The 452,755-nt window shown below is 41.3% G+C and overlaps 2 protein-coding genes across 2 annotated transcripts in view; one reads left to right on the top strand and one right to left on the bottom strand.

The window, feature by feature from the left end:
* Positions 1 to 8,029, top strand: part of mlycd (malonyl-CoA decarboxylase) — an 11,244-nt gene extending 3,215 nt beyond the window's left edge. The window contains exons 2-5 of the mRNA XM_070830666.1: positions 1,300 to 1,412; positions 1,759 to 1,915; positions 2,330 to 2,482; positions 7,057 to 8,029. Of these exons, the coding sequence (XP_070686767.1) occupies positions 1,300 to 1,412; positions 1,759 to 1,915; positions 2,330 to 2,482; positions 7,057 to 7,602 (969 nt within the window). The 3' untranslated portion in view covers positions 7,603 to 8,029. The remainder of the gene's footprint in view (positions 1 to 1,299; positions 1,413 to 1,758; positions 1,916 to 2,329; positions 2,483 to 7,056) is intronic.
* A 65,606-nt stretch (positions 8,030 to 73,635) lies between these two features.
* cdh13 (cadherin 13, H-cadherin (heart)) lies at positions 73,636 to 362,614 on the bottom strand. The gene is made up of 15 exons (XM_070830937.1): positions 362,539 to 362,614; positions 284,896 to 285,016; positions 256,615 to 256,826; positions 242,506 to 242,619; positions 230,464 to 230,469; positions 229,686 to 229,838; positions 209,163 to 209,307; positions 171,399 to 171,577; positions 133,796 to 133,936; positions 120,507 to 120,689; positions 120,166 to 120,419; positions 103,370 to 103,512; positions 86,537 to 86,770; positions 84,170 to 84,388; positions 73,636 to 73,997 (listed from the first exon to the last, which is right to left on the bottom strand). The coding sequence occupies exons 1-15, from the start codon at positions 362,581 to 362,583 to the stop codon at positions 73,990 to 73,992; spliced, it is 2,157 nt and encodes a 718-aa protein (XP_070687038.1). The 5' UTR covers positions 362,584 to 362,614; the 3' UTR covers positions 73,636 to 73,989.
* Between the last annotated feature and the right edge of the window lie 90,141 nt (positions 362,615 to 452,755).

The raw sequence follows: 452,755 nt of genomic DNA on the forward strand, positions 1-452,755 counted from the left end.
GCTTCATTTTCCTTCTAATGGAGTTTAGCGTGTACTTCTTTTCCCTTCCCTCCTTTCCTGACCCCAGGCATCCAAAGCCAGACCTCTCCATTTCAGAAGAGGTCAAAGGAATACACACATTTCTGTTTGGCCTTCCTTTTGTGTGGCTGAGAATTACCTTACCTGAGGCAGTGCCTGCACTCTCATGGGTTTTTGATGTGCTGCATTTTTGCACAGAAATGCCTGGACGGGATTATCGGCCAGCGTAGATTATTGCGCCTCACAAATACACACACACACACACACACACACACACACATAAGTAGTAAAGCTTTGCTGAACTGTCTTTTTTGCGTGAGAGTTACTTTTGATTTGCTCCTCACTTAACAGAATTTCCCAGTGTGGCACCTCTCTACCGCAGCTGAATAACGCAAGGCCCCATTGCACATGTGTGGGGAACAATTTCAAATTTAGTTAATTTTGGTTTTGATAGCTGCCCAGAGAGAGTTTCAGCCAGTATCTTCTGTACCACGACTGTATTTGAGCTTGTTTGTATTAGCTATTATTATGACTGACAAGCGGGCATTAAAGTAAGCCTGAAGTGAAGTCATCCTATGGAGCAGCCAATATAAGCTGTATTTATGTGTTTGCGTGTGTGCACGGCGCGCGCTTGTTTGTGTGTTTGCAAGAGATTTGCTTTAAATGAAGTCTGACCTTTGCAGGAGGACAGGCCTGCTTTGAAATGGCAAGTTGTTTATTGAAGTGCCTCCTCTACACCCGTACACCCATTGCGAGCTCAAACAAATCACTCCTCATAATGTGAAAACATTCAAACAGCGCACAGACACCCAGGTGACCATATACCCTGACCAGATACCGCTATGGAATCATTTATAGCCTCCAGACAAACCTAAGCAGTCAGTCAATGAGGTAGAGTTTGTGAGTTCTCTCAATAAAAGAGGCCATGAGGTTGTAAAGACTGTGTGTTTATCCAGTTCTTTTAATAGTCATATAAAAGCAGCAACTCCTAGATAATACTTTTATGGCGTTTCTTGTTTATAAGATATAAAAGAGTGGGACGAAGATCTTCCCTACCTAAAGTCAAAGGACATTCCTTAATATGGTGCACACATTGACCTTCTTTTTCTTCATCGTGTGCATTTAAGATTTACCTCCATACCAGTGCTATTTATTCTGTATGCTATATCTGCTCCACAGTATTATGAAATCCAAATGCAAGAATAAAGCATGTGGTGGATTCTCTATTAGTAGCTGGGTGTGGATGTTAAATTCTAAACTCTCACCCTTTTTCTCCCGCAGGACCTTAACGGCACACTGAAGAGCTTGCTCTCCGAGTGGTTCTCTGTGGGTCTGCTCCAGCTGGAGAGAATCACCTGGCAGTCCCCCTGTGAGATCCTGCAGAAGATCAGCCAGTAAGGGCATTCATGCTCCCTCGTGCTGTGTTTCTCATCCTCCTTTCCCTCCTGCTTTCATTTCATCATAATCTCTTTCTAAACAGCGCAGTAGAAAAATTGACCATTCGCTGATCCACTCCCCTCAACATGATTGCCCAGTCTTCGCTTAGCAGCATATTACTTTGAAAGCATATCTCTAGCCTCTGTCTGGCTTGTCCAGCTTTCTACATTAAGCATCCAAACAGGTTTATGTTGGATTTAAATATGAGAACCACCAGGAATGGAGGACTTGACAGGCATAGCAACAGTAACTAAGTGGAGGAGTGCTGAGTGAATGGTTAACTAACTATCAGCTCTCTGCCAGGTACGAGGCTGTGCACCCTGTAAGGAACTGGACTGACCTGAAGCGCAGAGTGGGGCCGCACCGCCGTTGCTATGCCTTCACCCATGCCGCCATGCCAGGAGAACCCCTGGTTGTACTACACGTGGCCCTCACCGAAGACATCTCTGATAACATACAGGTTAGAAGCAGTAGCTGCAGGCCGTTGTAATGGTTTGTCTCACTTTACCGCACCTCAGAGGATAGTTAAACATGTGGGATTTACTATTTTGTTCCCCCCTCAGCTGACAAATGGATTATTGCTGTGTGAAAAACAATAGCGAGACCTTTAAACTGCATATTCCTCTGGGAGCAACCTCTACTGTGCTGACATTCTTTTCTTGCCATTACCGGTGAGGAAAAGGTGATGTTGACAAACTGAAATTTGAAAATATTCCACAGTGTGAAATAGTACACTGATATCCACAGTTTTGCTCCAGCAGCTCTGAAATAGTTGTTAGGCACTCCTGGCGGGGCTGCAGCTATGTAACTAAGAACACTGAGAATGGTCTCGCGTCTGGATGAGTAATCCAGAAAATGTGTGTTTTTCTCTCAGAGTATCGTCCGTGAGTTTGCCACGCTTGACTCCGAAGAGGATGTGAATAAGATAAATGCTGCTGTCTTCTACTCCATCTCGTCCACCCAGGCTGGCCTGCAGGGAGTGGAGCTGGGCAACTACCTCATAAAGAGGGTGGTGCGAGAACTACAGGTGAGTGTGGGTGGTTCGCAGGATCGAGTGTGGTGCGTTTGTCGGCATTTCCCCTCTTTGCTATTCATATAGTTTCTGGGGAAACTACCACTGCATTTTAAAATGGAACGCTGATGAAAATTCAGTGAGAAATTCACCGGTAATAATGTTGTGATGTTCTGATAAACGTTCTGCTGTGTGTGTTACCTAATTTTACACTAATCGAACTCATTTTTTTTTTTATATGTGAGATGAGACCAAAATTAGGAGTATAGCAATTAGTGTTAATAGTTTTGCTAATTAAAACACTGTGGAATTGGAGCTAAAGACGTTGTAAAATACTGTAAGAATGAAATTACTTGACTCCTCTAAAGACTTGGCTTGGTAAAGCTGAGGTTGTCAGACTTTATCATGATATGGCACAAGGCACATGCACAGATACGTACTAGAGGTGGACAGATAGTGTATTTTCAAAGGCAGATATAATAACGATAGTTTGGAGAAGGAAAAAGTTAACAGCTATGTAGCTGTCAGCTATGACAGCAATGTAATTGATTGATGTCACCAAAGATACTGGAGGGAAAAACTACAAATGAATGACTTTGGCTCATTGTCAGGGGCTGGCAAGCTAACGGCTATCACACTTTGGACAGACTGTGCCTCTTCCACTCTCCATGCAAAACAGTGATGTCCTTCCCCTCTGGTGGAGGCTGTGCAGGCATTTGGCAAAATTGGAGCCGAGTTCTAGTGATAGTTTGTAAAACTTTAAATCAACACGCATTAATTGGCCAAACCTCTCATACATGCAGCTGTTAACTCACGCAGAGTGCCCCAGCTCCTCCCCTATGGTGTGGAAGCAAAAAGTGTTTGTGTTTCCTCCCCAGGAGCAACACCTTTCACTCTGTAGGACTCACATGCTGAATTCAATTAAAAGCCTACTATATATGTTGGCCTTCAGGTGTGGCCCAGCTGGCACAGCGTTACTCCAGCGAGAAACATTGCTATTGACAGACACGGTTTTTGTTTGATTGCTTTCAGAAGTTTTTATCCTAGTCGCAGTGCTGAATCATAAATCTCCCACTTGTTTTAGCACTTGCTGAATGCATACACACATAAACAGAGCAGTAGCCACTAGACAGGCCGTAATGAAATCCCATTCATCCTTCTCAATAAGCGCAGAAGAGCCCTTCATGTCAGGCCACTCCACTTGTTAAATGATTGGAGCATTGAATGGAACATCAAAAGCCACTTTACCCAACAGATGGGAAATGGCTCTTTATAGTGTATCCTCATAAAAAATCAGGTTTCAGAGCTTTAAGCTGCCTCCACTTTAGTTATTTATACAACAGAACTGTTGTGATTGCTGCAAGCTTTTCAATTATTGGCATTTTTATTAATGGCGACATACGGTTCAGTGAGCTCAGCACATATTGTTTTGTGTTTTCTGCTTTAGCGTTAAAGCTATTTGTGTTGGAGGCTGGAAAATAGGTTATATTGCACTGCGCTGCTGTAAAAGCCTTACAGATGGTGAATGCTGTGTTCTTCACTAGGTCTGCTAGCTTTGCACGTCAGCATCCTTTCCTGTCATCCTCTCCTTTGTTGTCTTTCTAATGCAAAAATCATCTAAAAAAGAAAGAAAGAGATGTGCTACTCTGTAGCTTCTCCATACTTCACTTCCTAAAACAGTAACCACAAATTGGTGTTGAGTGATGATTATTTTACCTAAATAAGCCATTGCAATGTAATCTACATAACACCTAAAGAATACAGATGCTAATATTACTAATCTTCCTTGAAAAATAATGCTAATCTTTCTTATTTTAATTGATTGATTATTTTAATCGATCCAACCAATATTTTAGTTGACAGGGACTAAATGTATGGATCTGTTTTGCTGTGTCTGTCTGTCTATTATTCATATTTTAATTCAAATGAATAAATGAGTTCAGTGTAATGCATTCTAATGTGTGACTCTTTTGTTCAAAGCCTGAGACGGCAGTCACAGGAGCAGGAGTTTACCTCAAATGTTTTGTTTTTCCTAGTTATGTTGAATGACAAAATATATCACCAAGATTAATTCGTTTTTTCCCTTATACATCTCTATGGAATACAGCAAAACAGATGCCAAAAATACAATTGCTGGTTTTAACTCAACTGGTTTCAACTCTTTGACAGAATATGTAGCTACTGCATTTTGCAAAAGTAGGACAATGTAAAATACTGTTTGAAAACTGAACTCTTCTATGTGACTTTAGTACTTTTTTTCACTGGATGCTTTTATCCAAAGCACCCCACGAGTGCAATTATTTTTTATGACCCTGGTAGGAGTCGAACCCCTGACCCCAACAGTGTGCATGCAATCCACCCTCGAGGCTATACAAAACCACAACACGGCTGTATTCCGCAGAGGCCTCGGCTTTGTGACAGGGCTTTACCTAATGTAAAGGTGAAGAGAGGAGCAGCGTAGCCACAGAGGGACCGCTGCGATGATGGATAGATGATAGAGTGGAAAAGAAAAGGTCACAGTCGTGATATAAGGTGAAGGGAGGAGGTCTTGCTTGTCTTTCTAGATTGGACCCTGGAGCACTGTTCTGGCACTGCTCCTCCTTTTTTCACCGCATCCTTTCCTCCCTCTTCTTTTTTCACCTTTGCTGTTGCCTCTGTCCTTATTGCCACCCTGCCCACTCTCAACACAGGGAGCAGAACAGTAGTTCAAAGTAGAGGTTGGAGCGAGGAAGGTGAGATCATGATACGCTAGAGTGAAAAGAAACACAAGGGGGGAGCCAGAAGGATATGGAGAGTGAGAAGGCTGGATTTTGAAGTGTAGGGAGTGCGAAATCATGGAGGAAGAAAGGAAAACACTGTTGCAGAGCGAGGCAGACAGGCAGCAGCGCGTCCCTCCAGGGGCTGTCTGACACTTCCACTTTCATCTGTAGCCTTTCACTCCTCATGTCTGCCACATCGCTCCGTCACTTATCAACCCAGACGCCGAAGATGGGCGGAGAAGAGGGGGAGGATTTTGGCGAGAGGAGAGGGTAGTGGGGTGGAAGAGAACTCATAAAATGGCTGGGTGGGTGTCATATATGTGTGTGTGTGGTCGGGATGAAACAGAAACATGGGAGTGAGCGGGAGAAAAGGACGGGTATTAAAGGTGAGAGTGCAAGGGACTGAGGAGGAGGAGGATAGAATGAGAGGGAGGGAAGGAGAGTGCGGATCATCCGTCTCCATCAGTGGGAAGTAAAGGAGTTGATTTGTAATGCCGTCCCTGTCTGAGGAACTAAAGGCCTGAGCACAAACAAGAAAATGATGTTTTGTGTTTTGAAACTGAGGCTGAGTGTTTCTGTTTCCGTTTAGAAGCTGGTGCCCTTTGCATTCTGCTGGGGATCAAATCTCCGCTGCCACTCGTCTGTTTGCTTCATACCTTTTACCTTGTTTTCTCATCCCCATCCCTCACCTAGTTTTTTTTTTGTTTTCCTCCCTTCAAGCTGGTTAAAGCAGGTTGAGGTAATTCTGCATGGAGCTGCTTTTGCGTGCATGCAAATGTTCCGCCAACTTTTTTTAGTTTCATAATAGGGGATTAAGGATAAACTTTTTAAACTCCTAAATGCATGGATTCTTATCCAAACATCTCTGCATATCTTAAGTCTTTAGTTCCATATTTGACACAGATTGGGCTACAAATTAAAACAACATTGCTTCTAAACTTTTTAGAACATGTGTATAAATGAGAGTAAACTCTCCAATAGATGCAAATCTTTTCAAAAACTTATTCCTATATTTAAACATAGTTTTTTATATATTATTTTTATGCAAATTGTACTGTGCTACACATACGCTTCTGTAACTGATTAGTGACTGGCGCTTTCCAAACATTAGTCGGCGCAGTAAGCACAAATCAGTTACTGTCTTGTGGCTTTTGCAACGCAGTTGTGCACAATGCACGCACTGAACAGCAAATTTGCTGTGAAGCTCATGACCACTGAGCTCGCATTGTCACACTGACGCTCCAGCTCTGCCTCTGAGTAATCTGACAGATCACTTTACATAAAAATATAATCCTCACCTTCAGTTGCCTCAGACACGTCTTCATTTTCAGACTTGTCATAAAAACCCTCCAGTATCCAAGAAAAGTGCTGCTCTGCAGTGGGCCTGACACACCGATGCTGCACTGTCATGTCAGTGTGGCATAAGCAAACTTTTTAGTTTTAAACTTTTGGTATCAGTGACAGTGATTGAGGTCAAACAGGAAAATATATTACGTGCTGTCATCTGCTATCTGCAGACCTAAGACCCATAAAACCCCCCAAAAACATGCTAGAAAAAACATTAGAAAAACAAAAGGTTTTCAACAGTTTTGACATCCTGAGTTTCTAGATAAGCAGATTAGTAGTTGGATAGAAGGGAGTTGAGGGTGTAAAATTGCCCCCGTAGAGTGAGAAGAAACACAAAGGGAGAGCCAGCAGGATTTGGAGAGCGAGGAGACTTGATTTTGAAGTGAAGGGAGGGCGAAATCATGGAGGAAGAAAGGACACTGTCGCAGAAGGAGATGTACATTTAAGGGGTAACTCTACTTCCTCTCTCCTCATGTCTTGCAGAGTGAGTTCCCTCACATGGCCCAGTTCTCCAGCCTGTCTCCAATCCCAGGCTTCTCCTCCTGGCTCCAAGGCCTGCTCAGCCAGTACAGGAAGGAGGGCCGGGGCTCGGACCTCCTGTCTGAGCACGAGTGGAAAGAGGTGGAACAGGCCACCGACTCGACCCCAGGGACGGCGGCCATTGAGGCCCTCCGTAAGCTGATCGGCACCAGTGAGTGGATGCACTCTGAGCGGCTGTCCCGCGTCCTGGAGCCCGCCCTGATGCGCCTCTGCGCCTGGTACCTCTATGGGGAGAAGAGGCGGGGCTACGCTCTCAACCCGGTGGCCAACTTCCACCTGCAAAACGGCGCCATTATGTGGCGGCTCAACTGGCGCGCTGACAGCAGCCCAAGGGGTGTGGCAAACTCCTGCGGCATCATGGCAAACTATCGTTACTTCCTGAACGAGACGTCTAAAAACAGCGCTCTTTATCTGCAGAATAAGGTCATCATGGCATCAGAGCAAGTGCTGGGGCTGGTGTCCCAGTTTCAGAAGAACAGCAAACTGTAAGACAGAGACAAGGACACACCCAGAAACAAACCCCTGCTCTTTGAGATTGCTCTTGATATCATTAATACGACGACCGACGTATTTTGCTTTATTTATTTTCAATTGACATGTTTCATCAAACATCCAAAAAGAAAATAGGGCTGCAGAGGCACCGCTGAGTGGACTTCAGCCAATCTTATTTTTCAGATAACATTAGAACAACATCCCATCCTCTGCATGTCGTGCATAGGTTAGGCTTTTTGCCTCATTGGCTTTCTGGTTGGAGCTGTTTGATATTGTGTAAGTGCTTCCCAGGCTGAGAGACTGGAGCTAATGAAGCACGAGTCATCTATCAATGCTTTACCGTGTTCCTGGATAACAGTGTGTGTAATGGTGAAGCAGGAGCAATGAGGGAGTGCAGCTACTGGAATAAATGATGTTTAGATTCTTTCATTTGGCTGAACTGTCTCACTGCAAACATGTTGAAGAAAAGGAGAGTATTGGATTTTACCTCTTTTTTTTCTTTTTTTTTTTTTTTCTTTGGATAGGGTTTATATACACCTGCTCCACCAGTTTATTCCCACTAACACTCGACACACAAATGAATAAAATCACAGACTGGAAATATTATTTCATATTAAACAACTCTAAACAAAACTGGATTTCTTTCTGCGGTGTATCATAACTACTCATTTTACCGTCGACTGTGCTCACTCTGATCCACTGGGCTGGATCCTCCTGGTACCTCCATTTAGGTAGATTATTTTTTTCTGGTAATTTTGCCTTCAAACACACACCCACTCCCCTCCCACACACACACACCACCAACCTCTCCAGAGAGCCATCGCTGATGTTCTAACTGCTCTGTACAGGTGCCAAGCAGAGCTCATATCAGCCCACACCCCATTGTTGTGAAATAATATATCACAGCAAGTTGACTGTGAAATTACATTTTATCTCTCCAAGGAGCCAAACTTTCTTTTTGTTTTTTCACATCCTCTATCTCTCTCTCCCCCCTCCCTCCCCCATTTTCTCCCCCCCGTGCTGCTCTGTGTCCTAGAAACTAATGGAGTGAGAAATAAAGTTAAAGTAAATGGCTAGATTGATGGTGTTCAGTCATGAAGACGGGGGGGAAGGGAGAGAATAAAGCAGCATAAAAAGGACAGTTGTTTAAAGGATGCCCTTGACAGACAGTGTGAGTGTCTCTGGAGATATCGGAGGCAATAAGAGACCCACACCTCTCCGTGCACACGTGTCTGTGGGGGACACGGAGGAGAACGTCACACCATCTCACGATGGAGGCCGATGCACACCGTGGATGTGGGTTGCCATGGAAACAACAATGACATACTCCACACCTGCTGCTGGCAGCTAGAGCTTGTTTTGAGTCACCTTTGGCCCAGGAGTGAACCAGTGGTAATGACCACAAAAAAGTCCAGCAGCTTTTAATTATGAACTTTTTAAAAACATATTATGTTGTACGGTGAAAGTAACGACTTTCTTAAAGGAGTCAGACAGGTATTTCCCACAGGACTGAGGAGACAAATTACTCACACAGCGAGCAGTTATAGCCCTGAAATCTGATTTATGGACACATTGGGTCCCCTTAAATGAAAAGATACATCCCTCCTCAATGGAGGCTTAAGAAGACAAGTCTATCTCTGCTGCACGCCTATCTGATGGGAAGGCTTTTAATTGTTTTAAAAAGTGCTAATCATGAAGCGCTAATCAAGTCCTCGTTTCATGTGTTCAGTGGAGCTACTTTGAAAATGGCTGTTCAAATGAATATAAATCTGAACATGTAATTACTAAAGACCTCATTGTAACAAAGGCAGCGTTTGATACTATTAAAAATGTCTGATCAAATGGTGGTGAAATTGGATGGCTATGTCAAAGCTTTTTGTGGACAAATGTAGCAGCAAGTATTCTGATCACTGACAATTTCCACATTGGCGCAGTGTGTACTTAGACCGGTGCCCATTTGTTTGGGATCAGATTGCAGTTTTGTCACATTTTCAGCCATGCACATGTTGATAATGGATTCACAGTCAAGGCCAATATCGTACCGCTCCGCTGTCTGACACGTTTCATAGCCAATACTTTCCAAAAAGCAGCAAAAGACCTGATTAAAATTGATTAGAAACTGTCTGCTGTGGAAATTCATGCCTCATCTAAAAATAATTCGGTAATTCAGACAACCCACCCCCCCCTCCTTTTTTTTTTAAGCTGGGGAGTGCATGTGTGCGTGGCGGTGGTGTATTTCATTTCTTGTCCCTCGTTTGGAGGAAATTGCCTTACAAATGAAGCTAATCCATTTTTTACAGTTCACAGTGGCCAGAAAAGTCAGAGAGTGATGGCAGAGCGGTGGCCGTGGCATTTTCATGTACTAATTCATTCTGATAAGGTCTGAGATACAAAAGCCTTCTGTCTTCATCTGTACAGCCAGTTTAAAGGGGGAAACTATTGAAATAAGTGCTGGGCTATATCACTGACGACTCTAATGTGTTTTTATTTTTTCTAATACATCAGAATGTTGTCAATACACCAAAAACAAACGTGAGGGTGCTGCAAAAATCTCGTAAAATTAATTGAAAAAGATTCATAATGTTAGCATTAGCCATCGATCAAAAAGCTCCAAAGAAAATCATGCAGACACTGGTGCTGTTTTTCTCCCAAATGAAGCACCTCAATATTTTCATTTCATTGAAGTGCTTGTTTATACTAAATGGTACAGAGTATTAAAATAGGCACAGCACACAAGCAAACCCATTCCAACTCAGCTCAGTCCAATATTTCTTGTGATCACTGTGCCACAGAGGAAAACACGGAGAGTGCAAGTGTGCCAAGTCAGAGTCGATCAAGTGGCAAATACAGCAGAAAAAATGTCATGGAGAGGAACAAAATAGAAAAATGATGGAAAAACTTTCTATGTGAGCTGCATCTTCTTTGAAACCTCAAATTATTGTCCCAGTTACCATGAACTCCGACCTCTGCCAAGTACTGAGAAACAGCTAAGTTGCTTTTTAATATGCTGAATCTACTGAACCTTGGCCAAGCTGTAGGCGCCTGAAAACTTGGTTTTAAGTATTATGTAGTTCACTGTAATGTTAAATATTTATGACTAAGTAAACAGTTAGTTTGGGAAAAAAAACACCCTTGGGTATCATTTATTAAACAGGTCCTGCACGCTTAAACATGCATTTGAGCTGTAAACCAAATGATATGACTCTTACTCATCAAATTCACACAAAATTGCATTTTATGGGCTGAAAAAACAAGAAATGTACAGTTTTAATTCAGCAACGAACCAAGCGCTGACACAGAGTCTACTGGTTGGGGCTTTTCTACGTACTGAAATTTATATAATACAAAAAACTGCGTTCGTCTAGGAACTAATTGCTTACAGAAAGTTGTTTATTAAAAAAAATATCTGAGGGCCTTTAATGTGCCACTACAGCCTACTTCTCAGCAAAGTCGGTAGAATGTCTCGGGTTTGGTGTTAATATGTAAGAGTCACTTACTTGCCTAAAAAAGTCAATGAACCTTTCCGCTGTGTTTTTCTCGGGCATCAGCTGAGGATGAAGGATATATCTTCTGGAATTATATAGACTGGATCATTTCATTGTAATGCTTAGTCCTGACATTTGAGGGAGATCAATGCATCCTGCCTTTTTTCAGTAATTGTTTTTGATGAGGACTTTTGCACATATTTTAAATGTCATTGTTCGGTCTATTCAAGATTTGCAGGTAAGTAATGATGCGAGGAAAGTGTGATTTTCAGTTAAAACTGAGAGGGAGAAAAAAATACAACCATCCTAAAGGCTGGCTTTACCTGCAGGCCATTGACTTTCTTATGTGTGTGTGTGTGTGTGTGTGTGTCTGAGGGGAGGGTTCATCCAAGTGTGTTAATCCATTCTTCCTGGTTGCTGTCGCTGGCCCTCCTTCATGCTTCTCACCTCACATCATCACCATTCTCCTCCTTCTCCACCCCCTGGTAACCTGACCCTGCACCCACAGCTCATCCAATCCTTTGGTCTGTCTTCAAAGGGCTTCACGGTTTTACGAGCAATCAGGACACACACACACACACACACACACACACACACACACACAGCACACACATACACATGTTCGACATGTACATAGCCGCACACGCTCACAGAGGCACACATTGCTTTTCAAATGTGCCCATATTTTGCGAGCTGTGTCCTTTAGAGGGCAGCAGAGTTTCACTCAGAGTGAAGCGTTCACGCAGTTTGAACAATGCTTCTCTGATGCGTTGGCCGGCCAATCACCTTGTTTTTCTAATTTGCCATAACCTCTCTGTCTGCCTTCATACCCTCTTCTTGCATACCTTCCTTCCCCATCCATGCTGTTATTTCTTTCAGCTCACCCCACTCATCCCCCCTCAGTCCCTGTTGTGGAGTGAGTTGGAGATTGACAGATCTGCTATATCTGGTTATAGGCCTTAATTAAAACTAATTCAGCTTGCTGATGGCACTTTCCTTCCCCTTTCATCTATTGCAATTAGTCAGTATTAGTTGACCTGACGTCTTGTATCAGATTGGGTTATTGAATGAAAAACTGGTAAACAGGCAGAGGTAGCTGTGGCAACACCCTAGGGTGACAGCCGCTCTAGGCCCCATACAGTCACCAGACGGGTTGAAATGAGACTTTCTAACCTCTCTCTCTCTCTCTCTCTCTCTCTCTCTCTCTCTCTCTCTCTCTCTCTCTCTCACACACACACGCGCGCACCAAGACTCTGTCCACCAATTGCTTCTTTGGGTCACTGAGACACGTTTTTAGAAAAAGTTGCACAGAGGTTTAACACATTTGATAAACAGTACTGATATGCACACAAGACACACATACTCAGTTGGTTACTGAGTTCATTGATCAGGTAAACAGTCTGAGTCCTAGAGGTGATAATCACTCTCAAATCGCTCTTCATTTGTGCCTTCATTATGCCCTCAATATCTGGACCACCCGGGAGAATATCTGGAAACACCTCTCTGTCCCTCTTGCTGCTAATATAAAAAAATGCCTCCTACTGTGCATGAGTCAAATTTCCCAAACTTCTGACAGTTGGGACACAAAGCAGATGTTAAGAAATTCAGCAAAACAGCTGTTCTAACACACAGTTTGTGACTGCTCTTATTTATCCCTCAGCAAAGTTAATTGGTGACAAAGCTAAATCTTTCTTCCTTTGAGCAGAAAAACTTCCGGAAGAGGATAAAGATACAGTACAGTACATAATATTTGTAGCTCGTGACACAATGGTGCCTGGTCAGTTCATTGTTTCTAGTTTCGTGAAGTCATTGCCATTGCAGTTCTGATTTGGTGATGACCCCTGGTGTCATCTGGGGTTTTGATTTGTAGCTGACCTGTGTCTCTCCTCGCCCTGCGGGGGGCTGATTGGAGAAGCCCAGAACACCTGGGCTCAGTGTTCATATGCTCCTTTAGCCGTGACTGCAGCTCATTCACACACACACACACACACACACACACACACACACACACACATGCACACACTCACACACACACACACACACAAACACCTCAAGTAGCTCATACTACTGATTTTACTGACGTTCACACTACATACTATATTCATCATCACGTCATTTAATTTAGTTCAATTGGCACTTCATCCTCATTTAATTCACCTTCATTTGGTTTAATTGATAACATCGGGCTAAACTTGGGTATGTTGGGTAAATGTTGTCTTTTATTTAAGCGTTTGTCATGGTGTAATGTCACCAAAGCACCAGCTACTTCATGTAGATGCATACTACAATATACTGAACTATGTGGTTCACATTAAAGTTACTCAAGAGATTTTTACAATGCAATATGTTTGGACTCAAACTCCAAACATGGTGGATCCCCACACTTCCTGTGTTGCAACCAACTGACCTTCCCTGCCTGGTTATTTCCCACATCTTTCAGACTATATACTCCTATGTTTGTGACATAGGCTTTGTGTTCTATACGGTATATGTAGTCCCAAGCTCGGACAACCCTGATGAGACTGTCACATGATGAGCGCTACTCCCCAAGACCTTCATATCTAAAATCAGTGGAGTTCCCCTTTAAATAGTATGAAGAAATCTCTTGAAAGCCAAAAAAAAAGATCAGAATCTTTTTTTCCCTCTTATTCGTGTTTATAATAGATTATTTTAGGATAATTTATGAAGTCGTGCTACTAATTAATATTTCACTGAAAGCTCACAGGTGTGTAATTCATATTCCATCTGAAGTCAGAACCCTAATATCACTAAAGATGAGCATTTCTAAAGAATTTCAGCTTGCCTCTAAAGATTCATTTATCTGATGAAACATAACACATGCAGAGAGAGAGAGAGAGAGACTTTCTTTTGTTCTCCTCCACACACAAACTGAGTAATGAGTCAAAGGCTTTTCCTGTCAACACGGTGTGTCTTTCACAGTCACTGCGTGCATCCCAGCGACCCATTAAAGCTACAGAACTCCTCCACACTTTCAATCTCGCCAGTGCATCCGCAGAGTTCTCTTCAAAAATCGGTTTACTCTGTTTCTCTCCCTCAGATCAGCTCACACTGCACCCTCTCAGTCTCTCGGGCTCCCTTCATCCAGACATGCGCAGCGATTGCAGAGCTGCATATTGAAAAGATGCGCGGTCTCACTTCATGAAGCTCTGAGTCTCATTTAAATAGATGCAGCAGCTGGGCTGACACGCAAGCCTCGCCTCGTGAATCCATGCTCTTCTTGCAACAGGAGAGAGAAGGGAGCGGAAACTGACAATGGTGTGACAAATTGCGTTTTCTTATTTTTCATTCTGCTGATTTATTCCTTCCCTCTGCTGTACTGGCGCCCATCAACACCCCACCACCCGCACCCGCACCCGCACGCCTCAGCCACTCCCCCATCCTGTTTCCCATCTCGCTCTATCCTTTGGAGCGGAAGGCCTGTAGCCGTGGTAATGAGGGAGGTTAATTGGCCTTGCTGTGTCTTTAGGAGGCTGGGTAGTGACGATGGCAGTGGTAGGATAGGGGGTGACAATTTTCTCAATTTTCTCTGGATGCCCACCTGCCTACCCTCCGCTGTTTTCATATAATCTGAAATCTTCCCCACTGAGAGTTCTCTTTATCTAGGCAGCATGCAGATAAAAGGGAGATTTTCCACATGGAAACTTTCACACAGACAATGACACCTTTCACGCTATTCAATTACTCAGGGATCACACTGATAAGTGCATGCCAGCAGAACTTTAAATATCGGGTTGCACACATAATGGCTTTCCACACCACAGAAGAGCATGTGATATATAAATAGTGTGAATGTAATGTATACAATTAATAGCGATTGCAAAAGGTGTCTTTTCAAAGCACCTTGCTGGTGAGAGCACTTTCATTAGCCCTTGGCCCTTCGAAGATCTGTTGTTTATGTATGCTATAGAAAATGATGCTGCAGGCTGTGTTTTGCATGGAACGTGGCTTTGTTAACTCTTCATTTGCACAATTCATGCATTTAACCCCATTTTAACTCAGAAAAAGGGAAATGACCATTGAAGCTATTTTGTAATAACAGTACTTTGCATGTTATTCCCCAGAGCACATAGCACCCAGTGTCCACTCCACTGTAGAAAGGGGTTGGGAGGTCAGTGAGATCCATTATTCCTCATCTGTCTCTTCCTTTCTGTTTCCCTCCACTCACCCTCACTTTCATCAGCACAAACACCTCCTTCCTCTCAATTTCTACTCCATCTCAGCCGCTCCCTTCTTTCTCCATTCTGGTCCCTTCATCCATCTCGATGCTGCGGTCAGCTAGGCCACTCCAGGTGACCGATGAGCCGAGCCATTGATCACTATAAAGCCAGCCTTTTACACTTAATGAAATCCCTGTTCAGTCACTCCACACATGCAAAGCGTCTACAGAAGCCCCCACCTCCTCCCCCGCACACACACACACACACACACACACACACACACACACACTCACACACATATGGAAGTCGAGCGTTGGTGGGAATTTGATTAAATCAAATCGCAAGTAGAGAGAGACGGAGAAGCAAGCAGATGGATGGATTCAGCAGAGTGTCTAAATGTGTTGAACTCAACACTGCAGCTTATTTACCATCAAGCATCTGTTACTTTTTCCTCTTGACTTTTTGCCCCCGTCTCACCCTGCTTCTCTGTATGTTTGTGCACATGGTGTTTATGGATTATATGAAGGACTATTTTGTCACGACGTGCATGTTGACACGTGTGTTGAAAACTCTTTTATAGGATCACCAGCTCTTTCCTGAGCAAATAAAGAGAACAAGGCAAATCCTCACAGAAAGGACAGTTAAAATGACTGGGGTAAGAGGCTGCGACACACATACACACACACACACACACACACACACACAATTTTCTAGTAGTTTAACATGCCACATTGAACCCTTGATGAATGAGAGAAGCAGTGGTTGAAACTATTGCACAGATTTCATGGCTATTGCAACATAGAACAACAAAAAAAGCTACAAGCATATATCTTACACATTACTTGTAAATGTTGTTAATTTACATTCTATGTCAACAAAGAGTTCAGTTCTCTATTCCGACTTGCTAAATGCTTTGTTTCACATTGTTGGTGGCCATTATTGAGCACTTTGCAAAGAATAACGACTGATTCAATTTCAACCTCACTTTTCCATGTGTAGAAAAAAGAAAATTGCAACACACTTTGCTACAAACAAATCCTAAATTCTAAAATAATTTCCAGAATCTTAAAAACTATGTCACCGTGGGTATTTTCATTAAACCACTCTTGCTCAAGACGGATCTGCAGAAGAGCCCATCTTCCTCCATGACCACTCCATCTGTAGCTAGCATCCATCCACATGTAAATTGGCTGCATATGAACAAATTTAAGGAAAATGTTTACACTAATGAAGTGGGCATCAAGTGTGGTGCTAATGAGGATGGGGCTAAGGCTTTAACTTCCATCCAGCAGCTGTCCCCTGCTGCGTGCTAATGGGCAACTCAGGCAGCGAAGAGTAGCGCCACATTCATGCTCATCCAGACTTGTTTGTGCAGGAAAGGGAGGGATGTTACAACACTCTATAGGAGGGTGGCTGAGCCTTGAGTCATCATCTAGTGGCAGCTGGAGCTAGGTCAGAGACACAGACTGTAACGTCACCGTGATGTCAGTGGTTTGTGGATGGCTGTTTGGAAGCCTCGAGTCACGCTTTGTGGACGTCGCCATCTTGGTTTCATGGCCATAGCCATCTTGGTTTTGTTGGAGCCACAAAGACCGCCTCTGATTGGTTAGTCACAACATACCCTGCTTTCAGGTCTATTTTCCTCTAAATGGGACCATACTTCACTAAAGGAACATCATGGTGTGTGGAAGAAGGCTTGAAACTAGCGTCTGAGACCATAAACTCAGGAAAATGTTCACTGAGGTAGTAAATCAAGCGAGAATCATTTTCTCATAGACTTCCATTCATTCTGACTTCTTTTTTCATTAGAAAGAATGCAGGTTTAAGGCACTTCTTATATACCGTCTCTGGTCATAGATGAAGACATCATTGGATGGATCGTAAAAAGTGGGCAGCAGGAAGGAGGAGGAGAAGCTGGGGTTGATAGAGTGCATCCTCTAAACTTCCAAATCTATTATGCGTGGATTCATTAATTTCCTTTCATATTTCTGCTGTTTTTTGGACAGGTTAAACAACAGTAATGAAACCATATTAAATGTGAAAGAGGAGTGGAGCAGGAGAGCTCCTCTTTGTGGCTCTGACTCATTGTTGACAGGGACACGTCATCCACTGTGGCAGATGCCGAGGTGTAGGAATGGTGCTTTGTATTGCGGTAGATTAGTGATTAGTGTTCACACAGATGGCCTGCTTGGTTTGGAATGGAGGGACGAGGGTAACATCGCATCAACGCTAAATGGTGACAGCAGTGGTGCTACTGTTGTTTCTGTCTCACGCCGAAGCACCTCACAGAATGGCTGCATTACCAACATCTTGTTCTGTTGTGGCAAAAGATTGCAAAGAGAGTTTTTGGAGTGTCCCTTACATCAGAACAGTTTACTGGAATAAGAACAAGCTCGTTTGTGCCACAGAGGTGCAGAAGAAGGTGAAGTTCCCCAAGCATATGGATAAAATTTTGCAGGAGTTTTATTGATTTTGAATCAACTGCCAAACACCTGATGCAATGGATATTATGGCACTTCTTTTTTTCTCAGAAATAGACAGGAAAGATTACCTGCACACCACAACATCTCCATGACCTACATAACACCTCAGCTTTCATAAACTAAACATGTGAATCCTGTGTGTCGTAAGCAAGTTCCTGCTATCCAGACTGTGGTGCAGAGGGTGTAGTGGAGTGGTGAACATGTATCCTACTTCTGTATATCCATGCCACACGTGCTTAGGAAGTTGTTTTCACTTTGATGTGGCATAAAAGATCTGTGACCGAATCCATAGATAATTTGAAATAGCTATAAATCAGTATGTTTAGATTGGATCACAATGCCAAATGCGCGCGCACACACACACAAACACACACTATCAGAGTTTTAATGCAGCCTTGAAGTAGAAGACCAAAGAAACATTAATGGATCTATCAAGCCTCTCGCTGTCCTCCCTCCAAACCATAGAGACATCACAAACAACCTTGTTGCTTCTCTGCAACGGGCAGCTTAACCAATCGAAGGCAAAGAAGAGGAATAAACAAGTCTGCAGAGGAGACAAGGAGAGAGCAGTGGGGAGAGAAATACAGGGTAGTGAAGAAAAAGAAAGAAATAACGTACATAAATACAGAGAGGTTTTTAGGCTACTTTGCTCCACATATACGATATTGATAGTTTTTTTTGTTCAACCCAACAGACTGACCAGGAGTACTTCCTTTCAGGTGAGCTCTTCTCTCACATAATGCGTTTCATTGAGAATCTGCTGAACAACTCCCCCCAAACAACAGCCGTCCTCATTGCAGTGTAGAAACCATAACTATAGCTGCCAAGGTTTGGACAAGGTTTTGTTTGACCAGGACTGTCCCCGAGTCACAACAAAAACATAAAAATTTCAGCATTTGCTACCAAATCATCATGATATCAGTATTCAGATGCTTAACAGCCCTTAACAACCAATGCTTTGGCACAAAAACACATTACAAACTCTAATCACACTCCGACCTTAACAGAAAAAAACCTCACTCTCTCCATGCCTGTGTCAGAGCTAATCTCCAGAGAACCGTTTCCTTCCACTGATAAAGCTGTTTGTGTGCAAGGTGTCTGCGGAAGGCGCGCTGAACCAGCTGCGCCGTATGTGCATGCAATGGACTGATTATGTTCAGTGACAATATTTGTCAATACTGAGAATGAATTTTCTCACATCGCAGTGGACACACCCAAGTGTTAATCCAAGTCTCACTGCAGTAATTATACCCGGCATGGCTTCCAGTGATTTGTGGTACTTTGAGAGGGGGTTTTGTGTGGCCTATATCTCATTAATCTTGTCAATCTGAGATGCATTATGGCCTCTATATACATTTCAGCAAAATATATTCTCTATTCATTAGGATGCATCCATCAATATTGAAAAAAACGCAGTTCTTGGAAACTTCATAACTTCATCTTCAGAACTGTGTCTTGGGACCAAAAAAGTTTGACAACAACTCCAGGCTTGCTCAAGGGCAACCTCTAAAGTTAACCCAATAGCCAATAATGGAAGAGGAGGAATCAAGAAAGGTCAGAGAGAGACAAACAGGGAGATGGAAACAGAGACCAGTCCTCGAACAAAAGGTTGCACATCCATTTCCAAATGCGGGGAGGCAGAGAGATGATTGTGCCACTCAGGCCCCTGCCTCGGCTTCCCTCAGTCAGACAGCCATGACAGTAGGCAATGAGCTCAGCTGTGATCAGGAAAAGTGGCTCCTCTTTGCAGTGTGTAGATGTTTTGAATGTTAACTCACCTTCTGTGTCTCCAGGCCTCGTCTTCCCTTCTATCCAATCCCTTTTATTCATCTGTCTCACCGTGTTTCACCTACTTTACATCACACAGCCTTCCCTTTCCCCCTACGCCTATCTCCTTTTCTCTTTATCTCCTCTCCTCATGCCCAGTGTGCCTCGGCTTTGCATCTGATTGAGACTCCCGTTCTATTAGATCTAGATTACACCGGCATTAGATAAATGCTGCTTGCAAAACCCACAGGGCACAGTCCGCTTTTTAATACTTTTTAATCAAGGAATCCCCTACATCGCTTTCTCTGTGTCTTTATCTCTTTCACATCAAACATGCGTACGGAGGACTGGCAACACGACTGCAAACATCAGCTATATTACACCAAGGAACGGTGTTCGCATGTTAATGGAACAGACGGGCACATGATATTTGTGATTGTTGTCAGTGGCATACGTTACTGCCAATCTTCCTCCTAACTCTCAATATGTTTAGGAGTCATTCTCTTTTCTAATCATTTCGTCATTAGACTGCATTTTAACGCCGAATATGCCACCACAGCTGTATTGTCATATGCATCTAGGAATGTACCGGTGTTAACCGTGACGCCTTTGATTCACGTACCTGCTCAGAGGGCAGCTGCAGGCGACAGAGTTTATTTGAAACCATGGGTTTATAATGAGTGAATATTAACATACGCTGGCTACAAGTAATTAATAAAGCTGCTGCATTAACCAAGAAGACTTTTGCAGGGGCTGGTGTAAAGAAATTCACAATGCCACTTTCACCGGGTTCATTTTTCAGTGCTTGTGCCCAGTTTCTGAATAGAGCCATATGTATTATTATGTTTGATTACAGTAACATCGTGCTATACATTATTTCTTCCTGACATAGAGCAGTTATATATTACAGGTCCAGCATTTATCCATATATTCAATATGAATAATGTCCCCTGTCACATTGTAGTTCGGTGATGTATCTGATAATAAATTAAGTTGGACATCACAAACCTTTAGCATGCATTACTGTTTCACCATACCGTATATGGTAATCCATGCGACCACAGAGATGCAGCAGTTTCACTTAGTAATAATTGTTTGTAATAGACTTTGTAGTAGACAAAATAAGCCACATTTCTTATTCAAACACAGTACATATCATAAACTTGTTTGCGGTGGATATGTATAAGCCAAAGAAGACCCCCCGATCTCTATTTCAGCACTTACACCACCATAATTTCTTACTGACATAAGTACCTGAACCGACTACACCTTTTCATTGAGTCAACAGCAAAGCAGTGAGCAAGCAGCCACGCTCCAGCCCAGGCTGACAGCTTCTGACCTATTGATTTATGAAGGTAAAGCGGGACTCTTACATTGCAGCTTGATGTGAGCTGAGGACCGTTGATTCATAATTAATTCTGACGACTCCATTGAACTCTGTGACGCATTTGACTGCTTCTGCCCCTGCTTTGAATCGAGGTGTGGGTTTGAGGCACTTGGGCACGACAAGCAGACTTTTAGAGTAACCAGAGGCAAGGGTGCCAGGTCGCCCTAAATTGTCCTCATCAAAGTCAGCATATAACCAGTCTGACAAAAGCTAAGAACTGTTCATTTCCAAGCTTGAGCCTTTGCTCGAGCAGCTGTCAGTTCAAAATAATTGTACTATTCTATGTCTTATGGTTAAAGGTATGTAGGCACTGACACACTGTGCCGTATCTCGCAATGCGTTAAAGCATTCAATTGTATTTCTTAGATTTAGACATTCTACCTTACAGGTATTTCAATTGTTCCCTCTTCTCTTAATTGAATACAATAGCCTATAATCATCAAACATTTCATCTTGATTTTCCCTTCTCCCTGTTCGCCGAATACTTCTCATTTGTGTCCTTTTCTCGGCCTCTATAGGAGCAATATATTCAAAAATGATTTACCTTGTGTGAAAAACACATGAGTCAGATGTCCACATGTGGTGCATTCAGATCGACAGTTTGTTCAGATAAATGAGACCATCTAACAATCTTTCTCCTGCTGAAAATTGCCCATCTTCAACAGGGAAAAAGTTCAAATGGTATTCATAGTGTACACTACTCCCATAAAGCTTTAGACGGATTCAGTTAGTCAATGGTGAATCCATATATGACGAGTTAAGGGAGACAGGAAAAATCCTTGTCCTCTGGATGTACCGGTAGTGTCAATAGAAATGGAAGAAGTCAGGCGCTAAATGACTCATTATGATGTCCACGCATGACATCCAGCATTAGCATATCGAATCATGGTGCTGCTGAGCTGCCCTTGAGTTGAGGGCGAGGGGGAGGTATGTGTATGTTTGCATGTCAGAATTAGAGGAGGAAAGCAGAATACACACACACGTGTGGGTGACGCGCCTCAATCATTCGCTCTTCGCTCTCTAACACAACCAAAGCCATTAACTGTTGAGTTGTAGCAGTATGGCAAAATCATAATGGTATCAAATCAAGCTCCGGAAACAACGTTTGTGCTCGTACTGATTCTTTCCATCTGTTTTCATTAAAATGAAAATGAGACAGTTCATCCATCTTTCTGCCAAAGTGGTATGCCTGCATCTAGGGAACAAGGCACGTGAAAGCATTCAATATCCAATATCCATTCAAATCACAATGCAACTGGTATGTACATTTATGTATTTCAGTGGCTATGAAACCTCATTCTTCTCACATAGGTTGGAAAAGAATTCGAAACATTTGTGGCCTTGAGAGAGAAGCTGTAACAGTAACTGTGGAAGTCTCAGACACAGTCTACTTAAGGTATAATTTACCTCTTATGCCATAATGGCAACATCAAATCAACGTGGAGAAAGGTCAGTGAAAATGAAAACACAGTCATTACAAACCAGGAGTGTCCACAAATTATTCTGAAGTGGTTACATGCATTGCAAAACCAGTAGTCTATATATATATATATATATATATATATATATATATATATATATATATATATTTAGAGCAAACAACTGAAAATTTCTCAGCACATTTGAAGCCATTTGTTAATAAAGTCAATCAAGCATAACTAGAATGAACTGAAGTGATTATATGAAAGTTCATATTAGATTTTATTTACATTAGAACACCAGTAAAGCTATTTTATCGCCTGTTTGTTGACCCTTTGACGCAATTCTTTCCACTGAATGGAAAATGATTTATACCTCCTCCATGTAATCACAGCTATTATAGAGACATGAACAGTTTTTCCCATTTAGCTGCTATGTCTGTACAATACGACCTGAGACATGTCATAACCCACAAATAAACCCAGTTAGTTACAACAGCCAAACTATGATTGGACAATCCCTGCTTGGGGGAGAGTTTTAATGAACACTATTACATCCAATAATAATTCTGAAGGAGAGTGACCCTCACACGACTCACACGCCCCGACTTGTTCTGAGAGTGTTTTGGTTGTGTTTGGGTCCTGAGTCTGGAGATGTTCCTGTTGTGAGTCTCCCTTTTAAAGTGACCCTGCTGCAGAGGCTCTCCTCATCTCTTCCTGCTTGTTGATCCTCTGCTGTCATTTTTGCTCCATCTCTTTGAATTTAGTGGCTGCTAGCCTCTCTGCATGAACTCCAGTTCTCCATAATGACTGCTGTTAAGTCTTTTTCAGAGGCAGCTCTGAGCCTGTCGAGGAAGAAGATCTCCCTTTCTCCTGCTCTTGTTTTATGTCAAAGTGGTCTTGTTTGCATTACTTACTTCTCCATGTTTTTGGCAGCTGTTTCAGGTGCTGTCTTCCTAATGTTGACTCATCATTCATCACTGTTATTCTTTTATCATCCTGGTTCAAATACCACTCTCCATCCTCAGGGTTTTCTTTTTGAGAGCCTCCTATAGCCGAACAAAGACCAAACCGGGAGCCTGTAATTATGTATGTATTCTTTATTGTATTAATAAATATTTATGAAGATTTATATGATCATTGAGATCATTTTGGGAGCAGCATCACACTTCTGTGCTCACAGTTGTTGTCCCCAAACAATTTCTTATGCAAACTAAAGCCAGCTTTAGCTGTTCATCATCAGCGTCGCGATCGTCACCACAATAGTCACCATCACAACTTTCATTACATTCATTATCATCATAATTGAAATAGATATAAAGGCATTTTGAGGAGGGTGTAAAACTACATTAACATTCGTGTTATAGCTAATTTTTTTAAAAATCAGTTCACTTCAGTTCAGTAAATCTGCAAGCAGAAATGCTTGTAGCAGCAATGCAGCTTAAAATCCATAGCTGGGTGAAATCCAGTTATCCACAGCTGGGCATGTCAGTAGTGTAAGGATGTGGTGTTGAGGGGAGCTTTGGTTGGGAAACGTGGGGGTGTGATGGTGGTGCCCATTGTTACTCACTGTGTGTGGAGAGAGAGAAAATAAATTCTTCTATTTAATGTCCATGTGCTTGTGATTTCCATGTTGCCCTGAGAGTTTAACAACTAGTAGTCATGAGTCACACTGTCATGCAATGCTGTCTTTCACAGAGGCAGCTGAATGGTCCGTTTCCACAGCTTGAGCGTTTGTTCTGTCTTTTTCAGTGTTCTTGTTATGAGGACGACAGTGCTGCCGGATGGTTGCAAGGCTGCAAGGAAGCTTGTTCAAAAAGGCCTTCAAGAGTGATGTTGCTGCTTTTTAGATTTAGATACAAGACAAGTTTTCAAACAACGTCATCAAGAAGATGGAAGATGATTGAGGGCTTATGAGCAGATCACCATCAAGTGGTTTGTGTCTTAAACTGCACAAAAGACAAAAATAATGGGCGCTTGAGAAAAGAGCAATATTGATATAATTAATAAAAGAATGAGGGAGCTTGGGTAAAACACAAAATACAATATTGGTGGAAAAAAAAATGTTATTTTTCAGATGCTTTTTGCTGAAGTTACAGCTGTGACTCTCAAAAACAGGCCTTTTCAGTAGTCTACAGTATTGAGAGTGTTAGCAACAGCCTGCCTCACAGTATGTCTCACTGCAGCACAATATTGTATTCTTGAAATGTTTTCATGCAATGTCCCCAGTTTTTCCCACATGCTATAATACACTAAACAAAACCACTTTTCATTCTCAGCTTTGTCTTCCTGTATATGCAGTATGTGGGAGTGTGTGTTGTAGAGCAAGAGAGAAAGGATGTATGGTGCATTACACTGGCATGCAGAGAAGACATGACTCTGTTTCTGTCTGCCTAGAGGCCATTTCTGTTAACTGTGATAACAATGCTCTGCATTTACAGGTGAACTGTCTGACTGAGTGCCTCGCATGATGTATAATGTAAATAAGCAATTCACTTTTCTCAACAACCATTCATCCAATCAGCTGCACACTTGGCAAGGGGTATGGCTGGGGAGCCAAGTGTGATGTAGTTTGGCTGTGAAATGTTAAAGATATCAGTGAAAGACAACGCTGACGCCCATGCGCATCAAACAGGCACGCCACCCAACAAGTAGCAATACCAGGAGCCAAGCAATCAACGCTACATTAGTTAATTTATCTCTTCATCATAGTGGCTGTGTTAACCTCCCTTTTTCTATGAGGGTAAGAGGATCATTTAGATCACCACAATTCAACTTCAGTCTACAGTGCAGATCCGCATGCCTGTAATAACCGTAGAAGATAGAGCACATGGGCATAAAATATACAAATCACGCGTTATCCTTAATAGTCACATGGTTATGTAGCCATGATTCATTTTTTTCCCATTTGTTAAGTATATATTTGGATTTTTTGTCAGTGAACAGTGAAGGTTCATAGCCAAACTGGGAGAGAAGGGGAAAGTGGGATAACATGCTGTAGGGATGCTTTTCTGTGGTTTGTCGTAATGAAGAGAGGATACCAAGATTCATTCAAGAAGTTTATGTAGGTTCACGAGCTCGGAGTCTAACATCACAGGCATAGATGAGACTAAGGAATACAGGGTAAAGTGACCACATATATAGGATTCTACAAGCAATATCTGGTTTCAGGTATATGAGGGGATGCCCCAAGATGGACCTGATCTTTCCTTAGACCAACCAGTTGTCCAGACAAAGCGGAGTCAGGAGAGTAGGATGCTGACTTGAGAGTAACATATATACCATTTATGACACAAGTTCCTGCAGCATCATATTACATGAGAAAAACCTTCTAACACATGCCCTCCTATTCAGACGCAGGACACACGCTTAGATGGAACGAGCTCTAAGGTGAGTTCAGACTGGGCACAAAGCGAATTCTAGAGGCAGTGTGTAAACAGTCAGAGGAGTGGATGTGGTTTGACTGATTGACATTTTACTGATAATTGAGTTTGAATTTATGTTTGACCAGGACTTCTACTGGAAGAATGTTCTAATCCATTTCATGGTCACAGCAAGAATGAAATCATATTCTGACTGAAATATTGTTGATACTGTGTAACAACTGAGGACAGGGCTTTGTTATATGCCCGCAACAAAAATCCTGATGTAGTTATCAAAGTAAAATCACAATAGGGTGCTTCTGAAAGTGCTGTATCTTTACTAGTATCAATTGCTTATTAGTGCATATTGGTGCAGACACAGTAATGGCAGAATATGGCACTCATAAATATCATCTGTCGATGTGGTGCCAGGTTTGTAAGAGGTCTGGTGGGCAAAGGGCTCAAAGGCAGACTAGAGAGTAGACAGTGCAGTGTTGAATCTGTTGTTATACTTGGTCCCCTTGGGCTCAGGGAAATTGTGATGGACATGTTTCTCTTTTTCCAGACATTCTTATCAATAAAAGGTCAAATTAATATTTCTACGTAAACGTTGCCTGTTGTTCCTAGTGAGAGAGAAAATCACTAGACTCTGCAGATTCCCTCAGCTAAACGGAGAGTTTTAGTGTCTTTCGGCTCATTGTTTTGTATTTATGACCCAAAACTAGCTGAGGAACATAGCATAGTATTTTCAGGTATCAGTGGAGAGCAAAACTGAGCTAAAAGGAGACTGAAGACAATCACCAGATGGCCAAAATGCAACTCCAACTGACTGCTGATGCTCTGAATCTACTGGACAAGTAAATAAGCGACTGCTAACAACTGCTATGTAACTTAAAAGGCAATAAAATGTCATGTTGTGTTTACCACAGTAAAAGCAAGGTCAACAAGCTTTAAGTCAGTAATGGGCTGCCAGGAAGAATGGACAGTTTCTATCTTTTAGAGAGCAGCTACACACCAGAGACCAGTGTGAGTGGCAAGTAACAAGGCAGACAACAGAGTACTTACAAAGGTAACACGTTGCCAGTACTTATAAGGAGGGAAGCAGGAAGGGCTGTAGCTAAAGGTGAATGCTGGGTACAATACAGTTTATGCTGTGTGCTAATAAGCAAATGGGCAACAGGTGAGACGGGCATCCAGGAAGATCAGGTGACTACCAGGACAGGGCTGCCATGGTGGCCATTTTGATATGTCATAGTAGAAAAAGCAAAGGTGTAAGTACAGTAAAACACATTAATAACATCACACTGCATTGTGTATATACGTTCCAGGTGTTGTGCAGGCTGTATTATGTTTATTTATAACTGAGCCACCTTTAATTAGTTACTTAAATTAGTAAATCCGTTACAGTGGTGTTTCCAGCTATGACAAGCCACAATTAAAATGTTGAAACACTGTGCACCACTTAGTAGAGAGGTTTTCCTAAGCAGTCGAGTAGAACTGATTATTTTATTTCATAATGATACCCAAGAGTGATTTTTAACCAAATAATGGTAGAAGAACCAGTAGAAATACAGAAAAACAGTAATATTACAGTATTATTATTATTGGTTGTAGAAGTAGTATTAGTACACCAGTAGTATTTACACCCCCCAAGTTTCTGAGTACAGCAGCACTGTTGCCTCACAGCAGGAAAGGTTTCAGTTTTAAACCCGGGTCCTTCCTGTATGGAGTTGCATGTTCTCCCTGCATGGGGTCTGTCCGGGTACTCCGGCTTCCTCCCACAGACCAAAGGCATGCAGTGGTGACTCCAAATTGCCCGTAGGTGTGAGTGTGAGCATGAATGGTTGTTTTTCTCTATGTGTCAGCCCTGTGATTGCCTGGGAACCACTCCAGGGTGTCCCCCACTCCTTGCCTGAAGTCAGATGGGATTGGCTCCAGCAAACCCCCAACATCCGACCCTTATGGGTAATGAATGAATGAAAGTTCCTCAGCAGTGTTATATTTATATCATATTCACAGGGAGGAAAGTTACGGTAGCTATAAAGCATATACTAAACGAGATATTTCAGTATGAATTCATAGATATTGTCTTGGCATTTAGCACATACTTCCTATAGGGCTGAGATAGCATTAGGGAGGTGCGAGCAGGCATTAACTTTTTGTCTTTGTCATTAACATTTCTTTTTCTTAAAATTACTTACATCACTATACGAAAACAAGCATGGATTCACTGTTGTCTTATTTGCATATATATAGCCTCACCGTGAGAATCTCCTTTTGCGTGAGTACACATGTAGACGTCTGTATTTCTACATGTAAATACAGCTTTCACTCTTTAGCCCACAAGTTTACAATGCCAACCGTTTGGCGTTCAAAATGCAATTCTGCATCTAAATTCAGTGTCAGGTTTCTCATAAGAATTACTGTTTAGTAATGGCAAACAATGGAAGTTAAATTGTTTAGTTTTATGCTCTGTCTCTGCAAATCATGGTGGTCACGGTATTAAAAACAGGTCTCACAGTAAGAGCTGGCCATTACACAATTACACACAAACTGATGAACAAATAAACAACATGATCAATCAATAAATCCATTAAGTGGACCAGTCTCTTGGGGCTCATCACGTATATTACATTACCAAGTGAATGGCTCCTCCAAAAGAAGTAGACAGTTGGTAACAAAGCTAATTGGTTCAGCTGACATCTTGAATTAATATATGAGTTGGAAATCAATTTAACAGATAGCTTCTTCACATCAAATTACCCTTTTACATCTCCTCCCCTTCAAAGATTCAAGCCACTTGACACACAATGCACGTTGTGATACTCAAACTGAAAAGCTGATTCACATTCAGTTCTTCAGCTATTTAAATCATCTTTAAAATGATGGACATGAACTGCACTCACAGCCAAACTCCAGCAGCGAGTTAACTCTTAGCTCTCCTCGCCACGCTGGCCTGGTCTCACAGTTTGATCAATCAGCTCAAACAGATTGGAAATATTAATTGCTGGGCTCAGCAGCATAGATGGACTGATTGTGCTAATTATTCCAGGCAGAGTGAGGGCGGAGTGCATTATTCTGTGGTCAGAACAAGTCTTTGCTTTGCACGTTTTACTCAGACATTTTGAACTTTGATTTAGTGGCAGTAATGTATATATACACATAGCTGGTTTCATGTCGGCCTACCTTTTTCACAGAATTGTTCAGTCAGGTGTGCAGAAATCCACTGAACATGTAGCCTGGGAGTAATTAATGGACATGTGCGACAAATTATTACTGTTTTATTTACTAAACATAGAACAATAACTAGCGACTGGAAATGATAATAGGTACAAACTGTTTATGTTTCACAAAATTCCACCAATGTATGACAACATGCTACTTTTGGTAGATCTTTGGAGCATCAGCAGTGTGTTCAGCCACATTTTGGCAACATGATGACTCTGCGTTTGCTCATTTGCTGTCCATGGCAAGTGTTGGGCCCCAAGCAGCCCAGGAATGCTTTGTGATCTCGCTGTGTACCCACACCTGTCTAAGATAACGCTTTTCATAATCCAGGGTCCCTTGCGGTCTGATTCAGGAGATACACGGTCATTTATAAAAGTCTTATTGTTGTGAATATGCTGGCAGATCTGCCTTTTTTGCAGAGAGAGTGATCGGTCAATTCAATCAGCAAAAAGAGTTACTCTACCTACTGAAAAGGCACACAACAGTACTATAAGCAGCAATGCCAACAATGTGGCTAGATAATAGAAAGTCAAGGGAAGCTGAGCCCTGGTAACTTTAGTGCCTTAACATAATAGAAAGAAGAAAAAAAAACCTCACTTTTATTAGCACCACAGTCACAGACAGAAATCCTGTCCTTGAAAAATCCTGGGGACTTCATAGCAAATCATCACCTTTTACTGTGATGCTGCTACATGAATAAATAGATATCCCCTGTGTAGACATTTTGATATTTGCATCCCTGAAATTGAATTCATTTCAAATGAAATGTCTATTACCAGAGGACATAAGGTTATTTTTACTTAACCTACATACAGGTAGGCATCAGAATAGCCTGGGTGTTCTTCTCTTCCATCACGTTCTCCAGCTCTTCTGCATTAGCCCAAGGCTTTCCCAGGCCAGGTGGGATATGTAATACCTCCAGCGTGTTAGGCCTGCCTTGAGGTCTCCTCTTATACATGCCCAGAATACCTCCACAGGGAGGTAACCAGGAGGCATCCTGATCAGAAAACTATGCCAACTCAACTGCATTTTCGAAGTCCTTCCTGATATCAGAACTCCTCAGCCTGTGCCTGGAAGGTGAACCCAGACTGCGAAGAAAACTGATTTTGGTTGTTTATCTGCAATCTCCTTCTGTTGGTCAGTTGACAGAACTCATGACTGGAGCATGTGCCTGGAGTAAATTATGATCCTTGCCTTCAGGATCAGCTCCTTCTTCACTGTGATGCTGCACAAATCCTCCTGGTGATCTCTCATTCTATTTTATTGTTGTTTCTGAATAAGACCCGGACACTATAATACTTAAAACTCTCATGCGCCCAACAGACATGGAACCGTCCTGGCAGCAGTCTTGGCAATGCTGACCTTCATCCCAACTGTAAGAACTGCAGGGTGCTCGTGATACACATTGTGTACAGTTTCTTAAACTATGTCTATAGCTGTCAGATAAATGTAGTGAAGTAAAAAGGTACAATACAATAAAAATGCCACAAAAATGTAATCCACTTCAAAAGTGCATTCATTGATTTTTTTTTTTTACCATAGGTGGCAGAGGAAACAAGCTAAACACAACAATGTCATAAGTTAATGTAATGTGTTAGCAAACAGTTGCTAATTTATGCATCCAGCAGACACAGCATACATTTAGAACCATTTAAGTCCAATATTAACTTTATTTTGCTCAACTTCTTCTGAGTAATATCTGTCTCTGTAGCTGCTAAATGCCCCCCTACATCACCCCCAGCTTGTCACTAACCTTGTCTTCTGTCTGCTGAAAGATGCTACACCTGACTGACTGTAAATGACTGAATGACTGTGGAACATTACCATAGTGATCAGTGATTTCTCATGACATGTTCATGCAGCAGGTGGACATGGACAGGAATGTGTCCTGGCATGGTACCTTGTCCCTTGAAACGTGCTTGGTGAAAACACTACTCAGACATATAGAAGACCATCTTCTTCAATGTTATTTGGAGGTGGAGAAGATGTCATTTGCAACTCAGTTACTGACATGCGCTCCTCCCACTTGTGTGCACACTTGCTGAAATAGCTGTAAATGCCTACCATCAAGCAAGTCATCATCTCTCTCTTTATTATCTGATACTGGACAATGTCTAACTGAGCAAGTTGCCACTAATTGCATGCTCTGAGAAGAGCCTAATATAGTCATCTGTTAGCAAATAACATCTCCATAATGCTAGGATGGGCACAGCTGTGATTATCACTCAAGTTTCAGGTCCATCAAGACAAACACCCCCTTCTTCCAGGACACTGACGTCCTGGACTGGCTCTTAATGCTCCTCATCAAGTAAATGATCACCTCCTCTGTTATTATCTAGTTGTGGACGACCTCTCGCTGAGCAAAATGGAAAGTTGCAGTAAACTGCTGAATTTGAGGGGAGCATCATTATGTCCATAGCCAGGTGGCTAAAATGACCACAACAGACATTAAGTACATTAAAGAAAGGCTCAGTTTTCTGCAGTTTTAAGTAACATATATCTAGTGAAGCCTCCTCCAAAGAACCATTTGCTAGCCACAATTGCAGTGGGGTTATCAGCAATTGTCAGTCTAGTGATCAGAAAGTAATACATCCTGTGTACTGTAAAAAAAAATGAATAACTGAGAGGAGACACATAACAAAAGACTTACTGAGAGTATGAAAATCATTTTGATGAGTATGAAAATGATGGAATTTGTTGACGGAAATACGGCACATCACATAGTAAATTTTAAAAAATCAAGTTGTTAACAAAAAACTGTGTAATTGAAAACGCAGTATGCAATGCAGCATAAAACACTGATTTTCTCATCATTCATTTATCACTACTAATAGCCTAGAGAGCAGGAAAATGTTGCATCAATCTTAGAATTCCTCAAGCTGCTGGTATGGTACATGAAATGGCTGTTGTCATCTTCTCTGTGCCTTTGTTGCTTTTGGCAGCAGGAATTTCTATCTCTTTCATCCACTGGCGTTTTGACTCACACTAAATCTGTGATTTCACACTGTTCCCATCACTTTCAAGCGGGTAGCTCAGCTTCCATCGAAATAAAACAAATGAAAAGCATGTTGCGGAGTGACAATTTTCCCCGCAAACTTATACGGTGACAACAAGACGGCAGGAGCATAATAGCCTCAGTATAGTGGTCACTGTGATCAGCCATTCATCTCCCTGCATGCTCCTCAAAAAATGGAACAGCCTCTGTGTTTTCAGTGTAGTGTGGGAGATTGCAAATGGCAGGGGAGGCTATGCTGCACTCACAGGACACGTAGCACAAGTGTGAGTGTGTGTGTGTGTGTGTGTGTGTGTGTGTGTGTGTGTGTGGACCAGCTGGTAGGACATCGGTCTGGTGTGGTTAATTTGTTAGAGGGGGGTTTGATACCAACCAGCATCTCCTGTTTTACTGCTTCCTTAGACACACTTAAACACACACATGCACACACACTGATGGTGCCCCTCAGTCCGACGTCATGCATAGCCATTCTGGTCATTTGCAGGGGGCAGATTAGCATGTTTAATTCACTTGTTGAGGAGGAACTAGGGCGAACAACATTGCAGCCATATTAACCAGCGGCATTACACAGAATGCTTCCTAATGTACACTGCTTGGAAATTGTCTCATTTCAGCATGTCACAATCATCTCTGGGCAGCTCTGCCATCCCCTGTGGTGCTCATTTAGTTGGCTTTTTGTGTCTTTGTTTTAGCCAGTCTACGTTGTTACCATCTTTCTTCCTCTCTCCCTCTCTCTCTCTCTCTTTCTCTCTCAGGCAAAGTACACAAAGTTGTTCAGAGCAGCGATGTCTCTTGATGAAAACCCAGGGGAAATGTGCTGGGAATTGCTTTCATTTTGTTAAAGATGGGGCCATCCTTTTCTTTTGTGTTCAGCTCGACCAGGCGCAGCTGTTTGCACAATTCAATACCAACTCCCTTACAAATGGGTTTTCCTCTTTTTTTTCCCTCTTCTTCTCATACAGCTTTTTTTGGGACTATGTGCGCAGCTGTAATTTATTTGTTCTGGCTTATCAGAGGAAATGGAACAGAAATGTTAAATCAGGTAGCTGTTAATACCACTAATGGTTATTCTATTTAGGACAAATGTAGCGTGAATTAACCACTACTAGAAATAATAACATTAAATCAATCAGATGTCAAAACCATACCTGAGCAAAGGCCTAGGGTAAACTACATGGAACAAGCTGTTGCTAGCAAGCTGGTGGTTAGTAACTACACTCTCTGTCCTGTGGATATCTCTAAAGCCTGAATGAAATATTCATCAAAAGCAGTGTCCTGGCTAAACATGGCAGCATGGAGACTGTTCTGTGATGGAGAGCACATGGGATTCAGGTTGGAGAGGACTCATTCCATCAGTCAGTGAGCTGTTTATGTGGATAAATGTTTCTGCCAACTTTAACAACTGCTGATCAAAATCACAATCGCTAATGCAGCGCCGCTTATTGTTTTCCCTTTCTGATTCGTTCTGCCTCCCACTGTTATGCTATACATATTTCACATTGTTATTCTCCGTTAGATTTTTTTACACTGAGAGCTCTTTTACTTACACATTTTTCACAGTTGGTGGGCATTCAGACCTAAAAACAGCCCTGCATTAAAACGACCCAGGGGGCCGTGTTGCTGCAGGTACCGCTGAGACAAAAAAACAATTCCTGAAGTCCAGTTTGAGTGACAGAGCCACGAGAATTAAGGCTTTCAGATGCCAAAACACCACTATCATTGCAGCATTTATTCTATGTTTCCTTGAGACGATTGTGACGTGAACAGTAGAAAGACGAGGATCGTGTTACACAGTAATCTATCAAGCGTGTCCGCGTGCATGTATATGATTGGTTTACACATTGTGTTGACAAATGATGTTCCGCTGCCGTCCATGTCCGTCCGAGTTGAGGCAGCACTTTTGCCTTCAGACATGGTCAGATGACACGCTGTACGAACTAGTTTGTCTCCTGCTAACTTCTCACTACAGAGAGATTATGCTGTTAATGCATAATACACAGACAGAGGGTATGTATCCTGTAAATTATTTTTAATATATATTTCCTCTCCTAAGGTCAGACAGCAGTCTCATCCATTGATCTGTACCTGCAGTACTCTACAGTATCTCTTCATTGGAAGGAATTATGCTTTTTTCATTAATGTCCAGCACTGTCTGCTCAGTGATATGCATCAGCCACAAAGCAGGGCTCATGCCTCGGGGCTGCCTGTTGCATTGACCTGTCAGACGGATCTGCTGTACACTCCCTTCCTCTGCTTAGGCTTCTAATTGGCTGCCCTGCCAGTGCTGGTTTCCTCAAGTAAGAAGCAGTCACACCTTGATCATTTCTGGAATGACAGGCTGCTTGATTCTTCATTCTCTCTCAGACCATCAGCTCATCGTCCTCTTCAGTAATCACAAGCTTCAGTTTGGTTGCTGCTGATCAGGTCATTCTTGCATTGTAGCTCTATAGTGGAGTTTATCTGGCCTGACTGGAGCCACCTACCTACCATCTGCCTCGCTGCAATCAGCATGACTTCAAAGGCTGTTACCAACAGCACTGGGGAGATGAGATATCCCATTGCTCTTTCCACTTACATCTGTTTCCACGCAGTTAGGAATCTTTTGAAGCTACAGGTTGCTGAAGTACCTTGTGATCAGCGTCTTTATATGTATGTAAAAGTATGTATTTTTTCTGTCAGTCAGACTTCGGCAGGACCTGGCAGCACAGAGGCTGTATCATTATGTCTAATTTTATATTAGATTTTTAATTAAAACCGCTACATTACTCAACATTTAACCACAAGTTTTTATCCTTGTGACTATTTCACGGACTTCTGTGAGACTGGGTTGCTACATCCCGTAGCAATTGGCCACCTCTAACAGCCAATGAACAGCCAATGGGAATGCTCTCTCTCTCTGTCTGGCTAAAGTCCCCTGTACCGGACTAGATGTTCTAAAGCTTGAAAACACAGGAAAGGTGCACAGTTTTAGTTTTCTCTCAGACCACTTGAATTACAAAAAGGTTGTTGTTGAATTGTTGCCCAGTGGTGCCAAAAATCAGCTGCTTGTCATAGCTTTAAGGCCTGGACATGCCGGGATTTAAAACAGTGAAATTTCATGACAAAATTAGTTAATTCCAATGAAATTGCACCAATCAGAGGATCCGCTCACAGCGACACAAAGCCTCCGAGCCCATGTGTTTTGTGTGGAAGAGCTGATGCCACTTTTTTGCGTGACCACCATCTCCATCTGTAAGATTTATTGAGCTGAGACAACAAAGATACACAAAACATGCAGGATTCAAGGAGAGAGGTCAGGGAGGCAGCTTTTGAGTAGCAACTATCAACCCTTTTACCTTTAGATGTAATTGAATGGCACATCGTACAAACTACACTGTGTTCCAAATTATTATGCAAGTAGGATTTCAGTTAAATAAACTTGCTTTTTTGTTTTTTATTGAACCGTTTTGCTTGTGTTGTTTCTCCTGTCTGTTTAAAACACTGACATCAATTTCAGACAGGTTTGATAATTTATTTGGCAGGTGAGCCTAATTAAAGGGAAACTACTTAAGGAGGTTGTTCCACATTATTAAGCAAGTCACAGGTTTCATGCAATATGGGGAGAAAGAAAGATCTTTCTGCAGATGAAAAGAGTGAAATATTGCAATGCCTTGCAAAAGGTATGAAAACACTGGAAATTTTCACAAACGCTTAAGAGAGATCATCGTACTGTGAGAAGATATGTGTGTGATTCAGAGCGCAGACGGGTTCGTTCAGATAAAGGTGCATTGAAGAAGATTTCTGTCAAGCAAATACATCGTATTAAGACAGCAGCTGTTAAAAAGCCACTGCTGACCAGCAAACAGGTATTTGAAGCTGCTGGTGCCTCTGGAGTCCCAAGAACCTCTCGACGTAGGATCCTTCAGAGGCTTGCAGTTGTGCATAAAGCTGTATTTCGGCCACCCCTAACCAATGCTCACAAGGAGAAACGTTTGCAATGGGCTTGGAAATGCATGAAGACCGATTTTCAAACAGTTTTATTCACTGATGAATGCCGTGCTGCACTGGATGGTCCAGATGGATGGAGTTCTGGGTGGCTGGTGGATGGCCACCATGTCCCAACAAGGCTGCGACGTCAGCAAGGAGGTGGTGGAGTAATGTTTTGGGCTGGAATAATGGGGAGTGAGCTGGTAGGCCCCTTCAGGGTGTCTGAAGGTGTCAAAATGACCTCTGCAAAATATGTGGAGTTCTTAACGGATCATTTCCTGCCATGGCATAAAAAGAAGAACTGTGCCTTCTGGAGTAAAATCATTTTCATGCAAGACAATGCACCATCCCATGCTGCAAAAAATACCACTGAGTCCTTGGCTACTATGGGCATAAAGGGAGAGAAAATCATGGTGTGGCCATCATCATCCCCTGACCTCAACCCTATTGAGCACCTGTGGAGCACCCTTAAAAGGAAGATCTATGAGGGTGGATGGCAAGATACCTCAAAGCAGCAGCTCTGGGAGGCAATTCTGGCATAATTAAATGAAATCCTGATTATAATATAATTGTTGAGGACTTAAAAATTCGTACCGACTGTCATTTGTATTGACTATTTAGGAAAAACGAACAAAAACAGCATATGCGTAATAATCTGGAACACAGCGTAGAAGCAGACTGAACCCCTTATGAAACGCACCACCACAGTTGATGTACCCCAAAAATGAGGTGCATTAGCATCTTCTTTTCTGCTACTGTACATATTAACTGCATGTTGACTTTCTCCCTATCACAAGGTGAATGTGAAAGTATAAACATGATTGCTTTGAGTAAATAATGAATGCACAGCATACATATACACCACAGTGATAACTTATTGTTTAATTTACATACTGAACTATAACCTGATCTTCATTGCATCTAAAGGGTGAAGACTGTAACGCCTGCAGAGATGGGTGTAACTCTGCTGTCACACCTTGAGCTTCGACAGTTCTGTATGGGGGGTAATTGTTTATTTGGCATGGAATCAGTTAAATACGTGATTCAAATACACTGTGGTAACTGTGACTGAAGTCAGCAAGCAATCGTGAAACACACAAAGATGCTGTTAGTTATTCATAGCCTTGGTCAGATGACTCCGTGGCAACACATCAAACACACATGCACAGACAGACAGATGTTAATCACATCGCTCCTTGTATTTGAGCGTACAAGAAATCATAGGTGAGGTCTTTCATTTCCATTATAAAACACTGTCATTTTCCTGAGAAGCAGCCAGTGATTCGTAAACATTTTAATTATTGTGATGTTTTGCTGTGCATACAGACGGCCATTGTAATTTCTGACTGAGAAAGACATATGGCTTTTCTTATCATAAAAATACAGCCCTGAAAGAAAGACTCATTCCACTGCATTAATGCTACAATTTCTTCTCTAGCCATTATAAACACCATATGTTTCCGTGATGCATGCAAATGCTGTACTATAAGAAGTAAAAATCTACAAGAGGCCATTACAAACACTGTGGCATTCAGTATATGATTGGATAGTAACAAACAAAATCAACTGTGGTAAATACTTCTCTGGGACTATGTCATGTGTTTACTGTACCCGGCAGCCCTCAGACTTTTGGATATGTTTACTACAGGAGACCAGCTCAGCAGTCCGACCAAGGACAACAAGAGGTTATTAAGTAAATCTACTCTCAGCAATTGTTGCCTTCCACTTGGCTTCCCCTCAGTCTCTGCCAGGGCCCCCCCTGTGTGATATGGATTGTTTTCAAGTAACAGGCGGTGAAAATGGCCATCTCATTATTTTTAATGGGTGTTTGAGAGGGGCTCCATTGCGGTGTTGCGCTGTCATTTAGATGCCTGGGCAGAGTGGGGATGAAAAGGAAAAATGGATGAGGTGCAAGGAGGAAGAGACCTCTCCATTGTGGTAGAGGTGTGCTCTAACTGTTGTTGCAGCCACGAGAATGTCTTAATGTGTGTTTACTTTGATCAGAGTCGCACGGACAGAGAGGGAGAGGAGGAGCGGGAGGCACGAGAGAGAGGAGCAAAAAACAGAAAGGAAATCTGTTCTTTGTCCACTGAAGCATAACCGTGTTTGCGCCTGGCTGTAACCCAGGCGGCCACAGAAAACGCTAATTGTGATCATTTTTCAATCTCCATTAGTCAGGTGGCTAGTGAGCTCATCTTATAAGCCCCCACCCTACCAACGCTGTGATTAGGTACACATCTTCTATAACCCTGGAGCTGCCAGCAGCCCAAACAAAATGGCATTTTTTTCACTGCGGTTTCCATCTAGATGAGTTTTAATTAAGTCTCCTCGCTGTGCTCCCCTGTGGCTGCTCTAATCAGACCACGGGAGCGTTGCCTCTTTCTCGCTTGTTTTGTAAGGGATCCCACGGCATCTGTCGGGCCCCCCGTCACACTGCAACACCCCCTCTCAGTCAGTCCGCATGCACACTGGGAGGGACACAAAAACACAGGCACTGGGGTGAGCATTTCGATACAGCAAAAGACAATCAGTGGGCGGTTGTCGTGTCATTGATTAAGATTGGTGAGGTTATTACACTGCATGGATATGCACAGATGCTCCCTGATGAAGGCCAGGCTGAAACATGCTGGACTACTCATTTATAGAAGTAGACACGTGGAAAACCTTTGAAAAGAAGAAACCTGCTTTAATCCCAGTTTATAGTAAAAGTGTCAGAGTTTGGAGGGTGGCTTCTTTTTTTGGATTTAAGGAAGTTTACAAACCAGCAACCCCAGGCAAACTAATCATCAGAAACAAAGTTACATTTGCCAGAAGCATTCTTCAGTCTTCATTCCAAAGGCTTTTTTTTATTCTAATGCTGAAAGTAACATTTACATATTGAAAATAAGGGCAGAGGCAGACTAAATCTAACTGTCTGCTGTTATCTAAACAACCAAACAATGTCTGAACCAAACTCTGGTCTGACTATAATACCTGCACTTAAAAAAACAAGACTTAATCGCTCTATACAGCACATTACATGCATACAACTACGTGTAAGCGGTAAACATTAAAGCTTATGTTAACTCACAGAGCTAATGTCAAATTAAATATCCAGTATATGTCGTTATTATATTGCATATTTGGTATAACTCTCTTCAGAGTCGCAGTTCTTTCTCTCTCTGTTCCTGTATCTGGGGTGAAACTGGTAATGCTTTCAAAAAATAGATTCATGTCCCAAACTGTGAGGGGCCTCATAGTTAACTATAATTAACATAATTAATTAGAAGTGTGAGATGTGTCATACATAGCTCCCTATGTTACTTTGAGAATGTCAAAGCTTAAATTTAGGAAAAGAATGTGCTTTTTGCAAGTTTAATTGCTTAACACTCTGACACAATAACAGCGCCAGTAAAGGCAGAATTGTGCAAGAAATGAGTCTATAATTATCGAACAGTTATTGAAGTTTTGCATTTTTCATTGGTTTTCAGTGCACTTTAGTCTCAGTTATTTTCCAGAGAGGGTTCGCTCATTTCAGTCTAGTTTCTCATTGTTTTCAATGTTTAGTTTTAGTTTAGTTCTTCTTCGTTGCAGTATTAGTTTTGGTTTGCTTTATCATAGCATGAGGGGTATTTGTCGGGGTCAGATTTAATAAGAATTGGTATTACAATACAAAAACAGCACTGTGTGAAGGCAGTTGACTGCCAGTCACGAACACATCCAGCCTCAATAAACAGATGCACCAATGCCTCCTCATTACTTGTTGTGTTGACAAATTGGACCAAACTGACAAAGACTAAAACTAAACATGCTTCCTGTGTATTTTTAGTTTGTCATGCTATTTTGTTCGGTTTAGTTTTGCAGAGACACAATATCATTTCAGTTTTCTAAAAATGTTTTTTCACACCTAGTTTTGGTTTTTAGTTCAGTTTTGGTGAACTATAATAATCCTGGTTACTAAATCAGTGTTTGATCTCACAGTAATTGATAAATGAGCACTGCTCTTTTATCACGACCCAACCCCTCCACATGGTAATCATCCATGCCATCCACTTATGCTAATTCCCAGATGTGTAACCATTGTGTGTATTTTTGAATTTATCTGTATTTGGCTGTGTTTGTCCAAGGATTTAGGAGCTGTGTAATAATCATGCAGTGTCAAAACGATGAGATGCTTTACTCGTACAATTACATGGCTGTTTTGTTTGGAATTTCCACTGTGAAAAACTGAAAGTTGGAGTTGTGATGTGTTCAGTTTCTCGAAGAAAAGACATTGTCTTCTCATTATTGTGTTCTTTCTTCCTATTGAAAAGGATTAGACAAAAAAAATCCAATTGGAGACGGTTGGTAGGTTTGACGCCTTATCGCTCATTTTGCCATGCATCAAATTTGCTGCTTGATATCCACATTGTTCTCCATTTATTTATGGGTCGGATCTAAATGAATTAATCCTTGATTTTCTCACCACCCATCTCTCTGTCTTTCTATGTGGAACAATGTGCAGTGTCGTAAATTAGAGTGTGATTAAAATTTCTCAAAGTTGAACATTGCTGTGTCTCACCCCATGAGGTATGGTGAGGGTTAACACTTAAGGGTAACGGTACAAGCTAAACGGATGTACATGCATCACCGTGTACGCGCCTCTCTGTGTTTGTATACTCCACGTTAAAAGATCGCTCTTTCTAAAATATCTGACTGCAGCTTGCTTTCATTCAGCGTTAAAGTCTGAGCTGTTTCCACCTTCATTATTGAAAGCAATAAGCCTTTGTTTATATGTGTACGTCTTCACCCTGTGTGATGTATATCATTAGCAGCAGAACGAGATGATGAGATGAGATGACAAGCCCTGACTTTAAATCACATCTGTTTAAGAGAAATTCCACAGAGATCGTCAACAAAGTGTTTTAGATTTCACCTGCCGTACTAAGCAATATAAGCCAAAACACCCACGCACACGCACTCACAAAGGCATTGCATTAAGGCATTTTCGCTACCAGGTTTCATAGCAGTTAGGATTAGAATATCTTGGAGGGATGTGGATGCACAGGTGGATCAGGGGCAAACAAACTCATCTAGACCTGCAGAGCTGGGACGTTCTCTGGCTGGGTCATACACGCAGCATGCTCTACTGGAAGGCCTGACAGACAAGCACATGTCCTTGGCACTGCACTTGTGACAAACCTTTGTCTTTGTGCTTCACACTACTGTTATGTGACTCAGATTTTAAGTATAACTACTACACCTCTGTAATCAAAACACACACGGAGCTATTAACTATTTAAACATTTGGAGGCATGCAGAGGCAGCCATGTAGGACAGCCTTTGTGGCACTACACTCTCCACTGGCAGAGCACCCTGGGGGGCACTTCATCACGTTGTCTTGTACACTGAGCAGAAGCAGAAGGCGTTTTATCATGTTTTATCTACCATAGAGTCACCCAAGAGGGCATTCCCGAGTGTCCTTGTGGTCCTCCTAGTGATGCCCTGATACATTAGGAAACACTGTATGAGACCTGTTACCAAAATTGTAATCTCCAACAAACCCCCTTAAATTTAAGAGGTGTTTCCAAAAGCGTCTCTTAAAGGATAACTCTGGTATTTTTAAACCTGGGCCCTATTTTTACATGACTTGGGTTTGAAATGACTAGTAGGTATAGAAACGTATAGAATAGGTCAAGTAGATCACGTAGCTGAGACCAGATGGCAATGGGCTTTAACGGCTGTCATATAATCCTTTGGGGAAAAGTATGCAAAGTACAAAGTGTTTGTTTGTGCCACTGGCAGAGAGAAGAGTCTGACAGTATTAAAGAAAGAAACCCTACAGAGACAGATCTATAAGATCCTTTTTGTTTAACCAGAAACTATTGTTGTGTTGCACTGTTAAAACCCACCAGACTCCATTGACAAAAACAGTCATTTTACTGTTGGTCGGTGGTTACACAGACATTGTGTTGGATCCTAACTAATCCTTTAAAATGCCAAATTCAAACAACAACACAAACTGATCAAAACAGTTGGTGGTAGACCAGCAACTGCCGTGTAAAATTACTTTTTTGTCAGTGGAGTCTGGCGGCTTTGAACCGAGTGATATAACTGCTACTTGTGGTAAAACAAAAATAAATCTTACAGGTCTGTCTCTGTTGAAATCCTTACTGTAATGTGTCAGACGTTTAGGATAACAATCTGCGGCTGGACATACTTTGATCTGCTGCATTTGCCCTGAAGGATTACATTACAGGCATTGTAGCTCATAATGCTTGTAGCATTATGAGCTTGTAGTTTGTTGCGTGTTCACAGCTGCCAGCTGAGGCAATCTACTGGACAGATTTCAAAAGTTTTTGTACCTACAAGTCATTGAAATATATAAGAATTGGGTCCAGGTTTGAACTTATTATTTAAAGGTGCAATGTGTAAAATCTGGCCATAATTTTTGTGTAAAACATCAAAGAAATCAATTACCAAAATCACCAGAATGTCTAGAAATTACATATACATGCATACAGAACACAACTTTAATTTCTTTATGAAACCCTGAGTTGTGAAATGATGAATAAATGAACCCTGAATAAGATAAGGCAACGGCTTTATATTTTTTAGGTTTATTCAGACACACAACAAAGTGAGGTGAACTTTCGATTTGCTCCAGTGATCTTCAATTTCTGACTTAATCATCCTCCTCTCATCTAACATATTAATCTCTTCGGGTTGATTTCCTGATGTCATATTTTAATTATTTATATCTTCTACTCTCTTTTTATTCATGATCCGCGTGTTGTTTCCCATGTGCTTATATTACAAAAGGTCTAATACAGACATGATCACAGACTTGTATTCAATTCAATATTTCTAATGTCCAGCATGGCTTACAGACCATCATGTGCGACGTGTTAACGTTAATTCACATCTTCACAGACAGCCAGTGCTCTGAGGCTCTTAATGGTGTGCATTTGCAGACGCTCTTACTGTTTTGGGAACACACATACACTGACACAACACACAATCAATAACTTAGACCATAGGCCATTACAAAATTTCTATTTTAATTTCACAACCCAATTGCCAACGTTACACCGACACTGAGGTGATTGTTGGATTGGTCGACCCTCCTGCTATAAATCTTTCTGTGAAGCTACAGAATAGAGCTGCTCCTACAGTATATTCATTGATCATTTCTTTTCTTTTGCCATCTACAGTGTAGATTGCTCTCTGTCTACACTGTAAAAGGCAAAAAAACTCTTCTCAGATGCTTCGGTACTGACGGTAAGAACACTGTCTGCTGGACCACGAGGCATTTTTATAAATATAAGCATAAATCATACACATTTCATGACACTGATTGTCATTGCATGTGTATGTTCCAATACATGGATCTCTATCTCTTTGCTCGTAACCTGTTTTTGTTTGTTTGCACATGGTATGTAATAATCTGTATGCCGACAAATCTGAGTTTGTTGAGAAGAGATCCAGGAGTCCTACCCAGTGAGATGAAACTTGGAAACCCAAAGAACAAATAAGAACGAAGCTTTTATCTAATTTAACTTTGGCAATCAGATAATAGAAAAAAATGATGATAACAGCAGGTTAGCAGAGGTCAGTGGTTGTATCAATGGACAGGGAAATGCTCTAAGCATAAAAAAGAAGGAAATCAGAGAAAAAGTTGTCTTCCTGATTGAACTTTGGCTAAACTTGGGTCTTTTCTCTCCCAGCCTGAACAATTAGGGGATTACAGGGTCGTGCTTGTCAACAGTGAAAGGAACCACACTGCTCGCAAATGATGTTGGGGATTCCTAACTCTCTAATCACCTTAGAAACAGGAGCTGTGCCAATTTTGCATATGCCCGTGTGTGTGAACCAAAGAGCACAGACATACCGCTCAAATCTTTTTTATTATTTGTGCCAGAGATAGGGAGCAATTCAGGAAAGAGAGCAATGTGCCTTTTTTACACACACACACACACACACACACACACACACACACACACACACACACACACACACACACACTCAGAGCACTTTCCTGATCTGTATTATCAACATGGTTATGATGTCCTGCTTTCCATTAAAATTCAAAACAACAGAAAAATGCCTCTCAGGGATAAACTCATTTGGGAAAGAATTGGCAATTTCTTTCAGCAGTGGGATAACAGCATACGGTATACATCTTTTCAGGTGCACCTATTGGCAATTTTTGAGGATTTCTCATTTTTTTGTGGCATTAATATTTAGTAATTGCAGTTAAATTGGAAGAAGCGAGAGGTAGAAAGACTGAGATAGCGTAGAGGCTAAAACAGAACAAAAAGGAGTGGAGGGCAGCAAGGGATGAATAAGGATGATGAAGGACAAGGGCCCGGGCAAAGTTTATCCCCAGGGCTTGTACTGTGGCTCCCACTCCTCCAGTCTGAAGGCCCCTTTAGGAGGTTAGGGTCAGGCAGCAGCCCAAATCGATGGGCCGAGAAGGGACTAAGAGGCTCCATGCTAATACCTGCGCCATGATAATACCGCCTGCTCAATCCCTGCTGGGTAATGTCATCCATCACGCCGATGCTGCCACCAGCACAGATAGAGGAGGAGGAAGAGAGAGACACAGCACTGTACAGACAGATAGATGGCCGAGGATTCCTCCTGTGTCTTTGCTGTATATCCCTGAGCTGATTTTAATAAATGTGGTAATAGGGCAGCAGGAAGTCACCGCACTGGGTCTCAGGCCCTTCAGACAGAGAGATAAATGCTAGGTCTTGCAGGTCTAGTGGGACAGAAAGATGTTAATCCATACATTACACATTTCTCGCCCCAGCCTCAGCGTCACAGCGCTAATTCATCATAGTAGCTATTGATTGGCCCCTGTTCTGACAAGGGCTTCTAAATGAGATATTTCATCCTTGTGGATGAAGCATACTGTATTCATTTTCTAACCACAGGCCCACTGCCTGGCCAGTGTTGTTTTGCTTCAAGTTTGATTTAGTTTCATAAAAGGGGTTATTTATTTATTTTTTCGTGGGAACAATGTCTGAAATCATACTCCATCTCCAGAGCAGACTCAATTCTTTGTTAGAGGTGGAAACACTCCATATGGCCTCATATATCTGAAAGACATTAAGGCCAATTTCAGTTGTTTTTACAACAGAAGAAAAAAAACTTCTGAAGCAAAAAGTGTGATAGAAAACGGGATTTTTCTACTACAGAAGAAAAATCACACATTATACTTCTTCAACCCCTTCCTTGGTGTAATTTGGAGTTCATATTGATGCTTACTGTTTTACATGCCCTTATTTACAAGCTTACAAAAGAGCTTTAACAATGAATAAGAGAAAAGGCATTCAAAAAAACACAGTGAAGACTTAAGAGGAGACTGGAGAGTTGCTGCCTCACGTGACCTGCGAGTTCTCACTTCACCAACAACCCTCTATCATCACTTACTTCACAAGGACATGCAAATGAAGTTTGCAGTGCCACTTTCTGGTGTGATCAGCCAATAATTAAATCATGGCAACGCTTAGTTTATCTCAGGCCAACAGTAAATTTATGTTGAAAACGCTACACTCTGCCTCCGTGCAGCTTTGCAGGCTTTCAGAACGAAAATAGTTCTGCTTTTAACAGACAACACAGGGGCCTGAGTTGGTGTGTGGGCTGTGGTGCAAGTAATAAATCAATTAATTTGAAGGCTTAATAGACGCCAAAAATCTGTCACAGCTGGAAAAGGTCAGGTGTAAATAATAAAAATAATGACGGTTGATTTCCATTTAGCTGCTTCAGTTTCAGGGTCCTCCCGGTATTGCACATTACACCTCCCTGTCATAGCAGCGAACACCTATGCTTTTACTGCTACGACAGGTCAGTATGTTTGCTGTGAAAAAGGGCAATTACAAGCCTGTTACAGCTGTTAGCTGAATGTTTTTCCACAACTTTAGGAGCAGGGAAGCACTTTGTATTTTTCAACCCCTTCATAATGACTAGATTCAGATTTATGCGTGCTTATTTACAGGAGTAGTTCTGTTTTTTTTTTTTTCTTTTTTAATAATGAAGCAGCGTAAGAGAATGCTCGAAAACAACACCTGCTTCATCTTTCACCTTGATCTACTGTTTTTGACTCTTTCTCCGTCTGCTTCTTTTTATGACTCCCCTCTTACTCCTCTCGGTGTGTTTGTGTGTACTCACGTAATGCTCATTACTGTCATGCTTCACCTCGACACACCTTTGTAGTGTTTCCTCGCCTGTGAGAATAACCTGACTCAATCACCTGCAGCCCTCTCAGGGGTTTCACGCTTCGCCGTGGCTGCATGCACTGAAAGGTCTTTTACTTTCATTTATTCAACTGTCACTAGTAGAATAAATCCTGCTAAAATACATAGAAATGTTGCCTGGACACGCACAAAGCTGAGGTTTGGAGTTGACGACTTGTAATGGGTTTATTTAAATGAAACATATTAGTTTTTCAAGTATCTTTGAAACCTTTGGGTCAGTGTCCTTGTTTTGTTCCACCAGAGATAAGAGCATGCTGTGGGTGTCAGTATATTTACAGTCACTATCTCTCCCTAGAGAACTTCTTTAACTGTTGCCCCTCTTATCAGTAATGTCCTCCCTCGCAACATTTAAATTGACCCAACGCGCCGATCTAATCGCTCTCTCCGCTTTCCTCTTTCCCGCCTTTCTGCTGCTGATATGTTTTGTGCGCAAAAATGTAGGGCATTTCAGGTGAGAGCTACACTCCTCGATGTTTGGTCCTGATGACAGAGTGTTTCCCCTTTTTATTCTATGCTCTGTGTAACATTGTGTTAAAGGTTGTCAGTGTGAGAAGATAAATGTAGTGTGGGCTATCTGCGGTGGCCAGCGGGAAGACTGAGGAAAGGAGGCTATAAAGGCAAACATTCATTCTCATTAGCTCTCCGCTGAATTACTTAGCCAGTTGACTTCCTGTATCTCCCAAATGCACTGCGTTTTCACTGAGCTGCCCTTCAGCACGCTTTAAGGCCAGTGAAGACTTTCTGTCTTGCTTTTCTCTTTTCCTCAGACATACTCCTAAATGGGTTCTCATTTACTGTTTTGTTTTCCCATGACAAGTGTAGCAATGCCATACCCTCTTCATCTAAGATTCATTATGGTTCTTCCTCTAGTGACAAATGTGATTATGGAAATGCTGAATGAGAGGGGGGGATTAGAAAGAGGAATGCTGCAGCCCTAACTATGATGCTGCATGCACTATATGGTACCATAGGCGCTTCAGTTCCAGTTCTTAGGAAATCTTAGGTCACTGGCTGCTTTCACACCTCTAGTTTGATTCATTTGATCCAAACTAAGAAAAAAGAAAACCAATTGTTACCTTGTAGTTCTTGTGTAGCTCATGCTCACATTGGCTTTTTTCTTTTTACAAACAAAGCAAGAGGAGTAAACGTGAACTTATACAGCCTGACAAGTCGCTCACTGATTGGAGAGTTCTGGTGATGTCATCCTGCATCATCCTTGCTGATGGACCTGCATCAGTAAATCAAATACCGCAGCACTTTACACCTTTTTGCACCTGATGTGTATATTTATACACTGTGGAGCACAAAGAGACCAGACAAAGAAATAGCTGAACTAGTCATTATCAGTCAAGACTCCACTTCAGTCTGATTTTGTGAACAATAATGACGACCAGTTAGAAAAAGAACGAAAAACTGAAAAATAAGGCTGGCCATGCTCCACATGACGGAATCAGTAAGAATAATGTTTCATTTCCAGACTAGTAGGCGTCGGGCTGGTGGATTGATTATTCATTTTACAGAGCAACCCACTGGTTCCTGCACCGCCTAAACATCCCTCACATGTCCAACCACTGAGGCCTCATTTGGGCCTAATGAAGGATGCCAATGGCGTTCTGTGTCCTACATAGATTGTTTTGGCTTAGCAACAGGTTTGTGTGGTTATCAGGAGTTTGTAATGTCAGTAATGGGCTGAAGAGGCCAAACACCAGAGATAATCCAATGGCAATTAAATGTATCACTGCCGGCAAGAATAAATAGTGAGAGTGAGGAGAGAATAAGAGTGCAACAGTGATCAGCTGTTGATTTTTCTGTCTGTGTTGTTAGACAGCGATCCGTCTCCCACCAGCAAGATCAATATACATCAGGGACACAACAGTTAATCATAAGACATGTGAACATTTGTATGGGGAGCACACACACCCATGTGATTAGAACAAGCCGTAAAATAACACACGCAATTATGCAGATCGAAAGCATTGTTTGAGGTGACATCAGAGCTTATCGCTCACCAGAGCTGGGCAGGAATGAATGAAAATGTTTTTTTTTAAATTCACTTACATTAACATGCCAGAAACTTGGAAGTGTTAACACCCCTCAGAGCTGCTAATACTCAGGACGACGTGCTGTCATTTCAAAACCTTTGTGTCTAAGGTATATGTTTGATCCCCAGTCTCAGCCAGTGTGTCGTGATTAGCTGTTCCTGTACATGACAGGGTAAAAATACCTGTCGATCATAGCGCCTGTTAAACAATGTCAGTAATGTCTGTGTTACTTTATGCTAATCATGGCAGGTTGACAACCAAAAGGCCCGGTGGCGTACAGTAGTTTCGATATTCCTCTGCATTGAACGTGTGACACTGAGCTTGTTCAGTCTATGCTTAAATCTATATTTGAACGTTAATTCTACCTTTTCATTTTGTTCTACCTGGTAGGATGAGAGGGTTACACTTTAATAATTATTATTGGTTCATTCTGGTGAGCTCATGTAATTGCAGAGGGCTCACAGGCGGCCCGAACAATATGTAGAAAAACATTTATTCAAACACGGTCAGTGGTGCGTTGAACACCCTGTTGTGCATGCAAGTGCACTGTCTTTAGTATGGTGGGGTTTATACAAGTCATCGCTAATTGGGAACACCTCTGACACACCCACCAAATGAGGGAAATCATACCTCAAACACTATTTTGAGGAAATATGTCACCACAGAAACCATAGCAAAAAACAGTACACACTGTTCTCAGAATGAACATGCCCAAGGTCTTTAATAATTACAAAGGCACCTTTAAAGGGACGTTAATTCACTCATACTATCACTCACGCTTGACACATAACGATAAAGGTGACATTCTTTATGTGTTAAGCTATTACGTAATTTCACATCAAGCAGACATAGACCAACACAAGCATCCATTTTGATTCATGTTTCTGGCCACCTTACAAATTTAAGTTCAATGCTGATGTTTATTTTAGCTCTATTTTTGTAACGGGGTGTTCGCAGGACCCAAGAGCAGCACAGTTGATGAAAGAGCAGATGACTATCTGCTGGCCGGGTAGATGGGAGGCAACAGAACCAGAGAGGGACAGGCTAGGCTCGTGGTCAAATCCAGAACCTGGGTCGGCAACGGGCAGGCAGACAGTGAAGCCAGGAAGGACACAGGCGAAGCTCGTGGTCAGGAACAGAAGGCTGAGGTAGTTACCAGGGCAGAGACAAGGAGCAGCAGTCAGGGGCAAACAGAGTCAGAACCAGGAAATCAGTCCAAACAGGAGTGCTGGAAGGTCAGGCATGAAGCTAAGACCATCTGGCAATGAGGGAGGCTACTGCTGAACCTTAAATAGGCAGGTGATTGCAAGTGAGTGCAGCTGGGGAACCAGGTGAGGTGATTGCCACTGATTGGAAGGCGTGGCCAGGTAAGTAGGTCAGAGAGTGGAAGATTACCAGCAGCAGCAGCAGAGCGGCACAGAAGATTGTGACAATTTTGGTCTCTACCCAATAAATATATTTGGCTGCTTAGCTGCTGAAATGCTCCACTATGTTCACCTATCTCCACTATGTTTGGTGTCTAGCTACAGCTAGATTTGAAGTTAACATGAGATGGTGAATGAACCAAGTCACGGGGCATAAAACCAAAACAATGGGGTGAAAGACCGTAAAAAAAAAAAATGCACCATATTGCTGAGGTGGGCTGCAGAGGTTGGTGTTAACTCTCAGTAACCCCTTGAATTTCAGTGCTGTCAATGTGGATTTTTTATGACAAAAGTTACACAGATACTTAGAGCTTGCCAGCTAGGACACTAGGCCTCATAAGATCCCACAGATTTAATCAAAAAGCAACTACAAAAGGATTTGGAGGCAGAGGACGAGACTGAGGAGCTGCTGTCAGACTGGCAGGTGTTTTTGTTGTAACCAATCAGCAGCAGACACTCCCGAGACTGAACCCACAAATCCAGCCAGTCAGAAAGATGCACTGACACTCAAAGATCCCTGAAGAATTAAATGTCCCTGGGCTTCAACCAAGACTCTTCAGTGACAAATAGCAAACAGATACTCCTGCTGTTGGGGGACAACATGGCCTGGATAAGGATCTCTACTTCGTAGGCACTGTAAAACTCTATTCTACACTAGCTATTTTACAAGCCATCATTTTCCTTTTATACAAGCTCACACTGCTACATTATCAGCCCCCATAACCAACTTGAATTCTTAAATATGCAATGCACTGCGAGTTATCAAGACCAGTCTAAGGGCAGACATGTTGTTCCTCTATGTAGTGGGTGTCGTGACCTTGCACAATCTGAAGGAAAAGCTGGGCTGCTAATACAGTGTTTTATTCATCTTTTCAGAGCCTTTAAGAATCCTCTAGCTTTCACATGCACTGCTGTTTCCAAGTTGCCAGACCCCGACAAACTCTGTATCATAAGAACATTAATGCACAGAGCATTTCTCAAGACTACATCGTCGGCCCGTATCTGTGTTGGGGTTCACGGTCTTCATGCTATCGCTCATTCACCTCATGAATCATCCTTTGACAGGATGTCTGTAAGTACACAGGAATGTCATAAACTAGAGAGAACAGGGAACCCCTGGAAATGGCCTCTTGATTCACGTTTAACACGTGTATAAAAACCAGACATGCAGTCGGTTTGCGTGATTGAACGACAGAACTGTGGAGCAGCCTTTCTGTATTACTGATGCACCAACTGATGTCCAAACAAAAGTTTTCCATTATGTCTGTCAACATCTGGCGAACAAAATACTGGCCAGTGGATGCTCCATTCTGCACTAATGTAAGAGGAGTTTCCTGAATGATGTTGTTAACAACCTTCAAAGTAAAGGAGCACTGCCTTGGGGATGCAATATCTTGGGATGTAGCAATTTGCACAGAAAACATCCCAGCTGAAGTAAAAACCTGCCCCCAGCCTGTGATAGCTGCGTTTTTTTTCCTTTATTAATTATTTTCTTTGCACTCAAAGAGAAGTTCCCCCATACAGAGTCCGTATTTATCAAGAAAAAAGAGGAACTCTGAAAAGTTTTCATGATCTGTGTTGTAATTCTCCAGAGTGTATGCTGCCTCAGACTGCATTCCTCTGTAGCTGTAATTTCTCTCTTGCCAGTGAACTTCAATACATGAACAACATGTTCCACCACCTGCTGTATCCTCTGTACTCAATCTCTGCGGGCTGATATATTTGAGAACCACGCAGCAGGTTGACTATCTCTGCTTTAGTGCCCCAATACAAACTTCATGTCTCTACCATGCGAGCAAACGGCATTTAGACATTTAATTAAGCAAATGATGACTAAACGAATGAATTGAGTTGCTGTTTAATCTAAAATGTAGAACCAAAATGCAGATATTTAGGCTGCAGCTCGAAACCGTTCATTTGAAATGCATATGAGCATATCATTCCTACTGGATTTTCAGCCCATCCAATATCAACATAATCCTCCCTCTGAAAACAAGTGAAAAACATTTAAAATCATGCTTAAAGAGGAATCTGGGCAAAGCCAACTGTTTTAAAGGTGACACATCGCTGCCAATTAGGTTATGTTGGCACCAAAAATTTGATTTCCAATTAATGAAAAATCTTCTCCGCAGCTGAATCTCTTCTACTGTGGCATCAGCGACGTGAGGAGGAGCAGAAATGAGCCGGCTGTCATCCTGACAGAAAGCTAATACACCAGAACACTCAGTGACACCTGAAGGACAAGTGGTTACAGTAACTCACATTTTTTTTACAGGTCTAGCTCAACATGAGCAAATGTACATGCATAGGAGCAAGACGTCTGAACACAAGGAGGCACAAAACGACGACAAACAACACAGCCTCATTGTTTGCAGCCGTTTGGCGTCTTTTTGTGGTATCTTGTGCTTTTGTGGTCGTCTTTTTATAGCTGTGTTGTGTCCTTTTGCAGCTGTTTGTAGTCATTTCATTGACTCTCCAACAAGAACTTTTCAGCTCTTCAAACAGTTCTAACTCTATTATGTTGATCTAAATTATTACTGTGACCAGATGGACAGCAGAGAAGTGCCCTGGTACTTTCTTGCGGTTAAAAACTTGTCAGTATTGGTACCCGTTGTACTAATTGTTCAACAGGAAATATATTAAATGTGTGAGGCTCTTAGCTGCATGTTTAACCTGTAAGCAGTGACTATAACGGGCACACCATTCATTACATATCTAACTTTATCTTTAACATTACTAAGAAAAACCCTCAGACTCTTACTTGTACTTGACACAGACTGAAAAGTAGAAGTGTGGTTTGGGTCAATAATGTAAACAGAGTGTGAAGAATGTCTAATTACTTACTTGTAGACAGCAATTAAAATGGAAAGCGACATATAAAACTCTGTCAATGTGACCTTGATGAACACTGGGTTGGTGCATTTGCTGCGCTGGTTTTTAACTTTCATTCCACAGTCTGTTAAAAAGAAGAAAAGCTTAATCTTTTCTCTGAGCTTTTTTGCAATTTGCGTTCACCACATTGCCAAGGAATCAAGGAATTATCTCTTTTTGTTCTCTTGTTTTTGTGTTTCTTTTCTTATTTATCTGTCATATTCCTTCAGGGAAGACAGCAAAGTGCTTGCAATGAAGGCTTCTCAGACAGAACTAAGCAAAATATGACAATAACTCTGTATAATACGATAAGTAGCTTAGCCAACCACTTTGCTGACACACAACCTCTAAACTGGTCTCCCAAATCCTCAGCTTCAACTTCAGGGCTTCTTGTGTCAAATCAAATTCTGGCATTAACAGGCAGAGGTTGCAATTAAAGCCCCTAGGGGATGGAAGATTGGATTTGAAAAAGTGTTGCAATTAGTGTGGGCAAAGTATATTTTCCAATTGGTAGTCAGTGTTTGTCTTGTAATTCAGTACAGTGCCTAATTTAATACACTGATGCCGCCTTCAGTATCAAGTGAACTTTGACTTTACCTACACTTCAGCACCAGGGCTATTCGACACGAGGCTCTGTGCAAGTGTGGTGTGCTGCTACGGGGGGAAGTTACAACATAAAATATGAACCGTGAAGTCTACTTAGGTTTATCGAATGTGAAGATGCGAATCAGTGGTTCTGAAACAGTTCATCAGTTCTTAAACATTGTTGTTTTGAAATGTCTTATGTCTTTTTTTTAACTGTTGCAATTTGAGATTTGTATTCCAAATTGCATTATAAATAAAATGTATTATTATTTTTTTTGGCAAAGCCTGCTACACAATGTACAGGTCTCATTGAAAAGAATGGGGATCCTGTGCTTTGTGCGGCCTGAGCAATCCAACAAATGCTGAAAGGTTAGTGACGGAAGCACTCACGTAACCATGCACATTCACTCACTTCTGCACAGATGAAACTGAGCTTGAGCACTAACAACGAGGAAACAGTTCCACCTAATTTTGAAAATGAGGTCATCATGAAAATAACACCTGGGATTCAGTAACCATACAGTAGTCGTCATTATGATAATGAAATACAAAATTCTATTATTCTCAACCCTGCTGTTTTTGAATTTGCTGATTTGATTGAGGCACCACGGCTGATTTCTAAATGACTGCTGGGATTCATTTCCTCCAAGGGAAGCTGGTCCAGTGGTCCATGAAGTCAATAGGAACTGATTAGACTGGAGCAAAGTGCAAGGCAGAGGATAAAATGTATGTGAGGCATTGGCCCCCGTCACCAAGGAGTTCAGTGGCTCCTGAAAAGGTAAATTACCTGAATCAGACCCTGTCCACACTATGCGGATAATTCATTTAAGAACAATTGTGATGTGGATGGGGACTATTGAGTGTGTCATGATCCTCTTCTGTTCCCCTCCTCATTCTTTGTGTTTTGATAAAGACTCTGAAGACATTTAAATGACATTTCTGAAAGTTCGTAGTCTGGTCTGCTTGTTTCTGTTACTTCCTGCCTTGGTGTTTTTCCCGCCCTTGTGATTGCCAGCACCTGTTCCTTGTTTGCTTCACCTGTGTTCACTTCCCTCATCTGCCTTCCCCTCATATACTAGCCCTGATTCTTTGCTCCTTGTCAGTTTGTCTTCAGTGTCTGGTTGGGTTCTGTCTTTGTATTAAGCTCATGCTCTGTACTTGCCTGCCATGTTTATTTGATGGGAATTTTTTCACTAAATGTCTGGAAATCTGCAGGCATCTGTGTTTTGGTCCTTTCCCTCTGCTCCTGGCTACCAAAACCCTTATGACAGAGTGTTATGAAAATGCTGGCATGTACTTCTAAACCTTCAGAGATGCTTCTACCCTGGTGCATTTTTCATTTGACACTTTTCAGCATTCATCTATGATCACCATTACTAGTTTCTCTGCAAAATATGGCTTAACATGCAAAATGTACAACGCATTGTAGTAGTTAAAATACATATTGCAAGATAAAGTGTGGGCAAAATGAAGACATCTAGTAATAGTGAGTGCTTGATATTTCACTTTAAATGTTCTTCTATTTTTTTTATTCTTGTATTGATGAGTGCCGCTGTGTGCGATCTATGTTCAAAAGCCAACAGCTGTCTCCTCAGCCCACCTCTGTCATTTCTTATTTAGTGTGCCAATATAGAGTCAATACGATCACACAGTGCATTGTTGTCACTGGCATATCTTTATTATTTCGTTTCTGCTGTCAGACAACTGCACTCATAAAATAGTGAATTGATTGAGTGTTGCACTGAGGAAGCAAGGCAGGAATTACATCCTTGGTTACTAGTTAGCATTTAAATAGAAGATTCCTATTTTATACTCTGGTACCGAAAGTGACAGAGTTTGTTTTCTACAAATCACGTCCATTAGCAGTTACTCACCAAAAATGAATCTCTGTAATGTCATCGCAGGACATGATAAGACGTTCATGTCGAGCAATAAAAAGGAAGGTCGAGGTTTCTGTTATTCATCAGTGACATGATTTAACAGTGATATTGTCCTTATCCTTAACCCTGTCATAAGTGCCACACATGGCAGTGAAGGTTTCAGGATTCACACAGCATGATCCTGCAATGTGGGCTCCATTACATTTCATACAAAGCATATCTTGGCAACACAAAATAGTTGCATATATATGATTAGAAATATAACCCAATAAAAATAACTTTGTTGTGTCATATAGTGAAAGACAACATAAGCATTCGCAGTTCACCTTTAACCCAGACCACAATCCTATACTTTATGTTCCATGCCAACGTTCAGAGACAACAGATGGAGTAGTGTGCCCTCTGAGTAGCGAGATTAGGAAGTAGCTCATCAGACTTTCATAACGGAAGCCAGAGTTTGGCTCCCATCACAGGCATGTGATTAATGTTGCAATACTGCAATTGTATCAGCAAGAGCCCCAAAATGACATGTGTTAAAGTAACAAAGCCCTCTAGCGATAATTATGACAGGAAGAAAGGAGGATGTCACGTGACTTTGCAATAGAAAGACAGAGTGCATGTAGGGAGGAGGTCAAGGAAACATCAGACTTTAAGACAGAAGTTTTGTTCTTATTACCATAACCATGACAACAAAGGTCCCTTAAACCTTAATGGTGCAGTCATTTTAACCCAAACCATGAAGTTCCCTTAACCTTAAAGGTCTCATATTGTGCAAAATGCACTTCTTAATGTCTTTTTTTAACTAGAGATCCTCAAAATATGAGAATTTTTTTAAAAATATTTTTGCTAAATCTTTAAATAAATGTCAGCAAAAAGCTGTAAGTTTTATGCCGTTTTACTTTTTATTTTGTAGGTTGATCTATTGAACTTGTTGAGCATGTTGCATGGCTAATTTGGCAAGCATGTGTTGCACCGGCTCAATGCAATATCAGACTTATAGGTTAATGTTGTAATATTGAGACAGTCAAGAGAAACTGTGTGAATGCAAGTGTGTGTGTGTGTGTGAGTGAGTGTGTGTTACTGCTGTAACATTATGCAAATGTACTGCTGCAACTAGCAGTTAAACTCATCAGCCCATAAAGCCGTACTTTCAGTGGACCGTTGGACGGTGAGTCTAAAATCAAGCCGATGTTAAACAACATGCTGATCCACAAATAGCACACTTACACATAACTGCAGCTACAGTTGGCTCCATGGCTTCAGAAACATGGTGGGGCTGATCTGGAAATACGGTGGGCGATACCTGCTCAGGCGTGTGGGAACTGGCCAATGAGAGCAGACTGGGCCATGTAAACCTATTCTTTTAAGGCCCCTAAATATGAGTATGACCCTGAAAATAAGCAAAATATGCCAAACCATGATCTTTCCATGAACGTAACCAAGTCATTCCTAAATCTAAACAAACCATAGCGTTGGCACATCAAACTTATTTTTCTACATTGATTTGAGTTTAGAAAGTCACTGACAACGGATGTCATGCTGGTGTCAGATCAGAAAACGCTTCTATGTGTTGTTCTAAAGGGCAGTTTCAAACCTCTGCAGGACCTCTGCAGGTGCTCAGTCCATGTCAGCACACTTTCCTGAGTGGCAGTACTTCGACATTTTGCTCTCTGCCAATCGCCATTCAATCACCAGCAAGTCGGAAAGTCATCCTGCTATGCTCAACTCTTCTTTCTATTTTCAGACATATACACGTTGGTGAACAAAAACACCCTCAGGTTGACTTTGGGCTTAGATAGCCAGTTTATCTAAATTAGAGAAACCAAAGTGATTGGGGGACTAGAAAGGCCAGAGTTCTTTTAATTTACTTTGTCTCCACAGTTAATAAGGTAAGAGGAAGGGATAGACAGCAACAGCTATTAGTGACACTGCTGGCCACAATTACACTTACATACAGATTTCTTCTTGGCTCAATAAAGAAGTCAGGTATCTGAGTTATCTCTGTTTCACAGGAGGTCCGATGGGCAAATGCAACCGTGTGCAGCAAAAATGGCTTTTCAGAAACTGTGAAGGTGAGATCTACTCTCTCAATTTATTTCTGTCACAGCTAATAATGTAGTAGTGTAATGCAAGGAATTTATTTTGTAATTTCCCATCATAGTGATTTTACAGCTAATAAGAGAGGAAATTCATCCCTGGGTGTCATTAATCTTCAAGCAAATTCCTTTAATTGTAATGCAAATTGACTTTATTTGCACAACATTACTGTAAATCCTCCGTAAATGGCGGTAATTCTGTTAGATCTACATACAAGCGCAGATTATCGTAGCAAAGAGTTACTCATGTCTAGAATTAAAGTCCTGCAATCATGTCAGAATACACACACACACACACACAATGGACACTTCACTGACCACTTTTCAGCTTCATATTTATTGTAATTTTGCTTCCACAATACGAAAATGCACTTTATGGTGCAGTGTATTGTCAGGACTACGCTGTATTTACAATACTAAGAGACACAGGTAGAGGGTCACATCCTTCTGCAAGTCTTTTAATTAATGTGGAACATGTTTCTAGTTTCCTCCCTCTTACTGGTGAATTATTCCTCTTACACCACTACTCATCAAAGACTATTATCCATAAATCTGCACATAAATATGCCCCGTATGTGTTCCTGTGACCACCTGAGCACCCATGCAGTTGCATCAGTGTAAATCTAGACTGGGAGTGAATGTGCTTGGTCTTTCTGGTGCTCCCCATAGTTATCAGGAGGAAAATCACAGGCATCCGACCGCAAAGATACACAATGAGCCCAACAGTGAAAACAAATTGGCACTCTGGGGAGCTGTGATACCTCCCTTTTGCTACCTGGTTTGGTGGGGACAACATAATGAAATACCTCAGCTGCTGTGTGTGTGTGTGTTTGTTGGAAGTTCAACATGCATCACTAAGCATGTTGAGAAGCTCAGCATGTTATCTCGACACATGCTTATGGCTGATATTGTGTGGTTAGAAACATGCAAAGGTCAGGCTGATATGCATCATACATTCTTGTGCTGACACTGTTTACAACATGAGTAAAGCATCTTGGTTATAGAGTGGGGCAAAAAAGTATTTAGTCAACCACCAATTGTGCAAGTTCTCCCACTTAAAAAGATGAGAGGCCTGTAATTTTCATCATAGGTACACTTCAACTATGAGAGACAAAATGAGAAAAAGAAATCCAGAAAATCACATTGTCTGATTTTTAAAGAATTTATTTTCAAATTATGGTGGAAAATAAGTATTTGGTCAATAACAAAAGTTCATCTCAATACTTTGTTATGTACCTTTGTTGGCAATGACAGAGGTCAAACGTTTTCTGTAAGTCTTCACAAGGTTTTCACACACTGTTGCTGGTATTTTGGCCCATTCCTCCATGCAGATCTCCTCTAGAGCAGTGATGTTTTGGGGCTGTCGCTGGGCAACGCGGACTTTCAACTCCCTCCAAAGATTTTCTATGGGGTTGAGATCTGGAGACTGGCTAGGCCACTCCAGGACCTTGAAATGCTTCTTACGAAGCCACTACTTCGTTGCCCAGGCGGTGTGTTTGGGTTCATTGTCATGCTGAAAGACCCAGCCACGTTTCATCTTCAATGCCCTTGCTGATGGAAGGAGGTTTTCACTCAAAATCTCACGATACATGGCCCCATTCATTCTTTCCTTTACACGGATCAGTCGTCCTGGTCCCTTTGCAGAAACACAGCCCCAAAGCATGATGTTTCCACCCCCATGCTTCACAGTAGGTATGGTGTTCTTTGGATGCAACTCAGCATTCTTTCTCCTCCAAACACGACAAGTTGAGTTTTTACCAAAAAGTTCTATTTTGGTTTCATCTGACCATATGACATTCTCCCAATCCTCTTCTGGATCATCCAAATGCTCTCTAGCAAACTTCAGACATGTACTGGCTTAAGCAGGGGGACACGTCTGGCACTGCAGGATTTGAGTCCCTGGCGGCGTAGTGTGTTACTGATGGTAGCCTTTGTTACTTTGGTCCCAGCTCTCTGCAGGTCATTCACTAGGTCCCCTCGTGTGGTTCTGGGATTTTTGCTCACCGTTCTTGTGATCATTTTGACCCCACGGGGTGAGATCTTGCATGGAGCCCCAGATCGAGGGAGATTATCAGTGGTCTTGTATGTCTTCCATTTTCTAATAATTGCTCCCACAGTTGATTTCTTCACACCAAACTGCTTACCTATTGCAGATTCAGTCTTCCCAGCCTGGTGCAGGTCTACAATTTTGTTTCTGGTGTCCTTTGACAGCTCTTTGGTCTTGGCCATAGTGTAGTTTGGAGTGTGACTGTTTGAGGTTGTGGACAGGTGTCTTTTATACTGATAACGAGTTCAAACAGGTGCCATTAATACAGGTAACGAGTGGAGGACAGAGGAGCCCCTTAAAGAAGAAGTTACAGGTCTGTGAGAGCCAGAAATCTTGCTTGTTTGTAGGTGACCAAATACTTATTTTACCGAAGAATTTACCAATTAATTCATTAAAAATCCTACAATGTGATTTCCTGGATTCGTTCCCCCCATTCTGTCTCTCATAGTTGAAGTGTACCATGATGAAAATTACATCTTTTTAAGTGGGAGAACTTGCACAATTGGTGGCTGACTAAATACTTTTTTGCCCCACTGTATTCCCAGTTGATTTCATGGGTTGTTTCTTTACTCGTATTCATTATCCCCTTGGGACACTGAATGGCACCATTACACTGTGTGGTGCGTTAAAGCACACCATACAGTGTGCTGTACTCATAAGACCCTCCCATTTCAAACAATTATCTATATCTAATTTATTTCTATTGCAAAGCCTCCGACTGTTTTTGGGGAATTTAACCCCGCCTGCATATGGGCCATCTCAAGATAAAGCACAATATTAATTTGACAGATACTTTAATCAATATGTGATTTTTAAAAGACCACAGGGCCTTAAAGGGGTCCTAGGGGAAGCAGCATTAAAATTGTTTTGTCAGGTTGCCGATGTCTCATCCCAACAATGTAAAGTAGCTCAATGATAAATCCTGTTTGGTACCATATTATGAGCTTACAAGGCAAACTATCTGAATGACTAAAAGACCTGCAAACATACAATAGCAAAATTAACTTCCACTCCTTTATAAACACGTTACCTGAGAAGCACACACAATTTGAACACTCACTCTCACTCCCTGTGAACTTATTTTCCTTGTCACACATCATACAAACTAGAAATCAGTATACAATATATTTTCCTATACAAAAGGTGTGAGGTTTGTTGATAAATGTGCATCCATTGGGATTCTGTTTATTTTAGCCAGTAATATGACAGGTTATCACATGAAGGCAGATGCTGTGTTGTTGCCGATATACACTGACATCCACAACCCCCATCTATCTTTTATTGCCTCATTTGCATATCAAGGCCTTCTCTTTAACACCTTTTTGTGCATAAGTCAACACAGAAAATGAGAAAGCGGCGTGTTAGCAACCTTGAAATATATCAATGACAAACTAAGAAGAGTAAAAAATTGTTATAAAAGAGACTTTGTGTGATGTTTTTTTTTTTTATACTTGCATGTTGATTTGGCAAAATGGATATTTGACTTTGAAGACATTAAGTGTAATATTTACAGCACATTAGCTGTGCACCTTTGATGTAATGAAGGAGGCTGGTCTTTCTTAGTGGTCTTTGTAGCTTCACTCTCTGACTCTTAAGATGTCCTGCTAATGAGGATGGGAATGCCTAATGAGGTAAAAAGCTACATTTTCCATGTGCCGGTGTTTAGCACAAAATAACACAATTAAAGTTGCACACAGAGTAAAAACCTCTAAAGATAAACCATGGACTGATACCACTTTTATGTTTGTGTGCTTAGCTTTAGCTCGCATGTTTGTTAGCTTAGCTTAGTTAGAAGACAAAGCTAAGACCACAGACTGTATAAAAGAAGTGGACGTGGCCATCATGACGTCACCCACTGGTTTATGGACTGCCGTTTTGAAGCCTCGACTTCAGCTTTACAGGCCTCGCCATCTTGGTTGTTTTTTTTGTTTGTGCCACGAAGACCACCTCTGATTGGTTAGTCACAACGTAGTCCCGCCCTAAAGCATTCCCTGCTTTATTGTCTGTTTTCCTCTAAATGGGACCATCATTTACTGAATGAACATCACGCTGTATTGAAGACTGTAAACTAGTGCCTTAGACCATAAAATCATTAGGAAAGTGTTTACTGAGGTAATAAATCAAGTGAGAAGTAGACTCATTTTGCCATAGACTTCTATTCAATCGGAAGTGTTTTTGTAACCAACTCAGTTGCCCCCTGCTGGCCAGAATGCAGGTTTCAGGCACTTTCGCTTGCTTTACTTTACAGACCCAAAAGTTACATCAGCTTCTTTATAGTCGATGACTAAGACTAAGCCAAGCTACCAAATCCTTTTTACAAAGTTTAGCTTAGTAAAAAGACTATAAGTAGGGTGAAACAGCAAGCACGAGAAATTGTCACGGCACATAACTCCTCCTAAAACCACAAATTGTCAATTTATTATATTTTCACGTGGCAAATATGACTTTCTGTTTGCTTTTTCACTTTGGCTCTTGGACAGGGCCTGGCCAGATGTCTCTCCCTGCTTCCAAACTTTGTGCTCAACTAAACTAATTGTCTCCTGGCTCTAGCTGTATATTGCACAGAAAAATATGAGAGTGGGATTAATATTCTCATGTACCTCTCAGCAAGAAACGGCATATGTTTATTTTCTAAAATGACGATCTACTCAGCAAAGAGAAGGGTTGCCAAAAGAATGCCTGGGCAAAAACACCTGAAGTCATTTTTGACAGATAAAATTTGCAACAACTGAAGGTACTCTGTGGTCAAGGCTCTCTGATGTAGTCAACGGGGAGCATTTTCTTTGCATTCGCCTCTTTTTATTGGTGAAATAGTACGATTGTGTTGTATGAAAAACTGCAATAAGTCCCACAATGTAAATGTTAGAAAAGCTGACCACATAAAAGGCTATGGACAGCAGGTAGGGGAGATAACAAAGAGGCGTCTGATAGCCTGGGCTGCAGCCTTGAGACACAAAATTGTCACATTTGCCAAGATGTCTCTGTTTGTTCGCTTTCGATATTTTCACAAAGGCAAGTAAGAGTTTTTGTTGACGAGGTAACTGTCTAGACAAGAAAAAATAAACTTTTCATATCATTACAGGTCAACTTGCACACAAAATAATAGAGACAGACCCAGACTGGGTACCATCCTTACATCTGGGCTACACAGTCACTGCACGCGCTCAAGGCTGAGGGAAGCCGGAGCAGGTCAGGAAAAAACACACTGCAAACTGCTGACACGATGGCCCGGGGGCCTGAAAAAAGTGGTTAGCTACACACTCAGGAGTCTGCCTAACCTGGAAACCTCCATGGCCTGATTGCATTTTTGGTGTCAGACCAAAGGTAAAGCCCAACATCTAGACCACCTAGCCCACCCCTTTCATGTTTCCCCAAAGACAGTGTACAGAACATTCAATGAAATGGTGTCATTTGTATATGCAAACCTGAGGTATTGGTTGTATGGCCAGATAGACCATAGACCAGTTTGCTGTGGCTTTTGGACACAATGTAGCAGTGATTGATTGTTTTGAGATTTTCACAGAGAAACCATCAAATCTGACAGTGTTTCCGGCTACAAACACAACCACACTATGAAGTATCTGAGAGGTATTACACCCACGGGACCTGTTTGTTTCCTATCAAAAGGAGAGGTGGAGAGACAAGTGACAAACATATAGAACCTGCTAGTGGTTTTCTTGACAATTTGTTGCCAGGGGACATTGTCTTGGCTGATAGAGGTTTTGACATACAGGAAACTGTTGATGTGTTGTGTGCAGAGGTCAAACTCCCAGCCTTTTATAAAATACTGCAGTCAGCTAGCTGCAAGAGATGTAGGCCAGACTAGAAAAATAGCACAGCCAAGAATCCACACTGACAGGGTCATCGGAAATGATTGTCAGAGGTATAAAATCTTAACGGGGACCAAATCCATCAACACGAAACCAATGTCTAGCTAGACTTTAGAAATACATTGTGTGCTGATTCTTTATCTTGCTCGCAACTTTTTCTTTCATTCATAATAGGACTGCTTTTTGGAAACTTATCAAAAGTATGAAATCTTGAAGTACTTACATCTGAAGATGAAGACGCAGTGTGGGGTCAGTACTCCACCTTCTTGATGTCAGGTCGTATGGATCAGTGTTGACCATTCAATGGGTTGGACAGCTTGTGCCTGTATCAATGTACCTATACTTTTAAAATAGCACCTCAATGACATCACAGATAAAACACACAAATAACTAAGAAAGGCTGATAGCCAAAGCTGCAGCAGATGCACTCTGTCTGCCTTTAAACTGTTAACTTGAGAGTATCAAAAACTCTGTATCCATCAAAGCTCTCTCATGAACCAAATATTGTCACAAAAATTAGAAAAAGTGTTTAAGTATAAAAACACAAGAATAACAAAAGCAACAAAAGGCTGTAGCAATTCCACCTTTTCTGACATTTTCAGCCCTACAATGTTTACATCAAGTCCACAATACGGCTAATATTTAAATGCCTTGCTGCATTTCGCAAAAGAGACTGCAGTTTGTTATTATTTAGAGAAATAAAAGACAGATCATCAATGAAGTCAATACGAGTGTTTAACTCAAGAGGGTCCATGGTCATTGACTGTTCATCAGCTGGCAGGTGAAGTTCAGTTTAGGTTGATAAATAACAGAGGGGGACCATGTGTCCGCAGTTCCGTAGAGGAGAAGACCTTGAGAAGGAAAAAAAATCTGCTTCTTATTGCAGACGGTTAATCAAAGCATATTACAGATACAGGCTGGAGGAAGGTACCCTCATCTCAGAGCAGATCAAGGTCAACGTTGGCTAGTTCTCTCTTTTCGTCTCTTTCATCTGGAACATGTAGTACAGCTTGACATGAATATCCATGCCCTTGAGGAGGGCATCCCTGCCGATGACACAGTTGGGATTATATTTTAAGAACACATTTGGCAAAGCTAATTAGACTTAGAGTTGACTGTAGAGAGTTTTTTTTTTTTATTTGATTTCATATTACCCAAGTAGGGGTGGTGAAAAAATGGCAAATGGCAAAAAAATTCCAAAAACCTGAAGTGGCTGGTGTCAGGGATCAGGGAGACATGTCTGAGGCAGATGATGCAACATGATGAGAGCGATGAGTGAGGGAAACTAACAGTTGATAGATGAAGGAGAGAATAAAGAGACCCTTTAGGCCTGGTTGAATATATTGCCATTGTAATTACCACCAATATCTGCCAATGGCCCATTCAACGTTTGTCACAGGTTCAGGGCGTTACTTAACCTTGCTAAGCCTAAGTAGAATGAGAGCGAAAATGATAATTGAGTGGTCATTACAGATGAGGATCTTGTGTTAATAGGTGCTAAATGATCATCTAGGAGGGACTAAATGAGTCTGAACGGCTGAGTGGGAGATGGCGGAAGGAGGTTATTAGTATCATAATTATTGGATAGTATGGTTGCTATTGGCATTTTCAGAATTAAAGTTATAGAGAGCCGTGGAGAGGAAATCCTCCATGCTGGTAAAAGCTATAAAGCAGACACTTCTAATTAGGAAGTGTAAAAAATGCTCAACCAATGGATGGTTTTGTTTTGAAGCCACAAAAAGTCACCCTGCCTTTCCTTCAGAACACTTTTTTTTCTGCCATTTAGAAACTCAGAAAGTTTGTTTTCAACTTTGCAGCCACTTTGTAACCATTAAAGGTTCCACTTGTCCTTGCTTTCAGTACTCACCTTGTCCTACTTTGTCATCTCTTGCGTCTCTGAGAATCTCTCTCTTAGCTTTTTACCCATCAGTGTCTGATGTGAAAAACAAGCCTGAAACATGACACTAGAATCAGTTGAGCCCAAACTGACGAGCATATGGAAAGATGTGCCAAGGCATCACAAAGTATTCTATATGGGAAGTGGGTGTTAAAGGTTAGGCATGAACCAGAAACAGCTGCTATGTTGTGCATCATTAACGTAAGCTGCACCCATCATTTCATCATGACAATCCAGCACAGGTTAATAAGCAGTCACGTAGGAATGATGTGCAGGTGGGTAAAAAACAGCATGCATCTGTCTATTTCATTTGTCTGCAGCAGCACCAGAATAAACAGTGTTGACTCTGTTGAGTCAACTCTACCTTACTGTCAATAGAAGGCTCCATTTTGATCTAAAATTTCATGTTTTAACACCTCCATCAGGTTTTACGATGAACCTGATTCAACTACATCCAGTTCAATGTAGTGCAGTTCTCTCTAGTAGAATAATCACAGATCAGCTGAGACAGCTTGGCTGTGAAGTGTTCACATCTATGCATGTCAAAGTCAGAGATTGTAGACTTTGGAATAATTGAGAGTAATAACAGAATTTCAACAGCTATAAATTAATCTCAGTTGCCAAGTGATGTGCAAGTAACAAAGGAAGACAACCGGGGTGTTAGGACTCACTGCTCGTTAAAATGGATTTGAAAAGTGTGAGGAGTTTTTGATGAAAGCTGATTGCATTCATTAAAGTTGACAGCTACCTGTGTAGCGAGCTGACATCAAAATGCAATCCAGAGTTCACATACAATGTTATATATCCTTGTTGCTGAAGAGTCTAGGAGTATTAAAAAGAGGGTTTGTCATGAATAAATGAAACTGACTTTTCTTTTAGTTGAGATTTTCACATCCATCTGAAATTGGATTTTATTGTGGTACTAAGGAGACGCTGCATGAATCACAATTAAAATGCCCATCATTGTAACTGCTATATCTATTATCTATAACTATTAGCCCAGCTGGAGTCAGCATATGTTGATGAACATGCACTCTTTTCTTTATCCATCCATCCATCCATAATTTTCTTATCCTTATATGGGGCCAACACATGGTGGAAGCATTCATAGCAATGTATTCCAGACATCCTTCCCCACAGCAACTCTCTTCAGCTCTTCCTGGGGGATCCCGAGGCGTTCCCAGGTCAGATGAGATATATAAAATCCCTCCAGTGAGTTCTCGGTCTACCTTGGAGTCTCCTCTCCTCATTGGCTGTACCTGGAATACCTCCAAGGGGAGGTGCCCAGGAGGCATCCAACTGAGATTCCTGAACTTTAAACGTGACTGGATGAAAATCATGTTGTTGCCTCTATGTTCACGTACTGTCAGCAACATAAAAAAACTTTGACTGTGTTATTCCCCGAATCATTCTCATTCATAGTTCACACTCATTCACATATGCCAATATAAAAGATATATTATTTTACACTGGCAGCACCCTTTAATTAATGCTATCATACATGCAACATGAGATACCTACTATTGCTGGCAGCGGATATGATACAGTAAATTACTATTTAGAGATACTAGCGATGATAATTGCACTGGACCAGATTCAGATGATACCAGACTCACACAAGAGGTAGAAAAGACTGCTTGCAGTATTTAATGACCACACCAGAGACAACAAACTGCCGACTGATATTTTGTATTTTAGAAAGTTAATAAGCCAAATAGAAATTAATGGCCACATGCTCAGCTGTACAATATCAAAAGTTCTAGTCAAACCTAATTTGCAAAGATATACTCATTTTCCAACAAAGATTAATTTCTACTTTTCAACATTCTTTAAAGTACTTTTCAGTCTGGCTGGCACTTAATTATTATTATTATTATTATTATGTAGAATCTCAACCCTCAATTATGGATCCAAGGCCAGTTAGATTTAAAAATTAAAAAATGTAAGTAAAACATCTTGTTGTATACTCATTTTACTATTTGGTAAACATCTAACATTTAATGAGGAAACACGAGAGCAGGGATAATAGTATGAGAGCATGTATTTAGTTTCAAACTCAGGACTGAGAATTACAATAACATATGCATGTAATAAGAGAGGGTTAGGGTTAGGGACAAACTAAGGCTGTCAATACATAACACATCTACTTCAGTAGTTACTTTAGCCCTTTTTAAGAGACAACTATCATGGATAAATCCAACCTTACAATAGTTCACAAAGTATCTGCAATACTTAGATCACTGTGTGTAAAGCACTATAGTGCAGCACACTCAGTATTATAAATAGTCCATCCACTGTGTCTGACGAAGAATACTGGTAAACAGTCTTTTCTAAATCACATCCAATGACACTGACAGTCAGAGTTTAGGATTTGGGATGCATGCCAGGGGGCTGGAGCTGAGGGTACATTTGATGCTAGCCTTGATTTTATCCCACTGCTGTGGCAACAAGAGGGCTTGGGTAAAGTTTGCAATGCTTGGTTCTAGGTTTTTAAAATCAGGAATCCATTAATCTACAGATCTCCTGCCCTTAATGCTTCACCAGATGACAGAATGGACATCAGGATCACTGACCTTCCATGGGAGACATACACCACGCTGCCGCTTGTTTCCCTGCCCTGGCCTGACCACACTACTGTATAAGAGGCTCTACATAATAGCTTTGGCTGGGACACTGAAGTTCTGCAACTTAGATTAATGTGTTGAAACAGACTGCCATATTCTTTCAGTGGAAAAGGGCTCGTTTGTGCCTGCACAGAGTTTGCCAGGCTACACTCGACTCTTGGGGCTCTTCCCAGTCGGCATTTATCCCCTGTGTGATTGCTTAACAAAGCACTACCTACGTGTAAATACTGTCTCAGCTGCTCCCTCTTAAAGGTGAGAGAGCACAACGGTCAACTTCTTATACAGTACCTCATTCCAGTAGGGAAACAGCCAGATCATCCATACCATTGCTGTGGTTGGGTTACTCAGAGCAATAAAGAATTAGAATCCCTGAGTAGTCTTCAGGCAGCGATTACGCTGGACGTGTTAACAGCCCTGTTGTAATTGATTCCAAAGGGCTTGAACCTTTTTTGGGCTGTTTGTACAATCTGGGCATTTCACTATTGATCAGCTTGGCAGCTCTGGCATTTTTGAGGAGTGCTCTGGGCACCTTTTGTCAACACATTTTCACTTGTGAGTGTGTTTCCACTTACCGGTCTTTATGCACATTGTCAATTTGTGCTTATTTCTGATAAGTGGAAATATCCTAAATGATTTCTTATGCTTGTCTGAGGTGGAAAAGTTGGTGCATCTCTAAAAAACAAAATGTGACAAAGTGCAAATTGAAACAGACTTAGATAATTAATCATAATGAACATAGGGGAGACTGTCACATTTGTCAAATTAGTACATGAAACAAACATAAATGCCATATTTCCATCTTATTTCCTACACGATTTTCCACTGTTTGATGTCTGACTCCTACTATTTTAACTGCACCATTTCTTTGCATCCTGTTATTCTGCAGTAATTTAATTATTTGCCACCAGCTGTTTATTTTGATGTGCTGCCCTCCTAAGATTCCAGTCACGGTAGTAAATGTACACCGCTTTTGGATGGAAACCTGACTCATTAGCAGATGCATGCTGTACATCACTGCTGTTATTCTATGCCATACGAACAGTGGGATGGACATCAGTATTGCTGAAGGGCCTACTGATCTTTCATCAAAATGGAGAAATGGCTACTTTCATCAAAAACAGAAATGACCAGAACATAAACAAAGATCAACAAGCCTGGAGAAACATTAGTGGAGAAGTGGGAGCTTAGTTTTTTTGATGGTATTTATAAAACCACCAAAAATGCATAATTGTGATCATGATCACCCCTGCTTTGCACGGTTTGAGTTTAAGGCATTCAGTGAGAATGATTTTACAGATACCAAGTAGGCTAAACTCCACCAGGCAGGCCCCAGCTAATCCACCATCATGCTCTCACTGAGGGAGATGTCCCAAGACAGATTCCAGCTCATTGATCTAAATCCCGTGGACCCCAGATCCTGTTGTCACTGATATCCTACTACATCAGCGGGAGAAGTAGCAGCCTCCATCCTCAGATAATCATCATGTCCTGAGCCAACAATAATCCACTGAGGTGTTCCAATGGCCTAGTGGTCAAAATGCTGCATACTGTTATTACAATGGGCCTGGTTTGCTTCCAGATGTGAATCTTAAGTTTAGGCTGATGTCGCTGATGTAGCTAGAGTAGAAAAAACACTCCTTGACTGACTAGCTAGAAAAGATTAGCTCATACAAGAAGCACAACATTTGATCCCGTTGTCCAGCGAATAAAAGACACAAACCACCTCTGATGCATTACCTTTATGGGTTCTTTCAGAATAGGGACAAAACTCACCATGGGTCACATCTGTGCTACGCAGGTAAACAGTGGTGAAGACTGCATCGTTCTATTCAGCTGTCTCCTCTGTTCCCAGGCCTACACGCCCTCCACCCTTCAATGCTGCAAAGGGTGTTTCTGATGGTTCTTAATTCTCTGTTGAAGGAACATTTTTAAAACTCTAAACCATATCTGCGTTGCAATGCTGCAAATCACACCCGAGACTCCACTAGCTTTGTTAGCTATGAGAATAAAAACATTTTGCGCCTCTCGAAGCCATCAACATTCCTTATTTGTTGCAACCTCTGTGGCACCTCAAACAGAAGTTATTCTTCATGCCAAACAACATCAATTTCTTTTTGCTTATGTGTTACAGACGGTTTCCCATTAGTCTGCGGACCCAGGCAAAGCCCTCCAACCTTGACACCCTGTCACTCCATGGTCACTGAAGATTTATAGAAGCAGCGGTGAATTTTGACAGCCTACTTTAAATCAAAAAAGGTTTTTGAGGGAACTCACACTGACTTTCATATGTTCATTTCAGGGTGTAGCACATTCATGTTTTTATCCCATGTGGATAATGTGTCAGCTGTCCTGGCAGTCTGTCCGCATAAGTACCTTTAAGACACACACAAAAAAGGAAATGATAAAGAATAAAAGAGTCAGTATACTTACAGTTCCAACTTCAAACCTATCAAGATTGCATGTCTGTGCTTTCTGCAGCTCAAATATTTTGTAATTTCAAACATTAATATCACAGCCTTCATCTGATTCATGTACTTATTTTCTGTCACTCAAAGTTTCCCATCACCATTACTGCTATTCAAAATGCTGCCAAAGAGGTTCAGCATCCAACAGCTCTCATCATATCTGCCCAATTTTAGCGTCTCTGCACGAGTTTCACAAGGCTAAAAGTGCCTTTTAGAATCAGTGTTGAGATTTTATTGATTCCTTAAAAAACACACTTAAAAATACTTTACGTGACTGACCTTTTAAATCCCTGAGCAATTATGGCACCCTAATAAGCATGGGCAGAAAATTGCTTTTAGTCCACATTCAAGAGCGTTCACTGTTGGAGTCCCTGTAATATTAAAACATGCGTATGAATTTCAGAGTGATCATTATTTGATTATTTACATAATAACCCTGTAGCTGATGTCACGTAATGAATCTCTCTTTACTGAATCTATCACACATTTTTGCTTTTCTAAACCTCTATTAAACATCTAGGAACCGGCTTAACCAGCAACAACTCATCTATTACAAAGATGTGAGTTGCAAACAACAAACACAAGTTTGTTTGGAAGAGAGAACAGGAAAAAAATGTATCTGAACAAGTTGAACCTACAATTACTGATTTTCTTGGCCAGCAAAAACTATCATTATAATGTTGATATGACTATTGGATATTGCCTTTTTACACATCCAGCAGACATGGGGCAACGTTAACATTCATTTGGGGTCCATTCATTTGTGTTTCTGGCCACTCAATTCATTTAAGTCTACTATTTACTCTGTTTTCTCTTGTCTTTTCAATATTTTTCTCAGGTGCTGGTGGAGACAAACACCTGAGAAAAATATGTGGCTCTTTAGCTGCGAAATGCTCCACTATGTTCAACAGCTAGCTGCTAACTTTGTCTGTCTGCTGTTTAGTGATACGCAGCTAAATTACAGTGTGCTTTTAGAGCTTTGTTGCTAAAAGCCGCTTTTGAGTCTAACGCTGATTAGAGCAGTGAAAGTGAACCAAAACAGTACATTTGCAGTAAAACTGAAATAATGGGCTTTAAGATGCTGAACACTCCCTGGAATCTGCCTAGAAATGATTCTTTTCTGTGGGCCTGTACACATTTCACATTATGCATGGTAATGTCCAACATTTTTAATATAAAATCATGATTAAAGAAGCTTGAAGAAAAGAAAATACAATGTCATCAACTGTAAATCCAAGTGAAATCACAGATGGCATTGTTTAATTGCTAAATGGTCATAGGCAATCCAGTACAAGAACATTCCAACCAATGGAGTTAAACATATGATAAAACGTATGATACATCTAATCATTAGCTGATCAATCACAACACATGATTTGGTAACCAGCCTCCAGATGTTGTTGTGTCTTTGAATGCAAGTTAAATATTTATGTCTCTGACTGCTTTAAGGAATAGTTCACCATTTAGGAAAATACACTTATTTCCGTTTGGTCCAAGTTAGATGGGCGGGTCGATGTCTGTCTCATATGCCTTATGTCCTTCTAGTATGGAGCTGCAGCCAGGAGACAGTTAGCAGGGTGTAGCACTAAGACTGGAAACAGAGAGGCTCTGTCTCAGGATTGAAAAGCATGTGCTGACCAGCACCTTTAAAGCTCACTAATTGACTCTTTACATCTATTTTTTTTTAAGAAAAATAATCTGTATTAATACTGTGGATTAAAAACTATAAATGGTTTTACAGGGGTTTATGTCCTGGACTATTTCTTGGCTGGTTCCTGAAGTTATGTCATTATTGTGACTTAAGAGCTTTAAGCATGAAAGTGTCAAAGTCTGCGTATCTGGTCTTGGACACTAACCAATTTAGGAAGTCCATCCATCCATCCATTGTCTATTCCGCTTCTCCTTTAGGGCTGTGGGGGGGCTGGAGCCAATCCCAGCTGACATTGGGCGAGAGGCGGTGTGCACCCTGGACAGGTCGCCAGTCAATCACAGGGCTGACATACAGACAGACAACCATTCATACTCACACCAATTTAGTGTGACCAATTAACCCAACCTGCGTGTCTTCGGACTGTGGGAGGAAGGAACCCATGCAAGCGTGGGGGAGAACATGCAATCTCCACACAGAAAGACCTGGATTGAAAGCCTTCTTGCTGCGAGGCAACAGTGCTCACCAGCGCACCACCAATCTAGGATGTAAGGTGGCAAACTTATTTCACAGTCAAATACTACCTAACTTGTGGAAAGAAAGTGAATAAAAGCATATTTTCCAAAATGCCGGACTATTCCTTTAAGTGAGACTGACTAAGGTTCAAAGCTGTAAATGACATTTACACATGCTAACACTTGTAATAACACATGTGTGCACAACTCCACCAGAGATTAAGTGGCCTGTCAGTAAACACACACGGTGCAGAACAGCATTGTGGGAATTTTCAGTAACGGCTTTATTAAATTAGTGCAAAAGACAGACGTAACTCATTCAAAATGTCATCTTTTTCTTTAAGGTGGTCCTCCACACAAACCCACACACGCTACGTTCTTTTGATGAGCGCAAGAGAAAAAAGCGAAACTATCCACCAAAACCACAGTCTTTGTTTTCTTCTTACACATCTTCTTGTGGCTCGTAATGACACATGGAGAGAGAACAGGAGAGGCCGGAGTAGACTGGAGACAAAATCGAACCTAAACACATGGCAGTCATCAAAGCAAAGACTCCTGATTCTGCAATTAAGTACAGATTTAAAAAAGAAAAGAAAAAAAATCCCAAAAAAACAAAAAAAAAGATGTTACAATAAAATAGTCAACACATCAATAGCATTAGAAATAGTGCCTAAAATTCACAGGAATCCTTTTTTATTTACTCACTGTGTGGGTGACCAAATAACTTGCAATCAAAGTACATAAGTTAATCAATACTGTATATTTATACAATGGTAAAAAATAAAATATTTATATAATAGTACTTTTTTTTTTTAAGGTTTACACCGTTACTATAAAGATATACTGTTTTCCACTCCATGACAACTAATGCAATAAAAACAGAAGCAAATCGAAGAAAGGACTCCAGAGAGTTTCTGACTTTGAAGGCTTATGGCTACCACCCTGTCCTAAAAGACCACAACCACTGCAGACAAAGAAACAGGCTTTGTTCTCTCCGCTTAAAGAGGGAAACAAGATAAAACACAGTCTGTGACGAGAAAAGAAAGGAACACATCAAAAAGTCAATGCTCTTCCCCGACCAGGACAGTAGCTCAGCCTTCGCAGCGTTCCCTGGTCCACCGAGAGACAGAGAGAGGTCGATAGATAGCAGGAGAGACGGGGGAGGAGAGGCAGATAGATAGTGGGACAATGTCTATGCTTGTGGGGGGTGAGGAAAGAAGGGATGGAGCAGAGGGAAAACAAAAACAGAGGAGTAGAGGTAGCTATGAGAGGATAAAGGGGGAAGGAGGAGAAAAAGAAAGCTGGGGATGGAGGGAGAAGGTTCAGAGGAACTAAAGAAAAACACCAGAGGATTAAGATGAGGTCCAATATGGAATTGATTTATAGCTGTTGTTTTGTTACAATATCAATATACATGTTGTTTCAAGTATCTTCTACGGATGTGGCATGTTGCCATGAATGCTGCTAACACCCAGTGTTTGTCTGCCAGTGTAATGGAGCGGTGCCAGAATGGAATACGATGAAAACTGTAAAAAAAAAGAAATAGAATAATCAATGGTGGAATAATCGTAGAGGGGAGAGGAAAAATGGAAAAAGACAAAGACAAATAGTCAAATAAAGTCAGATGAATATGAGCAGTGAGAAGTGAAGTGGGGGAAGGACAAATGGAGGAAGGAAAGTGAAGATGAAGAGGGAGACGAGAGTGGCAAGAGGATAAGTGAGAAATAGAAGAAAAAAAAAAAAAACGGCAAGTGGTGTTATACAGCAGTTGTGCCGATGGGGATTGTGTGCATTTTCTTGTTTGATTTATTGTGGTGAGAAGACATCTTCTCCGTTCTTCATCTTCTTTTTTTCGTCTTCTTCTTCTTCTCTCCTAAGCCTGGGTTGCGTGGGGGGAAGATAAGTCGTTGCTTTTCAGTGTTGCAAAAGAACTACGGGAGGCTTCAGCAGAATCTACAGGCCTGATGGGAAAGCAGATGAAAAGGGAGGTGGAGACAGAGGAGGAAGGGGAAGGAATGTGTGGGGAAGAAGGGGGGGAAAAAAAAAAGGATAGGAGATACTGTAAAGTCAAGGTCATCACTGAACCAGATCGATTGCAATCAATTACGCGGGACAGCTGATGGCGTCGAATCATTAAAGATTCAGGGAGGATGGAACAGAGCGGTCATAATTGTTCACTCTTAGTCCACCTTTAAGCAGTAGCAACTAACTAATTGGCTTTAATGTGAAAGACCGCCCTGAGACTGTGTCAGCGTGTACGCTCGTCAACATCCTGGACAGTTCAATCAATATGACGGCACACAAGCAACTCTCTCCAAACTTAAGCACACAGTGCGCCCTGCCTTTGATTTATCATGCCATCAGGAGACATTTTCTGGAGTGGCTACAGTGAAGATTAATGGGCTACTGACGCGTACTTGTAGAATACTTAAATTTTTACTTCAGAATGAGTTCAGTTTATGGTACAGAGGACGGCTCTGAAGCAGAAAATATGGCCATGTGCTGGGCAAATTAGCTTGGGCAGAACTCCCCACACACTTCTCAGAGGAGAATCTGTTTCAATTCACACAACATAATCTTTACGAGAACCTGCGAAGTTCAAAGCATCACGGAGCATATGTTGATTTGGAGGGATGCTGCGTTTTCCCCGGTGATACAGAGGTTCGAATAAACGTGGTAGGGTTGGGTTTGTTCTCTGGTAATGTGACGGTTTGTCTCATCAGTCTGGAAAAATTGCTTTCAACGAGCTGGTTGGAAATTTGACGCACACACACACACACACAGTCACATAAATGCGCACAGCAGAAACATGCAGACTCACAAATGCACGCGTGCACACACTGCAGTATGAAATGTGAGAGTTTATTGATTGCCTCTCTGCCAGCCTTCTCCTCCAAGTCTGCTCTCTATTTCTGACATGTTTGGAGATGGCTGAACATTTGACAGAATCACCGACCCCCCCCCCGCCGCTCCTGCTCACCATTTTCATTCAATCTCGCTCATTCTCTAACCTATTTTTTTTCTCCCTGTCTCCTTTTTTATGTGTTTTCTGATGGACAGGGCACCCTGTGCTTCAGCAATATCCTTAAACTCTCCTTTAAGACAACGTAGGAGTCAAGCAGTCAAACCAAATTGAAAAAAATATTTAAATGGCTGGTATCCGAGTGTGTGTGTGTGTGTGTTTGTCTTTTTACAGGTACGTCCAGTTGCTACCGCGCTGTTCACTCCAAGTTCAGGAAAAGGTCACTTTGCCTCTACAAAATTCAAATTGCACTGTGGATATGAGCTCTTCACTTTTCATTTACTGCACACTTCACAAGGGGCATCCTGGAGAGCAAGAGGCAAATGCAGGTCATTCATACTGTTGAGACCTTTTGTTCCTCTGTGGAACACAGTGCACAGATTCCCTATAAATGTATATATTTCCACTGGGCATTACATGAACCTAAAGAACTGTAATTTGCAATTATTGAACGGTTGGAGGGCAACGAACTGGACTGTTGTTTGTTGGTTGTTATGTAGCAGATTTAATAAATAGCTCTCCAACTCTTTGCATATTCAACATGAGCCTACAATGAAAAGGCTTGTTGGTACTAAATACACATCTGACCCAACACTTGATGAACAATGTAAAGTGTTTTTAAGATTTTGAGTCACATTTCCAAAAAATAATTCATAAGTATAGCTCAAATTGCAAAAAGCTAACAGTGTTTAGCATCTTTCCTAGTTATTTTAAACTGCATGTATAGTGCCAACTCTGATCCATATAGAAACAATACATACATTTACAAGTGATTTTAAGTTAAGTTTAAGATATTGTATTTTACATTACTTTCAGGTTATTTGATTATTGATTGATTTGATTATTAGTTATTTGACAGTGTGCAGTGACTTCCTGCTTAGACAGTTGATTGCTTTTGATTGGACAGTGCCACAGATGTTTACTAGCAACCTATTGAGACATCATCAGCTAAGATATGAAGACATGGATAGATAGATAGATAGAGCAGATGAATCTGTTCATATTTCAGCTGCTAACTATTTAGGACTATCCCGCTATCTCCGTTGGATATTGTATGAAATATGTAAGTGACGACAGGTTAGTTCTCTACAAATTCCTGTGGCCTTTAGAGGATAAAAGCTGTAACAGAAGGGTAGTAAGAGCAATATCCGGTAAATCTGTTAACAAAGAAAGTGAGACCTTCCACTGCTGCACTACTGCTTATACGCTTTTGATGACTGTGACTGGGTTTAGATGCGCTCTAAGTTCAACTCCTCAGTACACAGATGCGGTGGGAACTGTAAGGAGCAGATCAGGTGTACCATAAGCATTCTGCCTTACTTAAAAGGCTTACCTTTAAGCCGTGCCTTTTACTGCTAATCTAGCAAAATGTATGCAGCAAAATATGGTGTAAAACAACCAATTTGGAGGTGGCAATTTGTCATAGCTTGTGTTTGTTTCTAAAAAGGGTTTACACTTGTATTATGCTTTCTGCGTTTCCATTGTGAGAGCATGAGTGGGCTTCACTGTTGCTCTCCCTGTTGTGGTCCCAGCTCTTTTGTGCTTTGTTCAACAAGCTGGCAGTCAGTATCAGTCAGACAAACCCATCATGCGTTTTGGGTGTTGACATGCCAATATGTAGTTTTTCTGTCTTCATCCTCCTCCATGTCTGCCTCTCCCCAACTCTCGGCATCTTCCCCCTTCTCCCTCTCGGAGATTAGGGAGTGGCCTTGAAGAATGTGAACTATAATTTTAGCAGACATCCTGAAATGAAGTGGACTGTACACTTTGAAACGTGCCTGAATGGGTGACTAAATAATAGGGTGGAGGGTATGGAACAGGCGGGGATGGGGCCCATTGATTTTTCTTTCTGTATTGTTTTTCTTCCAATGCCCCCCATTCATAACGCTCAGGCCTAAGTGTTCCCCTCAAAAGGAAATAAAAGTCGAGAAACACTCGAAGGCACTCAAGACTCAGATATTGGTTTTTGCAAATCTAATGAGACTCTGGCAGCCCTGTTTCACCCCACATGAAGAACTGGATATAAAAGAGGCTATTCTCCCCCTCCGGCTAAAAAGTCAAGGCCCTGACATGAAAACACATTGCCGAATCAATTCACCTCAGCTCCACACAGTCATGGGCTGTGAACTCATAGGTCAGGAACAGATGAAAGAGAGAATTAGGGAGGAAGAAAAGGAGGCGAGAAAGAGAGGGTTGAATGGGATGCTGTCACTACACCTGAGGTTGGTTTGGTTAAAAACGAGTCACTTTATCGTACAGCTGGCAGAATCAGCTACAATACCACGCAGCTCTCCACAAGAGACTCACAGAGGGAAGTTTCTAAAATGGTTTCCACTGCATTCTATTTCCTCTTGATGTAGGCGTGTTGCTGCATGTAAAACGTCTCACACACACACACACACACACAATTTTGATTGCGTGACATTTATCACATCCAGCATAATGTTCTCATCTATCTTGGAAAAGGTCCCATATATATATAAATATATATATATATATACAGTATAAACAACTTATAGCTCCTGTGTACATAAACATATATATAAAAACAACCCTCTCCGTCACTCACCCTTTCCAGCACCACATAAAAAACAGCTACTGGTGCCAGAAATGAACCTATTTTACATTTCACAACATCAAACAGGAAAGAATACAGTCTGGCTCAAACTTTCCTACTTGTATATGAATGACCTAATGGAGTATCGCAGCGATTCACTGATGTTGACTTATCTTACCGCCTCCACTTATTGTAAGCCTCTCTGGCTAAAAGCGCCAGCTTAATGCGTAAAATGTAAATTTAACAAGCTGCAGGAGGTGGGGAAGAATCAAACACAACACTGGAGGGAGCAGTAACCGTTACTCAGCTGTTCTAATTGCTGAGAGGAGAGGAGGGTGTCCGTTGATTAGCCCAGGTGTCACGGCTGCCAGACAAAAGCAGCAGCATTGCAGCATGAAGAAGAAACATTACAGAGGAAGACAGAGAATCTGTCAGGGTAACACTGGCTATAATCAAAGTTAATAAGCCTACACCGAAGCAGAATTCAATGACGAATGAGTTAACTATGTAAAAAAAAATTCTAAAAGGGACAAGACTTTGTAAGTGAATGGGCAACTATAATGTATGAGATTATTATGTAAAGAATCTAATTGTATTGGATCAGTACAGATACATACATTATTTGATATTGTTTATTTCAGTTTTTGTGAATTATGTAATTGATAACACAGAAATAAAGCTTGAAAGCTTCCCGAACTACAAACCAATGTTAGACGCCACATCAGTAATCTTGATTGCATAGATTACAGGTCACACATGCGGTACAGTAATTAATATCTGTCACATCTCTGTTCCCCCTCCTGTTTAGCTGCGCACTGAAAGACTCTAAAGGACATTCTCAAGGACAAACACCAGTTAATATCTTGGTTCTCACTTGAGGGACATTCGCTGCCTTCAGAATTTTGGGAATTGTAGTACTGAACTGCAGGCGCTGTTATCACCACCAGTGACCAAGGCCGTCACCAAATCAACCAGGATGGAAGTCAATTTTTTTTAGCAATTATCGCCATTGTATCATTTCAATGGGCTGAACTGGAGGCCAAAGGTTTATTTGATGCGACTTTTACATAGTGGACATTTCGACATGTGATGGCCCAAACAGCACATTAATAACGGCTACATTTCAGTGTTGAAAGATGATAATGACACACAATACACAAGGCCGAGGTCCTGGAACTGCTAACCACCATAATGCTACTCGTGCTACTAAGGCTAATACTTATACATTGCCAGAGTGTAGAAATCAAGACACTTGGAATTGTTGTTCGCTTTCATCCTCATCTCATCCTGTTGGCAACAAACAGTTTATACATTTTTCTAGACTTTTATTATCAGTAACTTCAGATTTAGGGCTGAAAAGTCCCTGTATGTCCCTTTGCAACTGTTAAACAGATGTACCAACAAATAATTCACAAAACGAGTGCAGTCTGGTACTACAACTTTATCCTTAGAGGTAATATGACAACATTTTGGGTCGTTAAAAAGCTAATATGTTCAGTGTGCATATTACTGTGTGGTGAACCAGACCAAAGCCATTTGTCAGTGCTGTAGAATAAAAAAGTTTTAATATTTGACAGAGCCCCTATTTTCATCATAGCACATTGATAGCGTAGTTAGTAATAGGCTTTTGTCTTAAGAAACAGTATGTCCCTTTAGACCAGAGTTCATATCTCCCTTCAAAGATCAAAAGCCCTTCACAGTTCGTTCTGAAGGCAGAAACAGCCCTCGCACCATACACATCACTCTGGCACGAGGTCTCTTCAAAGAAAGCTCTGAAAAAGCCATATTTTTACAAGAGTAAATAAGCCCCTAAACATCCTGTCTCTATAGCTGGGAGGGGATTAGTGTAGAGCTGGAGAAGGAAGAGGAAAAGTGGCTGTCAGAGCGAAGCGAGGGATCAGAGAGGAGGAATAGTGTGGACTAAAACCCCGGGAGGATGGAGGTAAATTAGTGGCATCTGGGCTGGGAGTTGTTTGTTGTGTTTAATGGTAAATGCTTTGTTTTCACTCCGCCCTTTCACTCTCTCTCTCTCTCTCTCTCTCCCTCCTTTACTCTTTGCATTACATTATTACTCTTGCTGAAATTACAGAGAAACACAGAGGGAAGCAGTTCTCTGCAGTGCATTACAACTACAGACAAATCTGCAGCTGAAGCCCGTAATCCTGCATGGAGGAGAATTTAGCATTGCAGTTTGAGCTTGTAGACCTTCCTTAATGCAGCACAAGCGCGAATTGGCACAGTGTAGGGTAAAGTGTGTGTGTGTGTGTGTGTGTGTGTACACACGTGAGAGAAGGAGCGGAAATATCGGTAAGAGCGTCAGCATCCGCTCCCCGAGAGATTTTCATTTATCACCTTATTTCACGTCCCTCATGAGCCAAATTCACACACAGGGCAACAACATATTAATCTCCAAGGTCCAGCAATGTCCACACCACCTATATGTGTAAAATACACATTATTTACATACTGTCCAACCTGTCCCGCTTATTGACTCCAGCCACACATCATCAACTTTAAGAATTTCATTTTGAGTGACAGTGTGGCTGCTGCAGAGAGATAATGAATGTGCTGAACAGAGCACATCAGTACACATGTGCACTGATAGGGGGCAGTGTGGCCATCTGTGTTGGTTTACCACCTGTGAGCTGCATTACCAGCTAAAGCGGAGCGTTCCTCCTTGTAATTACTTCTAAAATTAGGAATCATTTTCTTACATGTAGCTGAGCTTTTTGTGCGCACCCGCAGCTTATGGGAGCGTGCATTGACTGCACTTAGTTTGCCCAATTAGCAAGTCTTATTACAGGTGAACAATGGACGCTTTCACATGGACATTTAACATCCCGGATCTGAGTGTGCATGTGTGTTTGTCTCTTTATATATCTGCAAGCACTTCGCTCTACAGGGCTGTATGATAATACTGTGATTGTTCCCTGCGTTATGGTAATCTGTGTGTGTTTATTTGTGTGTAATGGATGTCCATGAGAGTCTATGGCACACTGATCACAAAAGAAAGGCTTACAATGGAGGGGAGTGAAAGTAGGCCCCTGCAAAGCCCTGGGATTTAGTTGCCAATCCTGCAACAGCAACAAAGGTCTCGTAAGCATTAGAAGACACAGTATATGTTGGCACTCTGCACACACAGGCACATGCTCGCCCTCCCTCTCTGTCTTACAGTATTACATACATTATTTAAGGGTTTGAAAAGTAACCCCAGTGCCGTGTTTTATGGCTGAGAGCTAGGACAGAAAGCCAGTGAGGACGTGGCTCTACATTTGGCAGTGTTGCTAAGCTGCGCGCTGCTGAAAGAGTTAGCAGAACAAGTGTGGAGGTTTGAGGTGGGGGTGGAAAGGTGTGATCCAACTGAGGCCGGTGACAGCAACAGCACGCTTCCCCACCGTATTAGCAAGCGGGCTTCGTAACCCGCACTTCATTTAAATCGGTTTGGCGATTGATCTCCTCAACAAAAATCAACTCTTGATTCCAGTGTCATTTCATTGAGCCTCACAGACTCATCTGCCTCTTTCTGTCTTGTTTGTGCTTGCAGGAAACATAAAAATGTGATCCACTTCAGTTCTTTTAAAGAAAATAAGATGGAATATGGAACTGACGTGCTTGTTTAGATTTTCTGTTTCTAATAATTTTCACTCTTCTCTGGAGCCTCTCTCTGAAACACATCAACACTCAGATACACAGAAACACATTATCCACAGTACAAACACACACACACACAAACATACTAACTGCTGCAGAATGGTAGATTAGATGAACTCTAGAGGGTTTCCAACAGAGGAAGCAAAGAACAACCAAGTTCTTGTCTTGTGTTACATAACTAAACACTTCAGACACAGAAGAAAATTTCTGCTTGAATTAAATTCGCGGGCAATTTCTTGCTTTTTCCATCCAGGAAGTGTGACATCCTTATTCTGCACAGAATTCATTCTGAAGCAGGTTTCCAGGTAGATAGCTCTGAGCAGGTTGCTGTCACTGGGAAGGGAAAGAAACACGTTGGAAGTAAACAGTTTGCAGACACGTTTAATGTCCTTTTCCTTATTGTGTTAATTAAATGTCATTACATAGGCTTTAGTTTACCTAGTAAAACTATTTGTTTATACTATTTGCATATGAACTTAATTTCTGGTAGACACGGCTGGGGGACTAAGGGAGAAAGAGAACTACAATGGAGGGAGGGAATGGTGAGAAATGCAAGTACAAATGCAAGGAGCCAGAGAATAAAAAAAAAAAACTGAACTGCTGCGTGGCCGTGCATACTCCTGTAGCCCAGTGGGCAAAAACAGAACAAAACAGAAGAGTTTAATCTCCACACCTTTATTCTCGTCTCCCTTTTCCCATCCTTCCCCTCTGGCTCTTTCCATTTTTCTTCCCCTCATCTCTCTCCTGCAGGGTCAGAGTTCAGCGTGGAGATAAGGGAATTGAAACAGGATCCTCTCTGCCTCTCTGTCAGACTATCTGACTATACACTGCAGTGATCAGTCCCCTCTATCTGTCCCCCAGCACAGGTCCCTGTGATGAGCTTGAGCAGAGTCATCTCTCTCGGCGCCTGAGTGTGTGCATTTGTGTGTGTGTGCGCGTCTGTGTGTGTGTGTGTACGTGAGTAGAGATGCTCTGTATTTGAACCTCTGTTGCCCAGTTGTAATACTATCAGAGATTCCCAATAGAGACGCACACATGCATGTACGCCATCCTTGTTTCCTCTCTTTCTCTGTAATCTCCGGTCTCCAGCTCCAGGAGAACGGGGCTCACTGTTAGCGTCTGTTCTTCGCAAACATGCCTCACTCCAAATGAATGGACATGTACGCAGGCACGGGGCCAGGCAGCCCAAGAATCTGTCACCTGGAGCAGCTATTTGGCTAATGAATGCCACTGTCTGTCACTGCACTATTTACAGTAGAGTAATGAATGCTGCTCTCTCTCAGAGTGAAAGGACATCTGTGGCGAAGACTCTCTTAATGTCATCTTGGCATGTCAACCAATTATCATGCTTTCTAGTTCAGACACTGTGGCTGCTACCATGGCAACCACGGATAACAAAATATCTCTAAAAAGAAGAGCGTGAAAAGCTAACGGGCTGCTCCAGCCGGGATACTCTCAGGATCGTTGCCGTGAAACTTTTTTTCCGAGAGGCGGCTGCTCGCCCGCGAACGCTGACACAGCATCAGCTTACACTTGTGATTAGTGTGTTGCAGCTATACCGCGACTAATAGTCAACGCTGGAGTATGGCGTGCTTAGGCTGTTGCTTGCTACGCGCTGTCAGTTTAATTTAATACTTTGTGTCCTGTAAATCATGAGTTTCTAACAGAAGTTGTAGGTGACTTAACGCTCTAACTGCGTCATGAGAGACCGAGATGACGAGTTCTTCAAGGCGCGGCTTCAGACGAGGCCTTTTCATGCACACCGCAGTCATCAGCTATGAGCGCGTGGAGAAAAGATATGCAGCAATAGACAGATTGATCCGCACCCAGAGGAAGATCGATGGGTCATGCCAGATGCTGTGATTCACAGACACCGAGAGAAAATGAGAAGATGAGACGCAGAGATTCTGCCTGTAAGCAAAGGATTATGGGGAGAGTGCGGCTGATTGCTAAATAGAGAGAAAGGGAAAAAAGCAGGAGAGGTGGTACAGGGGAGGAAGAACAGTGGCAGAAAGGGCCGAGGGATGAGAGCCAGGAAACAGACAGAATACACAAGCGGGAGCGATCAACGGTACATGTGAAAGCCTGAGAAAAAAAGATAGGTTAAGATCAATAGAACAAAACAAAGTAAAGAGGGGAAAGAGAGCTGGAGGGAGGAAAGGAGATGTGATTTTTCTGATGATCTTCAATGAAGCATTTCACAGTCAATCACCAATCAGCAGGAAAAAAAAACAGGATGTAATTACAACTACACTGTTTTTTAGGCCCAAAACTGTATTTTCTTGCCTTTTCCTTCTCTCAATCATTTCTTCTTTTTTTTATTTTACCCCTCTCATACCTCATCCTCTTCTTCTTCTCCTCCCTCCCCACTCTCATCATCCCTCCCGCTGTATCCTGCCTCCAGCGTACAGCGAGCCCGACTATAAACTACAGAGAACAAGCCCGGAATGGAGAACAGGATCTGGGGGCCTTAAAAGTTGCAAATGATTTTTCTTCTTACCAAAGTAGCTGTTGGACGTCTTCCATTATGTTTGTGTTGTGAATGGAGGCTGAATTATTCATGTTATCGCTAATGGCTTAAATGAGACATTCAGAGTAAATTCAAGTTTGACTTCCCGGGGAGTGCCCTCGGCATGAAGACAAAAAAAAAAAGACAGAAATGTGAAACGAACAAGATATACTTTTGCAAAATGAATGCAAAGAAGCACAATTGCCAAATGTATGAAAGCTAGGGATGCAAACAGCGCATCAGAACATGCCACACAAAAACACTTGTGTAGCCATATGACAATACACTATTACTATTACTTTACTGTCAATCCACCTTTAGACGAGGACACCAGCAAATAAAGCGTCACCTCAGTGTAGAAGTTGCTGTGTGTTGTGGTTGCGCTCATACTTACAGAGTAGGGCGAGCAGGAGTGTCGCGAGCAGCACGAGAAGGCTGGCGCGTTGGGAGTGGGCGGAGCTGCAGTGCATCCTGTTCTTCTTACAGACGCACACCTGAACTTTGACCTCTGTGTTGTTGGACAAAGGGGGCACCCCTGAATCAGTGATGAGCAACGGGAGCTGGTAGTTGGCTTTCTTCAGACTCTGCAAAAGCATGATTTGGTAGTGCGTCGCTGTGGGGGGGGAACAGAGGAGGAGGGAGGTTTAACAAAGCAGATGCACAATAATCCCCCATCCTGCATGCGTTGTCCGTCTTTTCTGTGTTCGCAGCTGCCCCATGCTGCAAAGCAGAACTAAATATGTGTATTATGCCACAAAACTTATATGCCTCAAGTAGCAACTGAAGCGACAAAAATTGGCACTTAAGTTGCATAAGATTATTGCATTTCGTTGCATCACACTTTAAAATTCCTTAAGAGGCACAAGAGAAAATACTGGTGCCAGTTCACTTCATGCTGAAATGTGCCATTTTATGCAAAGCGGCACATTTCACTTGTCTTGCCATGGCTGTTAACTCCAGGTAAGGTGACTTCTAACTTTGTATTTAATTTGAAATTTTACATTGTCAAACTGTGTGCTGAAAACAATGTCACCAGGCAACAGTAAACAACAGTAAACATTCAATAACTGCAGAGGCCCTAAATGTGTCCCCACCTCTGTGGATCATCAGTGTATTTTGATCTGTCAGACTGAAGTGTGAGATGTTTCTACAAACCCTGATTAGTGTCTGACAAATCAGCCAACAGCTAACTGCCATCACCATCGGATCTCCCCCAGGACAAAAACAGTTCATTGTAAACACACATTCTGTCTTGATCATGGAATTGTGTTCATCCGTCTCGTTGCACTTTCAAATGCAAAGTGATTACACGTACAGATGGGTAACAAATTCATGGATAAACCTACATTAAGTGTTAAGTGTTTAAGTCTCCAGAACAGCTTCAGACTTGGTGGAGATGGTTTTTATATCTCTGGAAATCTACTGGAGGAAGCACTCGCTCCCATAGGTGTGCAGTTGAGATGAGATCTGATGACTGTGAATAATTTTCATCATTTATTATATTTCTTCACTTATTTATTTGGGTTTACCTTTTTAAAGGAATAGTTTGGCATTTCACAGATCACGCTTAATCGCTCTCTTGTTTTGAATTCAATGAGAGGATCCCTTAATGTTTTTACCATTTGGTTTTTGTGTGTTGTTTAATACAAACCGGATACAACATGTTCATTTGGGGGATTCATTTCAGGACAGAGCCAGGCTAGCTGTTAGCTTCTCTGCTGAAAAAGTGCATTTCCCAAAATGTCAAACTATTTTTGTTATTTTTTATCTTTCCGCATGATAAAACTGACTAACTTTACCACTTTTAAGATTTGAAAAAGTCTAGGTTCCAAATCTAATTGACTTAAGGGGTTACATTTTTTATCTGAAAGTAACAAAGAACACATGCTTGTAAATGTATCTGTCAGTGTTCACAAACCAGTGCACAAATGGCTGCGGGAGGAAAAGATTAGAACTAGTTGTTGTATTTCAAGACACAAAAAATTACTTTCATAGGGAGACATACTGTTGAGGTATAACCACCAGCTCTGCTACCTGTGGTGCTACGCACATCCACAGAGACACACACACACACACACACACACACATGCAGACACAAACGAGACAAGCACAGTGCCAGTCCATTTCACTGGGAACGGGCTCTTTCTCTGCTGGCCCTATCTGTCTCTTCCAGCAGTGGTGATTGAGGAGTGTCTGTACCTCCCTCTCCTGCTGTCAGTCACAGCTAATACCTCTGGGCAGGTTTTAGCTCTGCTCTGTCACTCAAACACACATAGACAGCGCTGTCGGTCATGCAACCCTGAATCAATGTCTTGGTTGTCTGTCTATCCTCCTCTTCCCTCCCTCCCTCCTTGTATCATTTGACTCTTCATCCTTATCATGTGATCCATACCAGCACCTGCAGTCAAGGCTTCTGTGCTCTGTATTCAGCATGGACTCATATTAACACAGCGTGAAAGGATAAAAACTGTACTCAGGTAAATTGACCCTTGAATATCCTTGGAGTGAAATTTACTTTTGTGCTTTGGCAGCTCTCTCTCTCACTTTTTCATACTTTCTCTTCATTGCCTTTTATTCCCCAGGGTGTCTTTTTGCCACCCTGTGAGAATAGACTCAAAGCTCATTCCTCAAAGCGAAGGCATGGTAACATGAAACAAAAAAAGTAACTCATACTTCCCATTATGACGCTCCAATTATTCAAATGAAGCTACTCAGTTCAGTTCAAGAGCATACAATCATCATTTCAAAATAAAATACTCACAGTTGACCCTGGTAACCTTCCATGTTTTATCTAGGCCGGGCTGTTTTCCCAGTTCTATCTTAAAGGGTGCAGCGTTGGGCGGGAGGTCCTTGTCCCGCCCTCCAACTATTGCCACATTCATATCATGGGCGTCTTCGCACACGCGTGCTACCGATGGTACCACATAGGGGGCATTGTCATTGTAGTCTTCCAGGTGAATGACCAGTGTGCCGGTACCTGTGGCTGGTGGGCTTCCTAGAATCACACAAAATATACACATTAGGAAAGAGAAACATGCTTATTTGTCCACTCTACAAAATGATTAGCTCTTCTGTGGGCCTGGATGCTCATCACCATGCGGGCATGGAAGCAGCAGTGAGCTGGGCAGGCGTGAATGCAGCTATAACGTAATGTGGCTTAAAAAACACAAACATGACATAATCATGAATTATCTAAAAATGGAAACTCGGCGAGGTCCTTCCTGCTCCTCTCTACTGTGCAGACCTGATTTAAGTCAAACAAAACAAGAATGCGTGTTATTTATCATGTCAGAGGAGCATGAATCACAGTGGCTCGTGTTTCTCAACACCCCATTTTGACTTGGCACGCGACCGGCTTTCTGTGCTCGAAAGGAGATTACACCTTATTGAAGGATGCTGGGTTAAAAAGCAGCCGGGCTCTTCTCTATTACCTCTCTCTGTTTCAACGCGATTAGAGGTTATTAAAAAATCCACACGGCATCCACGACAGCTCCAGAGGTCAGTCGGCAATTAACACCTAAAGACAAGATCTGTAATTGGAAAATGGGTCTCCTCCAACTCTTCAAGGTAAAAAAAAAAATATATATTTGCAGACAATTTAGGGCAGAAAGGGGGAGGGAACAAGTCATGATGTATGTGCAATAAATGTCAAGTGATGCTAGAATGAAACTCTGAGCTTTTATGGTGCCGTTAGAGAAAGCTGCACACACTGAGCAGGAAATGTTCCCGCTGTGAAATGCTGATTAGGTGAAAGTCAACTTTTTAGGACAAACATAAAAAAACAACTAATGAGACAAAATGACAGGGACGCTTTGAAGTTAAAATGTTACACATGATTTAGATGAGGTAAATCTTTCCCATTTACATAATAAGCAGGTTTGTGCAGAGCCTTATTATTTTCTAAAGATCATTTTAAGCAGATATGAATAACATGAAGCTTTCCGATCCATCGCTAAATGTATCCAGTTTGCATTGATAACAGTGGCTGATTTGCCACTCAAAATTCTCCCCAAAAGATTTTCCAGCAAGCAGTTGTTGGTGTTTGAGGTTGAAATGACAGTTATCACTAGTAGACTGTAGACATTTGGGTCTTAAATATTGCCACATACATGATACTGTGGTAAAAGGTTTAGACGAAAGCTGCATATTTCAGGCAAAATGTCAGTGTCAGCACCAGCTGATGATCCATGTAGAAAACACGAAAAATTAAGAAGTATTGTTCTTGTATTCCGCCGCTTGTCAGCTGGGATTGGCTCCAGCCCCCCCACAACCCCATCACATGGATGGATGGATGGATGTTCTTGTATTGCAGTGTCCTGGTATACGATGAGGAAAAACATGAGACTGTTTGTTCTAACGTAACTTTGTTTGACTGCTTAGTTTACATACTTGTTTGGATATTCAGTGTTTTCCCCTTTAACACTGCAAGAAAAAGGATGAGAACCACTTCATGTGTTTGATAAACATAACACCACCTCGACTAATGTTACTCAAGTGTAAACTTCTCGCAATCTGACAAAGAGCAGGACAGAGCTGCTTATTTCAGCCTAAACTCTGATTCTCCCAGGATTAACTTCTACACAGTGGCGTAATAATAGTTGCTAAGGTATGACTGGACGATTGCCATTCAGGGCAAGGCTTTAGGTAACTGTCCACCGGATACCACAATGACTTAGAGTATCTTTGAATAGGTACTTTTTGACAAAAAAAGTTTGTTTAACACTGACTAAAATGAAGACCCAAGCACTGTTGTAAGATGATCATAAAGCCTTTAATGCCTTATAATGCCGTATAGACATCGTATGGGACTTATCCTCTGCTGATAGCCCTCTCCATGTACATGTACAAGAACTGCTTACCTTGAAATAAACCTGGCTTTATAATAGAAATGTCAAATACACCTGGAAATAATTCAGATGGAAAATTTCTCATCTCCATGCTGAAGCCTTTTATTCACATGGAACCTCTTCCAGACAGAAGCAACATAAAGTGTGGCCCTGGCTGTTACATCCTTTTCGCAGGCATCCAAGTGCTAAATATTTACTATTTGTGTAAATGTATGTGTGGAGTATATATGTCAAGTGTAGTGGAAACCTTTAAGGCTGGTGTCGGTGCTGATTCTCTGCGATAATGGCAGTAATCCAGCTTCGTGTACACCCATGCAGACACCTACCCACACGGCACAAGTGACTAGTCTTCCTCCCTGTGTTTCCACCAGCCCACATACACTCTTACACAGTTACTGTGCAGTAAATACTCTCACTGTGTCAGAGCAAAGTCACATACACTTCCATCAGATGTTTTAGCTCCCTCTAAAAGTGGCTCTAGCACCTCCAGTCGGCAAAGAAGACACAAAAGAAATGAATGATGGGTGACAGAAACAGACTGTCTTCTATTCACCTGTAACTAAAATATTTTCTGCTGTAGAACAGTCTGGGGAGAAATCAGACACCTGAGTGTTTATCAGATAATCACCATAATCTGTTTGTTTGCCAAGCTCCAAACTTTAATTTCATTCTCAGCTGTGAAGCCATCATCAGATTGTGATTGTGAGAGTGAGGGATAAATCAAATGTAATGGTAGCGACTTTGGCATTTCTACTGTATCATAATCGTGAAATGACTGCTATCTCCGCGCTCGGCTGCTTTTCTGTATGCATTCAAGGAACGAAACAAAACAACAAACAGCACTTATATACTGTAGATAAGTGTGGCTGTGACAATATCAGCAGCAGATCAAGAGCAGAGAGGAATTACTTTAGCAAAAGTAGACAGAAACGTGCTCAAAAACAAATCGAAGACAGTGGCTCTTCAGGCGGGACCTTAGATAATCTGTTATCACTCGACAGGTGAGACCAAAATTGTGTGAGGTTGGGGCTTGGAAACCCTGTCGGTGAAAAGATGCAAATTTCAACCCATTTGTAGTGGGAGAGGCTTTCTCTGTGCTTGGCTAGCTTTAAATGAAGCTGTTTGTCTTCCTAAATGAATACTCCCCAGGCCTAATCACTCCATTTCTCTGCTCCTCTCTTCTCCTACTCCTCTTTACCTCCATTGCATCATGCCTGTGTCATCATCAGCCTGCCTCGGCATCAATGGAGCTTGTCTGCTGGCCTCTACTTCACACCGCTTTGTCACAAAAGTCCTGATTAAACACACTGCAAGCTTCTAACGGAGACAGGTAATTTATGGATCTTTGCCACTACAACGTGTCCTCTCATCTCTGTGTTTCAGGCACTAAAAAGAACATCAAGAGTAAAGTAGGCAATATTTAAGAAAGAAGGGACATGAAAGGATTTGTTGTGATGCCAAAAGAGGAGGAGAATTTTCAGAGTAATGAAGCCTGTGTAAACGACTGTCCTCTCATTGTCTTGTTGGAGTTGTTCAGCGTCGAAAAAATGAATTCATCTCCACATCAAGGTGTCGCCCTGTTATGGCTGGCGGCAGAGGGATCCTGTCTGATTAAAAGAGGTTCCAGTCGCCGTGTGCATTTCTTGCAAAATAATATAACAGTTTGGAGCCCAGACAAGCACAGGGCACAGATTGTGAGAGATTTAAATGAGGACAGAGGTCTTTGCTCGTTGCCTCTCAGAAGGCGTGATCCTGTAGTGCTGCGTTTATGCGCCTCTAGTAACTCAAATAAGAACTGTGCTCAGAGTGACTTACTCAGTTATTTTGTTGTTTTGGAAATCTCTACTTTCCAATCTTAAACCTTAATGACCATGTTAGTGGGCATATAGTAACGAGAAACAGAAAATAGCTAGTGTTTATGGCACTTTAGAGTCAGTAGGAGTCTACATGCACGGTAAATATTGTGTACTGAGACACAGTGGTGCTTTGAGTTAAATGCAAACGTCAGCATTCTACCAATGACATTGCAAACAGATGTTTACCAGGTGTACTATTCACTGTTGTTATCCACCATTGGATTTTCTGGTATTTTGACATAATAATAATAAAAAAAAAAAAGATTTCAACCATTTAGATTTTGACAAAATGACGCTCAGTGAAGTTAAGGGGTCGCCAATATTGTTGCAACTCATCTGACAGAAGACATGAATGTATGTACTACATTACATTGCATTTCATCCAAAGCTTGTAGAGACATTTCACTAAAAAACAAAAATGTTGACCTCGTGGTAGTGCAAGAGGAAAAGTCGGGATCACTAAAGTCAGGAGGCATCATCATCATCTGGGGACCATGAATCTCTGTACAAAGTTTATTGGCCATCCGTGACAATAGTCACTGAGATACCGACAGGCCGACATCGCCGTCCCTGAAGCCATGCTAGCAGCATGGCTAAAGATTTGCATGAGCCTTTTGTAGTGCAGTATTTGCATATATTAGGAGGCACATCTTTTCTGTTCAATCCTTCCCTCCTTGTCTTTATTACAGCCCATCTCCCCTCAGAAGTGGTTGACCAAGGGCATTGCAATGTATTATAAATCTTAATCCCAAGGTGCCTGCAAGTGAATTAGCTTTTGTCAAATCTAAAGTAATCCAAGTACCTTTGGGACTCTGACATTTTGCATCTTGCTAACAGGTTAAAATAAAATAGAAAGAGCTGGAAATCCTGCAGTGTTGTGCTCAGCATCCATCCTTTCTTTCAAAGACTGCCCTCCGTTATTTGGGGTTTAATTAGGTTGCTGGGATAAAGTCGGAAAATTGTGAAACTTGCATAGGCTAAGTGACTCCTGTATTCACGTGAGGAGCGTTTTTTTTTGTACAAATGAGATAATAAATGATGTATTATTTTCACTGGAAAATGTAGCGGTCCAAAGCTAAAATTAACTTTACACAAGTGGGGATTGATTCTGATAAATTGGTTTCAGAGTAGGATTTACAATAATTAATGTGTAAGATTAGGTTTAATTGTCTCCATAAAAGTCCCTCTTCAGGATTAAAAGGAGAAAAGCCTACTGGAGTTTTCTCCAGTAGGCCAGAGTGTCCATTCACGATGAATTGGCTGATGAATAAGTGGAGATGTAATATATAATTCGTCAAACCTGCAGTAACTGTTTTTTTGGGTATCTGGGGGCAGCAGAAACAGTCCGTGAACACAACGCTGACACACGGTCACCTGCCTAAGTCGATATTACCAACCTGTTAGCAAACAATTGCTTATTCACTCATCCATCAGGTACGGAGCAACATTATCATTCATTTGGAGTCGACTTTCTGGCCACTTGATGAATGTAAATCCAATAGTCTCTCCTCTTAGCTTTGTTTTTCGTCTTTTTCGTCATTTATCTGCTCATTTATCATTTACTAAAAAGCCATGCAAATCTCTCTCAAGTCTTACTACTGAAAGATATTCAAACATTTAAAACTCAAGGAAACCGTTCAATGGGATCCCATGACGTCAGCAAATGTACATAATGTCTACAGACAAACACACACACACACACACAAATACAAATAAAACGATAAACATTCCATGCAGTGTTAGTTAGTTCACTCTGCATAATCATCGGGGTAAGTGGATATAATTAAGAATTTTTTTTTGTGTTTATACTGTTGTAATATTTAGACCGCTGTTACAGTATTTTCAGAATGTAGGGTTGCAGTGTCCATGTACTGCAGAATACTATGTTCGTGGGATGGATGCAGCAAAGATTGAAGTCAAAGAAATTCTGGCCAACTTCATCACCTCCAACCTCCTCCTTGAGGCTTTGCCCTCCTGCTCTCCATCTTTTAGCACTACTCCCGACAACTCCACCTGCCCCCAGCTGGTGGTTAGACAGCCCTGTTTTTCTCCCGTCTGCCCAGAGATGAGTGGAGCAAGCAGACTGATTGACTCCTGGGGCCGTCAGGTCTAATCCACCGCTACAGGCTACAAACTGAGCTTTCTTTCTCTCTCTTCCCTGTTTTCTCTTTCTATCTCTCTATCTACCCCCCAAACACTCTTTTGCTCGCAACACTTTGGCTTTAGGCTAATGCTCTCTTTCTGTCTGGCTGTCACTTTCTGTTGTTATCGCTTTATTTTTTTTTTTTTCTTTCTGTTGTCTGACTTTTTCTCCACGCTGTTGTAGAAGAGGAAGGAAAGACCAGCAGTGGTTTGAAATGTACCAAAACCTCTTGGGGAAAAATGTGTTGTAGCAGTAGAAGTTAGTAGAAGTAGTAGAAGTATGAGAAGAAGTGAGGGCAGAGGGCACAACAAATTTGAAGGGGGGAAAAAGTACAACCACTAAAATTTTCATTTTTGGCAAAGTCATACATTTGACCGTCTTTTCTGACTGTGAAATAAGTCTGGCAAGTGCTCCGGCCACCAGTGAATTCACAGGATTAAAAAACATACAGAGTTTGTCACCAAGGACGAGCTGAAACAAGACTATTGTTATCTGCCTGCATTTCCTTTTCTCATTAGAATAACCATTAAATACCAGGACAGCTTAGGTACAAACAACCAGTGGATGATGCCCTCGGCTAAAAATATTCAGCATTGTTATTACTATGATTATTTTCCTGAGCCACATAAAAGTAGATGATGAAGGAAATGAAATAACAACAAGCAGGGACTAGAGGAAGCCAGGAGCAGGGCCCGCACATGAGGAATGGCTCATTGGAAAATGTCACAATACATCATGCTGCAGCTAAACAGTCAGGAAGACTAATTCACAGGTGGACTACAGCAAGGTAATAGAGGAGAATGAGAAAAGATAAATGAAGGCAAAATCTAAAATGAGAAAGGGAGGAGATGAGAGCGGGACAAAGAGGTGCTTTGAAGGGGAGTGATATTAGAAATTATACGGTCATATGAAGAGCCTGCCATGACAGGAAACTTTACTGAAATCTAGTTAAATCTCGACCCCAGGATTTTATAGTGTCTTCCAGCAAAACAGGAAAAAAGTTTCTCTTCATCACCGCATTGCAAACGCAGTAACAGCACAGTACTGAGCCGTAACACAGAGGACAGAGCATGCACTGCTGAATTTTCCCAATTTCTCTTCATCTCCCGTAACAGATTCCGAGAGTCCATTCTTGTTTAAACTGTTGCATGACTCCATTCATACACGTCCAGCCGCAGTACGGGCCACAGCGAGTGCACATTATGCTGAGGTCTGTATACTATCACACTGGGATACTTCTTTTTCCTTTTGTGTGGGACAAAACTGTGCTGTATTGTCTCCAGTTGAGAAATGTGTTCCCACAGCCAGAGCTGAGCAGCATTATGCAGCCAAAAGAGGAATCACAGCACAGGAAACACTACTACACACAATCAGATAGAAAACAAGCCGGGAAACAGAACAAAACGTATGTGCCACTTATGGAACATATAGAGTTATAAATGATTTATAACAGGAAAAAAGAAATGAGACCTCTTATACAGAGGAAGGCCTTACAAAGCCCCTGTGGATCGTGACGTTTGTGACAGATGTACTTGTTGGCTTTGCTGTTTAGTTTTCTTGCTCAAATATCGATTCAACTTTATAAGATCGTATTATAAGATTGTAAGAGTGTCTTATGTGAAAGTTCTTGGGTTTTCTTGGTATTCCAAAGGAAGTTGAACCTTTCTCAATTTGAATCCAATCAACAACAAAAAAAAAAGCACAAAATATTAAAGGATTAAGACTCTGGTATAGAAAAACACAAAGTTACTCTGCCTCAAGATAAAACATTCTTGTACTTAATGGAGTGGGAATGGATTCAAATGGTGAAGTCGGTTAATGACATCGAAAAAGAGTCATATGTCCCTTCGCTGTCCTTTGGTCAGTGCATTTCTTGGAAAGAGCAGCTACTTCTGCCGTTCTGAGCACTCACTGTAATGCTGAAAGATAGGGTTTCCAATCTGGTTTTGTATTTTCCTGTTCCTCTCTATCTGTCTTGCCACTGTATAAGTCCCAGACCTTGTTAAAACTCCCCTCAGATATCCCACTTCATTCTGTCCCATCACTCATCCCTCTCCTCGGGGCTTCGGAAAGCACTATCACATGACACTCTGCTAATCTGATTGGCTGATCAGAACTGTAAATGAAACCAGCCAGAGCCAATTACAATAGGCACAAGTCATTAAGAGAGATGACTTCGGGGAGAGAAGCGGTGCTGGGGACAGGTGCATCGCTGCTAGTCTGGCAAATTACTTTCAGAATAGAGTTTGGGTTATCAGTTGCTGGCTATTATATCAAGTGAAGGGAGAAGGAGGGTATTGATACAGCTTAAAGTAGACGTACGCTGCAAGCTCTTTTTATACTAATTACATACCAAAATTGCCTTCCTTTCTTGTTTTGGCCTGCTCCCAGAAGAACTCTGCTACAGGATTTTAACTGTGATAAGGTGTTGGATCAAAATGGAAAAAAGGGTCTACACATCCGAGTGAAACAACTTTAATTAGTAAGTTTGTTAAACTCGCACTATTCACGGCACTTAAGCAGATCTAATGGCCTACTGGGCCACTCTGAAATAATAAAAAGCTCATTTTCCAATTGCAGTTTGCTTTCTAGCTACAACAAACATTAGTTGGACATTCAAAAAAAAAAAAGGCCCTATAAAGGCACATGTTCTCTCTCTGCCTACGTACCTGCTCCTCAGTCCCAGTCTGTCTGTAGGCCTTTTCCACAGAACACTTTGTGCCATGTCAGCCACAGGAGTAAATAAGAAAAATTAATGATTTTGTTTCAGGGTGCTGGTCTTGCACGTACTAGCCCACTGCTGCACTTTCATGGTTTACTGGGACACTTGAACTGAACAGAGCCATCGTTACTCCCCTTAATTGCCCTTTTCTTGCCTTTTCCTTACATCTTCGTCCCTCCCGCTGCAGATGCAAGGAGAGATGCAAGGAAAAGACTTGAGGAGAAAGGAACCAAGGACATTTTTAGAGAAATATTTCCTGTGAGCCATCATGTCAGTTTCTCACAGCCTGGTCAGCTGTAAGACTTTAACAGATACATGGTAACTTTTGATGGTTTGGAATTTGCAATTGGTCATGTTACGCTGACCAAATAATTTTATTGTTATTTTGGCAATAACATTAATCAAAAAGCTGTATTTTGTATCTAGACTGTGTACAGATTAGTCGAACGAGTGTGTAATGAGACCTCAATGCTCAGACACTGAATGCTAATGAGCCACACAGGTTTGAAAATTCATTATCTAATAATGCAGGTTATGAAGAATTTGAATAAATTATTTACTAGCCCAGTTTTTCAGGGAAAGTTACTTATGTAAATATTTCACATCAAACTGTAGTTTCTACCCGACACAATGAGATTTCCAGAAATGTGTTTCATGCTGAAAAATATCAGACTCTCCTCTTCTCCTAGAATGTAATACATAGTTTAAAGGAGAAAATAACAGTTCATGAAGCAAAAAACTCTTTCTAAGGGGTAAAGAAAGTTCTTTAAGGTTATCTCTGGTTTATGGCACACAAAGGCTGGCCCGGTTTATCCTCGCTAATGTTCCCCCCTCATTCATCAGAGCAGAAATAAGAGCACAGGAGCAGCCTTCATGATGGCGTACAGGAACAAGTTGTGGGTCAAGCATGGAGCAAATTAGAGAGATGATGTACTCTAAAAAAATCCTGACCTGCCTGCCTTTTTGACTCCATATTAATAACGTAATAATATAATTTTCCTCGGTTTAGCATGTCAGCATGCCAATATTTCCTAATTAGCTCTGAACACAAAGTACATCCAAGGCTGAAGGCAGTCGTCTTGATTTTGCAGGTATTTGGTGAAAAACCAAATCATTGGACAAATCAATATTTGGACACGATGGCACAAGAGGAAAAGTCAAGGGATCACAAAATGTAGTCTGGGGATCAAGTATGCTATTTTTCATCATGAATGTAACAAGATGAAATACTCGATTAAAAATTCAGACAATTTTTATACAACACTGGTCAACCAGACCTCTAAGACTCCAAAAACACACCATCAAATCAAGAATTGTCCGCTTCAATAAATCAAAGTTACTATGATAGTTATAAACTATCTATGCGTGTATATATGGAGTGCTTTCTTGACTTTACGCATACACAGGAGGAACGGACCATCACAGATATAAATCAGCAGTTCTGTGATGATTCTCACACGAAAGGTGTTAATTGAGGTGGCCTTTACAGCAATTTAGAAACTGTGAGGCCGTGTAATTAAAACACCCTGCACATCTCACTCCCGCCGCAGCTCCCATACAACCCAGAGAGATAAACACACATATACCGATGGGCTTCAACACTTCATCGGGAACTAAACCTCTGACAGATTTCCTATGTTGGTCTAACGACATAATTTCTAGATAAACTGAGAGAAATCCTCCAGCAGCCGTGTTTGCCTGATTCCATCATCTGACTTCATCTTTCATATCTGTCCCCCTCCATCTCCACTACACACTCATCTCATTTCATTTGGATCCCTGTCATTAAAACTACACCCAAAGCTGTTCATATCTGCACAGAGGAAGCCCTCGTGGAAGATTCTGATAGAGCGTGCTGGGCGAGGGGGTCGGGGGCGCTTTTTAAATTTTAATCATATTGAATATACTCACTTTCCACACGCCCAGTAGTTTCATCTTTTTTTTTTTAACCAAATAAGTATCCTGGTATCACTGCACTCAGACAAAGGCTCTCGTGCTGAGTGGGCAGAGGCGTGTTTGTTTTAACGTGCCAGGCACAGCGATAACTTCTGATCTGTGGATGAATCAGTATTCCAAGGACACAAGAGAGGCAAGGCCTGAGCCAGCAACAGACAGAGAGAGAGAGAGAGAGAGAGAGAGAGAGAGAGATGTCTTCCATGGCAAAGCAGAACAAAGGTATTCTTTAATCACAGACATAACGTTTGCCTGTTTACAAGGTGGCAACTTCCCCGAGAGGTTCCGCAAAGAGTCGAAAAATGAAAGATGGAGGCAGTCAGAGAAGGACACGAGCAGAGAGACGGAGGTTGGGGATGTGGTTCTAAAGTGTTAAAGTGAGAAAGACACAGTGTGTGTTTGGGGTTAATGAGGCAGTGCAGCAAGACAGGGGAGGCAACAGAAGGCAAGACAGCATCGAGCTGTGATCTTCCGCGCTTTCCAGACCATATCCCATTACACTGCCATTATCCTGGGTCAAGATGCCTCGATTCCCTCCCTGCACCCTCCCCTCACGCTGGCGTCACCCCTGCCTACTGCTACACAGGGTCATAATTGATTGGCTGGGCAAGAACACATTTCAGCAAGAAAGTTAACCTGCTTGTCGCTGTGGCTGTTCCCATAAAGGGACTGACAAGAGAGACATATATATATATATATATATATATATATAAGGGATGAGAGTGACCTTAAGACAAGAATACTTCCACAGCCAGACACATCTGATCTTCTTACTTCATTTTTTGTGTCCCCTATCATTTTTTTTTTTTTTTGTTTAATTTTCACACTTTACTTTTCTCCCTACTTGGTCACTTGTGCTCGTCTCATCTTCTTTCATGTTCCTCTTTTTGTCTCCTTCACTCTGAGCCTCCCGTTACTATATTTACCATCTATTAGACACAGTCTGCTCTTCAGTGCTTGCTCTCTTGGCTCCAGTATAATGGATTCTTTGGGAAGTTTTACAAGGCAGTCATGGTTGATTTTTGGCATTCACTATGCCTTTATCTGCTAACAGCTCAGTCCCAAATCCCCTATTAATCAAACATTGATTCATCAATAACTAAATCAGGGTTTAATGTAGTTTCATTATGCATTTAAAAGCCGAAGCTGAAGAACTAAAGGACTCAGCCATCCGTGAACACTGACAATCATCTCCACAAATGCAGGAGACTACCATTTTCTATTCTATTCTATTCTATTCTACTCTATTCTGTTCTAGGCCTGGGGATTTTGGCGTACTGGGCTGACACACAGGCTCATCATGCTTTATTATTTCTCTACTGTAGTTTGAGGCAGGCTGATCACACTTGGCTAAAGACATAACACGAGTCTATCTATCTGCATTTAGCACTCACTGTGTGCCGCTGACATGACAGACACTTAGCAGTGAAACCATTGTATCTGGGCCGGCCTGAAACAGGGAAATTACTCAGCCCATTACAGCAATGAGCGGCACACTGGATCCCAGCACTTAGTATGGCAATGAGGCAGCACAGCGGCAGACACCGCACACGAAAGATGGACACATGTAGAGACACACAAAGGTGTGCCTGCACGCGCGCACACACACACACACACACACACACACACACGCAGAGAGTATCTCTGCTACTGACAGCCGGCGACCACTGTCAGTCTTTTTCTCTCTTTTGAGAGAAGAGATGATGAACCTATTATGCAGACCTGTCACAGGGAGATGGACAGATACACACATACTGCACACACACACACACACAGACACACACACACACACAGTCCTATTTAATTTTACATCCATCTGGACACCAAAGAGTTTTGTTCTGTGACCCATTAGAATTCAGCATCCCTTCCCTCCCTTTGCCTCCTGCTTTTGATTTAAACCAGAGAGGATGTGATCTGACTGTGATGAATACTGAGACTTATCACACTGCTCAGTCTGGCTGCGTGTATGTGTATGTAATACTTAATATTCCTGTAATTAACAAAGCTCACTTTGACTGTGTAGAGGTTCTCTCAGGTCTGTGTTACACACACACACACACACACCAACCACAGTTCTGCGTCTAAATGGAGGTCTCTCCTCTGTACGTCCACATGTTCAAAGCAAACACTGCGCTTCTCTTTCGTGCATAACTTAACAGGTTTTAATAGGAGGTTCGGTGGCAGCAGACACTGAAGATTGCGTGTGTGTGTGTGAGTATGTGTGTGTGGGCACCACCGTGTTTCAGACGACTGGGGTTTTGATAATGTATTCATGCCTCCCAATGACAAATGACTCCCACCAGGAGGCAGTTTAACATTTAAATGAGGAGCAGGAGAAAACACTGAACCACAACACACAACAGCCAGTGGGTAAGCAGGGGCAGGCTGGAGAGGCACTGCCTGTACCAGGACCAAGACATTAAAAATCAGGATGAACACACAACTTCAATTCATCCACCTACAAACACACATCCGCCAATACCGAATACAAATACTAATGTGAAGGAAGGAGAAAGGGGGTAAGATGTGGGAACAGCTGGCGTCCCGGTGGGGAATCAGAGAGCAGAAGAGAATTTGTTGGCGTGCAAAATCAGCAGCTACTGCTGAGAGTTTATATAAACAGCCCATCAAGCCCTCTGCTCAGGTTGGAACAATATCTCCTCAAACAATATCGCGCCGCTCTGCCGGCCTGCCAGGTGCCGCTGCCCAGGCAAAACTGAGTTGTGGCTCTTCTGTCGTTAACTCAGAACAGAAAGACATCATGGGAGCAGAGAGACAATGTGCACAAATACAGACGCAGAGATGAATGTGTGCGCCGGTGCATGTAAATAAAGCAGATAGATTTACACTTGCCCACGCACATGCATGTGTGTGCACACGCGGTGACACACACTCATTCAAGTCTACAACTTCACACATCATGGAGTGACAAATGGCTCTGTCTGCCTCTACTGCAAGTGCAGTTGGTTGCTATGGCAACAGAGTGTAACCTCCACACTATAGACTCACTGCTGCAAATTCTCCAACTGAGATGACCCCTGACCTTAACATCATCAACATTATCATTACTTCACTACCTGGTTAAACCCCCAGATCCTCTGTTCTTCTCTTCTCCTCTTTTCTCCTCTTGTCTTTGCTTTTGTTTGCCCTATTTCTGTCTACCCTCTTAGCCTCTCTTCCTCAATCCGGACTTCCCTCCTTCCCCGTAGTATGTTCGCTCCATCGTTCACCATCTGTTGCTGCCTGGAGGGCTGCTTCAGCTGACCTGCCCTCACGCTGTTAACCAGGAGCTACAGTCAATCTGTTGCTAACCACGGAAAACGTCCACCAAGAGTATACTTCTCATTTCAAGCAAGCGCTCAAGGTCAAATGGGCTCAAACTGGCCATGGGATGGCCCATGACAAGGGAGAAAACTCTAATTCAACAAACACTTAAACCCGTTCAGGTACGCAGAACAAGACTTGATGTTACTGGAAACATACTTCCCTGCTGAGAAATAGTCAGTGAGTAAAAATAAGTCAGTAAAAGTAATCCCACGGTTGATAGAGAGTAGATTTTTAGCAACATGTCCATTGATATAAACATTGAGAATTTGTAGATAAATATATTCTGGTTTAGGAGACAAATTGATTGTAAGTGAGGTTAGAGACATCGTAAACATCTTTATACTGTATTTTTTCCCCAATTGCATTTTGTGTACAGGTGCTTTTCATATATGCCTCTTCTTTAACATCCTCTCTTTCAGTTTATTTCTCCTCTCACTCTCACCCCTCTCCTATTAAGGGTAGGCACGTATTCATCTGGGGTCTCCACGGAAAGATAAAGATGAAGATGTAAGGGTCAATCGAAATCCTGTTGGTAGTCTACATAAGTGGGTTGTCATACAATCATTGCACAGATCGCTCGTGGGAAAGAGCAAATTTGTCCTGTCAATGAGGCGGGGGTCGAGCATATATCAGTATTCTGCTCATATTTCAACCACGTACTCACACATGCAAGTATCAATACTGTAAGTTGTTAAATGCCGGATTTTTATATTTCCTCTTGCTTCTATCTGTGGAGGTAGAATAGTGGCCTTGGAGCATCTAATTAGTACAGTCTGAATTCTACGGGTTTGGCTGCGCTCAGTCCTCCTTTGGTCCAGTCTGAAATATCTTAACAATTACTGGTTGGAAGTTATACATGATATTCATGGTCCCCTGACAATGAATCCTACTGACTTTAGTGATGCTTTGACTTTGTTACAGCACCGCCTTTGCTTTTAGTAATATGTCATAACAGGCATTGGATGCATTATCATGAAAATTCGTTCAGAAACTCATGGTCCCAAGAGGATGGTTGTTAAGAACTTTGTCAATTCCCTGACTATTCAACTACCAGAAGAAATGTTTTACTTATCCAGAGAAAAAGCTAAATATCTACTGGATGGATTGGTACAAACTTTTGTTGAGACATTCTTGCCAAACAATGTTTCCCTCTAACCTGGATAATCCTCTGATTTTTTCCTATAGAGCCACCATGAGGTTTACATTTATGGTGTTGAGTGAAATGTCTCGTCAACTAATGAATGGATTGCCATGAAATCAAATACAGACGTTCATGTTCCCCCTGGGGTTGAAATAACTTTGATGGGCCCCTCATTTTTAACCTAGCACCATCATTATCATGTCAACTTTTTAATTTGTCCAATACTTGTTGAGATACTGATACATTTGAGACAGTCAAAGATATTGAATTTCAACACCTAACCCATCGATATACATTGGTATGTCGCTCTCTGGCTGAGAATTACGTGCGGAGATTGACACCACTTTCATGTCTGTACTGAAGATACATACAGTAAATATTGCAATCGGTATCTTGGAGGCTTTACAAAAATATCAAGCTGTGCGGCGTCTTCTTACCCCATCTCCTCCTCTGGCTCCAACACTAATCTTACACCCTGCCCTGTCCACTCATAATCTTCTCCATTTGTCATCTTCTCCTCCGATTCCTTACCTACTTCCCGGGCTCTATATCTTTTTCCAGTTATCTCCTTTTATGTCCCTTCCTTTCTCTTCTTCGCCTGACCCTTTCACTTCCTCCACCTTCTCCTCCTGCCCCATCGTTACTCCTTTTTCAATGCTCATCTTTCTAAGGCTGCCCAACACAACAGTGCTATTCTGCTGCCTACTAATAGAATGTCTCAGTTTCTCTAATGGATCTGTCACAATCTCCCTGAGCACAGGAGAGCAGATAGATTGATAGGGATACGGAGAGAGACAGAAGGAGAAGGGGGACAAAGGGACAAAGAGACAGCGAGATACAGGAAGAGGGAAGCAAAGAGGAAAAGGAGTGACGCACCGGGGCTCTTGACACTTTCATCTGTGCCTTGCAAAGTCTCAGAGCAGCAGCTCCGCTGACACTGCCAGCCAGTGACCATATGGTCCAACAGAAGCAGTGCCACTTAAGGCAATCCCACTGTCACCACGGGATAATGTCAGTGAAACTAACAGACAGGGTGAGTCCTTTCCATGAGTGTGCTATATTTATATGCAGAGGCAGGCTTTGTTTTTACTTTATTAACATTTGCTACAATGATTCTGCACCAACCCTCATTATCCAGAAAGAGTTCTTTGTATAATGAAATTGGGAATAACCCTATGGTAAGAAGTCGTGTTGGATCACTGCCATTGCATACAATAAAATCTTTATCACCCCAATACCCTTCAAACACTTTCAACATGTTAAATAGTTTCTAAAAATGGTTTGAGATGTAGTCAAAGTTTGCATGTTTCATTGTCATTTCTCTTGCTGTTTACAATTTTGAACTAAAAGGTGTGACTTTGACATTGTCGTTCTTTGATTTCATGTTGAAGCTTCCGTTCAACCTTTGCCTCTTTTCTCTACATTAAATGAAAAATATCTACTAGACACAAGTTTAGGACAGGAATTTCATAGCCTTTCATCAGTTACTGTTGCATAGATTAATTGAAAGTATTAAGGTTTTCCAGGTTATTTAAAATATTAAATTTACTGTTTATGTCTGATTTTCTTCTATTATTTTCATACAGTGGGGTATCTGGCACTCACCGTTATCTGTGGCGATGAAGACGGCTGTGTATTTATTGTCATGGACATAAGGAGACTCACGGTCCAGCGAGGCCGAAGTGTTGACAGTTCCTCTGACTGGGTTCACACTCAGCCAGCCTGCTGGGTCTCGCAGAACAGCGTACCTGGGAGAGAGTAAATAGCATAAGTAAGGAGCTGTGCTCATATAAGAATCAGAACATGAAGAACCAGATACTACAGCGCAGAAAAGTTGTCTTTACAGTTTATTTTGGTCCTACATTTTTAGGTTCCAGGCATCTAACAGACAGATGGCTTCATAGACACAACAACAGACAACACAGGCATTTGAATACTCCATATTTATCCTATACATGTGTATAACCCCACAGACTTCCCAACTTCAGCTTGAAAAACATTCCCACTTAAAGGAATACTACAGCAGGATTTTAATGATTTTCATGATAAATAATTTATGTGCATGTATGTAAATTATAACTAGTATTTATCCCTCATAAATAATCATGTTTTGGTTGTAAGAGGAAAAAAAAAGGAGAAAAAATGTGAAAACAAGGCCAAATGTTTAGTTAAAGGGCATCGCTGAGAATGCATAAAATTCACTTTTTTCCATTTCCCCCTACAGAGAGCAGAGAACAGCTCCTCCAGTTGCACATTCTTACACATCCACTACTGCAAATGATTAGGTGAGACCTTTTCATGTAATAAGTGAAACCCTTTCACGTACAATAAATCTAAGATGTCTCAGTGTTTCTTAGTGAGATAAAGACGACGCTACAATGCAACAGTTATAGTCCAGCTGCAGATTGAGGAGGTTTTACCGTCTGAAAAGACTGTACAGGCAACTGCGTATATATGTATACAAGTTCAAAGACATACTTATGCGTTTCTAACATGCATAACCATAATAAATCATTTATAATCACATACCTGTACAGGTATGTGTGAGGGTGGTGGGTGCCTCAAGCTAAGCTGAGAGGTTGTGCTTTAAGTTTCAGAACTAAAATGTCTCAAAAATCGCTATCTTGGAGACTGCAGGTAACCGCATCCTTCCTGTGCATGTGCCCAGTGTTACTCCCAGTCCATAGGCTCTGCCCCTGTATGTATGCATGCGTAGGTGACTGCAGCAGCAGCTCCTGCAGAGCTGAGGTTTGAAGATGATGGAGGACCACTCCAAAAATCTTGTGGGCGAACGGCCAAACCGGCATCGCCTTGAAAATGAGCCGAATAGCAGATCACGACCCCGCTAATGTGGCCACTCAGCCGGCCGCCAACGGCTAGTGGATGGTGATTGGAAAGGGCTTGCATCTGTGTTAATGTCACAAGTGATTGATTTAGGAGCTCTGGTGCACTACTTTTCTATGTACATACACAAATGAGCACACACACACACGCGTATATACTGTAAGCCTGTACTTACTAGCAACCTTATACCTGAATAAGCTCTTGCTCTGTGAAACATCACTCATACATGCACAAAAGACACACGCAGTCAGCTAAAAGTTTCTCAGATACTCACACACACGCGCAGACACACAAGACGACACACTTTCTTCACCACAAGGCCGCTCTTTGCCAAAGTGCTCAGCAGTAGACAAATTGTCTTTGAAATGGAACTCTTCAGCTAACAGAGCGCGACAAAGCCTTGGGAAATGGCTTAGCAATCAACCTCTGCTCACACCTTTCCCCTCTCTCTCTCTCACTCTCTCACACACGCTTTCCCTGCCAGTGATTACTACTGTTAAGCAACACATATGTTTTACTGTAAAAAAAAGAGGCACTGCTGCAAGGTTAAATGCACTAATAATAATGATGCATGTATTGTTGTACATGTCCTCTTTCTTACACACACACACACACACACACACACTAATGAAACATACAGAGCACCCATATGATTCATGAGGCCAGCTCCTCCAATAAAACTCAGGCTCACAGGTTATTAACCTCCATATGTCTCACTCCTCCCATCACTGACTATACTATCAGACACACACTGAATTCTACGTTACATCACTGTTTTGTTTTCGGTGTTTAATTTTGTGGCACATGACATGCACTCACATTAATGCAACTGATGTATGTAATGTATGCAATAAATGCCAGTGTTTATGTTGGCCCCAAAAATCCAGTTTGTGTGTTACAGTAAATCCAGACAGCAACAACTACAATCGACACGTACATTTTTATGCCCCTCTACAGTTTTCAGAGCGAAGCAAAAATCCCTCTGTGTTAACCCGGGATTGAAGCCTGGAAATCAGCAGAGCAGCCAACCAGTCTGTATTCACCCCTGAAATCTTCCCATAAATGTTCATGTCATTCCACATAAACTCAAAGCTTCACTCTAAAGCCCACACCCTCAGAATCTCTTTCAGACATGTGGGATACTCCATAGCTGACAGCCAAATACAATGGAGCTACACAGGGAGCAAAATATCAGGCTATTATGTTTCTTCCAACACTAGAAGTTCTGAAGGAAAGTGCAATGCCTCTGTGTGCTTTAGTGCAGGCTCAAAGGTAACCGCTAAATGAGTCAGATCCACTGTTCCTCCTCTCTGTGCAAACATGGGGACAGTCCATTAGAGCCCTTTAAAGGGCAAATTAGAAAGGCATTAAAAAGCCATTAGGAATATTCATATCTGGTTATACATGGTTATCTCCAAACCCAGAGAAGGCCCACAACAAATCAGTCAACAAATGAGACAGCTCACAAACACAGTGATCACACATGTCCTCCTTTAGCTGCAAGTACCCACATCTACTAAGAACGCACACACAAAAGCAAACAAAAAACTAAAACACACAAGTTAAAGCGAAATTGGCCAGAATGCTCTGCTTGCACTGTGAAATAATTCTCAAGACAGCGAGTGATTTGTCCAGATTTTTGCTTGAGTGGCAGAAAGTGCCACATCGTGAGGCACACTGCGTGACCCCAATGTTACAGAGCGCGGGCTGTTATATTGCTCTTTCCACCGCAGAGCTGCACCCTTAGGGGCTCCTCTGAGCTGCTATAGCTGGCGTCAGAGCCTGGTCAGGGATTGTGTGTGCACGTGCACGTGTGTGAGCATAAGTGTGTATGTTTTTGTATGGCCCTTCGCTGTAAGAGGACACAGAGGAGCCTGGTTGGATCTGGTAGGAATCTAAGTGCATCTGTCAGTGTGTCATTGGAAGTGATTCCCGGCCAGAGATACACACAATAATAACCTCAAAGGGTTTTTTTTATTATTATTATTATTCTTTTATATAAGCCTGAGGGTCCACCCTTTCAGTGTTTATTTAAAACAGAGGGTAAATTTAAATTATGAGCCAAAATTGAAATTATCTGCTTTTAAGATATAAACACTATAATTTAAGAAAATTACAGCCATTTGCCCATGTTTGTTGTACCAGTTGAAAGCATGTAATTCTGCAGAAGGACTGCTATTTTGCCAACGTTTAATAAAAAACTGTGCAGAAAACCAATAAAACAATGAACTCAAAGAAAACCTCGCACAAAATGATACTTGATAAAACTAAAAAGAGAGACTTTACCAATACATATTGAGGATGGAAATAATTTATTTTGACAGCTAATTCTGAAGTTCTTACCCGAGAGCAGAGCTTCACTGTCGCTCTCGTGCATGTGCCGAGACAGATGAGCTCTTTCTAACTCTGATCTGAGCCTTGTTCCTCAGTTTTCTCAGACAACTCAAAGGGATCTGAGAGCAGGAGGGAGAAAGAGGCTTGCCGCCCACTTGTAATGCAGTTACATCAGGAGCAAAATGCTGGCATACATTGTGTGCATCTGTGTGTGTTTTTGTGTCAATAGCAGGTGTGGGTGGGATGCACAGAATAAGAGAGAGACAATTTTCGGTAAGAGCTAATTTAGAGAGAAGATAAAAGCTAAGTAGTGAGTGCCGTAAAGGCGAGCTCTTTACATAAATGCTGATTATTACTCTTGGGTGTTTTCTCTTAAGTGAGATATGTTGCTGGTGCCTCTTCTAAGGAGTCGTTATATAGTGTGATGGTTTGTGCAGTTTCCGCTTTTAAATGCACATAGGTTTGCTTGATGAATGCTGTAAACTAACACTTGAAGAAGTATCTCTAATGTTAGAGATCTTCACACATTAGTGAACTGTCCTCACACAGATTAACAGTATCAATGTAATTACTCACATGATGAATGAATGAATTTTAACTAGTTATGGCGGAAACAATGTGATGCTGCAAGCGCACTTCACTAGCACAGTATTGCACTTGCAAAACATGGCGGCACTCACAAGAGACAGATTTAAATCCAAGCAGCAAAGGCTGTGACTTTTGTAGGTCCCCAGTGTAGGTCAAGTTTCAAAAACATACAGTTGGTTGAGTTCAGTTACCTGCTTCTGCTGGTGATGACACTGATAAAAGCCGGACGGAACAAAATCAATGTGCGAAGTTCTCTGTGGGTTTGTCACAATGATCACTAGTCACTGGACCCATTGTTCAGGTGTGAAATATTGAGTAGTGCAGCTTTAACCAGACCTTAAACGTAGAGGTGATATATCAGAAAACATTTATATGAGACATTTTTGGAACAGCCGCATGGATTGGACGACAATGTCATTGAGATATGAGCACTTTCTCTGAACACTATCGCAGACCTTTCAGCGCTTCGGTGTATTTGATGATGTTGATGGCACCTGTTGCTATGTGACAAGAAAACACCTCTTAAAACATCTGTTAAAGTAACACAATAGATTCTGGGCATATTAGGCACATCGGTGAGTGACTTTTCAAAATAATTACAGTCTGCCTTTGTTTATAGCCGACATGTTTGACTTTCAAATATTCCTGTTTCCCTTTTTCTTCTGTTCAAGTCTAAATTGTACAGTGGGAGTCACACTAACACACGTGCACTCACATGCATGCACCCATTGTTCGACGCTCAGCCAGACTTTCAGTGCTACAGATCATGTTAGGGTCTACATGAAATTACCAAACTACCATATTGTGAATTCATCCGTACAGATGAGCCTGTTTTTCCGCCCGGCCTGTCTGCATTTCCAGTGGGGTGATGTATATTCATGCCCTCACCTCTCTCTCCAAATGTGCATCATTAAGTTTCCCAAAACAGCCATAACACTATAGGGCGACTGGTCAGGTCATGCACATGCTGATTTAAGGAGATAAATTGTTTGGGGTGGTGTAGCAGTGGTTCTCAACCTCTGGGCTTGGACCTCCTCCAGACAGCTGTAAGATGATTTTGGGAGCCAAAGGGAGATTTATGTAAAATAAAAATATATGCTAGTGTGCTACTTTTAGTGTTTTACTTTTAATCCTTCTATAATCATGTTTACTTTGCTTTTAGGCTTACTCCAATAATCAAATGAAATGAAAAACATCCTTTCCTCATTATCCGCACGCCCACTGTATATCAGGGGGTTGTGAGATATTCAAAGCTGTGCTGTTTAATGAAAATAGGTAGGTGCACCTGAGAGGCTGGAAGCTAGACTACTGTTTGGCTGATTAAAATGCCCAGCAGTAAGGAGGAGATAGTGATGCACAATGAAACAAAGATCAGTGTCAAACAACACCGACGCAACATGTGATTCCCAGGTGTTTCTATGACACTTTAAAGCATACTGATTCAAACTGTCTGAGCTGAAGGGAAATGCATCCAATTTGAATTTCTAAATGACTGTAACTACATGTATATTAAGAGAGGAGAAGGTCACAGACCTCTGCTCTGCTGGGTCACTTGATAAGCTGACTGTTTTGTACTCCTATGAAACTCTATTATAAAGCTGAATTCAATTTACGCAACACTTACTTTAATGCAAACTCCATTTTCTCTCACTTAAACCCCCCATTTACAGGTACTCACAAACAGCACCAGCACCGCACAAGAGCACCAGCGCCATACAAGAGCTTAGTCTTGCTATTTTAAGTGCGAGCGTTCCCCATTTTCAGTTTTCTGCAGTGCACTGCAACTTCGACAAGTGTACATTCACACACTTGGATGGCAATGACAGCATATTACAGGAAAAGCTATTATACATTTCTCCGGGCCCCTCCTCTCTTTCCCCCTGTTCCTCTGACTTTCTCCCTTCTTCATTCTGTCCTCACTCTCCGTTGGCTCTTACATTATCTTACCGTCTTTATCTGTCTCTCTATCACTTTCTTCTCTCTCTCCTGCCAGCCAGATCTTCCAATGATTGGAGTCTAACTTACTGAGAGAGAGGAGACGGCACAGAGCCAATGCTAATAGTGTGTTTCTATCTGAGAGCTGCTGAGTGTGTCTGAGCAATAGATATGAGAACATCAATCAGGACGCGCGCAGTAAAAGTACAGGGGTTGTGCCGACTTGTTGGCCGTAAGAACTGTACACTTCATCCGAATTCGCGGCAAGTAAAGCAAGGGGAAGAGCAAAGAAGAAGGGAGGGGGCAGAGCAGGGAGAGCGAGATAAGGAGGCGGATCGTGAATGGAGATAAGACAGGGACGCATGTGACTGTAACTGTGAATAAGTGTGTAATGAAAATGAATTCTCTCCCCTCTCCATCAGCGACTCCTCCCCACCTCTTCTCGGCTCCACTTCTTCTCTGGGGGTGTCTTCTGAGGTGCCAGTCAGAGTCCTGCATGGGTCCAGTTTTGCAAACCTGTTCACACCCCACACCAGCACAGCTCAGCGCCAGAAATAAGCCATTACCTGCCCTAGGGCATTATGGGTACTTGCTTTTAAAGTGGCTATGATTGATATTTTTATCTCAACAATGGGTCACATAACTAAAAAAAGCTCTATAATCCACTGAGCATTAACTGCTCAGCACCCAAAAACAGACAAAACATAATTAGCGACTAGCTGGTGAACATACTGTAGTGGTTGGTTTGCAGCTTAAGAGCCTGATTTTACCCTCAAAGACCAAAAGCCAAATTAAAAAGAGTGTGAATATTCGACTTAGATTCTAACGTGGCCGTGCACACGGCTCCAAATGAATGCTGATGTCGCTCTGTATCTACTGGATGTAAGAATAAGCAACTGTTTACGAACAAGTATGCCACTGCAGCTTAAGAGGTGATGGTATGTCAGTGTTGTGTTGACAACTTGTTTCTGCTAATCTCAAGTGGCCAAAATAATCAGCTATTGACGGTTTAAGTCTCATGACATGTTGATCTAACTAAACTTCTTTGCTTTTCTACAGATAGTTTCAAAAGATTCCAAGTTTACACATCTAGATGATTTGGAGTAAAGCAGCCAGAGCAAGTCTTCAAAACCCATATGGAGATTTAAGTGGCCAACTGCTGACTGTTAGGATTAATAAAATCATGCTAGTACTGCCTGTATCTAATTCATCTTGTTCAGTCGAAACAGAAGCAACCACTGTGCTTCACTTTGAAAGCATGTCACTGAGCTAAAACTGGCCATTTACTGCAAATCAGAGGTCAAAAACATTAGAATTTCTTTTGATCTGCATTAATAAACTTTGGGGAATATTGGAAATTCTGTCTCTTTTCTTTTTGTTCATTTTTTTCCCACACACACAGAGAGACAGAGAGAGAAAAAGACAGAAATTTCAGCTTTTAAGTCATTGCTTGCTTGAAAAATACCTTGTGACTCCATTGGGGTTGCCTACAAAGACTTTGGTCAGCCACTCTGGGCTGGATTTCAACTTTAAACTTAGCTGAGCCGCCCAGATTTTGGCCAACTGCTGCTCCAGGCCATGTGGACAAATTACCCACGTCACACCTGTTCATATTTCTGCTCTGTATCAGCACAGTGCAGCAGGTCTATACAGGGGAAATAAATGTGACAGCGCTGAGAAAGGGGAAAGCAAACGCTGGCGCATGTCGCATCAATCATCTGTCACAGACATTCAGTCGAGGTTTGTCTTTGTGTACGTGCCAGTCAGCGGAGTATGCGAACTTCCGAAGAGGTGTAAAAGAAGACGAGAGTGGGAGTGTGTCAAAGCGTTGTCAGCAAAGGTATGAACAGTGCTGTATGTGCATACTGTATGTATGATTAGGAAAAGGAATAGGAGTTTAATTTGCAATCATGGAAAAGTGTCACAGCAAGTCTCCACGAGAAAAAGCGTTTCATTAACACCTCCTCATCCTCAACATACGTATAGAATTTCTTAGAAGTACATCCCTTGTAAAAGTCTGACCTGAACGTAGGCAGAAAATAGCTTGTAGACACACGTAAAAACAGCTAACAGGGAACACTGCTATCCAACAGTCTTAGCCATTGATGAATTATGTAAAAAACAACAAGCCTCAGGTGTGTGAATTAAAGTAGTAAAAGAGAAAAGTGACTCCGTGGAGAGATAAAGACCGGTGGTTACAGGCAGAAACCCACTTTGCATTTCTTTTTCTATAATTATATTCTTTTGACTTTGATTACCTCCTCGCATGTCTCGATGGGGGGGCAGCACCAGAGAGGACAGTCTCTTCGCTCTGCCTGTTTTCTCTCTACAGTTACTGGTCCCGTGTCCAGTTCCAGCTTGAATCAGACCTGGGCAAGAGTGATGCTGAACTTGGACTCAACTTATGCTTGACTTACCTTTTACACAACCTCAAAAAGCCTCAAAGGCTCTCTTTGCTCTATTCAGCCCATTGACTATTGTTTGCTGCAAGCCAGGTAAAGTCTAGAGGAGGTTCTCTGCCAAATCCACTCAACAACTGCAGACGCTCCACTGAGTACGCTGAACAAAGACCCACTGTGTCGACTTAACAGCAACAGCGGAGCGAGCACAGAGAGGCGGCAGGCTGGAAATCAAAGATGAAAATGGAAGGTTTGCATTGTCAATATTTGGCGGGATCAGAGAGGAGTCGGCAAGGACACTCCTTTGACACATGAATGCACCGTGAGCGTACCTTCACAGACACAGAGTGACACCACTGTGTCGTCCTCATTTAGTGTAACATCATTTTCAGAAATTGGCAAGCCTGAGTAACACAACACAGAACCAAAAAGTTATTATCATAATAAGGTGTAAAATAGTACCTCTTTGCATCACTTGAAACCTATAACCCTGTAATTAACAGGAAGAAAAGCAATTTACTCCTGCTCCACGGCACAGCATCTCCTCTCTCCCTGCTCCTCTTGGCATCTTTTAGGATTGTTTTAATTATTTTCTGGCACACTGACTGTATGACTAAAGCCTCTCCCTGCCCCCACTCTCTGTCTCCGTCTCTCTCTTTCTCCCACACACTCACTCACTCTTCCCTCCTGTACCTCGCATTTGGCATGCCTTTACTCAGCTGCTAGAGATGAGAAACAAATCTAAACATCTGATTAGCCTTTAATCAGCCCCTTCACATCCCAGAAGGACAGAGGAAAGAGAGAGAAGAAGATGGGGGAGACAGTGTGACTCAGCCTGCTCCGGTCTGGAGAGTGACACAAAAATGAAAAACTCATCTCACCCTTGAAACTCTCTCCGAGACAGCGACGCTTCTGCTTTTTTTGGTGATGCAATGCTGCTTAAAACAGTAGTGTCCCATAGTGTCCCATAGTGGGGGGGCAGATTGGGGGAGGTTTAGAGAAATATGGAGAGTGGGAGGAACAGCTGACCACTCAGGCCCCCAAAGTTAATTCAAGTTCAAGTTCAAGTTTGTTCTTTTCCATCTCCCCCTTCACTGAAAAATTCGATTTTATCTGAGCAAGTCAGCATCCTGCATATCTAAAGTATTTGTACATAAAATACTTACTAAATAAGAAAAAGTACAGATGGGCTCAGCAACATTTAAGAAGTGGCTTCCTATTCTGTTGAATGCTTAATACAAGCGGTAGAACTGACTGATTATGTGGGATACTGACTACCTGTTACTGCAGAGAGAGAGAGAGAGATGGCAAAATCCATTTAGTTATATGCCACTTTTGGAATCAGTTAGCAAAAGTTCAGCAGGACTACTGTTGATTTCCTCTTTACCAGAATATTTAACTGGCCTGGCATCTTCTTCATTCATGAAAATCTACTTGTATTAGTAAAAGCTTGTGACAGTCAGAAGGTGAATTACTCCTCGCTGACTCTTTCCCAACATTCTCCCCAGTGTGCTCTCTTGGTCTGTCTTGCTGTCATCTTTCCCTCATGTCGTCTACGTCCACTTCTGTTAGTTATCCTGCACAGATGTGAAGGTGATCCTACAGTCTGACCCCTCGCGGGTCAGCCTTTGTGGGCAGTCGACGCCTCTCTCCACACCTCTCTCCTTCACATGCTGTCAGTCTGTCTGACTATCTGTCTGACTATCTGTCTTGCTCTCTCTCTCCTCATCTCTTCCTTTACCTCAAAGTTACCTGCCAGTTTTCATGGCTGACATTCCAGCTCCCCATCCCTCTTCTTTTAAGTCCCATTCCTTTTAACTCGAATATGACCAGAGTGAGAAGTGAAACTAGACAGGTAGCTGCTGAATAATGCATGATCCAGCAGTTTGAGATTCGCTCTATTTTCAAAAGCAAGGCGAAGAAAATAGCGTAAATGTATTTCGGAGGAGATGGAGGAGTCATAGTCGAGAGGTGGCTCAGTCTGAAGACCCTGAGTGGTGGCTAAACTGGGATGTAGAGTGCAATTTATACTTTCGGAAACAAGATGGAAATGTTTTTATTTTCATTGCTATTGCCAGTTTTTTTTTCCTCCTCCAGACTTTCTATCCAACTGCAGCTCAAAGCACTCCGTTTCATCTATCTACATCTTGTCCATGTGGTGGAAAAACTTATATCTCGCTTATTTTGACCTGTTATCTGGTTTCAGTGGAGGAAAGGAGCGAATATTTACTCTGATCACTTGAAAGTGAAATTGAACACACTGGCCGAGAAAAATATCAATAAGAAAACAAATACAAGAAAAACATGATTTTCTTGTCTCCCCCCAATTTTAGTATCAACTCTGCACAGATGTTATCCTCCATGATTCACTGATCTGTTCAAACTATGGCCATGAGTGCAGCTAAGACCTTGTACTTTCTGTAAGAAACACACTCTCCTTTTCCCATCAAGCACCACTTACTTCAGTGTAAATAGTTATTCAACAACTGATGAGAGCCCTGTCACCAGAAATGAGACCTGATTAAATTTGCCAAACTTTCTTAATGACACTTTAGATTATTTGCTTCCCTCTTCACAGCCTACTGGATTGGCACAGGAGCAGCATGAAGAGTCAAGTTTGAGATAGGATTTGAGAAATGTCGAAGTAAACTTTGTGTTGAAATTTACTTTCAAATTTCAGGGTATGAAACTGTCAAGCGCTACATACAGTGTCTCCTCAGTGTAGGGTGCCCATGCATCGGCCAAAATAGATGTAGTCAGGGGTTTACCAGCGATAAACTTTTGTCAAAAGCAAGTCCAGCTCTCTCTGTCTCCTGTCCATGCTGTCATTCTCTCCGTCTGATGTGGCTTTCTTCTTCGGCCCTCGTAAAACTACTCTCCTGCACCAGTCAAGAGGACGAGAACACTTCTTCGGCTGAAACATGAGACAAATCCCCCCAGAGCCTAATAGTTTGGCCTAAATACTGAGCAGGATTAAAATGACTGTAATTATGTAACTTGTCTGTTTATGAAGGAGAATGAGGGTATGGACTATCTAAGGTCAGTCTAATTGAAAGTGCTGCATCTAGTGATGCAGGAGGAAAAGGAAAATTGCTCTGTTGTTGTTAATCATTTTTTCATCACTGTGCCAAATAAGGTGAATGAAAAACAGAACTCTTTTTGCCCAGAGTGCTGTTTGAATTAATGCTATTTAACATTAAAAAACCTATTAATAGTAGCGTCATGTGATTCGTGTGAACAGTAGATGTTGTTTCTTTTATCATTATGATTTACTTACATCTCCTCCAGGGAAATATTTTGCTTTACGTTGTCAACATTATGAAATGAAAGAAGGCCAGCGATGACATCACTGGTGACCACAAGACTGTTTGGGCTCATCAGAGTCTGGGCGACTTCAAAGTGTTTGTGGGCAAAGTGTAACACATAATTTATTTATTGCTGAAATGTTGCACCCTTGCAGACTAACCTGTTTCTCAACAACATTAACATAATAAAGGTGAAGGAAAGCTGTCTAATAACCTGGAAAATGAGATAGCCCCAATTAACTCGGCTTGCTTCTGCTTGACTGTGGGCTAGAGACCAAGCTAATGAGAAGCTTCACAGCACAGCCTGTTCCTTTACCTGCTGCAGCTTTTGAAGCATATTCCTGCAGTCTCCAACTTAAAGGAGAATCAATAATTGTCGTAATTTGAGTGATTAAACCTCCAGTCATCCTGTGTAAAACAGTAATGGCGGCTCTGCTCCATGTACAGTAGGAGTATTAGGTGAGAATAAAGGGTGAACAGTGTCCTGTTGAATTTAGCTGCTAAATAAGATGATAAACCTTTGTGAATATCAGGGCTGAGTATTGGTATCGATACCTTTCAGATTTCAACCTCAAAAACCCAATACTAAGAAGTACTGACACTTCAGTACCTGCATTCAATCTTTGCACCCTGATCTTGGAATAAAATGTGTATTTGTATGGTTTTTCTTGGGGCTGATCACAGCAAGCGTTTTTTGATTTAACGTGACATGTGACTGGTCCACCACTGTGGCAGCTACAACCCCATACAGTCTGTGGTGGTGAAGTCGAGCGCAGTGTAAGTGATGGAGTTGGCAGTTCACTGTGCCGGGTGCCACCAAAACAATCAAAAGCTTGGCTGTGACACACGCCTGTGGCATCTCACGAAAGTACATGAATAAAATGCAGAGAGATTATTTCAGGGAGTACTAGGAATGCAAGTAACATGATAAAGCACTGTATCAAATAATGAGAAATTGGATGAAGTATTCTATTGGTATCAGTATCATTGTAAGGGTACTGGTATTTGTACACATACTGCAATTTTCTAAATGACAGCCTTAGTGAATGTACAATATGTGGCTCACTTACCAAATGTTCTAAGCTAAGCTAATTTCATCCTTCCTGTCATCCCTACACATAAAGCCAGGAATAAGGTATATACACTCTCATATCTGTTTAAGTATACAGCTATTCCTCTATTAGACTAGACTTGTGGCTAGAAAGTTGTAGCAGAAGCAGAGTCAAATCAACGAGAAGGTGTGTGTTTGAATTTGAATGTGCAAAAACCTCTTTTAAATGTCAAAACAACACATTTTATTAATTTCTTCTTCATCTTCCGTGTCCTGATCAAACTGTGGGTGACAGCAAGCCATTCTCCTCGGCAGTTCTGTATCACACCACCATATTCAGTAAGCTGTGCCCTTTGAGCAATCCAATGAACTCTTAAAGATTTGATTTAAATCAGTCTTGTAACTATGCCCTGCTTCCATGCGCTGTGCTTCACTCAGAAACACGCCACATTACGGAGAATTTAAAAAAAAGCTCTAACTCGTGTTCCACTTTCCTGCCTTAACAGACACCTTGTATTGTAATGCACCTGCAAGTCTATCTCAGAGGTTTTGTGCATTTAATCAGCTTAGCTGGTGATTAGCGTCACATGATTTTTTTGTGAGATATATGATGAACCACCTCCTGCAATTTGCATTGGCTAAAATGCCACCTGCAATGATGGATTTAATTAAATCAGCATAGAAAATATTGTATTACCCATCTCCTACTGGAATTTTAGTCCTGTCTAATTGGGGCCTGAGGCTTCTTTTGGTTTGAGACGCTGTCCAGAAATGTCACACATGGCAGATTATTACAGGCCGGACAACATGGATGACCGCTGCACTTATTATACATCACAGAATATCCCCAGTAACAACAGCCCTGTGCAAACAGGGCTTAGCTGCTCAGTGTAATGAAAATGTTTCATAAATTGAGTTGATTAAACAGGTTTAGCAGCTAGCTACTTTGTGCCCCCCTTGTTTCTTGTTAAAAAAGTGCACAGACAAGAGTGTCATGTGGACATGTAGAGGAAGGGTAGAGGTTTGTGTGGATTATTCCTCCCAGTGTTAACGGTGCCCTTGTTAAGTTAATGGTTAAAGAATTAATATAGTACTCTCAAATATACACAAATGTGCTAGTGTGTGTGCTGGGAGCTGTGTGCTACTGACTCTGACCAACGAGTCACACTGATTGTGTTCCATGTCAAATGCATTTGACCTACACATCCCAGGGGGCAGACACACACACACACGCACGCACACACACACACACAGAGTTATGCAGACACAGGCAGAGAAGGAGAGACGAAGGTAAACAGATATCCTCTTCTTTTTTTGCCACTTCATTCTGTGCACGCACTCTCCCCGTTTCTACCTCTCCCACTATCTGTCTTTCATAATGTCCTCAACCTGTCTGCAGGTCACAGTTATGACACTTCAAAGTCACTGTTACTGGCAAAATGTCAGAGGATGAAATGACAACAAACACAGACTCCATGAAATAAATACAGAAATGTATGCTGAAGATGAGAGGAGCAGAGCAGGAAGGATAAAGATAGAAAGATGCAGAAATACGACTTGGAAGATCAGTGGATGCAAAGAAGACGTCAAAAACACAGAGCCCTCCGCGGTTATAGATAGATGAAGCATCACCAAAATCTTTGGAGAGGGCTTTCATGTGATAAATGTAGCATCAAAATGCAAGAGTGTGTGTGTGTGAGTGAGTGAGTGAGTGAGTGAGTGAGTGAGTGAGTGAGTGAGTGAGAGAAAATGACGGCAAACTATTTAACCTCCTCTAACCTGAGTGAGTAATATAGAAATTAATTCTTTAGTGCTGTTGCTCAATAATAACATAGCACTGACTGAGTTTTGCATCAGTGGGTAATTTTTTTGTTTATGGAGGATTACAGGATGCCATAAAGAAAGACTGAAGGACAAGCAGATAAGAGGCAGGACAGAATGAGTGTAGAATGAAGAAAAAAAAATTTTTTTTTTTTTTTGGTTTTGATTAAAACCGTCCCTTCACTTCTGGATAGTCTGATGCGTGAAACCAATGTTTACACAAAAGGAGGCAGTTTGGCTTTTACATCCCTTATCCTACATTTGTAACCACAATCAGAAGAATGATGAAAATATCAGACTTGTTTTTAGTGCTTACATAGACATCAATTATGTTCTCAATTCATCGATTAGTTGTGTGGTCTACAACATGTCGGAGAATGGTAAAAAACTGTCCGTCTGTGTTTCCCAAAGCCCAAGATGACGTGTTCAAATGTCTTGTTTTGTCCACAACTCAAAGATATTCACTTTACTGTCAAAGAGGACTGAGAAACCAGAACATCTTCACATTTAAGAAACTGGAATCACAGAATTTTGACTAGTTTTTGTTGTTTTCATATTGTTAAAAATTATTCAAACCGATGAATCGACTATCAAAATAGTTGGCAGCTCTAATCATTTTTACCGTTCCCAATACAAAAACACAAGTACTGTACGCAGGATGGCTTACTCCTTCTTACGTACAGCATCAGTCCATGCTATTAAAAAGTGATCTCAGTGGGTGTGCAAAACACTGAAATAATTGTCGCCCATCCTGATAAAAATATCAATAGTGCATGCATGAGAACATCCATGTGCTCGTGCATGAACATATGGTACTCTTAGGCAGCCTGGTTTGGGTTTGGGGGTTTGAAATTATGGTCACCCCAGCAACAGAAGTGGATTGGTTGGCTTTAATTTATGCTTTTATTGACCTTCCTTAAAAAACTCATAGCAAACAAACACTGCCCTATTATTCATGCATTCAAGCAGCACGCCTGTACTACTGAGCAAAATTTGTATTCAGAGACCTGTTTGTGCTCTCGGACATTTTGAAATTTATACAGTCATGTGACCTGACCTGCCGTTCTCCGACCACCACTTATCAAAGCTTTATGGGCCCAGCTCCTGACCCCGCAACGCTCAGTGCAACAATTCCACGTTATGTAGCATTTGATACTGACACTGCGACTGCGTTTTACAGCACATAAAGCAGCGTCAATAATTTGAGCAGTAAAGTCACGATCTGGTGGGTTTTATTTCCCTGGGTCATTATTATCCCCATGTGTTTACTTAACACCATTTTTACATGATATATAACTCCAAGGGTGCAGAAAAAGAGCAATCTAAATTGAGTATAAATTAGGCCTGAAAGCCAATAAATGCAATGATGACTTTTCCATCTTGTAAAAGGAAGTGCAGCACACGCTATGGGGCTCCCTCTGGCAGCAAGAGGAATAATTTTTATTGTAGCACATAGTGAAACTAATAGCCTTCCTGTTATGATGATGGTAATATTTGAGCGAGGGCTTTTTCTGTAACAGAGTTAAAGTTAATGAGCTGCCCCACTCTGTGACTTCTCAGTTGACTGGGGTGAGTGGCTTGACCTGTGGCAGTAAATTGCAGATTGTCTCCGCAATATCTTTCATTTGTTTACACAAGCTAGACATTTAAGCAGCCTAATAGGCAAAGAGGACACAGGACGGGGAATGGAGGACCAGAGGGGGTGTGAACCAGAGGCATAAAAAGACACGGGGCTCAAAACCACATGAGAGAAGTGAAATATTATCACAGCCGGAAGATGAAGACCTGGTGGCTAAACTTGTGAATCACTGATACTTTTTAACCATCCAGATCGCCTTGCTAGCTTCACCTGGAAGCTAAGATTCCCTTTAGCAAACAGTACTTGATTATGTTTATCATCTGAAAAGAGTGACACTGAATGAATTACATAGCAGACACCTCATTACTAAGAATACTGAGCTGCGAGCTACAGCAGATAAGATCCAATCACACAAACAATCCCTCTGTAACTCTATATTCTAATTTTCTTATACACAAGACAAGCACAGTTTAGCAGCTCGATTTCAATTACCCCGACTTCGACTATGTATCTTTTCCCAAGTGATTTCACCAAACGCTCCTCACCTGATGCTCTGTATCTGCAATATATCTGGATCTGTAGCATTGAGTGAGGCCACAAAGCTGCCCACGGGAATGTTTTCCATCCTGGTCACTGTCAGGGGGTCGGGGAAGAAGACAGGGCCCTCGTTGTTGTCCTCCACTGTGACATGGACAGTGGCTGTGGAGCTGGGGCCGTAGCCAACATCGGGAACGAGGGGATCCTCATTTTCTACTTTAATGAGTAGTGTGTGGAACGCTGTGGCCTCGTAGTCCAGAGGCTGAAAGGGGAAAAACATGGTAAGAGAAAGGTGATCCTGTTGCCTGCCACAATATGCCAATGCATGAGCAAGTTCTATATACTTTACCTTGACAACAGACAGCATTCCCTCATTATTGTCTGGATTGGTTTGGATCTCAAAGCTCTGTGTGGGGTCTCCATTAATTATAGAGTAGGTGGCTCTCCACGCCCCAGTGTCTGGGTCGTCTCTGTCGTCTACTGTCAGGTTGACAACCACACCTGTCGAGCCCTCATGCACATTGGCCTCAAACTGTTAGAGGAGACAGACAAATCACCATTAGCGAGCAAGGAAAAGTGAGTATATCTGAATCTATAACAGGGCAAATCAGACTGGACTTCAGACAGAGAAGCTAGAACGATGTTTTCACAAGTGGGTCCCCGTTTGCACTGTGCAAGTGCATGAGCATGTGGGCGATGGGATACACGTTCTTCCCGGTGGTTTGTTGCTATTATGCTGGTGGCAGTAAGGTACAATGAAAAGTAAAAGTGTACCAACGAAGACGAGGAAGAAAAGGACTGCCAACAAGTAAAAATGGATGTGAACAATGCCTGAATTAAATAATCCAAAATATTGGCTTTACACAAAGGAAGACAGTGTATTCGATATGTTTGTTAGCCTTCAAGGATATACACAATGCATCTTGTGAGAAACACTGAACGTAAACTTAAGTTTGTCTAACTCAAAAGGGCACTGTTTAGGGTCTTCTTCCTAATTATACATCTCTACACGTTGTAGTTTTATTGCTGTACAAAGCAACATTATCATTTTCATCCCTAATGTAATTTTAGTGAGAAAACTGTAAAGCTTCATATTATTATTTTTCTGTCCTCATGTTTGTCCTTTCCTTAATTTTCTGCTCACAGTCACATAGTTGTAAAAGTGCTAAAGCTATTTGTATACTTGTATAGCCGAAAATAGGGGATGAAGGAGATAAAAAGAAAGAAATGAAGAAAGAAAAATATAAACAAATAAGTATGCAAAAAAATGTAATAGCTGATGGACTATCGAGTTAGATATTATGCAGTGGGATTCAAGAAAAAAGCATTTTTTCTTAACATTAATCCAGAGAGAGATAAATAAACATATGAATGCAGAGACAAACTGCACACATAATGGAATAAACGCTATTCCTCCATCATTGATTCTTCATAGTACATTTCATTTATATTTCAGTGTCAATCACTCCCCACCTCTCTGCTCATTGTTGGCAGCAGGCCTCAATCAGATTCCTATCGATGGATTCTGCCAGCGAGGTTCCTACTAAAGACTACATTGTGAACAGAGGTACCCGTGCAGTAGCTCCAGGCAGGCAGAAGCAATTCTGTGTGTGTGTGTGTGTGTGTGTGTGTGTGTGTGTGTGTGTGTGTGTGTGTGTCAGGACCATTATGGTGTCAAAGCTTATAGTGTAATCTTTCAGACACAGAACACTCTTTAAGGATAGCGCTGGTCCAGCCTAGATTACTGCGTCTCCTGTCAGCCCACGGTATTGTTGTTTCACAGATTACGCTCTTACTTCCTTACACTGCCTGGCTCCATGCATTTATCTGAAGAGAGACAAACATTGATTTCTTCTCTTTTCTTTCTTTTCTCCCTTTTTTTATTCATCCGAAGCTTGTTTTAGAAAAAAAAACAACACATTGAACCATTCACAGTCATTTAGGGCACAGAGGATAGAAACACAATGTTCTTCAGAGAAGGTTATGTTTGTACCCACATGGGCATTGTCGGTCCTTTTGTCTTGCAAGCCTGAGGCAGTCAGGTACAAAAGCATCATGTGAAAATTAGGAGGCTGTTGGAAGCCTGGTACTCATTTCTTAAACAAGTAGGATGCACTGGAATTTGAATTTAAACAGCAAGTGGTTTAGCTTTAGCGAAGCCGTAAAAGCCATTTTAAAAACATTACCTACATGCCCCCACTACAGAGACTCAAAGACAAGTGCTGTGATCAGTAATTATGTCGTCATTGGCAATCCCGTACTTATCTTCTTGCTGTGGACTTCAAACTGCAGATAAAACTCAAATGCAACATTTGCAAACGCTCTCTCTCTTTCTCTCTCTCTCTCTCTCTGTCACACACACACACACACACACACACAAAAATAGCACAAACACACAGACAACAGCCGGTCAGATTGGGTTTAATCATGTGGGGCAGTCATGCGGTTGGAGGGAACGCTGTATTCTGTGTGATGTGGCCAGTGGGCTCCTGCCCTGCCGCTGATAAGGCCCCAATTCCACCTGGAGCACAAAGCAACCAGTCACCTGAAAGACTAGAAGAAAATGACTAACTATGAGGCAGAGCGTCTGGCCTGAAATGACTTAAACACATTAAGAGACAGAGTGGAGGGATGGTGAAAGATGAAAAAGAAGGGTCTGCCTTCAAGTTTGCTTTTATCCATGTGTGTGTGTGTGTGTTAGCTGTTTTCTATCAGAGACTCCCAGACAAAGAGCCAATTACAGTGGCCCCTGCTTGCTCCACATTCAGGAAAAAGATGACCGCATGACCAGGGCAGCGCAGGCCAACAGCCAAATACAGTCACAACACACACACTCTGTAGACGGTGACCTTAAACAATGAATACAAAACAGTGCACACACATTGATGCATGCACGACAGACAGACAGACAGACAGACAGACGGATAGATAGACAGATAGATAGACGGACGGACAGATAGAGTTGGCAGTGGCCATAAATCACACAGCCCTCGCTTCAGGCATTTAAAGTTTCCAAGGAGTAAAAACTACAGTGTGGCATTGATTTTCTGTTTCCGCTGTCCTTTTATGCCAGACTTTTTCCATGATCTGTCCCATGAATCTTCAAGGTTATGTCATGCTGTCAAAAGATAACTGGTCGCCATTTGAGGCAAAAAAATTAATAAAAATCTTAGAAGAAAAGATAAATAAAGGGATATTGTCGAGTTTCAGCTGACAGTTTCAGCCCCGTAATATTCTATTTATACCTATGATTGTGATGTTGGCTTTTTGTTTGTCATTACAGTGTGCAACATATAATATGTGTACTCGAGTGGCCATACTCCATTTTCCAAGTGAACCTGTTGTTGGAACATGATGCTACAGCTTTCACCCAATAAATGCTCTATTCTGACAAATCAATGGATTATTAAGGCATCAAGGATTATTCTTGCTTATAATACAATAGCTTTAGTCTTTAAAAATCCTGTACATCACAGTTAACAATTTTACCATGCATACAGCTAAGATTTAGACATTAATATGTAATTTTAGTCCTGTTTTTGCATTCCTTGAATTTGCATCAATTCCTGTGCAATATAAGCATCTTTTAGTAGTACTTGTCTATCAGTAATGGATGATACAGTATAATGTGTCAAAAGTTTAACAATTGATTTTCATACGATACAGAACTGAATGGAAACCACTACCTGTCTGAAGTAGTAGGAATAACACATCCAAAATGCTTAAAACATGTCATATTATGCATTCAAACATAGTCAGCAAATATGTCACATATGTAATCTTTAGCTAAAGAGCTAAAGCTTGAAATAACTTATTATGTTCCAAGTGTACAATTGACCCTTGTAACACTCCCCTGCTTTTGTTCTGCCTCATATACAGAAAACATACAGTACAGTACAGTACATTTCCTTCATATTAAATCAGACCTGTAGCCTCACTGGTCAGATTGTTGACCTTTCATAGGAAATCGCCAATCAACTAATATGACTGATTATGCCCACCCACGTCCTCACCTCGTTGAAAATTAATAACTCCCAGGTGCTGACTGCTGAAGGTGTGGACAAATCCTAATGAGGACAGTAAGCTTCCATTGCTACAAGATGAGAAGTAATGAGAAACAAAAGCAAACACAACAGTACAATCTGGCCACAGAAGCACTTGGTTAAACAGTGCTGCAATTGCCAAGTGTAAGTACTGGGAATTTGACCTGTGATTATTGTACCAATTATTGTACTCATTATAACACCATAGAATAACATAATATTAGCACAGCAACTAAATTATATTGTATCTACAGCTTCTTGTCATCACTGGGCAAAAAGAATATTAACTGTAGTTAGTGTCATTACACGTCAGTCAAGATCAGTATGCACAGTGGTGGTACAAGTTCCACCTGTTCGCTAATAAAACCCAGTAGGTTTAACGTTTACAAGTCAGAGATACATTTTAGCCATGCTAACAGCATGTCTCCAAGGATGGCAGAATCCATCTGCAGGCCAGTCAGTCTACCAGTACAGTTCAGACTGAAACATCTCAGCAACTATTGGATTTGGAATTTGAATTTGATAGAGACATTCATGGTGCCCTGAGGATGAATCCATCCCAAGTGAAATGTCTTGACAACTATTGGATGGATCACCACGAAATTTGGTGAGCACAGAAATCCACAATGAATTGTAATAACAATTCCATTTTCAATTCAACATGCTTCATTGGCAAGCAATAATGACATCATTGTAAAAACACATACATATAACTTTGGTGATCCCTTCACTGTTCATCTAGTGACCAAAACACCTGCAAAACCAATGACATTCCAATAATTCCAATATCCTCAGCTGCACTTTGTTTTCAGTGCTAATTAGCAAATGTTACCATGCTAACAGGCTAAACTAAGATGATTAACATGGTAAATGTACCTGCTATTTTAACATGCTAATCTCGGCACTTTGCTCAAAGCACAAACTACAGTGAAATAGTGCAAAAATAAGTGAATAGCAAGTACCACCATTGCTGATCAATCAACTGAAACTTCACAATAACAGTGCTACAGGACCAATAAGAAACCATTTGGTGCTCCAGAAAACAATAAGACAACTAAAGACAGGATTTTTCAGAAACGGTGAGAGCACAGCCCGTCACCATGACTGCACATTTGCCAACTGTGGTCACCTACTCACATTGTCGACACTGTCTGATGCTGCCCAAACTAAAAGTGGTTTTCTATCAACTGCTGTAAGGTAGTAAACATCTGCAAACCAAAGCAAAGCATATGGTTGATTTCTGAAAACACAACATAATTCTGCAAAACCTTCATCTCGACACTGTCAACAACATTCGGGGTAACTCTTCTCCAACAGATGGAGGTGCAAAGGAAGCCTGAAATTTTGGCAAAGGGCCCGAGAAAGAGATGTGAAGCCTTGGAAAAGTATACGCATCTGTCAGCTTTACCGAGTAACACTAAATGCTCCCTGCCTCATTAACACTACTATGGAAATTGCCTCCTATTTCTTATACAGGCTTTTAATTTGTCTTTCATTGCCAGCTGGCATTGTTTGCTTGTTACAATCCAGTGACCAAGACCTTTTTTCTTCTAGTCTGACTGCTGTGTGCAGATCTATGGCCCTAATATACAAGACAGAAAAACAGCACAGAGACGGAGACAAAAATGACACGGGTTTAAGCAAAAAAAAAAAAGAAAGGCGGGGGGGTTGTTCTGGGTTCTCTAACTGAGATACACAGATAAACACAGACGCATACATGTAATTACAAACAAGAAAACACACATGCTCACCATATTCTTTGAGATAGTACACAGCACCCACTTTCACAGACATACATAAACAGAGACAAGCGGACAGAGTTGGAATAAACTTATTTTATTTCTGGGCGTCTGGCATAATGTCTTATGAATACAGATAGCAGTTGTGGTTGCACTGACAGGCAGCCAGACACGCAGCATAACTTTTGGAACATCTTTGTCACCTTCTCGAATTGTCTCTAAGTCCAACTTTTATTTCTTGACGTTTTTGATCCTCCCAACACAGTTCTTAGAGAGCAGAGAGCAAACTGTACACTGGAGGTGGATAAATCCTAACACGCTCGGCGACAAGACATTCGCAAACTAAAAATGATGTGCCACCTCGGACATAACATCCCATTGTGTTTTCAAGTCTTAAAACTAAATAAAGCCACGCACTAATATTCTAGGCCCCTTTGTAATAACAAAATACTGAGGTAAACGTCACAGAGTCACAAAGTCAAATTTAGAAGGAAATCCCTGAGTTAAACAGGAATCGTGTACATTTTTAAGCAGCCACTTGTCTCTCCTTTATCTGCTTTCAAAAGCAGCTTAACTCTCGGCAGAACGAGGTGTAGACAGACCATAAATCTGTAAAAAGGCACCAGTTTTATTGTACCAGCATGAAGCTGAGATGAAACCAAGTGCACATGCTCACTCGACTTCCCACTCAATCCTATACACAGACACTGTGTGTAGGATTGGCAACTTACCTCTCTGTCTAACCCCCCATTCACTTTTTACCCTTCCCCCTGGCTTTAATCCTGCATACAGTAAGTGTGCCTGGAGAGTTAATGAGCTTACCTGTGTCTTTATTAAATTTGAACAGCTTCTGCTCAGGCTTTTTCCAAAGATAGCTTTTCGATGAATCTGACACTCAGCAAAGCAGCTTTTCTACCTTTGCAGAACATGGCAGGCCTCATATTTGTCAATGCAGCTGAGTTAAAAGACAAAGAAGGAAAAAGTCCTAAAGAAATAATATATATATTATATAATATATATAGGCACACGGTGTACAGCCATTTAAGTGTTACAGCTGATGCATTACACTGGACAGCATTGGGCAGTCACACTTCAAGGGTCAGACAGGAGAGTTTTGTGACTTTCCAAAAAAACCAACCATCTGACAGTCCATGTCTACTTTCTGTTGTGTGTAAGAGTTTCTGTTTGTTTCAGCACTGTACATCTGTCACCATCTTTACTGCTAAGCTGCTAACCATGACCAGCTCTGAGGAAAAAGTCCTGGTATATATCTTATATCTCTTGTCTAGTATTTTTGGCAGCTTGATAAACAATAAAATGGCACACTACTACAAACACCGAACCTTGTGTACCAGACTACCTTTCCTTCCTTTCTCTTCAATGTTGAATGTCCAATTCTGCCAGCAATACTGTACAAGACATATGTAACACCCATGATGTATGCAGCCACAACCACCGAGTAGGACTCGCTGCTGCAGGGTCAAGGACATGATCCCTAGCTGGCTTCCCACACACACCAACATGGCCTTTTGTGTTTGTTGCAACTAACCAAGCAGGAGGTACAACTACAGAAACATTAGCCCGAGGTCTCTGTGGTGGTGTATGAGAATTTTGCCCCCATCTGCCTCTGACATGGTTGCATGGTGCGTCATACAAACTTGTTCATTTGAAGCTTGCAGTTATTATAGCAAATAGTTATTACAGTGTTCATTGAAGTGTTTCAGTACAGTCATGGTTGATTTAAAAAATAAAAATTAAACTGTCATGACAATGTAAACATTCACTTATTGCACCAGTGAATAAGTGAATAAATAAATAATTAAGGATAAAATGTAAGGACAAAAATGTATTATTATCTTTTGTTTGGGAACATGAGATGTAAATCTGTAAATATTACAGTAGGCAATAAACATGGGCATTAAGCATTATTAGGTAAAGTTTGATTCTGCAACACAACTCTGACAAGTGGAGGAATAAATCGGGGATATAAAATCATTGATAAGAAGACCACAATGAAACCTAGTATTAAATCTAATATAGCCATATGTACACTGTACATGTTACACCTAGCATCAGTGGCCAGTTCCTTTGAAAAAAAAACTGAAAAGCTTGCAGCAGCCTTCTCAAATACATTGATATTCGTCTTAAAGCAAACTGGTGAAGTTTGATTTTGAATGACAACATGCCTGTTGCTATTTCAAGTGTTCTTTCATACTTCTTTTTAGTGCTTTTTCACTATTCATCTGAGAGACTGGGGGTGTCAGGAGGCTTCACACTATTCAACACATCTGAATAACATTACCTGGTAAAACCTTCCAGCTTTATGTATCACGCTCGCTTGAGATAAAGAAATAAAAATGACCTCATACAGTAAACACACACCTCAAATCAAAGAACGAAAGATAATTGCAAATATTACTTACATATGGATCAAACATGCTTCAGCAAGACACCTTTATTGTATTCCTTATCTAGAGGAAATACTCTAGCTCAAAAAATCTTCCTTGAACCTGATCCATAAATTCATTTAAGTGTCTATGTCAACTAACAAACAATACCCACACATGCTCACACATTTAAACACACGTGTACCTTCACCCTTCGTGTCTAACCTTGCATACCCCACACAAATACCTTCCCATCCTATTTGTGCCAGAGATTTCTGGCCAGCTACACCACAGAATCACCCAGGGTAAGCGCCATGTGTATCTCAGAGCTACTGAAGCAATCATGCAAAGCCCGGACTAATCCGTGACACCCGTTAGCCATCCCCTGAGACAGACCGCCACTGACAGGGCCCTGCTGCCCTGTGCCTGGTGCTACACCCATCACCGCTAATGTCTTTATCAGCAGGACAGATGGATTGCAGGTGAGCATATTCTCCTGGTCATCACAGAGGAGAGGGGGGAGAAAAAAAGGAGAGAGGGATGGGGGAAGCAGACAGAAAGACAGACAGGCACAGAGGAAGAGTGCAAAATTGAGTGAGAAAAAAAAAAAAACACAGAGACCGGCTGTCAGGGAGTTTGAGTGACAAGAGTGATAAGGTCCATCATGGTCTTGTTATGAGTAGCAGGAGGGAAATAGACCCAGCCAGACATGGCGTGGAATTAGCAGAGCCAAAGAGGAGAGGAGGCGAGACGAGGAGTGCAAGCACGGAGGGAGAGAATGAAGAGAGGGTCAGGGTGTTGTTGGACAAGGAAGAATGAAATAACAGGGAAGGAGATAGACGTGAAGGGCAAAAGGTGCTTGGTGTGGAAGAATACAATATGTCAGTGTTTGCTCTAATAGCAGCATCAACTGGTACAAAAGTTTAACAATATCCACAAAAGTTCCCTGGCAGTGTAATATCGAATTCAGCAAATCATAAAATCCCAGAGACAGTCTGCCTAAGACTTAGAGTAAACACATGGAGATAATATAACCCCACTTGTGATTGGCAGATAAAAATTCATCAGCAGGAATATCCAGCCTCGAAACAGGAGCATATCTGGCCTTTCAGACGGCAGAGCAACCCAGGGATTCCATATCATTTTTTCTTGTTTCCCCTCCTCATAAAAACAGGATTAGACCCTCGCTATAAAAATTAATCAGGTCAGAGCCCAATCCCCGACAGAAGCAAAATGTAATAAATTTCCTAGTACTCTAAGAAAGGATACCTCAGCTTATGATTTTTAAAATGGAAGATAGATTACATTGAATCATCCATCCTTAAAAAGAACTTACTAAGGGGGAAAGAAATGGCATTTTGACATGCTGCTCAGTTAATTCTTTCCCCTTTTATGCAAGGTTTTAAACATTCTCTACATATTCTCATTTCAGTTTTGCATCAGCGAATATCAGTGCAGACGGTACTGCAACATTTACCATCACCTTGCTCTTCATTTAAAGCAGCTTTTCACTTCTGAAGAACGATTTTTAAGTCTAAGTGAAATGAAAATGTGGAATCAGTATATATATATATCTTATATATCTATATATTATATATCTATATATTTCTCTCTCTCTCTCTCTCTCTCTCTCTCTCTCTCTCTCTATATATATATATATATATATATATATATATATATATATATATAAGATAGATATATCTTATATATGTATATATATATATAGTGTTTGTTTAGCTTGTGTAGCCAAAGTCGAAGTTACCACAACAAAGAAATTAAAATCAAAGGTCTTCGTTTTGGTGATAATGACTTTGGCTTTGTTTGTTCTGTGCTCCCTACATTGGTGTTCTCCATACATTTTGGTTTCTGACCGCTAATGACGACACTGTAATTTGATTGGTCCAACATCAGTGGTATACTATCTCCTATTAAAACAAACATTGGTGTTGCCAGTTTAGTTATTTTCTCACCAGTCCTGGTGCCATTTACAACCAATTCAGCAGCAAATACAAAAATACAAGGACCTTTTGGGCGGACCTTAACTCCTGTCTGTAAAGAATCCCCAGTGTTTCTCAGTGATTGTGCTCTGTGACTGCCTATACGGACTGTGTCCAGTAAGTGGGGGAGAGGAGCGCAGCGCACATTAAGGCGATTAAGGCCAATAAGCAGCCAGACTGACTAGTTACTGATCCCCATTGTTTGCCTGAGGAATTCTTTTGAAATCAGTGCTAACTAAACGAGCTAGGGTAACTAGCTTCCATGTGGTCTTTCTTTTGAAAGACATAAAATAAAAATAATAATGCAGAATAGCTGCACTATCATTGTAGCTAATATTTCCTTAGACATGATACCCATAATTCAAATTTCAGTTCTAATTTATGTTGCAAATGATGAAGCATGCATGTCAACTTACTGAGAGCTGAGAGCATATGTACGGTGAACCAAATTCAAGAGCTGGTCATTATTCCTTTTCAAAGCACCAAACTGATGCTAACTTATTTTCTAATTCTTTTACATGAAATATAACTTTTACAACTTCAATGCAAAAATATGGATTAGAGTGGAAAAGGAGAACAGATTCCCTGCTGGCTGATCTGAGGATCTATGCCAGAGTGGAGTGGTGGTCTGAAGCAAAGACTTCACAGGCTATGAATAGCTGTCTCTAGAGCTGTGGTAGGTAGGTCTGAAGAAAAACAGAGGCACCCTGTGTGGGGATTATGTTGACTGAATTCAAACAAAATGTCAACTCATAAAACCCAGCAACACTGGATTTAATGAATAATAACGGGAAGGAGCATATCTCCTGAACATTTATTTGCTTACTTTTTTTCTTTTGCTCTCTCTCTCTCTCTCTGCATCCTTCTGTTTGACTCTTTCCACTCATCTTTTCATCCTTCCCTCTATCTTTCTCTGCTTGAGTTCTGCTCACAAGTTGGAAGACAAGCTTTAAAAGCTTACATCTGGTCTGCAGGAGGTGGTGTTTTCACAAAAAGATAACTTGAAATTACTCTGAAAGAAGGGATTTCGGAAAGTTCTATGAAAAGACTTGAATACTTAGTTGAATAATTTAGATGGCGAAAGCTTGAGAGCCGCTGACACAGACCCAGCACAGATACATACTCACAAACACACTCACAATATGATGACGGTCATCTGAGAGGTCATAGATGATTCATGGGCAGGTTGGAAGTGGCCGGGGAGAGAGGAGGGTAGAGGATTTATACTGGAGCTTACTGCCTTCAAACACTTGTTTTTTAAAAGCTCCATTTCTCCACGCCGTTAAACGGATCTCTTCCCAGTGAGAAATGAGAACATTAACTGGGACACGGACATGGTGCACTCTGCGCGGCCCTGCCGAGCCCTCTGAGCTGTAACATTTCACATCTGAGCTGCGCTCCTTACAAGCTCCCCTGACACCCCAATGCATCATGGGAGGGCTGTAGGGGAGGTTTAGTTGGGGCAAAGTGTGATGTGTCTCAAAACCTGACAACAGCTGCGAGCGTTTCCATTAAGAACAACACAACTCAATGTTACAACTGCACCTAAAGGTGCAGGTATGGTTTTTTTCTCAAGGACCTCATTCTTTTTTCTGTTGGAATGAAGAAGGAGAGGAAAACAGTCACGGTAGCAGCTTTCAACAAATTCATCATGAGGTGGCACAACTTGTGATTTATTGAGGGCTGTTTTCTATTTTTTTATACATGTGTATTTTATTTTACAGCGTGACTGGCAGGAACCAGTTTAGTCTGTTAGCTTTTCACTAATGCCTCAAGGCATTGCTGACTAAACAAACCATCACTGAACCACAACATGTCTACTCCCACATCCTGCTCACAGATTTTCTTATCTCGCCTCTGCACTCATATCACCCAGTTACACTGATGTGCAATTACATGTCACATATGTTCTTTGCACACACATACTCACCCTGCGATCTGTGCTGGGTAATTTCTGAGCTTTACCTTTAGCAAACAGGGACGGATATATTTTTTAAATGAGAAAGCTAAAGGCTACACTGAGTTGGATTAGTCCTCGAGTGGGTGAAAACACACGTGTGCATGAAATATTATAGGCGGGGGTACGTGTGGGGCAGCTGAGTGTGATGCTGGTGATTTGACTCCATAAAAGGTTAGTTGTGTGACTGCGCGGTGACGTTTGCCGAGGAGCTGAACAGTAAGTCCATCTGAAAAGCTTTGCACAAGCCATGATTACAGTACAAAGGCTAGAGTCTGATTAATATATTAATGCTGCAGCTGGTAAGATTAAGAAGAGAGTGGACTTTGAGAATTTGAAAGAGTACAACTTTCATGTCCCCCACCTTCCTCTCCGCCACAGATCGGCCTCCAACATGGTGCACACATGGTGGTATGAACAAAACACAAACAATACTCCTTATAGATATATATCTACTTTGTTGGTAGCATAGGTTTGGTTATAATCCTGTTTCATTGTGAATTCTCAAACACCTAGATTTAAAGCACAGGCTTGGCCTTTATCTAAATGGAATGTCGATTTGCACCCAGATGCCAATAACCAGACCAGATAACCATGCAAATAGTATTGTTGACATCTGACACCAAGGTGCAAATAGCATCTGCCTTATTCAAAATACGTTCATTTAGAGACAGCCCTTTATATCAGATTTGTTTAGTTTTTGGGTTGGTTTGGATTTATTGGCACATTTGATCATATCTTAGTTGTACCCTAGTTTTATGATCTGCATGCAATAGAATTTATGTATATCCTTTGACCAGTGTTTCACATTACAAGCATTCTGGCATAATCCTTTTAGTTTCTGCTAAGATTTAAATGCGAAACATTTGCAGCAAATAGCTTATTGCTAGCAGAAAGAATGACAAAGAAGAAGCAATTGACATTAACTGTGTTGTTGTACTGGTAGAATTAGCACGGTGAAATTGTACATTATTCTAACACATGAGCAATTACCAAGCAAGCTGCCTCACAATACCTTTTACCCAACTCTTACCACAGGTTCTGTCACACTGCTTTTATTTGAGAATCTGCTGTAATTATCATCATATTTTGTTGTGCTTGGGCTCAGAGAAATAATACTCACTTTAATGGCATGTTGTCTACCAAGTCATTTATAAGACAAATTAAAATCTAAAATGAAATAAAAGTAGACCTGATTGTGCGTTTTTGACTTAAAAAAAAAAGCTTCACAATAATCCTCAATAATCCATCTAATTTGTTAGACAGCCATTCATCAACCAGGAGACCTTGGTTCAAGTTTGCTATTGGGAAGTACTGTATGTTTGTATGTCCCCAGCCCTTAAAGGAATGCAGTGTATGCCTCAGCTGTAACTGACCCTGACCTCCCTGGACACGTATACAAACACAATTGTCCCACAGTAATATTGGTAGAAGCTACATGTGAGCGAAAAGGTGGTCAAAAGGAAAATAAACCGTCCAATAGAAGCAGAGGGGAAAAGAAGAGACGCTTCTCACCAGCGGATGTGTGAACTCAGGGGCATGGTCGTTCTTGTCTGTGATGGTAATGGTAGCCGTGGCTGTTCCTGTTAGGCCCACCTCACTTCCTGCCATGTCCTTGGCCACAATCTCCAATTCATATGTTGTGGTTGGCAGGGTCTAGAAAATAAATAAACAGTGATGCAGAGTTAAAAAAGCGAGTTACAGACATCCACATAAAAGTTAATAAAGAACGGTTTTGTAATATCTGGAAAGAAAAAAACAAGGAGAATGAGGCCATGAGGGACAAAGGGGTAGATTAACAGTTAGAAGCACAAAGGCAGCGCAGGTTAAATCACTTGAAATAAAGACAAACTTAAGTTCATACAGTATTAGCTTTTGTATAAGTGAGGACTAATACATACACATACACACACACAGAAAGGAATTCAGAAGGTTACAATGAAATATCCTCAGTGATTAGTAAAGTCTGTGAAACTATTTGAGAGACAAATCATGGAAAATCATCATTGGATGAACAATTAGCCATGTGAGAGATTATATTAATCCACCTAAAGCAAAAGCTAACACTCATCACCATGTTTCACATTACTGTAAGACCCTATAACAAAGCTGGAAAGCTCTTATAATAGTCCACTAGAGGCTTGAACCCACCATCAAATTGACTGCATAATGGCTGGAAAAAAATCATCATAATGTAGATATGCTCCATCACGCTCACAGACCAGTGTTAAAAGCTCCAGTAAACATTCGCAACACCTCTGGGGAAGGGTCAGGAATCCATCCATTTTCTATACCGCTTATCTGTCAGGGTCGCAGGGGGGAGCTGGAGCCTATCCCAGCTGACTTCGGGCGAGAGGCGGGGTACACCCTGGACTGGTCGCCAGCCAATCACAGGGCCACATACAGACAGACAGACAGACAACCACTCACTCTCACACTCACACCTACGGGCAATTTAGAGTTAGGGTCAGGAATCCACATTTTGAAATTCATACATGTAAGAACAGATAGGGCAGTGAGAGAGAGAGAAAAATGGGATTCCTAAAGCTGTGCAGGAGAGGATCAAAGCATGCGCATACTACGTAAGGTTTAAGCTCATCCATTTTAGCAATCCCTGAGGGCTCAGATCTGGTTTTTACACACATCTTCCACAATGCTTTGGGGCATCAAAGATCAAGGTCTCTATGCCCCGCTTGAATAGGCAAACTATTTTTCTCAACACGATCCGTAAAATCATAGCAATCATTCAGGGACTTTGAGATTTTGTGGCCATTGCTGTGCTTTAAGAGTCTTCGCACCTTTTTTTTTTTGGTTGTGTTATTTTTTGATTCAGTGTTGGCGATTAATAAAACTCAAACTGAATCCATGTCACTCATGCTTACAGCACAAATTAAGTCTTACGAGTCTGTATTTGTATACAAGCCAAGGAGAGGGATCTGTCCTTGATTACAAAGAAGTAGCTTCCCTGAAGCGTAAACCTCCAAATTAGATATGTAATTCATTTACTGGCCTGCCAGTGTCTATAATCTATGTTACAATTGGAGAAATATAGCTCGATATACAGTGAGAGGATGGCATTCATAATGATCATTGCGGCAATAATCATTTGTTGGCATAATTCATGCGTAATAGAAATGTTGACTCTGGCGTATAAATAACAGGAGGTAGGGGCTGGTAAAGCCAACATTTATTTATCCGCTGCAGTGTTTTCTCCCTACTGGGGGTGTTAACTGTCACATGCTTAATAAACTTCATCCATCTGTCTCACTGAAAATGCTGCTGGAGTGCTCTCCTGTAATGTAGATACACCTCTCTCTCTCTCTCCGTCTCTCTCTCTCACACACACACACACACACACACACAAACACACACTCAAATGGCTGCCATTTGCTGTTTTGATTAAAAAACACCAAACCAAAAAAAACCAAACCATCCAAATAACTTATTTCACATAACAGGTACTTTCCCTCACTTTTCCTTGTTTTTCATTAGGCTCTTGTCTAACACACTAACTAAAATGTCTAACGGAGGGCATTTATTGCCCCACTGATCTCCACTAAGGTAGCACTCCAGCTGAGCCTTTTTTTACAGTTCCATCAAATAGATGTTCACGCTCTTTATACTGTACTTTGTTAGCTAGTGCAAGATTCGTTTTAATTTCAAGTAATTTCATAGCATTATAGCAGTACTAGGCTTTATATATGTCATATAATATATGGTATAATAGAATCTCTTCCCCATCATGTCCCTGATCTTTCTTCCTGTGGACAGCTGAACTGAATATTGTTGATGATATTGGTCACTGTCAAAGAGCTGTGACCCAATATCCCGTCATGCTGTACACAAATCCTCTGCTCTGCTCAGTGTCAGACTGAGCTACAGTGGCAGTTGTCAGTGTGGGCGCTCTACTTTTGCTTGTTGTCATCACAGATAGTGCTCTAATAAATTTCACATGAGCCTGGCAGGGGGAGAACAAATGATCAATGCCTAGACACCTTGAGGCTCATATTAATTATCACATCAGCAAGAACTTGGACACGGTAAAAGACTATTTACTGAAATGACACATTGAGGTCAGGAGCAATGTAATGTATGGAAGAATTAGGGTCAAAATCTTGAGTGTACTGAGCAAATTTTAATTTTAAAAACACTCACGAGTGGACCTTTAAACTGGGTGAGATCCTTCCATCGTTTACATAGAGATCAGCGTGCCAAGCTGCATATATCAACACATAAAATCCCCATGACCTAAACACAGGAAACGAGGTAAATGATTTTAACGGTATCTTTTTATTTACAAGCCATTTTGTGTACAAAACAACACAGAGGCTAGTGCCACTCCTGTCGTTAACTCCATCCATCCAAGCAGCTGCTCCACGGGAGATTGTGGGAAGAGCAAGAAATAAACAGGTGTTTCTATCAATAGTCTGTCACACATAGTGGGTGACAGGGGTGTCCCTCACAACCGGCTCCTGCTCGATCAAACATTGTGCAGGCAGATGGTGCTCCCCAGACCTGTGAGTTTATTAAACCCATGCGCACAATCACACGTGAATACACACGCATGTTGACTCTAAAACACACACGCACACCTGCACACAGACGTCCACTTTTGCCCTCCAGCTGGAGAAGAGAGGGGCTCTGGGATACCTGCAGTCTCAGTGGTGTCTAAACACATTGAGCGTGGCCGCCTCTGGCGACTGACAACGTCTTAATGAGTATTTCCTGAGTCTCAACTCAATTATAAACTCCCTGGCAGTACCTGGCCAAGAAAAGATGTTCAAATTCACTCTGGGCAGGAGTTACAGCAACGGGGAATTTTCCCTCCAGTTGTAAGAAAACTTCTACTGGCATAGTGTTGATTGAGACACTCCTCTCAGGCAGCCTCTTCATTTTTCACTTAATTTGTCTGTCGAGTTCAACTTTTTGATTTAACTTTGGTGAGTAGCAATAGTGTTATAGTCAATGAGAAAAGTAGCTTTTTGGCCATTTCTCCTGTTGGCGTTGGTAGAAAAAAATCTAATGCAAGGCAGCACATCCATGAGCATATGAGGCACAGATGGTCAGCCTACAGTAATGCTCTGTCTTACTGTATCTATTCTGTTTCTTTCTTTATTGAAATTAAGATCGCATTGTGTTATCCTTAGAAAATACATGTATGACAGTGGAACACAGTTAAATGCATTGAACATCGTTTGTGACTATTGTGTTTTGCATTTGTTTTCCATGCTTAATTATTTAAATATCAATACAATTCAATTCAATTCAATTCAATTCAATTCAATTCAATTCAATTCAATTCAATTTTATTTGTATAGCCCAATATCACAACAGAGTGTCTCATAGTGCTTTACAAAGTTCACTGAAATAAACAAGTGTAAGCGAACAAACAATCTAATAAAGAGTCCAGCAGTCGATGAGGCCAGTGGATCAGTCCGATGGATCAGTCCGAGGCATCACCTGCCCTTTATGACCCTCCTTCTTCGGGAAGGAAAAACTCAAAAAACCCAGTGGGAAAAGAGAAACCTCCGGGAGCACCACAGTGAAGGAGAGATCCAGCTCCCAAGGACGGACAGGCTGTAGCCTTGGACAGACGCACATCCATTGGCTGGTGGAGAACCACATCATACAGAAACAGGGCTATGGATCTGAGAACCTCTGTGAGGGCTGCACTTTGGCACCGAAGTGCTTTGTACTCAACACTGTCAGCATGCTAACATGCTTACAATGATAATGTTAACATGCTCATGTTTAGGGGCAGCTGTGGCTCAAAGGACTAGTGGGTAGTGGTTTGGTCCCCGGCTCCTATGAGTCAGCATGTGGAAGAGTCCTTGGGCAAGACACTGAACCCCAACTAGCTCCTGAAGCATAGCTTCAGTGTGTGAATGTGTGTGAAAGATGAGTGAATGAGGATGTGATGTAAAAGTGCTTTGAGTAGTCGAAATGACTAGAAAGACGCCGTGCAAATACAGACCATTTAGCATGGTAGTGTGCTAACATTTGCTAATCAACACTAAACAAGCACAACTGAGGCTGATGGAGAGTGTCATTAGCTCTGCTGGCATTTGGTCACACTAATGGGAACATTGATGTCTAAACCAAATTTCAGAGAGGTAAAGTCAGGGGCTCACCAAAGTCACTGTAAGTTTTACTCTACGGACCGAGCGACTTTTTCAAATTTTCACGACAATCCATGTAAAAGTTGTCGAGGTACTTGTGTCTGGGCCAAAGCACTGGACCAAACGACATTGGCATTATTAGAGCCATGGCTGAAAACTTTATTTATATTTCAATACAGGCACTTCCATTGAACCCAGTCCTACAGCAGAGTTTACTGCTGCATTTAGTATGTGCAGCAGAAAGAATTCAAAAATGTTTGCACGGGTACTACTGTTCCTGGCTGACCAAAGTCAGTATAGCCTCTGTCCAATCAATGTGAGTTTGCTTCATTGAGCCATTGGGTGAACTGTTGGACTATCAGAGGAATTCGGAGGACTAGCAGGGTGAAAGAAATCACCGTATCCACCCGAAAAACAGCACGGCTTTCTTTCCAATGTATAATATAATATATTTTCTTTGTAAAACATAAGTGGGAGAAAAACTAGAAAGCCACAAATGATTTCATTGAGTGATTGGGTTTATGAAAGCTGATGTGAAACTGAACAAAGAGCTAATGAAGTTGAGCATACTAAATGATATGACAGGGCTTGTTTCAGAGACATCTGATCCAAGAAAGACATTTCAGACTGTCCCATTCTGCCTTGAAAGAATTTCATCAAAGCCTCTTGAGTATGGGCTGATCCCCGGCACAAAGCAAGGAGAAAGAGGGGGATGGGAGTAAAAGAGAGAGAGGGTGAATGGAGAGGTATAAGTGAGGAAAGGAACAGAACCGAATCAGGGAGAAAGAGAGCAGCCTGACATCTGAGACACCACATTAACTCTCTGAATAGGTGTGATATTATAATCAAATTGGCAGTGGGTTCTTTGTTCTCCTCTGGCCCTTCACTCGTGCTCATTCTATGCACCAAACCACTGGCTATTCTTCAGGTCTCTTTTCAAATGCTTAGAGAAACAATGACAGACATAAAAAGGCTAAAACAAAAAAATCCCACCTGAGTTAAATGAAAGTCCACTGATGACAGCATTTCTATAAGAGCAAAATGATTCCCCCTCATCTTTATGCCTTCACCTGCTTCATCTTTCTATCCTTACTGCTTCTTGCTAAAATTCATTTTGTCCTTGGAATTGAAATATATCATTAAGTGATCTCCAAAATATTCTCTGCTTTTCATCTTTGGTAAACTCGTGTTTTAGGATAATAAAACAATACATATAAAAGTAAATGTCTTCGGCCACAAGGTTCACTTTGCCTTTACGAATCTCTAGAGAATGTTTGTTCTGGTGCTTCCATCCATCACTGTCAAAGCCCATTCACACTCTTATCCTCTATATCCCTGCCAGGTGTAGGGACTGTTACAACAATATTTATGAGGCTTTTAGACTTAAAGCTTTAACTGGCCTGATAGCATCGCTTACAGAAATGGGAACATTTGCTAATAAGCACTAAATAAAAACTATAGATGAGGCTAATGGGAATGTAATTGGCTTTGCAGGTATTTGATCTTAAAACAGTAAAAAAAAAAAAAAGTATTGGACAACTAAAAATGTTGCTTTAAGGATGGCACTAAATGAAAAGTCAAGGGGATTAGCAATCGACCTTTATTGGAATATGAATATCTTTATGGTAATACATTTAATAGTTGTCAATATATTTTACTCAGAACTACAAATGTCAATCTCATTGTGGTATTGTGACCAAATACAGCAGGGTTACATTACATTTAATGTCTAAATCAAATTTTGTGCCAGTGAACGCGACAATTAACAGGACAATTTGAATCTTTGGCTTACTGGTGACACTACAGTATAAGTCACAATATCATAAAGTTGTTAGGCTGCAGGAAATGTCTATCCAAAATGTTAATCCATCCATCTTGACCAAAGTGGTTGACTGACAAACAGAATGACATTACTGTACCTAGGGCCATTCCGCTAGCATGCTAAAAACACATCCTGACTGATATCTCTCATGAAATGAATATTACACCAAACAGCTATATTGCTTTTTTATTTCACCCCTCTAGTCTTAAATATGTCCTTTTTCCAAACGCATAGAACTTTTAGCGGGGGTTAGGATTAGGACAGTAGGTTAGACAGCTCATTAGGTAATGGCATGCTGTCTGCAGCTGGCTACGTTGCTGTGCTCAATGGGGTGCAGGTCAGATTGTAAGAGAAAGTCAGCAAGCAGCAGACCACAGACCAACTGGAGTAACACCAGTTTAATGTAACAAACTTCAAGCGGTGATCGCTAGCGTGCTGTTCCTTTCAAGTACTGTACCTTGACAGGGGCTCGAGTGTGGTACACAGCAGATGTGTGTGAATGTGTGTGTTGGTGGTGGCTGAGCTTTATTAAATCAGATACTTAAGTCACAGTGTGTGTGTGTGTGTTTTACAGACTTTTTTCAAATGCTGGTGCCGCTGTCACGTCAATGTAATGTACACTTTCATGTTTAATTCAGTAATGCATGGGTATTATTGCACTGGTTTTCACCAATACTGTAATTACATTCCAAACTCTCTCTCTCTCAAACATTTTAGCTGCTCTTCACCTCACAGGTCACTGGCATCCTCCTGCTCTCCACCTCTATAGACATATGATTAATCACTTTGACAACAGTTAATTACAGTAGGATGGCAGCCACGTGAGGCCCTTATCTGGGCCACTGCAACCAGAGAAAGTGATCTATTTCTTTCATCAGGCTCTTGAGCAGGGTTAGCATTCACCCAGAGGAGAGAGTAAGAGACATATGAGGGTGGTAGTGGGAGGGTGACACATTGATAACAGTGTTTAATTTTAAGTTTTTTTCCATCTCTTTTCTTCTATACAGTTTAAAACAGGAATATTGATAGCTACTGCATTGTGCTAAATCAAAACACCTCAGTGGGCTGGTTCATCTAACATGGAGAGAAAGAATCTCTGTAATAATTCAACTTTGACATTTAGCAGAATTCATATAGAAAGATAACATTAAAGTCTGAGGCCTAAACCCGAATGTAATAAACTGCAAGTGCATGCAAGTCTTCAAACTTAACTCAAAGAAAAAAACGTTAAATGGAAAATAAATCATATGGCATTAATTGTTCTTAAGTGTTACATATGCAGAACAGGAGGTGGATGATGTAAAAGGTTGTCGACTGTGAAATGCCCAAAGGTCCCTGTCCACACCTAACAAAAGCCAAAAATCTGTGACTAATATATTTTTATGCACATCTTTTATAGGGCTCCAACAATTTCAGATGGTTGACATATATTTTCACAGGTCGTTATCTTTTGGAAATGGATTTTAAGCTTTTATTGATGTTTTTTTTAATCATTTGCATTTCAATCCTTTTTTACATCTAGCTTGCATGTAGCCTTAGGCATGTTCCTCCACACTCACCGTGTCTCTACTCAATGTGATACAGCATCTTGCTTTGAAAAGTTCAATATTTTAGGTAAATTATTATGTTACGTATTGACATCTTCTGTAATTATACATTAGAGAGCCTACGCCTGTTGTTTAATTCAGTTTAACGAGCACGTGGAGGAACATATTTAACATACAGATTTTACAACTAGACCATTTACTGCACAGGGTTCACTTGACATCTCATAGGTAGAATTCACAGGCTATTATCTCGACTTCTGCCTCCATCAATTATCACTAACCTCACTGCATACAAATGAGGGGCCAGTTAATCGACCTTGAAGGAAATGTGCGCCACTTTTTATGTGGATGTCAAATCAGTTTTGATGGTAAATGTAGTCAAATGAAGAAATAAATACCTGCGGGCTTTATTGACTGTGAAGGCAGAGTCCCCCGGATGCAAAATCTCTTATTCTTCCGTCCACCAACGCTTTCATTTGACATAGTTGGTGGCCCTAAAGGACTACAGGCTATGCAGATGTCTATGTCTTTAGACATTCGGTTCTTTTGCAACGAATTTCATTGTGGGCAGTTTTTGTTGAGACTTCTGTCGTTTTTTGAGCTGTCTGTCACGGATGCTAAATGCTAAACCTAACAGAGCAGAGAGAGCGGAGCAGAAAGGATATGAGGGTTGGGTGTCAGGAGCCTGCGAGCAATACATCCCGGTACATGTAGGCATTGCTGGCATGGTTCCAGGAGGAGGAGGACTCTGCTTTCTCTGCATTTAGGTATTTACTGCTTCAATGGACCACATGTGCCATCAACAGTGAGTGGACAGCCACATAAGATTTTGTCTAACTAACACTATTATATATTATCATATAAACACTAGCGTCAACACAGGAGACATAACATAAGCAATACATTAGCAGAGCAACAGCAGAAACTTCACTCCTCCACTGTGTGTCTACACTGGATTCATTCAGGTGCAGTGTGTTTTGGCAGCACTCAGAGCCCAACACACATGGCATGAATGCATTTATGGTTGTAGCATGGAAACAAATACGCATTTACACACCTATAGTATATCTGTTCAGTGAGACACTTGACAAACAACTGAAAAATGCAGTTGAACACCTTCTAAGCAAACATGACATAAACGCTACTGAGCTCACCAGATGAAAGATTTTTAACCAAAAATTACAAACATGTATTGCAAGAAATAAACATTATGCAGGTTTGCTTCAGCATTATTATTGATGTAGAATGCTCCAGCAAGCAGATCAGAAACAGCATCATTATGTGCAATGAGTATTCAGAACAGATGATTGTGTAAACATTGTATAAAGCGCAGAGCAGATGCAGTGTCATTAATATTACCTGGAGGACATGGAGGGGACTTTCAAATAGCAAATTAATTATTTAATATACAGTTCTGATTTAATTCTAAAACTCTCTCAGGGATACTAATAGCATAACTATATGACCGCAACAGCTTTTTTGATTACACACAAATGCTGCATGTTCAATAGATAAACATAACTACATCTAAATTAACAAGAACCTTTGTCACAAAGCAACTGGTGATGGAACAGAAATGTTTATTCCAAAAGCCTTGGTAGATTATAAATGTAATGGGGAGGGACTGGATGGATAGCATTGCTTTCATTAGTCGGAAAAGTATCAGCGACACTATTTTTCATCATATAAGTTTACTTCAGACGACAAAACACAGAGGTCTCTGGAGAGTTTTAACCCTTAAAAAATGCCTGTTGGGAAGTTGGCTAATATGCTAATCTTATATTCCTGCATTGATCCCTGTCTCGGTGTACAATTTCTGGTTTTTATTTCATTCAATTTCTGAAACATGTTTTTCTTTTAGATACCTGTGAATTATACAGATTTTGCATGATACATTTTTAGATAATTTCCTTTGCTTTAACATGGTTACAGGGACACAGGTATCCAGTACCAGTTTCATCTCACTCAGTGGCTAGAAAGTAATACAGTAATAGTTTCTGAGCATAAAAAGTAACCGTGGAAGATTAAATATGTAAATGGGCCGAGATCCAAAATGACTTAAACATAATTTCATGGTTTTGACAGAAGTGCTGTTTCCAATATTCGAGCCGAAGGCTTAAAGACACAAGTTAATCATCTTAAATGCCTTTAAAATTTTGTTGAGCACTGCTGTAAAACTACCAAAATCTACAAATCCTCCTGCATCTTGTCTCCTGCAGCTCCGGATACTCAGTTAGATTTATCTGACTGAGGCGCTGTCCACTAATCAATGCAATGACGCCAACAGGCTGGTTTGCGGACTGTTGCCAATTATGTCATGTTAATTATGCAGTAATTACAGCGTATTGTTTGAAAAACGCAATGATTTAAAAGCATGTACTTGTGTGAGGTTTGTCCTCTTGCTCCAATGGCAACACACTCTTCTATCTAGATGACTTCAGGTGTCCTGCAGTATGTCTCCAGCACACCTGAGCCTATGTAGTTTACAGCCTTGGTCCTTTGCAACAAGTGGCCTTGGTCCTTTAGCCATCTCTTTTAATAAAAATCCAACTCAGAAAAAAAATCATTGCGGCCAGGGGACTCTCTCCACAGACATATGAGACCTCTGCTGCAGATACTGACAGTCCCTCTTAGCCTGTTGTTAGCACTCCCTCCTCCACAGATTGTTGGTGATATAGATGACTGTCTTGCTGCCCACTTCTGGTAGTGCTCTTTGACATGGCTCTCCAGCCACAGGCTGAAATATAATATAGCTGTATTTGGAGTGTCTGCCATACACTCCAAAAACAATGTGGCTACCCATTATCCTTTTCTATGGAGATATGAGAGGAAACAGTCACTGTTTGTGTTTATCAAGTTTTACTCTTCACTGGAAGCAGTGAAGCCCACTTTATAAAATGACCTCCATGAGCACTTGTGGGTGGGAGGCTTGGAAACACAAAATGTACTCAACTTTCTGCTTGTAGTTTGAAAAAAAAGAAAAAAAAAAAAAGACCTCAGGTAATTTTGTGGCAATTGGCACAACAGATTCCTCACTTGGCACTCACAGGATGTATTGAGATCGTTCTTTTTCATGCCCTAAGCTCTCCTGTGTAATGAGAGGATTTAAGTGTTAAATTGGTGAAGCATCTTTTTAATATACGGGGCCAATTAAGAGAAATGCTAGAGGTGGCTGCAGTACGGAAAAACAGAAAGTGTCCATGGTTTGAATTTAAGTGTCTATTAATGTGATGCATAGCTGATACTGTAGCTTCTCCTCTGCCGACAGAAAACCTGAAAATCACTTTGAATCTTAAGTGTGTTTTTCTTTGAAAAGCTACACTGGGTACTGTGATTATGAAAAAGCCCCGGTTATGGCAAACTATTTTTTGTGAGTTGTTTCCACTTCAGAGCTGGATGGAAATAGACATCGCATCCGAAAAGGAATTGTTGCAAATATAATCTCAACACTTTGACATGTTTGAAATTTAAAGCTAAAGTTGGTCACTAAAAATAAAAGTCATACTTTGACCTCGTGCCTTTAGTGTATAGTGCATGTATAACATGTCTAATTTTTGTTGATTTAATCAGTTCGGTTGCTTTTTAAACACAGATTAGTAGCCCAGGGCTGTTGTTGTTTTTGGAGGAATCAATGCCGCTGAAAGAATTTAAATCTAATTGTATCACTGTTTGATTAAATCAAAGCCTAGTTTGCAGTATTTTCCTTCAGTGGGTTATACTGTAGCCGATCTAGTTTGCTCACAGCTACTACACACGCAAAATAAAAAAGAAATTTAATGAGCCATTGTGACAGGATTACAGTGTGTTACTTATACAACAGAAGATTTACGCACACAGTGAATACTACTTTGGAAGTATGGCCTTGACAAGTACAAGTGTCAGGCTACCATGATTCCAGTTCTCTACAGAGAGCAAAATGAATAGTTCAAATGATTCAGCTAGAGAGAAACTCTACAAAACAGAGAGCAATTCAACACGCATTCAAGTGAAACAAGTCCCAATTTTCCTCCACGGCTGATGCTCAAAGGACTGTCAAGTGGGCACTGTAGTTCTATATTTCTCTCTTTCTTCTCCTTTCTGCTATCCCCTTGATTTCTTCTCTTCTCCTCCTCTGTACACACTCTTCTAACCAAAGCTGTCGTGACAACATTTGCAAGGATTTTATTCTACTTTTTCTTTTCGGTCAGATTATGTCTTTTTATTCTGTTTCTTGTCTTTGTTTTTCTTTTATTCCGTAGACATGTAGGGTTGGATTTTTGTTACCTCGAGGACGGCATGAATTCTCCGAGGCATGAATTGAACAGGATGCTGAAAATGCTCACAAGGATTATGACCCATGCTGATTCAGTTATACCAATGACACCAGCTCCTTGTGTATTTTGTAACTGCACACGAAATGTTACAAGCGTCCAGGCCTTTATAATGCCTGCCGTGCTGATGGCACAGTAAAGTATCAATCTCCTTACAACCAATTCCTAAACATTGGCATCTCTAGAAACACCGACATATTAATCCCACATACCGGGCACATCTCTGGTCTGGCTTAAATTTGATCTCATTAGTATCCTGCAGCATACAATAAAGGCCCTGTGATACACTGGCAACCTGGCTGGAGTATTATCCTGCCTGAGGCCAAATGTATGCTGGGATGGTGTCCAGTCCCTTGAGACCCTGACAAGGACAAAGCGGGTATAGAGACTAGATGGATTGATGAATGGATGGATAGTTTCAGGAATTTAAACAGCGCAGGAGAAACCATCCAGAAACATATGGCATACAGCCATTTTTTTTTTTCCCTTAAGCTGAGATAAAAAACCTGTGTGGACTGAATAGCTAAATGGATGATGCCCATTTTACTAGCATGTTGCTGATCAGCTTTGCTTTAGGAATGTAACACTATCTGTGTCTGTATCTGAATATGTCTAACAGATGTCTCTATTTGTATCCGTAGTTGGATTAAACCTGGCCGTGGGTTGCACCAATACCAGAAGTTCTTAATAACTGTCTATACTGCTACGTTTTCCTTTTTAATCCTATTTATATTGCTATGTTTTTGTTTAGCTGCAAACAAAATGTACAACATGTTTAAATCAGGCTTTTACTGGCTCTCTTGGCCACTTTGCATACAGTTTTGAAATGGTCTCTAATTTCAACTTGTCATATGCCCTGTGCTGTCAAATTGTGCAAAGAGCCAGGCTTCAGTATGGACTGTGAGGTAAAAAAAAAAATACCACGGGTGCAACATCAGTCAAGCTTTATTCTGCACTGCACAACAAAAATGTGGTGAAGACTGATAAGGTTACTCGTTGAATTAAAACGCCCTATAGCGTATTTCTTTACATTTAGGCAAATCTGCCATGGAAAGTCTTGCTGGCTTGACTACCAGGTCCTGTTTGCACTATACAGGCAACAAAGTCCTGGATTTCTCCGATTTCTGGAGACAAAAATCTGGATCTGATCACTGTGAATTCAGATCTGACGTCATATTCAGTAGCTTTTTAGTATGATTCCTAAGCCAGTTTATGTACGGTCACCCTCTGGACGCTGGAGATAGTGAACAGGTCGATCTATTGTTCACAGGGTGCGTTTTAATGTTTCTGCATATGACTTTGCACTCATTCTTACTGTATGCAGTCACAACTTTGAGAATCATGACTGTAAAAGAATTGATGTGTGTCTAAAACTAGGATGAGAAAGGAAAACCCTCCTAAAACAAAATCATCTTAGGTCCTGTGTCCACTGGCTTTTCTAGCAGAAAAGCACTGGCAGGACGCTCTGACAGGGAACGCTTGTGCCGTTAGAGAAAAAATGCTGCCTGTGGGTTTTGTTTCTATAACATCATAACACCACTCTGACCACTGCCATTAAGTGATAGACAAGTGTTGCCTTTTTTCTTTTTATTAACTATTTATGTCTATTTGTTTCACATCGTTTCTTACTATGAGCACCAATCAGAGGATACCTGCCCTGATACTTTGTGAGGATGAGCTTAATACCCCCGCTGTCGCCGGTCAGTCTGACAGCTGTAAACCGACGTGCACGACACAATCTATCAGAAACAACAATGCTGTGAATATCATCGCCTCATCAGTTCAGTGTTCCAACAAATGTGCTTTTCTGTGTCTGTTTCTGTTTCATATGTCATAAAGTTCAGACAGACATGGCAGACACAGCCAGAACGAGCTTTTCCGCCATTTCCTTGGTTACCAGGGTCACGAGTCCTCCTATCTAAGATGATCGGTTGCCTGGAGAGGCACTGGTGATGACACCTGTGCCCTACTCAAAAGATTTTCAACTAGAAGTGTTCGGAGCAGCTGCACAAAGGGCTCTTTTCTCCATGCTCGTACGCGCTCTCGTCATTGGGAACACCTGAAAAAAAACGTGGACGTGAACCCTTACACGTTGGTAGAAAAACAGTCTGCACACAATTACATTTTCAAAAGCAGCAACTTTCTCGTCAGAGATTCTGAGTCAATAGATTTGTCCATTTTCCAAACAATTAAGTCAAACTTGTTATGACTAAAACAAGAATCCAACCTTATACATTTTTCACACAGAAATCTGTTAATGTTCTGCTTTATCATTTTGCTCTTTTTGATAGGAATCAATATTTCATCCGCTTTAGGCCATCTGCTTCACCACTTGGATGGATTTTGTTGTCTAAGACACTGTTTCTAGTGTTGTTTAGAATGAATTTTGTCATTCTCCTTCTCTCAGCAATTTTGTTCTCAGGACTGCAGCTGACTCGATGTGCAGTGTTTATTTCATAAATCTTGGTAAACAGTACAAGCTGTAACTCAGCTGTTTGTGAGAAGTCTTGCACTAACAAACAAGTAACTTTAGCGGCACTTAAATCACATATTTTATATTTAGTGGAACGCCTGAACCTGAACCTCCAAACCTCATCTGAATGCTTTATACAAATCCTTTATTCAGAACTCACTCTGTCTACTGCAGAGAGTTGCTTGTACAAAGGGAGATATACGCCACATAAATAAGTTAAGAAAATACAGCCGCTGCTGTATCTTCTTATAACCTTTGCAAGTTCATTTCTGGTTGTCTCGGTTCAAAGTGACACAAGTCTGCACAGTGGTTCCAAATATTTCACAGCTAAACCAAAGAATAATGCAGAATTACATGATATTATTATGAAATAAAATTTGCTTCACTTTTAATTCTCTCTGCATGCTCTCCTCCAAATGAGTTGGGGAGTTGCAGTAACGTTAAATTCAATTCCCATCTTTAAAGGAATAGCACATTATTACACTTTGCTGTTTTATTGAGATTAGGTTGAGCGAATCTCACTCTCAACCTTTCATGAAACTCTCGGCAAGAAGGCAGACCAGCATATTTCCCAAAATGTTTAACCCTTCCTTTAACACAGCCTCAGATATGAGGCCATTTGGCTGACGGGTCAAATAGACCACCAACCCAAATTTAACCCGTGCCTCTGTATTGATCTGATTGGGAGCAATATTCAGTTCACCTTTATTGAGTTAAATAAATCATGTCATGCTAAATAATAATAACTGATCATTGTTTGGTGTGACTGTGATGCTTAAAAACAAAATGGCAATAAATAAAAAACACATATCTGTCCTTTTCTCGGCACCTCTGCTCCTTTCTCTGCTTTTTTTTGTTAACATTTACAGTGTGCATAGTGATCGGAGGGGCTTGCATTGCAACGTTGACCATATTTATCCCGCCTCATCAGGCCAATTAGTAGCAGGATGATAAGCTGCTGCAGCACCGGTGTCCCCAAGCTCGCTCTGATGAATGTGGGGCTAATTGGGGTCAAGGTTGGGTTTAAGGCTGCGGTGAGTTGGAGCAGAAAGCACAAGCTGGGGCTAATCTAATCAGGTGCACCATCAGACCACCGTCTAATCGTGTCATTTAGTGAGCAGTTAGATGTATATTGGGAACTGAAATAGTCTCCTATTACCGCATACCCCCACACTAAAAGCAGAACATACATTTTGTGCGTGCGTGTGTGTGTGTGTGTGTGTGTGCAGCAGCGTTAGAGTGTTGTTGCGCGTGTCTGCGTGTGAGGGAGAGTGTGTTGAGTTAAGTGCAATCATCATCCTGCGCCTGCCACCATCAGAGCTATCAAAGGCCCATCTGGGAAGCATGCGTGCGCTTATGCGCTTATGCGTGTGTGCGAGTGCGCACGACGACAGCCACAGATCCTTCAGTGAAGAGCCCAGGTGTTCCTGTTAAAGTGTTAATTAGATTAGTGCAGATCAAACGGGGGTGGCATTCGCTGGGGAGTAGAGGTGGCGGGGCCATCCCACTGGGGCGCCGGTTCCAAATACTGCTCCTCATCCACCAATTAGGATTAATTAATCAGTCACTGGACTCACTTGATTGGTTCCCCTGAAATGCATGGTGACCCAATAAGGAGACTACACAGATTTCTGTGGAGGAATTGGGCAGCTGTGATGCAGTGAAAGAACAGGAGACTTCAGGTTGCAGGTTTGAACTTAGACCTATATAAAATGATGGTGTTTCTACAGTGCACACCCATCCGGTCTAACAAATAAACAACACTGTTAATGCTACAATCATATAAAGACGAAACAAACAGCCGCCAAACAGCAAAATGCAGTAAAAAGCACACATCTGTCCTTTCTCACCACCAGTTACCGCTCACATGGCCCAGATGACGCTTCGTGCTGTTAGCTCACTAAATAACAGTCTGTAGCGATACACAAATTGAGAACTGTGGCTCTCTACCATTCTTCATCTCAGCGGGTGCGCTTCATGCTGTGAAGTCATGACAGTGTATGGCTGAGCTGTAATTTTTGGCCCTTCTGGTGCAACTACCTTGCTAGCTTGAGCCTTGTGGAAGACTCCAGTCATGCGAATTGGGTGCTCCTTCAGCATTCGTGCAAGTAGGCAGGTATGTAGGTAGACAGGAAGGCATTTTCATCATCATTGTTTTTTTTGGAAACTACTATATTGTTGGCAGTTAGGCTGTAATGAGAATTTCAACCAATATAACAAAAGTGTTTCTAAAATTACTTGCACACCCTGTTTTTAACATTGTTCACAGAACAATGTAATGCCTCAAAAGCTTTCTTGCAATCTAAAGAAAAAATGTCCTATTTGTTGTTATAGTTCAATCGGGATGATTTTCAACTGTCTCACTCTGCTTTTTCCTTAATCCTTAATTTTGAATTCCTGAATCGTTGGGTCTCTCTCTAATTAAAGTGTGTGGTCTAGACCTGCTCTTTATGTAAAGCTTCTTGAGATAACACTGTTGTGAATTGGCGCTATATAAATAAAGATTGATTGATGATTGATTTTTGTCCCCTTAGTCTTATTTTTCTGGTTCCAACAGCACTTACCTGCCATATGTAACTGTTACGACAGCTTTGCATTTTTTCATAATTGGTGCAGTGAATTATTGATAAGATCTGAAAGTTCAGAAGAAACCCAACAAAGTCATTCATCTCAGATTCAATCTTGTACTTTAATAAGAAAATGAAAAACATAACTAATTGCTCCCCTTATCCACTTCAACATGTTTTAATTTCAAAAAGCATTATAAAAAATCTAGTTCTGTATTAGCTGGCATGCAGAGCCTAATGCACAGACATAATTTAAGTGAGCCCATTATAAGTGCTTCAGGCAAAGTCAGTGTCTAAGATCTAGACACAGACAGACACACCTGCACACACCGACACGCGCACACACACACACACACACACACACACACACACACACGGCACCAGCTAATCTCGATGGGTTGCCTTTGCCTTTATCCAGGTCCAGAAACATTTCACAAACAAGCCTAGCTGTGTGAGTGTGGCTGTGTTCCCACAGAGCCAAAGGGACTGAGGACCAGGAGCAGGAAGACATATCAGTGGTAGCACACATCAATTCCACATCAAGTAGCAGCTAGTGATGTGGATTTGTCTGTAGTGCACAACAGGGAATGCCAACAGATGTTTGCTCAAACCCTTGAAATGTTTGCATGTTCTTCCTTCCACCGATGACTAACATGATGACATTACCCTATGGAGAGACACTCAGTGGTGTGCAGGCTTTGCTGCTGGAACACTGCGGGTATGTGACTGCCAGAGAGAAACCTCTGCCCCCACACAACAATGAATATCGTCCTGGCAAAGAGGGAACCTCTTACTATAAAGATGGCAGCTTTGGAAAATACTAACTTTTTTACGACATCCTATTAGTTGGAAGTGCATTAACTACGTTCATGATTTCTGATTATGGCCGCACTTTCACAATGAGCATCCTGGTTTCAATATGGTTGTTTAGTGCCATGTTGCACGATGAATATATAATGAAGGAGTCAATACATGAAACACATGAATCCGCTCAAACAAATCAATTGGACAATTACAATTCAATTTATGAATCTATATAGGGTTACATGTGATGCAGCCTTATCTTTGTCCTTGTCAGACAACAATGCTTTTGTTGAATTCTGTAACTTTCTTGCAGTGTGTGTGAAGTACAGGTCTGCCTTCTGCCTCGTGGCCTTGGCAGAGCTGCAGCAGTGTTACTTCCCATGTGACATCACTGTCAACTCAATATGGCTCTTTGATGCTCTTTGAGCTGTGAAATATGCTTAAGCAGACACACCGCAAAATATACAGTATTTCAGCTAAAATATCCCCCTAATTCAACAACGATTTTCATAATTAACACCAAGACACGCGTTAGAGATCCTAACTCGGACATCTCCAGTTGACAAAAGGATTTCAGTAAGACTTGACTGATGCCATGCTGACACGATGAGCTTAGTGACAATTTGTACCAAAAGGAAATCTTCCCATCACAATTGTCAGAGCCCCACATTTTGATTTAGCCTCCGAGCTAATTCACTTAGCACATGGTCTGTTTGATTCATAGGTTCATAGTGACAGACTGACACTTAATCAAACAGATTAATTGTAACCGAGCGCCAAGCTGCATTTGAAGTAGGTACTCTAGGGAATGCCTGCACATCTCTGCCATCCTACAATTGTGACCAGTGTGGGGGACTTACTGCATGCTATATATGCTTCTTGAGGAGGTGAAATTGGAAGATTGATTGAATGATTGCCATAACTTAAATATTGAGTTTCAGCCTTTAGAGGAACAGCGGTTGCCTTTCTCATTTAGTGGCTGTTGCCACTTGGTACACAACTGTGCGCATGCTTTTGCATACAAACACACCCCAGTCTCAGCGCACGGTGCAGGTGGTCATAACTTTCATCATAACACGATGCTGCTGGTTTTTATCCAGCCAAGATCATAGCCACAAGCAATTGCTCTGTCAATAACTGCCCCATTAACTCAGGGTTCGTGACCATATGCCAGAGGCTGCTGGAATTATCTCTGCTATGACCTTAAAAACATAAATGACTGTTGTGACAAATGACCAATATGACAAATACTCGAAAAATGTAACCTGTAGATAAGAAAACAGCTTATTGTTCAGTGTATTGTTCCTGATGTGGCTATGTGACCCAGAAAATTATTCTCAAGCTCTGATTAGACCCGATATTTCTTTAAGAATATACACACCAATTTTGTCCGAGATCTGACAGACACAACCCAGTCCATGTCTGAGAGGAGAGAGACCCGTAGGGGAGAGCTGTAACTGCCAGAAATCTCAGCGCATGGCCAGCTGTAGTTATTAACAAACCTGATCCTGTATTATTCTGTGCTAAGGGACAACTTTATCCACATAACACTGTTTTGTATAAGACATAGCTGTACTATGCTTTCCTCTAAATGTCACCCAATACACCATGGAAATAATACATATAACATTGGAGCTAATTATATTGTACTTGCATCACAAAAGAGAAGAGTTTTTAATGTGTAGCTAAGTATCCAGGGAGCCTGCTATTTGTTTTTTGTCTTCTCCTCACTACTGAAGCACTCTTTCATTATGGGAGAAGGCATACAGTGGCGGGACCACATGCTGAGACCATAAGTCTGCCTGTTGACTGAAGTCTGTTTCAACACATTTCTCCAAGGAGGCTGTTTTCAATGGGAAAAAGGCAAAATAAAAGAGTGTATAAATACACACCAACACACACACACACCACATATGCACATACAAGGCAGTATATTCAGATCAGTCGTACAGACAGAAATACAGTACAGCATAGATACAATACACACATATTGAACAAACTTGAATGAGCACACACACCAATCAAAGATAGTAGTATTTGTTCCATAAAGTGAGGGAACACTTTTAAGCGTTTGATTAATCAGCACTGGACTGGCTCCTTAACTCTTTATATTCTCCTATTCTCTATATTCTTCCTCTCCTCCCTCTACTCCTCCTCCTCTGTGTATTGAATCAGCCTCTTTAAGGTAGGACCTCCTTTTAAGGGCTGAAATGCACGAATTCAATTTCATGGAAACTACCTAATCCATAAATTTCATCAAATGATGTAGTAATTTACGGAAAGTTGACACCTTCCTTGATACTAAGCACTAATAAAGTGTTTATTTTCAGCAGGTCCACTTAATAGGAAAACTGAGTTGAAGTTATACAGTAAATACAAAAAAATCTAAATACCAAAAATAAGTTTTATTTATTTACGAGTGAGTAATTACTTTGGTTACTGCATTGACCTGTTCCCCTACTTTTCCAATAAACTGATTTTTGCAGTTCTTTTTGTCTCAGGAACCACTTGAAATCTATTCATCAATTTTAGTAACAAAAACACAAAGTCATGGTTTCTTCAAGGACATGAAATTAGCAGAGACATGCCAACGCTTTTCTGACAAAGTCTTTGGAAATAATGAACTATTCCACATTGTAAACATTATTTGTCCCATCTTTTCTCATATGACAGGTCCTCATCTCTCATGGGAGTGATATGTTGTCACAGAGGCACTTGGGAGCAAATGGAGTGATCCGTCTCCAGTTCCCACTGAAATGGGGACAGCTTGCTTATAATTGCTGGAAAATGTCACCACAGTTGATTACCAGTGATTTGTACTACTGCAAAGGGAATTCAAATAAAAAGTAGAGTTGATGAGTGCATATTTAATGAGGCTCACGCATACTAAAGCAGGCATCTCATTCCGCTCTATTTCCTCATACAAACACATGCAAATTCATGGTACAGTACAGTCTGTGAAAACATAGGAAGTCGCCCTAATGAATGAAATACAGACATATAAACTGTCATTATTTCAGCTAAGTGGTCAGTGTGGAATTGTGTTTAGTACATCCAGCTGTCAGAAAATGACGTGCATACCTCAAAAACTGGACTCAGGCAAAAAAAGGACAGATTTATGCAGTTATTGAATTTTAGATTTTGAATGTGTTACTTGGAAATCTTTTACTTGACATGCAGATGTAGAGTTACACTGGGCGTATGCCTGGCAGAAGATTCAAATGTGAATAGAAATAAGTAAAGAATAAAAAAGTTACTGTATGCTCTGTGCGAACTAGGAGAGGCAACTTAATCACTTTATGTTTACCACTGAAACGTGTATGGAAATGATCATTTCATGGGAGAGAATAGGTGTTTTTGGTTGTAGTGATCAATACGTACTAAACTGAAAAGTCCAGTTTATTCCACTAAATTTTGTTTGACGCAAAAAAATGAATTATACTGTTGTAATTCCTTGTACTAAGATTTTTAATTCTGGGGAGACATTGCCAAATAGAAGACCACTCGACTCTTGCAGAGCAGTCATTAAGCTTCCTGGTAATTATACAAATAAATGATGAGTACATTAGTGGTTTCAAATCTTGGTAGTGAGGATAAAAATGGAGCTCAATTTGTATGCTAGTGTTTGCACTGAGTCTTTGCTGGCCCAGCTGTATGGGACCAGGACCCCTTCTGAGAGTCTAATGAAACAGCTACTCTCTTTGTGACACACACAAACACACAAACACACAAACACGTCAAGTTAGGACAAATCCAGCTTGGTCTGCATACTGAAGGACACACACAAAGTCAGCTGCTAGAGGCACATATTAATACAAATCATTGTAGTCATGGTGAACATATGGGCTTATGATTCTGCTCGTACAGTAGCTCATACTGTGTTGCACTTGATTAACAGACATGCGCGGACACATTGGCGTCGCCAAGCAGGACAGTAATCAGTGTTGTGGTGCTTATATTGGTTTCAGGCTTATAACAATGTTGGACACAAACACTTGACGTTATAATTTGACGTAGAGAGCCCGTCGGTAACGTCGGTAGCCCATTTCATTGATAGTTGTCCCTCTACGCACAATGTAGTCTACAACAAGCTGTTGACCCGCCATGCTTTATTTCACATGCACCTGTTTAGATTCACCAATATGTAAATCTGAGGGTCCATCAGCATGTGCTGGGTGCCAGGCAGGGAATACAGATGCAGACAGATAGGTATTTAGGAAGGCTCCTCACGTCTGCCTACTGAGAAGTAGCACAACGACTTGGCCACAGCCACAGCAGCTCAGACACTCCCATTCTTCAACTGGATTGATTCTCACCAACCACTGGCAATCTGACTCATCAATATTCAGAATCACACGGCCCTAAAATAGCTTCAACCTCGAGATTTTAACCCTTTAAGTGGAGTGCTGTGATTATGCTCAAGAATAAGGAAGAGGGAGCCGGATCTATTGGCTGTTCTGTGGAAAGAGGACAATCAAAGGCGTTCTTTTAAAGTTTCTAGATTTCGCTGTCATCTCGATCACATTGCAATCACACTAGAATCTGCATGTATGTAAGATTGCAGTGTTATGCAGTCCTTTTTTTTAAACTTTGAACAAAGGGATGCTGAGCAACTTGCAGCTGTGGGGGTTCCACAGAGTGAAGTAGTGGGATGAGGCAGGCTGAAACTAATGGGCTGAACTAGAGATATGGAAAACAATGATTGTATTCCCTAAAAACCGAATTGTTTAGGCAGTTGGCACTTGGGGTGGAGTTATTTCTCTTTGTATCATTGATCACTTGGGCTTTGGATTCTTTTTGTTTTATTTGGAGTTTTATTCTAGCTAGTTTTATGGAGGTTTAACTGCATTGCTATTTGTCAATTGGCCAATATTCTTTTGGCTGTCTTGTAACAGTAAATTGCTATCTTGTAAAATAATGTTGTAAGACTGCTCGTTAACTTCTAGCTTCCAACTTATGTAATACATGTTTTTGTTATTTCTACTTCATAACAGGATGAGCACTTACAGTATGTGTCTACATAAATCAGTGCATTATACAAAACAAGTGCAGGGGGCTCATTTCTTTTGTTGCTTCATAAATAGAGTCATAAGGAAGGAAGCAACTGTAGGAATAATAAGAATTTTTTCTTTGTCTTGAATCTTGCCAAGAATGAACTCCTGAGCTTCTGGACTCAAATGTTAGGAATTTGAATCAATGGTGCACTTCAAGTCATCCAATGTCCCCTAACAGTTTCTTGGTGTTCTTGGTCCATGAAGCAACTGTTTTATAGATGGAAAGAGGATCAGATTTAGTCATGATAACAGATACATAACAATAGTTTTCCTTTAGAAAGAGCGGATGCTCCAAAAGATGCACCAAGTGAATGTACTGCACCTGTAAATGCATTTGCTTCCCATGTTGATCCAAAACACTGAGGTCCTGCGGCAAAATCACCAAAATCCACAATAACACTTTGGATGCTGCTTTGTTTTCTCTTTGATCAGTTTGTATTGGGGACACAATGGCATCCTGCATCCTCAACCTCTACTCAATTTTGGTTCCATTTAAATAATGAACAATAATTCCCCCCTACAGTGCAGAGGAAATGAAAAACAAGAACTTCCTTATGCATTCAGGTTCACTGAACACAATGAGGCTTTCTACTTCTTAATTAGAGCGATTGCAGCCAACAACACATCCTGCTGCAGGCTTAATTTGACCATTAAGTGTCTAAGACAGTAGCCAAATTGTTTGGCATAGTCACACTTGTATAAGAATCAATGACAATCTTGTGTGCAATGACTCCAATTGATTCTATTCGTTTTAATTAGTAACTTTACAATGAGTATTCTGTATATCCAGATTTTACAGAGACAATGATTCCTTAATTCTGTTCTAGCTGCTGATATTCAAGCATCTAGTGCCACATATTCTATTTGTGCACTTTACTGAACGACATGTCTCTGGAAATGAAAATTTTCTTTTCAACATAACCAGGCATTGTGTCTGTCTGCATTACACAATTACTGCCTGGCCTCAGTAGGAGAACTGTTTAAGTAGCGTAATTTTCAGTGTTAGCTTGGTTTCGGGAGTTTAGCATCTACCTGTCACAGTTCTCGCACCACATCATAGTTCACACTGTACTGACAACACAATATTGGTTGACAAGCAGCTACATGTGAATAGTATAGTTCCAAAGAGAAATGTTGTAAGTTTCTTTTTTCTCTGTGAGGGATTTATATCAAAGTCAGATTGGGCAATGCATCATCCACAAAGAGTATGTAAGCTTTTGAATAGGATCTGTTCAAATCTCCATAATCCTTGACACCAAAATTAAACAGCACTGTTTGATCGTTGAAGACACACTCCCCTCGAGCCTCTCCTCCCACTTCAGTGAAACAGACAGGCACCACAAGGGAAAAACAGACAAAAATGCCCCTATGCCAGAGTAAAACCCTGCCAGTTTTATTGTCACAGACATGATATTTTCGAGAGATGTACAATATTTCAAGCTAGCTATGTGTCGTCTCTCATTTTTCAGTTTTTGTCATACAGCATCTTTCCTATGTACAGCAAGCAGCACGTAGGCCAATACAAGTCATGGTTGTTGGGAGTCATTGTAAAGATCAATTGTTGAAGAAGAAATCAAGGCTTCTTTGGACTAGATTTCACAGAGACATGGGTCGTCACTACCTCATCCTTTACACCCAATATCATATATTATCAGCTATTTCTAATAAAAAAACAACATATACTTTTTCTTGCTAAATGGAACTCTTTCCATATTGTACAACACCTGCATGAAGGTGAAGCTGGTAGATAAGAAATTTTCACAGCTACAATAAATGTATGTCACTTCCCGGTCAGGTGGATACGTTATTCCCAGAGAGAAATTCTTTTTCCCTGTGACCTAGTTTTCATAAAGACATGCAAATTAGAGACAGTTAAACAACCTGGTCCTTCTTAAAGGTGGTCACTAGATACAGAATGCAGCGATTAATACATAATTTATTTTCCTAACATTAGAGAGTGAGAGGACGCGCAGTATGATCAGTTAGTGTGGTTAGGATCTCCGATCATCATACTTTTATGTGGTAGATGTTCATAACAACATGAAAAGCCCTGTACTATGAGCACTTATTTTGACCAGGCAGCATGACAGTGCTCATGTACTTGATGACTACATGTTTATGAATGATATATCTATAATGTAACTGATGGAAATGTCATCTTGTTGTATAAGATATCTTTTTCCACTTTCCACACAACCAATAGTGATCCATCTTAACCGCGCTGACCCTTCACAAAAGGTGAGTCCAAAATGGACGAAGGGATTGTTGCTTACTAGGGGCATTGCACCATCCACTCATCTGTTGCAGTATGAACTACTCCACAAAAGAGAAATTGTGTGCAAACAGACAAAAGTTGATGGTACAAATACACTTTTGAATAAACTGTGAGCTCAATGTCCCATGTATATATGTATGTTTTTATTGTTTATCTGTTTTTTTTTTTCATTTTATCTTTCACATTCACCCCACTAACATATTTTTCTTGTACAATTTCAGTACCATGGTCAGTGAAGACACAAAGATTGTCATCTATCTCTCCCACAAGCTCAGTGGTAAAAAGGTGGCTGCAGGTGTTCACAGTGATTCTATGATGTGGATGTATGTTTTGGTAGACCATACATTTGTACATAGTGAGACTGTAAGTGACTTGCGTTCTTTTCTTCTCTGTCAGGATGCTGCTCTTATCTTTGTGGCCCAGAGGCCACAGGACTTATCAGGCACACATTCATCCATGCAGGTCACTGCCAGAACCCAGAGCCGCTCCCTGACAGCTGGGCTACGGCCTCCATACAAACCTCCATCCCCAGGTTTATTCGTAGGGGGAAAAAAAAAGTCAAATATTGACTCCATTCCACTGAACAAACTTCAGAGGAAGGTTCTGTGGTGACTGTCTCACAGTGCGGCTGCTGTGTAGCTCCACAAGCTTGCCGAGCCACGGGATACTGTATCTCCCACTTTCACAGTGACAGGGAAGTCTTTCTTGCTCTGTGCCTCTGGCCTAACTCGCCCTTTCAACAGATGCCATTATATTCATAGTATTCAGAATTACATGGTTAGCCTGGTTTTGTCCAAAAGTAAAACATTCTGCCCACCAGCACCGCTGAAGCTCACTAATTAACACACTGTATCTTATTTGTTTAATCTGTGAAAAAAAAGTCTAAAACTACCAGTTCCCTGCTTTGCATGTGTGTCCAACTATTTCTTGGCCAGGAGCCCCAGGCCAAGAAGCCAGCAAGCCAAAATGCTGCCAAGAAGTAGTTTTTTGTATGGATATATATACATATATATATATATATATATATATATATATATATATGTGTGTGTGTGTATGTGTGTGTGTGTGTGTGTGTGTGTGTACAATTGAATTGAATTGAATACAGTGACCCCAAAAATAAAAACATCAACATAGCTGACAGTCAATATTGATCTTTTGTAATCTATTTATGTTGCTCACTGTTATTGCAGTCTTATTCCCCAGTCATCCTCAGCTTCCAGCGGGATGCTGCTGAGAACACTGCAAGCACAGATTTAAGAAGAAAGAAAAAAAACCCAATGATTTCTTTGTTTTTATGTCCAGGGAGAATAGTCCTTCTGAAACTGGAGAGACTGCCACAGCAAACAGTAGGAGGAAGATGCTAGTTTGAATGCATTCAATACAGCTCTGACTGGCTACAGATAGATTAAACTAGATTAAATGGAAAGTAGCAAGACAGAACCTTTAACTCCCTATTTGACAGTCAGTCTGCAGTGGGCTTAACAAAATAAAAGCCAGTTTACAAAATCCCACTGCTGGGCTCAATGAGGGGACTTACTGTACGACCTCCGCACATATGCCGCAATTTGTTTAATTGCCAACTTCCTCTTCTCATTTTCTTTTTTTACAGCAAAATACAGCTATGGCGACAAGTCTTAGCTGCAGACGGCTGATCTACTGTATAATTCTACCAAAGGAGGAAGGGAAGATGGCTATTTGGAGGGATCTATACACAGAGGCTGTTAAAGATGGCCACCTAAAGAGAGATAGGCCTTGATAGCATTGTGTCTGCTTTAGCGGAGGCAATGAACCAAGCTGAATTTCATCAGCAAAGAGAAAGTGGCATGGGAAAGGGAACCATAAAAAAAAAGTACTGAGCACACAACAACAAACTTTTCCAATCAATGCACTTTCTCATGGAGACAGGGTGAAATTAATTCTCGCCTGAAGGGCTATTGTAGGGGGGAGGTTCACTGGAGAGTAAGAGCTGTTGACAAATACTCTTTATCCTCAGGTCAATGAGGATGTGAAAAAATAGGGGATGTAAGAGAAAGAGTGAGGGGAGACAGCAGGAGGGAGGGAGAGGACAGACAGAGAGAGTCAGAAGTCAGGAAAAGAGCCATCAAGAGGGAGGTAAGAGTGTTGAAGCTCCCTCTAAGCCTAATGACACTGTAGCATCGCCAGGACCTCCCTGACATTACTGAAGCCCTCACTTCCACTTAGCATAGACGATTTCCTCCTGGCAGCCAGCAGTTGTGTCTCACCCTGATTATTCTGCCCTCCACCTGAACGCCTCACTGTGCTTGTCAGTCTCCTCAGTCTCTGTTCTCAGGTCTCTCCTCCTGTCCTTTTCCTCCCTCCTTCTCCCCGCTGCCCTTTCAACACCTCCTTGGGACACAGGAAAAGTCAGAACTCTCCACTCTCGTAGATTACTTCTGAATTTTAAAAAGGTCTTGTGCTTTGCTTTTTTTTCTTCCTGCGTGGTAATTTGAATGAGCCAATATTTGCGCTCCCCTAATACTTTGCATCTATTGCCACTTTAGCTGTTTGTTTAAAAAAATACTTGTGCATTTTAAAAGCTCTTGAGGAAAGGTTAACACTATTTTTCAGATGATTAGTGGGGCTTAACATGCAAAAGATCATTATTATGGATTATTATTATGGTCTCTTCCATCTTATTTTTAACCTATAATTGTAATTAACTTTTTTTTTTTTTTAGCATTAATCATACCAGACTCCCAGCGCCTGTGAACTGACAGAAAAGGGTTGGGGCTAAAATAACATGGTCTTCACTTTCAGTGAGAATCATCAACATTCAGCCTGTCCCCAGGTGAAACTGACTGGCCTCGTGATATTAGCCAATCCTTTCGTTAGCAGAACTAAAAGGTTGTGAACTCAAGCAAGAAATCTGGAAAATACTAAAGGGAGGGGAAATAAGGCATGGCAGTGGAGCAGTTTAAAGGAGTACTCCACCAATTTAGTATTACACATCCATGAAATTGAGGGTTTCACAAGAAACAGATTTTAAGAATTGTCAGAACTGAAGCAACAGGTATCCCGACTCTTAGTCACCAGTCTGGACTAAGCTCCCAAAACACTACATTTCCTATAACGCAACCAATCATTTTGTTAGACGTCCCTTCCTAGTAAACCCCTACATCTTCTGCATCTTTTAAAACTGTTCACAGACTTTATACTTCATACCCTTCATGATGAATAAATTGACTTTATGTGTAAAATTGGTGGAGTGCACCTTTAAAGAGACAAGCACCTTAAAAGTTTCATCTTCTGAGACCTAATTTTTTAATTACAGCTCGATGAGAGGCAATTCGGTTGACACACAGTCAAAACTTTCTCATCATCCGTCAGCGTCTCAAGTTTTTAGACTTTGAACAGATTGTGTTGCTGCAGTGTCTCTACCCCTGTGCCACATGGACATAAATAATGGATGTTGGAAAAGTCATTACAGCACTCTGGGATGCCAAGCAGGTTACTGAATGTACACAGCGCAAAACTCATTGCACTCTTGCAAACCACGAGGGAAGAGCTGACTTAGCTGTCATTTTATTTGCTTGTATCAAAAATAAACAAAAACAGAAAACCTTATTTTGCCATTTTCTGTAACAATGAAAATTCATCTCGGAAGAAAAAAAAGACAGATTTGGGGAAAATTGGGATTGTTCAGAGAAATTATTCAGATGAACTAAGTGACAGACAGGGAATTAAAAATGATCTCGACTTTTGACTTGAATCAGTCGATCAAGCCCCTCAAGCATTTTTACTTAATTACTCTCTAGCAAGAATTAAATTGTGCATCAAGACTTTTTGTAAAGTCATAATCACAGGGTGAAAAAAGAATAGTTTCAAATAGTAATCACATTATTTCAATATGGAATAATTTGTCTCTGACTGACTCCCACTTCTCTCTTTGTTTTTACCACTATTATCAAATTTGTCCTGTCTTTTTTCTCTCCGTTGTTCCATCCTCTTAATGTCTTAATGATCACATTTTTCACCTTCATCCTTTTCATTTCCATTTTCCCTCGTCTCCTCCAACCGAGCATCTCTTGTCTGCTCTTCTCGTGAATATAATTCCCCACCTTGTTGTTCTCTCTGGTCCCAGGCTTTCATTGACTACTGTCGGTGAGACTCAATTAAAGCAACGGGGGAAAAAAACAAGATTAACAACACACACTTTTACCCACAATGCCCAGGGGGCTCAATTTATCTCGAGGAATGCTCAGCCTAAAAAAAATTGTGATTGACACCTCTAACCTTCATTGGGATGTAATCTTCATCTTTAGCACTCAGAGATCTAATTAATTAGGGGGAATCTCATTTCCTCACTAATGCAACTGGACAGAGGCATGATAGAGGAGGGAGAGAAGGGACGAGGAGGAGGAGAGGAAGGATTGAGATGGAGGGGGAAAGGAGGGGTGAGGTATTCCATCAATGCCTGTGAACGGTGTCCACCTTGTTCATTTCGGAAGAAGAACAAGAGAGCGTGAGGTGGTTGGGTTCACACCAACTACACTGTATTGATTACAGCTGCCAGAACTTTGGCTACTGGCCACCAGATGAGGAGACGCTGCAGTAACACTCTTTATAATGGGATCTCTTGGTAATGTACTCTAGTGGTTCACTTCTTTTCTGCATTAAAGCCATCATCTGCAGTATGTGCGAGTTATCGGATTCTAATTGCTCTTGGCTCCTTGCTGCGCTACATACTGTAAATTTAACTCCTTTACATGTCATTCACACTCACCTCAGGTGGCTAAAACAGCCAAGCACAACGAAAAGAACAGTTGCGGGTGCAGGTTTTTGTGTTTAACTCTCATGAGCTGACAGAAAACATGAGGAAAAACCTATTTTACTTTACTGCAGCAAATATCACTGTGACAGCAGCCGCAAGTGTCTGAACAGCAACAGAAGACAGTGTCAGTCAAACGGCTGTTTTTCAGACAGATGAAAAGGAAAAGAACATTTTGGGTGGTGGACAGGCCTAATGTAAAGGTTTGAGGCTTGAATCAGCCACCATAAAGCAGAGGCTATAATTACACACACATTGCAGGAAGAGCAGACTGAATGAAAGCAAATCCATCTGATGAGGGAGAGAAAGTGTGTGTGCTTATAGTTTAAATGTCAGTTAAACACTTTTAATGGATTTTTTGTCTTATCATGTATCTGCAGGTAGAGCTTGAAGGTGTAACGTCTTATATGTCCATGACAGTTTTTAACAGAAACCTTATATGTAAACGTGCAATATAATCTACATGCCGCTGTCATTTCATACTGTAATCATCTATAAGTAATGTGTTGTGATTTCACAATAAAAGTCACCTTCTCTTTCCATAATTTATTATTCTGAACCTTTCAGTCTTCTACATGATCTCCATTACTAATATAGTCCCCTCCTGAATTAATTTGAGTAGCCAGTGAGAAATATTTCAGATATTGAGGGCACTGGAGATCAACAACACACACCCACGCACGAGGGCCGACATACACAAGCTAAATTAAAACAGAAACACAAATCCATTTCAAAAGACCATAGTGTTAATCATCGGCAAAACTATGAATTTCGGGAGGGGAAGAGCAGCTAACACCCTCCCCTCTCTACCTGCACAAACGAAACTTCACAACAACTTGACAATGGCCACTTCACACAGGATTTGACGCCATGGTATAGAGGGAATATTCTGTATCGACTATTTTTTGAAGGGTAAAAGATCCATGAATATATTTCACACTAGTTGTAGTCCGAAGTGGCTGTAGTTCATTTATATACACTTGCTGTAGTTCATTTATATACTGTAGGTCCTGATTCTCTCACTTCTTGCAGATATACACTTCTGTATCTTTAAATTACTTCCACACAACTCTTGGAGCTCGTGGCTACAGATATGGTTGAAAAAACATCTCGCTGGGCGGTGAATACAAAGTGCCATGGCTTCTTTGTTGTTGCTATGAGTAAAATCGCTAGGCTGTTGCTAAAAATTGTTCTCCGCTCTGCCGCTGAATCCATGAACCTTTCCCAGTCTCACTTCTGTATTAAGCTGCCGACTGGAGGCTGCATCTCTTAGCAGATATCGAACAGGCACTTCAGTCTCTCTCTGATCATTCGTCCATCTTGTCGGCCACCTCACACTGACACGGGGGCCTTGGTTTCCATGCCTCTTTTCTCCTTACCCACCCTGAGGGACACCTTTGTCCACACTTGCCTGCATCTCTCTCCACCCACCTCATTCCAATCTCCAGATCATAATAAGGGAATGAAAGGGCGTTTATAAACTGAAGTGCACATCAGATCTGCTGTAATGAAATCTTATCAATGTGTTCCCTGTGCTGTATTATTTGCATATAAATGACATAATATAATAACTCTCTCCTGCCTCTACCTGGGAGGAGTAAATATTTCTCTGTCTGCTTTGTCTCGTTGCTGTGACACGAGGAAACGAGACGCTAATTGAAGAGAGGAAAGCATCTTTATGTGACGACTGACATTCAATTATGTTTGGGCGATCAGATTAGGTGGTGGCCCCAGAAATGTTTGAAAACAACATTTTGCAGAGCGGCAACTCTGAAGGCAGCCGAGGATGTAATTTGAATGGCTGTTTGAGGCCCGCGCTGAATGGCGCTGCTCTGAATGGAATCACTATGCTATGACCTGCGAGTAATTGGATGTCCACAGTGAAGTGTTGGCAGAGAAGGCGAGGCAAGGCTGACGGAAACAAAAAAAAGAGATAGACAGGGAGGCAGATAGACAAAGAGAGAAAATAACACATAATGAAAATAAGCAAGAAAACAATGCAATGGACGGACAAGACGAGGGGGAAAAAGAGCAACGGGGGGGGGGGGAATCACAGCAGTGAAAGTGGAGAAAATCAAGGCAGTTTTCCTGAAGAGGGGAACCTGCTGAAGCTTCAGTTGTCATTCATCACAGCGCACAAGCATGTAGCGATGCTGGCCACCGAGCCAAATAAGCCATTAGACAGGATAAGCTTCCTCATCAGCCAAGCGCTGTCAGGAAGCACACTGCCAAGGTCGCACCAAACAAACACTGGGTCACTTTACCTACAGCCACCATTACATACTATACTGTTGATTGAAGATAATTGTGTACATTCATCCATCTACCTGTCTCTCTGGATTTATACTAGTTAAGCACAACGGGGCCGATAATGTAAAGTAAACACATTTATGATGCAGGCAGCTGGAAAGTAAGTAACATGCCACCAAAGATCATTTGCTGACAGGTGATGCGTGTGCCTCAACAAACAATATAACACATCCTGTCAACAGAGATTATTTGTAATGTGTACAGTACTACACACTATGCAACCGGCTCAGGGAGACAAATAATGCTTTTGTTGGACTGTCGTTTTCAGGTGTAAATCTTTATCCAATGTGATTGTTAAGCATAACTTTTCTATCTGAAAGTCACCTTCAGGTAAAAAAAAAAAAAAAAGAACACATTTTGTTGTACTGTATTGTTTAAGATGTGCTTTCTGTCTGACAGGGGATAAAAAAAACAGATTTAACAAGCACTCTCCCAGGATGGGGGGGATAAAATATAACAAAACTCAAAATGAAAGAGTCATGCAGTTTTATCTATCTGATTACAATCATTACAATTTGACCACACACACACACACATACACACACTCATGCACGCACGCACACATGCACACGCACACACACACAGACACAGACTTCCATTTTATCTCCATGTAATTCACCTTTGTAGAACATGGAAGGGAATGGAGGGGTCGGCCGACTCCATCGATTGGCTATCCTTAGCAGTGACAGCTCCCAGATTGGCCAGAGAGCATTAGAGAGTCAGAAAGTCACACTGCCATTAGCAGTCTGTCCTCTCTGGTTACAGCCTGCCTGTACACAGACACTCTATAGACTAAAATAGATCATAATGATTGCTGTGTGTGTGTGTGTGTGTGTGTGTGTGTGTGTGTGGCCCCTACTGATGTATGTGTGCCTGTCTGGGAAATGTGATCACTCTATCACTGTACAGCAACTTGAAAATATATTCTGCATGAAGTTCAAGCCAATAACCTTAACTCTCCCCTTTCTTATTTATTAATGTAGTGTGTGTTATTACCTCTCAGAACAGATTCTTCCTCCTCTGTGCTTTATGGAAAACTTTCCAAATCTTGCTCTGTGTGTGTGTGTGTGTGTGTGTGTCTGCGTGCTGTTAAATCTGTATTCATCATGTCTCAAAGGACTGTATAAATCAGAATATATGAAAGAAAATTCCATAGAAAATGTATAGACAATGCTTGTTACAGGTAACTGTATAAACCTTGTTGCAAATGAATCACACGAGTAGACCTGAGCACAGTCAGAAGAGCCTTGTTATTTTGTAGATTAGAGGGAAAATTACTATGCCCCCTGCCTGCCAACCTCCATCTTCCCAGCTCTACTCACTTCTTTTTCTGATTCACATCTCCGCTCCTCCAGTTCACAAGCTCCTGAAAAGGATGTACTGTGCTGCAGTCAGGCTGTGACAATGGGAGGCGGTGCATGAAAGCACAGTTGACTGAGGAACTATGGCTTGACTGATAAATCAGCCATCTGAGATATTGGGATTAAGCTTTCTGCCTTATGCAGGATGATGTCATCAGCCCTGTATGATGGCATTTCCTCTCCGGCTCACATCTGTGATGATATTTTCCTTTTCTCTAAAACATTTATTCATTTAAGCTTAGATAAATTATTCTCACCAAATCACACTCACTGAAATGCACATTTCAATCACACAAGGGGAAAAAAAAAAAAAAGCATAATTCCTTTCTATCTTTCAGAGAGATAACATAACACCTCACACCTGCTTTTGTCAAGCTGCCATACGCTTGCCTTCACACAGCCCAAAGAGGGTGGAAGGCGCTTCTTAATATTGATGGGAGCCTTCAACCCTTTACTTTCTCATTACCAGTCACATGTGTTCCCTGTTAGACCTAATCAGACGGAAATTAGTAAGTTAAAGACTAGAAACCCATTGCTCCCTACAGTAGATTGACTTTTCTGATCCAATTTAACATTATTCTACATGTGCAAAAACAAAAATTATTAGGTTAAATATTTTAAATTGCATTAATGAGCATTATGAGAAAGTGTTTGCGTATGGAAGCTGCACAGCCTCAGTTCCTAACTTGAAATTTAAACATAAACCCAAAGAAAACAGGTGAAGACAGTTTCGTGAAGCCGGTTGGTTTCTTCTAAGATCATTCTGATGATTAAGAGAGATTTCCATGTATATCCAGTGAAAGATATGAACACTCCTCCGTCTTTTCAGACTTATGAAAATGGCCTCATTGCCCCAGCAATATTAACTGTCAAAAATTACAGCCTGCCATTGATCCAATGGCGGCGCATGTCAGACCTGTCTAAAGTAAAGTGAGAAGAAAAACACAGACTGGTGGAATAAATGTGCATATCAAGACGGGATTTTACGCCTCAGAGAATCCACTAGAGGGAAAATCAAACAGATTTCAATGTCACAAAATTGATTGTCCAATTTTATCTGGATTGCTTTCTGCTTCCCTGGGGTAGGTGAGGTGTCTATCCAAATACACTTAGAGCTCCACCTGAATTATGCCTGAGGAATTTGGAAAACGGAGGGGCAAGTTTGCCCATCTTTTGCTTATTCTTTCCTTTGGTGTGTAAACCTCTGTATTTTTCTCTCTGTCACACATATTCTGCACACATAAGGTGGACATGCTGTCTTCAAAAGCTATAGTTTGGACGGCAGATGGAATCGATGGGTGTCATGCCGGAGCCATATTTATAGGAATGTGCTGAAGTGGCTGAGTTTAAATCTCTCCAGACCGAGAGGAGGACAGTTTAAAACTTGTGCCTTCTGCACCTCCATCTGGCTCTGCTGACTGACTCTGCTTTTCAGGAAGTCACACTTCCACTGGTAAAACCCCTGAGGATGTTTCCTGGAAAATCCAATACACTAATAAATTATGTGGCTGTAGGGATGAGGTGGGATAGATTCTTGTAGATACAACATACAGACATGGTGCTCCAGGATTATACAACTTTTAGGTGGTCACATCTGCAATCATATTAATACCAGGACAGGATCACAAACATGGATTAGTCATGGTTGTTTGAAAGAAATAAATCGCCAAATTGGATTTTGCTTTTTTGGCTTTGATGGCACTTGAAAAGAAAAATTTCATGGGCTGTGGTACCACTTCATTGCATGTAATCTTTCACACACGTGTATCACTGATGCGTTACTAGAAATATTTTGAATACATTTAAATGCCATCATGCCCTGTTCGTTTCTTTATTTGAGTTAAAGGGTGTTGAAAGCTAAAAGAGGGCAACACTATTACTTTGAAAAAGACATTCTGGCAGAAAGATTTGTGTGTATTGAGTTGCTGTAGAACACAAATGAGCTGGCACAGCAGAGGAAAAATGAGGAGAAAAAAAGTAATACCAGGAAGGCCTTTGTCAAAACAAGACAAGATTAAGAAAATAGACAGGAAAATCCAGCCGTCACATTTTTTCTGATGCTTTTATAATCATTTTGTATGGGAGGATACACTGCATTAAATCCACTAATTTAGCACTGCACATCTATCATGTCAGCAAGTCAGACTCATGATGGACAATTAAAAACAAAAATGATCACAACTGATGTAGAAAAAACAGAGATATTTTCTTTTTTAAACCACAAATTCTTCCTTAACAAAACATAGTGCCTACATTATCCATAATGCCACCAATAATTTGGTCGGAGATTTGTTAGTAGCTGCTAATGTGGCCTTGTGGATTAGACTTTGCACAGTTCCCTCTGGCAACTCACTTGGGCCATCGTGCCCTTATAGTGCCCAGTGCCCAACTTTTACTACTCCCTAACACCTGGAAACAAACTTTGACGTGTAAAATCAGTGGAGTTAGTTACCGCCTGCCTCCATGCAAGGTTAAATAGATAATAATCATCTTTGTGTATCGCATCAGATGTAAATCTGACAGGAACAGGTGTGTAATCAGCCCGGTCCAGACATCTTACCATGAAAAGTGACTGAAAATAATGTGTCCGGACAAACCCAGGGCGGCCGCCACCTAAGGTGCTCATTGAATCAACACTGTCAGTGAAATAATCAAACATGACCCCAATGTGATTCTGATGACATATAAAGACAACCGGCTTGGGTCTCAGGTCTTGGTGACTTTGAAGAACTTGCTAATAATTTTAAGAGTTTATCGCCTATGGAGAATAAAGTGATAGGAGGAATCTGCTGTATTTCAGAGATTTATTAGACCCACAAAGAGGCTGACAATTTGGCTATGCGCCCTCTTCAAAGGCATTCAACTGCATATTCGAACACCAGCCTGTTAGTGGTAGTAATAAATCTTGGCTGCAGACGGGTGCTGTTTTTTTCTTCCTCTTCATGGGGCGTTATCTTTTGAAATATCCTGGAAGTGACTTGCTTCAAAAGTCCTTCTTTCCCATGACAGAAGACAGACCATGAGGACCTACATACATTTCTCGAATCATTCAGTTTCTCCATCACCTCACAAAACCAGCATCGACAGTGCTCAATGCTGATCGCATGTCATTTCACTGTAGTTTTAATCAATTACGCCTCTATTAAACAGTTTACTGTAGCTCAGGGAGCGGCTCATCAGGGCGGTTAGCCGCCATGGTTCCAACAGTTCCGGATGGGAGGTTTTCAGCCGGGCTTGTTGGACACCACCAGAGTCGGTGGATGAGTGTATATCACCTCAATTAAACTATGCGCTAAGTGTCTGACAACAGCTAATATTCCTCTTCCACCAGCGAACCCAATCGATGTTCTGGCATTCGTCACCCTGCTGGAAAAGCAATCATCCCGTTGTCTCGCTCCAGTTAGATGGGGAAATGGAGAGACACTCATCTGGCTTCTGCGCCTGCTCACTGGAATGCACCAGCGCTCATTCTCGCAAAGACACACACAAACACATACTAGTGGCATACGAAACAGCCACATACTTTATATACACGCTGACACACAAACAGCGTTTGGGACGTGTAAATGACACACGGTGTAAGGCTTGTGACAGGAACGTGTACGGCAACAACTTGCACTTGGAAAAGGACCATCAGTTAGTGCAGAGTGGGACACCGCACAGATACACGCACAAGAGTTCACCCACCTCTCTGTCAAGTAACATAGGGGGGATGGCGGTGACGATGTCGCCTCTTTCTGGGTCGATGTGGAACATGTTCAAGGAGGGCTTGTCGGGCGACTGTCTGACGATGTGGTAGCGCAATGCGGCGTTGTCTGTGGCGGGGTCGTCTGCGTCGAATGCAGTCATCGTCATCACTGTGGTTCCTGGAGAAGACAATAAAAGACGGGATTGAATCTGAACTTAAAAATACTACATGGAAATGATGTTGTCAGAAATAAACATTTTTACAGGAATAAGAGGCAATTTTCCCAAATACAGCTTTTAAAATCTGGAGATCAATGAGCTAAGAGCAAAACATATTGGGTTCAACTTAATGTCCTTATGGTTGCATTTTTCACTGTGTAACCAAATGAGGGGAGTAAATCTCAGAAATGGAACTAATGAAACATATGGAACAAGCAAACCTTTCAGACTCTAAAAAATTATGCACATTTTGACATTTTCATCAAATGTTTCAAAAGCTTTAAAGGTTGCAAGAAATTAAAATAATTACTAATTAATACAAGTTCATGGTGACAGAGTTTAGCCAGCCGATCAAAGTGAGACATGTTGTCTACATGACATTTTTTTTGTAATACAACACATACTGTTGTATTACAGTATACTCTACCATATATTCTAAAATTAGAACAATCATTGCAGCAGGTGTATGAAAAGCACAATTTCAAAGTGCTGCTGCCCAGATAGCCACCTAAAAAGTTATCCTTTCCTATTAATGTGTTTCCTCCCTCATGTCAGCTCTAGCAGCATGGTGCTTTTTATTTGGTAATGGGAAGAAAAATGGAAATCCTGCTGGCTGCAGCTGAGGCAATCCTTGACACCCTCAACCCTCAATCTCTGTCTCTTGTCAGTGATGAGATACACTTGCATAGATCTAAACACTCAATCCACATGGAAATGGACACACGCAAATGTATGAATATGTGATTCCATGCATGCATACACACATACACACACTATAAACTCCATCCAGTGCCCGATGTTCTCGCTGTCATTAGCTTGCAGTCAGATATATCTGCTTAAAATATCATCAGCTGAATACCTAGCTCTGAGTTTGACTCATTCTGACTGTGTTCTGATGAGACAGTGTGTTTGGGACACAGATGGATACTGCTGATAAGGGGCAAGTCTGGCACACCATAAAATGTAATGATTATGATGATTATGTGTGCCTGTGTGAAATTTGAAGTGATTTATTTACATGGTGCTGTGTCAGTTTTTACAACAGACAGCAGAGAACTTTAATCAGTCGATTTTGGTAGCAATTATACAATGTAATTCTAAAATGACACAACAAATCAGCATGGACGATGGTGCGATTCTGCTCCTGCTTTTAGTGTTTCAACAATACGGTAGCAGGCAAAAGAATGTATTTTATGAGATTCCTGCCTGGCTTACCTTACACAAGAAGTTTTTTTTTCTGTTTCTGAAATGATTAAAGTCACTGAAGTTTTATGCGTTGTCTGGCAAGAAACCCCCTGTGATTCTTATTCGACCCACATACTTTAAAAACATTCTCCTAAGCATCGAATAGCAGCACTGCGTAGCATGGCTCATAAACATCCATCTCTTTTCATGCCTCTCCCTAATACCCGACAGTACTTTGCCACAGTGCATTAGTCAAACTATTCAAATCAGACACAAAAAGGCTACTGGAAAATATGCAAAGTCTACATTAAATAACTGTGGCTTAGTACCAAACGTCTGTAGTCCAGTCGAAGGTAATGAGGGGCAGAGCGGTGTAGGTTTTATCCCCTTGGCATTTGCACTTCAAGGTGAAACATTAATGGTTAAGTAAACCAGTAATCCTTCCTTTGCAGAATAATTACACAGTCCCATCTCCTTCATTACCTATACTCTGTTCCACTTCACACCTCGAAAGCCACACCGTTAGAAATGACTCAATGAGCGTGCATACCAACGCACATGGACGCGCACGCAGCTTTGCGCACTAACTGGCAGCAAATTAGAGTGTTAAAAACGATGACTAAATTGGTTATCTTGAACAGATCTCAGTGAATTATGTTCTCATTCCTCTGGCGAGCTGAGGTCTCTTGAACGCAACACAATCATATTACATGTTTTATGCGATATCCGAGTCGAGCTGACCCTCTCAATCCTCACTGTCTTCATCAGATACCATAATTCCTCTCACAAATGAGCGTCATGTAACCAATAAGCATTCGTCAGTCCCGAATACAACACAGCATCAGCATCAATCAACTTACACGATAAGCATCCAGCATTCTGTAATGGGACAATGGGGCTGCATATAACTCTAACGCTGGTGTCTGTTGTGTTTAATCATAACGTGATATCATGTGGGTGGCCTCGGTGAAGACTCATTGCCTTCTCTTATCAGCTCCATCCTCTGGCGGGGGCCAGGGCTCAATCAATCTTAACTGCATTGGATGGTTATATGGTGGGTTGGATGCGAATGCAGAGGTCTGCCATTACCCCGCTATCACTTGGACCCATCTGCTATGTTGCTGGATGACACCAGCTCAGGCTGGATGAAGAGACAAGTGATACGAGAAAGATGGAGACGGCAGTGAGAGTCCGTTAACACCGTGCGTTACATGCTGGCTGTATAATGTACATACGTGTGGTGCTCTGTTAAAAAGAAAAGACTATGAGGTAAAACATCACCAATTCACACATGAAAAGGCACAAAGATTGACACAGAAAAAGAAAGCACACACAGATACACATGTTGTGGATTGATTTCATCAAACAGGCTGGTGGGACACGGTTCTGTTGCCTACAGCTAACTCCTATATCTTTCTCAAACACCGAGGGAAATCAGTGGGGGCCGGCAGATCTGTGGGTGCACAAGGGAACTGACACAGTGTGAAAAGCCAAGATGAAGCAAGAGAAGATAGACTAGACAGAAAAATGGGTGAATGTGAAGCTGGTACGTGTTTGAGGCTGCGGTGTGTGGTGTCTGTGTATGGTGTCTACGCAAGTGTGAGTGATTGAAATTTCATTTTAAATTATTCAGCATGTACAATGGATATTCTGAAACCTGAAATGGGATTTATATTAATCAGACTCAAGTGACTGAAAAAGACTGAGAGCTGATCCATTCTATTTGCTGAATGACATCAAACGGAGTTCAAAGATGAATAATCTAACCAATACCAGTACTGTTAAGATACAGTACATGATCACAAGCACATATTCATGAGGAGCAGAATGCAGTGAAGAGGTGGCAGAGATAAAGGGAGGCCTACATGGAAATGTGAAATCCACAAGGTGAGCGAGTGAAAGGGAGGTAAAGAGAGGGAAACTAAAAGTACAGTAGAAGGAAAAGAACAGAGCGGGAGGGCCGACACCGAACATTAGGTGAACTTGCAGAGGAATTTTACACACAGTGTTTGCTCATATTCATGCTGTGGGTTTTGGAAAATGCAATTTGTATTTTAGGTTGTTTATGTTCAGCGATACAAAATATGGGAGGAAGAGGTGTTAATTTTTTAGAAGCACTTCTAATGACCAATGCTCTACGGGGGACACTGTGTCCTCAGTGATACCTCCGCAGTCACATCAGTGATGCATATTGCAGCGCAGTAAAGGCTCTGAAAACCTATTTTCTCTGTTAGTTTTTTATATGAACGATGGGTTCCTACTTGATCACAATATTTTCAGCCAAAGATTAGTTCTAACAACAGATGTTTGTATTTGTGTTTTATCATGACTTACTGGGACTGCTTTTGCTACTCTCACAAGTCAAAACATCTCCTGTGGAAAATTATGAATCAAAGAAACATCACTTTGACTGAAACGCTCACATCTAGAAGATATACTCAACAGCCATGAGTAGGCTTTGTGCCGAAGAAGTACAACTGGTCTAATGGCTTATATACACTTAAATCTACTTGAATGTTTTTTTCGGAAATCTTTCTTACAGACAGACAAAAAACAACAGAAGGGGGGCCGACATTTAATTGAAATAATGACAAAATACGGTTTGCTTAGACGACAAAAGAATCACAAACACACTTTTTATCACACTGCATTATTGATGTAACAACTAGAGGACAGTAACGGTGGCTTTCATTCATCGCACAGCCATTTATTCCCACTCGCGTCGAAAATATGTCTCCTATTCAGCTGCAAATGCCTGCAGTCAAGTCTATTAAGTGTTAAAGTAGTAGTTGTGAAAGTGGTGCAGGTATATTGGTGAAGCAGCTTTCAGCAGCAGGGCTATCTATTTGACTGAATCTTGCATTGTACTGTACCTGTCTGCGCCCATTGTCTGCTAGTTGTTACTACACTCCGCTTCAGAGCTTGGATGCGATCCTGTCTGTGTGTATCTGTGTTTTTTGTTGAATTTTTCATCGCAAAGAGATGATTCTACAGTAACGATCAGATTTTCTTTAGATCAAACCACTTCATCCCCACACATGAGAATGGCTATTAGTGTGCTCTATAGTAGTACTCATCAAAATTTGTATTTTTCAGAATACACGATGCAGCAGGGTCACGTCAAACTACATAATGCTAAAGTCACCATACGGGGGGTGGGCACATCACTCTGGTATATCTGGATGTGCTGTAGCTCTGTACTGTACTGTGTGCTGTAGGCCCATTCAGCTGATTTGTATAATGTCATCTGTTATGGCACTATCGGCACATGCACCAGCATTTGCCAGGTTATTTATTTCTTTGGACTTTGCTTGTTTTTCTGCTTACTTTATCTGTGTGGACGACTGCCAACTGCACTACCCCACATAACTCTACCAAAAACATCTCCGGAGGATCTCTAGTGGCTCATTCTCAAGGGCCAAACAGCAGATTTGGCATTATGAGGACTGGAAAAAAGAAAATACAAACCAACATTTTGTTTAGCTGCGGTATAAACAAAAATTAACCACCTGTCTGGCTACATTGCCTCAGGTTAAAGATATTGGGAATGATGCTTTATTGATTGAGTATACTAACTGCACATACAAAACTAGGCTTGTGTTTTGAAAGGAAAATCAAGTGTAGGAACCAGAGAGGAGAGAGTCTTAAAGCACACAGTAGATACCCAGAACTGCTATATCTGTAGGTAAAACATAGGTCAGTATTAAGTAATGTTTATTTTTGATTTCCCATCACCAAAACACATTTTGACATCCAGAAGCACCTTATAGAAACCTGAGTGTGTGAGTAATAAATATATTGTTGAATGTTTCAGCTAGCAAATACGTTCCATACGTCATTTTTATAGGGGTATTTAAGTGTCTTCACTAGAAATAGTTCACTTTGTATGGTATAAAAATAAGCACAACACTGCTTGTCCATTTTTCAAACAGACTTGAACGATATATACATTGGCATCATTATACTGTTTGACTTCATTTGAAAGGAAGTTTGTATATACATTGGCTCATGAAACAGTGCATGCATTTTTCTGCAACCGCCAATCAAGATATAACACAGATTATGATGGAGGAAGGAATTAATATACTAAGTGATTAATATCCTTCAAGAAATCCATTCCACATACATGACATGAGAGTCAATGAGAAATGTTGACAGACTAATGGCGTAATGTTATGTGCATTTTGAAAAATTGCTTGTTTCTGGCTCATTTATTATACCATTGAACAATAATTAGTGCAATTAGTGCACATCTTTCCACTTTGTGTCCAGATTTATCTGCAACTTGATTCCAATTTTGATATTTTTCATGTGCAACATAAATCTTGATGGGAATCTTACTTTTCAGTTAGTAAGTGAAACAACTGTTGCTTTGTCAAAAAAAAAAAAAGAAAAGAGTTTGATCATTCAGCAAGTTGTAGAACTTCTCTAAATAAATTAATTTAGATGCAATAACAGTAGCGGCCGAAGCGGGAGATGTAGAAAGCTGTTGTGGAGCTCCGCTGCGCTGAAACTAAATATGAGATAATGAGACACGAGCTGACAGTCAAGTGAGTGGAACGAAATACAGTCCAGCTGCCCTTTCCTGCCTCCTCGACAATGCAGTTTCTCCATTCTATCTTCTTCAGGCCACAGCTAGATAATAAACAATTTATGCTGGATACAGGCCAATGTAATCCGCAAAGTAAGAAGAGTAAAATACAAACATTCGGAATCTTATGGGAGAAAAGAAATCACTGTGACGCACAAAATGACTGCATGGATTGAAGAGTCAAATATCTGTTAAAATTCTGATGATGATAAATAGATAAAAACATACATTTGTGCAAGTAGTTTATGCACAGCTTACAGACACTGATTGACAGATAGGACAGAGGGAAAGTTGCTGCTTTCGTCACAGCAGACCGGTGACAAATTTCCTAATGAGAATATAAATAACTGGCTAATTAGAATATAAAGAACACACAAGCTAATGAGCAAAAGGAAGTGGCAAACAACTCCGGTCTAAACAATGACAATCAAAGCTGGGTAATGAAATCACATCTTAACTTGATAATTGAAAAAAAAAAAAATGAATGAATTGTAATGAGTGATTTGGAAGGAAAAAAACTGTTTAGCAAAGGGGTTTGCATAAGATAGGAATCTAAATAAATGCCATGAGCACCTGAAATGTATATTCTAGGTATGTATTCATGTAATTTAAGATGCTTATAATGTTCATATGTATGAGAGAGGGGCCGAAGACTGCATGGCCCAATGAATTCATGTGAATTAAAAGACAAAAAGCACTTCCTCTGACAATAGCTCAACCCAGTCAAACTAACACCAGACTTCTCCGCGTGTTCGTTTTTTATCAGAATGGAATATAATTGACCACAGTGCACCCACTTCAAATGGTTCAAAGGAATGCTTGACACAGCCAAGTCAAAATTACTTCCCAACACTGGCTCCAACTCTTTCTAATCTGCCTGTAGTTTTTCAACCTTCAGTGGTCCATACTCTACAGTAGAGGAAAAGATATAACATAATAATATGACATACAAATGATACATTTTTACTATACTTTTCATGGTTTCTTCATCAATCGTTGTGATTTGATTGATCTCAATTCAATTCAATTCAATTAAATTTTTCAATTCAATTTATTTGTATAGCCCAATATCACAACAGAGTGTCTCACAGTGCTTTACAAAGTTCACTGAAATAAACAAGTGTAAGTGAACAAACAATCTAATAAAGAGTCCAGCAGTCAGTGAGGCCAATGGATCAGTCCGGTGGATCAGTCCGAGGCATCACCTGCCCTTTATGACCCTCCTTCTTCGGGAAGGAAAAACTCAAAAAACCCAGTGGGAAAAGAGAAACCTCCGGGAGCACCACAGTGAAGGAGAGATCCAGCTCCCAAGGACGGACAGGCTGTAGCCTTAGACAGACGCACATCCATTGGCTGATGGAGAACTACATCAGCAGAACCAGGACCAGGACCCATAGGAACCAGAGAACCACATCAGCAGAACCAGGACCAGGATCCACAGGAACCAGAGAACCACATCAGCGGGACCGGGACCAGGACCCACAGGAACCAGAGAACCACATCAGCAGGGCCAGGACCAGGATCCACAGGATCCACAGGATCAACAGGATCCACAGGATCAACAGGAACATTCTCATTCTTCTATTCAAACCCCCAAAAAATCTTTATTGATGATTACAGATGGTTATTAACCTTGAACTGGTGTAAATAATTGATTAGAACCATGCAGTGCACACACACCACTGGTAACATCTGTGAACTGAAAATTGAACTTGTCACCTCAGCCAGTATTTCAGAAATTGCACTGACAACACCAGTGGGCAGCTCTGTAGACATTGTTCATTTAACACATTATTTAGCTTCTTATGCAAAACAGCTCATGCTCTCACACATATTCTTTGTCCGGGGACAGTTCACAATGTCCATAAAGTTGGTTTTTACCAGCGATAAATGATGCAAACTGTCCAGAAATGGCTGAAAAGATTTTAAAAACACAATAAAACTGTGTTGGAACTTGTTTTTTACTTATTCGTAAGTGTTGAATGAACTGCCAAAGGCCATACAAATACTATTAGCATTTTCTGGTTAGTGCTGAATTTTTACCTTGCCTCTGGTAACGCCTCTAGTAATTCCGTTTCTACCCCTTTAAGCTTAACAATCATTCATTACTCCATTTATTCTTTTATTCCACCTCACAATCATAACGGACTGGAGGTGAGTACTGTCTACACAGACAGAGGTGGTATGATTGCTTTTGGGCACAGTGACACAGGAGAGCGTGCCAATAACAGAACCACTGTGCTGCTTTAAAATCATCATTCAGAACTAAAACTCGTCTGTGTTGCTGTATTACCGTTATCTTTATAAAGTTGATGGTTTAGTCTATGTTTTTCCAATTCCATGTGTGTGCACGCTCACATACTGCACAACTGTTTCATGTAGGACTTTAATCAGGGTATTTTCACCATTGTAGCTAACTTCACTCTCTCCTGTATTTGCATATCACTGCATGTCCCCTCCTCTCCCGCTGGCATAATGAATGCTAAAAGTCCCACTGTGGAGCCAAATGTCAGGCCCTGAGGCTGGCACACAGTCCACAGAGCATGATGGCTGGCTCTTCCACCTCCTCTCGTGACCCCGAGGAGAGCAGAGAGGAGGGGAGGGAGAGTCAGAAGGGGAGGATAAGGTAAGGTATTAAGACCAAGAATAGAACACAGAAATGGTGAGGCAGAACAGGAGGAGAGTTGGTAAACCTAATTAGTTATTATTATACTATTTCATAGCAGCATGGATAAAAAGAAAGACAAAAAGGATGGGGGGGGGTAAGCAAAGCGAAGCGGTGACAGTTGAAGGACCTGGGAGTGTGTTGGGAACAGCAGAGGAAGCAAAAACAGTGGTGAAGGAAAAAAAAGAGATGGAGAGAGGAAGTGGGTGTTTGAGGGTTTGTGTAATGTGATATTTTCAGAAAGCATCAAAGCTGTTGACTCAGCTGTGCATAGTACACAGTTGCCACAGTAATCAGTGAACTCAATAATAACCTAGGGTGTATTGATTAAGGGAAAACTTTAGCAGCAGCACCACATGATCCCATCATCATTAAAGAAAATCTAATTACCCTGTGGCTGTGATGCCACCAGACATGTCCAAATGTTTCATGCTTTTTATGTTTTGCCAAAGCGACCCCCCCCCCCCCCCCCATCCGCCTTCCTCCTAATATCATTTCAAAGAACAACTCATTAATCTGAGGAGGCACAGAAGTGACAGAATATTGCGTTCGTTTTCTTAAGCTTAATTAATCATCTGGGTGTGTGCACAATTAGACAGCAGATCATGTCTGATGGCGCTCAGTGTGCTTATCCAGCTGAAGCTACCATGGTGAAAACGTTGGATGGATCCACTGAGGTGACACTCTGGAGGTACAGAGGATATTTTCACTGTGACTGGTGGAAAAAAAAAAGACAGATACCGTCTTTATTGTCAGGTGGTGGGTGGATAGAAATGGAACTGGAAATTGAGTGGGCAGTGGCATGAAAGGTGCAACTTATAAACATTAATTTGCAGTCGTTTTCTTACCCATTTGAACAGTTTCTATACCAGTGTATCTAACATACACATAGAAGCAGCGTGCGCATTCATTACTTCATAGTGCCTGAAAAAGCACCCCTCTCTGCCTCTCTCACTGTTCTCGCACTTGGCTTTAAGGGTGAGATTCAGAGCCAAGGTTGTATCGTAAGGTGAGACTTTCATCTTAACTAGTCTTTGGAATATGGACTGTAGGCTCAAGGCAACTCATTAAAATGCAAGACCCCGGGGAGCTGTTTGAATGAAAGATCACAACCTCTCACACAGGATTTTATGCAGGAAGTATGCCAACTATTAAGAGACAGATTACACAAAAGAGCCAGACAAAGGTAGATGAGCAGAAAGTGAGGCATGATTTCATGGAGCTTAGGAAAATTCAATAAAGTAGATTATTTCCAACTTTCACCCCGACTCCCTCTGAACCACGCCTCTTGGCTGTTATCTATTATATTTTCTTCTACTTCCTACTTCCCCCGGCAATTTATCAGCCCGAAATCTAAATAGCCACTTGGTCCTGGTTCGTACCATGCAATTAAGTGGACCAATCATCATTCAGGAGGCTTTCTATTGAACCCGATTAGTATACGTGAAGATGAGTGGTAAATTAAAAGGAAAACCTGAATAAATGAATGAAGAAACAAAGCTGCTTCAGTACAGGGTAATAGTGGCCACTTAATGGTTTGATGAGTTAAACATAATGTAAATCATGTGCTCTGACTTCCTCAGCTAAATGAGCTGAATGACTTGGAGAAAACGTCAGTATGTCAAGGAGCACTGAAGCGCCTCTGGAGGCTGAGATGCTTCATTCTTTATACCAGAAAGGTTTTTGGTTTTGTTTTTTCTTACAGTTTCTAATTAATTTGTAGCATAGCCTGGAGAATGTTTATCAAAGATGTTGTCAACACTGGAACTTCATTTAGCTTGCCTGTCAGACTTGCCAACGAGCTGTTGATTAGTTAATGACATAATACTGAGTTGTCTTACTTAAAGTGTTTCCTATAAAAGTTACCTGACCATAAAGCAGTTCAACTAAATTGAATGATCAAAGCATTCCATCTGTTAAAGTACGTGGAGAAAAAAAAAAAAAAAGACAAAGAAGTAATTGAGATGATGAAGTCTACTCACTTGAAAGGGCTTTTGATACTAGTGCAACCTGAGGAGACACATGCGGTTTAAGTTTTCCTTTGAAGATTTTAATTTGAAGGCTTGACTCAATAAACAAACTGCATGCTGCGTATTTCTTTGTTTATATCCAGCATGGCAATGTCTGGAACAAACTGTTTTGAAGCACAGCGTACATTAAAAATAGTCTAGAATGAAAACCGTGTGTTTGTCGATATGTGTGTGTCTTCTCATATTTTAATATTTAAATGGGTCGCCTTTACAGACATAAGGTATGCCAGATCCAAATTTGACATTTGTGGTGAGCTTTAGGTGAAATAAAATGACCCTGCTCTTTAGTTATTGTTGTACTGGGCTTTAGATGAGGAAGGTTAGGTGTTGACAGACGGACCAGACAGACGGCGAAGGGGAGGGGCGTGTAAGGACAGGTGTCAGTCCGATTGAGCAGATCGAGCAGTGAGCTGTGAGCGCAGCAGCCACTGGTCTGTGGCGATGAGAGGACGCTGCTGGCTCCCAGCTTGCAAGACTAACTGAGCAGGGATTGTGACTGCAAGGAGAAAGAACACCTGCAGTACAACTGAGCCTTCCCTCGGCGACACCTCTGCGCCAGAGCCGCATTCCAAAACATGCGCGTGTCTGGATACGTGCACACAGTTGTGAAGAAAACAATATATATTTGCATGTCTATAGGTCACACAAAAGCTTAACATGTGACAACCGTGTCACTGCCAACTTTCTCTTTTCATTCGCACCTTTGTGTACAGCTGCTAAACATCAAACAGATATGATGCTGTTGAGTTATAATGTTGAATGGGAATATAATGCTGTTGAGTATTTATATAGTCAGTGCACGTCTCCTCTGGATATGTAAGATTAACAATAATGTTCCATGCAGTTGTTTGACACCAGGTATGATAGCCCCCTATACAATTCTCAAAATGGCCCCAGTAGCTCAGTGGGGAATGTGTGAGTCACCAATCCATAATCTCTCTGCTCCTCCACCACTGAGGTTTCAACTAATGACTCCACTCACTAAATCAAGACAAAGGATACTTCCCCTTTAAAAGGACACTTCAATTAATTACCCCCGGAAAATCCCTCTAATTCTGTACCAGGGGCTCAGTGAATAAAACTGAAAACCTATTAGTGGGCATTCATCTGATCTCACCCAGGAAAAGGAGGCAATCAGTGCGACGTAGCTATAGCTACTGTACGGCAGAGTGGAGGGATGGGAAGGAGAGGATGCAGGGTTTGGCATGAGTCACAGCATCAGAGCTACTCTTGTAGAGGTACACGGGGCTTTTTGTTTCTGAAATTATAGGCTACTCCATTCGCATAACCTCATTCTGATGTGTATTGACCATTAGTCATTATTAAGAGAAAAGACATGGAAGAAAATAAAAATATGCAAATTCTCCACTGCAGCAATACAGCAAATATTTCTGGGCCTGTCTAAAGATTTGCTATTAATACTGAGTATATTTGGGTCTGTGCCTCCAAATAAGTGCTAAGATACTGTTTCTTCAATTCTCTCGCAGGTTTGGGAGGGAACTGAATGCTACGTTATGTAACCAAGTCGTATAACACCAGTGGAGGAAGAACTATTCTGATCCTTTACTTAGGCCAAGTAAATGTACCAATACAGTGTTGAACATGACGTCCTGTAAATTCACCCCCTATTGTTGTTGTTATGTAAGAGATGATGTACAGCGGGCTGAACCCCTTCAGGATGATTCAGGACCTGCATCACCTTGTCTGGGTTCATTCTGAAATAATGTCCACTGCTCACTATACATTATCCTCCATATTACGTGGCTTTGTACTGAAGAAATCAACAGTTTGAGACGGAGTAGTGATGGATGATTTTTTTTTGGGATTCTGCTATCAGCGTCCATAGCAACGGTCTGTCATACATGACAACCGTCTGCTGTACAGAAATAACAGACCATAGAAGGACGAGATTGATCAGATTGGAGTATTCAACAAAGCCGTAGGACACAAACATAGTTGCTGTGTTGACTCCCCCATCCTCTTGAGTTTGAACCGTTTTCAAAAAGACGTTACAGTTATCTTTCTTGGTGTGGAAGGCCCTTTATACTGCAACATTACAATGACCAAAGTAAAGAAACTAATAGTGATTTCAAATCATTTCTAGCTAGACAGCAAAGCCAGGTTACTAACATTATTGGTGTGAGTTAATCAGCGATTACGGTATATTCACTTGTCACAAGGTGAAGAGGTGCTACTGGAGCTTTTATTGCAGTTAAGGATCACTATCACAATGATGGTCGGTTTTACAGTTTCCCAATGGCAGTCAGCAGAAAAACCAATAAACTTCTAAACTTCCTTCATTACTTTATAAAGCAGCCTAGGTCAGCTGAGTTATCAAAGCTTATGTTTCAGGTTGACAATTGATTTGTGCGCATGCAGTCAGCGACAGCTGAATCCTTTATATCGAAATCTCTGTCTGAAACTCTGCGCTGCTGTAATTGGTTGATTCATTGTGAGACAACTGGTGAGGCAACAACCAATCACAGCAGAACACCCCCCCACCCCACCCCACCCCCCTTCTGGCCTATCCACTCTAACATTCACTGTTGCCAACACGGTGGTTTTTCCACAGAATTGGGTCACTTTTGAAGAGCTGCCCCGGGTCCTCTTGTTGGGAAGACCTATTTTGCATGCAAATAAAATGTATAATATCTGTTTTAAAAAGAGCACATCTAATATAAATAATTAATAAATAATTTATATATATGTACCCGAATCCTAACAAACTGAATGTAGATCATTCAACCACATACAGACATGGGGGCACACACACACACACACACACACACACACACACACACACACACACAAATGAGAGGTGCCTGCCCCCCTCTCGATCAAACTCTGCAAGTTGGCAAAGCAAACACATTAACAACAACATAGCTAGCTAGCAGAGCTAGATCAAGAGGTGGGCTGGTGGCGGGTGGAGAGCATGAGCTTATTTACACATGCATAGGCGCCTGAGCAATGGAGCAGGCAGAGCATCTGCACCCCCACTGTTAGACTTGTTTTTGCATTCCCACGTTTTGATCAGACAACTTTGCTATTTTTAAATATATTAGCACTTTTGGATCATACTTAGTTTTATCTGGCTTTTGTATATGTCATATGTGATCTAAAAATTACATTTCTCTTTTGCGTCCTTACCTAAGCCCTGTTCTTATATAAACTACTTTTTAGAGTTTAGAGTTACTTCTTGTAGGGCTTAGGGTTACTTTCCAATTTCATTGTGGATTAGAAACTGAAACGCAAACAATGTTGAATCAGGTCACAAACACAACAAAAAGGTATTTGCTCATTGCTGAAACTAGAACAGAATACATAAACACTAATGCTTTGTGGTGCAACATAAACTGAGCTTCATACTGAAAGAGCAGCTTTATTAGCAGCTTTATTGGTTAGGATAGAAGGCTCTGTATTGTGGGCATTTTCAAGTGCATTTTCAAATTAATGAAAACTACCATACCTCCCCTTGCCTGTCACTAATCATGCACTCCCGCTTTAAAACTATAACTAGGTGGCCATGCAAACATGCACTTATTAAAGTAGTTTATATGATTAACACATAGTGAAGCAACAAGATGAGGTGTTCCAGTTGAAATATGGTTTTGCATTGAGTACAATGAATGCATATGAAGTAAAAAAACAGTCCATTAATGGTGTCCAGGCAGCAGGGAGACGGAAAAAGGGAGAGAAGGTGAAAAGACAAAGCAACAGGCTAGTTTGTGTGCATGGGCGCCACAACTATTATATGTAGGTGGGACTCTCTTGAAAACCACGAAGCTATTATTGACCTAACTTATTAATGGCTTTGCTCACACACATTCCTCAAACTTATGTCACCTATGAATTCAAGACTGCTGTTTTTCTTGAAAAGGTGGCAGATTTTTTTTTTCTTTTTTTAATATAGATACCATTTATCATGAAATGTGTTTATGCATGGGGGCATTTTGACTACAGTTGTCCTCTCCTCTTTACTTGGTGATTTAATTAACAGAAATTTCAAATACAGCATAAAGAGATCCCCAAGTTTAAATAAGCAATGAGTTATTAGTTATTATTAGTGGCAAGATGCCTCTGAATTAGTCATCAAATCACTTTCTATACTTTGAGCTTTTTAATATCTTCAGTAATGTGGACATATCATGCCAGTATGGCCAGATAAAAGTATCTACCTACCAGAGTACAGAAAATAACATCTATTCTGTTAAAGGGGACTGGGAGGGTTCCCAGACCCCCATTAGATTGTCCCACCCACATTTTAATGCTTCCTCAGCCTATGTTTGTGCGTCATTGAATTGGTCCATACATTTACAGAGCTATAGCTTATTTATGATAATATACTGTATCTAATTACACAAACCATTTTAGGACCCAGGGGAATATGCCAATATAACATTTATGGTGTTACTGTGTAGATATTACAATACATTTGGCAATGAGAGCAATGCTGTTGGACTTTAAAAGCAATGTATTTGGTTTGACAGGGGCAAATTTTGAGTTGTGGTACTGGGCTGGATGTTGAGCTGCTTTGCTTCAGCAGAAGGGAGGAGCAAGAGAGAAGGAATAAGAATTAAGAAGGATGCACATTTTGTTAAAATTATTTACACTCAATATTTGCTTTGGTAAGCATCTGTATTTGACTTGCCATGTACCCTGTAAAGGAAGCGTATAATCATTTTGGAAACTTTTTAGAGGCCAACAGCAAATAAAAGATTTGGAAAAATCAGTCAGTATTCTCTGAAGTGTATTCTTTACTTTCATAGAGGCAATTCTTTATTAGAGCTCTTGGTGTTAGTTCTCTTTTCAATGCATCTCCTACAGGCGTCAACAGAACTGGCACCAAAGTCTGCAACCAAGCAGAAAATTAGAACATCGGTATTATTACCCTTCCGTCTTTTACAGTTTCCTTGGTTTAACACACATACCATGTCTCACGTTGGCATGCTTACATTTGCTAATCAGCACTTAAGGCAAAGTACAGATTATCATTTGCTCTGCAGGTATTTGGTCATACACCAAAGTATTGGACAGATTAAAAATGTCACATGATGATGGTTCAAGACTGTGGATTCTTCCCCTAAAGACAATTCTTTTTTTTTTTACTAAATTTCCCTGCAATCCGTCTAAGAGGAGAGAGACAGAGAGCAGATAATGCATAGAGAACAGCATGTTCTTAGCTGAGCCACCACATTTGAGAGGGTTACAGCTCTACAGGGAATGATAAGGTAAAGGGGCAAAGAAAACTAACAGTGCCACCAGCAGGTCCAGTGGATGAAATATACTGAAGAGAGTGGGAAAAACAAGTAGGAGAAGCACAGATTTTATTTTAGTGTTTTTCATCCGAGATGCACTTCTTGCTTGGGGTAAAAATGCCCGACGTGATCATAAAGTTGTACTGACACGGTCATAATACACAGCAAGTGATGTGTGTCTCAATGAAAACGTTAGATGAATCTAATCCCTGGCCTCAGAGATCAGTTCGATTAGTTCGAACCAAGTAGGATAATAACTTTCATAGAGTTATGCACAGCCAGGAAGGACTCGTGAAAGGAGAACAAATGTTCAAAAGCAGAAATGCACAAACAAAATTGAGCTGCAAAAGAACAAAACTTTTATCGTGCATAGACAAAACACAAGTACTCTCCTAAAGGATCAGCCCGTTTTAATTACCAGGACGGAAAGGGCACAATTAGTGACTTAGTGCCAAGAGGTCAAAGTCAAAAATTAAGTGGCTGTTAGAAGAATATTCTGTTCTCCCATTGTTCTTGATTTATTCTGTTGATTGTGTTACCCTAGCAACACAATAATGAATGACATCAAAACTTGATGCTGCCTTTAATATGTAGTACATTCCTCAAAACCACACTCTCTTCCGTGGTCTTGCTTGTCCTTGGATCTATTATTCGCCTCCATTCTTTCGAGTACTTACACAAGCAGTTACAGGCTAAAAGTAACAGATAGCTAGTGCCCCACAGCCATTTGTTTTGTCCTTGACTTTGAGGGTTATGATCATGACCGTTCACAGTATTCTCTGAGCTTGTTACAGTATAGGATGTTGGGGGACAGCACTCTGACAGTGACTAGAGGATGATATAGCAGGCTATTACAAAGAAAATGCATTTTATTCTCTTGTGTGAAGAACAGTGAACGTGTTGTAGAAACTAATACAAAAGCTATTTTGCATTTAAAACTTTACTATACAGTACTATGCATTCATACACAGTATATTCATTTATGTATTTATTTACAGCCTTCTTTTACTACTTCTACTTACTACTTCTTTTAGTACTTGTTCACAATAAAAGGAGAAAAAAAGAAATATGCAAGACAGGCACAGCAATATGTTAAAACAAATGTCTGTAAGACATGCCTTTTCTGCATCTGTATGAAATGCTAAATGTAATGTTTAACAACATGAAAGTCTGCATATGGATGTGAATGGGTGGCTGGATGGCTCAAACACCCAGCGTTTGTGTTCTGTGTCAAACTGAAAGTGAAACTTATGAGGGTGAGTTGGATGCTACCCAAACCGTCCTGTCTTCCTTAACCCAACTGAGTAGTTTTAATGCCTAAACCTAAACAAATTAGACAGTTTCAAGTGTTTTTTATCGTTGTATTGATGACCATGGTCTGGTATGCCTGCAGCATGGTCAAGGGCGCTGTTATTTGTTGAACTGGGAATGAGAACTGTTTGGGCTGTATGTTTCTTGTCTGTGTGTGTAGGAAGTTGAGTGAATTTGGAGGCTGCATATGGTGGAAGTCATAGGCAAATATCTCTCTATTACATGCACTGTAAAAGCAAAAAGTTAATCAGCTGCACATGCAGCACATTGATATAAACTTTGCTTTTGAGGAAAACAGTACAAAAACACACAGACTGGAAAAGGCAGAAGAAATTCAAAGAGCAGTAAGAAAATGTGACAGAGGAAAAACAATTACATTGAACCAAAGAAATTACATGGTTGAATAAAATGTCTATAATAATTTCATTAAAAAAAACTTTGGGATATTACTGTAAAAATGAGCTATGAAACAATAACAGATGCTCATAAAGACGACTAGAGGACACGAGTCAGGGCAGAAATCTTTCAGTCTGACCTTTAACTTGTCAGGGATGTACAATGGATGCTATGATTTCTTCAAATTGAGGTACTGCTCATGGCTACAGAGTGGTGTATGATACACAATGCTTTATTTATCCCTATGCGCCACAGAAGAACAATGCAGTGAAAAAGGAGCCTTTGAAGTGAGTGGGACGTGGTTGAATCTATTTCCATTTAAAACTATTTATTTAGAGCAGGGCTCTCATACAACTTGCATTCCATCAATGATCAAAGAAGACAAATAGAGCTGTATTATCATCCAAATACTGACTAACAATATGCTGTACTCATCTTGAGCAAAATAGTTCACATCTGCTTGAAAGTGGAATACATATTTTACATGATCAGATATTGTTTCAAGGAGCTAAGGATATACCTTACATATTGTTCAGGGAGAAAGATATACTTTTGATCTAAACAGGAAAAATAATTCAGTTTTAATAGATAGTTTGATGTCGTTTTAAATACAAATCACCAAATCCACACTGTTCTGTGCTCTTATTAGCTGCTCCAACAAAAGAACTGCAGGCTGAATTGCACAAACAACTACAACTTGCTAACGGGGTGAGACACTCTTTACATGTTTCTTGGCTAAAAGTCCACTTTTACAATTTCAAGTGTTTCATCTTTTTCATTCCATGGAATGCAAGGAGTCACTGATGGAAAGTTTGTTGAATTATAATCCAGTAAATAGTGCTAGTGAGTACACAGCAGTTAATAATCAATTTTGCCAAGGTTGGGAAAAACAGTTTCTCGCCAATGTTTGAAGGATATATAACGCCAACAATACATTGCTGACCATGGTCAACCCAAGCATCTCAGTTTGATTCTGCCCCCATAGTAATGCAGTACTGCTACAGTATCACAGACCTGCAATTAATGTCTGCATTCTGTTAGCTGCAACAATCAATTTTGCTGAACTCTAAAACAGTATTTTTGTGTCTGATTACAATTACAAGCATTGCCAAGAAAAGGTGCATTTATCTCTTGCTGTCTTCGCTTTCAAAAAATGTCATCATTCCCAAGGTTTAAAACTAAAATTGGTTCCCACAAAGATAACTATACCAGTACACACACACACACACACACACACACACAGCTTTGACTGCAATGCTGCTTGGGCAAAAAAAAAAAAAAAAGTCAACATTATGTAAAGCAGGACAACACAATGTGCAAAAAGTGGTAATATGGAACATCCTTGTCTTTACCTTGCCTGAGGATTAATGCAGAGTTAGATGAAAGTGAAACAACAAAACAACACAGACCTAGTTTTATAGGTAGGAAGTAGGTAATGTGAATGTTTTTCATAAGAAATTTCAACATTTATGCATTTATCTATGTCTTTTCCTAAATATAAATGCCAAATTTTGATCTTAAGAACTAGCAGAGTGATTTAGCAAACTCAATGTAAGCAGGATGGCTGGTTCTTTTTGTTGTTGCAAATCACAGGCTAGCAGCCAAGCATATTACTCGGTTACTGTAGATGCTGATATTAGATAACTCCAAAAAGAGGAGACACTCTGTTGGCAGGGTAAAGTGGAGAATTACATTTTCACAGTCTGCACTTGAGCCATGTGCACAGATTTTGCAGTGAAGGCAAGAAACAACTGCTGCCTGGAGTTAAATAGCAGCACTGTGGGAAAATCACAGGGATGGACAGGCCGGCTGGAGAGGCTCAGGCTGACAGTGATGGGTGATGGATGCTGCACAGCCACAGAGCCCACAGAGATTGGGGGGGTATTTGTTGCAACAAATGGGATTGTGCACATTTTTCTACTGTAATCCATGACTGAATTCGAGGAACAGGGGTCATTGTGTATTACTGGACATCAAAGTTTTGATGTGCACATGGACAGTGGGGTTTCAGACATTGTCGTCCAAACAACAAAAGGATGAACTAGTAAAAGAAAGACAGCAGCTTAACTGAGAGGCTGAATGGGAGGCAGAAATGTCTTCACATATACGATGCTGAATCAAAAACACATAAAATATACATTGGTATTATAAGTGGTACTGCATATTCTACAGTATTCTGGGACTATGATATTCCTTCTATTTTGCTTTTCTCTTCATCTGAAACACATTACTCCGAGCCACATATAGCCTTTTTTGGTTCCTTTGTCTATTTCTATGTATTGTACCTACGTCTCTTTAAAACTACTGCTAGTATAAGTTAGGCAAAAAAAAATTTCTCTGCTCTCATGCCTTAGTTTGACTTATCACTGGTAAGTAGGAGTCTGGTGTGCAGTGTAGTGCAAAAGATACCCCAAATCTGGCTGCTTTGTTTCTCTTAGCTTCCTCCCATGTCATTTCTATCAGTAGTGATCCACAACATTGACTTTTTATGGAGAATAAGGGATGATTAACCTACTTACTTCCATTATCCTCCTGTATCATTAAAAAATGTGGCAACTTAAAATTCTATCACTAATTGCTCGCTATTCAGTCTATGACATATTCACAAATTACTGCAGCACTTCTTCTCTGGAAAATAAAATAGATATTTTTGCTTTAGAAGAAGGCTGCGGATCCCTGTTGTGTTCATCCAACTGAAAATCTAAACAGCCTTGGTAGGAAACGGAGGTTTTAAGATCTTCAGAGGCAGAGATAAGGACCCATTTTTGATAATCCAGATCTTTAAAAAAAATAATAATAATAATAAATTCATCACAGAATACCTGCTGTATAAAAGCAAATGTTCCATCAAAGCCAAATAACTTGAAAAACACAATAACCCGTTATGTGAAATGTGAAGATCCAGGCTCCTCTGCTGCACTCCCTTTTTTTTTTTTCGCTTTTACTTCTGATGCAACTAGAGGCAAGAGCAAAGTGCATGTTTAATATAGTGGCCAGAACTCTCTCACATTTATTTGGTCTCTAGCTGTGTTTAAGATATAAACTAGGCATTAACATGTGGTTCATCAGGTTCACGAGGGCATACACAGTGCGTCTACTAAATGCCTACTAAATACCAGCGGGGCATCACATTACTGTTCACTCCTCTAATCCTTCTGCACTGTCTTTTGATCTTTTTATCCTGAGGATCTCTTGATTATACTCTTGCACTTTTCAATTATATATTTTTTTTTTACCTTAACTGTTTCTTAATTGTGTAAAGCACTTTGAATTGCCTCATGTAATGTGATGTGTTGTACAAGTAAAGTTGCCTCGCCTTACAACCACATCAAAAGATGGGAACTCACGTCTATAAAAGGATTGTTTTGCATTTGATTTCTGGCATGCAATGTGGATGAAAAGGAGAACCGAAGTCTCAAAAGTCTATAAGTACTCCATTAATGATCATATTACTAGGATCTTACCATGAGCTCTAAAAACTTGTTTTTCACCTTCCTGACTTGAGTAATCGACCTGAAGGAGGTATTAGTGAGACAATCTTGCAAGTGTCATAAGCCTCCTTAGTCCAGTCAGCAGTCCAAGGTCAGCAGAGGTCCCGCCTTGTCTGGGCTGTAAGCCTTCACTGTCAGAAACAAATTGTTTGATAGGGGCTCTTTTTCCACTTAATCGCAGCCACCGTAGAGACGCACATACACTGATGTGCACACACACACCAATGAAGGACAGAAATCTCATTAAGATCAACGAGATTGCCGAGATAAAATGTCACTCAAAAATATATCAGCCATGGCGGACTGAATCTCCGGGTCCATCAAAAATACAGCACAACCTTCTCAACCCATAAAGCCTTTAGACATTTTCGATTGTTTACATCCATGTCAACAAAAAAGAAAAAAAAATGTATATATGAATATATTGCTGGATTGCTCTCCTTGCATGTGTGCATAGGCACAAAGTGCAGCAGTAACCCAAAGTCCATTTAGATAAATACGGGAGACAGGATGGTGGATCGTGCAGCACCCTCATAATACACCTACAGTATGAATAGGAGAGAAGCTAAACAACATAAACAACAGAGTGCAATAAGCAAGACGCATGCCTAAATTATAAGCTACGTCATCAACTCCACATAGCTACTACGCATCTGTAAGATAATGTTTCAAGTGTACAGTATAGCAGCTACCGGATACTTCAAAGCTTCTCTCATTAATGATATACAGAATATGATCATAATCAATAAGGACAATAAATAACTGACATATTAATATAATGTAGATACTTCTTACAGGGTATTTTATGATTCAGGTACAGTAGTAGTAGATTTCCTGGACAGTATAAGCCTATAGGACAGAAATAGCCCAATCCGAAATGCCATCATCATACTGTAACCTCATTACAGGTTTACAAGTCATTGTTCCTCTGGGTGGACATGAAAGTGAATGAGGCAACTGGGTGTAATCTACTTCTCTGAGGAGGACAGAGATGTCGCACGAGGAGAGACGAAGAGGCTTCTTGACATCACAGGACAGAAAGAGACATACATGCACTCACAACACATACTCAGTCTCTTTCATACAGCTTGTTAACTGTGGTCTACTGTAGCATGGCACAAGCATGGCGCCACTGTGATTTTACTGTCTGCTAAAGTGGCATACTGTGGTTGTATTCATCAAACAAAGTGGGAGAGTCCAAAAATTATCATTCAGCTTCAAATAGCCACCTGCTTTGAAGCTTCTTTTGATTCAGTACTTTTCCCAGTGATCTAATGGACATACTTATATATGCAAAATAAAAACTCAATGTCGGTGAAGTTGGTACTTTTCTATGTGTGTGTAAAGAATTCTAATGAAGCTGGATTACCCAAGCTTCAAAAGATACATGGACTACAAGAAACAAGTTTAGTTGTTTAGCCCGTCAAGTCATGGAAGTGATGAAAAGCTATGCAAAACTGCACTGCATCAGAGTTTAAAGGTAGAAGATAAATACCGCCAGTTGGCTTTCTCTGTAGCAGCTTCTGTAATTTTAAGTTAATTCACAGTGCTAGTCGTTTCTCAAGTGTGCTGTTCCTTCTCCTGTATGTGTGTGTGTGTTTACGTGTCTGTGCTGTAGCTACCTGTGTATGTGCTTCCAACTCTTCAACTTTCCTCTGGCAAATTTTGTTAAGGGTCTCTTGAAGTCACTTCTGTGTCAGCATTATAAATACTTAGGCACTATGTTGGATGTCAAGTCTGAAGTTGCTGACATTTTTTTTTCTTCCTCTGCACTATTCAGTTTCTGTCACGAGGCCTTGAGTAGAAAGTAAAGAGTACAGAGTTCAGCAGGAAGACACGTCCTTGAGGACACAATTATGGTGTGCTAACCAGGAAAAAAGCAAAACAGGTCAGATGAGTCAGTGAGCAGACCTCTTTAGAACATGGGCATTATTGCATTAGCATTTCCACATTAATAAATGCAGGCTGTTAGTTTACATTATTTCTATTACTTTTTTTTAAATGAAGGGGGGAGATATGTACAGTACTAGATAACCTTTAAACTACAAAGACTGGCTTTATGAGCAAGCTATGTGATCAAATAAACCAGGAACAGATTATGTCCCTGGTCAGCCTCCATATCCTGGGCATTTACAAATGTGACACTAAAATCAGTCACAGGAAGACCATATAGTATAAAAAAACAGGCAGTAGGAGTTGCACTGACCAAAGGATAAAAACATCCAGCCTGAGTCACTTAAATCAGTGAACTGCTCTTTGTTTCCCCAAACAAGATACAAGTAGGAATATTTCCTCACTGAGAATCACAGATTTATTTATACAGTTTCCCCGATATGAACAAGACTGGCACATGTTTAGACACAGTAGTGCTTTGAGCTAAATGTTAATGTCAGGTTGCTCATGATGAAACTACCAACATGCTGATGAGAACTAGGGATAATGTTAACCATCTTAGTTTAGCATGGTCGTATGCTAACACTTGCCAATTAGCATGAAATACAGTATAGCTGAGGAAGGTGGGAATGTCAGTTTTGCAAGACTGTAGCCATAAACCAAGGGATGGAACAAACTGAAACTTTAACCTGATTCTCTTTAGAATAAAATTGATCAACATAGATGAAAATAGTTGAAAAGCTAAGGGAACACCAAAGAAAATAGTGGACGGACTGCCAACCAACAGATGACCTTTCCATCCTTTCCATCCCTACAGCCTTAATTCTAGCATGGCTGCAACCTACCCCGAGTGTGGCAAATTTTCTTATCAATGGTTGTTAATGTCCATATTTGTAGCTCCCTGGTTGCTGCAAATGTTGTAACAGCAACCAAAATAATCATATCTGATATATGAATAAATATTAATAATAAAATAATCATTTTTTTCTGCATCAAGTGCGAGTATGTTACGAGATGTGAGAATAAATTGAATTTCCAGTTGTTCCCAGCAGCATTAATGGTATCATTTTTATTTGATTACGCTTATCAAAATGCAGATCTAATTTTGTTATGACAGCTTTGTTATTTGAAAACAGAGACAGTACAACTTTTGCCAGGATGAGATGAAATGGGTTGTGCGTTTCATAAAATCCATTGTTAAAGCTAGAAACATACCAACTATGATCTTTACCTGTCAATAATCATGAATAAAACGTGCAGGGTTCACTGGAATTACTGTTTCACCCAATTACTGTCGAAGTCTTCCGGGAATCGATTCAGATGCTGAAATTACCTCTCGTGCTCAAAACCATAAAAGCATTCATGGAGGCAATTAGAGGGTTCTCTGTAGTGTGTCTAGAACATAAATACTGCATAGTCTTTCCTCATGGGACTAAACAAACCAGTGCATTTCTTGATAAATGAATGCAGAAAAAGCAATTTTTATAAAGCTTCGGGGAAATATGACTCTGACATCATTCTATTTTTATCAAGGGCTATATGTTTTATTTTCATCGCTAAACCATTTTTCAAGCTGTCAGGGAGAAAATAAAAATAAATGAAGAGAAGAAAAGAAACACACCCAAATCCATCTCGCCATCACTCCACATGGCTACACCCATCTCAAACCTCTTATCAATACAGCCATCCCTCAATAACGGGTAGTTACTGCTGTATGAGCTTCTCTCAAACACTTGCCTTTCGCATCATCCCATTCCTATTGATTTCTCTCCATGTTTTCATTACACTGTGGTAAAATGACACGAAACACAAAGTCCTTTGCTTAAAGGTGATGTACAGCATGTACTATGATACTGACGATTTGACAATTCCATTACTGTTGCTAGCGAACCGCATGTGTTTTGACAAGATTGGTGACCACATGATCAGAGCACGCTGTAGCGATGACAAGGCCATGCAATTCCTGAATGATGGATACATCTCTTTGCACTGCAGAGTTGATTACAGCCGAACATGCACAGCAGGCCGCTGGCTTGCTCTCATGTGTGAACTTGTGTCATCTCTGGTTGTCTGACAATCCCAGATCAATACTCAATCAAAGAGTTTTTTGCCTTCAGCTGATCTGTTGCTTCTCGGAACGGTGTTGTTAAAGAGAAAAAAAAAAAAAAGAAAAAAAGACAGGACTGTGGCAGAAGGTGGGAGAGGAAGGGAGAGCAGTAGTGACCATGTACAGTACAACTTCACTCAGACACAGTGGGATGCAGCAGTAATTTGGAATTAGTAGAAGACGGTGCTAGAGGAGAGTGACAGGCTGGCTAGATGGAGGAGGCTGTCTCTTGCAATCATGGTTCCATCAGTACGCTGTGCCCAGATCAGTGTCTTAAGGAAAGAATGGAAGTGCTATACTGTGTAGAAAAAATGAGAATAAAGCTCTTTGAGAGGATTTCTTAGAGACAGCTTCTACTTTAGTTCAAACACTACAGTATCATTGTTGGCTCATTGAGGGTGAAGTCAGGGCGATGAATCTATATAATAATGAGCTTAATTAAAATCTTTTTGACATTTCTACATTCAATGAAAACACTTCAGAATCTTCAATCTGCATTTCATTCTCCCTTGAGCATGTCCTTAGAGTAGCCTAAACAAGCTATAAATACTCTGTTCTTTCATATTCCATTTGCTCCGGCTTCAGTCTTCGGCAGTAATTATCGACAATACAGTGAAAGATGAGAGTGAAAAGAGGATATCAAATGGAGATATGCAGTAACGATATAGAGTAAGACCCCAATTGTATGACCAAGGCTGTTGGGATATTCTATTAGAGAAACTGGAGGCCTTACCTAGGATCAGTTTCAGTTTTGCTGTTACGTTAAATTAAATTATGGAGGAAATATCTACTCGCGGATATACTCTGCTCTTTGAGGGTTCAAGACAAAATATCTGAATACAGTGATGCTAGATCAAAGCTCTGGTCTACATTCAGTACGTATATCTTTTTGAGGTGAGGCAAAAGCATTGTTTGGCCTAAATGCTAACAACAGCATGCTAATATGCTCACAATGACAATGCTAACATGCTGATCTTTAGCAAGGATGTTGTCTGGCATGATCAACACCTTAGTTTAGCGTGTCAGCATGCTTACATTTGCTAATTTGCACTAAACACAAAGTATACCAAGGCTAATGGGTAGGCCAGTTTTGCAGGTATTTGGTTATATACCAAAATATTAGACACATTGACATTTGACCTGATGGTGGTGGTGGATGAAACATCAGAGTGATTTTAATTCACCCTGAGGGGAACATGAATGTGCGTGTACCAAAGCGCATGGCAATCCGGTCCGCATCCAATAGATCTTGAGACGATTCACTCCAAACCATAAATGTGAACCTTGTGGTAGTCCTTGAGGAAAAATCATTAGGATGGATCATCTGTAAAACTATGAATATCCCAAATTTTCTGAGATGTTTTAGTCTGCACTGGCTGAGCAACCAACTGGAAAAAACACAAGATGATAAGTATTGACAAGATGGAAACTTTAGTGAACACACTGATAAAATTCAGCTGAATTTTAGAATGTATTTTTACAAACGATGAGGATTGTGGCATTTGTCTCTTATATCTTCAATTGGAATTACACCCAAAAGGGATCTGTTATGGGTCAATTACAGTGATCAAGAATTGTTTATACATATATGTTCATGCCAGTATTATTTCAAGACAGATTTGAAGACATGTTAACCTTGTGTGGAATAAACTGCTACACCAAAACCAGCGAACTGTACATCCCATTATTCACTATCTGCTCAGAAACTCTCTCATTGGAAACAGTTTTCTATTTAGAAATGGCTTTTAAAGAGCTGACTTTTGAGGAGCTGGTTTCCGGTACAGAAGGGCTACGATGGCTGGGATCAGTCTTGTGAAACAAAGAGGGGAGATAATCTAAATTGGAGAACCTGGAGTGCAATGGGGGTTTTGAAAGGGGCAACTGCTGTCTTTTCTTGTCAGGAAGGGGGAGAGGAAATGGGCGATGGGGAGAGATTGGTTTGTCTGGTTGGACTCTGAGGGTTTTGAGAGTGTGTGTGAGTGAGAGGAATGGGTCCCTGCCGAACCAGAGACAGGGACAGATAATCAAGCCGGAGTTGATGTGGGACTTTTGTAGGGGCAAAGGAGAATAGAAACTCTTTAATAGATTAGCTACACTCAAGTACTGGAACGGCCACCGGGGAAGCCGAGAGTTGAGCCATTGTTACACCTTGAATTCCCAATCCTCCATACACCTTCATACAACTATCGTTTTGGGGCTTCACATTCGGCTTTTGGGCTTTTTGGCTTCTCTCTCTGAAATTTGGAATAAATTTTCCCCTATGCATGCATAACAAAGAGAGGAGAGAGATAGGGGGTGGGAGAAAAAGAGTGACAGAAGGTGCTCAGACAGACAGACAGACAGAGAGAGAGAGAGACAGAGAGACAGAGAGACAGAGAGAGAGAGAGAGAGAGAGAGAGAGAGATGCTGATGCTATTTAGCTTTGGAATGACGCAGGGAACACCCGCAAGGGAGCAAAATAATTTACTCCAAACCACAGAAATGTATTCAAATAAAGTCCTATTCACATATATTCAGATCAAATCACTGTTGAAAATAAAGCCCATTTAGAATGCAATTTTTTCCCCTCAGTGGTGTAATGCATATCGCTCCCTATGGTAATTCAAGAGAAGATAGCTCAGTTAAGAAGGCTCAGGAAAATCAATGATGCCTTACTGGTGAAAAGAGAACAGATGCATATAAATGAGTGAGTTTCTCACTGGATTGGAGTTTGAATTTCTATCCACTGGCCATAAGGACTTAGATCACGCAGCACTGATATGTTTACAATGCAAATTTTTACACTTTCAATCACGCCAGCACACAAGCTTTAATTTGAAAATGTCACTGGCTTCTGATCTAATAATTTTCAGCTAAGACACTGCAAGTCACTGAGACTAAACATGAGTCACAAAGTAATCAGAGGAAAATAAAAGTTGACCAGGTGGGCTTATTACCTTTACTGAACCAAATTGCATTGTGTACATACACATCCATAAGGATGAAGGGGGGGGGGGGGGGAACTAATTTATCCAAACACAACAATGCCCCTGAGTTAATCGGGCAGCAGCCTCAGTAGATACCTTGGACATTAATTTGCCAGGCTTTCTCAGTCTGACAAGCTGATAATGAGGCATTGTGGGACAGCAGGTCATTTGGTAGAGTATTGGACAGACTGTTCTCCAGCTAACAAAGGGATAGAGTGAGAGAGAGAGAGAGAGAGAGAAAAGTCCCATAATAGGACAAACGGGCACCATCATGCTACAAATTACCTGCCAGTTTTGGTGTAATCTCTCAGGTGAATCATTATCTATCTCTTGAATCAATCTATTTCTTGCTCTCCCTCTGCACCTGCTGACTATGTTTGGCACCCTACCAACCCTCTGCCACAACTTCCTCTACTAGTCATCCCCAAACTTACCAAAGGCACCTGCACCAGCAATTACCTATTGATGTTCACCTTTTTTTGCTCCTGGCAGAGCGAGGGTCCTTGTCATTGGGTCCTTGGCATTGTGTTTGTCAGTTGTGATGCTGCAGCAGCAGAGTAAGTATGTGCTTTGAGATCGAGGGACCGCAGGAGGGGAGCAGGGATGAACAACATGGCAGGGGCACAGGACAGAGGACATATTAATGAGTGCAGTTCAGACAGTGTAATAAGTATATGCAGGATATAGGCGTCAACGAGAGTGACGAATGGTTCTAGACAACTGGTCAGGATAAAATATATGGGTTTGTGGTGGAGGAGCATTTTTCCATGCCTATACCGTTTTTTTCTTCTTTTTGTGAACGTGACTGTGCCAGCGTGGCCAGATCACTAGAGGCTGTGTCAGTAGCAATCCATTGCAATTGTTATGTCTAGAACGACTGAGGTTTATTTTTGTGCCTCTGGCCTGTTTGGACCAGGTGGCAGATGGTGAAATCCTGTTTTGTTCAGGTGTAACTAATACACAATAATGATGGCTCTATTAAATTTAAGTGTTTTAGTAAGCCGCAGCAGTGAGCCAGTGTGCACAATACCAGGCATGATATCTTATCTCAAGATATATACGGACATTTGACATGATAAGTGTTGCTCTTTTGCTCAACCCTAAGCTGTATTTTTTCAGTCTGTGTGTGTGTGTGTGTGTGCATATTTGTGTGTAAAAGCAGAAGAGCAGAGCAGAACAGCGGACCAGATTCATCCCTGTCTCCTTTCACAGCAGGAACTTGGGCCTTAATTACCTCTGATATAAACACAAAATAGTCTGGAACACAGACTACACAGAGACTCGGCTATGAGTAATATCTTCATTTATACACCATCATGTCCAATTAAGCAAGATATATCACCTAGATTCTAGGTTTAACTTGTCTGCACGTGTTGGCAGAGGAAAGACAAGCATGCGTTTCCAAAAACGTGACGGTCTTAGCACAGTAATGTTCCAGCAGCACACCGATCCATCCCTAAAATTTAGATCAAACAATTTTCTCTCTGCAACTCCATCAACAATATGCATGTTTTTCAGCGATGTTCATGTTTTGCTGTTGATGTTTTCACAATGACTCCCAAGTGACTCTTCAAACAAATGGAGGAGTGAAACACGCCGCCATCTGAAAAAGAGATACACGCTATGTTGGAAATAGTTTAGAAATTCAAAGATAATGGGACCGTCAATATTGTGTGGGTGTTTGAATCCAACCAATGTGTCGCACAATTGCAGTGGGCGACACATTCCTTTATTACAATGAACACATACAGTCCTGCTGATGTTAATACTAGTAACTAGAGCGCAATATATGTATTAATCCGCCGCTAAAAATAGTCCTCAACGACTACTAGTTTGATAAAATGAACAGGGCCCAGCTGTGAATTCAGGAATTGTTGAAAATAATAAGAAAAATACAGAATAACACCTTCTATTAAAAAATATAGTTGTGGTCATTTGGGATTTTTACTTGTTTATGATTGTAGTTGAAGGGAGTTAGGAAAACTGACAACTGATATCACCAATACTTTTGTTGTCCAAGCTTGCTTTAAAAAAAGTTATGATGCAGTCAAAATCCCACAAGTCCTGGTGAAGTGAGGCAAATGCCAGAGCATCAGTGTCTGTAGTTATAAAAAAAAAAGTTGGTAAACTGGGCGAAGATGGAGAGAATATTGAAACGGCAAATACAAGGGAGTAGGGAGAAGAAGGGAGTAGGATGGCATGTACACAAAGCCCAAGGGGATGCAGGGCATGAAGGGAAAAAGAATGGAGGAGATAAAGAGGGCTTGAGAAAAAAAATGAAGAGTGGAGGGGTATACAGAGAGGAAGGAGAGGGGCTTGCCAGGAGACTCAGGCTTTGGCTGCCTTTGTTATCAGTTTGCACAGAAATGTCAGAGCACTGTGACATCCTCCCCTACAGCTTCCCCTGCTGTCCAGCCACAACTGTGTAACACCCATGCCACACCATTACGGATCACACACACACACAAACACACACAAATTGTGGAGAAGCACATGAACACAACATATGCACTGCACAAATAACTTCATTTACAGTCACACGTTTTACACCGGCTGTATAGAGCTTTTTCTCTGAGTTGCATTGGTGCAAGGGGGTTTAAGGTTTTGCAGCAACAACATCGATACAAATTTGCAGCGCTGAGACAAAACAAAACAAAAAATTGCATGAAAGTAAAAATACTGTCAAAAAACATGTATTCCCACAATGGGCAAGTCGTGATTCTAATTGTCTTGCTTATTTTATCCCATCTGTGAAGCACTTTATAACTGTGTTGTAAAAAAGTGCTACACAATTTAATTCTTACTATTATTAAGTATTATATACTGTGGGAGTAGAAAACAAGGTCACCCAGATATAGTTTCTTTATAGGTAGCTTTCACATCCTGATGGAAAAAAAAAATTGTACAATCAATATTGTTTAACAATGGATAACATGACTGTGTTTTGGTGACGAGGGCTGCTCTCAATGATGAACACACACGGAATTCTGGAAATTTATGGAGCAAGTTCTGAGCTCATTGTTTAGTTGTCTGGCTCGCCATGTTACCCTGTTGGTCCTGATTGTCACTCTGTGCACTACCTGTTCAGCACCAAAGAGCACACAGGCCCAGTTAGAGACTGGCTGGTGATTAACAGAATTTAGCAGCTAAAAAGCCAGATATTCCTCTCAGGGGTTGGAGAGCAAAACAGAGCTAAAAGAGAGCAAATATTGGACTTAGATTCACCAGGTAGAAACAAATGTGACTCCAAATGAATGATAATGTTGCTCCACATCTGCTGTATAAATAGGTAACTGTTTGCTGACAAATCTTTTTCTGTTTTTTTTCTTTTAAATGATGCTTCTTGAGGCATCTACTGCTTGGTATTACTCTCATTTAATCACTTGGTGGACTACATCAAATATCCTGACTGTATATCCTAACCTGACTTCAGTAGCTCTAGCTGAAAAGGCAAGTAAGATTTGTTTCATGTTGTCATGAAAACTAAGAGAGGTTTACTGATGTCTCTCTCTATGACTGTAAGAACCATTAACATTGTTGACGACAACAACAATGGAGAGATGTCTCACCATCTGTGGCATCTATCTAAAATCTACTACCACTGACCTGGAAACATACGGAGAGCTGACAGGTTGTTAAATACAATTTGAATGATTGATTTATTACTAGACAGATCATTCAGACAGAACTGACATGTTGGCTAAGTAGACTATTTAGTGCACAGATTTTGAGGCATATGCAAGAAACACAGTCTTCAGAGCTTCATCCCTCATCTTATCTCTGAGTTCAATGAGATCTGGCATCCATAGCAACTAAAGTACCAAGGAGCTGTCAGATCACACCATACGGACAATAAAATCAAACTTGAGTTCATTTTGTTTTGCTCACTTTGGTTTATTCAACCAGGCTATGATCCACTCAGGAAATAGCAGCTTACAGGAAGCTTAGGGTTCTAAAAGCCTTTACTGAGTGTGACATATATATTTATATATAAAACAAAGAACACCGTATCAAATAATTGCATAAAAAACCAATTTCAATTCTATCACGTCTAGCAAGAGGGTCTCTGGTGGATGATATCAGATCTAACCCAGTGATGTAAAATGAGTTTTTTTTAAAAATGTATTGGTGCTGAGCCCACAGAAGTCAGAGTCTTCTAAACAGAGTCGGGGCTGTGATGATTCAGGTGTTTTGTGAGGTTTGGTCATTACTGGGCCAGAATAAGGCATGTTCCTGCTGGGGATTTGTCATTTCTCTGAAGCACTCTCAGTGGGCTCATTTTCTCACTCACACTGCTAAACACAGACAGCATGTACAGTAAGCATGTAAGGCTGCATGAGCAGTGTGATTGGGAGTGTGCAGACAAGCCAAAATACAGACATCATTACAGTAAAAACACTTCCATGTTCTCTACAATAGGTCAGGAATCTACATGATTAAAACCATAGCATGGACTAAACAGGCAACTGCTGCTTTTTTGTGACAATTGGATTCAATCATTTCAGCTCTGTTACTGCGGGATGTAAGCATTAAAATGTAGTTTTAGTTTGACTGTCATTCTGCGGGATTCGACTGTGCAAATTTGTCAGCCCATTATCTTGTTCTGTATAGCCAGTAATGACATGCGGTTGCTTATCTAATGTATACCATCGCATATGCAACGTCTGTATTAGCAATTCATAACACAAGTTCAGCATGAAGTTGACAACTGCTCAAAAACGTCTCTATGGGAAGCAGTCAGTGTGTGAGAGTGTGTGTGTGTGTGTGTGTGTGTGTGTGTGTGTGTCTTCCCTCTGCCTGCATGTTGACTGATCCCTCTTATCTGTGAAACTCTGTTGGTGATTAAGGTTTTTGTCTGTTGGCTCTTTGTGCTATTGATGTGAGAACAAACATGCTGAGCACCATCATGGAATCTGCAGTGCATATGTTTTTTATTTCACCCCTTTGTTTTGCTCTCTGCCCTTTTTCTACTGCTCACCATCTGACTGGGACCTACATTCGACATGTGAATTTCTCCAAACAATCTGTGCGCTGCAACATATTTGCCCTTAAGACAGTTGACAGGTAGACCTGAGGGGCTTTTTTTCCCAGTAAATCAGAGGAACATGGTTCAGAGGTGAACAGCAGGAGCACACAGGGTGAAGCAACGGATTTTTGCTAATTTCATCATCAGCGCCATGTGGTGCAGCTGTGACAGCTGGAAACATTGTTGGACTAAGGAGAATACATTTCAGTAGGTGTGGTAAGAACTGGCAATAATGAAGGCAAATTAAATCACCTCTTCCTTCCTTCTAGAAACAGTACAGTCTTGAATGTACCACAAACCATCACTATTAGAGAAACCAGTGCTTTATCTGTTGTAAGTGCAGAATCTATTGGCCAGGATAAGAAACCATTCAACAATAAGAGTCAAAAAGAAACCTGGCAGTGAACAGTTTGTGCAGCATGTGACTGCCTCCACGATTCTCACCCAAGCACCATGTCATGTATAGCCATTGTATGGGGGATGACAGTCTTTCACACCACAGCTGTTGTCAGAATAAAAAAAAAAAAAAAAAAAAATTTAATATATATCTTTACTTAAAGACTGCATTGGACACACACATAGACACACACTCAGCTAGCACAAATGTGGCAGTAGGTTAGTAAAGTAGAACTTTCCTGAAATAGAAACACTGTACATTCAAACAGCTTATTTCAGCCCAGTGAGGGCACAACTGTCACCTTAAGAAAAGAAAAGAACAGCAATAGCAGCGACAAAAGCTGAACCAAGAAAAAAGCTACAGTGACAAAGTGACAAGAGCATCTAAGACAACATTACGATTTATAGTAGAAGTCAGAGTTGGAGAGTCTCCTCAAAAGCTTTGCCAGTTGTGCTTCAAAATTATTCATTTTGAAACACTTGACCATGAGGTGGGATGTGAAGGAAAAGTAGCGCATAGTCTCCAAGTCCGTTAAGTGACAATCTGTACATATCAGTCATTAGAAACAGTTAACTGCTGAAAAACTCTCTACAATTGATACCATAAGTGGCATTTTGCTTTCCAATTTTTCCAAATCTCACATAAAAACTCTTATAGCTTTTCCAGACACAGGGGAGAGCAGGATTTTTTTTAAAGGCAATATTTGGATTGAAGTCTGAAAGAGTGCCAGAAACAAGTCTGTCTTGGCAACCATTTGCAAAATAAAAGTGTTTTAAAGTTTCTCATTGAGTTCTGGGTGTCTGACTAGGTTCCAAACGAATAGTGAATAACAATCATGATGGGAGAAAACTGTGACCAAGTCAGCAATCAGTGACAGCAAAAACTGGAACCGGAAGAAATGATCAAAACACTGACGAAGGAGAACGATGAACTGAAGGAGAGAACCCGAAAGCTTGAAATACACTAAAGGAGATGGAACCTATGAATCAGTGGACTCAAGGAGAGTGAGGGAGAAAGCATGTCATCCACCTCTTCTGCCAGATTGTACCACATACAGTATGATGCCAAAAGTGGAAGAAGTTGTGGACAGTGTTCATAGACTCAGTCGGAAAATAGAGAACAAATCGTTGTGCAATTTACCAAACACGCATTGTAACACAATCTGGAAAGCATCATTCAAACACAACTTGTGTGAAGGGCTGAGGATCTTTTTTGTGGAAAATTTTACCAACAAGACAAACCTGTCCAAATATACTGTGGCCCTGACTGAGAAGGCAAGAAAAGCTGGGAGGGAGGCTGGCTTAAGGGGTCTATTTGCAAAGGGCAACCGTTTCCACACAACAACCAAAGAAAGATGAAGGGGTAAATGACTGTAAATGGCTGTAAAAGCTCATATCATTTATCACATCATATTTTATTAAAGAAACATTCAACAACTACTGATGAAAAGTTCTAGATTAACCAGTGGGGTGACAAAATTTATTATTCTCAAGGTACTTTCTTTTTTTAAGAGAAATAAAGGATATTGGAAATTTAATACTGTCCTTTTATTACAAGAAGAATATTGTCATACAGTAAGATCTATAATAAATCAAAAAGACAATAATCTCCCTTTATATCCCTCCAAATGGAATTTTTTCAAATATTAAAAAAGACAATATTCAATTACATTTCGCAAACATTTAGCCAATGAAAAGAAGACGGAAGAAAAAAAACAAATTAAAGATGTGAATTTGCACTGCAACATAACTAATCCATCAAATGAAGAAAAGCAAAAAAAATCATAGAGCTAATAAATAATATTAGACGGCCAATTCCAATCTAATCTTTATTAGATCAGAAGCATTTTGGGAATGAGTTAAGAGAACTTTTGTTGCAGTTGCCTTTAGAAACTGTCGAGAGTCATAACCACCCACCAACCATGAAGCAAGGAGTTATTGTGCTTATTCCAAAACAAGGAAAATCCAAGATTAATTGCTAACCTCTTAATATCAACTATAAACTCATGGCTCGTGTGTTTGCTATGCAACTGAAGACAAATCGACCGAGTTATCAAATCAATTCAAGAAAAAATATGTCTTACTTTTTATATTCAAGATTAGATTATGAGAATTTTAGATAGTTGTTACATTTTAATTTTAGATTTCCAGAAAACATTAAATATGACGGAACATCCATTTTGGTTAAGGAAAAATTATAGATATAATATATATATTTTTGTAGTGATAGAAATAGTTAGGTTGCCTTGCCTTTTGCAAGTCGTTTTATTGTAAACAAAAGTGTATTTCAAGGCTGTCCAATTAGTCCAAGTCTGTTTGTTTTGGCAGCAGAAATGTTAGCTATTTTAAAAGTTTTTGGAAATAAGGTGGTTATTAGCCAGTATGCAGATGACAGTCTATTTAAATAAATAATCAAATTCCTACTGCTAAACAGTTGATATTTTCTCCAAAGCCTCAGGATTGTTTCTTATTTTGAATAAATGTGAGTTGTGATCATTAAAAACTTTAAAACTGTATCTAGTAAACAACCTATGACATACCTGTGAAAACAAAGGTGATGCATCTAAGCAAAAATGCAGAGAAACAAATTCACTAAATCTGACAGAAAAACTGAACTGAAATAGAACTGAATTTTTACATAATTCATTTTGCAATACAAACAGTGAAACCACAAAGGATATTTTCTTTTCCTGTGATCACTATCAACTGTTATTATAGAATAATTAATCTGTTTAATTGATCACATGGTGGTGTAATGTATGGACTGGTAGAGAAGGAGACTATTACTAGTATAGCTGCTGATTAAGAGAATAATTATAATGGCAAAATATTACATATGCAAAGCCAAATTTATGAAAACCCCACCCATTGTTTATGCTTTTGTAATGAATTTCCATTACATTGTAAATCTTCAAAAGAACTGCTGAAAAGTGTAAACTCAAATACATACAAATTTTAGGAACATGAATGTATTACTTTGGATTTTAATCAAAGACCAATTCTTCTTCGTTTCTTAATTTTTATTTATCATTGACTTATTAACTATATTGATTATGTTTGCCATTTACAATTTATTGCTATATCTTGTTCAAAGTAAATATTTAGTGTTTTTTTTACTACTCAGACACAAGGATTTGTAATACTGTTCAACTTGTATTGTCGTTTGTAAATCTATTCAATAAAGAGAGGAAAACAAAAGTAGTGACAACATACACTTTCAAGGCATGTTGAGGGTGCCCTGTTGAATGCCGAAATGACATTGCAGGGAATCGCAATCACACCACCAACTGGCACCGTTACACCTGTATCTACTGGATTCAGATTCAAGAAACCTGTCTGCCTGTTTATCACACACAGGAACATGTTTACATGTCTGTCGAATATGCTAAAATACAGCTGCATACAAATGGACAAAAAGATACATTTTTTTTTTGTAATTTTTTCCACCAAGAGTCAGCAGAGGGTGGCAGGAGAAAAGGAGGGTGTAATAGGCGTTATATAAGGGTATTTCCTGCCACCATGAATATAGCACCCTTCAAGTTATTCAGCTGTTGTAAGATTTTCTGTGTAGAAAAATAAGACCATCTCAACAACAACAATTGTGTTGCTTTCAACCCCTTCATGGCAGCACTTCTACAAAGGATATATGGGGGAGTGGAGGGCAGGTTAGTTGCACATATTGCTGTCTACCTAATAGTAAATAAATAGTGCCTTTTCTGCTACCAGTGGGGAAATGCCACCTCAGGCCAGAAATGTTCAGTTCTGAATTTTTACAAAGCTGCTATGACTTACACACTCCTAGCATTACCCTAACTATAAAAGCTAAATCAAGAGCAGTTGTTAAAAACAGCAAAAACTGTTGTATGTTTCCAAAGATAAAAATACTCAGATTCATATTTGAGGTTTATATGACAACCAATTCTAAAAAATGACAAAAACTGCCATTAAAAATTAGGCACCAATGAGATTAATAATACTGTAGCACCAAGATATAATGGAGGCCATGTGACCAGCTTAGGGGCCTCTGCAAGTCAAGGTATGGAGCTGAACGATGCTTGTCTTAAAGTGCGCAATACACCCTTGACTCCATCCCCCTAACAATGCATACAGACATCATCAACACAACCACACATAGCATCTCAGGTGTAAAAGTCATAGTGTGTGTGATATTGCTGTCCAACTATATCCAATAACAGCCCAGCTCTCTCCAGAGCCCTCCACTATAACGCCTACCTGTAGGGGATCCTTCCAGCACCTCTCCTGTGTAACTTGTCTCTTTGAAGATGGGCCGGTTGTCATTTTGGTCGATGACAGTGATCACAAGAATGGCCGGTCCCTCGACAAGGTTTCCAGCGAAGTCTGTGGTTGAAACTTCCAGCTGAGTGGATGAAAAGATAAAGGAGTTATTTTCCACAACGAACGAACGATGGTGGTCTGAGGATAGCTCTTATTTACAGTAATCTTTATAAAACTGTAGGTGGCTGGTTCACATTCAGTGTGGTTCTCAATTCAGCAGCTAAAACATCCCACCAGTCTGCCAATAAAAAGTCAGCCACAGTCAAAAATAGACTTTATCTTTGTTGCCAGTGGTGGGCAATTTCCCTGGATTACAGTAATGCAATTATTTGTCCCTGGAAGCCATCAAGTACGCGAGCATTTAACACCATAACATGCTGATAAATGCCAGTGTGGACTGTTTTAACACTGGCCATGCAATCACTTAACCTCTAACATACATACAGCCGAAACAAATGTGTTTCTGATTATCTGGTGACAACTTTTCACTACTTTTGGCTTGTTTATTTTCTGTTTCCCATTAAACTAAAAGCCTAAATTGTGTCCTTGCACATGCATTACTCCAATCCAGATTCCTTTAAAGTCACTTAAAAATGTGCAGATAAAGTCTTTCTGTCAAGCCTGTTAAGATTACTCATCTCCTCCTCTCTCCTTACTCTTTACCTGCTTCGCCTCGTCTGCTCCTCCACTTCAGCCCACATCACATATTTATGCATTCAGCTTCTCCCTACTCTGCAGAATTGCTAGTCAACCTCCCCCCCCCCGTTCACCTGGGGGACTATGCCAGCTTAACAGAGTACAGCTGAAATATGCACAATATCAATTCAGCAAATAAGCAGCTTTTATTCCAGTGTTGGACAACCCTGTCCTGTTTAGTCAGTCTAAGTCTTTCTCTGCATTAATTAAATGTTTTCTACCTGTCCAACACTTTGCAGTAAGAAATCTCATGCATCATGTTACCATGGACTGTAAATATGTATGCTAAAAACTGTGAACACCTGTTATTGTTAAAAAGCACCTAAATAATTAATAGGCAAATCTTGAAGAGAAACTCAATAAATAACAAGTTAATTTATTCATTATTAGATGGCAAATAACGTGTGTACAGATGCAACTCACAACTCTCATTTCTCTAACAGAATTTAAATGAACTCACGTCACATTGACACAACTCTTTGGACTTTTTACTGCCTGAGTTCGAGTAGTGATGAGAGGAAATGTAATTGTGGGGGCAGTAACGTGCTGATTAATGGATTAATTCCACAACAGTGTTATAAGTAAAATCTCCTTAAGCAACCGATAAACAAGACTAGGAGTTGACAGCCATGCTAGCAGCTCTGTGAGACTGTTCTTACGCACAGTGTTGCTTTGAGCTAAATGCTAATGTCAGCATACTAACATACTAACAATGACAAAGCTATTCTATTTGTACCTTATGGTTTTATTTTAATTACTTAATTAATCCCCCTATTGGGGAAATTATGTTTGTATGTTGTCATGCAATGGGAAGGTAGAGTTATGGGCTGCCACGTAGCGGTGCCCTGGGAGCAGGGGTTATGTGCCTTTCCCAAGGGCACCTCAGCAGTGCTCAAAGGGTGAACTGGCACCTGTCCAGCTACCAGTCCAGACTCTAACACCTGCTAATTAACACTAAACACAAAGTACAGCTGAGGCTGATGGGAATGCCATTAGTTTTTCAAGTACAGTTTTTACTTAAGGTAAAGTATTGCACTACTACTGGCACTAAAAAACAAGTTAAGACATCACTACTTACTCATCCTGAGAACATGAACCAAATTCTGAGGCCAACATCCAATAGTTGCTTAGACATTTCATTATAAACAACAAATGTCAACTGCATAGCAGTGCTGGAGGCAAAATCAGGGGATCATTGAAGTCATCCGGAATCTTCCTCTGGGAACCATGAATATCTGTACAACATTGTCTGGCCACATTTCAAGTCTGGATCTCTTAGAAGGTAAAAAGATAATTAAAGTCACCTGACTCTTACTTCTGTAGCTTATGGTGTTTAATTAGTCTAAAAACCTGATACGAATGCACATGAGCAGAAAAGCATCCTAGCGAAGGAGCATCTCTGCTCGCTGCAGGGCTGTGACAAGTGCAAGCTCCAACCTCCCAAGGCGCTCACAACACTCATTCGTCTCGCTGACTTTTGAGACTTTGGTCACTTTCAACACCCACAGTCTCCTATGAGAAGCCGCCTTGGCTTCTCATAGGCTAACATTGGCTAACATTTGTATAAATCATGTACATATAGAGTATGTATGTACAGACTCCACCAAAAACGAAAATATGTTCTGCTACACACACACGCACAGACCCTCATACTCACACATGGTGGCAACCAGCTAAAAAACAGCAACAGGTACAAGTGCAGTGTGCAGGGCTGGGTAAGCAATCGTATTATACATAGAATTAGATATTCAGACAGAGTCATATTTTTATGTTCCAAGTTCAGTCTCAAGAGTCAAAAATCTGATTCTTTTTTGTACCAAAAAAATACTGTATTAGTGTTAAAATTAGAGCCCGGTCTGAGTCGAAATTTCAGTCCCAGTACATCCCTGATAATTTGGTATCGTTGGTATTGAGTTCACACGTATAGACAAAGAAAAAGTTTCAGAGCTTCAACCCACATCTCTTCCACTATCCTTTTTCCTTGTTAGCAAACTTCACGTGCTTGCGGCTAGTAGCTGGGCAGATGTCAAGAGCAATCACAGTGCAAAATGTTGGCTAAGGTTTTCTCAGCAGTTTTTCTTTATTGCAATTATGAATATTAATAAAATAATGTGGTATTGATTTGAAGCACTATATCTAACACATTTGTATACAATGGATTATTGGATGCTATAGTGCTGGTGATTGGACAGATGATAGCCTGTATGTTGCTGTTTGTCACAAGATTGGATTCACTTTTGATATACTTGAAGCATGTATGCCACCAGAAATCTTATCTGTGGATGAGGCCATGCACCCTGTGAAGTCAGCGATCTGTATCCTATAAAGATACCATATGTAATGACATAACCTCCATTTCAATCTTAATCTGTGGCTAAAGAGATCACTTCACCTCCTTTATTAGCACTAGAGCAGGGCTGTAGAGATTCATCAGAGGAAGAGAGAGTGAGCGAGAGAGGTTCCTCCTTTATCTGTAGCATCGGTCTTTCCTCTTCCTATCAGTAATGCATGACATCATACAACCTCACTATCACACGGGTCATCCCACTCCTCTTCCACTATCTCACTCCTCATCCTTTGTCCTCCTATCTGTCCGTCACCATGGAGCCTGGAGCATATCCTGTAATGCCAGTAATGGCACACATGCAGCTGAACTAAGTGTTTTAGATGTTAAGAGCCTAATGGTTTCATATATCATCTCCTCCTCCTCCCTCTTTCCTTGAGAATATACCATGGGAGGCTTTTGATGAGAGGGTCCATTTCCCACTCTGTCGCCACCCTGCAGAACTGCTGACTCTCAACTAATGGTGTTCTCAACCCAACGTGTACTTTCATCCAATCCACTGATAAGCTCAGACACACGGGCTCACAGATGCCAAGAGGCATACTATACGGCTGGGACAAGCGTGCGGGGATCTGCATGGCAAAAGAATTACTTTCCTATGCCAACAGGCATATGTACGCATGACTTCACTTCTCCCACAGTCACAAGCACACACACATTGATACATGCATACTGTCTGGCTTTTCTTCTCAGCATGTCTGAGCTGTAACAAGAAGGTTGGCTGTGAGGTGCCAAGCATTAGATTGTTTGAACAGGGGATCACGCCAACAAGCCAGCAGTAACCTTGTTGGTAAATAAAAGGAACATAATCAAATACATTGCAAGGAAAATGGTGCGATCTGTCAAACAAAGCCAGCCATGAACAACTATGATTTACAGAGCTTTCTCTTAGCTGTACAGTATAACATGCGAATATCTTCATCCCAATACGACAATTATATGACATAACGCTCTAAACAGGTTAAGTATGTATGTATGTAAGTATGTAGCGCATTCACAGTGAAATAGTGAAATAATTTAGTATGCATTAAGATATTGCAGAGAAAAATGGCTTGAGTTTTGAATGTTTGAATCTAGTGTTGATGGAGGCATTGTACTATAACGTAGTGTAATGTGCAAGGGAAAGGTGGAAGTAAATTGCAGCTTGAAAAAATAAATTGCTGAAGAAGAAGAATTAGTTGCCAAAAGGAAAAGATGCTGGTTCCACAAGCATTTACTAAATTCCTATTTCAGTGAATTCTATCTTCAGTGTTCGTCATCCTAGAAGCACAGGAATATCCCAAATAATGCAACATTGGTACAGGTTTAGGTCATGACCAACTGTTTTGGTTATTTCAAATTCCATTTTTTTCTGCCAGTTTGGAACACTACCATTATGGATGCCTCTTACCGTAAACACAACAATACCCAAGATCCTTGGGAGTCATTGCTATGAAGAAAAAAGCCAGTAAGCCAGGTATGAATCAGAGCTGTAGAATTCAATACTTCATCATCACATTTCTGAATAAAACTCTGAGCAAACATCCAGAATTGACGCACAACCTGAAAGCGAACTGATTCAAGCTGCTGACTATAATATCTGTATATAATATAAAAAGGCCTTTAGCTATCTGTTCATCATTATAAGCTCAAACCTGCTGGTTCTTCAGCATTTTCAGTGATTCAGGTGCTATATAGCACAACTGTATACAAAGAACCTGTTAAGTTCCTACATGGTTTATCTTTCATGAAGAACATTTTTTACCCTACAGGCTTTATGTGAAAAAGTAAGTCTGATTAAACAGCTGTCCTTGCAACAATGGGAATATTCATTGGAATTTGATAAAAGCAGCAAACTCTACACTCACTTTACACTCTCAACGTGGGACTGCTAGGTCTTCTCTAATAGCTCTTTTTATACTTGAATGTGTATAAATAATCCTCACTGGTCCTCAGTGGTTGGTTGCTTTTGCAAATCCCCACCCACATTATGTACCCTTCCTCTCCTCTTAGAGATCTTTGCACAATGAAAGACTGCAGAGAATATGTCCAAATGATTCTGTCTGTGCATGAGAGACATGAAACGGATGAAGAGAGAATGCATGTTTTTCTGCAGATATGTGTGCACTGTATATTAGCATGTTGGAATATATGGAATAAGGTCTTTGGAGACCCAATAAGTCTCCAGCATAAAGCATAGGTTATCCTGCACATACTGTACACCACCATCATCAGTCACTTCTACCTTTGGGAAACCACCAACTCCCAAGAGTCAAAGGGAACTTAGGGGGAAGTGCCACTTGAATAGAAGAAAATATACATTTCTTTTTTGGATGTAGACTATGCCTTTCATTTAACCGATTCAAAGTTATTGGCAGTTTCTACATCATGGTATATAGACAATGAGCCATTATATTCCTAAAAGCAAAGGTATGTGTGGTAGATGAGTGATGGACCTGAAGCATTGCATTCCTCACATGGCTCATCACTTCCCATTTAGCAAAATGAGATGGCTATTCTGTCTCTATCACGGATCATAGCGAAATATTTTCTCAAGTTGAAAATTAGCATCTATGTGGCAATGATTTCATTTGGAGGGAAAAATTGCTTATTAAAGGCAGGGAAAATTGGAGAAGATGGACCCTGCTCGTGTCGGCGCAGTGGCACTCGGTCACAGGGGAGATGATAAACTCTGTGACCATTATGTCTGTGTTTATTGGCTGACCTGGCCCTACCTTCAGAGTGTAGATCTGTGACTACAAGCCATCTTGTCTGTGAACATTACAGGTCTCAGTGAATGCATCTCCTGCGGTTTCTCTTTCCTCTCGCTTTCCTTTTTGCCCTGAGACTGTGTCTGAGGAGCTTGAGCAAGGCAATTTTCTCTCAGAGCTGAGATTGTTATCACACTGTGACCATCTCCGTGGTGTATGGGTCGCAGGCAGCGCTTATTCGTTATCAAAGTGCTGCTCATATAATTATTGATCATGAATACACCCTGGTTAATGTATTACTAATGAATGCTACATTATGTGTATCTTCTAAGGTGTTGCTACAAAAAGATTGTCATTTGTCATTTCCGATTTCTAATTAACAAGTGCCATTTACTTGCGTCATGCCACACCTCACACGTATTATGTCCTCAGTCAACTGTGGCTGGTTCATAGATATAATGGACTCCATCCTTGACAGCATGGGCGGGATTTCAGAGCTGTCAGTATTTAACACACAGACATTGGGAATCAGGTATACATAAAAACATTCTTCTCAGTTCGTCAGATACTCACATATGTGCTGACACTCACAAACACAGGCAAGGGTGTGCAACTGTAACTGAAGAGTAATGATACTTAACTCTGAAATCCTTTGATTTGTTTCAACTTAAATTCATAATAGATCCAAACATTATGCTCCTCTCTCTCCCTCTGCTCTCCTCCGTCTCCAGGGATACCTTCTAGCTTTAAGTCTTGAAAGGCCTTTGTGTCCAGATGAGAATCTAGGCTGATTACAGATATACTCTAGGCAGAGGTGTGAGCTGGAGTCTCAGTCAATCTGGCGCTTGGCTTATTGTGGCAGAAGTGCAGGAAAAGGTAGCTGAGCTAAGGCGGCTTTATCACAGCCTTAAACACAGACAAGAATAGGAAGAGTAAAAAGAGAAGTGGTGAAAAGGGGCCGAGTCATGCATATGGAAGTGTCTCTGTTGCCTTCTACTGCCATCGCCTCATTTCACATTCACTCAGCATTCAGCTCCTCCTGAGCCACTCAAGTAGTCCTCCCTTTGCTGGGGTGGTGAATTCAAAGGGGCTCTGCCTGCCTGCGGTTTTCTTAAGATCCCAGTGAAACTGCTCTGCAGTAGCTCCAAGGTGAATAGTACCCAGCACCTCCCAAACACTCCTGTGGCTTAGCCCTTTATCAGCAGGCTGCTCTCCACCCTACAGAATCCCGGTCCTGCCCTATAACAGTTCAGACAGTCCCCAGGAGGGAGAGCTTTCCCTCCCTCAAACTCTCCTCAGTGCTCTCCCTTGGACATAGCAAGGGGGGCATAATCTGATCATTGTGAAACTTGCTGAACTGCTTTACTGTGCAGCTCCAGCAAAGTGAGTTTGATTGGTCGGATCAGTTTGGAATATCTAGGAACAGAGGAACCTGTGGGAGGGGCAGAGGCATCAAAGACATGTATCTTATCAATATATCTTGACAGCCTAGTGGGGGCAAAGGGAAGTTGGCAGTGCTACCAACCATTAGAATGCACACAGAGATCATGACAGTATATGCAGTATAGGCTATTGGCATTCTTAGTACAAAATCGTTTCATTGGGTTTAAGTCACACAGTTGCCTGGTTAGGTTATTATAGTGCATCCACAGCCTGTATATTTGCAAATAAAAGACTTTCTTCTATGGTACAGCAAGATGTGATGACAGACACATTTTTTTCTCCCCTAATTTCCCAAAAAATATTTTACTTTTCCTCTATTCCCCTCAAAGCATAGACCTCAGGTCATCAACTTCTCTGAGAAACAACCACTGTGAAGCAACGATGTTAATCCACCAGTCCTGTAGACATCTGCTGCATCTACCTTCAAAAACGTTAATAATTCTATACCATTGAAATTAAGCCATGGAAGCAGGCTGTCAAGAAGAAAGCACAGCTGCCAAATGTGTTTCATGCTGAAAAGCATATTTTTCTTCAAAGTGAAGGCACCACATCATGCAATCAAAGGCAAAACAGTTAAACCAAAAACTCCTTATACCCCTTGATCACAAGATTAAGGCTTTGTTGAAACATTTTTAGCCCTGCTAGCAGCGCCTCTGAAAGGTGGCAATGTTGGTCTGTTGGTCAGTTGGCCCATCACTGACCAACAGTTGAGACTGAAATCTCTCACCAACTCTTTGATGGATTGTCATGAAACCTTGAGACAGACATTCACTCTGCAAAGCGGATGGAGCCGACAGACTTAAGTGATCCCGACTCTTCCTCTAACAACATGAGGTTGACATTTATGATTTGAATAAAATATCTCAAACATGATTGGATGGATAAACATCTAGTTTGCTAAATATACCCATGCTGCACATGGGGGATGAATTGTAATGACTTTGGGCAACCCCTTACCTTTCACCTAGCACCACCAATAGGTCAAGTGAAAAAGGGAAAAAATATCTACTGTAGCAGATGGATTGAAACAGAAGATTGCATGACCATTCATGCTACTTTGGCATCACCAGTAGGTTCACATTTGTGGCTTCGAGTTAAATGTCTTGATGACTCATGGATGGATTAGGATTGTTATGATATCTGGTTCAGATGTTCATGTTACCCATGATGAACTGTAATAACTTTGGTGATCCTGTAATTTCTCACCTACCTTCATCATTAAGCCAACATTTGTTTTGTCCAAAACTTTGTTTATAACCAAAAAGCTGCAAAACAAATTAATTGTGTCAATTATCAAATAAAATATGGCTATAGTCTAAAATATATGATACAATGATCCAAATGCAAGTATAACTGTATCTCCACTAGCAATAAACATATGACTTTTCCCTAACATTAAATCTAAGTTAGGGGTGTAATGGTCTCTCCCCCAAATTGTTTGGTACAGGACGTTCAGCTCAGTAAGTAATTTGGTACACCCCACAACCTAAATAATTATTATATTAGTGTTTTACAGTCCAGTATGATTGCAATGAGACCCCAAATAGTGGTTGGCAGGACATGAAAAAGGTCCACCCAACACTCAAAAATCTACATTAATGGAATTTTTTGTTGAAAATCTCTGCATAGCTCTTGATGTAATAAATGTTTGAGCAACCAGCTTGAAATCTTTAAATGTAAATGTGCAAGCCTTAGTGGTCTAATTTGTAGTTCTGAATCCAGTGTTAATGATTTTCAAAGCCTTATTAAAAGTTATCAGCACGAACATCTCAAAAACTGTGAATTATTTCAAAAAATGTTAATGTGCTCTTCAGCAAACAAAACTTCTTTTGGAATATCGGATCATGTTATGTGTGGATTTCTTTTTCTGTCTCTTATCCCAGAGTCACTGATCTGAAATGTTCCTCATTATATCAAAAGAAAAGAAGCCCTTGGAATGTCAAAGAAGATATAAATAGATGGTCTTTGGAGGGAGAGAGATTGAACAAAAGATGGAAGGTGAAAAAGAGTAGGGGAGTTAAAAGCATAGAGAAGATAGAAAATGATAGAAAAGATCCCTCATTCAGCTGGCCGTCTGGCAAGATAAAAAAAAAATAATCCTGCTTCTGAAAGGCGTTGAAAGAGTCACAAAGGCTCTCCCTGGTGTATCATGGTACAAAATAGCCCCCCCTTCTTCTCCTGAGGTATAATTCAATCTCCTTTTGTCTGGCACTGAAGGAACTGTATGGAGGGCCGATGAAAACTAGGCTTACCTGTCTGCTACTGTCGTCGCCACTTCTTTTGTAATGTTTTATATTTGTCCTTATGGGAAGGCTAGATGGTGCACTCAGGAAAGAACTATGCTATCAACAGGACGGCTGTGTGCAATTATTGTACAGGTATTTCATTTGTCTCATTGAATGGAAAGCCTGTTACATCCATTTGCAAAGGCATGTTAGAAAGGATGGCCAGCATCTACTATAGCTTCTACAGGAAGTGATTCTGTGACATCAAATTAAGAAACATATCACAACTTTACATTTTTTCATGCATTTTGGTCATTTCATATCATTTACATACCTTACCATGAGTCTACTGTACGAAAAATGACAATTAGTTAAAAAAAAAAATAATGCAGCAAAAAATCTGTTACATTTCAACAATGTATATACTCTGTAGTGAAGGTGTTGTGAGCCTGGGCCAGGGCTGGTGCATTTAGTCTGAAATAAACATGATCAAAATGCTGATCCCTCCTTTACAATACCCTTCTGCGTTTTGTATATCTCAGCGTGAGCAAATGTAAAAAAAAAAAAGAAGAAAAACACACTGATTCACTGAGCTCTGTTATTGAATAGAGTCTGACATGCCTGTTATTGAATTCTATACACTGTATGTCCTCATCCTGTTTTTGATAGCAAAGAGCAGTAAACAAAACATTGAGGTAGCAACTTTTCATTTTTAGCCAATGCTGACTGTTGCTTTCACTGGTTAAAATGACTCCAAAACTCCAAAAGCTCCATGAGTAACTTGATAACAGGTCAAAATCAAATTTCTCTGTTGACCAAAGATCATTTGTGAGGGAAGTCTTCTCTAGTACAATGATCTTGCTGATCACGTCACGTCAATGTAAGGAGTTTCATTGTCCAAGTTAAACTTTTGTTCATATCATATTAACAATTTAGGCTTATCAGCTTTATAAGTTTTGAACCAGGGTCTTCGGTTTCTGGATCATATAGCATGTGAAAAATAAAGTGTGTTAAATTTAGTAGTCTGAGCATCTTTGGAAGAAAATGTTCTTCTGGGGTGAATTAAGTTCTATTTTATAGCATTTTCACGTTGTTGCACTGGGCAGCTGTGCCAATTAGGTAAACAGAAGTGTTGAGTTGAACTCGATATATGTAAATATCCTATATCAAAGGTTTCAGAACGGGATCTGGGCCAAAAGAAATCCATAATTCATACTACCTATATTTCCCTCACTGAAAATGGTTTGCCCTACAGTGTGTCAAAGGTTAATTTCTAATAAAAATAAAAGTCTGTGCAGAATGCTGTGGTACACAGGACTACAAAAGGTTGTTCCTTTCGATAGTTTAAGGAAAGACTGGGATGAAACACTGGATAAAACTTCTTGTGTGTTTAGTGAACGCACACGCTTCAACAAATGACCTCCAGCTGACACAGTAGTGAGTAAATATTGAATGTGCTGTCGTTTTTAGATGGCCTATCATTCTCGGCAGTGAATTTGTTTCTTTTTACTGTATTCACCTGTGTGCGTCCCTAAGGGTAGATGCTAATAGTCTAGCGACCCATTTTAGTCCATTTCCCGTCTTTTGTGGTCAGTGTCAGCCATATTAGTAGATACTACTGAAAGTGTTTCAGCCTCCAGTCTCTACAGCTGAAAGTGGAGCTGCCCTGGTACCAGGCAGAGTGCATTAGGGGTCGTGCCATGTGCCTCAGCAGGCGGCAGACAGGCTGAATTAGCAGCGGTAATGCCTGAGGCTGAGCAACAGGGCACTTACTGTTTAATCAGGTTATCTTGGAGCAGGGGCACAGCAGTATGTCTGCAGGGGTTTAAGGGGGGTTCTGGAAGGACAGCAGGATAGTGACACAACTCTCAGAGTTGAATGATCCTGACCTGAAGGAAGGCTTATAACAGGAAAAAAAAAAATTTAAAACTTTGAAGAAAATCTCTCTGAACTGCCCTGTAGAAAGAACTTAGTTTCTTGTTGTCATTCAATTTATGTGAAGTTTGCCTGCATTTGAAGATATCTTTTGAAAACTAAGTGGTCATTAAAGAAACCAACAACAGATGCAACATTGACGTGTTGTTTTTGAGTTCTGACAGTAATGCAAACATAGTTAACTGAACAATTATGCATGAGAAATAACAAATTATAATCCACAGGCATTATCAGTGAAGTGCAATGGTGTGTGACCCTCAGGTTATATTTCTTAAAGCTAAGAGCTATTATGGTGACTAAAGGTTTGTTTGGTCAGGGAGTAGGTGGTGACAGTGTGAGTGCTGATGGTGTGTATATGTGTGTGTCCTTTATCTCTTGCCCACATACAGGGACTAAGTGCACATCAGGGCTGTTTTCCTGTGTGCAGGGCAGCGTATCCTGCTCTCCAAAGCCCAGGAAATTACAGTCCAGCCAAGCAGAAAACAGGAGTGGGATTTGGACAACAGGCTTCACCTGTCTCAGGCCTCGGGCTCATAAAGTAACATCTACTGTAAATGAGGAAGGCATTAGATTGCTGTATGAAACAGTGCTCCAAGTCTAAGGAAGTGTTTGGGCATTTGTTTATGCATATTATGGTGCAGAACATGGAATACGCAATGTTTATTTAATGTATCAAAAATTAGCTTTTTAATTTCTTTTCTTGTTATTCTTTTATTCTTCTTATACCTCTTTGCTCTCCTATCTAATCTGCATTTTCTCTCTTCCCTATGGTCTACTGTTCTTTCTTCTCTGGTCCACTTAATACAGTCCCCCCCCCCCCCCAACTGTCTGGAGGCACACTGCCCCCAGATTATACATTTGGCCGTTTTATTAGCAAACAGACAGACAGCATTGATTCACTTAAACCGTACCCATACAACAGTAAGCCCTTCAGAGAGACAGTGCTGTCACGTGAACGGTCATGTGAACAGTGCCTTCACATATATGCCCTTCCTTTACCGTGCCACTCGTAAATTATTGTTTGACTGGATGTCTGCTATGCATTGAAATGATAACGCTCTCATCATGCATCGCAGAAAAATAAGAGGTCAGCGTTTCATTTCAAGTTGATTCTCTCTCCTCTCACATTTATGCTTCTCCGCTCATCCATTCACACGCTGCCGTTATTTCAAGTTTTCCCTCTTAATCTGATTAGCTTGATCTTTTTGTTGTCAGATGGTTTATTGCATGCGTGCTGTTTGAGTGTCAGTCCACAATCGACAAAAGTCCTCATTCCTCGCACAGACAAAGCGAAGCATTGTTTACAACACACATTCAACCCCAGCTGGGAGCGGGTGTAACCACGTCACTTTACTGGTCTGAAAGACATAATGCTTTGGTGATTTAGGTTGATGTTATTAAAATACACCAAATCAGAGTGAAATCAATCAAACTAGCCAAAGCGGCTGGCTGGGATGTGACATTATGGAGCAGGAAATAAGCTTGCGATGTTCAGTAGCACCTGCTGGTTTCCATTACCCGTTGCCAAATTGCTGATTGTTCCTTTAAACATATTTGAAAATATTTTTATGAAATTATTCAAAAAGGTTTAAGGTCAGAACATTTCACTTGGCAACTGGCTGCATTCTCATTCAATTTTCAATGTTCTTAAAACCTGTTCTTTGATTCCAAGTTTAGGTCCTACGGGCTACATAATACAGCATCTACAAAAGGATCTGAGCATTCATAAATATATGCATAAAGATGATTGCACACACAGCCAAACAAACACACACAGTACTGTATCTAAACACCAAAAGGGTCAAATGTTCGGGTTTTCACCTATATACGCTGTTTTTCCACCTCAGCAACATGACGGATTAATCAAAAATCCTCCCTCTTTGACACCTAAGCAGAGGAAAACAGCCACAGCGGAGCAGGTATAAACCAAAAGGACAGATAGAAAGGGGAGCAGTGACTGTAAAATGTGATTAAACAGCAAAACTACATAGGCATCCATGAGATCTGCGCCTTGTGCTGCAAGGTGTATCAATGGAATCCTGCAAAGTCACCAAATTAGCAAATTGTGGGAATTATGTGTTTTGTATGTCTGCAGAAATGAAATGCCTCAAGCAATATAATGCTTATGCTGTTATGAATGTTAATACATATCTGCTAGGCTACATGCCCACAGAAATGCTTTAACTAGCATCTTTGTACTGTATGTGTACTGTGTGTAAAGAGAGGATTAATATATATAATCTGGCTCTAGACAGAATGTATGGAGAACTGGAGCAACAATGGAGCATAGTAGCAGTGGGAGAGTAGATGTCAGAGGTTCTAGGGTCTGAGGAGGTGACCGGCAGGCTCTCAGCAGATTATTATTCACACCATTCACAAAGTAATGCACTTCACACTATAGTACAGCATATAAACTACAGCGGGTAGCCCATTTGTGGAGAAACAACCTGCTTTCCTGGGCACATAAATGACTGACAGCTTTCTTGGCACCATGATGTGCAAGGGTCATGTCAAGGTGTGTCTGATGTGTGCTTGCAGTCTCTCTGGCATGCAAATGTTATTCAAAAATGTTTGAATTGATTATAGTATGTAAGTGCAGAGTTGTTTTTGCATGCCACCGCTGATAGCAGCTGTCTGTCTCCACTTGCTGTGATGGCGTTTGCTATTTCTTTGCTCCATTTTGTTGCCAAATCATGGAGCAGACGTCTGGTTTGTGTCCACAGAAGGTCAAACCTTTTCACGGATTGGGATTCCAAAATTAGTGCTGAAAAAACTACTTGCCGTGGTGGTGAGGGTCACTTCAGCTATGCAAACTTTTATACTTTAAAAATGTTGCATGCATAATGAAGCTATCAATATTGTAATCCTCATGGCATTCAGCTGGACTCTGTGAAATAGAAACTACAAAAGAACCTTGAAATTCATGTCACTATAAAAACAGTTAGAAGTTATTTCCATGGGAGTCATCTGTCAACAGATGCCACTGTTTGATGTCCACTCTGTCAAGAATAGGTAAATATAGGTAAAAATGTTTTGCTTTATTTATACAGTTTGACAACTTAACAAAACTGTTTTGAGGGGAGAGCTTGGTGCAGTTTTTGAAAGCCGAGATATTTAAAAATCTAAAATTCAAAATAGCTGTCAATTCGCAGCTTGGCCTTTGCAGAGTTGAGATAGGTCCATATGTGCTTTTTTTAGGGAGCCCTTCCTTTGTCAACGTGTACTGTGGCTTGACAGACAGAATATAGGGAGCCGAGTATGGTGCCTTTTAGATCTGCTGTCAAAGGACATCACAAGGGTGGTTGCTTCCCTCTGCTGTGATGCAAGGCCAAGTGAGGCACACAACCAAGAGAAGGTTAACCAAAACCCTAACCAACCATTTTCAAAAGTCTCATTTCAAGTAAAACTGTGTTGTGTCCAAGAACAAACCAGTGTGTCAGATTAGTAATTCTGATAATTCGACCGCAACCACGCTCCTTTTATCAGTATAGCTGACTATTCTGACAATCAAGCGCTTACTAACCTGAAAATAATGTCCACGGGACTATTTGCAGCTGTATACTTTATCGACCTAAAATCTCAGCATCTCGGAGCTGAGCACGTACAAAGGATTAACCGCACTTATTGTTGTGATGACCTGCATTACTCGGGGTTATCCCTCTACCTGTGTAAACAAGACTGTTATTTATCACTTCACGTTCTATCCTTCCTCTGTTCTGAGCCAATTAGAGTTCTACCCCGTCACTCTCGACCCGACCCAAGCTTGTCGTAATCGCAGTGATAAGCCCTGTACTCCTCCCCACACCCCTCTCCCTTCCTCTCCATTTTCCAACTCATTAACATTCATTTTCACCCTAATTGAGCTTAATAAGAAAATAATGTTTGACATTAAATCGTTGTGAACATGTGGCCCAGCTGATCGCTGTGTCTGTTTGTTCTTTCACAGCAAATGTTTGTTTGTTTGTTTGCCTTGCTTGTAGTTCCCGTAATAGCCTGTTTAGAATTTCCAGTTTCCATCCGTCTTGAGCTGACCCCTTCGCTGTTGTCATGCTGAAGTTACACCGTGGTTTTTCTCAAACGTGTTGGCCAAGTTTTGCTTAGTTTGTGCCTTTACTTGCAACAGTGACTGCATCCATATATTTCAAGCTGACCCTCCAAAACTTGATACCAAGCCGGTCAACTTTATTGATTTCATTTTTTTAAAGCCGGTGGCAATATTATTTTGATATACGCTGACCTTGTGGGGAGGGTGAAGCATTTCTTTGCCAATATCAATCAATCATCATCATACAGTAAAATAGGGAGGAGAAGGGAGGAGGGGAGTGGAAGGAAGTGGAGAGTCTGCTCAACACAACCTTGGCTGTCTGTACAACAGAGCAGTGATGCATTGCTATTGAGACATTTAAGGCGTCGCCACCTTAAAAATATGGAGAGGTAGGCAAGCCAGGAGAGTCTGCCAGGGTAGCAAGCGACTGAACAGACCCTGAACACGAGGAGCCACACACTGAGAAGAGAAAGATGTAATCTACATCCAAAACAACATTCACCGTATATCTTTAAGAAGTGGCTCTAGAGGAAACATGATGGTGCTCTATCATGTCTCTTGATGGATTAATAGACTTGACATTTACTGACATTTTCCTTCAAATGTTACCTCAAAAAGATCATGGATTGGAAATTCATATCATGATCATCTCACATGTTTGTATCTGTGACCAATGAGTCCAAATCATTAAAGTTGTGCCCAGAAAACCGAAACAATTTGTTGGAAGGCACTAATATGCTCCATAGAAGTGAGAGGAATTGCACAGTCAGATGATGAAATATTGATTGTGGCAGCTTTCAAAGAAACATCTAACATGTTTAAAAGACTTTGCTATATAGACCCTGTGCTCTGCGTTTCACTGTAAAATGCCCTAAGAGTAATGGCGATTTTAATCCATCACTGAATATTTCATGTTTCATCCCCGCACACGCCATTAGCTACAGTGGGAAAGGAGACACCCTTAATGAATGTGACTGGGGCAGCCTGCGAGGACCACTGGGCACCATATAAGTGATACAGTCTTTATTCTGGTGCACAGCGTTGGACCATCGATAAAAAAGGCGACACTGCATTTGATAGGAGACCCTTGTTCTGAGTTATGACTGGGACAGACTTACTATCTCCTTATGATAAAAGGGGAGAGCACGATATAAGGCGGGCCTGGATGAGGACAGGGCGAGATAGGGAGAAAGAACAGCCATGAGAGCATGTGGGGCCTTCGTGTACGACATTACAAGTGTATATGAACATGTGCAGCATGTGCACACGGAGGCATACCAGTTTGCCTACATGGATTACAACTATCAGGCTGGAAATAATGATGCTCATTAGTGGTGGTGTGATTGGTGTTGGAAGCTAATTTACACCAGGCCGTTGAAACAATGGCATATTAGACTGGTCAAGGTTTTTCACTATGATGGAGCTATTAAGCCATTGACTGAAACCTCCAATTAAATCTCGGAGCTTTTATGGTGAGAATATGATGGAAAACTAACTCAGAGAGGTTTTTTGGAAAGCAGACTTTCAATTGCAGATATATAATCACCGCAAATGTATTTGGAGTGGTTAAGGCTGAAACCGAAATCTAGACTTATTCTAATCAACTTAATGTAATTCTGAGTTATCTGTGTGGTGGATTGTCCTTAGTTAAATTGAATATATTAAATCTCTTCACTCTTACTCGTACCGCTCTGACTGACAGCTTCAATAAAGTCTGTTTCGGTGCCTGTCTGTTCAAACCAGAGCTGACACACGTGGAGTGATGCATTTTCAATCATTGTTGCACTTTAGAGTCGCATATTGAAATCAACAGCGATCAACAGCGGTACTGGAGGGCCATTTTCTGAAATAGTGGATTCAAATAAATGACAGACTCCAACACAATCTGCTCTGTAAAAATAAAGCAGCATCCGAGACAGCAAAGAAGCCAAATGGGAGAGAAACAAATCACTCATAGATGAGGGTTAATATTGGTTCAGAAGCCTTGACGTTGTGGAAATAAGTAAAGGAAGATAAGGGATTCTGAGGTGAATCAGCAGCCACTGGCAGGTAGTGTGCTGTAAAATCTGGAGCTAGCTGTCCTAATAAATCATCCTTATCTTGTGATAGACTTGCTTGTCACATGTGTATATATGTTATGTTTGGATAAATTTGGCTTTCAGGTGATGAGCTCCTGTATCGTGATAAATCAGCAACAATCCGACATCTTGGAAGAAAAGGTAATTAATAACTAGTGTTTTCATACTGAGTTGGTTTTCTCGGTTTTCCTTACTTAATGCTTCTGCTGCCCTTTTTCTTCTTTTTTTTCCCCTCACGGTCTCACTCTTCACATTTGATTCAGCTCAATCGATGTGTCATTAAATATCCCGAGCTAAACTTTTCCATGCTGCACATAGAAAAATCTTTATCCCCAGACCCTCAGTTTCTGCTTTTCACTCTCCTTCGCTGTCCTCTTTTGTAATTCTCTCTTTGTCTTCTTCCCCAAAGTTTTATGTAGCAGCTTTTGTTTGTTATAGCCAAGAAGAACGCAAAACCTTTATTTTCTGGGATGTCACTACACTATGAGGACATTAGAAACTATAAGATAAGCACGGTTGTGTGTCTATAATCTTTGTTTTGTAAATTATAGTAGCAATGTTAATACAGTGGGAATTAAGAAAACTGTTGGAAAGAGGCACACAATTTACATCCTAGTTGAAATAACTGAATTCAGAAAATATCTATTGTAAAAGTATAAAAAGGTTCTTTATTCCTGAACGTTCCTCTTGATGGACATTGAAGGAATCATGCGATTTATAACGATATCAGCAGTGACTAGAAGGCTAATTTGCATGACCCGACTGTCTTTAAAGCAGCTACAGACCATAGTTAACACAGACTTTCCCTTATACTGCCTGATTAGATCTTTTGATCTCCTTTACTCACCTGTGACCTTTGTTCCACTTGTTACTGTCAGACCATTTATACCTAATTGATTCTAATTCATACACTCCTGTGTAGGTGTGCACTGCCTTTAATAGTATAACCTCTTTCACCTCCCTTGTTAAAGGTTTTTCCATTTCTAGCCAGTGCTTTTTAATTCAGCTATCTATCTATCTATCTATCTGCTAAATGACAACTGGCAATTTTTTTTTTTTTAGTTAGATGAGATAACTTTAGCTCAATGAGTTGTCTGCTGACCTTTAAACATCTTCTCTCTTGTTCCAGCAGAACCTTGGAAAAGGGGTCTTAAGTTTGCACTCAATGGTTACATACATGATATTGAGCTAAATGACTGAAACTAAAGCTGCACGTCCCGGCCAGTCATCATTCTCACCAGCTGACGCTCCATGAAGTCGGCAGGGCACTAATGTTAACAAGACAGCATTTCTTTTAATATTGTCGTGTAGAGCTAGAGGATCCTAGTGTTATAAGCAACTTGTTTGTTATCTTTGTTTAACAGTATGTTTTCTCTTAACATTAAAGAAAAAGTCTAACTGATGTGCTTAGCAGAAGTAATGCTGTCTGGCATCATGTGTTCTGGGGTTGCTGTGGTGAAAGTTTTCACAAATCCAAAAATGAGCGAGACAAGGCCACTAATTTAGGCCAAGCATCCAGGACCGGAAAGGTGCTAGTGGAAAACTTTTTAATAAACCTGTAATCACACAAACTAATATAGATAGTTAATGATGTGCTTCTTGGCCTTGGGACTAATGCTCAGCTACTACAGGAGGTGGTGAGCTAGTTCGAGCAGACAAACGCACTTTAACCCATTCTTCACACTTTTGCTCTTGTGTTTTGGTTTTTGACAGCTTAGAAAAAAAAAAAAGATGCCAGCCTCCAAACCCTTTACATGAGGAGTAGGCTTATCGCTCTGAAGACTCATCTGCACCACTTCTGCATGTGGTGAAATCTAAAATTTTATGTGGTACCTTTTCCTTGGTTGCATTTGCTTTCCAGCACCTGTTTAAACCCACTTCTTCACAGTTTAAGGGGTGTGGATGGGCAGGCAGTAAGAAATACTGCCTCTATTACTGGCCAACCATTTATTTCCATATTCTGATTAACATATCATTCATCTATAAAGAAAGGCCGCAGCTGACGTTGTGTTCTATGTTTTTCTAAGAGCCCATTCTCTCCGTTAACCATATTATTCATCGGATACAGGGATGTGTACTTACTGGGTGTCAAAGGTGCTTGTAAACAACTTGACTTGGACTGCGACTACTGAATGCCAATGTCCTGGTTACATCATGCATGTAATTGTAAGCAATGACAACCGAGCGGTGAAAGACAAAAGAAATTTGGTAAATATGTGTTTATTCTTCTCTGCCTTCCTCTCCGTTTCTCTCCAGCCTGCTCTCCTTTCACATCTGTTTGTATTTACAGAGTGAATTATTTCCGAGTTTTAACAAAACCCAGTAAGCTTATCAACAGCTTGCATCCAGCTGAACACCCGCACTCGCGCCTGGTTTCAAAAAACAGGATAAGATCAATTGACTTACTTAAAAAGTAGATTTTCTCTGCCCCTCTCTCCCTTTCTGTTCTGTAGGGGAAATGGTTTCGTCAGGCGGGCAACCCCAAGGGCACCAAGCCCAGGAGGCACCTCAAACAGGCTCTTATGTTCTTTTATCACAGCGGAAAACACCAACTTCTAACTGATAGAATCAATTCAGCCTTGACAAAATATGAAGACTATCCATTCCCAAATAACACTGCCAATATTGTAGTATTGTTGGGTTACCAACTAACTTTGTTCAGTTGTTCATTGTTCAGTTTTTTTTTCCCAATGTTGCCAGTATGCTGGACATACTGGCTAAATTGGAGAGAGATTGATCAAAGGAAATTATGTTTGAACTCCAGATTGCCATGAATAACATGAGTTTCAACATGTTTGAAAAGAAAATAATCAGAAAAGAAATTAGAAAGTGAGCTACAAGAACCTTGAAACTGACAAGCTGACGATATAAATGTGTCGAGGAATCAGGGAGAGAAAGAGTGCCCAGGTGGCTAGAAACGGGAGAAGAGAACATACACACAAAGACAATAAGCACAAGATCTAAGACAAGGCACCCACACACCCACACACCCACACACACTGACCTGGTAGGAGTCAATGGCCTCTCGGTCCAGTGAGCGGCTGACTGACACGTCTCCTGTGTCTATGTCAATGGTGAAGAGACCTTTGGGATCCTGGTCAGCACCGGGGCCTTTCAGTCGGAAGATATGGTTCCCTGACTTCTCTGTTGAAATCACCTGCAGACACACACACAAACAAACACACACACAGGCATCAACAACTCAAACAATTGTAAGCTTTTCCCATTTAAGTCTGAGTCAGCCTATTTCCTGAAGCAAACAATTTGTGAATCACTGCTTCTATTTTTTTGAAGCAGAGTCTACTGAAATCACTTTTTATTGGAATCTGTTGATACACATTTGAGTAAAAGGATCTTACTGCGCCTTGAATGGTGATGCAAATCCCTGATAGCTTCCAATTAAAAATTCATATCAGACAAGACTTTGATTTGATTTCATCAGTTGGCAAATTCAGCTCATGTAAAATACGAAAGTTAGCATCATCTCCCTGAGCATCGGAGCCCTGCTGTGACCATTTTTTCATGCATGGTAGGATTCATTTTAGATAAGAAAAGTAGAGCAGTTAAATAAATATAAAATGCCATTCCTTAATAATTAAGTGTGAATGTTATGTAGATTATCCTTTTCTTTGTTGGGCCTGTGAGGAAGATTTAGAGTCACACAATATGAAATGGCCTCATACAGTAGTGATGTTTTTTGAGGAGAAGTTAGCTGGCTAACAATCCTATTCTCTCAGACAGGAGTGATCTGACCTGGGGAGTTTTTGGATAGATATACTCACATGAGACTGCCATAGCCAGCAGCATCCACAGAAACCCCAGCAACAGGAATGGGCAGGTTGGAAAAAACAAAAAAAGGAACACACAGAGAACACAGCATGTTAGATTAACATAGCACAGCGAAAACAGCAACAGGAGCCACAGACCTGGTAGATCTTTGGAGATCCTGAGTTCAGGGCAGTTAATTTGCAGACAAACTTTGCCGAGTTTTCTACTTCATAACACGATGCCTTCATACAGGTATTCACAGCATACACACCTTTCACAGCAGATATTTTAGGCCTGTCATGGCAGGAGCTGCACACGTGGAATTAATAACATTAAAGATGGCTTTGTTCCATTGAGTGTCCCAGTGAGATATTCCTCTGAGCCAGCCTGAGCCTGAGTGGAGTGCAGCCATCGTTAATATTATTAAACACACCTGTCCTTTTCCTGGTAGGACATGTCAAGATTTCTGCTGTGAGAGACCTCCGCTGACAGGTCCAACTAAACACTCTGCAAAGTGATACGATGATTAAATGGTTCAGGAGAACACAGTGAATATTCTTTGAAGTAGTAGTCTGTGTGACTCTCTTGTCGAGAGAAGGCTCTTATGTATGTACAGTAAACATGTGGTTGAAGCCAGAAGCTAGATAGCTTAGTGTGGCATAAAGACTGGAAAGGAACATAAAAAAAAAAAAAGAAAAAACAACTAGTCTGGCTTCACACAAAGGTAAGAAAATCTGCTAGAATAATTCTTACAAAAAAAGAGATTTACAGAGGTTATGTGCTGGACCACTGTACTGAACAGAGCCAGGCAGGCTGTTTCCAACTCTTTGCATTCTTTATGCCAAGCTACGCTAACTGTTTACTGGCTTCAGTTACATATATGCTGCACAGACATGACAGTAGTATAAGATTTTCTTATCTAAGTTTACAGGGTTGCCATGGGTTAAAGTGCTCACTGCCAGCTGAAAGGGTTTTGATGTTCTTGTACTGTTCCTCCAACTGGATGTGAACATCCTCAAATTAAAGCTTAAACTTAGCACTAGCCTCATTATGATGCTTCCATCAGTCCACAGCGCTGGAGTGCATAGCCACTATCTGAACAATGTGCCACTGTCTAAATACTACACCCGCACATGCTGCACCCATAAGAGCACACGCAGGGATGTCACCACTATGACATCCTTCTGGGCCGCAGCGTTGTCACTGGGAGGCAAGGACCTAAATGGTCCCCTCTGCACTGCGCCTCATGATCCGAGGGGTGCCACAAAGTCACCTTTAATGAGAACGCGCTTCTATGGGATGGCAGCTAAAATGAAGGCCTTTCTACTTCCCACTTGAAAGAGCATGGGAGATGAGACCACAGTGTTACAGGCCTATGCCAGACGAAACCCGAGCCCTTATAGCCTCTCCAAAGCTCTCTGCCATTAATCTCGATGTCCTGCTTCATCTTTTTCATTTTTCCCCCTCTCATGCCCGGGCCCCGCTTGTTACGTTTTTTTTATATGTCCATCTATGCTCTACCGCTAAGCATCCATATTTCATTCTCCACTCATCATTTTCCACTTTTCTGTACTGTATCCGCTCGTGTTCCCTCCCTCTGCTCTTGTTGTTTGTCATACCAAATGATGAGAGCACGAAATGTCAGTTATTTTTGGATGACACCCATATACTAAAGATTTTTTATGTCTTGTGATCTTGCCTTATCTTTCCTCTTCCCCTTTTACACTTCTACCACTCCTCTCCATCTTTCTAAGCCTTGTTCTTTTCTTTTCTAATCTGGAAGAATTTTGTTTCAACAGCAGTGATATCAAGGGTACTTTCTCGTACTATGAACTGTGTTAGAAACCCCTATTCATACAGCACAATAAGTCTGTGCTCTTGTCATCTTTATATCATGGTGTGGACATAAACACTGATATGTTTAATCAACCTATGTGCGCGCAGACACACACACACACACACACACACACTCACACACACTCACACACACTCACACACACTCACACACACTCACACACACTCACACACACTCACGCTCACACAGGTGCAAAAACTATCATTCAGGACAGAGATATGTCTGAGCTGTAACCACGGTGGGACAAGCAGTGACAAAGTGGGTCAGATGAAGAAAACCAGAAAAAGAATGAGGTGCAACATTAGTTGGATTCACAGATGGCTCTGCGTCAAACTTAGATAGAAGCAAGTGGGGGGTGGAGAGGTGTGGAGGAAAAACAACACGGGACAGGGAGGATGGGGGGGGGGGGGGTTAGGATGTCAAACGAGAGGGAAAGTGAGAGAGAAGGAAGTAGAGTGTGTCAGAGAGGGAGAGATCGCTAATAAAGACACAGTAACTTCAGCTGCAGAGTAACTGAAGTGTCAGGAGAAGTTTAGTGTGATTAGGAGATGTCTCAGTGGGGGAGGAGTGTGATAGTCTGCGCCACACACACACACACACACACACACTATGACTTGCACGCATGCTGGCAAAGAAACGTGCACCCAGTGGCTTTGTCTCCACTGAGTCTGTCTCCCTCTGTGCGTGTGGGAGGACTGATGGGAGAATCTCACCTCTTTCTATCAGCTCTCATTACCAGCCGAGCAGACATGAAAGACTGTGGGGCTCATGATACTGCGGGAGGATGACAGGAGGTGTGGTGCAGCTCCGCAACACCAAACACCTCGGGGTGCACAAAGAAAATGAGCACCAAAACAACGGGTCAGCACCTGGGTGTGTATGTTTATGTGTGTTGACTTAACCTTGATAAGACCTCCTGCTGCCTGTGTTCTTGTCAGGTGTGAGAAGGGCAACAAACAAAAACCTGTGGAAAGGCAACACAGGTATGTACAAATATGTGCACACACGGGCATCTTCTGAGGAAACTCATGTAACTTGTAAAGTTGTGTTTTATGTGTGTGCGTATGCATGTCTAGAGAAAAATCTGCTGTGCCAAGCAGTGTGCCAAAGAAAGTGTAAGTTGGTCCAAAGAAAACATCATCAGGCTGAATCATTATCATGCAAATTCTGTGTACACACACACACACACACACACACACACACACACCCCATGTCCTTGTGTTTTCTGAGAGAGAATGAGGAAGGGTTTCAACTCCAGTGTGTGTGTGTGTGTGTGTGTGTGTGAGAGTGTGTGAGAGTGTGTGAGAGTATGCAGTAGCATCCCTCAGTGGTGCTTCTGTTATCCCTATCAAGGTCATACAGCCAGCTGCGAATGACAATCACTGGCCATGAAAAGACTCCTGGGACCAGGCCAGGCCTAGTGTGTGTGTGTGTGTGTGTGAGAGAAAGAGGTAGAGAGAGGGAGAGAGAGAGAGAGAGAGAGAGGGAGGAGGCACTGAAGTGATGGACTGATTGTGCCTGTGAATGTGAGTGCATTATTGTGCACGAGACCCGAGAGTGTACATGAATGTGTGTACAGTGTGTGTGTGTGTGTGTGTGTGTGTGTGTGTGTGTGTGTGTGTGTGTGTGTGTGTGTGTGTGTGTGTGTGTGTGTGTGTGTGTGTGTGTGCACAAGCATGCCAGGCTGGGACCAGTGCTCTGCCTGATTGTCCTGCCACTCCAGCCCACTAATGACAGGGATGAGGCGAGGTGGAAAGGCCTGGTGAAGACATGGACGGGCACAACCAACCGAGTCCTCGACACAGGACAAAGGGAAAGCAATGGTGCTAATAAACTGGCTTTGATTGGTTAGCCAGGCATCCGGTAATCATTTCCCATCAGCCACTGTGTCCTGAGCCAATCACAACAAGTCGGAGAGGGGCAACACTGAAGAGGGACCCTGCTGACAGGAGTGTAATTAAGCGTCAAGACTGTGTTCAGAAGGTCAACAGGCGCTGCTGCAGTGGGAGATTCTGCTTTTGACAAGAAGTTTAAATTCACACAATTTAACTTCATTCTTGTCTCTTCATATTTGTTAGTCATTCTTTCAAGGCAGTTTTCAAAACTTTGAGAAATGCCGTACTTTAAGGAATGTGAATACATATTGCATCAAAGACTTTTTAAGTTAAAAACGGGCCAGAGCTGCCAGGCAGCAACGTGAGCAATCACCCAGTCTTACTTAAACTCACAGAAGGACAGCATCTCTTGGGCAGTTCACACCCAACAAATCTGTTTTCATTGCTTGTGCTCATTTTTTAAGCCCCTCTCATCAAAATGGATTTCACATCTGCTTGATCTGTCTGTGGGTCCAGGCCTGAAGTGGAATCTGCGTCAGACGGTTTTAACTCACCGCTGGCGAACATCCGCCACAAATGGGCATGATTAACATGCTGAGAGACAGACGGGGAGAAAAAGGCAGGAACATTCTGGTCTTCCTAAGACAATTAAGAGAACCAATTAGACTAAATGATGAGCCTGCAGGCTGCCTGATTTCTAATGGTGTAACATTTCACAACACAACTTGCTCACTTCCTGCTTGGAAGCTCAGATTCCTGGTATTGACTAGCTGTTTTGGTGAGAGTTGGAGCAACAAAATGAGACAAAGATAGATGGAGAGTGGTGGGGAAAATAAAAAGAGAGAAACGGAGAAATGAAGGAAGAAACATCTAACAGCTGACAGACACCAGGTAGAGGGTAGCAAGACTGACAGGCAGAACAAATCAGGATGCACTCAGCACTGAAACAATAGAACCAAGGTGCCAGACATGTCTATTCTCCTTACTATATTAGTTGGGGCTACAGCCAAAGCAGGCCCCCATTCCTCTCACCAACAGTACTTTATTGGAGCTGTCATGTCAACTCAGACACGTTGTGTTGATTTGCGAGCTGAACCCTGAGGTAAGGAATCATAAACACAGGGTGAATAACTGACACCTCCTGTGCAGCACGGAAAGTTAAGATGGCTTTACAGATTTAAGGGCTTCAGATTTTATGCTGATACATCTGAGATGTTCATTTGTTATTTCATGGGGCTGTGTGTGTGTGTGTGTGTGTGTGTGTGTGTGTGTGTGTTTTGCTTCTTTGTTTAAGTGAATTTCAGTTACTGGCTGTAAGTCAGAATCCAATAAGACCATGAAAACAGCTTTGTGTTAGGCCTGTTTTGCAGTTACGGCCCAAACTCAAAATAGTTTCAAAATAATCTAACCTGCATCTCTTACACACTTTTACATAATTTAAATATTTGGACCTTACAGCTACAGCTTGCAGGGTGCTGGGCTTGGCTCAGGTTATGTAAGTTTGTCGTTTATTTAAAATTTGAATAGTTCACAGTATCCTTCATACATATAATGTCACTTTCAGTTGCAGTCTAACTTGTGCTGTGCGCCTGCAGCTAGTCTAAATAAAACATGTCAAGAAACACAAACATATTCATCACATAAAGGGAGGCTGGCAGCTGTCTGTCAAACCATCAGGGTTTGGTCATCACCTGTGATTGGCCTGCCACAAGATTTAATAGAATTCCTGGTTTTCCTGACATTAGAGGAATTGCAATTTGAAATCTCCATGTGATGAAATGAAAACTATTCAGAATTGGAGCCAGATGATGACCTGTCATTAGACAATCAAACAGATGCCAGACAACAATATTAAATGTCAGTATTAAAAAAAAACAAAAAAAACATGCCAAATCCTAAACTTTCCACAAATATGACAATTCCATTTAGTTTTGTCGACGTGTTTTGTAAAATATGCAGCACTTTGTCATTTTCAGTCTTACCTCCTACACTCCATTACTGTGCACAGCTCAGGGAACATAACTAATCAGCTAACTCACTTCCAACATGAATGCAGGTAAATAAGTTCTTATTCAAGCACTGGTGACAAGATGGTATTTTCTTTGATAATGAGTACAGTCAATACAAAAGGAACGGCTGTAAGATGAGTTATGAATGAAGCATCACAAACACCTGTGAATTACCCTCAGTATCATCAGAATCGTATCCATTAGGTCCAGCAACAATCGAATTGTCATTTCGTGTTATTTTCATGTGATTTCATGTGGCACATGAGCCCAGCCAGCAGCACTTATTGGAATGAATGTGGTCTACTTGCATGGTACAGGTATCGTGGTACAGGCAGACCGTGAGGGAAACGTGCAGTCTTAATGCATGCATGGTCACACTGGTTACATAGAATCACTGAATGGTACAGTGCTTCAGAGGACACGTTATCCTTCCTTGAAAACGGAGGCTACCCAGTCTCCTATATCCCCTTGAGAATTACGCTTGACTCACTCATAAGCTCAGACATGAGGAAAAGTAATTCAAGAATAAACATTTTAACTACTTGAGCGATGATTGATTTATCTTCCGGAATACTTGAGCAGTCAAAAAAAGGGTCCTATCAGCAGTGACTGAAGTGGCGTGTGCTAAGAGAAACATTTAGGCATATCACTTTCATTGCATGCTCCGGCTGCTATGTGAGTTGTTGTGAGCTGTTTATGGGTCCCCAAGGGAGGGCAGGGGAGAGACCTCTGTATCAAAACAATTCCACAGCTAGCGGGAGGTGTGACATAAACAACAAGGTTCTTACCCTTCCCCTGTGAGCCTGGCTGACAGCCAACCCACATTCACATCTCCAGCACGCACATGCGCACACTCACATGTGCGTGCACGAGCACAGTCATACATGTCAAACCGTAGCCTTTGCAATCTCACCTCTCCCTTGCTTCCTACTGCTTATCTCCCGGAGAGAAGGAGGGAGCATAAAAAATGAATGGCTGCCATATGGAGGTGGTAGGTTGCGTAAGAAGAGGAAAGCTATTGGTGTGGAAAATCAATTTCGCCAAGTCTCCGACATATAGCTTCTATTGGGTAAAATAGCCCACATTAGCCTGTCTTCTCATGCAAAGCTGACTGTGGGGGCCGGCGAGAAGGATGGAGGGATACGGTGATGAGAGGAGGATGGATGGAATGTGCGACTGGGAAATGGAGGGAAGAGGAATTGGGGAAAAGAAGGTGACTGTTAAGGGAGCGAGAGAGAGAAAATAATACATGTCATGTATTCACCATGTGTCCAATCCCTCACATAAATGTGTAAAAAGAACCGCAGTTGCTATACTTGTTAGCTGACGCTACAGCTCAATCCGCAGCGGCTCCAGAGCATACTGTAGAAATAATTTGTGTTCCCTATAGACCAAACTTATCTGCTGACTCTCGTACCGCTTCGTTATCTCCCCACTTTTCACCAGGGAGGAATTTGCACAATCCCCATGTGGACTACGGTTGTCCCCCAAAAATATCACCTGATGGTTTGACACATTCACACGCACTAACTCTACCGCCCTTAACTACAAACCCGGTATCTTCAGCTGCTTCACAGGGACCATATGGAGTACAGTGCTGGTATGAGGCCCAGGCTCTGTTGTGAGCGTGCTCTCCAGGGTACTATTATGTATCTATATCTATTATGTGCAGGGCTCAGTATGGGATCTCCTTTTATGTTACTCTCTGCAAGCACAAAGAGATGTGGTTGATCTCTTAGTGCCCAGTCTCATCTAGGACAACACTGCCTGACACGTAGAGATACATCAAGCTTCATACCATGCGGGAGAGATAGAGGTATAGCCTTACACAGGGTCTAAAATGTATGGTCCTTGGTTGACCATTTGCTAAAACAACAGAATGTCCATACAATCATCACAATCATCTCATAATCTGCCATACAAAAAATGGGATGTGCCACATGATCTTTGGACTTCCACAATTGAGCTGGACAAGTAAAATCCCTCATCAGTGACAAAGCAATGTACAAATCCTTTGGAGAATGTGTTAGGCAGGAAATGGCCCTGGTCTAAAACTCTTCTGATAACAATATCTACAAAAATACCCACCTGAGATTTACACTGAGATTAAGGGTGCAATGATGTCACAGTTTTCAACATGCTATAGACTCAGCAGGGCTGATAAAACTTCAGAATGGCAAAGAATTCGATTGCAGTGGTACTATAGACTGCCATAATTACATTTTCCTTCATCAGACTTTCATGAGGTAAACTGAGTCAGAAGTCTGTCTACCTTGGGGGCTTTTGCTAACACGGTCTTTAAATATGGGGTGCCTAACAAATTCTGAATACAAACATTTTAAATTTAATCTGGCCTAACTAATTCTGCTGTTTATTGGACACAATAAATTGGATATTGATTTAAAAGAAAAGATTTAAAATTTCTAATGCTTTTTTAGGCTCCATAAAAGGGTGCAAGACACATAAAGGGTCATATAAGGAGATAAAAAGCTGACAAATAAAAAATGGTAATGTAGCAGGTGTCAAATAAAGCTGCGATAAAGTCCTCACGTAAAATAAGATCGTACAGATTTTGAGTGCTTGACCCAATATTATCAGAAACTGTTCCGGGATTTACTGTAATGAGTCAAAGTGTATTTGGAGCGCCTGAGTTTTCACAATCTCAAATATTAATGAAGCATTGTTGTGCATGTGTGACATACATGTTTCATCATCTATCGCCTCCAAGAATACATGGCACATTATTAACATATAACTGTATGAGCATGTCAACTTAGACTTGCTTAGAAAGGAATGACAAAGGCAAAACTGATTTTTTTCAGGTTTCAAGAAATATTGGCATTTCAGTTCAATGGTAAAATAACATTCAATCTAATCAAAAATAACTGAAAATGAACATTCCTAAATAAAAGTAATATTTTTTGACCTAGTGCACATTTTCTTGTGAAGAAATGAAAACCAAGACTTCATGAAAGCCAACCACCTGATGCAGTGCCTCAGGAAACATATGCCTGTGCTTTTTGTCATTTGTAATTACCTTCCTGAAGATGTTTGAGCTGAGAATAAAATATGGAAATCTGTTCAAATTGTGTTCAGCATGACGCTCAGAGTCTCAGTCAACGTTCTTGCTTCCAGATTTAAAAAGCATTCCTATAAAAGAAGAGTGTGATCTATGAGAGCTCGTTTATTATGTACATTTTAGAAAGCGGTACATTTAGATTACCTTTTACATTTTTTTTTTGGTGCTGCTGTCCTGTGTGGTAGTAAAGCAGCTAAAACATTTGGAAAAGCGCGATATTACTGGTCACAATTGGTCCAAACCGGCAGCTCGTGGCTCGGCCGCGGCTCGTCTAAAGAGAGTCTCGCCTATTTCTTGTGATTCACAACAGAAAAAAACAGTGAAACTCTTGACAGCACACTAGCAGCACACTTAATAGTTTCATTGTGCATATTTTTAGAATATGTCCCATGCATGGAAAAAAATAAATCTATATATTTTATGAATAAACTCTTCCTGCTTCCCTTTCAAAGTAAAAGCCCTGTAACAGTTCTTTGGCCATTTAATAACACATGGCTTGAAATTCAGTGCACGTTTTGATTATTTGTCGAAAATGATAACAATATTGGGGGAAGGGCAGTATATTTCCAATGTGCTCTCTCTCTCTCTCTAAGTCCCCACACTGTCTGTGTGGACTGACACACGTGCCAGTCGCAGCCGTTCATGTGAGCTATCCGCCATGCAGAAGTAAGGTTGGCAGTCAGTTCCTGTTCTTATACATCCGAATCATATATACACAGTGACACCTTATGTAAAGCTAGTGTCTACAGACAACTCGTACCTCATTTGATGCACACATGCACACAGTTTGTGTGTTTAACATTAATGAATGCTCACTGCCACTGTTTTTTAGTGTTGCATGAGTTACTTGTCATTAAATTAAAAAAATAATAAGAAACCTCGAATGTTGATTGTTATTATACATGTTTTGAACAACAGAGTGGTTTACCTAAAATTTCTCATACAGTAGGTGACTGTGAAGTATTAATTTCTTCAGATTGGTTCACTGCCAAAGACCTATAATAGCTAAGAGGAAAGTACATTACATAATATTGAATGATATCAGGTAAATCATGCATGTGACATTGAAGTCTACATTGCTGCATTCTAAATACAAATAACTGGCATTAAATAAGTGAAAAACAAACCAAGACAAGCAGCAGAAATGTCAAATTTCTGACTATTTGCAACCAATAAAAAGCCTCTTGTCCTTTAGTAAATGGCCAGTAATGGAAGCTTTCACTATGTTTTAGTCATCTCGGTAAAATAGTGCCGAAACATCAAGGCAAAAAACAAAACACTCCAATATGTAGTGACCTCAAAGGGTCTGCACTCCATCATCAAGTGATCTTTAGAGGCACAAACTGTGCACTGTTTTTTGTAGCTTAAGAAATTATTGACGAAAACAACACAGCAAAGACTACTCTTTTCAGCAAGCAAAACCATTAGAGAATTGTCGCTAATTACATCCACCCTAATAACACTATCTGCTTTGTTCTGGTGCTGGATGAATCTCAAAGAGGATCTCTTGAAACTGTAAAAATATTCAGCTAGGCCTTCCAGTACTGTGAGGGTGTGGGATTCATGTAAGAGTAGAACACCAGATTCGGTAAAGTCAGATGGCTGAGAGGACTACTATATATTTATGTATGGCCTTTCAAATAGAGCGCTGTTTACAAATCGATGTTATTTTGTATGGAGGGTTTGCAAAAAAAGTATTTTTTTTTTGTGTATGGAGAACAAAATGATGTACAGTAGCTCAACCAGACTGAAAACTGGCAGGATATTAAGAGGCAAAGAACCCTCTGAGCAACAGTAAAATAAGAATATAAGAAATCACCAGCCATTGATAAAAGAAAACAGCACGGATTTAAACAGGTACAGCTTCCTGATTTAGTGTCAAGTGCACATTAATGCCTGTAATGAGCTGGAATTAACAGGCGTGTTGTTTATCTATTCTTAAAACTTCAAAATAGGAGGTGAGGTTAAGTCTATGATCAGCAACATCACAGAACAACAACATACTTGGGACTGACAGTTTAGACATCTTAAACCTATTCAGTCAAACCACTGAGTAGACTGCAGACAACCCAAAGGACAACAGGTTCCCAAAATATTTAGAGCCCAATTGCAGCATCTTTGTGGTTCAATAATGATCTGGGGTCCCAATTAAAGGTTATTTCTCTGTGTTCCATGCACCATATCCCAAACATGATCAAAACCAGGATTAATCTCATAATCTGGGGTGTATTCCATCGATGCAGCTAATGAAAGCTGCGCTTATTTGGAAAAGCTTAGACTGTGCGTGCATCTGCAGTACATAAGGAAGCCCAGAAGAATCAAGGCACTTTCTTTATTTTACTTTGTATTCTTTTCTAACTCTTTGTGTTCAAAACCTTATGTTACATTTGCTGTATGTCTTGTGCTATATGATTAAAGACTGGATGGTTGGTTGGTTGGTTGATTTTGGTGACAGTGATAGTGGTTAGACAGATTTTCATAACTTTATTGCTATTGATACGGTTGTTGGAACTAAAGTAAACACATACTTTCATAGTCTGATATAAACATTGAGGTATGTTTAGGTTTAAGCTAACTTGTTTAATGGTAGCCCTGAGCAAGTTTGTACGTGATCATGATAATGCCATGGCGTCAAAGAGATAAGCTCAACTGAAATCCCACCCACACATGATGGGATATGGATAAAGAAAAGAACTGCTTCCTATAATGGAAGTATATTACTATTTCTATAAAGCGGTCAATGCAAACCATCTTTGTTCATGCTCAACCAATGAAATAAAGACTTATTCAGTGAAGGCAAAACATTTGGTCCTCTAACAGTGGAAGGAAATGACTTTAGGGGCCCGTTTGATGCTTGTCGGTGATTTGATGTGAAATCCTAATCACGGAGCCACCACCTCTCTTTTCCCATTCTTAGATTCCTCTGTATAGCTACATTCCCCATCGCTATATTTACCCATAAATCATCTATGGAGTTGCATATATTTGGGAGCAGACCATACCCCTCTCTGGTTTGGGCCAAATCAGATTAGGGTGAAAATTCATTAAAAAAAGGAACTGTCACACAACATAAAAATAACATTTTCCAAAGCTTTAAATAATGCACATATTGAATCAGCCCTGCACTTTGGCCAATATTCTCTCCAGCGTGAGCATTTCAAAACAGCTGGCTCAATTTTTTTTTTTTCATTGTTATGAAATAGTTCCTGAGGGAGATTTGGATGCTGTTTGGAAACCAAGCCCGCCGGAGTTTATGATAGCACGGTGATGTTTCTTACCCTGCCAATGATCCTGGGGAAGGGAGCTCTCTGGTTCTCAGTTATAATCATAGGAGGGACCAGCAGGGATCTCTTAGATCTGTGTGGTTCCGTCTGACCAAGACCCAGGATATCCTGAAAGATAAAAAAGAGAAACTATATTTACATTTTTAAACCTTGAAGTAACAATCCATAACATTTTATGCCTTGCCTAGTCACGTTGTGATACGTTCCCCCATGTGGTGACGTCCTTTATTGATCCTTACACCAACCGTACCTTGTGTAGAGCTACATTTTAGCATTTTGTTAGTAATTAACCTAAACTACATCAATGATGCATAAACCCACACAAATCAAGCAGTCAAAGTATGCATTTTGAAATTTTGCTAAAAAATGTTTAAACAAGCTACTGTTGGAGTGACTCTCACTTTTGATGGCAGTGTGTGAGGAATGAAGAGGCTGCATCTGGCAAGCAGCACCATATGTTTTACATGTTTGGAGAGGAGAAGAGAAGAGGGGAGAGGAAAAGAGGGGAGAGGAGAGGATACTCTCTGGGCAAAAAATGAATAACTATCGGTGCTGCTTTTGCTGCAATTTAATTTACATTCTTTAATTCTTTATTCGGCTCGTGTTAAATGAGGACAGGAGAGAGAGAAGGAGGAAAAAAAAAATCACTTAAGCACGAGCAACACAGACAAGATGAGAGAGTAAAAATGAAGAAATGAGAGACGACAAGGTTTTGGCAAAGCAAGTGCATTGTTCATGCAGAAAGATCCAATTTGAAATGTTATTTTTGCTCTTGAGAACACAATAGCATAATGTAATTTCATCTTCCACCCTCCTGCTGTTGTAAACAAGGTTGTGGTTGTTACTGTATAATATAGTGAGCGATTTTTCCTGCTCTTCCTCACGTTGAAATCACTGACATAGGGCCCTTCTGCTCGGTTGTTGATGAAAATAATGCCTGTCACTGACACTATGAGCAGGAAGCTGGTTCTGGCTACTAACAAGGAGGTGATGACCTACAGGGGAGGACAGTCTGCTGATTGTCTGTACACCTGGACACAAGCCGAGGAGAGGCAATAAATACAGACACACAGCCAAATGCGCTGCCAGACCCCAACAAATATGTCCACAAGCCATGCATATTCTTTTTTTGGTGCATCTATGTATCATAATTGATAAAATAAAATATTATATTGAAACAGACTTCTGTATGTGCGGTATGCTGATAAGCCTTCAGGGTCCAAATTATCTGATGCAATTTATTTCAATTAAAATGATTAAACATACATTTAAATAAAGAACTAATTGACATTCTCTCTGTTTCTTTGCCTTCTGTTTAGGTCTTTCAAGACCACCCGGACAGACAATAAAAGCCTCAAGCCAGTGCAGCAGTGTTCAGTGACGCATTCTGATCTCCCAAAGTAATAAGAGGTTGGGTCGGAGGGAAAGCCATTTTCTGGGAGAGCTAAAGTGCCACCCCCTCCCCAAAAGAAGGCAACACAAGTACAATACCAGAACAGGTCTATAAGATTCACCTTTTCAGCATAAAAGCTACAGGGATGTTCATAATGTTCATGAAGCATCACTTTCTTAAGAGTGCCTCTGAAATGGCAAGCATGAGGTATACGTGGAAAATAATATACTATTACTATAACCTCTGATTATTATGGCAGAAGAATTTTAATGTAAACACACAATTAAAAGTAAGAATTACCTACAGTGGGAGACGCTAAGGGTTGATTATATGCTTCATCAGCGTTAAGCCCCTGTTGCTTTTCTTGTATTGCATGTGCTCAAATAAAACAATTTAATAGTAAGAATATTGTTTCTCTGGTTTACAGTCTCGGGAGAGAACTCTGCACTGATACCACAAGGTTACACAGAACAAGAGCGCTATATTATGTGGGACTGGTTTAGCGGTATTAATCAGCTGGTTAAAGTCCAGCTGATATTAATTTGCTTTTTTTTTCTGCTAAAGCATGAATATCTGCACTGTGAATTATGCATCCGATGCTCTCCTTTTAGAAAATGATGGTGCGCAAAATAGAGATATTTATATTGTATGTCTTTTTCGAGATGACATTATCCGATTCACAGTTGGAGCACTTCCACAGCTTGGATTGACGCGGCACTCTCCCAAATAAATCAGTACAACAGGTAAAGAAAATATCTGATTCTTTCAGTCAAAAGTAGACGCTAGCTACATTAAAACCTTGAGATATATGACTCCCTAGATGCATGTTGGCCAGAAAACCATGAATCACTGAGCCTAAAATTCTGTTAAGTACAAAGACACAAATATTTTCAGAATCTATAACAAATAAAATGAAAAAAAATTATGTTTTTACTACAAAAAGGGACGACTAGATGTGAATTAAACTAGATTTTAACACTGAACCCTCATAACACTAATTTGATCAACCCCATGCAACCACAGTTCTTTGTCTACACAAACGCAGTCGCTGCTTAAATGACAGAAAAACGACAGTGAAAGAAACACAGTAACAAGCCCCGTTGCTGAGTCCTGATTAAAATGACAACACAGTCTCAATATGAAAGGGAAAATACCAATCTGGGGTTCTTGTGGTTTCATTTGCAATGCAAATAGTCTCTTTTGTCCTTCATCTTTTATAGCCTACTTCACAACACTTTATGGACAATGTGCACTGTACATGGATGTGGCTGTGTGTGTATGTGTATGCAGGAGACTGTTTCCGTGTTTACTGTTCACACTGCTGTTTTTGGCTGACAAGGACGCTGGCACCACTCTCACCCCTGTCAGAATGACAGAAAGAGAACAGGTAAGAGGGGAAAACTGAGCCATTTGTTTACAGCACAGTGCCGAAACTCCGACAGAGAGGGCAATGCCAAACACTCACACCACTAAGCGCCTCACTCCTCGACCGATCCAAGCCACAAAGGTCAGAGAGAACACAATGAAACAGCAATCATAAACACAACCCGACCAGAACAAACCAAAGACACACCGAGCAGCCTCTGAAATGGCCACTGTTATCAAACCCACTGGGGGATGACCTTCCAAATGTCAAAGACAAATCTAAAACTGGACCTGAAGCAGTTAAACAGTGCGCAAAACTGTGAGAGATTATATGACCTATTTTGTATCCTAAGAGCACAGTCACTGGTGTGTGTATATACAAGTGACTGCTTCACAAGTGACTTGATGGACTTTTAAGAGCTGCCCGTAAAAATCCGGCCCTTGTCTGAAGCCCATGGATGACAGCATCAATCCCATCATGCACAGGTCTCAGCTGTGTGATATTTGTAAAGGAAGGGGAAAAGAGCTGGGAGGCAAACAGGCACCATGAGGTAATTTTAGTGTCTGGATGTGGGCACTGGTGACAGGGGTTGAGGCTAAGACAGATCATGCTGTCAAATCCACATCCTCACTGAGCTGAGATACAGTGGATATGGAAAGAGAGTGATGGCGCTTTAAAACCCATCAAAGTTCTGCAGGTGGATCAGGGCGGTAGAGGCACTGACAAGCGTGTTCAGCTGGATGCAGGCGTCTGTCCTGCGCTTTGAGGATGGCTCTCCACGGGGCATTCTGGAAAAGATAACCCTCCCTGTTGCAGGCTGCATGTGTGACAAATGGTGTTCTTACTGCTTGGTGACACCGTAAGAAAAGGAAGCCACAAATCTTTAATGTGTCCTCTTCATAAATTACTGCTGCGCCATCAACTCTAATTCAGCCTTAACACATTAGCTTCACACTCTCTCTGCCGCTGACTCTCAGATGATCATTAAAGCATCTTAGCGTGCTGAGCTGAAAGCGTCATGAAAAGCAAAAAGTCTTGTTGAGAAGATTTTGATATACATGATCATTCAGAAGTAAGAAAGAGGGGGCAAATAGTGGCTGCCTATACGTTTACAGTGTTTACATGCCTTCTGTACTACAGTATGCATATATGGCTGTGTGTGTGTGTGTGTGTGTGTAAGGGAGCCAAAGAGCCTCCGTCATTGTCACCTGAGTGCAGAGTTACTGTGGCAGTAAAGTCACGTCCTTGTCTATTCTGCCATTTTCACTCTCAATGCTATATTGAGAAGTGTCATTACTCATTTCTGACAATGTGTTGGAGACCTGGTGAGAAATGGATAATATCAAGGCCACCATCGGACAGCGGTGACAGGGATGTACAGTTATTTAATGTGGAATAAACTCTTGGATATGCAGCCAGGTCAGGCAATTAGTCAGTTCTTAGCTCCCTTAGTCCCTCAGCGCGAGCGGGCAAAGCACTCATCCACACTCATCTGAAATCGCAGCCCTCAGTGTGGGTGTTGAGAGCACAATGTTTCACACTGTGTATAGAAGTATAATCGAGGCAGCATAAACACTTTTCCTTTTAGTCAAGCGGTATATAGCGAGACACTGATGACTAAAGTTTATTTCAAATATTCAGTTACCTGATTAATTAGTGGTTGTATGTGTGTGTACGGTATTACCTGCACACAGTGTTGCAGGGTGTCCACTGACTGACTGATAACTGTTTCAAAATTAACCTCATTTCATAAACTTTCATAAACTTTTAGCACAATAAATGTTAAGTCCTATAAAGTGCCTTCATATTACATGGTTAATGTGTTAGAGCAGTGATTCTCAAAGTGCGGCCCGCAGGCCAATACCGACCCTCAGAAACATTTTATGCAGTCCCTAAACAGGACATGAAAGGCACGCATTATATAAAGATATAATGTGCGCCTTTCATGTGGTCCATTTTGATACTTTGACAGCCTGCTTTATAATACAGTACTCAGCTACTACCCACCCCAAGCAAGCATCTGTCAGGTCAGGATTGACATCTTAAAGAACGCTACTAGTTGCATGGCAACTAATGGCACCTCGGGAGTGTTGCGGGAATTATGTTCCGCTATCAGTGCTGATGCTGTTGTTGATGCTAAAGTTAGCAGTGGGAATGGAACTAGACAGCAAGAGGGGACGAGCACTGTAAAGCTCCTATAACTGCCAAAGGTGAAACTTTCTTCCGCTAATGTGGACGCTTTCTGGCATCTTAATGTGTGATAAATAATCATATGCTGACTCCCTAAATTGGCGGTCATCAAAACCACCGTGCTTTCTTAATCAGCCCCTTGCATTGTAGAGGAGGCATTTAATCTGTATTTAGAAACCATACTCGTTTTCACCCCACAGGAATACCGTATTAGCTTCCTGCGTCTTTTTCTTGAAACCAATTTCTGAAATAATGCCTTTGTTATCCTCTGCTGACCTGAAAAAGTCATCCATGTGATGATCCATGTTTCCCTTGACTTCCGTCACAGTCAGACTTCTGTCTCATCTGCAGCTGGTACAGCACCCAGAAGGGAGGCTTTTAACTAAATCTAAGAGGCATCGCTTTCATAATCTAATTTTAGCTTTTCTACTTCAGTTGTCACCTAATTTTAGGATTTATTCCAAAGTGTTAACAATACTGCTTATATGCGTGACCTTTAAGCCAAATTGGAGCCTGACCACCCTAAGCAAGACGCTGTTAAAGGCTGAAATGAACATGGTTTAGCTCTGAGTTTTCATCCTTAAAGAGCTCCTGAGATAAGACAGGGATTGAGGGCACTAATTCATCAGCTGGGCCTGAAAACGATGCTTTAGCTATCCAAAAAAATTAGCACCCATTGAAAAATGATGAGCTTCTTGATTATGCTTTTCAGGCATGATAATCAAAACACAATTAAGCAGAGTGTCTTGTCAAAATGCAGTTCAGATGCTCAAAGCTTTAATACCAATATATTCGCTCTCCTCTTCATTGCCAAAATAGCTTTTCATACGCTTCATGTTATTTTACTATTTCACCCGATGTGAGACAAGACGTTTTTATAATTAGCACAGCTTTTTTTTGAATTATGCACATCAATAATTTAAAGGTGGAGGTTTGTTTTGCTTCTCTTGTAAATTACCATGACGTTAAGCCTTTTGGTTTCCTCTCCAGTACTCACTCCCACGCATAAACATAACAAAAAAAATGTGTAAGTTAGCAGATATATTAAACCACTTCAGTGAAAGATGGAGGGCAAGGAGGAACCAGTGTAAAAAAAAAAAAAGACAGACAATAGACAAAGGCAGTAAACAGAATTAACAAATGACAGCTACAGAACAAGCTAAGTAGAGATAGCGTGAGTGGGATGGAGACAGAGAGAGGAAGATTATTTGTGTTGTGTTGTATAATGCGAGATGTTGTGCTGCGGTTGCAAGATGTCACATCTTAGTCATCCCCGGAAAGCCTTACTGAACATTGAAAGCTCGGTTAGGGAAAATCTATTTGCCATTCCAAGATGAGGATTTTGCTCAGGATGCAATATTACATTTCATTCAGTGCGTGAAAATGGATGAAACATAACAAAAGCAAAATAAATAGGCTTTTGGACTCAGATTATTTTGCCCCTTATCAGTTGTTACATTTGAATGGGGACTGTAAATGCCCCCTGAAGGTAAGCAAATGTTCTGTATAACTGTCGTTCTGCACAGCATAACCAAAACAACACAGAATAATGCACACAAAAAAGTCCATATCTTGAAGCATGCATTTGTTAAATTGAAATGCATTCTTCCATTAATTCACATATTGATCGGTTGCAAAAAAAAGGGGAGAATAAATTACTCTTTGAATTCTGAGTTTTGCTCATAATAGGAATCATTCATCAGCCGCCTCTCTCCCTCCAGGCCTGTGTTAAAGCAAACTAACAGCTTGTGCAGAGGAATTAAAAGCTGATTCTCTCCACCTTCGCTCACAGCACTTATCAATTATCGCCAGCCAATATTGTCTGCCACGATACCATTAGTTATGCCAATAAATTCACCATGGAATGTTTCCGTTCTGCATTAGAGAGGAAACAAAGGGAGGTTTGGGCAAATACAAAATCTAACTTTGACAGGAGCATAAAAATGAGATTTCCTTACCAAAACACAATTTCAAAAAGAAAGCTACTCTGTGATAGAATAATTGAAAACAAGGTAAGAGGCATCAAGACAACCTGACAATCGTAAGTACTATTAAGGATTGGAGATTTAAAGCTCAGCATCCCAGTGCAGTCAGTGTTGTCATTCCACAAGTAAAACCCCTGGCTTATTGAAGCAAGCTGTCAAAAACGCCCTGAGTTAGTTACAGATTCTCGAGAAGCTGCTGCCAGTCTGAACTCCAGTTTGATGGAGGACTGCAGGACACAGACAGAGAAAGGGACAATAGGTTTTTCTGAAGATACTGTATGATTCTCACAGCTTGAGGAGCTTCAGCAGATAAATTGATAGTGAAATAATGAAAGCTTTTAACCACTGTGCCTCACTACAGGCTCTCATATGCTTCTATTGCTTCTATTAGCTTTAAGATATCTTTCTCTGTGACCGGCTCCTTTTCTTCTAAATCTTTTCTCCATTTTTGTTCTTCTCTCTACAACTTGCGTAATTCATGGACTTTAAGACTTTTTTTTAAACAGTTAAGTAAATGTACTTTAAAATGGACAGACATGAACATTAAAGCACTTAATCTGAGTTATCAAGCTTCCCTGATCAGCTAGATGGCATCTTACTGCGGGGATTTAAGGAACGACAAAACGTAAAAGACAAAATGGTGAAAACTGTGATGATAATGTGGTTCATGTTCCAACTATCAATGGATTTGTTGTCCAACAGCGAAATCCACCTACTGACATGCCTTCCCTTGAAAAAAGCAGATTCAGGTTAAATACAACCTCTACAGTCTTAATTTTGTAGTTTGGGCAATAACAACAGTGAATTTTGTTTTTAGTCTTCCAGACTACTGCAGCAATGTGACCATGTTCCCAGAACTCAGTCACTTCAGTTAATACAATAAACATAGAAACAAGAACCGAGCTGTAATAAACCACAATGTCCCCATGTCATCATGTGACTACATCTCTGCATGCTTCATAGCTGACTGAATATATAGGAATTATTTCCAATTACGCATAACTATACACTGCAACAATGACCAATATACAACAATGACCAAGCGTGAACAGCCACGCTAGCGGCTCGTTGAGGCCCTACTTAGGCTTGGCAGTGCTGTGAGCTAAATGCTGGCATCAGTATGCTGACAAGCTTGTTTGGCATATTAGCACTGAGCACAACTTACAGATCACCAAAGTCATTTCGGTTCATCCTACAGCAAACATGAATGTGTCTACCAAATATTATGGCAGTGCTTTTAATAGTTGTTGAGACATTTCACTTAAAACCAAAAATGTTAACCTCGTGGTAGCTCCAGAGTAAAAGTCATAATAAAAGTCATCAGAGGTTATGTCCTGGGGACCATGAATGTCTACACAAAGTTTTGAGGAAATGTATTTAGATGTAGAGATATTTCAGTTTGAACCGATGCTGTGTGCTGGCCTACAGTCAGGCCTCTTGCATGATAAGTCCTATTCTCCTACTAACAATAAATGCACTGCAAAATTAAATGACATGTAAAAGTCATCGACAAACAAAGTGTCTCGTGGAAAGCAAACACACACACATTCAGAAACTTCACTTTCCACACATAACTTGAGAAAAGACTAATTCACTTTTACCCTCAATGACTTGCCAAGGTAACACCCATGGACTGGCTAACCAAATAAGGGATGGTGAGAGGCACAAACAAATGAGAGCCACATCGTGCCGAAAGGGATGGAGACATTCATTAGGCTCAGGGGTGGAGGAGTGGTAGCAGCAGGACTCTGGGCACTGCAGCAGGAAGACAGATGATCTCTGAGAGCACTGTACATGCAGTCCCTGGAAACTTTTCCTAATCAACTTAGTGGTGTTTGGACTAAACAGAGGGGGAACTGAGGTATATGGAGGGTATGAATGAGGGACAAAGGTGTTTATTCAGGTGCACGGAGCTTTATAAGGCAGTCAATATGCTGGCCACAGAAATGTCTGTAGATTTCACAAACAAAAGGACACATTTGCAGTGGAACAAATCTCAGTGTTGGGGTGCAGGCTTGCTGGCCAAATTTCCACATAATTGGAACAAGGCAGTGTAATTCTTCTTACACCAAACTCTTGTGCATAAACATTACAGCTGTTTGCATTCCATTGTAGAAAAGTGCTTCCTCTTCCCCTCTATGTGACCTCAAGCATGAATAATGATTAAAAACATGGGAAAAGGGAAATATATGCACATTTGAGTAAGTTCCAAGTGGTTCCGATTTATTCTTATATTCAAAGAAAGATTGCACCGGGCTGACTCAGAGCATGTGTAAACCATATGAGAAACTCACAGTGGACTTTCTGCTGGCCATCCCAAGAGCCTTTTCAAGGACTACACATTTTTAAATGTCCCCAACCTGGATCAATAATCTAGATTGTATGTCATCAAACTGTAAATCCATCTGCCTTCACAGATTTAGTGCGAAGTTTAGTTGTTGTTGCCACCTACAACAGTGCTAGAAAACTGACACATCTCTGGTGAGGACAACGATATGTTCGTAGGTTTGGCAGAGCACAGCAGCAGCTGTTCTCTTGGCTTCCTCCAGCAGCTTTCACACGTTCCTCTTTAGTAAATCCAAACCCTTTCTTTTAACTTGTTATATTGTTGTCTTGGCGGATATAACATCAATCATTTCCTCTGTGCTCCCCATCCATCAGTCATCTTTTACTGAGGCTGTAATGCCTCTGCTTGTTTTAAAATAGGGGGCTATTTTTCTTTAAACAACACAGCGATTTACCTGAATAAGTCATGTTTCACTTTCTTTAAAAGTCCATTTGGTTTCAAAGATTATGGATGTGGGTGTTTCCCAACTGCCAAACATGCGTTTCTGAGGTGGTGTAATTATGTTAATTGATGATAATTAAGGTCGTATGAGTGTGCCTCACATTTATGAGCGATTAGAATTCATCAACATATGCACGAATATGACTGACAACAGATGTCTCTGGACATTTGATGGATTTGGTTTCTAATGTATTTAATTCGCAATTAAGATCACTAATGTATCTGTGCTTTGTAGTTGAAATGCCGTGCCTGTGTTTACATCTCAAAGCAAGCCTTCCATTTAAAGGAATAGTTTGGTATTTTGAGAAATATATTTACCTGCCTTCTTAGATGAGACAGTAGATGAGAAGAATGTGCAACTCTCATGTCTGTGCACAACATGTGAAGCTACTGTGCTGCAGGTTTTACCTGGCTTAGAGTGTTTTCATTAATATGGGGTTCAGGTTATGGAGACTGTATGTGGGTTTACAAAACTTTGTTGAAGGTTTAAGCAGTCTCATACGTGATGTGACAGTAGTAGTGTGAGTGTTTTATTGGGTGAAGACTAATCCTAATTACTAATAGGGTAAACAAGACATTCAACCCGAGTAATAACTGAATTAGCACAAAAGGTAAGGCAATTAACTCTCATTTATAAAGAGTAGGTGAAATTTCAATTCTCATCAAAATACTGGGTGTAACGAGGTGGACTAGCAACTTCTGTAGCCCGTCGAACCAGTAGTGTGGCTGCCTCACTTGCCCTATGACCTCCTGGACTGTCCTGTGACAGAGGAAAAGGGGGGGCGATTGCCACAAACCCGTGCTTTAACAGTGTACTGGCTGTGAATTAACCATGAACTGACTTATCCAAAACAGGAAGCCATTGTATGAGAGTTCCAGATGATGGCGTGATGAACGCTAAAAAGACTGATAAGTGACAATGATGAAGTGATGGAACCCAAAGCTTGCCTCTGGGTAGGTGTTGTTTAAAAGGCCTCACAGTGACTGCCACAAAAATGAACAAAGAGCTTCTATCAACATATAAGTTCTGAACTCTCTATGAACCAGTGATTAGGACGGAAGAATCCTGTAGTCCGAGCGACCCCGTGGTCTCTCTCTCACTCGTGGACCCCTGAGGCCCAGGCCAGACTGATCAGGGAGAGGAATGAGGGAAGTCTGTATGAACACTCTTCCATTTCTGCTCTAAGTTTAAATGTGGTTAAAGAAACTGTCCAAAGTGCCCACAGATCAATTAATGCTAATTAATGTGTTCTTTTGTCTAATGGTGTAACCCACATGTTCATGAATATCCAAGGATGACCAACTAACCAATTACAACTTTTGAGGATGCTGCTTCAAATCCTGTGATAACACTGCAATTCACCAATGAGTGAGAAGACTCAGGAAGTCCATATAATTAATAATCTGTGTCTAATAAATTAGAAACTAACCAACAGTATATTCAATCCAGGTCTGTTTAATCTGTGTCATGTGATAATTAGAGTAATGGAAGTTAATGCAAACTTGAGAATGTTAAAGATTAGGTCATTGTGTGTCATGCCATTTAGGAAGTTATTTGGTAAAGACTTAATGAATATATGTATTGGAAATGAAATATCTTGATTCTGGATACCATGCAATGTTAGGAATGAAAATGGATTTGGAACATAATGAATATGAAACAGAAATCTAATTTAGTACGTCTAAACTTTTTAGTGATGACACAGGCGTTCCTCTGTCAGAGGAGAACACGCTGCTAAGATGCAGAGGATAAAACCTCTGTCTCCCCTTCTGTCATTGCTTAGCCCCCTTCTTTTCTGCTTTGCCGTTTTTATTTTATTTTTAAGTTTTACTTTGCTACTTATAATCTTTGTGCCTGCTACCTTCAAGTTAAACTTTTGTAGACCGTTCCTTCTGAAGTTATAGCTGATCACTATGACTGAAAGTGTAACGGAGTTTTCTTAAAGTCCTCTTAAATACCGCCTGAAACACCAGCCAGAACCAAGTACTTTTGATAGCAACTCTCGTTTTTGATAACTCTGAACTGTTGCGTGTGACCAGCGACAACTTTTTCTTAGCGAGCTTTAAATGAGTTTTGAAGCTGAGGCCAACATCAGATCCAGATCCAGCACCCTGCCTATTAAGAGCTGAACGCCACTGGCTGTCCTGTAGTCCGAACGGACCGACAGACGCCACCGCCAAGAACCAGCACATCCTGATCCACCAGAACCTTCAAGTTCCTGAACCACGGTGCCGAGTGAACTGAGCCGACATCGCCAAGGCCCTCCAGCCTCCTGTCTCAGCCTCCAGAGAGAGCTCCTCTCTCTCCTCCTCCCCTGGAAACCTGCCAGGGACGCTGACAGCTGACCCTGCCTGTGTGACTGCGGACCACCGCTGGATGCATCGCTGCTGGACCAAGGGCCCACTTCACATGTATAACAGCTGGTGCTACTTCACAAGTTGGTGTCAGTGTAGCTCTGAGATCTATCTAAATCTGCAGGGAGAGTAGTCAGTGGATCCTCTGTGGTTCTAACTACAACGTTCTTAAAGTCAGACGGGTTCCCCTCGTCCTCCGGTACAATCAGTATTCAGTTTCATTTCACTATCACTAATCCAAAGGTTTATCAGCAATGTTAGTCTTCTGTCTTGATTGTTGTCTGTCTAGTGTCATTTCTGTCTCATCCGCCTTTATAGTCATTAGTGTTTTATGTTGATATTTAGCACTTATTAATAAAAAGGTGTATTAACCCCTTGTTGCCTGTTGTCGCAAATTCGCCTCAAACCTCTTCCGGTCTTGATGCATATTCTATATATATATATATATATATATATATATATATATATATATATATATATATATATATCCTATGCGTATATACATATATATTATATTATACTATTATTATATTGTACTAGTCTATGCTATGCTATATTCAAATGAACAATCTCCACTTCATTTAGCATCTGCTTGAATGCAAAAACACAAATAATACATTTTTTTATATGATTGTAAATAAATTCAGGCAGTAAGGGGTTAATCGCCACTTCGCTGCCTGGATATTTCTTCATAACAAGGTCTAAGAGGATCAATGCCACTGAGAACTTACACATTTAGAACTGAGACTGTTTAATGTTTAATTCTTAAGGTTATAGACCTGAAGCCATCTGTGCTAATAAAATAATAAGTTGAATTACCCGTCCAATGACGGGTGGTGCCCCTATTGATACGAGAGCTTTTAATTAATTAATTAAATGGTAGTCAACCTGCTACATCATTTTGGTGCCCCAGTGAGAGGCCTATATCTCCTACATTATTATGGTGCCCGCGTTGTGAAGCACCTATACTTCCTACACTTCCATACAGCTTGGTCACTAACATTTAACCGTAGCTAATAGCACAATTAACTTAATAGTTAACCCAACACAAACGACTTCCTAAACATCAACATAACCACATAGCAGTTATATGAACCACTTACTTTTGACATCTATGCACACAATAGGTTATGTTTACACTCTGGGGAGAGTGTCAGCCACAGTACAGGGGATTTCTGCTGCCAGCCTGTCTGGCCGGCGTTGCTATGGTCATAATAATTGGCTCCTTAATGAGCGCTATGCCAGAGTTTTTTGTATGGCTACCGTCAGCAGCCAATTAGCTTAGCTTAGCGCATAGACTGGAAATATGGCAAACAGCTCATGTTGCTTTGTCCAAGGGTAACAAAATCCACCTACCAGCATTCCTAAAGGTCACTAATTACCTATTTGTATAAACAGTACAGAAACCAAAGTGTATTATTGCATAATGTGCTGAATTATTTCATGGCTCTGCAAAACTTGAGTTGGTTGACACCACACACCAGCACCGGGAGTTTGTCAGGCAATTGCTTCAGCCTACCTCTGGCCAAGAAATAGTCCAGCACATAACCCCTCCGCAACCAGGGAATGTGTTTTCTTTATGCATTATTTATGTGTGAATTAATGAAACAAGATGTAACATATTAATAGTGAGTTTTAGAGGTAGGCAGGCTTGGTTACCTTTAGACAGGACCAGGCAAGCTGTTTCCTCTTTATAATTGTGCTCAACTTACCTGCTGCTGGCTGAAGCTTCATATTGGCAGTACAGACATGAGAGTGGTATCAATCTTGCCATCTTGGCAAGAAAACAAATAAGTGTATTTCCCGAAATATCAAACTAAACCACAGCTCGTAATTCGTCTTGTTCAGCCAGGGGCATTGCTATTCAATCGCTGCTACATTATGTCCACTTATACTACATTACAGTAACCTTTTTAATCTTTAATGAAGCACAACCTTTTCAATTTTGATGAAGTGTGAATAATGAAACCAAAAAAAAAAAACATGCACACCACTCACACACACACCAGCAGCAGGTTGCACTAACCCTGAGAGCGTGCGGCGACTGAACCGGCAGCCCGGTCACTTCCACCTGTGCCATGTCATCCGCATGTGCACTGAGCCCGTGGATGAACAGGAGTGGCCTGCTGTACGGGACATCTCGCTCAGCAACCAGATTCAGGTCTTCGTCCACGTGGAAGCTGGGGTCAGACACCTCAAACCTCGCGTCGTTGTTCCCCGCGCAGTCGTCAAACTCGACTGGAAGACACACAGAGTGGGTAGATGTTATGCATTCCCGCTGAACACATTAAAAAAAAAGAACAGAAATGTCAAGAAAGCACAGTCACTGAGGTATGCGCTGCACTGTAAAGGAAATAACTTGAAGGGTTGCCAAACAATTCACAAAAACAAGTAATTCTCAGATATAAACAGATGCCCTGAAGATAAACAGATACCCTGAAGAAAGAGCAGGATGTTGTGAAAGGCTCTGTCAGCAGGCTACAATAAAAGTCAGTGATCTCTGCTCACACAAGCCTGCTGCAATATTTATGACCATTGCATAACATGCTAAGCATTGTCGACTTATTGATGTGTCTAACTTGCATTTGCAGGACTCTCGGATTTACCACAGAGAATACAGTGGCACCCAGCTGCAGGACTCGGTGAGCAGAAAGGATTTAAGGTAGAGGAGAGGGAGAGTGTCACCTTAGAGTAACGTGCATGTGACCGCGCACATGTGAGCTTGTCTTGTCTGACTGAGGGAGATACCGCCGAAGACTCTACCAGGCTTTATCCCTTCTGATCATGTTCATCCTCTCTTTATCTCTCTCACACACTCCCCTCGGTGTCGCGACAGGATCCCCGTGTCCTCCTCCTCCCTCATCCCTCACCTCCTCTTTACCTCTGCCTCCCGTAATGCTTCCTGCCCCTATGGAGGGGGAGGGGGAGGGGGGTGGGGGTCCCAGAGGAAGCCTGCATGTGTGGATGTGTACACGTGGTGTTGATTAACATAGCAGGTGCAACAGGAATCACGTGGTGCTGTACAATTCTTAGCGTGTGTCTTTGAGTGCAGAGAAATTTTAAGCCTCAGAAAAGAGCCTGCCGCAGACATATGGTGGCTTATATAAGTCTTCATTAATTCTTTTTCTACTCTGTTTGAGGTCAGTATTTGCCTGCGTTTGGAAACATGATGTACAATACAGGATATTCCATATGATCATTGTTAATGCAGCCACATGTTTCTGGAGACTACAAAGTCTAATCATTGCGAAAACAAGGAAAAATCTACACGAGAAAGATGATGTTCCTCCACTCTGCTGCAACACGAACAGGGCTGTCGAGAGAATATCCTACATGATTCATCAATTATGGATGCGATCCTTTCAGCTTAGCATAACACAGAAAACTCTGTAGTAGCTCATGTCCAGCTGAAGGAAATACTTCACACAAGATCTGGAAGTCTCTCATCCTTGTGTTCTGTTCACACTGGGGACTGGGAGACCATCTTTCTATGGAAGAAATGAGTTCAGATTTGAGCCCATATTTATCAAGTTCCTCAGAGCAGCTTGGGATCAGCGGTGCCTCTCTGAAGATAAAGCACAGCTCCCATTTCCAGTGCAAAGGCTGTGCACTTTCTCTGCTGAACCAGCTTGTTAAAAGTTAAACCCAATACGCGGTACCTGCCTTGATGTCAAGTTCCTGAATCCTCATCACCTTACATATACAAGGTACTTCAATCGTTGCCATACGAGCACATTTGCTCAAAGAGTAATAACCACAATCAATTAGCATCTGATTCACAAAATTAGCTTTCATAAAATGTATCACTTGAGTACATTTCTTGAATATGACGGAGCCGTCATTTACCTTCACTGGACCCTGCTGCTATGTGAAAAACTATAGGCCAAAGGGCATCATGACATCTGATTGCTCATGGCATGATGGAAAAAGCCAATTATTGACTGACTTTTTTCTTATTGAAAAAGGTGAGTTTGGCTGTGCTGTACACAGACACACCAGAAGCTCTTTGGTTGTATTTTAGACGAAGTACCTGCTCGCTTGCTGATACCACGAGCTATTACACTATTACATTTGTTGAATGCCCCACTCTGATTGGCCAGTTACGGCATTCTAAGGTCTCTTATTTCTGTATAACAGGCCGTTGCTATGGATACAGTTCTCATAGTGGAAGCCACAACGTCATATTTAAAATCAATAAAACAGTTAAGCGTTTCTGTAGAGCTTAGCTGTGTAATAAGTGGGAGGATATACGGCGAGCAGATGATTGAGGATGATTGAAGTCCTGCGTCATGGGTTGTTTTGCAATAATGACCACATGACGTTTACCACATGGCCCTTAATGGAGGACTCCGCCACCAACATGCTTTCATTCCTGTGTCTACACCCAAGAAAGAAAACCTGGATGTTTTATTGTGAAACTATTGAATAACTGTACTTTTTACCACCAAGTAAGTTTCTTTGTATCAACATAACAGCATGAGGTTACAGGATAATAAAATTGCTCTGAAATAAACATATGCGACAGAGCTATTGAAATGCATGGCATGCATTGAGCTGAATCAGTGTCCTGAAGTGTCTTACCCTGTTTTTGATACTTTCCTTCCTGTTACCTTGTGCACTTGCTCAGCAGTTTGAATAGTTCTGTTTTTAAATCTGTTTTTAGCTTGATTTGGTCGCACAAGACAAGCAATTTCAACAATTTTGATAATAGTCAGTCATCTCTCAACGTTTTGCTCTGTAAAACTGAGCAACTTTGGATTGTTTCTGTAGTGGAACAAAACAAAGACAGAATATTGATTGATTTTAATGTGTTGTAGCAAAGCCTTAACCAAAAATGACAAAGATTGACTGTTTCCACTTTCTCGGTTGTGAGCATTTGCTGATGTAGATACTTTATGTCTTGATACTTTGAAAATATAGGTACCACTTAACAATAATAGTTTCCCTATAAAGGATTCATAAATTACGTTATTAGGTTGTTGGCATGTTATAAATCAATCATAAACAATCACAAACAAGTTACAACACATCAGTGTTGGCTCTCTGTTTGGCAAGATCCAGTTACTGGTTACTATTCAGTAATCTTACTGATGAGTTTCTAACATTTATAACTGGCAAAAGGGAGTCTAATTGATAATTGGAACACACATCACCTTCAAGAAACCTTTTGAATATTAAGATGTGCTGATGGTGGCTAAAAACCTGTACCTTGTGAGCTGAGTAACCAATGAGATCTGAGGCTTGACGGTGCAGATAAATGTGGGCTCATTGTTCGGCAGGGAATCAGTAGTCTTACTGTAGATTGTACAAAAATAAATATCACTTGATGTTGTGTTTGCTTAATTGGCTCATTCCTCCTCATTTCTGACCAGAAGTGGTTTAATACAGTCAGGTGGTGTTACTGGTTCACTCACATTGACAGATCACATCAACAGGAGTCAGTTATGTTGAGTACAATCAACACAATCCTACAGCATAAGTACAAATTGTGTTGCAAATTGAACATGTTTGTGTTAAGTAAATCCAACATAACTCTATGATGTCGCATTTAATTAGGACAGTTTAGTGAGATTTGCATGCAATTATCAACTGTCTGGTCCTTTTCCCATTTATTCAACCCAGTTATGTGGAACCGTTTGACATAACTTAATTAAGTAAATGTAACATTTCATTTCTTAGACTGCACTCTTGCACCTTCCCCGCCATTTTACCTTATGGAAACAATGGCTGACTTATATACTAATCGATGTGCATATGTGTATCTCCTATCAAGCCAGAACCAAGTGAGTTGGGAAAAGTCCATAGTTCACATGGCCTGACTATAAAATCAATAGACTGAAGCCTATCAAAGCACTCATTTAGTACATTTAACCTTTGTGACTGTTTTGTCTGGCTTCTTTTATCTGTCGCGCTGCAGACATTTTAAAATCTTCCCTCAGGACAGAATCGTTTTCAGCAATCTGGAGGGGGGCAAGAATAGAAAACCAGAGCGAAAAATAGAGCAGGAGAGAGTAGAAGAGAGAGGAAAATGAAAAAAGAAAATGACTGGAAAGGCGAAGCTTCAATGGACACAGAGGGAGAGCTACAAAGTCAACAACCTACTCTCGAGGGAAACAAGGCTCAATCTCAATATTCAACTCTCACTTCTAAGCCAAAGCATGAAAGATGTGTTCATTTCCATTCCCATTACAAGCCTCAGATTTATTTCAATAACATGGGCGCGCTCTTTACAGCCTGCAAATTGTAGCGCCAAACAGTGTCAGTGGCATTTCAAAGGCAGCCAGAGAGTGTTTGATGGTATTCTAATGTTGTCAGGTTTGGGGGGGATTTCAGAAGAGAGCGTGGTGAGCTGGTGGCTTTGAAGTGAGGCAACAATGACAGAACGCAACTTACCCCGCTCACCACCAGCACCACCACACACCCACTCTCTTTCTTCAGAGTGCTGGCTCAGGGTTGAAATAACTGTGCACAACATGGATTAGGGTCGCCGAAATCCCTCACTGATGACTCAAGAGGAGAAGGAGGGTGAGGGGGGCGGTTCAACTTTCTCCTCAAGTTTGACATTCAAGTTCCTTTCAGGCCAAAACCTCCTGTGGAGCATGTGAGTTGCAAATGTTAGAGAAACTTGGTCACCAAGGACCGTGGTTACTATTCCATCAGCTTTCTTGGCACCAAAAATACCATTTCAGAATTCTTATTTAAGCTTTTAGTGAGAAAAAAAAAAAACAGGCTGCCAACTGACAATTAGATTAATTTAATTATTGAATTTACAGAGCATACCAACAATCTACACCCTTTTTTGCACATTTTGTGTTTTACCAATTACTCACAACTGTCTGCCAGTGATGTCTTAGTTGGAAATTTAACATGAATTCCCCCTGAGGTAATATGACTTTTTCTGTATGTTCAAAAGAATAAATTTACCTTTTGTTTACAATCATCATGTCTGTTACCTTCGCAGAGATCAAACATGATAAGATGCTCTGACAAGACCATCGAAACAATGAAAACAAAACATTTATGAGCAAAACTGCAATCTTGATTTTCTACCTCTCAATAATGAACATATTTTGGCATCCAAAATTATCTAAGCGTATTTACATTGGCTCCGCTCTCTTTGTCAGCCCCATAAATTGGATTTTTGTCAGGTACTAAAGTTTTTCCTTTGAGGTGTTTTGAAGACAATTTTCTGTCTTGTAACTAAATGTCAAGTCTCCATGATGGGAGAGATGGGAATCAGAGGAGTAATCTCAAAGGTGGCTGTGTGTTTGAGCTGATAGCTGCCATGTCTAACCAGACAGAGTGTGCTCAGCTTCATAAAAATGGCTCAGGAGAGAACCATTGTCAAATAATCACCTTGCATTAGAGAGAGAGAGCTGCTTTTGAGAATGTATTTACGCCTTGAGTTGCATTTTACTGCACAGTTTCCTATTACACAGCGTTGTGTAAGACCCATTATTGGGATTCAGTGGTAACAAGACTTGGGATTTTCAGATACAAAGATAATGGTTTGACTTAACACATCAGAAGTGTAATCATCATGGAAAGCGGAAAAGTGTGGAGAATCTGTGCTGTTAGCAAATTACATAGTAAGTTTTATGTCACTCACAGCGGGGAATTTCAGAGTTTTGTCAGTGTAAGTGTGGTACCTGAATAATAACGTGTGTGTGTGTGTGTGTAGCATCCTTGTTCATGCTTTGATGTATAGCACCGTGCATTGCACTGGTGACTGAAGCCAATTAAAGTATCATTATTTTCTGAGGCAGCATCACAGAGTTCCCATGTGGACTGTTAAAGGTCATTCTAGCTACCTGGATAAATGTTTCCCTCCTCTCAACCCATCTAGTACTCAGGATGCCATGTTCTCCCAGTGCCTGAGTACCATGTTTCAAATTTTGTGAAGGTGTCAGTTTTGTGTGGGTGTGTGCCTTAGAAGCTGTAACTAAATTCTTTTATTTTTTCGTCACATTTTTTCGACCTATTTGTTTCTTTTTTTTTTCTAGATATATAGATCTATGGCATTTATTTAGACCAGGGGTGCCCACACTTTTTCGGCTCGCGAGCTACTTTTAAAATGACCAGGTCAAAATGATCTACCTACATTAAAAATGCTAAACATATATTAACTTCTATATATACTGAGTATACTTTATATATACAATATATGTTGGCATACACTGCATAACTGCAACTAATGTAACCCTTGGTATTACACTTAAAAATTGACAGCAGTAATGCACATAGGTGACAAACAGTGATGTAACCATCATTACTCCACACAAGTGACCAGAGTAACTGGAACATTCAATACATTTATGGTCACTACCTTACTCTGATGACTTGCACTGAATGGAGTAGAATATCCCTTCCTATCCTGTTCCCCATCCCAGAGTATCCCTTCTTTAGTAGACATAAATTGGAGGGCTAGCTAGTAGCTAGCGCGTTTGACCGCGCATGTCCCTTCCCGGGACCCGTAGGCCGCCCTGTACGTCAATCAAGTCGCAAACGCGACTTTTTTTAACTTATTTTTTTTACCGTCAGGCGATCTACCGATCGCGATCAACGTATTGGGCACCTCTGATTTAGACTATCTACTGGTTAATAATTGCATCAGTAAACACAGTATTACGTCAAACATTATTATGGTTACTTGATAATAAACATCCCCAAATAATTTGAGTATTGGTTTCCAACATATTGATATAATATAGCACAATATCTAGCTACTTTTTGCTTTGCTCCTCTCTGCTCCGTCCAACCATTTACATCACCACAGCTGGACTTGTGCATCTCGCAGCTGCATGTAAGCAAGTTAATGTTGGAATTGTCTTGGTCTTTTATGCATTGCAGGTGTGACTTTAATGACCAATTGCAAGCAGTGTCACGCTTATTAAACCAAAACAAAAAAGGGAAGGAATCAGGAAACAGCAATCAATTTCAACCTGGTGGCAGTAAAAACAAACCAATAAAAAGATTGGCAATGATCTTCAGTGCCTTGAAGAGGAATTTAGTTTTCTGCTCTGGTGGTACTATGCTGAAATGTACTTAACAGGAAAAATAGAGTAAACTTCCAGACAGATGTTGAATCAACCAATCAGCTTGCATGACGTGCAGGTCTGCTGTACACCTTTTTGAGATGTGGAAGCCCTGCATGTCGGCTCCTCTTGGAGCCATTGCAACCTTGTGACCACGATGCCAATGCCTACACGTGAGAACCCCCCACTTGCCCGTGCAACATTAACCCCTCGCCCCCACCCACACAGAACTTCCTTCACTCAAACAAAAACTGCCAGGTACCTAATCCAGGCAGAAATGCATTTGCCAATAAAACACAACAGGCAACACAAACAAGCAGCATGTCAAAGTAATTTCTAGGAGATACGGTGGCTTCACCACTCACAGAGACTTGACAAACTAATTAACATATCCAGGACAAGCTATATGTCAGAAACCAGATGGACACTGATGTTACTCTAGCCCATGTAGCCATCTGTTGGACAACGGGTTAATGACAGTGTCACACAAAAATAGCTGTGAAGAACAACAGCTTTTTAAGTGTGTCTTTGATTAGACTATCCATTCAAAAGAAAATGAGAGCATTTCAAATTGTTGAAAGAAAAGCGCTTACACAGTATGTATCTTGTAGTGAAATATGCATATCTAAATTTTGATGAGCGCTTAAGTTGTTTACTTATTTTGGAGACACGGCCCCTTATTACTATCTGACATTCATTGTTTTCTTTTATTTGTTTTCTGTCACAATGTACAATGTATTTCAGCTAACAGAAAACAGCTAATTATGACACACGATGTGCCCCTTGAGTGTTCGTGCAAATAACAGGGCTATAAAATGTCACTGTCATCTTATGCCCCCAGAAAAGCATTTCTATTGTTAGTGTTTTTTTAAGCTACAATAAAAACTGTCATAACAGTAGAGAAGTTACACTTGTGCAGCTGTGACATTCTTGAAATTATTTACTTGAGGTTCAGAGATTGTGTTGAATCACCAGCTTAGAAATGTGCAAAAGCTGATTATGATAAGCTGGCACTTACAAAATAGATCAGTCACTAACAGCTTAGCAGCTGAGTTGAAGTCATTCTACAAACTGTGCACAGTTGAAGCTATCTGCTACCACAGCCGGCTCATTTGAATTAAAATCGCCATTTTTTACCAAGTACATGAAATGGTTTTGTTCGGTGTTGTGCTAAGTGCAGCAGCTGCTTTGGTAGTGATCTGATGATTTGGTTTGTTGCACTGATCCTTGTTGTCACAGTCAACAGCCAGAGATAGTTTGCTCTGTACTGTTCTAGTCTGCTTTCTGTTTCTCCGTGGGTAGACTGAGGTTCGTGTTTGTTTTTTTTCTGCGACTGTAAATCATTTGAAAAAGAAAAAGAGACAGAAGAGAAATGAGAGCGTGAGCGAGAGAAAGAGAGAGTAATTATGGTGAAATAATAAGGGCCAGCTTACTGCTCTCTCTCACTTGAGGCGATCCTCTCCTTGTTATCACCCTGAGTTACAGCGCGTCCACCTTACCAGGACAGGAATGGCAGGACACCGCCACCAGGCAACACACACACACACACACTCACACACTCACCATAAAAATAATGAACCTAATACTAGTCTCATATTTTATTGGAGTCTCATTTAAAGCTGACACCAGAGGTCTTATCAGGCATAATTGATGCTCAGTCAGCACCACATAAACTGACTAATGGTCACATACAGTCCGACGGTGTTCTGTGTTGGACTCACTGTTCTTGTGTTCAAATCTCATCTGAGCTAAGGCTGCCACACATCTTCATTCTCTCATCATTGTTTAATATTTAAACAAGACTAAGAGTGAACAGCTATGCTAGCGGCTCTGTGAGGATGTACTTAGACAGCGCTTTGTGATTTCAGGTAAATGTTAACATTAGGATATATGCAGCGGTACAGCTGAGGTGTATACTGCCTGAGGGGATTTGAATGTCTGTACATAACTGCATGGCAATCCAACCAATTGTTATTCAGACATTTCAGTTCAAGTGTCAACCTCGGGGGATTGCCAAAGTCGTGAGTCATCCTCTGGGACAAAATTGTGTGACGGTTCATGCAGAAGATGCTGAAATGTTTCACAGAATAAGGAAAAAAAAACTTGCTGCTGATCTCGGGTCTCGGTGATCACCAAGTCATGACAATTCATCTTCTGGAGGCCGTGAATGTCTTTACAACCTGTCACAGCATTACACCCAGTAGTTGTTGAGATATTTCAGTCTGAACCAAAATAGAGGACAGATCTCTAATGCCATCCCTCTCCTCAGTAGGCAGCAGCCACAGATACTCACATTACCTGTTTTCCCCTGCTTCTTGCTTTTGGACAGATATTGTGATGCACGTGAAGCGCAGGTGGATTTGCAGCTGCATCACTACAGCAGAGCAGAGCTCAGAAATCAGCGCTGCCTCAGATGCTGTGGCTTCACTGCCAGAGGCAGGCCATGCTAAATTGCTCTCAGTAATTTTTATACAGTATACATTGGCAATTATCACAGTTGCTGCTCTTTAACTGCATGCAACATTAACTTACTGCAGTTTAATTCATTCATCCACCTGATAGAAAGAGCAGCCATCTATCCATGTACAGTATCTATCTGTTTTCTCTACGTTTTTTTTTTTTTTTTTTTTTCCTTTTTGGATATTTGCGATCATATTATGCAGCCTTGACAAAGCAAGGCAAACAAGAAACAACCTTGGGCTTATTAGTTTTTAACAAGGTTTTCTGAGCATCTTTTCTCTGCTGTAATTGCAATGTGTATTTCCCCCGACGGGATGCAGCACTTTTGTTTATTATCACCCGTGTTCATCAGGAGGCAAAATAAGTCACAGACAGACTGCTCTCCCCTCCACTGTTCGCTCGGTGAGCTCAAACAGAAGACAAACCCCACGAAATCAGACCCTCCTTATTAACAGCAGCACTTCATACGTAGGTCTGGGTGACAGCGACAGGAATTTGCACTTCTGTCAGGAATCACATTGCACGTCTGTCAATAAATGCTTTTCTTTTGCATGATTTAAGTGAGTAAAGCTGCCAGAGGTAGGTAAGGTAAATGAGAAGGTAAACATAAGAAAATAATATATACTTAATAATAATAACAATTAATTCATTCATGCATTTCAGTGAGCTAGTCAGCCCAAAGATATACTGTTCAAGGTTTTTCAAAGTAAATAACATGCATATATATATATATATAGCACTGACAGCAACAGTAAACATCCTGCTGTCTGCACGCGAGCTGGAAATGTTTAGGCCTACAGGCTTGGTCTTTGAAGTTGCCTGTTTCAAGGTTACACCTGCTTAAATATGAATTCATTTAAATTCCTATTTCAAAAGCCATCATTGCAATCCTTACCCTATTTTTATGTAAAAATATAAATGAAAATATATCGGCGTATCTACACGATTGAGATCCCCCCCAAGCCTAGCTTGACAAGGTTAACCACAGTAAAAGATCTGAGGGGAGTGAGTGAGGTTTATTTCGAGCTCCATAACAAACTTCAATCAGCCTGTGTTTGTTTGTCAGCGGCAGGGCAATGCGCTTCATGAAAAAAGGCCATGGCAGGGATGGATGCCAACAGATGATCGAAGCGTGACACACAGAAACATTGCTACAGTCACACAAAGACACATCAAATGGTCAATATGCTGCAGAGCTATGTGGTAACTGTATATCCCTGCATGAGAGCATTATTAGGGAACCAGATATTAAGATGTAATATTCACTGCAACAGGATCTTGACTGTATATCAGCAAATCTAGTCAGTCAATCATCTGCACCACCAGGCAGCCAGAACAATAAACCAGCTGACTTCAAACTGGTCTGCCAGAGAGGCTGTCAGTCATCTCAGCCAAAAGCAGTCAGACAACTTAGGTCCACAGAGCGGTGATGGATATCTGAACAAATCACACCAGGTGTTATTTGTCAGAAAATCATCTCAGTGTCAAAATAAATTATAGAGGTCAAAAGTCTTCCCATATCCTTTGAAACATATGAGTGCAATTGACTGACCATCTGGTGCTACAGGAGCAGGGGAGTGAAGCTCTGAGTCAGAAGTGGCCGCTACTTGACTACTGCAGCAGTGCTTTGCTTTTAGTTGACTTCTAATTGTACTGGAGCTATAAAACCTCTACTTGGGTTCTGCTTCCTTTACATGAAAGCCCCACTTCCCTGAATCTGCATTCAAACTTGACTGGGACTGTATACGCTACTGAAAAATGAGTTTAAGGGTGATTTCCATATTAAGGCATGTGGCCATGAATCCCGTATCCCCCAGAAAGTGGGCTCATGGCTGTGGAAGTGCTTGAGGGCTGCTTGGACTTTTTGAGCCTTTTAGGCAGACTGTCCTCAGACCGCAGTGCTTTACACTTTGCTTAAGGGGTTTTCTTACATTTGATTGTTTCCTGATGTTAAAACTGGGATGACAAGTACATCCACAGCACCCCAAAGAGCATTGTAGCAACACATATGGTCATTGCAGTTTTCAGTATGTGGTAAACCTAACCTGCATTTAGACCTATCAGGTTAATTATCTTATGTAAGGATGTTGATTTATGAAATGCAAGAACATGCCACCTTGTTTCCTGATGTTTGTTGGTGTACAAACTGTATCAGATTAGTTATAAATAATCTCTTTCCTGAAGAATTATCTTTTATAACTTTAAGCACAGCCACAGTTTGTGTCATTTTGGGTTTCCATGTCAGGATTATTTTCACTGACTCCACTGCTTGACATGGGAGTAACCTGCTGTATACCACAGTCTTCAAGAGTGTGCCAACTTTGATTCTGGAATGAGTATACCGGAGGCCTTAAGGTGGACAGTGGGACCAGGTTTATGAGGTTTAGGTGTCTGAATGGAGAACCTCAACAAAGGTTGTTGCATGTTCTGTGAGTGTGCCAGTGCATCTGCAAGGATGAATGCACAAGCTTAACTGAGATTCAACATGTGATCATGTGTGTGTGTGTGTGTGTGTGTGTGTGTATGTGTGTGTGTGTGTGTGTGTGTGTGTGTGTGTGTGTATATATATATATATATATATATATATATATATATATATATATATATATATATATACATATACACATACATATATACATATACACATCTTCCCTGTACGGCTAGAGGGTCGGTGCACCTGTAGCATATGGGCAAATAAGTTCATGTCTGTCTTTAAAGGTCTATTCTGGCCAAAGAGGAAAGGATATTTGCCAACCCATTTAACAGCCAGGCAAAAAAATAAGACTTCCTGCCAACTGCAGCACAACCCAAGCCTGTCAATCAAACAACTCTGCTCTATGGACACACATAAGAATACAAACACACATAAGTGCACACACACACATACACACACAAATCCATAAGCAAACGTAATTTCACACAGAAGCTGACATCCAGCAATGCACAGGCACCCAGCAACGCATTCAAGCATTCAGGCAGATCGATAGGCTTTCAGGAAGGCAGTAACACCCAGGTTGAGCCCCTGAGGCTCTAACCAAGTTACTCAGCACTTTCCCTGGCCACTCAAGAGGAGCCATGCTGGGCTCTGGGCCAAAAGCCAAAGACAGGAAAGTAGCATACGGGTGGGAACAAAACTTTTGACACAAAGTAATTCTGTCACTTCCATGACAGCAGCCATCATTATCTCCTTAGTGAGTGAGTTCACAGTTCACTTGAAATGTCTGGTTGAAGGTCTAGTTGAGGTATGGCCTTTGTTGGTGCAGTCAAAAGTTCACTGTCAGGGATTGTGGGGAGTTAAAAAGATAACTTTCTTTAATACCATTTATCTGGTCTGCCCCTCTGCAAAACAGCATCCACACAGTGTCAGTGTATTTCAACATGCTGTTTTGTACTGTTTTTTCCATTTAATTGTTATTTCTGTTATGCCCTCATTAAATCATTGGACTCATTGGACTGAATAGTGTTTCAGACTTTTTGATTTTGTTAGCAAAACTGAAACAAATGAAGACTTCAAAATAAAACCACCAGGGACAATTTCAAAGCTCCACTCTACAAAGCATAAAGTGTTTCAGATATATGTTTCCATTTCAATTATATTCATTAGTTGAGCATTATTTTGATACTTTGTTTTTTCACTGTGAGGAAAGAGGGCAGACAGAGATGGAGGGAGAAACAGATATTAGGAAAATGTGTGAATACTCTTTTTTGATAGACTATTCTTTCAGGGGAAGCTTACATTTTTTTCTCATACCAGAATATGAAACATTCAGATGGTCGAGGAAAAACTGAAGGAGTCTATACCAAAAACATGATAAGTTAACTGTGAAAACAAGAAACTGATGCTGGTCAAATGAGTACAGCTGTAATTGCAGATGAGTAACTGAGGATAGACACAGGAAACTGACAATATGTGTCACCCCATACAATGCTTGTGTTTACACGTACAGCAATACGAGCAGAAAATCTTGAAAGGATGTCACATTTACGATGCCTTTACCTTTTGAGTGGGATTATTAAGCCGTTAATTTTAGGTTTGGTTTGACCCAAAGATGGAGCGTGAAAATGCCAAGTAAAGTAGACAGCAGTTCCAATTCTGAATGACACCTGTATTCTCTTTGAAAATGGAGTATTCAGGAATTGGCTGGGTGCACATGTTTGTGGTCTTATCATGAAGGAGCAGGTATTCTAAAATAGCACGTAACAGCAAAACTTTGCTGTTCATAATTAGACTAATGCTTTTTGTAGTGCATGGAAATGAAATACAGCAGGAATGCATGGAGAGGGAGGTATAAGATAATGGGGTGCAGGTACTCGTGTGGGTGATTTGTTTGTGACAATGAAATAAAGAGAAATACGTGGCTGGTTTGATGGCTGTCCTCTACAAACATCAGGAAGAAACAGCAGCACGCAACCACATACACACACCTAGTTTTTAAATTGCATATTTGCACACAAACACACACATTCACAACCTACCACAGACCATTTAAATATGTAGGTAAATATACCGCTGGAGAACATTTAGTGCTGGTGATAAAATAAATACAAATAAAATCAGCTTGATTTTCTTTTGATAACGTCTACATAATAATTATATCACTTTCTGAATGTATGAAACAAGTGTCCCCCCCGATAAGTTCATCAAATTGAGGATCAAAACATCCTTGAAGAAAAAGTAAAATTAACAAAGCTATTAGTTTAACTAGTAATATAACATTTGATTGATAACCCAAGGTCCTCTGATTAACTAGCCTATTTTAATTATAGCGAACAAATAAAGTTTCTACAGGACATTGACAATCAGGAAGACGTTCTTACTTCTTTCTGAAGCGTATTTCTACAAAACAAACAAATAAGCCTTTCATATAAATAGTATTAATTGGGATAAATATCATGATGTGATAGAGATTCATTGTAATATACTTTGCCAAACCCCCTGGAACTAAATACCTAACGGAAAACAATGCACCTCCCAATTCTTTAAAGTGTATGTAAAGGTTAGAGAAAAAGAATACAGTACAAATTATGCTCAATAGAACTCTTTCCATCATAAAAGACAAATGTAATCTTGTTGATGTTTAGAACAACACCTGATCAGCAGTGTTTCTCAAATTTCCACACCATAAACGTTGTAGTAACCAGTTGTTTTAACTCTATCTGGCCAAACTGATCTCCTGAGTGCCATAAAAAAAAAAACTATTGCTGCACAAATTACAGTTTCCAAGGGGTCAGTAGAACGGTTGTTTCCCCATGGACCGCTACCTCTTCAGACCAGTCAGTCAAGCTAACAACTTTTACGAGACAGAATAGCATCCGTACGTACTGAAAACTCTTTTAAACATTTAGTATGGTCCAAACAATATAAAAACTTCAGGCTTAAAGACTACAGGGAAGTCATGTTTACAGATTAATCAAAGTTTAAACGATAAAAATGCAGTTGTAGAGCTTCCATTCAAAGACTGTGACAGAAAAATACTCTATTGCAGTTAATGTTACCTATTAACCTGATGTGCCGCACGGTTTGTTACACAGAACCATGGGGAAGTCTTCCATCGACTGATTGGATTACCCATCTGTCTATCACTGTCTAACACAGTCTAACCTCGACTAATCAGATCAATGAACCATATAACACAGGTAAAACTCTTATAGAAGCCAGTAGGGAGAAGTGCTGTTCTTTGCTCCTCTTTCAGAAACACTCTCAACTTCAGAGTTAAACTCTTTAGGAACCGCCATTGATGTTTTCGAACAAGCAGTTGCTTTTCACTCACGCCACACCTACGTACACCCGGCCTGGGGTTTACACTGATGGGTTTAAACCCTGAGGGTTCAGACACAAACACAGAACTTAGTGGTCGTATCTTAACGTAGTGATCACGCAAATCCTGCTACCTGGATAGTTTAGCATGCCATCATTCCCTGGTTGAAGTTGTGTAGAATAGGAATCATCCTCATGCAGGACAGTGAACTCTAAACAGATGTGACAGACAGTTGTGTTTGAAGCCCAGCGGACAAGTCAGGACAAGTGAGTCGTGTGGCTTTCTGTCTGTAGCCTCCAGACCCCACTGATTTATTTGGTATTGGTATTGTTGGTGAATTATATGAAAGCAGGGAAAGAAAAACTCAATGTGTCATCCTAATACACTATTAGATATGTTCCACAATGGAGCTCAAATGATGTTGATTCTAAAAATACTTATGGAGCTAGTCAGCCTGCATTAGTGCACATCGGCACGGCAGTCAGCAAAGGATGGATAAAGACAAATACTGAACAGTATATTGAAAGGGAACACTATAAAGGGCTGGTTCAGTTACAGGCACTTACAGCACACCAATGAAGTCACCATCTTATGCAAATGGTTACATGTTTAAATTTAGTGCAAAGAGGCTCTGCTCTTTTGAGAAGCTCTCAAAGGGATCAGAGCAGGAGTCTGTTGGAAGAACACACTCTGCTTTTATGAACATTAAATAAAAACTTAAATCAGTTCACCCATACTGTCGGTTATGATATCTCATATCTGGTTAACTGATACTTAAATCAGAACTGTCAGCCTACATCGTCCTTCAAGACGTAAGGAGGAGGTTGGGTTCATCAGCACATCAGCAGATAAATAGTTAAAGGAGTTAGGTTGTAAAAGCCACCGAATATTATTGGATGTTTCTAGTCAGCTGGTAGCCACTGTTTATGAAGTATGGATGATGCAAATCAGCTAATACAAGCTCAACTTAAGTGCTCTGCTGAGCTAAAGCACTGATGCATTTTTCCATCGCCATGGGAGCAGATATTTATCAAAAGCAAATGAGAGCTGTAACAATGTTTGAAATGTCTCTCTGTGTCCAGAGAGATGGCTGGAACATGCTTCTAGCGTGCAGTACTTAAGATTCTGTGTGTTTAAAACATATTTTATATATGCACAATCTGACAACTGTGTATCAGAACTAATACAGGCATACAAATACAAGCAAATTTTAAAAAGCACATATTTCAGCAACAAATTGACAAGATGTTCCTGCGCAGGTTCACAGCTGGTGCAAACTGCTCTGATTGACTGTGGTCTCAGATCATTTCAGGCCATCACTTTCTTTCAGAAACAAGATGTGCCAACGTCTGGTCAGAATAATGTAATATTTATCTTGACAGTTCATATCTGCTTGCCAAAAACCTGCTCCCTAACGTCCTTCTATACTGCAATTAAAAACATCATGTTACTAATTGATGAACAGCCTCTTAGTGAACAGCCTGTATTGAATTAAACATGTGGAGTTTATTTCCATTCCAGGACTGCTGTGAATAATGTTTGTTAGACCTACTAGCAGATGTACTGCAATTTGCATCGGAAAAGTGCACATTTCTTCCCTGTAAAGTAGGTTAGGTTATGCAGAGACAACACGAGTACAGGAAGGAAGCCATAGTGATCTTCTTCAGGGGTGTAAGAAGGAAAGAGAAACTGGGAGAGTCAGAGGACAGAGAGAAAAGACAGCAAGAGAGAGAGAGAGATAGTACATCAGACAAATGCCAATTGCGCCATGATTGCAGATGGGGTCTTGGCACTACTGTCCCTGTGCCCCTGATGCCCTGTGATTGCAGCCTCTACAGGCAGCCTCTGAGGGCTGCTGATGCAAGTTTCGGTGCCAATGGATCAAGATGCCAGTTCATAGCCAGTAGCAGATGTGCTGACAGAAAAGTGAGATATTCATCTGAATGTTATACAAAATAAAACTGAATACTGTATTTCTAAGTGATCAAAACAGCTTTTAGCATCAATAAAGTCCCCTACCATATTTTGACTGGTTAGATTGACAGCATATAACTCATATGAACTGACACTGGCACCTTGTTGTTGTTGAAAGCATGCCTTCTTTTCCTGAGAAGATGACTCTAAAAAAGCAGCTTTTATCAATATTTCTATATTAACAATGACTGGAATTACTATGTATGCATGACAGGTGTCACTAGTGGTGGAAAACTCAGAATCCTCACTAATTATTACACACTTGTGCAGTTCACAGCATCTTAGTGTCTTATAAGCTCACTTTTACAAGCTCAATACTCAATACTGTCATTTTTGGCCATAGCAGGAAGCTGCTATCAGGGACTAGCTAGTAAACACGAGCATTCAGCCGAGGAGTTAGAGAAGAGCTAAACAGAGCTAAAAGGCGACTTGATATTGCCTCAATATCTGAGGCTGTTATTCTTGCCTCAAATCTGCTGGGTATGTAGTTAGGAAACTGTTTGCGAACAAGTTCACCATATGAACCTCAAAGGTGATTAAATGCCAGTGTGATGTGTTCGCTGCCCTCAAGTGGCCAAAAAATAAGCTATTGCAGGTTTTTGGTTTATCACAACTTAGGTGTAGTTTATTTTTATTTATTCATTTATTTATGGAGCAATAAACACAAGTATTCAGAATATCAGACATGTTCCAAAACCATCTAACTGCTTTATTTGGAGGTCAAACCGAAAGTGATCGCATCTCTACTGTTATAATATCTATTTGCACAGGAAAACTATGTATGTGCAGAACTATGGGAAGTATGGCTGATCAAATTGGAACTAGTAATTCGGTCTGTAAAGACTGGATGGTAATTTCACAGTTCACTTTCATTATTCTGTCAAATAAATTTAAAAAGTTTCTATGATTGTCTGAGCACTTGTGTTTCTTGCCCCCTCAGACTTCTTTTGAGCGATGCACCCATGTTCCCAAATGTCAATGACTGACTCTGAGAATAGAAACAATGACAAAAAAAAAAAAGACCAAGTTAAGACCAAAGAGGTTGTCTTTAAGGACAAGCACCCTGGCCTGCAGATGCATCATGCAACTGTAGTGAATTGATAAATTCAGTGTTACATTGTTTATCGAACATTAATCTCGTCATAGTGCATGTATTATCACTCGCCATCGCTCTGTATTTTCATAAGAATAAATCGTCAGTGAAACTCAGTAAAGTTATTAGGCCATGGATATATCATAATGTTATTAAATGATTAATACGTTCTGCTGCATGATATCCCTGAAAATAGTGTATTAAAAAGCCACAGAAGCCCTCAGATGAAGTAACTATTTCTTTAGTTATTCTAGTCTATAATTCTCATGGCGTTTTCTTTTGTCACTGATGATTTGCATTCTGCCGCTGCTTCAGTTTTACGCTCTACTCTCTTTTCCCCTCTTCCATTCACACTCCTCTCTGTTTTACATCAGTCCCTCCCCCCATCCATCCCAGCCCTCCTTATTACCATCTACCAGCAGCCTCCAGTCACAAGCTGACCCATATAAGTTTGACTGTAGCTGTAAGCCAGAAGTCCACCGGGGACCCACATGGTTTCTTTCTTTATCTTGGTTTAGTCCCCAACCACACTATCACCTGTTACAAACAAATACCATGCCCACGGTTGACGTAACGTATATACACAAAGATATGTGTATGTAGAAACACCCAGCTACACACTCTCGTACCAGGTCACACATACACACTTGCATACTCATACTCATACTAGTAATGGCCTTTCCTGTAATTATAGTCATTTGTCAAAAGCACACCTTGATTTATGGTCAAATTAAAAATACACCGGAAAAGAAGCTGCAGGTCCCAGTGACTCTGGCTACACAGGGTGATTAATGCTATGCCATTACAGGCGTGAGAGTGGCATGACCAGGATATGCACTCTGCCATGCAGACAAAAGAGATGGAGAACATCAATCCATGCATCCACAGGCTCCAGTTGGCACAGTGGCTGTAGTAGGTGGGTACTCGGGGTGGCAATGAGTGGAGTTTGAGGGTAGTATAGGGCAGGTTATATGACCAAAATTAGTAAGTAGGGCAGCAAGGTCTGGGAAAGAGCAGTTCTTAACTCATAGTGAAGCTAGACTGTTCATATCCTCACTCCATCTCCATGCAGGGAATCTCCTTTGTTACCGATTTTTGCTTTAGTTAATGCAGATACCAGAGAGAGAGAGAGAGAGAACACATTTGGCTGAGGGCCTGAAACAAAGTGGCATATTACTGAGCAACACCAATAAATAGATGTGTACTCCCTTTGATTCATTTTGCACTGCTACTGTATTTATTGCTTGTTTTTATACCTGTTTTACACCTGTTTTATCTATTATATTGAATGTTTTATTTGTATTCCGTACGGCGACCTTGTGAGCTTTGAAAGGCGCCCTAAAAATAAAATGTATTATTATTATTATTATTATTTATAAAATATGCTCTTCCGCTGCTAACTGGTGATTCTAATGCCTGCATTCCTGCTATTCCTCTTTTACCAGGGAACACTTTATAGATGTCTGTTGAAAATAGTACGTTCTTGAATCCTTAATTTTGAATTCCCGAGTAATTGGGTCTCTCTCTTAATTAAAGAGTTTGGTCTAGACCTGCTCTTTATGTAAAGTGTCTTGAGATAATGCTGTTATGAACTGGCTCTATATAAATAATGATTGATTGACTGATTGATTGAAGTAATAACAAACTCCATGATATTGCAAATGTGGTTGAAGTAATGTGCTGGTTGAACAACATAATGCACTGAGAAGTACAGTGTGTATCTTCACAGCAACAGATACAGTTGAATGAAGTGTAGCGGAGAAAGTAAGAAAATAAATCACAAAACTCATCTTTCATATGCTGCATGATGGAGTACTTGAAAGAGCCTTAAAGTGTGAGTAGTAAGTGTGCATGTTTATGTGTGTGTTTCAAGTTCCTTGAACAACATTTTTATGTGCTCTGAGCAGGAAGGACAGCAAACTTTATCACCTAAACTTAGAAAGCAGCACTGAGTAGGAAAGAAGTGAAAATAAAACAGATGAGAGAGCTGTTCCATTTGTCCAATTTATCTAAAACTACTAGGCTATATCAGAATTCAAGTACTTTTAAATTGCCTCGATGATAAAGTCAGAGGGAACACAAGCGAGAGACAAGAATTGTGCCAGCGAGGAAGTCTTTGGAGCTCAATGCAGTTAATAGGCCTTGGGCCTTGTGCCAGCCCAGAGAGCTCCACGTCCACGAACTGCTGCCGATCACGAAGTAGAAGTCTTACTGCTAACAATGCCAAGCCTGGAGAGGACATTCTCCCTCAGGAGTATTTTTTAAAGTTAAATCTTAAGGAATGCTTAATTAAGGGATGTGAGTGATACTATAGTGAATGCTCAAGGCTGCTATGTTTTTAGGCGTAATCATGTTTGGTGGTAGGATTCTAGAGAAGCCTCACAGAGCCATGGTCTTGCTCTGCAGGATACAGATAAGGTGGCTTTCCTCATTTCTTCTCCACATTTTATTGGCTGTCAGCGTGGTATGCCCTATAGCTTCCCAGTACACCATAAAATCAAATTTCCAGCTAAGGTTTGCATAAATTAACAGAACGTAATGTCTTCTTATGATGGCCTTTTGCAAAAAGCATACTCCTGGCTATAAATGTTCAAGATGAAGTCCAGTTTCTGCACAGTAACAGCACTACTGATATTATAGAGTACCATTATTTCTGACAGCCTGCCAGGTTGGTGACAGCAAACTGCATCAACTTTACTGCCACCTCTGAGAAGGCAGCAGCAAGGCAAGAAACAAACAGCTTGCAAAACTCAGGTGAGCTATAACACCATCTCAAAATCAATACATCTCATTGCTGTATTTCTCTGCGTTGTGGCAGAACCCACTGAGAGAGAGAATGAATAAAATAACTTTTCAGAGCCGGGAACCAAATTTATCCTTCACTAAATGTCATTCTGCACCTGGCCTGCCTAATGCGTTCGACCCTGTGGAGACGTCATTTGGTATTTTGAAATCTAAAAAGATATGGCACTTCTTTTTGAAAAATGGATGAAAGTAAAGCCCAGATTCAAACTCCTTCAATCTAAAGGAATGGGTTTTTCAGAAAAACAGTTCCTTTTCTATGTGTTTACACAATGTTCTCATGGCCAGCGGACTGGTAATCTGGCAAAAAGGGCTTTTTCTCAGTAGGCTGACACACCTCGGGGCTGATCTAATGTTAAATTTAGATTTTTTATTTCATCCCTCCCCTTCTGTCCTCTCTATGTCTAGTGTCAGATGCAATGGCTCGCAGCCAAACATCTGTGGGTGAAGGAGGTCTATCACTGTCTTTGTCAATTGTGCAAAAATTACAGCTGTGTTTGCTGCAGGGGTCGCAACAGTAGCTTCAACATCTATGGCAACAGAAGTACCCACCATTATGATGCAACAGGTGAAAGGAGGTGAGGTGGCTGGCCATGGCCACTGCCAGGCAGAGGAGCAGGAGGAGAAGCAGGTGTGTGACAAGGAAAGTTTAGTAACGGAGAGAGCAGCAGGAGGGTGCAGTTCAAGCGGTAAGCAGAGACTCTCAGGGAAGGTGCAGGGAGCAATAATGCAATAATGACGATGATGAATGATGATTAATTCAATTAATGACGATGATAGACAAGATAACATAATCTGAACAGTATCATAAAGTGACACCATCAGCTAAAGCTAGTGCTCACTCCGTCAGCCCATAATAGTTCACTAAGGCTGTCGAAACTTTGGCTGCCAATTCTAACATTGACTAGCTCACGTTATTGTTGGCTACATAGTGAGTAACATAGGTCCCTATCGTTTCATAAGGAGGGATGAACAAAAAGGCAGTAAAAAAAGGTTACATCTGTAGCTTTACTGTGCTAACATGTATGCCTGTTTATGTTTTAGCATAGTACAGAGGGTTTTTATTTTCAGATATGCACTACTATTATGATATATATGGCATGGATTACTGTTATTACTATCTGTGGGGTAACATAAGCCTACATGTAGCCTAGCTGACTCGAGACCTTTCTCCACCTACAGTATGTTCAAACTGCTTGGTGCTGCTGTCTAGTAAGCTTGCATGTTCATGTGGTAGTCACATGAGTACCAGTGCATGTGCAAGAGCTCCCCAAGCAAACATGAACAGGCTTGATTTAAATGCCCTATCATATACACACATCTGTTACTCCTCTCTGAATATAAATATGAAGCAAAAAAGTCATCTATTATCTGTGTCAACACCCTTACGCAATAGTTATCATTGACATTTGGATACTGGATGAACCGAATAGTTAGTCAGTATCCAATGAAACCAGATGCCACAGCTCCATGTATTAATTTTATGAACAACTATTTGTTCATTACCAGCATGGTACTGTTTAAATTGTACAGCTCGCTGCACATCTTTGTCAGAGAATACCAGCAACTCTAAGTCTGAATTTATAATCATGTTAATACCCCCTCCATCATCTCTAATCATCTCTCCTTCTCTTCGTATGTCTAGTCAAGCCAGGTTGTTGAGGTAGAAGTGAAGGAGAGAGTCAAGAAGGAACAAGAAGCAGTGAACTACTTCGCCTGTCCTGAGCCATGATGCAGGTGTTTTTAAATCACCACCCCAAACAGTGTGCTAAAAACCGATGAAGGTGTTCACCAATAGAGATGGCGCAAGCAGTTGCTGACGTATTGAAGTGAACATCACACTTTGTCTGGTTCATATGTCTGGCATTCAGCGAGGCAACTGACACAAAGATTTTCTTGACTGGAATGTTAAAAGACGACATGCATCAGGAAACAAAAGAGCATGACAAAAGTACAGCAAACAGAAATTGTGCCAAACATTATTTTTTAAACTGCTCAAAACTTGACATTAATAACCTGCTGATAGGGACAGATAGCTGACCGTCCACAGAGATCTGGTCAAAAGGAAGTTTTGGCACATGAACTGGAGGTCATAAGCCTTACTGGAGGGAGGGCCTAAGCTTCAGAGAGGATGGGAATGACACTGCATATACCCTGGAGGACGATAGCCTCGATCAGGCTGGAGCTGATCAGTTTGCGGCTTAAGTATGATGTGTGCTTGAAAGAGCATGTGACATGATTGAGGAGAGCAAAAGATTGCATGGGTCAACAACATGTCCATGTTACTGTCCAAAGCAACTGCGTCATTGATAGTATCCGAAACTTGACGCAGACATCCAGAACGCTGTCCAGAATGTTCAGGAAGTTCTCTGACAAGCTGAACACAAGACAGAACATAACAGCACAAGGCCAGTGCTCAGTCATTTTGAGGTATGTGACGGACATTGTCAACGAGGGGCTTTCTGTCCCATGGACAGTCCTTTGTCAAGTTGCTGACCAAGGTCCTTGAGCATTTGAAGCTGGGCACAAGCCTCTGCATTGGAAATGCCACACATGGGGCTTCAAACGTGCAGAGACAGTACAAAGGCTTCTCTATACTGCTGGCATCACAGTCTGTGTATGTATGGTGCCATGTGTCCTCAATCAGGTGCTGTCTGATAGCATGAAATAGTAATTTAGAGTGAAAGAGATGATCTCCTCAATGACACAGGAGCGTTCATCAGGGAGTCATACTAGAGGATGAACCTGTAGGAGAAGGAGACAGGAGATACAGGCGCATTGCTCCAGTTGGATAGACACGTTGGTGGGCCAAGCATGATGCTCTGAGGAAAACATTTGAATCATTTGGAAAGCATCAAGACGTTCATTGATGTGTTGCCCACGCTGTCAGCCATTCACCACCAACCAATTACTTCAGCCAACAGAAGACAGTGAAAGGAAATGTACACACCAAAGCCAGAGAATACAACAAGAGTCTTCTCAGGTATGAGACAATCCTCACAGCACCTTATTCCTGAGGATATCTTAGTATACGTCGCCACCGGATGGGAAGAATGGGAATCCTCTCTGCACATAGGATGGTCATCTCAAGACATGACGCCCTCAAAGAGATGGCGGGAGATTTTCAAACCCGTGAAGGAAGTTGCTGATGACTTTGTTAAATGGGCAAATGAAAGATTCAAGGAGCATACTGGGGAGGTGGAAGTGGAGGCTGCATTACCACAGAAAATAATAAAAAAGACCCGATGCCATCAGAGTTGGCTCAAGATTAGGGATGGGGATTGATAAGATTTTATTAATACCAGTGCCATTAAGGATTCTTCTCAATTTTCTGTATGGGCAAAAGGCAGGTCTACACAGGATTTCAAGGCAACTGTTCTCAGAGTCTGAACACAGTGCAGAAACAGCGGTCTGTCATCATCTAAAATGGATGAAATAAGAGAATATTTTGTGGCCCGTTTGTGGTCACTGAGACTGTGCTTCGTTAGGATTTGTCTCTGCTTTCTATGTCTGACAATGAGACTTTTACTCTTTGCATTTTAATGAAAGATAGTATACTTACACTTAAATAATTGAAAATGATGTGTCCACTACTAGCAGAAGTTTTTCTTTCACTGTTTCTTGCACTTCTTTTTGCGTGTGGACATTATGTATGGCGGAGCTACCTTTGATCATCAGGGAGTCAGTCAAGAGTGAGTGAGAATACCGTTCAACTTGCAATGGTTGTCCACAGCACTTACTACTTACTACTCTTTGCGGAAGTTTGGGTAAATAGGACATGATGCGTATTTAAGGGGCAGAGGTTGCTGGCACAGTAAAAAAAAAAAAGAGAGAAAGCCTCATGTTGAGTGGGCAGCATAGCATTTAGGGCAAATAAAGAATCACGTTCTTTAAGCATAATAATTTCATAAACTGTAGTACATTTTTCATCTTATTTATTAAACTGCAAAAACTGTATTCTCAATATCAGATCAAATGTCTCTTATACCTGCATTAACTCAATTCCTTGGTTTAAAAAGAAAGAAGCAATTTCCAGGCTTTTCTATTAAGCCTTTCATATTTTCAAATTAATTTCTGCTTTGTTCAGAATGGTTTCCAAATTGAGCAGTAGGCTGTAAGCAATTCCGGTTTAATAGTGTAACACTTCAATCTAGCAGAGCCGAGATATAGAGATTTTAGTTAAAGTGTAATCCCTCGAATCATCGGTTGATACATCAGATATTTGGATGAAAGAGATTTTCCATGACAATTGTTGACAGTTTCTGTAGGAAATTAGGAAGTGGATCAACCTCGAGTGTGCATGAGATAGTTTCAGACTGTTTCAGATTGAAAGAAATCACAAAATAGCATTAGATAAATAGCGAATAGCTGCGTTGGAAGAGGAGTGCACCATTTCCAATGAGGGCCTTGCATCTTCCACATGCCATAAATGAATGAAAACACGCCAGTACAACGGTCTACATATTTCTACTGTTTGAACTGATGAGTCTTCTGGGGTCATGAGGTGAGGCAGAAAGAGACATGTTGTGTATTGCCAATCTTGACCCTGGCCTTATCTATTTTCTTTTACATTTCAATTTTCACATTTATCACTTTTTCATGCAAGGAATGACCAGCAAGGAAGAAGAGACAGAGAGTGGACAGGAGTGGAGCAGAAAGACAGTCAGTCAGTGAGAGGAAATATTAGTAGTAGTGATGGAAGGATAAAGCAGAGCAGGACTAGAACAAGGAATGGGAGAGACAGAGAAAGAGTGAATCTTGGCACACTAAATGTGTGTTTGTTTCCCGGATATGGCCATTAGCCAAGATGGATGTCCTTGAACCCAGGTCTGCGCCAACAGGTATCTCTCACTAACAGACCGCCCCTCTACTGGTAATTACACAGGGAGGTCTACAGCAGGTGGCACGGGGCTGAGCAGAATTTACATAAATCTGCATGTGTCACTGGGCCTGGCTGCAGCCTCTGGCACTCTGTATGAATCACACTCACACTCACCAGACAATTTGTTCAAATTTAACAAAATAGATGGTGGGAATGTAAGACAGTATCAAGGCTCCCTTTGAAATCTATGCACACTGGTGAATGCACTGAAATATTTGTGCTAACAAATGACTTTCCCATTCGCTTTTCTTTGAAATCATACATGCACGTTGCACACCATGTACAAAAACAGACGCACTGACGTGCACATACTGTTGCCTCACTTTGATCGCTGTTATGAAGCTAACACACTTGCCTTTAATCAATCCATTCAAGCAGAAGCATAACACACAAGTTCAATACTTAAATCCTTTGTAGTTTTCTGTTTTTCATTATGACCTTATTGTTTTTTAGCATGCTGTTAAGCTTAAGTAGCTGCAGAGGCAACGTGTCAGTGCAAGTGCTTTGAATCTTTAAAAGACACTTAAAGAAACCATATAGCGTGTCTGTTGTGCAGTTACGTGCAACTATAAATCAACAACATAGTCTACCGTATGCATGCAAGCTTCCATCTACATGTGTGTCTCAGATTTTTCTTTTTTAAGATTCACTATAAGCATGCACATGTAGTATATATTGATGTTTGTACTGTGCGTGTGTGTGTGTGCGTGTGTGTGGGCAGTGCAATGCCTATGCTTCTGCCCATAACTTGTGAGCAGTGGGACCCCCCATGGTGAGAGGTGTTTCTGCTGACAGGAGCATATTCAAGGTAATAGAACCACTCTGTCGTCCCAGAGCAGAGCACTAAAGCAGAACTGAGTTCTGTCTCCTACTACATGCACCACTGAACCTCCAGATGACAAAATGCCTCACTGACTGACCGAATCAAGCACAATAAAGCCGAAGAAGAAGAAAAAGAAGATTGAAGGAGAAAATGCTCAGATTTGTCATATTTGGCGGTCTCGGTAGGAAAGTATGTATTTTTAGTTGGGAAAGCTGTCTGTCAATGGAGTGCCACTTGCAAAAAGTTTGTGCTGTATAAGAACACCCCTACAAGCTCTGCTTGACACTCCAGCCATAAAAGAGGAAAGTGTGTTACTCTTGTGTGTACACAGATATGTCACTGAAGCAGGTAATGATATTCTACCAATGCAGCCTCATAATGTGGAGAGCAACACAGTGGCATTGTGAAATAAATAAAAAAGAAAAAGTGGCTGAATAATGAGAATGGAATGAAAACAAGTCACAATAAATGACAGACTACATTAACAGACTATAAATTATTCCATTTTGATTCACAGATTTTCATTGTATTTCATCATATTGTACAAATAAAAGAACAACAACTCGGTGCAAAAGTGAATGAATTATTGAACAAATGAATTAGTGAAAACTTCCTCAGCTTTGTAGTAAACCTACCGTTAGTTGACTGCACCTTGTCGATCTCTGTGGAGAGACCTGTCGGCAGCCATAATTCACAGCCCCAGAGGAGCAGACCTGCAGACATTATTGCTGATCTCTGTGGATCCTGAGTGGAGCTGTGCAGGTAGGCTTTGCCAGAGGGTCCCACAGGAGCCGACTGGACCAATAACTTACGGCAGCAATATGGAGTTGAGAGTTGAGAGTCTGTGGGGAATCTGTCCAGGCTCTGCAGTTACAAAAGGGTGATGAAGCTGCCTCGTGAGTGGCTCAGAGATTGAACTGAGCCCCTGTGAGATCGACCGCGACACAGTGTGCCCTGAGACCGTCCTCTCAACTCCCCTCTTAAAATCTTTAATGATTTCATTATAAATCTGCTGAGATCAAACACTCATTTCTGTATTAAAAGGAAAATACAACTCAGAGGCTGTTTGGGACTTCTCCAGAAGGCTAAGTCGACTTTAGCGTGGTAACAGGTGTAGTGGGACTGAAAAACTCCAGTAATATAGTCGCAAAGGCAAACACACACAACACATGCACGGGTAACTGAGCAGCCCAAAGCTGTCTTCAGGGTAAGAACAGAAGAACAAAACAAAGGACTATTGTAAATATCATCCAATCAAGGAGAATAATTCATCTGTAGACAAATTATGTTGTTGTTAATTTTGTTGTTGTAGTTCTATCTCCTGTTTGTGATAAGAATTCCCATGAATTCTAATGAATGCCTAGAAAAAAAAAAACCTGTACATGCACACGCACACAAACCATCATCCTGACCCCGCTTTGCTCTGAAAAAGTAATTTTAAATACGTAAGTTTGCTTGTCCTTTGTTTTTTTTACTGACCTTGTATAAGCGCCTGGCCTTTCTGGAAAGGTCCACTGTACGCCACCTGGTAGTGTTTGACCTGGAAGCCAGGTACACAGCCCTCATGGCCTCCATCCTCTTGGCCGCCCACACGGGCAACCTGCAACAAACAGATCAAAGGACAAGTCAGAATAATAAACATGAACACATGGTTTCTGTGCAGATAAACCTGACAGGCACAGGCACGGGGGATAGAATAACTAAATAAATATGTTTCCCTTCTAAAGACCTAATCCTCAATAATCCTAAATAAAAAAAAAAATTAAAAAAAAAGATGAGGCTGTAGCAGACACATGAATATGCAGTGACAAAGGGGGGAAAAAAATCAATACTTTTACAAGCAAAATGTATCTCAACCATTAAAAGAGCAATCCATTTAGCATTACACCTTAATAACATTCTTGGACTCTCAATGGACACTATTTTTATTTTATTTTTTTAGAGAATCAAAATAAAGAGAAGCTGAGGTAATGCTTATTTCATGGATTCTTCACCGTCAAAATCTGGATCTGACATTAACCACAATGCAACTCAACCAATCTGATGCAAAGTTTGGCTGGAGGTTGAATGTGTTACACCAGTGGTGGCTAGCGTTGCCTCAAACAGCCAGCTACAGCCAACTTCGAGCAGAGGTGAGGAGCGGGCTGCGGAGGTTTGGCAATGCAAGCTTTGATTAAAAATAAACATTTTCAATAGCTGCTTTTTGCTTCTTTTCCCTTAACACTATGAGGCGAAGGTCGAAAGTAATATGATTGTTTTACAACCATTTTACAATTCAAATTAAAACAAAGTAACTCCTCAACAGTGTGTTCCTTGACTTTTCATTGACCCATTTTCTCTGCAAATCACATTTATTCAATTCAAAAAACAATATGCAAGAAAAAAAAAAGCACTTTAACCCCTCATGTGAAAAACCTCCATCTTTAAAAAGGTGGATGTTCCCATGGAAACGGACTGAAAAGCACCGTGCCCAAACTAATTCTTGGATAGAGACCAAACATAGTCTAGGAGCAGATACACAGCAGAGCAAAAACAACGCATGTTGTGTGTCGCTATGTGATGCAATAATTCAAAGACATGTGTCTCATGCTGTTTCTGAATGATTGTGGTTTTATAACACTTTGTGCTATGTTTTTTTTGTTGTTGTTTTTTTTAACATTGACCCATTTACAAGCAGGCAGCTGAGCTCTGTGACTTTTAGTCTGTTATTGTAAATAATAATGTAAAGAAATTATTATTACTAACATTATTCAAATTCTACAAATTCATGGGTCTTCCTCCTGTATCTGACATCACATTAGGTTGAAGTGGCAGTGAGGATGACTGCATGCACTGTGGTCGATTCTCAAGATAATTTACAAAGCATTACATTTTCTTCACATGTAAAGCTCACCGTCTGTCAGACTAAGTTCAGGTCAAAGTATTTGCCAAGACGTCAGCCAAGATTTCAGGCAGGAACTTAAGACAGATGGAGTGAATAATTACAATTACATACATGTTGCTATTAAGCTAACTGATGTGATAGCAGTAACGCAAGCAGCTGCAAAGACGCGGAATTTCAGAAAAGCCCCATGACTTGTGCCTCAGGCTCAGCTTGTTTTATTTTATTTAATTAGATAATCTCTATTGTCGGCCAATCAGCAGAGTTACAAACAGTCAGGCTGAATGCACACTGATAACAGTCACTCTTTTAACTCTGGAGCTTTGCACAGGGAGAATCATTTGTCTTTCATTGTGATGATCATCAGGTAAGCAGTAAACGTCATTCATGTCTCAAAGTAATCAACCAGGAATGGGCATGTGCACGCATTTGATTGGCCAGCACAACGCCTTGCTGAATGACATCACGGTGCAGCTGTGCTAAAGTTGAGGCAGGTTCATTGTTTCAGCTGAATGACCCTACTTTATGCTGCTGTGAGCAGGGCCTCATTTTTTAGAATTTTAAATTCTATTGACTGCATGTTACCACACACTGTTCTGTGGTTGGCCTCTCATCGAAGGGCTGGAACTCTTAGGCTGGCAGTCGGTGCAATAATACCATAAATCCATAGCAAAGCATTGAGACACTTTGTGGTTTTGTATCTAATAACCCTTGTGTCTCACCAGAATTTTTGTATTTAGCAAAGTTTAACATGATCTTATCTTGAGTGATAAGTGGCACTGCATCAATCCTGCTTATTAAGAGGCAAGTGGCTCTGCCTCAGCACAAGCATCATGACTGCCAGTCAGTGCTGACTGGAGACATGATATAGAGGCTTCTGAGGAGAGCATTCCCAATAGTGAGGAACCCCACTCATGTTATCAGGGTCAAGAAATAAGTAACCTTGCGCTCTTCATGATTCGGCAATAGTTACTATTTGGTACCATTATACAATATAGAACCACTTTAGATGCAGAAATATGTGTTGAAAAAATGGACAGACATGCTACAGATACAACTGCTCTGAAACAGAGAAGCTGGATGATGATGAGCACACCCAACAAACCCAAATAGCCTATGTAGGAACAGACAATCTGGAAAATTGCTGGGTTATCCACACACAGTAGGTGCTGTAATTAGATATAAGTGGTGCGCATCTGCCAAACTAAGCCATCCGTCGCCAGTGTGAGCCAGTGACATCACACTGGCTCATCTTCATACCTCTCTACCCCTCCTCTAGTAACTCAGAGATATCAAGAGTGACAAGGAAAAAAATAATTGGATTCTGAAATAAGCATTGAGGCATTATTCAGTGAAAGACTTACAGTGAAACAGCACGACGTATCGTTTCCTTCCCGGCGAGAGGAAACATTGTTTTAAGGAATATTACCAAAATAAATATGGGACTCATCAATTACATACATTACCAAATGTTTCTATTCTTGAATCACTTGAAGTGTCTTTTTTGTAAAATGACTGATTCAGTCCAAGACAAAGGAGACTATGACCGAGTAAAACTTTGCAACGGCTCATTTTTGTCATTATATGGTAACTGGCATTATGTCAGTATCACTGAAGTACAGTATATATCTAAAAACAAGTTCACAGCTAAGTAACAACGAGTTGTGGCTATTCACGTCATCTAATGAGGAACTAAGACATATTTTCTACTGTTGATGGGAAAAATCTAGAGATAACATGAAATATGTCATTGGGTTTCACTGAAATGACAGTTATATGGCATGTCATGCAAGTTACAAGACTTTCACACAGCAGCATCTAGGCTCACTATGGAGATCTGTCTGCATGATGAACAAGCTTTGGCAGACGTTCAGCCATAGAGGTCATTACATGTAATGTTCCTGCAAAGTAATCACTGCACCCAGGGGACTTGGTGCTTTTCCTGCAGGTGTCAAAATGGTAATTCAATTCTATCACAAGGCTTCCTGACAAGATGGAATACAATTCTTGTTGGTCCATAAACTCAATCAAGTTGACTAAAGGGCCAGAGGGCTGTTGGCATGACAAGGGTATATGGGACACACGTGCAAACACAGAAAAAAACATTAGCATATGCACACACACACACACACACACACACGGCAATACGTGCACACAAGCAAGAGGATACCTGCAAACACACCAGACATTAAGTACATCCCTCAGCGGGACTTAACAACATGAACACCCATTTTAATGTCCATTAAGGGGAAACTATTACAATACAGCCCCAGTTACTCACAGTAGGACAGCGAAAGCATTAAGGCAACGCAATGCTAATGACAATGTTGTTAGCAAAGGGGACTATTATTATGGGCGATATTGTCCATCAGGAAACCATTTATGAATGCACTATACATGTGAAGGTTATGTCATTGAAGCCTGGCAGAATGAATTGAGGCATTTAATCAACACTGTCCATCTTTCTAAGACTCTGAAAAATCAATTTTACACAAGAAGAAGTAATTAAAAATATAATCTCAAAGTATAGAGAGACACATTGTGTGGACATTATTATACAGAGGAAGATCCTTATCGGGATTTTCTTTAGGCTTTTGTATCTCTGTCTGTGGGCATTCATGCTTCTGTGTGCTTGCTTTGCTCCCTCGACTGTATGCAACACACATAAAAGGATGTGATTCATATATGTGTTTAAGCTTGTCGGCTGTTTTTTTTTTTTTTTTTTATTTAAATGGATTTAAGTTATCCGCACACGAGGATTAGTGTGCGGTGAATATAAACATCCACATCTGTTTCAACGAGAACAAAATATGGGCATGTGTGTACACACAGGCTGTGAGTCAGAGGTTTATTTTGAAAAACTAACATGTAAATGAAAGTTTGCCTGTGACATTGTAATAGTTGAATCCTGACCTTGATGTACAGCAGGTAGAGAAAATTACCTTTAAGAAAACATCCCATGAAATACAATGACACAATGAGTGCTACCAAGTTAGAAGATTTTTTTTGTTTTGTTAATGTAATGTAATGTATAATTTCATTTTAGAGTCAACAAAGGTTATACTTCAGAATATATTATGTTGTGATTTGTCAAGTCTGTTTTCTATGCCGTCCTCATTACCTGGACCCTTTGCAACCTCTGTTCTTAAGCTTGCATCTTGCTTTTTTAATGGTTGAGATACATTTTTTATTTAATTATTATTTAATTATTCAGCACTTCACTGGTGCACTTGAAACAAGTTCTGTTTCAAAATGGAGGGGTTTTGTTACACTTCCTACGAAATCTTTAGCGTGTTGCCTTGAAAATGAAAATGGAATACCACTAAATGCACTCAAAAGCACTTTAATGGCTTTACTTTTATGATGAGATGTGGCTTATTTCACCTTTAGACAAACAGAAAGAAAAGAGAGGTCAAGGTTTTAAATCTCAGTATAGGAATGCTCACTGAGAATCCTGAGGACAAACAGTGATCAAGAGCACGGCTGCCACTGCAAGCCAACACACTCACACACATACGGATAGAAATACAGACACAGCGTGAATTGGTTTGTGGAGGACACAAATTACCTCTTCATGAACTTCAAAATATGTTTTCTCCTGAGGGGTCTGATGAGAGACATTAATTGATTTCTGTGTGCTTCAGCTTCAGCGTCTTGTCTGTTTGCCGTCTCTGTGAAAGCATCATTGTTGTGCAGTGATTGGCTTGGTGTGACTTTGCCAGAGCAGAGCACTACATAGAGGGATTACTGTAGTCCGGTCTATGGAAAACAAAGAGCCCTGGTTGCATGAAAACAATATCTATCCAGCAGGAACAATTATTATAGACCCACAGAAAATTGTGCATTGTGTACCAGCTTAATGAGATGATCGACACACAGCCAAAGAGATAAATAAATCTCAAAGCATTTAGCAGCATGTGTGAGCAAAGTGAGAGACTGAGAGCAGTGGGCTAAAGTACAAATTGACTTGTAATTCAGAAGATAAGTGTCAGAGAGCAGGATCGTTTGAGTCTGGATCCTTTGGATCCACATAAATAAACTCACAGTATGGCTTACAGGCATCCTGCAGCAGTTACAGTAAGTTAATGATTACCTACAACATCTCGAAACCTTTCACCTCCATCCAACCGTGTTCAGTTAAATCAACGTTAAATTGACTATTTTACTGTATAATCATGAAAATACTATTGGATGTTATCTTATTTCAACCATTTAATCGTTATTTTTGGCTAACTAAAAAACTCCTAAAGTACCCCCTGGGGCAACAAGTCCTCCTGGTTCAGGATCGTCAAAATACAGCAATATTATGTTAAAATATTGCAGGGAAAGAAAGAAAGTGAGAGAAAGAGAAGGAGCCCTAAAGGAGGGAGAAAAAGACATGAGGGCTGGATTGATTTCATATAGATCAGTTTGCATGGGGGGAGAAATAAATACAGCTATCTATTGACAGCCATTTGGAGTGCAGGTCTTTAGGTTTATGTTAGCTCTCTAAGTGCGGCCAAGGAATGCTCAATCAGGAGAAAAGATCCATACACTTCACTTCCAGCATATAGATCATGCCGTCCCTCTACGGTACATTCAATGAAGAGTGCAAGAACGAGACATGGCAAAACTTTAAAGAAGCTTTGTTTACTGTTACGTGGAGAAAAAATAAATAAGTAAATGAAAAAAAAAAATTATACATATAATTATTTTTTAAATTTACTTATTTATATATATATATATATATATATATATATACACACACATATACATATATATACACATATATACACACACACACACACACACATATATATATATACACACACACATATATACACATACATATATACACACATACATATATACACACACACACACACACACACACACACACATATATATACATGTGTATATATATATATATATATATGTGTGTGTGTGTGTGTATATATATATATATGTACACACACACACACATACATACATACATATAATGCCATCATCACAAGGTCAGTGCTTGTGCAATGTAGTGGAAAGTAAATGGTGTAAAATGTAATGTAACAGCAGGCTGTACAAAAATGTGTATACAGCAGTATTGATTAAAATGAGGGGAGCAGATGACTAGAGGCCATGTCTGAGTGGCTTCTGGTCGCTGTCGTTGTTGTAGCTATGATGTTGGTCAACCCATATTCACGCGGGAGGAGCAGCAGTGGGTCAGCTCATCACTTGAGAGTTTGACATCTGATTCAGTTCAAGTGTGAAGGAGCAGTCAGGTGATTAAGGCAATGACTTGGCAGAGCACACAGTAAATGTCACCTCTGGTGGAAATCAATACCGCCTCAAGAATCCACAATGCATCTGATAGATAGAGATGGAAAGGGCCCCTATGGCTGATATTTCCTGAAGAGGGTAAGGGGGAAAGTGGCTGAGAGACAGGCTGTGACAGTTGTTCGAAATGATGTGTGAGTATGTGTACATGCAGTATGTGTATAGGTGAGTAAACTTGATGAGACAGTGGAAGAAAGGAGAAAGGTGGATTGAGAAAGGCAAAGCAAAGAAGAGAGAACACATTCCTGTCAAGAGATTATTTCAATTGCTGTTAGTTCTTTTTTTACTGAGCTGTACAATTCATAGGTGCCCGAAGACTTTTACCCAAACATTTGGCAGTCCTATCGAGTTAAATTCATTTTAAAATGGTAGACTGTCTCTTTAGTCAGCAGCTGCCTCTCTTTTTTTCATTTACCGATAAAATAATCTCAGTATAGTTTGTGTCTCTTTTGAGTGTGTGCAGGCGTGTGTGTCGGTGTGACTGCCTGCTGTCTGCATGTCTAGTGATTTGCCAGTGATCCAGCTAGTCGGCTAGCACGCATGTGTCTCAGTTTCAGTGCAAGTGTCTTTTGCATATGCATGTGTCTACGTCTCTGCGTGCATGCTGGACAGTTTGCCAACGATCCAGCCAGTCAGCCAGACAGCCTGACATTTCATCCGGCTCCCGTCTCTCCTTCCCCACTCTACATTTCCCTTTTCCCCTTCAATCTTGCATTGCCTCAGTCTCCATCAAGGTAAATGTCAGTGCACACACCTCAGTATAGGTCTGGCTGACCCATCCCGGCCTGGCTACATCCACAGTCAGAGATGAAGCCAGGAAGCCAGGAGAGAGAGAGAGAGAGAGAGGCAGAGAGAGACAGAGAGAGAGAGAGAGAGGAGGGAGAGAATGAGAGAGAGAGATTGTGAGACAGAGAGAGAGAATCAATCAGGCCGGGCCTCAGACACCTGCAGCTGGCAGGTTAGCCAGGCATGGAGCACCTGAGTCATGAAACCATCTGGTTCCCGGCCCGGGCTGCCGAACCCTGGCCACACCTGCTGGGCCTGTAAAACAACACAGGAGCAGTAAACACACAGCCACGCCATAGAGGAGGGGCAGTCGAGCGAGGAGGAGAAAAAAAAAAAAAGCCCCTTTGCTGCTGGGTGGGTGGTTGTTGTCACTGTGTGAATGCAACACTCAGAGACTAATAGAAGAGAAAGCTGGGAAACAAGGCAAAGCTGCAGAGGCAGAGGACAGGATACTGTCATGTATGGAAGCATACTGCACTGTGAGTCCTGTGGAAAGCTGTGGGCCTATTCAATGCAAAGCCAATGTTAAACTTGGGTCATTGGAAGCAAATAAATAAAAACCAACCGTACAGACAGCTGAGGTGGTGTAAAACAAAAATGTTACATGTTGGGTGTAAGAACAGTGGGGTGGCAGAAAAATGAATGAGCACAAAACCAAGCGTGTATTTACCAAACTATTTCTATTCATAGAGCCCCGACTTAGAGCTGATCTCAGCTAACAGCATGCACACTTCCCTGGCACATCAAAAAACACAACTGCCTTGAAGAGCAGGGGACAACAGCAAATTGGCCCGGTGTCTCATTCAAAGCTTCCTGGTGCTGGATACCACATAATGAGGACTTCCCTCGCACCATTATAAAACTGATTCGACTTTGAAACTCTTAGCGTTTCATTATATCCAAGAAGACAGGTCCCGTCGCGATGCAAATCCGGCATCCTTAGGGGCGGTGTAGAGTTGCGTGGTAAGTGAGCTGGCGTAACCCTGACAGTATCATGTCCTCACCGTCAGTATACTCAAATCCCTTTTCTAGTTGGCAAGCTTGTCAATACTTCCACCTCACACACCTTTCACTTCAGCGCACAGGAACGGGGGAGAGTGGTGTGAAGTGAGGGATTGAAAAACAACAAGAGCGTCAGCTGCAGGCACCAGCTGCTATCCAGCAGAATTCATTTGAATGCACTTCATTTCTACCCTGTTGGGACTTGGCATGTCAATCTGGGCACGTTCAGCTTTATCTAGATGGCATGTTCATTCACCTTGAAAGGGGTGTTTTGTCTAATAGCTTCAGTAAGTAAACTTGGAAAAGAGTGGGGCTTTTTTTAAAATAAATATACTGGTGACTTTCTCCAGTCTTTGTTTGAGTTTTTCATGTCCAAACAACTGCCGCAGCAGTTTTCCCAATGAACCTCCTGGCCATGGCAGTGACAGATGGAAACCCAATGCAATGCACAGGCCGCTGATGCTAAAGTGGAGCCACACTGACAGGGAGGTTACACCTTTTCAGGTGTTTTCAGTAAGAGCCGACTTCAAAGTGGTGATGCTATCACAGTTTGCTCTCAAAGACTGCAAATTGCAATACAATTCAAGTTTGAATGTCTCTAATCAGGAGCTCACTCCTAAACACAAGCCTATCGGAGGCTGCCATCAGTCACTGATGCTCCGGCGTGAGCGAGAATAGAAAACTGTACGGATGCAGATTCACGAAGCCCGTGTTATCACTCTGCCCATGTATGCAGCTATTGTTGGGCAGGTAGTGGGCTGCACACACATATTGTTCGGGGTGGTCTTTAGAAGTAAAGGATTGAGGTCTGTGTTTGTTTATCCTCGCGGTTTATCACCCCTTATCGGCTCACCTTTCTCCCTTCTCCCTGACCTCCATTCATCAAAAGTAACGGGCTGCTGCTGATATTCTCTCTTCAAGCGCTCCTCCCTCCACCTTGAACTGACCTGCACCAAAACCTTCCCATCTTCTGTTGTTTTTTTTTTTTTACTCGTTTCGGAGCCAAAGTAAGATTCCAGCCCTCATCTCTTTCCTAATTTCCTTCCTTACACTTCCTCTCCTTCCCCTCTTCTTCCAACTATCTGTCTGATTCCTCCTGTTGATCTGCTTTGTTTTGCTGATATTCTTCCTTCCGTCACTAAACTCGGCCTGTCTTCACAGTGCGTTCCTTCTCTCTCTTGTAACTTGCGTATGATTAAGTTCGACATCTTACTAATCATGCATATCGTCGGCAGCCCAGCAAGGTTAATCAGCACCTCAATTAAAACTTGTTTTGATTACAATCCACTGGAAGAGACTGAGACAATCAGCACATTATCCATTTGTGGACTCTACTTGAAAAGCAATGGGCCTCAGGCTAGAACATTGTCATATTCTTTTTCCTAAACTAACTTCATGTACTTGTTTCTGTGAAGCCTGCTTGTATGAATATACCATGTATACTTTACCTTCACTCCATGTAGTATTGATAAGCATATATATTCATGACATACTATAACACAAAGAATATCATACAGTGGGTGATGTTCCTCTGGAGGATGTGTCCCCTGACAGAGAACTGCAGAAAATACTGAACTGTAGAAGTTGCTGCATCAAAACATGCCAATAAAATCAGAAAATCTGAGGAATAGAAAGCTGTTGCTCTTCTCTGCCACGATGATACTGCATGGTGAACAGAATGTTTATTTTGTATCAGGTTTGTTTTCATTTACTTTCATTTTAGTTGGTTTTGGTATTATATTCAATCTCCAAATTAACTCAGATGAAAGCATTCAAATTCTAAAGTCAAACAAGGATTTTTTTTTGGAAGGGAAGGGAGGTAGATTATCTGTGCATGACTCATACATCGGGTCTGGACAGCTTGTGAATTTTGTTCCAACCTTAAGAATGATTCTCTCTGCAAGTTTTTACACAAGGTCCATATTCTTCTAAAACAGTGAACTGCATGTTGCTATTGTAAGGTATGCACTTGATCAAAGATGACGCCGCACAAGTTATTTTGTTCTCTGCCACCAGTGTTGAACACAATGATAACTGAGGGGTACTTTGAAATATCACCAGTATCAATGGCAACACCCTGAGTAAGTCATTAATAAAGGAACCAAACCGATACAACAAAGGACAATATGAAGTATGCAAATGAATGCTTCTCATTCTATTCTTACATCTATCCGTTTGATGCAACCTGTCTCCCACTCTCCCCCTTTTTCTTTTCTGTGCTCTGCCTTTTACCTTTTTATTTTCTTCCTGTGCCTCACTCTCTTCACCCACATTGTCCAAAACTCACACTCTCTCAGTGAAGGCCGCCATAAGCTCACATTCCTCTCACACACTGGAAAGTCGGTGGGATTTTATCAGTACATCTTTTGTGTACAGCAATTTTTGAGCAAAATACATCTTCTCAAGCTCGAGGCTCTGCTGAAAGCAGCATATTTAACCATATTAGATTTAGAACATACTGAGTATATGGATAGATGGGGAAGAGGTGGATTTTGCTGCAGGAGCAGTTTGAGAAGTTCAGTCCAAACTGACCACAGGAGGAGCGAGCCAAAAACTTTTTACAAGCCAAGTTGTTGCAAATGGATTTTGAGATCACAGGACTGACGGCGCATTATCGCATTTGCATCTGTTACGGGATGCAAAATCATTAAGACTGAATCAATATTTGCCCAAAATGCTCCTTTATTCTCTGTAAAAATGTGTGATAAGTGGATTTCCTGGAAAAGTGTGTCAAAAAAAGGCAGATATGCTGTATTAGCAAACACGGAACCATCTCCCTGCACCTGAGGGATTTCATCTCATCTGCATTTCCCTGGTAAACTTAATAAGCGCTGAACATTTAGACATTGTGAAGGATGTGTCAAAGTGAATTTTTTGGTTTGTCTCTCTTGTCTTTGCAAAAAAAAAAAGAGCAAAGAAACAATCTAGCATAATTATCAGCAGCAAACAGGAAAACACTCAAGGAGTACACTTCATGCTTCATAGAACAGATACAAAAAAAAGACAGGCAATTCAAGTGTGAGTGGAGACATATCCTGAAGGGATTTATGTATACTTTTCTATTTTCAGCCTGAGAAGCAAAGCATAGCACAAACACAAGCTCTACTGTATCTATAAACAAGCTGTAGCTGTAAAAGTGAATTTGCCCAATAATCTACCCCCATTTAAAAATAAATTCAAAGACTTCAGGCCTCATAAGTCTACAAGAATGGACATTGTGTTTTCACAAAGTCAATTTAAAAACATCCCAGACAGTGTTGGAATTTGATTCTTTTGATGGAACGTCAGAGGGGAGCTCCTAACCTGATTTAAGTAGGTATAAGAAAGTACATTTTCAAATTCAGCCGTACATCCAATCCCATTTGATCCTGACAAAAGTACACAATAAATTGGGAATCATATTCCAGGCTGCTTCCCAGCTGTGGGCTCACACTCGGCTCTGATGCAAAAGTGGATAGATAATTCTCAAGCAGACGTCGCTGTCTGGACCCATTGCCCTTGGAAGACATAAAACAATATGGATAAATATGCTGTGCAGGGTCTCATGCTGCTCTGTTTGCCGCTGCTGCTGAGTGACTCTAGTTTCACTCAATTGGGGAGATATTTGACTCTGCAGACACTATAGCACTCCGGCATCCCATGCCACATTTTCCTTTTTATTAGCTGCACCTCTTAAAGCTAACATTTCTTTACATTTGAGCCTGTACAATTTGTTTTTACGTAAGTGTACAGTAAGTGTAAAATGTAAACCGAGTGATTTTAATAGTGAAAAAAGAGAGAAATGTTTGGTTATGGACTGACTGAAGTGCTCATTATACTCTATACATTATCCTATTGAACAACAAGGCAGTTTTCAAGCAGTTCCCTTTTCAGAGCATGTTGGTGTGTCACTAGCTGTCGTGTGTGGAGGCTTGTGTGGTGGGAGCTTTGATGAACTGACTTGATGCCGAGGGTCATCTTTACCTGCCTTAGATAGGAGAGCTGCATCATTATAGACCCACAGCACAGTTTTCCATCACAACCCTGTCCCTCAGTGCTACTCCCTCTCTGCCTCCATCTGTCTTTTTGTCTTTCTAACTAGGCGGGGAAAGGAGAGGAGGAACCATCAGTCCTCTCCAGCCACCGCACTTGATCACACAGCTGGCAGGTATTGTCACAACCCTGCAGCCATTGATCCCACCCTTAGTGACGACCGGAGCTTTTTTTTCCGCCCTCTTTCACTCTCCGTTCATCTGCTTTCATCTGCAAGCTCTTAAGTGATTCGGTCCCTTTGACTATACAACTTTAGAACATCAATGAACACAAGTGCTTTCGTTTTGGCTGTGCTAATTGAATCATCACACCACATGATGTTATAAAAAAAAAAAAAAAGACCTGGGCAACAGCAGCCTCAATAAACCAGAGTGAAATGCAATCTTTTTTTTTTTTTTTTGCCAAAGATAGTGGTGTTCTCTTTGGGCAGCAGGAGTTCGCAGGAATATGGTGTATGATTAGGATAATTGATCTACTTATAGCCGTGGAGCAAAACAAGTAAAGCCAAATGTTAAATATTAGAATAAATCTCTCCTCTTTCAGCACAGCCAACAACAATTTTCAATAAATAAGCTCCATTCAAGGGGTACGTGACTTAGTGTTGCGTTTCCTTCCAGCTGAGTTTGCAACGCAGGTCCAAAGCTCAAGTGGAGAAAAACCCTGCTGACATCACCAGGGTTATTTTTCTTCCAAATTTTGACGGCTCCCTCAAGAGCTACATAAGACATTATACAGTTGTTTTAAAGACAAGTTAACTGACCCTAAGTGCCCCTTTTAAGATGCTAGAAAAGTACGTGAGGTTCAGGAGAACAGATCAAATCTAAAATGACTGTGCAGCACTTCATCTCTTAATATTGCACAGGATGAACTAAACACAGCAATCTGATTACATTCAGTGGTGGAATCTATATGAGCTAGTTGAGGGATAAATAAAATTTACGAGGTATGAAATGGATGACTGCCAACAGTAGCCACTGCTGTGATACAATAGCTGAGCCCTCCACTCCATTTCTCACTTCATGTCTTATTTCACCAAATTGGTTGCAAAAACCGGCAAAACCGACAAATTATTATAATTTGTGCGTAAAACGTGAGCCGTGAGTTAATTAAAGATGCATTAACCTAATTAACATTTGGTGATGGTATTCTGGCAAAATTATTCTTCACTTGTGAATCAGACAGGAAATTTTAACTGTTACAAATGAATCCCTACCGAGTATTTTATGTTGATTAACTTATTCGTGTTACGTTTAATTATAGGTTTGCAATGGCTATAAATTTCTTAAGTGTTAACAGTACATAAAATATATGCAACAGATGCAAAGTATGAATGAACCAGAGTATTATCATGCACGGTTTTGACGCTCTGCTAATAGCTAATGGATATATTTTAGTAACTGTATTTGGTGTCATTGCGCTGCACTAATTGCTTGTTAGTCCTTTCTCTCTCTCTCGTGTTATCAGACGGTGTATTGGATAAAAATATCCTTGCCACAGAGTAAGGAGACTACCACAATATCTTTTTATGTTATGTTCCCTTTTGATTTCAGAAGCACTAAAGACCAATTAGGTATAGCACCAGACACGGCTATGTAGATGATTAGATTATGCAATTAGCCCTGAGGCAACATGATGGAAATTATTTCATATAGGATGAAAAAGAGGCAGGAATTTCTGTCCGTGTATGTGGATATAAGAATATGGGTAAAAACATGTTCTACTAACAAGTAATTGAATATTGTACTCAGCGTTAACACCTAACTGAGTGGAGTGCACTGATGCAATTGGGTTGTTTTTAATATAAGATGAAATGAAATATGTTTTTAAGTGACTTCAATGTAAGAGTGAAGGTAACTAAAGTGCATTTAATAAAAACCCTTGAAAAAAATACTTTCTCTTTTTAAACAAAACATCTACAAATGTTCCATTTTTGATTTACAGGCAAGAAAAAAAGTAATGTAACAAACTGTCTTGAGTATTTACAGAGTAAACTTGCCCTTGGTTGTATTACCTGAAGTGGAGCCTGTGTACTATGTTGAGTGTTTACAAAGTGGTCCCTGGATTCACTGCCAAAAGGTTCAGAGGTGGCACTTTCTAAATGTTCTCCGTTTCCTACTTTTTAATGAATAATCCATAAGCTTTTGATTTAATGATAACTCATGAGCTTTTTAGAATTCCTCTTTTGCTGATGGCAGGGCTAGGCCAATAAATATGACTGAGCATTAATGAATGTGGTAGTCTCCCCAAATGAGCTCCAACAAGAGAGGAGGGAACCTTGCATGAGTGTCGCCCACTCATCTTCCAATTTGCCAATGAATAAGTTGTTGTATTAACAAAGTATGATGAATGCACAACTGCTGAAATATTCATGTCCGTAATAATATGCTCTATTACTCTATCCCCCTGTGCTTGTATGTGCACAGCTCCACTGTACTGAGCACTGAAAGTGTGTTAAAGAGTTAACAGAATTACAGTAAACACAAACACTGTGAATATCTCTCTATCCGATGGGGATGGTAATGTCGCCGTAATTGTATATCATGTATTCTCTCTTTTGTATACTTTGCATTTCAATGCATAAATAAATTAGCTTGTGCATGAGATACATTGGACTCTTTCGTTTACTCATAATACAATTCCATAACAGTCCTGTGAATGCAATGAAGACTTTACTTTTTGGGGTGATTTTCTGCCTCTGTACAATTAAGTGGATAATCATTACAACACCATCAACACTCCAGTGGTAAATGTTATTTTCATCCCGCTGCACCTGTATTAACACAGCATACTATAACATTGCGAAATAAACAGCAGTGTTTCTATATCCCCTTTCCAGAGGATCAAAGCAATAAACATTACTGCAGTCCCCTCCTCTCTTACACAGTAGTAAATATTGAATATGCTGGATATACTGCAGTGCTGCTGTATGGAAATAATTGTAACAGAGTAGTAAATGTTTCCTCAGCCCCCTCCCACCCCGCTGACCTTCCCGGTGTCTCTGGCCCTGAGATGGGATGTTAATGCCAGTGTCTGGACGGCTGCCATGCTGCAGCCTGTGCTCTAATGGATTGATAAAAAAGCTCTGAGCACAGAATCAATCATGATATAAACCTGGAGTGAAGCTTGTTAAACTCTAAGGAAAGTTCCTCTACCCTAATGCCCCTAATCTTCAGCCATTTGGTGTCCGACAGAAAGATTGCGGTTGTTACCCTCCTCCTGCCGTGCATTAGGAGGTCAGAATCATTCCAGGTGATGGACCGTAGGTGGATCTGAGGAGAGTAGTGAGTTTGTCCGTCATGAGCTACGTTCTGTAGACATGGAAGTTTATGTTTTAGTTGTGTGCACAGAGGCCATCTGACAGATTTCATGTCAAGTTTTATACTAATATATGCATGACTTTAAATCCAGCATTTGACTGTAACACATTCCTAAATGAGCTCCAGTAAAGGGCTTAATGTTTTCAGCACCGAGTAGTTTAAGGGAATAAAATATGAAATTCAGTAATTACTTTGCAGTTACTGGGTCGTCTTGTTCGCTGTTTTACCAGGAGTTTGAGGATGAGTTAATGTTTAATTGGGTCAGTGGACGAACAAACGGACTATTTTGGCAAATGGGACGGGGGGGGTTCTTAAGTGGTTTGCTAACCTTAACCACATGTGTGCTTACATATACACTTACAGTGTGTCAGCTGCGCTGTTGAGGCCAAGCTTTCTGATAGTTGGTCGGTAAATCCCTCCAAAATGTAGGCTTGTTACACTACAATGTCTTGACTCATATTTCTACATGTGTTAAGTACAAAGTACACAGTGTGTGAGTGTGGAGGACTTGGAGTTGTTTACAGGCACCTTTGACAGAGTAATGAAAGTAATGTAATGAGTAATGTAACTTATCACGCTTCTGATTTGTCCAGCACCTTTTAAATCATAGCTGTACTAACCTGCATTCCTGTCTGTCTGTCTGTCTGTCATCACACAGTACCTACAAATGGAGTCCATGCACCTGACAGGTAGTAAGCACTCTGCCTCAGCAGTGGCATGAATATCAACCGAATGTGCAAAGGAACAGGAATAGTAAAGGAAGAGTGTGGATCCTCTGCAGCTTGAAATTGTGATGAGAACTCTCACTGGAGCCTCCTCTCAGGAATAAAACCATAACAAGGAGAGAGTCGAGTGGCCCATGGGTGTCAATAATGAAAGTGTTTTGTCCGATAGCATCACAATGTCTGTAACATATGTATGCATGTGCGCACAACCTGTAAGGCATCGTCTTCATCAGCTGCTGATAAGGCAGCTCACACTTAAAGGCTTATATATTTTTCATTTGTAAATGTCTGTCAACCAGGTTTGGTCAAGGCTGCGGCCATTGTGTTTGAATGTTATCAGGAATGTTATCATCTTGTCTTTCAAAACGTCTTCATGAATTAACTTCTTATCATCTGACTCACAGAGGACAATTTCCCAGAGATTCAGCCAGCAAGAAATATGTTAAATGGTGGACATAAAGCACATAATAAAGTGGTGCTCAGACAGATAGATACAGTCTTCATGTAAGTAAGCAGATTTATAATCCTAGAGCTGAATAGAAGGCAAGCTAACAAAGACATTCATAGCACAATGAAGTGAAGAATATGTACGAAGCCTTTATGAAGTTATCATGTTACATGGTGGCTCATGATGTCAGCGGCAACTGTCTCAACAAAAACCCTTCAGTTTCTTTACCGGTTCATTCTACCTGTTCACAAGCTCCACACATCTTTATTTCTCCATCACCCTATTATTTCTCAGGTTATACAATTCATTCTCAATCTCTCTCAATGGCTCCTACCATGACCACCATTTGCATCCACTATTTCAGTCCAGCAGTTCCCTTAAACATCCTGTCAAAATTCACATCACAATGACAGAGTGAAGAGTGGAGAATGGTCAAATAGTCGTGCTGAGCTTTAGCCTCTATAAGCCTTCAGCCCTTCCTGGTGGTTATTCCGATGCTCTGCGTTTAAGCAGCGCGCACACTGACCCTAATTCCATACGGCTCTGGTGTCATTCGAAAAAACTTGATGTAACCAATTCCAGGGAGCAAATTGAGGGGCTATCAATTGTAGTGGAGGGGCGTTTTGTCACTGCTGACATGTCGGAGCGGAGATGGAGTGAGGGCAAATGGAGGAGACGGGGGGGGGTATGGCTCGAGGGGGGTAGTTTGGTAACATTTCCATGGGTCAGACACTATTCTATTGCTTGACAATAAATCTGATTTAATATCTATTGTGCTGCAGGTCCTGTTCGGGTGTGAGTTGGTACGGAGGGCGAAAGAGAGGAAGAAAAAGGGAGGGTGGGAGGCAGGCAAGGCGGAGTGGTATAAATAAAAAGTGAAAGGAGAGGAAGCAGAATGGGATATTGGGGGCATTGTTGTATTAAATCAGAATAATAAAGCTGTGCATGCACAAACAGTATCTAATAGAGACGTCTGGGGGCCAGAGAGCCACAGTTCCTCACCAAATGGTATGGGCAGTCCATAGTGAAGCTGACACAAGGACACAGCTGCAGCAGCCAATTTTAATCAACACATAGCAATGCAACTCCTCTCAGAGAGTAATGTGACCCATACCGTAAAAACCTAGTGCGGGTGCAGAGGCTTCAAGCATTGCTGTGAAATAACAAGCTCCGCCGCTGGTTTAAAGTGTGTTGTAACCTGTTGTAATGGTGTCAAACTCCCTATAGCAAGCTTGTCAAGGAGCAGCACAGAGCTCGGTCGCTGCCTATGCTAATCACTGCCATCGCAAACGCCCTGAGAGTTTCATATTACAGATTTAAACTGCAGGTCCTGGACTCCCATTGTGTGCTTAGATGATTTACTGGTAGGTGATACAGTATAATAGCCTCATTACATTTTGGAGAGAGAGGACGGGAGACATATAAACAACCGCTATTAGCTGCCATCATTGAAAGTACATACACCTAAACGCCAAAGTAGTATTTTTATTATATCACTGTGCTAAAATATCAATGGATCCCCCAACAGTCCTTAGTATATATTATACAGTAACCTGTTTCCCATCAAGAAGAGGCATCGCAACAGGACCACTACATTCACTCCAGTGACAGTTTGCCATAAGTATTATAAATGATGACATGCATACAGGTGTCTGCCAAAACTATTGGTGGCGGAAAAGCAAGTGATCAGTTTCATAGGTTATTTTGACATTCTCTACATGTACATGTGGATCGTCCAGTGCCAGTTCAGAGAGTGCAAAGGGGACGCTTCTAGTGGATTTCTACATGAGCCAAGAGTTCAGATATGTTTGTTTGGAGCTGGGTTCCAGGGCAGCAGGATACAAATCTTATTTAGAACCCAGGCTGTAAAGGTTTAAGAGCTGCTGCACAAGAGAATTGTTTGAGACAGCTCCGAAGCAATTGTTGGAGTCAATTGCAACAGAGCTCTTCTTTCAAAGGAAAAACAGTTCAGGGAACAGTTATATACCTCGTGAGGGGGCAAATGTAACAGCCTGCTTGAGCATAGACTATTGTAGTTGTGGTAGACCATCATGAAGTCACAGTGAAGTTATTTAGACTTTTTTCTTTATTTGATCCCCCATAGGGGGAAATTCTCATTATGATGGAGATCATTTTTAAGCCCGTCCTTCTTAAACCCACCTTCAGGTGTGAACATGTGATTAGATCAGCCATATGATCAGACTTTGATCATTTTGTTTGTATTAAGCCAAAGCTTCATGCCACACATACATATAGGCATAGATGTTAGACAATACTTAATTATTTTCTTGATTTATACATTATTTGTGCTGTGCTATATTTTAGAAGATCCATTAACTTTAAGGCATGTGACTTTAAAAACTGGGTTCATGTGTTTGTGAGATCCTACATTGTTAACTATCCTTATAATGGATGTAGGGTGCTTTTATAGGCGTTACCCCATCTCTCCACACAGTAATTCAGATATGGCAAACTGTTCATCTGAGATGAATGTTGATATTGTTGAAGAAACTATTTGCCAGATTAATGCCCTTTCCATATCTTGTGATTTATGCTCGGTGTATTCAAAAGTTTTCAGTGCCAGTTTATCATATTCTGTAATCTTTGTCGTTTGGTGTTCATCTAGACGGAGCTGACTGACTTCTCTCCAAACTTGTCATGGTTGTATTTAGTGTATTTATTTAGTGTTTTCATTACCTTGTATTGTTCTGTTCAGGTAGACATTTGCCTTAGCTGTGCGGTTTTATGCTTTCTGTTTGTAAACCTTATTCTTATGGCTGATTTATCATTGTTTTAATCATATCATTATCACTATCATAATCTTGGCCAATTGCAGATACTCAGTTTGGCTGAAGCCCGGACAGTAGTACTCCTAAGACTGTAACCTTGGACTGTCCTACTGTATACTGTATGTTAGTTACATTTATTTGAATGCCAGCAAAGAATGCTAAGTACTAACTGACTTGTCCCCTAAACATACAGTTTGAAGCTCCGTGGTTGCACCTCCCTCAAATTTAGAAACATGTCTGCTCTTGGCAGCATGTCCGCACCATTGCTATCAACAGTTTCTTTGAAAAAGCCAACAGCAAGTTCAACAGTCTAACATGAGATACCTGTACTATACATGATTAAACAGGTGTAGCAGCTTCTGTCAGAGATACTCAAAACGATGCACATTGTTGCGATTAAAATACAGTTGCAAGAAAAAGTATGTGAATCCTTTGGGATTACTTGGATTTCTGCATAAATTGGTCGTAAAATATGTTCTGATCTTCATCTAAGTCACATCACTAGACAAACACAGTCTGCTTAAACTAATACCGCACAAAAAATTATAAGTTTTCATGTTTTTATTGAACACAACATGTAAACATTCACAGTGCAGGGTGGAAAAAGTATGTGAACCTTTGAATTTAATAACTGGTTGACCCTCCTTTGGCAGCAATAACCTCAACCAAACATTTCCTGTAGTTGCAGATCAGACCTGCACAACGGTCAGGAGGAATTTTGGACCATTCCTCTGTACAAAACTGTTTCAGTTCACCAATATTCTCGGGATGTCTGGTGTGAATCGCTCTCTTGAGGTCATGCCACTGCATCTCAATCGGGTTGAGGTCAGGACTCAACTTGACTGGGCCACTCCAGAAGGCGTATTTTCTTCTGTTGAAGCCATTCTGTTGTTGATTTACTTCTATGCTTTGGGTCGTTGTCCTGTTGCATCACCCATCCTCTGTTGAGCTTCAGTTGGCGGACAGATGGTCTTAAGTTTTCCTGCAAAATGTCTTGATAAACTTGGGAATTCATTTTCCCGTCGATGACAGCAATCCATCCAGGCCCTGAGGCAGCAAAGCAGCCCCAAACCATGATGCCCCCTCCACCATATTTCACAGTTGGGATGAGGTTTTGATGTTGGTATGCTGTGCATTTTTTCTCCACACATAGCGTTGTGTGTTCCTTCCAAACAACTCAATTTTGGTTTCATCTGTCCACAGAATATTTTGCCAGTAGTGCTGTGGAACATCCAGGTGCTCTTTTGCAAACTTCAAACAAGCAGCAATGGTTTTTTTGGACAGCAATGGCTTCCTCCGTGGTGTCCTCCCATGAACTCCATTCTTGTTTAATGTTTTACTTATTGTAGATTTGTCAACAATAATGTTAGCATGTGCCAGAGATTTCTGTAAGTCTTTAGCTGACACTCTAGGATTCTTCTTCACCTCATTGAGCATTTTGCGCTGTGCTCTCACAGTCATCTTTACAGGACGACCACACCTAGGGAGAGTAGCAACAGTGCTGAACTTTCTCCATTTGTAGACAGTCTGTCTTACCGTGGACACATGGACATCAAGGCTTTTAGAGATACTTTTGTAACCCTGCAAGTCAACAATTCTTGATCGTAGATCTTCTGAGAGCTGAGGGCATGGTTCACGTCAGGCAATGCCTCATGAGAACAGCAAACTCAAAACTGGTGTGTGTTTTTTATAGGGCAGGGCAGCTTTAACCAACACATCCAATCTCATCACATTGATTGGACTCCAGGTTGGCTGATTCCTGGCTCCAATTAGCTCTTGGAGAAGTCATTAGCCTACGGGTTCACATAGTTTTTCCACCCTGCACTGTGAATGTTTACATGTTGTGTTCAATAGAAACATGAAGACGTATAATTTTTTGTGCGGTATTAGTTTAAGCAAACTGTGTTTGTCTAGTGATGTGACTTAGATGAAGATCAGAACATATTTTATGACCAATTTATGCAGAAATCCAAGTAATCCCAAAGGGTTCACATACTTTTTCTTGCAACTGTAGTTGCTGTTTTTTCTACTACTACATAGTTGAAAAAAAGTTTTCTTTGCCTTCTCTTTTGTCTTTCATTGCAATTCACCATCAATGCTTGATCACTTGTCTTCGTTAGCTGATTATGGCCCCTCAGATGGCTACTGTACATCTGCCAGCCCTTGTCATTATAGATAAAAATGTTGCTTCCTCAAAAACCTCTCTCCTCTCGCGCATGACAGCAGAGTATCATTGCTTGACCGCGTGCCCCTTCCTCATTATGGCCACTCAGACAGAGTTACATCGGCTGGCCAGTATCCAGGTTGTCAGCCTTGTTTCTGATGAAATGACACATTGGATATGTGAGGCTAGGGCACGCTGAGGTAGTTGCCACTTGTAAATGTACACACAGGTCAATGGGTATTGACCCTGTGGCGCACTTGACGTTTATGACATTGGGTCACTTTGTAAGATTCATTTCCAGTAAATGTAGGATAAATGATCTTTAAATGATCATCAACTAATTTCAAGGCTATTCTTAGTATGCTCACACATGTTAAAAACCTCCTTGAATGTATTATTGCAGTGTTAAGGTAAAACTGAAGATTGGCAGACACTGAAAGATCTTCAAAATATACAGATTCAATAATAACTTGAAACTAAAACAAAATATTTCATCCAAAGGTAGTGTTAAACAAATGTCCTTGGTTTTAGAGTTTTTTTTAGAGGATTTCTGAGAAAGTTATTACATCTAAATGAAAGAAAACCTCCACTGACTATCTTTTAACCTAAAGGCTAGAAAGACAAACACAGTTGAGTTTTGTTTTTCAGTAACATGTTTCATTATTTACGTGCAGCTGCAGTTTTGGAGAAAATAATCATGCTGCCCATTCATTGGAGAAGCCTTTGCTAGTACATTCATATTATTATTATTTCCAGTCTCAACATACATTCCACTCTGCACCTTCAAAGCATCCAAAAATAGCTTCACTGTTTATTCTTGCACTACCGAATGCATGATCTGTGGTGCCTCTGCGCAGCTGGGGTTACAACACTAGGGACAGTATCACCGACTTAATTCACTGCAATAATTCGAGTCAATGTGTCAGATTGATTCTGGTCAGTCATGTAGCTCACTTTACACACTGTAGAACAGATTAGCAGTTTTAGAGGAGGAGTGCAGTACCAAGCCAGCTATGCAAAGCTATTCCTCTCCGAGTGTGCATGTGTGCGAGAGTCACAGAACCGTTTCTGTGCTCGCTCTTGCTCACTAAGGTGCAATGATATTGTTTGATTTCAAAATCAGTGCTCCCTAATCGAACAAGAAACGGCTTTGCACTGCCTGGCTGGAGATAAATGAATAGCATGCAGGACAGCAGCAGAGGTTGAACTCGGGTCAAGCACCATTCTGCCAGACAGCCCAGGAGACTGCACAACCTGTCACAGCACAGATACCCCCAGAGAAGGATGTAAAGGGGGAGAGTGCAAGCAATGGAGGGAGAGAGCAAGAAAATCCAGCTGGGAAGGAGAACAGAGGTAGTGAGCAAGACTTGGAGAACCAAGCAGATGAAGAGATACAGCTGTATTGATGAGCTGTAGTGGTGGAGAAGGGTACAGAGGGCAGATTTAGCTCTTAGTCTTTCTGGTAAAAGCCGCTCAGCAGTGCTGTGTCAGGCACCAGCATCATTCGGCCCACCACTGATCTGTCTTACGGCGGGTGGGGAGGAGAGGTGAGCAGTGAGAGGAGAAGATGGTAAATTTTGGGTCAGTGGGGCACAGGAGGATAGTCAGTCGTACGAGTATTATCCCTGACAAACGTCCTTCGTCCACTGCCAAGGCCGCAGTCATGGGGGTGCTACCTATTACAAAGCCCCTGCGGGGGTGTGTGGTGATGTGTGCGGGGGGAGGGGGGTTCTGGCACTTGCTCCACTGACAACCGTGTTATTGAAGGGTGGGGACATAATTAGAGGCCGCACCAGTGAGTACCGAATGTGGAACATCATTAACAAGCTCACATTGTTGAAGTGGGGACTGTAATTAAAGGGTTCTCGCAGCAGCTTTGATTGGAGGAGTGGAGGGACAAAGTGATTTCGCTCATCTACCACTAGTGGCTGTTCTGACCTTCATACCAACTGGAAGTAGACGACATGTGTAGGCGGGCTGCATGTGTCTCTAACGGTGTGTGTGCTGCCACTGGATGTGCTCGTCTGCTGCATGTGTATGTATTTTGACTTGATGAGAGAGATACAAGGTCAGTTAGACACTGGAGTCTACTATGTATGACACTGTCCATCTGAATAGAAAAGAGATGGGGCGGATTAGTGAAGGAACAACCAATTCACTGTTTTCTATAAGGAGAAAGGTCAGAGGAGAAAATGCCCAATGAAAGGGCACGAACGAAAGCTACATTCAAACCCCTGAGGGCCAGAAACAGAGCACAAGGCTGAACTGTGAATCCTTTGCGTGTTCCCTATGGAGGTTTTGTTAGCTACTGAATATATACAAGTGACTTACCATAGTTTCTCTCACCTTGTAGCTATTTCAACTGGTAGCGTGGGCATTTGAGGCATTTGTGGATTTCTCGCATAGCCAATGATTCAGTTCTCCAGATGTGCTGAGATATTTTTGGGGTTGAGAGTCCTTCTTAAAATTTGTACATAGTTTTCCCTGCCTGTGAAACAAGGATCTCTGTCTGTATCGGAAGCTTGGCCCAATGCTCCTAGACTCAAGAACATCACCATGAGTCACCCAACAGATATCCAGGGTCAGAGCTACATCTCTGGCTGTCTGTCTGGGTTTGCTTCCCCCGAAGGAGTTTTGGAAATCAGAGGGCTGTTGCTGACCTGCACTGCTGGTAGAATAACTTAACAAAACATTTTCTTAAAAACCTTGTCAAAATACATCACTGTGAGAGGGGAATAAATGCAAACATCATGGCCTTGTAAAGTACTCTGTTATAGTATTTCTAAAAGCAGGTTGAGAATTTATTTAACTTAACATACACGAGACCTTTCCACAGAGGACACGATAATAAAGGGAATAATGAATGCAAGTTTTTCTGATCTCCGTTCTTCTCATCTCCTCAATCACACTCAGAATCATTGCTTAACTTTTGGTCAAACAAAACTCAACCCTCTGTTCAACAAACCAACTGCCTTGCTAAAGCTCTAACCCTAACCCTAACCCACTTAACGCTTAGAATGGTTATGAAGACTACATGATACAGCACAAACGATTTGAGGAAAGGAGTCCTCACCAACTGTTCCCAAACGTTCATACCAGAACTTTCACTGATAACTTTTACTCTCACTGGAAGTAATAACACATTATGATTATGTGAGTTACTCCGATAGCTGCCTGCAAAAACATATAGGTTGCAAACAACATCACAAAAGTCCATCTGCAGTAATTTCACCTTCCAGGTAGCAGGAAGATGAAAGCTATTGTACACATTACTGGTATTCTGTGTGTGCTGGCCCTGTGTCCCCTTATAACCTTTAAAACTCTACACATGTACGAGCAGAAGTGCAAATACAGCAGGGAGACAGAAATGGTCGCCGTGAATGCTTCATTCTGTGGCTACATAGTTAGAAAAATGGTCACGCTCCTCAACAAGATTTCTCTCTCTATGGCCGAGCTGGACTAAAGGGGAAAGAGTCAGCATGTGTGTGTGTGTGTGTGTGTGTTGTGTGTGTATATGTGTCCTGTTGGAGAGTGTGGTCAGAGCCCAAAGTTTTGGGCTTTTCAAAAGACCTTTTCTGTCATCTAACAAAAAGATGGCAAAAAAATGCGGTCCACATATATATTTTGCTGTCTAGACGGTCTCCAACTTGTATTGTGCTGCTGTTTCCACCGTCCACCTCTGACGGTAAGCAAAGCAGAAACAGACAGATGCACAGAAAGACGTATTGGCTGTATAATGGCCATTCACACAGACGGATAATACCATGACACCCATTGACATCAAAGCCCTTCAGGCAGCTCCGGCTCCATTAACACTGCCATTAGAGAGGGGCAATTGATTTATTTACTTCCAACACAACATATCAGTCACAACAACCTATACATGGTGCTACTGGGCACCAAAGAGCAATTTGACAGGTATTGATGGACGAGACTGTTCTGTAGAAACGCTGATTTCTCACACAGCGTACATATATCTCAGAGACTGACAAAATGTTGGGTTTTTTTTTACAATTCTTTAAAAAATTATGCATTTCATCGCACCATTCTCAAAAGTAAAGGTGCCTCCCGTTTTGCATCACCTAAGCAGGTAATCTGTGCAGAAGACAGAGGGAAACTGCAGCTACAGCAGCAGACACAATAAGTAACATCTGTGATGTTGAAATAAAAATAAAAACTTGCCAGCAGGCTAAGGTTAAGCACAATATGCATGAATAAATAACAGAGGATACTACTTAGTTTGAAAACATCCACCTTGGAGTTGAACTAATGTCAACCTTTTAATGAGGGTATGCAAGTGAAAAGGTCATTCTTCATGTAAAAGCATACATTCATCAGTAAGTGTTAGTATATGCATAAAGGTTGCAGCATCCTTGGATACATTTAAGACCACTTCATATGTTGTGAACTGCAAATGAATGTTCGTGTGGGAGAGAGGAGAGGAAGCATAAAAATGAAGATGAGGAACCAAGGATGGGGAAAAAAGGTTTGATACCAGAAGCGTTTCTTTGACAACAGGTATGTGAAGGCTGTCTAAATGCAATCAGATTATGTCAGTGGCCGACTCATATCATAACATTGTGTTCTCTTCTTCCTGCTGTTTCAGATGAGCAGAGAGAGATGGGACTTTAAAAATCACATCTGGACAGATGCATTCCTGCATTTCTGTCGCTTCTCATCATTTTCTGTCTTGAAAGTCGTTTCGCCTCCCTAACACAGACACTGAGGTCAAACAAGTTTATGTGTTCTACGGTGAAGGCTAAGTAAGTGTGGGCTGCTGCAATTTGTTAGTCATGCATCAACGTGTCCTTTATACTTCCTATAGTTTCTCTATTCCACAATCATTCTCCGTACGGCTTCTTTCTCTTACACCAATCCATTAACTGTCACAGCCAATGCAAGCCATTCAGCAGGCGTGACAACCAGTACAGCCTCCGATGAGCATAACACTGTGTAAGCAGCAGACATGTGTGGCAAGTTTTAGTCTGTGGTCCTGAGACTCTTTGAACTACCTATCATTTTAGAATTATGCACAGTGCTTTTTCACATGCAATTAATGTTTCCAGGTATGTGTTGAATTTTGTGAGCCTGGCTCTATATGTGAACACCTTGGTAAAGACGGTGTAGGTAGATGTCCCGGTAGGAGAGATGCAGTGTCCTGCCCGTCTTGGCCAGGCCTTTATTTTCCATTAGTCAGAGTTATAGCCCCTAAGGCACTCCGTGAGAGCACTTAAGGGTGGTGATAAATACACACAGCCACTAAAACAAAGCTGACTGACAACTCAGGGACAACACACACCTGCATCCTCCTTGAATCATCAGTGCAGGGCTCCACTGCAGCACCCTGTAGTCAAACGCTCTCACCGACTTCATTGAAACTGTCCGCACATCACTGTCTATATTTTCAGTTGCAAATCAACGGACAGATGCCCAGCAAGGAGGTGTATTAAAAGTTGAGCTATCATGACAAAGAAAGATTACTGCTATGTTTATACTGACAAGTTAACCACCTGGGCACCCATGATGTCATCTGAAAAGCTTTCCCTGGATGATTGACCACCTGTTAAAGGCGATCATCAATGGTCCCAAAATGGACATGAATATACACCCAAGTAAGCAGATAGGACCTGGATCAAATTCTTTGAAAAGTCTTGAGTTATTTTTCTGTGATTCATTGATCTTGCCTGGCATGTATGTGTAGACCTCATTAATCTGGACCTGCAAACAGGCTCAGTCAAACACTCAACTGGGCAACATATTGGAGAGTCGAATCCGAGTCGATGCCAACAGTGATGTTGGACTCTTTTCAGCATTCATGCTGAGAAGTGTGTACGTATGTATGTATGTCAAAACACAAAAAAAAAGCTGACTTCATATCACCACGTTTCATGAAATGACGGGAGCCGACACACTTTTTGACTCGACTTAAAAGAGAGAGGCAATGGCCGTTTAGCTCAATGTTGATATATTGAATATGTTGAATAAGTAATACTACGTTGCATTGCTGTCTTTTCAATCAGACATGACATACCAACGTCTCACAGAAGCACACAAAGAGAAAAAGTGATTCAGGAGAGAGTGGAAATGCCTTTTGACGATGTAGTAAATCCCATCAAAATAAATCTTTCACTGCTCAATGGGCAACACTGGACGTGTGAGGTGAGAGCTGCGATATGTGTTTAGCATTCACCAGGTGAAACCTGCTGCTGTAAATGAGGGACAGAGGTAGTGACAGGAAACAATGAATGAAACGGGGGGGTGGGGGTGGGGGTGGGGGGCAGTGAGATGGCTGAAATGTGTTTATTATTCTGGCGAGGGAGCATTTAGGTACAAGCACTTCAGTGAACAAGCAATCAAACTGAAAAACACAGCCACATTGTTGACATAAATCATAATTACACCGCAGCCCTACACTCCAATTCCTAATATAAGAGCAATGGCAACAGTGAAAAACAGTACTGCAGTAATGAAGTATTTTATAATCATGGGTTATAACTGATGTTGAACTGAGTTACTCATGTCAAGTGCATATGAGCTTAATCTTAGTGTGTGATTATGTACCTCTGTGTACAGTTTGATGCCATAATCTGACTTTTGACTTTACTGGAGGTCTTTTAATAGACAGCTGGTACCCATGGGAAAAAAAAACAAAAACACTGAGTGATCCTCTCATTCCGTCTAATTCCAACCCTGATTGAATAACAGTTACTGTATATTCACTATCAGATAAGATCTGGTGGATAGTTGGGATTAATCAATTACAGAGTTGGTCTATAAAATGAAAGAAGTGACAGAATATATTCTAATTGCAACACTCAATAACTCAGACAGTCAAAGTAGAAATACGGAGAAAAGCAGAAAATCCTCACACTCGAGAAGCTGAACTCTAATGGTTTGGCTTTTTTTTCCCTTTATGAATAATTTATGCAATTGATGGATTATCAAAATTATTGTCGATTAATTTTCTGTTGATGGAATAATTAATTGGCTCATCAGCACTAAAAAACAATGTATAATTGAACCACATTTTATCCATTTTATCATATTAGTGTCAGAGCGGAATGCAAGAGATTTTCTCCCTGTGTGAGACATGCTTCTTACACATAACATAATCTTGTGCCTGCATTATTCTCTGGTCGACTTAGGCTACTGTCACAGAAGAGATTGTTGCACAAAGAAGCTCTGTCTAATAAGTCTTGTACAGAGTCTAAACAGAGGATCAAAGGAAGAGAAAATATGTCAGAGCCGCCAAAAGCTGCCTGCCAGCATACAGGTTATAAACCTCAACTGAGTCTTCACATGAGTGCCCACAAATCATTTGAAACACAGCTCGCTGTACCCTGCTGCTTCACACGAGCAGACTTCACGGGACATCTATTAAGATGTGATTGAAATTTAGGAGAGACGCGTTTGTTTTATAGCAGGATGAAACGGTCACCATCCATGACCTGGAGAGATCTCCTCTGAGGGGCTGTATCTGCGGCAAAATAAAGCACCTTTCAAATTCCTAGTGAGAGAAAGAGGGACTGAGCAGTTCCAACGACTGTCGCCTCATCACCTGGGGACCATTCATCAGCTCACACTGAGAAACTGACTGAGGGAGAGCAGGAGGAGGGAGCTGACAGGCTGGTGCGGTGGCAGGGGAGTAACGGGCCCAGAAGGTCTGAAAAGCAGTAAGCATCACTGAGCCGGATACACACAAATGGGCTGCACCCAAAACACACAGCACGCACACAACAGTGCTCTCAAGCTGTGCCCACAATGCATGTAAGTGCGTGTACACACACTCAAGAGCGCACTTGTCCTTCATCTGTGTGAGGCTGCTGTAAGTGGTGCAGGCCCTGATTGAGAGCTTTTTACACGTGGCAGGGAGCAGCAACTGAAGCTACGCTCATTTTCCTTTCTTTTTTAACAAAAACAAGGGCGCGGGGCATGGACGTCCCTGTACATCCATCATGTGCTTTTTCTGTGTGCGTGTTCGTTCATTCATCACACTCAATAGCACAGATACTCCTGAATGGAGGCTGTGTACGACAAGTTTTTATGTTCGATAGTCTGGTTTCAGTGGATTTCAATGTGGGGGGAAAAAAAAAAAAAGAGAAAGAGGGAGAAAGGCAGTAACTGGGTGGAGGGAGGTCGTGCTTAGTGGGTTTTTTTATTCAAGCCTAATGCATCATTTTCAGCACAAACGTCGTGCCATCTTTCAGTGGTGAAATTACAGGTGGAAATTTGCAGCATTTCCCCAGGCTCTTTGTCCTTTCAGTACCACTCATTTTGATGCATTTCACCCTTTGGACTAATTTCCATCATCCCTTTTCATAATGACATCCTAATATTATTCTTAGTCAGTTATTACGGAGTAAAAAAGTTGTAATGGTGGATTTTCTTTGCGTTAAAAGCAAAATTTGTGCCACTGTTTAGTCACAACAAATGACATAATGATGAACTAGTGTACTTTGTGGAGAATTTCCCTGGAAAGCAGGGCATAAAGCATGGTGTTGTGCCTGCTACTGTACTGACAAGACATTTCATACAAGAAATTGGCATAAACACAAACTGTCCTCTGTGGCAGTGAATTGGATCTGTCATCCTCTCAATGGAGTGGGATTGGAAATATAATACAGAAATCACTCAAAATCCTTGTAATTACACACACGGGCATTTAAACATGCATAGAGACAAGCTCGCGCACACACACAGTCACACACACACACACACACACACACACAGAAATACAGCCCCCTCTGTGAATGTGCAGTGTTTTTTTCCAGAATGCCAGAGCATAAAGCGAAATTAATGCAGAAGAAAAAGATCCAGGTCAATTCTCTGTTGGTTTAAGAGGTCATACACTCATTCTGTCCTCCAAAACCGTGCAGTGCATAGCAAAAGGAACGCTGAGAGAAATTAGATCCAGTTTAAATGTTCCATGCTAATGCGAGAGCACTTTGTTAGTTACATGCAAAAATAAGGTTTCCGCATATGAGGCCATACACAGTACACACCCTGATCTGCAGAAGCACGCACACACACGCACACACACACACACACACTCATCATTCAACATTCATCTCCATTTGGACTGTACTTGGGTTTTAAATGATACTTTGAATGTCAGTTCATTTGAATTTTAGCTTTCTTTGACTCTTGACAGAGTGGACCTGTCTTCTCAATGATGTCCATGTGCATGACTGTACTGCACTGTCTTGACACTAAACATGTCCATATTAGGGTCACAAGGTTTGTTTTTGACATCTAATAACAGAGTGCTCTGTCTGTGTGTGTGTGTGTGTGTGTGTGTGTGTGTGTGTGTGTGTGCTGAGGGAGGGTAGACGCTGAGCTGCAGGAAATTCACTGACAGACGGGGCAAAGCATCCTCTTGCTCCAGCAGGCACCTCAGTGCCAGTGTGTGTTATAGTATGTTAATCCAAGCTGGCATGTGCTGCACATCGATAGTGCTCATGTTTAATCTAGGGAAAACGCATGAGATCATTTTAAACATTTCCTCACCGCAGGCTGAAACTCTTCTGATTTTGTACTTTCCTTCCTCGTCTTTTCTCTATTGCTGTTTTGCAGCTTTCTCCTGCCAATGAATTATTGGAACGATAAGTGGTGATAAGTCTAAAAATTTAAATTTGGCTACTGGTGTGCCTACTTGTACTGCCTGAGCCTATGATAGTTCTTAGGGTTTTGTACTAAAAGCAGTGACCATTGTGCTGTTTTAAAATACTGGAATACAAACATGTCTGGGGATCGCGGCTGATGAAGCGCATAATGGATTACATCCATCAACATTAACCACTTCTCGACCAGGAATTATGATAATGATGATAGTCCTCATACTCAAACTTTGATCAATCAATTCAAATCAAATCAAATCAGCCAATTTGAGGAAAGTCATATCTAACCCAACTTGCTCTGGCCATGGATGCCATATGTGAGCGCCGCAGCAGTACAAAGGATGTGTGCCCTTGCTTGTGCCCATGCCTGTGCAGGACAGTGTTTGTTGTCGGCATGTAGAGCATGTATAGTCAGATCCAGACAGATATTGCAGATATTGGCACCGTTGAGTTCCGCTCCCCGTATCTTGGTCCAGAGCAGATGGCCACAGATCCATTCAGCCAAGGCCTTAATAGAGCCACAGCTGCTGGCAGACAAAGTGAATCTCCCTCCATATGCACTTCCTTGGAAAACACTGCACTGCTCTGTTTGCTCTGCTGTGGGAGTGTGACATTATCCGCAAGCTATGACTCAGACCACTGATACTTCCACTGGTGGCGGTCCACACAGGGAAATTTGTTCAGATTTAACAAAAGGCTGACAGTGGACAGGTACGCCCTTGTCTCCGTCTCACATTGAGCCATAAAGCTGGCATGAACAAAGCGTCACTGACGTTCGGTATTTTCACCTAACAAGAGCCGATTCATCTGCCACAATTCTCGCATACAGCCGTGACTGCGGAGTGCACTTATTGACCTCATTAATGTAGAAGTCGATGCAGTTCTCCTTAATGAAAGCACAAGTCCTCTCTATTGTGCTGACGGTATTTCATATCATCTCTGTAAAAGTGCAAACCGCTATGTTATTCTGGTACACAACCTCTGCCTTATCTATTTACAAAAGTGCTTATTGCTGCGATAATACTCAATTACGGGGAAAGCGCTTGTCAAATTTCAATTACAGTAAAGCACTAGTCTAACAGGAGATGGTTTGGTACAAATCTGCTGTATTTTGAATGATCATTATAGATATATTAGCAAACAGAGGCAGACATAAAAGCGCCACAATGTCTATTTCTCTGTCTCTAATGCTCTCTGTATTTTTGCTTCTAACACACATCTAATCTGGTCCCTAGTGTGTGCAGAGTAAGTTTTCCCTGAATTTGCATAGGTTTCTGGGCATATTTCACATAAAATAGGTCCCTACTGTGTGTCAGTGTCTGTTAGCCCTAGGATGGACGTTGCAGTGTGGATTGGGCCCGGTGTGTGTTGGCACAAGCTTCAGGCTCCCTAATGACCCTGACTAGGATTAAGTGAACGCAGAAAATGATTGAGTGAGCTCTAGCAGGCCAATTCTTGCAATTCTGTGTTAGGAATATGAAGTGTGACGGCCATTATCACCGTCCTGACACAGATGAGTGTTGCATCTACAATGCAGGTGTTAAAAGGGCGAAAGCGCAGGCAAGAGCAAAATCACAGTCAGGGCGGAGATCTGTAGATTAAAAAGCATGCGGTCTCGGGAAACGCAATGGCAGGTCAACCAAAGAAAGACACTGACAAGAGAGAGAAGAGAGAGATTTTCAACTCACTCTAGTGAAGGACAATAAATGCTAACCAACTGGGAAAGTGGGGTGCTTGACATTTCTAATTAATATTAATTTAAAATCACTTGAGTGCTTTGTTTACTGAGTGAGAGCAACCACGGATCAACAATCCCACTTGCTGCAAAGGGATGAATCACAAACATTCCCATGTGCGCGCACACACTAACTGCACCTACTTGTGTTGATGTACTCTGGGAGATCTGGGGGAAAGAACTCATTAAAGTTACTACCATGTGTTTGTGGGAAAGAACGTGTGGAGAGAAACTTATCGCCAAACTTCAGTGTCTACATCAAAGTCCAGACAATCCATATTGTGCTAATCTGTATTTGCGCATAGCAACCACAACCACAGTGCGCTCACATTCACTTACAGGCAGCCACAATCACACGCACTTCAAAGTTCGCTGTGCCGACGCTTTGAGTTGTTATGTATCTTTCCGCAGCAGACATCCCAGGTGCCTCATGGTGGGTGAGTGTCCGCTAATGGCTCCATTCCTTCAAAGACGCTACTGTGGGTTTGTGGGAATGTTTGTTTTCAGAGACATCTGTGTGGAAGGAATCTGAGGACAACTTGTGAAAACAAAAGATGGGGGAAGTGAAGGAAGAGTTGTGAGAAGAATGAGAGGAACAGGCGAGGACAACAGTGACTGATACCAAGTTAAACTACAAGTGATGTGGAGGGTGTTGTAGAAATGTACCAAACCAAAGGGAAAAACAGCGTTGGGAACAAAATGGTTTGAGTAGAAGGGGTATGCATGTGTGTATTTGTCGCATGGGACAAAGTAATAATACCATTCTTTTCCATCTGTGTGCTGTGTACTAAAAGATTTAAAAATTGGATAAGAAAATTGGGGTGAAAAGGAGGCAAAGAAAAGTAAGTTGGGCCTATCAAGGAAAGTGTAGGGAAGTGGTGGGGCAGACATGTGAGGGCGTGGGTGGGCAGGGATAACTGAGAAGCAATCGTGTGGATGGGTTGACATTTACTGAGGGTCGTCGAAAGCAGTTTGTAGTGGCTTCGGTCAGGTGAGGAGGATATCAACTAGACTGGATAGTTTGTCGAAAAAGATGAGCAGGAGGAAACGGTGTGAGGAAAACCAGAGGGTGCTTGAAATCAATAAAGTGGATTTGTTGAGTGGGGACGTCGAGGGGTGCAGAATGGGGAGGAGATGGCACTAAGGACAGATGGTGTTTAAACACCCTCAATGCTGAGAGAGCTGGGGAGTGTGTCAAAAAAATCAACAGAGGGAGTATTGGTGTCCAACTTCTGCCATGGTACATACCCATGCCAACTGGAGTATGGCAACACCCCATGGCACCAGTCTGTCACAGCATGAGCAATCTGACTATTCATCTAGGCATGCTAGAGCAAACACAAACACACCCACACACACACACACACACACACAGACACACAGACACTTGTTAAAAAAATGGTGCTTCCGTCAGGAGACAATGCTGTCATGTTGCTCCACTTTAAACCAGCAAACACGGCAGAGAAATCCTGTTTTCCCCTTAAAGAAAAAGAACAATCATAAGGAAAAGGTAAAAATCATGACCTGTTGTTCAAATAAACAGTCCACTGAATGCACAAGCACAACAAACAGAAACAAAAGGACACAAAAGCGAAAACTAGGACAGCCAGACTCCCCTGTCGATCTCTCATTCAGTCACACCTTCAAGTCATTCCTGCAACATCAGCCACACAGCAGGACTCTCTGCAGCTTAACACTGCCGTGACAACGATGATTACCAACCTCTTTAAGAGAGAGACATGCATCAACTGCACGCCACTGCATAAGGTACAGAACTGTCCTCTAAACAATAAAAAAATAAATAAAAGAATCACAGTAGCAGTCAAACTGTGTCTAAATGTATGTTGTGTGTTTGTTACAGGGAAATTCCAGCTTCATGCAATCCGAGCCTTATTTCTATAACCCCTACTGGTGCTGAAAACATTACACTGTCCAAGCCACAGGGGCAAGAAACACATAATGTTTCGCACAGGTTATGCACAAAGCTTCAGGTTAGCCAAACTTCTGTGGATCAGGAAACACAGGCCACCGGTAAAATTAGTGCCAAGTCTGTGTGCCCTCACAGTTTACAGACCGGCCCTCTCCTTCAAACTTTGCACTCACAGTTTTCCTCTGCTGTAAGGTATTTTCTAGTCATTTTGCTGAGTTAAGTTAGCCTGCTCCTGACGACAGCTTCATATTCAGTGTGATTAGACGATTAACACATGGACTAACAGAGTAAATCGAGTTGGTGTAAATGAAGTGAAAGAATCCCAGTTCATCACCGTACTACTGGTGGCAGCATGTGGAGAACGGCTTTCTTAGAGTGGCTTCAGCTTTTAGGTTGAGTTTTGCAATTTCCCATCAGCTGTGCGGGGCCATAAAATGAAAACGATATAATGCATGTGAAGTGTTTATGCGGACTGCTTGGTATAAACCCAATATCGAGATGGTAGATGTGAGGCATTTCATCAAATTATCTGACTGCAGGCAACCATGCACAGCCCATCCCTCTAAACAACCCACTGGGAGGGTTTACCCTCTGATCAAGGTCTCTCACCTGGGAAGCCTCAGAGCACATCAGGCGGACTGAATTGAATATAGATATGGGTAAATGAATTATGAATTATGAATGGGCATCAATCCAAAATGTGAAAATGCAATAACTTTTCAAATTAAAATGGATTTTGTAACCATCAGAGAAAGTGATAACCCTTGGAAACTTTACATAGACGGTGAAGTTCTATAGACATGTAGAGGGGCTGATGGGAAAATTAAAACATTTGCATTATTGCAGGCCACTGCAACTATAGAATATGAAGCGATGCAATCTCTGGTGCTGACTTTTGTGAGACTACTCATTTCAACAGCTCCTTTAATGCTTTAAAAAGCTTTGAACAGCACTGCTTTGAAGCAAAATGGTAGTTTTGCATCATGAACAGATAAACAGTGAATGACATCCCTCGGTGCCTAAAAGGTGTTGAAACATTTGGGAGATTTCAAAGAAGCAAAATACAGACAAGGTAAAAAACGTGTGTTTGGGTGCTGAAGAAAGGTCGTGTAAAGGGGGGGGGGGGCAACATGACACGCATGCACAGCCCAACAGTTCTGCTGTGTGTCAGAACTATTCCCATGTAGGGACAGCTGAAGTTGATCTCATTAACTTGGCCTTCGTTCAAACAGCTAATTACACGCAGACACACAATCACAGCCTTCACAGCACAATCAAGTCCTGGCGGAGGGAGTGAACGAAAGACAGGGGGGGGGGCTAAGAGTGGGAGAGAAAGTATGCAACAAATGAAAAGAAAGAAAAGGAGCGAAGGACAAACGGAGAATGAAAGCAGAGCACAGAAAACAACTTGAAAGAGAAAAGGAGGCTTCGTTAGTTCTGAGACTTTCACTTGAGTGCGGGCTGATTTTCATTCTCATGTGCAGCAGTGGATTTTCTGCAAGTCAAAATCTTTCTGAAAAGATATTTGTTTCCAGTATCCCTAACAAAGGAATTAATGTTATGTTAATGACTTTTCAGCCTATTACTGCGCTGCTGATGGATCCATCTGTACTTGAAAATGTCTTTTCCTCCAGAACCCTGCCGCATGGTTATTTGTGTCACGGTCTTTGTCAGGTAATTTATGGGAGGACATTAAGCCGTTAATACATTGTGTTACAAAAAAAGATGACAGTTTAATGGCATTGCGTAGATGAGCAAACTAGCCATCAATAATGCTGTATAATGAAGCCTGTTGAAGGCCTATTGGGAATGGGAAACAGTGGCTGCTGAAACTTAAAAGAGAATACTAAGAGTTTGTGTGTGTGTGTGTGTGTGTGTGTGTGTGTGTGTGTGTGTGTGTGTGTGTGTAAACTCTACTCTACGCGTACATGTGTGCACTTGATTCAGGGAAGAAAAAAAAAAGCAACTTTGTGAAGTTGGAGCAGGACAGCAGTTGGTGGAAGAGACGATGAAACAGAGTAGGGACAGTCAAGGTGGCACACTTGTTTACCAGAGTAAAGATCTGGATTCAATCCCCAGCAGTTAGCGGATCGGGGATTCAATAGATAGTTCCCTCTTGGATCTTGTTTACTAAAAGAAAAAAGAAACTTAACTTGTGACAAATTATATCTGTGATGGCTAAATATTGTAACTCTGTAATTAGTCTAGCCATGTTAGTAACAAGCCCAGAGGCCAAATGAAACTTGGCTCTTTTCCCGTGAATATGTTCTCTGCCAACAACAGATAATTTCAGATCTCAACTAAGTCCTCAACTGTAAAACTCTGGACCTCCATGAAACAGATAAAGGATTTGAGCGGATTTAGACTCACAAGTGCATTTTTTGTTGCTCGAGTCACATTCAGCAAAATGAAACCAAAAGCACAGACAGAGTGTGCGTCTGGTGTGACTGAAAGCTCCACAATTGGCAGCAAGAGGAGAAGTGGTGAGAGAAAGCAAAATGACGAGAGGAGGAAACATTACAAAAGAGGATAATGAAAGGGGTGATTCCGGTCAGGAAATTGTTTATGGCTGTTGTCCTTCACCCAACCTCCCCTGCTTGTTTTCTTCTCATCTCCCCGCTGCTGGCCTTCCTCTCCTGTTGTCTCTCTTCTTCTATCCTGTCTCACACAGTCTGAGGAGTGTTGCTGTTATGAAAGCCTCCTGTTTGCTGTACACGTCGGGTCTAAGAATCTACAGTCAGTTCTCCATTTCTGCCCTGCTCCTTCTGGCTCTTTCTCTGTCTCTGTATTTTAACCTGTCTATTTAAGTCAGACAGTTTGACAGTTTAAGTTTGACACTTAGCTCCTTTGACTCTTAAAGTAAGGTCGGCACCGGCGGTGTGGTGCGGGCAGTGCAGCGGCCGCTTCACTCCAGTGTCCACGATGGCTCTGTCCTGTCACCATCAGATTTATTGCCCTCTGCAACAACACCTAGGGAGAACTGCAATTTTCTGTCTTGCAGAAAACATGTCACCTATTGTTTGTTTGTTTTTTTTTGCTCTGTTTCACAAGATTATCAGGTACTGCAAATTAATTCACAGTTAACAAGTAAAAACATTTATGCGCCTGAAAATTGAATAAAAGTATTTTTTGACAAGGGCCCTGACAGGAGGGCACCAATGACTCTTGAATTAAAATGGTTAAAAGCCTAGTCAGTAGGCTCTAAGTGGCATTAATGGCACATTTACACATGTAAGTACAAAAAAAAAGGCTTGGAGCATGAAAAGACACATCAGGTCACAGTGACAGGTTTGACAGAGCTGGGAGCCTGCGCGGAGTGTGAGGGACAACTACAACAGCTGCTGAGTTGCATTTGGTTTAGACAAGGGATAACTTCTCTGTAGCTGCTACACACACAGTGATGTCCGCTGCGCAATGACTAGCAATTCAAAAGACACACACAGCCAGACTTGTGCATTCATATACACACATCCAGCTGCAGAATGTAAAAGGTCAGTTGAATGGCTTGGGCAGAATGAAGATCATCAAAAGCTGATTTTTCTTATTGAAAATCACTGATCATGTTACTTGACATTTTATAAGGTCCGGAGGGTGGGTGGGTTGGTTGGGGGGGGGGGGGGGGGTTTAACCCTAACCCTAACCCATACAGGAGTCTCACAGTATAGAGCAGAGCTACACTCTGCTACTCGATAGCAGCTTCAGCTCTGTCAGTACCAACCCTGCCCTGCAGTCATTCACACAACTCGGAATTAAATGAGCTAAATAGAAGAAGATTAAGACGGATTATAGCCGGTGTAGTAAACCATCCGAATGCTGTCACATCGCTATGGAGATGAAGGCTTATGATGGCGTGTATGCTGTGCTATGTTCGCACGGACAGTTGAGCATTTGTCATGGAAACTACAAGTATTGTGAGGGAGCACAGATGTATGATCATGTACATTATGTATTTTAAATAACATGTAGGCACAATGATGCACTGTGACCAGTGTTTAGATGAGTAATGAATTACGCAGGATTCTTCAAATCCCTTTGAGCCATAACAGCTCGCTGTGATGGTCACACATATGTTTACAGGGTATGATGTGCATCAAATCCTGACTGCTACTGATTTTCCTTGGTTGAAAATACACTCCAAAGGAAATAAGAAAGAGAAACATGCTGAAAATTTGTTTCAATTTAGACGCATTCTAGGGATGTTTGGACACAGTGAGGAGGTATTGGAGAAAGAGAAACCCGAACCCTTTACTTAGAAAACCATGCAGGTGTATTGATGCATATTACATATTCACTGCTGAATTCAATTCATGACTGGACGAAATGGATTCGGATCATGAATTTTTATTTGTTTTCACGTTGTGCGCCTGTGTTTATACACTTCTATACAAAACATCTTGAAAATCAGTTGCTGTACATCATCTTGCCGGGCACTTTTTCAAAAGTTTTTTTCCCCCTCTTCTGAAAGTTTTCTTCTCAGAGTATTTCTTGTTTTCTCATGTTCTCTCTGTCTCCATCTCTCAGTTTCTCATTCATCACGTTTGGTGGGTGACAAGGATCCCGTACGACGGTACTGGAATAAATGGCCCCCTGCCCTGCTATCGACAGGCTCTACTCAATTGAATTTAATGCTCGGCTGCCCTTGTGTTTTCTCTCTTCGTCTCGCAAACAAACTCATTTATTCTAATTTGGTGATGTCTCCATTTGCATCTGCGAGCTCTAACATCAGCTCCACCCTCTTGTGGGGCTGTGCTCGACTAGGGTGGCATCCATTAATTGACTACTTAATCAGAACCAATTAATGTAATAATGCATGGCTTGATTAACAAAATTGCTATAGGCATCTCAAAACAAGGTGCCCAATATCTAGCACAAATAGGGCGGATTACGGCAGGTAATTATCCCCTGCCATGTTGAGTGAATATCGATGGATAACGATGTGGCTATATTGAGCTTGAGTAGAGGGGAGACAATTATTTTGTCAGCGCAAAGGCAAGAGATGACAAGTTCTGTCTGTATCGTGTTAACAGAAAATGAGACAACAACTGGCTGACCATCTGAACAGACGGTGACACACATTAAGACAGAAACTGGAAGGATGAAGGAGATAGAAAGCCTTTTGCCTTCAGACTTCAACGCTTATAACAGAATAAGAGGAGATATCAAAAGCTCTGAGCATATATACAGGACAGATATATCTACATTTTTAACAGACGTATGCGGAGAAGGAACAAACTCTCCTCTCCAAATCTAGGCCACCACTTCATCTCTATTTTTCCACTTGTCCTCTTTATATGGTCCAGTATTACGAGGTGCCATTTTTCAGACAACACCCACATGGGGAGCTTAGCTAATGCTCCTGTCTTACTATATAAAAAGGCGTGCTTTCAGCCTGAGCACACCTATGGGTGATCGTTCCCTCTGTCTCCACCTCCTCCCCTCCTGCAGAGTCCGGCAGTCCGCCTCAGAGAAAGCGAGCAGAGGATCAACCAAAGATCGATTTGTTGTCATCACCTCTGTCTGGGGCACAAGCTGGCTGGTTCATACAAATATAAAGCGGCACCACACATGCGCACGGCTCACACACCCTCCACTGTGGAACTCGAAACTTTCCATCCCAATCTCCCCCAGAACATTGCACTCAATAACGGCAAAACCAGAGCTGCAGAACAGAGTACAAACGAGCAAGAGAAAATCCCAGAATCTGAGAGCTCAGTGTGCTGTTGCGAATTTTCTGCCTTCCTGGATCACTGCGTCTGAGCATTCAGGCGAGCTGCTTAAAAACATACACACAGCAGTGTTCGCACACACACACACACACACACACACACACACACACACACAAAGCAGCTGTCAGTCAGTCAGCTAAGCTTGCTCAGATTCTCAGAATGAGCAGCCGCTCAGTCAAACTTAAAAAATTGTTAGTGGTGCGAACCCCCTCCCCCCCCCCCACTTCTACGGAGCTTCAGGCACTGAGTTTAAAACCACATTGGAACATATGAACTATTGATCAGATCAATCAAAGCGGTGTTCTAGACACACAAACACCTCTTATTTGCCCCAGAGAGGAGGACTGAGTTATTCTGGCATTTATTGTCTCTGCAGCAGCAAAGCAAAATGAGGAGAGTGAACAACAAAAACATCAAAATAGTCCACAAATATTCTGCAGAGAATGACTCTGTGCATATGTCCATTTGTTTCTTTCTTTAATATTGATATTTAAACACATTTGTGTCACTACTTTACTGCTTTTATTGGTGAATCTATTAATTGATAGAAATGCATGTGACAGCTTAACATCAGTTCAGATGTATTTGAAGCTGCAAGTGGCTTGCTGAAGTTTGCATGGTGTGTACACATTGTTTCCCCATGATAAATCCCAAGCTTCCGTAAATCTGCAAAATCATAATCTGTTTATTCGACCTCTGCTTATCTTATTGTTTTATTTCATTAATTCAAAACCACTCTACTGTGTAATTGTGTAGTCTAAGAGACTTGCTAATGTAATCGTAAAAAATGTGCATTTTGATTAGCTCATGAAAACAGTGTGGACACGAGCCATTGTAATTTCAAGCTGGGTAGAAAAAGATAAATAAATAAACACATAAAAAAATGTGTCCTTCAGATGGGAAGAAGATCACAGCTGTCGAAATCCTCCATCAACAATAAAACAATGCAATAGTTAGGCTACGTTACAGTATTAATATTTTAGAGATGCAGCACTTCCAAACTGCTGTCTTTATTTCAAGGTCACACATATACTTGTGATTTTCGTGTTTTGATTTTCATGTCTGCTGGAATAACAGAACCAAGGGGACTCTTCACATTTGGTTCTTGATTAATTAATAGTTCTGTACTGTATGAAGAGGACAAGACTATAGAATCAGGCTGAGCTGAGAGTACTTGTTCTTACACATAAACAGGAGGGGAAAAAAAACTGACTGTGGGGCACAAAATAGAAAGTAAACTCTGAAACTCCCATAAAAGTGCTTGAGAAGCGCAATGGATCACAGCTATCGAACAGCTTCACATCAACCTTCACGGCGAATACCTCGGCCACCGACACGGAACACCAACCGTAAACCTAACATACTTACACCATTATCACATCTGATGGTGACACCGAACAGCGTCGCCATCACTCCTGCCGTCGTTTTAAGCAGCATGCGCAGTGGACGGTCGGCTCCTCAGCCTTATTTATGCTGATCTGAGAGAATGGGAGTTTCATGCAAACGCTCCTTCATCAATAACTCATACAGCAGCTCATTTCGCCTTACTAGTGAGCAACCTCCACACCTCGCAGGCACTTCCTGCAAAGCGTGAAACAATCTGGAGCTGGGGAGGACTTGTTAAAAATATATCATCTCAAGAGATGGAGTGCTCGCTCAAGAATACATAAGCAGGTGTGCTTGTCATTGGCGCTTGTGTTCATGAATGCATTTATCCATGTTCACCAGTGTATGTGTGCATGTGTAAATGTGTGTATGTGGATGTTCTGTCTGTGTGTTTTGGAGGCAGAGCTGCTCGAGTTTTACTCGCCTGCAGGTTGTATCTACAAATATAGTCCACGCCACATACAGTACCTCGGCACAGTGAAGGGGCCAGATAACGATGCAGGTCCTGTCATGTTTCATGCATTCTGATAAGGCAGCTTACACAAGAGGAGATGCTACGAACAAGGTGAGCGGCCTACATGATGACAGGCTGCAACTACCAGTGAACCATGTTGGTACACAGCCTTCCTCTTAACATGTTGGCTGTACAGCAGTGCAGCTCACAGTCTCATAATGTGGCTACATGGACTGGACAGGTGAACATTTTGAGCCCTCGCAAAGAGGAGGCAAAAAGTCAAATAAAGTCACGGGGGTTGCTGTATGTGGCACTGCTGAATGAAACGAAACGATAATTCCACTTTATTAGCCCTCATTTTAAGGATAAATATAGGTTTGGCTAGAAGTCACTACGAAAATATAGCAGATTTTAAGGAGTGTAAATTATGGGAGAGCACCTCTGTTCTGACGGACAGCATTACTCAGTGATGCAGACCACTGAACCATCAATTTGTCCATCTGTCTCTTGCTCTGTGGTATCTCTCTTTTACACCCCTACACTCTCTTTCAGCCAACCCCCCCCCCGCCCCCCCCGCCGTTGCATTGCTCTTTTCATTTGTCTCTCATCTCTCTGAGCCATGTTGTCGCTCAGATTCCTATTTCTGTATCTCCATCGCAGAGGGTAAAGTGAGAAATCATATGTACTATCACACTGCTGTGCACTTCACTAATGAATGGGGCCTTGTGAAGGAACAGTGCGAGTGGTGTGGGTGTGTACAGGGGGGTTTCTTTCTTTCCTCCATTTCTTTATCCCTCTCTCCTTGCTTTCTTCCTGTCTATTTCTCTCCGCCTGTCATCGGTACATGGTGCTGCAGACGACACGGTTATCACGGACTAAGCACAGTGCAGAAGCATGTCTGTGTGTCACTCACTGGCTGCATCCGTACGACCCTTCTTGTCTCGCTTGCTCGCTGGTTAAGTGGCTGTTTCTTTGTGCGCCGCCAGTTGAGCATGCACTCTAAAGTGTGCAACACACTCTCTGGAGTTCACGGAAGTTGTTGCACACCCCCCCGCCCCTGCCCTGTCCAACCCCATTGTGCCGACTGAGATGGTTCTGACCGAGCTGTCTTCAATAATTCACTCCGAATCAAAACGAGACAAAATGGATTTCGGCAAAAGACATTACTTTCCAGTTGGAGGGAAACAGTTGAAATTCAAAAAGCTGCAAGTCTTTTACATGAGGTGGGAGTTCAGCTAACAGGTAATAGGGTGTGATGCTGTGAATACAAGGTGGTGTCTGAGTATTAAATGTGCACTGTGACTCTTTAGTGTGGGATCCATGTCTAGTATACGCCTCCGATAGATTGCTATTTAGTTAAATTGACTACCATATACACTTGTGAATTTTTTCCATCATATCATTATACATGCACCAATTTGACATTTGAAGACGTGTGTGTGTGTATATATGGTTGTGTGAGTGCGGGTGCCTGTGATATTACTCCTGTGGGTCTCCTGTGCAGTACTGTGCTCCCCTTTCATCTCTTTACCCCCTACCTCTAAGCCCCGCAGCGGCCCAGCTTGGCAGTGCCAGCACTCTCGTTAATCACATAGTGTCAGGCCTTTAATAAGTCCTTGACGGGGGTTTCGCAGTGAACGACACTCTTTATCAAAGGTTTACACTGCCAGTGTGTCCTGGAGAATGATTGATCCCAGCGCGCCCCGGTCTGCCCTTCATGCTGACTGACAGAGCGACACCCACACAGCCAGCGGTAGATGGCGGCGGCAGAGGTGCGTGGACATGTGTGTGACACAAAATCTCCATGTCGGTATGAGTGTGTGTGTTTGGGCCGCAGCATTGCTGTGCTGGCACCAGGCGGCTGTGCTCAGGTGATGGATACTTCTGCTCGTTCCATTTCTCTGCCTACCGGCCAACCCTACATGATCCTGCATCTCCGAATGCAAACACTCCCATTCTAGATGCAGTGATGAAGTGGTGGTTTAACCTTGCCTGTCTCTGGCTGGAATGGAAGCAGCCAATCCACTTAACAAATGAAGTAATATCAGCAATCAGTTGGCCTTGTGGCTTTACTTATGGACATTACTGTACATGAGGCATTATCAGAGCTCTGCTGGCCTTGCCATGAGGGAGGCTGGAAATCTGAATGAATTAGATGAATGTCTAATCGATCAAATCCAAACGTAGCCTGGCGCATCCTTACATGTGTCACAATAAGACACGGATAGAACACAAAACATGTTTGCTATTATGTACCCCCACACTTAACCCCACATTTTTTTTATTTGTGTGGCAATGCAGGATAAAAATCTGATTCAGGTAAGATAAGCATAAACAGTGGACAGTGAAACAATAACTTCACATCATGAAACAGAAAAGAAGATTTAGATGTTAACGCACAGCCCACAAATCCAGCAAGTTGTAGATTTACATACATTTACTTTTGCGTTTTAATTGTATTTTTATAATTATTAAATCTCAACTCCAATCCATTACATACACTTCATTTGGATTATCAAATATTTCTGCATTAGGAAAAGGTTTTACCATCTCAGTGACTGGATTAATTTTCCTTAGGAAACATATTTGAAAAGGCCACAATGGGGCTGCATATTGCCAATACCAGCCCCATTACCCTACGCAGTTTAACTTGATTCAGTTTTAGTATGACAGAAAATTTCCACCAATTACATGCACTTATAAGCACGCTGTTGAAAAGCTACAGAATGCTCCCTTTAGAATAAGCTATGTGTTGACAGTCTGTTGAATGGGCTTCGAGAAAGCCAGCTAATCATAGAGGTTGTGAGTGTCGTGCAGGGTCTGGGACTTGAAAAGATGAATGTTACAGGAATATGCTTATACGCAACCCAAAACACACACACACACACACACACACACACACACACACACAAAAAAGAATTAGGAGAAAAGTAGACTGTGGTTGGAGCAGATCTTTTTCAGTAAAATTCAGAAGTCTAAAAGATTCACATATTCACATGACTGATATGAGACAGTTTTGGGATAATGGGAATGAAAGAGAGTGGTTGAGATAGATTGGAGGGAGAAAGAGAAATTGCCCTTTGTAGTAAATACATTTACTATAATACTTTTAATGAGCAAGCATGGAGTACATGCAAGGTCGTGATCATCGATTCAGTAGTATAAATGGGGCTTCCGCAATTTGGTCTAGTAAAGACAAAATGGTTCTATTTCAATGTCTCCAATCATGTGCGTAAAGTAATATTTACACAGAATGAACACTATGAAACAGTAATTGAATAATTCAGTAGGTGGAGAAACAAAGTGCGTCCCCTTTGAATCTTAAGTGCACAGGCTGATTGTCATCACCACTCTGTAAGAATAATGACCAAAATTAATAATCAGTTCGAGGCAAATGTCTTACTTCTGGTGAACAGGTTTGTCACTAGTTTGCTCAACAAAAAAAACACTTTCACCTTCAATGTAGAAAAACAAAAGCAGCGCCATAAAATGCTCCAGACTAACAAAACATTATTATGTGGCTCTGAAAAGAGCAATCACATAATGGGTTGAGGGTGTCACTGCCAATGGTGCTGGCAGACCCGAGCATGAATGGAGGTGCAGGGGCATGAAAGGCTTCAGGAAGTTCTCTGAAGAGAACAATTTGGTATTTCCTGGTAAAACACTGCAGGCAGCGCAGCGATTAGGAGACTGACTGTCAGGCCCTCCGATCTAGCTATGACCCCCTCTCTTTCCCTCTGTCTCTTTCTCTCTCTCTCTCTCAGTTACACAAGAAATCACACACAAAAAAAAAAACCCCTCTGCCATGAGGTGGTAGACGCGCCAGCTGGTGGAACAGGCAGGGAGACACACAGAGAGATTGAGAAGTGGGGACATTAAACAAGTGTGCAATGCTTCAATATTTGCCTGCTCTGTTCGTGTGGGGCTGTGTTTTGTCGAAAGACTCTCTTCTTGGCTTTGGAGTCTGTCCACGTTCCCAGCAGAGTCCCCTCCCTCAAGCCCTACAGGTCGCTGCCGCTCGGTCTCTGCAGACACTCTGCCCAGATAGCCGTGGTCTTTGTTCCCAGGAACAAAAACACAGCACATGTTCACAGAGCCCTCTCACATTGTTCTCAAAGACCTTTCAGCCAGGATGCACCTCTGTAATCATCTTTGTAACAATAGAGAATCTTAGGTTTTTCTGACCCCCCGACCAATGCTGCAGATATTTCTTCTGGGACAGATATGGATGCGGGAAAAAAACAACATAAAAAAAACATGCATGATTGGCGTGCTAAACACGGAAGGAGCATGGAGTGAAAAGTGGACGTGCAGTGTAAGGAAATATATGTAATCCACTTTAAATTTCTCATAGAAATAAAAAAAACAAAAAAAAAACCAGCTGCTATTATGTCTTTTCAGCTAAACGGCCGCATACAGTGAGTTCACTCCATTATGGGCAGGAGGTAAAGTATAGATTGAGCAAACAAACAAAGCTAGCATCCAAAGGTAAAATGCTGGCTGGAGAATGCCTGGTGTTTCAGAAGTGAAGGTCTTTATCTGACCAAAGTTCTGAGGGCTGGCAAACAAAAGGAGCCTTAAAATAGACATGGCCGAATAGAAAAATGCATTAAATGTGTTGGTATTCAGACATATATTGCAAAAGAGGCAGCCAGGGGATGAGCACAGAGGGAGGGAAGGGAAAAGGATGCTGCTAAAGAAATAATAGCTACATTGCTAAATGTTAGATCTACTTTCAGGGAGGTTTTTCTTTACATGTGGAGAAGGAATGCCAAATGATTTAGAATAACAAAGAGTGCAGAAATGTGTTATTTGCTGTTTTCATGCTGCAGGGTTACATTCCATAGTTCCACCATTTCTGTTTCGTATCCTCCAGCTTTCGGCTCCCTTGTTTGTATATTCGGAGTTTGATACTGCACTGTCAACTTCTCTTGCATTTTAAAGATTTAAAGACAGAAAAGCAGAGAAAGGAAGGCATTGCAACTATGTCTGCTGCATGGATTCAGCTTCACTAGAAAAAGGCTTTCTCCACAATAGCTCCTTCAAATCAAAGGCAGCACTGAGAGACACTCTTTGACAATCTCTAAGAATGTCTTAAATTCTGCCCTGAGGGACGCAAGTAACACAATGACAAACATTCATGTGTGAGGTCAACCAACCAGGCATTCAAAGAACTCCAAAAAGAAATCCTTAACGTCCTGTATCCAGCATCAGTTTGTCAAAATAGGGTCTGCTAAAGATTTCTGCCAGACAGTGGCTCCGTTTTCTGGTGTAACTGTACTTGTGATGAATAACCCTGCATTTGAGCCTAAAGGCAAATTCCAGCTTGACTTTCAGTTCATTCCTCTCTGCTTGTCACTCTCACTCCAGCACGCGCACACACACGCACACACACACACACTCCAACTCTTGCCTCTCTCCATGCTGTTGTCTCTCCGATGTGTTGCCATGTCGTCTCTTGGCAGACAGTTGTCACGCATTCTTACATTTACCAAGACATCTCACTTCTAATGGCACAGCTTTGCTCTCATCTGTTCTTCCTCTGAATGTCATTTGCTTTTCACATGCATATAAAACAGGCTCGCGACAAGCACATGTACATGTACATGCGCTTACAATGACTCTTGTGCCTCTCGCAGACTCGCCTTTATGCACATGTGTAACAAGCTTTTGCTTTAGAGTCAAATCAAGTTGACAGTACATCAAGTTTATGGGCTGGATTCTGAATGCTGACATACTGATTTGTCGCTAAGCATATTCCACTAGTGCTGATGCAGTTTCACACAGAACACACAGGCGCCTTTTTAAGCACGCTATGAGATCTAATTTGCTTCATAGTCGCATTTTCTGCATCTTCCGCTGGAATCAAGCATTCTAAGTTCAGCCCAAACCTCTTTCGCACAATAATGATCACTAGCATTCCTTACTCAATTTCACAGCCTGATGCCACCCAATGATCGTGACTCCCCCCTCTGCTTAACAAACATCTTCCACATACCATATTCATGACCAATATGCAGCTAGAGCCTGGTGTGGTGGACAGCTTTTTACCGCCATTAACGCCGGTGCTTGTCAACCCATCATCCCAACTACCCTTCACCCATATCAATGTGACTCCCTTTTTTGACAGCACCCACGACAGCAGGTTGTAATAGCTAATTCAAGGCCTTAGGTGCTTGTCAAGCGATAAAGATCGATAGACCCTTGTCACACAATTTCGGTGAAATAATGGATGAAAAGGACGGTTGCTCGTTAACGATCAAACAAGCCGTTAGCCACAGTGGTGTTCCCTTATCACACTGTTAATCTTAGGCTTGACCCAGTCATTTGTTAGCTCATGTATGTAGCGGCTGTTAATGGATGTTCCAGAGATCCTAGCATGTCAAGTGCCAATCGTCCCCGGAGTCGTGGGCTGTCACACTGCCACATGTCAAAACCCTTGATGTACGAGCCACTTTCTCTCTGCTTTAATGCATTTAAATGGAGCTGTGAGTCCGGTAGGACCGGCCCAATTTCAGAACCAGCGGTAAAGGCTCAATCTCATCTACTGCCCTGGTGGACGGAGCGTGTACATAGGAAATGAAATTGAAAATCCATCAGCCGCACCCACATGTAGACACGCACACACACAAACACACACACCAGGCTTTCTCTTTCACTAACTCTCTCTGTTATACAGACACACAGTCTCACACACACACACACACACACACACACTCTCACCCTAACAGAGGGTCATATCTCACATTTCAAAGCGTTATAATAGTAACAGGGTGTGTGATGAGCTGCTGCCTGATGTAGAAAGCTAATCCAAGCAAAAAAAAAAAATAGATTTACTGGAGTAATTGAACTACAGTGAAAGAACCCTGCACTGTATTCAGCGTAAAGGTATACTAACCTTGAATTTAATTAAAATCCTTTTTTTTTTCTTCCATAGACTCATAGCATGTGTGCTTTAAATCATAAAGTATTTGCAAGTGCAAAGCATTCATCATGATTTTTAATAAACGTGACATTGATATGAGCACCTTATATGAAAATCACCACTGAGCCATGAGATATGCATTAAAATGTAAATGGCATAGGATACCCAGACCATAGACCATTATAGATTTAAGTAAAAGGTGCTCAGATCACTGTGGAAATATTTGCAGCTCACATTCCTGACACTTTGAAAGTAGTAAATAGTAGTAGTCATTGAATGTGAGGTTGTTGAGTTGTGTTACATGAAGTGTCTCAAAGAAGACTCAGATGCTTATAGTTCTGCAGTTGCTCGGGTCGTTTGGTAGAAACCAAAAGACGGCTCCACATGGAGGACATACCTCTGCTTTCCAGCTCACAGCATCCTTGTAAACTCGCCCACAGGCCAGGCACCATTCTTACCTTATCTCTTATCACTCTTATCCTATTATGCAGCCTGGCATCACACCCACAGAATATCCAACACCATCCATCAGCTTCACCAATAAAGGAGGTTTAAGCAAGAAGCGGGAACATAACCTCAGACTTGAAATGTTTGAAAACGACCCAAACTAAATATTTATTTCTCCCTCCCTGTTTTCAGCTGATAACCAACGACCGACAACGGAGCTGTGCGCAAACTCCCCAGACACTAGTTTATCATAATGCACGTATGTACTGTATGTGTGTGCGTGCGCATGTGAATGCACAGTGAGAACATCTGCTTCCATTGAAGATTTGAACATTTGAGAACCTGTCCCCATCCTGCCAACACCTGCCTTCCTAAGCGAAGTAGCAGACACATCCACAATGGGTGTGAGGGCGGAGAGGGAGACATCAAGAGCCAATGACATGTTGGCTTGGCTCACTGTCACTGAGGAAATGTCAGCAGAGCATGCCACTGGTTCCCAGTTAGGAAAATGTCTTTCTGCCAGGGAGACTTCTCTCTGAATGTTTCAAAGGCTGGATGACCCTGTGTTTGTAAGCCATGCCTAGGAAATGTAATTTCTCTTGTAGTGTTCTGCTCAGAGGCCAAGGTTAGAGCTGATTCAACTGTGTCAACACAGAGATTCAAATTAAAAGGCCGATCCAACCCAGGCAACATGTTTGTGTTACTGATGGAGGAATTTGCTTTGCTTGGTTATGCCCAGGGCTCAGCTACAAAGAGTACCACTGGGTCAGTCTTGAGATAACAATTGTTGGACTAGCCATGGCATTTCACACTTAACAAAACAAACTAAACTGCAACATGATGGCCACATGTTAATTATGTTAATATCAACTGCTTTAAACATGCTATGCAATTGTACTTCATATCATGCTGCGTCCCGGTTCTATTCCTTTATGGGTAAACCACAGCATACAAACAGATGAACATACAGTATTCACATATAGATCATTTGTAGCAAGGCCTAATTCATGAATTCTGCAACATTATGCATATATCAACTTAAATAACATGCCGAGAAGCAAACTATGGACACTGACCTTCAGTTAAATTCACACAAAGATCCTAAAGTTAGCCTCCAGACTCAGAAACTGTGCTACATCAGAAACCACTTGCTGTAAAGGTCAAGAGCAAAACCTCCAGCAATGAGCAAAGCCAACAGCTAACTTTTGATGATGAGACTATTTATTGGATTTGGAAATTCTGTTGGATTTAGAGTCTGACTCCTGAATCTCGATTAACGCTAAGAAACATAACTGCAGTCCTGGATAGTAGCTCTCACAAAAAGGTGGTTAGAAATTCACAGTCTGTACAATAGGCTTTTTCACACGGCTAAATCCCACCTAAATGTTCAGTTTCAGGGTCCTGTACAAAGGTTAAGGTTACTTTATCTCCCACAGGAGAAAAATGTCTTCTATGAAAGGAATTGCTACAAACACACAGAGTAAAAGCCCATGTGCAAACGTTAGCCTAAGATAAATCTACCAAGCAAATTATTCACAAAGCCGTTCACTCTGGTAGAAATCACAAATTAAAAGTATTGGCAATGCTGGCATGACTTTCTGCACACGCAGAGCTATCATTAATGTTATTAGTTACACTCGTGCTTTTCCCTCTATACCAAGTCAAAACACCTGGCATGATAAAGGCCTATTTAAGGTCCCTTAATCCTAACCCTGATGAATCCATAGTTTCAGGTTGGTTCGTGCACCTGTTTCCATTTTACATCCAGTTCCAACATGTATTCAGATTCAACATGCTCAGAGTCAAACAAATAAATTATCAATCTTCTCCTTTCTCACGTTTCATTACTGAAGAGAAAAGTACAAAAGAGTCAGCTAGCAGGAGTCCCATTTTTAGCAGGAAACAGGCCTTTTTCGCGGGAGATGTTTCTGACATGTCACATGTCAGTTGCAGGGTCCAGTTATTGCTCACAGTGGCTTTACTGGGACATCTGGATAGAGCAGAGCGCTCATTAATGTTATTAGTGACACCTGTGCTGTTCCTACTACAGTATGGTAAGGCAAAATGTCTGCTGTGGGAAAGGTGTACTCAGTTCTGCTGATTAAAATGACTGTTGTTGCCAAAAATTCAGCTGTAGTTGATGCTAAAAGCTAAAAACGCATTGGTAATAAGCATCCCTTCATTGTGTTTAAGTCATGCACTCACCTGCTCTCCTGTTAAGCTCTGGAAAGCCGTTGGTCAGGGGACCCACAGAAAACTTTTCTGGCTGTTTTTGGCTCCTCGTCATCTAACATCATATTCCCTGATGGTGTGTTGGCCGCTTGACCGTCCATTTTTAAGGTAAAGACGACTCTTACTAACTGGATAAATTGGACATGACTGTTGACTAACACACACTGTCGAGTCTATGCCGTAGACAGATAGATGGTAACTTAGCAACATTAAGTCTACAAACAGCCCATAATGCAACACTCTTAACCCTTTAACCTTCTGCTCAACCATATGGTAGAGCACATTTTGACTCACTATATCTTATTGAAAACATGTTTTACTTACGACATCTCAACCGCTTAGTAGAGGCAGGTATTTCAAAAAATGTGGGGTCTGAAACATAGATTTTTGTAATTAGTGCCCCAAGGAAATAAAATATATAAAGAATACATTTTTCCATCACTTTTTTCTTGGTGTGGACCTTAAAGGGTTAAAGAAACAGGCTCACTAATATTGGCTAATATTGTTGACATTGATTGAAACAATCCAACAAAATCATAATATGAACAGATTTCTTAGTAAACACATAACTAGGGAAATTTATAGGTAACCAATGTAGGGCTTAAATAGAAAATAAAATAGTAGTTTCCTTTCCTGGGCAGCCTTTTCTTTTCCCTCAAGCAAGCTTTACTGATCAAATCTTTATGTTTAAGTTTAAGTTTTAGATACTTAACACTGGCATCAAGGAAAATATACTGAATTCACTGCTTCACTGGGGTTTTTTGGGTCAGTACGGTACTCTACGTAAGTAATTCAAAACTGTGAAGAAAAAAGCTGCACCAAAGAGAGGATAGCAGACTGGAGGAACTCACACAGTTCTGAAGACCCAAACGCAGAATCAGTTAGGCAACACAGCGGCTTTACTAAAGGGCAAAGGCAGAAACATCAAGCAGAGAATCAAGCCAGAGCACAGAGTAAACACTAACAACCATCTGGCAACAAAAGCAGACTGTGAATACTGTGACATAATGAGCTGATCAGAAACAGCTGAGTGGCAGTGGGAGTGGATGGTGAAGCTTGCAGGTGCTGGCTGGAAGGGTGTGTGTGCAGGAGGGTGGGGTTCAGGAGCAGGAAGCCCCAGCAGTGTCCATAACACTGATACAATACAACAGTGTGCCATCACCCAGAACCTATCAAAGTTCACTGTGAAATTGATGGAGTATTTATGCAACAGAGGGCAATGAACCTTCAAGAGAGAGAGTGCAGATGTCCACCAGTGCCTTATAATCTCTCCAAGTAGCCATCACTTACAGCCCACAATGTATTTGGTAGATGACAGTGAAGTTATATTTTCAAAGTCAATGTAATGGTTAACTGACAGAATAGGTTCATATGATGATGTTTGGTCTGATGTGACCCACGTAGCTCGTCTTTCCATGAAGTCAAATTATTCTCAGACAAAAAAAAAACTAGCAGTCCCAATTAAATCTGCTGTTGACTTTTTTTTTTTTTTTTAAATGCCATTTTTAATGCTGTTTTGCAACTAAGCACTTCTCTTGAAATAAGTGCTTGCTTTGTATGTCACTACAAGTTACTACACTATGGTGCAATCAAACAGGATCAGTTGCAGTGTTGTTTGATTTATTCTGAATTAGCCATAATCCCACGTATTGATCATGGTGTGACTGCTTTGAACACAATCGTGGAAGCACATTGGCCATTCAAGTGCACTACCTTAAGCCTAAGGGGATAGGCTATCTGTTCATTGAGCTATGCAGCAGTGGACTGCTGACCAAAGCTGACGAGACCATTCCTCCTTGTGCACTCTAAACTTTCCCCAGAGAGCAAGCCTCCGCTTCCTTAAACAGGGTAAATTGAATTAGGACATTCTAGCAGCTGGCAAGTGTGAAATTGAGTTGAAGTGTACCCCGCGGTTAGGCGTGTGAGATGCAGGATTTAAACACCCCAACAGAACAGAGCGGGATCAAGCTTTGTCTGCAAGCTGAATTCTAAACAAGCAACAAAAAGAGAGATAAGGGACAGCTGCAGTTCACTCAGTTAGGGCAATAAGGAGGTTTATGTCTGTATGTGGGTGGGTGCGCGTGCACGTGTGCAAGCGTGCGTTCAAGTGTGCGCATGTTTGTCGATGTGCACTGGGATTATATCACCACAGGGACAATAAAGTCAGTCGAGTGATATGCAAGCTATATGGAGAGATTTTCCCGGCAGAAGCCTTAATCTCATTCCTGTTGCAGTTTATAGTGCCTAAAAGCACAAAATCGGAGTCTCAGCTGTTGAGAAAAACACAAACATGGAGAGAAACGATAACATACTCTGTTGGCCTACGTTTTTCATCACAAACAGACTGGGTATTCAACTGTCAGTCACAGCTAATGCACCCTGTTTGTTCAATTCAGCTTGTCTGTTTCACTCAAACCAAACTAGATGCATGCACACATCTAGGAGCCTCAAGGTGTAGAGATGAAAAAAACTCAATAAAGCTGCAGCAAATCTATAAGAATACTACCAACAATACCAAACCCAATGAATTAATAGTGGATTAGCTCACTTTTGCTGATCAAGCTCTACCTGTTGAGTTTGGGTTTTGAAGGAGAGAACCATGAAATCTTTTTGGGCATACTGTAGAATATTTGTTGATGTCTCTTCTTCGTGCGCATCCTACTGCATATTTCTTTCTGCTGTCATTCACCGGCATGAGGCATGGGTTTCCATCCATTTAAATGAACAGAACAATCTTGCATCAATCCATCCAATGTGTGGTCTAAATCATCTGTGTGAATGTGCCCTGCCCTCGCACGATGCGGCTATCCATCACAGCACTGCTGTGGCCTTCCTCTGCAAATCATAACACTGCATACAAACGTCCTCTAAAACCTGCGGCAAATTCCATCTCCTACTTATCGCCTTCCTTTTTCCTTTTAACTATGACTATCATTTCCTTGTCTGTCACTCTCCCTTTTCTATCTGTTTCGTTTTTTCATGCAACCTTTTCTCGCGTCTTGGCTCGACTTTGTTTCCCTTTTCCCCGTTTTTCCGACATCAAACAATCTTGTTTCGCTCTTTCCCTTTGACCCCTGCAGCGAACGCTTGCTTCCCCCATCTCTCACATCGGCGTTATTTCCAGCCTAGATGCCAAGTGTTTGCCTTATCAATCCCATTTTCACATCCATTCTTTCCCTCTAGCAACGTACTGTTCCATCAGTCACTGCTCAACTCCAGCATTCAACCCCTCTCACCCCGTCGTTGTGATGGTTAATTCCATCAGTCACACGCCTCTCACCCACCCTCACCAAGCCCAGCCACTTCCATCAGAGCATTAATCCATTTAAGAGAGAGAGCAGCTTCCTGTGTTGCTGCTGTGACTACGTGGTGAACCCACAGAGAGAGGAGAGAAAAAAAGGAGGCTTTGTCAGAAGAGATATAAATGCCATGCCACAAAGCAAGGGCAGTAATTAGTATTTTATTGTCAGACTGAGAGGAGTATCAGTTGGAACTGAGCCTGAAAGTCTTGAACAGGAGCTGAGACTAGGAACAACAGCAGGAATGGTCGGGATGGAGCTGGAGGCACAGCATTTATGAACAGCTGAAGGCCTTGGGCGAAGTTAGGAAAGTTTGGGCCATACGCTCAACGGCAAAAGTAAGGCTGTGTTGTTGTTATAGAACCATTCTGCTTGAGCTTGCTGGTAGAGGAAAAGTCACAGGATCACCAAACTCATAAGGATTCATCCTCTGGGGATCACGAATCTCTGTGCAAAAATAGCATGTCAATCCATGCAGTAGTTGAGATATTTCAGTCCGGACCAAAGTGGCGGATGAACCTGGAGGATCGAATTGCTATTTCTAGAACAATGCCTCTAATGTGGCTAAAAAGTAAGGTAGGCTGTGCTGTTGTCACTTCTTGGCTTACAGCTGAACTGTGCTGATACTGTTTCTAGTGACTAATTAACTGGTTTAACGAAGCAGGTTTTTAATACCTTGAAATAGTCCAGGGGCTGACTTCTCACATTGATTCAACACAAAAACTACCCAATGCATCTCAACCCATACTGAAAATCTTATCGATGTATATTGGCTTAGTCCTTTATGGGTCATTGTACATTGTGCATGCTGGGTCACAACACTTAACACACTCCAAAAAAGTCAACAGTCTATTTTTACAAAGCCCATACAAAATATCCTGCAATCATACCCTAGCTACTAGAAGTTGTTGGTATAGTGCCAGTGTTTCTCACACTCAAGGCCCTGATGGAAAAGCATTGGCTCTGCCAATAAATCACTGTACAAGGCATATTAATGTGTGATTGCCATCTTTTGCATCTCTGTGTATTCGTTCTGCAATCAGCACCTCTTCAAAATTCAACACCACGCTTGCTCCATCTTTCATTCAAGTCACATATTGATGCAAAATATCCTAAAATTACAGCTCACGGTCTAATACAAAGCAGCCTTACACCTTGTGTTATTAAATACATATGGTGTCTGAATATTGATGTATGCAAACACTGGCATTAACAGACTGAAAAATAACCTGGAGAAAGAGAGAGAGCACATCTTAAAGCCAGTCTGTCATACTGGCCACAAAACAGGGGTAATGATTTTGAGCTGCACTGGAGTCGAGGTTAGATGATGTGGGGCTCCGAAATCTATCCTGGGCGGAGAGTCCGTCTCAGCCCTGCTGTAATTCTCTGCCTTCCTGCATGCTCAGGAAAACTTCAACAGCTTCATATAGTCTCATCGTCTCCAAAGGCCCCTTGTGGAGGAAGGGAAAGCTCACTACGGTCTGTGGCCGGGGACCCGCATGGGAAAAATAATAATTACAATGGTGGGGCAGTGATGAAATGGGGCAGAGAGGAATGAAACGGTAGACCAGAGATAATGAGCAGAGGGCGGGAGTCAGAGCCTTTTCTTTCATTAAGTAAAACATGAGTAAGAGTTATTTGTCATCATTTCATTCTCAGCTGTCATCATCTTCGATGCAGTGTAGTCATTTTGTTTTAATTCAGCTTTAATCTGATCAGCAGCTGTTCTGCTGTTCTTCTCTCTTTATTTCATTACAGGCTTTCCATCATTACAGCACCCTCATTATCTTCCCTGCATGAGTGTTGATTCTTTCTTTGTTATTGTGATTTTCCCAACAGCACTGGAAGGTGATATTACGTGCCTGAACTAATGAGTTGTGTACTTTAAAACAATCTAAAATATTCTCCTTCATATATTTATGATTCGCTTCCCCCTGCCTTTCTGCTTTTCATCTCTCCGTTCCTCTCTTGTGATTTTCTGACAGCATCCATCTCGTTTTATTTTTCTTTCTGTCTCTCACAGTCAGACTCCGCCAGGCGAACTCTGCAGCTGACTAAAGTTTCACACATTATTTAACGTCACATTAGCCTGTCTCTTTCTTTTCACGCTGGCCCATTTTATGAGGTTTTTAATCTTCTCATCTTCACTACCACCCATCGCTCTCTCTGCTCTTCCCTCCACCTAAACTTTAGTTTTTTCTCCGTCACCCTCACTTGGCTGTTTCTCTCACCTCAGTTGACCTTTTCAGAGAAAGAGACAAAGACAGAACAAGAAACCCGAGAGAGATACAGAAACATCGCGCACAGCCATTGACAGGTTGCTTGTTGCCACCCGTTATTCCTCAATATTCTGCTCATGTACCTAAAACTGCAGCACCCCTCTGAGAGCGTGTACGTGTGTGTGCGCGTGCATGTGGGTGCATTTGCATAATTTCCATAAGTTTAGAGCCAGTCTCAAGTGGCTGGCCTGGGGGCTGATGATCAGTAGCACTTCCATCCTGCCTCTGTCACCGGCCTTCAGGGGACCACACAAACACACGTAGACATACGCACACCAGCGCTCCCAGGACTGTCAGTGCCTCAGGCTCTCCTCCGTCTCCCTTCCTGTTAGTCGGTCTGAAGCTAGATTTCTCTCTCCGCTAGCATGCGCTTCATTCTGACAGCACGCAGTGTGAGAAAAGCCACGAGACAAAGTGTTGCCAGTTGATGAAAACCAATATTCAGCAGCGCAGCTCAGATCAAACCGTGTTTTTCTTACAAAAGGTGTGTACTCTGAGACAAAAGACTGATTCCTCAGTCATTTTGAGCGCAGTGCTGCAGCAGATAGACGTTCAAAAAGAGAGAATGAAGGCACATGCCCACCAAACCACTGCTTTGTTCTGGTTTTCTGCCTCATTCCCAACTACAACCCATTATTTCCCACCAACTGAATGCTCCATCAACATCCCTCCTCGCTTCTCTCTCCTCTTTTTCCCTCTATCTGCCTTGGTCTTGCAGGTACTGCTGTAAAACAAGTGTGATTTGTTATTCCCAGTGTGGCCTGCTATCAGGCTGCCCCTGTTGCTGTGATAAAACTCAGAGGAAGACGAACAATACCAAGGAAGAGCGGTATCAAAAGACACCGCGACTTCAATATCTCGCCCTCCAAAAACTCCAATAATAAATAAAAGGACTTGCGCTTCCTCATCTTCTACTTCCTCCTTCTTTACCTTTTCTCTCTTTCTCCATCTTCTTGAAATCCTCATTCACAAAAAGGATTTCATTGGATTTGACAGGTTATATGTCTGACAGTTGTATCATTTCAAGGAAAACAGGGTGGAGAGGGGTTGTGGTGTGAGTTGGAATACAAGAAGCAGCTCTGCAGTCTCTCCCACCTCCCACATCAGCTCTGCTGATTGTCGTGGTCTCATTGCTGCAGTTCAGCCTAAAATTTGCTTTCTGCCTGTAATTTTCATTATTGATTAATCTCTAAATTATTTTTTTATTTTCCCCAATTGATTAGTAAAAGTACTGTAGAAAATGAAAAAAAAATCCACAATTTCCCACAACCAGGGATAATTTCCTCAAATTGCTTGCTTTGTCTGACCAACAGCCCAACACAAATCGATTTACAACATAATATGAAAGAACTTTTTTCTTAATCTTATTGTAGATCGCTGCACATGGACCCATGGGTGTATCTTTAATAACAATTAATCATCATATCAATGGCTTTGGTCCTTGTGAATAAAATGGCCAATCACTCTTAGTTTAAACCCCTCCTTGCATGTTAGTATGGCCATTCAAGCATCATCATCAAAGTTATGGATGCGTCCCATTCTTCTTAATGAAGGAGGCCGCACTGTGTTCACATAATACTAGGCAGTGTGACTGAATGCGAGAGCAGTATCCAGATGTGCACAGATAACGCACTCTGAACAAACACAGAGCAACGACAAATATCCAACATTTTGCAGCAATATTCAAGATTTGACTCGAGTTGAACCTGGCTAAACGTGATTTTGTCTGTTGCATTCATTTTGAGATTATTTGTTGGTAACGATGCTGTCGCGAGTCTGCGGTTTCACAAGAAACAGTGAAAGCATTTTCCAGCGACTGGAAAATGAATGAAAACACAAACTGTATTTTGTAAGAGAATTTGAACCCTAACTACCTACAAATATATAATCCCTCATAAATACAGAAAGAGACTATTCACATCAGAAATGTAGAACACATCCACATTTGAAGATAATGAGAGGCAGATACTGGAGGACGCAAGGATAATAATTTAAATGTTTTAACGCTACTCAAAAAACAGAACTGCAATATAAAGGGCCGTACAATATGAACACCGACATAATAACAACAAAGTAGACGCAAATGAATTATTACATAACACACATTTAGTGTAGTGGCCACGTAAGTCAAATGCAGTAGTGGTGGAGTCCTTTCAGTGCGTTTATCGGTGTGCAAAAAGGGCTGAGGTGAGAGAGAAAGGGCAGCCTGGAGATGCCTCTGAATGATGTGCGATGGTGTGAGTTAATTTCTCTCTTTCATTTTCTCACTACACACACACACACACACACACACACTTGACACGCATGCACACCAGTCACAGGCTCAACCTGTTTCCCAGTTGTCTGCTATTGCCAGCTACCAAAGGCAGGCCTTAATTCCCTCCAATCACAACTACAAAGCCCAATCTCTTCACCCAGAGAGAGATCCAGCAGGATAAAAAAAGATTGCCTGAAACCATTCTCTTTCCACACTCACCATAATAGCACACACATGGCCACGTGTAAAGCTTCTGTTCACTAGGAGACCCAAAAAAAAGAAAAAAAAGAGAACCAGGAATCCGCCCACACTTGCAAACACATACACACGGCAGTTTATTGTTTGTCAGTTTTCATATCCATCCTTATTTACTCTCCCTGTAACACAACAGAGCGAAAATTAAATAATGGAAAACAACTGCGCTTTATTTGTTATTTCTCTCCCTTATTTTTTAAAGTTTTGAAAACTTGTTCTTGTCACCGTTGTTTACCGCTCGGCTTAAGTGAAAATTGCATCCAATGCCTCTGTCTTCCAAATCCATTTTCCATTTCTGTTTTTCTCTGGGTGTAACAAGAAGCAAGAAGTCACGTAGCTCCTGTGCATGAAATGCCACAGAAGCCAGAGAGCTGCGTGATCAGTATGGATTAGCTCTTCTTTAAGTGTAGTCATGACAGCTCTTCAGATGTCTTACTTAATGATTGAACCATTAGGGCTGATGGTATTTGATTTGGCAGATATATTATTCCTCAAGCACTTCTTTGGCTTAAAAAAGAAAAATGGGGACATGGCTATCCGCGGATGAATTTAAAGAAATGGCGCTATAAAAAGCAGAGCCAGTGAAAGCATCAAAATAATGAGCTGGATGGATTTTTATCCCAACTCCTTGCTGGAAGCTCTGCCTTCAACACTTGAGCTCCAGCGCTGTGTTCAGCCATCCTGCAGCGCCCTGGCTAATGCCTGTATACAGACAGATGATCCAACCTGAATCCAAATCTCTCTGCAAATCTCTGCAGCCATGGCTGGTAATATGATAATAAAAGGGCTGTTTAGAGAACACAATGGCAGCTACTAGAGTGCAACTGTGACTGGGATAATGATTCAGGAAAATGTTTGAGCTTCGGGAAAGGAGCCACAGTTGTACAACGAAATCATGTGCAAGACATTTTGACTCCAACATTTAGGGGTTTCTGTTTGGCCATATAGGGACATTTCAGATAAGTCAGATTTAGTAAATGAGGCCATTTCGTTTTGGGATATGGCACTCCTTCCATTTTGGGTAATGGAGGGTAGTCATGCTGGGAAATCCAGGATATATCACAGCTGTTTGTCAGTGTGGGTGGATATGATGAGGAGCAATAAAATTATAACATTTATGTGAAGTCAAATCTACCAGTACAGACTGGGACCAGTTTAAATCACACAAGTCTCTCAACATCCCATGTGCCACCTTCATGTAAGCTTTTAACAGTGGGTCAAATGTTTATTGTGTGAGCCGTCGCTCGCGGTAACAGACCCACAGAGAATGATTACCTGCCTAAAAACCTGCTTTTGTCCTTTTTTTTGTCCTGTTCTGGCAAATTAAAAAGTAGCCTGTATGAGCGACCTGTGCCACAGCTCACAACTTGCATTACATTAGTAATAAGCAATATTGTGCTTCTTTAGGCTACAAACTGAGCCACTGGTGGCTGAGTGAAGTTACTGATCTTTATTTTTAGCATCTGTTGGGTGTACACAGTGTCATAATTTCAATGGATAAAACCAAAAACTAAACAAGCAGACACCCAAGAGAGATGAAGCTCCATACAAGCCTTTATCTAAAACAAAATAATCCTCCATTGTTCCATTGTTACCCAACCAGACTTTAGATGCTGTATTCACATGACAGACGCTAATGTAAAAACAAAGATGAGCTGGGGGGAACCAGGCACCGGCTGGTGACTTTCATCACGACCCCGCTAATTGCCTCCAGTGGGCCTAACTCCTAGTACCTTCTAAAGTTCAACATAGTTGTTTTTTTATTTTGATGTTAAACTTTAGAAGGAAAAAAAGATTTCTCCGGTTGTCCCGATTGTGGTGCTGCTTCACTTTCATTCATCGCACTCAGGAGGGCCTGAGCCACTGGGGTTTCAGTAAACGAGCTAAAACCATAAACTGTACGCAACCTGTTAAGCCGTGCAGACAAAGTTAGAGACTAGCTGTGCACAGAGTGGCCCGTTCAGGAGCCGAAGGGCCACATGTTCCCCTCAGCATTGGATAGAGACCAAAACACAGCTTAAAAGGTGAATGAGTGCATTTATCAAGTGGCCTGAATCTCCAACTGAATGCTTTTCCGCCTGCTCGATGTACAAATAAGCAACTGTCTGCTAACACATTAACCATAGCAATTTTCCAGACAGTGTGTTGTTTGCTTCTGCTGCTTTTCAATCACTCAGTTAAGTCACTCTTTAATGGCTAGCTTCAAACACAGTGCATTTACACTTTTACACATGCCAGTGTGTGGTGGTGTGGTGTCCGGTGTCCACTGTGCAGTTGATTCTGGATCCTGGATTCTCGAGAGTTTTTGGATCTCGTCTCTGCATTTACACCTGCCTTAGCAGCAAGCATACCCCCTATGCGCCAAATTCTCAGACATATTAAGCAACCAGGTGACAACAGACCCATAGATTAGATGAGAGACGGTCAAAGGTAGAAAAGGTGAAGAAATTGACGGGGACAGAATGTAGGTAGTGGACCAGGATTTGTCATTCTACGCGGCGGCCTGTGAATGCTCTCACCAAATAAATATTCATGACAAGTGGAAAGGGTCGTTCACTCTCATCCCTCCACCTTTGGAGGGAGCCTGGGTAAATCTCCACGTGAGAAATGACTCTGTCAGGACCCATTTCAGAGCCACAACTCAGCGACCCTGTCCACCCACCATCCACACATCAGTGCTGCCACACAGCCTCCATCTTCCGTAATTCCTCCTTCTCTTTCCTCTCCCCTAAGCCGCTTCCACTTCCCCTCCCCACCTCCCTCACCTTTTCTACCACTCCACCATCATTACCTCTACTCTTCGCTTTCTCTTTGACTGTTTCTCTTTTCTTCACTCTTCATCTGTCTCTTCCACTCTGCGTCCTCAACTATATTGAGGCTGAAGCAGGACAGGTGCTGGATAGACTGGTCATTTTGTGTGGTGAATGCAGATGCAGTTCCACGGTATGCAAAATTACCTCTTATAGGGTTCTCGATCTTTTGCACTGGAGAGACAAAGAGCAAACGTACGTAGATATGTCTACTACCATTCCTCCTATTGTGTGTTGCAGCATCAGCATCTGCCGAACTTTGACGACAAAATTACATGTAATAAATACAGTAATTGATATCTATATCACATGTGCAGACCAGGAGCTTGGTTGTCCACGTGCGTATGTGTCCTGCAGCTGTGCCGCTAAAAACGTGGTTCGCTCCAGCTGTTAGTTCTTTAAGTGACGCTGGAGAACAGCGTCCAGAGACATTCGTTAGCACTTCCTGCAGGTGCAAGCATGTGTGTGTGTATTTAAGAAAGCCTATAAGCGTGAATGCATGCGTGAAAATGTGTACGTCTTGGAGTGGGTAGTGTGGGATGGGAATAACTGAGGTAGACGGCTGAGTCTCTGTGACCTCTTCTGATGAGCAACTGATAGAAAAATAAACAATAAAAAAAAAAAAAACAGTGCATCATGGATAACCCAGATGTGTGCGATACAGAATCCTGTGGCTCCTATTAGGGCTCTGTGGGGGCAATTAAAATGGTGGTGTATCCAGATGAACACACACGATGGCACATAAATCCCAGATGTAGTATTTCGGTGTGTTCAACGGGAGATGGTCATGACTCAAAGAATGCAAGTCAGCTCCCTGTAAGAGGAGTCAGATTCACTGCAGCTAGAACACTGTATGTCCCGTTGAGTGACAGTGGGGGGTACGAAGTTTAAACAACACCAAAAAGGTCTAAAATCTTTGACCTTGTGTGTATGATAGAAGCAGCTGTCTTGTGTCCTTGCCTCTTCAGATGTCTGACATGAGAAACAACAGATATATTAGTTGGCAGTATCATCAGAAGTATCACTACTTAAAAAAGGAAATAGTGTCTGTCAGCAGCAGTGGCAGCTCCAGGAATTTTTGACCATTTGAAAGAGGTTATTGCAAGATCATCAGTGGCATTACCTAAAAACCTTTAAGGGGAACTCCCCGGCTTTTACTGATAAATACTCATAAAGACCGTTTGCAGGTGCAGGTACAGCTACTGCATACTTTGTACATTTCCTACTCTTCATTTTGTGGCTGTGTGAGCTCACCAGACTTCTGTAGCCCACTCCTCATCTCTGCTTGGGGACGGCAGACTGAAATATTGGCAGTTGAGCTGCAGGATTTGACAAGGAAGAAGAATCCATCGGAAAAAAAGACGACAATTCCTCTGGTTCTGCTGCATCGACTTCCATACCTTTTTTTTTTCAGAACTGTCCATCATGAGTCTGACAACATTAGTGTCCAACACTAAATCTGTGTACTATTTTATGAGCTGCAAACCACATCTAAAGTTATTTATTTAAGTTCACTGAAGTGTGCCTTCGGTTGGCAGATCATGTGTCCAGGAGTTTAAAAACACAAGAACCTGCAACACTGAATTCACATCCCCAGTGTAAAGGGTTGATTTGCACCTCATCAATTGGTAACTTATACACAATTCTCATTACATTAAAAAAATGGAAAAGAACAAATGATGTTAGGCAACGTCATTCTAATGTCTGCTCTCCTACACAGTCATTATCACGTCTTGGCTAAGTCAAACTACTTTTCAACCAGCAGAAGCAGCTTCCACCCACCCACCCACTGCAAAAACAAAGTTAAGTGCTCGAGCCTCTTCACATTCAGACTAGGAGAGAGAATAAATTGTCTGCGCTTTCGATGTTGAGGGTCATCAAGAGTACCTGTGACAGAGTCAAACACTTGACATGTGCATCACTTTTTTAAAGTGTTTCGGTTCATGAATGTTTGGAATAAAAGTCTGTATTAATGGCCAAAGCCGCACTTATTAATGAAATTATTTACGTGTACCCTTGGCTGACGCCTCTGTCTCAAAGAGCTATGCTATTAAAGCTCAAGAGCAGTGTTTTGTTTGCAGCGGATCACGCTTTCTGAAAAGCAAAATGTTCAGGTGAGAGAGAGATTTAAAGGCCTCAGAGGTGTTCGAGTGAAACAATCAAAAGAACACACACAAAGAGACGCACTAAGACACACTGGAAATGTGAAGCTGTTAACATTTTGCCTTCTATTCTTCTCAAATGACTCTGTGCTCTTGCTGCTACTAAATTCTGTTGCTAACAAGATGAAAATGTACCATGTTATCTGATTTAAGCCACTCTGCTTGACACTGCTGCTAACTGCTATGAATGGCCAACGGCCACTGCTGCATTACAAGCACCGACACTCCTGCCTTAGTCTTTGTGCTATTCTAACCCATTACAAGCTAAGTACATCGTACAGTACAAACTGGCTCCCTGATTCATTCTGTTCATTCCCCCACCTGCTTTAGACAGACAGACAGACAGACAGACAGACAGACAGACAGACAGACAGACAGACAGACAGACAGACAGACAGACAGACAGACAGACAGACAGACAGATAGACAGATAGATAGATAGATAGATAGATAGACAGATAGATAGACAGACAGATAGATAGATAGATAGACAGATAGATAGATAGACAGACAGATAGACAGACAGATAGACAGATAGATAGACAGACAGATAGACAGACAGATAGACAGACAGATAGACAGATAGATAGATAGACAGATAGACAGATAGACAGATAGATAGATAGATAGATAGATAGACAGACAGATAGACAGATAGACAGATAGACAGATAGATAGACAGACAGATAGATAGATAGATAGACAGATAGATAGATAGACAGACAGATAGACAGACAGATAGACAGATAGATAGATAGACAGACAGATAGACAGACAGATAGACAGATAGATAGACAGACAGATAGATAGATAGATAGACAGACAGACAGATAGACAGACAGACAGACAGACAGACAGACAGACAGACAGACAGAGAGGGACTCTCTGCACTGTAAGTGAGCCAGACTAGGCCAATGCTGAATATCATAAATCACACAACAGAGCCATGTTAATTTAAGCCATTGTCCTCTGGTAGCAGCACGCTGCAGCTGTAATGGATGTGTATGTGCTTGTCCCCAATACCCAAACAGGGAGTAGTGTGAAAAGAATTCAATTATTAATTCAAAGAAGACACAAGAAATCATTTACGGTCTTCCAGTGAACTCGTATCCTCTACCCGTTACTGTGCATAACACAGATTAAATAAATTTCCACCTATAAATATTTGGGCATCTATGCGGACGCCGCTTTATCTTGGAGTGCACATATTGATTATATTTGTTGCAAGGTACACCAACGTGTTTATTTTCTCAGGAGACTGAGGTCACTTGGAGCAAACACACACACCCTGTTATTGTTTCTCCAATCTATAATACAGAGTGTTGTGCAGTGTGGAATCAGTGCACGGTACAGTTGTCTCTCTGTTCAGCTCGACTGAACTGGTCAGACCACTACGTACCTGCTCCAAGACTGTGGGTCAAATGCTTGAGACGAGTTTTCAAGCTGCATACATTAAAATAACGTTGTGTCCGGCAGGCACATCTGAACCCTCTCATTTTTATTTGAAGAATATCAGCTTTTTGCCATCAAATAGAAGATGTATAGTCCCGCTGGCTTGACTGAACGGACTGCAGAGCTCTTTCCTTCCTCAGTCTATCGAGCTGTTAAAATCAGGGTCCTAAGCAGGCCTCAGTGTGGACGAAGCACTGAATATAAAAGGCAGACACTAAACTGACCGCACTGCAGCCATTTGTTCTGATGTAATGTCTGACTGAATACGTGTTTCCGGCATTTTTTTGTTCACTAGTTACATTTTTGCTATTGAAGCAGTGACTCTCTTGGGACACAAGGAGAATTTCAGCCAAATATTCTGATAATAATGTGAAATCAAATAAGGCAATGTGAAGCACTTCAGGTAAAGACACTCGCGCAGAAAGCAGGGCACAGCTTTAACTGGAAGTCTATAAAACTATTAGTGACCATGACAGTTTTAAATGACCAATAACTAAAACTCAACCCAGATGATGTGTCTTCTCCCGCACAACACAAACATTTGGATGGTTAGTATCAGTGATACAAGGTTTGGGTAAAAATCTGATTCTGAAACATAACGTACAGCCCTAACCAAGCTGAAAGAAAAGCTATGCCTTTGGGGAAACCCAAACCCAAAGATTTTAGACCGTAAGTGGCAGTTTTACCCCTGACAAAATAGTGGATACTCAATAACCGCAATGGGCCAGTTGACTCATTTGAGGTTAATTAAATCCAAAAGAAAAAATATGTTAGTCAAATACTACAGGTGTCATTTGTACACACACTCTAGCTATGGCTGAAAAGGACACTGTGGCTTCTCCTCTGGCTCCATTAGAAATAATTATCTCCCATCGATCTTTCAAATCCTCTGCGGAGCAGTAACATCAGCTTGTACTGTCTCAGCCTTCAACTGTCTGTCATCAGTGTGTGTGTGTGTGTGTGTGTGTGACCTGCACATCCCAGGTCTGTGCGGTACACTGTTTGGTGTCTGACAGCCTGCTACAGCTCCTGTAATTCTGTAGGTGGCTTGTCCCAGCACAGCAACGGAGCGTGTCTCCTAGTGGGACTCTAGGAAAGGCAGAAAAGCCCTCTTTGAGCAGGTCAACCACACAGGGCCCTGTAATGGTGAATGCACAGATAACCGGCCACCCGGTGTGACTCTACTGCGGCGTGAAAAACCAAGCCGTCAGTATAGGGGCCATCGCAGCGGAAAATTGTGTCCAGTAAAGCGTGCAAGGTGGGGAGAGGATGTGACAGTCAAGACATGCAATCCTAATGAAAATCAAATTCAGTCAGCTTGTTCCTTCGAGAATCTCTGCGGCAGGAAGCCTATAGCATGTCTGCAACTCCCCTATAGCTGATAAGAGAGGTGGAGTTCAGATAATGAGTGGGGCCAACTTCATAAAATGGGTGCATATTACTGTTGTCGTGTGAAACTTTGTATTCCAAAATGTTCATCCTGGAGTTGAAAAATGGCATTGTTTTCAATGACAACCATGCGTTTCTTCAGTCTTTATGAGTTGCTCAGAGCACGTGTGTGAGGGGGTGGGTGAAGCAATCACTGCACTCACCTTTCCAGGTCTCAGCCAAAGCTACAGTCTCATCTTTCCCGTCATTACTGCTGCCTCAGCCTTCCCCTGAGTTTCACAGCACAACCAACTTTACCAAAAGCCCTTAAGTGTACTTGCAAATAGCAATCCAAGCACTTATCCAAATGGACTGAGAGCGCCGTGCACTAAACTCTACGTTTTAATTACTTCAGGTCTGCGGGACAAATTCCTGCATGGATCACCCAACACAGGAACTCGCTGAGGCGGTCTGAGTCCCTTCAGATCAAAGTGTATTCGAATAATTGGCACAGATGAGTATGGAAACAAATGAACAACACATGCAATCGGAGTCTAACGGGCATCTTATACCACTGCATTGTAGTTCCAGTGATGGACGGGGCACTTGTAAGCACAGTGCTGTCAGTACGAATCGGATTATCGAAAGAAAACAAGACGCGGTGATCAAAGAGATTTCTCTCTTATCTCAGAACCTGTCACATTTGTCTTTCAAGCCCCGACAATGTTTCATTTTCCCCAGAAATAGCCAATTGCCTCTTAATGACTAACGTTCTACTCAAGCAGGGCCTTTGTCTACGGCATCGGAGCAACGGGAAGAAGAAGCTTTGTAGATGAGAATCCTTTCATTTTGAATAAAGAAGTTCTTCACAGTGTGTACATGTGAAACTGGAACGCACTGACAGTGTCAGATACTGTATAGCGGCTCGACAGCGTTCCCTGGCCTAAATATTGCATAAAAGTAACATCAAAGCGAGGATCACCGGGACACCACTCAGAGAGCTCAAACTGCTTCAAAATATAGTAAAACCTCTCCATAAAACTGTTACAGACAAGGTCATTACCGATGAAATGGCACCCTCCTCGGCTTGGCTTTTCTTCTCACTTAATTCTTTTTGCCCCATCATTTAATTCATTTGTAAGCCCAAAGCCTTGGACCTGCCTCTATTAATATGAGATAACCCCCTGAATGGAGGACGGCATTAATTGTGTCTAAAGGAATTCGACTGAAGTGGCAGCCCTCTATGGCAGGCAAAAGTTGGCTCTCTCATTCCCCCACACGCTGACATCAAAAGCAATAAGTGGGAAGAGCTATTCTAATTGCCTTGAAGCGACCTGCCTGCGTAGGCACCAACATAGTGCTTTGTGTGCACGCTTCAAATGAGTCCTCCGATTCCTGTCTCTTTCTTGACAGTCAAGTTCCGGGCTTTAAATAGCCACTTTACCTCTACATGGCACCTTTGCAAAGCACTCATACCGGGGTGCATGCTGTCATAAATGCTCAAGCAAACATGCTCACACAAACACACTTACAGTCCAACACGCATGCACACACACACACACACACACGCACACATGCAGTGAAAACACAGAGGATCTGAGTGGCAATTATCCTTGACAACCCTTCAAAGAATATCTGGCATTTTGTCGCCATCTAGGCAGCAGGGGCAGTACTGCGTGCATCAGTGCAGACAAAAACATTGATTTCTTCTCAAGGGTCAAATACTTCTCTCGTCTGACATCTCCTGCAACACCGAAAGCAGGGATAACGTGGGATAAGAGCTAACAGACGGGGATTGAAAGGGCAAAAATTAGATGTATAAACTGTTACGCCATGTGAATTTCCTGCTGTGAAAGGAGGGGGAGAAGACGAGAGAAACGCCGTGGAGACGAGCAGGAAAAATGGGAAATGAGCTGATGAAAAGAAGAATGGGTAAAGAAACGCTGTGGAGCTGGAAGGAGAAAAAAGGGTAAAGTGAGTAATCTGGAGTGATTTCTTGTAAAAGTCAAGAAGACCTTCTCAGCTATCAGTTCCGTTCAACAGCAGAGAGGGATTTGATTACTTCAAAGACACTTGCTGAACACGGAGTGAAGTGTAAAACCCCAGAGTCATGTTGGGAGAGAATGAAAAAGTAGGGCCGATGCCTTCAAACAATCACGTCACGTGTTCCAAGAGTAAAACGGTACGTCAGAGAGTCTGTTTCCTCCAGAGCTTTAAAAACAATGTTAAAGTCAAGGTGATGATACGTCTTGTATGATTATCCTGGTTTAAGACCATACAGAATGTACCATTCTTTGTTACCTTCATATCTATCTATCTATATATATCTAGACCTGTTTGTCTTCTACACGGTATTTGATTTTTTTTTTTTTTTTTTTTTTTTTACACTTATCTTCAGAATCAGCTGGAAAATAGCACATTCAAAGCAAGTGTCAATATAGAATTATGGAGAAAACTCCCACTATCACACTGGCTCAGGAAGTGAGAAATGAGAATCTTTTTAAAGTGGACTGGTCAGCAGAAATACCGCTGTGTTTGTGTGTGTGTGTGTGTGTGTGTGTGTGTGTGTGTGTGTGTGCCCTTGTATGAAACAGAGAACTGGGAGAACACCCACAGCTTGGGGCCCACAGTGTTTTGTGGGTTCGTCTGGATGGACCCCACTGGCAGAACAACGTTTTTCTGAACTATGAGTCAAGCGACAAAATATTAGTTTGGTGATGGCTAAGGTTAGGGTCAGGTTAGAGTTTTTTTTTAGTTACAGTACACATTGTGACTGTGGGAAGTCCCCAAAAAAAGATAGTGAAACATACGATTGTGTGTGTGTGTGTGTGTGTGTGTGTGTGTGTGTGTGTGTGTGTGTGTGTGTGTGTGTGTGTGTGTGTGTGTGTGTGTGTGTCTCCATCAAGATTGCAGGAAAACAGCATTCAGGAAAACAAAACCTGACCCAAAACCTTTTTATCACAGTCTCAACAGACACTGAACATGATAAGCTTCATAAAGCCAGGATCTCTTTCAGGGTTTATACACTTGACTGCACTACGCCGCACAGCTATTCCCATGTTTCTGGTTTTCGGTTGTTTTTTTTTTTACATGTACTTTTTACTGTAGTAACAATTAGCTCTGTGTGGCATTTGTATGACGGATGAGGTCGTCTGTATTTATTTTCCAGTTAAATATCAAAGGTTAGTAAGTTGAGTTGCCATTTTTGCCCTGGTGGTAAAACTCCATATTAATATGCCAGAGATAGACCAATCCATACGGGATAGTGCAAGGTAAGCATTCAGCAGGCCATGCATCACATACTCTCAGCCGAGTGTTCAGATGTACTCATTTTTAGACCTCATTAAACTCTAAAGTCGCCACCCTGAAAAAAAGAAATCTACATTGAGGACCTTGGAATAAGCGAAGGAAGGAGCTTAAAAATAAAGAAAAAGAAAAAAGCATAAGTGTTCTTTGAGGTGTTCATCTAAATTTGTGTGTAAAGCCTAATTGGGGCTAGGTCAGGCTGAAACCTAGTGGTGTGTTTTCACCCTGAGGTACTTATTACAGCACAGTGGATAACTGTTAGCATTTTGAATTTTCCTCCCCAATGCTCCATTTAGTTTGATAAGTGCAAGTAAATATGAGGGCAGGAAAAAGAGGAGCTCATTTCTTTTGCTACTTCCTTCTGCATACGAACAAGAACACCAAGTCTTTGATTTTCATCTATTTCAAATATACTTTTCAGCTACCAATTTTTGGTACCTTGTGGCCGAGGATGCACTCCCACGGCAGAACCCATCTATCTCCAGAAACGCCACCAGGGAGCAACTTACTTACCAATACACTCATGAAAAATATATCAAGTGCAGCTGGCAGAAATCTCCATCACCCTCTTTTGACCCCGTGGCTACAATTAACAATGCAGTCAGTGATGAAAAGCTGGCTACTCGTTGACCTATGCAAAGTGGCTATTATTCATGACTCGAGAATGGTCTGCGACACATCTATTACCTTAACTAAATAAATAAAAGTGCATCTCGCCAACAATGGAGCACTGCTCACTGTAAGACTAATACAATATCATCGCCTGCTACTATCATCAGCAAAACTACTCATGTGGAAGAAATGGGACCCCGCAGTACCAGCCCTTTTACATGAATACTCCCACTGTGCAGCTGGCGGCTTCGCACACTTCATGGCAATAGAGGAGTCATCGCAATCAAAAAAAAGAAACTTGCGCCTCCTGCCAAACATAGGCTTGAGCTTGTGTGTGTGTGTGTGTGTGTGAGAGACAGAGAGAGAGAGAGAGAGAGAGAGAGAGAGGAGAGGAAAGGACATATCTGGATGTTGGCGAGTGTGGCAAAGAGACAGACAAACAGAGAGGGTGAATAGCTCATGAATATCTTGTAATGTGTTACAGAGAGTGTTTGTCAGAGCGGACGGAGGAAGAAGAGGCGGCGGAGAGAGAGAGAGAGAGCCAAGAAAGACAGAGGCGGAGAAAGTGAGAGACAAGGGGTGCGAACCATGTCTCTTCGTCACACGTACACACTTTAGATTTGTATGGCTTTATCGTCTTTTTTTTTTAAAAGGGAGGATACACAGCTGCTTTTTCTTCTGGGTATCTATATGGCTCTGTGTCTGCCGTTATTATCTGTTTGCTTGTTCATCAGCTCATATCTGACCACAAACTTCACAAGAGGAGAACAAACTAACATGAAAGTGTGATCAACTGGAGGGACATTGTCGCACTGAACTGCTGTGTCCTTCACACATGGTTACTGAGGCCTTTTGTGTGTGTGTGTGTGTGTGTGTGTGTGTGTGTGTGAGGTTTGTCTGTCTCTTCTCTGTTTTTCTCTATCCACTAAAACTCATCAGTACTAACAAATAAGCCATTAATCCACTCTCCTAGGACGCAGGGGTTTTTTTTTTTTTTTTCTTCCACTTGGCACATTTCACGATCACGATCACGCGGCGTCCATTGGCGTTTTGCATAATTAGGCCACTTGTATCAAATACAGGCGGATCCTAATGGAGCGCTAAGGGTACATATTTACTTTAATTGCTACTCTTGCTATCTCTATCCGTCATCCTCCCTCGCCTCAGCCTCCTCTCATCCGCTCCCTTCCTCAGGAGAGCGCGGTGGCGACGTCGAGGGAGAGAAGATTGAAGAAGGCTGCGTTTCCCCTCAAAGGTCACACCCTCCCACAGCGGAGTTAAGATAGCATTTGACCTTATAGCCCATTGAGCGCAGCGCTGCTCAACCACTGTCAGGGGGGGAACACAGGGATAAATAAAAGGAACACCGTGGCAAGACTCTGCATTCCAGACTGCGCAATTAAAAAGGAAAAAAAAAAAATCTCGGCAGGTGAGTGTGTTCGTGCATGTCCCGCTGTGTCCGTTTGGGTTAGAACTCGTGTGTGCGCTGTGTGTTCATTTACAGGAAGCTTTTAGAGTTTTTTGTCAATAACTGCCGACTTCCAAAAAAAAAAAAAAAAACAGCCCAGCAGCGCCGCAGACTGTGGTTGGCTGTGTGCTTTCACACAGGAAGCAGCACGGGTAAGTAGAGTGGGGAGTGGGACGGAGACTGAAACCTCAAAGCCCTAGACTAGAAAGCCTATTTGCTAGCTGATTGTTGGAACCACAGTAACACTAGGGTGCATATTTAGACAGCCAGTCTAGATTGCTATTGGGCTGCTTTCACTTGAGCCATTTCATGCTCTTTTTATGCTGAGTGTTAGAGCGTCTCTGAGGGCTTTTAAATAGCAAACTTCTCTGCAAATTTTTCTAAACTCTAACCTCGTCTTTCAGCGGCCCGACTATGGGAGCTGAGACGGCAGACAGCAGTGTGAGGGCAGACGAGGGGAGAACGAGAGGAGAGCGTGAACGTGCGAGGAAGGGTGAGGAAGACAGGCAGGGGAACAGAAGGAAGAAAGAAAGAAATCATCCGGTCTTAACGACGGGAATTTTTCATTTGTGTCATCATTAGCGTTTGTAGCTGGGCGTACTGTCGCTCCTTAAGCAGACTCCGTTATAGAACAGCTCATCACAGGGACGTCTGGTCTTAAAGAACACTTCTCACACAGAGGTTATCTGGAGGTCTGCCTTGAAGGGGTGATTCATTGTTACCAGTGACAGACACGACATGTCACTATCTGTATGGTGCATAAACAGGAAACCACAGGATCCATCGTCATCCTGCAGAGGGTGAGGCATGCCCCATATACACGGCTGGATAATAAACCTATTGGTATATAGGATTACAAATTCAGCACAACCCAGAAAAACCTATTTGCGTTCATACCCCACACCTGTTACTGCACTTCTGAATAATGAATGGCACTGACGCAGGAATGGGCGTGCTCTTTCATTTTGACCATTCTAGATCGATGAAGTGCCTCCAGGGCCGAGTGAGGGTGAGGTAAAATATAGGGCGTTGGGTGGGGAGTCAGAGAGAAGGAGAATAAAGTGTGGGTGTTTCAACCCCCGTCTGTGGGTATCAGGACACCATGGCAACTGTCGGTCTTAAGCGCCACACTTTAAAACATTTTTTTTTTTTCCTTGAGACCATGACCTCCCTTTCCTCTCCTCCCTCTGCCTGTCCCTCTCTTTCTGTGCCTGCAACGGCTTAAACGGGAACTTTAACAGCCTGTTGGTCGCTGCACCCATAAACGTCCATGACAGCAAATCTTCCTGCGGACACGCCCAGGTGCCGGCCCAGAATTTAAACTGTGAGCATAACTGTCATCCACTATCTACCGGTGTGAGAGAGAGAGAGAGAGCGAGAGAGAGCGAGAGAGAAAAGGAGGAAGCAGGGAGAGAGCGAAGTGAGAAAATGGCTCTGAGCATTTTGAGGAAGTAAATGGGAGATTAAGGTTGGTAAATCACATTAATTAAGGTAGTTTCACTGGGTGGGAGGATGTGAGACAGACTAAAGCTGAGAGAAGGGGGGGGGGGCTGCAAATATACAAGACACAGAAAGAGGAAGGAAGACATGGAGGAGGAATCAAAGTGAGGAGAGGAGAAAAAAGAAGGGGATAAAAATCTTTGCACCTGCAGCTCCCAGCTGTGCTTATTCTGAATCATTGCTCCACCCGGAGAGACTGCTTAACGTTTCATCTGGAAAACGGGGATTTATTGCCAAGGAGGGGGCTGCTACTGGTGTGTGCCCATACGTGGGCGTGTGAGAGGAAGGTAGGTGTGTATGTCAGCTCACAGTGGAGAGGAACTCGGCTCCCTACCTGGGCATCTATAAATATGAGTACCTCCTTCGATCCCACGCACTGTAATGTGGTAGGGTGGACGCTCCTGCGATTCTGACAGATGAGAAGGCTTTCTACCACTTTTCATGTGAATGTGGCTCACGCTAATATGTGCTTTATTCTCTTTGCGTCTTCACCTGCATGTGGGGGTATTCAAAATGTTTCCAGCTACTGTTTCTGGTGGGACAGCCAGAGGGTGGAGATTCCCCCATGGAGCTGCGTCAGGCTGTAAATCAGCCTGCCAGAAGTACAGGCCACAGGACGGCCAGGCGCCATGCATCTAACCTGCTGGAGGTCTGGCATTTTGCTGAGTGTCATTGAGTGAACTTCCACAGCAGCAAGTACACGTGTGGAAACAGGAACACTGAATGTCACTGAGTGCATCTCGTCAATGGAAAGCTTCCTCGGAGACGTAGTAATACACATCTGCGTGTTTGTAGGGTGGGCGGCTTTCTGCGCAAGAGGGGGCAGGTGCAAATCAATAACACAGAGAGTTAAATGATGTCTTTGTAGGCACTATTAGCCTGAATCATGATCGCCTCGGATCAAAAGATCGAAGTACAACATGGGAGTGAACCGATGGCTTATCCAATTAAAAATGAATAATACACGGCAGAAAATGAGCACTAAGCCTACACAGGTCAAACAAGAAATACCAAATGATGCTGTGCTGTCTGCAGCCTCTTGATACATCCAGAGAGAGAGAGGGAGAGAGGGAGGGAGAGAGAAAGAGGAGGAGGGGAGAGGAGAGAGAAGCAGCAAAACAACACAGACTTTCCCAAATGAGCTGTTTTCCTGACACGCTTCGGGGCTCTCCCATTGTTGCTCTGTTTAGAAACAGTCTCAGCTAGGTTATTTTAAAATTAGCTGCCGCTTAAAGCCTTGCAGCGTGCCACCAGAGGTGCCACTGTCGCTACAGTAAGTACAGTGATGGCTTTAATGGTCATTTGTACTGATCCTGGTGCAGGGAATGTGTCTGCTTCTGTCTGCATGAGAGGGTCAGAGGTCGGGGCGGCTGGACAAGAGATCCCTGCAGCTGGGCTCATCGTTTCTCAAGGACATCTGACCCGACTGGCATGCCGAGGTTAGAAAGTGCACACAGAAGTGTTGAGGTGTCACAGAATCGTCCCACTGAGCCCCTGGTGCTGTCTTTCTCCACTTAAACAGCCGTCTGCAGATTTGACTGGCAGAAACAGCTGTTCCGAGGTACCAGTCTCTCTCTCCGCATATTAAAGTCACATCAAACGGGCGAGTGGCTCCATCACAGTGGGAATAAAGGCTTTATTAAATATCCCGAGAGAATCCACGTCTGCAGACAGCAATACACTGAGGAAAACACCCAGAGAGACGCCACAAATAACACAGCAGAGCGGCCAAGTTAGTTCTCTGCCTCTGCTTCTCTCTCTCTCTCTCTCTCTCTCTCTCTCTCTCTCTCTCTCTCTCTCTCCTCCATCCGCCTGTGTGCTTCCCACACACACACACACACACACACAAGCTCAAAGAAACGCTCAAGTTGGTGGCTGAGCGGAATATAGATGCGACTGGAGACAAGAGCCCGAGCCGTGATTTGCACATAGACATAAGATACACCCTGCGCTCTCTCTCTCCCCCCACCCCCCCACCCCCTCGCCTCCCCCCTCTCTTTTCTCCGTTCCTCTCTCTCTCTCTCTTCTCGAGAAAATGTGCTAAAGCAGTCCTGAAGTGAGCGACCGCTGCGGATTGCCAGACCTGACACCCTCCTCTGCCCCAAACTCGGTGCCACAAATGACAGCCGTGCGTGCGTGCGCACGACGGAGCGACCAGACGGGGCATAAAACTTGCTCTGGCGCGGCATGGCACGGCACGGACGTGGCGGGTGACTGTGGGATGTGTGCGCACTCGGGACAAACTTGACGAGCCATCGAAAGCAAGAGTGAACGAACGAGACCAACAGGGATGTCAGAACCAAGAGTCGGATCGTTCACCGTCTCAGTGAAATTGTCCCCCAAATCCAACACACTGTTTTTCTCTCTGCGTCCCCTCTTTCACACTCACACACACACACACACACACGCGCGCATGCAAGCGTGCGCGCGTCTCTCCAGTCTTACCTGAGGGACGAGGAAAGCCAAGAGGATGCGGAGTGTAATCTCCATGGTCGGTTCAATTTCTCTCGGTGTGAAACAGCAACAGATTCAAGACAGGGTGATGTAGGCTGGGTCAGCTCTGCTCATAATTCCACTGTCCAAAGCGCCGGAGAGAGAGAGAGAGAGGGAGGAAAGCCTTTCGCCGTGAGCCGCCAGCTGCCAACTTCCCCCAAACACAACTGCAGTGTGATCAGCAAAGCATTGGATAGTGAAGCCGAGACCACAACCAATAGATTTATGAGGAGGACAGACAGGAGGGGGGGAGTGGAGGGGCGAGGAGGAGGAGGAGGAGGAGGTGGTGGTGGTGAGGGGGGGGCTCGCCTGGATCCAAAGTGGAGGGTCAGCATCATTAATGTTGGCCAAATTTAGACGCCCAGTATTTTTTTTTTTTTTTTTTTTTAAGTTTGGAGTCGGCTGGTGCAGCAGCAGAAGGTTTCGGGGATCCATCAAAAAAATCACACCTTCCTTGTGCCGTTTGTCCCCCCCCACCCACCCCACCTCCTCCTCCTCCTCCTCCTCCTCATCGGGACACTTTTATAGCCCTTATACCGGCATCCATAATCCGTCGGCTTTTAAAACTGATTTACGGCTTCTATCATCATCATCTTTCTAGATTCAGTGGAAGGACTGAGGGAAGCCTCGATTTAACGCGTCCTGTTCTGAGCGCACACAACAGCGGCGCAGCCTGCGGGGCAGCCTGAGAGGAAGAAACTTCAGTAATGACACATTTTAGGATTGTGTGCAGTTTGAGGTTGTTGTTTTTTTTTTTTATTCTCATAATGAGACTTGCTGCTTCCGTGACGCTGCTGCTGCTGCTGCTGCTGCTTAACACTGACAGGATCATAGGTTACAGTCCTCTGAATCATCTCTGATTGGAATATTCGGAGATCATCATTTTTCAGTAGCAGCTCTGCTTTTCCTCCCTTCCAGCTCTATAATGAATTGTTAATTTGTGTGGGGAATTTTATTTGGTTGTTTGTCAGTAGGAGCGTTTTCTCCTTAGTCTGTGTGCGCACCTCAGCCTCAGGGCATCTCTCTGCCTGTCTGTCTGTCTGTCTCTCTCTCTCTCTCTCTCTCTCTCTCTCTCTCTCTCTGCCTGTCTGTGTGCGTCTCTCTCTCTCTGTCTGTCTGTCTGTCTCTCTCTCTGTCATGCTTTGTATTTGTAGTGGTTAAGTAGAGCTTCTGAAGTTACACCCTACATGCAAGATTTTATAGTCTTACATAAAAAAGGATCTATGGTATTCCTCGTCTTCATTTGAGGATTAATTGTTTGCTTTACAAAATATCAGTTATGTTATAAAAGTCTAGAAAAATATTGGTTTATAAAATAGTTCAAATGTCCATTACTGGCTACAAAGTCGACATCTTACGACCAGCAGCCAGTGAATGTATTTCATTTTTTTAATGCAGGATAAGCCAAGTGATGGACTGTGTTTTTCTTATTATCAACAAACCGGATGAAAAGACCCAAACCACCAATGAATTCATCCCACTAACAAGGGTCTTTGTGTGTGGCCAAAGTGTGACATAACCACTGTGCCGTAAACCTCCACTGCTGTCTGGAAACTTGGCCACACTGTGACACGTCCCTTCATAACGATGAACACAGGCGCTGGACTTTATTCCGATTCAGTCCCACACACACACACACACACTGCCCTGTCGCTGCAAACACCCGCTTAAACGGCAAATCCTCGGCTGAAAATGCTCCCCCTGCAAATAAATTATTTGTGTTTGCGAGAAACTACAGTAAGCAGCTGTTACAGGGAGTTATTATCCTCTCTATAAAATGAACATGTTGACCTCCTCAGTGGGAACAAATTAGCTTGGGTCTAAAGAGCAACACTCGGCAGACACTCTCTTCGTGGCATTTGTTGGAGCAACAAAAATACTAAAACATCGCTAGCTTTTTGCTTTAAGTTAGACGACGGTGAGCCAATTGCTCAGGTGCTCAATAGCTACAGTGATGCTGCTCTGGTCTGACTGTGACCTCTGAGTTTACTGTTGGAAATAATCAATTATCTACCACATAATTACTAAAGTGGAGGACAGCTCATTTGAATTCAACCCTGCGGCTGATTGAAATGCTCATGGCATGCAACATATTGTCGCATACATACCGGAGGTTGATTTTAGTCCGTGTGGTTATGGTGTCATCATGGACTGGCTAAAAATGAAAAGTTGTCACAGGATTTTAGAGCTTGGGAAATTACAAGGATGTAATCACACTGACTCAGAGCTTCTCTGGTATTTAATCAGAGTTTTAACAGAGTAAAGAGAAAACGTTGGTAATGGTCAAGGTTTAGTCACCAGAGAGCATTATTCAATAAGCACACAAACTTTTTCTTATTCTGGTTCCAAAGGTCAGATGTCTATTAAAGTAGCCCATCAGTCTTTCTTAGGGGCCAGAGCTGTTAAAGAGCACACTTAATCTTCATGCAAAGTACCCTTAACCTCCAGCACACAGACAAATCATAGAGAGTGAAACAGACGAATGAGTCTGCAGTGCAGAGGAAGAGCAAAGGAAGTCGGAGGTAATGGAAACCTTCAGAGCTTCCCTCTGTATTTCTCCCTGCCTATTCCATCTTTCAGTCTGCTCCTCACACATACAAACCCGTTCATACGGGTGTATAAAATGCGGTGACAGATTTCTGCATATATCCATCTTCAGTAAGGGGAAGGGAAAAGGTTAGCATCAAATAAAAGTCAGGCAGGGGTCTCGGCGTATCTCCCTGTGCAGGAAAAGCAGTCACATTCTCCCCTTTCCTTTCACAATGGATGTGAAAAATGAGACCAGGAATTGTTGTGACGCCTGAGGAATTGCTTTTCCAATAAAATATTTCCGCCATATTCATTTATCAGTTAAGTAAAGAAATTGGGAACATATCACAGATGACTGCTAAGACACACAGTGGAGGAAGCAACTAGAAAGGAAGATGACTGAAACAATCAATTAAAATGACATGGGTGGATGAAGAATAAAAACGTCAAACAGTTTCTACCATTTCCTGTCATATGTTTCTAAATCATCTCTAGATATAGGGAATCGCAGAAAGGAAGCCGCGTTCAGCTTGTAAGCCATGGCTGAGTGGAATCAACAAATCATGACAGAGACGTCTGTTGGGTGGCACAGGCAGGGGGGGGGGGCTGGCTCAGTCAGTTTGTCAGCTTTTTGGCTAAACTTCATTAGTCTAAACTGAGCACGATCCAGCTTTGGAAGCACAAAACAGAGGGAATCTTAATTGCATGAAACAGAAACCTTCTGAAAATTGCCAAATTTGTAATGCGCTTCTGTGTACTGATCTGAGCAGAGTTTTTGAACTGTGATATTTCTGAGTGTTTCTGTGTTTGATACCTAACATTGTGATTTGCACTATCTTTCATCATCTGCAGGGAAATGGGCCGACTGCTTGTGGAGATCGGATTGAGATGATTGCTGAGAAATTACAGGAACTTGACACAAATAGCCTTCAACCTTTCTTTAAATGTTTGTGAGGGACCGAGCAGAAAAAGCGCCACACAGCGAGACACAGCGTTTGAGTTGTTTTTCAGATTCAGATGTACAAGAGGTATAAACGTCTTTGTCGTCACCTCCGCCAAACAAGCTGAAAGACAGACGTCCTGCTGAATTTAAAAGTTTTAAGGCCAGACTTTCTAGATACAAGCATGCTTGTCCTCACAACAAGCAAATGTGGCTTGTTGTAATAAATCAGAAGGTCCAACTACGACAAATCTCAAAACCAGGCATAAGTAGGATAAGTTCTATTCCTGTTTCTAGATAACAAAAGTTCAGACAGCTATACAACCAAGTATTGAACCTATTTTTCAGTTGAGGGCACCCAACCCTCTGAGCCACCATACCAACTAACAACACATCCCTTAGTGGGTTTCCTTAAGTATATTGTCCTGAAAGTGTGAAGGCATACAGACATGTCTCTTATATAGCTAAACGTCACCCAAAATAAGATAAAACTGCTAATTAAGACACAGCAAGTGACATTTACCTAAATCAAGTCTTGCATAGTCAGCACTAGATAATCTAATCCATATACAAAACTAGCCAAACTGTATTCTAAATGTAAATATAAGAAAATTCTCACTCACATACAGTCTCATTTCAGTACAGTTTTTTGCAGTGGGGGCTGTAATATGGCTTGAGTGAAACAAAATGTTATGGCTAGATTACTTTTATCGGAGCTGTCATTTCCTCCAGGTGATGGTGTAGGATAATGTTCTGGACCATGATTGAACATACTCTAAGCATGAAGACGGTGAAAATGAACTAAAAACGTCATAAAGCGGTAAATGAATCGATAGATAGGTTGCAGAGTTTCTGTAATATATAATTAACTGAACAGAACATACTGCATACAGTACTTTCCCACCACAGCCTCGACACAATACAATGTCTCTAAGGTCCTGAAACCTTGAACTGCTCTACAATATAAACATGTATACATGTTTCCAATTATTCAGATTCATTAAGCTAATCATCCGTAACAACAACATGAACACACAGGGGACATGGGGAAGCAATTAGCTCCATTTATCTGATTTAAGCCACAAAACCTGCTCTCTCTCTCTCTCTCTCTCTCTCTCTCTCTCCCTCTCTCTCTCTCACCCCTACATAAAAGGTAAACAGAATGTATGATTTAGTGTGATGAGAGTCTATTAATATTCCCTGGAAGAATGCAGTTTTTTCGGGGAAGTCCAGCATGTGAGTGGGACCAGATGTCTCATCTGTGCGTCAGCATAAGCCACCTGTCCACACTGTGTGACAAGTGTCTGGTCTTGGAAACAAGCTTGCCCTCCCTGAGAGATATTGCCACTAGATGGGGTAAAAGTGTTCATACCAGAGTTACTAATCTTTCATCTGGAACATCTGAACAACAAACTTTAACTGAAAGACGAAGAGGCAGAGAGAGAGGGGGGCGCAAAAACAAAATGTTCCCCCCCCCCCTCCTCCTCCCTCTTTGTATTGCAATGCGAGAGAAGGTCCTCTTTCTGAAACAACCTCTGCAAGCTGAAGCCACAGTAAAGAGCCGCAGGCCTGCAGTCTGTTCTGTCTCCAGAGGCCTAAACTAGGAGCCCACCATCTTCCCTGTGGATCAAACTCCAGATGCAAAGACTCTCTTTGCGCAACTCCAAATAGAACGTTCTCTCTTTTTCTCCCAGCCCGTCTCTCTTCACATGCAACAGCCTTGACCGACAGAGGGAAGCGAGGCAGACGCCATGTTTTTCTACAAGAGAAAGACGACTGGATCACTGAACATGACATCCAGATACCACACAATTGTTTTTGCCTGAGGAAAACAAGAGTTGAAACTACAAGCTTTGAACCTGAGGCAATGAACCAAGCCAAAAGGATTCCATGTGTTCTGTAACATCTGGGAATATTTAAAAAACAAAATAAACAATTGAAAATGTTTAATGAATGAATGTAAAATATTCATTAAGATAAACTAGTGTTGTACTAAGCAACCATAGAGCAATGTATACTGTTAGACCAAATGTACAACATTTTGGAAAAGCTATTATCGTCGTCTCCAGAGTGTTACAGCTAAACCAATATTGTGCACAAGCAACTAAATGAACTTGAGTGGCTTTTAAAGTCCTCTCTTTTTTCTTGGAAACATTGTGTTCACTTAAATTTTCCTTTTATACTTCTCACACTACATTCCAAAATAAAACCAGCCCAAGCACTTTACTGATATTTACAACCATCGATCCAGAGCTGGCCTGAGGAGCTTGAGCAGATGTGAGTAGCCAACGAATGACGTGGCCTCTTCGCCATGACCTATTGTTATAGTCCAGACTAAATTAAGTTTATGACCATGACTTCTTCTGCATGAGCCTTTGTTTATGCTCACATTTCAGATTATCACACATCTCACGGTCCCAAACATTGCAAATTCCACAATCACAGCCTTCCAGTCATAGGATTTTTTTTATTCATGTGTTCAAGTGTCTAAATAAGCACTCTGTGCTGCAGACAGAGTGAGAAAAGATGAGGATATGCTGCTTTTAACCAGTGTCTCTCACAGACAATCACCAAACAATCAGTCTCATGCTAATGGTCACTGAACTGCTCTACTGAAGGAGCTGGGTGTTAGGTGCATTGCTTAAGGGAACCTCGGAGATAGTTTGGGTCGTTGAAGGTGTGTTGTGTGTTGCTAAGGACTCACTGGAGTGGTGTCAAGTGTGAAGTTGTTTGGATCAGCGGTTCTGTAGAAAATTGCAAAATCCGGTCAAGCCAGACAGACTTTGGTGCACATCTAGAGATGCTGTTACAATACCAATGCTTGGGGCAGCTAAAAAGATTGAGTCACATTTTAGCAATCCTTCCTTTCTGCGCCCCTACTGGAACAGCGCAACTAGACGGCCATCAAAATCATCGATTATATATAAGAAGCGGACTTGGCCATTGTGACATCACCCATTGGTTTGTGGACTGAAGCCTCAAGTTTGGCATTTTGGCCGTCGCTTTCTCAGTGTTTTGGAGCCAGAAGTGACTTTCATTCTGTGAAGACTGCCTCTGATTGGTGAAGTTTAGGTATGATCTGCCTCTGATTGGTGAAGTTTAGGTATGATCTGCCTCTGATTGGTTAGTCACAAGGTAGCTCCTCCCTAAAGCATGACCTGCTTTATCATCTGTTTCAGTGTTTCCCAATCCTGCTCCTGACGACCCACTGCTGTGCACGTTTACCTGCACAACTGATTCACATGATCAGTTTGTCATCAGTCTCTGCAGAAGCCTGATATGACCCATTGGTCTGAATCAGATGTGTTGAAGCAGGGAAAAGTCTAAAGCAACCAGAGAGCTTCATTACCAGCTGACACTTCACAGTGTACCAGAGACCCTTTATCTCAATTGATAACATGATCTGGTTTAAAAGTTACGGCTTTGCTATTCAGTGCTTTATATTGTATCTGCACCATTTATTTCTATTTCATTGTCTATGAATAGTGTTTTATTTTTAAGGAGAGCTTTGGGCACTTACACATTTAGTAGCAAGGATCCTGTGGTGTCGAACAGGATGGAGAAATATCATGTTCCTTCAAAAAAGGGATTTCATCGTTTGAATACCTTCTCGAAATCTCAAAAGGAATCTAGTTGTAGTCTTAACAAAATCTTAGTCTGTGACTAAAAACTAGATGTGAGTGTCAAACTTAAGTCTTTTCAACATCTTGTAGTGTATGGTGGGCATTTACCAAAATTATAAGCTCTCCGAACTAATTATTCTGGTTATGAATGAAATTGTGTAAAATCAGTGAACTTTGTTGTGTGTGTGTGTGTGTGTGTGTGTGTGTCTGGAGGATGCGTTGATCTAATAAGTTCATAAGCCTCATAAGAACTGTGACTCTTGCAAAAGTGCCTTTTTTTCTTAATTGAACCTGTGGATTGATCTACATTGTAACATGAACTTGAGGCCCACCTACTGATTACCTGGTTTATTCTTTAATACATGCAGTCAGAATGTACAGCTGTGTCCTGCGTTTGTGTTTCAGTATGGTCAGCCATCGTTAACTAAGTTCCTTTATTTAAATATTAAGATGTGTATCTGTGCATAGTGGACCATGATGGGTTTCTTCGCCTGGGGCCCCACAAAGCCTGCGATCGCCACGGACTGTTTGTGTGTTTCTGGCTTTTCTCAACAACTGTTCAGCCTATCGACTTCACACTTGACGGGTGTATTGCTGAGGACTCAAGAAAGTGAAGTCAAACGAATGAGCGGCTCTCCACAACACTACAAGCAGCAATACAAAGCAGCAAAGCAGCCGTTCTGTTCCACTAAGACACGTGAACCAAACAGGTATAAACTCCAAAAGTATAATAAGGGGATTAAACATACTTTGTACTCATAACATTTCTTATGATTATTACATCGTTCTGTGACAGGTTGACCTCTTTTAGGCTTGGGATGAAGTTCATAAAACACCTTATATTAACATCAACAGGGCACTTCAGAGCCTTCATCAAGAATTCAATGGGGCTGTGAGAAACAACTCTGGACACCAACTCAAAGTCAATAGCAGTTATCAAGTGCAGCATTTACTAAAGGTGAAGTACTATCCCCACTTCTGCATAAGCCTGAACCCCATCAGGCAGATCATCTCAAAGAGTGGCTACAGATACTGGTTCTACAGCGGAGCAGCCATCAGTCCCGATTTCCATTAAATTTGTTATAGATAGTCATGATGGATAATTTCTCATGACTTTGACGACCCTCTGACATTTACTGTGGAAATGTTCTTCAGAAGATAGATTGAAATGTTTTTGACAATTATAGCCCTCCTAATGGCACGGCTTTAAGAACAGCTAAATCATCGGTTGTTTTGTCAAACCTTGTACTTGTACTCTGTGATTAACATTGCGGCCTATGGCAGATGTTCATGGGTCTTTATACTTTTTGTCGAGTTCATATCAAGTTGTGGGCACTACCAAATTATTTAGGCTAATGAATGTGCTGAAGAGAGACACAAGTGAACAGGTTATTGATCTCTCTCCTTCCCACTCATTAAGTGGGATCTAAGTGGGTCTCTACTAGAGTAATTTCTACTTTCCAATCCTTGCTGCACTGCTGTCTTCATTTGGAGTGTGAAGAGTGTTTGATTGTGAGGTGCTGTGTACTAAGATGGACTCTCAAAGGAGTTTTAAATGTTTAAACTCCTCCAGAAAGAGGGAGGAAAAGTAGAAATGCATAGAGATGAGGATATTCTGTTAGCATTCAGACACCCACATGCACACAAAATACACAAACCTTTTCATATATAAGAAAGCAAGACATGTCATGTTTCTCAATGTACTTGTGTAGCATTTATGCACACTTGTTTGGAAAGTACGGAGTATATGATGCTCATTCACAATACAGTCACTTTCCTCCCCCTTCAGCATCTGATACAGATGCAGAAAGCACCTTTCTGCATCAATGTTAGATACATGTCAGGTTATCAATAACAAAAACATTAACAATCTGAAATATACTAAAACTACTTGGTTCCGTTTAGTCACAAAAACTACTTTGGTAGATTTAGGAAAAAATGATGGTTTGGGTCAAAATAAGAGCGTTAGTCATGTAACAGAAGTTTAATTTGTGGTTTCATGTGGGATGCTAATTCTGGTCTCCTGAGTTAGAGTTGACTTTAACCCATTTCTCCTATTTGGTGATACATTGTATTCTGTCTAACATCCATCCTTATATTGAAATTCTCATAAGCCTGACAGCAATCAATAATGGAAATACACTGCCCAAAAAAATTAAGGCATCAGTGAGCTCCTGGACAGTGCGGGCTGCAGGTACCACCTCATGCTACCAGTAGTGACAAGGACACTAGCAAAACACAAAACTAAAGAAGATTCGTAAGGAAGCGTAAGGAGGGAGTCTGTGGCCACCATCTGCAAAACCATTTCCTTTAGGGGGTTGTCTTGCTGCGCACCTGTTGTCACCACAACAGGTGAAATTGAGTCACAATCGCTTATGCTTCCTTCCTAACTGGACAGATTGATATCCCTGAAGCGTAAGTGACTTTGTGTAATACTGTGATGATAAAGTGTTCCTTTAATCATTTTGAGCAGTGTAGTTTAACCAAAAAGAAAAAAATCTACAGTCAGTGACTGTCTCAGGACTGCAATAAACTTGTCCAATAATTTCATTTGGACCAAATGAAATGACTGGACAGCCGATCTGCCTACATACCTGCCTAACTGCTCCCATTGCACATGATCAGAGTCTTCCACAAGGCTACAGCTAGCGAGATACTAGCAAGAATGGCAGAGAGAGTGCGTCCAAAACTGAAATCACTTAATATAGTTCAGCGACAGACTGCTGTGAGTTACCAGCAGGAAGCACACGGCAAACTAACTACTGACTGAGAGGCTGTCAGTCAGCAGTTGATGAGGCAGAATGAACAAGGAACCCGACAGCAGCGGCCGGTCTTCCCATCACTCGGCCTACAGCAGCGTGTTCATGTGTTGTGGGGGAGTGGCGTTTCAGAAAAGTTGGAGGGGATGGAATGTGATATTTGATTAAAAAAAATATATAAATATCTAGCTATTCAAGTAGTTTCTCCAACGTTGGCAACTCTGCCTTTAACCACTAAACCTTTAACAGGTTCTTAATAACAGTAACAAAAAACTGAAGAAACTCAAAAAACTAGGCATGAAGTCCAGCACTAGGCATGATGGGAAATGTGGGCCATTAGTACAAGCCGATATTAGGTAGCAGGCTCAATCCCTGCAGCCTCTAACAGAGGTGGTGTCATACTCATGTTCATGTGCAGTGTGCACTGCTGCGGACGTTATCTGGATTTTGATGCAAGCACAGCGCTTCTCCGTCCGGGTTAATGGATGTAAAACTACATTCTGCCAAGCAAAAATGAAAAACATGACCAAACTGAAGCAGCTCAACGTGTTTCTAGCTGACAGGCTGACAGCGGCAGTTGAAGAGATTTTCCCTGTTAAAGACACAGCAGCAGTCCAGCAGTAACCTTCGTGGGAAGCAGTCCAGACAATATGGGCATAATGCACTCCTTAAAGGCACTCTTTATTTATTTATTTATTCATTCTTTTTTTAAAACAAGGCAATGATTGTCTAGTTTCATAGTCAAAGTTGAGTTACAACTCTGGACAAATGCACGATGGAAAGCAATAGATTGGCATCGACTATAGAATAAATGTTGAAACTAAAACTTTCTGCATTTTTTATTTTCCACAATTGCTTATTCATGTCAACATTAATATTCAGTTATCTTAAGATTCTAAAGTATATCGTTTGTTTTTACCTCATTGTCTTGTTTACCTGTGTCTTATATATCTTGACTGGTGACAACACTGACATAACGCTGTGGTGGAAAGTACTACTTGCGGTGCACAAAAAGGGGTAATTGTTTATTCAGTGATTAGTAATAAATGATTTGCTACTACTTTGTGCCTCTCAGTGGATGATTCATAGTTAACCAGGAAAAGCTTGGAAAGAAAGTCTGTTGTTGTTCCAATTCACTGATACTTACAAACTAATCATTACTTGATGATTCGTTAATATACTATGTCCCACTCTGTTGTCTAGTAATCCACCATTATCTTCTGTTTAGTGCTCGATTCAGAGCTATTCAAGAAGTACTCATTTCCTAGAAGCTACTCAAATTTTTGCTGATTGATCACAGCTTCTCAGCTTGCAGGACACCAGATCTCCATGACAACTGAGCAACTCCATTGCAGTGTGGTACCACTGAAAGCTCTAGAAAAAGAAATCACTCAACTGTGATTGTTTTGTGAATCAGAAAATTAAATTCCTAGGCCATTACTGAACTTTGACCTGAACTTAACCTAAAGTAGTCCCTGTCTTGAGGATATCACCTCACCTTGAACCACTCACAGTAAAACCTGATGAACTTAATTGAACTCAGAACATTTGTTGAAAGTGATTACATCAAATCATCACATCTTAGTAATACATCTAAGTAATATCAACTTAATTTTGTAAGTCAAAATGGCACTCTTGGTTTAGTAGCTTTCACTCGTAATATTAAGTGACACTAACTTTTATTGTTTTAGTTAAAGTAGCTTTCCTGAATGAGTATGAGAGTCATTTTATTAAATAGTGCTAACTTAAATATTTCTATTACATTTAAAATGAAATACTTGATTTATCTGTACAGAATCGTTTAGTTTGTGATTACTCAACTTTTTTCAGCTCAGTGAAGCTATACAAACTTTGCTTCATTTCATCTCAAAACTGGATACTAGGTTACTAGACCGATTGTAGTACCTTTAAGTCAAAATCCTTGAATACACAAATAGTTTTGAGTAAACATTAAAAACATATTAACACTGACAACTTAATAAGATTGGATAAGGTTTTATTTAACCATTAACCAAGCAACAAACAACAATATGAGCTGTTTGGCCACTAAACTTACTAGAAAAAAAAAGCTACAAAAAACAAAAAAAATAAACCATGTAAGGGACTTCAGAAATAGCTGAATGCATTACATTTTGTTGAATATGCAGCTAACCCGTAACAGATTGTTACATGGCCTGAGTAAACGAAAACTAAAAATTTTAGAAAATGGAAACCCATAAAATCCTAATTCAACTCGACATAGAATATAAAAAGACTGTGTGATAAAAATGTTCCATACTGTATTATACATTAACAGCACTCCTGTTAGTACAGCTGGAATTTTAAGTTGCACATTCAAAGTTTCAGTTTACAATAATACTGTCAAAATAGTACAACAAACATTGCTCTACAATGTGCTCAAAATGACAGCAGAGGCTGTGCGTATCAGAGGGTTTTCAAGCAAAGACAGCTTTTCAAACTTTGTTCAGTGGAGTGAGATTACTCCTCTGCCAAAAGGTCGTTTTTAAGGCTCAACACCCTGGCTCTCAACTTTGACTTCACCCATCAAGGCTTTCTGGGTGAAGTCAAAGGTATTGACCAACTCTTTTGGGTAACTTAGATGCAGGGCATATATCAGTGCAAAAAGCATGACATGCACATCAGCCATAGTCGAGAACTCAACAACTACGTTACTCTCAAGCACAACTGCAATCCTCTCTGGGCAGAAGGGTGGGGCATCTGTTGAACTGGTGCTGATCAAGAGGAGCCCGACTAGTATGTCATCGATGTTTGGTTCATCACACTGCACCATCGGTATGAAAGAAGGGAACAGCTACCCATTACTCTAGATGCTGTGTGCACTCATGGTCAGCTGCAACACGCTCTACACTCACGCAGCATTTCTTTCCTTAATTCTCTGGCAGGCTGTCTGTATTATCAGTAAGTATTTCCTAACTTCAAGGGAATCAGTTGGAACCTGAATGAGATCTGAGCAGCACAAGAGACACAAAGTTTAATAACTTATTCCTGACTTACATCCCATAGCTTGAGAAACCTGGAGTCATCCTCGTGTAGATATACAGCAGCACATGAAAATCAACTTGCTCCTTCAGTGTAAGAACATGTTTTTTTTCTTCACTTTGGATGCTAAACAGTATAGCCACACAACCTTTGTAGGGCACTCATTGAAATACTTAGAAATTCAAATTTTCAACCCTAGACCATTACTGGTGGTCATTACAAGACTTTTTTTCATTAAAATTCTTTTTAATGTTATGGTGAAAATCAAGGTCAGTGAAGTTACCGTATATGGTTTCTTGTCAGTCTGTCATGTAGCCTGATTGTTGCTGATTGGCTTGGAGAAATCTCATAGTTCTACTGCCTCATGGTGAGGCAAGGGGCAGCATTTTGACCTCCCACTTAAGTTACCAAATATGGTCCTATGGATAGAGGGTTAAGAACTATAAAATATAAAATGACTGTTTAATTCAGAGTATATTGCAAATGTGGCCTGTAAAAAATTACAAATTAAAAGATAAATAGCAATATTTGCACCTAAGACTCTATTTTCAAGGCAGGCCAGCGTTCCAGGATCCCTCCAACAGGTAGATCATCATTAATGACGCCGCAGGGCAAAGGTAGTCTGTAGTTACTCCTTGGGATGGCTTTTGTCACTCTTCTGAACCTCATTTACAATTTGGAGTCTACATGTCTCAAGGCTTGCACCATCTTCACCTCTTGGGAAATTAGGGGGGAAATTCAGTTCAGCCCTCTTTGGGCTTTTGATGTTTGTGTGGCTGGCTTGTTTTTGCTCATCTTCCAAACATTTAAAGCTACCTCATAAAACCTGCCTGGTAAACTTAGTGTGAAAGTTCCCCATCTTGAACTTGAGACTATTTTTCCAGCCACACCACCCTGTATGAGATCCTGGCTCTTTTAGACAAGGATGCTGAGTAACAAGTGCTTCTGCTACCATTGAAACGTCCTTATCATTGGGGTATGGCTATGCATTTTGGCCGCAAGGGTCTCCAGAATGTCATGCTTCCGGCCCCTAGATAACTTTTATCAGTTTTCCCCATTCTCTCATATGTAACATTTCCCTCACTGAGTATGAGCTCAACTTTGTAGGAAAACATGGGCACTGGAAAGACACTAGGCCATCTCTCAGCCCCGCCTGGAGTCATGGCATGGGGCAATGTTATCTGTGTCATCTGATGCTACTGAACGCTCAGACCTAATGATGTTAAGTACAGCCTTCCGTGGAAGCTCCTCAATGTCTACAAGGGAACATAACTAACCACCAAAGTCTGGATCTTGGTCGGATAAGTTAAAACCAAAGTCTAGCTTGAACTTCTCTTTTATCATGTTTTTTTGCTCAGCTGCTCATTCTGGACGTGAAGAAAAAGTCATCTTCCTGACAATGTCGGTGTAGGTACAGACATGAAGTAGAAAGCTTTCAGCTGCCATTTTCTATCATTGTAAGAGGAGAGAGAATAGATTAATGAGGAACATTCAGCATATTTTCAGTTTTAAGTGGAAAAATATAATTGATTTGGATTAAGTATCCTTAACCTAACATGCATACAATTACTTCTGTTTCCTTAGATTTGCCATGGTGTCATTACCAGCCAACTGATGAGAGAAGACCAGTATTCATACTCTCAACACTGCTACTTTAATCCTCCAATTCTCTGATCAAAATAAATGTTTTTTGTGTCAACACTGAATGCTCACCAAATCTGTATGCTGAGAGACTTACTGTGTCATTTAGCCCGGACACCTGATGCACAGTGAAGTTATCTAAATGCTCACTATACCGGCACTTGTCATTTCTGCAAAGAAAAGCAGAGTTATTCACAAGCAGAAATATGCGCAATCCTGTTGAATTCTGGAAGTCCTCCAGTCTGGCCTGCAGAAACAAACATGCATACTCTGTGCAATGTACAGAAACGTTTAATGTAATGTACATGTTTTGGCTATCTGCATTTGTCTTTACAAAGTCTATTGCTACTTGAGGCAGTGAGGCAACTTGGAAAGAGGGGACAATCAAAGTCTGTTTGTGGGGTTTGAAAAGTTATGGTGCACTGAAATGATAGCGAGAGTTTACGAGACATTCTTGAAATTGCGTGGATCACCTTTTTTTTTAAAAAAGCAATGTTTTTCCTCAAACCTCATTGTACACAGGTGAACGAGGGGCCGACAATGCTTTGTCAGTTCTGGGTAGTGCTCAACATAATGATGCTTGAAACATGGAGACAATATCAGTTGCACTATTTCTTTAAGGTCCATCAATATGGCCCATGCTTCATCTCCTTCGGGGACTTTACCTCCCACTATAAGTGGTGATAGCCTCAGCAAAGTGTAATTTTCATGCCCATTCCGCCCCAATACTTAGTTTAGCAGCAAAATTTATCAAGCCCATCGGAGTGCTGATATGGAAATGTGCAAATTTGTGTGTTCAGATATTCTGTGCAATTCTTCAGACGAATCATCTCACAGATGCACAAAGCCAACTCACCTGGCACAATACCTTCACAAAGGTTGTGAATTATATCAAGCAGGAAGCCAGTAATCGGATAAAATGCTGCAATGCGTTGCTGAGAGCACACACACACCTGCAACACCAAAGTGAGTTGCATTTTCTCCTTGCACACATTCTGCATGAGGATCATAGCAGCCCCCTGTTCTCATGCTAGATTCTGCATCAGAAACATCACTGGACTGTTTCTGCTCTGCGGTAAAGCAACAGAATCTGCAGATATAGTTTCCCCGAAAACACTGTGCAAAGCCTGTAAGACCATTAGCAGCAACACACAACACAGTGCCCCTGATACACTGACCAACAGTTTCAATATAAGTGCCTCTCTGGTCAAGAGTGTGCAGGTCTTTCAACAAAGGTGCCAAAACACTTTGATAACCACATCTCTGCAGATCAGGTACTTTGCATGGAGGTGCTAGCTGAATGACATGCAGGCTGGACCTGTACTCAGCAAGTAGACTAGCACAAAGCTAGTAGATCTTTCTAGATGTACCTAAGGGATTAGTTAGTTCAATGTCATTCACACACAAAATCAGTGACAATTTCAGCTCTTCTGCTTCTGACAACTGATTCTCTTTAAAATATGTTCCATCTCCATGAAACCTGTACACTCTCTGTGGCAGAAACTCAGTTTTTTTAAACATTGTTTAGAGCATGTGTAGCATTAGAACATATACTACTGTGTGTCCGCTGGAATCTATAGTGGCTTTACTAGAGGTTAGTGACTTCTCCCAAATGTTTTCCTCCACTACGCAGTTGACAACTCTGCACCTTCTGAAGTAGCACTGACAAAAATATTACTCTTCATGATAGCTTCTACTAATTCACCACATCACTGATTAACTGATCATGTTCTTGGAAAACCCTGACAACAGCCTCTCACAAGAGGTTTGGACAATGAGAATATGTGTGCCAAGTTTTCAACTATGTCCTGTATAGCCATCTCCGATACATAGAGAGCACTGTGCATTTTCAAGAACAAAGAGGCTAAACTGTTTCTCAGTTGAGCTTGCAATTCAACGCGGTCATCTCTAGACTCAGGAAGATTACAGTCAGGAGCATCCAGCTGAGAAGAAGTCTGAGAGGGACCATCCTCATCTGATTCAACATGACTCTGCACTGATTGGAGGTCAGTTTCTGTCAAGACAAGCTCAGTCTTAAAATGGGAGACGTCACAGTCGAGATGATTCCTACTTTTGTGAGCGTTAAAGGAGGAATACACATTTGTACAGTAGTGACACTTTCTGAATGGACAACAAATCATCTTGTGTTGTTTTAAATGTGTCATTGGATGACTAAGAAGAGTTTTATCATTGAATGTTTGCTTGAATCCACATATACGACAGATGAATGACACACATCCCACCTTTTTTTAACTAGGCATAACTATATTCGTACGCGTCAGTGTTAAATGAATCAATGCGTTTACTGACTGAAATGTGCATACACTGTCAAATGCTGCAAATGATAGTGTTCAAGCAACTGTGCTTATCAAAGCCAGCAGCACAAAGTTTGCAACTCCAGGCCATTGGAAAACTAAACAATCTCACAACCATTAGTTAAACATACAGAATGGAAACTTCTATGAGACGGGCTTTATACTGATTTCAGTTTTGTATGTCAAATATTCATTGACATGTTTAATAGCTATATTTTATTGTCTGTTAGAGCTTATTGTCCAGCATCAACATACCAGATTGAAGACTCCTTGTGACAACCAGTTACTTCAGTTTCAGCCTGAACACACAGAAGATTTAAAAGCTGATTAGGTTGCAGCATTTTCACAAAAGTAATAGACCTGGCACAACTTTAAGAGTAGTACCCAACATTACAAACATTAAGGGAAACATCGTGCTACATCAGACCCTGAATCAAACCCAGGAGCTCACAGTTAACGCATGTGTTGCTGATACCTCAGCTACATCAAACAAGCTTAACTTAATTCCCACCTACTTAAACAGGTCAGATTAATGAATCTAACCTCAGCAGTAAAATAAGTGCTTGCAAATCAGTACAAAATCTGCAAATACTCTTTAAATCACAAAACAAAAATCTGAGCGACAATATGAAATTACACTCTCCTGTTTAGAGAGAAAATAACTTCACAGAAGGACATAAATGAATTTAGGGTTAGGTTAAATTAACAGGTCACCTCTATATGAACATGTGTAACCCCAAGACACTGGACCCCGCCTGTGGCACAGCCAGGCCACTTTTACACACAGCGAACCAGTTTAATTTAGCTGGCTACTCTTAAAAAGGCAGTACAAACCTAGGTTATTGTGTCAAGTTCAAGTTTAAATGCTAGCATGTACTATGCTAACATGAAGTGCTAATATGTTAGTCTGAGCTCTACAACATGCCTAGACATCCATATTGTGGTAAAAATAAATAAAAAATACACAATACAATTACAATTAAAGTGAGAACTTGTACAATTTTTTGTTCCTCTTCAAGAACTAGGGGAAAAAGCCAAAACAATATAACATTTAACATGCTAGCTTCCACATTTAGATCACTTCTCACATTTAAAATAAAGAAGCATTAAAGCTAAAGCGATGTAAATTACTAAATGCATTACACGCAGAAAATAATAAAACATAGCATTAAATATAGGTTCAAAAACAACACTAAATGTGAACTCACCAGAGAAGCGCGTTCAAAGATAATGGCGGTCAGTGTAGTAAGATCAGAGGAGACTGTTCGCTCAGCAGGTGGAGAAAACTTGATAAAATATCTCCTGTAGCAGTCTGACAGCGTGGGAAAATATCTCCGTCTTTGTTTTTGCTCCGAAGTTGTTCACCACAGGCAGACTTTTCTCCGCAGTTCGCTCCGAGGCCAGCAGGGACAATGGCGGACCTTCCGGGCAAGAAGCACGTACGCACGCACGTACGTACGTGACGTCACACAGGTTTACGGGGATCTGCTTCAAGTTATTTGAGCGCAAAGGCGAAAGTGACGTAAAGTGTTGTAATGAAGTTCAGATTAGAAACTTTATGAAATAAGCTCTTCGAGAGCTGATACGCCTTGGGATGAGGGAATGGAGAGGATCAAAGATTGTAGCATTAATGACTTCAGCTTCAGCTGGCACAGTTTAAGGCCATGAATCACACACATTTTGAGAACACCAGACTTCATAGAGTCTTCCCGTTAGTTTTAACTATTTCAGGTGAGGGGACTCATCTTTTCTGGGTTTGCCCTAAAGTTAAAACTTCTTGGCTAGAAATATTTCATTCAGATACTGATCCAGTCTGTGTACTTGCCGTTTTGGGCCTGATGAGACTCAGTAGGCTTTAATGTTTTGTATAATTGAGAATAAAAATCTACCTCCCCTTCTTGTTTTACAAAGAGTCTCAGGGATAGAATTTCCTGTTTTTATTTGGAGATTAGCTACCTGATGTCATGCTGTAAATTTGTTAAGATTTGGGCTCCCTTTAAAGCAAGTGACTCAGCTGCAATTAATTAGTATATGTTAATTTATGTGCCTGCTTTGAGTGTGGCATAGTGAGCATTTTATTTGAGCTACCTTTTAAAGCCCCGGACTGTGACAACCTATGGACTATTCCTCCGTGGACATTTTGGTCACTGTTGCCATGAGCACTGGATGTGCATGCATGGTACAGCACACAGGTGGTTTTAGTTATTATGGCTGATTAGATCTATGGAGGCATGTACAGACTGTCCTTGATTCTGGACAGGGACTTCAGCTGCATGTCATACCTCTCTCTCTTCCCAAATGTCTGCTGTCTACGTCCCCTCAAAGAAATCCAATTTAAAAAAAGTAATATTTCAAAAAAGATTTCATCTGAGGTGCTTGCTGACATTAACTTTTCAATACTAATGACTGAATTAAACCTTCCTGAGTGAAATAAATCCTTTTTATCTCTCCATGTGTTACATTATCAGCCTAAGATAGCAAGTGAGATAGTGTAAGATAGTAAGATATGAAAGTAACCAAATAATGAATTTGTCATCTCCCTGTGGTGTGCGCATCTGTAACTTCTAAGGGGGATTTCATGGCTCAGCATGTGTGTTTTTATGAAGAAGTCAGCCATATCATTTACAGACAAGTCAAAGCAGAGTGAGAGATGTGAGATGGCAACAGGCAGTACTTCCCAAAACGAAGCAAATCAAATGGACACACCATGCTGAGCATCTGCCAGGATGCTGCCACGGAGAATCCCCCTCTCATTAAACACACAGAGTGATGGCGTCATGCTGAGGGAGAAAACCCCCCGTCCCCAAATATTTTTCTCTTTGTCACAAAGTTTGCCGTGCCCTAAGATATGATTGGAAGTCCAGTCTGAACACAATGGTATCCCTGCGTACGAAGCGCGCACACGCTCGCCTCCATCAAGCCACGAGTCTGCAGGGAGAGGGTTGCTCATTTACTGGCTGGATTGTCATTCGGAGCAGTGGTGTAGAAGGATCAATTCTCCTAATCAGCAAATTAATAAGGCTCTCACAGTCCGGCTATCAGGCAGAGTTGTCAGAAGAGAAAACAGAGAGTGGGATGATCCTCATTCCAGCAACACACATGCATGCTGGAAGGTAAAATCAATATGATAACCTTTACAGCAAACACAATAGAACTGATTAAACTCATATTCATATTTACACATTACAGCTGGCCACATAAACATTATTTATCAGTTTTGCTACACGTGCTAGTCTGAGTGTGATAATGTGGATGTATCGTATCCATGTATCTCTCATAATGTCATATAAGTTATTATTTACATATAAGTTATTGTAAACAATCAGCACATTAGAAGAGCTGATGTCAGCAACAGTGAACTCACTAAAGGTGTGATCTCCCTCAACTTAGCATCACAAAGCAAATAACCTCATTTCACGTTCTCTTTCACCCTGATATGATTTACTCACAAATATATACACAGTGGCTTTACCACATCTATTGCCAGCCACTTTATCAGGCAATGATGAGGTCATCGCTTGATCAGATTCTCTATGCACACCGATTAAATTTGTAGACGTGGAATTTCCTGCGACGCTTGAATGCCCAAATCCATTTGGAGCATCTGAAGAGGAAACATTTCACCCATTAAACATTTAAATCAGGTGGGTATTCTGGAGCTGTGGATGTATGAGAGTTACAGCTGTTTCACCGCGTCTCTGTGTGTAGGTTTGTATGCTTGTCTTTCGAATTAAATCCAACATAACTCTAATTAAAATGAACAAATTCTGTCTCTGTGGCATTGTGGCACCAGATAATGTGCTGTTACGTACATTGCAGAAATAAACTTGATTTTTTTTCTTTCTCTTGAAGGATTACCTCTTCTCTTCCAGTTCATATTCTTGCAGATGAAGCATACATGTATAGAGACACAGTAAGGCAACGACTGAGTAATTTGATCATGTTTGTGGTCAGGCTGGTGTCTCACTCAGGACACAACGGGTTTGACAGAATATAATGAATCGATAAAGCTCTTGCTGCTTACCATTAATGTTTCATACAGTAGATTTTTTAAATCAAATCCATTGCATTTGCATTTTTTTTTCGAAGATAAGAATTATGAACAATTCTCTCTAACATAAAGTGTGTGAAAGAAAAAAGTAATGACTGAAAAAAGAAGCCTCGCTGGCAGTAGGTCGTTCTGAGGCTTACTTGGGGTTGGCATCAGCCAAATGGAGCCCAAATGGTATTCGTCGAAGATGTAAAATCTTGTGTAGTTAAATCTAAAGGGATTTTAAACTGGAGGTAGGCATCTTAAAAGTTCAAGTAGGCAAACAGGTGTAGAATCTCTGCTTGATCCGGAGCTTTTTCATGCTTGTGCAAAGCTGGTGAAGGTAAAAACACTGGCAGCTCTCAGCAGGCTGAATGCACATCTCTTTAAAGGATTCTATGAGTGTTAGTTAGATAAAGTGTTGCACTGAAATTTATAACGTAACAAACGTGCACCTCTTCCTACCAGGCCCAAAATGTAGATAAATGCAGAGGTATTGATTGTGTCAGTTGTCATGGAAATAAAATGCAAAGGAGCATCTACTTCATTTGTTTTTAGGCAGCCGTTCATTTTACTATGTTATCAAAACTTGCTTAAAGAAATATGAAACTCTGCTAATCAATCACAGTGGACATCTTGTCTGCTTCTTTGTTAGCTATGATAAGAGGTTTGACTGTGATGGATTGCCTCACTCAAGCAACTTTTATGGAGCAGAAATTAGATTCTACAGGGATGAATGGAAACCAGTGACTGCCTGGAAAATTCTGTGCAAATGTGCTAAAATTAGCAAATCATAAATAGATAAAATACGCTCTTTGGTTTGAAGTGAGAGGAAGCTACTGTGTCACGTCACTTAGGACAAGTCTTCTTTTATCAAGTCAGTTTCAACATTTTCTGTAAGCTGATGGTTTGGTTTGGTTGTATCTTCTTCAGGACTTTTAAGGACTGCAGGTCAAAAAGCAATTGTCCATCTTTGATTGTCCTTATTTTTGCCCATTCCAAAATGTTTGCTTTCTCTGCTTTTTCTTTTCTTTTCAACACACTATCTCTGTTTTTGCAATCATAGCAGTGAACTACGTGAACTTGCTGTGAATTCAACCTAATTTGCACCTGAATGCAATAAAAAAAAAGCAGCCGGTAATTGCTCTGAAGCTGTTTCTTTATGTGTCTGACAAGCTTCAAATGATTAGTTGCGTAATCTTTGTTTTCCCATAGTGGAAGTGCAGCGCAGTTGATTTCCGTTTGCATACGCAAGCAGGACTGTAAATATGCTGTGAGAATCTGCCCTGAACACTATGAGAAATCAACACAAAATCATGAAGCAATGGCTATTTCAATGGAGGAAGTGACTGGCGGGGGGAGATTATGCGACATTGTCTGAAATGAGGGGCAGGAGTGTTTTTGTTGTTGTTGTTTTGCATTTTCCCACTTTTGTCCTGATTTGGAAAAGCCACTTTCTCATGTCCTGCACTCCTTGTTGCTGCATAACAGAATAGGATTTGACTATATTCTTGTTGCTAACCAGTTCTTTTGGCTACCTGCCAGTCTAGACCATCTTGTTTGGGAAGGAGGCTCAGACTTTGCTTGTCCTCTGAAGGTCCCATCTTTGTGGGTAGTGTCCTTCAGAAGATCCAGGGACGCGGTGAGGGAGTTGCCACTTATTTCTTTTTACCCTCCAGTGAGCTGCTTAACCAAGAGTACATAACACTCAAACCGGTTTACGCTACCTCCTGACTTAACACCACTACTGCCATGTTTGACATTTGTCCTATTGATTGGCTGCCAAACACGAAGAAGGTGGGTCTTATCTAATATGATCCGGTCAGGGGCAGAGGCTAAAGAGGAAGGAGCGAGAGGAGGAGGGAAACACTGGTGCAAGAAGGATGCATTGCAGAGTAGTTTGTAACTCTACTGACCTTCATCCCTGAAGTATTTTGTTTTAGGTTCTATCAGCATTTATATACTTAAATTATCTGAAAGCAATGCCGAGCTGTGAGCCGTGCATGGTTGGAGACGCACCAGAGGACGTGGGAATCAACACTGAGAGAGAGGAGGCGAACTCACATGGGTTTCAGGCCTGCAACCAATGGCACCCAGTTTATGTCAGGTCTTAACCTGTTAGTTGCTGCTACTGCCATGAGGCTTAATGGTAATTAATCCTCTAGACCAGTGTTTTCCAAACCTGATCCTGGGGGTGACTGCCCTGCATGTTTTACATATTTCCCTGCTCCAACTCACCTGATTCAAATTAATGGGTCATTATCAGGCTGTTGCAGAGTTTGAATCAGGTGCTTTGAAACAGGGAAACTTCTAAAGCATGCAAGGCAGGGAGCCCCCAGGACCAGGATTGGGAAACACTGCCCTAGACTTAACAGGAGATTATTTCTCCAGTACTACCTGTGCTGTGACACTGTCCACCAGGCCTCCAGCTATCTAGTGGTTGTCTTCGTGGTAGCGACGGCGCAATTACGAAGGATTTGATCCCACTGGTTAGTGCTGTAGGAGATGGAAAGTAGCACCAGATATCTGAAAACGAGATCCTGATATTTACAGAGAATTCTGTGCTCATAAACTGACGGCTATTATCTTTTTCCCAAAACCTCATGAACACTACTTTACAGCTATTATAACTAATGAGGAATAATGCTGCTATTACTGTACAGTAATGTATTTGAATCAACTCGTGAACTGATGCGGGCTTTTCCCAATAACATTGTGACTGCTTGTAAATGACGAAACAAATCAGATTGAAAAATCTATGAAGCAAAACCATGAAGACATGCAGGCTGATGGGTGTACCTGTGGAAGCAGCTGTACCATAAAACATTACCACATAATCTCCCAACCATCAAACATAACAGTAAAAACAAATTTCTGTTGAGTTTTCAGCATTTCTGTGTTCACAATCTAACTTTATTAAAGAGGAGAAATCGAGCGTAACCTTGTCATTGTCACCTATGCGAGGATGGGTGTCACACTTAGTTTGTGAGTTAAAGTGATAGGCAGGCTGATGTTGATGGTTAGTTATTCAATTAAAAAAGAACCATATTGCAAGAAAGAAATTAGATAGGGAAAAAGAAAGAAAGGAACGATGTAGGTATGGGCTGCTCACGAATGATTTAAATGACTGTCAATTTAAAATGACAGAACATATAGAGACAAATATTGGCTGTACTGTAAAGGTTGCTGCCGTCTATTTTCTTTCAAATGGTCACATTTTACATTTTTCTGTACAGAAAGAACAGCTCAAGAGATAGAAACAGATTGGGAAATTTTTTTTTTCAAATAATTGATAATTGTGACTGTACTTGCAACTGAGCATTTGTAAGGATTGAGAATTGGACTCTTACTTTTCACGCAGGGTAAACCCAATGAAAACCGCTTTTACATGTGCCTGTAAGTGTACACTGACAGTTCACTTCTCTACAGTATGTGCATGTGTATTCGTATGCATGTGTGTTCACATCTGCTAGTCTGTGCACGCAAAATGTGTGTGTGTATGCCGTCATCCTTGATGTCCTAAAGGTACACTGTGTTCTTTGACATTTCTGATCACGTTGCATAAAGGCAACCTGATGAATACACACAGAGACAGGGAGGCAGAGACAGAGAGCACAGGTGGGGAACCACTGCAACCAGCTGTCAGTCTGCTTCAACCATTGTGACGAGCCTAATAGATCAGAAAACGGAACAGAGAGCACCGAAAGATCACAGAAGTGTCTGAGAGGAAGCAGGAAATCTCTTTTCCTCTCCCTGTACTTACCGTACGCTATATTTTCTGCTTGTAAATAGTTTTGCTTTTTCCTCCTTTGCTATCAAACTAAAGAACACACTGACCAGTGGATGTTTGAATATAACCATAACATGGCAAAGAGGGAACAGAGAGGACCACTGGAGAAAGCACTCAGAAATCTTTGGAAAGCATCACAGTCTATGTTGCACCAGTTACATACAACCCTGAAATTACGGCTTCAAAAACCGACATTATTCATTTTTTTTTTCTTCCCCCATTTCATCTTTGTCCTCTGTGTGTATTTTACTGCCTCTTTCTCCCAGCTCTCTCTGTGTATGGGAAGTGAAGGCTGTAGTGGGTGCCAGCCTCTCTCCCACGTTCTTTTCCCATTGTGAAAGAAAAATAGTGGAGAAAACCCAACAAAAAAAAATAAAATTATTCACAGTATAACATAATGGCCCATTAAGGTCTCCCTTTGCATTCGGTTTAGTGGCAGTATTGGCTGTGAAGCCTCATCTCAAAGTCAATTCATTAGGCTCTGAAATGGCGCTGCTTTCCATTAAGAACTATATAATGACAAAATTAATAAAACAATGGTGTTTTATCACCATTGCGGATAAAAAAAGGAGTCGTTAGCATATCGGCACGGGGGAGATTTAAACTTTATTATGCATACTGATATGAAAAATCTGACAATGCAGGATTACAGAGTTATTAAGTTATCCATGTAAACAGAGGCCAGTGAGAAGGAAATTATATTGCTGTGAGTGTAAACCGGTTGTCATAGCAGCCTGTGATGCCAGTGTTTCATGTATGTGGCACTATTTCAACCGGTCACCACACGCGATTAGCTAATTGCTATCTATTTACAGTGTTATTCACAGAGCAGAAGCACAGAGAATGGTTAACCAGGCAACTCTTGAAGTGGGTCACTCTCTCTGTTCTTGTGCACAACCCTGAAAACAATGTAGCGCCATACTTCCAAGTCCTTGAGATAATTGCGACGCAATGAAGTTATACATAAGATGACAGAAATGATGATGAATGGCTGGCTGCTCTAATAGAAAAGACTTCTCTGAGGGATATAGAGATGATTGACAGTGAGAAATAAAAGCTGGGACAATCAATGGCTATTGATTGATTTCACACACAGTTCAGCGAGAGAGGCAGGCAGCATGCAGGGGAAGAAAGGGAAAGGAAGATTATCAAAAATGTGGGGTAATGCCGTACTTTGAAGGTATAAATGGGGTTATGAATCATACCCTGAGATTCATTATTATTCTAGTACATAATAATGGACAGAAGAGGAAATTTGAAACAAAAAGTGGTACCTTGGTTGAGAATGTGATTAGGCTCCAACTGTGAGCATGTATTGGACCACTACCATACACACTGATAATCAGGGCTGGATGGATAAACGGTAATCTTTCGTATGAGTGAGATTATCAGACTGTTTACGCACGCATGTATAGAGATTGGATCAGTCTTTTTTTTTTCTATCGAAATGTATCTTTTGTTAGTTTGTTCTTTTGTTTTTCGTTCTTTGCTCTAGATTCAGGGTGTTAGTCAGATGACCAGTATAGCACGCTGCCTGCTGAGCTTCTATTCCTCGGTGCGTTCATCAGCATGGTGTGGATGAAAGCACTGCAGAGTGGCAAGGTGATTATGATGGCGTTCACTGCATCACACAGGGTGAATCCAGTTGGAGTTATATTGGCCCATCAAAAACATAAATGTATGCATACATCCAAGGGGTCCACCATTTGTAGTATCCATCAGTTAAATACAGGCTCCAGGCTTGTGCAAAGCATCAAATCCAAAAGGAACCTACCATGTCGAATCAAAGAGAGCTCCTACAGCGTAACCTCCTCCCTCTGTCATCTTCCCACACATTCAAAGATTTTCCAGCCACGTCTCCAATTGTTAAAAACAGTACCAACCACTCTTTGCTGTGTCTTTGTTTTATTGTTTGATGTCCACTTAATACCTCTCTGTTTACATTGCAATCATGATAATTCGTTTGCAGTGTAAAGCTGCTGGAAAGTTGCAATTAGCTTACTTAAAACTGGTACAGTACATTCATCACTGCAACCTTCTCTAAATTGCACAATTAACTAGATAATGGCATGCTGCAACTGAATAGTTCAAGGCCAAACAGCCTGAGCGAAAGAGGCGATAAGAAGCATATCCTTATCTTAAAGACTGTGCCTGACTGGATAAACACAAAGCACCCACAAGCAGAGTTCAATAATTAGATCAATTAAGCCAGTGGGTAATCAGATGCAGGAAGAGCCAACTCACAAAAGCTTCCTTTCAGGATGTGAAATGAAGGGGCCCAGTGAAACTGCAGCTCGCATTTTGCTGATTGAAGGGCAGCTTAATATGGACTCATTCGTCAGTAATACACCACACATACATAGTTTCTGAACCGAGAGGGTGCTTAGTAGGAGACTTGTTTTGTCTTGTTTTTCTGGTGAGAAAATCACAACTAAAAGCCTTAACACTGATGATCACACTCTGAGAAAGTCAGTCAACCCTTTGCTTTACAGCCATTTCCTGCTATTATTAGGAAGCAAAGTGAACCCCCACTCTCACTCTTATCTTTTGTCTCTATCTCTATCCATAGAGATAGAGGCAAGACTCCCGGCTTCTACATCTGTAACTCTCTACTTCTTCTCTCTTTCTGTAGCCACATTATGGACGTGTGGTCTTATATTTCGGACGCAGCCGTATCCAGGCATGAGTGCACACAGGCCTCATTAAGGCGTTTAAGAAGTAACAGCCTGTCTTTAAGCACCTTGAGGCTGACATCAATCTGTCTCCTAAGAAGAGATCTTTACTAGTCTAGATCTTAACCTTACCGTGCCTATTTTTCTCTTTCCTTTCCCCTTGCATTGAAACACTTTCTTTTTGAGACAAGATGCTCAACACCACAAAGTGTGACTTACATATAATATGCTCTGTTTGCTACAGCTGGATGTTATTCCTTGGCATCTTCCACTTAGAGGCATTCTGTTGCCTTTTGATCTCTCTCACGATGGAAAGAATAAGCTGAACAGGATCTCTCCATGGTGCTGAACTATTTCCAGCTCAACAGCTGCCCTCAGGCCACAGCAAACAGAAATATGCACCAACAGTATGAGACAGTGCTATCCACACTGCAACAACATTGCATAGACACCAAAAGCTGGCACTGGCTAAACTCCTTTTAGAGTATGATTGTAGATGTTAGTGACAGCTCGGTTTTATTCATTATTTTTCCATTGGTGAGACAAGACTATTTCAGCTGATTATTTGAATGTGATCTGAAATATGGAATATTTAACCTCATTTCATCGATGGCTAACAAGCATGCTTCCCTCCTATTGTCTGTTAAAGTAAAAAAAAAAAAAAAGGCTGCACAGCTCATGCAGAGCTGCAGTTCACCCAACAATTTCATTGTAAATGTGTTCCAAGAACATCTACTGAAAACACTTTGAAAACCAAATGAAAGTCGTGTTTCTGTGCATGTCCATGATCCAGCTGTGTCGTCAACCAAGGTCATTCTGCTCAGAGCGCAGGTCAGAGCCACATGTGTGAGAATTGTGAAGGGGCCAGAAGTCCACATCTCATTCCTCATTTTCAAATCAAAATCTCCAATTCAAACAAACAGGACACACTGAGAAAACGCTGCGTGTGAACAATATTTTACATCCGCTGTCCTCTGTGTTCATGTTTTCTAACATAGAGGTAGAACTAAACCACTGCCAGCCCTGACAGCGTGATTTTTCTTTTATTTGTTTAAGTTTACACACAGCTTTTGTCGTTTTGAGTGTAGATAAGAGTCCAAGCCGGTGTCCTAGTTTTTTTGTCTGCATGTAACTGCGTGTGCAGGCGGATATGAAAGAGAGCAAGGGAGAATATACAGATTGCCTCATTGGCTTCAGTGTGGGGTTAATGAGGGTTAAGAAAGAAAATATGTCAACTACAGCATATTTAGAGGTCAGTGGGTGTCAAGAAATAGAGATGCAAACATTAACGTTCCTAGCGACAACATTAAAGCACAAAGTAAACCGATTTCCACATGCACATACGGTTCATCCACGCATAAATTCCATGCATGTAGACTGGAAGATGCACACACAAACACTTGTTGGGCTGCTGAGCTGATTCGCATTCACAGCAGGACGCAAGTTACATTTCACACCCAATTAAGACAACTGGTGCATAGTCCAAGTCCATTTGTGTGTGTGTGTGTGTGCCCGTCTGCACGTGTTAACGTGTGTTGGTGAATGTGCAGCTAAGTGTGTGAGACAGGACAGACAACTTCACAGCAGACCGCTGCCAGGAATCTTTAAGCACAGTGTTTAATTACAAAACCGTTACAAAGTCTTCATGATCCTTCCTGTCAGCCATCCCTCTGCCCTTTTTCATTTTAAGCAAAGTAATATTACTGAAATGTATGTTTAATTTCATAATTAGACCTTTCACATAGTAACACCATCTCTATCATTTTATATGAACATGTCCTCGAAGTAGACGTCATCAGTGTGCCTCGCTTTGATCCCTTTACTAACAATTAGACTGCTCAAAACCCCAGTAACAGCTGGAATTAACAGTGAAATGAATCTCTCTTGAAAGCCCACTAAATGAATGCATAAATAATAATGATTATGGAAAATATATGAGATGCGTTAGAAATGTTCATTTACATATTAGTATCACAGATTACATGACAGTTCCCCGGACTGAACAACTGCAACCCGCAGCTTTTTCTCAGATAAAAATCAAATTTTCAAAACATATTCAAACTCCTCTTGCTATTTTAAGTGCATGGATTACAAAGTTGAGATTCAAACCGAGCTAAGGAGAGAAGCTGTGCATGCTTAAGTACCGGACTGCTTAATCTACTGTAACCAGCTCTGGACCATGCTCATTAGTTCTCTAAGAACTGCCTGTGCTTGAGTGGTATTAGAAAAAGTTGCACTTGTTAAAAAGTGCAATTAGAGAGGTAGATGGGTAATACAATATTTCACATATAGGCCAAATATGAAGAATGAGAAGAGGTAATCCTGACAACATTTCAGGAATACATTTGAAAATCCTCAGAGATTGCGTGATGTGAAAGAGGGTACCAGCAGGAACACATAAATATCACCTGAATCTGCTTTACAGAACTTTTCAGCATCTTTGAGCGCATGGTTTTGGTGTTACGGCCCACAACATTATCATTTTAGTTCATTAGTTCATTGTCACTGGTCTCAAAGAATTGTTTTTGGCAGTTTTTTTCATCAAAAAAGCTCTAAAGACAAGACACAGTTAAGTATTCAGCAGCTAAAGAACCAGATATCTTGCTGTTTCCTTAGTGGAGACCCAAACAGAACTAAAATGAGAGTGAAAGTTTGGCTTTTATTCCCAGGCGGACAAAAACATGACAAATGAATGCTAATGTAGCTGGAAGTGTAAATGGGCAACTTTTTGCAAAAAAGTTCACAGTATGAACAACAAAGTTGATAATATGTCAAATGTCCTTCATCAGGATATCTCCTGATGAAGGACATTTATCTTTGTACTAAATCCTTGCCTCTTGCAGAGCACACCATCTACATGGCCTGCCAAGAGCTGTGGATTAAAGGGCCACCAACTGTCTTTTAGGACATATCGGTTTCAGAATGTGGATGCTAAACAGAAAGCAGAGACAACTGGGATTTTGGTTTTATGGTGCAAAGGATCTCAGAGAGCCAGAGGAGAGTGGACAGTCAGTTGAGAGTAGGTATGGTAGTCAATCAACAGAAGGAACTAGAGGTTAAGTATTGTAATCATAACAAAACGATTCCTCTGTAATTCCTTTACAGTAATCTGTTTTCAGGCAAACTCTTACTGTATACATTGATCATTACATTCGGGGATAATACTTTAATGAAATTTACATTTTCTGTGTACATTTTCTTCAGCACGCCTCATCTACCTCCATGTCAGCTAATCATTTCCCATTTATCTCAGACAATGAACAAGCCCCAGAGAACAGGTCTAAAATTTCCTGCCATTACTGTTCCTCTTTCCACCAACACAGAGTGCAACATTGATAGCGAGATGGTTTCTCCAGTCACAGTAGTGCACAAATGTGGCATCATTATGATGTGCTCTAGTGATGCCATTGTTATAAAATGTTATATATAATCTGTGATTGATTTGTCCCTGTTTGACTGCTGATACATAGTCTAGAAATAAATTCCAGACTTTGTATTCTGCTCTTTGATTCCAGCAGAATCAGCATTTATATTTAGCATTGATCTTGCAGATAACTAATCTTGGTACAATCATTGATAGGATTGTGTTATCAGGCTGCAGTAAAACTTGATTCAATGCGAGCATCTTGACTTCATATCATCTACCTTAAGCCCTCGCTAATGATAATAATGAGAGAGGGGCAGAAATGCAAGATAGATCCTTAGAGGTCCACCCTGAAACAATTCAGAACAAAATTGTTTACAAAAGTCCACCTTGAAATGACATTAAAAAGTAGCTTAATACCAGCCTGAGGCGCGGTGCACCTCTGACCACACCCAGCGCTGATGTCACAGCGCCCTGATCACACCCTGGAGTACACTCCTACATCACTGCTGCAAGATGAGACCTCAGTCCACCAGAGCTCAGCAGAAACAAGGCTTTCAGGTAGTGTCAAATTGGTCCTCATCATTAATCAAAAAGCATATGTTTTAGGCTTTGTAGGGGCATGACTTAAATGCAGCTTTTTGTGTTCATAAGCATTACACAACTGCTGCATGTTGGCTCTTGGCTTGTTTTCATCCTGAGCATGAAGCTGAAACAGAAAAAAACAATGGCTGACCCAAGGCCAAGTTGCTATGACTGTCGCCTTGAATTATATTTCCCCCCTCTGCCTATCACACCCTCCTATAGGCCTTCTGTTGTCAGGGCATATTTTCATAGTATTAATTTCACTTGTCTTTTCCAGTTTTTCACAATGCAGAGAAACAGTGGACTTTATACACACTGCGTATAAGCATGAGGCTTCCTTGATACACAGACAGTCAATCACACACACACACACACACACACACAAATAAGTATGCTCTGTACATCCTTTATATCCCCGATGACAAGCTTTCATAACACTATATGATCAGACTCAAATGATTGGCTTCATGCATGCTACTCACACTGGATTCACCAAAATATTGATTGATCCTTCAGTTCTGTTTGCGACTCACTGACTATGTTTGTTTTCATCTCTATCAGGACCTATTAAGAAAAAAAGCAGGAGCTTCTCTGTGGTTTCTCCCTCTTAGAAAGCAGGGGAATATTGAAAGCAGCTCAGCACTCTGCCTGCTTTGAAATCCAGGAGGCAGGATGATTGGATAAGTATTCATTGCACATCGCTGTCCCTGAATGGCCTCGTCTACCTTCGCTCTCATCACTCACTGATATCCATGCACATTCGCCACGTCTCTAATGGATGCAGTGGAGTCAGTGAAGAGAAAGACGAGGGCACAAAGGTTGGTAGCTCATAAGGCCGTGGGTACATGTGTTGAACTTGGACCTAAATGAAATGTTAAACACTGCCATGTGTTGCATCCCAATATCACACAGCGTCATGATGGCACAAGAATGACTGGGACAAATTCCAGGCCCCATTTTCCTCGTCGCCTCTGTCCTCCCAGCTTCTCCCGTACCAGTTGCAACACCTTTCACATCGTCCAAATGGGCACCAATTTAACCACGCACAATGCACCAGGGAATTAAATTCTGAAGCCCACTGTGTTCAGTAATCACCATAATAAATTCCCAGAATCCAATTAAATCTACAGTATGCCTCCTATCAGTGGTTGAATGGTGGTGTAGGAACAGACAGGCTTCAGCTTCAGGTACACAGAATAGGTGGAAGGCTCCTCACAGCAGACTAACAAAATGAAGGAGAATTATGGGAGGCAGGGGGGAGAGAAGCACTCAAAGAATAATGGATAAGTGTGTCTATGTGTGTGTGCTTTCGGGGGGGGTGTGACTATGTCACTGAAAAAAGATGTAGGGGGCCATACGGAGGGTGACTTCTGTGCAGACCAGCAGGAGGTGTCCATGGAGTTGCCTAGCAGTGCGTTAATCTGGCATGTTTTAATGACAAAGGCAGGCAGCAGCCAACAGTTCAGTACTCCCACAGCAATTCCACGAGTGCAGGCCTCTCCAGCAGCCAAATGCAACGTGGCTATAAGCGAGAGAATCCTCTCTGTTTGTGTGTGTGCATGTATGTCTGTACTCAAAACCACCTTATGTCCCCCCACAAAATAAAAAGGCTAGGAGGCTCACTCGCACTGAGCTCATTTTGTAAAACCCTGCAAAAAGCCTCTCTTTTTCACTGAGCTTCGTCTCAGGCCATGATTTGTTGTTGTTCTCATTGTTAGAATTTATGGTTATAGTTAGAATAATCATTAAGTCAGCTATGGCTGCTCCTCATTGCCAAGTGACAATAAAGCAAACAACACAGGGATCAGATCAGCACTTTGATCGTTCCACTTGCATCTTTAGCTACAAGATAAGAGAACAGGATAAATGTAATACAGTCAGTGACAAACTAGTTGATGCCACTGATTAAAATAATAACACACTCCAAGTAAGAGCATCTTAATAAAGAAGTTGTATCTGCATGCTGTGTTTTTTGCTAAAGTAGATTAATATCCTTGCTCAAAACAAATGTTACTGAGTAAGCCAAGGTAATTTGAATGCCTTTTATGCAAGGTCATTCATTATACTATAATAGGGAACCAGGCCTAGCGCCAGTGAAGTTCCTTCTCCTCTTGTTTATTTTCATTTACATAACAATTTTGGAGTCATCGTCTTGTGTTAAACCATGAATTTTCTGGATCCTATTAATTTGTGTTGTGTACAGTAGAGTAGGATTAAGATTCATGGTAAAATATAAAATGAGGAATCAGGGTAGGGTTATGGTTTATGAAATGAGGGTACAGCGATACAAAGGCGTGAATGTATGTAAGTGTGAACTTTCTTCCCCATCTACATTGCCGACTGTGTGTGCAGCAGCTTGTACTTTGGGTTTGTGAGAGCAGGAAAATGAGAAAAGCCACTTAATACGCAACACACAGAGGTACTACCAATAACAACACAATGACATTTGCACACGCACACACACACACACACACACACACACACACACACACACACACACACACACACACAACCAATACAAACAACTACACTGAGACAAAACACATCAGACTTTAAGTGCTCCAAGTATTTCTGAGAAGTTCACTTTTAAGCTAACCTGCTGAAGTAATCAGAACAATACAATAAATAGCATTAGGAATGCACAAGAATGGTACAGAGCCAAAACATTTTTCAATTAGCAATCTTATCACACCCTTGGGGTGTGGGGCCACTGCAGAACAGAGACAATGGACATACAATGCTTTTCCTTTCACAGCAATCTGCCTCTGCAGAGCATACCTTCTCTAAACAACAGGCTGGCTCTGTGGATGTACAACATTCTCTAATTAGTGTTTTTCCCTTATTTCCCTGTGTTCATTGATTTGGCCATTGTACTAAACACAATGGTGGGAATTATACATTTTGTGTCCGCAGTCAATGTCAAATTGCTTTCATTAATTTGTGTGTCATCCCAGACCTAATTAAGATTACACTGAATCAAGCATGTTTTCCTTAAAATGGTGTGTGTGTGTTACTTCAGTAGACACTTAAAGGTAAATTTGCATTTTTTTAAATCATATTTCCATTTTCTTCTAATATTTCTAACCCGGTACATTTACATATTTTCCCCTTCCTAGTGTATTTCATACTGTGTACAGTATGGTGTATTTGACACCTTATTATATGCTCCATAATTATATAAACACTGCACTCTCTCTGCAGACATTCATAGCTGCCATATGGTGTATCCTCATGACTTTGGTGTTCCCCTGACTTTTTCCTTTGGCCCAACCATGAGTCTGACATTTATAGTTTTGAATTAAATATATCGGCAACTACTGCATTTATTGCCTTAAACACATTCACATTCACATTCATGACTGAGGACAGGCTCCAGGTCCAATTTTCTTTTACCTTGCTTGACCGGATGCCAATTCTGGAAACTATGTAAATGAAGGTTGGTTGAGTGGAATATTTCAACCACACTATCTGCTGAGGGACTTCATTGTCGCCCTTTCAGATGTCAGTCCTTCCCACCACTAAGGACTCCACCTCTGTGAGCCCATCAAGAAATGTGTAAAGTATAAGTTTAGTTTTCTGATGTTATCAGTACAATGTAATTGTACCCCTTAATCTATGCAAATCTACCTTTGCTAAAACAGTAAAAATGTGTCACCAAAAAGTGTTTCAGCGCTCCAGGGCTTCTTTGATTGATTGGATGTTCAAGGAGGCTGCATGTACAAAGACCTAGAGAAATATTCATCATCTGTCACATAGCTACATGTGCAAGTATCTGGATGATGATCACAAAAATGACAACAACCATCCAAAGCCTCTGGCTGGATGACGAAAGTCTGCTCACTACTCAAAATGTGAGATGATACATTGAAATCTGGCGACAAAGCAGGGTTGTTGGTTGACAACCTTTCCAGCTGCATTAAGAGAACTAAAGGCTTCGGAATGAAAATGTAGGAAATCTTCACAAAAGAATATACATGCAGCCGGGCATTCAAAGCCTTACTGACTGCAGGAGTAAAGAATTTCCACCCACACATCCTCAACAACTTCCAGCCTTGCACTGAATCATGTAAAAACAAACGTGCGACATGCAGCTTCTAATCTGTAGACATGGTGAGAAAAACTCAGAGGGTGAACCTCTTGTAAGGTGACTGGTCCAGAGAGAATCACAAAGGTTGTATGCACTCCCTGGCAACACAACTCTGGAGTCTGCTGTGGGAGATTTTAAAGAAGTCTGTGAGGACATCATCAACCCCCCCCCCACCAGTCAATATAATGCCATTACTTACACCCCTTATCCTAGAGGGCCACGGGTGGTCTGGAACCAATCCCAGCTTCTTACTGACTGGTCGCCAGTCAGTAACACGGCTGATGCATAGAGAAAGACCATTCACACACATACTCACATCTATGGGCAATTGAGTTGGTGAGTCACCAATCAACCAAACCTTTGGACAAACCTGGGACGTTCTTGCTGTGAGGCAACAGTGCTAACCACCATACTACTGTGCTGCTACAAAATAACCAAACAAAATTTAAGCAAACAGGTTACATGTTTTACCTGTAAGGCAAGTAACCTGTTTGCTTCTTAAGAACAGCCATGGAGACAGTGTGCAGTGGGTCCAGAACATCTCCTGATAGTGAGAAAGAATCATTAATGCATCCACTTTCTGAGGAGTTTAAAGAAAGCTGCTTTGTATCAAGTGATCATGACCAGGTTTCAGAGTCTGGTTTGGAAAGTGAACAGCTTCGAAGGTCCAACAGTGGACAAGGAAACCTGCTCAGTCATTACAGGAGTCCACTCAACCTATTATCAAAGACATCTATACAGAGCAGTGCCTAAGAAAAGTGGTTCATCCAGTATTTTCATATCTCTTTCCACTTCTGTTTGAAAGGCAGTGACACACCATAGAATGAGATATTTTGTGTTTTACTTAGTCATTCAGTCTTACATTGAGTTCAAATTACTTTCAGTTTAGAAAAGGAAGAGGAGGGAAAGAGTTTTTCCTTGTCAGTCCAGATGTTTTCTCACAAGTTGCTGTGAAAAAGCAATGTTTGTTTTTTTTTTTAAAGTAAACTGAAGATATATGACAATTTAAGGGCTGTTTTTTCTTGTCAATCTCACTTGTCACATTGTTACTGTTGCCAATTTCTTGGTGAGGCACAGGGAAACAAGTCCGCCTACACAGCATTTGGTTTTTGTTGGTTCTCTTGAACAAATCACCAGGGTGCCGGAAACACTAGAGATGTAGTTGATACTTCACTGGTCTGGAACTATACAAAGTCATGGTTGGATAGATTTCCAACTTCACATTCTCCCTGGCACATTCACCGGAGGTCTGGGAGAGGTCCTTACCTCAGTTATGGCCCTTGGGAATGTTACCAACAGCACACCGCAACTAATAATGGGCAGTGAGGTGGGTTTAATTGCAGATTGACTGAAATCTCTGCACATTAGCACACTGCATTAGCACACATCGATGACGTAACTTTGATAACAAATAGGAAGACAAGATGACGACTGAAATGGATTATCTATCACAAGCAAGGCTGCTAGCTGATTGTCATACTGCAAACAAGCCTGAAAGGAATAGTCCATTTAACAGTATAGAACACATCGCTATGCTTTGAAAAACTTTTGTTTTAGCTGATAAGAAACTGGTACGGTAATACAGACTTTGTCATCCTGTTGACTGACTACTAACATATTACATTATCAATATATAGATAATATGAATAAACGATAAAGCTTCCTTCATGGGGTGTAAGGTGATTCTGTTGTGTCTCTTTTTTTGGACTGACCAGGATATTGATTTTGATATTTCAAACATCAAGTTCTTGACACAGGCAGCCAGCAATGACATTTTGAAAAATGACTGAGAGCACTACTTATCTGTGTGATCAGTAATAATTCAGGGACTGGCTTAGAGTTGAGAGCAGAGAAAGCACTTGAATACATTTATGACTTCCTGGCAGATTTAGATGTCACCACAAATGACAGTATTCAATATTTAATGTAATGACATAACCATTAGAAAGTGTTGTATCTCCCTTACCCTTTTATCTTCTCAAATATTTTGCTGGATTATCTAAATGATAACAGTAGTTAAGGTGCTGTGTTCTTGATTCGGACACCTATAAATGGACTTTGATCTTTATGGATGATCAAAGGTTTAAACTAAGCATTGCACTACTGGAAGTACCATTTATTTTCTACAACTCTAATACCAGAGATTTTGTTTCCAGGTAACAGGAATACATTGTTTATGCTTTTCACTATAAACCTTTTAGGGAATAATGAATTCGCATGCTATTTTTTCATAAGTTTAGTGGTTGTGAGCCCTTGTTGTTCCCGTGAACCTCTCCAGTGTCTGCATTTGGATTTGAAAAACGAAGGACTTAAGATAGATGTGGTCAGAAAAATGGTACATCAAAATGTCTTTCCCCCTGCCTCCCTCCTCCTCCCGGGTGTAATGGTAATGGGCTCAGTGATTCAAGGGAGGAGAAGGAGAAGAGGAAAAACACATGAAAACAACATGATTGAGAGAACAAAGGACAGATGGAAAGTGGTAGAGACATGCAGGCCACACTAGAGATGAAATGGCATTGCAAGAAGAAACAGAACAAAAGCTCCCTATATTTCATATTTATTCCATAGAATGAACAAACATGAAAATCCTGTTTATTGCAGAAAACCTTCAATGTCCCTCAGTAGTGTAGATTCTACAAGTGGCACTGAACACCATTCATGCAATAGATCGTCCTTTGTTTAGTGCTGTAATGATGGTGCTTACATTCATTTAAAGATTCAGTTTATTAAGTTTAGTTTTTTAATTCAATTGTTGTCTGTTAAACTAACATGTCTTCTTTATGTACTTCTTTACGCCAGTGGGTTATAGCGTTGACATGTTTTCTTAAATAAATTCTACATGATTATTTCTAGAATCATTTATTGACTTCTGCCTGCATTCTGTACAATTTTGAAGCAAATATGGAAATAAGCAGAAAAATGCCTTTCTTGCACAACCACCTCAATTTAAAACACCTGCCTTTTAAATTATACCAATATTCTCCAATGAAAATCATTAGCTAAGGGCACAAGTAATGACACAGTACAAAACAATTTACTTCCCATCATTTTATCATGTTTCGCGACTGCTATATGTCTTTCTAAGAGCCCTTAGGAAAAACACTGCAGTTTCATCAAAGGCAGTTTGGTTGCGGGAGAAGCATAAAATGGAACATTGTATAGGAAGTAAGAAGGAACAACAACAACAAAGACAATTTAAAGCAGGAGGGAGGTAATGTACAAAAGACAGCTCAAGTCTATGTGAGATGAACCCACAGTGCACATCCAAAGCCTTTAATATGCATAACATACTGTATATCCACAACCAGTGCAATAGATGGAGCAATAATCTAAGATGAACATAGAAGACTCTATCCTGTCCACCTCACCATTACACACAGAACAAGGAAAGTCTTTGTCTCTGACACTGGAGCAGGCATTTGTAACAGGAGTGTTTTGGACCCAAATGCAGCACAGAGTACATCAGTGAGAAATCGCTTTTATTACGCTTGGCAAGCAGGTGAATGTAGTTCAGAACAACAGCCTGGTTCAGAGTCTCTTTGTGTTTGGAGGACGCCCCAGGACTCCAGCTGGTGAAGCTGGTTCGGCGAGCCAGTGAATGGAGCGAGGAAGGAGAGCTCACACTCACAGAGGACAGTTCAGTGGTACCGTGAGAACTGCTGCAGGAGCAGAGCTCAGTGAAGTGCTTTTCAAAGCTACTTGGTTCTGTCAAATTTGAATGATTTCATTAAATAAGACATTCATTAGACTCAGTAAATAAATGTTTATCTTGTGTGGTTGGCGTTTCCTCTAGTAATTTGACAAAAGCACCACTACCATCCGTCATTTGTATATGGCCTAGGCTTTGTAATCTATGGGCTCGTCAGCCTGCAGACACAGATTTATACAACCACCTGTGGTGCATAATGTTAATTGGGCATTAATGAAAATAGGCGAATTATTTGCGTTAAGCACAGGCCATAAGATATTTAGAGCTGCCAGGCTCTGTTGTGATTACACATGTTCCTTGCTGGATTTTTCATTAAGATGGCTATATGGTAATTAGGCATGTGTCTCACAGTATATTGCCATGAGTCTAATTTGTTTGGGCAGTGACTATATGCTATGTAGCCTGTCTAATTTTGAGATAAGTTGTGATTGAGAAATCAGTCTGTGTGTGGTTGTATGTTGTGCAATCACACTCACCACATTGGCCAGGAACAGAAATTCAACATCACTGTGTTCAACGTCAAGCTCACAGGTTTAATTAACTTTCATATAGGTTTCTATTGCCTCCTAAAATAAGACATTTATATGTAATATATATAATATATATATAATATATATAATGTAGCATCAGGGTGTCACCGTTTGTCAGTTCCTGCCTAAACCTTTACAAAAAGGATTCATATGAGCATTTACAGACGTCCCACTGCAACTTTCCTGAAATCCCACTGAGGTCTCTGCATCTTGTGTGTGTGTGTGTGTGAAGTCTGTCCTCTTTCCAGGTGTTTGAAGTAGAGCGGAGGTTGTGTGGCTCAAGTCCTTCCTGTTATAGCACCTTGAATTTGCTCCACAGATTCATGTTCTTCATATATGTTTACAATCTATCTACCCAATTCTATTTTACGTTCTGTTTCTGCTGCTGATCCTAAACAATGAAAGCATCAGTCATTTCCCATTTCAGCAACCTGGACTAGGAAAGGTGGGGTCTAACACAACAGTAAAAGAATAATACACACCTTATAGTGGGGCTGCTGCAGCATCCTCAGGCAGAAGCAATATGTCTGTGTGGAATATCCTCAGACCAGCTGATTTTTATGTAGTTACCTGCATGGCCAGTGAAAACTCATAGATGTTTCACACATTGCAATGGATGCACCAATTAATCTGTCTCATTTTTTTTTTTACATGAAAATTAATTTGGGAGGTGATGAGATGACCATGAGCCAGCCTTACATCCCAGTGCTTCCCCTTGGTGATGGTCCCGATGGAAGAGTAGCATACGGAGTAAACCACAGAGTGCTGAGGTCACATATGGGGCAAGACGACGAGTAACATCAACCCCACAGCTGGTTAATGTGCTCAAAACTGCATGTTCATCTGTGAGAAGTGAAATCTTATTACAAGCTATTTTTAGTGTCACTACGCACAATTTTATCCAGTAAGTCTATGAGTCAAAACAAAGATAAGATAAGATAAGATAAGATAAGATACAAGAGACTTTATTTGTCCCACACCGGGGAAAATTCACTTGTTACAGCAACTGAGGAGACAGAAAAAGTACAGAAACAAAGTGTCAGTAACAGAAGTAGTGCAAAAACAACTGATATAACAAATATGAAAACAGATACACACATAGAAATATGTGAAAAAATATGAAATATATTGCACAGGATATTGCAAGTATCGCACAGTCGTAAAAGTGAGTGAGTGGTAAAATGCAGGCAGTGGCTGTGATATTATCGTTGGAGGTTTATGTAACACTGTTTTTTAATAGTCTGACGGCAGTGGGGAGGAACGACCTGCGGTAGCGCTCCTTCTTGCACCGCAGGTGTATCAGTCTGCTGCTGAAGGAGCTGCTCAGGGCCTCCACACTCTCATGCAGGGGGTGTTGATGGTTGTCAGCTTGGCTAACATCCTCCTTTCACCCACCACTTCAGTGGAGTCCAGGACAGGGGTGGCCCTCCTGATCAGTCTGTTGAGTCTCCTGCTGTCCCTGTTCGTGCTGCCCCCTCCCCAGCAGACCACAGCATAGAAGATAGCTGAAGCTACCACAGTGTCATAGTAAGTCCTGAGCAGTCTCCTGCACGCTCCAAAGGACTTCAGCCTCCTCAGCAGGTGGAGACGGCTTTGGCCCTTCTTGTACAGGGTATGTGTGTTTGTCAGTCCAGTCTAGCTCATTGTTCGAGTGAACACCCAGGAATCTCCACCACCTCAATGTCCAAACCCTGGAAGTTCACTGGTGTGATGATGGACGTTTTCCTCCTGAAGTTGACCATCATCTCCTTTGTCTTGCTGGCATTGACATGAATATGGTTGAGCTCACACCAGCTGACAAACTCATTGATGACCTCCCTGTATTCAAGTTCGTTCCCCCCAGATACACATCCAACAATGGCTGTATCATCAGAGAACTTCTGGATGTGACAGTGCCATCACAGTCCCTGAGCCTCACAAACTCCTGTCTGCTGGTGAGGTAGTCTGTGGTCCATGATACCAGGTGACGGTCAACTCCTGCTCCTTCCATCTTCAGGAGCAGGAGTCTACAGTCAACTCCTGCTCCTTGCTGGCTGGATGGTGTTGAAGGCACTGGAGAAGTCAAAGAACATGATCCTCACAGTGCTTCTGGTGTTCTCCAGGTGGGAAAGTGATCTGTGTAGTAGGCATCTACTCCGGTTCCAGGACGGTAAGCAAACTGAAGGGGGTCCAGCGGCGTGCTCACCAGTGGTCGCAGATGTGTTAGGATGCTCAGCTCCTGGTCTTCTCGATGAAGATGTGGTCCTCACCAGGTTAGATGTCAGGGCGACGGGCCTGGTTTGGGTGCGTTGGTTTTGGTACCGGGACCACGTAGGAAGTCTTCCACAGGACCAGGATATTCTCCAGGCTGAGGCTCAGGTTGAATGTGTGCATCACCACCCCACAGAGCTGGTCTGCACAGTCCCTGAGTAGTCTGGCTTTGATGCCGTCCAGGCCCGAGGCCTTTCTCACCTTGATGTTCCTGAGTTCCCTTCTCATCTGGTCAGCTGTTAAGGAGAGGGGTGTGGGGGGCGACTGGGGGGAGGTGTGGACTGGTGACGGTCTGGTGTTGAAGAGGAAGAAGACAAGCTGGCGGGTGGAGTGGCTGCCAGCTTGGGGAGGTGTGAAGATGGGGCAGGGTGGGTGGGGGAGGGAGAGTGGGCAGAATCTAATCTGTTGAAGAACAGGTTCGATTGGTTTGCCCAGTCTCTGCTGTCTTGTCCTGGTGTACAGTATATACTTATTTCTTAGCAAAAAACTATTTTAAATCCAGCTTGACTGAAATGTGAAGATAAATTAGACCTTTTCCCAACACATTTAAAAATGAGAAAGAATTCCTGAATGCGTAAATATAAAACCACAGTACTCATAATGAAATAATATGTTGGTCATTAAGTCAGTACAAATTGAGTAATTAAATACAATCATTCACTTCACTTTTAGATTTGACTTTTAGTTAATGATGCATAAAAACATTAAAAACCCACACTATTGTACAACAACTGATATAAAGTAACCATTATGCTTATCTTGTCCTTTGTCTTATGCACTCGTGTATCTCATTGTCTGCCACTTTAGTGAATGTATACATATGCTTCTGTATAGCTTATGAAACATTTTGGCTATAATAGAGAGAAAAATGTGCTAGAAATGAATTTGTGTAATTTCCACGGTTGAACACTCTACAAAAAAGTCCGAAATGTGTGTACACACAAACAAGCAAATGCAGTTCCACAGTTTTGTCTTTAAACTATTTATTCTGAGAAATTACAGACTGCAAGTGAGTTCAAATTTTCCCTCTGACCAGCACTGCTGCTTTCAGAATTCCAATGAGGCCATTACCGTCCTCAGCCAACCTGTTTTATATCCTTATTTGCATATCATTCCTTCTTTCCTCCCCTCTTTTCTCCTTCTCTTTGTCCTCTCCCATATGCTGTCCTTTTCATTTCCTTATGACTTGTCGCAGTGTCTTCATACCTTTTTCCCCCTCATTTTCTCCCACTATATTCCTTTTATTTCCTTACTTCTCTTCCCTTCTTCTCTCCTTACATACTCTCTCCAACCAGCCCTCTGATGTCTAACACAGTTGAGATACTAAGAGGTAATGTTTACAGTGCATACCGTCACTGTGTATTTCCAGGGTTTCCCTTGGCATTCAGTCAGCTCCTAGCTCACTACACCGTCTTATTTCTTCTTAAATAATCACGCTGGTAACCTAACACACACCTAAAAATCAATCTGCAGCCATGCAGTTAATATCTACTAACCAACCTAGGCTAGTAGATATTAACTGCATGGCTGCAGACTGATTCTTATTGTGCTATTAGAACACTTTTATTGGATATTATTACTCTTAATAGTTCCATAATTGCTTGCAAAAATTAAATGGAAAAATTGTTCCAGTAGGATCTGTGGCGCTGTTCCGCTGTCTGACTCACACTCTTATCTCACGTCCTACTCCCGTCCTCCTTCTGTTTTATCACTCTGTTCCCAACACTCAGTGTTACCCACGCTGCTCACCTTAATCTAAACCTCCCTCTCCATGTCCTCCATTTCCTCCTCTCTCCACCCCGTTCACTTATCCTCCACCTTGTCGCCCTCGCCATTGTGCTTCCTCCTCCTGCCCTTTCTGCAGTACACCTCGTTGAAATATGGCCTCATAGATGAATTTCATGACGACTTGTACCTCCTTGGTGTGGGGACGAGGCTAATGAGTGGCAATTATCAAGATGCAGAACTCACTAATGGACTTTTGCCATCGTTTGTCTCCAGCTGATCCCCTCCTTTTGCAGATGGCGTGGGGGTGAGAATGGGAGGATGAGCTGCATGTGAACTTTTGAGTGTTTTCTTAAGTTAGACTGTCAAGTGTGTTCTCCAAATGTCCCTGTAGCCCATAGAAACAGCAATGCGTCAATGGACATTGACACATTCACATCCACTGCCCAATCAGAGAGTCACCTCAAACTGGGAAGGGCAAATACAAACCTGGAGAATGGAGCTGAGGCATTGCACCATGGTTAGAAACAGCAATTAGCAGCATTAGCTTAATTTTTATCACTCAAGGGTACATTAAACCCCGCAATGGCCAGTGAACAGTCGTTAGCGGCACTAACAGCAGCTTGGATAACCTTTGAAATTACAGGCTTATAATTACACAGTATGACTGCAAACAGGCCTGTGAAATAGATGTATTTAAATGAAAGACGGGCACTCACCAAAAAATAAAGTGACATATATTTGTAGGTATCACACAAATATCACATCACGTGTCTCATTTGGCTTTCTAGACCCACACCAGCAATGGTTTCCTGTTCAGCCCAAACTGATTTTTTTTTTAAAAAGAAAAGAAAATTCCCAACTCAACACAAAGAGAAAGTGTTGAGTGAACTCAAAGAGATAATACCCTAGGGGATGCAGTACGATGGTAGGTGGGAAAAAGTCAATTACAAACATGAAAAGAAAGTTGGAATAATTAATGGTTATACTAACAGCAAGAGTATTCCAATTTAAGTCCAACAATGGGATTACGATAAGTCAAAATTGATATAGCAAGACCAATATGATGAGTCCAACACTATTATAAGAATGTGTTAAACTTAAAGTGAATTAACAAAATTAGAGGATAATGTGTATGTCTTATGGGTTAAGGGGGCATTTCATGCTCATGCAGTCAGAGATCCTTCTGGATGTCACTTTTTGATCATACAGTTTTGCGAGCTATTTTTTTGTATCAAAATTAGTCATATCTGGCCCTGTCAAATGTAGTATTTGGATTAAAAATGACATTTCCCATCCATACCATAGACTGTATGGTCCTTACCTCAATGTTTGGACAACCAGAGTTTTCCTGTCACACATGTAGCACAAAACCTATAATGGTCTATGCACACAACAGGAGACCTACTGAAATATTCTGTGTGGTTTAGCAGAGGGCTGGAGGAGGCAGGACATGATGCAAAAGTATGCTGCATTTGTAATGTGGCATTTTTAAACATTTAACAGAAACAAAATGGCTTTTAATTGATAGGAAATCACAGGAAGTCCTCCCTCCAATTAGCGGTGGCTTCACAGCGGTGCATTCAGGCCAGCTGTGTTACTTTCAGGTGTTAATCAAATGATTTTTTTTCTGCCATACAGCACAGGGCTGGCCTTGACAGAGCCACAATCACTCTCTGTCGAGGCATATTGACTGGCAAACTTCTCAAAGGGATCTCCATGAAAAATGGACGACTGTGTCATTCTGTTCATCCTGTCCTGGCATTGTTATACTAGGTGCATTAAGTGAGTCGACAAGCAGTGGAAAATCACTTTTGCACAAATTGTTTCTAACAGCAACCTTGCTCCGCAAAGGAAAATATATCAGGCGAAGAGGGATGTTGAACATTGATCCTGTGTTGTGCCACCAGTCTGGCCTCTCTTTGTGAGAAGACACGACAACATAATGTGGGACCACAGCCCATGACAGAGCAGGGAGCTTATATCATAAATCACATTCAAGTAGAGGTTGAGGGGTTTAGTGAAAGTCACAGGATTAGAGGGAGCTGGATAGAAAGACACTACTTAGATAAGACAAGTGCTGAACATCTTTTCTAAATGATTAAAACAGTGGACTTTTGCATCGTGTGTTAAGCCGGCTGAAAAAAGGGGACCATGTATGGGAGCAAAAAAGAAAAAATGATGGAATAAATGATAAGATACACAAGTGGCATAGTTGGTGTCAGAGTCCCAAATGTGGTTTAAAAATGTTTCAGTTTGTCGTCTCGGTCTTGTGGGATTTGTGACTTCTAGTTTCACAGCAGTAAAGTAGCAGAAAGAGCAGATGTTTCTCCTGTCGATGCTACCAAAAAGAAATGTTAAGCTCAATATTAAGACACCTAATATTACACAGGCCGTGAGCTGGTGCTTTAGGTTAATTCATAATGATTAAGTAGATGTTGATGGTGCTTCCCACACTTATACTGCTCACATTCTTCATGTAGTGTTGATAAACAATACAATACATTTTCTGCAGCTCTCAAGACAAAGACGTGAAAGAAGCATCATCAATAACAAATTCCAGGTTAAAGAAGCCATATAAACTGATCACTGCACTGATCAATATTTTTATATTAAGAATAAATTAAATCACTGTGTGTAATGTAAGAGGTGTCATTTGTGAAGACAAACGAAAAGGAGTATTTTAGCCTCTTTCAGCTCATTGTGTAACGGGGTGTTCGCAGGACCCAAGAGCAGCACAGTTGATGAAAGAGCAGATGACTATCTGCTGGCCGGGTAGATGGGAGCCAACAGAACCAGAGAGGGACAGGCTAGGCTCGTAGTCAAATCCAGAACCGGGGTCGGCAACGGGCAGGCAGACAGTGAAGCCAGGAAGCACACAGGCGAAGCTCGTGGTCAGGAACAGAAGGCTGAGGTAGTTACCAGGGCAGAGACAAGGAGCAGCAGTCAGGGGCAAACAGAGTCAGAACCAGGAAATCAGTCCAAACAGGGGTGCTGGAAGGTCAGGCATGAAGCTAAGACCATCTGGCACTGAGGGAGTCTACTGCTGAACCTTAAATAGGCAGGTGATTGCAAGTGAGTGCAGCTGGGGAACCAGGTGAGGGTGATTGCCACTGATTGGAAGGCGTGGCCAGGTAAGTAGGTCAGAGAGTGGAAGATTATCAGCAGCAGCAGCAGACCGGCACAGCAGATTGTGACACATTCTTTTGGTTTTATGGCCCACAACTTCACTGTTGTGGTTCTGTCGTGCCGTGCACATCAGCCCTGTTTGAAGGAGACAGCTGTTCTCCAATAAAACCATCGTACGCTACTTTTCCAGCACCGAACGGCAGACACACAAAGTTAGCGACTAATTGGTGAACATAGTGGAGTGTTTAGGATCTTAAGAGTCAGGTATTTCCCTCTGGAGTTGGTGAAGACCAAAGCAGAGCTAAAACGAGAGCGAACAATAGACCTGCATTCATACAAGACTCCAAATGAATGCTTGTGTTCTTCCATGTCTGTTGGATATACAGGCAAGTGTTGACTAACATGTCGTTGCTTACAGATTGTCCTACTGCCCCCAAGTGGCCCAAAAAAATTATTGCACTGCTTTAAGAAGCAAAATACTAACGTGACTGCATGGAGACGCAAACAATACCGTCAACAAAACATTAAGGATGCCAAGTTAAAGACAGTTCCCCAGAGAGGCAAAGCTCTTTCTGCCAGATAGATGTGAGAACCTGGACAGTAAAGTTGTCACTTCAGCTTCATGGACAATCAACATAAAGGAGAGGCTGGTGGAAATGTGTCCAGAATTATTGAGGCTGACGTCTCTTCCAAGATAAACCATAACTGTACAGACAGAAACAGTCAGAAATAAAGAGTAAGGACACATACACACATGGGTGTGTGTGGGTGAGAGAGAGAGAGACAGAGAGAGAGAGAGAGAGAGAGAGAGCAAAGTGGCTATGCAGTTGGCTCTGTCAACATAATCCTAAAATTGTGAAGAGGACTTAATGTTTGGCAGTCTTTACTCTTTCTCAAGCCCAGTTGGACTTGGCTGTGACTTCATGTCTTGGACTGTGCTCTGTCTTGGACTTGTCTTGGACTTAACTAAGAACAGTCGCGGTAAGCTGCTTATCAAGCTGATGATCCTTCCTCTCAGAATGCAGCTGATCGTACAGAGAGCATGTCATAAAAAAAAAAAGACACATTAAAAGCGTCTTGTCCTTGCCCACTTCCTCTGAACACCATCAAAGAACCGTCGATGTCCAGCCGAGCTTGACAGCAGGGGCACGACCAGTGACTAATCAGCATCTAACACTCATCAGTGATTAAATGGCAGGAGAACACAGTAGTGGACCTCATTATTTTACATCATAGTTGTGATTATCTAAGATCATATGAAAGGGGATAAATGGTGAGGCAGATAAACATGCTGATACATGAGGATGGCAACTGATTAGAAGGGTCACTCCCTCCTTATTTTTACAGCATGTATCTCATTAAGCATATCCACAAATTTACTTTGGGAGGTCACTCTACCAAAATACATTGCACTTGCAAGTATCCAGCCCTCTGTTAGCGTATTATCTGCACCAGCCTAATTATAGTAAGTAGCTTCTATTGTGGTGGCTCACAGGAGGTGTGGAGGTGAGAATGAAACGGCACCACTTCACCAAAAGACAAGAGGGAGCTATTCAAGCCTCCTACAATATTTACTACATTGCAGTCTTCTTTTCTGATACATAATCACCACAACGGTGGAAAACAATCAATCACGTCATCGTGGTTTTCCTTTGCTGGCCTCCTGTTATCTTCAGAAGAGTATTTCCTGTCATGACATCCATGTTCAGCCAGCAGAAGCTACTAAGAAGCAGAGGCTAATCTCTGAGAGCTGACCTTTAGCGTAGAGCAGCGGTGACGGCAGCCATGAGGATATATTTTTTTCACCCACTTTGTCTTTTTATGTGGGAAGTGCACGTGTGTCTCAACAATGCCATTATGAAAGAGGACAGAGCAAATCATGCAGGAGATATGCCCATGGCACTTCCTGCTAACTGACGGTAATAGTGTGCCTTCTAAGGCGCAGACAACCCCTGACTGTCAGTATTAGGGAAATGGGAGTGGAATGATGGGGTGGTGGCTGGCAGGCGGGGGGGGTAGGAGGCTCCGCGGGCCATGTATTAGGTTTGAGCTTTAATCTCAATGTGGGGCAACAAACTGAGCCCAAGGCTTTCTTAGAGACATTTCTCTCTGTCTCTCTGCGTGTCTTTTTCTGTCATTCATACTGAATCTTATAACACCACTGATGTTCCCTCATGCCACTCATTGCTTAACCATTTTCATAATTACAGGCTCTCCCAACGTGCGGCTGGCATCTGATGGGGAGATGAGGTAATGTGCGTGACGTTAAGTGATTTTCTTTTTTTGCAGCGTACAAATTTCAGTGAGCCCCGCCACCCACCAGTGTGTGGAGTTAAGAGTGCACTGAGCATGTCAGCATGTGGACCCCCCCCCCCCCCCTCACACACACTCACACACACACACACACACACAAATGCCATCCATGCATCAATTGAGCTCACATTTCTAATATCTCCGTCTCCCCATCTGCAGTGAGTCATTGTGCACTGAAAAGTAGTTTAGTTTCAGTGTGTTTATGATACTTTATGATACTACCAAATGAAAATATCACCTTGCTGTACTCCATCCTTAAAATCACCACAATAACCCTCAATATGAGATAAATCACACGTACTCAGAATACCTATAAGTTGCTTTTTGTCTAATTCACTTAAAATTGTAAAATTTTGTTGCTAAACTACCATAATAGGCTAATTATGTAGACAAAGAGGTATATGGGTGACTGACTGAATGAGTGTGTGTGTGTGTGTGTGTGTGTGTGTGTGTTTTAAATAGTGTTACGGTCCTAGAGCCTGGGCCGTCTCTCTCTCTCTGGCTTTTGTTTTGCAGGTCCCTGGCTGGGCGGAGCAGGCAATCAGCTAACCTGGCACACCTGGCCAGTGCACCAGGGTATATAGGCCGGCCTGGAGAACCAGATCGCTCTCTCTTCGCACATCCAGCCACACATGCTCCTTGGTTTTTGTAAATAAAATGGTTGTTGCTTGCAGTGGAGCTTGTTGCAACTCTTCCTATGTTGTGGCCTAGGAGCCAGCCATGACAATAGATAATTCTAACTTATTAGAATTTGGGTCAGCAATGACATAAGTTGTAAACAAGCCAACAATTTAGACAGATGGTCTGGAGGTAAAATTGCAACTGAGCGCAGCTGAAATGCTCGTATGTCCTTAAAATGAAGCACTTTGAGATCTGTACTGTCAGATATAAAGTGCATTATAAATAAAATGCATTATGATTTTAATATAGAAAAAAAAAAGCGCAGCAGTCAAAAGCTGAACTGGAAAGTTAGTCTGCAAAGTTTGGTGATAAGTTGCTCTTGTTTTCTCTTCCAGAGAAGTTCAGTTAACCTGAAACCACTTGAGCATAATCAATTATTGAGGCAGCTGTGCTTTTATAAAAGTGCTTTCAGGCAGTGAGCGATCACTGCGGGCTGCTGCTGTCCACCTAGTATAATCTCATCTCACGGCTAATAGAGCCAGTTGTATGTTGAAATATAGGAAATGGATAGCGATATGATACAACTCTGTCCGTCCGTTCTCTGGAGATGTAGAGTGTCGTTTCCGTCTGTGTGCTTTCTGTGGGTGCCATGGTCATGTGGCGAGCAGCAGGTTGACAAAGTTGAACCATCATGAACTATGAATGACGTTATGAAGCCGTCCTCCCTCTCTTTGCAGCTGCCACCAATACAGTGGGAGCGGTGGTGGCTGCAACCGCTCGCTGTCTGAAAGCACTTCAACTTAACTCAAATATAAATGGCCCCTTTTGACAGGTTTCAGTCTGGCTCCAGAACACATCGCAGCGCTAACACTTAAAAGTTTTAAATGACGTGCTGATGTAGGTAAAACATGTATTCTGGTGCTGCTTGATGTCAGTGCAGCCTTTGATTCTTACTGACGACACTGCGCGAGTGGTTGGATCATCTGCTACAGTCCTCAGATCTCAAAGGCAGATGTTGCCATTGGTGATCACCGTGATATGTGGAGTCACTTAGGGTTCAATTCTTCTGCCTCTTTTATTCGCTCCCTCTAGGCACAATCGCTGAAGACAAGATGCCTTCTTACTATGCAAGACAGAGGACACACAGATTTACTTAGCTCTCTCACCCCCAACTGACTCAGTGCTTAGAGCAAGTAAATTGCTGGATGCGGTTTAATTCTTTCAGTTATACAAAGAAATCATTGTATTTGGCAGCAGGGAGAAAAGACTCTTGCTCAGCTTGATTCCAGGACACTAAAGACAAAAGCCCAAGTTGGAAATTTCTGTGTTTTAACCATTTTAACCATATCAAGGCTAGGCATTTTATCATCTCAAACAAATAGCGAGAATTAGAAGTCCCACGTTGAGACACTGAGAAATTAATGTGCGCCTTCATCCAACGCAAGGTGGTATAACTGTAACTTCTCACCTTCCCAATGAGACCATCAGACAACTTTGGCTCATGGAGAACTGAGCACATTACTCCTGTTCTTACATCTTCACAGAAGAGATTTTAAAGTGCTGCCGCTAGTTTATAAATCACCAAAACTCCAAATGACCTTTCTTTTCTGCTTGAAGAATATAACGTCAGTACATTTCTTAGATGTTCAAGAAACAATCAGCTGGTAGAACGTCCTCCAGAATCAAGCATGATGAAGCCACATTAAGCCACTACTGCATGCTGCGAACAGACAACACCAACTTTCTTAAGCACCCTGACTTTAGCCACTTTCAAAATCTCTGCTGTTCTCCTTTGCCTCTGATTGATTGGTTGCTCTATTGCACTTTTATTTACTTCATTGGGCTTGGGGCATCCCATTACTGACTATAACCGCACTACAATAAAAGGACAAGAATACAGTGATATTATGTCCTTTTATTTTATTGTACCTATTCTTACCTAATTTCATTTTATATTATTTCCTATTACGGCGCTTTTAATGTCGTTGTAATGCATTTCTTTGCCCTATAAAACACAAAGCACCTGGAAATGTAAGACAATGCTCGACAAATAAAGTTGCCTTGCTTAACCTGGGGGTCTGTTTAATAACTGTGAAGTGAACTGACTTCTCTTCTCTGTCCTATCTGAAGTCTGTAAATATAAGAATCAGTTTGTGACAAGGGGGAATAAAACTTTGCATATTTGCTTCATTTTTTAGAAATAGCATATAAAGACATTAGCTATAATGGGAAATATAGTCCAGTCTGTTGGGAAATGTTATGTGTCATAAAAATGTTTTGGCGCCTGTACTTATGCCTGCTCATATTTCCTCTAGCCTGTCATTGGGCCCATATCTTGGATCATTACATGACGCACATGCACATGTAGCTTACAGTACAACACATAAATGTGTTATTATGGTTTTCTTACAGCCCATTGCAAATATCTGACAAGGCAAATTAGTTGTATCTGAATTCTTTCAGACAAAAGTCAACCTCCAAGACAGAAAAATGTAATTCTCATGTTTGGGGGTCAGCCTGTTTGGCTTAATCACTTTTGAAACGACTGAGACAGCAAGGACAAGCTACTTTCTCATCTCCAATGATTTATCATTGAATCTCTTCTCTCAGCTGGAGGTTTGGTGTCCTTGATTAAGTATAGTCTGTCCTTTCCAGACGCATTCAGCAGCTGCTCTCTCTCGTGTCACATTCTCTAAATACTTCTATCAGACATATGGTATCCAAGCATATCACGGTCTTTGTCAGTCTCACAACCACTGCTTACAACTGGACTCACAGCACATAACCCGCAGTATTGCACGAGTATATTTGTATAAATGTGTAAAGAAATACGCACACCCATCCACTAACTGAATTACACGCTCACACTGACAATCCAAAGCCATTCAGACAGAGAGCCACACATGAACCCTCAAGTTTTCTGAACGCCATTGAGATCTGTTGGTCCAAAAGACAGAGTCACTACCATCACTACTCATTCATGCTCAGAACTCGGAGCTACAATCTGAATATGAGATCTGAGCAGCATGTTGTGAAAATTTGATCAAATACTTCGGTCTGACTCAGTTACACACATGGTGTGCACGCTTTCGCACAACCTGTTTTTGACTAATTTAAAATTTTAATACAACTTTTTAAAGTAGAAAAGATTATTATTGTAGTCAAATAAAAAACTCTCACATGCAAATATGTCATTTTTAGAATTATTTTGCAATAAAATATTAATATAGCTCTGCAGCTGCTGGATTTTTTTTTAGTCATGTTTTGATTGCTGTCCATAGCACAGCATGACTTCACTAGTTGTCAACTGGCCCAATTCAGGATTAAGTCAGAGCAATCACTACCATGACCAGTTTGTAAAACGATTCATCTGAAATTGATATGCTCCAGATTTGTGCAGAAGGAAGTGGTTACTTCTGTATTTAATGATTAACCCCTACAGCTATTTATTCAAAGTGAACAAATCATGCAGTTGTTATGTAGGTGAGCGGAGTGCTCTTACCCAACATGCTGGAATGACTCACCATTTCAGCATTAATCATATTGCTTCTCTTTGTTCAGAGGCCCAACAAACTGCAATGTAATGAAATAGCACCCACTGGGAAAATAATGATGGTTTGATTAGCATGTAGTTGGATTTCAGATGTGTTTTATCCTGAAATGTATTGTGTGAGCTTCTGGTACAGAATGAGAGAAGTTGACAAATTGGATATGTTATGTAGAATTTGTTAATTCAACAAAAGCAGGTAGTCAGTCAAACCTGCATGCAAAATAACAGTAAACACTGTTCATAAATGTAACATGGAAACTAAAGCACCACCACGGCTGAGCTGTAGGCAGGAATATGATACCAGTATGAGTTTATTACATGCCAGAGGTTTGTAGATGCTGCCCTTGCTGATGCTAACCATAATCCTGTCACATTAGGTGATTCTTAATTCTTAATGCTACTGTTGCTGCTGCCATCAAGCTGCGATCATCATTAGATATTTTCTGTTGTCTGTTTCTTGGCAAGGAGGCAAATAAGCATATTTCCTAAAATGTCGAACTGTTAGAATAGATAGAATAGATTAATGATCACTTGACAAGCATACAGATTTGACTTTACCTTTCTCGACTTGTTTCTTGATGCCACTTGGTCCTGATACGACCCTCTCTCAGTGATGTTGGAAAGTTGAGGGCAGAATCTCCCTAGATACCCTTTTCAACTATTCCTAGCGCCAACAACAAAACAGACACCAGTTTCTAGTCATCCGACTGCAAAAATAAAGTAAATCATGCAATATTTAAAAGAACAGAAAGAGAAGAAAAAAGCTTTTATAAAAAGCCAAAAAGAAAAGAAGATACAATGCCGATGCTCTCAGTGGGTTTGGAAAGTCTCAGCTCTTTTCATGCAAACAAAATCAGATGGCACAAGAAAAAAAGAAGGACAGAGGGAGAGGGAATTTGTAAGGCTCATTTGTCATCTTTCTCAGGACTACTGATAAGTCCAGCCATTATTTATCACTCTTACAAAGCAGAGTTGAACTGAACTTATGGTAGCAATATCTAAACTCTAACAATGTCAATCTCTTGATCTCCCTCTGTGAATAAAGTTTACATCATGTTCGACCATTCAGTCAATCAGGGCCAAAGAGACAAGAGAAGAAAAAAGGAGAAAAAGAGAAATGCATTTTCAAAGACCCAGTGTTCTTTTTTTCTAATGCAGAGATGCCATTCTGGTTATCTGGCAAAGACAGAGTGTACAACAGAATTATGTTCAGTAGCTAATGAGCTATTTAGTGCTGCAACGCTGCCAGGAGAGACACGGTCTTGCTGGCCGCTTAATTTGCCCAATCACATAGTATGAAAACACAAGCGTATGCGTATGACAGCACACACATTCATTGCAATCTAAAAAGTCAAATTCTCAAATCTAACATATGAGGACTTGACATGTAATGTCTGTGTAATATCAGCATATGCAGCTGAGCTCCAACCTTAGGAGCAGGCAAAAGAGCAAAACCCTCTGATATAGAAGATATTTTTGTCATATTTTCACTTCCAACTGCAGCTGTAAGAGTGTCTGTGCGTTTTAGACACAAATGTTTAGATTCTCACCCTCCATCACTCGCACAGAGTTGTTTTGCTTTCTGTCTGAACTCAGATTAAGACCAGCAGTAGTAAAAATAGTCACTGCAGTGCTCCTGCAGGGAGCGCACGGCTTTTGAGCTCAGGAATGAGTACATCATAATGACGGTTCATGATAATTTGTGATGTGTGAACGCGTGTCCTTATGCATGTCAGTGTGTAGAGTAATACGGCTGTTTAGAGCTAACTAGCCTTTCCCACTGCTAACCGCACTGTTGTCCTATTTTCATTTTGCATGTTTTCTGCATTGAAAACGTGTACGGCAATGTCTGTGACTACCACAAACAAACAAATGTTGTGTTAGGAACTGGCTCGCTATGTTGCCGTCTGTGTGTTTGGCCTGTCCTTGCATTTATATTCATTTATAAGTGGTTTCTCCTTGTGTTTTAGTCAGACTATTAGGAAAGTAAATGGGAATGCACTATTTTTGTGATTTTTTTCCTCAATTTTATTCCTTAGGAGCATACCACCAAATGGTTCCACTTTGAGGCAACTCGCCAGTAATTTGGTGGCCCCCTTGGATATTTGTTCTGGCACTGACACTGATGTACCGTAAGCGAATTTGCAAAATGTTTTACTCTATTACAATAAATGTATGACTTGAAATAGAATAAGAGTATTTTCAGAAGCAAGTTGATTTATATCTTTGTTACTTGGTGGTGGCGTATATATGTTATGTTGTGCTTCAGTGCTGGTATCTTATACTGAGTAGCAATGCAACTGTCAGCATTCAGTGAGAAAATCTAGATTGATGTGCACTGTTGCCTCACAGCATGAGGGTCCCAGGTTTGAGCCTGCCAGATAGCTGGAGCCTTTTTGTGTGGAGTTTTCATGTTCTTCCCGTAATTGCGTGGGATCTTTCCTGGCTTCTTCCCACAGTCCAAGACATGCAGGATAATTGGTGACGCTGCCTGCCTCTGTATGTCAGCCCTGTGATTGACCCCACCTCTTGCTAAATGTCAGCTGGGATTGGCTCCAGCCCTTCAAGACCCTTAAGTGGTACAGATTATGGATGGATGGATGATTTAAAGACATCATCATCACTGCTAAATACTCCCCTTTTCTGGGATTTGACATGTGTATCAGACAAATCCATGTGGTCATGATGGTGTGACTGACTGTTGCTGTAGCAGCCTGACTTAGTAATTTAGCCCGATAGAGTGAGCATATTTTTTTACTGTGCCCATGCAGCTTTAAAAGAATGTCCAATATTTCTGCTCACTCAGGAAAGTTACAGCCTCTACTCCTAAACAACTTCTCTGTTCCTTTTCCTGGAATTACTGCCCTAAACCTTCTCTCCAGAGTCAGCCCAGGCGAGCCAAGCTGGCGCAGGCCAACCCTCGACGACATTGATTGCTTGAGTAAGTGAGACATCTGCACTGACACTCTGTGGCCTTGCCGACCAAGGATCATAGTCATCTTTGTGCCAGACCATCCAACTTCATTATCCTGCAGCTCTGGAGACATACAGAGGCCTTAACTGGGTCTCAGGAGACACACAAGCCAGCAAATCACCTCCCATCTCAGTGTTTGATAATCTTTATCCTCTGCTTTCTCTCTGTTCCTACCTATTCCTGGCCGGGGTGCAGGGGAAGGGCAATGAGAGGGGTTTTCTCATACGAACTCAGGACAATGTCTGGAAAATCATTGCCCGGATTTGCCCTTTGACACATGTAGCACACAACAGGAGATTGTCCGCGTCAGACGCATTCTCACCTACTGGAAATACTCGGTTTAGGTGAGGGATGGCGCCTGGGAAGAGCATGCAGGGGGCAGGACATGACACAAAAAGTGCCACAAATTACTGTAAACTTTTGTTTTCACCGCACGGAAAATGACGGACAAGGCTACTGACCCATACGTATAACGATGACTGTTTTCAGCATTAGTATGTATTTGAATGAATCCACGATATCAATTGCGGCAGGAACCCATGAACACACCCACTTGCTCACCGTGAATTCTCCAGGCAATGACCTGCTCTATTTACACATGGGCTCAGTTGGACATTGCATGGACTTTGTACAATGGAGCTGACAGAGATCCTCCAGGTAATGTCTACATCAGTTTAGGGTTGCAGTCCATGTGTGAAAGGGACTAGAGACAGAGAAAAAGAGAAGAAGGAAGTGGCTGCATGGAAGAGAGAGCTTGCCGTAACAACCCCTTTTTGTGCGTTACCAGGAGAGCAGACCCCCAGATGAAAAGGGTATATTTTGCACTCTTCCTGTGTCTCTCATTTGCCTCCCTCTCAAGCATTCTCTTTACCTCATGCTCATTACTGCTTTGCCTTTTATCATCAGCGCACATGATTTTAGCTCCATGTCTGTTGCTTTCTTTCCAATTCTTTCTTATTCATCGCCCCTTCCCTGCTCCTTCTCTGTGGGTGTGGATGACAGGAGCAGAGAATCATAGAAGTCCAACAGCCTTCTGCAGGCTCCTGATTCATCCCTGCTGCTTGCTGATCACAAGGGATGAACGGCAATCACCTGAAAGAGACAGAACTTAAATGTTCACACTTAAACTGTGCGGAATTTACTGGTTGCTTCAGATGTAAAAGTGGCACATACTTTAAGAAGCTAGTCTTTTCTGTTCTATTGTATGGTGTTCTGGCAAAGCTAGGGGTACATGTCAGAGGAATGTGGCAATAAAATGTAATCAGGTCTATGCTATTTTTCATGTTGTGCTCTGTTCTTTTCAAACAATTAGATGAAATGAAACCTAATTGATTCTTTACTATGCAAAACAAATTTTAGTACATCATCTGGAAACCATGGATGTTTGTACTGAATTCCACTAAATATGTAAAAAAATTGACCTGCTGGTGCCACTAGATGAAAAGTCAATGAAGTCATTAGTGCTCATCCTCAAGGGTATCTGTGCCAAATTTAATGGAAATCCACCAGTAGCTGGTGAGGTATTTCTGGACCAAAACGGTGGACTGACAGACAGACCGACATTAGCATGGCTAAAGGAAAATGCTTCATATATTGTAAAAAAAACGGATTATGTGCAATTTATTGGATGTCTACATTATATTGTTGCAAATAATCTTGTTATATTTTCAGACTACCTAAAATCCATTCAAATCATTGTATCATTGAGAGGAATTGTTTTATTTAGCACTGATGTGACCACTGGCACAGAGATGACAAATGAAACAGAGGCCACACAGCGTTGTAACTGTGATAGGGAAAGTGCTGTACTAATCCTATTACCGGCCTATTAAAGTAAAAGTCTTTCTTGCCTCAGCTTCTAAGAGAAGCTTTTAAAACATAGAGTACAGCAGAAACTGAGCCTGGAGCTATTTTGTAAAATTGTACTGTAATGGAACTGCATTAACTGTTGATTTGTCAATTTTCCACAGGGAAAAGAATGGGCTCTAATACACTTCTGGCTGATCTGGCTATGTTTTTTCAGACGTGCAGTCATAGAATGGAAGATTGGAAAAAATCAAGTGAATCACTTTCATGTTGCTTAATAACTGCATCATAATGTCACTTAGTTTATTTTTATTTCGGTGTTACATCTGGCCCATCCCACGTGGGATTACAAGACACCTTTACTTTGCAAAATATACATCTTCCTGTACTTCATAAAGTACACCTGTATTCTGCATAGCATGTGAAATGACCCCTTTCAAATTCCTCACTGAAGAGAACTGCCACATGCCTATAGCTTATCCTGATAAAGAGTTTTTCCTTTCTTCATCTCCCAGACTCTCCCAGACAGGCTAATCTAAATGTTTCATATGTGGACAACCAGCTCAATCTGTTTGCATCATCCTGTTTTTGTCTAAGTAAACAAAATATTGTGCAGTTCAGGGCAGCACGGTGGTGCGGTGCTTAGCACTGTTGCCTCACAGCAAGAAGGTTTCAGGTTAGAATCCAGGTCCAAAGACAGGTTGCAGGTTAGGTTCATTGGTGAGACTAATTGAGTGTGAATGATTGTGTGTCTCTAGCTCTGTGATTGACTGGCGACCAGTCCAGGGAGTACCCTGCCTACCCCCACCCCCCCAAAGGATCAGCGGTACTGACAATGGATGGATGAATTGTGCAGTTCGCAGTAAATAGGACAATACAAAAATCTAAGTAAAAAGTACACTGAACAAATCCACGTCCAGTTTCAACAGTAAGTGGTCATCATAAATGTACACAGTTTGGTTTAGTCCACGTCATTAACATACCTCTCTTTAATCTGAGCAAGCACAGATTCTCACAGAGACGCAGCTTTTCGTTATTTAAAAAAAGCCTCACCAAACCAAGACATAAGAACACATACAGTATTCTGACCAAGAGCCAACAATGTGTTTACTGTTAAACCTCATTCATCACACCCATACATACACTTCCAGCCGACAAACACATCAGCATTAGCATTTTCGAAAACGATGCAGCGACATTAGTCCAATGTTTTTTCTGAATTTGGAGGCTTTCTTGCACTTATTAGTCAAAATTAACAGTTTTCTCAAGGACCATTCCAAAGCAGACGTGCAGGTAAGGTTCAAACAAAGCGGTTTATTAGAGACAGCCAGGGATGGTGAGATGGTGAGATGGTGTCTGGCAGACGTCTCAGCTGAGGTGTGGGAAAGGAATCCAGAAGGGAAGTCTTGGCAGGGGATTCCCGAGAAAGAGAGCTGACAGGCAGGCTTGGCAAACTGGCGAGGCGCGCACGCAGATAGGTATTCCTGGAGACAGGGAGAACAGGTGTAAGTATTCTGAGAAGCAAGCAGGCAGTCAAAGAAACTATTACTGTAGTGGAAGCCTGGCAGAATGACAAACCATGGCAACGATCTAGCACGAGACTGGCTGAAGTTGCAGGGCTCTTACAGTGGGGAAGTGTAGATTAGGCCCCAATGATGTTATATTCTAACCAATGTTACGCAGTTAATAGGCAGGGTGCTTCGGTGGGTTCGTCAACTGATCAGTGCAATAACTTTAATTACAAGTAATCAAGTGATCTGTGCTTGAATGAAAAAGAGTGAATATTCATTTATTTGTTTATTTTGTGTGTCCTTGCACTGCTATGTATGCTTGGCTAACTTTTGGAGAGTGGAGAGTACGATTTTCACGATGAAAACATCCTGCTGGTTCGGCAGCGAGAGGAATTCAACACGTGTCATAAATAACTGGAAATGTTAACTCAGCATTAGCAGTGAAATCAATGTATGCATATGTTCTCCTTCATTTCCAGCTGTTTAAGAACCACAACCAGACAAAAACACCCAGCTGTTATTGCATACTAGAATATCTGTATCTGAGTTCTGCAAAGGGAAGGGAAGTAAACAGCAAATAAACCCTTTTTGAGCTCTTTGTTTCATACTCTGGAGTATTTGGCCTTCAGTGGTGCTCTGGCCGACGCACCTGGCAATTCTTGTGGCAAACACAGAAGTAGCGTCAGGCTGAGCATACTCCAGTAGCCTCACTACGGGTATTGAGTGCTTGATGGCAGACAGGTTTGCTAGATTGCAGATGCCACCCAGGTGTGCAGTCTGAGGGAGAGAGAGAGAGAGAGAGAGAGGGAGAGAGATGAACAGATACAGATAAAACACACCAAGCACATCCCACTCAACCAAGAACTGAAAAATAACCGATAACACTCACAGGTAGGCATCTCTAGTAGGAGTCATGAAGGAGGGCTGGGAAGTGCATCCTGATGGGATATTTTGAACCACCTTGAAATGGAGAGAACCCCCAACTGAAATGGGATGAGCAGGGTGTGATAACCTGTCCCCCGGTACGTGATAACATCACCACTCCAATCTGACAGGACAATAGGCGCCATAAAGAGCTCTCTGGCTCTTCTCTCAGCTGCATTGTTTGATTCAGGTTGTCTATAGTGGACCAAGAAGCATCTTTTCATTTCAGTGAGAGAGTGGTGATGGCTTTGCTGCCGCCAGGTGACTGAGATAGTAGCAGAGGAGCGGTGGACGCCACCCACATGATCATGTACACATTTTCACATTTTCACACTGATGTTTGACCAAGTTCAGCTGCCAGCTGCTGCCTGTGCTCATCATTTTGTGATGTTGTTGAAATTTGACCTTGACACTACAAACACCATCGCTCACACCACTCGATGTCTTTCAATCAACCTCTTTTAGGAGCATTATTCCCCAGTTCATCCTCTGTGTGGTTCTTTCTTTGATGTTCTGCAATTTTTCACTTCATCTTTATTGTCTTGTTTGATGCCTCCCCCACACATAGATACACACAGTCTCTCTCTCTCTCTCTCACACACACACACACACACCCTTAAATCTCCCAGCCATATCACATAAGTGCTACAATATGACTGATCTGCACGTCAGCTATAATCTTCTCTCTTCTCCTTCTCAGCTAAAGGATGTCTCATTCACTCCCTTTTCATTTTGTTTTTCTTCCTCCAGATGGAAAATCACCTGCTTTTCCAGAAAAAAAAATACGAAAGCTGCTGGCAGCAATGCATCTTGTTTGGCAAAAAATTCTTCCCAATTACACCACATCGTGAAATTACATGTTTAACTAGGCTTGTAATGGACACCATTGTAATGTGAGATGTGTGTACACAGATTACTGCTTATTGTTCCACCTGCCAACATCCTTCATCCCAATGAGGGTAATGATGTGTTTAAGATGTGCATTTTTTCATGCAACCAAAAAAAGAATTGAGACTTTCCTTTAGTCATGTGTTCACATCCCTTGCATCACATATCTTACATTTAAATTTAACTGACAAGGACCTCTGTGTAAATAATGATTTTCGTTTCTTGTGGAAGTAGCATGAAGAACTTGTTACTGCATCCAGTTTACAGCAAACTATCAATATTGGTTTGTAACTATATAACCACAATTGTCTTTTTGTGCCTAAACCTCATTAAACGTTGACCATAGCAGTTCAATACAGTCGTTCAAATCATTTTTGAAACTGCCATTTTGACAGTTTTGGAAGGCACTGACAAATGATGTATTATGTCTGTACCAATGTGTCAACAAGTCATTACGATAAACGTGCAAACATTTAAAATACTTCCAGTGAAATTTGCATAGTGAAAAAGTGAATAGCCTTCACAAAGCACTGGATTAACTTTTAACCCATTTTCAGATGTAGCAACAAGATGTAAAATTTGTCAGTGCTCTCTAAAATGACACGTATGAGCATTCCAAAAAAGACTAAGCATTTTTTTGATCTGTCATGTCAAGTCAGTTTTATTTATACAGCCCAGTACCACAAAGCACAAATTTGCCTGAAGACACTTTACAGTCTGTAGAGCATATGGCATCCTCTGTCCGTGGTCCCTCAAATCACCCCATGGCCTAGTTTAGCAAGGACAGTTGCAACTTCATCAATGCAGTGTAAACAATCTTTTAATCTTATTGCCCAGTGACAATGGCAATGTAAATGTAAAAGTCTGCAAAATAGAAATAATTTAACCACAATTTCCAGAGACACAAGCAAGATCCTTGTAATGGAAATCAATAGAACTTCTACAACACACTAGTTATGCGTTTGAGCCTTTAAGGCCAAAGGAAGGTGAATTTGATAATGCCATTTATATTTAAATTAAAGTAAAATATGTATGAGCTTCATTAGTTTGTCTGTTCAAAGAATTTCTGTGAATATTTCTGTGTAGATAATTTGCTCTAATTTCACAGATTTTAAATTTACGTCTGACTCAGTGTTTATGGATGTCATCTGTAATGTCAGGTTTTTGCATCACAGCCAAACACTGGATTTTTAACAGTCTGTGGCATTTCACAGCAGGATACAAAAAGTCCTGAATGTTTTCTGACAAACAAGTGATAAGCATTCAAGGGACACTAATAATGTCAGATACACAAATCATCCAGGTTGCCCAATTTGAATAGAGACTAAATCAAAGATGAGTGGTTTTGTATGATGCAAAGTGACAGAGAAGCATGGAGACAACCAGTTTATGCAAATATTGATTTAAGTAAAAGTAGCAGAAGAAACCTACCAACTGTCAGCAGCACAGTTCAGAAGTTATTGGCCAACATGTTACATTACTTGTTATCACATGACTTCTGCCCAGTAATTGTTGGGCTCCAGTATAGAGGTCGATAAGACAAGCCTGCAAAACTAGTGTCCTGGAACGATCTCTGTATCTTTACTTGTCTCTCTCTCTCTCACACACACATACACACACACTGAGGGTATTTCACCTGGAGGGTAGCAGGAGAAGTGACCGACTAACAAAACCCTGGCTTTGCGGCCTATTATTTTTACAGCTCTCATAACCCTTGTGCCACAGAGCCATCATTCCAGGATAGACCCCCCCCCCCCATTAACAGCTGTGCCTTCACATCAAAAATGTCATCCCCTGCGATATCATAACCCCATCCACCGTAAAGGTTTACAATCCACCAAATTCAGGCCATGTTTAATGATAACATTGTAGAGAAAAGGAGGGAACATGGATTTATATAAATAAATAAAAGAAAAGTCTGCCTTGAAGCGTTTCTGGGTTTTTTGAGAGCAGCCTGTTGGACCAAGTGCTACGATTTGACAGCAGCGGGTGGAAGCTGTGATTTTTGATCTACACTATGAGGCTAATTCGGTGGCATTGCCAAATTGGTTCCCTCACACAGTTGCACCTTGCCAACTGAAGTCAATGGTTGACAGCAGTCCTCTAAAGACTCACTCAGAGACCATTTCCTAGTCATGTAATGGATTCTGTTGTTCCAATATAGATTAAGCTCATTTCTGCATAAACATAGATACTGTGAAGACATTTGGAGAGTGTGAATACTGCTGAGTTGGCACAGATGATTGATGAATGTATCCCAGCCAGCGAAAAAGAAGAAAAAATGTACGTACGCTTGTACTGAACAACAACAACACTACTGCTTTTGTTTACACATTTAAAAAATACACAGGTAATTCTGATAGTAAATTCAGGAGGTTCAGTGTTTGTTGAACTTGATGTAAATTGCTGCAATTTTTAATTACAATGAAGAAAAAAAAAAGCTAATTGGGGGTCAGGTATGAATGAGTCCCCTCCCACACACACACACACACATACACGCATTAACCTGACAGCAGAGAAGCATTCAGGCCTGACCTCCAGCAGCCAGCCCTCTAACCCACAGGCTAATTATAAACCTCATTATGTTCTCCCAGTCCTGTTCCCTCATCACATTAATTCTGCGATGTGGTCGGACAGGCTGAGGACTGATGTCGGGCGGCACAGGAGAACAAAAACGAGCCCTGTCTATGTACACAACTTTACTCTATTCTTCCAATCTTTGTTTTTAGACAGTTTGATCTTTGGATCAGAGGAGCTGCACAAACCTTTTAGTCATACTGTATGTTTTCCACTCAGCACCAACATTAACAAGCACTATGACAATCAGTTGGAAGAACAGCTTTGGCATTTGTTTAGCATATTTTATGCAAGTAGAAGGACAATGTTTGATTGTGGGATGCAGTTATATTAAGGTCACAAGGCAGGATTCGAAGAGGCTTATTAGGAAGTGTGCTTGACAAAGAGGGTTGAGATTGCATAGATACGGACTTACAGGAAGACACGAAAAAGAAAACAGCATAAAGCCATTACACATCAATGTAAAAAATATAGGACCATATAGCACACCACAAGCACATTATAGAAGAGCTGCCTGTAGTCCACCTGCATCTTATTTGTTAAAGGGTCTGTGTGTGTGTGTGTGTGTGTGTGTGTGTGTGTGTGTGTGTGTGTGTGAGTGTGTGTGTGTGTGTTTGTTTGTTTAGCAGACTGGAAAACAGCTGTGTTTGGTTGAATGCAGCTACAGTTGAGGACTGACTTGACACCTGTAGCCCTGCAGTCAGTGTACGGGTGTTGCGATCATCATCAGTCAATCATTTTAGTATAACCTACACTATGTGGCTCCATTGTCAGGGGAGGTGAATAGGTAAATACTACCCCAACAAAGGTGAAATTTAGTCAGTGTTGCTCAGTGTATTGAAGAATTATTTGAAAAGATCTTTGTCTATCTAAAATCAATGTCCCTGTTGCTCTGTTTAATTTCTTATTTAAAGATTTTACCATAATCTCAAATCAAAGGTAATCAAGGTGAATCTTCCTTGATAAATCTTCTCTGAATGTGAACAGATAATCCCCATTTGATAATAATGGGCCCCTGCTAGAATCTGTGTAATTGAAGATATATTAATGACTGGAGGCGGCAGGCTGGCTCAGTGTTGAGCAAAGTCCGGTCCCCAACAAGAAGGATCTGAGATTGAAGCTTATCTGCCAATCTGTGTCATTTCAGTCTGTGGTGTGCATGATCTCTCTGTGCTTACTTGAGTTCCATCCCACACGCCATAGACATGGGGGTCAGATTAGCTGGAAACTATAAATTTTCTGTTGGTTGGTCTGACTATCTGTGTGATAGACAGGTCACCTGTCGTGGTTACATCTTCTATCTCACCCTGCGCGTGCTGTGGTACACTGCAGCCTCCCACGAGCCTCCACATCATGGACGGATATTAATCAATGTTATTAATGACTATGATGTTGATGTGAAAGATGATAATCTAATGACGGTCACGTTTCTTGACTTTTCAACGCATGTATGGAGAGGGATTGGAGTGAAGTGATCTCTGTGGCTTGTGATTAGAGAAGTTTCACTTTATTTGTGTTGCTTCAAACAATCTGAAACTACAGTCTGACAAAAGTTAAGGCCAGTCAGTGGTAAAATGTTGGTAAATATAATAATATAATATAAACTATTCATTGTCCCAGACTGTTTTAGAATCTATATAAGTATAGTTTGTTTCATGCTAGAAGATAATGAAAGGATAATCTTTTTTGTTTATTTTCTCCCTGATCCCTGATCTTTGTAATAAAGCTGGTCTGCAGAGTTACACTTCAGTAAAGAAATCTTAATGTTACACTGTCAAAGCTTGTCCTACACCACAAGAAAAACTATTATTTGTTACCAGACATTTGCAGTCTTGGACTCAACCAAGGTTGTCCCTTGTCATCGATCCTTTTTGAGATTTCCACGGACAAGATCTCACGGGGCAGCAGAGGTGAAGATAGTTTAGGAACTTCAGAATTGCATTACTGCTTTTTTTTTTGCAGATGATGAGATTCTGTTGGCTTCTTCAGACTGTGCCCTCCAGCAATGAAGTGATCGTAATGAGAGTCCGTCTGAGGCCACGGTTCTCTGCTGAAAAAACGTTGGATGGCTCTGTCTGGATTGACAGTGAGTTGCTGCCCCAAGCAAAGGAGTTTATTTGGATGGTGGATCACTTGCAACAGCTTGAAAGGAAGGTCTGGTAGCTGTTGAAATATATACTTTTCACACACCTTTTTCAGCTATCAGCAATTGATCTGCAGGGTTTATTTTCTGCTAAAGCAACTAATCATTTTAATTTAACCAGTGTACGCGCTGCTATTAAAGCTTATCCATAGGTCACTTTACTGTACAACAAAAGTTCATTTTTCAAACAAACATGATGTCCAATAATTTGTGATTATTTCTAACCACATGCACCAGGAGTACTGCACATACACACACACTTTTATCAGGAGAACAAGCTGAGACTACAATTAAACAGATTTCTGTAGTATTTGCATACTCATTAAGCTCATTTATTGAGTAGAAAAAGTGTCCTTCTGCTCACAGAGGCAGTCATGTAAAAAAGCCATTGAATTGTATAACCTTCCCCAGTATGATGACCTCAAAAAGGATTTCTGGCCGTTTTGGCTGCTAATATCTGTGATATAAAACTATACTATACTACACTTGAATCATTAGTCACTTGTACCTGTTAATAGTGCTGCTTACAGTCACTCAAATTGTATTGTAACTTAACATAATAAGACTGTCAATCCATCTAAGCTTGGCTGTGAAATGTCAAAACAAATGTCAAATGTCAAAAGTTTGTCCTCTGGACGGTTATCATGAAGTCAAAGATGTTTTACCATTTATTTCTCTTGTCCTCATCACTTTTGGCAAAAAACAGGGAAACTCTTATTTGTCGCTGTGGAGATTTGAAGCCTCCTGGTGGAAATTGTGGTTGAAGACACTTATTTAGAAAGCACTTTCTTGTGTCATTTGAGTTGTAACATCACATCTCCTTGGTGATGCTGCACTCTTTGCACTGGATGTGCTGGATAAATACAGAGGAAGGATGTAGTCTACGGTGGACAAGTGGTGTCACAGACCCTCTCAGATGCATTGGGGAGTTCTACAATTTGAAGTACAGTACAGCAACTTGAGTGCCTCTTTGACACTTTATTTCTCTGTCTAAAATGTGTACTTTCTGACCCCAAAAACTGATGCTGTAAATGACCATTAATCCCTGTGTCCTGGCCTGAGGGATTGTTTGTTCTCACAAATGCATAAATCTGTGCTGCAAACGTCGCTGAATAGACAGTATTATTTTGTTGTTGAGTTTCTGGGGTTTTTGGGGGTTTTTTTTGTAATCCTTTGGGTGAACCATTATCACATTATCACAAGTTTCCAGATTTTGAGACTGCTATACTGTGGTCTGCACAAATCCTTCAGTATGTTTCAGAAACTCTTGCCACATATTTAATACGTTTTTTTTTTCGGTCAGACTTTGTTTGTATGCTAAGTCAGACCCGTTTACCCCAGGCGCTTCTCTTCCTTGACTTTGGCCTTTGTATTTGATAATGTTAATGCCTAGTAGTGTATTCAAAGCATGGTGTGAATTAAATGTAAGGTTTAATCCCTGCGTGACATCAGAACTGAAGAAGCAATTTGGATGGTTGGTGAAATATACAGTTCACTGGATTGTTTTTTTTACCATAATGTAATGCTTTTCTCAAAGGATTAGTTTGACATGTTGGGGAAATACACAGATTTTTTTTTACAGGGTTTGATTATAAGACCAGTACCATCGACCATCCAACAGGCTGATGCTGCTATCCCTGGAGTCAAGCTAATAGCAATGGTAAACACTGTTGTATAGAAAATACAAGTTTCAGTTTTATGCTTTAGAAGTTATGTGAAACCAGCTGTTTCCTGGTTGGGTAGAGTGTCTTCCACTAGTTGCCTTTAAACCTCACACTGGTCATGGCCATGAAGTTATCGCTCCCAGCTAGGGGGTAATCCTGCATTTAACGCCACATAAAAATCACAACTTCGTACATCACAAGATATAATGTGTTGATTAGAAAGCTTTACAGGTGCAGATTGGGAGACTTTGTGAACTTTAAATGGAGGCAGACTAGTTGTTTCCACTTGCTTCATGTCTTTGTGCTAAAATAACAGCTTCACATTCAAAACACAGATATGAGGGCGGCATCAATCTTGCACCTTATGTGTTAATATAAAACTGTTGCTCGATAGTAGCACTGTTCATGAGATTTATTGGTTTGAGCATGAGGACCATATTAACTATGTACATATACAATATAAATCCATAGTTATACAAAAACTCCACATACCTTCATTTATGCTTCACTACCTGGATAACTACTTCTACCTCTGCTGTTACAAATACTAGTAGTTTGACTATAACCTCTATTCTCTAGCGCTAATATGTTTACTACTTTTTACTTTCATGCTGCAAATCTAGCACAGCCAGTCCCAGTTTCCCTGTGGTTGATAAGAACATTGGAGTGCCATAGAGAGAGCAGTTTGAATATGAAGACACAAGCTTTCCAAATCAACTATTCAACCTCTCAGTGGTGAAGGGCAAAGTGACAATGCTGCCATCCACAAACTGCCATTACAACACCTTTTATACAAATCATGAGCCTGACAGAATGATGTGCTTTTACTGGCAGCCACATTCATTTGTAAGTACGCATGAACTCGGGAATGCTATTTTGTTTGAAGTTTGTTTTTTTTTTTTGTTTTTTTCACTTACGTGTGATATTGTGAAAAGCTGCATCTCGAGCCGCCCAAGGATCTTTCAAAGATCCTCAAATGACTCAAAAGTGTGGTAACACATAAAAAGCACAGCAATAAAGTAAACAACAGTGCAGAGGAAAATTTACAAAATTATAAAGAAAAAAAAATTCCTTGCTAAAGGGCCTGTTAATTTGCATAAGTGGGCATGACCTTGGCTAATATCCATCTGATGTTACTTTCCACTCGTTTTTTTCGTTGGCTTTGAGTCAGATTGGAGCGAAATTTATTTACAGGAAAAAGACACAAAACAGAGTGTCTGTGTCTAGTTTAATATTGTATTTGACTACTACAGATGATCCTCCTGTGTAGTTGTTGAAGTTTAATACTTGTTCCCATTATGACATGAGAGCATTTCACTTTTTATCTTTTGCTTGTTGCCCTTTGAGATTTTCTTTTAATGAAATATGCGCTGGAAATGAAAAGTGAAATCTTTTATCTGTCTTACCATCTGTACTCAAGCCTTTCATAGAGGACGGAGGTTTTTAAGCTTGAGAAAGGATAACAGGCTGTGTACCATTTCCCCCGAAAGCAGTTAGAGCATATAGCGAGTGTAAGATTATCTAGCAACTTTAAAAAAGAAAAACGTGGTCATCTTAGAGTACTCACTTACTTCTCTGTCTTCTCCATAACACCATGACTAAAAACCAGAAAATGTTTTACTTCACTACAAGGTAGCAAGAGCAAAATAACTCACAATTTACAAAACTAGCTCTAAAGACCAAAGATTATCCTGCTAATTACATATTATCTGAGACAACAGACAGCCATGCGAGCACCAAAAAAGGCACACACTCAACCACTAAGCAGGCAATTACAATTACTATCAGTTCCACAGTTTCACTGATGAGGAAGGTGATAATGGTGACAATCAGGATGACTAACAAAGCATGGAGTAATCAGAACCTGCGATTGGACCCTGCAGCCACAAGAACAGTGCTAACAAGCCACCCTGCTGAGAGACAGACACTACCCAGGTAAATAGGACAGAAGGTGTAATCAGTCACATAATGCTCAGCGTGGACCCACTGATGGCTGCAGAATGGCATGTTGAGCATTTGGAACTGCAGTAAGCAGTTTCAGGGGGCTCAAATTGGACAACATAATCTTGACAATTTCTCTTCCCCCGAGGAGACGACAGCACATTCAAAAGGCAACAGACTTTTGATGCATCCTGAACATGTAACCTAATGTCATTCACCAGGAGCCTGTTGCATCCCTACACAGAGTAAAGAGAGGAAATGTTTTTACAGCAAAAGTCCAGTGGGGAATTTTAGCTCACATCTCTATCAATTTAGTCTCTAGTCTGGTTTATTGAAAAGAACAACCATCACGGGACCTCATTATCTCTGTCAAGCAAAATTAATCAGCCATTTATATCATACTACAGCTAAACTAGTTGTAAAATGGAAAGTAATTGACCTTGGTATCAAAAAACTAGTGAAAAAAAGTTGTAGCTCTGGCTTACAGCCCTGCAGTATCTCTTATGCATGGCGAGTCCAGAGACATAATGTGACCGCCACATTTTTCTTGAGAAATCTCAAGTTGTGCAAAAAATAGTCATATAGTCCGAATAAAATTAGATGAATTCAGCAATTATTCTTACTATGTGTTCAAATATTCTCCACACATTTTCAGCCACCTTCTTGAAGGCTCACTAAATGCCCAACTGGCCAATTTGTAACACAGCATGAGGTCAGTCTCTTGTGGCTTTCAGAGGGTTTGCTCTTGCAAAACAAAATGCCCTGCAGAGGGGTGAAATAATGAATATGTTTTTCATTAATTTAAGTCACGAGACTAGATTTGGATAGTATAACAAGCATTTTTATTTTTTGCTATAGCCCCTAAAGTGAATGAATTCTTGCACTTTGTGTAAATTTTGGAAATACACAGTACCACAGGATCTTCCACTTTAATAAGCCTGTTCTCTTCTAAATCTTGTCAAACATCAAAGTTGTTTGAATGCATTCCAAATTGTTCAAGTCCAATTTGTTTGAACTACAAGGAGGCAGCATTGGCATTTTCCTTTCATAACAAATTCTAGGGTCAAATGCTGGGACATTTTATGTAGACGGACTATTCAGAGGTGTTTAAAAGTAATTGAGCATGCTACCCCTCATGATTTAAGCAATTAAGTGTTTTCAGTTTGATGTGATGTCAGAGGGAGCATGGATTTTTAAAAAAATATGTCTGTATAAATGTGTGGTTTTTCTCAGTTAATTTTTTTATGCATTAACAAAGATCGAAGACAACACTGCACCAGAGTCAAAGCTCTCCAGAGTGTTGTAAAGTGGAGGTCAGTGCAGCAGGCTGGAAGGTCGCTGACCGACAAGATGAACACCACCACTGAAACGCCTGTGAGCGACGACCTGATACCCCAAAAGGTCCGAAGGAGCTGGTTAGCGACCAGCAGATCAGACTGTGGTTGTATTTGGCAGCTGCTGTGAATATGAGACAGTGTGTGAACACGAGAAAGAAAAAGAGAGCTCTCAGTGAAATGTCATTGCATCAAGACAGGTTCAAAAGGACAGTGACTGCCTCCAAATGGCTACTAGCTGGCAGAAAGTCAAACTGCTAGTCAAACGAAAATCAAATGTTAATCCATCACAAAAGGCTGATCCACTTAAAACAGTACTCCACTGATTTAGCATTGCATTCATACACCGTTGTCAGATTCATAGTGTTATGTGCAAAAAGGTCCAAAAGTGACTGTAAAACACATTGTCAGTTACTAAAACTTTTCCAAAGCCCAGAAAAGTCTTTTATTTTCAAAATGACATCACTGCTGTGTGCACCAGCCATTCACCAGCCCAGCTGGGCCAGAGGCATGATGGGATTAACATTACAAAGCATGCTCAGTGGGCCACATACCCCAAGAAGTAACCTGGAAGCTAGAAACAGACTGAGTAGGCGCCATCTTCTGATTAGGTGTCCTGTTTTATATCCACGATTATGCTAGTAGCAGCTTCTGTAGCCTCAAGCTGCCACCCTAAAGCAGAGATGAGGTGGTTTGTGGTCTGATAAGCTCACTTTTTCTTACTCCACATCCCCAATTTTTTCCATTTTGAGATTCCTACTATTGTCTTCAGCTCCATCCAATGCTGCCTCATGTGACAAAACTTGTTTGTGATGAATGATTTTAATATAAAAGTTTCTCTACAGTTAAAGACCGCTGCCAGAACTGAGGATGTTTTTAGAGCTTACCAAGATATGAAACATCAAATCTTAAAATACTGAGCCTTAATAAATTAGACGCACCACGCAGGCTGGTACAGGGAGTACTGAGTCCCCATGCTTCCTCTGAACATCATCCTCCTGGTCAAGACAGGGCAGCACAAAAGATTATTTTGTTAGAATTGTTATTTAACACTCATAAACTGTGCACAATGTAACACTGCTGTTTTTTATTGAATGTATTCTTACTTGAGCCATGGGTACCATAACGCTGTCTGGTGTTTCTTCAGCAGCTTGCACATGTCGCTGCCGGAGAGACCTGGACTGCAAGGGATGGAGGCTATACGCTAATGTTGCATTTGTATTATAGCATCTTATATTCATAGCATAGAAGAAAACAAACAGCAGTTCTGGTTAACTTTACAGACAAGTGGATGATTGAGAAATGAAACATTCGATCAAAATGTTCATCTGTCCTCTTGTGTTTATGAGAACGAACGCTCCACATCGACAACTTTAAAGCTCGGAGCAAAGCGATCCAGTTCATCTGTGAGCTTGCTGGTTACTTTCTTGTGAATAGATGATAGTTACGTCCAGGATTGATGCTAATATCGTTGCTGTATAAAAACATCTCTAAAATGTGCATACTTACTTATTAATATCTAGTATATTGTCCAAAAAGAGCTCCATAATTAATCTATTGCCAGAAAACCCTATAAATGCACTTAACTGCCCTGTATTATATTTTAAAAAGACAATTCAGTTTCTGTCTCATCTACCAGATTCTGGCCCCACCAGAATATGTTGAAATACCCTTTATGGAAATGTTGTGGTTTTTAAAAAGTGTTTTATACTGGACAAAATAAAGCATCACAGACAAGAACGCGATGGTTAATTTCCCACCTATGTAAATCCAAGACAACCCATTTAAGTGTCAATAAAACCATCTAAACAACTTCTTTCTTTCCTCTCAACATGATTCAGACTTGTAGATTTCACATACACATGATTAAAACGCAAGATTAAAAGAATTGCAAAAAAGAAATGCTAATGAATTGTGTGGTGTACACTAGTTGAACATAATCCACCACGTGTAAATTCTGTGGCATTCCCCTTTAAACAATCAATGAGGAATGATGTCATGTTTGTTAAATGGTTCGCAAGTCGTCCTAGAGCCACCATATGCTACGCCACAGCCTACATTCACGTGAGGTTTTATTGATTCAATACGGTAGAGCAAACATTCTCCCTGAACAAATGTGCTTAATTTGCAGATGACTAATTGTAAATTGCATGGATTGTTTACCTAAGTAAATATACTTGCTTTGATATAAAATGGTTTAGAGTTGAGCAAATTATTTTAGGGACATTTAGGGTGTAATTATGCTAAATTTGGATCCAGTATTCCCTCAGGCGGGCTTAGCAACAGCCACAAGTGTGAAAATGCAGTGTGCCCACCGAACGTCATTCCACTGATGTGGAATGCAATTTCCTGTCTAATTTCAGATGCCACTTTAGTGGATCTTACCTGATCCTGACAGAGTTTCAGGAGCAGAACTCTATTTATTCAAGTGACTCACTTCACTCTGATCACAGCATCTTACCTCACTAATCTGTACCTCTTAATTTAATCATTCACATCCACTCCGGTGCTGCAGTGGAAAATATAACTCGACTAAAAATGTTATATATATAAATATTATATAGTTATAAAAATATAACCACGACTATGAAATATTATATAGTTATAAAAATATAACCACGACTATGAAAGCGAGACAATCGCATATTTTCTTTTAAAGATACCAGAGTGAAGGACCGTGAGATGTATATTATGTGCATCTGTATGTGGTGGCTGCCTGACTCATCATGATTTTTATTGTTTTTTATAATGACTGAAATACAGATACAATAGTCTTATTGTTATACTTTTTTATCTATTTTCCCCACATGTACATATTTCCACACTGTCACATTACATGGTCACATTTGAAAGCCTGTCACCTTGACATGATTGGCTGTCTCCTATTGGTTTATATAGAATAAACACATAACACATAGTCACCATCATGTGTTGGGATTTTTACCTCTCTCCTATTTTACCTCAAAAGTGCCTGCAAGCTGTACCATTATGCAGAAATAGACTTTGCAAGGTTCTTTACTGTACATACAGTAAAGTTTTCACTAGGCTGCTCATCACATTTAGCTTTGTGCACAAACGATCCCCACTCCTCGTAGTACAGCTAAATGTCATCAGTAAACCTTCATTAGCTACTCACAATAACATAAGGTGACGTAATATATCCATTTGCAACCAAGGGCTCACTGCTTTATTGAGACCCAACAGATAGTACAAATTTGCATATGCTATCAGTTTTTAATTCAGCTTATCTGTTTTGTCCTACTGAGTCGACAGATGAAAGGGCATTATGAAACAGGGATGACTCAAACACAACCTCCCTGACTGTGCTCCTTCTGTTCCCTCCTTCTCTTTTTGTAAAGAGTCAAGGATGGAACACGTGAATCCTTGCAGCCCAGATGGATCAGTGGGTGGTCTGAATATACCTGAGCTTTGCTGTTGCCATGGAACCCCTGGAGAGATGAAGGACTCTGTTTACCGGGAAAAAGGGACTTTTGAAAGGTGCCTGACATCATGTCTGCCTGCTGTAAAAGCAGACTTACATCAGGGAGACATCTCAGGTTTTTTTTTTTTTTCTTTTGAGAAGCCTCTTGCCTCATGTGAATATGTATGTGTTTGTGTCGATATGTCTTAACAGGTCTTCTTTCATTTCCTGTGTATCTGACTTGCACATTGAAGAATTCACTGTTCATGATGGTCCCTCATACTCCATGCATGCAGACACTGCGATGATGATGGGCAAGTAAATACAGGAGAGCTTCGCATTTGCTCCTGTATTTATCTTGTAAACAGGTGACTTCATCTGTCCTGGGATTTCTGAGACTGAAGCCTCGAGCTGCAAGGAGTTATTTGTACCTGTCACTTGGTGTGCTCTTCCTCCCCCTGCTGGCAGTGACGCAGACCTGCAGAGCCTTTACTGCTTTTGTCCTTCACAGATCATAAACATAGCCATTTGTTACTGTAGCACCACTCTGGAAAGGGCATGGTTCAAAAAACAGAGTGCTGAGCTACTGCCAAACTTATAAATACAAATATATGTGTGAGCTAACAAATACGCAGCCACACACACATGCAATGTGAGGGCATGAATATTTCACTGAAGAGCAGTGCCTTTGGAGGGAGGATAAAGGAGGATGGAAACACATTCCTTAAAACAAATGTTTCAATCGATAATACATTTTCATATATTACACCCATTACAATTTGTTTAACCGCTGATGCCTACATTTTGGTCAGAAAAAAAATCTACAACACATTCAGTGATTTGTGGTCTTGACAGCCAACTACAGTGTAGGCAATTTTAAGTCTCTAATGCACCCAACCTACTTGTCTTGGGGGTGTCACGGGGAAATGCACATAGGGGGTCACACTGAAACTAAAAAAAAAAAAAATGATCAGGGCCAGTGTTTAAATGCAAAATAAAATCATGAGCAGCAAGGCTAGTCATTGAAAACAATTATTTGCTTTCTTTCCTCGAGTTTGATGAAAACATTGATATATCTGAAGGATGAAAACGGGGGTCAGTGTCTGACGCGGCCTGGAGCCTTGTCATTACCATGTGGTTGCCAGGCAAATTACCTTTGGACGAGGCCAGGCTCACTGTTTCCCCCTCAGTCTGTTCTTTGTGCCAAGTTAAGCATATGTTAAATTCATATTTACAGAATAGGCATGAGAGTGGTGTGACTACAGCCTAACCAAAGGATCACCGGTGGAAGCTGTACTGCAAATCATTAGGCTACAGGCCAGTGTTATGAGGCACCGTGTTTTCAGCATCCAAATTAATGTGGCCACCACTGTGATATAACAGGCAATGACTGCAGTTGTTGGACTTAACATCAGAGCCACAGAGATTAGAAGAGATGGACTTTCTGTTTACCATGCTTGTGTCCTTGCTGGATATACTGTTAATGGTTACTCACTGCTGTTAATCACTGCTCAATGAAAACAGAAATATCTATGATCATGTCCATAAGAACATTTGATGAAATCATACAGAACTTGTATGTTTTATAGTGCTTTAGGGATTTTATGTGCTGCCCATATTTCCTCTTTCCCAAACGACAAATGACTGATGCCAATGCTATGAGCGTCTGTCCACAGGGCAGAGTTGATGTTAACACTGCAGTCGAAGAACTGAAGTGACGCTGATGCAAAATTTCTCAGTAACGATAACAAGAATAAAATTAAAGCTGCAAGCAGCGTTGGAGGGCCCTCGCACCTCCGTGCACGTCGTGGCGTGCGGCGGCTCCGTCCTGTTGCTGGACTCCGACCCTTCCACGCGATAAAACAGGGATTTTACCGAACAGAACATCAGTGCTTCTCTTCTACAGCTGACTCAACCAGTGAGTTTGTTTATGTCATTGTGTTACTTCGATGCTTTTAATGGTTAGTTTGGATCCAAAGAAATATTTATGTAGCACACAACAACACAAACATACTAACTGAATGAGGCAGCAGCAGAGCAGCAGCTTCCTGTGTTCTGTGTGGTAAAATCCCTGTTTTAGTGAATGTAGTCTGGTGTGTGTGCAGAGAGCGATATAACGGCTGTTTGTGGTTAAACCAAAAGGATCTTCCAGGTCTCTCTCTGTAGGGATCCTTTCCATGATGCTGTCACACACTTAGAGTAACACTCTGAGCCTGTCAGTGGATCAAACAAGCACTTTTAGTGGACCTACTGTGATCAGGTGCAGTTGGCAGTCGACTGAGGAAACTGGACCAATTTTTTTTTAAAGTTCCACTTTAATGTCTGACTGAGCTGCAGTGAAACGAGGAAAGCTTCAGTGTGACTGCAGGATTAGTTGGTTCTGTCATGAGGAAACCAGCTGGAGGTTCCTGCAGGGAGACTCTGACCCATGTGACGACGTGACACCTCATCGCTTCACACCGTCACATACTAAGAGCAGAAGATGGGCCCATGTGTCGTACATCCAGATCACACACCTGAACACAACACAAGCTGATTTGTAACGCTGTAGTAGGAAATATTACATTATAATTCTGGTTGAAATAACCCATTTTGTCACTACAATATTTATTTGAAGGTTTCCTTTAAAAACAAATGTGTCTGAGTGTTGTTCCCTTTATGTTTAGATTTTTTTTTGGCCTGTAAATGCACCAGTGATAATATCTAATTATATGAAAACACACTTTGTCCGTGACTCCTCAATTTAAAAGAAGAGGTGGAGCTGGAGGCAAGACGTGGTTAGCCTAGCTTAGCATAAAGAGTGGAAGCAGGGGGAAACAGCCAGCCTGGATCTGTCCAGAGTTCAAAAACACACCTGTGAACACCTCTAAAACTCATAGACGAAAACACGTTTGGGTTGAGTGTGAACACAAACAGAAATGTAAAAATAACACAGTGGCTTCAGGGTGAGTTACTTGCTGGAGTGACCTCATCTCACTCTTGGAGAGAAAGCTAAATAGCACATTTCTGAAAATGTTGAACTGTTTCTTCATGCAACAATTAGACAATTAAATTTTTTATATTATATTATTATTATTATATTATTATATGATACATATTATAATATTATTTTTATGTGCAACATTAAATCAAATCAGATCAGCTGATACTCAGTAAACAGTCCTTGATTGTATCCCAGTATGATATGAACAGTAAGACACCAGTCTGAAGAGTTCTGAACGATGCTCTACAGAGGAACAACTACACAGGAAATCAATATTTAATTTCTAATTTAAGTTTTTATTTCAAATTATTTCAGATTTTTTGTTTGTTTGTTTTTTGTATGTTGGATAAACCGGAGCACCCGGAGAAAACCAGTTTAAACACAGAGGTTCAGTTTCAGATCCTGACAGACGGATCGCTCCCGTCTGTCAGGACATGAAACTGAACCTCTGTGTCTTGTTTCACGCCGCCTTATTTTTCTGCTTCTTGTTCTTGTACTGGCGGCGGTGTTTCGGTGTTAGAGCTTTCTTGAAGCGCCTCCACAAAGATGGCTGGCCGGTGACTTGGGCCTCCCCCAGTGGGGCGACCTCGTCAGTGACTTGGCCCTCCCCCAGTGGGGCGACCTCGTCAGTGACTTGGCCCTCCCCCCGTGGGGCGACCTCATCAGGGACCTGGGTCTCTTCAAGTGGGAAAACCTCCTTGTTGACTTGGGCCTCCTCCTTTGGGGCGACCTCTTTGGTGACTTGGGCCTCCTCCTTTGGGAAAACCTCCTTGTTGACTTGGGTCACCTCCAGTGGGGCGACCTCTTCGGTGACTTGGGCCTCCTCCTTTGGGGCGACCTCTTCGGTGACTTGGATCTCCTCCAGTGGGGCGACCTCTTCGGTGACTTGGGCCTCCTCCAGTGGGGCGACCTCTTCGGTGACTTGGGCCTCCTCCTTTGGGGCGACCTCTTCTGTGACCTGGGTCTCCTCCAGTGGGACGACCTCTTCGGTGACTTGGGCCTCCTCCAGTGGGGCGACCTCTTCGGTGACTTGGGCCTCCTCCTTTGGGGCGACCTCTTCTGTGACCTGGGTCTCCTCCAGTGGGACGACCTCTTCGGTGACTTGGGCCTCCTCAAGTGGGGCGACCTCCTCGGTGACTTGGGCCTCCTCAAGTGGGACGACCTCTTCTGTGACTTGGGTCTCCTCCAGTGGGACGACCTCTTCGGTGACTTGGGCCTCCTCAAGTGAGGCGACCTCTTCGGTGACTTGGGCCTCCTCCAGTGGGGCGACCTCCTTGGTAACTTGGGCCTCCTCCTTTGGGGCGACCTCTTCGGTGACTTGGGCCTCCTCCAGTGGACCGACCTGGGACTCCTCCGGAAGGGCAACCTCCTCTGCGACAGAAGTGTTCTGTGGTGCATGGAGGTCAGTTGTGATCAAGTTGTTTACCTCTGAAATGGAGGTTTTTCCAATCTGCTCACACACCTGGAGCATCATTGGGTTTTTGTAGGTATCAACTTGTTTCTGCAGTTCATGCGTCTTCAGTTTGAAGACCAACAGAGAGTCTCTTTTGCCTTTCAGCCTTTCTTCCAGGCTCAGGACTTTGGTGACTCTCTCATTAAACTCAAGCCTGAGTTCCTCCAGTTCTTTTTTCAGGAGGTCAGCTCTCTGCCTTTCAGCTTGGACTTGATCTGTGAGATCTTTGATCAGGTCGTCTTTGTTGTTGTTCGACCCGTCCAGGGGCTCGGCTGCGAGGGCTGTGGAGGAGAGACTCTTGATTTCCTGTTTGAGCCTCACCACCTCCTTGTCTAGATCGAACCTCAAGCTCTGCTGCTGCTTCAGTTTCCACTCTGCTTCTTCACGCATGTACTTCTCATTGTAAGAAGTTTGCTGCTCCCTACGTCTCAAACCTCTTTCATAGTGAAGGTCGGTTAGGGCTTTCTGCAGACGCTGGTGCAGAGGTGGATTCCTCCCCCAGTAGTATGGAGATGACTGGCCACCCTGGTGGTTCTGAGATGACTGGCCACCCTGGTGGTTTTGAGATGACTGGCCACCCTGGTGGTTTTGAGGTTGCTGGCCACCCTTGTGGCTTTGAGGTGGCTGGCCACCCTGGTGGTTTTGAGGTGGCTGGCCACCCCGGTGGTTTTGAGATGACTGGCCACCCTGGTGGTTTTGAGATGACCGGGAATCCCAGTAGTATTGAGATCACTGGCCACCCCGGTGGTTTCGAGATGACTGGGAATCCCAGTAGTACTGAGATCACTGGCCACCCCGGTGGTTTTGAGGTCGGCCGCCACCCCGGTGGTTTTGAGGTGGCTGGCCATCCCCGTTGATTTGAGGTTGCTGGCCATCCCTGTTGTTTTGAGGTGGCTGCTCCCTCTGGGTGTTTTCATGAGGCTCTCTTGCATCCATCGGAGCAGGAGAGACCTCATTGGACTCCCAATCCATATTTTCGACAGCGCTGCTGCCATCAACAGGTAGTGTAGCTAGTAACTCCTGTTTTTCGTCCTCCAACTCCATGATCTCTCCCCAGGTGAGACCCGCAGGCAGCATTGCCTCGACTGGACTGCTGTTGGCTTTCATTGATCTTCTCAATGGAACCGATCGCAGTTGTAACGGGTTTTCAATGGTTGTTGAAGTGTTCTTTGAACGGTGGTGTGTCTCGGATGTGTGGTGAACGTGTATCTCTCTCTGTCTATCTCCCTCGGCTCAGTTCATAGAAATGAATGTGAAAAATTTTCAACATTCCCATTTCTTCACCCAACTTCTAGCCCTCACAGCTCCTTCATGCTTTTAGCTAGAAACTCCATTGAAGCTTTAAAACGTTCATCATCTCTCCCTCTTTCAGCACATACCTCCTTTGTGCCATTCACCACTTCATCACAGTCGTCTTTTAAAACATTTTAAAACTTTTTCTCATTTTACATGAGTGTGTATGTGGCCGCGCTAGAGTGGGTGACGTCATCGCTAGAGTGTGGAGGAGCGGAAAAATCACATGAAACTTTTGCCTTTAACTCGCTGGTTTGGCCAAACCGTTTCACCCACAGTCACAGTTTATCACTCAAAATGTAGCTTAAGTCTTTGGACACGCAGTCATGTGACTCACAACACACAGAAACGCACGCAGCGCACCGCTTGGTGCTTGGGCCCTAATTAAATCTGCAAGCAGCGTTGGAGGGCCCTCGCACCTCCGTGCACGTCGGAGCGTGCGGCGGCTCTGTCCTGTGCCGGACTCTGACCCTTCCACGCGGCTCAAAATGTTCATGTATGTCGGACAGTGCGTGAAGGAGTTACACGTCACTTCCTGTTCCCATGTGGCGCCAGAGAACAGCCACTAATCATGTCCTATATTCCAGTATATGAAGTGTTGACTACACTGTGAAAATGTTGTGCAAATCAAATGATCATTGCCATAGATGTGTTACTTCTTGTTGCCACCAGGTGGCGCAATGACTGCGGTCACTAATTGGCATCTAGATGTCTTCAGGTTGGGACTCTTATTAAGTGTGACAAGTTTGAAAGAGATTGGATAATGTACGCTGAAGTTATAGCAGAGCCGGACAGTCATCAAACGGTATAAATTTGGTGAAGATAGGACCTTGTACAGTGGAGTTACAGCACTTTAAATGCTTATGGCGAAGGAAAATGTATTATCGAAATCACCTGGTCGTCACGGCAACAGCTTTTGACGGAGACTCACGGTGTTCGCTCCAGACCAACATCAACATCTTGAGGCTTCCCTGACAAAATTTGAAGTGGATCTGATCAACTGGCTGGTCTTGAGCCATCATAATGTAAAACATAGCATTTCCTGTCACCACCAGGTGGCGCTGTGACTGTGAATGAATATTGACATGTAGACGTGTTCAGGGCGGGACTCTCATCAGACATGTGAAGTTTGGTGCTGATTGGATCATGTACAGCAGAGCTGGCTCTACCCATAATGGTGCCCTAGGCGAGATGCGCACCGATCACACGCCCCGCGCCCCTTCCATGGTGTAGGACCGGGGTCTGCGTCTGAGGAACGCCGGCCGGGGGGGGGGCGTCTCAACAGTGGCGGACGGACGGGGGGCGCCACTCGGGGATGCAAATTATTACCGGCAGCGCCCCTCCAGCAGCTGGCGCTCTAGGCAACTGCCTATATGGCCTATGCCTAGAGCCGGCCCTGATGTACAGTCAAGTTATTAACAACTTCCTGTTTCATGGCGAGTCATGGTAAGACACTGAACTTTGACAGCTCGCCACGCCCAAACTGTTCAAATTCTGTAGAGACCTTTAATAACTTTTCATCGTTGATGCCTTCTCTACCAGCTGACCAAGTTTGAAGTCGATCGCTTCAACCCCCTCGGACTAGTTCGTTCATTTACGTCCCCTGTAAATCGCCAAAAATGCGTGAAAAATCCAATATGGCCGACTTCCTGTTGGGTTTAGATGATTGCTCCAAGAGACCTTTTGTGTTCGTCTTGAAGAGATACATGAACCCTCCGAATTTCGTACATGTACATAAAACGCAGTTCCAGGGCTGAGTTTAGGTGGCGCTACAGAGCCATTTTGTCACACCCATTTGCGAAACCTATGAAATACGTAATTTTTCACCACGACTGAATTTTCTGCAAACTTTCATGACTTTTCGTGCATGTTTAGGCCCCCAAAAATGCAATTCATTTGCCTAAAAAAGAAGAAGAAGAAGAATTCCTTGCATTTCAACTATGTTTTCGGCTGGTCTCCTGGTTTTTTTCATTTCACGTATGTTTTCGAGGCCTACCTGCTCGAGGCCTATGAGGTCCGTACACCTCTTGGTTCTTGGGTACTGGCCCGTTTCCTCCCTTGCACATTTTTCCCCCACGCAGTTTCAATAGGGTCCTCGCACCACTTGGTGCTCGGGCCCTAATAAGGTCAACCGAAAGTATCTCTTGTCTGTCTCACTAGCTTTAACTGTGGATTATAAATTTCATCCCTTAGACATGTGGTCCCACAGAATAAAGACACACCTGCTCATGACTGGCTTTAATATACATGCAGTAAATTTAATGGTGCTGAATGTCAGGCTTGACTACAATCAGGGATGACAAAAGGGGGAATATATTAAAGAAAAGAAGACATTATGATGGCAGAGGAGAGAAGAAAAAAGCAATCAATTAACTATATTCTGTGCGGGTTTACAGTTCTGTTGACAGTATAGGAGTGTGTCCTGTATGAATATACATATCTGGGTCTGCATATGTGCACATTTGTGAACACTGCTGAGCTGCTGAATGCAAGCTAACGAGCTGTTTTGACAGTGAGGCTTAGCTTCGAGGAATAACACTCAGCCGGTGTGTCAGGGATCACTCTTAATTACCCTCAATCTGAGCACCACTGTTTGTTTCAGACTAATGACTTAGATGGGGATTAAGCACTTGGCACTGTGCTAATTAGCCCACTAGCACTCCCCAGGCATCCCAACGTGAGCCTCCAACAAAAAGCCATCAACCAGGCACTGTTGGTTTTTCCTCGGCCCCATCCAGCGTCTGAACTCCACCGTCTCACCGTCTCCCATCAGTCAGACGTGTTGGAGTGGACGGTTGAGTGGACAGTGTTCTGCTGACGAACATTTAGTGGTCAAGGACCAGCATATAGAGGTCTGTTCAATGGTGGAAGAAGCATTCAGATCTGATACTCAAGTACAATAGTAGGTAAAAGTCCAAACTTTTAAATCCTATTTAAGCAAAGGTAGATAAGCGTTATCAGAAATATGTGCTCAAGTATTGAAAGTAGAATAATTTTTTTCTGTAGAAAAATGGCCTCTAACTGATATGGTTGAAATGGAGCTAGCTTCCACTTTATATGCTGTACATTAATATATTTTAGTCCACCAAGGGGCTGCGTCCCTTCTGAAGGGTAACAATGACTCTGAGAGGTTGTGGTTTAGTTGTAGAAAATAAGAAAAAGCAAAAGTTTTATAATGTCATAAATCTGTCATGTTTATGATTATAATGCTTTTGTTTGTTTTAATTTTTCTTCTTTTACTTTTCTCTCATCTTAGTTTTTTTTGTGAAATATTGGACAATTAAATTTGGATCTCAAACAGTCGTTTAAATGGCAAGAACAGATGATGACGATGGTAAGGGGTCACGAATTGAAAAAGTTTGGAACCTCTGTTTTTATCTTTAACAAAGTGTTGTTTTTAATAGTAACTATAGCTGTCAAATAATGTAACTGTGTATAAAGTAATCCAGCAGGGATTTAATTTTGTTTCCCTTTGTTCAACAGAGATTTGATGCATCAAAAATAATGCAAACTCTGATGGCTGCATGATGGTTTGCATATGTGCGTTTGTTGTTGGCTCGTCTATGTGTGCGCATGTGTTTGCAAGTTCTCTTTCTCTGCTCAAAGTCAAAGTCAATTCATCAGATATCAGGAGCGTGCATTAGCAGAGCTCTATAATGAAGCACTGATGAGAATTTTGTCAAAATCAATCAGTTTGATGAAAAATAATTGGAAAATGGTTCGTGCTGAAAATGGCTGGAGTTTACTGTAGCTTCTGCCTTTTGCAGCACTCAACAAGGTCATATTGTGTCAAAATTGTGCCCTCTGTTCTCTCCTCCCAAGCCAGCTGCTATCTGAAATCTGGAAGTCATTAATAGTCTCTGAATCATATCTTCTAAACATAATAAAATTAGCGCATACCAAGATTTTCCCACATTGTTGAACTTCAGAAAGAAAGATTAAAAAACGAAAGAAAAACATTTCCTCATTGCCATTCAGTTCTTTGATTTAATTACTGCTGTGCTGTTGTCTAACCCTCAGGAGAGCCTATGGATTAAGCATCATAATTAGGCAAACCCACAAAAAAACTGCTGCATCCACTTAGAATAGTTAGAGCAAAAGATCAAAACCATGGGGCTTAATTAAGCAATCACTTTGTTTTTTTCTTCCTTATTGATTTGCATACTGGTTTCCCATCTAAAAAACAATACGCCTCTGTTTTCATATCTCCCAATTAAATAAGAATTGTTAACTGTATACACACTTCTTAGAGATAGGTAGCTGGATCTTGTTGTGAGCCAGTTTTTTCCAAAGAGAAAGCTGGGAAACACAGATGAGCATGTATAATTCTATTATTCCCACTGCTTGTAGTGCTTTGGGGCCAGTGTAGACAATCTAATTATGTAAAAGATTTATGAGCTAAATGTAAACAAAATGTATGTATCTAATAAGTTAACATGACGTGTACAGTGCATGCACAAGTTAAAATAAATCAAGAAATAATTGAAAAATCTTCACTTTTGGGCCAAAATAGAAAAAAAACTCTACCAGGTGAATGAAAAAAGAATCCTCTGTTTGTGTTGATTCTGGCACCCGCTGTGGCCAAAAGCACAAGTCTTGCTGATCTGCTTGCTGATCTGGAACGCTCTGCTCCACAAATGCAGCTAACATGAGCTACATTCAACTAGCCAAAGGGTTCGCTTCAGTGTTAGTTTTAGCCATCCTTCCCTTATGAATCCTTTCAAATCCCGCAATTCATCTGCCTAATATCCGACAAAGGCTGGCTCGTGTTGTTGCCCATGCTCTATCTTCATCTATGACTCTGCCCTAATATCTGACATAACCACGAAATGTAATGTTAACATTAAAATTCTCAGAAGAAAAATCCTTAAGATTCTTTTCCTGTATCTGTAGCAAGTGAGTTTGGCCACGGCCCAGGCACCATTAGTCTATTCAGGCCAATAAGAGATGTGAACGTGATCACACATTATGACCAATTCTTTCCCCCCATGGTCACCATTGTGAATATTGGACCCACTTTTCAGTGCATTCTGACACTGAAATGGCATTTTTCAAACAAACAAATGAGAAAAAATACAATTTTTGTTCGACACCTGCCTCTGTCTCCGCAGCACACACACTCTCACAACACTTACAGTATATCGTCTCTGAACTGTCTAAGGCAGTGTAGCAATATTCACCAATAGTAAAAAGTACCATTGTGCGTTTTAACACTAACCAAAGACAAACAGTGTGCTTTGACGCTGTTTCTAATAGAAAGCTGTCACTCTACACCACCGGCAGACCTTTTAATGTGTAATCTTACTGAGACATTGTGCCTAGTAAAATGTAAACATGGGCTTTCCCAGTGTGCCGTAGATCGTTTCTTCTGATTTTGTGGGTAATTGCATGTAGAATAACAAAACAGACATAGCCGGTCTTCTCACTGATGGTTTTGTTTGTAGGTCAATGTAGGTCAAATAGAGTCATCAGTATTAAATTGACTGTTTCATAATCAGGTAAAACTCCTGCCACCTGCTTTAGAGGGAATTTACCTTAAAATATAAATATATTATAGTGTATTATAATTTTACATTACACAATAACTATTATTTTGTTCATTTATCATTGTACGCCATTTGTTGAATTGGTATAATACCAGTGTAAAGATCTGTTATACATAGATGCACAACTGCCTTGTTATACATTAAGCAGAAGTAACTTAACAGCACATTTAATCTAAACCATTAATTCAAGTGTTACTTTATTGTAGCCACAGGTTAAATCACCAGGCACCTTTTAACTTAATATGCAATAACATTGTGATTGCTTAACTTGATTTAGTGTTTAGTGGCAAAACCAGGTTTAAACATGAACTTGAACATCTTGAATTTCCAGTGCAGAGGGATCCCTCCTCTGTGTCCCTACTGACGCATCTTACAGAAAAAGAGCCATCAAAAATACTCTGGAGATGACATGAGCTTGAGCTGAATCTGAAGCCTGCTGTGCAGAGAGTGAATATGAAAGGTGACAGTGGTTCGCAGCAAGCATCCATTCTGTTCTGCAGCATTTCCACCACAATGCTCTGAAGGAGGCCAAACTGCACCATCCGTCAATTAAATAGTCCGTAATCCAGGACACCACGCTGCTGTTCACCTGCTTCTCTTTGAGATTCACCCTGATGGGCTGGATGGCCATGAAAGCAGTGCAATCAAAGAACATTATTGCCATCATGCAACCACCACTATGGGTGGTAGGAAGCCCTGCGGAGCTGGTACGTGATGAAATTGTCCACAACCATTATGGTACTCTGGCTGAAAAGAAAAATTACATTTGTATATAACAATGTCTTTGTTATAGCCTGATAGCCTGTTTAGTATTGCAGTCATTATTTCTCTGGACTTAACAACTCTCAAATAGTCCAATTGGACTGAAGATTGAACTGAACCGTACAAAAGATAAACATTTAAGCATACTGTCATATATAGTCTGCATTTCTATGTTTGTAAGGTTGTAAATTGATTCCTCTTTTATTCACCTGTTTCTGTTATGTCTCGTCGTGTTTGTTAAGTTGTCTGTGTTCACTTGTGTTTAGTCTCGTCTCTCACTTCCTGTTTTATTTTGAAATCTAAACTCTCCTCTCGTTGACTTCCTGCCCTTGTGTGTTTCCCGCCTTTGTGATTGTCCACCCCGCCCTGATTGTTTCCACCTGTTCCCCATTACCTCGTGTATATATTGTCTGCGTCTCCCTGTGTCCTGTGCCAGATCGTCTTGTCCTGTCATGCGTTCAAGTTGCCAACTATCTTATCAAGCCCTTGGAGTTCATTGCATATTGCCACGTATTTTGTCATTGTCCAAGTCTGTAAGTATTGTTTGCCTGCCAGTCCTCAGTAAAGTGTTCATCTGTCTGAGTGTCCAGTGTCATGCTTTTGGGTCCTTCCTGGTCTAGTGCCTAAGCCTAATAGTTTCCCGCTTCTCCATTTGTTGAGAGGTGTAACATTGCAAACCAACCCTACAATCACCAACCCATAACCAAACAGAACTTTGTTATTAGCTCAGTTAAGGCACTCTCAAAAGAACTTTTCTCTTTTATTTTGGCAGCTTTATGTTTTGCTGCGCTGTGGTTATTTGTAATGTGCCCTGTAGAGTCTTTTTTTTATTATCTTTTCTGCATATCAAATATTTTGAATTAGTGCAACAAGGAGCAACTGTGTTTTTCTATTTGCCTTCCATGTTAGTATTTTCTAACTGCTACACTGTGGATGAAATTGGTCATTCTGATATGATGAATATTACTGAAATAGTAAATTGTAACAGCATGACAAAATTGCTTTGCCAAAAGTGCCTCAATTCAGAGATTTATTGCGTTGTTGTTGTTTGTGTGTGGGTGACCACGTGTGGGTAATATTACGAGGGAAGAGGAAAAAATAAATGATTAAAACTTCCAAAGGTTCCAAAGATTGGACCATGCATTTCTCTGAACTTTTAAATGTCACCAGTGACCACGTTTGTTTCATCCCCTCTCCCTGCTCCCCCAGCGTCACGCCTGTGAAGAAACATGTTTCGCCTTCTCTGTCTCTTATCTTCAAGATTATTATTTTGTCTCATCAAAGCAAGCCCTTCAGTTTAAATCCACTGCTGTAATAGACTTATTATGTGAGCCCACCAAGGTGGTGAATTCTATTTCTGGCTCTTCCAGTGAAAATCATATTCATTAATAAGAACCTTCTGTGAGGCTTTAGAAATACAGGTGACCCATTACAGTCTTATTACATAGGGAAACTCACATAGACACAAGGATCTGTAGTAGAAACATAAACTGTTTGCTTAGGATAAGCTCACAAAAAGGGAGAAAGGAGCATCAGTGCTGCTGGCGTAATGAACATTTGTATTCTAAACACACCACAGACTGTATTAGCAGATAAGAGGTCATTAAATGCTTGGAAAGGGGCTTTAATCAATTTAGGCTATAATTACATATTAACAAATGGGATTTTACAAGTTAACGTATGTATTGGCAGGAGGGCTAAGGCTTGCTGATTGTTGTTGGTGACTTTTTGTGTTCATTTGTAACCTCTCTTGTTTTCACAGATGTTGGCAAGGTCACTTCTAGGTTTTGATACGCCACTTTTCTGGCAGCACGTCCAGTAAAATTTGTTTCATTCAGCCACGAACAACAATGTCAGGTAAAAGTGAAATTCTCCACTGGACAGCCGTTGAAGACATTTCACTCATCCATGACGCTCCATCAGTTCCAGTGGCTGCTTGGAGGTCACAGGCATTTGTTATTATTTATTAATAAAACCTCAGGGGAGTTGTTCACACCAGGGAATCACATGATGAGAGGTGTTAAGGTTATTATGGCCACATGTCTGTTCTCTAAGACGTTCATCGGGGTTAACTACAGTGTTAATTGCTGTGCAATAATCTGGGGAGGGGTGACTCTGAAATTGGGGGTCCTTCTAGATGTCCACAGGTGATGTCCTGTTGCCTCCAGGGATAATCCTGCACCAGACAAGTGGATATTAAATCATGGAGATCTTAAAGTAACAGTAGCAGTAAAAGTACTTTGTTACATGTAAAAGCGTTGCAAATGCAAAATTTTGCTGCATATTTTTATATTATAGGGCTTCCAGACTCCAGGAGCTCCCTTGTTAGTTTTGTTACAGGTCAAGTTACACTTTTATAATTCCCACTGGTGACTTGAAGTAAGCACCAGCAGAGCTTTGCATGACTCCAACCTGGCTGGGCAGCTGTGGCGCAGAGGTAGAGTGGATTGTCCACTAATCGAAATGCATGTCAAAGTAGCCTTGGGAAAGATACTGAACCCCAAATTGCTCCTGTGAATGTATCAGTGGTTAGTCTCCCTCTGATGAGCAGGTTGGCACACGGCGGACCCTGTCATCAGTGTGTGAATGGATGAATGTGGATGTAGTGTTACAGCACTTTGAGGGGTCAAAGAGACTACAGAGGCACTATACAAGTACAGACCACTCACCCTATAATCAACCACATAACCGAAAACATCTGTGTGCAAGACGTGTAATCAATAATAATGTATCATGTCTTACACGCTGATCATGTATTTTGAATTATAAACCACGTTTTGCAGCGGGATGTGGTTAGGGGATGGTGGACATTTAAAGTGTAAGACTCTGACGCAGGTTCACATGCTAAATCCTGCGTATTGTTATATTTGCAAAAACACTGTGGTTGTTAACAACACAACCTGCGGAGGTTTTGTCCGTATTTAACTGCAACCATGATCCTTCCCTAACCTTAACCAAGCGCTGTGAATGCCTGAACAGAACTATGAGTAATATACAGTGTGTATTTATCATACTTTAATTGCAAAGAGCATATACTGTATTTTTAATGTATAATGTTTCCTCATTATGTTGACAGAAAAAGTCATCCAGGCAACATTATTTTGTTGTTCCCTTAGCAGTATACAGTATAACCTCTATGAGACAGAGTTGCTCTGTTCTAACATTCATGTGACCTCAACATCTCTAATGTGACGTCTCGGTGTGAACGCTCAGGTCAGCACAACTCTTACCAGTTTCATCTCAGTCCACTCCCAAATATGAGAAACTGTGATTTTAGTCTTAAACAGTGCTGAGAATACAGGCCCTAAAAGTATAACAGTAAATGAAACTGGAAGCCAATTATTTGCTCTTTGTGTCATCCAAAAAAGCACATTATGTACCATAAATAAACACAAAAACATATCGAAGAAGTCCCAGGAAAATCTTCTCTCCAGACCCTGAATGATGCTGCCTGAGGAAGAGCAGTGAGATTGTAAAGCACAGACGTATGATTTATTGTTCTATAGGTAATATCCAATGAAATATTCAAGTATCATAACATCTTTATGTGGGAATATGTCACTGCTCACCTGGCAGCTCAAAAGGCTGCTTCATGCTTCCCTTTTATTATACATTATAAACTGAGTGAGCAATATAAATTCTAATACTCGCAAATGCTAAAGCGTGCTTTGAACTTGTGCACCTTCCCAAGTCAATACTTTGCATACCTACACAAAACCATACAGCTCTCTTCATATTTTAAATATTTTCTTTCTAATATTTACATTCTTTCATGTGTAGCCTACAT

Source organism: Pempheris klunzingeri, chromosome 5 (genome assembly GCF_042242105.1).
Source record: "Pempheris klunzingeri isolate RE-2024b chromosome 5, fPemKlu1.hap1, whole genome shotgun sequence".
In the NCBI taxonomy this organism is placed as follows: Eukaryota; Metazoa; Chordata; class Actinopteri; order Acropomatiformes; family Pempheridae; genus Pempheris; species Pempheris klunzingeri.

Excerpts from the sequence above, each read along its gene's own strand:
- cdh13 (XM_070830937.1), bottom strand. The coding sequence starts at position 362,583 with ATGGAGATTACACTCCGCATCCTCTTGGCTTTCCTCGTCCCTCAG. Across the intron at positions 209,308-229,685 it reads AGGCCATTGACTCCTACCAG|CTGGAAGTTTCAACCACAGA; the intron begins GTCAGTGTGTGT and ends TCATCCACTCAG. Across the intron at positions 86,771-103,369 it reads CTTCATCGCCACAGATAACG|GAAGCCCACCAGCCACAGGT; the intron begins GTGAGTGCCAGA and ends GTGTGATTCTAG.